The 574,322-nt window shown below is 37.7% G+C and overlaps 5 protein-coding genes across 6 annotated transcripts; 2 read left to right on the top strand and 3 right to left on the bottom strand.

Moving 5' to 3' along the window:
• Positions 1–10,433: 10,433 nt before the first annotated feature.
• Positions 10,434–31,574, bottom strand: RNF11 (ring finger protein 11; the record flags this gene model as incomplete). The annotated part of the gene is made up of 3 exons (XM_084243737.1): positions 10,434–10,605; positions 11,929–12,098; positions 31,452–31,574. The coding sequence occupies 3 exons, from the start codon at positions 31,572–31,574 to the stop codon at positions 10,434–10,436; spliced, it is 465 nt and encodes a 154-aa protein (XP_084099863.1).
• A 35,875-nt stretch (positions 31,575–67,449) lies between these two features.
• LOC311176655 (uncharacterized protein C1orf185) lies at positions 67,450–87,448 on the bottom strand (the record flags this gene model as incomplete). Its single annotated transcript, XM_084242309.1, has 5 exons — positions 67,450–67,838; positions 69,337–69,373; positions 73,607–73,742; positions 75,626–75,731; positions 87,361–87,448. The coding sequence occupies 5 exons, from the start codon at positions 87,446–87,448 to the stop codon at positions 67,450–67,452; spliced, it is 756 nt and encodes a 251-aa protein (XP_084098435.1).
• Positions 87,449–157,810: 70,362 nt separating this feature from the next.
• CDKN2C (cyclin dependent kinase inhibitor 2C) lies at positions 157,811–161,857 on the bottom strand (the record flags this gene model as incomplete). The annotated part of the gene is made up of 2 exons (XM_084242056.1): positions 157,811–158,325; positions 161,729–161,857. The coding sequence occupies 2 exons, from the start codon at positions 161,855–161,857 to the stop codon at positions 157,948–157,950; spliced, it is 507 nt and encodes a 168-aa protein (XP_084098182.1). The 3' UTR covers positions 157,811–157,947.
• A 10,253-nt stretch (positions 161,858–172,110) lies between these two features.
• On the top strand, positions 172,111–498,619 carry FAF1 (Fas associated factor 1; the record flags this gene model as incomplete). Of its 2 annotated transcripts, none has more annotated exons than XM_084242620.1 (19): positions 172,111–172,155; positions 209,703–209,768; positions 243,624–243,670; positions 250,426–250,631; positions 260,396–260,487; positions 265,213–265,304; positions 288,528–288,633; positions 332,599–332,685; positions 378,561–378,656; positions 387,390–387,516; positions 388,491–388,554; positions 389,471–389,552; positions 406,945–407,099; positions 427,095–427,231; positions 431,633–431,721; positions 450,170–450,250; positions 451,244–451,321; positions 464,204–464,419; positions 498,536–498,619. In XM_084242620.1, 19 exons carry the CDS (start codon positions 172,111–172,113, stop codon positions 498,617–498,619), a joined length of 1,950 nt encoding a protein of 649 aa, XP_084098746.1. The 2 variants fall into 2 exon arrangements, with proteins under 2 accessions (XP_084098746.1, XP_084098745.1); XM_084242619.1 differs by having other exon boundaries at positions 209,703–209,771.
• A 20,027-nt stretch (positions 498,620–518,646) lies between these two features.
• Positions 518,647–521,595, top strand: DMRTA2 (DMRT like family A2; the record flags this gene model as incomplete). The annotated part of the gene is made up of 2 exons (XM_084241567.1): positions 518,647–519,217; positions 520,547–521,595. Exons 1-2 carry the CDS (start codon positions 518,662–518,664, stop codon positions 521,593–521,595), a joined length of 1,605 nt encoding a protein of 534 aa, XP_084097693.1. The 5' UTR covers positions 518,647–518,661.
• Positions 521,596–574,322: the final 52,727 nt, after the last annotated feature.

Raw genomic sequence — 574,322 nt, 5'->3', positions numbered from 1 at the left:
TTCTTGTCAGAGAACTTGAGGAATGTCCAGAAAGGTCTATACCTCAAGACTTACAAGCTTCTTGGGGTTGGGCACAGAGGATGCACACAGACACCTATTACTTTTTATACTTCATTTCCACTCCCTTTGTAACTTTACAATTTTAAAAAAAAGTCAAGCATCTTTTTAGTGAGATAATTTTCATTTGAGTCCATCTGTAGAAAAATCTCTCTCTACCAATAAGGAAAGGGGACCCCAAGGTCTGCTGGATGGGGAGCTGTGTGGCCCTTTCTGTACCAAAGCCAAGATTTGTGGGGGAGGTTCTCTGAAACCATTCTACATCCTTGCTGTATGCCAAACCAACCACTGGGAATAATTTATGAACTGTAAAAATCTTCTGTACTTCACTCCGAGGTACATTTATTTACTGAGGACATTTTTCTTAGAAATAGAATGGTTATTCTTGGGCTGTTGTATATGTTTTAGATTTTTCAGTTAAAAGATATTGAAATAATAAAACTTACACACAAGAGATCATGCAACATCTATTTCAGTAAAATATGTTGCTTAATTTTGGGGGCAGGCCAGAAAGTCTGGTTTGGAAGCCATATGGTCCGTGTATGTTTTTAGATATGATTAAAGGTTTTAGAGTAAGTCACTAATATTTAAAAATGGGGCAATTTCACAAATCTGATTTCTGGCCTCTTTTTAAAACAACAACAATGGCACTCATTTCCACAAGGCAACAATCAGTTGGAGCTGAGTAGGGAAACACATTATCTTTTGACTCCTGAAAGTACCTGAATTTGCAACCTTTGGGATGCTAAAAGTGAGAACTCTCAAGTTCAGTGACTGACAGCAAGTTTTACCTTTCAATCTAATGACAGCATACTCCAACTTAACCACATGCAAAGGAAAAGTACCTCACCGGTAAAAATGAGTCGTTGACTATGTGAATACAATTTCTGCAAGGGAAAACAGGCGACTTTTCCAGCCTCCTAGCATTGCTGTAGTTAGCAAACATTTCTGAGCAACTGCCAGGAGCTGGGTGGGTTAACATATGAATATGCTGTCAACACCCTCCTGTGATTGAAGTCATGGGTCTTAGGTATAGACTCTTTAGAAAAGGAAAAAAAAAAAAAAGGCAGAAACCATCAACATAGAAAAATACTATGAAGAAAAACTTCCCATTTTGTTCGAACTGGACAAAAGGAGTATGCTCTCCACAGAAAGCTCTTTGCTAGCTCTCTCTAAAGTCCGAGTGCTGGGAGACCTTCCTGTTTCTAGGTTGATGGGCAGGGCAGGGTGAGAGGGCTGAGGCGAGCCAGGCCGCTGAATGAGGATGGCCTTTCATGGCTTCTGTGCACAACAGAATGCCACCTACGGTGGGCATTGAAGCAACGCTGGTCACAGGAGTCCAAATATACATAATTTGCAAAAAACTTCTATCTCGACATTCACTGTAGGTACTTTTGCTTTTATTTTTTAGATTTTATGCCAGAATTCTTTCTTTGTAAATGTTTGTTGTTGATTTCATGCTGGGCTTTGTTAATTAGCCTACGTCACCGTTGCCCCTGCTGTCCTGACTGTAGTCTGGTTGATAGGAGAAATTGGTGTGTTTTTCTGCCTTTATCCGACCTGTAGCTTAAGATAGTCTATCAAAGACATGTATGTAAAAGATGGTGAAAATGCTGCATATCTGATGGTACCTTATCCTTATGAGAGGCCTTTGAAGGTGAGAAATTCTGTCAGAGGTTTGTCCTGGTTTCTTACGCCACATCTGCCTTGGGGAGGCAGTTGATAGGTGGAGAGGTTGGAAACAGGACCTGAATTCTAGTTTCTGCTTTGCTACTGAGTTTCAGAGAGACCTTGGGAAAGTGTGGACCCTCAAAACATTGGCAGTTTAGGCTAGATTAAGGCTCTTTCTTGCTTTCAACGGTTATGACTCTAAACTCTGGTTAAGTCTATTTCGAGGTTTTCATCTTCAAAATGAGGCAATATACACCTCCCCTACCTTTTGCCAAAGTCTCGGTTTCTCCGAAGTATCTCAACAAGGAATGACCTGCTTCTCCAATCAGGGACCTCGACAGCAGCCCAGACCCCAGAGCACAAATAATCCCTATATGGGGAAAGTCTAAATCCTGTGCCACACAGAGGAACTCAGTTGTTAGGAAGCAGCAACTGTAACATGATCTGAACAGGCGCTTGGCAACAAAACATGTACTTCTGCCTGTCACTGGTCACAGGCCCTTGAACTGGCAGGGAGGCTCCCAGCCATGCTAGTCCTATCAGCTCTCCCAGGGTTTGGCAGGATTCCCTAGTCCTTATCTCTCAAGTTGGAATGGGAGTGCTTCCAAGACAGCTATCGTCATTCACAGCAAAAAGCCATGACCTGACAGCAAAACCAGGCCCCTTAAAGGCCATGCCAGCCCAAGATTTGGCTGATGTCCAGGTGGGAGATTCCCAGTAACTAGAGAATGGCACAAAGAGGTTTTCAAAAAGCCCCGGCCTGCTGAATGCTAGAATCATTCAACTAGGGAATAAAATCCAAAGACACTTCTCCAGAGTTACTCCTAAGTTTGTTGTCCACTTGCCATTGCCTTAGAATAAACAGTCGTCTTGTTTACTTCAAATTTAAAGTTGAACAGCGTGCCTTTTCAACAGTTTCCTTATGTCTTTCACACCATCGGACTAATCAGCAATAAATGAGAGGTGCATGGATTCTAAAAATCATACAGCAAATGCGAACTTCTCACCCTCGTCCTCAGATGCAACTTTCCATGGTTGGAAAATGCCTTTCTGCTTGGGCTAGCACAGCGACTTTGAAATCCAGTGCAAAGTCCATTACTGCCCAAAAGGGTGTCTATAAACAGGAGCCTCATTTGGTGGCTTGAAAAATTCATTTCTAAATGAATAACACTTTAGAATGCCAGGCACCATACATTCTGGGTGGAAGAATAATAATAGTAAGTGCTCACTACTTACCAGTTGCTATTATAGGCACTTTACATATATTTAACCCTGATAACCATTCTATGAAGTGGGAGGTATTGTCATTTTACAGATGAGAAAGAGACACTGGTGGAAAAAAAAAAGCCTTACCCAAGAAATCACATAGCTATTAATGCTACAGGAAGATTTAAAGCTAGGTAGCTGAATTCTAAAACCCAGGCTTTGCTAAACTGGTCAAGCTATTATGTTTAAAGTTGGGTCTAGTTTATATTGACTCTTGGGTCACTGTTAGGCTTGTTGGAAAACTACCCATCCACAAAAAGTTACTGCCTAATAACTCAAACACCAGAAATACATGACTGAGAACACATATAGCACATGCCTGTGTGGCATGGTTGTCCCTGGCCACTTGGCATCATAAGGGAGAGGGTCTAGCTTAGACAAAGCCAAATGAAAAAAATGTAACCCTTAAGCACAGTAATTGCTCATAAAATCATGGAGGGCTATTGGAGGAAAAGGAATAACCTACTCCCTAGTTGGAAAGGTAGAGTTCCAGTCAGCTACTCCAGAGACAGAAGTAATTACTAAAGTCTGAACAGATGCAAAGGCTTAGGCCTGGACCGAAGCTTGAGGGGTAGCAAACCATATGCTAGAGAAGTTTGGTGTAAGACAATAAGAGGCAGGAATATTGGCAAACTGAGAACATATGATGCTCAAGGCAAAGAATCTTAAGCGAGTGCTGGCTTGCCAAACACATCACATCTGTGGGTCAAAGTGATCTATGGAAAGTGGTTGTAAAAGAAGCCTGGACTATTAAGAATACCAGCCTTAAGTTCTATTAATTATGTGGGCTAATGGAGAAAAGAATGATTCAAAATTTAGTTGGAATTACTTTACTGCTTTGAGAATCAACTTACTCTTCTATAAAATGAGGCTAATGCCAACTCCTTCATAAGAAGGACTATGCATAAGAAGAAATCATAAAACAAATAGCCTAGTACAGCCCCTAGTATGCTAAGAAGGTATGTTTATTGGCCCTCATAGTCTGTGGAAGAGCAGTGATGGGTCTGGATTAAGGGGTGACTGAATCAAGGGCTATAGGGCCTTCGCCAAGACTTGTCTATCTCTTGCCTTTGCTCCTGTATTAGATTTATTCTCTTGAACTGGCTTCTGTGTGTGGCAGTTCAGACCACATCCTTATAGCTTTATGCCATCAGAAAAGGGTTTCTTCTTATAATAACAGTATGAAAAATCCCAGATAAATCTCGCTTGGTTTGAATGCCATTCCCTTAGGACAAGTGGTTCCACTAGATCATCATTAAATCATGAGAAAATTTATTGAAAATGCAAAATTTCCACCCTTCCCTAGAGTGAGGCTCAGCAATCTTAATTTTAACAAGTTCTCCAGGTGTATCTGATGCACAGTGTAGTTGGTCCATCTTTGGTCATATGCTCAATTGAGGGGGCTATTACAAAAGAAAAGGCAGGGTGCTAGACAGACAAAAGTATCCACTGTTATGTCCTGTCTTTCAAAAGTTGATATACATGAAGTATGACCTGCCAATTCCCAGGAAAAGGCAAGGATGAAGATGGACAGTGTAGTTTGCCGCATGAGTTAGAGATGAGGTTTATCAGAAAGCTACCAACTCAGGAAGAGCTTTGCTTTTCCCTTCTCCTTGCTACTCTTAAAAAATCTTCATTTTAAGATCTGTTTTCCAATAGGAACTTTTTTGATGGTGATTCCCTCTCCATTAGAAATGCTCAGATCCCTTTGGGCCTGCATCTCTCTTCCCATTTTCTTCATCCCTTCACTTAGTATCTGTTGAGCACCTAACTGGCTTGCCCCGGTTGAGCTTATTCTGGTAAGACACAGAAGTAACAAAGAATTAGAGCCATGGAGAAAACAAATAGATGTGTTCGGTCCAGGGGACAAGAAATTAGCCATGTGAACAATCTGGGGAAGTGAACTACAGGATAGAAACCACAGTTCACAAAGACCTGAGATAAGAAAGAGAGGGCACAAAAATAAAGTGTACAAGCTAGAAGGTAAAGTACTATGAAATAAGAGAGGCAAAAAAGCCAATTATCTCCATTAAGGAGATTTTTTTCTCAGTAACAATGCAAAGCTATTAAAGTTCTAAGGAGGAAAATGACATCATTCAATTTAAAATTATTTTAGCTGCTGTTTGAAGAATGGATTTAGATAGGTTTAAACATGGATGTTAGGAGGCCAGTGCCAGGTCCAAGTCCTCCAGCACCAAATTGTTTCTGCTTTGAATGAATTTCAGACAAAAATATCATACCTTCCCATTACCAACTACCAGACATAAGGATAAACAAGAGTTTCAATATGCTAAGTGATAACCAGGCTCTAAGAGTCGATGAGTTTGCCACTTCATGTTCTTTGCTCTTCACAAGAATTCAGAAACCCAGTTTATCAAAATCCATATCCATTAACATGGTTTCTTATATTAAAGATATCTTCAAAGTTGCTCAGTCCTGAGAACTGTACTTGCAACAGCCACCTATCTGAAAATGACCTATTAGAGTAGCACCTGACTGACTGCCAGAAGGAATGTTTATGAATTATTCTTCATGTCAATATAACACTATAGACATGATTAACAGTTGCAAGGGCCCTGAGGAAAATGGTTCATGAAAAATAACTTGCCCTCTCCACCATGCACACCCTTAAAACTGTAGCTATTAGTTTAAAATCTGTCTGCTGAGTTCAGCTACCCTTATGGAAAGAGGGTCATTATTCTGCAGTTTCAAAGCTGTAGGATTGGCTTGAATTCTGGAATTAGCAGAATGCAGCCTATTCCCACAACTCTAGTAATGGATAGTGCTGGAAGCCAATATCAAGGTCTTGCTGATAGCATAGTCAAGGGTTCCTAATTCACACAATGCCCAAGTCTTGCTTTTGCATTCTACACACTTAGATAATCTACTGTGTGACCTTCAGAAAAAAGCTGGGCTCATCACTGTGCAAAGCCAAGCAAATCTTCTTTTAAGCACTGACCTCACCACGATGCCCAGATTCCTGAGGCAAACCCTCAGTTACCTTTTTCAGTTTCTTTTTCTCAGTGCCAGAAATCTGGAGCCTACAAGCACTGAAATTATAGGCGTTCAAATCAAACAAGTGTTGTTCCTTCTTTGATCAGTCAGTCTTAGACACCTAAAATCTGTACTTTACTGATAATGCTGCTTCACTCAGAGAGAAAAACTTTCTATGGAAACCATCCAAAGCAGTAACTTTTCTAAAGAAACAAAAACGTAAAGGAAAGTTAGTGTCAATTCTGGTTTTCTTAAACTTGATAAAACGGCAAATGATTTTAGTCTATAAGTAACTAAATCAGATGGATCCAGTATTGTCCTGAGCTGACGCCTACCGTGCATAGTGATAAAACGAGAATAACATGAACAATTAAAATGTACAGATAAATCCAAACCGCTGATGTAAAATTTCACTGATACCTCTAACAAAAATTTTATAGATCATTTTATGGATCAGGAAATGGGCTATAAATGGACTCATCTGGATTTTCTGTTTCTATGCTAAAGAGCAAGGAAATGGCCAAAGGACAAATAGAAAAGTAATATCTGGATAATTATCTCTGGACAACCAACAAACTACTTTATTTTTAACTAGTTCTATATGGTTTAGAAAAGGACTGGTGGGAATTAAGTAAGCTGACTGTGTTTTGTGGAATGTTTTTAGACCCAGAAAAGGAATTACAAAATATAATCAACACTTCACAATACCATTTGCTCACTTCTATATGTCATTTTAACATAAACCTTAATGTAATTCAGGAATTAATGTAATTAAGGAAAAAAGCTGGTTATTTTTCTCTAGTTAAAAACACTTTCTGTTCAGAGCTAACAAACAGTCCAGTTAACTTTTCCTACATCCATAAAATTAACTTATTATGTCTCTCAAGCCACTTGGAAAAGTACTATTTTAAGATGCTTATATAATGCAAACATTTAGTTGCTTCATCAAATCCTATGTTTCCCTCAAATTACCACAAAATTACCACTAAATCCCTGTCTAAATCTGAATTGTCAGCAGGTCTGTTCTATACCCATTAATTCACTGTTTGACCATAGGCAAATACATATTTGACAAACAGAACTGAGAAATTCAGAGGCCATTTCTGGTAGCCCTCAGAAAACTCACCTAACAGTCGGTCAAGTCATAATTATGTTTGTTGCAACAATGGCAAATTTGTAGATGGAAATTTTTACTGTATATTTTTTAAATTAACTGAGCATTTAGTAAGCATATAGGTTTTGCGTACATTTTCCTAACGGGGAAAATGTATTAAAAGATTTGAAGGCGAGGATAACTTTTTAACAGGCAGGCTAGCCTATCAAACTGATTCTTTCTGAAGGGAGGAGTCTTAAATAGCCTTCATGACATATGGGGCATGAAGATGGTGGAAACATGAGACCTCAATAACAAAATACTTAGGAACTTGGGACCAAGGGGGAAGAAATTGGAAGGAAATGAGCTAAGCCCACGAAAGATTTAATGCAATGAGACTTCATGTTCTTTGCTCTTCACAAGAACTCAGAAATCCAGTTTATCAAAATCCATATCCATTAACATGGTTTCTTATATTAAAGATATCTTCAAAGTTGCTCAGTCCTGAGAACTGTACTTGCAACAGCCACCTATCTGAAAATGACCTATTAGAGTAGCACCTGACTGACTGCCAGAAAGAATGTTTATGAATTATTCTTCATGTCAATATAACACTATAGACATGATTAACAGTTGCAAGGAGAAGCCTGCTCAGGACTCTGATGGCTCATATGCCCATAACTCCCACACTGGGGACATCCTGCACCAGGACTGTGTCTTAGGGAAGTCTGAGTTTATGATTGTAGCAGGGGAGCTGCATCGAGAGAGGGGACAAACAGAGGGGCCATAAACTATCTTTTCTTTCTTTCTGCTAGTAGAAGAGTAGAAATTTATTACTACTCCTGGAGAGCTACTAACCAAAAATGCAACTTTCTTACTCATTTTGAGAGTCCCTATAGAAAGCACTCATAAAATTGAAAAGGTTTGTGTGAACCAAACTACAAGTATCTGAAAGTATTTAAATTTGTTCGGGCTGTATTTAAAGGAATAAAATGATTTTGCTTTTTCTTGGTCAGGCTTTTCAGACATTTTAATTCCTACAGCCAAGACGGCACTCATCTCGTTCAAGTCTAACCATGTTGCAATTATAATTTGGCTTTAGAAATTCTGAAGCCATTAAGCTTCTTTCTAAGTTTATGGTAGATGATACTAAATGTCAAACCATAAAAAAAATACTTCCCAGAAAGTATATATCCAGAGATTTTAATGTAATTAATTTCTTGTTTGCTTTAAAGAAAGGATCAGATAACTTGGGGAAATATTCTTACATAATCAACTGATTTTAGTCCTTTGTAAGTGCCTTATAACTTTATTTAACTTAGTAGAAGCTAAAATTGATGGTTCTTGTCATGGTATATGTAGATCAAAACTAGAGAATAGAAAATACCGTTCAGCTCAATATAACTACCAAACCTCAGTGAAAGAATTCATGTAAGGAAGAATAAAAGACTAACAGCAACACAGAAAATAATTTAAAAACAAGAAGTTCACTCACCATTTTTAGCAATCTGGAAAAAAACTATAATACTTGATACCACAGACATCATGTTTAAGTAGAAAATACAAGTAAAGTAATATTGCTAAAAATACGGCACAACTTCAGGTGTTTTCTCCAAATTTGCTTTATGTAATTGGGTGGATATAAATTAAAGAACAAAAACTTAAGCAAGATACATGTAACAATTTAACAGAACCTGATAATCTAATTTCTTTCAATTTTTCTCAAATTCATCTTTAAGTCTTTCCATCATGGGGTTCATAAGAGAATTAGCCAACATGGATACTACAGTCAAATGTCAAATCTTTAAGAAATACTTATGACATACTAAATTCCCCTATAAAGCAATTATGAAGAACCTTCAAGATATTTGTGTTTTGTATGTAGAAAAGTGTTAGAGTCAAATATTCAACTCAATAAAAAATAAGAAACATCTCTGATTTGTTAGGTTGAGACTGCTTCTTTTGCTAGCGAATGATTTTTTTTTTTAGCTGAAATATCACTGAGTTGAACAAATAAGTCAACTTTGAGTACATAAGGGGAAAAAAAACCCATGCTAAATAGATAAAACATTACTACTACATCTTGACTAGACCATCTCTACCTCTATCACTTCAGAAGCTTAGAGATTCAGTGTTCTTATAATAACTGCAAAAAAAAGATAAAGGAGAAATTCCTTCTTTTTTGAGATCACAACTATGAAGTCATGTTATACAAATTCTGCATTTGTGTGCAAAACATGAAGTTCATTTATCTTATTCACTCTGCTTAGACTTGTCAGCCAGTTAGCAGGACTTTCCTTTTTTTTAAGAAACAGACTGAGATGTGTTTTATATAACTTCAAAAACCTCAGCACTACAATAATGAGAGATGCAGTATCCTTTTGCTATGGTTCAAGACAACAGGGAAGGAGGTCACAGGAAAGAAGTCAAAACTGTTACAACTGAGAAACATTTCTCAGTTTCACCATGGTGCCACTCTCATTTTTACATAAGCGTGGTGGCATAATTCAAGCTCAGTAAATCAAACTCTTAATATTTAAAATTTACCTTGACTTTTAATTATCACCATATTAACAACTAAAAAATAATTAGATAAAACATATAGGAAAGGGTCATTTTAAACCCCACTTTACTAGAGTTGGTTTCTTGACACATTAACTCATTTTTTAAAAGAAAAGGGATAGTGCATCTCAGTTTGCTTACAAGCTAGGAGACCACTTTGAATTCTGCATTTCCTAACTGCAAACAGATATAGCACTTATAACAGGTTATAAATAAACTGGTTTTCAAGCATAGAGCCAGCCCCAACGATAATAATACACTATTTAAAAAGACCTAAGGCAATGAATTCCATTTCCAATGGAAAAAAAGAACTGTGCAAACAAGCTTAAAACTACTTTTTTTTGTGCCAGTGTTATAAAATGTAGCTTTTAATAAAACCTTGACCCAAATGCCAGCAACTTCAGAAAAGAATTTGGGGGAGGGAGAAGGGGAGCGAGTTATTCATTTAGGAAAACAACCACTATCTTTTTCCTAATCTTCAACACACACAATTTAAACATATACAGCTGCTGTAACACTTTACACAATTCCTATGTACTGGAGCAATAACAAGATCTAAATACAATTATATTTTTAAACAATGGGTCAAGGCTTTACATAAAAATACCATCCTACTTTCCCCCGTTTCTAAAATATCATGAACTTCCCCCCAACATCTGCAGCCATTCAGGAATTTTAGGAAACTTTTGTGCATGATCTTAATCCTAATCCCTGGCTCTTTGGGCTCAGTGACAAAAGATCAAAACCACCAAAATGACGGTTCACTTGAAGTCAGACGAGAGACCCTGGCTCAATTAGTCTCATAGGATGAAAGCAGTGCTGCATCAACTGGCTCCATGCAGGAGGGGCACGTGAAGGATCTCATCAACCAGTCATCTATACAGTCCAGGTGATAGATGTGCATGCACGGCAGAAATCGAATTGGGTCCCCATAAACAAAGTCCATCATACAGATCACACACCTGTTGGGAGTAACGGAGAAATATCATATTTTTACAGTAATCATCGATCTAGAATACTGTGAAAATTTCATCATAAAGACTTAACCTGAGCACATGAAGATGGCTTGCCTGTCATCCTGCCACCAAAGCATGCAAACTGCCTTTTTTCCCCTAATAAATCTAATCCACCCACAATCTCGTTTCCACCCCCTGCAGAGTTTGAGAGCAATCAACAGAGCAAAGAGAAAAAGACCACATGGGGATCAAGGTCCACCGTTAGAACCATGCTTGTAAAACAGTTATAGGAGAAACCTGAAGGACAAAATGATGCTTTTGGCAGGAAACCATTAGTTAGATCAACTCTGTTTACTCAAAATGGGTTTTCAGTGTAAGCCCAGGAGTAATAACCAAATGTAAAAACAGAAGCACTAATTTCAGCCTACTTATTGGGCTACTGTAGGTCAAAGGGCTTTTCATTAACTCCAGTTTCAAGTTCACCACACTTTTCTACAGGTTTAAGAAGCACCCCAATTCAGTAGCATTTTAGAAGTCAATTCTAGAAAGGTCATGCACTCACTTAAGTAATAGCACTAAATGGTTGTACAGCTCATATGGCCAAACACCAACTCAGTGAATCAGATTATGTCTGTGTTGGTGAGAAACCATTCTCAACCTAAAAAGAGAATGACTATCCTCACTAGGGATTCTCAGATATTAATGAGCTCTGAGGGCAAAAACTCCCCAAGAAAAATTTTATATTTAAATCACCAGGCTTGATAAAATTATTCTGCAACTTAAGAAACATAAGATTTTCCTCATATCACTAAAAACCCCATAGCAAACAATTTTAATGGCTGTATAACCCACCAAGGTATTCCTATACCACAATTTAATTAACTATACCTCTAGTGTTGATTTTCACTAATTAAGACTATGATGAATACATCTGTGCATAAAGTTTTAGGAGTGGGGGAGAGGTACACATTTGGGGATAGATCTCTAGAACTGTCTCAAAGGGTCCAGAAAGGTCCTTGATATATTGCCAAACTTTTCCAAAAACCATCGGCAATGCTGACAAAGCTACTAGCAATGCTGGTACTAGTTGACACACAGGTGAATCACTTTTACCTGACATCTAGTAAGCAAATATACACAGGCAACACCTAAAATGGTCTGAATTCACATAATTTCTTAGCTTATTTTATATGAAAAATTTTCTTAATTACTATATCTAAAAATTCTCTTGAATAAAATGATTAAATAACTTTCAAAATGCAGAATATTTTCAAAGGCAAATCTCTGAAGATAGACCTTTGAAACATACATGAATTTATTAAAACTTACTCTCGGATCTTTTTTTCTGATCCATCTCTTCCAGGGTCATAAACTCCTTTAGGCAGATGCTGTATAAGACCTATTCTTTGAGCTATCCTAATTTGTTCCTCTTCAGTCAGCTGAGTTGCCAGGCGAGTCTGGCTAGGTGTAGGATGATAGACAGGAACTGGAACTTGTTCCTAAATTTTAAAAATCAAGAGAAAAGAATTATTTACAAACTTGTTTTCTGGGGTAGTGTTTTTTTTTTTTTTTTTTTTGTGGCTGGGGTTAGGGGAGGAGGGAGTCCTGGATTGACTGGGTTAGTGTGCAGCAGGATGAGATCTCTGTTTCATCCTGCATTAACACAGCATGCCTAACTTTTTAAAAAGGACATAAATACAAGTTTAACTAAAAACTGGCAAGTAATGTTATTTGAAGTATTTCTACATGAAGACCATATAACCCAGATGTATTCATTCCTGATGAGTAAAATAATTAATTAATGAACAAAAAAAAAACCTCACTAAGCTAACTTATTATCCTGTAGGCTGCAATGGAGTTTTGTGGCCTTAGTTAACCAATATTTACATCAGAACTGACCACTATAGACTGTTCTTAAAATTTTCAAACTTACTTTATAAAAAATAACTTGAACATTAATATATTTGGAAATACTGAATAGTATTGCAATAAACTTTGGTTAAAATTCCTTTTCAACTTTTGGATACATATTTGGATATAACTGAGTAAACCAAATAAAGATACCATCCCTCCTAAATGGAATATATAAACTTTGAGAGGTGTACTTAAATAGTCAAGTATCTACTTATAACATTAATTTACTTGCATTTTTATTGTATAAAACACATTAGTTTACACATGCTACGTTTTTCTACTCACATTTATGAAATAATTTTGTTTACTCTCTTTAAACAGATACTTATTGAGAACCTTTTATGAGCCAGATGGAGAGGTGAGAGTAAACAAAATCATGTTCTTACAGTGAAGGGGGTGCTACTTTAGACAGGAAGCTCAGGGGAAATTTCTCTGATGAAAATTGAGAAATGAGTCAAGTATGAGGAAGAGTAGTATGCTTCTTTGACTTAATGACATCATCAGGGCTAGAACCAATTTTGAGTTACCGAAAAGGAGTTTCCCAGGGAACATCTCTACTGAATAACTGAAACACAGCACTTTACATCAATGTACGGGAATTTTATGTGAAATCACAGCTACTTAATCACATTACATTAAAAAATGTTATTTTTATTCATCCTGTAGGATCACTCGTGACCTCTACAATTTAAGTGTGTTGACAATGATAGCCAACATTAGCAACTGTGAGATTATGCCACTAGGAGTAAATCTGAGGTCTGTGTTAAGCTTTAAAAAACAGATTCTATCAAAAGACCTCCACAATCATCCAGTACTAGCATTAACTGGAGCTGTTTTAGAATAATGGCTTCTATGCTTCAAAAAAAATAAGAGCACCCGCAGTGAAGTGTTAGGAAGGTTCAAGTATAAATATCCTTTCAAAGAGAAATTTTAGGGGAAAGTCTCAGATATACACAAATTAGGCTCAAATACTAAAACACTTAATTCAAAGAGAAAGAAACTTACCACGATGTCTATTAAAAATATCACGTCTCTTTAAGTCTTACTCTTCCCTTCTGACATAGTTAGTTTCTTATCAAACACAGTATATAAGATTTTAACATTCTCTTTTTTTTTTCTGAGATTCAGAACAAATGTATAATTAGAGATCTCACAACCCAGTAAATCCTTTATCAAATAATTAAGAGTACATAGTCTAGTGAAAGTAAAATGCCAGAAGCTCAAAGTTTCATGTTTTAAGAATGTCCACATAAAACATTGTTATTTAAAACTATTTTCATACTTTTATCTCACCACTTAAAAATTAACAACCAAGCATGCAAATGCTTATCAAAACTCATTCTTCATCTAAATATTTATTTAATACATATTACATGCAAAGAAGATAAGTATGGCTCTTGGATCCAGATAACCTTGGGCTTAAGTTACTTCTCTGCCATTTAACAGTGCACATATTTAAGTTATTTTATCTATCTGGCATCAGTTTTTTCATGGAAACTGGAGGGTAAAACCTGCCTCCTAGGGCTGCAATAAGGCTTAACCAAGTAAGCGGGTGAACTGAATAATGGCAGAAACTCAATAAAAGGTAGTTATTATAACTATTAATATTACAAAGAAGGGGCTATCTCTATCAATATAAACAAAATAGCTGTTTCCTGTAAGTTGATGCTTCTCTATCTTACTGCCTTTTCTCTTGCTCTTCCAGTCCAAATTCTACCTTATCCATATGGCTGCTGACGTGAATGAGGGATTTCCCAGTTCTCCCTGCCACCCAACATTGATAAATTCTCCTGTCCAGTACAGTCATCAACTGGTAACAGATTCAATTCTGGCTTTCACACAGGAATGTAAGAACCAAACTTCAAGTACAGACTGAAGGCTTTCTTTCAGGCTGGTGATATCTATTGCAATATGACCACAGGCAATATTTTGCTTCACAAAGCCATTTTTAATGGATATTTCCTCTTTAAAGAGCTCTATCTACGTAAATTTGCAGTTTGTAACTCAAACTCAGAAAATCTTTTATATGGCACATGAATATTAGAGCCCTATTTTATGCACCAAAAAAATAACTTTGTTGACCAGCACAGCTAAGTTACATGATTCTTTTAGTTATTGATGATCATAAATATGGCTGTGCAAGTCTGGTTTAGATATTCAACTCTTCAAGGTTTTACATCTAGAAGGCAAACTTTCAATGCAGAGAAGTTCCACAGTGCAGTCAGAAAGACCATCCTGGTGCTGCCACATATTAGCTATATGATGTTGACCATTATTTAACCTCTATGAGCCTCAGTTTCTCCATGTGTACAAAATACTTGGGCCACTGTAAGAATTAAGCAAGAATTTTAAGTGTTATCCTTGGTACAGTGTAACATAAAAAGCTCATTAAATAAATGTTAGTAACTGTTATTGCAGTTCTATGACCACAGACTAGCATTCCAATGTTTACTGGAATAAACAGTAATGACCAGAAATGGATTTATAATCAATTATAACTCAAAAATTAAAAGAAAATTTAATCGAAAAAGAAAGGCATGGACTATAGCAAAGGTAAGATTAAGTCTTTCAAAAGGAATCTTAGAATTCATCTAAGACCAATTCTCTCATTTTATAGGCCCATGTTCGCCTCTGGTTATATATTTAATCACTAACAAAACTGGAATTAGAATTCTCATCTCCCTTTTAAGACAGTAGTTTCCAATATACTGTGCCTGGTTGCTGAATAGCAAGGAGATTCTGTAAATCAAATCTGGATTTTGTCCATTTACATTACTTAAGTATAATACACTGAAATGACGTTTTAAGAATGCCATCAAAATAGGGGATTTTAAATAAATGTATAATTTTATCTATAATAAAGATTTCATAATTTCAACAACTTCTAGCAATTAAGAATTTCAAAGAACATCAAATCCATCTTTAAATTACCCCTGTAAAACAGATTCTATTGCTGACAGAAAAACAAACCTCAACAAAGTCTATTCATACCTTCTCTCTCTGTCCTTTATTGTTCAATCCTGTGGGCTACTTTTGGTAGTTCTTACTGTCTAGTTGGGAGAAGGTCAAATTCTGATGCTACCTAAGCTCAGAAAGTTGTTTTAAAACAGTTTCTCCTTTGCTTGCCTTGGGATTTCTATTTTCCAGTGTCACTTTTTATTAAGCTACCTGGTCTAAAAAGATGACTTGGCCTACGAATCCAGTATGTTTTTAACACAACAAAACCAGGAATCTTTTTTTATAATTACAGTATCTAAAATTGAGCTGCTGTGATGCAAAAGGGTTGGGACAGAATTTGATCTAGGAGGGATGAGGATCCCACTCCCACCTGGTGCACCGTTGTAGAGTACTAGGAATAGCAAAAGTTTTAAGAATGCTATTTTCTAACAAAATACGGTATTTTCAATCTAAAAAGTTATAAGATTTGAGTCGCTGCTACCCACTATAGTGACTTAAGCCAAATCTATTATTTTGGAACAAAGAAAATAATAGCACCACATTAAAGGATGATACAATTATATGATGACATTAAAGAGCTTGGTAAATGTCAACATTTGTTAAGTTATTCTAACCCTCTGTTTTCTCCCCATCATCAAATAACTGTGGTTTGCAGGCTTTAAGCCAACGGCTATTGTCCCTGGCTTTGGTCCTGGCTTTCTGGTTTATCCCTGAATATTAGAAACCAAGTAGTCTATATTGTGATTCCAGTCAGATCTGAGTTTTTCAACTTTTAGGTAACCATTTCAGGCTACACAACCTTCCTGACTGTCAGTCCCAGTCCTATCTGACAAGTTGACTTATAACCACACATAGTTTTAATAACATATGAGTCAATAACAATTAGTATGGGTAACAAGGAACTCCAAAATCCTTGAACATGCCTACTACAAATAAAAATAACTAAATTATTTCACAAGTAACAATCTCTAAGCATGTGCTTTTTTTTTTTTTTTTTAAGCTAAGACATTCTCGGCATGTGCTTTTTTTGAGAGGTTAGATTTCTTACCTTGGGGTTCACAAATGTGTACAGAGATCACAGAAAGCAGAACAGAAAAGTAAAGCTCTACTTTATGAAAAAACACATTAATAGACATTAAAATAAAAACCCTTTTAATTATATACATAAATAAATGATTTATTTTCTTTTTCTTTTTTTTTAAACTAAAGGAACCCTTCCGCACACCATCTAGGTATTTTAAATTCAGCATTCTAATTTCTACTTACAGGCCACTTTTCAGAAAGCCATAGACGGAAAGGGCTAAGAAATCTTGATATTTTAAAGATGGATGTGGCCTCATTCTTCTTACCACATATACCTAATTTTAATTCCCACCTACTACTTAAAAATATCGTAAACGATGAATTACTGTTTAGTAACTAGAGAGCCAGTCGCATTTTTTAGGTGGCAAAATGGAATCTTGTTTCTAATGTCAGCTGGAAGACACTGAAGTGAGGGATATAAAAAATTTGTATTCCCTGAAAACACAAACTTAAGACCAGGTGGTACTTTATCTGACACCTTTTTATCAGGTAACCACAAAATACACACTTTTTTATTAAGACATGCTGAAAGTTGCCAATCTGACACTGCTCCTCAGCACATTTTTAATCTCCATTTGCTGTTCTTTTGTAACAAATTTTTAAAAATTATTTAACTTTTAAAGATGTTATAATAGCGGTAAGAAGCAATGTGCAAAAGTAAACAAAGCAGTGACCAGCTTAACAGTATTATAATCACCATGCTTTGCCACTTACGAATCAGTTGCAGACATTTGTATTAAGAAATCTCTCTTTCTTTCTCTCATACACACATACACACACACACCCCCACATGAGGTGTCAGGAAACAAATGGATAACAACATAGGAAGCAGATGGGAGGACTGTCTCACAAGCAGACTCAGCACAAGCTTTGTATGAGTAAGATAAGGGGCCCCCAAAAAAGAAAAAAAAAATTCAGAGTTCCAGACAGTGCCCACTATTCTCTAACTGATGGTTCACTTTGCCTAAACTCTTTGTATAAATATTATGATATATGTTGGACATCTGCTTTCCTTTTGGGTATCTGGAATTTCGGTATGCGCTAGGCAGTGGGTGCCTACTAAGCTTCCCTGGTAGACCCTCCATATGTGTTGGCATAGATGCATAAATGACTTACTATACTAAAAACTGTTACCTACTAATAGCTAAAAATAGTCACCCAGCAACTCTTGTGTTTTTCATTTCAGTGTTTCCTTACATTTCCTGTACCCATAACCAACTGTTAAATAGTTTAGTGTACAGCCATAATGTTGGAATTAGTTTTGTTTTTATGTTGCTAAGTACATTCTTTTAGAAAGACTAAAAATAATGGTACCTATACATACCACTCCACTTTATACCAAACTAAATGTGGAACTTAAATATGATTTTGAATATCTATGGAAATGTTTACAAACAAGTAATTTCCAAATGATCTTGTGAGAGCACTAAATACAAAAAGGAACACCATGAATTGGCTTATAAAACAATAAATGACCAATGTACTAAGTTAATATAAATGCTGGCCATCAAGTGTGGTTGGCTATCCTCACCTCTATATCTATGAATGTAATTTATAAGTTCTTTTGTGTTTGGCATAAAAAGATGTCTGATTATCAGCATGATTATTTGATTATGTTGTTTTTCACCATCAGACTATAAGCTTGATGAGGACAGGGACTGTGCTTTGCTTACCAATGTTTAGTATTAGCATAGTATCTAGCACATAGTAGGGCTCAATAAACATTACTGGATACTGAATGACTAAATCAAACCATTAGTGTTCCTGTATTCCATGTCATCTATACATATGTTTTGTACAAAATGCTATGAAAAAACTGATGATCTGTATTAAGCCACAGTAAATCAAAAGAAACTCAATATAAATTATAACCAACATTCCTCTATAAGTGACAATTCTTGGCTTATTGACTCAAATTTCTACCTACCTACTCCACAGGAACTTTAATACATCCAAAACTAAACTAATTATCTTTCTATTTCTATAACTTTCTCAAATTCAGAATTTTTATGCCCACTATATAGATTAATGGTAGAAGTACAGTGGAAATAGCATCAAAGATTCATGGAATTGCAGCTCTGGCACTTAAGGTATGTAATCACAGGCAAGTAACTTAATACCTCTGAGCCTAAGGTTCATCATCAGCAAAATGGGCAGACCATCTACCTTAAAAGTGTTCTAACAAATAACTAAGACAATTTATATAAAAGCACTTACCAATATCTGTGTCTTCCTATAATGACAACACTAGTCATTCAAGGTAGGCTTTGTATCATTCCTCATTTCTTCTCTGACTTCCTCTCTACTCAGCTACTTAAATGTCTTTGAATCTTACCTAACTACTATTTCTCAATATTGATAGGAGACACACATGTACTTGCCCTGTGAGTTTAAATTCTGATAAGGGGGAGAATTCACAGTAAGAGAAACAAATATATTTCAAATAAAAGTAAAGTTTTTCTTCTTAACACTTTCTCTAATTCTCCACATAAGTCTTGATGAAAACAAAACAAAAACAAGAGATTCCAAATGCTTTAAGCATTTGCCTTATAGAAAAGGAATAACTTAAAATGTGCATTAGGAAAGGAAATACAGCATCAGTGAAAGGGGGTAGAATGGAAAAGAAACAAAGGATTACAAAATATGCTGAGATAGAACAAAGAGAAAAGACAGGGTCAAATCACACAAAATGTCACACAAAATGAAGATCTGACCTAGTGATGAGAAAAAATCTCAGAAGCTTTCCAATGGTTTGTTTTATAATAGACATCAGTAAAGGATGAACGTTGTGAAATATATAATGGGCTCCAATCTACAGAGTTTACCAGGAAGGAAACCAAGTTAAACCAAGAAAGACAAACATATCAAAATATAAACATGTCTATCTGAAAAACACTGCATTGAAAGTCAGGCCCAATTTAGGGAATATGATACAATTTCAGAAACTAAAACAATGCAGTGGGGAAGTGCCTAAATAATGTGTTGAGCCTAGAATAGTACACGTCTGGTTTGTGGTGAAGGAAAAATAAAGTCACTGCTAAAGAATGCAGCTTGTCACCAAAAGCTGTATCCTTTCCTCTTCTGATTTACTCCTTACAGCCTTACAAGCTGTTGCTGGCACCACCCCCTTCCCAGCTGCAGTCTCCTACTGGGAATGTTTTCTTTCAATTTTGCCAGACTGAAACTTAAGGCTATAAAATGGAGGATTTAGAATAGATGGAATGATGCATATTCTAAGTATGATAGTCAACAAATCTTGACTAAAAAACCAAAAAAACACACAAATAAACAAATCCCCAAAGATCAGCCTTCATGTCGTCTCTAAACTACAAAAGATAACAATTATATACACAGAAAAGGGAAAATAGGTTAGCATCCCACCTATGACACTGACAAATGGTAGGAAGTTATACTTAATAAGACAGTATACAAGCCAAAGCAGTCTGCATGGAAAAGAGCACTGCTTCCAGGAAAGTGGCTTCTCCCAGAAGGTGGGTTGGTATTTAGTTGCTGTTTTTTAAAGACATGAACAAGTTGGCTTCTTTCATTCATTACAGAATATTCACCACCTGAGAACTTACACAGGCTTAGTAAGCATTATCACCGAACTCAGCATGAGTAAGTCATTAGTTGAGATTATTTATCTACTTAAAGTTTAAGAGAGTAGAAATTAAATTTGAGCCTAGGCACCAATTACAATATTTCTTGAATACCCAACCACATTCTAGATGCTGTCTTAGGCAAGGGGGAGATCTATCTATCTATCTATCTATCTATCTATCTATCTATCTATCTATCTATCCATCTAATGACCAAGACAGATAAAGTCTGTCATTAAGAAGGCTAAATCCCCTTCAGGGGATGTAAATATAGTAAATAGTGAAAATGACTTTACCAACAGCTCCTACTAACCCTAAATTCCCATCACCTGGCAACTTCCTAGATGGGTATACATTCCAGGAGATCCATAGGCTAGCCAACATTTGATGACTGACAGGTCTTTGTGGTGAAGAGAGGCTTTTCTTTGACTAGGAAAACTGAATCAACTGACCAGAAAGGTCATGGAGCAGCCAAAAAGCAGCAAGTGTAAACTAAGGTTGTAAGGAAACCTCATTAAAATCAGGTTGGAAATGCAGATATTAAGAGAGCCCACAAATTAAAAACTCAAACACCTAGATAAGAGATATGGGAGTGGTTAACAGCTTTCTGATTCGAATTCATGTGTATCATTAAACTGCCTTCTCTCTGAGTTAATTTTGTGTAAAACAAGAGTCTCCCAAACACTACCACCATTTTCTTTCTGTATCAGACTACCTTTTCTAATTCTTCTAGGAATATTTTAAGAATTTTTGAAGTTAAGCGGGAAGAAGGGTCGTTCAATGTACACATTAATAAAAATATACATGCTAATTTCAAAAAACACTGAAAAATCTTTAAAAGTATACTTCAGGATTGAGGAACTATGACATCGCTTGCCATAAGGTAAAAGACGTACATTTAATGTAACACCTTTATTGAGATATAATTCACCCATTTAAAGTACACAATTCAAGATTTACGTGGAGAATTTTAAAATATTTTTATTATCCCAAAAGAAACCCTATACTCACTAACAATCACACTCCCAATTGTCCCCAATACTCTCCAGCCCTAGGCTGCTTTTAGTCTTTATAAATTTGCCTATTATGGACAGTTCATATAAATGGAGTCATACCAATGTATTCTTTTGGTGACTGGCCACTTTTACTTAGAATGTTTTCAAAGTTTGCCACTCATCAAATGGTAGACATTTGGGTTTTTACTTTTTTACTATTATCAATATATGCAATGAGTCATATTCTCCTGGGTATACACTTAAGAGCAGATTGCTGGGTCATAGAAAACTCTTTGCTAATTTTTTTTTTTAAAGAACTGCCTAACGTTCCCAAAGTACTTACACCAATTTATATTCCTGCCAGAAATGTATGAAGGTTCTGTCCAATTTCTCTGCCTTACTGACAAATCTTATTTGGTCTTTTTGTTATACCCTTCCTCGTGGTTTTGTTTTGCATTTCCCTGATAGCAAATGATAAGCATTTTTTCATGTGCTGAAAGGTGATTTATATATCTTCTCTGGAGTAATGTCTATTCAGAGCCTTTACTCTTAAAAATTGGATTTTAACTTTATTCAGTTGGGAAAGTTCTTTATGTATTCTGAACATCAGTCCATTATTAGATAAATTATTTGCAAATATTTTCTAGCATTTTATGGGTTGTTGTTTCACTTTCATGAGGGGGAACATGGGTTTTCTGAAACGATTCCCGTCAACTGCTCTTAATACATGGGTTTTCTGAAACAATTCCCATCAACTTCCCTTTATTTCTGAAAATTCCTGTAAAATTGTTGTGGATCAAACAAACAAAAAAATGCACCTGCTCTATTACCCAGCAATTCCATTCCTAGATATATACTCCAAATAAATAGTATATTATGTACATAAAAAGAATGCTTGTTAACAAATTTACACAGCCAAAACCTAACACAACCCAAATACACATCAATAACAGAATGGGTTTAAAAATGTATAATTGAATAATGGGTTTCTGTATAATTGAGTAATGTACAGTAATGAAAAATAGTATGTAAAATTCTAAACAAAATTATTTTTGTTCAAAACTGGGCAAAACAAGCATATAGTTGTGATAAGAGGTAGGGATGATGATTACCTTTGGGGAAAGAGTATTGACTGTTGGAGGAGATAGGAGGGAAACTTTTGAGGGATTGAAAATAAGCTATACCATGATTTTTATATAAAAAAAGTTCACTGGGCTATACAGTAAAGATATTGTTAAAGATATACTCTATTATATATGTTACATTCTAATAAAGGTTTATTTACACACACACATTACACTGTAGAGGTACAAGATTATACAACTCCCTCTAAATTCATGTTCACCACCCACTGATTATTGTTTTGGTTCCAACTTCCCCCCACTCATAGTTTAATGAGGGCAGTTCTTAGGCTTTTATTCATTTTTTAAAATGTTCATCATAAGACTTCTTTTGAAGGCTTCAGAAACTGAAAAGGAAATTTGTGGATCACTGCCCTATCATAAGTTGGTCTCCCAACTTCAAAAGTCTACATCCTGGGGCCTGCCTGGTGGTACAAGGGATTAAGACGCAATCTGTGAAGTTCTTTGCAGCCTCTGCAGCATGAGTTCAATTCCCCAGCCGGCCAGGGAGCAACCCACATGGTGCAGCAGACCTCTCCTGCCTCACCCACTGCTCCCCTCAGCAGTGTATTTCAGTCAATCTGCCTGTTCTGTTCCCCACTCTGTCTCTGGTGAATCCTCTCACCTCCCCTAACCACCCCTCCCACCACCCCCACCCCCGGCCTGTACGCCAGCTCTTGTGTGCATAAATCTTTAAAAAAAAAAGTCTACATCCAGTATTTTTTTTTTGTACATCAAATAATATTTGATTAAATACGGAATTAATAAATGCTTCATGTGGGCCTCCCTGGTGGTGCAGGTGGTTGAGTGCTGCGCTGTGAAGCTGTCCGCAGCCTCTGCAGTGCCAGTTCGATTCCGGCTGGTAGCATAGGAACCCACATGACAGGGCAGACCTCTCCTGTCTCACCCACTGCTCCCCTCAGCAGTGTTTCAGTCAGTCTGCCTGTTCTGTTCCCCACCCTGTCTCTCTGAATCCTCTCACCCTCCCCTGCATCTGGCCTGTACCCCGGTTCTTGTATAAATAAATAACTCTTAATAAATAAATAAATGGTTCATGTATATACATTAATCGTGTCCCCTCAACTAAAATAGCAGCCCTTGGTATTAAAAGAATTCAATTTTTCCCTGTTCCCTTTGATGCCTAACATATTTGCTGACCGACTAAAGAAACTAGGAAATATGTGTTCTGGCATTTATCCTTAAAGTTGTGCTTTTTGGTTGAAGGTAAAATGCTCCCTCTCCCTCAACCCCCCATATAAGAATTAAAATTGTTATCTACAGTTACATGTGATTTTTACTTGTTGGGTCAGTTATAAATGTCTCATTCTTCTTAAAGTCATTCAGTTTCATAAGAATTCAGAAAATTTTAATAAATTTAGAAACATATATCTGGAGGATTGTTTTTTTTTTTTTTTTATTCCTGCACTTTCAGATCCCTTAGTTACCTTACTGTATGCTCCCTGGATTAAGTAACAAGATAATTACTCAACTGGCTCCTGGGGAAAGCACATTCCAGGTTGACTATTTAATTAAAAGATAAGTATGTATGCATTCAGATTAAACTGAACTCAAAGTATTCTTAATCAGCTAAAACAAGAAATTCTTCTAAGACGTCACAAATGACATACCCTAAAGCCAAACTGAGTATCAAAATCAAAAGGTTTGACAGATTCCCCAAAAGGAGAAAATGTATTATTTCTCCCTTACCACAGTATTTTTCAATTGTACGAAGCAATCTCTTTTGTCATTAAAGACACCCTTTGAGAGCTGCCTGTAAGCCAGTTTTTCCTCCCATCTTTTACTTACATTTCCATTCTGAGTCTTTGGTCTGTCCACCATTGCATTCTTAATTTCACTTCACAAATGCAAAAGTCCTGAGTTCTGAGCATGTTAACAATATCATAAGTATTTGTTAAATTCAATATTAAAAATTACTGGTAAGGAATCAAACTTCTGGAAATCTGTTATGACCTATTTTTAATAAATATCTATATATATATATAATTTCTTAATAATTCCGTTTGAATACAGAAGAAATATATCATTTCAAACTCCTTGCTTGAAATAAGGTTATACAGGGCCTCTCTGGTGGCACAGGGGTTAAAGTCTCAGCGCTACCAAGTTACTGCCAGCCACTGCAGAAGGAGTTAGATCCTGGGCTAGGGGGCTGACTCACATGGCGCAGCAGGCATCTTCTGTCTCACTCACAGCTCTCCTCAGCAGTGTATTTCAGTAGATCTGCCTGTTCTGGTCCCCACTCCCTCTGGTGAATCCTCTCACCCTTCCTCCCACCCCCGAACCTCTGGCCTACATCCCAGTTCTTGTATGCATAAATAAATAAATAATTTTTTTTTTAAAAAAATGAAGTAAGGTTATACATAGAAGATAATTATATCAGAAGTGGCTTGAGGTAAAATCACAAAGAACTGTAACATCTAATTCCAATTATATTTATAATCACCCTCTTTCCACTGGACTCCTCATTTCTAGAATTTAACTTGGCTGAGACTGTAAAGACAGAAAACAGAGAGGTCACACAAGTTGAAGAAAAAGGGAGAATCTGTAATAACCACTCAGTGACAACTTTTTCTATTTAGAAGAAATTAAGTAAAACTGAGACCTTACAATAAAGAATCCCATTCTTCCTAATGTATTGTTAAAATGTTTTAAAGTATAAACTTTACAAAGTATGGCCATTTCTAGAAAGTATTTACTAAAAATATTTTAAGAAAGTTTTCAGATCTTATGTATCAAGAGTTAACTCTTCACCCCTATCTCCTCAGGTTACCCTATAATTAGCTCTAGAATTAAACTGACACACAGACTGTGCTATTCTTAAAGGTGCATACATTCTTAATGGCAAAAAAATTAGCCTTAATTAAGGATATGCAAAGTAGGAGATCAGGCATAAACAAACCAAACACCTGCAACAATGGTTACAAGTAAGCAAATATCTCTGTTTATTGAAAAAAGAAATGGGTACAAAGAATACAAAACCAAACTCCAATGAAAAAAATGTAAAGGGGTTAACTTTCTCAAAGCTCAGGCATTTTATAAATTAGAGTGATAGGACAAAACTGAATATAGCCAAAGAAACTAAAGTGGGAGAGACAAACAGCAGAACCCTTTCTTTCAAGTACAAAGGCCAAACACTAAGCATAGGATTCTGGCAACAATTTATACAGAAACAAACAATCATCAGACTTCACATTCTTCTAGAAAAATGCAATAAACGAGTTTCACATTTAGGCAAATATTTAAGTGTCTGCTATGTGAAAAGGCTAGTTCTAGCAATGCAAAGATGAATCATCAGACTTGGATTCTAACTGATGAGATGTGACATTCTTATAAATAATTAAAATCAAATAGGAAGGGTAAAGTGTCCTAAGAATGGTAAACAAAGTCCTAAAGGAGTTCAGATTAAGAAGTTATTTATGTCGAGAGGTCAGAAAATGACTCATGACATTTGAACTAAATCTTGAAGGCCAGAATTTAGATTGGGAACAGCATTCTGGGCAATAGCAGTAAGATGAAGGGAGCTAGATGAAACAGAATGAAAGGCTGCAAAGGAGAAGGCACCTACAGGATATAGTAAACTGTCCTGTCTGACTAGAGTATAGGATGTATACAAGGCTACAAAAAACTGGAAAAGGAGCCAGAGAAATAACTTTGAATGCTAAAGGAGATCTCCAGTGATAAGTTATGAATAATCGATAAGGATTAAGAGGCAAGGGAGCTCAAGTGGGATAGAATTTATCTGGCAGCAGGGAATGGAGTGAGTGGGGTGAAGAGGAGGCATCAACTAGGTTACTGCCAGAGACAATGAGGACCTGAATTGTGGTGATGAAAGTCTAAGAGGAAGAAGGTTCAGTACTAAGTCTCTGGGTGTCTACAATGTGTAGGTGCCATTCCATTCCGCTGATAAACTTTTAAAGGCTTCAAACACATCATTCTCATTTTTAAGGAAACTGTAATCCAGAAAAATAAAAACTGCTAAAATGAAAAAGCGCTAACTAAAAAGGTAGTATTTATTTCCTGATAGGTATTACAAACAAAAAATTCTGATTTTCTACTGGAAATCATGAATAAGAGCAAAGAAAGATGGTCAGGGAAAACTTCATTAAAGAGGTTGGAGGTGATCTGTACCTCAGTGAAAAGGTATAATTTCAAGAGGAAGGGTTTCACACAAAGGGAATTTTTTTTTTTTTTTTAAGTTAAATGTACCAAGAGATGTGAATTATATTTTGGGATAATTTCTACCAACAAGGTAAATAAAATGCTAATATTAAGAAACTTTAGTTACCTGAATTTAGCTTCATAAAGATATCAGAAAACCAAGGTACTGATATATTCTGAATGCTTACAAATAAGTCTTTTATTATATGCTAGATTTTTTGAGATTTTTAATGTGTTCTGTGAGATAAAACTTTTTTTTTTAAAGATTTGTTTATTTTATTTATTTATTTATACAAGCACTGGGTACAGTCAGAAGCACAGGAGGGTGAGAGAATTCACCAGAGCCAGAGCAGGGAGCAGAGGAGGCAGAAGGACCGAAGTACACTGCTTGAGGGGAGCAGCTGGCGGCAGGAGAGGTCTGCATGCCATGTGGGACCCTCCTCTGGTGGCCGGGGAGCAGCTGGGGATCGAACCAGCACTGCAGAGGCCGCGGGCAGCTTCTCAACCTAGCGCTCAACCACTGCACCACCGGGGAGGCCCAAAACAAAACTTTTTTTTAATGTAGCTTGAAGAAAGTTTTATTCAGTCATAATTTGGTATGTCCAAAAATGTTATATTTTGTTAATTATGAAAAAGTTTCTTAAAACACAAGACAATGTGATAAACTCTCCTGCCTTTTTCATATTTTCTATGTGACAACTGGAATATGAACTCAGATACATCTGACTCCAAAACCAGAGCTACACTTGTATTTACTGCTGTTTTAACAATAACTTATTTTCTCCTGATTTTAAAATATCAAATATATTAATCACAAAGTGTAGGCAGGAGGAAGATTAATAAATCTCAAACTATATAACTACAGAAAAAATGAGATACCAATCTACACACACACACACACAGTTGAGACATACATATATATTCATATACAAATACTATGAAGTGACTTTTATTGTTGTTCAATAAATACTAAAGTTCTTTTTAAAGAGTACCAGTTTTGAATTAGCATAGGGCAAACAGGAGTCTTAGAGTGACAGAGGTACCACAATGTGTTCACATCTACCTTTCAGTGCTGGGCTACCTACCTTTTTTTGGACTTTCACATCTCTCAGCTTTTCAAGACTTGACCTTCCTCTCACAACCCTTCTAAGACTGCTCTTGATGGGCAGATTTCCTTTGTTTCTTTTTAAACATTCAGGAAGGAGAGCTGAGTGGAGGGAATGCCAAATTTCTTTCTTTTTACCATCTAAATCAAGAAAAACTCTAACTTCATCCCTCCCACTTCTTTAAGAATAAGGATTCAAGTACTCTCGCAATAAACATTTTGTTGTAGAATATGTACCTATTGAGGGGCCTCCCTGGTGGTGCAAAGGATGAAGACGCACCTATGAAGCTATCCGCAGCCTCTGCAACACAAGTTCAAACCCCCGGCCAGCCAGGGAGCAACCCACATGGTGCAGTAGACCTCTCCTGCCTCGCCCGCTGCTCCCCTCAGCAGTGTACTTCGGTCAATCTGCCTGTTCTGATCCCCACTCTGTCTCTGGTGAATCCTCTCACCCCCCACGCCTCTGACCTGTACCCCAGCTCTTGTATGCATAAATAAATCTTATTTTAAAAAAAAGAATATGTACCTATTGAAGGAAAACTTAAATCATTTTTTCAATAATTACTTTAAACCAATTCCCATATTTAATATTGTCTGTTTTTCAGTATTGATTCCTTCAAAATGACTCACAATATAGGAAAAGTGGGACTAGGAATACACATAGTTTTTTTTTAACACATTCAACTGCACTTGCTTCAAAATAAATATACTAGGGCCTCCCTGGTGGCGCAAGGGGTTAAGCACTGCACTATGAAGCAAACCGCAGCCCCTGCAGCACGAGTTCGATCCCCGGCTGGCCAGGGAGCAACCCACATGGCAAAGCAGACCTCTCCTGTCTCGCCCCCTGCTCCCCTCAGCAGTGTTTCAGTCAGTCCGCCTGTTCTGTTCCCCACTCTGTCTCTGGTGAATCCTCTCACCCCACCGTGTCTCTGGCCTGTACCCCAGCTCTTGTATGCATAAATAAATAAATCTTTTAAAAATATATACTAATTCATTTAAAATAAATCCCATTCAATCAATAATTGCATGCCTCATATGTGCCAGGCAATGCTCTAGGTATTTGGAAAAAACCAATTTAAAAAAAAAAATCCCTTCCTCAGGGGACTAACCACCTAGTGAGAGAAGACAGTAATAAACAAATATATTAAGTAAAGATAGTATGTTAGAAAGTGATAAATGCTATGGGGGGGAAGAGGAACAAAACAGGGTAAGGGAGAAAGCCTGGATGATAGAACAGGTTATAACATTAAACAGGATGATCAGAGAGGGTTTAAAAATACTGTCATTTGAGTAAAGGCTTGAAGGTGGTGAGAGTCAGTCATGCTGATACCAGAAGGAACAGCACTTCAGGCAGTAACAAGTGGTGCAAAGGTAGGGAGTACCCTAGGAACAAGGAGGCCAGAGAGGCTAAAGGGAAGCCAGTAGTGGGGAACTGCAGTCGGAGAGGAGTCAAGAGAAGGATGTATAGGGGTAGAAGGTAAAGGTTATGTAGGATTTATGGACTCTGGAAGGGATTTTGCTTTTAATTGTAACGAAACAGAGATACACAGAAGGTGGAGGAATGTTTTACCAGAATCACTTACTTTGGCTGCTGGGTTAAGAAATGGCTACAGTTAGGGTAAGGGTGAGACCAGTCAGGAGGCTACTAAAGAAAGCCAAGGAAAAAAATATCTATTTCTTATAAACTCTGGCCATAATGATGTAGTGTTACTTTAGCAAAACAATCAGCCAGCCAATCAAATCTGCCAGATACGAATAGGAAATAACTGGAACTTAATAAAACTGACACAAATAACATCTTTCAGAAAATGTTCATGAAATCCTTCATGAAACCAAAAAAATTCTGGTTGTGACCTAGCCCTCCTGGAAAAGGTAAACACAATTCCCACAAATTGTAAAGAAATTATCCTCAATACTGTATTATAAAGATAGCAGAGAAAGTGCAGTAAGTCAAAGATATTCAACTGTCTGGAAAGAGGCTCTAGAATGAGGGAGGAGGTTTTAAAATAAAAATTCTTACCTCCAAAAATATTTGCTAATGAAACTGAAATAAGCACATTATTGTCTAGCATTTACGATGGAAACAAGAGTGAAATATAAACAATTTACTTGCTTTCAAAGATTCAGAAGGATATACAGACTCAGCTTAGATTTTTAAGACTTGTCCTTGTGATAATTCTTTCAAACAAATGGGTACGTAAACATACAAAACACACAATGAACTCAAATTCATTAATTCATTCAATATTTAAGCACCAAAACTGCACTAAGATTTCCCTGTTCTCAAGGGTTTACAGTTTTCTCTTATTCCACTGTTACTGAGTGTCTACAATGAATCTACTATGAGCCAAATTCAAGGGATACAACCACAAACAGGAGACATGGGCTCCCTACCTTCACACTGTTTACAATGGCAAGGGAGGGTAATGTTTCAAGTATGAGACATCCATCCAACTAAGCAAGTGTCACCTGTGTAGCCTATAGAGGTGTAAGAGGCTCTGGGGGGACACAAGCAATAGAGTATAGATTCAGGTAGAAGGGAGGGGAAAGTAGAGTCTTCAGACAGGAGGAGAGCTGAGTCCTCAAAGAGGATCAGATGTTCACCTGGCTGACCTTGGGGGAAGGGCTCCAAGCACAGGGAGCAACAGGAGCAAAGGCAGAGGTGTGAGTAGCCTGGTGTATTTGGCAGGCCTGGAATATAGAAGCTGAGCAATTAATCATGGAAGTTTCCATATACCACAATTAATATTGGAGTTTACTGGTATATATGAAAGCACCTGAAGGGTTTTATTCAGAAAACCAGCATATGTGATCAGGTTTTTCTGGTGTGATGAGACACTGGTTTACACAGGAATGAGAAAATGATTAACACTAGATAATGATGTCACCACATGAAACAACAAAGGGACTACCCAGTTAGAAAACTAAACCTCCTTCGGGAAAAAATTAAGCCACTTAACTATCCAAGACCTTCTGGGGAAAAAAGTTTTTAATCAGCATCGTGTAAAATTGAAAAAGTAGAGGAAAGGTGTTTTTTAAAAAATACGAGTATAACATCTACATGTCTATTTAGTGTTTTCTCAAGGGCCTTAGCTATTAACTGTGTAAACACATCTGGGGCTATTAATTGCTATACAAAAATCAATGAAACTATTTAGCAGAAAGTCTGATAAAAAGGAAGAATCACAAGTAACGACGGTATTTTTCAAGTCTGGTGTAAAGGTTTCCAAAGTTCAAGATAATCAAGTTTTATTAAGTCAGCGCGTTTAAAAGGTGTGTCATAGGGGCGGAGCAAGAGGAGGAGAGATTAATACTTGTACATATATATATAAACAACTCGATGTCACGGGACCAAAATCCCACTTCAACATCTTCTCCCAAGTAGAAGAAATAATCACTACCAGATCCAATTAACAGACGGGGTGGGGAAGATGAAGGAAAGAGGAGAGGCGAGGATACTAACCCAAGAAAATATAAACGAGGTGGGGGGGGGCACCTATCCAGACCCACAATCCAGTTGGCTGTGCGATGAGGAAATCATCCCCAAATCCCAAAGCTCGGACTCCACGCTTCGGCCTTAATGGGAGGAAAAATGTCACTCCCAAACTCTACAAGCGAACCCGCTGATCAGGGGGATCTGATCCCACACTCGGATCCCAGAACTCAAGGACAGAGAGTACCATCCCCGCTCAGTGCTTGAGGGGAGGGGAGAGATCACCCCGACCCTGACAGTCTGGAGCAATCACCCTCAGATGCAGCCCTAAGGGGGCCAATGACCCCGGGGTCAGGCCTTGACAAAGCCAGGGGCCCCGACGGCCCCGAAGCCCCCCCCCCCCATCTCTCCCGGAGCAGCCTCTACACCTCGTCCCCCCCGCCCCCCCCAACACACACCCTTCCCTACCTGATATGGCGGCGGCGGCTCCTGATCCGGCTCCGTCCCTTCGCCAAAGCTGGCCCGATCGGACTGAGACTCGTGAAGCAGGGAGATGTCATCCGAAGTGGGGGATTTGAGGCAATTCCCCATCTTCCGAGGCTGGGGTGTGTGATCTGGGGGAGGGAGAAAGCAGTGGCGGGGTAGTTCGCACGCTCCGCGATCAGCGAGGTGGGGTCCGGCGCAGGCCGGGGCTCAGGCGGCGGCGGCTCCCCCGCCCCCCGGCGCCGCCGAGGAGCCTCTCATGCCAGCCCCCGGGGGTGGGGGCTCAAGGCTGGGCCGCGGGCTCCGCCGGGGTCGCGGCGGTTGCCTCCTGCCGGGCGGCGGTGGGGGGGGGGGCGGGGAGACGAAGCACTTCCCCACCCCGCCCCCCCGCGGGGCGGCGGCGGCCACGGAGCTGCTGGGCCTAATCCAGGTCAGGAGGGGGGGGCGCGGCCGTCGCGGCTGCCTCAGCTACTGCCTCAGCTGCTGCTGCCCCCGCCGACGCCCGAGCCGCGGCCGCGGGCCTCATCCTACTCCGCCTCAGAGCGGCGGCGGCGGCCAGAACGAGGCCAGCTGCGGGCCTGCGTCACGCCGCCGTGCGTGCTCTGGTCCCGCCCCCGGCGCCGGGAGGTGTGGGCGGCCCCGGCTGAGCGCCTGCTCCCCCGGCCGCAGCTGCTCTGGGGCTGAGTCAGTTTCTGAGGCGCTGACGGTTGGCGGGGCTCGGGGCTCGGAAACCTCTGGTCTCCCCCACAGCCGCTTCGCCCTCCCAGCTGGGCTCAGCTCCTACCTGGGCACGACTCTGTCGTCTCGCCACCTCCTGCCAAGTGAGCTATTTATAAACATGTATCTGATTGTATTACTCCCAGGGTAAATGTTAAATGACTCTCCCTCCGTCCCTTCAGAACAAAGTCTAAGCTCATGCATGAACCTGCCCTACCTCTCTAATGCCTTCCTTAGCCTCCTCCAGTACAAACCTTGGAGATTATTCTTCCAGTTGTTTGTCTCAGATGGTTCTATTTCTTTCCATTCCCGCCACCATAGTCCGAGCCACTGCCATGTCTTTCCCCCCAGATTATTGCAATACTCTTAGCTATTCTGCCTGCCTTCACCATGGCCCACATCCAAATTCTCTGCAGAGTTGGGTTTTGTTTTTAAAATGTAAATCTGATCTTGGCAGTCCCCGTTTATAACCTTCAATGACTTTCCAATACTGTCGTGACCATTATGACTATTAATTCTTAAATGGTTTACAGATCTGACTCCCCAATCTCGTTAACAGCATTGCCCGCTCACATTTTCCAAGTTCTAGGCTACCAGTATTGTTTTCTGACAGAAACTTATTTCTCCCCATTCTCAACCTTCTACCTCTCATCAGGCTAACCATTTATTCCCAAGTGTCCTTCCTGGACTCAACCTCATTTTCCCTGGGAAACCTCTCCTGACCCTCCAGACTAGAACAGTCACTTCCTCTGTGCCCTTAGTCCTGTGTTTTTCTCTGTCATAGTCTGATCAAGGTTAATCATCTGCTCCTCCTTTGTGCAAGTCCTGGCACATTGCCAGCTAGAGTAGGCACTCTTGGTGGAAGGAACAAACAACTCAAGAAGCATCCTATGCAAAGTAAAGAAACAAGTAAGATGAGAATGATCCCAATAGTCATTCGGTCAATGAAGTAGATCTCAACTCATTTCTTTTATTCACTATTTACTTATTTGTGTGTGTGTGCACCAGACCCACTAGTTACAAGGGAAACTGATTGGCCAGACCTGGTTTGTTCCAGATGGAACTCAGAGTCCATCTGGAAAGACAAGTAAACAGATGAGTCCTTCTGCCTTCCCCCACTAAATACTTTCAAAGGGCCCAGAAGTGAGAGTCAGAAAGGATTTTTGGAGAGAGAATTTTGTTAAATGGTATGGATCTGAGTACTCTAACTTTGGAGTCCCTATTTTACAAGATCACTATCTTATTTAAATGCACTTATATCCCATATTAAATATAACCTGGTTACTATATCATACCCTCTTCTCCAAGACTTATTCTTTTCCATTAGCAGCTCCCCCCTAAATAGCTATATTCCTAATACCATGTTTGTATTAGAATCTTTCACACATCCCCAATAATCATTGCATAATTCTCTCTGGAAAAGTGGTATTATTAGATCCTTTGGGAGGAAAATTTCTGGCATTCATCTCTTTCCCTCTTTTACCATTTTCTTTGTCTCTTCTGAACTACTGCAACAGCTTCTTAATGAAGCCCTTGCTTCTGCATCAACAGTCCATTCTCCACATGTCTGCCATAAAAAATGTGACCAGAGAGCATTTGTAGACATTAATGTGAAGTAATGTAACATCATGTTAAGGCCTTGCATCATTTGGTCCCATCCTTATCTCCCGCATGACTCCAACTCCAACCAGCCAGCCTACATTCCAGACATATCACACTGCTTGCCATGCCCTTGTTTTCACCATGCTTTTCCACCTCTGACCTTTCACCTTGCTATTTCCATCTGTTGAAATTCAGCCATCTTTTCAGACCCTTTCTACCTCTTTCTTTGAGTACCTGTCATCCTGGATTTCATTCAGTTGGAATATATGTGACAATATAAAACATATGAAAAAAAGGACATCATTGTATTATATTGTGTTTATATTGTATATGGGTATTTCAATATGTTTTACTATATGTAATTTTTACTGCCATTTATTAGGCTGAGCTATATACATAAGAGCTCTGAAAGGTATATAATGATAGTCTTATTTTACAGGAATTGAAACATGGCTTTGCATCACTATTCAGGGGTATATGAATCATATACCAGTTACTTTTATTAGGTTCTGGGAAGGGATTGCATCTTTTTTCATTCTGGTATTCATCCATTGATGTGTGGAAATAAGGGAATGGGGGTGGGGTGGAGAAAACCTATCTTGAATGCCTTTTTCATTCAAATGTACCTTTGTATGGAAGTAGACATTGAGTGATCTTCCTAACCCAACTTTAGGGGAAACCTTTGGGAAGTAGGCTATAGGCCAGAGAGTATAACCTTGTCATAAAACATAATTGAAAATAGTAACTACTGGGCCTCCCTGGTGGCACAGGGGGTTCAGATGCAACCTATGTAGCAATCTGCAGGCACTGCAGCACGAGTTCGATCCCTGGCCAGGGAGCTACCCACATGCGCCCCAGACCTCTCCTTTCTTGCCAACTGCTTCCCTCAGCAGTGTATTTCAGTAAATCTGATGCCTGTTCTGTTCCCCACTCTGTCTCTGGTGAATTCTCTCACCCCACCCCCCTCACCTCTGGCCTGTATCCCAGTTCGTGTATGTATGCATAAATAAATAAATCTTTTAAAAAAAGAAAATAGTAACTACTGCGATGACAAAGACTCTTTCCATGACCTAACTAGTTAGAGGACTTAGAGGATGTCCTCAAAGATCTAACCTTGGACTCTGTTCTTGGCCTACTTAGTATTGTTTTAGCAAGAATCTGATGGAGTCTGTTTAGCCAGAATCTTCCACCTTCAGTATCTGACTACCTTGGCCCATCTTCAGCAAAAATCCTATCAAGGAGATTTAGCCAGAATATAATACCATAATAATAATAATAATAATAATAATAATGTAATACAAATGCAAATCGTATTTGTCTTTTTGTGACTAGCCTATTCCATTCACTTAGCATAATGTCTTCAAGGTTCGTCCATGTTGTAGCATATTGCAGAATTTCCTTCCTTTTTAATACTGAATTAGATTCCATTATTTGTGTATACCACATTTTACTTTTGCATTCATCCGATGGGCACTTGGTTGCTTCCACGTTTTAGTATGAGTAATGCAAGTACAAGCAAGGGTGTACGCATCTCTCTTGGAGAGCCTGCTTTCAATTATTTTAATTATATGCCCAGAAGTGGAATTTCTGGATAATGTAACTTTTATTTCTAGCTTGAGAAATTTCCATACCATTTTCTCCAGGAGCTTTACTATTTTTTATTTTCACAAATAGTCCATTTGCATGTTTTTGTGTGGACATAAATTTTCAACTCGTTTGTAAACACCAAAGAACGTGCTTGCTGGATTGTTTGGTAAGAGCATGTTTAGTTTTGCAAGAAACTGATGAAGTGGCTGTGTTGTTTTGTATCTCACAGGCAATGAATAGAGTTCCTGTTTCTACATATCCTCACCAGTATTATCAGTCAGCATTCTGGGGTTTAGCCATCCTGATAGGTAGAGAGTATTATGGCATTATTGTTTAATTTCTACTTCCCTGAAATTCTCCTTTCATATGCTTATTTGCAATCTGTATATTTTCACTGGTGAAGAGTCTGTTAAGGTCTTTGGCCCACTTGGGAGCAGGGGTTTGGGGGGCATGCCTGGATTTTGGCCCTTGTTTTAAGAGAGTTATTGTCTTCCTGTTGACTTTTAAGAGTTCTTTATATACTTTAGAAAATATTTCTTTATTTTTTGCGAATGTTTTCTCCCAGTCTCTGGCTTCTCTTTTCATGCTCTTGATAGTGTCTTTTGCATAGCAGAAGTTTTTAATTTTAATGAAGTCCATTTTATCAGTTTTTTCTTTTGTGGCATCATCTGTTTAGGAAGGTTATTATTGATTTAATTTATTTAATAAATACAGATCTATTCATATTTTCTCCTTTTTGTGTATTTGGCAGATTGTATCTTTCAATGAATTGGTTCATTCCATCTAGGTTATTAAATTTATGGTTACAGATTTGTTCATAGTAATTCTATATTATCCTGTTAATTTCCATGAAATCTGTAGTATTATCCCTCCTCTCATTTTGCTGATGGCAATTTTTCCTCTTTTTTTTTTCTTATATAGCCTAGATAAAAGTTTATTGATTGCACTGATCTTTTTTCAAGAACCAGTTATTGGCTTCATTATTTTTCTCTATTGTTTTCTCTTTTCAATTTAACTGATTTCTGTTAAATCACTTCTTCTACTTACTTTGGATTTACATTTGATGCTAGAAATTTTTCTTCTAGACATTACCTATGTAGCATCCCATAAATTTGGATAAGTTCTCTTTTAATTTTTATTCAATTCAAAATACTGTTTCATTTCCCTTCAGATTTCTTCTTTGACTAATGTACTATTTATTTAGTCCCTAACTTTTTTGTTTGTTTGTTTCCAGTTATCTTCTGTTATTGATTTCTAGCTTTATTCCATTGTGGTGTGAGAGCTAGCAGTGTATGATTTCTATTCCTTTAAATTTGTTGTTTGTTAAGGTACATTTTATGACCCAGAATGTGATATATCTTAGTGAATGTTTCATGAGAGCTTGAGAAGAACGTGTATTCTGCTGTTGCTGTATCAAATAGTCTATAGATAGCCATTAAACCCAGTTGGTTGATGGTGGCGTTGAGTTCATCCATGTCCTTAATGATTTCCTGCCTGCTTGATCTATTTCTGATAGATTGGTGCCAGTTATTAAAGCTATAATTACAAAAATGTAAAGTGATTTTGGAGAAATACAGGGTTTTTTGGTAAAAAAATATTATATATAACACATTGTTAATATTATTGTTTTTAAAGGAAATATATTTTTCCTATTTCTTAGTTTGTTTTCTAATACAATACAGTCTAATAAAGAAATTTTCATTGGGCTTCTCAATAATTTTTAAGAGTATATAGGGGTACTGAAATTTAAACTTTGAGAATTGTTTTCTGAAATCTTCGTACTCAGGATGGTCCACAGATCAGCACTACCTGAATAACCTGGGAGCTTGCTAAAAATACAAAATCTCAGATCCCACCAGAGACTGAGTAAATGAGGGTGTGTATTTTACCATAACGCTCAGGTGATTTCTACACACATTAAAATTTGAGAAACACTGGTTTGGGTGGCTAGAAAATCTTGACCCTTGAGTTTTGTAAACTGGGAACAGCAGTGAAGACCAAGGACTCAGGCAGGACTTTAGATGAAGGTATAGTAGGGAGAAATGTCTTAACATACTAAGAATCTGCAAATGGAATATATTTAGATTGTTGGTAACTTTCCCCTCAATTTTATTATTGTAGTAAAATACATATAATCAAAATGTACCATTTTTAAAAGTGTATAGTTTAGTGGTTTTAAATACATTAACATTGCTGTGTAGCCATCACCACCATCCATCCCTGTAACTCTTTTCATCATGTAAAGTGAAGTTCTACACCTATTAAATAATAACTCCCCATTCACTTTTGCCCCCAGCAGCTACCATTACACTTTCTGTCTTTATGAATTTGATTCTCTAAGTACCCCATGTAAGTAAATCAAAGGACATAAGTGAAATCATATAGTATTTGTCTCTTTAGGACAAAATACATATTTCACTCAGATAATGTCTTCAAAGTTCATCTACATTTCAACTTATTGCAGAATTTCCTTCCTTTTTGAGACTGAATAATCCAGTATACCCCACTTTTCTATAGGGGAGCTGTTCCAAGTCCCCCAGTAGATACCTGAAACTGCAGGTCATATTAAACCCTATCTATACACTGTTTTTCCTATACATCCATACATACATACATGATGAATTAGGCACAGTAAGACACTAACAATACCTAAAATAAAAGAGAATAATTATCTTAATAGTAAAACCAGTATCTTAATGCTATCATTAAAACCTGTGGCTAAAACAGATACAGCCCTCTTTGGGGACTTTCTCCTAAAGGAAATTTTCAATTAAAAAACAAAATAAGGGAAAAGTATGGAAATGTTTAAGTAATTGTATATTCAAGAGGTTTTTTTTGTAAAATGGTCACTCTGTAAGAGGAACAGCGGGGAACAACTGAAACTAGAGATATCTCCCCTTCCGGGCTCCAGCACCTTCGCCCCACGGTGCTGCTTGTGGGCAGTGCAAGGGCAGCAGATGGTGGGCATCTTACTGCCCTTCACCAGTGGCCCCACTGGAGCTCAGACTGCCAGCAGAGGCCAGTAGTGATGGAAGGTGGCAGTGGTTTCTTTACCATGCCCCGCCCCCCATCAAGGACATGCAGCCTCTGGCTCAGGGTTGCAGGGAGGAGCATGTGACCCCACTGGGCCAGCTCCATCACTGTGGCTCCCTCCAGCTGCGGGCAGTAGAAAGGCCTGTGGATTTTGTTCCTGGATTGTAGACTGGATCGATCAGGTGGGAACTATGAACTGATTAGTAAATGGTTCAATCAGCCATAGGATTGAAAACAGTCCAATCAGACTTGTAGGTGGGAGACCCTGAAGAGGATATAAGGCAGGGCAGGAGCCAATCTGGGCTCCCAGACTTGCTGGACTCATTCACTCTGTGCTTGAGAAGGACTCTGACTCTCAGTTTCTGGTCTCAGAAGGGAGCTTCTCAAACTCTCATACTCTTTCACTGACTCTGTTCCTGACCTCCAAAGGGAAAAGAAGTAGCATCCAACAGCTGACCTTCAAAAGAAGAGGCGAAAGCAAAGATCTACTCAGAGGCCCGGCCGGCCCCACCTGCCTGCAGGCTGCCTCTCACATCGTCTGAAAGGAGGACCGAGGACCCCAGGCCTGGTGTCTCATAGAGCTGTTTGTTCTTGGTGAGGGCCAACAACTCACAAAGAGCCCTAATGCTAGAGACTGGGTGACCAGCACTCTATGTTCGGGTCTCCTTAATCATCTGCCACCGCCTCCCAGTGATGCTGCCTCTGTTGCTGTCTGGTCTAGCATTTGGTGCTGTCCACCCTGACCTTCAGACTGTTGCTCTGAGTTGCTGTGGCCTCATCTCAGGAACCCATCTGTGAGCACCTCCAGCTGTGATGAGTTGGATCCTGGCCTGCTGCTTGCCGGCATGCCACACGCCCCAGGCCCTGGTTGATGGGACAGTGTCATCTTGGATGAGGGACTTTTAGTTTAAGACCTTTGGACACTGCACACTATCTGGGGTAAGATAGCTGGGCACCATGGCCCTAGAACTCCTTGTTTTCCCTGTTTGTTAAATAATCCCCACTGTCACTTCCTGGGCCTGACTGGTCTTTCAGTTGTGTGTGAGGGTGAAGAGACCTATCCTCTGTTGGGCACTGTCCTTCTGATACTATAGCCCCGCTAGAGCCCTATTTTACAACTCTGAGCCAGTGAGTGGCCCTCATAGCTACTGATGGTAGAAGGTGAAGCTTTTCAGACCCTACCTCCTGAGCCCTGGGGGTGGAGTGGCAGGGGCTAATGGGAAATAAGGATTCAGCTGGGGCTTTGGGCAGTTAAACCAGCAGGCACATTGGCTATTAAATCGCTGGGGCTTCACAGTTAAACTGCTAGTGAGGAGGAGTGTTTGTGGAGAAGCCACCAACTTGCCACATGGGGCTTAGGTTTGAACCTTGGTCTCTGCTCAGCTGATGTATCTGGAGTAGAACAGACAGCATCTGGCCACATGCCAGCCTATTAATTTTCTCTCTTCCCCTTCCCTACTCCCCCTTTTTCTCATCCCTATGTAAATAAATCCTGTTGTTCCTTTTCATGTGTCTGCTTTTATATCTGTCCTATGTTCTTAAGTGCCCAAGTGAGGACTCATAACCTAGGTCACCCCATCATCCTCTGGGTTGCCCTGTAACAACTCTCTGTGATAGTATCCTCTATTCCTTTACCTTCCATTGTTTGTGTTGATGGCACAAGACATTTAATTGTATGTATTTATTTCTCTTAATTCGTTGGAATTAATTCTATGGAGTAAGGCTTTGTCATGTTAACTGCTGATCATTCAGCATCTAAGAGCCTGGCACATGATAAGAACTATGTAGGTATTTGTTAGATTTACACATAAATGAAACATAAAGGTTTCTTGTGCTATATACTATTTAGTAAAAAATAAAATAAAATGAAATACATTTTCTCATTTAAATGACCAGTGACAAATGTTGCAGAGTTTGGAATTTAGGAACTTGGAGACAATGGTCACCAAGGTAATATGGAAAAATGAAAGTGGCTTATTTGATAGCAGACAGGATTGTTGGCAATGTGTGTTTACTGAGTACGCACTAGTGCTCTCTTCCTGGTATTAGTGTTTCGAAATGGTTTGCACAGTAAATAATTAAAAAAAACTTTAAAAAGTCATTTTCCCAAAGCAGGCAAAGGTATGGATAATTATTCTTGCAAAACTTATTCTGACAAATGATGCTCTATATTCCAGGGTAGCAGTCCTTGGATCATACAGAGAAATGAAAAGAAGGAGGAGGATTTACTTAGTGTTTGAACAGTAAGTCACAGAATATTAGAACCAACAGATGTGGGTAGAAAGGAATGAAAACTAGTTTCTCTGGTGTGTGTCCACAGTCGCTGTTCTGAATTTAACAATGGAACACCAATAATAAGGTAAGGACAGAACATACAGTTGCACGTTTTATACATCACAAAGGTGCCCATCCTAGGAAACCAGTGTCAGCTGTTTCAGTCCTCACTCTGTTCTTTAAGCCACTGAAATCTGCTGTAGAGCTGTGTTTTCTGGGAGTATGTATCTATTTCTGATTTTCACAAAGGCATCACAGAGGCCAGATAGTAGGATGGGCCCCTAACTTAGCATATTGGTGTCTGATGTCCAGTAAAACGATCTTTTTGTAGCATCATATCAACCTCTACTCCAGCTAGTATTAGGGTCAGTCTCAAAGTGTAGGGCTTCAAATAACCATAAAAAAGGGCTTGATTAATATTCATTACACAGTCTGTTACCCAGACTTGCACACATGTTGAAAGACAGAAGTTTATATGCTAGATATAAATTTAGCACACTAACTGGTGTCATCTTCCTATAATCCTACTACCATGATTTAAAAAAGAAACAAGGGGAGGGCATGTTGCAAAAAGGATCATAGAATGGAAAACTTTGGAGCCAGAATGCTGTTCTTCAACAGGAAAAACATTAAGATGAAATGAAGTATCCAATCACTTTCTCCCTATGCCTCTCTGACTCCCTCAAGAAAAAAATGTAAAGATAATTTCTGACTCATTCATGGTCTTCACATCCTCTACATTAAACCTGTGAATTCTTCATTGTTTCCCAAGAATACCATTCTCTTTACCCACCTCCCCTTGGACTTATTCTATTCTCAACAAATTCTCTTCTGCTTTTAGAATTCGACTCAGGTCATGTCTCAGAAATCCTTCCAATAGTCCCTTTTCACCACTATAGATATTTCCTTCCTTTTCTGTGTTTGCCCAGCATTTGACAAACCTCTCTATTAACATTTAACATTACCTGTGAACATATCTACTGACTTCTTTAAATTGAGAACTACCCCAGCACAGAGTTAACATCATTTTTATGCATAAAACATGGTATTAGCAGCATCTAACATGGTACTGGCAGAGAGGGGTAGTCCAGAAACATTCATTTAATTATGCATAGATGAGTGTTATATTGACACACACATGCACCTGGAAGCAAAAGATCTGGATTCAAGTTTTGACTTTATTGTTAACTTTATTTGGCAAATTAAATATGGTTATACATTTTTGGGTGCTACTCCTAGGAAAAGATAGTGTCTGTGCCCTTTCCCCTTGAATCTGAGGAGACACTATCAAAGCTTTAATAAAATATGGCAGAAATGACACAGTCTATTTCTAAGACTGGAACTTAAAAAACTGAAAGCTTCTACTTCCTACTTCTTAAATACTGCCTCTTGGAGCTCTTGGCTGTCATAAAAGATGTCTGATACAACTTTTGGAGAGACCTTGTTGACATACAGAGGATCAGGGCCTGGGGAGCTTAGCCTTAATGAGAATGAGAAAGGAAAGGCTTAGCAGAATCCAACTTTCCTGTTGTCCTAGTAAATGTGTCGTGTAAGTGAAGCTAATCTCAGATCTTCCAGACCAGCCTAACTGCTAGCTGTTGTCATCCACTGACCCCAGTTAACCATGTGGAGCAGAAGTCTTGAGCATTTAAGATTTACCTAATTTTTCTAATGCTATTAAGTTTTGGAAAAAATTAGTAAGCAATAACTGATCATTAGAACTGAAGGTGATGCCCAGAAATGGGGTGCTATTATAACACAAATCCTGAAACATGGATACTGGCTTTGAGACTTAGCAGAGGGTGGAGACTAGAATAACCTTCAGGAACCTGTGAATACCGAATAGGCTAGATTTTTGATGCTGCCTGGAACTACCAAAAAGCCAATAAGCAGAGACAGGAATTGAATCTATCAGTGATTTTATTTTTCAGATAGCTGGTGACCTGAGAAAATGGCAGGCATAACACCCGGAAGAAATCTTTCTGATATCTCATCTCTAGCTAGCCTTTTTATAATGAGATAGACAGAGACAGTCATAAGCAAATAGCCCATCACAGCTCATGTTTCTAGTAGTCTTTATATTCAGCCCCCAGATCTTGTTATCAGCCTCCTGGTTATGTTGATTCTGCTACATCCCAGCCTACTAATCCTGGTTAATTTCTGGTGGCATCAATGTCTGGCACTCTTTCGGGCATCATCGGGGCATGAATCTCAGTTTAAAGCTAGAGTTTTCGCTTAAAGAAAACATTAGTCATATAGTGTATACATGCAGCTTATGCTATGTGTGGTGCCCATCCCTGCCTCCCTAGACCTCTTTCACTGTTGGTGAATGCTGGAAAGTCCTGGAGGAAACTGTTGATGAGGACTTGGCAGAACAGTCAAGCAATTGTTATTGGAAGCTGGAGGAAACTTTGGTAACATGGTACTTTATGGTAATATAGGAAATAAATACCGAATGGGCCAAAGGATCTGTCTGGGGAGTTTCTGAACACAAAGTGCAAAACTGACTTTTTTTTTTTTTTAGCTATGTACAGTAAAATACGAGACTTAAACTAAAGGGCCCATATAGTATTTCTAGTCAGCATAAGAATTTCAAAGGAACAAATGGCCTCATGGTAAAGATCAAATCCCAGTTATTGATAGTAAAATGGGATCGCAGGGTGAAAACAAGTTGAGGATGAAATGATAAAATCTTTTGTGAAGACCTCAGAAAGATTTAAGTCAGTGTCTCATAGAGCCTTTCAAAATTATTCCTAAGGGGGAAAAGTCTAAGGATCTTAATGCTGTGCTCTGTAGCCCCTCTCTGTTAAACAATAGGGTTTTGTCAACCTCAAAATTCAAGAGGCAATTAAATAGGCAAAGCATGTTTTTTTGGGGATCAAAGAATTGCAATTTGGGATATAGATTCGGGTAGAAAACCTCTAAAAGATGCTCCTAGGAAGGACAAAGTCCTTTTTATTGGAGGAAAAGAGGGATACAAGTGGTTAAGTGACTAAAGACATGAATTGATAATTGTAAGCAAGCTTAAATGAATTCTTAACTTCCTTGGTCATACATAATTGGCTCTATTTTCTGGCAACAATTCCATAATCACCAGTTTTCACGAGCTGAATAACTTCTAAAACAATTGCTTTTGGCCAAGTCCAAAGGTCTCTGGCCCAGTTCAAAGGAGATGGACTAATGCAATTTCTCAGTAATGGCTCCCCAGTTCCATTAGAAAAAAAAAAAAAAGACAAAAAAACTCCACAAATGTCAACTTTCCACTTTTCTCAAGTTCTTTCTCAGAAAGATTGCCAATCTGTCAATGGACTGAGTTCCTTATAATTTCAGAAGACTCATTTCTTATATATGCCATGTCCTACAGATGAGTGAAAGTGGCTTATTGGGACCCTTTAGGCTACAGTTGAGCAACAAGAACACCAGAGCAGAGAAAGACTTTACTGTCAATTTTCCTTTAGGTCAGCATCTTCTTCTATTCCTCGGGGAGTTCCTCGGGGTTATGTTTCATAAGCCTTAGTAATCATCTCAAAGTCCCATTATCCAAGCAGTATCCTTTTAACTTTAAACTAGGCAGAGGAGACAGTTTTACAGGAACTAAAATTCCTATAATAACAAGCAAAATGCTAAGTCCAAGTTGGAATTATATCTCCAGGAAGTAATGCCTGAGGGAAACTATTGCTAGCTAAAGATTTCTAGATGTAAGAGTTCAAGCATCTATAGATAGACTAAGGGCAGGCAATGACAACCCGACAGATTTTTCCTGGTTTTTAGTTTGAATAATTTTGATGAGAAAGTATTATAGGAAGCTAGCAGAATTCAGTATGCAGTACCATTTGTAGGTAGAAAATAAACCTGAAAGGCAATTAATAGCACTAGAGTCTAAGATCTGTAAAGGTACATACATGATTTTTCTATCATCACTTTCACTTTTATTAATGATAATAACAGTAAAAATAATTTGCATGTAAAATACATCCAGTTTCATTAAACTAGGCCTGTTTTTTAAGTACATGCAATAAGAATAATGATTAACCATATAAACTCTTTTCGTTATTGGGAAAAAAATTTTTTTGTCATTGTTCTCCCTTCAGATGCAGTCCCCGTAGTTCTCCAACTACCACAGTACCCGTGAACCATCACCATAGTCCCTGTGCTCTTCCCACCCCTCTTTTGACCCCTCTCCCCCCACTTGCTGTTTGCCTCAAGTCTTTGGTCAGCTTGCAAGTTTTGCTTTTTTCCTGACCCTTTGTTTGGTTTCATGTGCTCCACCTGTAAGTGAAGCCATTCAATATTTTTCTTTTTCCTTCTGACTTATTTTGCTTAACCATAAAAATATTAAAAATGCTTTGCTGGAACCTTAATATACAATCTTATATAAACTGCTCTATATATAGCCATGAAAATAAGAATACTTAATAAATGTTCATTTTCTGGAGGGGTCAGGTAGAGAGAAAGACTAAATGTTTCAACTTCATTCACAGGTATATTTCACTGAATTGCTGACAATTTAAGAGAAAAAAGAAAGGTTTAAGTTTTGAAAAGTTTATATGAAACTAAACAGGCAGTTAGGAGAGTTGTTATATTTGATATGTGCAAAGTTCTGAAGAGTCATTATTTTAGATGGAAGCAAGACTGTAAATGGATTTATTTTATACTGTAGATGAATTTTTTCAGATATTTGCATATTTTCACCTCAAAGTCAGGATGCCAGCTGCATTTTAAGAACAGGCATATTTTTGAGTTTTAAAAATGTCCACAGAAAGCCACAAAACTTGGCCTGACCCAAATAAAACTGAATAAAGGTTAAATTGAATCCCACATTATGCACACCCTGCCTTCTACCCTTAGTAGACTTGTCAAAGGAAAGTTGCTAATGCTCCAGCCCTTTTTACATCAAAACCGTTTGCCTGAAAAACTTCTATTATCCTCCTCTAAGATGCAAGTCAGGTCCAAGGCAAAGTGAGACATGCACTCCTTTATGCTCCCATATGTCTCCATTATAGCACTTGTTATCTTGTAATAACTACATCCTTGATTACTTATCGTTCTCTCCCACCTGTACCATGAGTTATTTGAGGGTAAAGATTGACTTTTGCCTTTTTAGTTATCTCCAGTGCCAGGTAAGAAACCTAACATGCATATAAATGTTAAATAACATACAGTCAACAGTGAAATACACATGATAAAAATCTCGGTTAAGGAACTTCAAATGATGAAAAGGTAAAAAAATTAATCAAGTTAGCACATTCATATTATTTATAAAGTCATATAATACAATAAAACTCATGATGAAAAAGTAATCTTTAGCTTCACCCATCCTTAACCTCAAACCCTCTCCCAAACTCTTTTAGCTATTTTTCTGGTTTTATCCATATTAAAAGATAATATGCATATACTGATTCTTTCTGATTTATCAATATTAGACATAATCTTTTGAACTCCTGTTGTCAAAAATGAGGATTCAGCTGTCTTCCATCATGTTAAACCTCTATTTCCTCTCCCTAATGTAGTTAAAATATAACTTTCGCTAAATAAAAACTCACACTTTGAATTATGAGTATTATTGTTAAATTAAAAGCATTGTACTGTAATTATATTTCTTGTACATATACTTCTTACTAGAAATATTAATTTTTTCATTTGCTTAGTCCTTATATCTTTATTTTCTACATTATCAAATATGTTGTTTATCTGTCCCATTTATTTCCTGAAGATCTAAGTCCTGGAGCCCTCCATTTGTTCCAGTCTTTATAAAACTGACCCTTGAACAACAGAGTTTGAACTGTGTGAGTTCACTTACACAGATTTTCTTATAAACAGACTGTAAAATTAAGGTATTGATAAATATGATTTTCTTAATAGCATTTCCTTTAGCTTGTTTTATTGTAGGAAGACAGTATATAATACATATACTATCGAAGTGTGTTAATTAGCTGTTTATGTTGTCAGTAAGGTTTCCAGTCAAGAGGAGGCTATTTGTAAAATTTCTGGGGAGTCAAAAGTTATACATAGATTTTCTACTATGTAAGGTATTAGCACCCCCAACCTCTGCATTGTTCGAGGGTCAGCAGTACATTCTTAACAGTTGTCATCCTAGGAATTTCCTTTATAATCATTGTGTGGGTTCTCTTTGCCTGTCTCCTGTATTATATCTCCTGTTTTATGAACCCTACATTTTCCTTTTTTTTTTTTTTTGCTTCCTTCTTTTGAAGATAGCTTCTTTGAAAAGAGGCATGAGAAATAATTTTTTGAGATTTTGCAAGTCTTAACATGTCTTAATTTTACCTTCACACTTGATTGGTAGTTCTCTGGATACAGTTATCTGTGTTGAAAATAATTTTTACACATAACTTGTTTGGCAAGAAATTAAAACATTGAAAGTATAACGTCAGCATTGATAAGATTGTGGTAAAAGAGGGAACTCATAAATTGCTATTATCAGTGTAAGTTAATATAATTGCTTTGAAATATAGAAAACTCTATTGAGTCATAAGTAACTTTGACCTTTTGTTAGCCTATAAAATTATTCAGAGGAAAAAACAATAAGTATGAAAGTTATTTATTTTAATGGAAAATCAAAGGCAACAAAAATTTCAGGATTTAAAATTCAGTAGATTCTAGCATATCTGATTGGTAGCAAAAACTATTTTCAAGTGTAAATTATGCTAAAATTTAAATATTACAGTATAACTTTTAGTACAAAGGAGAGAGTACAAGCATGTTCACTGTGGGTAAGCAGTGTAAACTTTATGTGCTATAAAGGGAATATGCAAAAATAAAGCCAGTTGTTTTAGAGAGATAGAATGAGAGAGGTTTTGTTTTTCGTTTTAAAATGTTCCTTTTATGTTGTCATAAAAATGTTTTTATAATTAAAAAAAACTAACCCCAAGCCTAAAACTGACAAAAATCATAGTGATTGTGTCTACCAGGCCTCTTAGATGAAGATGAAAACTAAACCGTTCAGCCAAACATCTGAAAGTTTCAGAACAGCCAGGTCTTTGATGTTGGGTAGACTAAACAACCAGATGTTTGACTGAAGTTTCCTATTTTCATCTGAAAGACTGACATCATGTAACTATTGCCTGAGTGCATTATTGATGTCAGTCACCATAAAGCTCAATGGTCTCATGCAGCACTCCTGGCCGTCTTCTTTCAGTACTCACAAATATCATCTTTAGCTTGCTCTTTGCTTTAGGTGTTACAAAACCCTTGATTATTCTTCATGGTCTGAAGAATAAAGGCTAAGCTCCTTAACCCTTCATAATGTGGTTCTTGTTGGCTTCACTAGCCCTAACTCTTTTCATTTCCTTCCAATCTGTAGTTTCTAAATATTAGAGAGAGAATTCCTAACCTTCAAGAGACTCAGAGTTTTGTATTAATGATCATCATCTAAGGAATAGTAATGTTATCTTTCATTGAACTAGCATTGTGCTAGAGTGCTAAGACTTAGTATACACTCTTGAATTTAATCTTTGCCATAACTTTCTTTGGCACTTTTTCTATTTCACCAATGGAGTGAAAGAACCTAGGGAGATTAAGTATTTTGCCTAAAATCATATAACTCATAATTAAAAGAGCTAAATTTCAACCCATTGAATTCCAAAGTCTATGCTCTTCTTTATGATACCATAGAGACATATCTACTAATAAATTTACTAGATGTAACTGTGGCTATGTGGAAGTATTCCTGGGTAAAATTTCCAGGAATAGAAGAGTGGGAATAAAGAGATCCCAGATAACAAGTGACTTACACACAAATAAGTATGGAGAACTTCCATGTGAGGCATTGTTCTAGGCAATGGGGAGTACAACAGTGTGCAAAACAGACATGGCTTAATGGAGCTTATATTCTAATAGAAAGAGACAGACAAATATGTAACATACATGGAATATCAGATGATGACATGAGACAGGAAGAAAAATAAAGCAAGCAGGACAGGGGATAGAAATTGTCAATGAAATAGGTTAGGAAAGGCTCCTCTTAGGCTGGTGAAGTTTTAAGCAAAGACTTCACATTTTCCAAGTAGAGAACAGAGCAAGTACAAAGGCCCTGAGGCCAAGAATGTTTTGTATGATATGGCAATAATAGCAAGGAGGCCAGTGTAATTGGGGTAGAGTAATAATTATAAGAATTTTGACATTTATTCTGAGACACATGAGTAGCATCAGAGTGTTTAGAATCAAGAAATTATATGATCTACTTTATGATGCTGGGTTTTCACTCTGGTTACTGTGTTGATAATAGACTAGAGAAGGGAAAAGGTAGGAGTAGGAAGACCAGTTAAGAGATTATTATAGTAATCCAGGGGCGAGAGGATGGTAGTGAGTGGTCTGATTCTGGACATACTGCATTTTAAAGGTAGGACTTGGTAAATTTGATGATGGATTAAATTGGGGTGTAAAAGAATGAGTCAAGGATGACAGTAAGCTTTTACCTTAAGGAAATGGAAGAATGGAATTGTAATTTGCTTTAATGAATAAGTATGAAGAAAAAACAGGTTTTATTTTATCTTAATTTTTACCTAAGAAGCAGATTTTATAGGAAAGACCTGGAACTCAGACTGGACATGCCAAATTTTATATGCATATTAAATATTCAAGTGAACATGATGGGTAGGTAACTGGATATGAGTCTAGAGTCCAGGGGAGAGGTGTAGGATAGAGATAAAAATTTGGGATTCATCAGTTTATAGATGATATTCAAAGCCACATGAAGCTACCAAAGTATATATAAGAGAAAATCCAAGGAGTGAGCTGCAGACATGCCAACATTTAAAAGGACATAAGAAACTAGAAAAGGAGGCTGAAGATGAATTATTAAAATTTAAAATACAACCAGAAGAGGATAGATTCTGGAAATCAAATGAAGGAAGTGTTTCTAGGAAAAGGGAGTAATCAACTCAATCAAATGCTGCTGAGAATTGACTGTTGAACTATTAATAATATGGAGGTAATTGGTGACATTAACCAGAAAATTCTGATGGAATGTTGAGGGCATAGCCAGACTGGAAAAGTTTAAGTGATATTTAGAGGGATGTGCCACAGTGAAGAGAGATAAGACTTTTGAGGACTTTTACAGTAAAAGGGAACAGGAAATAGGGTTGATGTTGAAAGAGGATGTGGAATCAGGGGAGGGTGATTTTTTTTTTTTAAGATGGGAGGAATACGAGCCTCTGTATTTGTACGTGTGTGTGCGCGTATTCACACTTACTGGAACATTCTACTTCAGGGTTTCTTAATCTTGGCACTAATGACATTTTGGGCAGTATAATTTTTGTTTTAGAGAGCTGTCATTTGCATTTTCAGATGTTTACAAATATCCCTATATTCACTAGGGACCAGAATTCCCCCCCTACTTTTCCAGTTGTGTTAACCTTAAGTCTGAAATTGCCAAATTTTCCCTGAGAGGTTGGGGGGAGTGGGAAAAATCACTCCTGGGAGTGGGAAAAATAAAAACTATTGATTTAGGGCCTCCCCGGTGGCGCAGCGGTTGAGCGCTGGGTTGCAAAGCTGCCGGCGACCTCTGCGGCGCCGGTTCGATCCCCGGCTGCTCCCCGGCCACCAGAGGAGGGTCCCACATGGCGCGCAGACCTCTCCTGCCGCCCGCTGCTCCCCTCAGCAGTGTACTTCGGTCCTTCTGCCTGCTCTGCTCCCCGCTCTGGCTCTGGTGAATTCTCTCACCCTCCCGTGCTTCTGACTGTACCCAGTGCATGTATAAACAAAACGAACGAACAAATAAATAAATAAAAACATGCCTCTAAAAAAAAAAATAAATAAATAAATAAAAAAGATTTATTAAAAAAAAAAAAAAACTATTGATTTAGTGAAAAAGAAAAATATTGTTGAAATAGGATAGAGAAAAGGAGAATTTCTGGGGCTGATTCCATTTGTTGGTGAGAAGGCATGAGAGCTGTATAAAAAGACGGCTGGGTCTGCTGTTCTCACAGACCATCTCTATTAACAGAGAAAGTAGAGGGTATAAGAAAGATGAGGCTAGATGGAGAGATTTGGACTTCCTATTTTGAGAACTAGTAAATTTTCTTAAATCCAGAGAACAAAACAGACAAACCTACCATCATAGAGCTTATGTCTTCTTTAGGATAAATGATATCCTCTCCAAGTGTTTGCCTGAGTTCTCTCAATCAAATCTAATATTTCCTTCTGCCATAAAAGCACATTGTATCATTGCAATTACAACTGTGGTCTGTTTCAAGTTAGAGATATTGCTTCAGTTGTCACTTCCTCACTTGAGGGGTTCTTGGGATTAGGGTCTACGTTATTAATCCGTCTCCCAAGCACCACAGCTGGTTTGGAGTCAGTACCAGTAGGTATTTGTTGAATGAATGAATGATTTTCTTTATATCCCTAGAGAGGCAATTCCACAGAGTGGAGCTCTGTGTGCAGCTACAGCTGGGCTTTCATTTGGTGCAGTTAGGAGATAGCCTATAATGGACTTTGGTGATCTGGGAGTTGTATAGACGTGACATTCCTAATGAGTGAGCACTACTGGTAAGTGATAATAATAAAGTTCATTTGTATGACTATGGGCATAATAGGAAATAGAAATCTGGACAATTCTATTATGAAGTTCAAATAGCTGTCCAGTTTAATGAATGCAAATGGCTCTTTGATGAAGAAATGGAATAATGCCAATGAAAATGATAACTGCGGGCCTCCCCCTGGTGGTGCAGCGGTTGAGCGCTGGGCTGCAAAGCTCCCTGCAGCCTCTGCAGTGCTGGTTTGATCTGGGGCTACTGGTGAGGGTCCCACATGGCACGCAGACCTCTCCTGCCACTCCCGCTGCTCCCCTCAGCAGTGTATTTCATCAGTCTGCCTGTTCTGTTCCCTGCTCTGGCTCTGGTGAATTCACTCACCCTCCCATGCTTCTGACTGTATCCAGTGCCTGTATAAATAAATACATAAATCTTTTAAAAAAAAAAATGGTAACTGCAAGGTTGAAAATATTTCTTTGATTTATACTTAACCTAATAATTAGATCATAGATGTACTTGAAACTTTCTAAGTTGTTGTAATTTAGGGGCAAAGACCTCTGGTTTTTTTTAAAAGCAAAAAACAAGAATTCCTATAATAGAGACCCAGAGCAGTTGTTTCTGCTGGATGTCAGATGGTTGCTGTTTTATTGCTACACAGTCAACAGAGGGAGCCCATGCTACAAAACCTAATAACATCATTTACAGAATTGGTAGAAAGTCAGTAGGATAGAAGAAATAGAACAGAAGAGTTAAGGTATTAGATAAGTTTGCTTTTGAACTACCTTGGGAATCTGGAGTCCCCCTTATGAAACTGTGTTTGGGGGATGATACTGAGTTATGTGTATTTCAATGTAACATAAATGTTTTGGATTTTTTTTTAAAGCACTTTGCATACTGCCATGGTGATCCTTTATTTTTAAAGTATACATTTATGTTATTCTCCTGCTTAAAACCCGTCAATGGCATCTACATCATTCATATGACAAACCCAGTTTTCTGGGGCTGTGAAGATTAAAAGAGAAAATAAACAGCATGGTGACTAGCTCACAGCAAATTCTGAGTATTATTTATCACTACTGTGTCTTTTATTGTACTGGTCTTTTAGACTGCCTTCTAAACTGCCCCATTCTTACTCTGATTTTGATCTAGTAACTCTTTTCCTGTTCTATAGTTTTCAAAACCCCGGAAGTCTTGCTCACTCACAGCCTGGGTGCTCCTCTGGTACTTATCACACCACACTGAAATGATCTGTTCACAAAGGTGACTATTCTATATGATAGCTGGGGTCAGATATCATAAATCATTCTGTCTCTAATGCCTAGCAACAGGATGACCAACCCTCCAGGTTGGCCTGAGTATGTTCCAGTTTTAGCACTGAAAGTGCCATGTCTTTGGAACCCCGTGTTCAAGCAAACCACACAGTCACCCTACTGCAGATCCCAATGCATAAATAACAGTCCAATCAATACATTTGTTTACCTGAGCAAATTATCTTTAATGACTCATTTTTGCTTTCTAGGCTTAAATTTCTCCAACTATAACAAAAAAGTTTATACAACCTAGTGTCTAAGGCCCCCTTTAACTAACATTTTAGAATTGGATGCCACATTTATGGTTCGCCTACAGAAAAACACTGAAATACTCACAATAAATTAAATTAAAATGCTATGTATCTTGTATTTGTGGTATGGTCCCAATTTAAAAGTATATGTCTTTATGTTTTATAGAAGAAAAGTGAATGGAACAATGAATACATTTTTATTATAAATAAATTTTCCCAATTTATGAATTTTCAAAAATCTCTATTTGATCATATAATTTAATAGTCAACAAACAATATAACACACAATGCTGATGTATTGGTGAGTTTACTTTAAATAATTTCAGAAATGATTACCTTTGTATGAAGTTAATACAAAAGTTAGATAACTGGGCCTCCCCGGTGGCGCAGCGGTTGAGCACTGGGTTGCGAAGCTGCCCGCAGCCTCTGCAGCACCGGTTCGATCCCCGGCCGCCGGGTGAGGGTCCCACATGGCGCGCAGACCTCGCCTGCCACCTGCTGCTCCCCTCAGCAGTGTACTTCGCCATTCTGCCTGCTCTGCTCTCCGGCTCTGACTCTGGTGAATTCTCTCACCCTCCCATGCTTCTGACTGTACCCAGTGCTTGTATAAATAAATAAATAAAAATAAATCTTAAAAAAAAAAAAAGTTAGATAACTGATTACAATTTTTCCTTTATTGCTTCTCAAACATTAATGTGGGTCTGGCAAGGTGTGTGATTTTGCATTTCTAGCAAACCTCCAGCTGATGCCAGAGCTTCTGGCTTGTGGATCCCATTTTGGGTGATAAGTTTTAGTAACATGAATCCTAACCGATATTTGGCTATTAATTTCAGTATTTTTTAACTATCCTGTACCTTTGGTGGTGCTTCCTAAAATGACACACTGGGGTACACACAGGAGGCCCTCACAAGTCTTTTCTGGGAATTGAGATCAATACCTTAGCAACATTTGTAAGCACTTTGAGGCATACTGGTTCGGAGTTCTTGCCTTAGAGGTAGTTGTCTCTTGTAAACAAGAAGTCAAATACAATAAAACACATCAGAACAACTAAAACACCAGAACACTGTGATGGATGTTACATTTACTTAAAATGGGTTAACTGCCTCCTGGTCTATGCCTCTCACAGAACTCCTAGTACAATTGTGCTCATTGATAGTTTCTGAATGAAGGAATGAATTTAGTTATATAATAATAACTAACATTTGAATAATTTCTGTAGGTTTTATGTGCTGGTTCTCAAATTTCAGCATATGTAAGGCTTATCTGGGGAAGTAGCTCAAATGTAGATTCCTGAATTCAGTTCTTGGAAATTGTGACGCTAGGCAGTACAGTTCAAGAATTAGTACTTTTAACAGGTTTCCAGATGATTCTGATGCAAATTTCTCTGGACCTTATGTTGAGCAACACTGGTTTCAAAACTAAAAAACAAGCCCCACAGCCCATAGTAAGGAACATATTTACAGCATAATCCAACTCACACAGACATTTATATACACGCACGCAAAGCAAAACTTTCACAAAGCAGTATTAATCCTTACTATATGTCATGCAGCCTGATGGTTTCTATTTTATTCAACTTATTTATAAAAACATTGACCACCACCAACCATATTAGCATTATTTATCTCATTTAATCCCCACATCAGTGTTGCAAGGTAAAACACTGTTAACTGCATCTTTCTTACTTGGAAACTAAACCATGAGAAAGAGTAATGTGCCCAATGTTACCTGTTCAGTATGTGGCAGAGGTAGAATTGTAGCTCAGATCACCTCACCTACCTCACCTACCTTCACCCTCGACACAGACATTCTAAAAGTGTCCAGCAACTCTTAACTTCAGGAATATATTCAGACAACCTCTGGCTTACCCAGTTGAATCCTATCACCTCTGAATACCAGCTCAAAAGACACAAAGAACTTAACTTGTGCAGATGTGAACCCTGGTCCATTCTGCTGTAGTTGAAAGGAAGCAGAGGAATATTTACCTGAAACAGTCATAGTCACTGTATCTGGTACAGCAAGGGCTGAAGCTGGAAAAAGGAGCAAAAGACTTGGCAGTCACATAGAAATATTTGCCATAACTGCATTTCTTCTTATTTGAGAAGGGAGATTCTTTGTCTCCCCCTCTAGTATAAGTCTTCATGCAGCAGCATACCAAGAAAAACTTGAACAGTGCATTCCAAATCTCATCCATCTCCCAATACCCTCTTCACCTCCCCAGATATATAGCAAGGATAGTTCTAGAAGTTTCATCCGAGACAAAGGAGAATGCCCACATGCAAGGGGAATCTCCTTCAGTCTTTGTGACTGAGGACAGTGACTGACTTTGTGAGTCAATAAAGAAAGATCTTAGACGATTCCGCTGTAGCTGATTCCTCATGTTTGCAGTCATCACTGTTTGTTTCTTTCTTCCCTGGGTCCCAGCAGTAGGTTTTTGCATAAGGTTCAGAAAATGTGACATTGTTTATTACTCCATAAATCAAACTTGCTATCCAATGGCACTTTTAGCATTTTGAAAAATGAAAAATTTCAAGCTATTTCTCCAAAGTTGAATATAGAAAAATAACAATATTCAAATAACATGTGCCTTTCTTTTGTGAATGTAGACACACGCCTGTTATGATGGCCAGGAAAGTTCCAACTAGGCCAAGACATGAGACTAAATAAAGCAAATATTATACAAGCATATGGAATTTTTAAATGTCTTTAAAAAATAAATCAGTATTTTCTATGTGCTTTGTTTTCTTCCCACTCTGAGGAAGATTGACAGTTTCTTTGATTACAAGAACTTTTTGATTGAATCATTTATTCAAAGAATATTTTTAAGATTTTGCCGTTTTCCTTTTATTGTGAAAAGTAAGATTTTGTTCTTTTAAAAGGATATACATGTCCACTACAATCTATTTTAAAATTATTTTTGTGTTAACATGAGTGCAGGTGTTTTTTTTAATTATTATTTTTTAATTTATTTATTTATACAAGCACTGGGTACAGTCAGAAGCGTGGGAGGGTGAGAGAATTCACCAGAGCCAGAGGGGGGAGCAGAACAGGCAGAGGGACCGAAGTACACTGCTGAGGGGAGCAGCGGGCGGCAGGAGAGGTCTGCGCGCCATGTGGGACCCTCCTCTGGTGGCCGGGGAGCAGCCGGGGATCGAACCGGCACCGCAGAGGCCGCGCGCAGTTTCGCAACCCAGCGCTCAACCGCTGCGCCACCGGGGAGGCCCTTGACTCTTTTTTTTTTTTTAATTATTATAGGATTTTACCTAACTCAGTATTTTCCTGTTCTTCCTATTCCCTTCAAGTCGCTATATACCATGTTTTTGTATGATGCTAATTCTGGGGAATATATAATGTGTTGTACATTTTCCTCTGGGTGATAACAGCAGTAAAAGCACTAATACTAACAAAATAACAAAACAGTGCTGTCTTTTACAGAAGACTATTAGTTACTAATAGTTTTTTTTTTTATTAAGATTTATTTATACAAGAACCAGGGTACAGGCCAGATGCACAGGAGGTTGAGAGGATTCACCAGAGACAGAGGGGGAACAGAACAGGCAGACTGACGAAATACACTGCTGAGGGGAGCTGAGGGAGCTAAGGGGAGCAGCGGGCACGACAGGAGAATTCTGCTGTGCCATGTGGTACCCTCACCGGCTGGCAGGGATCGAACTAGTGCTGCAGAGGCTGCGGACAGCCTCACAGCGCTGTGCTCAACCACCTGTGCCACCAGGGGAGGCCCAGTTATTAATAGTTTTAAAGTATTTCTCTCCCTCTCATTTTTATTTTTAACTGTGGTAAGAAATATATGCACAAAAAATATTTTTTACGTGTACTGTTTAGTAGTATTAATATATACACATTGTTGTGCAACAGATCTCCAGAATTTTTCTAGCTTGCAAAAGCATGCAAAAGGGCTTCTTCCACCTCCCTTTAGCAACCACTAATCTACTTTCTGTTTCTGTAAATTTGACTACTTTTGATATTTCATATAAGTGGAATTATATGGTATTTGTCCTTTTGTGATTATTTCACTTTTTCACTTAGCATAATGTCCTCAAGATTCAGGCATGTTGCAGCAAGTAACAGAACCTCCACTGTTTTCCATGGTAGCTGTATGATTCTACATTCCACCAAACAGTGCACAAGATTCCAATTTTTTACTATCTGGACACCACATTTTTGTGGTGCATTTTTGGACAGTAGATGGGAATGAAGTGATATCTCATTGTAGTTTTTATTTGAATTTCTCTAATGATTAGTGATGTTAAGCATCTTAGACTTGAGCAGTGTCACCTGTATTGAAGCCTGAGCCTAAAGGAAAAAAAGCACCCCTAAATATATGCTTTCATTATCTTTTAAAGTAGATTTTGGAAAATAGATTTCATAAGCAGATTTCGGTGGCGCAGAGGTTGAGCACTGGGTTGCGAAGCTGCCTGCAGCCTCTGCAGCGCCGGTTTGATCCCTGGCGGCCAGGTGAGGGTCCCACATGATGCACAGACCTCTCCTGCCGCCCGCTGCTCCCCTCGCAGTATACTTTGTCAGTCTGCCTGTTCTGTTCCCCGCTCTGGCTCTGGTGAATTCTCTCACCCTCCTGTGCTTCTGACTGTACCCTGTGCTTATATGAATAAATAAATATTTCTTTAAAAAAAAAAGAAAATATTGGTGAATTTATTTCCATTAAGACCATGAAAATTGAATTGTGCTAAGTTCAGATTTGGATATACATAAAATACTCTACATTGTATCTCTACATTATTTATTTTTAGGTTATTAATAAAGATTTTCTTACCTTTGTAATTTCACGTAGAATAGTTTCATATAGTTAGTAGCTTTTCAGAACATATCACACAGATAACTTAATTGCTACCTTATATTGGTAACAACTTACCAATAATTTACATCAGTTTTTTTTCATTAACTAGTGAATATAAAAACAAAATGTGGCATACTTATACGATGGAATACTATTCAGCAGTGAAAAGGAGTGAAGGCTGATATATGCTTAGCATGATAAGCCTTGTAGACAGAAATTAAAAGGAAGTATTTGACTGGATGTTATCTGATGATCTTGCTCCTGATGTCAAGCTCCTATAGTTTTGGTTTACCCTATATTATGTCACTGACTCAGCAGATACTTATTGACCACCTTTTATGTGGCATTGAGGATACAGTGAGCATACAAAAGATGTTTTTATACAGCAGGAGTGAATATTGTCATGGTCAAGTACAGGCTGCTTTAACAGTGAGTAACAAGAAGACCTGCACAACTGAGAATGAAAAACACTTTCTGAGTGTGGCATTTGGACTGAGATATGAAGGATGAAAGGGTGTATCCCATTTAAGGTAGATGGGATAGTATGCACAAAGGGGTGGGGAGGTATATGTCACTCAATTGAGAGGCCAAAAGGAGCTTAGTCATTCAGCAATGAAGTCGGGTATGTGGCTGAAGGGGAATGGTAGCAGGAACCAGATCACCAAGAGCCTTCACAAAAAAGACTGATGCTTAAGAGTAATGGGATGAATAAAAATATGATATGTCCATTATATGAAATATTACTTAAGCATAAAAAGAAAGTACTGACCAGGCTACATACAATTTGCATGAGTCTTGAAACACTATGAAAACTTGAAAACATTATCTAAGTGAAATACCATGTATTGTATAATTTATATTAAATTTCAGCACACACAAATCCATCAAAACAAAGCACATCAGTGTTTGCCAGGGTAGAGGAAAGGGGAAAATTATGAGTGGCTGTTACCAGATGTCAAAACTGGAGCTGGACACTAGTTACTCAGGAACTATTGCATTGGGGGTGGGAGGGAAGAGAACAGCATGGACAAGTAGGGATTTATAATCGAGGAGCAGAAATATCAGGGATAAGCATGGATTCTAGCTAAGCTTGACCTGCAAGATTCTTGCAGAAGCCCCTGTCAGGGTGCTCAGATAGCTCCTGTGGGTGATGGGGAAAGAGAAATCTGATCCGATATAAAGGGTTGGCATTCTCTCTAAATTAACAGGACTTAACAGGATTCTAACTAAAACTGGTTACTATAGGTTTGACAAGGTCAATTAAACACAAGGTCAAAGCCTAGGAGGGTTTAGAGGACTCTGACTAAAATTTGGTCCAGGAGGGTCTTTGTTACAGATCTGAAACTTGTTTGGGTGGTGATCAAAATGAATTAAATTGTGGTGGTTTTGCATAATCTTGTGAATATACCAAAAACTACTAAATTATATATTTTAAAGAGGTTAATTTTATGGTATATGAATTATAATCAGTCTTGAAAAAGGGAAAAAGAAAAGATCGTGTTGATAACTATCACTGTGAATATGCTTTAACACTTGGAATTACACATAAGTGGGGAAAATATGGTATGTAAATTATATCTCAGTAAGGTTATTTTAAATTTATTTATTTTAAATTTATAACTTAGAGATACAGTGGAAATTTAGGAACAGTTTTTCCTGTGCCTATAAAACTTCTACATAGAGGGCATCTGGGGTTGGATGAAATACTCTAAGTTTGAAGTAGTGTAAAAACAAAAAGTTCCCAAAATGGGGGGTGGGGGGCAACCAACCCTACTTTGATCATCCAGGAAAGAGTACAACTTACTTTTCAATTGTACTGCAGATGTTATTTTATTTGATTCATATGAAAATGTTATGTTTCAAAATCTCTTGCTGGCTTAAATTGTTAAGTTAAAATGCCACTTTCATTTTATTTTTGTTGGCCTTGCTTTTGTATATGTGTGTGTAAGAATAACACTAGCAAAGACAGAAGCACGTTGGTAAAGGTCTATTAAAAAATAGTGCTGCTAATACTGGAACAAAGACTCTTTTGTGTTTCTGAATAGAAAAGTTCAAAAGGAATCTAAAACTTAATAATTATTATCCCTCTGAATTTAGAAACCCTGAAAATGAAATACAATGCTAATCACCTTAATATTTAACAAGACAATTTTAGAAGATTCAAAGTACAAAATAATTTAATATTTGGAATGTTTATCTAAAGATACATAAAACTAGATAGCAAATTTAGATCTCCTCAAGAGTATTAATTTCCTGAAGTTTACTTTGTAACTTTATTTATATGCTCATATGTCATTTATGGTTTAACTAACCTAAACATAGGAAAAGTGACAGGAAAATAGTGTTTATACTTTAATGTTAAAACTTTCTATCGTCTTGAATTTTTTTTTTGGCCTCCTCTACCCATTTCATTTGTTCCCTAGCCCCTTTCCCTCTGCTAACCAGCAACCATTTCTCTGTACATACTTTCTATAAAATTTGAATTTTAACTTTGGGGATAGAGAAAAATTTCAATAATACTCTATTATTTTCTTCGCAAAACATATTTCTCTTTTTAAAAATAGTTGATGGCACCTATTGCCTATAGAATGACGTCCAAATCTTAACTCGGCATTCAAATTCCTTCACAATCTTGTTTCAATATATTTTTCTAGTCTCATCGCCCATCATGATGCGCCTTACTGAGTCCTGCTCCATGAGACTACAACTCTTAAACACATTGCCTACTCCCCTGGCCTATGGAATTCTAATCCCTCTGCTTGTGTTCTCTTCTACTTCTCTGTCAAGCAGAATCTTGATCATAGATTAAGATTCAGCTCAGATTGCTTCTATTATAATACTGTAAGTTCTTATATAATTTCCCTGTAATCCATTTTGCCTATCATTTCTAAGCCAAGTTATCAAAGTAATAGTTATTTTTATTTTTTAATTTTTAAAAAAGATTATTTATGCATACAAGGTTTATTTATTTATGCACCTCTGGCCTGCAATGGGTGAGAGGATTCACCAGAGACAGAGAGGGGAGCAGAATAGCAGATCTACTGAAATACACTGCTGAGGGGAGCAGCAGGCAAGACAGGAGAGGTCTGCTGTGCCATGTGGGTCAGCTCCCTGGCTGGGATCGAACTTGAACTCAGAGATGGAACTCATGCTGCAGTGGCTGTGGATAGCTTCATAGTGCTGAGACTTAATCCCTTGTGCCACCAGGGAGGCCCCATAATAGTTCTTGTTATTATCAGTTAATGAATGGGCCTTCTAGTTCAAGATAGTGAACTGAACTAGTATTTTATAGATGTGAGAACTATAACATTCCTAAATACTCCAGCAAGTGACACCTAAGAATGAGGATGTTCTCCTATTGATACATTATCACTATAAAATTATTACCCATTCTCCTGATAATATTCTTTATAGTTGTGTGTGTGTGAGAAAGAGAGAGATATCCAGGATCCCATATAGTGTCACATGTTTCATTTAGTTGACATGTTTCTTTAGTCTCATTTAATAAAGAACAATTTCCTAACCTGCCGTTTGGTCTTTCATGATATTGGCATTTTAAAAGAGGCTAAATCAGCTGTTATGAAATATCCCTTTATTTAGATTTATCTGATTACTTTGTCATGATTAAATTCAGATTAATGGGGAGGGGGTGTGCGTGTAGAAACACAACATAGAAGTTGTTTCCTTCTCAGTGTATCATATCAGGAGATAATTTCAATTGGTTCCACTTTTGGCGATACAAATTCGAGAACTTTGTTTGATCATTTGGGGTTTTTTTCATTGTATTCCTAACCTGCCATTTGGTCTTTCATGTATTTGATATTTCAGCATTTATTTTTTTATACATAATCTGTAGCTGATTCTTGGAGACCATGAATGTCACGTTCTTAACAATATTAAACCTAATGTGTTATAATATATTGCTTCTTGCATGGGACAATTATTACTAAGAAAGTTGCGAAATGGAAGTTTTCTAATAGTATATTTTTTTCTACATTATTAGTTAGCTTTCTGTCCATTTCCCTTATTTAAAAAAAACTTATCAGCATGGATTCCCACATTCTTTTTTAATCAATATATTATATTATTATTTATTTTGATCTCCAGTGTTCCCTAATTTGACCAGGGGGAGAATTTTCATGCTAGCTCAGGTGTCCTTTTGGCTTGGTTCTATCAATTTATGAGCACTTCTTCAGGCAAAAGAAAATTTCCAGATTCACTTTGTACTTTCCTTGAATATATAATTTCTTCTGAGTGGGGAATAGCATTTAGAATATAATTTCTTCTGAGTGGGGAATAGCATTTAGAAATTAGGGTCTGAGCACCAACTGTGTTCATTGCCAGTTTTAATGTATGTACATATATATACACATAAAATATAGTATGTACATAAAATATCAGCAGGTATTAGCATAATAAATACAAATACAATATATATACATACCTCTAATTCCAACCCAATACCATACCACAGGAATTTTTTCTTTTCTTCTGAGGGTCCTACTTAAGAAGGTTAGCTAAAGCCCCTCTAAGGAAGTGATATTTGAGATGAAATCAGAAGAATATTAGGAATCAGTCATGCAAAACTCTAAAAACAGATCATTACAAGTAGAGGGAACAACAAGTGCAAAAGCCTAAGGCAGAAATACGTGTGGTATGTTTGAGAAACAGAATGTCCAGAGTGGCTGGAATGTACTGAACTGGCAGGGAATTATCTAAAACAAAGTCAATGAGGCAGAAAGGGGTCGTTTCACATATAGAGCTATATAGAATATGATAAGAAGTTTGGAATTTATTTTAGTACAATAGGAAAACATTGGGATTTTTTTCATTGTTCTGGAATCCATTTATTTCATCAAAATCCATTTATTTATACATTTGACTATAAACATGCAGCTACATTGTTGTAACAACAACTAATGAAGAATGAAAAATGAATTTTGAAAATACAGTGTTCCTTGCTACATGTTGGACAAAAATTAAAAACAGTTTCTGAGCATGCTAAAATTATGTTAAAATATTTTTTTTCATTCCCATCATCATCACTCCTTTGGAAATTTGTTTTTTTCCTATGAATAATAAAAATGAAACACAGGAGCGCTTTAGATATATTGGTAGTAGACATTGGAAATTCTTGAGAAGGGGACTGTGATAATTTGTTTCAAAGTATTACTCTGGACATTAGATAAAAAAGGAATTTTTGAAGGGCAAGAGAAAACGGGAGAGATAGTCAATGAAACTTTTTATAATATAGATAAGATAAAATGATGACTTAGACTAGAGGAGCAACATGAGATAAAAGAAAGCAAATTTGAGATTATGGAGGTAGGGTAATTGGACTAATTCTGAATTCTCAGATGGTTTTTATACTCTACCATTATGTGCTATGCATGGTGCTAATTAATTCCTGGAGACAGAAACATTAAAAAGATGTAAGCCCTACTTTTAAGGAATTCACAATTTAGTCCGGGGAACAGATAAGTAAATACTTTGAATACAGTGTGATGAACACATAGTACTAATGTTAACAGTAGTTGTTGTTAAATAGCTAAATTCAATACTAGAAAAAATAACAGATACATGGAAGGAGTTGATGATCCTGAAAACAGGGAGTGTTTATAGGAATCTTCATATAGGACACAGAGGGCTAAAGTTCTGTTTTTTTTCCCCCCCATTTGAGATATAATTTACACATAACATTGTGTACATTTCAGGTGTACAATGTGTTGATTTGATACATATATATTGCAAAATGACTAACATTACAGCATTAGCTAGCAATTCCATCATATTACATAATTATTATCATTTCTTTTTGTGGCAAAAACATTTCAAATTTGTTCCCTTAGCAGATTTCAGGTATATAGAATAGCTTATTAACCATAGTCATTACACTGTACATTAATTCCCCAGAGCATATTCATCTTATAATGGATATCTGTACTCTTTGAGCACAGAGAACTGTCTTTAAAGGAAAAAGGAACGGGGTGAAATAGGAATATGTGCATGAAATAGCTTTGTAAATTCCAGAAACCTTTAGGATGACTGGAACCTAGAATTTAAGAAAAGTAGTAGTGTCAGATGGAAACAAAGTATTTTAAGTGAGAAGTGACTATAATAGATTTACAAATATACAGTATCACTTTGACCTTATAAGGAAGTAGATAGATTTGAAGAATGCAAAACCAGAGGTAGGAGGTACTTCCACTTCCAACCATGAGGTAGTAGCAGGGACTAGATTTACCTTTCCACTTAACCAGAAAATAATACAGTATCACCAAAACAATGTTTTCAGACATTGGGCAACAGAATGCACTACTATGAACCCTGAGAATGAAGCAAGTCGTTTGATTTCCTCAATGTGCAACCTGCAGGAAGACTTTACATTGCAGAGAGAAAAGAAAATCAAGAGTCTGGTGGGCTTGTTGAATTCAGGAGACAGATAATGAAGTTTTGAGGACAGGGGGAGGGTTGGGGAGGAAGAATCAGTGGGACAGAGTGCCAGAGAGGAAGTAACTACATTAAAGATTTGGAGATCTGCGGCGGGTTCCTCCTGAGTCTGAGTATTGGCTGAGTATTGATCTGTTCTGTGCATGCAAATAAACTACCGGAGGCTGGGGAAAGAATGTTAGAAAGCTGTCAGTCAAACCATTCCCACAGCTCACATAGGAGGCTGGGAATATTTTGTATGAAAAGTCAGAGTAGGAAGATATCATAAGACACAAGGCATCAGACAGAGTTCTCAGAAGAGGAATGCTTTAGCAGTGCAGATATATTAGGCCTAGATTCAAAAGTCTGGCCTGAGTGCAACCTAAAAACAATTTTTTTAAGGCAATGTCAATACTTGTTGATTCTGTAAATTCATGTGCAACTTTTATATTTTTCATGGAAATTTTCTGTATTTCAAAATACAAAAACAAGAAAACCAGATATTTTCCCCAGAGAACACAAGTCTTCCTGCTATCCAGTTTTTGTTGCTGTTTTATTTATCTTTTGCATAGAAGAACTGGGATGGACGCCAGAGGTGAGAGGATTCACCAGAGACAGAGTGGGGAACAGAACAGGCAGATTAAGGGAAATACACTGCTGAGGGGAGCAGTGATATACATACACATTGTGAAATCTTTACCACAATCAAGTTAATTAACAAGTTAATTAACTCAACAGATACGTTTTTGAATGTGTGTGGTGAGAATGCTTAAGATCTATTCTCTTAGCAAGTTCATGTATATTATAGAGAATTGTGAATGACAGTCACTTGACTGTCCATTGCACCCTCAGAGTTCATTTATTTTATAACTGAAAGTTTATATCATTTGACCAACATCTCCCCATTTTCCCCCAATCTTTTTTTTAGATATACAAAATATCACATAATACCACTTGTACCACAGATATGAGTCTTTCTCTGTATGATTTATGTCATTTAGTATAATGCCCTCCAGTTTCATCCATATTGCAAATGGCAGGATTCCTTCTTTTTGTGGAATATGTACCATATCCCACTGTATATAGGGACCATTATTTAAAAATCCATTCATCTGTTGTGGGCACTCTGGTTGTTTTCATGTCTTGGCTGGCATGAATAATGATGCAGGGAACATGGGAGTGGAGCTACCTCTTCAAGATACTAATATCACTTTCTTGGGAGTATATCCAGGAATGGGATTGCTGGGTTATATGGTAGTTCTAGTTCTAATTTTTATTACTTATTTTCTATTTTTAATTTTGTGAGGCATCTCCATACTGTTTTTCATAATGGCTATAATAATTTACATTTCCACCAGTAGTGTTCTCTTTTCTTCATATTCTCTCCAGTATTTCTCTTGTCTTTTTTAAAAATAACCATTCTGACAGGTGTGAGGTAGATCATTCATTGTGGTTTTCATTTGTATTTCCTGATGATTAGTGAGGTTAAGCAACTTTCATGTACCTGTTGGTTATTTGTATGTCATATTAGAAAATGTCTATTCAGGTTACTTGCTCTTTTTAAGTTCCTTATATATTATAGAAATGAATATATTTAATTTTTTTCATATTATTATTGGGTTACAATACTGTATATATCTTAGGGGTACAGGTTCAGATCTCTACAAATAAAGCTTATCACACTTCACCGACCACCAAAGCCCCAATAATCCTTTTCCATTTCCATTGCGTCTCCTCCCCTTTTTGCTCCCACCCTTACAACCTCTCCTTTTGGTAGCCTCAGTTCTGTAGACAGAATTTGGTTGTGATTCTTTGGTTGTAGTAATAGAAACAATATTCTAAGTTATGCAAAAATGAGAACTTATAAAATTACAAGGGAGCCATGCCAAAGTCAAGAACAAAGTTAAAAATAGGCCTTAGGGATGGTAGCCAGTCATAGAAATAAAATCTTGCCAGGGTAAGCAAAAAAGGGAGTTTATAATTAGGATACAAGGGTTTTTTTTTTGTATTTTTTTTTGTTTGTTTTGGTTTTTTACCAAGCCAAGGGCAGGATTCATGAAGGACTGGAACAAGGGGATGGAGCACTGTTAAAATGACAGGAATCACATTTTCTCCAATTCTCTGCTTTCCACCTTGCAAATGCTTCATTGCTTTTTCACTGCAGATTCGCTGTTTTTGTTTTCCTCCCAAACCACAAGATGGGACATGCAGTCCATAGTTCCCCAGTTTATATTCCTTCTATGCCAGAGACTAGTCAATGGTAGAATCTCTTATCTCCAAACCCAAATTCCTTAGGAAGTTTTAGGATCTTAACAATATTAGAGGCAACTTCCTTCACAAGATAGGCAATAAGATAAAAGTTGTAGGACACCAAGAGACAAAGATCAGTTATATTTTTTTATGGGTTCTTACAAACCCTGACCTGAAATGAGTACTTAGATTTAGGGTGGATATAGGGAGATGTTCTCACAATGCATAAGCATACTGTGTAGAAATGATAAGGCACTTAAAAAGGAAGTTGTTCTAATCCTTTTTAATATTTTCCCTAGGACAGAAATATAGGCCTAGGTAATGCTTTTATCTTATTTGAGACAAGTTGCCTTTATTGTAATAGGAATGATACTGGGACAACATGAAAAGGTATTGATATGAGTAATTTAAATACAAAAAATTATATTATTTTTTGTTAATTGTTTTTCCCAGGAGAAAAAAAAGGAGAAACTAATTATGTAGAGAATATTTAAGAGAAAGGGAAAAAAAGATTAAGTACATGGTGGGTATCAGAAATCCATCAGAACCATAAATAGAAAATTAACACAGGGTCTTTCAGATGACAGAAATTCTGATTCATGTAATTGATTCAGGTGCCAATGTACATAGCTGCTGCCATTGTCATCATGATGGCGTGAGGGATGGGGTTCCATTCTTAGAACTAGAAATGGAAGAAGACAAAGAAAATTATTTTTTGGGTTCTTCAGAATATTCCAGGCTCCCCTTGATCAATCCTTTTTGTTTGTTTTTGCTTACCAAAATCATGATATAATAAGATTTGAAGTGCAGATGACTTGTGTATTTAAAATTCAAAAAAGCTCGTGGAGGTATTCTATTCAGCCTGACCCACATTAAAATAAATTGAAAATGTCAAAGTATAAGGAAATGCTCTGAATTCTTTATTCAAAAATATATTTGTGCTGATGATTTCTTAAATTAATTCTTCTTATATTGAAATACATTTTATTATGTCTTTTGATGAGATACAAGGAGTTAAACTTAGTGTTCATGACAACACTCTAGTTCTTGTAATTTTGTTTCCAGAAATAAGAATGGGCAAGGCAAGTAGGAACACTCTATGGTAAAGAATAAGAAAAGGAATATAATCATGGACATGTTAAGAGACTCAGAAGCCAGTAATTCAGCTTTAACTTTACATGATTTCAATGAATACAAAGTTTTCCCCAAAATCATTCAGTATTATGTTGAATAAAGGTTTGGTATTTCAACCTCTGTATTTCTTTGTGTAATTATTTCCTTAATGTTGTCATCTTTTTGATCATCACAAAGTGTCTTATTCAGTACACTTTCAGTACATTCATCTAATGAAATGGTTGACAGGTATGAAAATACTTTCTCCATTAGAGGTTCCCTGAGAAGAGGCATTGGTGAGCTCTTTTTTGATGGAGAATCATCAGAAAACCAGTCATCAGCTGCTTCTATACTTTGGCTATAACAAGAATCTGATGGTAACGTTGATACACTTAAGGTAGCACTGCTGCAATTTGTTGCCAAGCTAGTCTCTGAGGGATCACAAATAACCTTTTTTGTTGCAAGGCAGAACTCATCTTTAGAGTGATCTTCAATTGCTGTAAAAGAAAATTAGATTTACTATGAATATTACATAATTGTGAGCCAAATTTAATGATAAGGATAATGTTTCTTTTAAAAATGCAAACTCTTTTTAGAATTATAATGGACAGGAGGATGCTACAGTGAAAATTCTGAGTTGCTCTCATGTACAGTACAGTAATATGTAATTGGCAATATCTTTATGATAATGAAGATTAGAAAAGTCTGTTCTGAATAAAGGAACCTATTTTAATAGGTGAAGTTTCTATAGAGGCTAGAAATCTTAGTTCTTCAATGTCCCTTAAAATTAGAAAAGTCAAATAGTTTTTTAACCTTAATTAAAAATAATCTAACTTAAAAATATATATACTTCCTTGATCAGCTAGGTTATTTTTGTCCACAATGGGAAGGGCCTATGGATTGGCTTTATTTATTTATTTATTTATTTATTTATTTATTTATTTATTTATTAAATTTTGCTTGAGCTTTTATTTATTTATTTATTGACGTTTTATTTATTTATTTATACAAGCACTGGGTGCAGTCAGAAGCGCAGGAGGGTGAGAGAATTCACCAGAGCCAGAGCGGAGAGCAGAGCAGGCAGATGGACGAAATACACTGCTGAGGGGAGCAGCGGGCGGCAGGAGAGGTCTGCTCGCCATGTGGGACCCTCGCTGGTGGCCGGGGATTGAACCAGCGCTGCAGAGGCTGCTGGCAGCTTTGCAGCCCAGCGTTCAACCGCTGTGCCACCAGGGGAGGCCCCTATGGATTGGCTTTATACCAATAAAAGTAATAGCATTCCTATAGAACATTACAATTTACAAACTGGATTGAAATCCTTCCATATCTCATTTTTAGACTCAATAATTCATTAAGGTTGTTATTGTTAGCACTTCAAAAAAGAGAAGACTAAGACAGACTTAGAGAAACAGCTCACCACAAATCAAATAAAAAATGGACTTCAATATAGATTTTTGATACTTTAAGTCTCTAGTGCTTCTATCATTACATTATTTATGCTGCTGATTGATATTTTAAAATGTGTTATTTTAGAAAATATCGCATTTCTATAACATCATAAAAAATCTTTTATATTTATATTAACTTATAAATGTGAAATTATGAAACTGGTTTAGATATCTTTTTACATAGCATTTCTGATATTATATAGAAGTGTAATGTTTCGAGATACTAAGACATAATTGCAATATATAAAGGGTGATAAAACACTTATGACCTTTTGCCCTCCAGCAGTTCTATACAGCATTGAGTATGGTGTCTTTGGATATAAATAGGGACAAAAATTAAATTTCACATTTTAATATAAAGTGATATTGGAAGATTTGTTTTCTAAAAATATATGTGCATTCACATACTAATACACTATTTTTTCTCTTGAATTGTTATGGCTTGTAAAAATACTTAGGTAACATTTATGATAACCTTAATTCTTTAAAATATGAATTGCTATAAGTTGATTACAATTTCTTTTAATAAATTTTTGAGGAAAAGTACCTTTTGTTTGTGATGTTTCCTTTCTTCTTTGCTCCTCCTACATAAAAATTATTTGTATTTTAAAAAGTTTTTACATAATTTCTTCAATATATATGGGAATAATATATTTTAGCATCATAACAAATTCTGATAGTTTTTCTGACATGAATTTATTTTATCGAAATATTTTGACAGAAAAGAAAAAGAATTGAGCTATCATCTGGAAAAAGAATATAGACTGGTTCCAGAAGGCAGTCTCCAGGAGAGGAGTGCAATAGAATTATTTCTCTCTTTCCTCTCTCTAACTTAAAGTTAGAACTACAGAGAACAAAAACAGTAATTAGAATTCCTAGACTTACTCATTTCATTAACCAACAGCAGCAAAAGAAAAGTGAATCCTAGCTGAAGGCTTTTTCAAAAATTCAACTCTTTTGAAGCAAATAAAGTATTTCCTCAAACAGTACATGTCAGCTATACTCTGGGAAGCTGGCACTGTAGTAGTTCTCAAATTTAAGAGCATTAGAATCACCTGCTGTGCTTGTTAAGATGCTCATTCTTGGTCATAATATCGGAGAGACCCTACAGTAACAGATTCTCTGAGCGTGGGGCTTGAGAGCATGTATTATAACACACTCAAGTGATGCTGATTCAGATTTTCCTTCAAGCGCTAAACAATGGACTAGTGCATAATATCTAAGATGGAGTGAGTGAAAATGAAAATGGAACATATATATATAGATAGATAGATGTAGTATATCTACACACATAGGATATATAGAACAACATTTTTTCCACATGGACACACATACAATATATAGAATAGCAATTTTTTATAACTTTGTGACTTTTTCCTTTTATATAGATAAAGGCCAACATAGATAAGTTCTTGAACTTACCTTGCCTGGATTTAAGATAAATACAATTTATGAGTCCTGTATATATTATGTTAGAATATTGCTTCTCAGGCTTTATATGCCTATTTAGCTTGATAAACTATAGATTCTGACTCAGTAGGTCTGGGGTTGGGTCTGAGATTCTGCATAACAGATTCATAGGTAATGCTAATATTGCTGGTCTGGGAACCAGAAATTAAGCCCTAGACTGATTCAATTCTATCCAAACTAAGGGAATGACAAAATAGGCCATCCATGTTTTCTTTTATTTTATGACACATTGTAAAAATGAGCAGACAAGCCACAGTTTGGAAAAAACACATGTATAACATATGTATCTCACAATAGACATATATCCAAAATATATTAAGAACTCCTTCAAGTCATAGCTTAAAAAACAAACAAAACAAAATAGCAAATTTAAAAATGGGCAAAAGACTGCAACAGACAGGTCACACACAAAAATATAAAACTGGCCAATGAACACATGAAGGTGCTTAACACCTTTAGCTATCAGATACATCTAAATTAAAAGCTTACTGAAATACAATTTAAAACCCATTAAAATGACTAAAATTAAAAAATAGTATTAACATCAAATGTCGGCAAGGATGCAGAACAACCAGAACTCTCACTTACCCTTGCTCATGGGAGTGCAGTAAATTACGGTCACTTTAGAAATGTGTTTGACAGTTTTGCATAAAGTTACACATGTCCTCACCCATTCTATGCTCAGGGATTTTTCCCATGAGAAAATGAAATCTATGCTCAGTGAAAGTACATGGATATTAAAAGCAGCTTTATTTATACTAGTCAAAAACTGAAAACAATAGAGAGCCCAGAAATGAATCCACACATATTTGTCAATTGCTTTATTATAAAGGAGTCAAGAATCTAATATAGGGGAAGGACAGTCTCTTCCATAAATGGTGTTAGGAAAACTGCATAGTCACATGCAAAAGAATGAAACTGGACCCCCATTGTGCACCATCCACAAAAATAAAAATAGATCAACTTTAATGTAAGACCTGAAGTCATAAAACTCTTAGAAGAAACATAGTGCTAATCTCCTTGACATTGGTCTTAGCCATGATTTTTTTGGATCTGTCTCCAAAAGCAAAAACAACAAAAGTAAAAATCAGTAAGTGAAATACGTCAAACTCCAAAACTTATGCACAGCAAAGGAAACTATCAACCAAATGAAAAGAAAATCTCCCAAATGGGAGAAAACACTTGCCAATCATATATCTGATAAAGGAATAACATCCAAAATAAATAAAGAATGCATGCAACTCAATAGACAATAATAAATTGATTTAAAAATGGGCAGAGGATCTGAAGACATTTTCCCAAAGAAGACATGTAGATGGCCAAAAGATAAATGAAGAGGTACTCAACATCAGGAATAATCAGGAAATGCAAATCAAAACCACATTGAGATTTCACCTTACACCTGTTGGGATGGATATTATCAAAAAGACAAGAAATAACAATTGTTGGCAAGCTGTGGAGAAAAGGGAACTCTTGGACACCGTTTGTGATGTAAATTGGTACAACCATTATGGAAAACAGTATGGAGTTTCCTCAAAAAGTAAAAAAATAGACACACAGGTAACTCAGCAATCCCGCTTCTGGGTATATAACTGAAGGAAATGAAATCACTAACTTGAAAAGATGCCTGCACCCCCAAGTTCATTACAGCATTAATTATAATAGCAAAGACATGAAAACAACCTAAGTATCCATCAGGAGATGGATAAAAGAAATGTGGGGTTTATATGATGAGTCTTTTCCTACTATTCTCTACTACGAAACTGAGGCTCCAAATGCAACATTTTTACTGAACATATTACTTCCTTTCATAACTATTTTTCATTTTTTCTTCTTGTCAAATTCCTATTCATGTCTCAAAACCCAGCTAAAACTGTTTCCTCTGTGAAGCCTTCCTCAATTGAAGTTACTTTGTCTGCATTTCTTCAATTTTGTGGCTCTTATCACATTGTGTTTTAATTTTTTGTATGTTTTTCTTTTCTGCATTAATCTTGAGCTTATCTGGGCCTGGATTCATATCTTATATGTGTATACAGCCTCAGTGCCAAAACTAGTGTTGCTCAAAAAATGTTTATTAAATGAATGAACACTGAGTTCAACTTGAATTCAGTATTCAAGATGTACATTGAGACATTGCCCTCCATCAGTGTTGCTATTTATCTATGCATGTTGTAAGGCCATTAGAGTATAGCAGGTTTTGGAATAATAATGTTTCATTCAAAGTCATTTTATTGTAGTGTTACTGAGAAAAAAAAATTGATGCCCAGGGGCCACTGTTGGTATGCAGTTTTCAGGGTCTCCCCTGTCTGCGTGGGTTTTCTCCAGGTTCTCTGTCTTTCTCCCACATTCCCAAAATGTGCACATTAGGCTCACTAGCATGTTGAAATTGTCCCAGGAGGCGTGGGGTAGATGTGAGTATACCCTGGGATGGTGTGGTAAGCTGCATTTTTCCCTGAGCTGCCAGGATGAGCTCTGGTCACCCAATACCCTGAACTGGAAGGAGCAGGTTGGAAAATGAATGCATGAATGAAGGAATGGATACAAATTATGTTTAGTATTTTAAGTGTTTGGAGTCTTTAGAAGTTTGAAGATAGTTTTGTGACCAGAAATATGCTCTAGGAAATTAACTTTGGTTTTTATCAACTAGCCTATTGTAAAATACTTTTCGTGATGTGCCTTTTCACTTAAAGTCTCCATTCACAAGACAGCATTAAATGAGGACCTACTGAATTTGTTCTGTTTAGCTATACCATAGTTTGAAATTTCTACTAGCATTTTAGCCCATGTAATGTTTCCGGCACTTACCACATTGCATAGAGTTAATTATGTATATGCTTTTCCTACTGTCCTACACTAGCATCTCCAAGGTCTGGGTTCCATCTTACTATCCTCAGTAGGCCAGTCTAGAGTTTAGAATGCAATGAAGTCTTAATAAATCCTTGCTAAGTTGTATTTAATTTCAGTTAGTTGGCTTGGTTAGGTTATCTGAGTATCAACTTATCTCCAAATTTCTATCCTTTGATAGACCTGGTAACTTTGGTGGTTTTTTTTTTTTCCCCTTATCCATTTTTCCTCATCTCTACAACAGTTCCAAAAAAAGACAAATGTAGGTTCTCAGGTTAGAGATATAGAGATGCAACTGTAGAAGGAGACATTTTCATTTAGTTTTCCAGTTTCCTATAGATTAGTTCTAACTGCTTTGGTTAATTTAAATTTAGCTTCATGTTTTGTATCTCAAATTTAAAAATATCTGTGTATACTCTGTGTTTAAAAATTAAAGACAACAATGCTAATAACATGGTGTCAAAAGAAATTATTTGAAAAGAGTGCTATGAAATATACTCTACCTGTAATTGGAATTTTCCAGTATGAAAATTTCGAGAAATAAAAACACACTGAGGGTGAGATTTAACCTTCGCCTTTAATGGCCTTTGCTTACATCGCACATCCTTTGCTTGAAATTTGGAATTTTGAAATATTTCTCTGAAAAATATTTTATAAAGAATGTTAGTAAACATGAATTATGAACCAATTAAAATTGTTCAATAGTTACATGTAATGGTTTAATAGTTGAAATAAATATATTACTATTTAAAAACACAAATCAGCTTATATATTCCCTTCCTATATGTCACTGATTTCATTACACCTGTTTTTTTCATAGAATGCTAAATTAAGCTACTTCTTGTACAAGGTTAATATTTCCAATTGAAGATTAACCATGAGTTTTTTATATTCTTCTGTTGTTTTTTTTAAGATTTATTTATTTATGCATACAAGAACTGGGGTACAAGTCAGAGGTGTGGGGGGGGTGAGAGGATTCACCAGAGACAGAGTAGGGAACAGAACAGGCAGATGTACTGAAATACACTGCTGAGGGGAGCAGCAGGCGAGACAGGAGAGGTCTGCTGTGCCATGTGAGTAGCTCCCTGACCGGGGATTGAACTCATGCTTCAGTGGCTGCGGATAGTTTCATAGGTTGCGTATTAACCCCTTGCGCCACCAGGGAGGCCCTATATTCTTCTTCTGATTGTGAGAGAATCAATTGACTTCAATGTTACTCTTTTCATAAATTTACCTTTAATGGCAAAGGAAATTAAATAAAACTGACTGCTCAATTTTTTTTAAAAAAGATTTATTTATTTACACATAGAAGAAGTGGGGTGTAAGCCAGAGGTGCAGGGGAATGAGAGGATTCACCTGAGACAGAGTGGGGAGCAGAATAGGTAGATCCACTGAAATACACTGCTGAGGGGAGCAGCGGGCGAGACAGGAGAGGTCTGCTGTGCCATATGTGGGTAGCTCCCTAGCTGGTTAACACTTAGGCCACCAGGGAGGCCCATTTTGTATATATCTTTAGAGGAAAAAATAACCTTCTTAACCCGACGTTCTCCTCTAGTGATCTGCTCCCAGTCTCCCTCTCTCACTCTGATCTATTTACAATAGCCTTTTATTTATTGAACAGTATCAAAATCATTCCCACTTGGAGTTTTTATACTTTCTATCTCTTCAGCTTTGAAAGTTCTTCTACAGGGTTTTCACATGGCTGGCTCCTTCTTTTCATTAGGTCTCAGATTAAACACTGCCCACACTAGAAGTCATTCCCTGGGCATTTTACCTATTTGTTCACTATTTGTCTCCTCCCAGTGGCACTGCAAGTCTATGAAACAAGTCTAGGAACCTTGTCTGACCTGTTCACAGTCATATCAATCAGTACCTACAATAATGGCAGGCACCCAACAAATATTTGTTCAAAGAATGAATAAGTGAATAATTCCTAGATTTTTTGATTTGTGCAAATGGACAGATGTATTCATTTGGGAGAAAGGGAACACTGAAACAGTGTGTGGGAAGATCATGTTATGATATATCCTTTTCAATTCAGTTAAAGCAAATATTGAATTGATTAGATAACTTAAAAGCCAAATTTTAGAATGGAAAGGAACTGAGGTGTCAGGTATCTTTTTTTTTTCTTGGTCTCTGGCAAAAGACTACACTAGAGCACACCAGAGCATTCTGTCAGCTATTCTTAAATATCTCCTAAAGAAAGAATGTCTTTCTCTCTCCATAATGTTTTTAACCTTTAAGTTAGTAGTCAAAAACTTTTACATTTTCTAGCCTTATAATTCAAACTCCATTTTCTAAGTAATAAAGTGAATCTCACTATTCCATAAAATCTTAAAGTGTGAATATTACTATTACACTGTTAGGACTATTATACTACTAGGACTTCTCTTTTTTGGGTTATTTTACACATGTAAAGCTTTCTCTGACCAATCAAAGGGTCTATAACCAACCCCCAAATTAAAGAATCAATATTTAAGTTTGGATTTTTTTCAAAGAAAAAATTAAATAATAAACCTTACCTTCGTTTGCAAATTAGGAACCACAAAGCTGATGCCAAAGCAAAGAAACCAATCCCCAAAGTAACAGCACCAGCAGCCAGAAAATAGGTTAAGTGGTTAAAAAAACCTATACAAATAAATTATAAAAAATTATTTCATGCATGTATCTTCATTCTCTAGGTGAAATTAAAAGACATATCTATATTTCAAATGCTATGCAGTGAAGTGTTAAGACATTAACTAGGAAGCTGGGAGACTTGAATTCTAATATCTGAAGCCATCCTAACAAATATCAAGTCTCTGAATTTGAGAATTGTATGCACTGTATGTTGACCCGGGCTCAGGGCACATTTCTCTGGCCTTGCCAGGACTTGAGACCTAGATTTTGTTTTTGTACATGTGTCACCTCCTTTTCTTATCTAGTTTCTCCCTTCCCAGAATAGCTGTGAAGATTTGCGTTATTTTTACAGTATCTTTTGTTACAATCTTCCAATATCAGATACTTTTCATTTTCAGATTGTATTATCAATTACTATAGAAAATGAGGAAATTAAAGAAAAACATAAGGAATTTTTTAAGATCTTAGAAATATTTAAACATTTCATTTCCACTTTATCTCAGGAACAGTAAAAGATCATCGCCAAAAGCTAAATGAAAGGAATATAAAATAATATACCACAGATTTATAATTGGAAAAACTTATAGGAGTTACATGGTATAATTCATCTTAAAGATGACGAAATTGAGGCCTGGGTAAAAAAAGTAACTGAATTAAGATTATGCAGTAAATTAAAGCCAATCCTTATTTTAAAAAAATATATTATCCTTGCTACCACTCATGTAAATAATAGTATATATTAAAAAGAATTAGGAATAAATAGAGCATGAGGTAATTATAGTCAGGTTGATCAAGTATTCCTGAAATCAGCTATTGGAGCATAAAATAAATTATAGAAAGTTGTCACAGAAGGCTGTATAGTCTTGAAGGGCATTAAGACAACATAGGAGTATATTATTTTGGGTAAAGTGTCTACAAGTATAAAGCTAGTTGAAAGTCTCTATTTGTAAACATAAGTTCCACAAAAGATAAGGCATGATAAAGACCTTGTTCCCATACTTCTGTTGTTTCCTAAGTAATTTTCAGCTTCCAAGATGGTGCCTCTCAAATCTTAATTTTCTTTGGGTTCAGAAATGTTTACATTTGGAACTAATTAATAGTATCAAAGAAGTTACATAAGTGATACTTATAATATGAAAAGAAAATCTAAATGCCCCACATTTGGAAGTCAATTAAATAACTTATGATGATACTACATATGAAAAATATAGTACTATTTAAAAATGATTGAATCAAAAAGGACACAGAAACATTCATTCCAAAGAGCACCTGCACCCCTATGTCTAGAGCAGCACTATTTACAATAGCTAAGCTTTGGAAACAACCCAAATGCCCCAAAATAGATGACTGGATCAAGAAGATGTGGTACATATACACCATGGAATATTACTCAGCATTCAAAAAAGATAAACACGTGCAATTTGCAGCAACATGGATGGAGCTGGAAAGGATCATGCTCAGCGAAATAAGCCAGAAAGAAAAAAAAAATACTGGATGGTCTCACTCATAACAGGAATCTAGAAAACCTAAATAAGGGACCAGGAAAAAGAATAACTATAAGGAAGAAAAAAATCAAAATCAACAAACAACTATGAACCAGAGACACACTTTGGGGAGGGAGGGGGAAGGAGGGATTGGGGTCAAAATCAGGGGGTTGCAATTGCATGGGGAATATAAAAAAAATAAAAATGACTGGATCAAGAAGATGTGGTATATATACACAATGAAATATTATTCAGCAATCAAAAAAGATAAACTCATGCCATTCGCAGCAACGTGGATGGAGCTAGAAGGATTTATGCTCAGTGAAATAAGCCAGAAGAAAAAAAGAAAAATATCAGATGGTTTCACTTACACTAGGAATATAAGGAAACCAAATAAGACATCAGTGTAAAAAAAATAACAGTACACAACACGACAAAGCAAAAACAGACAATTATAAATCAGAGACATACTGCAGGGAAGGAGGAGGGAGAGGGATCAGAGGGAGGGAGAGCAGAGCACAGGGGACTGAGGTGATGGTGCACAGGTGCATTGGTGATGGAAACTCTATGGGGACTACACCTGAGGAGCTGGGGGGAAGCAAATATTGTTTAAAAATGAAAAATGATGTAAAAAATTTTAAATAATTAAAAAAATAAAGAGAAAAAAGGAAAAAGAAAAATATAGTACTATTTAATTATTTAGAACAGGTTTTCTCAAAATCAATAATATTGATCTCTGGGACCAGACAGTCCTTGCTGAGGGATTGTCCTGTCCATTTTACCAAAGATGTCTCCACATTACCAAATATATTACTGGTGGGGGGAGGCAGAATTGCTCCCAGTTGAACATACTGGTATAACAGTGTAAGTGAGCATCAGAGAGTATTTAATGATAAAAGCAAGATAGGGAAAACCCATATTTAAAAAATTAAAAAGATGCAGTTCTATTTAAATATAAGATCAAAATCTATATGGACAAAAGAAGAAAGAGTACAGAGAAATGAGTAGGGGTTAAAACCACAGGTGGTAAGTGAGACACTGAATTCTGGAAGGAGGAATTAGCTAGAAGCAGCAGAGAAAATCATTGAGACAAGACCTAGACTAAATCATACTCTGGTACAGTGAATGACTTTATATTACCAAAATCCCTATGAGAAGGGAACCCTGGTCTTTTGAATAAAGTCCAAAAAAAGTTTAAGGTAAATTATTGGAAATGAAAAAATTCAAAAATTTTAAAATGGAGTAAACTCTTTTTTTTAATACATAGATTAAATGAAATGAAATTTAATACTGAGAACTCAACCAATTACATTAAAAAATGGAAATAACATAAATTGTGAGGCTTGGAAAAGATTGAATATATAACATAAAACTTAAAAAATAGAGAAGTTGAAAAGTTATATTCAAAGACACAACCTAAGAAGGTTTTTACTTAAAAAGTTTTTAATTTATACATGGTAAAATTCAGTTTTTTGTTGCATAGTCCTATAAGTTTTAACAAAATACAAAGAATGTTTAATCACAACCTATTTACAGAACAATTTCATCACCCCCAAAATTTCCTTATTCTGTCTCTTAACAGTCAAGTTTTACTTACTGGTAACCACTTATTATATTCCATCTCTAATTTCCATCCTTATAATTGGCTTTTTCAGAATTTCATGGTATCATACAGTTTATGGTCTTTTGTGTCTGACTCTTTTCACTGAGCACAATGCATTTGAAATTTATCTATGTTATTGCATGTATTAATAGTCTTTTTATTGCTGAGTAACATTCCATTTTAAAGATGTACCACAGTGACTTATTGCCCAGCTGAGAAACTTTTTTGGTTGTTTCCAGTTTTGGGTAACTAGAAATAAAGCTATTATACACTTGCATCTAGGTGTTTGTTGAACATAAGCTTTATTTTCAGTAGAGTCCTGTAGCAAATATATATTTAAATTTATAAGAAACTGCTTTCTAAATTCTGGCTTTCTTATCGGCAATATATAACAGTTCCAGTTGCTCTGTATCATCCCCACTTGGTATACTCAGTTTGATTTTAACCATTTCAGTAGATGTGCATTGGTGTGTCATTGTGGTTTTAATTTGCGTTTCCTTGGTGAATAATGATGTTGAACATCTTTTTATGTGTTTATCATCTTTATATCTTTTTCAGTGAAGTATTTGTTCGAATCTATGATTTTTTAGAATTTTTTTTATTCTAGGTACAAAATCTTAGACAGATGTGATTTGGAAATATTTTCTTCCAGTCTGTAACTTGTCTTTTCAATTTTTGTTATGATGTCTTTCACAAGGCAAAATTTTTTAATTTTGATGAGTCCAAATTATCAACTTTTTTTTCCTTTATGGATTGTGTGTGTTAGATCTCAAAATCTTTGTCTAATTCAGGTCATAAAGATTTTCCCCTATGTCTTCCCGTAAAAGCTTTTTTTTTACATTTAATTTATGACTCATGGGGGGCGGAGCAACATGGCGGCGAGGAGACGCTGCGAGTAAGATCTCCCATTAAAAAAAGTTAATAGGGAGGAAAAGCGGCAGGTCCCAGTGAGAACTGGGACATGGAAGAAAAACGGGTGACTCCAGCAAACTACCCGAAGAAGAAAGTGGCCATAAAAGAGGACTAGAAGGGAGGGAAGCGCAGAACCCTGCTCCCCTCCCCCGCCCACAGAGGCGGCACTCTCTGACCGGCAGAGAGGAGGGAAACAACAAACCAAAACGGCCAACAAGAACAAACGACGCAGCAAGCGGGACTGTGAGTGGAAAGGAACTATTGTAGCCACCACACCCCGTGAACGGGAGCTGAGGCGAACCCTGCAGGATTCGCCACAGCGGTGAGCGAACGGCTCTGGGCGCCATTAGAGAAGAACAAAGACCCCGGGAGATGCGCACACAGCCCGGGCTGCCGGTAAGCTTGCGCGGAAAAGCGGCGCGCTTGGCGCGCTTGAAAAGCAAATGCAGACCTGGATCGCGGCTGCCCAGGTACCCGCGCCTGCGACCTAGGTTTGCGGGGAGACGCGCGGAGGTCCTCACTGAGGTGAAGGTCCCTCCCTGAGTAAGCAGGAACCAGGCGCCCAGGCATGGGAGCGGTGCAAAAGGCGCCATTCCCGCGCCACTGAACTGGGCTACAGCCCTCGTCCTGGAACTGAGGGCTTTGAACTGAGACCCGGGGCACGAAAATTCGGGGCGTGGGTTCTCCACGACGGTGGGGCACAAGGCAGACACAGCACCCCAAAGCTGTTGAGGTGTACCCTACCATTCCCGCTCTGTTCCCTGTCCCACGGGGTGGGGGGAGGCGAAAAACAGCCCCCCAAGGACAATAGGAGAGATCTCTGGCGCCACCTAGCGACCAGAAAAAAAAATTCACTAACACCCCATAGAACAGGAAATTTCTTAAGACTGCTTGAAAAGGGTAGAAGGCTTCTGGAGGACCCAGTGGCCAGCCGGGAAGTTAGCCCACACCAGGCCCCTTCCGACCAGCAGTCTGAGCCCACAGAGGGAGCAGGCACCCACGTCCGGGGCAGACCGGGTGCGCAGAAGAGTGTGCCTGAAACCGAGGCGCAGGGACTGCATCCCGCTTCGCCATTTTAGAACAGGGACATTTCTTCAGTAAAAACTGCCTAAAACCAGCAGAAAGCTCCCCCAGAAGACAGAGATGGCTCCTGGAAGAGCCAGAGGGGAGCGGAGAAGTTCACCCAAGATGCTAGTCAGTCCGAGCAACACAGTGTCCCAAGGCATACGACAAATTAGAAAACAGACAGTAGGGAGTAGAAGAACCACACGCAACCTAACAACTCCTCAGGAAAGAAACACACCACAAAAAGAAAACCACTCCCCAGATTGCAACGACAGCAACTTGGAAGAACTTCTGAGCCTTCCAGAAAGAGAATTTAAAATTGCCATGATTAAAAAAGTGATAGATCAGAAGAAGGAAATTGAGTCCCTAAAGAGGGAAGTAAAAGAAATGCAGGAGAGCAAAGAATTAATGGAGGAACTAAAGAACTCTGGGAAAAGCAATGAAAGCAGAATAGATGAAATGGAAGAACGAATAAGTAATCTTGAAGACACAGAAATAAAAAGAACCAAAACAGAAAAGGAAAGAGAAGTACGAAGGAAAAAGAATGAAGAAAGACTTCGGGAACTATCTGACTCCATGAGGAAAGGAAATATAAGAGTTATAGGAATTCCAGAAGGAGAGGAGAGAGATGTAGGAACAGAGAAAATATTCATGGATATAATTGAAGAGAACTTCCCAAATGCAAAGAAGGAGCTGAAAATTGATATACAAGAAGCAAGAAGAACACCAAACTTCCACCACGAAAGGAAAAACACAGCAAGACACATAATAGTAAAGCTCACAAGAATCCAGGACAAGGAAAAAATAATGAAGCTGACAAGAGGGAAGAAACAGATAACATTCAAAGGAAAACCAATCAGGCTGACATCAGACTTCTCTGAAGAAACACTACGGGCAAGGAGAGAGTGGAGGGACATAGTCAACAGACTCCAAGAAAACAGATGCCAACCAAGAATACTCTATCCCGCAAAGCTCTCTTTCCTCCATGAAGAAAGAATATGGACCTTCCCAGACAAAGAGAAACTCCGGAATTTCATTACGACTAAACCCCCACTCCAAAAAATACTACAAGGAATCCTAAAGCCAGAACCTCAGAGGGACGAATAACAACGAAAGAAGACCAAAAAAAAAAAAAAAGTTATTAAAAGAATAAATAAATAAAATCAAAGGAAAGACAAACATAATGGCAAATACAGATGCTAACATAACAATATTAACTCTAAATGTAAATGGACTAAACTCTTCAATAAAAAGACACAGAGTTGCAGCCTGGATTAAGAAACAAAACCCAACCTTTTGCTGTCTCCAGGAAACACATTTAGCTACAAAAGATAAAAATAGGCTCAAAGTCAAAGGATGGAAAACAATCCTACAAGCAAATGGGCCAAAAAAGAAAGCAGGAACAGCTATACTTATATCAGATAAAACAGACTTCAAACTCAAAAAAATAAAAAGAGACCCCAATGGTCACTACATTATGATTAAGGGGACAATACTTCAAGAAGAAATAACACTCATTAACATATACTCACCAAACGAAAGAGCACCAAAATATATCAGACAACTGTTGTCCTCTCTGAAAACAGACATCAGAGAAAACACATATGTAGTGGGAGACTTCAACACACCACTATCAACAATGGATAGATCAACAAGACAAAAAATAAGTAAAGAAACTAAAGCTCTAAATAAGGACCTAGAGCATTTGGGCTTAACAGACATCTATAGAACACTAAACCCCAAAAAAACGGAGTACACATTTTTCTCAAGCGCACACGGATCATTCTCCAGGATCGATCACATACTGGGGCACAAGACAAACATCAACAGATACACCGAGATTGAAATCATACCAACCATCTTTTCTGACCACGAAGGCATCAAACTAGAAATAAATCATAAAAAGAAGGCAAGGAACTATCCTACCTCATGGAGATTAAAAGCCACACTACTGGAAGACCACTGGACTAACGAGGAGATCAAAGAAGAAATTAAAAAATTGTTTGAATTGAATGACAAGGAGGACACCAATATCCTAAATGTATGGGATGCAGCAAAAGCAGTAATAAGAGGAAAATATATAGCAATAGAAGCTCACATCAAAAAACAAGAAAGAACTCAAAGAAACAACCTAATCTCGAAGCTCAAAGATCTAGAAAAAGAACAACAAAAAAACCCCAAAACCAGTAGAAGAAAAGAAATAATAAAAACCAAAGCAGAAATAAATGAAATTGAAACTAAAAAAACAATCCAAAAGATCAATGAAACCAAGAGCTGGTTCTTTGAAAAAATCAATAAAATAGACAAACCCCTAGCCAGGCTCACAAAGGAAAAAAGGGAGAAAGCACAAATACACAGGATCATAAATGAAAGAGGAGAAATCACAACGGACACAGCAGAAATCAAAAGAATAATCAGTAACTACTATGAACAGTTATATGGAAACAAGTTCAACAATCTAGAGGAGATGGACAAATTCCTACAACTCTACAATCACCCAAAGCTAGATAAAGAAGAAATAGAACACCTAAACAGACCAATTACAAGCAGCGAAATTGAAATGGTAATCAAAAACCTCCCCAAAAACAAAAGCCCAGGACCTGATGGATTTACAAATGAATTCTACCAAACATTCAGAGACGAATTAGTGCCTATCCTTCACAAACTCTTCCAAAAAATTGAGAAGGAAGGGACAATACCAAACACGTTCTATGAAGCCAACATTACACTAATACCAAAACCGAATAAGGACAACACAAAAAAGGAAAACTATAGGCCAATCTCCCTAATGAACACTGATGCAAAAATCCTCAATAAAATTTTAGCTATCAGAATCCAACAATGTATCCATAAGATAATTCACCACGACCAAGTTGGATTCATTCCAGGGGCACAAGGATGGTTTTACATCTGAAAATCAATCAACGTTATCCAACACATCAACAAAAAGAAATATAAAAACCATATGATAATATCAATAGATGCTGAGAAAGCTTTCGACAAAGTGCAACACCCATTCATGATAAAAGCCCTTGAAATTCTTGGGATACAAGGAACATACCTCAACATCATAAAGGCCATCTATGACAAGCCAACAGCCAGTATCATTCTCAATGGTGAAAAGCTGAAAGCAATTCCATTAAGATCTGGAACAAGACAAGGATGTCCACTCTCACCACTGCTTTTCAATATAATACTGGAAGTCCTAGCCAGAGCAATAAGACAAGAGAAAGACATCCAAGGAATCCAAATAGGAAAAGAAGAAGTCAAACTATCACTATTTGCAGATGATATGATAATATACATAGAGAGCCCCAAAATCTCCACAGAAAAACTAATTCAACTCATCAATCAATTCAGTAAAATGGCAGGATACAAAATCAACACGCAAAAGTCAGTAGCCTTCCTATACACAAACAATAAATCTGAAGAAGAAGAAATCAAAAAAACCATCCCTTTTATTATCGAAACAAAAAAAAATCAAATATTTGGGAATAAATCTAACAAAAGAGGTAAAGGACCTATACAAAGAAAACTATAAAACACTGTTAAAAGAAATAGAAGAAGACACAAAGAAATGGAAAGACATCCCCCGCTCATGGATTGGAAGAATAAACATTATTAAAATGGCCATCCTACCAAAAGCAATATACAGATTCAATGCTATTCCAATCAAAATCTCAATGGCATTCTTCAAAGAAATAGAACAATTATTGATGAAATTCATATGGAATCACCAAAAACCCCGAATAGCCAAAGCTCTACTGAAAAAAAAAGAGGGAAATGGAGGCATCACACTCCCAGACTTCAAACTATACTACAAAGCCATAATCATCAAAACTGCATGGTATTGGAACAAGAACAGACATACAGACCAATGGAATTGAATAGAAAATCCAGAAATAAACCCACAGATTTATGGTCAACTAATCTTTGACAAAGGAGCAAAGACTATGCATTGGAGCAAAGAAAGTTTGTTCAATAAATGGTGTTGGGAAAACTGGGTCGCTACATGCAAAAGAATGAAGCTTGACCACTACCTCACACCATACACAAAAATCAACTCAAAATGGATTAAAGAACTAGACATAAGACCTGAAACCATAAAATACATAGAAGGAAATATAGGCGAAACACTCCATGATATGCACATCAAAGACATCTTTACAGACACATCACCCAAAGCAGTGATGGTGAAGGCAAAGATAAACAACTGGGACTACATCAAATTAAAGAGCTTCTGCACAGCAAAAGAGACAATAACAAAAACAAAGAGAAACCCCACCAACTGGGAGAACATTTTTGCACCCAACACTAATGATAAAGGACTGATCACAAAAATCTGCAAAGAGCTGATGAGAGTCAGCAACAACAAAGAAAATAATCCAGTCCAAAAATGGGCAGAAGAGCTAAAAAGAAAATTCTCTGAAGAGGAAATGCAAATGGCCAACAGACATATGAAAAAATGTTCAACATCACTTGTAATCAGGGAAATGCAAATCAAAACTACAATGAGATACCATCTCACACCAGTGAGAATGGCACATATTAAAAAAAGTAGCAACAACAAATGTTGGCGAGGGTGTGGAGAAAAAGGAACTCTTCTGCACTGTTGGTGGGAGTGCAAACTGGTCCAACCACTATGGAGAGCTGTGTGGCGATTTCTGGACCTACTAAACATAGAGCTTCCATATGATCCAGCAATTCCACTCCTAGGTATTTACCCAAAGGACACAGAAACATCAATTCCAAAGAGCACCTGCACCCCTATGTTTATAGCAGCACTGTTTACAATAGCTAAGCTTTGGAAACAACCCAAATGCCCAAAAATAGATGACTGGATCAAGAAGATGTGGTACATATATACCATGGAATATTACTCAGCATTCAAAAAAGATAAACACATGCAATTTGCAGCAACATGGATGGCGCTGGAAGGGATCATGCTCAGCGAAATAAGCCAAAAAGAAAAAAATACCGGATGGTCTCACTCATAGCAGGAATCTAGAAAACTTAAATAAGGGACCAGGAAAATGAATATAAGAAAGTGAAAATCAAAATCAACAAACAACTATGAACCAGAGACACTTTTTGGGGGGTGGGGGGCGGGAGGGGAAGGATTGGGGTCAGAATGAGGCGTTTGCAATTGTATGGGGGAATATAAAAATAAAATTTATTATTTAAAGAAAATAAATAAATAAATATTGCAAAAAAAATTTATGACTCATTTTAAATTAAATGTTGCATAAAATGTGAGATATGGGCAAGCATTTTTTTATTTTGTTTTACATATGTGTAGACAGTGGTTCTAACAATATTTGTTGAAAAGACTATCCTTTCTTCATTGAGTTGTCTCTGTACCTTTGTTAAAAATCCAATTAGCTATATTTGTATCAGTTTATTTCTGGACTCTATTCTGTCTCTTTGATCTATGTTGTCTATCCTTTTGCTAATGACAATACTATCTAATATTTAGATAACAAATACCATATGCCAGACAAGTTCAAAGGGTTTTATATATATTAATTTGTTTGATTCTCATAAAACTGAGTTAAGTATTTTACCCCCCCCTTAACAAATGATGAAAGAAAAAGCAAAATGAGGTTGAGTAATTTGTTTAAAGGTATATAAACAGTCAATGAGGAAGCAGTAGTAATTTAAAAATTGATAAGGTCTTTCCTTGTCTAGGTTGAGGAAGAACAAAGATACCAAGTTTCTCTAGTAATGATTCTAAAAACTTGTTAATTTTTGCTAGATTACCACATTCTCTGTCAGCAGTGTCATTAATTTTGAAATGAATAACTTGATATATACCCTAAGAATTTAAATTTATGCTTGTGGGAATTTAAAATCACAATATAAATAACTCATGCATTAAAGAATAAATCAATGAAAATTTGAAATACATAGAACTAACCAATAATGAAAGCACTTGCAACAACAAAGTTGGAGCCAAATTAAAGGGAAATGTATGCCCTTAAATGCATATTTCAGAATGGAAAGCTGTAAAATAATGAGTTTAGCATCCAAATTACAAGTTGAAAAAGACCAGCAAAATAAGCCTAAATAACTCAGAGTAAGGAAATAATAAAGAACAGAAGTAAATGAAATAAAAATTAAGATTCCTGGTAAAGCCTAATGAAATTAACAAAACTCTAGTAATTTAACCAAATGAAAAAATAAAAGCCATAAATAATGTTAATAATGAAAAATGAATATATTATAGTTATAGCAGAGATTAATAAAATATTTTTGATATTTATGCTACCATATTTTAAAATTTATCCTAAATTATATATACCTAAAAAGTGACTTACAAAAAGTGACTCAAGAAGTAACAGAAAACCTAAATGAACATGTATCCATTAAAGTGAATCAGCAGTTACAAAATTCCCCCTACAGAAAATAGCAGGCCCCAATTACTTTACAATTTACTGTATACCCATGATTCAAGTATTTCTTATCTTATACAAGCCTCCCAGAGAATAGAAGGAGATTTCTGGCTGTTTGTTCAAATACATTTTCCTCTTCTTCCCAAGCAAAAAGCTAGACTACATATCCTAGCTTCCCATACCATTAGGTAAAGCCATGTGACTGAGTTCTAACCAATGGAATTTGAGTGGAAGTGATGTCATAAAAACCTCCCAAGCACCTTTCTCCATGTTCTTTCTCCCTTAGGCTGGTAGGGATTGAAATGATCCCCAGGGAACTTTAGAAACTATAAGTTATCACGGATTTAATTGACATTTATAGAACACTCAACCCAAATAAAATCAAAATACAACATATCAGGATGTGTTAGATGACACTAAAAGCAATACTTAAGGAAAAATCTATAGCAAAAAACTGCAATGTTAGAAAAATATGTAAATAACCTTAAAAACTAGAATAAGTTCAGCAAATAATATCCAAAACAAACAAAAAAAGTTTGAAAAAAGTGAAAACCAATGATATAGCAGAAAACTAACAGAGAAGGTCAATGAAACCACAAACTGGTTCGCTGAGATTAATAAAGTTGACAACTTCTAGATAGATTGATCAAGACAATGAACACAAATTACCTTTATCAGAAATGGCATTACTATATATTCTACAGATATAAAAAGACTAGTAAGTCAATATTATGAACAACTTTATGCTAATAAATTTAACAACTTAGAAGGAATGGAAAAATCCCTTAAGGCATAAATTTCCAAACTCACTCAAGAATAGATAACATAGATAAACCAATGTCTATTGAAGAACCCGAAATTATAATAAAAATTCTCCCCCCGTGCCCAGATAACTTTGCAGGTAAATTCTACCAGACATCACTAAAAAAAGAAAAAAGAAAGAAATTTTTAAAAATTCAGACAATGTTGAAAGACTGATAGCTTTCCTCCTAAAATCAAGGGTTTACTCTCACATCTATACAATACTGCGCTGAAGGGTCTAGCTAGCATAACCGGAAATGAAAAAGAAATAAAAGGCATCTAGATTCAAAAAGAAGAAATCAGTGTTTATATCCCCAGTGTTAAAGTCTGAATGTTTTTATATGCCTAAAATTCAAATGTCGAAAAAATTTTAATTTATTTAAAAAATATTTTTATTGAGTTTATAGTGGTTTACATTGCTGTTTACATTATAGAAGTATAGAAGTGTAGTCCCTCCCTTCAGGTATTATTGCCACAGAACACCCACTACCAAAGAACCCACAATCCACCACTATAGACCCTTGTGCTCCCAACCCTCTTTGTTCTTGTCCTGACCCCTCCTTCCACCCCCCTGATTGTCCCCATTCCATAGTCAGCTTTCAAGGATTCGATTTTTAGTTTGGCTTGATCTGACCCTTCATTTTGCTGTTCTATATTCCACACATACATGACATTCTCTGATATTTGTCTTTCTCCTATTGATGAATTTTACTTAGCATAATCCCCTTCAGCTCCATCCATTTGACCAATGGCTGCAGTTTATCTTTTTTTGTGATAGCTGAGTAGTATTCCATTTCACACACACACACAGAGGAGATTAAAATAATAAAATATTTTTGATAAATTTATGCTAACATATTTTAACACTCTAAATTATATACACCTAAAAAGTGACTTAAAAAAGTGATATGAAGTAATAGAAAACCTAAATGAACATGTGTATATTAAAATGAATCAGCAGTTAAAAAGTATGAATCAGTAGTTATGGTATATATACGTATGTGTGTGTGTGGTGTATATATTAATATATATCACATATTCTTGATCCATTCATCTACTTTTTTTGGAATTTAGGTTGTTTCCATTCTTGGCTATTATCAACACATGTTGAAATTCCAATGCTCAGTGTGATGGTACAGGAGGTCAGAGGGTGGTCAGAGGGCAGAGGTCTCATAAATGGGATTACTACTTTTATATATTTAAAAAAAGACTCCCCACATAGCTGCCAAGCCCTTTCAACCATCTGAAGAGACCACAAGAAGACACTTTCACCACATTTAAAATGTGACTGTGTGGCTATCCTGATCTCAGATTTCCAGCCTCTACAATATAAAAATAAATTTCTATTGTTTATAAGCCACCTAGCTAGTGGTATTTTGTTACAGTAGCTCAAATGAACTAAGACACATAGAGAACATGATTTGTAATACAGAATGTCCCATGGAATTTTATTTTTTAATATTTTAATATTTATTTATTTATACAAGCACTGGGGTACAGGCCAGAGGCACAGGAAGGTGAGAGAATTCACCAGAGACAGAGCAGGGAGCAAAACAGGCAGAAAGACTGAAGTACACTGCTGAGGGAAGCACCTGGTGAGACAGGAGAGGTCTGCTTCGCCATGTCGGAATCTCCCTGGCCCGCTGGAATCGAACCAGTACTGCAGAAGCTGCAGACAGCTTCACAGTGCTGCACTCAATCCGCTATGCCACTGGGGAGGCCCCCTATGGAATTTTAAATAAACTAGTAGAACAACTGAATATAACCAGTTTGCAGGATATAAGATCAATGTAAAAGAAGTTGCTTGTCTTTTGAAACTGTTAAACTCTTAAGAGGAAAACAGGAGAAAAATGTCATGACATTTGTCTAGGAATAGGTCATGAATCTGACACCAAAGCATAGGCAAGAAAAGCAAAAATAGACAACTAAAAAACTTCTGAACTATAAAGGAAACAAACAACACAGCGAAAAGGCAATATATAGAACCAGAAAAAATACTTGCAGACCATAAAGGGCTAATTTCCAAAATATATAAGCTATAACCCAATGACAAAACAAAAACAAAAAAAAAAACAATAGCCCAATTAAAAATGGGCTAAAGACTTGAATCGACATTTTGCCAAAGAAGATAAATTAAAGGCCAACAGAGGTTCAACATCATTAACCATGAGGGAACTGCAAGTCAAAACCACAGTGAGCTGTCACTTCACACATTTCAGGACTGTTATATCCAAAAAAACCCGAAGGACACTAAGTGTTTGTAAGGATATGGTGAAATTGAAACCCTGAATACTGCTGTTGGGAATGCAAAATGGTGCAGCTGGTGTGGAAAATGGTATGGAGATTCCTCCAAAAATTATAAATAGAACCACTAATATGATCCAGCAATCCTACTTCTGGGTGTTTATCCAAAAGAACTGAAAATGGATCTTGAACTTGTATATTAACACTCCAATGTTTGTTACACTATTCGTAATATCTAGTATGTGTACAAAACCTAAATATCCATGAATGGATGGATGAATGGATAAAGAAAGGTGGAATAAATATATTATTAAAAAATAGAAACAAGAAACCTAAAATGGAGGTTTTCGTGCCTGGGCCTTGCCAGACTTAATATGTAATCTAATTGAAGTTTCAGCCTCTCCCAAAAGTAAAAATCTAGATCAATCAGTCTGGAGTTTCCTGGTCCACACTAGTGAGGTAATCTGCTTGATAAGGAACCCCCTTCTTTTTCCCTCTCCACACCCTGCCCCAGCACACATAACTTCCCTGAGGTAGGGTGAATGGCTGAAATAATCTTTTCTCTTTTGCTAATAATTTGTCCCAAGCTTGCTCTGACTATAAAATCTTCCATTTCGTACAAGCCCTCACAAAGTCTTACATCATCCTATAACCAGGTAGAAGTTGTAAAAGATACCTCAAGAGAATATATATTTTCATACTATCATCCACAAAAACATGTGAATAGTCACTTTGCTGGGAATACTGCCGATTTTTATCACTGATTTAAAAAACAGTGCTGGGGAGTTTTGTTCATAGTTGTAGAAGATGTGGAACATTAAGATGTCACAGAACAGTCTCTTAACTTTCCCTAAGGTCGTCTTCCAGTTTTATCCCTTAAGTTTCCTTTGCATTTTCCTAGATTCTCTTCCCTATAAACTTCTTTCCAAAAGGTGGGTAGGTCATAGGCCAAAAGATATGCATTACTTTCTAGGATAAGGACTAAAATACTAGTTTCCTTGATTTGAATTAGCCAGGTATGATATAATTGAGGCCATCCTTTGCTTTTCTTCATGTATCTTCAACATCCTCTGGTGGGCATTAATTTATTTAATAACTTTGGGGGGAAACCTTTACAGTTTTTGAGAAATGGATTTTATAGTACTTGGCACAGGAATAAACTAATTTCCTTATTTTTTTTTTACATTACCATCTTCACAAAGTATTATATTAGTCATTATCGTCAGATTTAAACAAACATCGAAGAGAAAAGCAACTACTTAAGTATAACTAGTACTAATGCTCAACTAATAAATGATAATATACTATTCTAGAAAGGTTTCAGTTTTAATCTTAGAAAGAAAACAAATTTCTCATGCAATTAATTTTCTTTTAAAGATTTATGTATTTATGCATACAAGAGCTTGGAAGCAGGCCAGAGATGCAGGGGATGAGAGGATTCACCAAAGACAGAGTGGGGAACAGAACAGGCAGACTAACTGAAATACACTACCGAGGGGAGCAGCGGTCGAGATAGGAAAGTTCTGCTGCCCCATGTGGGTTGCTCCCTGGTGGGCCGGTCATCGAACTCATGCTGCAGAGGCTGTGGATTGCTTCATAGTGTGGTGCTTAACCCCTTGCGCCACCAGGGAGGCCTTCTCATGCAATTTAAATACCCTAGTTGTGCCTATCCATTTAGTATATTTGGAATTCTGTCCCATCTACATTTGTTATCTGTTCAAAAAAATTATAAAGCACAACTATAAAAGGTAGAATGAACTATTAAAGTATATTTTTTTCTCCAAAATTGCTTCTACTGAGTGATACAAAATTGATATAAAATATAATTTATAAAACAAGTAGCAAAAATCCTTAGTTTTGTAGGGTGCTGTACAATTACATAAATAGTTATTGATGTATAAGAGAACATAGAAGAAAAAGCCTGAAATTAGTGCTATTTCATTTCTGAAATCCACTCCTGTTTAGTTACAGATGTTTCTGCTTCTCAGTGAGACCGCTAATAAGCAAAGGAGTCACAAGAGAACAAAAAGAACAAAAACAGAGTAGTGACTATGGGATTAATGGGAAATCCAACACCCTAAGAGTTCACTATCAGAGACAGGAATTGTTTGCTAGGAGAGTAAATTACATATGGTTGTATGTCCATAAGTGCTTCTTATACCATAGAAATGAAGAGGAGGTAGGATTTAAGTTAGAACTAAACAGATGCATAAAACTAAGTATAAAGAAGGAGGGAATAAAATGCCTAGGAACCAAGAAAAGGACTCTAAATTACCAAATTCTTATCAGTAGAGTAATGACAACTGCTGTCTGGGCCCAGAGAATGATGTAAAATAAGTGCTTAGCCAGCCTTGAAAAAAGTCACCAGACATTCTTATCCTAGTTTAAGCTATCTTGAATGGCTGCTATTATTTGACAATTTCAAGTCTGTAAATCTCTCCTAAACTAAACACTTTATCTAAGATCAATGCTCTGATTGTCACCTAAAACTGTGACTGTCTACTTTCCCGAGTCTGGCCACACCTCCCTGAATACACCTAATCTTGTCCACTTTCCTGAAGTTTCCATGCAAATTGTCTATGTGTTAACTCCACTTTCACAGCCCCTTGAAATATAACTGTATGTACTGTTACTTTCACCCTTCCATTTTTTTCTCGTCCTGATACAAATTTCTGAAGAAAATACACATGTCATTTAAGTTCATTATGCATTCTGAAAGATCAAATGTAGGACTACAAATTAATAGCACCCACTCAAAACTGGCAAAAGAACAAAAAGGAAACAATAAAGTAGACTAATCTGTTCCACAGCAAACTAAAACTTCCAAGCCTTAGAGAATCAGAATAGTACAATTAGCAAAGCTTATTGCAAACAACCGCATAGATGTGTCTGATTACATTAAATATACTTTTTATAATTTCATTCATGTAGCTGCCTATGTGAAAGATGTCCTATTACAGTGTTGTAACAGTATTTATAAATGCTGTCTTGACTCAATTTTGAGACCCAGGCTACAGACTAGTCAGTTTCCTTTCTTGAGTAACCAATTAAGTCCACACTGCAGTTCTCCACTGTAGGGCTCTTATACTACACACTCACTCTAATTCCCCAGGACCAGGTATCCGACCACCAAGGACAGGCCCTATGTTCCTAAACCTGATGAGATTATTCAAACTGGCTAATCTTAAACCTCCTTACTCTGTCCCATCCCATTTCTTGCTGCAGAAACCAAAATAAAGGTATTTGCCCACTGTTGGTTTCGTCCCCTCTGCCTTGTGGTTGACGCTGGTGCTTGCCCTGAGTGGGGCTGTTCAGTGTGCCCTTATCCCAGGGAACTGTTGAGTGTAATGAGCCGTAAATCTCTTTCTGGCTTCTTTCTTTTGATCTGCTTTTGAACTCACCATTCCTCATTCAAGGTAATATGGTTAAAACAAGTGTCAATAATAGCTGTCGAGATTTCTACCCTGGACAACTATTTCTGTTACTCTGGGGTTGCTACAAATCAGCAAAAATGACTAATGTGTTGCTCCAACATTTGCAGTTTTATTACAGCACAGTTCCAAGGAGGTATTTATTTCATCTTTTATGTTGGACCTGGTAAACATCTGATATTTTATTGTCAATAAAATTAAGGTTAATTTAAATGTTTTAAGTTTATTTTGTCTCATTAAGGTAACATTGGTTCACATTGCTATTTGTGTTTTTGATCTATAGGATCTCCTCCTTCAGGTTTGTAAGGTTGATTTTTCTAAATGACAATATGAAGAGATTATTACAAAAGAATAACTATGTTGGATAAATAAAGCTCCAAAGCAGAAGAGCTAACTGAAATCTAAGATAAAAGGAAGCAGAAATGGAGAAAAAAAACACAACACTTTATTTGCAATCATCCCTTGCACTGCACCAAAAACTTTTGGAATTAAGAAATAACTATGTAGATGATACTAAAATTGACCAATAAGAAAACTTGACATATTATTTATGTCAAGCCAGGAAATGTTAAATTAAGCAATTTATTAAATGGAACTGCCAGTATAGTTATAATACTTTATTTTTATTCTTGTGGTCATCCTTCGATCCCCATCAAGAAGTATAATAATTAATTAGCCAGGACTAGAGCTGGAGTGACCTTTCATTTTTTTTTAATAATAAATTTTATTTTTATATTCCCCATACATTTGCAACCCCCCCATTCTGACCCCAATCCCTCCCCTCCCGCCCCCCACTCCCCAAAAACTGTCTCTGGTTCATAGTTTTTTGTTGATATTGATTTTCACTTTCTTATAGTTATTCATTTTCCTGGTCCCTTATTTAAGTTCTTTAGATTCCTGCTATGAGTGAGACCATCCGGTATTTTTCTTTTTCTTTCTGGCTTATTTCGCTGAGCATGATCCCTTCCAGCGCCATCCATGTTGCTGCAAATTGCATGTGTTTATCTTTTTTGAATGCTTAGTAATATTCCATGGTATATATGTACCACATCTTCTTGATCCAGTCATCTATTTTTGGGCATTTGGGCTGTTTCCAAAGCTTAGCTATTGTAAATAGTGCTGCTCTAGACATAGGGGTGCAGGTGTTCTTTGGAATTGATGTTTCTGTGTCCTTTGGGTAAATACCTAGGATCATATGGAAGCTCTATGTTTAGTAGGTTCAGAAATCTCCACACAGCTCTCCATAGTGGTTGGACCAGTTTGCACTCCCACCAACAGTGCAGAAGAGTTCCTTTTTCTCCACACCCTCGCCAACATTTGTTGTTGCTACTTTTTTTAATATGTGCCATTCTCACTGGTGTGAGATGGTATCTCATGGTAGTTTTGATTTGCATTTCCCTGATGACAAGTGATGTTGAACATATTTTCATATGCCTGTTGGCCATTTGCATTTCCTCTTCAGAGAAGTTTCTTTTTAGCTCTTCTGCCCATTTTTGGACTGGATTATTTTCTTTGTTGTTGTTGAGTCTCATCAGCTCTTTGCAGATTTTTGTGATCAGTCCTTTATCATTAGTGTTGTGTGCAAAAATGTTCTCCCAGTCCGTGGGGTTTCTCTTTGTTTTTGTTATTGTCTCTTTTGCTGTGTAGAAGCTCTTTAATTTGATGTAGTCCCAGTTGTTTATCTTTGCCTTCACTATCACTGCTTTGGGTGATGTGTCTGTAAAGATGTCTTTGATGTGCATATCATGTAGTGTTTCGCCTATATTTCCTTCTATGTATTTTATGGTTTCAGGTCTTATGTCTAGTTCTTTAATCCATTTTGAGTTGATTTTTGTGTATGGTGTGAGGTAGTGGTCAAGCTTCATTCTTTTGCATGTAGCGACCCTGGAGTGACCTTTTAAATATGCCATTTTCACAAGTATTTTATTATTTGAACTAAAGTAAAACTTTTGCCTTGTTGATGTTCCCCATCTTATCCCCAAAGAAGACTTGAAAAATCATTACAACTTGAAAGGGAACAAGCCTTAGTCATCACCTTTTCAATGTTTTTATTAAAATATACCAGTACCATTACCATTCTTCCTCGTCTTAAATATAAAATAAATCTAAGATACACAGCAAATATGGGTTTACTTCCCATACAGAGTTGTAAGCATTTCCAACTAAACTAACTTTTATCATAAAAATAATTTTAGGCAAACTAAGAAAATTGTGATGACAGAAACATAAAATGTGAAAGGAGGAGTAAAAGGGTAGTTTTTCTATGTAAGTGAAGTTGTTGTGAATGTCATTTTATTACTGAGATCTATTGCTTTATTGTCCCTTCAGAATTAAAGAAAAAGTGACATAGTCTATAGCATAGAAAATATGGAAATACTTAATTGTCAAAGGTATAGTGTGAAATTTTGGGACAGATTATAAACAGTCTGTACACTACTTGTTCAAATCTTTGAGTATTAAGAAATAGCAATTAAAAATGCTAACAATGTACACTCAGACAGAGGAAAAGCAATGTAATCTAAATGAATAATCCATCTAATTAAGGAGTATGTAAAAATACTATTAGTTTTCTGATCTTGTTTATCTGGCATAAAACTTCTTGGTTTTCCAGTTTTAAATCCATCAAAAGAAAATTATACTTTACATTTATGAAAAATATTCCTATCTTTCCCTGACACTACAAATTTATAGTTTTTTTTAAAAAGTATATTTTTGAGAAGACTATAGTTTTTCTAAATTTAAGTAATATATTAGACTTGTCAGGAGAGTGTTATGAATCTTCCAACAAAAGTAGTGAATACTCTTGGTAATCTATTTGCATTACTTAAATGTGATGTAATAACTCAAATCTGATGTTCATTGCAGATAACATGCCTAGATTTATAGTCTGTATTTTTAAGAATAATTTTACTTTAGATACCTGTATCTTTTGTGATTAATTCCTGCCACTTATCAATTTAAATGTATCATATACAACCTTTTGATTCTTTCATGATATTTTCCATTTGGCCTTAGCAATTTATTATTTTGAAGATCTGGATGAAATTCTTCTAAAATGTTCTGACGATTTCATCATATTACCATATTTAAATCTCACATTTAAATCCCAATTGAAATGAGTGGAGGAATTTTAGCTTTTCTTGAATAAATTCTGAAACTGTCACTCTACTTTTGCTTTTCAAAATGAATTTAATTGTTGTCCCCAAACCTGTTATTTGTGCTATTTCAAAGGTTTCTTGAGTTCCTTTGTAGATGTTTGTTCTATTAAAACCAAACCTACTTTTTCAGTAACTTATGACTCTTTTGAACTTTGGTTTATTTTTGTTTCACAGAGATTGGGAAGGCTGAAGGACTTTATGTTCCCTTTTTGGGTAAATTTTGTTAAACGATTTTTCTGATAATACTTGCCAAGTGTTCCTACCATTTATTAAACTGCTTGAAAACTATAATCCTCTATGACATGCTTTAAATAAGACTGTGGAGTTTTCCCCCTTTATTTTCTTGTTTAGTGCATAAAAGATTTTTTTAAATGCGGTGATTTAAACAGATCATATGGTTTCTATGTCCTGAAACGCTGATGAATTATCTTTGAGTTAAGAAATGTTAGCAATGTACTAAAAACATGTATTTCATTTTTAGTTTGAAATGAGTGTTTTCATCATGCTGAAGAGAGTTGGTTAAATTTAATACTGAGATGCTTATAAGTTTTCTTATTCCCATGAACTTTTCTCAGTGCATTTACCAACCATGTGTCAGATCACATTGCTAATATTTATTAAAATATATTGGATTGGTATTCTTTTCAACTGCTGTCCTCCTTAAAGTAATTTAAATTCCTTTATAATATGAAATCTGATAAATTTGTTTCTTCAAACTTCATTTCTTCAAACTTCTTTAATTCCCAACCATGCCATATTTGCTGTCAAAGTAGAACTGTTTCTTTTTTCTTGCTTATCTTTTTAAATAGATATTTTTATGATATCACTCATATTTTATTTTTGTTTATATTATAAACTGATTATTTCAAATAAGAACTATTTTACCAATTCTTGCCTTTGCGTCTTATTTTCTGTTGAAACACTTTGCTTACCTAAAGTCCATAAAATAATTTTCCTTCCTAATACTTTAATAAATTAACTGCTTTGAAGTGTAACCTGCTCTGAATTTGAAGATGGTAGCTGCCCAATATATGCAGCACTGCACTAATATTAGGCCCCCTTTTATTTAACCAGAAAAGCATAATAAAATATAACTACTATATAATAAATCATATATTTTAAATCACTTTGTTATTCAATATTAAATTATTAATTATGATGATTAAAATTATCTTGTAAAATTCTAAGAATTAGTAAAAAATACTATTGGAAAAATATGCTAAAGAATTTAGTAAAAAATTAACTACAAATTGAAGCTGCCTTATGAAAATCTGATTCCATTAGCTTAATTTAGGAAAGTAACAATCAAAAACCACCTTATATATCAAATGGTATTAATGATAGTATCTCTCTTATTAAGGATTTTGTGTATCAAAAGAGAGTATACATATAAAGTGCTTAGTACAATATCTAGCACTTCAAAAGTTTAATAATGCTACTATAACCATTCTCCCATACTCTCCATGCCCTCCCCCTGCTCTAACCCACTCCAGTCCCAAATTGTTTCACCTCTGAAATTTTAATTCCTAGCCTACTTTTGACCATAATAGTCCTTTCTCTGATCATTATTTTTGCTTTTACTGCCTTAAACCCACTCTAATTTTACTTCAGTGATATTGTAAATCCTTGGCCTCCTCATTTCCCCCCAATTTATTACCATTCCCTAGATTTGTTTCAGTCTACTTCTTTTCTATCACACAAAACCCCACAATCCACAAGTTTAACTGTACTTATTCCCTTAGCTTTTGTTGAAACCTAGAGGTGTATCAGTCACAGAATCTGAAGCCAGGAAATTCTGGCGCTATCATTTCCTAGTCATGAAAAATGAACAAGATGTTTCATCTTTATTGATAGGATATGGATAATGATGATTGTTAGACTTAAACTTAATAATGTATATAAAACACTTACCATGGAGGCTGGCATATAGTAGGCCAATGAAACTTAGCCCCTTCTCCCATTCCCTTCAGTAACTATTACTAAATTACATCATTCTCTTTAAACTCTCATTTAATTTCTTCCTCCCACTAGCTTAGCACATGACCCAATTTCCTTATTTCATGGAATAATTAGGTCAAAACTCCTCTAGTAGCCTCAATTATACTTATAAATTAATCCGCATCAATACTTCTTTTTATCTCCTTTTCAGACTCAGTAAAAGAATCCCCCTTCTTTCTATGGCTTAATATTCTACCTGAGTTCAGAATCATTAATCCTCATTTCTCTCTTCCTTCTGTACTAACCCTTCCTGCATCTTCCCTTCCCCCCAATAAAACATATAAACATTATTCAAAAACCTGTCCCATCTTTAAGACAAACATTTTATTAATCTTCATAGCTAAGCATCTTGGAAGAATTGTTTGTTCTCACTATTTTTGCTTTCTTCCATTCACTTCCCAATACATCCTACTATTATTTTTGCCCAACCCATTCTTCCAAAGCTGCTCTCATTAAGGTCAAATTTGTTCTCCATATTACCATGGCGAATAGATACTTCTCTGCAGTAGTGACACTGTTGTCTTCTCCATCAGTCTCATAATTCTTCTCCCCCTTGACTTCTGTGCCAGAATTTTCTTCAGGTTTCCAGTTCTTACTCATTCTAATATTCATCTCCCAAATGACATAGTTCCTTAAGACTCTGAATCTTTTCCCCTCACATTAGTTGGGAGATCCATCTGAATCTGCAATTTCAACTGTAACATCTTTAGGCTGATGACTCATTAAACTTCATTTTCCATCTAGATCTCCAGTTTAAGCTCCAAAATCTTTTACTCAACTAGCTATCACATCACTCCTTGGAAATGTCCCACAAAATACTTCAAATTGAACATACTGAAAGCTTAACTCAAATTTGCTTCTTCAGATATAGCAATTGTTTTAGTCAATAATAAGCAATCATCTTCCACACAATAGGAAAGCTTTTCTTAATCCAGATTCTTTATTGGAACACAGAAAATTATTACATGACTATTTTCTCAAAATTTTCAAGGATAAGCACATAATTTACTATTTCAGATGCACAGAAAATTAATTCATTGCATATAATAGATATGTTAGGGTACTAGGGCTTAATTCTCTCATAGAGATAGGTGCTCATTTACTTCAACATCTATGCACCAAGTTATATAGCTTTTACCTCCTATCTCTGGTATCATCCACTTCACTCCCCCTGGCCTTTGTTAGTTTATGCTCTTGTCATTTTTTTTTCTGTTTGTCTACAATAGCCTATAAATTTGGGTGATCCCAAATCTAACTCTAATTTTCTGACATTTCACTTTAGGCTCATTATGCTACATGTACTCCCTCAAATGTGATGTTTTTCCCTGACCTTTCTGTGTCTTTACTGTTTCCTTTCTCAGGTGTCCCTCAACTCATTTGATCAAGCTAATGTTTTTTTCTTTAATTACACAAGCAAGGTTGAGTGCATATTCTTCATAAAGAATTCTCACAACTGGAAAGTATACAAAGTAAAAGGTAAATATTCCCTTATCTTGACCTCACTCCTGAAATTCCACATGTAAACATACATATACATTTTCCTCTCTACATAATAGTAACTATTATTGACAGTATGGTTTGTATAATCTAAATTCTATTTATTCATCAACTGTAAGATTAGGTGCATCACCTCCTGAAGTTATCTCTGAGTCTCTATTGAGTTAACATCTATTAGCTTCTATAAAACCCTGGGTTTACTTAGAGTATCGTATTTTAGTTGTTTAACTTTTGACTTATACCCAGCCTGAATTATAAAATCCTGGGAGTAGGATTTTCTTTTTAATCTTTATGTTTCCCCAGTTGTCAGAATGCTTAAACATTTTTTTGGTTGAATTTTAGGTCAAAGAGGGAAATTATTGAATCCAAAATTCCAAAGACCAGTGGGTGCTTTGGAGAAAGAAAGGAAGTGAGAGAAAATGATAGCAAAAATGAGAGCCATGTCACTATCTCCAACTTGCAATAGGAAACTCCACTGAAGTCTCCAATCTTCATATTAAGTGGAGTGCTGGCTTAGGGTATGTACTTTCCAACAGATCTCACTTGAGAGCTTGGCTCCATTTTCTCTCAATTTCTTTTGCTTTCCAGTCCACTTTGCCTTCTACCTACCCTCCAGGTCTTTGCTTTGTTTTCTCAAAAGTAGGCTAGAGTATATCACTAACCAATGATAATAACATCTTGTTAAAATATTTCTATATAGACAGCACTTGTAATGAAAGAATTTTCATTTTTTAAGAATTTGTTTAAGCCAAGTCAACAAAGCACAGTTCCTGTGCCCATCTGCTAGAACACAAAAATAGCCTCACTATGCAGAAACAGATGTTTAAAATGGTATTCATTAAAATGAGATTCCACCTGTAATAGAAAACAGAAAGTGGATGTAAATGGAATGTTGTAAGCTGGCAGTGCTTGCTTTTGCCTTCCATTCCCTTAGGAAAGTATGTTTTTGGGCAAAAGCTTATTAATAGGAATATGCTTCTGGTTTTAGTCTCTGGTGATATGGGTTATTAATAATATTGAAATACAATCACCCTATACTCATTAGGAGGGGAACAGTCATGAAAAAAATATGTCTAGTGTGGGTGCCTTCTTGCCAACAAATAAAGTTATCTTGGGCAGAAAATGAATATCCTATATTAGTAACAGAAACGAACATTTACTGGTGCCTTTTATGTAAGGTGTTTTACTGTACATTTTTATAAGTAACTTAAGGAGATACTAGTGTCACTTTATAGGGAATGGAACCTGAGTGATATATTAACTTGTCCAAAGTCATAACTACATTGGGCCCCAAGACTCCCAGATTCCTAAGCCATTGCTCTTTTCCCACTATTTCCCACTATCCTTAAAACAAAAAAGAAACATAGAGATTAAAAACTTTACACTGGGCCTCCCTGGTGGTGCAAGGGGTTAAGACACAAGTATGAAGCTATCTGCAGCCACTGCAAAATGAGTTCGATTCCTGACCAGGGAGCTACCCACATGGGGCAGCAGACTTCTCCTGACTCACCCGCTGCTCCCCTCAGCAGTGTATTTCACTCAATCTGCCTGTTCTGCTCCCCACTCTGTCTCTGGTGAATCCTCTCCCCCTCCACACCTCTGGCCTGTACCCCAGTTCTTATATGAATAAATGAATCTTTAAAATAAAAAAATAAAAACTTTACACTACCAAGTAGAGCATCTAGGATGTAAATCCAGGTCTGTCTGATTTCATAACTTATTCACATTTTATATCATTTTGATCTTTGCTTCAACTTCATTTAGTTCCATTTATGGCATGAAGAAAAAGAACTGCCCCTCTAGTGAAATAGGCAGAATTCTCGGTTATAATTAGCAAGCCCAGGCCAGCTTTAGTAACTGTAAACTACAAGTACCAAAACATATAGACTGGTGAAAATACACAAATCATTTTTGAATATATGTAAAAGATAGATTAACATTTTATTACTTCTTAAACCTTATCCTTTCAATTATTAGTTTAATAAATATTCATTGATCTCTTTCTTTGTGTGAGACATAGGATCAGTCAGAAAGTCCTTGTCTTCATGGAATTTACCTTTTGTCTGGAGATTATTAGTGAGTCATTATGACTTTGACTTTTATTCTGAAGGATACTGTGAGAATTTGATGTGTTTTGGTATGTCTCCTATATCTGACAGTGACCAATATGTTTCATTCGTCTTCAGAAAAATGAGATTCAAATTAAGTGTTTCATAACCAGTGACTGATTAAACTTAATTTCTTCATTTTTTATAAATATATTTCATTTTCAGTGTTCCCATATAAATGTCTACCCAGCTTAGCTATTTGATAAAATATCCACAAGATGGTGCCATGGTTAACATGTTGACATGGGAATTTGAGAACTATAAGGGGAAAAAAGCATTTGACATACTATTAAATATTACAAAATTACCACCAAATTTTCATTCATTTGCTATAATAACTCTCATTTTGCATTTCAAATGGTGTTGAGATTATTAGATTATAGTATCACATTTTTTTAGTCTAAGTAAACATTTCCTTAAGGGGAATATTAAACAATGAAATGATATTTAAAGTTTCTAATAGAAATATATAGTGTTCCTTTTATACTTTAAAATGAATGAATATGTTCTCTTGTGCTATCATTACTGCCAAGATTAATGGTATCACATTAAGCAGCATAAGTTAAATTTATATAAAGGCTGGGTATTTGCTATGATTTGAATTATGTCCCCTCCACTCAATTCAAATATTGAAGATTTAACCCTACTATGATAATATTTGATCATGGAACCTAAGTTTAGATGAGATCATGAAGATGGGGCTCTCTTGATGGCATTAGTGTTCTTGCAAGAACAGATATGAAAGAGTTTGCTCTCTGTCTATCCACTACTTGAGTACACAGCCAGAAGATGACCTTTTGCAAGCCAGGAAGAGTTATCAGAAATTGATTATACTAACTTTCTGGTTTTGGACTTCCAGCATCTAGACCTTTGAGAAAGTAGATACCTGTTGTTTAGGTCACCCAGTCTATGGTAATTTGCTATGTCAACCTGAGTATATTAAAACAGACCAGAATAGCCTTCAATTTGTGTTTTTCTGTTATTTCCTCACAATTAAATTTAGGTTATCCATTTTAGACATAGCCTGATATCAATTTGTTCCACTACATTATATTTGTTACATTGACAATTATATTAATTACTGATTTGATTTTCCTATGTGCTGTTTTGGAATATATTTTATTTTCCTTTAATGTTTACATAAGAAAATAGCATGTTATATTTATTTTTCTTATAGTTTGCTTATTTTGCTTTACACTATTTCCTAGGAATCCCTTCATCTCAGTTTATATAGATCTTTCTCATTCTCTTTGACAGCTGTATACTCTATTTTGTGAATGTACTATAATTTAGTCGTCTACGGCCATACCACCCTGAACGCGCCCGATCTCGTCTGAATGTACTATAATTTAGTCAATCAATCTATGTATGAGGATTTAGAGTTCCCACACCCTAGTATTCTGTAATTACAAATATGGAGCAATGAATAACCTTGTACAGTTTTTTTTCATGTTGTTAGTAATATATCTTCACATGGGATTGCTGGTTGAAGGACAATGTATGTATCTTGTTAGCTAGTCATATTCACCTCTATAGGGAATACACTGTATATCCTTCCCATCAGAAATGTGTGAATGCACTTGCTTCCTGAAAGCCTCACCAATATAGTATGTTCAAAAGCTTGTGAAGTTTGGTCAGTCTGACAGACCAGAAGTGGTTTTGCAGTATAGTTTTAGCTTGAAGGACACCTATTACGTTTCTTGTAGTGCAGGTCTGCTAGTGATGAATTGTCAGTTTTTGTTCATCTGGGAATGTCATCATGTTCTCCTTCAGTCTTGAAGGAGGGTTTTGCTGGATATAGAATTTTTGTTAGCAGTCTTTTTTCCCCCCATCACTTTGCATGTCATCCATGACTTCTGGCCTCCATGATTGCTGATTAGAAATAACTGTTAGCCTTATTTAGGATAGCTTTTACTTGATGAGTTGTACCTCTCTTGCTGCTTTCAAGATTCTGTCTGTCTTTCAATGATTTAGGTGTGCCCATCTTTGAGTTTGTTCTACTTGATTGATTATTCTTTTACTTAGTAGGTTAATGTTTTTCATCAAATTTGGGGAGATTGGGATTACTATTTCTTCAAATACTCTTTTTGACCTTCCTCTCTCTCTCCTCTCCTAGGATTCCCATCCTCCCTCTGTGGTTGATGATGTGTCACAGGTGTCTGATACACTACTCATTTTTGTTCATTTTTTCTTTCTGTTCCTCAGACTGGATAATCTCAATTTTGTACTTTCATTTGTATCACAATGTGTATGTAAACAAGAGACAGCAGCCATACTAGCTATTTGTGTAAAAAGAATCTGATTTTAAAAAACAATTTTAACTAGGTAAGTGAAAGGGTAAATAGAGGACTGGAAGGTATCCCAGAAGTAGAAACTACAGAAAGCAACTATCACCCCTAGGACTGAAAGAACACAGAGACTAGACTATAGCTATAAAATTTGGAAACTTAAAGGAGGGGTGCCAGAGATGAAACTTAACATCTCAGGAGGCAGTGCTGCTTGACTGCTACAGCTGGCCCACAAGGGCTTGGCATCCAAGCCTCTCAGGAAGGAGTACCACAGACTGAAGCTAGTGTCATCAAGGGGGATAGGAAGCAATGAAGCTAGTTCTGTAAGTACTGGAATAACTGCATTCTGAATTTAGTTTATGTGATAGGAAAGTACTCTTTTAATGATTATCATTAGTGTCTTTTAATTTATTTACTTAATTTTTTTGAGGTAAAATTGGTTGACATAGTTACTTGTATAACTTTAGAGGTACAGGATCTCCCCCTTCAGGTGTTGTTACTATACCACAATCACCGCCAAAGCACCCACAGTCCATTCCATTCCTATATTCCATTGTGCCCCATATAGGTGTGGGTTTATTTCTGGGCTCTCAACACTATTCCTTTGGTCTGTGTGTCTATTTTTGTTCCAGAGCATGTTTTAATTTTTGTGGCTTTGCAACAAGTTTGAAGTCTGGGAGTGTGATACTGCCATTCTCTCTCCTTTTTTTTTTTTCCCTTCTCACTTTTATTGATATATTTTTACATTGTTGGTCATTTTTGTACAATGTTTGATTTCTCCTCTCACGCGTTGTCCCCATAAAATTACCACCACCGAGACACCCATGAACTGTCACCATGGTCTCTTGTGCTCTTCCCTTCCATTTTGATCCCTCTGCTTCCCCGTCCCCTCCCAAATGTCTCCAATTTATAGCTTGCCTGCTATTTTTTAAAAAGGTTTATTTATGTATGCATACAAGAACTGGGGTATAGGCCAGAGGTGTGGGGGTGTGAGAGGATTCACCAGAGACAGTGTGGGCACAGAACAGGTGGACTAACTGAAATACCCTGCTGAGGAGAGCAGTGGGCGAGTCAGGAAAGGTCTGCTGTGCCATGTTGGTAGCTCCCTGGCCGGGAATCGAACTCGTGTTGCAGTGGCTGCAGATAGCTTCATAGGTTGCGTCTTAAGCCCTTGCGCCACCAGGGAGGCCCCCTTGCCTACTATTTTGGTCTTTTTTTTTTTTCTGATCCCTTGTATGGTTGATAGGAAAGTACTCTTGCCATGGATAAAGAATTGCTGGGTTCCCACTTATAAGAACTATAAGTAAATAGAAAGCCCACAGAAGCCCAAATGGAATAAACAGAAAAGAATGTTTCTTTTTTTCTCCTCAAGCCTTGAAGTCTCTCAATCGCCACCTATTGGTAGAGCCACTTTCAATCTCCTGAAAATTTTCTCACAGTTTCTATTGGTCACTGAGAATTATCCTGACATATATCAGTTACCTAGCTTGGGTTTGCAGAGACCCAACAATAGCATCACAAAGCAGGGTACAGAAGAGTGGGTGTGGCACTCGAGGGTAGTAACAACTGAGATAGAACTGACAGAGGCAGCCACTACTGCCAGTATGAGGTCACAAATGTGAAGTCTAGATGTAATGGTTAATGCCACAGTAAAGATTCCATAGAAAGAAAGCTAATACTAAAGGAATCAGAATATTTCAGTTCCTTTGGCTACAGTTTCTTGCATCAATCTGTCCTTTCATATGACTTTGCACATATAATTGTAATAATAAAAGAATGTGGCCACCTGTTCTTACCATTGAACATTGCTTTGATGGGCAGTGCTAATATTTGTGGTTTTGCTACTCCTTTTCTATGCTCTTGGATGAAATACCTCCCTATTCTAATTTTCTCTTTTTAGATTCATCAATACATTTACTAAATAATTCATCAATAATTTAATAAGTATAGCTGGTCTAACAGCCTTAATTTTAGAGAACACTTTCTCTTTGCTAAACAGAAACTTTAAAATCTGCAGAAGTGGGGGGCCTCCCTGGAGGCGCAAGGGGTGAAGACGCAACCTATGAAGCTATCTGCAGCCACTGCAGCACGAGTTCGATCCCCAGCCAGCCAGGGAGCAACCCACATGGTGCAGGTGACCTCTTCTGCCTCGCCAGCTGCTCCCCTCAGCAGTGTATTTCCATTGATCTGCCTGTTCCATTCCCCACTCCGTCTGGTGAATCCTCTCACCCACCACACTTCTGGCCTGTACCCCAGTTCTTGTATGCATAAACAAATAAATCTTTGAAAAAAAAATCTGCAGAAGTGAATCTAGAATCTCTATGTACATACCAGATAGAGATCAGAGAGAGCAATCTAGTCTAGAGGAGTGCTCTTCTAGTCCCCAGTGGTGAAAGATATATATTTTTTTAATTCCCACATTTCACATAGGAATGTTTTTGAAAAAATAAAAAAATATTTATTAGTTTTAGTATGAAATAGTTAAAAAAGAAATACAAAAAAGTCAAATTTCTTTTTAAATTCACTAGACATAAAATTGCATGTCAGTAAATATAACCAGTTCTAACATTAAATAACAATAACAGAAAAAAAATTTAAATCCATCTTTTCTTTTCTTACTATATTACACTCTCTAGAATTTCATTTAAAATGTTCTATAGAAAACAGTGAAAGATGACTTCTTTGACTTGATTCTTATATTAGAAAGAAATATTTGGCCTTGCTTGATTAAAATATTATGTTAAAATATCATGTAAGATAAAGTTTTGTTAGCGACCCTTTATCAGGTTGAATAAGTTCTCTTTTATGCTTATTTTTTTAAAAGATTTTATCCTGAATAAATATTAAATTTTACCAAATGTTTTTCTATAAATCAACTGAAATTACCACATTTTTATCCTTTATTACTATACTGTATTCATTAATGAGTTTTTATATGTTAAACCAATTAATGGAGTAAATATCACTTGGTGCCAGTGTATAATACTTTCTATATATTGCTGGATTCCAATTACTACTACTTGTTAAAGATTTTGCAGTTTTGTTTATAAGGGATACATGTCTGTAGTTTTATTTCCCTGTGATGTCTTTGTCTGGCTTTGGTATCAGTGTAATATTGGCCTTGTACGTTCAGTTGGGAGTGTTTCTCTTTATTTTCGAAGATATGGAATTGGCATTCTTCTATAAATATTTGATAGAACTTCTCTGGGTAACTCCCTGAGTCTGGGATCATGTGTGTGTATACATATGTTGATGTGTATAAATATTTGTATTACAAATTTTATTTTCTTGTTATATGTAATTCAGATTTTCTATTACTTTGGCTCAATTTTGGAAATTTTTATTTTTCTAGGACTTAGTATCATTTAAATATCTGATTTGTCATAAATTTGTTCAAAATCATCTTTTTTGCCCCCTTTTTTTGGCATGATTGGGATTGGCAGTAGTATTCATATCCCTTCCTTCATTCCAAATTTGGTCATTGCTGTCTTCTCTTTGTCAATCCATCTAAAAGTGTAGCAATATTGTTGATTTTCTTAAAGAATCAACTCTTGATTTTCATTGATTTTTAAAATTGTTTTTTGTTTCTTTGATTCCCTCTTTAATCTTTATTTCTTCTTTTGCCTATTTTGTGATTAATTTTATTTGTTAAAGCTCAAATAAAAAAAAAAAAAGCTCAAATGAAGGCTAGAAACCTTTATTCGTCTCTAGTCTATGCATTTAAAGCTACATATTCTCATCCAGGCCCTGATTTTGTCTCATAAATTTTGGTACTTGTGTTTTCATTTTCATTCCATTCAAAGTGTTGTCTAATTTCACTTGTGGTTTGTTAATGAAGACACTCATGGTTTTAATAGCCCAAGGGTTATTTAAAATTATGTTGTTTAATTCGCAAATATTTAGGAATTTCTCAAATTTCTCTCTGTTTTTGATTTCTGATTTAAATTGTAACTTAAAAGTAAATATACATTTAATGATGTCAGTGCTTTTTAATTCATTGAAACTTATTTCATGTGACTTTATGAACCTGCATATGGGTCTGTTTGGGAAGAGTCTATGTAGTCTTGAAAAGATGGTGTATTCTGCTGTTGTTTGATAGACTATTCTAACAATGGCTTAGGCCAAGTTTGTTGAAGGTATACAAGTTTTCTCTTTCCTAACTGATTTTCTGCCTGCTGTTCTATCAGTTACTAAGAATGATGTATTGGAATCTCCACCCCAAACTGTTGAGTTGTCACTGTTTCTCTTTAATTCTATCAGGGTTTGCTTCAAGTATTTTGTGCCATTGTGGTTACATGTGATAATATCTTCAACTGTTTTATCTTTCTGATGTATTGAGCTTTTTAACAATATGAAATGTGCTTATTTGTCTTAAAATATACCTTATCAGATATTAACATTGTCACTTTAACTGTTTTATGGTTACTCTTTTGATATATCTTTTCCTTCATTTTACTTCACATTAATTTGTGTCTTTAAATTTAAAGTATGTCCTTTTTATATGGCATATAACTTAATCTTGCCTTTTATACAGCCTTAAATTCTTTGCCTTTTAATTGGGGTATTCAATCCATTCACATTTAATTAATTATAATGTGGTCGTATTGACATCTGCTATGTGTTTTTCAAATGCCTTTTTCATTCCCCTATTCTTTCTTTATTGCATTCTTGTTTTAAACAAATTTATTTTACTATTCCATTTTCATTCCTTAGTTGATTTTTAACTATATATTTTAAAATTATTTTCATAATATTTGATATAAGGATTACTGTATGCATCTTAATATATGATCATCTACTTAAGGTTAACATTGATTCAATTCCAGTAAAATACAGCAACTTCACTGATGCTGCTATTGTCACATATAGCTTGCCATATATGTTTTTAAATTCAATAATATATGAGTTTTGCCTCATACACTTTCTTGTCTTCTAAAGAAATTAAGAGACGGGCCTCCCATGGTGGAGCAGGCGGTTAAGTGCCGTGCTGTGAAGCTGTCCGCAGCCTCTGCAGCGCCAGTTTGATCCTGGCTGACCCGTTGAGGGTCCCACATGGCACGGCAGACCTTTCCTGTCTCGCCTGCTGCTCCCCTCAGCAGTGTGTTTTGTCAGTCTGCCTGTTCTGCTCCCCACTCTGTCTCTGGTGAATCCTCTCACCTTCCCGCACATCTAGCCTGTACCCTGGTTCTTGCATAAATAAATAAATAAATAAATAAATAAATAAATAAATAATTTTTTTAAAAAAAAAGAAATTAAGGGACGAAAATATAGGTATTTATGCATTTTTTATATATACTTTCATAGCTATCATTTCTGGAGCTCATCATTTCTTTTTATGTATTCATATTGATGTCTGGTATTTGCTTTCAGCCTAAAGTACTTCCTTAGTATTTATTACATTGTGTATTTGCAAGCACAGGAGTCTCTCAGTCTTGTTTAATCTGGGGATGTTATTATTTTTCCTGAATCTTTATTATAGGATTCTTTAGTGTCAGTGGTTCTTCTAACACTTTGAATATAAGTCCTCTATCATTTCTGATGAGAAGTCAGCTATTAATAATTTGTTTCCCCATACATGAATCATTTTTCTTGTGCTCCTTTTAAGATTTTCTCTTCATATCTTTAAGGATTTTTTTTTTATTTTTTTATTTTTTTATTTTTTTTGCGTTTCATGGCTATCTAAGTTAATGTTTCCCTTCCAAAATCGAATTTGGAAAAGTTTCAGCCATTAACCTTCAAATTTTTTTTGCTCTTTTCCCCACTCTACTTCTGAAGCCCCTCCTCCTCCCCCCGCCCCTCATCTACTGCTCCTCCACTTCCCCTCCTCCTCCTTCTTCTTTTATTGGCACTTAAATAAGTAGTTGAGCTCATGTACACAATTTTTCATTTTGATAATTTTCCTTTTCAACTCTAAAATTCCCATTTGCTTCTTTTTAATAATTTCTACATATATTGACTTTCTCTATTTGTTCATTCATTGTCATCATCTTTTCCTCTGATCTTTAAGCATGGTTCCCTTTAATTCTTTGTACTTATTTATAATAGTTGCTTTGAAGTCATCTCATGCTAAATCCAGTATCATGACCCATGTAGATTCAGTTTTCAGGACTAAATTTTTCCTGAATATGAGTCCTACTTTCCTGTTGTGCATGGAATCAAGCAGCCCCAAGCAATAAATATGCAAAAATACAGTTTTTTAAAAAATATTTCCCACTATTCAGTGATTTTTCACAAACACTTCTTAATGTGGTGTTTCCCTCTGTTCTATTTTCAAAGCTATAAAAATTCCTTTTAACAATTTTGTCCAGTTTTACAGTTGTTTTGTGGTGAAAGGATGTATAAAAATTTCCCTTTTAGCCACAGTTAGAGAACCTTCCCTCTTAATTTCTGTATCTTTAACAACATAAAGTAAATACTATCACTGTTGTTGCTACAGGCAATTTTTTTTAAAGATTTATTTATTTATGCGTACAAGAACCGGGGTACAGGCCAGAGGTGTGGATGGTGAGAGGATTCACCAGAGACAGAGCAGGGAACAGAACATGGAGACTGACTGAAATACACTGCTGAGGGGAACAGCTGGCAAGTCAGGAGAGGTCTGCTGTGCCATGTGGGTAGCTCCCAGGCCAGGGATCAAACTCATGCTCTAGTAGCTGCGGATAGCTTCATAGGTTGCATCTTAACCCCTTGCGCCACCAGGGAGGCCCTACAGGCAATTTTTTGTTTAGATTTTTCTCCATGTTTATATATAATCACCATTTCTTTATGCACTATGGGTTATCCTGTTGGGATCATTTTTCCTATTCCTGAAATTAGTCGTTTAGAAGATTTTTAGTTTAGATTTCTTGGAGTAAACAGTCATAAATATTGTTAAAATTTTTTAAACCATGTAAAGCATCTAAAGCATGCTTTTTAATTTAAAAATTATCATTCTTGAAATGTAATTTTGCTTATTTCTAAACATTTTGAAGATATTTTTCCATTTCTTCTTCCATGATTGCTCTGAGAGGTCTTCTCTCTGGTACTATGTATTATTCCTTTATGCAGTGACTTCTTTCTTTTCTGGCTACTCTTAAGAACTACCTTCTTTCATCTCTGTTGCTTTTCATGTTTCCTAGAAATATATCTAGTAGTTGAATTGAAAAAAAAATTTTTAAAAGGCAAACACAATTTTTATTTATTTTTTTAAAGATTTATTTATTTATTTATACAAGCACTGGGTACAGTCAGAAGCGTGGGAGGGTAAGAGAATTCACCAGAGCCAGAACGGGGAGCAGAACAGGCAGACTGATGAAACACACTGCTGATGAGAGCAGCGGTCGTGGCAGGAGAGGTCTGCATGCCATGTGGGACCTTCATCGGCGGCCGGGGATCAAACCGGCACTTCAGAGACTGCAGGCAGACTTGCAGCCCAGTGCTCAACTGCTGAGCCACCAGGGAGGCTCTGAATTTTAAAATTTTCTTTCAGCTTTGTTCTTGTTTATCCTGCATGGTACATGATTTGGTTTTTATATTTGTATGGTCATGTCTTTTATCTGTTATAAAATGTCAAGTTACAATCTCTGAATATTACATTTCCTACATCCTTTCTTGAAATCTCCTTAAATATGTGTTAGCTCTTGAATCCTTTTTTCTATTTTTCTTTCCTACTCTCTTTGTGCCTCATTCTTGAAAACTGCCTTATATTCATCTTCATTTCCATTTCAGGTCTACTAATTACTTTTTTCTGTAGCTAACCTGTTGTTTAGCTATCAACTGAATGTTTTAAATTTATTTTATTTTTCATCTCTAGAAGTTTTATTTAATTTCAAAGTTTTCTTGTCATTTTGATTGTCTCTTGTTTATTGAAAATTTTTAAATATCAGTAATTTACTTATTTTGTATTTTTATCTTATCTGTCTCCTTTATTGATAATTTTATTTTATTTTTTTATTGATAATTTTAAAATATCATTAATTTACCTTGTATTCTTTATCTGATTTTCTAATATATGAAGTTCTTTGAGGTCTAAATTTGTTGTCATTTTGCTGGTTCCTACTAGTGGTGATTTGTTGCCTAGTATGTTTAGTATCGTGAATTCATATAGTTTATTGAATTCAATATAAAGAATCATGAAAATCTAAAATGGGAACTGCCTTCTTCCAAAGAAGATTTATACTTGCTTCTAATTATAACCAAGGGTGCAATAAATGCAGAACTACTCTATTGCCATTCATGAACTCCAATTAAGTATTGGAGTCTCAAATTCAGTCCATTCACTTTAGGGAAGGTTCCATAGTCTCCCTCCAAATATTCGAGATGGTATTGACAGTTAACGCCAACAGAACACCACTTAAGCAAATACTAGCCCGGGTTTCATGTCTTTATATCTTTGTTTTGGCTCTTGGAAAATTCCCTTCACTTTATTGAATGTCCATCAACACTTAAAAAATGTCTCATTATGGGACTCTCTGGTGGCGCAGGGGTTAAGTCTCAGTGCTATCAAGATATTGCCAGCCACTGCGGCATGGTTCCATCCCCAGCCAGGGAGCTAACCCAAATGATGCAGCGGACCTCTCCTGTCTCTTCCTGCTGATCCCCTCAGCAGTGTATTTCAGTAGATCCACCTGTTCTGTTCCCCACTCTGTCTCTGGTGAACCCTCTCAAACTGCCCCCTCCTCACCTTGGCCTACACCCCAGTTCTTGTATGCATAAGTAAATAAAATAAATCTTAAAAAAAAAAAGATGTTTAAAAAAAAGTCTCATTGTCACAAATGTCCCATAACAACAATGTAAGATGTTATAATGGAAGCAATGGGATGTGGGATATAGCTCTGTACAATCTTTATATAGCTATAATAATTTTTGCATATTATTATATCTATGTGAGGATGTAATAATTCTTTTCTCTAAAACTGCTTCATGTAAACAGTCCATAAAATTTTTAAAGCTAGTAGTAGGGCTTTGTATCTTTCATGTTTGGTATTTAAATGACCATCTTTAATAAACATTGACAGTGTCCTAATCAGGTTTGAGGGGGGAAAAAGAAGAGACATTTAATCTGTTAAATAGGATAATCAGTATTTTATTTTATTTTATTTAAAGATTTATTTATTTATGCATACAAGAACTGGAGTACAGGCCAGAGATATGGGAGGTGAGAGAATTCACCAGAGAGAGTGGGAAGCAGAACAGGCAGATCTACTGAAATACACTGCTGAGGGGAGCAGCAGGCGAGATAGGAGAGGTCTGCTGTGCCATGTGGGTCAGCTCCCCTGACTGGGGATCGAACTTGTGCAGCAGAGGCCACGGGCAACTTCACAGTGCTGTGCCCAACCCCCCGTGCCACCAGGGGGGCCCTAATCAGGATTTTATTTTTTTTTTTTCTTTCACGTCAGAAGGGTAATGTGCCGACGTCGTAACAAGGTTTAAGGGAGGCACATCTCACACAGCCGCGTGAGCACCCAATCATCATGCTTATGAACCGGAAAAGGATCCCTAATCAGGATTTTAAAAGATCTTAACAGAATGGAATGATTTACTGACTTCCATAGGTTAAATTATTTTTAACATATGTCCAAAAATCAATTGTATGAGTAATTTATGTTTATGTGTGTTAGCTAAAGTCTAATGGAGGCTTTATTTATGATAAACTTGATGTGAGTCTTTAAGTTGTTACATCTGGAAAAAAATTAACATTTATCTACATTAACAACACAGAATAAAAGGTAATTTTGCCATTTTCTTATACTTAAAATACCCCTTGAATATGGAATTTGGCTGGAAACAGTACACTTTAAAAGATAGAGGATAGGGCCTCCCTGGTGGCACAAGGGGTTAAGCACAGCACTATGAAGCTATCCGCAGCCTTTGTAGCACGAGTTCAATCCCCAGCCAGGGAGGTGACACACATGGTGCAGCAGACCTCTCCTGACTCACTCGCTGCTCCCCTCAGCAGTGTATTTCAGTCAATCTGCCTGTTCTGTTCCCCACTCTGTCTCTGGTGAATACTCTCACCCCCCATATCTCTGGCCTGTACCCCAACTCTTATATGCATAAATAAATAAATCTTTAAGAAAAATAAAAGATACAGAATAGATTGGAGCATGTCCAGAGGAGAAAATGTAGAAATCTGAGGAAAATTCTATGGTGTACATGAAGAAACTTCTAAGGAAGTGGAATGTTTAGCCTGGCTGAGGGGATCTTAGACCATAATTGTTTTCTTCATATATTTGAAGAATAGCAGTATAAAAGAAAAGGAGATCAATGTGAATTTAGAAGGTAAGCTAGAAACAAAATGTTAAAAAAAAACTTAGAGGAGACAGATTTCAGAAAAAAATATTTTTGAAAATAAAATTGTCTACCTCAATATGAGTTTTCTGTCACTGGAGGTGTTTAAATGAAATTTACATGATCTTTTGTCAAATACAAATTCTATTGTTAATGAGGAGTTTTAGTAGAATATAGTTAATGCCTTTAATCTTTATTAATTTAACATATCATTCAATTAAAGTTTTTCAAAAATTTTTCTTAATACTAGCTAGTCTTCTGAAGACTTATGGGGAAGTCTTCAGACTCATGGGAAGAGCATAGCATAAAGTAGATAAGATCATAGTCTTTGGAGTGATTGTGTTCATATCTGGTACTACCATTTACTAACATATGACCTTGGGTGAGTTACTTGACTTCAATGTGCTGCAGATTTTACCTACCCCAAAGCAATGCATTTCCTCATTTGTAAAGTGAGAATAACACCTACCCCACTAGGTTATTAAAGGGATTAAACAACTTCATATTTGTAAAGGACTTAGAATAGTAACTGGTACTTTGCAAGTATTACAAAATTGAGTTAAAAAATGGAAAATAATGAAGACTTTAAGTAAAAGTTTGTAAAAGGTTCTATAGTTAAGATAGGGGCATTTAAATATTGAACAACATAGACTTTCTCCTGATTTAGACCATTTGGTGCTATTTTATTTTATTTTTAAATAAAAAGGAATCGTTTTGTGTTACAATTTAAAAGTAATAAATCTAATAAGATTAGTAAACTAATAATCCTTTGCTATATAGATGTTTATACATTAAAATCTCATTATTTTATGTTGGGCTATTTCCCCCCACATTTACTCCACATCAAGTAAAATTCCAAAGTGTTTCGCCCCTAACTTATTTTAAGGCCTGTCTTTCATCACTTTCTTTTTGCTCTCCCCAAATGCAACAGTACCCTTGCTTAATCAACTTAACTTATGCATCTGGAATTGCAACATAAGGGTCCCAAAACAGCACTTGAGAAACTATGATTTATACTTAATGTGTTACAGGTGGCTTCTTAGGAGAAATGCTTATTTCTTGTGTCATTAAAATGATAAATTTCTAAATCCTCAAATTGCATTTCTGCTGAAAGTTTACTATAGTTCATTTTCTTCCAAATTTGGTTTTCCATACACATTCCCAAATAATACTTTTTACTTCATGTTTTCCAGAGTAAAATTACCATTAAAATTCTAGTAGTAGATGAATATTAATAAATTCAGCAACATGATTTCCTACTATTAAAACATTGTAAGTTATTTAGACTAAAATGCTGTACAAAGTGTCTGTTAAAAATTGCATCAGATCACTATTTAAACAAACAGAAATGTAATGGACGAGGCAATCTCAATTATAAATTATACTGAAATGCAATAATCATGTCTTGAAAACATACTTGACTACACCTCTACTAAATTAATATTATAAAATTTAAAAGTTACTTTAAAAATGAATACAAAGGCCAAACGCATGGTTTTTGGTAAGTTTTGGTGTGATGTTGATTTAAAAGTTGAGTGTATGGGGCCTCCCCAGGTGGTGCAGCGGTTGAGCGCTGGGCTGCGAAGCTGCCCGCAGCCTCGCAGCCTCAGCAGCGCCGGTTCGATCCCCGGTCACTGGCGAGGGTCCCACATGGCGCGACAGACCTCTCCTGCAGCGCCAGCTGCTCCCCTCAGCAGTGTATTTCTTTGGTCTGCCTGTTCTGTTCCCTGCTCTGGCTCTGGTGAATTCTCTCACCCTCCCGCGCTTCTGACTGTACCCAGTGCTTGAATAAATAAATAAATAAATCTTTAAAAAAAAAAAAGTTGAGTATAGTACTGTAATGATAGAGTATGCTTAATTATAGGTAATCAGATTGTCAATCAGCCATCATTTCTGCACAATGTAATTAATGCTATTTAACTCTGCATATGTTAGGAAAATACTTTTTAAATAATGTTTAGATGAAGATTGTTTTCAAATTTTTAAATATAAACATCAAAGTGCTATAAAGACAGTAAGACAGTCATTTCTATACTTTCTAAACCTTAATGTTACTCTATTACTGATGAATGACCATATGGACAAGCTATACTAAGCTAAATTGCCCATTTTTTATTTCTCTTATGGTTACTCTTAAGGAAAGATTGAGATCCATTGATGTTGGGCTTACTTTAGGCAAAACCATCTATCCCTTATTTATATCATTTGGCTGCTAAAATTGTGTTTGGAATATGAGCAACTCTATATTTGGATATCTCACTGAAGTAAGTAAATTTATTGCCATGTGCATAGTAATTAAGTCAGGAATTATGAAGTATGTCTTTTGAGACTTGTGGATAGCACAAAAATTAAAAAACAAAAACACAAAACCCTGGACTCTAAAATATAGAAAATACAATAACCAATCAATATTCTCCCTAAGTGCTTCTTTGTTTAATCACAAAAACTCTCATTGTGTCTAATTTATGTCAGACTCTATGCTATGTATTAACAATATGCTATGATAGGAACTTTAAAAGAACAGAGGCCCCATCTCCTAATAATATTACATTGGGGCTTAGGATTTTAACATTTGAATTGGAGAGAGGCACAACAATAAACAAATTTTATTGTTTTGCTAATATCTCAGCATATTAATTACAATACCTTTATATGAACCTTCAAAAATTGTGCTTATTCAGGATGATCTTGACTATGCTAAGTCTTTTCCATTTCCATATAAATTTTAGAATCAACTTGTCAATTACCACAAAACTCAAACCTTCTAGGATTTTATTTAGTATATTTTTAACAGATAAAGTTGTGGGGAATTGACATCTTACTAACATGGATTATTTTCTCCATGGACATAAATTGTTCTCTTTTATGAAGGTCATTGTTAATATCTCTAAGCAATGTTTTATAGTTTTCAGTATAGAGGTCTTTCATATTACTTGTTGGATGTATTCCTAAGTATTCGCTGTTTTCATGCTATTGTCAATATATAGCTTTATAAACTTCACTTCCTATTACTTTTACCTAGCGTATAAAATTACAATTTGTTATATATATTTATCTTCTATCCAGCTACCTTACTAAATTCAGTTATTTTTCTGTAGATTTTCTTGAGTTTTCTATATGCATAGCATTATATGCAAATACTGCAACTTTTACTTCCTCTCCAATCTTCACACATTAAAATTACTCCTTTTTTCTTATTGCAGTGGCTAGGACCACTAGTATAATACTGAATAATTGGTAGTGAATGCTGATATCAACTTTCTAAATTCAGGAGAAATTTAACCTAGAGGTAAGGTTTTCTATGATAACTTTTATAAAGTTTCCTTTTTTTCTTAGTTTGCTGAAAGTTTTATCACAAATGCATGTTAAACATTATCAAATGCTTTTGCTGCAACTACTGAAATGACAATGTTGCTATTGTTCTTTAATTCATAGTCTTTTGTATAATTTTTGTATTTACACTTGTGGTATTATCCCTTACTCCTTTCTGTATGCTATACTTCAGCATACTTCTGTATGCAGTACTTCAGCCTGATGATCTTTGGGTCTATTGGCAATAGATTTGTTAAACTTGCTTTCTGTTTATATTTTATTTAACTTTGAAGATTACTTTTGCTAGGTACAGCATTCTAGGTTGGGGAATATTTTCTTTTACCAATTTAATAATGTCATTCCACGATCTTTTTTTGGCTTCTGCTGAAAAGTCAGTTGTAAATTTTTAAAAAGTAATGCTTTTTCTTCTAGAAACTTTTAAAATTTTCATGTTCTTTCTTTGGTTTCCAGCAATTCTATTAAATTTCATGGTTATCTTTGCAGTTATCCTGAACTTTTTTTTTTAAGATTTTATTTATTTTTGCATAGAAGAACTGGGATGTAGGCCAGAGATTGGTGGGGGAGGATGAGAGGATTCACCAGAGACAAAGTGGGGAGCCGAACAGGCAGATCTACTGAAATACACTGCTGAGGGGAGCAATGAGCAGATAGGAGAGATCTGCTGTGCCATGTGTGTCAGCTCCCTGGCCAAGGATCGAACTCAGGCTGTCATGGTGGAAGCACTGAGACTTAACCCCTAAGCCATCAGGGAGGCCCTATCCTGAACTTGAATCTTTGCATTGTCACCTTTTTTTTTTTAAGATTTATTTATTTATGCATACAAGAGCTGGGGTACAGGCCAGAGATACAGAGATACAGGGGGTGAAAGGATTCACCAGAGACAGAGTGGGGAACAGAACAGACAGATTGACTGAAATACATTGCTGAAGGGAGCAGCGGGCAAGACAGGCGAGGTCTGCTGCACCATGTGGGTTGCTCCCTGGCTGGCTGGGGATTGAACTTGTGCTGCAGAAGCTGTGGATTGCTTCATAGTGTTGTGCTTAGCCTCTTGCACCACCAGGGAGGCCCCTGCATTGTCACCTTTTTAAAATCAACTTTGGATAATCCTTGGCAATTATATCTTCAGATATTGCTTTAGCTCCATTCTCTTTCTCCTCTCCACTTACAATTCCAATTACATATATGTTAGATTACTTGACTGTACACACATGTTCTGTTTTCCTTGCTCTTTGTCTTTCTGTTTCAGTTTGGATGATTTTATTGGACCTGTCTTTTAAGTTCACTAGTTTTTCTAGTCTGCTTTTAAACCCATTTAATGAGTCATTGTTTCAGTTATTGTATTTTTCACTTCTGGACTGTCCATTTGATTCTTTTAAAAAAAATTAATTCATTCTTGAGTTCTCCACCTTTACCTTTTAAAGATCTCTTCTTTGAGCTTTTTTTTTTTTTTTTTTTGAAGAGGCAAGCTTTATTTATTTATTTATTATTTATTTATACATACAAGCACTGGGTACAGTCAGAAGCACGGGAGGGTGAGAGAATTCACCAGAGCCAGAGCAGGGAGCAGAGCAGGCAGAAGGACTGAAGTACACTGCTGAGGGGAGCAGCGGGCGGCAGGGGAGGTCTGTGTGCCATGTGGGACCCTCCTCCAGTGGCCGGGGAGCAGCTCGGGATTGAACCAGCACCGCAGAGGCTGCGGGCAGCTTCGCAACCCAGCGCTCAACTACTGCGCCACCGGGGAGGCCCTCTTCTTTGAGCTTTAAAAACATATTTGCAATTGCAATTTTAAAATCTTTGCTAATTCCAACATATGGATCATCTGTGGTTATGACTCTGTTTTTTTACCTTGATTATTGGTGTCATTTTTTCTTTTTGTATGTATTACAATGTTTAGTTTTATACAGACATTTTATATTATAGAACGATAGAGAATGCTGGTAATGATATCTCACCCCAGAGATAGTTCACTCTTTTCTATGTTAAGTAAATGGAGTAAGGTAAAATTACCTTAGTACAACCTGGGATTTAACTAGGTTGGTGATGAGTTGCATTGTTAGTGAAACCCAGTCCACCTCTGATTGTCCCTGTTCCTTGGTGGTGACCCTTCTGAACTTTGGAAAACTTGGGAGGCCTGCTGTGCTGACCTAGAGTGACAAAAGCCAGAAACATCACTGGATATTCATTCATTCAAAGGTTTTAACACTATGAAACCATAAGACACTTCACTCTACCCATCCTATGGAGCCCCATCTTCCAGTGTGACCATTCCAGGCTTTTGACCAAAAGTCTGATAAGTCTCTGTCTATCACCTCTGAAATTTCTTTGGAAACTAAAGTTATTTTTTCCTTTCTTAATCTACATTAAATGTGATTTTTATTCACCTGACAAGTACTTTTCTACATCTGCTCTTATGAAACAGGACAAAAATAGGATTTTTTCCTCCCCTTTTTAAACCTTATTAAAAATGAGAACTTGTGGGCCTCCCTGGTGGTGTAAGAGGTTAGGATGCAACCTATGAAGCTATCTGCAGCCACTGCAGCATGAGTTTGATCCCCAGCCAGGGAGCTACCCACGTGGTGCAGCAGACCTGTCCTGTCTCACCCACTGCTCCCCTTAGCAGTGTATTTCAGTCAATCTGCTTGTTCTGTTCCCCACTCTGACTCTGGTGAATCTTCTCACTCCCGCACTGCTGGCCTGTACCCCAGTTCTTATATGCATTAAATAAATCTTTAAAAAAAATGAGAACTTGAAATTTGTCCTAAGATATAGAAAGAAAGAAATTTTATATTCCCCAAAAGCCTGTACATTGTCACAAAACACCATATTTGAATATGCAAAAAGGCAAGTCCCATTTGTTAAAAAAGGAACATGGACATTTGCTGGTGTTGATAATGTTGTTTCTTGTTACCAGGCTAATGGAGGAGAAGAAACAAGGAGGTAAGGAGTGTAGTTTCTTATTTTTTTAACCTGATTTTCCTACACTCTTATTTATCAAGAAGAGAAAATTCACCTAGCTCAAGGAACAGTGAGAATAAGAGGGGGAGAGTGAGAATTAGTCCCTTTGATCAGGCCCTCCCCATAGCCCCTTCAGCCCCCCTTCTTTAGGATTCCATCCAACCTAAAGAGTATGTATTTGCTAGGGAAAGAGAGCCAGAAGATGAACTCAAAACACCTACACATGAGCTTCAGCTCCCGCCTCCATCTCACCTCCAATAATAAAATTAATCTAGTACATTGTATACCTGGGAAAATTGCCATTGGATGAAAGAGGAATGCCAACTACAACATTTCCAAACATTTGACTAACATAAAGTTTTTTACAGCTCAGTTATTTAACTAAGGATTAAATATTTGCATATAACAAAGTTAATTCAATGATTCAATCCACCTTTTATTTAAAAGTTTAAAAAAACTTGAAATTAAAGATTTTGAGGTTTATTTGACAGATAAGGTGAATTTTTGTCACTTATCTGACAGAAGTAGGCTTTTGGAGGGGAGGGACATAAATAGAAATAAGGAAGGGGTGCCTTAGTACCTACACCCACCCCTACTCTCTTCATTGGCTATTCAGTGCTGTCAGAAACACAGACTGCCCTACCTCATTAACACCTGCTCCCCCACCAATGGAATTTCTTAGATGCTCCACCTCTCTGCTTGGGTCAGCCAGCAACCACCTCCCCCGGGCAAGTACCTATAATGTCTGATGAGTGGAACTCTGCTGAACAGGAAAACAGGGGGCCTATGAGTTCACTGCTAGAGCTGGGAGTGACTACCTTTCCTCTTACAAAATAGAGCATGTAAGAGGACATCGTCACACGTAGGGCCTTGGTGGACCCACAACCCCTCCTCCCTAGTCTTTTGTGCTCCCAAATCTATGCTACCGTGGAAAGAGTACCTGGGTATGTAGTAAATAGGAAAGGAAAGAACAAGGAAATCCACAGAAATTCTTGGTATTAGTAGAAGATCTAATTTTAGCCATCTCTGTGCAAAAACTTAACAGTCAGGGGCATTATTATAGTATTCATATTCTTTCTCTCTCTCTCTGTCTCCTTCTCCCACACTTTTTCTCCCTCTCTGCCTTCCCCCACCACCTCTGAAGTCAGTCTATTGCTATCTGGCCTCCATCTTGGTTGGGGGTGTACCCAAATTCATCAGCAATGATCCGTGTGGAGTTCCCAAGAGGGAGGTTTGGTAAGAGGCAGTAGAGAAGGAGATTGGAAGGCCCAGTATGCCTCCCTGTACCCTCCCATCCACTGATTTTCTGAAAAGGCTAGAAAGTCAGCATACGAGAAATATCCAATCTTATACAAGGAATAGCTACTGGCAGGAAGATGAAGGCAAAGTGAGAAACAGGGACCTCTGAACTTTTTTTACCTGAAGGGAAAAGAAGTTTTGGGAGAAGAAAAAAGTATGAAAGAACCCATACATGATAGCTTTATGTTACTCAATGAGAAAATCTAAAAAGTAGGGGAGGTAAGGGAAAACTTAAAGACAGTGAGAAGCATGGGAGAGACAGAACAGGGAAGCAGCGTGTTCAGGGCCAGGTGTCCAACTTGACACACTTGGGAGTTAAGTCCACTTTACTGGCAATCTCTGTGGGTTAACACACAACACAGAGTATTTTTTTAGTTTCACACATTGAGTAGAAGATTTCTATTGTTAAATAGCCCCAGGATGCTGGGGCACATACAGGGAAGCAGAGGAAGATGGGGGAGGACGTAGAGAATTCTTTCCTCCTTATTTTTTAATTAGAAAAGAAAAATTTTTTTTCTTTTCTTTTTTTTTTTTTTTTTTTTTTGGCTTTCAGTCCAGAAAGATCTCATCATGGCCCCTCTTATGTGAGGAAAAAGGGGAATTAGGAGAAAGGGTATAGAGATAGGAAACTCTGAAGTTTTTAACAATTCTTTTGCTGCTCTCCTCATGCAGGTTTAAAATCTGGCAAAATTCTTGAGAGGGGGACCTGTTTTGTGTTTATTGCAGGCCCATTCACTTTAGCAAGTTTCTTTGTCTCGTAAGCACTATGAAATTTCACTCTGCCTCCCTGGCCCAGTAACACCAGCTTCCTGTTCCACTCTGTCAGAAAATGTCCCATGTGACAAACTGGCTGCACATTTGGGGTGCTTCTAAATTCCAGTTTGGTATGCTAGCCAATGTGGCTGTCAAGCAGTTTTCTGCTTTTCTTTTTCCTAAGGGAATCCCTCTGACTAGACCAGGACTCCTCCCACCCATTCCTTAGCCTGTGTCTAGAATCAGCAAACGTAATGAGGAAAGAGAATAGTGGACTGTTGTTGTCTTATTACCTGGAGAAAGCTTTTTCCTCTGAAATTTTATCTCTAAATGAACACCGAAGACTTAATAATATGATTTTTGTAATTAATACTTTTTTTTCTAGCTGGTCTCTCCTTCCCATTATACCTTATTCATAAGTGGAAGCATCATTATGTTTTAAAATGAAATTTCCTGATATCTAATTAAACTGAGCTGTTTTCATGTATTTATGGGGATTGCATTTACCTTTTTGTAAAATATATGTTAATATCTTTGTCCCTTTCTTTCTACTGGGTTGCCTGCTTTTTATTGATTTACAGTAGCTTTTATATATTCTTTGAGAATGGGTCCTTTGTAAGTTTTATGTTTTGCAAACATATTCTCCCCCTCTGTGGCTTTAAAAAAAACCTTTCTGGGTATATGTAATATATTATAATAAAAAGGCTTGAAAATAGTTTAGACATGTTAAGATTGAGATGCCTGTGGACCATCCAAGTGGAAATGTCTAGGCCACAGTTATAGATTTGAGGGTATATTTGACACTTTTTATGCATTGCCTCAGATTTTCCACCAGTCTTTTTGGCCTTCAGCAGCTTGCTCAGCCCCAGTTACTGCCTCCATGACCAATTCTACAGACTCCAATAGATTCAAGTGGTTTCACAATTGAATCTTGAAGTCTCTGACTCCTCCCACAAATTCCAGACTCAGAGGAAGGATCATGCCACAGAAATCTGAGATCTTGCTTATGCAGAAAGTCTTGGAGTGGCCAAGTGACTGTCAAGTATAGGATAATTAACTCAGTGAGGGGCAAACCTTGACAATGGACACAGGACACAGGAGTGGCCAGTCAGTAAATTCCTTCTTCATTCTTCAATAGACTTTTCTGAGCCATAGCTGTGTGTGTAACCTTACTGGAGATGTCCTATTTGGGTAAGTTTTTGTCTGTGTAACTTTGAGGAGTAATGGCAAGTTTAGTGAAGTGCCACATTGTATTTACTACCAACATTTCCCTTACCTCCCTTCTCTTTCTCCTCATTCTTACATTAGCACTTAAGCTGTGCCTCTGGTTTTGTTTTCTAGGAAACCCAGGCTAAGACCGCCTTTTCACATTTAAATTGTCTTCCCTTCTTGCTCAAATGTTCCCTCTTCCAATTTATTTTCTGGATTCTCTCTCTTTTTTTTTTTTCCCACTAGACTCTCCACAACTTTGCGTTTTTCTTTCCTACTCCGTTTAGCTTTTCCTACCTGATAATGTAATTGTATCCGTCTTACTAGGTAAGCTGGACCTAGCACAGTGTTAGCTGAAGTAACTTGATTCTTCTCACTGACTCCTTCAAACCTACTCTCTCATTTTTTTTTTCTCCATCCCCATTTTCCTCATCCCTGTACCAGGAGGTTCCATAGTTTTTCAAGTTACTTGCATAAAAGGGGGTGGGGGAAGAGGGCAGAATCTGCCAGTCAAATAACTGGAATCTCTTAAAACTGAAAAATATCTAGTCCAAACTCTTCAAATTCTTCCTACAATTTAAACCTCTTTACCCCCCTGGACCTGTGTCAAATGCAATACCCTGTGTTGGGGAGAGTGGCAGAATTGACTTGTATTTTAATTTAGCTCTTTGTTCTTTCACTCCTCCTGACTATCCACAAGGTTATGTCTGTGTTTGGTCAAGGGAGAGGGAGGAGAGGTAAGAGGCAGAAAAATTTCACTTAACTGATACAGTTACGATCTTCCTTCATGGTCTTTATGGCAATTGTACAATCAGGGGTTCTACTCTCTCCCCTCTTTCTACACCCCACCCCCCATTTTATTGAGATAGAATTGACATACATCACTGTATAAGTTTAGTACATAGTATAATGATTTTACTAACACATATTGTAAAGTGATTATATCTCATAGATCAAATACACAGAAAAAAAAATTTTCCTCTTAGGCTCTATTCTCTTAACTTTCATATTTATCATACAGCTGTGTTAACCATAGTCTTATGTTCTACATTACATTCCTAGTACTTTAATTGCAAGTTTGTACCTTTTAATCACCTTCCTTCAGTTCTTCCTCATTCCACACCCCATCTCTCTTAACTACCAATCTGTTCTCTAAGTGTTTGAGGATTTTTTTATTTTACTCCACATATAAATGAGATCACACAGTATTTGTCTTTCTCTGCCTAACTTAATTTCACTTAGCATAATGCCCTCAAAGCCCATCTATGTTGCTGTGTATATCAATATTTCATTTTATATGGCTGGATAATATTCTATTATACTACATACATATATTCACAACTTCTTTATCATTTTTTTAGATTTATTTTTTATTTATACAATAGCTGGGGTACAGGCCAGAAGTACAGGAGGGTGAGAGGATTCACCAGAGTGGGGAACAGAAAGCACTGCTGAGGGGAGCAGCAGGCATGACAGAAGAGGTCTGCTGTGCCATGTGGGAATCTCCGTGGTTGGCTGGGAATCAAACCTGCACTGCAGAGGCTGCGGACAGCTTCACAGCGCTGTGCTCAACCCACCACACCACCGGGGAGGCCCTTCTTTATCATTCTTTGATGGACACTTAGGTTGTTTCCATGTCTTGGCTACTGTAAATAGTGCTGCAATAACATGGGAATGTGTATATCTTTTTGAGTTAGTGTTTTCATTTCCTTAGGATATATTACCACAAGTAGAATGGCTGAATCATACGATAGTTCTACGTTTTTTGAGGAGCTTCCATACTCTTCCGCAGTGATTGCACCAATTTACATTCCCACCAGCAGTGCACAAGGTTCCCTTTTCTCCACATCTTCACCAACACTTGTTATTTCTTGTCTTTTTCCATAGAAGTCATTCTAACAGGTATGTGGTGATGTCTCTTTGTGGTTTTGATTTGTATTTCCCTGATTACTAGTGATGTTAAGCACCTCTACCTATACCTGTTGGTCATCTGTGTGTCTTCTTTGACACTTTAGATGTACTATCCATTTTTAAATCAGGATTTTTTTTTTTTTTGCTGCTGAATTGTATGAGTTCCTTATCTATTTTGGATATTATCAGATATATGCCTTGCAAATATTTTTTTCCATTCTATAGGCCTTTTCACATTGTTGAGTCTTTTGCTTTTGATGTGCAGCTTTTCATTTGTTATAGTCTCGCTTGCTTATTTTTTGTTATTGTTTGAGCTTTAGGTATTATATACAAAAAATCATCATCAAGATCCATGTCAAAGAACTTTTTTCCTATGTTTTCTTTTAGGAGTTTCATGGCTTCAGGTCTTACCTTTAAACCTTTAATCCATTTTCTGCACCCCTATGTTTATAGCAGCAATATTTACAATAGCTAAGCTTTGGAAACAACCCAAATGCCCAAAAATGGATGACTGGATCAAGAAGATGTGGTACATATACACCATGGAATATTACTCAGCATTCAAAAAAGATAAACACATGCAATTTGCAGCAACATGGATGGAGCTGGAAGGGATCATGCTCAGTGAATAAGCCAGAAAGAAAAAGAAAATACCAGATGGTCTCACTCATAGCAGGAATCTAGAAAACTTAAATAAGGGATCAGGAAAAAAATAACTATAAGAAAGAAAATATCAAAATCAACAAATAACTATGAACCAGAGACACTCTATGGGGGTTGGGGGGGCAGGGAAAGGAGTGATTGGGGTCAAAATAAGGGGGTTGTGGGCCTCCCCGGTGGCGCAGCAGTTGAGCGCTGGGTTGAGAAGCTGCCTGCGGCCTCTGCAGCGCTGGTTCGATCCCTGGCTGCTCCCTGGCCACCGGAGGAGGGTCCCACATGGCACGCAGACCTCTCCTGCTGCCCGCTGCTCCCCTCAGCAGTGTACTTCGGTCCTTCTGCCTGCTCTGCTCCTCGCTCTGGCTCTGGTGAATTCTCTCACCCTCCCGTGCTTCTGACTGTACCCAGTGCATGTATAAACAAAACAAACAAACAAATAAATAAATAAATAAAAAGCATGCCTCTATTAAAAAAAAATAAGGGGGTTGTAACTGTATGGGGAATATAAAAATAAAATTTAAATTAAAAAAAATGAAAACTTTCCTCTAAAAAAAAAAAACCTTTAATCCATTTTGAGTTAATTTTGTGAGCAGTGTAATATTTTCTTTTACATATGAATATTCCATTTCCCAGCACCTATTATTAAAAAGGCTGTCTTTTTTCCCATTGGTATTCCTAACTTCTTTATCAAATATTAGTTGATTGCATATACTTGCATTTATTTTGAGGCTTTCAATTTTGCTTCATTAATCTATTTGTCTGTTTTTATGCCAGTAGCTTATTGTTTTGATTACGATAGCTTCATAGTTTTGGCTTAATATCAGGGAGTATAATGCCTCCTGTTCTGTTCCTATTTCTTAGGATTCCTTTGGCTATTTGGGGTCTAGCTCATAAAGCACTTTGTGGACACTTTTATAGAACCCCCCCCTTTTCCCAATTTCTAGGGAATTGTGCTACAGTTCTTTTTTTGTTTGTTTATTTATTTATACAAGCACTGGGTACAGTCAGAAGCGCGGGAGGGTGAGAGAATTCACCAGAGCCAGAGCGAGGAGCAGAGCAGGCAGAAGGACCGAAGTACACTGCTGAGGGGAGCAGCGGGCGGCAGGAGAGGTCTGCGTGCCATGTGGGACTCTCCTCCGGTGGCCGGGGAGCAGCCGGGGATCGAACCGGCGCTGCAGAGGCCGCGGGCAGCTTCGCAACCCAGCGCTCAACCGCTGCGCCAATGGAGAGGCCCTGTGCTACAATTCTTAATCCCCTATCCAGTTTCGATTACAATTCCCCTCAACCTTAGTTTCTGAAAGTTCACCCTTCTGAGGGGTTACATCTTACCCTCCAAGCAATCCTCTTACATGGAGTCCTTCTCAGGAAAACCCAACAGGCCCACTGGCATCCTTCTAGAATAGTGGTATGGAGGATTAAATCCAGATTTCATTAAGTTGGCCATAAGATATTATGACATTTATTATGAGTTCAGTGTCTTGACATTCAATGAATGTTAAGTGTTATGTTATACAGATATCTTCTAAGTACATCAGTGGCTCTACCTGAACTCAAGGTACAGGACAAATCTCCCAGCTTTTGGTAAGATTTCTTCTGTCTTGCAATATTCACTACTTTACCACAAACATATATTCCTTGGCATCATCAAAAATAATTTGGTAATGCCATTTGTCTCTGCTTATATCAATCACCACAAAAACCAAGACTTATAGGTTCTCCCACTTATATTAGACTATAATCACCATTAGACTATGTATAATTCATTATCTGACTCTTTTTCCAACCAACCTCTGCTACTCACTATAATATAGCTTATTTTACTTCCCTTAATTGTAACTTTACTGTAGTTTCAATTTTAAGCCTCCTACTCTCTAATCATTGTCTTCCTACTCATTTCCCCTAAGATCCTAACTCCAATAATTCTCAAATCCCTCCGACACTTATATAACCTATTGTTCCAATGACTTTTAGATTGTCCTTCATACCAATTATCACCTTACATCATTTTTTCCTGTTACTTTTTTTATGGTGCTATTTTTAATTGAGGCAATGTTGGTTTACACAGTGTGTATGATTTAGAGGTACAAGTTCACACCTATTCAAATGTATGTTACCACACCACACCTACCATCAAAGCACCCATAATCATCCCCACAGTCTACTGGTCCCCCACTCCCTTTTGGCCCACTCTCCTTCTCTGAGTGTCAATTCTAGTGATATTTCTTACCTAATTTAAACTCCATGGTCAGTAGTAGTAATTATTCCCCTGCACACATCTTCAACCACTTTCTACTTTTTCACTTTGTCATATTTCTATCATCAAACTGGTTAAATCCAACTTTCTTTCTAGCCTTTAATTACACTCACACATCTAAGTGTGACTGGAGAAAAACATAATTAGTCTGCCTATGTGTACTCTAAATTCACAATCCCTAATCCAGAGTGGGTCCTTAAAGCTCTTTAGAAATCACACTGTATTGTCCTATTGTCTTCACTCTTTCCCTCTCCCAGAAAACTACAGTAAGCCCTCAATTAACCTCATTGATAGGTTCTTGGAAACTACAACTTTAAGCAAATGATGTATAATGAAACCAAGTTTACCATAGTCTAATTGATATAAATATTCTGGTCATGAAAACATCACCAAACTTTGAAATAAACAGGTCCAGAATACATTCAATATAAAACAGTAATTCATTTTCTAACCCAATTATTTCAGTTGAGGGTGGTAGGTGGCCAGCACCTGTCCCAGCAGCTCAGTATGCTCCATGCACCATTCTTGACCTCACGCTGTTCTCACCTAATTTAAATTCTATGGCCCAAGGGAGGAACCAACCTTGGACAGAACACCTTTCCGTTGCATTCTCACTCATATGGGGACACCAGTGAACCTAATGTGCATATCTTTAGGATGTAAGAAGAAACCGGAGTACCCAGAGAAAAGCACACATGCATGGGGAGAATTGCAAAATCTACACAGACAGTCCTAAATGGGAATTAACTTTTTTCTTTTCTTTTTTTTAAAGATGCATTTATTTATACATACAAGAACTGGGGTACAGGCCAGAGGTGCAGGGAAGGGGGTGAGAGGATTCACCAGAGACAGAGTGGGGAACAAAACAGGCAGATCTGCTGAAACACTGCTGAGGGGAGCAGCAGGCGAGTCAGGAGAGATCTGCTGTGCCATGTGAGTCACCTCCCTGGCTGGGGATCGAACTTGTGCTGCAGAGGCTGCAGATAGCTTCACAGTGCTGTGCTTAACCCCTTGCACCACTAGGAAGGCCCTAATTTTTTTCTTACTATTAACACAATGAAATGACCAAATGGTGTTGAATAAAATGACATTCAAGGACCTGCTGTATTCATCCCTTCTGTTTCCACAGACCTCCCCCCCATTTAGCACTTTCAGCTAGTAACTTTATTTCTTATTTTATTGCAAAAGTTGAAGCAATCAGAAGAGGACTTCCACAACTCTCACCACACTCTCTTGGTTTCTCTGACTACTCCTTCTTAGTCTCTTTGCTGGTTAGTTCCTCTTCATTTTGCTGATCTCTAAATATTGAAAGGTTTGAAATCTTTGACTTCCTCTCTTTTCTATCTAATTTTACACTTTCATGCATTTCATCCAATATAATGGTTGTAAATATCATCTGTGTGCTAACAATCTCCAAGTATGTATAACCAACTGCCTAATCATCTATTTGTATATGTAACAGGCACCTCATAATTTACATCTTATTCTTAACCCTGCTCCTCCTATAGTTTATCCATTTTTAGTTGTTTGTTCAAACCTTAATATGTAAAGGCAAATCCTACTGACTTTTTCTTTATTTATTAAAGATTTATTTATTTATTTATTTATTTATTTATTTATTTATACAAGCACTGGGTACAGTCAGAAGCACAAGAGAACTCACCAGAGCCAGAGTGGGGAACAGAACAGGCAGACTGATGAAATACACTGCTGAGGGGAGCAGTGGGCATGGCAGGAGAGGACTGCACGCCATGTGGGACCCTCGCCGGTGTCCGGGGATCGAACCAGCGCTGCAGAGGCTGCAGGCAGTTTCGCAGCCCAGCGCTCAACCGCTGTGCCACCAGGGGAGGCCCCTGACTTTTTCTTTAAAACCCACCCAGAATCTGATGAATTATCACCCTCTCCACTGCTACCATCCTGATCTAAGTTATCCAAACTTTTGCCCAGATTATTGCAATGTCATCCTAACTGGTCTCTCTGTTTCCATCCTTATCTTTGTCCTCTTTCTCAACATAGCAGCCACAGTCATAGTGTTAAAATAGAATTCAGATCATTACTTCCCTCTCAAAACTTGAATGGCTTCTCATCTCCCTCGGGGGACAGTAAGAGGTCTGACAACACACTCAAAGGGCATGCATTATCTGCCTCATTATTTCCCAGCACATTTGATGTCATCTTTTCTATTTCCCCCTCATTCCCTCTATTAATTCTATTCTACTAGCTTCATCATTGTTCTTTGCATATGTTCATGTCCGGTCTTCTCCTGTCTGAGGGCCTTTATACTTATTTTTTCCTTTTCCTAAATACTCTTAACCCAGATACCTATATGGGTTCATATCTTTAAATGTGTTCTCAAATTTGACCTCATTGAGGCCTTCTGTTATCACTGTTTAAAACTGCAACTCCCTGCAAACTGGTCCAACCACTATGGAAAGCTGTGTGGAGATTCCTCAACCTACTAAAGATAGAGCTTCCATATGATCCAGCAATTCCACTCCTAGGTATTTACCCAAAGGACACAGAAACATTCATTCCAAAGAGCACCTACACCCCTATGTTTATAGCAGCACTATTTACAATAGCTAAGCTTTGGAAACAACCCAAATGCCCAAAAATAGATGACTGGATCAAGAAGATGTGGTACATATATACACCATGGAATATTACTCAGCATTCAAAAAAGATAAACACATGCAATTTGCAGCAACATGGATGGAACTGGAAGGGATCATGCTCAGAGAAATAAGCCAGAAAGAAAAAGAAAAATACCGTATGGTCTCACTCATAGCAGGAATCTAGAAAACCTAAATAAGGGACCAGGAAAAAGAATAACCATAAGAAAGAAAAAAATCAAAATCAACAAACAACTATGAGCCAGAGACACACTTTGGGGGGGGGGCAAGGAAAGGAGTGATTGGGGTCAAAATCAGGGGGTTGCAATTGTATGGGAAATAAAAAAATAAAAATTAAAGGTCATATCCATCAAAAAAAAATAAAACTGCATCTCCCTCAACACTTTTTTTTTCCTTCACTATTTTACTTTCCTTATGGCATTTACCACCTTCTAGCATAACATATTTTGTGTGTGTTTTGGCTTTGGTCTTGGTTCTCCCAACTATATTAGATCCATGAAGGCAGAATTTTTGTCTAATTTGTTGTATACTTAGAGTATACAAATGTGACAAACAGATGATAAGCACTAAGTACATATTTGGCGATAACCCACAGAATATCAGATTTTTCCTAGATGCTGATTATACTACCATAAGCACACATTATCCCTGCCCTCATGGAACTTACAGCCTAATTCAGGAAAGCAACTTTAAACATAAAATTATCCAAGTAACTGTTCAACTACAGTTATAACAAGTACCACTAAGCAAAAGTACTGGTCTATGTAAGGGCATTAAACAAAAGGCCATGTAACCTGCTCTAAGGAATCAAGAAAGATTTCCCTTATGAAGTGATATTTAAGTTTGATTACTGACTGATGATGTAGGGAAAAGCAGAGGAAGTAGAAGGACTAGCACATACCAAATTCCTGAGGCAAGAAAGAGCTTACCCTATCCACAGAACTACAAAATCCCTAATGTTAGAATATAGTAGTTGAGGGTAATTTCAATTTGTTTTTCTCTGAAAGCAGAGTTGTAGACATAGTCTTGGATGCAGATAGTTTATTTAGGAGGCAGGTAGTTTATTTAGGAAGTAATCCCAGCAACCAGTAGAGAGGGAGGAAGTAAAGTAAAGCAGGGAAAGAGGAAATCAAATATAAGGATTTATTACTGAGTTTTTGTAATCCAGTTTAAAGAAGGTGAAGCATTAATCCACATCCTATCAATTGAGAATTGCTCCAGATAGGGGTTAAATCCCCCACTCATTTGGGTTGTGTTTGGCAAATGGGTTGAGCAAGGCCATCTAGAGGAGGAGGTAGAGAAGAGTGCAGAATTTTTTTTTTTCCAGTAGGAGTCTGGCAATGGAAGTGCTAGATATGGTTAAAAACAGCAATGAGATGTGATTATGTGATATGTGTGGCACCACAGACATCTGCTACAGGGGGAGAGTACAATTGTTAAATTGATTATTATTTTTTGGTTTTTTAAAGATTAATTTATTTATACATACAAGAGCTGGGGTGCATACCAGAGGTGGAAGGTGGTGGTGAGAAGATTCACCAGAGACAGAGTGAGGAGCAGAACAGGCAGACTAACTGAAATACACTGCTGAGAGGAGCAGCGGGCGAGAAAGGAGAAGTCTGCTGTGCCATGTGGGTCAGCTCCCTGGCTGGGGATGGAACTCGTGTTGCCGTGGCTGTGGATAGTTTCATAGTGCTGAGACATAACCACTTGCGCCACCAGGGAGGCCCATGATTATTATTTTTAATTAAGAATGGAGTTGCTGGGGCTCCCCTGGTGGCGCAACGGTTGAGTGCTGGACTGCGAAGTTGCCCACAGCCTCTGCAGCGCTGGTTCTATCCCCAGCCGCCGGCAAGGGTCCCACATGGTGCGCAGACCTCTCCTGCCGAGCCTGCTGCTCTCCTCAGCAGTGTATTTCATCAGTCTGCCTGTTCTGTTCCCCACTCTGGCTCTGGTGAATTCTCTCACCCTCTTGTGCTTCTGACTGTACTCAGTGCTTGTATAAATAAATAAATCTTAAAAAAAAAAAAAAAGAATGGAGTTGCCTCAAACATGCATAATTACAATGTCCAGTAATTAAATGAAAATAGTGACAATTTTTTGAGATGTAATTGACATGTAACATTGTATTAGTTTCAAGTGTATAAAATAATGAATTGATATATGTATTACGAAATGATCACAATTGGTCTAGTTAACACCCATTACTACATATAGGTACAATATTTTTCTTATGATAAGAAAACATTTTAGATATCTTTTCTTAGTATCTTTCAAATATACAATCCAATATTACCATATAGTCACCACGCTGTGCATGACATTTCTGAACATTTTTATTTATAACTGAAAGTTTGTACCTTCTGACCATCTTCATCCTTTCCACCATAACCAACCCTTCCCTCCTTCCCCTGCCCCATGCATCGACCAGTCTGTTCTCTATCTGAGTTCAGGTTTTTGGTTGTTACCTTTTTTAGATTCCACATATAAGAGAGATCATACTGTTGGTCCTTCTCTCTCTGACTTATTTCACTTACCCTAATGTTGTCAATCCATCCATTTGGTTGCTGGTAACAATATTTCATTCTTGGGCCTCCCCAGTGCCGCAGCGGGTTGAGTGCAGCACTGTGAATCTGTCTGCAGCCTCTGCAGTGCAGGTCAATTCCCGGCTGGTCAGGGAGATTCCCACATGGCGTGGCAGACCTTTCCTGTCTTGTCTGCTGCTCCCCTCAGCAGTGCTTTCAGTCCTTCTGCCTGTTCTGCTCCCTGCTCTGTCTCTGGTGAATTCTCTTACCCCCCACCATGCTTCTGGCCTGTACCCCAGTGCTTGTATAACTAAATAAATCTTTCAGAAAAAAGATTTCATTCTTTTTTATGACTGAACAATAATCTATTGTGTGTACTGTTATACATCACTTAATAAGGAGGATATATGACAGCATATTCTGACAAATATATTGTTAGGTGATTCTCTCATTATGCAAGTGTCATAAAATATATTACACAATTACATGACTGCACACCTAAGTTGTATGATACTCCCTTTTGGGATCACCATCATGTTATGCATTCTGTCACTGACCAAAATGTCTTTAAGCAATGCATGAATGTGCACTTATCACCTTTTCTTTATCCATTTATCCACTGATGGACATTGAGGTTGCTTCCATGTCTTGGCTATTTATTGTTGAAAGTAGCCATTCTAACAGGTATGAGGTAATAACTCTTTGTGGTTCTGATTTGCATTTCCCTGATGATTAATGATTTTAAATATGTTTACATGTACGTGTTGATCATGTATATGTCTTTTTTGGAAAAATGTCAATTTAGATCCTCTGCCCATTTTTAAATCAGATTTTTTTTTTTTTTGCCATTGAGTTGTATAAGTTACTTACATATTTTGGATATTAACCCCTTATCAGATACATGATTTGCAAATATTTTCTCCGTGGCCTGGGATCAAACTCATGCCACAGTGGCTGGTGATAGCTTGATAATGCTGAGATTTAACCCCTTGTACCACCAGGGAGGCCCAGCTAGTGATTTTAAATTTGAGCTCCTTAGGTACTCTAACCAGAAACATAACAGGATATTTTAGAAATTACTCTGGGAGACCCCCAGTATATAAAATGAGGAAGAGGGAAATTCTTCTGTTCTAATATTGTCCATCAAAAACTCTAAAAAATCTACCACTATTTTCGTTACCTAAAAGGATTTTAACATATCGGTATTAGCAGCTTTGTGAGCATCAGGAAACAGTGCCTTTGAATATTTCTAAACTTCATTCAGAACACATATTGAAATAAGTTGCATTAATCAAAACTCTTGCATAAGTAGATGGCATTCTCAAAGGACTTAAGAGTTTTATAAAGGGACTATTACAAAGATGTTACCAACGTTAAGGGGAGAAACAAGGGAAGAAGAGGATCTTAAGAACCAAAGACAGCCTGAAGTCATTAGCACCCTTAGACCCGAAAGAACAGAAAGTCAATGGGAGCAAGACATAGGGGTTAAATGAAAAATATATATATATTTAAGCATCTAAGTCATATGCAAGTTTTACAAACATCTATATAAATAGGCCAAAACTTGATTCCATAAATGCTAAAACCAACTTTGTCTTCTTAATTGTGTCTGAAACATGGTACTCAAATATGTATTGAATATAACAATTGCATCCAACTTTCTTAAACAGGAATAATCATATATATTTAAATGGAGAGACTATTTTAAAAAGCCATTAATTCTTCTGAAAGTATTCATATAAATAGATACTACAATAAAAAAGGAAGGGTAACTTTTATAAGACTGAACATTTCAAGCTTAGAACTATGCCCTATTTGGCAATTATACATTTCAAATGAAGAAAACTATTCTCTTGTGGGTCCAGTGAAGAAACTAGAGAAATCAACAATAAATTGAACAGGAGTTTTAAAGAATACTGGCACAAAGGTGTAAAGTAAGGTTTCTTTCATGTTTACTTTTAAGTATGTGAACAATGAGCAAAAGAACATCTTAGAAAAAAGTATTTTTGCAGAGAGAGGAATTTCTCAATTTGCATATAATACCACTGTTTCAGTCTATATACAAAAAAAATAGATTAAGCACTAATGGCCTTTTTAAAAGAACAAACTGGTTTGAGATAATTAAAAATATCTGAAAAAGGGGAATTGTTTAGATTGATAAATTAATTTACATTTGAAAACATGCAATGCATAAAAATATTTTATAAAGCATTATATGCACTAAATGTTGGGTTTATTTTTCTTTTCTTTCCACCCCCCCCATAATTCTACTATTTATGTCTAGAATTATTTAATGTTTATAACAGAGAACTTAAGCAATTAACTCATGCTGCAATATTATATCACAAATCATCTTTTTGACAGAATCATTTATCCAGGTGCTTTGGGTGGAGTTGACTCAATGCCTCAGAGGTGGATGTACTTCAGTCTTGGTTAGACAAAGCCACAGTGATTATTTCAGATTGGTACATGAGCTAATTACAATTGAATCAATGAGGCAAAATGATGAAGGTAAAAAGTCATCAGATTCATAGTATATTTGGCAATGCAGTCAACAGAAATTGTTAATAGTTTACACGAGGTAAGAGAAAGAGATGAGTCAAACCTGATAAGCCTGAGCATCTGGGTGATAGTGGGCCATTTACTGAGATAGGAAACACAGTAGAAGAAACAGGTTTTATATCATAAAAGGTTAGGGTTTAGTTTTGGACATAACATACTCGTGATGCCTATTAATAGAATAAGAGATGTCAAGTAAACAGCTGTACGGATGAATTTAAGAGAAATTTAGAATTCCTTGGGGTGGATTCCTAGTATTAGAGTTGCTGGATCAAAGGTTATGTGCATTTTTACAGAGTTGTGCTAGAGCCAGCTTCTGCAGGCTCATGAGAGCTGATTGTTAAAATTTCAAGAATTTTGTAAGCCAGTTGATAGAAATGGCCTCATAAAAAATAAAATTATATAAACTTAAAATTAAAAGCATCACATTAAAAAAAAACAACAAAAAACAATGGGAACTTGTGTCAGAAGAGGCCTAGTAGAGATTCAGGCCTTCTAGCACTGCTACCAGTAATGAGGCCACTTTTCTCCTTCCCCGATGTTAAAGGAGTGCACATGGGGGTCAGTAATGAAACATTCCTATCTTTTTAGGCAGGAACTCAAAATTATAACAAATTTAAAAAATGGGCTTCATCAAAATTTTAAATTTCTGACTAGTGCATGCATATACCACATTTTGTTTATTCATTCACCAGTTATTGGACATCTGACCCCAAGCTCTTGTATGCATAAATGAATAAATCTTAAAAAAAAAAAAAGAAATTCTGCACTTGCTACAAGAGTGAATATCAAAAGTAGTATACTAAATGAAGTAGGCCAGACATAAAAGGGTAGCTATAGTGAGGTTACACTTATACAGGATACTTAGCACAGGAATGGCTGACCATTATGAATAATGCTACTATGAAAATTTATGTAAAAGTTTTTGTGGACATTTTCGTTTTTCTTTGATAGATTTCCTGGTTATAGAGTTTATGTTTTATTTTATTTTTTTAAATAAATTTTATTTTTATATTCCCCATACAATTGCAACCCCCTTATTTTGACCCCAATCCCTCCCCTCCCCGCACCCCACCCCCCATAGATTGTCTCTGGTTCATAGTTTTTCATTGATTTTGATTTTCACTTTCTTATAGTTATTCATTTTCCTGGTCCCTTATTTAAGTTTTCTAGATTCCTGCTATGAGTGAGACCATCCGGTATTTTTCTTTTTCTTTCTGGTTTATTTCTCTGAGCATGATCCCTTCCAGCGCCATCCATGTTGCTGCAAATTGCATGTGTTTATCTTTTTTGAATGCTGAGTAATATTCCATGGTGTATATGTACCACATCTTCTTGATCCAGTCATCTATTTTTGGGCATTTGGGTTGTTTCCATAGCTTATCTATTGTAAATTGTGCTGCAATAAACATAGGGGTGCAGGTGCTCTTTGGAATTGATGTTTCTGTGTCCTTTGGGTAAATACCTAGGAGTGGAATTGTTGGATCATATGGAAGCTCTATGTTTAGTAGGTTCAGAAATCTCCACACAGCTCTCCATAGTGGTTGGACCAGTTTGCACTCCCACCAACAGTGCAGGAGAGTTCCTTTTTCTCCACATCCTCGCCAACATTTGTTGTTGCTAGTTTTTTTAATATGTGCCATTCTCACTGGTGTAAGATGGTATCTCATGGTAGTTTTGATTTGCATTTCCCTGATTACAAGTGATGTTGAACATTTTTTCATATGCCTGTTGGCCCTGAGTTTCTGTTTTAGATGGTATAAATTTATGAACGATACGGAGTTCTATGTTTTACAAATAGAGAAATAGAGAAACTGCCAATTTTTTTTCTAATGTGGACCTATTTTCTTACTAAAAGTGAATGAAAATTTCAACTTCCCCAAAACCTTGCCAACACTTAGACCCATTTAAAAATTGGGTCATTTGTCTTTTTAATATTACATTCCTTGAATTATCTTGTTTTTGTTAAAAACCAACTGGCCATAATTGTATTGGAGTATATCTAGAAATCCTATCCTGTTTTACTGATTCATGTATCTGCCTTTACATCAAGATTACACTTCTTTGATTAGTGAATTTAAAATTTTTTCTCTTATTATTATGAAATATATATATAACAATATTCACCATTTAAGCCATACTTATAAGCACTATTTAATACATTCACAAAGTTGTATAACTATCACCACTATCCATTTCCAGAACTTTTACATCATCTAAAACAGAAACTCTGTAACCATTAGGCAATCATTCTGCATTCTCCCTCCCTCCAGCCATTCCTGTGCTAAGATCCTGTATAAGTGTAACCTCACTATAGCTACCCTTTTATGTCTGGCCTACTTCATTTAGTATACTACTTTTGATATTCACTCATGTTGTAGCAAGTGCAGAATTTGTTTGTTGTTTTTTTTTTTAAGATTTATTCATTTATAAATACAAGAGTTTGGGTGCAGGCCAGAGATGTAGTGGGGAGGTGGGGAGTGAGAGGATTCACCAGAGACAGAATGAGGAACAGAACAGGCAGATTGACGGAAATACACTGCTGAGGGGAGCAGCGGGTGAGTCAGGAGAGATCTGCTGCGCCATGTGGGTTGCGCCCTGGCCGGGGATCAAACTTGTGCTGCAGAGGCTGTGGATTGCTTCATAGTGCGGTGCTTAACCCCTTGTACCACCAGGGAGGCCCACAGAATTTCTTTTTTAAGGTTAAATAATATTGATTTATTTTTACTCTAATTTGTGTTATTTTCTTCCTTCTACTGGTTTTTGATCTTCTTTTCTATTTCTTTAAGGTGTATTATATTATTTATTGAAGTCTTCCTTGTTTCTTATACATCCCTCCAGTCATTCTGTGGTATGATATTCAGTTCCTGCATATTAGAGGTTTTCCTGCTTTTTGTGGTTGATTTCCAGTTTGATAAATTGAGATCAAAGAAGATACTTGATATTATTTCAAGCTTCATGAATTTGTTGACACTTGTTTTATGATCCAATATGTGGTTTATTCTCAAGAATAGTTCTCAACATTTGAGATGAATGTGTACTCACCTTTGAGGGAGTTCAGTGCCCTGTAAATGTTTATTAAGTCCATCTGGTCTAATTCCTCTTTTAAGGTTATTGTTTCCTTGTTGACTTTCTGTCTGGTTGATCTGTCCAGTGATAAGAATGAGGTGTTGAAATCCCCCACTACAGTTGTGTTGCTACCAATGTCTGGTTTTGGATTTGTTAAGAGTTGTCTTATATAGTTGATGCTCCTTTGTCTAGTGCATATATATTGATGAGTGTTATGTCGTACTGATATACTGATCCCTCAATCATTATATGTTTATCTCTGTCTTGTTACCTCTTTTAGCTAGAAGTGTATTTTATCTGATACAAATATGGGTCTCTTGGAGACATGAAAGTTGGGTTTTATTTTCTTATCCAATTAGTCACTCTGTGCCTTTCGATTGGTGAGGATAGTCCATTTGCTGAATTTTAATAAATGAGGGTTTGCTGCTGCCATTGTATGAGTTTTTTTATATATCTTGTATATTAATCCACTATCAGTTACATATTGTGTAAATACTGAAAATATATTTTAAATTTATTTATATATATTTTACATTATTGTTCATTTTTTACACTATTTGCTTTCTCCTCTCAGGTGTAGTCCCTGTAAATTTCCCAGCACCAGTGCACCCTCACCATAGTCCCTTGTGCTTTTCCCTCCCTGTTGTTTTGTCTCCTCTCCCTACCCCCCTCACCTTCTGCAGAATGTCTGACTTATAATTGCCTGTTAATTTTGTTTATTTATTTATTATTTCTTTTTCTTTCTTACACACAAGCTTTATAAAGAACAGGAGAACACATTTGTCCACACTGTATTCAGTCCAGCAGAGCCCAGGCTGTGGGGCCGTTGCTCAGTGGAAGCTTCCGGCTTTGCCACTAATCGCGTTCTCCAGGGCTCTCTTTACCTGATCAGCATTGAAGTTGTTCAAAAAGACATGATTCTCTTGGCCAAATACGTAGCGGGCCTAGAGTTTGGGCGGCACATCTGAGCACTCGCGGATTAGAATAGGCAGGGTGGGGTTTGCCTTCTTCAGCGCCACATGGCGTTTCTCCATGAAGTCCCTGAAGCCTTGATTGCTGGGCGAGCACTGACACAAGTGAATGCAGATCTCACGCAGGGCACGGACCCCTCAACTTCTCATGGCCACTACCATCTCTGCTAGTATTTTTCTTTTCCTTGATCCCGTATTTGATCCCCCAATAAGTGAAACCATCTGATATTTTTCTTTTTCCTTCTGACATTTCACTGAGCATAATGACTTCCAGCTCCATCCAAGTTGCTACTAATGACATGAGTTTATCTTTTTGACTGCTGAATAGTATTCCATTGGGTCTATATACCAATCTTCTTGATCCAGTCATCTATTTTTGGGCATTTGATTGTTTCCATATCTTATATATTGTAAATAATGTTGCAGGTAACCTTTTGAATTAGTGTTTTTGTGTCCTTTTGGGTACATCCTTAGGAGTGGAGTTGCTGGGTCATATAGAGGCTCCATTTTTAGTAGTTTGAGAAACCTCCACACAGCTTTCCATAGTGATTGGACCAGTTTGCACGCCCATCAGTAGTGCAGGAGAGTTCCTTTTTCACCACATCCTCGCCAACATTTGTTGTTGCTAGTTTTTTTAATATGTGCCATTCTCACTGATATAGGTGGTATCTCATTGTGGTTTTGATTTGCAGTTCCCTGATTATAAGTGATGTTGAACATTTTTTCATATACCTGTTGGCCATTTGCATTTCCTCTTTGGAGAAGTGTCTGTGTAGCTCTTCTGCCCATTTTTTGACTGGATTGATTACTTTGTTTTTGTTGAGTCATGTGAGCTCTTTGTAGATCTTTGTGATCAGTCCCTTCTCAGTTGTATGGAGTGCAAAAATTTTCTCCCAATCAGTAGGGAATCTCTTTGTTTTGATTACTGTCTCTTTTGCTGTACAGATGCTTTTTAGTTTGATAGAATCCCAGTTGTTTATCTTTTTCTTCAAAGTCTTTGCTTTGGGGGATGAGTCTTTAAAGATATTACAGAGATGTATGTCATGTAGTGTTTTGCCTATATTTTCTTCTATATATTTTATGGTTTCAGGCCTTATGTGCAATTCTTTTATCCATTTTGAGTTGGTTTTTGTGCATGGTGTGAGGCAGTAGTCTGTTTTCATTTTTTTTGCTTGTGGTGATCCAGTTTTCCCAGCACCATTTATTGAACAAACTGTCCTTTTCCATTACATATTCTTTGCTTCTTTGTCAAAGATTAGTTGTGTGTGGCTTAATTATTAATGAGTGGCTTAATTTCTGGGTTTTCTATTCAATTTCATTGGTCTGTGTGTCTGTTTTTGTTCCAGTACCATACTGTTTTAATTATTTTTTTAAAAATTTATTCATGCATACAAGAGCTGGGGTACAAGCCAGAGATGCGGGAGGGGAGGGGGTTTGAGAGGATTCACCAGAGACAGAGTGGGAAACAGAACAGGCAGACTGACTGAAATACACTGCTGAGGGGAGCAGCTGGCACCACAGGAGAGGTCTGCTGCACCATGTGGGATTCTCGCCAGCCGGCAGGGTTTGAACCAGCACTGCAGAGGCTGCAGACAGCTTCACAGCACTGTGCTCAACCCGCTGTGCCACTGGGGAGACCTTAAAAATACCTTTAATGGATGAATCAGGCCCCCCCCCTTTTTATTTATACAAGCACTGGCTACAGTCAGAAGCACGGGAGGGTGAGAGAATTCACTAGAGTCAGAGCTGAGAACAGAGCAGGAAGACTGACGAAGTACATTGCTGAGGCAGCAGCGGGCAACAGGAGAGGTCTGCGCGCCATGTGGAACCCTCACCCGGTGGCCAGGGATCGAACCTGCGCTGCAGAGGCTGCAGGCAGCTTCGCAACCCAGCGCTCAACCACTGCGCCACCGGGGAGGCCCAGGCCCATTTTTTGACATAGCTTACATACTTGATGTCAACTGAAGTAATACAAAAATTATATTATCTCACCACAGTGGAAATAGCCATGTATCAAAAAGGAGGTCACAAAGAAAATAAGAAATATTTTTAATGACTAAAAAAAAAAATACAATATATACAAATTTGTGGGCTGTAGGGAAAGAAATTTGAGAAAATATTTCTTTAGAAAACAAGAATATCTCAAATCAATAATCTAAGTTGCCACTTTAAGAAAATAAGAATAAAATTAAACCCAAATCAAGCAGAAAGAAGGGTATAACATACCCTTCAGTAAAACTGAAAACAGAAAAATAATAGAGAAAATCACTGAATGAAAACCTTGTTTTCTGAAAAGTTCAATAACTTTGATATATTTGATTAATCAAAATTAATAAATGAAATGGAGATATTTTAATATTAGGAACATAAGAGGGGCTATAATAACATATACTACAGACATTAAAATAAATTATAACTAATTTATTTTAAGCAAATTTAACCACAAAATAAAAGTAAAAATTCCTTGAAAGATACAAAATGCCAAAGTTTACTAATTAAGAACCAATTTACCAGAACATCCTGTGTCTATTTTAAATTTTGAAATTGTAGATAAAAACTTTGCCATGAAGAAGACTCCAGGACCAGAGAGCTTCTACAAGTGAATGCTATCAAACATTTAAGGAAATTATAATACCAATCCTATTAAACTCTTTCTGAAAATAGAAAAGAAAGTGTTTTCCAACTCATTTGATGAGGTCAACATTACTTTAGTACTAAAAAAGGGGTAACTGCCCACCTGTGACTATGCAGGTGCCTCTCTTTTTCTCCTTATCCTAGTAAGCCTGTCCTTTTAAAATGTAAAACAAGAAAGAAAAAAAAAATAGAAAAAGATGTGTCTTAATCCATTTGGGCTGTTATAACAAAATAGCATAGTGTGTGTGACATATAAGCAGTATAATTTATTTCTTATAGTTGTAGAGGCTGGGAAATCTAAGGTCAAGTCTCTAGCAGATTCAGTGTCTGGCGAAAGCCAGTTTTCTAGTCCAAAGTGGAAGGGGTTTGGGGGCTCTGTGGGATCTCATTTTTAAGAGCACCTCCTGAAGACCCCCATCTCCTAATAGAATCACACTGAGCATTAGATTTTAACATAATGAATTCTAGGGAGTTAAAAATATTTCATCTATGTCAAGATGTTAAAAGAGGAAACAACACTATAGACCAATACCTCATGAAGATACAAAATTCAGTGCAACAAATCCACCAACACATAATATGAAACATCATAACCAACTGGGGTTTCTCCTAGGAATGCAAGGTTGATTCAACATTTGAAACTCTATATAATTCACCATCTTAACAGGCTAAAAAAAAAAAAAGGCAAACAATAACCTCAATATAAGCATAAAAGCATTTGACAAATTCCACGTTAGTTTATGGTTGTTTTTCTAAAAACACTTTAAGCAAATTTGAAATAGAGGGAAACTTCTTTAACCTGAAAAATCTAGAGCTAGCATCATCAAAATCTAGAACTAGTGAAAGACTGATTGCTTTCCCCTAAGACCATGAATAGGGCAAGGTTGTCCACTCTTATCACTCCTATTCAACCTCGTATTGATTATCATAGCCAGTGCAGTAAGGCAAAAGAGAAAAGAAAGCAAAACAAAACAAAAATAAAAGGCATGCAGATTGGAGTGGGAAAAGCAAATATATTTCTACTTATAGATAACATCATGTAGAAAATCAGAGCCTACCAAAAAAAGAGAAAGAAACTAGAATAGTTAGTGAATTAAGTATATGAAAGTCACCGCATTTCTAAATGCTAACATGAACAGTTGAAAACAGCATAAAAATGTGAAGTACTTAAGAAAAGGTCTAATAAAATTCATGCAAACCTGTATATACTAAAAGTGAAAAATTTTAATGATAGAAAATTAATTAATTAATTAATTAATTAATTAATTTTAATTCTAATTAATTCTAAATAGGTAGAAAGATTATGTTCCTTCCTCACCAAAGAATATTGAAGTCCTAATCCCCAATACCTACAAATATGATTTTACTTGGAAAGTTAGCAGATGATCAAGTTAAAATGAGGTTATTAGGTTGGGTCCTCATTCTATACGACTGATGCTCTTGTAGAAAGGGATATTTGAACACAGAGGCATACACACATGGAGAGAAGATAGAGTCTCAGCAAGACCACCAGCTACAAGCCAAAAAAAATGCCTGAGGCCACCAGAAACTAAGAGAAAGTTTTGGAACACAGGATTCTCTCTGACAGTCCCCAGAAGAAACCAACTTAATTTCAGACTTCTAGCCTCTGAAAATGTGAGACAATAAATTTATATTGTTTAATCCACCTAGTTTATTGGAACTTTGCTATGGTAGTCCCATGAAACTAACATACTCGGGATCAATGTACACACATATCCTCTCCTGTATTCCCCCTCAGAGAAGCTCTCTCTCCCTCATTTTTGATATTGATAGGTTTCCCTTATTTTCTTACCAGTGCAAATCTATATTGCAAAATTTAAAAAAGTTTTATTCAGTAATTTATTTTGATTTGGGATTTTTTTTAATTTAGGGCTACTAATTTTTTATTTTATTTTTTTATATCATTGTTCTCCTTTCAAGGGAGTCCCTGTAGTTCTCCTGCCAGCATAACACCTGTGAACCATCACATTAGTCACTTGTGTTCTTCCCTCCCTGCTTTTGACCCCTCTCTCTTCCCCTCCCTTGTTGTTTGCTTCAAATCTATGGTTACCTTTAAGTTTTGTCTCTTTCCTGACCTTTTGTTCAGTTTTCTTATGTTCCACCAGTAAGTGGAACCATTTGGTATTTTTCTTTTTCCTTCTGACTTATTTCACTTAGCATAACCCCTTCTAGCTCCATCCATGTTGCCACAAATGGCATGAATTTATCTGTTTGATCCATTGTGTACATATACCACATCTTGATCCATTCATCTTATTTTGGGTCATTTAGGTTATTTCCATATCTTAGCTATTATAAATAGTACTTCAATAAACATAGGAGTGTAGGTTTCCTTTCAAATTAGTGTTTTTGTGTCCTTTGAGTAGATTCCTAGTAGTGAAATTGCTGGATCATAAGATAGATCCATTTTTCATGTTTTAAGGGTCCACCACCCAGCGTTTCCTGGTGGCTGGACTAGTTTGCATTCCCACCAGCAGTATAAGAGGGTTTGCTTTTCTCCATATCCTCGCCAACATTTGTTGTTTCATGTTTTTTTTTTTAAAGATTTATTATTTATTTTTATTTATACAAGCACTGGGTACAGTCAGAAGCGCGGGAGGGTGAGAGAATTCACCAGAGCCAGAGCAGGGAACAGAGCAGGCAGAAGGACCGAAGTACACTGCTGAGGGGAGCAGGGGGCCTCAGGAGAGGTCTGCGTGCCATGTGGGACCCTCCTCCTCCAATGGCCGGGGAACAGCTGGGGATCGAACCAGCAAAGGCTGCGGGCAGCTCCGCAACCCAGCACTCAACCGCTGTGCCACTGGGGAGGCCCCAAGTTTCATGTTTTTTTATATGGTCATTCTCACCAATCAATGTGATGAGATCTCATTGTGGTTTTGATTTGCATTTGGCTATGGGAAATTTTTTAAAGAAATCTAGTTTTCATTTTGATGGAAATAAAAGTCTGTATGACTGCTCTGGAGTAAATCTGAAAATGGAATTTGGTTTCTCTTAGGTAATTAATACTTTTGAAATCTACTTTAGTACTTCTTTTGTGGTTGTAGGGTAAGGTAAAAGATATCAGGCTTTTCTGCCTTCCCGCTATTAGGATAGATGACGGAACCCTCGGTCCTGAATGCATGCCTGATGGTGGCACCTGGAGTAGGGTGTGGGCATAGGTAGATGGGATTCAACTGGGCTTTTAAGGGTGGCGTAACGGGGACGCCAGCAGAAGCCGAAAGAGAAGCCCAGAAAGAAGTAGCAGAAGCCGAGAAAGAAGCAGAGAAGGACAGAGGGCCCAGATAGAGTGAAGACTTGCTGGGGGGTGGGAGACCTGCCAGCCTCCCGGCCCCCCAGCATCCTTGTCTGCTGTGTACCGGGTAAATCCCAATAAAAGACCTGCAAAAGCCACTGAGGACTCTGACTCCTCCTTTACTCGGTTTGCTGGATCAGAAAACCTGCACTGTGTGTCATTCCTGACCCTACAATGGTATTTTTACTGCTCTAACTAAATTGCTACTTCCTTGAGAGTTGAGATGGTATCTTACTCTCCTTTATATATTCAGCATATAAAAAATACCTGACATATAATAGATAACAAGTAAAGTGATTAAAATGAATGTATTTGTATATTACTCATATGTTTGGACTGATGACTTTAAATATTTTTTTTTAATAGAGGCATGTTTTATTTATTTATTTGTTTGTTTGTTTGTTTGTTTATACATGCACTGGGTACAGTCAGAAGTGCGGGAGGGTGAGAGAATTCACCAGAGCCAGAGCGGGGAGCAGAGCAGGCAGAAGGACCAAAGCACACTGCTGAGGGGAGCAATGGGCGGCAGGAGAGGTCTGCGCGCCATGTGGGACCCTCCTCTGGTGGCCGGGGAGCAGCTGTGGATCGAACCGGTGCTGCAGAGGCCGCGGGCAGCTTCGCAACCCAGCGCTCAACTGCTGCGCCACCGGGGAGGCCCTGACTTTAAATCTTAATTCAAAGTTTTTATTTTTAATCCACATGTATCTATGTTGCTCAAGGTTGTTGTCACCTAATAGGGATTTTCATTTCTTTCTGATTAATATAACTAAATCTACGTCTTGAGAAATCTGTTAGGTTTTGGCCTTCCAAGTTTGTTATATTCAAATATGAAATGATATACTAATAGATATTATTCCTGGGCTCTCTGGTGGCCTATGTGTTAAGTCTCAGCACTATCATTGCCACCACCTGAGTTCGATCCCAGGCCAGGAAGCTAATTCACATACGGCGCAGCAGACCTCTCCTGTCTTGCCCACTGCTCCCCTTACCAGTGTATTTCAGTAAATCTGCCTGTTCTGCTCTCCACTCTGTCTCTGGTGAATCCTCTCACACACACACACATACCCGGTCCTCTGGCCTACACCCAGTTCTTCTACACAAAAATAAATAAAATTTAAAAAACATGTATTAGTCGTAATTGTCACAACTCTGTAAATAATATATTTTATTTAATCAGATATTTTTAAGTTCCTTGAGATCAAAAATGGATTTTCTGTTAGTTTGCATTCCTCATAATAATAGTTGCCATGGGCCTTCCTGTTGGCGCAAGGGGTTAAGCACAGCATTGTGAAACTATCCGCAGCCTCTGCAGCACTGAGTTCAATCCCCAGCTCGCCAGGGAGCTACCCACATGGCACAGCAGACCTCTCCTGTTCCCCTCTAGCAGTGTTTTTCGGTCACTCTGCCTGTTCTGTTCCCCACTCTGTCTCTGGTGAATCCTCTCAACTCCTGCACCTCTGGCCTATACCCCAGTTCTTGTACACATAAATTAATAAATCTTAAAAAAATAATAGTTGCCATTTATTAAACACTACTGAGTACCAAGAATTTTATACACACTCCATTTATTAGTAATAATAACATGGCAAGTTAGGTATTATTAACCCCATTTTATAGATGTGGAAAGCCTGAGATATAATTAGTACTAATGTTGTGAAGCTATGAAGCAATTTTGATGATGGGTCCTCCATAGGTGATTGTTGATTGATTTGTGTAATTTTTCTGAAAGACCTTTCCATCTGGCTATAATGAAATAAGAAAAGACATGAGTTTGTATTTTTATGCTGTCAATGACCAGGCTTCAATCATGGGCAAGCTGCTTACCTTCATTATACTTGAGTTTCCTGATTTGTAAAATGGAAAAATAAAGCCCAGTTTATGAGGGGATTATGAATATTAAATTAGGTAATACCGACAGAAAATACTGATTTATAAACTTGTTTGATTTTGTGTTTCTTTTATCTCTCCTTTTACAGCAATATAAGCTGAATTAATATGTGTATAAATTAAGAAGTGCCAAAAAGAAAAACATTTATTAAAGTATCTTCTATTTATTAAAGTATCTTCCTACCTTCACATAGGCCATGTGATTTAATGGCCTACTACATGATGATAAAAGTCAATATAATTCAGCAAGATTTTATTAAACAATTATAAGCTAACATATTCATAACCACATTAAAATATCTGCAGAGAATCTTTTCAGATCAATTGTTATCACACTTCCTAAACAGAGACCCACCTGTTTTTTAGGATGTTCATATTCCTTGACTAAATATTTAGGTTTTATTTCCCACAATATTAGATAAGAAAGCAGTCATTTTTTAATTTAACAGAAAGGAATTTAAATATTTTTCTTACTACTCCTTTTCCCAAATTAATAAAAGTTTAAAAATTAAACAAATTTTTTGTTGGTTGACTAATATCTCTGTTGTTCTGTAACTTGAATTTTATATTTTGGTCTGATTCTCCTCAGCATGCTCAGCTGTTGAATAGAGAAACCTCTTAATGGTGTTTAAATTCTGTAACTCAAAACAATGATATAAAGTATCGCTTTACTTTAGAAACGTTAAATTAATCTTACCTTGATCCTAAATAAATTATATTTGTTCATAGAAGACAAAAAGTGCTGCTAAAAACTCCCAGATCTTCATCCTGGTAATTTGAGACAGAAAATTTTCCTTAGAAAATAGTGATCTTTAGAAATATTTTATGTTGGTAGACCACAAATTTTATCTAACTGATCTTAGAGTCTGGTACATGATCTCTCAGTGGGACATGATAAACTAGAAGGTTCTTTGAAGTATTTTTTTTTCGGTGTGGAAATTTTTAAAAGTTAGAACACTAATTAGTAGTGTGTATTAGTGTGTGTTGTATTTGGTCAATAATAATCACATGTTTGAAAAAGTGCATTTTTAATATTTAAAACACTAGCCTTTTAAAAAAGAATTTGAAAGCAATAATTAACTTCAGTTTATTTCATTATGTACAGTTTTTTATATTATAGCATTGATTTTTTTTCCCCTAAGACATCTGTGATGTCCCTCCGAATGTAAAATAACATATTTCCCTTCTTTTATTTGTCTTTGTAAAAAATGACTCGCTTTTCCAATGGGCACTTGGTATATTTTATAAAGCTGTGAATAAGTTATACTAGCTTAGAGCCATTTTTACTACACTGAAGCAAATTAGCACTCAGGGCAGTGCCCTCTCCCCAGTGGCCCTACTCTGCCTTCCCATTAAACAGGCCCTCAGTTTAATCCAGAAGTCCAACTATATCCAATCACCTTTGGAGAATGAACTTAGTGAACTTGCTATTTTTGGAGAGAACATGTGTCTGTTGTATTTAAATAAAAAATATGTGTAATTTTAAAATATGACCACAAATAGTAAGCATTATTTTCTAGATGAGTGTTTTAAAGTGAAATGTTAGAGCACTTTGCTGGAATCCATAAAACTATCCATATCCAAAAAAATAATTTGTTTATTTTTCCCATGGCAATGTAATGAAAACAATTGGGGAGGGAGATCTTATTTGCTCTGCTTATAAATTCTTGGCAAATACCTTTTACTGTTCTTGTTTTGTCCTTGTTTTTGGATTCTTAATAAATTGCTCATCATGTAATTCATTTTAAATTAACCTACACACATGCTTACTAAAACATTTTAAATATCTATTCTTTTTTTTGTCATCATCACAATTCTAATATTTCAAATTTTATTATGTTAAGTTTGGAGGTTAAAAGGCTTTCATATATGCTTACTTCATGATAAAACTTTGAAACAATGATCTAGGTAGAATTTGGACCTGCTGCAATATTTTCATTTCTAAATTTTAATTTATTACTTTCTCTGGATCATTCATGAAAATGATTTCACATATATTGATAAAAAAATCTGCTTAAATTTCATAGCACATTGTAATCTAACATATTAAAAATAGTAATATGAAGCACTGAACTTTAATAACATATATGTAAATATATACACATGTATATTAAGTATACTCAAATGACAGGACCAAAAAGTACTATATTGATTACCTGCAAAATGCCAACTATATGCTTATAGATAAACACAGAAAACCTTGTTCTTTGTGTTAATTGCAAAATTTTACTATAAAATAATAATCACTATAATTAAAAATATATAAAATACCAGTAGGAATAATTTATCTAAAAAAACACTTAGGGATTTGATATATAGTCCTCTCTTATTTCTATAAGTGTTAACATTTTAACTTTTTATTAGTTAAAAAATTATTTTCATTGCAGGATGACTAATTAAAACATATTAAATTATTTTCCAAAGACCAAAATTAAATTTAAGATGTTCAAGAGCATGATTCAATGCTGAAAATCTTAGCATATGTCAAAATATTAGATATGTTTTAAGATTCTAATAAATTTACTCTCAGAATATAAATACACACTTGCTACGGCCTAATGTCCACACATTTTTACTTAACTATTTTAAATAAAATACAAATTGAATTCTTTTTCATTAATAGGCTTATGATAAATTTAAATTAATGGGAATCATAACTCTTTAGCACCACAAATATGGTATTTAAAGTTTAAGCAATATTTGTGAATAGAGAAATAGATGGCTGAGGAAGCAGGAGTAAAGGAGATTGAAAAATTCTTTCTACATGTTAATTTTGTTCATCACCTAAAATACGAAGGCAAAGATATATAAAAATTTATTAAAAATGATGGGGAATAGTCAAAAATATAGGTGATAGGATAGTGAAGTATTTTTTAAAAAACTCCTGTGCTTTAATTATATTTTACTTAACATTGAAGATATCTCTGGGATGATCAATTATTTGTGATGATCATTATATTTTATCTATGATTATATTACTAATTTTATCTTTCACAGTTAAAAGTCATACCATAACCCATTATTGCTTATTTGAAAATTGAGATGGAAATATGGACTATTAACCATCATCAAATGCTGTTAAATTTAATAATTTTATTCCATTTCTTCTTCTTATATATGAACATGTTCTTTTAATACACAAATTTCAAAATATTTAATCTTGGATCATTATCACACTATCATTACTAATTTGCAAATTAATAATTCTAGGCCTTTTCACAAGTTAATGTTCATTCATATCTGTTCCAAACTTTAAGGGGAGAAGATATGTATGTGCTTTTATTTTAATGGCCTATATAAGTTTGGTCTGAAGTACTCAAATTAGCAAAATGGGTATCAAAATGCTGCTGCATCACTTGTTAGTAAAAAATATCTGGTGGAGAAAACTATGGAATAATAACCATTTGGGCCCAAATAGCTTTTACAATAGTTCCAAAATGTAAGGGAAGGCGATATTGTTATAATTGTAACCACAATAGCCAAATTATGAACTACTTGTAAAGAGCAGTGAGTTGGTCTTTTTTTTTTAATTTAGGAAATCATGTTTCCAAGGCATGAGTTTTAAACTGCAGGCAAGCTTTTTTACCAGCAACTTATGCAAACTGCACACTTAGAAACAGCAGAGTGGACTGTATTATATTATGATTGTGATAATTTGGTTATAAATTTAAAATTTAATATTAAAGGATGCTGCAGTTTTGCTTTATGTGTTAATTTTCACAATTCATATAATTAATCTGAAAAACTAAGGCATATAAGTAAAATAAAATTAGCATGATACCGTTTTATATGGTCCAGATAAAAGTATTAAGTTTTTTTCAGGTAACTACTGATGAAATATAAAGAACAGAAGTTATTGCCTCCAAAAATTTCAATGGAAATTTGTAAGCTTTCACCTATCAATTATAGAAATTGGCCAATTATTTTAATGTTAAAAGATCATTAATATCACTTTATTTACACCAACTGCGTTTCTGGTTCTTGTAACTTATTTTTTCTTTCATAACATTTTATCGCATTTATATGTAGGATTTCTTACATATAAATGTAAGAAATGTCTGGTAGTTGGATAAGGATCAGTTGATTTTTTTTTAGCCCCCCACCCCCAAGAACTGATGTTTTTGGCAGACTGGGCTGTTGTTTTGTTTTTGGTATGAGGGAAGAGAAAAAGGCTGTGTATAGAATTATTGAATAGGCCTACACTTTGACCAATAAGGATTGGGGCTGGGAAAAAGAGAGGCAAGGTGAATTAATATCTGTGTAGTTTTTAAAACTCTCCTCCCATCCCCCATTCCCCTCCTTGTATGTGCTGGTACCTCTGGAAGGTTCAGAAGCCATTTTAGAACTGAGCAAGCAAAATATGTGAGTTCCACTTATGCTTTTGCAGGTGCTGTAGTGGCAAGGATAACCTTTGCTCGCTTGCCTGCTGTGTTACCATTCTGTTATTTAACGCCTTTGAGGATTACAGACAGCACAGAAAATTCCAAACCCACATCCTAACACCTGAAGCCCTTTCCATGTACCACAGCAGATGGCAAAATATTTTACTGGAACCTTATCCAGTATCCAGATCTGGGGAGTCTTTATTATTCTGAGACATCGCTGAAGATCCACACTCTATTTTCAGATCTATTCGGGGTTGACAACAACAGAAAGACCCTTCTAGGTGTTCTCCAAGCCCAGCTGCACCCAGAGTTCCCAAAGGCCTGAAGTTCTCGATTTTTCACCCTGAGGGTCTTTCCGAGTGAACGTGCATTTTCAATCCCGGACGCCTAGCAAAGCTTCGGGGGGAGGAGGTGGCAGGAGGGGTGCATCGGGAAGTAACACCACAGCGCGACTTCCCGAATAGTCTAAAGAGGCTGAGAAGCCTGAGCAGCCTTTGCCTCCTCACAGTTGGACGCGAGGCTCGGAGCCCGGCTGTCCTCAGCTGTCACGGGGGTGGAGGAGGGAGCGCTGGCACAGGCAACTGGGCATGGAGTTGCTCCAGCCGCCGCGCGCGCCCCGCCGCCAGCTCACCTTTGCCGAGAGCTAGGCACTCACCCGCCCGCGCACCCCAACTCCCACGTCGCCCTGGGGCCCCGGTCTTTAGGCACCAGTCAAAGGAACCATCCAGTAGGATGGCCTCTGCCTCCTCGGGGACCGCTGCGTCTGGGCCAGGGCCGGGCACCCCGGCTGCCCGGGCTGCCCGCAGCTCCCAGGGCGCGGCGGCGGCCGGGGGGACGCCAGGGCCGGCTCCCCCTTCTCCGCCCCCAGCGCCCGCCTCCCGCCCGCTGCTCGGCGCTCGGGCTCGCCTCCGCCGGCTGGGGCAGCAGCGCACACACTCACTCTTCGGGCGCCTCCAAGGTTACCCGCGGGGTGGGGGCTGGGGCAGGCTGCGGCCACTGGCCTCCTCCGCTGCGTTCTTATCGCCGCGGCCTTTCCGCCGCTCCGGGGCGACCGGGATCCAAACCCCAAAGCAGAATAGCTTCCAAAGTCGGGCAGGGAAGTCGCGTTGGGAGGCAGACAGGCATCCTGGCGGGGGGCGGCCTTAGTTGGCTCTAGGTGCGGGGAGAGCAGGGTCAGGCGAGGTCGTGGCTGGCGGGGGGGCTGGGGGTGCCGTGCGCTCGGGGCCGCGCCCGCTGGGCCGGGGGCAGCGCGCAGGGGCTGCAGGCTGCACCGAGGCGCCCTGGGCCCGCTGGGGGGCAGAGACAAGCGGGCGGCCAAACCTGCAGAAGAAAGTAACTAAATAAAAGGAGACTGTTATTTAAGGCGCGGAAATTTGAAATATTTGGACAGGAAGAGAAAAGAAAAGAAACCTTAGCGAGGGAGGGAAAAGGGAAAAAAAAAAAAAAACGCGAGCTAACGGTTTTGAAACTCCCCCACCCCCACCCCGGGCTTTTCTGCGCGCCCTGAGGGAGCTCCGGGCTTCGGCTTCCTCACTGGGGAGCGGGGAGCTGCAGTTGGAGTCTGCAGAAGGGACAGAAAAGATGTCTTCGCCATCCCTCCGTAGAGGGCTGGGGCTGGCTGCGGGGCAGAGCTTCACCCCGGGTCTCTGACGGCGAGGTTGTCTCCTGACTCTCACTAGGTCCCTGGGCTGACCTGTGTTTTTGAACCTGCTGTGTAAAATCAAAACAGTCTCAAGAGTCCACGGCAGGGACTTTCCCCCCCGTAACCTTTTGATGAAGGTCGCGGAGGGCAGTCGGGAAGGCTGCGCGCACGACCCTATTTCGCTCCAGCCCTGATCACCCAGCGCTTCAGGACGGCAGCTTCCATCCCCGGCAAAAGCCGACAGCACCTTTTTGGGAACTGAGATTTCGAAACCACTCCCGGGTCACGGATTCCACAACGTTCATTCGATCAGCAAGAGAAGGGAAATTTATAATGTTACCAAGCGATTTGCTTTCCCGGGACAGAATTCTTGACCTATTTATTAGTCACCAGCGTGGGGTGGGTGCGTGTGTATGAACACCTCACACCGGTGCGAGATGCGTGATGTTTATCAGAAAACTATTGATTCACTACTGACGTGTAAAATGCAGCTTGCTTAGTGATTCGGGACCAGAACGTGGACTGGGGTCCTGTTAATACTTCCCCCCTTTCCAGGTGTAAGTCTGGATCAGTTTGCTGCGTAAATCCTGAACTTTGGAGCTCCCCGAAGTGGATGACGACTCTGTTAAGAGCCGAATTTTCCAGAGCATCTCTGTTTAGTATCCTCCATCCTTTTTATAGCCTCACCCCCTGGGGTTCTGATCATTCTATTAATTAGCAGCTGCAACGCCACTCTTCTTCTGAATAAGTTCTGTTCCTTACCCACCTCAGCTCGCTGCAAATTAGACCCCATTAAACTCGGCAGCACCGTTTCTTCCATCCTATACATTTCCTCATAGTCAAGCATCTCACTGAATATTGTCGAGGTTTTTTGAGAGGTTGAATAATGGTTTTTCATATTTCCTAGAGGGGACCACATAACTCATTTCTAAAATACTTAGATTAGCAAAGCTATTTCCTGCTAAGAGCCAGAGATATTTAAATACCTAGCAAATTTTAGTCCGATGGAGATGGAGTTCCTTCTCTTACTGTGCTCGACCATTTGAGAACAAAGCAACTGCAGAAGTATTTCTCTTTACTTTAGCTTTATAAACGTCCTATGCCTTTATACTTGAAATCTCTGAAGAGCAATTTTAATGCTTAGTTGGTGGATATTGAAAGATTCATTATCTCTACTTGAAATTCAGAACCGGCCATCTTTACATTTGCCTACTTGTAAGAGGGTTGTTTTTATTTTTCATTAATAGTCTTGTGTTTAGAAAATATTTAGCTTATTTAAGCAATGTAGTTTGGATATGGATTCTAGTTTTTAAATCCAAAATACAACACTTTTCCCTTCAAAACCATCTCAACTTCCACTTTCTTCTTCTATAAAGTGTTCTAAATTAATTCCGTGTTGCTGTCAAAATTATATTTATTCAGTAACTTGTAGTTAGAGGTGGCAGACATTGAAGTCTTGTTGCATTTGACTTAAGGAAGGTGAACTTTAGTGTCCAATGAATAGTACTAAATATTTTCTCCTATATTATTTTATGCTATCACAGAAAATGAATTACTGAAAACCACTTACCTGCAATCATTTCAATCTTTGTTAGGGCAGGCACCAGAACAATGCCTTCAATAAAACCTTTAAGTATTTTGTTCTTTTTGGAGTGAATGCAGGGAGTTTGTGAAGCAGAGGAGGGAACTTTCACCTAAAATATTTTTGTTCCTGTGGGAAATGATGAATAAAGTATTTATAAATCTGTAACTAGTAACTGCTTTGAAATTCTTTGGTGAAAATCTCTAAAACGACAGGGCAAGTGGATGGTGGAAAAAATCTCTAGGCAATTTGGTATTTTTATTTCATTCAATTTTTTAAATTTTAGCTAAACATATTCTTTAAAATATTTTATATGCCTTTACTAAAAAATTTTTTGTGGGAATCAAGAACTAGATGAAGAGTGACCTATTTTTTATAAAAGCTTCTGTATTTATTATGCTCTGGTCTTTATAAATTAGTTATGACCCTTATTTGTAATTCGTATTTTTTTCTTGCTAAGTTTTTAATCCCCTAAAATGGTATTTGCATTATATTTTAATACTTAGGATTCTGTAATTTTACATTTCTGGTATTCAGGGAGAAAAAGTATTATGCTCTTGAGAAATTTTGAGATATAGAGCCAAATGTTTCATTTTGAGGGTTTTTTCCCAAATCAACTGATGGGGAAGCACTTTTAAGGTGGAATTTTCTTTAAAAGTGGATTTAGGGCAAAATAGATGTTTTCAGAGCTTTACTTTCTGAAATCTGCCTTTCAGTTATTCAACTTTGAGAAAATGGGAAGATTAAACATTAGGATAAATTTACTGAACTCATTTCAGGTTTGCTCTTCAAAAACTGTTATTCTTTTTAAAAGCATAAAAACTAGTCACCAAATAAAATCTCTATGGAGAGACATGAGAAGAAAAGAATAAGAACCGTCAATTGAATATATCTACTGTTGCAGTTGGTCTATTTTGCTAATGTCAAGGCTTGAAACATTAACTTTTAGTATGGTTTTCCCTAGCAGGTGGCAAGTTGTATGGGGGGTTATAGAGGCATGCAGATCACAGAAAAACATTGTCCTGTTTTTAAAAAGTGTTTTAATTAGGCAAAAGAAGCATCAGGACAAACCATTTCAAAAACAAAGTCTCCAAGTTGGTATTGAGACTGGCAAAGTCTGGCAAAAGTAAGGGAAAAAAAAAAACAAGGAAAGATAAAATATTCAGAAGAAAGTCAAAAACTATTTGCAATTACATGTTAGAACTCAGAATTTTGCAGGTGAAAAGGATGTGGCTTAAATATAGTCATAAACCTGTAGTTAAGATTTCCACTTAGCAGTTTCAGAAGATTTAACTAGATGCTTAAAATATGACAAAACTGAATTTTAACAAATGATCTTAAAAATAGGACAGGTAACCAATTACTGACAAAATAGAAGGCAGTGTGGGAGAGCCCTCCCCACATTCACTGCAGATTCGTAGCTCCCTCTGCCTGGTTTCCCTCCATCAAACTAACGACCTCGTTCCTCCGGTAGAGCCTGGCCAAGTCACAGGCAGTATCCCCCATATGGTTCCGATGCCCCACTTTGCTAGCCGTGTGCTTCACAAGGAACTCAACCACGGGAACGTGGCCTTCTTTGGCAGCCAAATGCAAGGGCAGATTTCCTTCATTATCTTCGATGTTAACATCAGCTCGAAACTCCAGCAAAGTCTGTAAAGTGTCCAGGAAACCTGCTCTGGCTGCATCATGAATGACAGCAAAACCAGTTCGGTCTTTCAAATCGGGATTAGCACCGCTCAGTAGTAGTTTCCTGGCGATTTCGGGATTTCCAAGTTTCATAACCTAGAAAAGAGGAGAAAATGGTAGTCTCTTTCAAGTGCGCCTTCTCCAAAAATAGTTTAAAATATCCACCTCCCCAATTTATGTAACTTTTGTTTTTGTGAAGGGGTGTTGGAGAAGGATCCACATGGTTGGGTTTGACCGGATCAGTTTTAGGAAAGAAAGTACCAGTGGGCGAAAGTAGAAGAAACCTAAAAATTGAGCTTCTACGATGGAATATCTTAAATTGAACCAAAAAGTAGGATAAACTGATCAATAAACTAGAACTAGTTCAACCTGGATTACATTCACTGACAATTCAGTTCTCTGTCTCCAATGAAAAGTTGTGTAATTTCATGAAAATATTAAAATAAAAGAAATGGAATTTGAGATTTTAAACAAGTCTCTCTCTGTTTGCTTGTTCATGCTCATAAAATGTGCCTGGGTTATTAATTCTGGAAAATCAGATGTGGGTAATATTTATTTTCTAAAGAGACACTGAAAAGAAATAGGAGGATGAGTTTCTTTAAATCCTCCAAGAAGTGTCCCACACATCAGACTCCATCACCTCTATAAAAAGATCTACAGAAAACCCAGACCTAATATTTCCTTAAACTATTAATTTTCATAAGTTCTCCAAGTAGATATAGCTCCAAATAGCTAAGTGTTTTGTTAATTTTTTTCTTTGTAAGTTATTTCATATTCGCTACTTGGTGTATTCAGTGTTTAGACTCCTTCACTTGAAATTTTAAAATGTTACTGACTATTAAGGTGTTAAATAAGCAACAGTGTTCTACTTTGCTGATAATATTGACTTATCTGAAACCAAGTTTACAGTATGCTGTGTATGAAATAGGAAAGACTGTACAGCAGTTATTCTTGTAAAGAATGAAGCAGTCATTCCATTATATTATTCTTAAAGTTCTAGCTAGCTTTCTGATTTTCAAGTGAGCAAAAGAAGAGAAAATAAGATACTTAATGGTATTTTGGAACATAGACAGCTTTGACTTGTGTTTTGAGCCCATTTAATAATCAATTGATGATCTCATTTTATTTCCTTTTGCAGTTACTATCAGGCATTTAGGAATAGCTAATTGTAAATTGCCAAAATTTTCAAAGCCAGAATGTGATATTAAAATTCACTATCAACGTACAAATAATTCACATGGCAAAGACTCATCCACTGTTATCTGAATATGTTACACTCCAGTAAGTCTCCATTAGGGTCTCATAATTACAAAATATTTTGTAGAACAGCATGAAATTATGAAATACATATCATTTAGTTATGAAAATTACAGTCTTACAAACATGTCAGAAAATTTCAGCATTTTAACTGGTTTCATTTCTATTTAGGCATATTCAGAATAATCTAAATTTATAATAAATAGATTACACACTAGACGCTCAAATGTTTGTGAAACTAAGTGATAAACCATTGGAAAATATACACAATGTTTATCCATTTCTTTCAAATGTTTGTTTTTAAAAAATCACTAAGAAACGTAGTAAAATATACTTACAGTAAATATTTTGTAAATGCAAACTATATAGATGAACGAGATACTAAGCCTCCCTGTTGATAAAACCCTGCTGACTTTTAGTTCTTCCTTTAGGCTAGTGATAAAAATGATAACATAGATTATTTTTCAAGAACTTAAAAGGAACATACTTTTTGATTATAACAAATTAACACAATCTAATTTTTGCCCCAACTGCCTGCAAAGATTTAATCACATTTAAGGACCTAGAATGGGAAAAATAAGAGTCAGTCACCTTGGAGCTTTGTAAAGCAAATGTACGATTGAGGCCTTTGGTATTATTCTGATTAAAAAGCGTACCCAAGAAAAGTGGGGAAAGTTTTTTGCAACTGAGTTAAATAAATATAATTGCAGAAGAAATTTTGTCATCTTTCACAGAAAATAACAGTAATAATAGGAAACTGTTCTGAAAGAAAGTTCTTGAGTTGTGACAAATTTCAGAGTCAGTAGTACACATACTGAAAATAAGTCTTGAGACTCCTGTATGTTTCATTATATGTACTAGGACTAAGCCACAATAAGTGGGTGTTAGTATCTTGATAAGTATGTTTAATATAAACAAGATTGCAGAGTTGTATTAAAAATGTCAAAAGAAATTTTCCAGTATTAATCTCCCAGTCTTCCTGTTCGTCAAAAGTCCTGTAAAATCTTATGCTGAACATGGGTTAAGTAGTCCATTCTTTGTGAGATTTATATAATCTTTTGAATTTTCAACAGGAAACTTTTCAATATATTAAATTTGTGGCATTGTTATCATTACCAAACCTGTTAAAAACTACTAGGTGGAAAAAAGAATAAAAAAACTTCCCACTTAACCTACCTGAAATAATAAGATAACTAATTTAGTATCTATGTATAAGCTTCCTTAATTCTGAAATTTTTGCAAGGCCAGTGTATTCTGATTTAAAATGTACAGACTTTATGGACATCTTCTGTTAGTAGTATTCTGTCACTTAATTTTCGAATTCTCGTAACAAAACAAAGCACACTAAAACCCCACTCCCTAATGGATTTTCTGAAACAACTTCCAGTATTGCACTTCCAAATAAGAATAGCTCCTAAGAATATCACCAGAACTCGAATAAGGCAACCATTTGAGACTATTTTGCCATTTTTCTATTTCTAAGTATTTCAGCTACGTTACATGATAACATTTAGAGGAGGAAAAACATTATCAGGTAGAATACTTGGCAGCTGGTTATGTTTCATTTGTTGCTTGTAAATCTAATTACTGAAAATTAGAACATACCACGGCATGACCGCAGAGACAAAAACACTAGGAGCTGAGCTCTGATTAGAAAATTCAACTTTTTATTCCTCCTCAGTCCTGAATGGGTGGATGGTATTACATTAACTGTGAAATGTACATCCTGTCCCCGTGCCCAGGCCACCCATTCCAAACGAGGGAAGGTCGTTTGTCAAAACTTGAAGCATTTGAAGGAAAAACACCCTCACCAGCAGTCCAGAAAATTAACGTTAAAGTCAATTATTGGAGCAAAGTACGGAAACCACTAATAGTAGTGGATTTACTTCAAATAATAACCATAATAATGTGTTTACAGAGCTGTCTACAAAATACAAAACAAAACAAAACTCGGCGCTGCTATGGCTACTTTAAAGCCCCCACCGTCACAAAAACATTCCAAAAATTAAGACCAAACCTGGAACTCACTTGATATCGAGGATGTTATTGGATTTGACGAGTTCGCTCAAAGTACGTCATTTTGGGGAGTTGGATCCACTTAAAGATATAAAATATGGCAACCAACTATGTTTAAAGACAGTGAAATTTTGTCCCCCTGAAAGCTTAAAAGCTGTTATTCTAGAAATCTAGGTCACGTAGGCAACATTGTTGACCTGTTTTCCCCACCTCTCTGGATACCAACCTGCAGCGCAGTCCTTCCAAATCCATTTTGTGCATTGACGTTTACATTATTTTGCAACAAACTAGTGAGTTGCTCTAGGTCCCCCCTGGCAGCTGCGGACGCCAGCTCGTTCCCCCAAGGCTCGGCCATTCTTTAGGGTCCTGACGATCGGGAAAAGATGAATTAGTTGTTTTTCTTTTTCCCCTTTCCTTTCCTCCTAACCGGGCTGCATGATGGCATCGGAGAGTGACAGAAGAACTGGGATGGTTAATCTGGAGTAGAGCTTGGTAGTAAATACTAGTAAGATCTGCCTGCCAAAAGCCCGCCCCTCGGTTCACACGTGATTATTCAGCAAAACCGAGCCATTGGAGAGGGGCTCCACTCCTCGCTTTTTAGCTTAACCCCTATGAAGATTTCTAGTGATTAACAGAGTGACCCAGAAACACGCATATATTCCTGGCAAATGACTCTGGACTTAAAATATAGGCAGAGTGGACACGTCCCTACACTTCAGATCTGCCAGGAGTGTGTGCAGAGCCTTAAGGGACTACATCAGCGCAGAAAACACCGCAAGAGAAAAGACATGGGGGGGGGGTGGGGGTAGAAGAAAAGGCGTTAACCCACCCTTGTTCACGGTGGTGACTTGAGCCGCGAGAGCCAAAACTGCAGGGGCAGGTCCTCGGAGGGGCTCGGTCTCCATCCGTCTCGCCGAAGGGGTAGTCCTGGGTCCTCGGCCCCGGGGAGAGCGCCGGGAAGGCTGGATGCTGACTTGCTCCGGGGAGTGAAAGCTCGCCGAGGGCAAACAGGAGGAGCAGTTCCGTGGCCCTCAAGTTGCAGGTCTTCACGACGCCCCAGTGGCCTCGGCTTCCCGGGAGGAGCCTTCTGCAGCGTCCCGGCCCAGCCGCGGGCTAGCGCCGCGCGGGAAGGCGCCGGAGCCCGCCCGCCCGCCGGCCGCAGCCCCGCCGAGCCTCAGAGGCCGTGGGAGCCGGGCTCCGCTCGCGGCTCCGAAGACGGCCGGGCGCTCGGCGGGCCCTCGGCAAGCCGGTCATGCCGGCCCCACCGGGTCCCGGGGCTCCCTGCAGCCTGCGGAAGGGGGCACCGCCGCGGGAAGCGCCTAGGGGGCCGGGGCTGCAGGGGCAGCTGGCCGCAGCATCGCGCTGCACGGGGCAGCCCCGGTAGCTTCCCGCCTAGGACCGAGCCAGTCCCGGCTTCCTGCTGCAGGCGCTCATCGAAGTGCAGTCGCCGTCTTTTCCTTCTGTGCCCGGTTTTCTGGGGGGCTCTCCGGCGATCTGGGGGATCCGGGGATGCGCAGGCCAAGCTCCGAGTTCGGGGAGTCGCTACAATCCCAGGGCGCAGCCGGTCCCGCCTTCCTCTCGGCGAGAGCCCCGCAGCGGGGCGCCCGGTGCCACTCCTCTGCCAACCTCTCCAGGTCCCCCGGCCTGTGCCCCCAGACTGTGCCGCCTACCGGGCAGCGGCCGCCAGCCTGCAGAGCCCGGGGGCCGAGCCGGGCAGCGCTGCCTCCTCCCCAGCGCAGCGCTCCCAGTGACAGTCTCTTTTGTAGCCGGTCCCCTCAAATCGCCGGTGCAGGCGCCCTGCACCCCTGCGGACACTTGCGCGTCGTGCCCTCTTTCTGCTCTTTTCCTTCCCTCCCTCTCTGGCTTCTTGTCTCGCCCGAACAATTGCTGCTTCTGTTGCCGCTGCAAAGACGGTGCCGGTTCCTTCTCCCTTTTTTCCGACCTCATCAGCTTTTTTTGAAAAGAAAAAAATTGAGCGCTTTTTGAGTTGAAAAACCCGCCCCCATTTTAACGGCAGAGTTTTAAGGAGGCTCGGCCGAGTTGCCGCTCCGCGGGAGCGGGAAGGCCGGGCGCCGCCCACGCCCCGCCCTCCGCCCTGGCGGCGCTCGGGCTCGCCGCCCCGCGCGCCCCGCCCCCCGGCTCCGCGCCCTTTCCTCCCGCCTGCGGGCTCCCCGCCTCCTTCCCCGGGTCGCTCTCCCCGGCGTCCACCCACCGGCCCCGCTGCCAGGCCCCAGCTGGAGCCGCGCGGAGCGCGGCGGAGCCCGGCTTGGCCTCCTCCGGCTGGCGGGCGGGATGGAGTGTGCAATGTGAAACCCGGCGGGGGCGAGCGCGGGGAGCAGAGAGGCCGGTTAATTAAAAAGGATGCAGAGAGCCGCAGGGCCTCCAAGACTCCGCGGCGCTGGTTGCTGGAAAGCGCAGTGAGAACTGGCGCGAAGCGAGTTTTTCCCCGGTGCTGGCGGGGCAGGCCGGCCGCCTCTGCGCTCCCCCGCCAGGCTCTCCAAGTTCGGGCCGCCAGGCCTAGGGTTGCCGCCTCTTCTGGGGCGCGCGCAGTGGAAACTCGGCCTCCTTCGCTCAGCTCCGGGCCTCTGCCTCGCACCTGCCAGATGAACGCTGAGGGCTGCGGTGGGCAGTGGTGGTCAGGGGGTGGAGGGTGAGAGCGGAGCTGACGGCAGCAGGGTTCAGAAAAAGCTGGTCTTTGCAGAGAGATTTTAAAGGACAACTTAAGACGTGGTGTAGGTAAGAAATCATAATCAACCCTGAAGCCTTACTATTCCAGGGACTCGAAAGTGTGAAATACTCCATTTCTTTGGGTGAAAGGGAGAAAAGCAACTCTAAAGCAAAATTGAAAATAAGTCTGGGGAAGGGTTTTGTAACCAGGCAATTTTTTTATTGCCAAACTTGTCTCTTGATTCGATGGGGGCTTGTTTTATTTGTGGTGTTGGTGGAAAGGGGTTAGCTAAATGTAAAGTAATAGTTTCTGAATCGTTTATTTCTATCACCCCAGGCACTAGTTGGCTCCACTTTTAACTTCCTCTTTTACCTGTGTGACATAAACTGCTGCTTTATATATTGTTTACTCTTAAAAATCCCAACAGGTTCCATGATGCACCCAATAGTCAAAATGAAACCAAACCAAAAAAATGACAAGTGGTCTAAGTAGTACTGTCCCCTAGCAAGCATATCCTCAACCAACATATGTGCCCAGATCCTTGAATTCTACTGGGAGTACTAGCAACAAAACACACCAGAAACATCTGGATAATCATCTAGCAACACGTTGGCTGGTAAGTAGAAGAAGAATGAACCTGGGAAGAATCTGGCAATATAGCTAAATTGTTGAGGAAAAAAAAGATAACCAGAGCTCTTTTCTTAGGAATTGTGCGTTTTAAAGGAATTGTGAATCCAGTGTAAACGATGACACAAGAAATTAATTCCTGCCTTTCTTACATATATTTAGACAGCATATTCAATATTTAGGATTCCATTTATACTAGTAAGTACCAAAAGTGATGTAATTTACTTTTGATTATTCTGGGAACTTTCTATGTAATCTTTTAGTACAGCTGGAGGGCATGATGGCGTAGCACTGTTGACTGATAAAAGATACTGGCGTGAGTCCAATTTATGAGACAGGCTTTCTAGCATTTATTATGGCTTCTTGCTATGAGGGAATACTGTAATGTGGAAGAAACTTAAATTGTACTATGTAAAGTACATGTATACATGTATTATAATATTTTTGAAACAAAGTCCTTTGTTTTAACGTACACACAGAGCTGTATTAAAATTTATGGAGAGGGCCTCCCCGGTGGCCAACAGGTTAAGCACTGCACTATGAAGCAATCCGCAGCCTCTGCAGCATGAGTTCGATCCCCGGCCGGCCAGGGAGCAACCCACATGTCTCAGCAGACCTCTCCTGACTTGCCCACTGCTCCCCTCAGCAGTGTACTTTGGTCAGTCTGCCTGTTCTGTTCCCCACTCTGTCTCTGGTGAATCCTCTCACCCCCTGCATCTCTGGCCTGTACCCCAGCTCTTGTATGGATAAATAAATCTTTAAAAAAAATAAAAATAAGGGCCTCCCCGGTGGCGCAGCGGTTGAGCGCTGGGTTGCGAAGCTGCCCGCAGCCTCTGCAGCACGGGTTCGATCCCCGGCTGCTCCCAGGCCACCAGAGGAGGGTCCCACATGGCGTGCAGACCTCTTCCTGCCACCCGCTGCTCCCCTCAGCAGTGTACTTCGGTCCTTCTGCCTGCTCTGCTCCCTGCTCTGGCTCTGGTGAATTCTCTCACCCTCCCACGCTTCTGACTGTACCCAGTGCTTGTATAAATAAATAAATAAATCTTTAAAAAAATAATAAAAATAAAATTTCTGGAGAACTTAAGCACTTAAAAAAGATTTTGATGTCCTTCACTGCATCTTATATGTAAATTAAAATAATACAAAATTACAAAAAAAAAGTATAAAGAATCCAACAAAGTTCAAAATTTTTTTTTTAAGCAGAACAGGCAGACTGATCCAAATACACTGCTGAGGGGAGCAGCGGGCAAAACAGGAGCAGTCTGCTGCGCCATATGGGTTGCTCCCTGGCCGGCCGGGGACCGAATTCAGGCCGCAGAGGCCGCAGATTGCTTCATAATGCGATGTTTAACCCCCAGCGCCACTAGGGAGGCCCAGAAATATTAAATTCTTTAGGAAGATTTTTTTTTTTATGCCCTGGCTTTTCTGGTGTCCTAAAGCATAGGCTTAGTTTGCGTAAAGTAGAAGTGGCAGCACAGAGGATATAGTCTTAGTTTGGAGTGCATTACTACACACTACAGAGTACCCCTAATGAAAATCTAATATTTATTGAGTGCTAATTCACTGAAGTAGATTCCAAGATGAGTCTGTCCTTAGTGACCTTACATTCTAGTATGGAGTACAAGAAAGTTTCACAATTAAGTACCTACTATATTGAAAGTAGTGGTTTTTCTTTTAACATAGTAATGATACCTCTCAAATACTGAAATAGGGGCTTTATAGTTGAATACTATCGCTTCTTGGCCTTTTGGCTAAGATCAAGTCTATAGTTGAATACTAAATACTAACAGTCATGGAAATCTTTTTTTTCCCCAACAGTTCACATTCAGTTTAAAGGGCTTATAGAAATACAATTTCATCAAATTATTTGTACTTTTCCTTCATTGACTTAAGTATGTACAGTTTCTGAATGATCAACTTACAGTAATGTGTATTTGGTGTTTCTAATTTCTTTACCTTGTCGCAAAGTCACCCTCTTTCCTGTGTTTATAGATCCCCAACAGGTGAAGAACAGATTGGTACATTCAGGGGACCTTTTTTTTTTTTAAAAAAAATAAAGATTTATATTTATTTATTTATTTATTTATACAAGCACTGGGTACAGTCAGAAGCGCGGGAGGGTGAGAGAGTTCACCAGAGCCAGAGCAGGGAGCAGAGCAGGCAGAAGGACCAAAGTACACTGCTGAGGGGAGCAGCGGATGGCAGGAGAGGTCTGCGCGCCATGTGGGACCCTCCTCCGGGGCCGGGGAGCAGCCATGGATCGAACCAGCGCTGCAGAGGCTGAGGGCAGCTTCGCAACCCAGTGCTCAACCGCTGCACCACAGGGGAGGCCCTCAGGGGACATTTTTAACCATGTCATGGATGTGGCATGGCCATTTCATTTCTGAGATTCAGCTGCCATTTCATACTTGTACTCACACAATTTATGAAATCTTTTTGTAAACTAAGAAAAATGCTCAGTAAGCAACTCAAAAGTTTAATAGCAATAATTAATATTTGTATAGTGACTTCTGTTTATAAAATATAATATATGCATTTAAAAATCTTTACAACAACTCTGTGAGGTAAATATGATAATTATTTCCATTTTTTCAGGTCTTAGACCTTTTACTTAAAGAGTCCTGTATAAAGCACTCGACTCCTAAGGAACATTAAATCATTAGATGAAATATAGTTTAGATTACTTAAGTGTGGATCTAACACTATAGTAGCATTAATCTCATGAATTACATTATGAATAGTAGTATTAATAAACATGATTATTAATCAAACATAACACCACCAGTAATAAGTCATATTGATATCATGTGCTCATGATATATATGATGAGGACACATCACCTTGGAATTTTGTTCCCCCAAATTCGTAAATTCAGTATAATTCTGGGATAACTTTAGACACACTCAAATTTGAGGACATTCTGTAAAGTGCCTGATGACTACTCTTCAAGAGTGTCATGACTGAGAAACTATAATTGATTGGAAGAGACTAAGGAAACACAGCTACTAAATGTAATAGTGTAATGTGGTCTGGAATAGAACCTGAAAGAGAAAAGGGACATTAATTAAATGCAGATAGAGTCTCTAGAATATAATTAATAGTATCATATCAATATTATTTTCTTAGTTTTCATAGCTAGGCTATGGTTGTATAAGAGGGTAACAGAGGAAGCTAGATTAAGGGTAAATAGGCACATTCCATTCTATCTTTACAAATATTCTATAAATCTAAAAGTATTTCAAGTAAGAATTTAGCAAATTAACTACAAGCAAGTTTTATTTTATGTTTGAAAAAAGCTGAAATAAAAGATCTTTTTAAAAGAGTAAGATAAGATCAAAGAACATGGAGATTCTAGATTCTGAGTCTTATGTGGTTACATAGTCACAGACATACACATCAAGCCTCACAAATCAACTTAATAGTCTCACAAACTCTGACTTTCAAAGGCTCTTAACTTAGAGCTTTTCAAAATGTACCTTTTCTTTAACAATGTTTAAAAAATCTGTACATTTGAATTGACCTGAGCTCCATGAATTAATATAATTAATCCAACAATAAATTAGTTGGACTGGATAAAGTGATTTTCTTTGCTCATGCTTATGCACAGAAAATATACATTTTTGTTCTCTCAGTTTATGACACTAAAACATAATTGTTTTTAATCCTGAGGGAGTGAAAAATGAATTTTTTCCCTCTTAATTCAGTATTTCATTTATTTCTCTGGATGCTGTATATTCAACCATGAATAGGTAGGTCATAGGGAAGAATCAGTCTCTGAGGAAATATACAAACTTTGCAGTAGGGATGGAAAATTACAGGGAAGAAAAAAAAAAAAAGAAAAGAAAATTACAGGGAAGCATAGAGTAAGTGAAAAAAGCATTAGTTTTGACCTAATCTTGAATACTAGGTTTCTCAATTTGTAGTATAACTTTAGGAGAAATTCTTAACCTCTTAAAGCAGTTTTTTAAAAGTTCTATTGGACCTCCCTGGTGGCGCAAGGGGTTAATGTGGACACTATCAAGCTACTGCAGCACAAATACATATCCCGGGCCAGGTAGCTGACCCACATGGCACAGCAGACCTCACCTGTCTTGCTCGCTGCTCCCCTCAACAGTGTATTTCAGTAGATGGGCCTGTTCTGCTCCCCACTCTGTCTCTGGTGAATCCTCCCCCCATCCTCACCTCTGGCCTACATCCCAGTTCTTGTATGCATAAATAAATAAATCTTTAAAAAAAAAAGTTCTGTAAAAGGTTCTTCTAAGAATTAAATGAGGTAAAGTACCTGTACATACTAGCCACCTAGTAAAAATTAATAAATTCAAAAAAAATTAATAAATTCAAAAGTATTGGCTTTTATATACCTAAGATTTTTTTTTAACAGAAATATGTTTTATTTATTGGAAACACCTATTTGACAAAGTAGAAAATCAAACCTGGTATGAATAAAAATAATTTAAAAAACTTAGATTTCAGTATAAGAATTTTCATGTAATTCTTTCTCATAATGTACAGTGATTCTTTCTTTTGCTTAGGAAAGTACACAGTTGAAAAGGTTGAAAGGTTAAAAGTACATAGTTAAAAGTACACAGTTGAAAAGGTGTACACCTAAGATTTTGCTACATATTAATTATAGTGAATATAAAAAATATGTGATGAAATGACTTATAATCTCAAGGAATTAGAGAGAAAATACAAAATTTCTCAGAGCATTAAATTGTGTTGTAAAGATAGTAAAAGCAGTGATTATAAGAAGAATCCTAATTGGTATAAATTTTATGAAAGAGGTGACCCTGAGACAAGCACTTAGGGTTGGTGGATAGGGTAACAGGAATTAGTATGTTTAGGGAGCTTTAAGGTTTCTGAAGAGTTTCTTGTATCAATCAGTATTCACAATCAACAGATATATAAGCTCCATTTTATAAAGAAACTGGGATTCAGAGAGGTTTTGATGACAGGCTCAAGCCTAGTAATGCTGATTATGACATCTAAGCTCTTTTTGTAAACATTTCACATTTTCATACATTTTCATGGTTGTTTTTCTTATCACCTTAGTCATGTCAGAAGCTGAAATCAGAGAGAATAAGTGGTCCATCCAAGTCCCCTCAGTTAATTAGTTGGGAAAGCAGCACTAGAACCCATTTGCCTGAATGCCAGGGGTATTCCTCCCATCTTTTTACATTACCACATTGATTTCATTTCCAAATAAAGAGAAGCCAAGGGAGAATGGGAAAAGCACTAGATTTGAATGGGCTCTGAGTGTATAAACATGTTATTACAGAGAACAACATCAAGTTTTCAGGGCTGCATTAATTCTGGCCATGTAACCTGCCTTGTACTAAGGGTGACATATATATGAATGGGACAACTGAATTTCCACAAATTCCACAATTTAATTCCACAATTAAAAAGCACAATACTGTGCTTTACCTCCAGGTTCACATTTGTACTATATTTTGGAATATTTCCTTAAGAATGACAACTAAGATACTTCAATTCACATGACTATAGAGGGTTCTACTCTTTACCTAATTCTGGTTTAAATAGATTATCACATGAGAGTTATAGGCCACACTATTTTCATTTAGAGAAAACACCTAGATCTCAAGAACACCATAGTGCTCTTCTTTGTGTTCAGAACACAAAGGCCTAGCCCTTAAGTCTATGTATGTGGTGATTCATTAGTTTCTTTTCTAACCCTACAGCAAAAAACGGACAATTTTACATCACCTCAGCCTTTCAGAATTTTACATACTTTCTTTGGCAACCAAATGATCTATTACAGTCCAGAAGATGCTATGTTTTTCAAGTCAAAGTTGAACATGTTCCACTGTCACTCTTCCTCTAGCCAGGATACAATTACAAACTGTCACTTCACTGTACACAGTCCTTGGCTATTCTTGGCTCAAGGCCTGTCAACTTCTGACCATAAATTGAAACTTTTAGCAATTGGTATTCCAATAAAATTTCTTCAGCTCTGAAAGTACTTTAAATAGATTATATATTTATATATAATTTATATATTTTGAAAGTACTTCAAATATATATTTATATAATTTATATTATAATATAATATTATAATTTATATTATATTATATTTATATAGTCTATATTATATATGTAAATATATACATATGTAATTAAATATAAAAATAAATATAAAATAAATATAATTTAAAATACCCATTATACATTTATATAATGCATAAAGTACTTTAAATAGATTCTATTTGACTATATTCAAAGCTGATCTCAAGCTTTCCCCATTTGCAAGATGTCTGAGCTCTAAATAATAAATGTAGCAACAGAAACATCATCATCATAACTGGGGGTCGTATATTTCTTAGCTTCCATGTCTCCCTACGTCTTTTATGGAAACCTGTTTACCTCTGTGTTACTGAGGCTGCAGGCGCCAGGAGGCTTGGATTGAGTGTGACTGTGTGTAAAAGGGTTTTGACTCTGGTTGAGCCTACGAGACGACGAGTTGTCTTTTGGCGCAACTTTGTACGAGAAAACGTCCATGTCGAAAAGCTCCAAGACGGGGGTGAGAGTGCTGAGCTGGTCTGTGAGGCTCGACGAGGAGGTGTGACCGCAACCACGCCAGACGCAGAACCCGGCCCTCGCCCCCGCCAGCGGGAGGCAGTATCCCGAGGCCGCTCACTTCCAAACCGGAATAACCTGTTGTGGGACTCCCCGCTCCCGCAGTCGCCGGCCGGCGTCTCCGCAGGCGGCACGCAGCTCCCCGCCCGGCAGTCGCGCGCCCGGCGCTTGACAGGAGCGCAGTCACGTGGCAGCCGCAAAGCGGCGCTTTGCGACCTCGATGACAGGCAAAATGTGCGACAGCCCCGGCGCTGGCCAACCAGGGGCGGAGGCGGCGGCCGGGGAGGAAGCGGAGGAGGCGGAGGCGGCCGTGGCTTTCGCCCGCCTGCTGGTTCGCTCGGTTTCCCCGCCCCCGCCGGTGTCGCCGCCACTCAGGGGAGCCGGGTGCGCGCTGTCGCAACCTGCCCTCACCCTGGCCGGCGACAGTAAGACCCAGCCCGCATCCCCACCAATCTCCCCCTCGGGGCGGCTGCGGCGCGGACTCCGCCGGGCGCAGGCGGGCGGCCCGGGCGCCTGAAGGTTACCGAGTGCATGAGCGCCTAGCGCCCTCCGCGCTGCCCCGCCCGCCGGCCCGCCGGCCAGCCCGCCGGCTCGCCCGCCTGCCCCTCGGCGCCCGGCGGCGGCGGCGCGGGCGGCGGCGACGACGGCCGCAGGAGGCGCAGTCTTCCTCCCAGGTGCGCGCTTCGCTCCCGGAGCCGCGGAACTCGGCGGCCGCCATGGCGTCCAACATGGACCGGGAGATGATCCTGGCGGATTTTCAGGTGAAGTATCTGGTCCAGTTCCCATCCTGCCCCCAGCCTCGTGGGATTCGGGTGCCAGAAGGGGTTCCTCTTCCCAGCGTTTGCTCGAGCGCTGCAGTGGTGTGTGGTTGGGGCTTTTCTCCCCTACGTGGTTGGGGTGTGTGTTGTGAGCGTTGGTTTGGTGTGTGTGTGTATTGTGAGCCGTGGGGGAAGGTGTATTTCATATGCTGTGCTGGGTGTGCGTAGAATGTTGTGTGTGGTTTGAATGGGATTGGTGGGTGTGGGGTGTTAGGATAGTTGGGGTATTAGGTGTGTGGAATGTGTCGTTTGCTGTGTTATGTGGGGTGTGTGTAGGTTTGGAGGGGCACAGGATGGGGCTGTTAAGTTTGGGGTGTTTGGGGTTGTTGCGTGAGGAGAGTGTGCTGGATGCGGTGTGGGTGTGGACAGTGTGGTGTGGTGGGTGTGGTGTATTGTATTAAAGGGAGAATCAAAAAGAATGTTGAGGAGGAGGTACTGTGGCAGCAGGATATTTTGATCGGTTTCAAGCAGGAATTAACATCTGAGACTTTGATGTGTTGGAATCTTTGCAGGGTAGGAAGATAAGAGGCCAAGCGAGTGTAATACACCAGAGTATCTTTGCAGTGAATTCACAAGCTTGTCAATTTACCAATTGAAATTTACGTGTTCTCCTCCACCGCAGGTTGAATTGCTTGATTGGTGTCCTTTCTTCCGGAGTAATTTAAAGGCTAAGCAGGGGTTATTCCCTTATTGAACTCAACGGTAGTGACACTGGCCTTTAAGTATCTTAGGGGAGGTTCTTTGATAGTAGAGTTGTATGCATCATGAAAAATTTGGACTAATTAAATTAAAACTAATACACTGTGAAAACCATGTTTGCCTTTTGATGTTTGGTGAAGGAAATATTGTAGTGAGATATTTTTAACCATTCATTTTTGCACTTAGAAACAACTTTTATGTATAGGCAGGTTTTCCCCTCTTTCTTCAACACTATCATCTTGCACATGGTCTCACACTAGCATAGTAGGCAATGAATTTCCTTACTGAGTTTATGTTGGACTTCTCTTTCTCGGATTTTTTTAAGTTCCTCATTTTTCCAACGTACTGTTCTCCTGGTCATTTCCAGAGTTTGTTCTTTTGGAATGTCTATCTATCTATCTATCATTGTATTAATCAGGAATAAGCATATATCTGTATTTCATTTTATTGTAACTTCCAAATTCAGACAGAAAAGGGTTTGTAGGACAAAAGTTGACTACATGATTTTGGTGTTTTGTAGGATTAGGATTGGTCTGAGGTTTTTTTGGCTCACTAAATCTTGTCATCTTTTTCCATTTTTCAACTCAATCTTATATTAAATATGGAATGTAGTTGAGTTAAAAAGGGCTATATTTTTCTAGGAGTGGTTTTATCCTTTTGTAAAATTATTATATTCTGGTAGGAATGAATGGCTTTAGACAACAAGAAAGTGCAATTTACCTGATTAAAAGCTTTAAGGTAATTATAACTTTGTTTTGATTCACCAATCTCTTTACTTCCTCTAATAGCTTGTAGCTGCTTGCTCTCTTATTATTGTGAGAATTATTATGCTTACTGTGAATCTTATTTAGGTCAAAGATGGGAAATTTAGAATTCTTGTGTTCAGAGGTAAAGTAAGATTTTCTGAGTAGCCTTTAGGATTTTATTTTGGTTACATTCATATATTCTAATAAGTTTTTCTCTTACAACCAACAGCAAAGCTGTGAGCATTTGTTTATAAAAATGGAACAAGGTTCATGGTATCTTCAGTGAGTAATTGTTTGCCAAATGGCAAGAGTTAATTTCATATTGTCAAATAGGCAGAGTAATATCGGTATAATAAAAAATTATTTGTAAAACTCTACACATGTTAAGCATGGTAGCCTTTGTGTATTTAAAAATGTTGTGTTCTTATAAATGATGATTCCAGATCAGTTTGTGCTGGTGGACTTAGTTTTAAGGGATTATTATTCTTTTTATATTATGTAAAATTTTTATAGAATTAACTTTTTTTTTCAAAGATTTATTTATGCAGAGAAGAACTGGGGTGTAGGCCAGAGATGCAGGTAGTGAGAGGATTCACCAGAGAATGAGTAGGGAGCAGAACAGGTGGAGCTACTGAAATACCATGCTAAGGGGAGCAGTGGGCCATTTGTGGCTTAGCTCCCTGGCCAGGGATTGAACTCAGACCACAAGGGTGATGGCATGATAACACTGAGAGTTAACCCCTATGCCACCAGGGAGGTCCTAGGATTAACTTTTTAAAATAAGCATTTCTGCAGTTATGAGAAACTGGTAATTTAAGTATTTTAGTGCAAGATTTGAAATGTAGATACCTAGGTGATATTGATTTCTTCCATAACTAAGAGAATCAATTTCCGACCCAAAAATAAACATAATAAAATAAAAATATATTCCATTTAATTTATATGATTAGGAAACTTAATATTTTGAGAGCTCATTGCTGCCTTTATAGAAAAGGACATGGGGCCTCCCCGGTGGCGCAGCGGTTGAGCGCTGGGTTGTGAAGCTGCCTGCAGCCTCTGCAGCGCCGGTTCGGTCCCCGGCTGCTCCCCGGCCACCGGAGGAGGGTCCCACATGGCGCGCAGACCTCTCCTGCCACCCGCTGCTCCCCTCAGCAGTGTACTTCGGTCCTTCTGCCTGCTCTGCTCCCTGCTCTGGCTCTGGTGAATTCTCTCACTCTCCTGCGCTTCTGACTGTACCCAGTGCTTGTATAAATAAATAAATAAATCTTTAAAAAAAAATCTTAAAAAAAAAAGACTCCTTTAGAAAAGGACATGATTTTTTTTTTTTAAAAAGATTTATTTATTTATGCATACAAGAGCTGGAGTACAGGTCAGAGTTGTGGAGGGGTGAGAGGATTCACCAGAGAGTGGGGAACAGAACAGGCAGACTGACTGAAGTACACTGCTGAGGGGAACAGCGGGCGAGTCAGGAGAGCTTTGCTGCGCCATGGATCGAACTCGCGCTGCAGAGGCTGCAGATTGCTTCATAGTGCGGTGCTTAACCCCTTGTGCCACCAGCGAGGCCAGACATGATTTTTAATTGATTAGATTTTATTGTTTTTTTAAAAGATTTATTTATTTATGCATACAAGAACTGGGATACAGGCCAGAGGTACAGGGGGTGAGAGGATTCACCAGAGACAGAGTGGACAATAGAACAGGAAGATTGAAATACGCTGCTGAGGGGAGCGCCGGGTGAGTCAGGAGAGGTCTGTTGTGCCATGTGGGTAGCCCCTTGGCCAGGAATTGAACTCGTGCTGCAGTGGCTGTGGATAGCTTCACAGGTTACATCTTAACCCCTTGCCCCACCAGGGATGCCCTAATTGATTAGATTTTAAAAACAATATACCTTCAGATTTTTATTATTGCTGAATAATAGGTTTTATAAATACAATGTCTAAATATGGAAATGGGTTATATATATATATTTTAAAACTGTTTCAACTCAGTTTAGAAAGGACTTCTGTTGAAAATAAGTGAGGGAGTGGATAACAATCATGTGAAGTAAAATAAAACATAATTGTACTATATTCACTTTTGGGTGAAGAAATGGATTTTGTACATTTATAGAAGAAACCACCATCATTCATCCATGTGTCCACATTCCAAGTCTTGGGCTAAATTGATTATCTGGTTTCTTATAATTGGTTAAGTAGTAGTTGGAAGATTATAACTTTGATTTTAATGGGATAGGTTTGGGGCTTTGTAGACAAATGAACTCATTACAAAGCAAATATATTCCAAATTGTCCTCTAAAAGATTCCTCTATTACCCCCCCATAAGAAAACAACTCCCAATTAATCAATTTGATAAATTGTCATGAAATATACTTAGTGTGAAATTTGCCATCTTAACCATTTCTAAATTTTCGGTTCAGTGGCATTCATACTGGGGGCAGCCATCACCACCATCCATCTCCAGAACCTTTTAGTTTTGCAGAATTGTAACTCTGTACCTACTAAATCATACTTTCACTTTCTTCCCTCTCCCAGCCATGTCAAGTAGCATTGTGCTTTCCTCTCTGAGAATGTGAATATTGTAGGTACTTGAAACATGTAGTATTTGTCCTTTCCTGGCTTATTTCACTCAACATATTGTCCTTACTATTCATGTTGTGGCATGTCAAATTGCCTTCCTTTATAAGGCTAAGTAATATCCCATTGTTGTGTATACCACATCATGTTCATCCATTCATCTATTGATGGACACTTTTCCCCACATTTGACTGTTGTGAATCATTAATGATGTTGTGAACACAGGCGTACAAATATCTCTTTTGAGTCCCTACTTTGAATTCTTTTGGGTATATACTCAAAAGTGGAATTACTGGATCATATAGTATTTCTATTTTTAACTTTTTTTTTTTTAAGCTTTTTTTTTTTTTTTTAATAGAGGCATGCTTTATTTATTTGTTTGCTGGTTTGCTTGTTTGTTTTGTTTATACATGCACTGGGTACAGCCAGAAGCGCGGGAGGGTGAGAGAATTCACCAGAGCCAGAGCGGGGAGCATAGCAGGCAGAAGGACCGAAGTACACTGCTGAGGGGAGCAGCGGGCGGCAGGAGAGGTCTGCGCGCCATGTGGGACCCTCCTCCGGTGGCCGGGGAGCAGCCGGGGATCGAACCGGCGCCGCAGAGGCCGCGGAGCAGCTTCGCAACCCAGCGCTCAACCGCTGCGCCACCGGGGAGGCCCTATTTTTAACTTTTTGAGGCATGGTCATGCTATTTTCCATAGTGGCTACACCACTAAATTTTGAATGGAGAGAATGACAGTATCTTATTTAATCAATCATTTGTAAATTCAACTCTGAGCAAATAAGTTTAGAATTTGGAGGAGTCTAACAAAAACCAGCTTTAAATGTAAATAGCATTAGCATAGTATGTCACTGGCAAAAGAATGAATAGAGTAGTACACCTACAGTTCTGGCTGACCAGACCCAGGAGGGGGTGTAAAGGAATTTCCTGGGTTTAAAAAACAGGCAGGCATTGATGAATCATGAGAGCTCTCCCCTCCTACTCTGTCCCCTCCCCCATTTAATGTCTCATAACAAAGAGATGCATTCAGGTAAAGGTTCCAGATCTTGTTCTTTTTGTAATTGCAGAATTCTTTAACTTTTCTTTTTAGGTTGAGGTATAGAGCAAAAATCATTTGACCAAACAAACTTTGAGACAGCATTTGGTTTGTGCACAGGTGTGAATATAGTTAACCAAGTAGAATTGCAATTGTAACTATCGTATCATATAATTTCAATAATATTAGTTACCTCTTACTTTGGGTCTTGATGAATCAAAAAAATGAGTCTCTCACCCCACCCCAACCTTTTAATTAATGTCATGCTAATTTCTTTTTCTTGTACATTTTGTACCATGTACTTTTCCTTTGGAAACATAAGGGGTGTTGATATTGCCATGTAGATTAGTATCCTATGTTGGTCTTATATTTTTCTACTTATGTTTCTTTGTCAAACCAGTCAGAAATCATAGCTATACTCAAGTAAAGGAAAAAAAAAGGAACAACTCTAACTAGTAATATTTTCTTCATTCTTTTCCAGAAACAAGACCTTATCTCTCTTGCTAAAAAAGGTATTCTTTCTGAACTTAGTTTCAGTGGTTGCAGATTAAGAATCCTCTTATTCTCTAATTTGGAATTAATTTTGATGTTATTTTCAGATATATTTCCTGGATGATGTACAATTTTGCCCTTGTTTTCCACTCCTGGTCTTTCCAGCTAGTGATAGCTTTGCTGCCTAAATTGCTGTATTTATTTCCACATATTGGATTATCACTGTGAGACTTGAAAGTTTTCATTTGCCTATCAGTTCCACTTTGAAGCATGGAGTCTTCCATGACACTTCTGGTAATTTACTGGTAAGTAGTTTCTGTTGTTGATAACATTTTTTCCTTCTAAATGAAACTGACTTTTTTTTTTTTTTTCAAATTTAATGCAAAGCAATATCTTCTATAAAAGAGGATGGAAGCAAAAGTGGTATTGATCCTAAGGCTATGTTTGTTTTGTGATGTAGATTAGGGACCAAACTAAGTCTCCGTGGCATACCATATTTATTTCCTGGGAGGTTTCCTTGGGTAGGAGATTTGAGTAGAATGATTGAAAGTCATCTTGATACTGTTTTTTCTTTCTCTACTAATATCCTCCTTATTTATTGGAGGAACAAATTGTGGTGTGTTAGTGCTTGAATTGTTAGTCATTGGGAAAAAGAGATATTTTGGAATGTAGACTAAAGTTTAGTTGGTGATTAAGGGCATGGCTTTTAAGAACAGATTTCTTGGGTTTAAATCACACCTCTGCCACTTACTCAGCTTAGATCTTGGATCAATCAGTACATACCTCTGTGTCTCATTTTCCCCATATGAAAACTGAGTCAGTGCCTATAGAATGATTAGACCAGGTGTTTGACAAAAAGTGTTCAATAAATTTTAGCTACTGTTTTCATTTTTGACAATTTTAAGTTATGTAGTTCTCTGCAGAGGACTTCAGACGGTATCTATTTCCAGTTTCTCATTTTTCCTTTTGTGGAAATTGAGACCCAGAGCAAGGAAGTGACTTGCCCAAGGTCATGGATTGGTTTGAAACAAAGATTTTATCCAGGTATACATAAGAGTATTTATTTTCTAAATTTTCAAATAACTTGGAGTTCTAAAGGACAACAAGATCCACTACTCAAAAATTTCTACAAATGATGAAACATATAAAAAATAAATTATAACAGTGCCTTGCATATAGCAGACAAGTTGTAAGGAAGGAAGCGAGGGAGAGCCTAGCACTTGGGTTATTGCTAGTCTGCCATTCTAGTCTAGTGCCGTGCTTCTAAGCTCGCAGGTAATCGGAAGCCACGGGCTAAAAAGTCTTTAGTTTTGTTGACATCGTTAGGTTGATGCCTGTTGTTTGCCATATAGGTTTCGTACATTTTGTAGATTAGGGGTCAGGAAACTATAGCCTGTAAGCTGACTGCTTATTTTTTTTTTTTAAATATTTATTTATTTATGCATACAAGAGCTGGGATGCAGGCCAGAGATGCAGGGTTGGGGGTGAGAGGATTCACCAACGACAGAGTGGGGAGCAGAACTGGCAGATGTACTGAAATACACTGCTGAGGAGAGCAGTGGAAAAGACAGCAGAGGTCTGCTGCCCCATGTGGGTAGCTCCCTGGCAGGGGATTGAACTCATGCTGCAGTGGTTGCTGATAGCTTCATAGTGCTGCATCTTAACCCCTTGCACCACCAGGGAGGCCCTGAGTGCCTATTTTTTTACATAAAAATTTTTTTTTTGGAACACAGTCACACCCCTTCATTTGCCTTGTCTATGACTGCTTTCTTGTGTTGTGACAGAGATGAGTATTTGAGACAGAGACTTTAGAGCCCATAAGCCAAATATTTACTCTCTGGATCTTTGAAATAAAGTTATCTTCCCTCTCACCCCATGCCCCCATTTTGTGTGTGTGTGTGTGTGTGTGTGTGTGTGTGAAAACTAGACTTTTCTTGCTAGGTTTTAGAAACTGCGAAGTACTAAAACATTTGAATGACTTACATACAGGTGGCGTTATATGGTTATAATTTCATAGGGGCAGTTTATTAGCATATCATTGCACTTAGGGAGACCAAAGCTCTAGTTTTTGTTTTTATTGTGGCTTTCTAAGCAAGTCACTTATCTTTTCTGGGTTTCAGTTATTCAATCTATAAAATGGAGATCTGCTTAGAGCCACAGCTACCTGAACACAGAAGACTGGGGTAGGTCAGGTATTCATATAGTCTGGACAATCACTTGGCAGCAATGGGGTTGAGAACTTTCTGTTATAATTTAGGTAATTGGTCTAGATTAAGGATCAGCAGACTATATCCTGAGGGTCAAAGCACCAACTGTTTTTGTCAACAAAGTCTTAACTGGAGGATAGTCATGTATATTCTTTTACATATTGTCTCTGGCAACTTACCTTCAGTAGAAGAATTGCATAGTGATTGCAAGCCTCCAAAGTATAAAATACTTACCTTGTTCCATAGGGAAAGTTTGCTGATCCCTGATCTAGATCATTGGTCTTTAACTCTGGTAATTTATGTTTCCTAGGGGACATTAGGCAATATCTAGACACATTTTTGGCTGTTGTAACTGGGGGGTTCTATTGGCATTTAGTGGGTAGAAGTCAGGAATACTGAGAAGTATTCTGTGATGGCTAAGACAACCATCCACAATGAAGAATTTTCTGCCCTCAAATGACAGAAGTGCTGAAAACCCTGATTTAACTCTGGTTCTCACACTTGAGCTTGCATAGTTATAACATGGAGGGTGAGGACTTGTTCAGCCACGGGTTTCTGCACCCTACTCTAGAGTTTCTGATTCAGTTGATAATGTGTGGGATCTGCAAATTTACATTTCTGCCAGTTTCCTAGGTTATGTTGATGTTGGATAACCAAGACTACTCTTGAGAACAATTAATATAGATGATTTTTGATTGTATCCATTCCTGTGATTCGTTGACTTTGTGATCTTTTTTTTTTTTAAGATGTTTTTTTTTTATTAATTTTTTTGTTTATTTATTTATTTATACAAGCACTGGGTACAGTCAGAAGCGTGGGAGGGCGAGAGAATTCACCAGAGGCAGAGCGGGGAGCAGAGCAGGCAGAAGGACCGAAGCACACTGCTGAGGGGAGCAGCGGGCGGCAGGAGAGGCCTGCGCGCCATGTGGGACCCTCCTCCGATGGCCGGGGAGCAGCCGGGGATCGAACCGGCGCCGCAGAGGCCGCGGGCAGCTTCGCAACCCAGTGCTCAACCGCTGCGCCAGCGGGGAGGCCCTGACTTTGTGATCTTAAGTACTATTCCTTTTTTTATGACTTAGGAAAAGTAAGTATTTCAGGATGTACTTGAAGCTCATAATAATGTACTGTTCCAAGATTGCATATCTTTGAAAACTTATTTTTTGTGTCCCTTTTGAAAACTTGTATTTATCTTTTGAAACCCTTTACTTACCTTTTGCATATAGCATCAATACTTTGTGTCCAGTTAGGGTCTATCATTTCTTAAGTATCTTGTCAGTGTTTCTCTTCTTTTGAGACTTCATATGTCAGACAGTCAGTAAATACTTTCCTACTATAATCTCTTTGAGTGGACTATTGTCTAGGTTTTAACATCTGTTTCTACAATTTTTTAAGGAATAATCTGAATATTGGCTATTATGGTACACAAATAGAGCTGTAAAATTTTATGTATTCTTAAGCATTTACTATTTGCTGACATGATTTTGAATAATAAATATGTCACTGATAGAGTAAAAATTGGATAATTTTATCAAATTGAGGGTTATAACTTCAAAGTGACCCATTTACTTTTTAAAGATTTATTTTATTTATGCATACAAGATCTGGGGTGTAGGCCAGAGGTGCTAGACAGTGAGAGGGTTCACCAGAGACAGACTGGGGAGCAGAACAGGCATGTTGATTGAAATACACTGCTGAGGGGAGCAGTGGGTGAGAGGGGAGAGGTCTGCTGTGCCATGTGGGTTGGCTCCCTGGCCAGGGGTCAAACTTATGCTGCAGTGGTTGCTGATAGCTTCATAGTGCTGAGACTTAATCCCTTGTGCCACCAGGAGATCCCAGAGTGACCTATTTATCATTGAGGTAACATTGGTTTACAGCACTGTATGTTTTAGGAGTACAGGTTCACACATCTTCAAATGCATGTTACCGTACCACACCCACCAACAGTACCAGTAATCCTCCAGCACAGTCCATTGGGTACCTTCACCCTGTGCCCCCATCCCTTCTCCTTCTATGGTAACCTTAGTTTTGCAGTCAGAATCCAAGGGTTTGTTTTGTCTGTTCCTTTGTTTTGTTTCTTTATATTCCATACATGACTGAATTGGGTATTTATTGGTTTCCTTTTGGCCTGTTTCCATTTATAATTCCCTCAAGTGCCGTATTTTGTTGCAAAAGGTAAGATTTCACTTTTTTTTTTTCAGTAGCTTGTGTAGTATTCCATTGTGTATACACCAGATCTTTATCCAGTCATCCATCATTGGGCACTTAGGTTGTTTCATATCTTGGCTCTTAGAAATAGTGCTGCAGTAACACAGGCGAGCTTATATTTTATCTTTATAGATTAGTGTTTTTATGTCCTTCAGATAGATATCTGGAAAAGGAATTGCTGGATCATATGGTAGATCTATTTTTAATTTCTTGAGGAATTACCATAGTATTTTCCATAGAGACTTCACCAATATACTTTCCCACCAATAGTGTGTGAGTGTTCCAAAGTGACCCACTTATAGAGAAGTACAAAACACCTTCCTTTTAGTTTAGCTTTTAGTGGTAAGGTAATGTGGCAAAAATATAGAACTTGAAACCAAAAACTTTGTAAAATTTGAGTGATGTTATTGTTACTGTGAGCCCATCACTCTTTCTGATTATGGCTTCACTCTCAAATTGTCTTTTAAGGGAGAAATTTAATTTCAAATCAAAATTGTTTACCATGTTAAATCATTGGTCATTGTTTTTAAGGTGAGTATGAAATAATTTCAGAAAGTAGTCTGGGAAAATTAACAGAATAATTGCACCTCCCTTAATACTTGTCTTTAGAGAGGAATAATTGAGATAGGATGAGATCTCATGTTGTAAAAAAAAAAAAGTGAAAAAGTTTGCAGGTTTATGTGTATGGCTTTCAGGTTCAGCCATCTGTTTTTTCTTTCTTTCCCCCCGCCTCTGCAGTTTACCCTGGTTACCTGAATTCTTTAATGATTGTGCTGCAATAGAAGAATGTTCACGACGGTCAAGCTTTGTCTCGTAGGCCATTCTGGTTCCCCACCCTTTTTCTCCCAAGTGAAAAGCAGTGGTTGCATTTTTTTTTAAAGATGTATTTATTTATACAAGGACGGGGATACAGCCCAGATGCATGGGAGGGTGAGAGGATTCAGCAGAGACAGAGCAGGGAGCAGAACAGGCAGACTGATGAAATACACTGCTGAGGGGAGCAGCGGGTGAGACAGGAGAGGTCTGCTGCATCATGTGGGATTCTCGCCGGCCGGTTGGGATCGAACCTGCGCTGCATAGGCTGCGGACAGCTTCATAGTGCAGCACTCAACCCGCTGAGCCACCAGGGGAGACCCAGTTGCATTTGTTTTAAAAAGTCAGTTTAAGTTGTATCATTTGGTATCTGGTTGAGGTAAGTTGGAGAAAAGATCCAACATTCTTATTTTTTGTCTAATGGGGAGAAATAATAACACTAGCACCTAGATTTTAGATGCTCCTTATGTGTCAGATACTACTGGGCTCGTAGCTTCTGAATCCTATAGTGACCCTATGTTTGGATCCAGAGATACATGGTTTCTATATAGTTTGCCAACAGAGTTGGTAACTGTTTTTGTTTCTGACTATTTTTTTCAAGGATGTTTATATAGTGAGCAGCCTGGAAGTTGTAATGTTTCCCTCTGTAGCAAAGGACAGTCAGGCATAATATGCATAATATCCATTTAAAAAGATTTGGGTTCTCTGGACTCTGGGTTCCTCTTCTATACTGCAGTATACTTCATGTGCAGGTGCCACTTGACCTACCTTGTGTCACCCTGTGGGAAATGGGACTGTCCAAGAAAATGCTGATATTCTGTCCTGATTACTGGCACATCCTTGACACTGGCAGATTAACCTGTTATCTTGCAAGTAAAAGATCCTTCACTATTCATAATAGTGTGGCAACAAAATGGGATATTAACAGACACATGGCTTTATGGAAGAGGAAGGTGAGGGCCTCGTGGACTGGCTTACAGAATGTAAATGAAGACCTTGCAAACTGGTAGCAAACATGTTGACCAGATTGTTAAGTGGTTCTTTATTGCCTGTTAATGAGGAGGAATTAGTGAGGTGGTTACATACTGAGTTCAGGGACAACTGCCTGAAGTCCTCTCATGTTGCTAATTCTCAACAACCCTCAAATTTCTTTGGTGGTGGAGGGAATGTTTTTCATCAATGTCAGTCAAACTCAGGTTCATACTGTCCCTCCTTCCTCCCTCCAGTAACAACTAGTAAGATTTAACACAGCTCAGCAGAAGATCTGCTTTTTTCAGACATTTACAAATGTTTGTGCACCTACACTTGACTGAAGGAGGTAAATTTGCAATCTCTGTGGGCAGAAAGCAAAGTCTTTAGAACATTTTCTGGCTTGGCTGAGAGATGATGTGGGTTCTTAAGGTCTTATGGCTTAATACCCCTTTTTGGAGGAAGAAAATTCCCCCACTGATTGCAGGGGTGGGGTTGGGGGTGGAGGGTCCTCATTTCACAGATGTTTCCCTCAGCCTGGGCCTGGGCCTGGTTCATCAATGGTTCAGCCAAACTGAAACTGATTGTAACTGTTTGCCTTCCGGAGCTGTTCAGCCTCTACATCAGCTATTCAGCCTCATAATGGATGTGATTGCTGTGTTCAGTGGACAGAAATCAAAGCTGTTCTTATAGTTCTGGTCAGTAATCCTTTATGAAACTTGATGTATTACTACTGACACTTGGCCTATTGCCAGTGGCCTAGCTATTTGGTGTACCACTTGAGAACTATATACTGGCAGATTAAAGATAGCTCTTTGAAACTACGAACTATGGAAACATATTATAGCTACTGATCAAACTGTCTGGATCACTCATGTAGATGCCCATTATAAGGGCCTGTTCTCTGATGAATCTCACCAGAATCAAGATTTTGATTGAGCTTGCACTACTCAGAGCCATCATTGTTGCCTAGATCCTTCGTTGTATCAGATATAACAGCACATCAACTATCATAAACTAGGTGAAAAGTAAAGGACTCTGTTTCTGATGCAGAGGGTATCACTGCAAGCCAGACTTTTGATTATGACACTTCTTTTTTTTCCTAGTGGCACCCCAAGGCCAGGCTTGTTGGCATACCTTCTATTTGGCAGATCACCAAAAGGTGACTTGGGGACTTCAAACTGAATTCTGGTTCAGCCACCTACATGAACTTGTTAGGTTGACATGACACGATCACAGGGATAATAACCCCTTATTGAGTACCCTGTTTGCTGAGTTCCCCTCCTGTGGCCCATATAGAACAGAGGGGACTGTACATGGGTTTATGTAGGTTTTATGAAAATTCCCTTTGTTTCTTATACCTGATATTTCAAACAAAAGACCTGAATATTAGTAGGAAATGATCAGAAAAAAGATAAAGTTACAGCTACTGCAATGGTGCACTATTGATTTGGTGACAATGGAGTGTGCAATGATCTCAATACCTGGGGAGGGAATACATTAGGCCCCACAAGATTTGGGGGAGGGGAAAACATTAATGTTCTTTGTTTTTCAGACCCACACTTGAAACCTTCCTTAAGGGAAACACCCTGGTGCAGCTCTTCCAGCTATTGCAGGGGCATTGGATTTAATTGATTGGGTCTATCATCCCCTCATTGGACGACATGTTGCCGTTTTGGTTGGCCCCAGCTCCTGTACCATCCCTGCAAAATGCTTGTTAACACCTCCTGATGTCTTCCCCCCTCCCATCTCATAGCTTTTGCTAAGAGCTCCTATCAGTCAGGTTACCGGTGGCCTAGATAAATGGGATCATTTGCTCTGACTGCCCTCATTCAAGAACAAAGACTAGACTCAGTTATTAGAAATGATCTTGGAATCCCAAGATCTGCCAGCTGGTTGGGAGACCATGTTGGGACACAGGTTGACAATGCTTCTTACATTGATGTAGGTCCCACTTGAAGGACTCAACAATTGTAAGCAAACCATGGGTGTACTAGCTGAGGTGCCCTCAGGACTGTATTTCTTGCATGAAACTCAGGCATATTAACTGCCTGCCTTCTGAAAACATGGCTCTTCGACCTTTATCTTTGAGTGTTTAAGGACACACTTCAAATTGATCTTGTAGTAATCAGATGACTGCAAAGATCTCTCCAGAATGAAATTATATTTTGTTTCTTGGGAAACTTCCTAGAACGATAACTGATATGTTATTACTGTGTACTTTGTGGATTTTTTTTTTCTGTGAGGGAAGTCATTCAATTATAATAGGTGGTTTGAAATTGTTCCTGACTTATTGGCAAAAAAAAAAAAAAAAGAAGTGGTTATCAATGCCACACGTTGACTCTGGAAAGCATTCAGGTCAGCTTTGACTTATTGACCAGAATTGTTATAGATAATAACATAGTCCTAGACAATTTGTGGGTCATGGGAGAGTGTATACATGTTAATAAACCTTGTTCCTGGACCCAAGTGGAAAGGTTAAAGTTTAAGTAAGGTGAGTAGCCTCCAGCCTTTCTCAGGCAATCTCTGATGGTTTATGGGATTTTTTCATCTTTTTTTGGTTCAACCATAAGGAAAATGGTTGAAATCAGTTCTGAAGGTTGGCCTCATCCTGCTGCATGGAGTGCTGTTGCCTTCTTGTCTGCCTTAATTAAATGCTGTATGAGACAAAAATGATTGTTAGTCTCAGCCTCTGTCAGTCAGATTAATTAGAGTAGCTGGTGGAGTTGTCAGCTGCCAAGATGGTTAGAAGTGAGGGTTGGGAATACTTAGGGGAGATAGTTCTCTGTGTGTGTCATCATCATTTTATGATTAGAGGCACCAATTGTTCCAGATTGTCTTTTCAAGGGTGTTGTCTTGCCGTCAGCCTACATATTGCCTCCTTCCAGACCAAAGGGCAGGTTTGCTTATAACCTGAAAGGTAAAGATTCTTTGTCTCTCTAAAGCAGAGGGTAGGCATGCTTTCTGTCCCATATAAATGGTTTACATTCTCTAAACTCAGGGTCCTTCCTCTGTAATGCAGTCTACTATGTGTGCAGATGTCATTTGGTCTACTATGTATCACCCTGTGGGAGATGGGACTTGGGGATCAGTACAAGAAAATGCTGATATACTGGTTACTTCTGTTGCTGTGGGTAATAAAACCACTTTGTCCTTGACCTAGGAGTCTGTGTCTCACTCTAGCACCCATGAAATTGTAACAATATAAGTTGTTGGCTTGCAGTAAAATAGGGTGAAATATTAGATTCTTCATAGTTGTTCCCACCCCATAAGGTAGGTAATTCCTCATTTTATAGATTGATCTTGGAGATTTTAATTATAATAACTATTACTAACATTTGCTGGGTATTCCTTTCTGCTGGTCTCAATAGTGAAGTAGTGAATGTTTTATCTATATTATCCAGTCTAACAAAAATATTCCATTTAGTCTGTGATAGTCAGTGTTATTATTCTCATTTTAAAGATGAGGAAGTAAAGGTGTAAGGAGTTTAAGTCATCTGGTAACAGGTAGTAAAGACAAACTTGTATTTGGAAATCAGGTCTGCTTTAGTATATAGTCAAACCTATCATCATATATATCCACATCTTTAAAATGGGTGTGCTAGGGAGTACTCAAAAGCTACAGAATAAATGTGCATGTCTTTTTGTAGCACCAGTTTACTAGAATAACTTCAAGAGAAATACTTGGTTTTTTTTTTTTTTTTTTGATTAAAAACATTTGTCATGAAGCAAATACAAAATTTGCATTAATTTTAAATAGGAATAAAATTTCAAAGAAATTATAAGCATGTTTGCTTTTCTTTGGGTCCTCCCATGGAGAAACATGTTTCCCTTCCTCTATCGTTATGACTATAGTAATTGGAAAACTTTAGTAAGTACTGTCCTTTGCAAGGTTGCCTTTTAAAAACAAACCTGGATCTAGTCAGTTATTTTTTGATTCCTTCATCCTATTGTTGCTTTGTGGACCAATCAAATAATTAACATTTAAGTTTTTCTGGTGTCTGAATTTTCCAAGGAAAAGAAGCGACGAAAAGAAGCTGGAATTCCTTGACTGTTTATCTTGACACTGTATGTGGCAATGGTTGCTATTGGGATTATTTGTACCTCAGTAAGAGATTATTCTCTCACTGATTTTTTTTTTCTTTTCCTTCATATTCACATTATCAGTATCAGTAAAGCATTAGTATGACTATGCTAAGTAATTTTGCCTCATTTCTCTGGGAGTAGTCAGTTTTGGGTATGTCCTCAGGATCCCAGCAGTGGAACTTGAAACAAAAGCAATGATGTTATGGCAATATTAATAGACTTATTCCAGTTAAGACAAGCTGGCCCCAAATTGATACATATGAAGTTTGTTTTAAGCTACATTGTGTTTTGGAAGATGAAAACATTACTTAGTGATTTCTTTGTAATAATATTGTAAGAAATATTTTGCCAAAGTTAATTGGATATTTAATGAAATTAAGTGGTTATGTTTTCTAAGTGTGACATTGTGTTGGGTTATTTTTTAAAAATAGAATCCTTATCCTTTAGAGATATATGCTAAAATATATATGGATGAAATGATACAATGACCTGATTTTATTTCAGAACAATCTGGGAGGGGAGTTAGAGATAGCTTTGACGGGGAGTGAAACAAGATAGGTTGTGACTTGGTAGTTGTTGGAGAAAATATTCTGTTCATAGCTGTTCATTTTACTGTTATCTCCATTCTTGAAATAGTTCATAAAAAGTACAAAAGGATGTTCTGTCAAAATAAAAATGACTTTGGGGGGATAATAAGCTTTGGTATATATTCATGTTGTAGTGGACTGTAGGACAGAAGAATGATCATGAGACTAAACAAGGAAGCAATAACAGCAATCAGAGTAATGTTATGTAACTATAGTATTTTACCAAAATAATTGATGAATATTTTGAATATGAATATCCTGTACTTTTGGAATAAAGGATTCCTAAAACTAATTTTCTAACCAACAAAAAAAGGTAGGAACTTTCAGGGAATTAACTTCATGTGCTATTTCTGGACCTACTAAACATAGAGCTTCCATATGACCCAGCAATTCCACTCCTAGGTATTTACCCAAAGGACACAGAAACATCAATTCCAAAGAACACCTGCACCCCTATGTTTATAGCAGCACTGTTTACAATAGCTAAGCTTTGGAAACAACCCAAATGCCCAAAAATAGATGACTGGATCAAGAAGATGTGGTACATATATACCATGGAATATTACTCAGCATTCAAAAAAGATAAACACATGCAATTTGCTGCAACATGGATGGCGCTGGAAGGGATCATGCTCAGCGAAATAAGCCAAAAAGAAAAAGAAAAATACCGGATGGTCTCACTCATAGCAGGAATCTAGAAAACTTAAATAAGGGACCAGGAAAATGAATAACTATAAGAAAGTGAAAATCAAAATCAACAAAAAACTATGAACCAGAGACACTTTTAGGGGGGCGGGGGCGGGGGCGGGAGGGGAGGGATTGGGGTCAGAATGGGGGGCTGCAATTGTATGGGGAATATAACAATAAAATTTACAAAAAAAAAAAAAAACTTCATGTGCTAAATGTGAATAACAACTATTGAAGGTGAATAACTTCAATAACAAGTTGAAGACGTGTTATTTTGGCAAAGAGGTGCTAATAGCTTTTTCCTTTTCAAACCAACATTTAAACAAAATCGGAAACCTAGAAAGGTATAACAGATGTATTAAGCAAAAAGAAAAAGCAAATTATATGATGTGTGATTTTCTGTGTGTATTGATGCAATCTGTTTTTGCAGTGACTTTTTAGTTTTTATTCTGCTGTTACTGTCCCAAAAGAACAGCATGTAATGGTAATATTTAAATATGACTTTAAGAATGGAGTACCGCATAAGTTATTAATCTTTCTACTTATGCATGTGTAGAGAGTATATAAAGTTAAAATGTGCATTTCACTAAAATGTTTTTATTGTTAAGATGAAAGATTCTTTTTAGATCATAAATCCTATCTATAATCCTGGAATAATTTAATTTGCTAAGATAAAAATTTTAATGTGCCAAGAAACAACCACATTCTTTCCTGGAATGTCTACTAGAGGATTTTGTTTCTTCATTTAAAAATAATTAAGTATGGCTTTGTGTGTGTGTGTGTGTGTGTGTGTGTGTGTGTGAGAGAGAGAGAGAGAGAGAGAGAGAGAGAGAGAGAGAAAGAGCGAGAAGGGGGGGGAGATTATAGCAGAGTCTTGGTATTTCCAGGGGATGGGTCCTGAACATACATTGACTTAGAATGATAAAGAGTCATCTTTGAATGAAAGGGCAGTGGTGACATATATAGCTGGCCCTAGGACTCAGTTCTATATGTAGTCCTGAGTTTTTAGGAGAACTTTATGAAGTTAACTACAAGGGACTCCCATCTGGAATGAGGGGGTATCTCAAAATTGCAGCTGCTATTTTTTTTTTAAATTTATTTATTTATGCATGCAAAACTGGGCTACAGGCCGGAGGTGCAGGGGGTGCAGCTGTTATTTGTTACCCAGAGGGGAAGTGTGAAGATGTAATGTCAAAGATCTAGATTGTTTGTTCACCATTGCTTTTGTAATCTCAGGTGGGATGTGACTAGTTTCCCAACAAGGCATTTTCTCAGAAATCTCTCACTTTAAGTTGATTTTGTGGTTAGATAAGTGAGATAAAAGGGATGAGAATGTCATGGAGTTTGGGTAGTATTATTGTAGTAATACTGTCTTTAATTCTTACTGCTTAAAACCTGTAAATATGTATTGAGAGTATACCAAACATTCATTTGAATGACTTCATATGTATTGTGATGTGAGGATGTGAGGAATGGAGAAACATGTATTACATGATGCTGGCTTTATTCATATTTTTACTCTTTTGACAAAATTTTTTTTTGTGCCAGTGATCATATTAGGTAATTAGTACATCACTTCTTCATAAGGCAGCTATCAATAATAAAGCTAGTAAAAGCTTACCTCTTTGTAACTTACTGATTTTCTCTAGACCTAGACAAAATTCTTTTTATGCCATGCAAAGGCAATTATTCTATCTTTAATTCTTATTGTCTGAGTCCTAATTTACCATTCCCTTCTACCACTCCTATAACTTGTTTACCTTCCTTTTGATGTGTTTGCTTCTTAAATGGAGCACCTCAAAGAGGAGTTTAGGAGTGAACATAATATTATTCCAAAAGAGTTTTGAAGTAGAGTAGACTGGCCTTTCCCCTAGTTTTGCATATTATATTACTATTAATGCAATCACTTTGCAATTTTGACACATTTAGTGGGCAGTAAACTTAAAATACTAATCTCCCTCATCCTAAATTTAATCTTTAAAATTTCTCAAATTAAGTGGAGTACTTTGTATTTGTTAGCTTTCCTCCTTCTCCCTGCTCTTAACCATCTCGCTAGGAATTTGCTCCAAATCAGTTTCCTCACATTTCCTTTGCCTCCTACATCTCCCTTTCTACTGGCTCTCTTCTCAACCTATGTCCACTTTAAAAACTTGCCCTTCCATGGATTTATAGGCCAGCATCTCTTTATTTTTCTAATTCTTTAGAATTAGAATTCTAAAAGTCTAATTTTGGACTTGATGAGAATGTAATAGGAATATGATAATCTTAATTTTTCCATTTTTTCTCCTCTTTTGAAGTGCTCCTAGAATTCCTCCTGTCTAAAAAAAAAAAAAAAAAAAATCCCCAAAGATGTCTAATTGGTTGTGTGGATTTTTATTGCCATGATTTTTCAGCACCTTTGTGGATACTTGGTGCAAGACATATATTTACAGATTCAAGAAGCTTGCTGAACACCGCGTAGGATTAATACCTAAGAAGTCACACATTGGTACCACAAGAGTTAAACTGTTGAACATCTTAAAAATATCCAGAGGGTTGTGGGGTGGAGGATACATCCAATGAAGAGAATGATGCCAAGAATGTTAGCTAACTTCTCACTAGGAACAATGTAGTACAAGGGATGATGTAATGGTCTTTTTAGATTTCTGAAAGAAAAAAAAAATGACCAAATGAGTATTTTATGTCTAGCAAAATTTTGCTTTAAAAGTGAAAGTGATCATATTTTTAGAAAATAAAACCCTAGAGTATTTTAAGAAATACTAGTGGAAGTTCATTAGGCTGAAGAGAATGACTGCAGACAGAAATGTGAACCTGTGGGGGAAACGAAGAATACTTTATGGACTTTATGTGGGTAAATATAAAAAAAATAATATTTTTCCTTTAATAATTTGTTTTAAAAAACAATGTAAAAATAGCTATATATTGAGGCATTCTATATTTTATATAGGAGTAAGACATGGCAACAGTATCTAAAAGAAAAGTAAATGGGCTTTTTGTAAAGTTCTTATATTATATGGAATATAGTAATAACATTGACTCAAGGTAGTCTGATAAGGTACGGATGTGTATAATTCCTAGAACTGCCACTAATAAATTTGAAGAACTGTAGTTACAAAGCTAATAGAAGATAACTGAATATCAAAACTTAAGCTCATCTTTAAAGAATGTGGATAAGGAAGAATAACTGTACAATAACAGTTGGGACAGATTACAAACCAAAAAAGTACATATATATATGGTAGACTTAAACTCAGTCTTATCAATAATTATGTTAAATGTAAATAGACAAAAGAAGTAATCAAAAGGTAAGCTGTGAGATAAAAAGAAAAACTGATCTACAATGTTTATAAGAGAGGCATTTGAAATACAAAGACCCATTTAGGTTGGAAATAAAAGAATGAAAAAAGATATATAGATACTAGTCATAACAAAGCTGGTGTGATTAATTGATATTAGACCAAGTAGACTTTGTGGATAAAGAGTTTTACTACAAATAAAGAAGTTAATACCCACTATTTTTCTGCTTTCTAATCGTAGGTAAATCATTGACCTTTCATTTTCCCACCTATAAATTGCAGTTAATGTTTGAACTGTTATGTGGCTTCACCTGCATTATCATCTGTCTTTGAGATAGCCTTGTAAGATGATTCTTATTTCCATTGTATGTATGAGAATACTGAAACTCAGACAGGCTATAACTTTCCGAAAGTCGCAGGACTTAGTATGTGGAGTTGAAGACAGTTTTATTTCAATTCGCATTTGATTTTTTTTTAACAAACTTTTAGCTTTTTTTTTTTTAAGGTTTATTTATTTATGCATACAAGAACTGGGGTACAGGCCAGAGGTGTGGGGAGTGAGAAGATTCATCAGAGACAGAGTGGGGAACAGAAAAGGCAGACGGACTGAAATAGATTGCTGAAGGAATGCTGAGGGGAGCAGCAGGGTGAGTCAGGAGAGGTCTGCTGCACCATCTGGGTTGCTCCCTGGCTGGGTAGGGATCGAACTCATGCTGCAGTGGCTGTGGATTGCTTCATAGGTTGCGTCTTAACCCTTGCGACACCAAGGAGGCCCCACGTTTGTTTTTTTTTTTTCACTGCGTATTATGTCCTGGCAATACTTCTTTCTAAAAAGAGCTGTACAACATGTTTGGCATCTGTATTGACACACCTAATTGGAAGAGCTCTTCTGAGGTCACCAATCTAGTTCATCATGCCCTTTTGGAATTCATTCTTCTTTTAAGTCATGTGAAAATAGTTGTATTCAAGTGTTAGTAGGCTGTGATTGAGAATTTCCAGTGTTGGCATAATGATTTTACTGTTCATCATTACTTTTCAAAGATGCCCCTTCCTGAAATACTTTAACTATAGCCCCATACTCCCCAAATCAATGTTAATTTGCCTATATTTTGATTAAGCTAAGTGAAAAAAAGACAGAAGTAACTTTCTTTTTTAGATTTACTTTATTCATGCATACAAAAACTGGAGTGTAGGCCAGAGGTATGGGGGGTGTGTGTGTGAGAGAGGATTCAGCAGAGACAGAGTGGGGTGCAGAACGGGCAGATCTACTGAAATATACTGTTTAGGGGAGCAGCAGGAGAAGTCTGCTGTGCCATGTGGGTTAGCTCCCTGGCCCGGGATCGAACTCATGGTGGTGGCTGGCAATAGCAATAGCTTGATAGCACTGAGACTTTAACCCCTGTCCCAGCAGTGAGGCCCCAAAGACAGAAGTGACTTTAATCATTGGATTCCACTTGGAAAAAAGATAGTGACATCTTCGAGGCTACTGTGAATTCTTTATGTAAGTTATGTAATGCTTTTTATTTGCCCCATAATCATAAACTATGACTACTAGTATTTGCTTAGTATTTTTCATCGTTTTTATAGTTTCGGGTCATACTGAATGCTTATAAATTATAGTTTAGAGTGATGCAATAAAGAAGCTTAGTTGCTTTATTTGTGTTCAATAAAGAATCTTATAAATCTTTAGATGTATTTTGTTGCCTGAAATACTGTGAAGTCTGGGAGCAGGAGCTATATATTTAACTACTAAATTTCCACACGCTTTGCCTGGCACATGGTAGACACTCAAATTCTTTCTGGTAGTTTTATTTTTCTTTTTTTTTAATAAAGATTGTGTTATTTATTTATTTATTTAATTTATTTATTAATTATACAAGCACTGGGTATAGTCAGAAGCGCTGGACGGTGAGAGAATTCACCAGAGCAGGGAGCAGAACAGGCAGACAGACAGAGGACACTGCTGAGGGGAGCAGCGGGCGGCAGGAGAGGTCTGCGCGCCATGTGGGACTCTCCTCCGGTGGCCGGGGAGCAGCCGGGCATCGAACCGGCGCTGCAGAGGCTGCGGGCAGCTTCGCAACCCAGTGCTCAACCGCTGCCCCACCGGGGAGGCCCTGGTAGTTTTATTTTTCTATCTACTCGCCCCTGAAAGTCTTCTGTGAAAATTTGTGTTTAAGAAATTCCAGAAAGATGTGTTAAATGTTTGCTCCCTCTTGTGGATTAAGAGGAGACTGTAAGCTCCTCATTCTCTAGTTTTTGTTACTAAAGACATAGTATAGTGTGTAAAATTTACCAAAATGTTCTCTTTTTGGAGGGATATTAATCCATTCATTTTTATCAATTCTAGTATTTCAGTTCATTATGCTCATAAAACTTGTGAAATTTATGTTTAAGTATCATTTTTTAATGTCCAGGGTCAAATACTATTACTTAAGTCAGAAGTTAAGTAGTACTTTTTGAGCACATACTTTTTTCTTTCCTGCATATAAATTACTTAATTCTGAAATACCTTTTTTGTTTTAATTCCAAAACCATATTAGGTATTTTTGGATATCATGAGAAGATATTATTGATATCATTATTTCCTAAGATGCATTTCTTTTTTTTTAATCAAAATAAATATATAGGCTTAATCATCTTGTTAGCCTTCACAGCTTTTAAAGTTAGAATGCCTCACCAAACAACCTTTTTTTTTTTAAAAAAAATACATTATATTGTTATTCTAAAGAATTAATGCTGCTGAGACCATAAGCAGCTGTGCCTTGGGATGCCTTGACTTAATAGACACATTTGTATAGATCTTTAATATTCTCTATACATTGATTTTCATATTAGTTTATTAGACCGTTCTTTACTTTTTATTTACTTATATCATAAATTGTAGAAATCAACTTTCATTTTGAGGCTGTTTTGAAATAGTAGCAGTATTTTTACCATTTCACAAGAATTATACTCTCTGTGCCAACTACAAAGACATGCAGTACAAGTACACAGCAGTGTGAGTGTTGGATCCTCTATAGTGCTTAACTTACTAGACAGGTCATTTGTTCGTGAAACCAGTTTAGCTGTGAACATGATCCAGCTCCTCAATTCAGCAAATTATAATTTATGTGGTATAATATTCATAAAGTAAAGAACACAAGTAATAAAAATATAGTTTGATGAGCTTGCACAAAATAAATATGTCTGTAACCAACACTCAGGATAAGAAAAATGAATATGTGTAGAACTCCAGAAGCCTCCTTTCAATCAGTATCTCCCCCTGCTCTAGGAAAATGTACCATTACTCTCAATCTGACATACATTTTCATATATACATAATATTAGCTTAGCCTGTTTTTAAGCTTTGTATGCACAAAAATCATAGCAGACTTCTAAAATATGGTGGTAACTCCACATAACATGAAATTTACCATTTTAACTATTTTTAGATATATAATTTAGTGGCATTAATTACACTCACATTGTTGTGCACCATTACACCCATTATCTCTAATTTTTCCCAAACTGAAACTCCATATTGATTAAACTTTGACTTTCCATTCCCTTCTCCCTTTAGTACCCTGACATCCATCATTCTACTCACCATCTCTATGGACTTGACTATTCTGGTACCTTATGCAAGTGGAATTATACAATATTTGTCTCTTTTTTTCTAATTTATTTTCATTAGCATAATGACCTCAAAGTTCATCCATGTGGTAGTATGTGTTAGGATTATCTTCCTTTATAATACTGAATAATTGTTGTATGTATGTACTACATTTTGTTCAGCTACTCAACTACTCAACTACTTTATAAGTTGGTATAAAGCCAATTTATCAAGACAGGAAACGGAAGGTCTCTATCATAACCCATAAAAATGACGTAAAAATGAAGAACAGAACTGTCAGTAAAATTATGATGCTTAAAATTATACCAAGTATTATTCCTTAGCATAATGTCATAGAACTAGAAATCAACTGTTAAAAAAAAAAAAGAAAAAAATCTTAAATACATAAAGAGTAAATTCTGCTTAATAGCCATTGAATTAAAGGGGAAATATAAACAGAAATTTAAAAAAACTCAGATTAATAAAAATAGGCTTATAAGCTATCAGAATTTATGGGATGCAGCAAACGTGGTCTTAAGAAGGAAGATACAAGCTCTTATTAAAAGTGATGATGCATCTTTTATTTCTCAAATAGACTTAAGTCATGAATTGTTATCTTCCTATATTTCTGGATACCATATTTAATATTTTAAGGATTTTCATATCTATATTTATGAAGATTTTGGTCTGTAGTTTTCTTAAAATGTCTTTGCTTAGTTTGGATACCAATTCTGTACAGGTTCTTTAGGAATGTAAATAGAGAGGGAACATACTCTTTCTGTAAGGCCAACATTACCCTGATATCCAAATCAGACAAAGATGAAACTTCAACTTGATAATGTGTGTCTATGAAACTCAGCAGCTAATATTATAGTTATGTAGGGTGAGAGTGAATGCTTTCTCTCTAAGATAGGGATAAAAGCAGGGATTCTGCTTTCATTACTTTAATAATAATTTTACTGGAACTGCTGTCTAGTACAGTAAGACAAAAGAAGCAAAAGACTTCAATTTCTAACTTGAAAAGGAAGAAGAAAGATCTTATTTTTATTTTTACATGACATGGTTCTGTGTAGTTAAAATTTTGTGGATTCTAGAGAAAACTACTTGTAGTAACCAATCAGTATACAGTTATTGTACAAATGAATTGTATTTCTATATATCAGCCATTTAAGAAATTTAAAAATACTGTTTACAGTTGCATAAAAATGGTACCACTTATGGATAAATTAAGCAAAATGTGCAAGATAAATATTTTTGAGAAAATAAAACTTAAACAGATAATATTTTTATGCATCAGAAGTCTTAATGTTATCAATTCTCCCGAAATTGATTGCAGAGTTATTGCTATACCAATTAAAATCCTAGCCAGCTTTTAATTTTTTTGATTTAGAAATTGACAAACTGATTCTAAATTTACATAGAGAAGAAAAGACTTTAAATGAAATAACCAAAACAATTTTGAAAAACAAAGTTGAAGTACTTTTATTTTCAACCTTTCATGTAAAACTTTGGTATCGGGCCTCCCTGGTGGCGCAGCGGTTAAGCGCTGGGTTGCGAAGCTGCCCGCAGCCTCTGCAGCGCTGGTTCGATCCCCGGCTGCTCCCAGGCCACCAGAGGAGGGTCCCACATGGCGCGCAGACCTCTCCTGCTGCCTGCTGCTCCCCTCAGCAGTGTACTTCAGTCTTTCTGCCTGCTCCTCTCCCCGCTCTGGCTTTGGTGAATTCTCTCACCCTTCCTCGCTTCTGACTGTACCCAGTGCTTGTATAAATAAGTAAACAAATCTTTAAAAAAAAAAATAAAACTTTTGTATCTTTATTGGCAGAAGATTAGACATACAGATTAATGGGGCAGAATAAAGTCTATAAATTTGCATGCACATATGTAATTATTTGAGTTGTGACAGAGTTACCAAGGTAAAACTGAAAGCTTTTTCCTTTAAGATCTAGTACAAGTGAAGGACGTTGACATTCACCATTGCTATTCAACGTAGTATTGGAAGTCCTAATTAGAGCAGTTAGACAAGGGAAAGATGTAAAAGGAATCCAAAATGGGGAAGGAAGTAAAAACCCATCATTATTTGTAGATAACATGATAACAGATATAGAAAACCCTAAAGATCCCACTAGTATAATGAAATAATAAACCAATACAAGTGCAGTTTACAAAATCAATTTACAAAAATCAGTTGTGATCCTATATGCAAGCAATGGGCTAGAAGAGAATGAAGCCAAGAAAACAATCCACTTAAAATTGCATCAAAAAGAATTAAATACCAAAGTAATCCAATAAGGAAAGAACTTTGTTTCTTTTCTAAAAAATATGGTGAATTATATATAACTTAAAATTTTCACCGAACCAATCTTACTTAAGTGTATAATTCTGGTGCATTTAGTACTTTGATGATGCCAAACATTTCTAGATGTTTTCTAGTTTGCATAGTTTGTGTGTTTGCCGTAATTTTTCTTTCATTTTAGTAATTTGAATCTTTTTTTCTTAGTTAACCCAACTAAAGTTTTGTCAATTTTGTTAATCTTTTTGAACAACCAACTTTCAGTGCTGTTGATTTTTTTAATGATTTCTCTATTTTATTAATCTCTAATCTTATTGACTTTTTCCTTTTGCTGGCTTTGGGTTTCATTTGTTCTTCTGTTATTTAAGGTATAAAATTAGATTATTGATTTGTGATATCCTCCTTTTTATTTTCCTTCCAAGAGTATTTTTGTTTCGTTTTGTTTGACTAATAGAACATATAAAACCAGGGTGAGAGGTCCTCAAGGAAATGATGGTTATAATTCACCATTCTTTGCCCTTTGGTCCATCTTTTCTAAGCACTAGCTCTGATCACAAATGCAATACAAGTGTGAATAAGTAAGCATTATCTTTTAACATTTGTCCCCCTCCTCTCCATGTTCCTTTAAATACAAAAGAAAAATCCTCAAACAACCCACTATATGTCTCTTTATAGCCTATTTGGCCATAGTTGACCCACATATGCTTAAAATAAAAAGACTAATTTGGTCTTCTGAATTCCTTTCTTGAACTACAGCTTATGCTGTTAAAGAAATCCTGGAAAAGAAGTCCTATTGATATTGTTGATAGTCTCCAAAAGATGACGATGGTAACTGAGTTGGCTGGAGGTATTAAGAGGACCCTTCAGTAAACTGATGACCATTGGGAAATTGTGCAAAGGCAAGTCTTGTTAATAAGATACCAGCTCCTTCAATTAAATACTGGAGAATGTCATCCGTCTTGACTGACTCAACCATGGCCACTGGTCTATTTCTTGCTGTTTTTATGACTCTCTAAGGCACTGCTTGTGATGGCATTCCAGGGATCTTCTTCTTCTTCTTCTTTTTTCTTTTTTTTTAATTTAAAGTTTATTTTTATATTCCCCATACAATTACAACCCCCTTATTTTGACCCCAATCCCTCCTTTCCCTGCCCCCCATCCCCCATAGAGTGTCTTTGGTTCATAGTTGTTTGTTGATTTCGATATTTTCTTTCTTATAGTTATTCTTTTTCCTGGTCCCTTATGTAAGTTTTCTAGATTCCTGCCTTGAGTGAGACCATCCGGTATTTTTCTTTTTCTTTCTGGCTTATTTTGCTGAGCATGATCCCTTCCAGCTCCATCCATGTTGCTGCAAATTGCATGTGTTTATCTTTTTTGAATGCTGAGTAATATTCCATGGTGTATATGTACCACATCTTCTTGATCCAGTCATCTATTTTTGGGCATTTGGGTTGTTTCCAAAGCTTAGCTATTGTAAATAGTGCTGCTCTAGACACAGGGGTGCAGGTGTTCTTTGGAATTGATGTTTCTGTGTCCTTTGGGTAAATACCTAGGAGTGGAATTGCTGGATCATATGGAAGCTCTATGTTTAGTAGGTCCAGAAATCTCCACACAGCTCTCCATAGTGGTTGGACCAGTTTGCACTCCCACCAACAGTGCAGGAGAGTTCCTTTTTCTCCACAACCTTGCCAACATTTGTTGTTGCTAGTTTTTTTAATATGTGCCATTCTCACTGGTGTAAGATGGTATCTCATGGTAGTTTTGATTTGCATTTCCTCCAGGGATCTTCTTTCCCTTCAACTTGAATCTATGCAGTCAATCATGGAAAACAAACTTCCCCTCAAAATACAAAAGTACCTCCCAGCTGTGGAGCCTTGGTTTAATAGCTGTCAAAATTCTTCCTATCTATCTATCTATCTATCTATCTATCTATCTATCTATCTATCTATCTATCTATATCTATCTATCTATCTGTCTATCTATCTATCTATCTATCTATCTATCTATCTATCTATCTATCTATCTATCTATCTATCTATCTATCTATCTATCTCTGCCAGCATCTGATCTATCTATCTATCTATCCATCCATCTATCTATCAATCAATCAGTCATCTATCCATCTATCCTTTCTAATCTATCTAATTACTTGAGACAACATACTGTTTGTACTTAGAAGTCTAGGTGGTGTTATCACACCTTATCTACCACCAAAACACCCATAGTCTACCACCATAGTCCATTGTGTTCCCTCCTTGTTTTGTTCTAGTCCCTTTCCCTCCGTCTCTAGTAGCCTTAGTTCTATAGTCAGCTTTCTAATGTTTGTTGTTAGTTTGACTTTATTTGACCCTTTGTTTGGTTTTTCTATATTTCATATATAAGTGACACTATCTGGCATTGTCTTTTTCCTTATTTGCTCACTTATTTGCTTAGAATAATTCCCTCTAGCTCCATCCATGTTGCCAGAAATGGCAGGAGTTTATCTTTTTTGATAGCTGTCTAGTATTCCATTTGTTTATATACCACATATTCCTGATACACTTACCTGTATTTGGGCACTTAGGTTGTTTCCACAGCTTGGCTATTATAAATAGTGCTGCAATGAACATGGGAGTGCATGTTTCCTTTTGAATTAGTGTTTTTGTATTTTTCAGATAAATACTTAGGAATGGAATTGCTAGATTGTATGGCAGATCCATTTTTAAGCTTTTGAGAAACCTCCATACTGTTTTCCATAAGGACTGGACCACTACATTCCCACCAACAATTTAAGAGAGGGTTCCTTTTTTCTCTACATCCTCGCCAGCAACTTGTTTCCTGTCTTCTTGATAATGGGTCATTCTCAGGTGTGAGGTGGTTTCTCATTGTGATTTTGATTTGCATTTCCCAGATAATATGTGATAAGCATTTTTTCATGTGCATGTTGTCTGTCTGTATGTTTTCTTTGGAGAAGTGCCTATTTAGTTCTTCTGTCCAGTTTTTGATTGTTTGATGGGTTTTGATTGTTTGATTTCTTGTTGATTGTATCAGTTCTTTGTAAATCTTGAATGTCAGTCACTTGTGAGATTGTATATGTTAATATTTTCCCCTGTCCAGTAGGGTGTCTGTATTTTTTAATTATGGTTCCTTTTGCTGTGCAAAAGTTTTTTTGTTTGTTTTAGTCCCAATTGTTTATTTTTTCTTTTGTTTTCCTTGCTACTGGAGATGAATCTGCAAAGACATCTCTAAGGCCTATGATCTCTCCTATTTATTTTATGGTTTCAGATCTTACATTCAAGTCTTTTATCAATTTTAAGTTGATTTTTGTGTGTGGTATGAGATAATAATCTAGTTTTATTCTTTTGCCTGTGAATGTCCAGTTTCCCCAACACCATTAAAGAGATTTTCCTTTCTCCATAGATACTCTTGGCTCCTTTGTCATAAATTAACTGTACATATAGGTATGGATTTATTCATGGAGTCTCAATTTTATCCCATTGGTCTGTACATATATTTTTGTTCCAGTAACACTTTTGACTATTACAGCTTTGTAGTATAGTTTGAAGCTGGGAATTGGTACTTGTTTTTGGTCAGGATTATTTTACTTATTTGTTGTCTTTTGTGGTTCCATATAAATTTCAGTAATTTTTTTTTCTATTTCTTTGAAGAATGCCATTGAAACTTTGATAGGGATTTTATTGAATTTGTGTATATTGAATTATATATTGCTTTGGTTAAGATGGCCATTTTGACAATGTTGAATCTTCCAAACCATAAGCAGGGAATATCTTTCCATTTCTTTTTGTCTTCTGTTTCATTTAACAATGCCTTACAGTTTTCTTTATATAAGTCCTTCCTTTTCATTATTAGGTTTATTCCTAGGTATTTAATTTTTTTGGTGTAATTGTAAATGGGATTGTTTTCTTCATTTCTTCCTCTTTTAGCTCATTGTTTGCATATAGGAAGAAGCCATCTGTTCCTCAACTTTTGTTTTTTTGGGGGACTTTTGAGTACCATTTCAATTTCCTTGCTTAATTTTGGTCTATTCAGGTTTTCTGTTTCTTCCCTATGTAGTCACAGATGGTTTTATATTCAAGAATTTGTCCATCTTGGGCCTCCTTGGTGGCACAAGGGGTTAAGCACAGCACAATGAAGCAATCTGCAGCCTCTGCAGCATGAGTTCAATCCCCAGCCAGGGAGCTAACCCACAAGGGCCAGCAGACCTCTCCTGTCTCGCCTGTTGCTCCCCTCAGCATTTTAGTCACTCTGTCTGTTCTGCTCCCCACTCTGTCTCTGGTGAATTCTCTCATGCGCCACACCTCTGGCCTGTACCCCAGTTCTTGTATGCATAAATAAATAAATTTTTTTTTTTTTAAAAAGAGAATTTATCCATCTCTTCTAAGTTATTGAGCTTAACTAACATACAAATGTTCATGGTGACCTTTTGTTATCCTCTGCATTTGTGCAATGTCTGTTGTAACCTCTTTTGTTTCTGACCCTGTTTGAGTTCTCGCTTCATGGTGAGCCTACTTAGAGGTTTGTGTATTTTATTTTTTCAAAGAACCAGCTTGTGTTTCATTATTCTTTTAGATTGTCTTTTTGATTTTTAGTTCATTCAACTCTACTCTAATTTTTAGTATTTCCTTTCTTCTGCTGGCATTTAGTTTTGTATGTTCTTCTTGTTCCTTGAGGTGAGAGATAAGTTTGAGCTCTTTTTGTTTCTTTTTTTTTTTTTTGTAATTTATTTATTTATGCATACAAGAACTTAGGTACATTCCAGAGGTGTAGGGGGTGACAGGATTCACCAGAGACAGAGTGGGGAACAGAACAGGCAGACTGACTGAAATACACTGCTGAGGGGAGCAGTGGGTGAGACAGGACAGGTCTGCTGTGCCATGTGGGTAGCTCCCTGGCCCACTGGGGATCGAACTCATGCTGCAGTGGCTGCGAATAGCTTCATAGGTTGCGCCACCAGGAAGACCCTCTTTCTTGTTTCTTGATGTGAGTCTATATTGCTATATACTTCCCTCTTAGTACTTCTTTTGTTGTATCCCATAAGTTCTTGAAGATTGTGTCCTCATGATTTTCGTTAGGTAATTTTTTATTTATTCTTTGAGTTTCTCATCAACCCAGTATCATTCAGTGGTGTGTTGGTCAGTCTGCATGTACTAGAGGTTTTCCTGATTTCTTTTTGTGCTGATTTCTAGTTTGATACCTTTCTAGTCAGAGAAGATGCTTGGTATGATTTTAATCTTTCTGAATTTGTTAATACTTGTGTTATCACCAGTACATGGTCAGTCCTGGAGAAAGTCCCATGTGTACTTGAAAAAAATGTGCATTTAACTTTTTTAGGATGGAAAGTCCTATAAATGTTTCTCAAGCCCATATAGTCCAAATCTTTGTTTAAGGTTATAGTGTCTGTATGTATTTTCTGTCTAGTTGAGCTGTTCATTGGTGAAAGCAGGATATTGTCCCAAATGAGTTTTTCCTAATGCCTATTTTCAGATTTGATAGTAATTGCCTCATATACTTCTGTGCTCCTTCATTCGGTAAGTATATATTGATTGGTATTATGTCTTCTTGATGTTTTGTTCCTGTAACCATTATGTAGTTTCTGTCCTTATTTCTTGTTACCTTTTTTAGCTGGATCTCTTTTGTCTAAGTACAGTTCTTCCTATCTTCTCCTGCCTTCTGTTCATTTGTAGGATTGTTTTCCAACCCATTACTCTGAGCCTTTGTTTATCTTTGGAGCTTAGGTGAGTTTCCTAGAGACAGCAGAAAGTTGGGTTCTGTTTCCTAATCCAACAAGACTTGCTGCCTTTAAATTAATGAATCTAATCTGTTTACATTTAGAGTAATTATTGATATATAAAAGTCAGCTGCTGTTATTTTGTCCTTAATTTTGCGGTTCTATTTCCTTGTTTAGTTCTTTATGTATGTTCTTTTACTTTGGTACAGATACAAGAGCTCCTTTCAATGTTTCGTAGAGGGATAGCCTAGTGTTTGCGAACTCCTTTTGCGTCTGTTTGTTTGAGAAGGTCATTTTTCTCCCTCATATCTGAAGGAGAGCCTTGCAGAATAGAGTATTTTGGCTGGCAGTTTTTTTATTTTTGATGATGACATTCTATTCTTTCTTTGCCCATAGTGTTTTTTCAGAAAAGAATGATTTTGTCCTGATCAGGATTCTTTTATAGGTTATTTCTTCCCCCAACCAACTTTAATTTTCTTTCTTTGCCTTGTACTCTTGGAAGTTTCATTCCTATGTGCCTTGGTATAGGTCTCTTTCTGTCTAGGTATTGTGGTGTTCTTTTAGCTTCATAGATGTATGTATTTAGTTCCTTCTGGTTTTGGTATTTTTTTCCTCTATTATTTCTTTAAATTCTTTGGTTCCTTATGTCTCTCCCTCCTCAGGGCTACCCATTATTCTTATATTGCTGTTCCTCATGGACTTGGATAATTCTCTAATTTTTTTTAAATATATCTCTCTTCTTCCACTTGGGTTTTTAATATATTATATCTTTAAGGTCTTCAAGGTCATTGATTTGATCGTCCATTTGGTCTGTAATACCTCCATAGCTTTCTGTAGAATTTTATCTCCTCTGTTGATCTTTTTACATCTTGCATCTTCATTATTTTCTTATTTAAAGTGTCTGTGTTGATATTCTGTTCATTAATTTTATTTCCCAGGAGACTCATTTCTTTTTCTGAGTTTTCTTGTATATCTTTTCTGTGTTTACTCCCATTTTTTTGATTTTCTTTATCATGACAATTTTGGACTCTGCATCTGATAGGAAAAAGTCTTCCTTGTTTTTCTTTCTTTCTTTTTTTTTAAAGATTTATTTATTTATTTATACAAGCACTGGGTACAGTTAGAAGCGTGGGAGGGTGAGAGAATTCACTGAGCTAGAGCGGGGAGCAGAGCAGGCAGAAGGACCCAAGTACACTGCTGAGGGGAGCAGCAGGTGGCAGGAGAGGTCTGCACACCATGTGGAACCCTCGCCCGGTGGCCTGCGAGCAGCCGGGGATCCAACCTGCTGTGGGCAGCTTCGCAACCCAACGCTCAACCGCTGTGCCACCGGGGAGGCCCTTCCTTGTCTTTCTTATTGAGTTCTGGAGATTCATTTCTGTGGCTTAATATTCACTTGAGGACTCAGGTTGCCAATTGTGATTTTTCATCGTCCCATTATTTGCCTTCTAAAAATTAAGTGTGCAGAGCTTCTACTTTTTGGTACATGATGCCATTTGTCAGGGAGTACCAGAGCAACTTGGGTCTTCAATGAATGGGTGGAGTGCCTGTCTGCAATGGGCCGGCTATGGGGGGTCCAGCCTCAGTCCACTTCTTGGAGCTCACTGAGGTTGTGCATATGATTGTAGGAGGTTTGCTATTGTGGGTTTACACTTAGGTTGTACATATGATTGTAGGAGGTTTGCTATCGTGGGTTTACACTCCCAGAGTGTCTGAGGCAGTGCTGATGTCCGTGGTATGTCTGTTTGGGCTGGTATGACCTTGTGCACCTTTAAAGAGCTTGCCAAGGTCATATTGATGTCTGTGTGGTATTTGCTGGGGCATGCCCACCCTCACCCCTTCAGGGAACTTGCCAATGATATATCTAGTGGGTTTATAGGTTTTTTTCAAGTGCTCTATTTCCTTTTTCATCCCCTGTCTAGTTGTTTTCTCCTTTATTGAAAATAGGGCATTGGCATCTTCACCTATTTTGTATAACTGTATCTCCCTTCAATTTTGTCATTTTTTTCTTTATGTATTTTGAAGAATCTGTTATTAGGTGTATACATGTATATCATTTTTTTATCTTATTGATTGATGAATTTTGCTTTTTATCATTTTATATAATGCCCTCATAACAATTTTAGACTTAAATTCATTCTCTTTTTTGGTTACTAATTACATTAAATTTTTCCCATCCTTTCACTTTCCATTTGAGCTTTTTGATATGAAGTGATCTCAAACATACAGCATATTATTGGATCATGATTTTTTAATACATTTTGTTGACCTCTGCCTTTTAATTGGAGATTTTAATCCATTTACTCAGAAAATCACTACTGATAAGTAATCATTTAAGAACTGTTAAATTCTGCCATTTTGCTGTTTGTTTTAGGTGTCATATCTTTTTTTCATCTTCAGTTCCTTTGTTTCTACTTTCTTTTGTGTTTATTTTTGGTATTATATACTTTTGTGTCTTTTTCTGTGTGTTCTTTAGTTCTTTTCTTAGAGGTTACCCTAGGAGTTGCAAGTAATTATTTTTAATCAATACTATCTTCAGTAGTATATGGCGATTCAACTCCCATATAGTACCACCTCTCCTCCCCCTTTACGTTTGTAATCACAGCTTGCACCTTTATATATATGCCCATTAACATAATTTATAATTATGAATTTATGCATTTGTTTATTAACTCATTAAAAAACAGAGGAGTTACCAAGCAAATGCACAATAATAATGGCTCTTTATTTACCTATACTGTTATCTTTACCAGTGTTCTTTGTATCTTCTCCCTGCTCAAAATGACTTTTGAAACCCTGCAGTTTATTTTTCATTTCAGTTATTGTATTGTACTTTTTAGTTTCAGAATTTACTTTTGGTTCTTCAAAAAATAATTTTTATCTCTTTACTGATACTTTCTTCTTCTTGCCATTATCGTTTGTTTCCATTAGCTTTTGTCCTAGGTTTCTTTAAACTCTTTGAATTTATTTAAGATGGTGACTGGAAGTCTTTGTCTAGTAAGTCTAATGTCTTTTCTTCCTCACAGACAGTTTCTGTTAGTTTCTCCTTTCAATGAACTATACATTTTTGTTTCTGTATGTAGTTCCCAATTACTTTTGAAAAGTGGAAAATTTAAATATTAGACTATATCTCTGGAAATCATATTCTTTCCTTCTTCATGGTTTGTTTTTGTTGCTTTCTTTGGGTGTTAGTTTTCTGTTTGTTTAGTGACTTTTCTAAGTAATTTTTGTAATATTGTTATATGTGGTCTCTATATTGCTTGAATTGTGATAGTCCAAACAGCTTAAAGGACAAAAATTTATTTTCTCACAGTGCTGGAAGCTGTAATTCTGAGATCGGGGTGCCAGCATAGTTGGTTTCTGGTAAAAACTACTCCTGACTGGCAGATGGACATCTTCTCATTTTAGTTTCACATAGCAGAAAGAGAGTGGGCAAGCTCTGTGTTATCTCTTATAGGGGGCATTAATGTTGTGATGAGGATTCTATCTTTAAGACCTCATCTAAACTGAATTCCCTCCCAAATCCTCACTCCCAAGTGCCATCATTCTGTGTTCAACATAATAATTTTCTGGGCATGTGGGGTACAAGCTTCTAGTATAGTCTCTGAAATCTCTCTTTCTTTAACTGTGATCTGCTGCTGTTAATAGATTTTTTCTTGAACATCTGGATGTAAAAGTAAAAGAGAAGAGAGGAAAAAGAGAAGAAAATTCTCTCCCAGTCTTTGCAAACTGACCCTCTGTTGGGGGCACACTAATATTTAGCAAGGGTGTTTACAACTCTGCCTTCACTTTCTTCTTGTGCTAAGCCTAGAGATGAACTAGTATTTTTCTCAGTTCTTTTCTGAGCAGGTGTTCTGTCTTGGTTATGTGCATGGCTTTCCAAATAACCAAAGTGCTTTTTACAAATGCCCTAATTTCCCATTGAAACTGTGTTTGCAGCTTTCCCTCAAACTATAATATTTTGTCCCAAAATATTGGGCCATGGTAGCAGTCAGCTTTTCGTTCGCTTTAAAATGTTTTTTGAGGAATGTCCTTTGTGTAACCACTTGTCTGCTCTAAGAGAACAAGGGACCAGGGTCCAACCATTGAAATATGAGCTAGTGTCTTTTAAGATTGCTACTGAAACAAGAATAGAGAAAGGGAAATACAAATGCCACAAAACTTGCAAACTTTTACAAAGTCGCTTTTTCCTTGTTTCAGCATTTGCTTGATTGATGTAAAACTGACTACTTTCCAGAGTTCTAATATGATCATGATAGTTTTTGTTCAATTTTGGGGTGTTTTTTTGCAGGGATGGGCTCTTGGAACTAACTCCACTCCTCCCCCTACGACGCCTCCCCCAGGAAAAAGGTTGTGTCACTGAAGAAGTGTTTTTTTGTTTTTGTTTTTTTTTAAATTAATTGATTAATTAATTTGTTTATACAAGCACTGGGTACAGTCAGAATCGCAGGAGGGTGAGAGAATTCACCAGAGCCAGAGCGGAGAGCAGAGCAGGCAGACTGATGAAGTACACTGCTGAGGGGAGCAGCAGGCGGCAGGAGAGGTCTGCACGCCATGTGGGACCCTCGCCCAGGGGCCAGGGATCGAACCGGCACTGCAGAGGCTGCGGGCAGCTTTGCAACCCAGCGCTCAACTGCTGCGCCACCAGGGAGGCCCACTGAGGAAGTGTTTTATTTTTTGTTTGTGTTTTCTTATATTTGCTACTTTGGGCTCACTCTGCACACCCTGTAGTTTTTCTCTTCACTTCCTCTTAGCAACTTCTGCCCTATCTTAATGTTTCTTAACAGCTTTTATTAGTACTTTGGACCATTTGGTTTATCCCTCTCTTTTCATTTAACTTGAAATGAAGATTGCCTTTTTAAGTATTGTCTTACTTGTTTGCCTTTGTGATTTTTTTTAATGGTATCTAGGGTTCAAACTTTCCTTATGCACCCAAATTCCCTCTTGATGCTTGTAGTCAATCCCTATTTTCACCCTAAACCATGTTCGTAGCCAGCTAAAATATCTGTGGACCACAAACAACCTTCCAATCATATTTTAGAAATGCTGTTCCCAGTAGGCCTTAGTTATTTACCCCCAAATTTCAGTATCAGGAATATTACTGCTGTTATTTAGTTTTATTTAATTTTGGATAAGGTGAAATATATGGATTAAAGTTCATTTTCAAACATACGGTTGTGTATTAGTAACTTTTTAATAAAAGTTGTTCTAGGCAATTAGGGATCTAAAGAGCATACTGGGTTTCAAAGCATAAGATATCAACATACTTTCATTACTTTATTAGCTTTTATTTCATTGTAATGTAAATTTACTATGTAATTAACAATTTTCAAACTATAATATGTAAAGTGATCACAGAAGTAGGCATTTAGTGTCTGGCTTTATTTAGATACCTTTCAAACTTAAATTACATTGTACATCTAGCTTTTTAAGACTAATCTCCCCATTCCCAAAATTATATCTATAATTATTATTTACTTTGTTTCTAGGCATGTACTGGCATTGAAAACATTGATGAAGCTATTACATTGCTTGAACAAAATAATTGGGATTTAGTGGTAAGTACTTTTTTATTTTTTCCTGCTTTATTGAAATGTGATTGGCATGTAGCAATGTTTAAGGTTTACAATGTGATGATTTGATATGGTTGTATATTGTGAAGTGATTATCACAATAAAGTTAGTTGAAACAATCCATCACCTCACATCGATACTTTATATTTTCATGAGAACTTTTAAGATCTTCTCTCTTAGCAACCTTCAAATAATAATAATACAGTATTGTTAACTATAGTCATTTTATTCATCTTATGACTGCATGTTTCTGCCTCGAACTGTCTTTACTCATTACCATCCCTAACCCCTATGTTTCTCCCCTCTCGGCACGGCAACCACCAGTCTACTCTGAGCTCTTTCTATGATTTTGGCTTTTTTTCTAGATTAATTTTTAAGTGAGGCATACAATGTTTTTTTTTCTGTCTGAGTTATTTCAAGTACTTTTTTTTTTAATCTGATCAGTAATCAAATTATATGAATTCTTAAATGTCATTAATATTCCTTACTGATGTTCAGTATATCACAGTCTATCTATAACTAATATGAATGAATAAAATCTAAATGTCACATCTTTAAAATGAAGTTCATGTTAAATTTGGTATTAAAGTACTAAATTATTATGAATTCTTAGGTAATATAAATAATTTTTGAAGTTATTCTCTTATCTTACTGTATGTTAAGGTTTGCATTCCCCTGTAGTATTGTGGCAAAGGTTCTTGGAAGGAGAGAAACATCAGACTTGTCAGAATGTCTGAATAACTCTATTTGATATTTCCGCCTTACTTCCTGTGGCCCTCACTGATGATTACTTTTTTCTAAAGCTGTTACAGAAGTGGCATTCTGCTGTGGTTTTCCTTATGAGCTTTAAGCAGTTTATTATAGAAGTGGTTTAATTTGGGGTTGGGGGGATTGGGAGACAGTAACTCAAAAGGCAAGGCTCAGTGCAGCAATACACATTCACAAAATTGTGATTTATATAATCGCAAAGCAAACTAAAAATGAATTGTACAATAGTATTGGAGAGTATCGGTTTTGATTTTTTTTTAATTTTTTTTTTTTATAGAGGCATGCTTTTATTTATTTATTTGTTTGTTTGTGTTTTGTTTATACATGCACTGGGTACAGTCAGAAGCACGGGAGGGTGGGAGAATTCACCAGAGCCAGAGCAGGGAGCAGAGCAGGCAGAAGGACCAAAGTACACTGCTGAGGGGAGCAGCGGGCGGCAGGAGAGGTCTGCGCGCCATGTGGGACCCTCCTCTGGTGGCCGGGGAGCAGCCAGGGATCGAACCGGCGCCGCAGAGGCCGCGGGCAGCTTCGCAACCCAGCGCTCATCGGCTGCGCCACCGGGGAGGCCCTGGAGAGTATTGGTTTTGTTGGAATGACACAGATGTCTCAATAGCTTTGAAATACTAAGAAAGTCTAAATTACAATTTGAAGAAGTGTTGATTTTTGAAAATTAAAGTTTTATGTATACTTACAGAGCTGAAAATAGTGTATTTACAGAACTGAAATTAGATATGTAGGTATATTTAATTCCATATGGACTTAGATAATCAACTGTTTTAGGTATACCATGGTTGATTTCCTTTATTTTGGAGCAACTGCAGGTTGGGCTGCTTATGCTAAAATTTTGAAAACAAAATAACATATGCTTTATACTTTTGGTATGCATCTCAGACTACTATTTTACTTGACATGATGGCTATAGTGCTCCATTTGCCTTTCTCTACTTCAGCCTTTCATTTTTGACATTGTCCTGTACTTTCATAGTTAGGAGAAGGCTAATGTTATTACAGGTAATTCCTTTCTTGCAGGCGAGTATTTTATATCCTGACAGGTGAATATGTAAGGAAGAAATACTGACAATTACAATCTTTTACTGAGGAGATTGCTTTCTTATATGGAAGTGTGCTATGTGATCACTATAAATTGTAATCTGGACTTCAGCATCGATACAGTGATCATTTTCTGTTTTTAGAATAGAAGAATTTGGACTAGTGGAAAATAGAAATCTATATAATTTATGTTAATTTTGAGTAATCAGAATACTAGGTAACTAAATATAGTGGTGAACTCAGTGTATTAATATTAAATTAGGAGCCCTAGCATATCAAAACTCTTGGAATTACTGCTTTCTGAACTTCTTCATATAAAATAAGTATAAACTAGATTACACTCAAGATCTCTTGACATATGTAATATTTGTGAAGAATCTACTTACGTTCTAATTTCTGTTAAGATTCTACAAAAGACAATTATGAGTAGTAGTATAAGCAAACATTTTAATAGAAATTTATTTTTATTTTATTTTTTTAAGGATTTATTTATGCATAAATAAATACACTAGGATGTAGGCAAGGGGTATGGGGGTTGTGTGTGTGAGAGGATTCACCAAAGATAGAGTGGGGAGCAGAACAGGTGAATCTACTGAAATATACTGCTGAGGGGAGCAGCTGGAGGGACAGGAAAGGTCCCCTGCACCAGGTGGGTTAGCTACTTGACTGCGGATCAAACTCCAGCACAAGAGTCCTGGAGTGAGCAAGGGGCAGAGACAAGAACTGGGGCAACAAAGTACTGGGAGTTTACTGCCTTAGAGTACCTAGAGTTCAACCTTCCTAATATGTGGCAGATGCATGAGTCACGTGGGTGGGAAATCCACTCGTTCAGCCATTTTAGAAAGTTGTCTGGACTTACCTTAAAAAATTAAAATTAGAGGGCCTCCCCTGGTGGCACAGCGGTTGAGTGCTGGGCTGTGAAACTGTCCGCAGCCTCTGCAGAGCGGGTTGGATCCCAGGCCACCGGGCGAGGGTCCCACATGGTGCGCGGACCTCTCCTGCCGCCTGCTGCTCCCCTCAGCAAGTGTACTTCGTCGCTCTGTTCTGCTCTCTGCTCTGGCTCTAGTGAATTCTCTCACCCTCCCGCATTTCTGACTGTACCCAGTATTTGTGTAAATAAATAAATAAATCTTTAAAAAAATATTAAAATTAGAAATACTATATGAATCAGCAGTCCCACTTTTGGGTATCTATCTGAAGATCCAAAGTAATTAATTTGAAAAATTAATGTGCTCTGTGCTGTTTAGTGCAGCATTAATTTATAATAACAAGGATTTGGAAGCTACCTAAGTGTCCACTGATAGAGAATTGAATCAAAAGATGTGGTATAGTAACAGAGTGGAATACTATTCAGCTATAAGGAAAAATGAAATGTTACAATTTATAGCAAAACATAAGAAATGGGGGCCTCCCTGGTGGCGCAAGGGGTTAAGACGCAACCTATGACGCTATCCGCAGCCACTGTGGCATGAGTTCGATCCCCTGGCTGGCCAGGGAGCAACCTACGTGGTGCAGCAGACCTCTTCTGACTCGCCTGCTGCTCCCCTCACCAATGTATTTCAGTCAGTCTGCCTGTTCTATTCCCCACTCTGTTTCTGGTGAATCTTCTCACCTCCCTCCCCTCACACCTCCCACACCTCTGGCCTGTACCCCAGTTCTTGTATGCATAAATCCTTAAAAAAAAATAAGAAATGAGGGGATTATGCAAAGTGAAGTCAGAAAGATAAAGACAAATACTTGATCATTTTACATATATGAGTAATATAAGAAAATAGAGTAGGTGGACGATCAAGCAGAAATAATTATAAACTCGCAGTCATTGATATCTGAACTGAGGTTTCTGAAGCCAAGATGGGAGAAAGGGCCAAAATAGAACATCTGTGTAAGTTGTGGTGGTAGGGGAAAAAAATCAAGTAAAAAAAATAAAATAAAAAAAAATGATGTATGGAGATATACTATATAACATATGCTTAATCTATCCCTATATTCAAATTGTACATCGACAACTAATTTAAAAAAAAGAGAAAATGAAACAGCCCTGTGGAAGAGTGGCACAGGACAAGGTATGAAAAAAGGATGGGGAGCTCTCATGCCATTTCCACATCCCACTCTTCCTGAATGTTCAGTGTTCACCGGTCTGAAATTTCTCTGAACACTGTCCTTTTAGGTTTTTATGGAGACTTCATTACATAAGTACAATTGATTAAATCATCAACTATGTCAATTGATTCAACTTCCAATCCCTCTTCATTCTCTGGAGGTGTATGTATATCAGTGTATTGAAAATCAAATCCTTCTTAATCTGGCAACCAGCCCCTTTAGGTGAAGTCCAAAAGTAACCTCATTAACATAAAAAGACACTTGTTTTGTGTTTATCGGTTAGGAAATTACCAGAGGTTTGTCCCAGAAATGGAAAAAGACCAAATACATATTTTTATTTATAAATCACAGTATCACATCCAACTATACTACATTTTAAGTACTCTGTGCTCTTAGCAACTGATTTTTGAACTTTGTACTCAATTACTGCTCTAGTTTGCTGTCTGAGCTTACATAACTGTTGTGTTGAAAAAGACTATTAAGAATGCTTGGATTTATCTTTAACTACATGTTCCAAATTAAGGTAAGAATGAAACAAATCAGCCAGTCTATTTCTGGATCATTACTGAATTTTAGTCTTTAGAGATACTTTTGTATTAGTATAAACATAATAGATTATAAACACAAGAGTGAAATCCAAGGAAAATTGTTCACATAAATCTGTCTCGTTTAAGATTCACTGAGGTATTTTGAGATATTTCCAGTTTCACTTTTGAAGAAAAATAATATCGTTATGATTATCCTAAAATTCCTTAGAAAATTTTCTCTTACCACCCTGTTTCGGATGTAGCTATAGAGTTCCTGGAATATACACTGCTTTGCTATTTTACATAGTGTTATGAACACCTGCGGTTTTATGAATGAACTAGTTTAACCAGTGACATAATGAGTTTCTGTTGTCATCAGAAAACAGTCAGACATTGAGTTTGGCCTTTCATCAGTGGCCATCAGAGACTGGCTTATATTTGCACAGATACTTGCTGTGACAAAAGAGACATTACTGGGAAGGAAACTGCAAGTTATCTTGATTTTTAATATAGGTTTATTTTCAACAAATTGCCTTGCTTGGATATTTACCTAACATTTCTATTACTAAAGACATTTTAAACAAAATCATTGCAACAAAGTTGGGTGGCTTACCACACTTCTAAATGTGATGATTTGCAGTTCTTCCTGATGGTTTCAAAGATGTTAGTGTATATTGGGAAAAGAAAAAGTAATAATGCAGTTAAAATTCCTGATTTTACAATTTTTTTTAAACATTTTTTTTTTTTAAATAGAGGCATGTTTTATTTATCTATCTATTTATTTATTTATTTGTTTGTTTATACATGCACTGGGTACAGTCAGAAGCGCAGGAGGGCGAGAGAATTCACCAGAGGCAGAGCAGGGAGCAAAGCAGGCAGAAGGACCGAAGTACACTGCCAAGGGGAGCAGCGGGCGGCAGGAGAGGTCTGCGCGCCATGCGGGACCCTCCTCTGGTGGCCGGGGAGCAGCCGGGGATCGAACCTGCGTCGCAGAGGCCGCGGGCAGCTTCGCAACCCAGCGCTCAACCGCTGCGCCACCGGGGAGGCCCTACAATTTTTTATTTTTATACTGAGCTCTCAAAATGTTACTTTTATTAACAGCTATACAGTAATAATATAATTTAATATTTTTAATTATACTTCTATAATTAAGTGAAATGTTAAAAAATGTTCACATACAAAAATTTATATGTCCTATTTATATTTTCACAGGTTCTCATTTTTAAAAACATTTTTTTGAGGTGCGAGTACTTAAGATTTACTCTCAGCAACTTCATTCTCAATATCATTTTGAATTTTGTTGTTCAGTTTGTATTTTGTTTAATTTGATGTTATCAGTTTATTTTAAATATATTTTTGGTGTACTCATGCATTATTTCTTTATCTTTGTCCTTGGATTTCCTCCAAATACCTACTTGCTATATGATTAAAAAAAAAAATCATAGCCATGCTTAAAATCTCTCTACATGAAAATAATGGTAAACATAGTTCTATAGTTCTTCTGATACCAAAATACTCAAAGGGTAACTATACTTTTTCTACATCTATTTCAGTTACAAGAAACTGAAGTGGGTTGTTCTTTTAATACCTCTGTTAAAGAATTTGGGCCATCTTTCTTAGATTAATGTTGAAAGCTCTCTACCGTTTAACTGTGCCTCTTCCTCATGAATGAACGTCTGTAACTCTGGAGTATGTATGACTTCATACAGCCAAATTAACCTATAATCCCAAACTTGCCATATGTATTCCTACTACCACGCTTTTGGTTTAAAGGTTTCCCATGGATTTTTTTCCATCCTTGCTGACCATCTAGATTTTATCCTTCCTTTAGGGCTTGCTTATCTGAAGTCTTACCCATTCTGTTACTAACAGCCTTTTCTTTTGGTGGGGACTGCTCTCTCAGAAGCTTTGTATACCTTATTGTAGTACTGCTCTTTTAAAACCTAGACTTTGGGCCTCCCACTTGGGCCTCCCCAGTGGCGCAGCGGTTGAGTGCTGGGTTGCGAAGCTGCCCGCGGCCTCTGCGGCGCCAGTTCGATCCCCAGCTGCTCCCTGGCCACCAGAGGAGGGTCCCACATGGCATGCAGACCTCTCCTGCCGCCCGCTGCTCCCCTCAGCAGTGTACTTCGGTCCTTCTGCCTGCTCTGCCTCCCGCTCTGGCTCTGGTGAATTCTCCCACGCTCCCGCGCTTCTGACTGTACCCAGTGCATGTATAAACAAACAAAACAAACAAACAAATAAATAAATAAATAAAAAACATGCCTCTATAAAAAAAAATAAAACCTAGACTTTATATATTGTTCCTCTTTTCTATACCCCAACACATACAGGTAAATATACACACACATTTAAAGAGTATGTATAGTAACTGTTAAAAGAATTAAAGTGACTTTAGGCTATGGTGTATAGAAAGGGCTTTACTGATTAAAAAAAAAAGTGTACACTTTTAATTTATAGATATATCTGAGAAAATGCATTTTGTTATACCTCTGTAAAACTTTATAAAATGACCAATTATTTTATAAGCAAAGGAGCTTATTCAGAAATAGCAGAGGAATTAAAACCCAGGCCAAGCAAGCTGTAGTGAGCTATAGGCAAGTTGGAAGAGGCAAAGGGAAGGCCTGCTTTTATTAGGTTTTAGGAGTAAATTGGGGAGGCCTATTTTGAACAGAAATTCATTGGCGGAGAATAAGAGTTCATAGCTGTGGCAGTATTTCATTGGCTGCAAGCAGTGGTTGTTGGGCAAGGGAAGAACTTCCCTTCTTTCTTCTGGTTATGTGAGCTACTACCCTTGGCACCTGAATGAGAGCTCCCTCTTCTGGTCTTCTAACTCTTTGGAACAAGGTTTTCCTTTCATTCACACTTTAAATAAATACTAGCTATGGCTAGTAGCTGTGCAGCAGATCTTTGAGGAGATTTGAATAACACTTATATCGATAGGTTACACATTATTACCAACATGTTGCCACATTATTACCAATATGTTGCACTTTCTTCTCAATGCCACAATACAAGTGTAATTCAAGAGGTAGTTTTTATAGTCAGAAATCTGTTATCATCTGGCTTGCATGGTATCTGAAGAGAATCCGTTGCTATTCTTATATTTATTCCTCTGTATGTAACCTGCCTTTTTCCTCCCCTCTGACTGCCTTCAAATTTTCTGTGTTGTTTTTTTAGCAAAGCAAGTGAATATGCTCTGCCTAAAAGGGTGTGTTGTGGGGTGGGGATGGGTGTGTGTATGTAGATTTTGTAGTCTGGTGTTCTTGGATATGTGGTCTTGAAGATTTTTTTTTCATTAAGACTAAATTCATATGACTATTACTATTGTAAAGTATATAGTTCAGTGGTATTTAGTGTATTCACAATGTTGTGCAACTGTCAGCTTTTTCTAATTGTTTTTTTTTTTTGTAAATTCCTGCTTATTTTTCCTGCTCTTTTCTTTCTTTCTCTTCTTCTGTGTTTGTGCATATATCAAATGTTTGATTTTGTTTTATAGCTCTTGTATGCTCTGTTTTCTTTCTCTTCATCTTTTCTTTCTATGTTTTGCAGCTGAGTAATTTCTATAGACCTATCTTCAAGTTCATTGATTCTTTCCTTGATTGTGTCAGTTCTACTGATAAGCCTGTTGAAGACATTCTTCATTTCTGTTACTCTGTTTTTATTCTAGCATAGTTTCCTTCTCTCTGAAGAAATTGCCCATGTCATCTTACATGTTGTCCATTTTTTGTATTAGAGCCTTTAATCAAAGTTGATTAATCAAGGCCTTTAAAATTTCTTGTCAGTTTTTACATCTATGTACTATCCAAGTCTGTTTCTAATGATTGTCACTTTCAAATATATTTCCTCACCTTTTATTATTTTTGTTGAAAGACGGACATTTTTTGTAGAATAGTAGAGACTAAGGTAAATAGTTTTTGTGTTTGGAAATAGGCATGCCTTTCTTTATGCCAATACTTCAGTGCAGCTGTTTGAACTGATCTAATTTTGAATTGGGTTGGGTTTGAGATTTATCCTATGCTTTTTGCTCAGTACACCAAAGTCTCCAAATCATGAAACCCTGTGTTTCAGGTGTTGACTGGTTGATAGAGATTACTTTTTAAGAGATTTTTAAAAAATGTTTTTCTACCCTTGGTTTTGAGCTTTTTCACCTTTAAGCTATGCTGTAGAGCAAATGTGTCTCTTGAAAGTTACTTGTTATTCTAGCTGCTCTGCTGTTCTGATATTTCAGTCTTCTGCAGGCATTGAGTTCCTGGGTTTGTGACCTTTTCAAATCTCCTCTCTGTCTCTCTCTCTCTCTTTTTCATTTTGACTCATTTATTCAAATACCCTTCTGATCACACATGGTCCAAGAATACACAAATAGTAAACCAAATATAATCAGATGTTGAAGATTGGTCTTCAGACATTATAGCCAACGAGTCCATGCTTGCCTATGATGTTGCCAACATAGAGCCACATCCATACCTCAGTGGCCACCAAACCATTCAGCAGAGCTTCCTTAACTGTGAGCTGTTTGAAGCTACCAGTTTTATTAGCACCATTGACTATTGTTTTCAAGCTCTGAATCACTGCAGGGATCTCAGCAGGGGTTGGAGGAACCAGCTCAACCTTGGCATGGCTCCAAAATGTGGCCAATTGAGGTTTCTCAAATCTCCTCTCTTTAGCTATAATTCTAATATGTTTTCCTGCCCCTCTCCTGGAGTAGTGGATATTCCCCCCCTTTTTTCTATTTGCCATGGATATCAACAGAGTCATAAGGTGACTATTTCTGTTACCTTTCTCTCCTAAGATTAAGGCTTTCTTTTGTGAGTGAGGTTAAAGGGTCCTGGCAGAATTTTGTACCCCATCCACAGTGTCTGCTACTCCTTTTCTTTTGTTCTACACCTTAGTAGAGACTTCCTCAGTACCTTGACTTTTTTTTTTCTTTCTGTGAGCACTTGTTAATGTTCATGGAGGGAAAACCTGCAAGAATCAGCTGGTTCCCTGTATATGCCTTAACTCTCTCTTATCAGTGCACTATTAGTCACTTGTCAATTTGTCTGTCACCCTAGTACAATTCTTATGTAGTCAGCCAGTGTCTATTTGCAAGTATATGTCTTAGATTTTGGACCAGTTGTTTGTCCTATGATCTTAGCATAGATCATAAGGTTCCAGAAAAGTCATGAACTTGAGTATTGTTTGTAACATTTCTGTTTTATGGAAGTTTTTTGTGACTTGACATATGGTTGATTTTTGTGTGTGAGTCATTAGCTTTTGAGAGGAGCTGTGTTCTTCATTATCAGAATGTAAAGTTTAATATATATCCTTAAGATCTTTACCGCTTTTCATGTTTTGTCTACTTGATCTGTCTTGTTTTGAGAGTTGAGTCTTGTTGAGTTGAGTCATATAGTTGAGTCTTGTTTCATTAGTCAAATTTAAAATGTTTTACTTTTAACTTTTAAGTCCTTTCATATTCACTAACATGATTGATATGTTTAGTCTCAATATTGTCCTAATACTTTATAATTGTGCATACTTTGTTGTATTTCCTATGCTTTCTTTGAGTTTTTTTTGTTTGTTTTTTTTTTTTGCTTTTATTTATAGTTACTGTTTTTCTTGCTATTTAAGAAGGCTTATATTTTTCTTTTGGTTAGTTTTATACTTCAACCACTTTTTATTTTATATAATTCTTTTTTAAAATTTTTAATGATTCGATCACCTCTCTGCTTTTTTTTTTTTTTAATATTTATTTATTTACACAAGCACTGGGTACAGTCAGAAGCGCAGGAGGGTGAGAGAATTCATGAGAGCCAGAGCAGGGAGCGGAATAGGCAGATGGATGAAGTACACACTGCTGAGGGGAGCAGCGGGCAGCAAGAGAGGTCTGCGCGCCATGTGGGACCCTCACCCTGCGGCAGCCGGGGATTGAACTGGAGCTGCAGAGGCTGCGGGCAGCTTCGCAACCCAGCGCTCAATCACTGCGCCACTGAGGAGGCCCTATTTTATATAATTCTTATATAATTTTTCTTTTTTGCACAATGTATGCATTTTCATTTTGGTTATATTCCCCATACAGTCCCCACCCCTCCTTATTTTGACCCTGATCCCTCCTCTCCTCCCTCCTCCCCCTGTTGTGTGTCTTTGGTTTATAGTTGGTTGTTGATTTTGAGTAATATTCCATTGTGTGTATGTGTGTGTGTGTGTGTGTGTGTGTGTATACCGCATCTTCTTGATCCAGTCATCTATTTTGGGCATTTGGGTTGTTTCCATAGCTTAGCTATTATAAATAGTGCTGCTGTAAACATAGGGGTGCAGGTACCCTTTTGAATTAATATTTCTGTGTCCTTTGGGTAAATACTTTTGAATTAATATTTCTGTGTCCTTTGGGTAAATACATAGGGGTGGAATTGCTGGATCATATGGACGCTCTCTCTTTAGTAAGTTGAGGAATCTCCACACAGCTTTCCATAGTGTCAACCACTTTTTAATGCTCTTAGTTTTTTCTTTTTAGTCTTCTGTTATGTGAGCTATCAATTGTTAATTATTTTAAACCTACCTTTTGCCCATAATCAATGTCTTAAGCCTACCTTTTCTCCATAATCTTCCTTCTTCTATTTGAAAAATTGCATTATTTACACTTTTCCTGTATATTTAAACTTATCCTTTATTCTTCCACCCTGCACCCCACCCTTGTTTGTGGGGTATGTGAGTCTGTATGTATATAATACTCATCATCAGTTCTCTCTCTTTCACTAAAGTTTTCTTTGTCATTGGTTGAATGAGCTCTCTCTAGATTTCAGAAAGAAATCTGCTAGATTTGTGTGACGCTCCCTATGTTCTTTTATGTTGAAAATTATTTTTCTGTCATTCTAGTATTTAAGGACAGCTATCTTGCGTATAAAGTCCTTACTTGACTCTTTAGTTTCATTAAAAAAAAAAAAAAACAAAGCTATTCTTTTTTTTTTTTTATAAAGGACTCTTTTTTTTTAAAGTACTTTTTTTTTTTTTAAGATTTATTTATTTATTTATACAAGCACTGGGTACAGTCAGAAGCGCAGGAGGGTGAGAGAATTCACCAGAGCCAGAGCGGGGAGCAGAGCAGGCAGAAGGACCGAAGCACACTGCTGAGGGGAGCAGCGGGCGGCAGGAGAGGTCTGCGCGCCATGCGGGACCCTCCTCCAGTGGCCGGGGAGCAGCCGGGAATAGAACCGGCGCTGCAGAGGCTGCGGGCAGCTTCGCAACCCAGCGCTCAACCACTGCGCCACCAGGGAGGCCCCAAAGCTATTCTTTATTGTCTTCCTTTATATATATATGTTGTTTGGAAACTGAGGCCAGTCTTAATCTTTTGCCTTTGTAATTTATTTTTCTTTGCCTGGAGGACTTTTAGTATTTCATCTTTGTAGTTAGTATTTAGTAATTTTAGTAGACAGTATCTTAGGGTTCATCATTCTGGGTTAATTTTACCTGTTGAGCTATTCAATATGCAGATACAGGTCTTTCTGTATTTCTGGAAAATTCTTTTAAGATTATAGTTTAAAATTTTAGCTCAGTTACATTACTTTTCTTTTTTAGGGACTTGGCAATATGAATATTATTACTTTATGTTCTACTTTCACTCTGATTCCTTTTTTTTTTTTTCATTATGTTATTTTTGTTCTCTTGATTGTTTTTCTGTCTTCTTAATGCTCCTCATTAAATTTTATTGGTTTCTATTTTCCCTTAGGCACCTTGTGATTTGTTCTTCATTTCTTTTTTTTTTTTTTTGGTGGGACCCTCACCTGCGGCCGGGGAATGAACCCGCGCTGCAGAGGCTGCGGGCAGCCTCTCAGCCTAGCGCTTAACCGCTGTGCCACCAGGGGAGGCCCGATTTGTTCTTCATTTCTGAGAAAATTTTGTCTTTTTCTTGAGTATCATCAACTTTCCTTCATTCCTCCCTGCCTTTTTGTGTTGTTGTTTATGTTATTTTTAATTTTCTGGATCAGGGTGGATTTTTTAAAAAGTGCTTATTTAAGTGTATTTAAATATACTGTTTGAAGTATTGATTTATAGTTTTTATTCTGCTTCATGGTTGTTTTTTGGAGTTTTTTTTTTTTTTTACATTTCTACTCATTAAATAAAAAATTTTTTTTACATCATTGTTCTTTTTTGTACAGTAATTGGTTTCTCTTCTCAGATATAGTTTCCATAGTTCTTAGGAGGAATTTTCATCAATAGATATATATGACGTTTTGCTGCCTTATTTTTTGTAACAGCTCATATATTTGCGTGTGTGTATTGTTATGGTAATGGTATGATTTATAAGATTTTTATTTAACAGTGCCCTCTTCTGTCAATTTAGCAAATTTCAGTTATTTTAATCAGTTTTGGGTGGTTTGCTCTGGGGGCTGATTGTGGAGGGGAGCGTGAGAAGTAAGGGGTGCTTTGATTTTATGGTTTCCTTTTGTCTTTTAAGAACCTAATCCCATTTTACTTCTTATTTCCCTTGTCATTTGATTACCAAAGGGAACCTCTTAGTTGCTTTGCTTTTTTTTCTTTCTGCAGAAGCTGTGTTTCTTAAACTGCCCATTTAAGTCTTGTCTGCTTCTTTTAATTGTGCTTTTATTGAAGCCCCTTTCCTGTAATCTTTTCTATAATCTATTCATACACTTTTTAGTGTTTTCAGACAGATTGTACTTAGATTCACAGGCAGTAGTTTTAAAGCAACTTTAATCTTCTCTACCTTTTCCCTCTTCTGTCTTTCCAAGTTTTTTACCGTCTGTCTTGGTGGGATAGAGGTGGGACCAGGGACATGAGAGATCTCATGTGCTGGGTTTCAGTCACAGTTCTTTTGAACTTTCAATATTCTCTTCTGCAGGCCATATTGAGGGGATGGGATGATTTTTGTTTAACTTTATTTTTCCCTTATTATTGTTTAGTATTGTTTTAGATGCTATAGTCTAGGCCCAATTAGGATAAAGGAAACCATAAGTAATTTTAATATCATGAATTATTAACTCTAAGTGTAAGATAAGAGGAAACTGTATTATATTGTAGGGCTAAGACAGAGTACCAAAAGGAAAGACAGATTAGAAGGGCTTCAGATCTAGTTGGAGAAGTAGTTCAGCCAACTGAATAGAAGAGAAGTTCACTATTTGGCCAGGCCAGAATAGGTTTCAGTCACACTGGGCAAGTTATTGGCACCCTCTAGTGTGCAGTTAGGTGAGCAAATCAGCCACCAGTAGTGGGCATGTGCTGTGGGCTTGCATGGACTTGGGGACCCTCGTGGGCACAGGTGGGCTATAGAGAGTGGGAGACTTATAGAAGCATAGTGTGAGCCTTCTGGCTGCAGGCCACCTGTGTATAGGGACTTACAGAGGAAGTCAGGATACTGGTTGGACAGTAAACCTTTAGACACTGATTTCCATATTGAGAGGTCCCTGGGAAGATTTTCTTTTTTCCAAGACTGTGAGGTTGTAGAGGAATCATGTTCAGTGCCCATGACTGTGACAGGATTTCATTGGGTGTCCTCACTCCTATGTGGCCAACCCTCACCCTATAACTAGAAACCTCAGGAGACCTCTTTTTTCTCTGTCCTTCCAGTGCCTTGTACTGAGAAAAAACAGCATTGTGCTCATTTTTAAAGAAAGATAATTAAAGGAATTATGATTTTTTAATAAATCATAGAATATAATTGAAGTTGCATTTGGACATGAGAGTCAATAAATTGATAGCTGACATGGATGGAAATACTAGATGATAGGCAGGCAGCCACTGTTGACTTCAGTTACCTGGTAGTCTCAGCCAATTTTCTCTTATTAAATCCCACTTTTAGAATGCCATCTCTTGATACTTCAAACCTTTCTTTTCTTTCAGCCTGTCAAACATTTATCCTGCCTCTGGCACCCCATTGTAATCCTAACTTTAACCTTTCATTACCAATCACACCTACCTCCATTGTTATTTTAATTTCAAACATACTTATTTCCCACCCTCTATCTCACATCCTTTAATAACCTGACTTGAGAGATTCTTCACACACACTAGGATCTATATAATTTTTGATTTTTCCACCTTTATACTGTTTTTCCTGACTAGATCTTTTGGTTCCATCATTATATTAATACATCTGTAGGACCAAAACTGGAAGCACAGTCTTCTGACTCTAGATTTCTATTCCACTGTACTAGAATTGGCAAACAGTTTTAATACATAAACCACTTCTGTTCAGTTTTTTTTTTTCACTGTGTACAAAAGTAATTGATTAGTGTCTGCCTGAAAAAGTATAGTAAGGCTTATGGGATTATGTTGGATTTAGGAGGAAAAAGTGATATAATTGCTTCTGAATATATAACCATGGACATATAGTTCTCACATAACTACCTTTGTTTCAGTTGTGAAATTTTTTTTTTTAAATTTTTTTTTTACCTACCTACCTTTTACCATTTGGACTGCATTGTTCTGGGAGCTCAAAATACAGGACTTTACATGTGAATGGAAGTATTGGTCCTGGTTAGTTCAATGTGAAAGGGTTTTAAGTCAGTGAGGCTCAGTGCAGATAGTATATCTGGACCCACCCAGTGCTCCTATTTTCACCTTAGGATGGAGAAGACAGTATACTTCAACAAATTATAACAGGATCTTATATTTTTGGTCCGTAAATGAAGTGAAGTTCAGAATTCCAAGTAAGTTAGAAAGTGTAATGAGGCCTTGCATTCTTAGTTAGGAACTGTACAGTCCAAATCTTTCAGTCTAGAAGTATAATGATCCAGCATTCCTAGTTAGTCAGGAAGTGTAACAGTCCTGCTCTTAGCCAGATATTTCTTAGCAGCTGCTATGAAGGTTTGATGGAAAGGAAAGAGAAACTGTTAAAATGAGGTTTTGGAATCATTAATTTATACCTGCCATACTTTTGACTGATCTCCTTAAAATTTTATGCCTCATGTCTGGGTTTTTCTTTTTACCTTAACATCTTTTTAAAAGTCATTTATTTTCTGAATTTTCTTTCTTTCCAAATATTTTCATCTCTTATTATTATTTTCATCTCTTATTATTTCATCTCAAATAACTTCACATCTTTTTTCTTTGCTAGTCAAAGACCTAGTAACAGACTTCCAGTTTATAGTATGCCTTTTCATTTTCTTCATGGGGTCTTTGGAAAGGCAGCATTTTAATTTTGATTTATGAAGTATTTTCTTTCATTGTTTATGTGTTTGTGTTTTAGTGAAGAAATCCTTGCTTTAAACAAGGTCACAAATATTTTCTCCTATGTTTATTCCTGGAAGTTTTATAGGTTTAGCTTTTAAGTTAAGGTTTAAGATCCATTTTGAGTTAATTTTTGTGTATGAGTTTATATCTGAGGTTTTTAAAATTTATTTTTTCTGCCAAATGGATGTTCAGTTGACCCAGTACCATTTTTGAAAAGATTGTTCCCTTATTAAATTGACACTTATTAAAAATCAATTAAACTTACAGAAATGTTATACTGGTGCTTTGAGCAATAGGTTAGTTTAATGTGTTGAAGTATAGGGAGATAGGATCTAGGCTTTTTGTGTCTGAAGTTGATTGGCTGTGACAAGCCTTTTTAAAAAAAAATTCTTTTTCTTTTTTTCCTTTATATAATATCGTGGGATAGCTATAGTAGAATGTGATTTGTAATGTACTTATTTTCAGCAAGACATGTTTAGATTTTTTTCACTTTTTTAGTTTTGTCCAATTATCATATGCATATTGAGGGTTAAACAGGTTCCTAGCCATCCAGCAATAGTAATTTGGAGGACCTGATAGATCACAAATGTCCTTAAGGCATCCCACCCTCCCTTCCTGTGAAAACATAAGATATTGGAATTATCAAAATCTGATCAACAGTATTTGGGCCATTTCTTCTGTGCTTACATTTGCTAGCATCTTTTTCTGTTTTTAGGCCAACATTGATCCTTGTTTTCACTAATTCTAGTTGAATAAAATACCTGGAGATAAAGTAATTTATAAATATGAAATTAGTCTAAAGTCTATAAATACCAGACTTCCTTATATACCAAAAATTGTGTGTCTTTTAAGCATTTGGGAGTATGTGAACTTGGAATATGTGAACTTGGGATTTGTTTATAAAAACAGTAGGAATTTAGTTACTTTAGAAAGGAACTGTTTTTCTTCTGTATTTCTTGAACAGTGCCAATAAAATATGTGTAGTCATTTAGCATACAGCAAGTTAATAAATGTATATTCTTTCTTTTTAAAAAAAGTCTGTTTCTTGCAATACAAAGATCTTGGTGCTCTGAGCACATTGAAAAAAAAAATGGTAACTGAGATCTTAAAAATGCTTAATAGCACAGCTAAGTTGAATATCATGTCATAGAATGTAGTATGTAACCAGCCTCCAATTACCATTCATTTGGTTTAAGTTTTTATAATAGAAACAATACAGAGACTCTCCTTATAGAAAAATTATGTTAAAAATCCCTAATTATTTCCTTAAATAAGATATCTAAGGATAGAGTTGCTGATTTATTTTTTTAAGATTTATTTATTTATTTATACAAGCACTGGGTACAGTCAGAGGCGCGGGAGGGTGAGAGAATTCACCAGAGCCAGAACGGGGAACAGAACAGGGAGACAGATGAAGTACACTGCTGAGGGGAGCAGCGGGTGTGGCAGGAGAGGTCTGCACACCATGTGGGACCCTCACCGGTGGCCTGGAATCGAACCGGCGCTGCAGAGGCTGTGGGCAGCTTTGCAGCCCAGCGCTCAACCCCTGCGCCACTGGGGAGGACCTAGAGTTGCTGGTTTAAAGGGCTCTCCCTTCCTCATCCTTTTTAATGCCCTTGATACTATAGAAAATTAAACTTCAGAAAGGTTGCATCTATTTATAATCCCACCAACACTATATAAGAAAGTCTTTTGATTGTGTCTTTAGCAACATTAGATATTTTCCATGTATGTGTATGTATGTATATTTACTTCCATATGTATAGTTAATGCTTGTCAGTCTGATAAAAAAGATTGTATTCTTTTTTAAATTTTTATTTCTTTGGTTAGATTGTATTGCTTATTTATATTTATGCCCTTGTGAGGTTCATTTCATTTGTCCAGTTTTTCAGTTACTTAAATTGATTTTTGGGAATTTCTGTAACTTTCTATTAAAGACAAGAACTTAAAAAAATCATGTATAAGAACCTATTTTTTACCCTATTTTGTCATTTCTCATTTTCATTTATTTAAATTTTAATCATTTTCTTTTTTATCAAATCTATCAACTTTTTACATTTTTTTGTTAGTGTGCTTAGATAGGGCATCTTTACTATGAGATCAGATCAAATATGCATATATATTCTCCTGTCACTGATGTATTACTTATATTCTTTAATCAGGTAGGGTCTGTTAATTGTGTATTTTTCCTCAGTTAACCACTTGTTAATTTCATTTAACAAGAAACATATTTTTATAAGCCAGAAAGAAAAAGAAAAATACCAGATGATCTCACTCATAGCAGTAATTTAGAAAACCTAAATAATGGACCAGGAAAAAGACTAATTATAATAAAGTAAAAATCAAAATAAACAAGCAGCTATAAACCAGAGACACCCTATGGAGGTGAGGGGGAGGAGGGATTAGGGTCAAAATAAGGGGGGTAGGAATTGTATGGGGACTATAACCAAAATGAAAATGTATTCATTGTATAAAAATGAAAAATGATGTAAAAAAATATAAAATTAAAAAAGAAACATTTTTCTAAGCCCTGTTCTCTCTAGAATTTGAAATGTCACTTTTAGATTATGCTGAATTTTTCTAATAAATAGTAGGATTTATTTGGTCACTTTAATATTTTAAAATGTATTCTTAAACTAGCTTCAAGTGGTTTTCCTTAAGTTAACTTTATGATATTGATATATACTTACATATGATGGACAAGTGTGTTTTCGTTACACTGCTCTTACAAAAATGTCTTGCTTATTTTAAACTTTTTCCTTCCAGATGGTTTTTAGAAATACTTTGTTCAGATTGTAACAAAATATTGCTATTGCTATTGGAATTTTTTTACTCTTAAGCGTTAACTTGGGAGGGACTACCTTCATTCTAGCAGTCTTTCCATTCTGGGATAGCTTCCCATTTCTTCAAATTTTCTTTCTATATTTTTTGTATAGTTTTAGATCTCTTTAAAGTGAGGCTAGAAATAATTTGAGTTGATAAATAATTCTCGGGACCCTGAAGGGAAGCCCCGATATAGAATAGTTTATCTATGTGATTAACTAATGACAAATTCTATTCATGTTATAAAATGTAAGTTGATAAAACTTAGGAATGTTCTATAAAAGATGTAATATGATTGTCATAGAAAATTTATTAGAATTTTTAGAACAACCTGCTTTTCCAAGTCTCTGTGTCTAGAATTAATATCCTGGCGTATTAATACCATGAAGAAAGGGTTAACAGATTAAATTTAATCTAGAGCTCTGTGATGTGGATGCAGATATTTCCTATCACCTTACCTCGCACTAGAAAGGACATATCAAGGTCCCAGGTTTAGGTAGTGTATGTGTGCCAGATTTTAATGACCAAACTATTTATTACCACCTATAATTCCTTTTAAGCTTTTAATAAAAGATTTTTATTTAGAATTATATTTTCCTTATTTTAATCACTTTCAAAAGCAATCTGACTCATTAAATTTAAACAACTGAAATGTTGGTTGTTGGTTTGTCAATAACTGGCAACTTAGTTACAGGATGCAATATAGCTGCCCAGGTTTTGAAGAAACAAGTGGGATAGGAAAAAAAGAAGGGGTGTGTGGATTGTTGGTTGGCTTCCTGATATAGCCACTCAGTAGTACAAAATGCTCTGAAAGAGAAATGAACTTTTGGGAGCTGGTGTTGGCTCTGACAGCCTTTAATCCTGAGCAGCAGTTTCAGTTTCCTGCTTACCTTGGCACACATACCAGTTTTCTGCTTGTGGAATGTGTTGAGGAACGCAACATATGGGTGTCAGCACTGTTGAGGTTGGACTTCAGTGAGAGACCTGTGAGGATGTATTAATATTTCTCCGGAGGTAACACTATAAAAGCTAAACAGACTTTACTGAACAAGTAGTCAAAGGATAGTGCCATATTTGTGTATTCTTCCCCACCAAACAACAGGCTCTTCCATTTGTCCTGGTTTCATTATTCACCTTGGTGTTACAGTATTGCACCCTGCAGTCTCCCTACCTTACTGCCCTCCACATTAGGATTTTACCACATTCTCTCTTTCACAGAAGTGGTTGTACCAATTTCATTCCATTGGTACGATATGAGGGTTCCTGTGGCTCTAAGTCCTTTCCAGTATTGTCATTCCTTTATTTGTGTACATTCTTTTGGCCAGATAGAATCATTTCACTGTGGTTTTATGTATAAGTGCTGTGATTACTATTTTTCTCTAGAATATTTTTTGTTTGACTAATTTTATTTGATACTAATATAGGCACACCAGTTTTCTTTTGCGTATTTTTTTTAAGATTTTATTTATAAATAAAGATTTTTCTATTATATAAGCACTGGAGTGCAGACCAGAGGTGTGGGAGGGTGAGAGAATTCGCCAGAGACGGAGCAGGGAGCAGAACAGGCAGAATGACTGAAACACACTGCTAAAGGGAGCAGCGGGCGAGACAGGAGAGGTCTGCCATGCCATATGGGAATCTCCCTGGTTGGCCGGGAAACTAACTGGCGCTGCAGAGGCTGTGGGCAGCCTCACAGCGCTGTGCTCAACCCAATGCGCCACTGGGGAGGTCCTATTTTATTTATTTATGTATATAAGAATGGGGTGTAGGACAGAGGTGCGGGGTGGGGGCAGTGAGAGGATTCACCAGAGACAGAGTGGGGAGGAGAACAGGCAGATCTACTGAAATACACAGCTGAGGGGAGCAGTGGGCGAGACAGGAGAGGTCTGCTTTGCCATGTGGGTCAGCTCCCAGGCTGGGGATCAAACTCAGGCCACAGTGGCTAGCGATAGCTTGTTAGTGCTGAGACTTAACCCCTATGTCACCAGGGAGGCCCCCTCTTTTGGGTATGTTTTATTGATACATGTCTTTCCACCTCTTTCTTGTCAAACTTTTTGTGTTATGGTTTATTTTTTTAATTTTTTAAAGAGATTTATTTATTCATGAATACAAGAACTGGGGTACAGGCCAGATGCGTGGGAGGGTGAGAAGATTCACCAGAGACAGAGCAGGGAACAGAACAGGCAGACTGAATGAAATACACTGCTGAGAGGAGCAGTGGGCGAGACAGGAGAGGTCTGCCGCACCATGTGGGTATCTCGCTGGCCGGCTGGGAATCAAACCTGTGCTGCAGAGGCTGTGGACAGCTTCACAGCTCTGCGCTCAACCACCTGTGCCACAAGGGGAGCTTGTGTTATAGTTTAGATGTGTTTCTTTTTGATAATGTATAGCTGGTTGATGAGACATCTTTACCTTAGTCAGATGATTTTTGCTTTTCAGGTTTATGCTTTATTTTATATATATATATAATGAAATTCCGCAGGATGAAAAAAATTGCCATTTATTGAGATAAAGCTTTCTATATTCTGTTTAATGTTGCATTCTTATTTTATTTCTCCTGGTTTCCCAAGGTTTGGGGCTTTTACATGTGTCATCTATGATACATAGCACAATTCTTTGCACAGAGTAACTGCAATCTACTTTTCTTTTTCTTTTTTTTTTTATGCATACAAGAGATGGGGTACAGGCCAGAGGTGCAGGGAGGGTGAGAGGATTCACCAGAGACAGAGTGGGGAACATAACAGGCAGACTGACTGAAATACCCTGCTGAGGGGAGCAGCGGGCAAGTCAGGAGAGGTCTGCTGCGCCATGTGGGTAGCTCCCTGACCAGAGATGGAACTCATGCTGCAGTGACTGCGGTTAGCTTCATAGGTTGCCTCTTAACCCCTTGCGCCACCAGGGAGGCCCTGCAATCTACTTTTCTCAACTAAATTGATTGTTGATGTTCGCCAACCTCCACATGAAGGCAGCTATATATTTGGACTGCTGGTAACAAGGAGGAGTGTTTTCCTTATGTTGCTGCTTTTAACATAAAGCAAATCTGGCTTGTTTACTTTGCTCAAAAATGTAAAAGTCTCGAGGGGGGCGGAGCAACATGGCGGCGAGGAGACGCTGCGAGTAAGATCTCCCATTAAAAAAAGTTAATAGGGAGGAAAAGCGGCAGGTCCCAGTGAGAACTGGGACACGGAAGATAAACGGACGACTCCAGCAAACTGCCCGAAGAAGAAAGTTGCCATAAAAGAGGACGAGAAGGGAGGGAAGCGCAGAACCCTACTCCCCTCCCCCGCCCACAGAGGCGGCACTCTCCGACCTGCAGAGACAAGGGAAACAACAAACCAAAACGCCCAACAAGAAAAACGGATGCAGCAAGTGGGACTGTGAGTGGAAAGGAACTATTTCAGCCACCACACCCCGTGAACGGGAGCTGAGGCGAACCCTGCAGGATCCACCGCGGAGGTGAGCTCCAGGCGCCATCAAAGAGAGCCCCGCCCACCAGGAGGAGACCAGCACCAGCACACAGCCCCGGCCGCCCGGTAAGCTTGCGCGAAAGCGGCGCTCGGATTGCAGCTGCCCAGGCCCCTGCGCCTGCGACCTAGGCTTGCGGGGAGACAGCGGAGGCCCTCCCTGATTGAGCAGGAACAAGGTGCCCAGGCAGGGGAGCGGGATTCAAAAGGCGCCATTCCCACGCCACTGATCTGGGCTACAGCCCGCGTCCTGGAACTGAGGGCTTTGGAACTGAGACCCGGGCGGAGGCCCTCCCTGAGTGAGCAGGAACAAGGCGCCCAGGCAGGGGAGCGGGATTCAAAAGGCGCCATTCCCGCGCAACTGATCTGGGCTACAGCCCGCGTCCTGGAACTGAGGGCTTTGGAACTGAGACCCGGGGCACGAAATTAGGGGCGTGGGTTCCCCACGACGGTGGGGCACAAGGCAGACACAGCACCCCAAAGCCGTTGAGGTGTACCCTACCATCCCCGCTCTGCTCCCTGTCCCACGGGGTGGAAAATCAGCTCCCCAAGGGCTCTAGGAGAGATCTCTGGTGCCACCTAGCGACTTGACCCCAGCACAGGCTACTGAAGGAGCTAGTGGCCAGCTGGGGAGTTAGCCCACACCGGGCCCCTTCTGAACAAGTAGTCTGAGCCCACAGGGAGAGCGAGCACCCACAGCCGGGGCAGACCAGGCGCGCAGAATAGTGTGCCTGAGACCAGAAGCGCAGGGAGTGTGTCCCACATCACCATTTTAGAACAGGGACATTTCTACAGTAAAGACTACCTGCAGAAGGCTTCCTCAGGAGCCAGAGGTGAGCGGGGGAAGTTCGCCCACGCCAGACCCCCTCTGGCCTGCAGTCCAAGCCCAGAGGGGAGCAGGAACCCACCGCCGGGGCAGACCAGGCGCACAGTGGAGTGTGTCCCCACATCGGCATTTTAGAACAGGGACCTTTCTCCAGTAAAGGCTGCTTGAAACTGACAGATGACTCCTGGAAGAACCAGAGGGGAACAGAGAAGCCCACCCAAGATGCCGGCAAGTCCCAACAACACAGTGTCCCAACGCATACGGCAAATTAGAAAACAGACAGTAGGGAGGAGAAGAACCACACGCAACCTAGCAACTCTCCAGAGAAAAAGCACACCACAAAAAGAAAGCCAGCCCCCAGATTGCAACGACAATAACTTGGAAGAATTTCTGAGCCTTCCAGAAAGAGAATTTAAAATTGCCGTGATTAAAAAACTGACAGAAGTCATAAAGGAAAACAATGATAAGGGAAAAATAATCAACGATCAGAAGAATGCAATTGAGTCCCTAGAGAGGGAAAACAATGGTCAGAAGAAAGAAATTGAGTCCCTAAAGAGGGAAGTAAAAGAAATGCAGGAGATCAAAGAATTAATGGAAGAACTAAAGAATTCTGGGAAAAGCAATGAAAGCAGAATAGATGAAATGGAAGAACGAATAAGTAATCTTGAAGACACAGAAATAAAAAGAACCAAAACAGAAAAGGAAAGAGAAGTACGAAGGAAAAAGAATGAAGAAAGACTTCGGGAACTATCTGACTCCATGAGGAAAGGAAATATAAGAGTTATAGGAATACCAGAAGGAGAGGAGAGAGATGTAGGAACAGAGAAAATATTCAAAGAGATAATTGAAGAGAACTTCCCAAATGTGAAGAAGGAGCTGAAAATTGATATACAAGAAGCAAGAAGAACACCAAACTTCCACGACGAAAGGAAAAATACAGCAAGACACATAATAGTAAAGCTCCCAAGAATCCAGGACAAGGAAAAAATAATGAAGCTGGCAAGAGGGAAGAAACAGATAACATTCAAAGGAAAACCAATCAGGCTGACATCAGACTTCTCCGAAGAAACACTACGGGCAAGGAGAGAGTGGAGGGACATAGTCAACAGACTCCAAGAAAACAGATGCCAACCAAGAATACTCTATCCCGCAAAGCTCTCCTTCCTCTTTGAAGAAAGAATATGGACCTTCCCAGACAAACAGAAACTCCGGAATTTCATTGCAACTAAACCCCCACTCCAAAAAATACTACAAGGAGTCCTAAAGCCAGAACCTCAGAGCGACGAATAACAATGAAAGAAGGCCCAAAAAAAAAAAAAAAGTTATTAAAAGAATAAATAAATAAAATCAAAGGAAAGACAAACACAATGGCAAATACAGATGTTAACATATCAATATTAACTCTAAATGTAAATGGACTAAACTCTTCAATAAAAAGACACAGAGTTGCAGCCTGGATTAAGAAACAAAACCCAACCTTTTGCTGTCTCCAGGAAACACATTTAGCTACAAAAGATAAAAATAGGCTCAAAGTTAAAGGATGGAAAACAATCCTACAAGCAAATGGGCCAAAAAAGAAAGCAGGAACAGCTATACTTATATCAGATAAAACAGATTTCAAACTCAAAAAGATAAAAAGAGACCCCAATGGTCACTACATTATGATCAAGGGGACAATACTTCAAGAAGAAATAACACTCATTAACATATACTCACCAAACGAAGGAGCACCAAAATATATCAGACAACTGTTGTCCTCTCTGAAAACAGACATCAGAGAAAACACATACGTAGTGGGAGACTTCAACACACCACTATCAACAATGGATAGATCAACAAGACAAAAAATAAGTAAAGAAACCAAAGCTCTAAATAAAGACCTAGAGCAATTGGGCTTAACAGACATCTATAGAACACTAAACCCCAAAAAAACGGAGTACACATTTTTCTCAAGCGCACACGGATCATTCTCCAGGATTGATCACATACTGGGGCACAAGACAAACATCAACAGATACACCAAGATTGAAATCATATCAACCATCTTTTCTGACCATGAAGGCATCAAACTAGAAATAAACCATAAAAAGAAGGCAAGGAACTTTCCTACCTCATGGAGATTAAAAACCACACTACTGGAAGACCATTGGACTAATGAGGAGATCAAAGAAGAAATTAAAAAATTTTTTGAATTGAACGACAAGGAGGACACCAATATCCTAAATGTATGGGATGCAGCAAAAGCAGTAATAAGAGGAAAATATATAGCAATAGAAGCTCACATCAAGAAACAAGAAAGAACGCAAAGAAACAACCTAATCTCGAAGCTCAAAGATCTAGAAAAAGAACAACAAGAAAACCCCAAAACCAGTAGAAGAAAAGAAATAATAAAAACCAAAGCAGAAATAAATGAAATTGAAACTAAAAAAACAATCCAAAAGATCAATGAAACCAAGAGCTGGTTCTTTGAAAAAATCAATAAAATAGACAAACCCCTAGCCAGGCTCACAAAGGAAAAAAGGGAGAAAGCACAAATAAACAGGATCATCAATGAAAGAGGAGAAATCACAACGGACACAGCAGAAATCAAAAGAATAATCAGTAACTACTATGAACAGTTATATGGAAACAAGTTTAACAATCTAGAGGAGATGGACAAATTCCTACAACTCTACAATCACCCAAAGCTAGATAAAGAAGAAATAGAACACCTAAACAGACCAATTACAATTAGCGAAATTGAAATGGTAATCAAAAACCTCCCCAAAAACAAAAGCCCAGGACCTGATGGATTTACAAATGAATTCTACCAAACATTCAGAGACGAATTAGTGCCTATCCTTCACAAACTCTTCCAAAAAATTGAGAAGGAAGGGACAATACCAAACACGTTCTATGAAGGCAACATTACACTAATACCAAAAACAAATATTTGACTGTTAGGAACTGCTTTAATATTGCCAATTGGAATTCTTTTCTACTGCAAAAATAAACAGCAGAGTTAATAAAAATATTTTTAAGTTTAGAGTTAGTTGTTAGGATTGTTAAATTACTTGTTTTTTTCTACTGTGATTTCACTACCTTATTTATAACTGATAAGAGTATTTAAGTAGTGAAGAGAGGAAACATCTCCAGAAATAAGTTGTCTGCAATAGGTAAGTGTTGTGAGTGGAATTTTTTCATTTTTTAAATAGTGTCAGTTCTTTGCCTTCAAAATTTTGTGGTTAAAATGCATTTGTTATTTCAAAAAGAATAAAATCTCAGTATGATAATCTTTAAAATAAAAGCAGTTCACCTTCATTGAATATTCTACTACATATCAAAAACCATTTAAATACTTTATATATTAACAAGTTTCATAAAAATTGGATGAACAAGTACTGCTACCGCTCCCATTTTACTGGTGAAAGAACTGAGGCAGAGAGAAATTTGAGTAACTTTCTCAAGATTAACAACTAGTAAATGATAGGGCTGAGATAAAATGACTTTCTGGCTTAAGAGTTCTCAATGTGAGTATATTTAATAGCAGATCTTATGAAGGATCTGTGGCTTTAGACATTGAGTAACTTCTGAAATAAGGATTTAGGGGGAAATAATAGATTAATAAGTAATGGCAAAATAAAAGGTTTTATATAGGTCTCTAAATTGTGTGTTATGAGCTATCTTTAGTTGTTACCAAACCTGGCTATGCATCAGAAACACTTGAGGTGTTTGTGGAAAAAATATTTTTCTCTTGACCTCCATTCCAGACAATCTGAATCTGAATCATTGGAAGCAAAACATCAGTATATCTTCAATATACCATCTTGAGATAGACATTTATACCCCATTGGTATATAGCAAAAACAAAAACTGTTGTGGTGGCTAATATTCGCAGAGTCCTTTTTTCTGTGTTTTCTCATTTAATTCTCATAACAGCCTGTGAAACAAATTTGTATTATTATCTTCATTTGACAGAGGAGGAAAGTAAATCTTAGAGTAGTCAAGTTAACATGACCAGAATCACACAGGAAATAAATACATGATAGAATCAGTATTTGAAAATGAGATTGGTCAGACTATAGAATATAGAATGTCCCATAATTGAACTATTTGAATTATAGTAGATCACAGGTCTCAGAGAACTAAATACTCTAAATACTGAATGCGAGTTGTTATTTAGGCTTTTTTTTTTTTTTTTGCTTTAAAGTGAAGATATAGGATGAATATATAAAAATTAGTGTTTTCATGCCCTCTGCTTATTTTTTCTATTTGTAGCAATAGATTATCATACCTGGTAAATTCCATAATGTCACATTGTATTAGCAATTTGCTTAATGAATACATATATATAACTGTAACTGAGGTTTGCTTTTGAAGTTCAGATGCCCATATATCTATATCTATATCTCTATATATGTATATCTTGTACTTCTATCTATTTAAACTATTTTTTACTTTCCTTCATACTTCTTACATGTAGGCATTCCAAAAATTCCATGATTAAACCTTTTCTTTGTACTTGCTATTCTCATTTTGTGTAAATTAAATCTACTCCTAAGACTTGTGAATACTAAAAATTGTGATATAAAGTACATAGAATTAAATATATCATCTTAATCATTTTAAAGTGTAGAGTTTAATAGTCTTAAATAGTACATTGTTATGTGCAGATCTCCAGAACTTTTTTATCTTGCAAAATTGAAATTGTTTACTTTAAATTATAACTCTACCCTCTGCCCCCCACCCCGTCCCTCCATCCCAGCTCCTGATAACCACCATTAGGCTTTTCTCTATGAATATGTTCTCTAGGTTTCTTATATAAGCAGAATCCTATGGTACTTGACTTTTTTTACTTGCATATTTCACTTAGCATAATGACCCCAAGATTTATTCATGTTGTGGTCTGTAACAGGATTTTCCTCTTTTTAAGCTAAATACTATTCCACTGTATGTATATACCACACCTTTATTACGATTGATGGCCATTTGGGTTGTTTTCACTTTTTGGTTAACACTGCTGTGACATGAAACACAAATACCTTTTTGAGACCCTGCTTTCAGTTACTTTGGGTATATACCCTAAAGTGAGGATATAGATTATTTGGTAGTTCTATTTTTACCAAATTCTTTTTAAGTGGATGATTTGAAACTCCAAATTCACTATCTCAAACTCACACATTTTAGATTCTTAATAATCTTTTTGTCATCTCTATGTAAATATCCCATAGCATACTTCAAAAAATCAACCTGCCTAAAACAAAACCTAAAACATCCCTATATTTTCAAGCCTGTTTCTTTGTTCATGCTCTTGGGTTTATAGCGTTTATTCATTTATATTCTAATTATATTTGTTAGCCCACACTGTCCAAGTACGAGGTATATTGTTGGTGTTGAGGATACATTAGTAAACAAAATGGAGGTCATTTGGAGCTTAAATTCTGGTGAGAGAAGACAGATTACAAACAATGAGGCAAATAAATATGTGATTTAGATAGGGGAGGGTAGGCTTCTGAAATTACTTTTGAGTAGAAACTTGACTGAAGTGAGGGAGTAAGACAGGTAAAGGAAAAGCATTCTAGGGCCTCCCTGGTGGCGCAGCAGTTGAGCGCTGGGTTGTGAAGCTGCCTACAGCCTCTGCAGTGCCGGATCGATCCCTGGCCCCTGGGCGAGGGTCCCACATGGTGTGCAGACCTCTCCTGCCGCCTGCTGCTCCCCTCAGCAGTGTACTTCATCAGTCTGCCTGCTCTGCTCTCCCCTCTGGCTTTGGTGAATTCTCTCACCCTCCTGCGCTTCTGACTGTACCCAGTGTTTGTATGAATAAAAAAATAAATCTTTAAAAAAAAAAAAAGGAAATGCATTCTAGGTGGAGTGAAGAATAAGTATGGAGGGATTAAGAATAAGTATGGAGGGATTAAGGGATTAAACATGCTTGGTTTGTTATAGAAATTTTAAGGAAATCAGAGCAGCTAGGGTAACTGAAGTCAGGGTCAGTGTAAGATGTTTTCAGAGAGGGAACTAGGGCCGAAATAAGGTCAAAATGGGGACTCTGGATTTTATTCAGATGTATGAAGGTATTATTATTTTGAGTAGGAACTGGGTTATATTTGATTTGCCATTTATAAGCATCATACTGGCTGCTATGTGAATAGGTAGTAAGTGTGTAGGGCAAGAATGGAAGCAAGGATACTATTAACAGTTTGGAAATTATTGATAATAGAGAGGAAAGACATTGATTTATTTTTTTACATTTTTAAAATTTATTTATATATATTTTACATCATTGTTCATTTTTAAACAATATTTGCATTCTTTTATGAGGTATAGTCCCCATAGAATTTCCACCACTAATTCACCTGTGCACCATTACCACAGTCCCCATCTTCCTCCCTCCCTCCTTCCGATCCCTCTCACTCCCCTTCCCCTGCAGGATGTTTCTGGTTTATAATTGTTTGTTTTGTTGTGTTGTGTTTTGTATTATTATATTATTATTATTTTATATAGGGGAATATTGGTTCCCCTATATTCCTCCTATAAGTGAAACCATCCAATATTTTTTCTTTTTCCTTCTGAGATATTTCACTGAGCATAATTCCTTCTAGCTCCATCCATGTTACCGCGAATGGTGAAAGACATTGGTTTAAATTAGGGTGGTAGAAGAGAATGTTGATCACATTCTACATTTTGGAGGTAGAATAAAGAATTCTTCATAGGTTGGATGTGAGCCTGGCCATCATTCTCAGCAATTTTCTTTTTCAATTCATATCTTGCGTTGCTGCCAAATGATGTTCATAAAGGGTAAAATTGAAGTTGCAGCATTGCCTTCTCAGTATCTTCAGGGGAAATAAAACTTTTAATGTCTTCATGCTGCTTCTTATAATCTAACTCTTACATATCTTTCCAACCAGCCTGGACTACTTCCTGACTCAAACATTTGCTAAAGCCACACAAAAATATTTTCAGCTTCCTGAATAGGCTAAGTAGATTCATACTTTTTGTACATTAAAAAAAAATCCCTCCCTGAATGCTTTCATTCAACTCTGTTATTCCTAGAAGAACCCCACTTTAATGTTTGGTTCAAATATCATCACTTCTTCCCAACTTTTCTCTTGATATTCACATTACTTCTATTGTTTTGCCTTTATATATATTTATTGCAGTCTAGGATAAATGGAGGAAAGAGTTTTGAAGGAATATATAATAGAATACTTGAGGTTCAGCTAGAGAGGGGTATCATAGTGATTAAAATGTTTGAAAAATAGAAATTTGAAGAAAAACTTAGAAGAATTTAAACATAATATGTTGTTGGAAACAGTCTGTTAACAGATAATTATTATAAATTAAATAATTATTTATGACAAATGATTTTCCTTTTTGCTTAGAAAGAGGAGAAATTGGTTTTAAGTATCTTTTTGAGGCCTCATTGTTTTCTGACCACAATTTCAGTCTTTTTTGCAACTCTCCAATTTAATGTGGACACTTAAATTTACTACTCATTTCTTTTGCCTACCACATCTTGAACTGGATAAATTTTAATACCAAATAGAACCCTTTTTATAGCTCATTTGATAAATATAATACTAATGGAGCCTGTGAAATAATAGAAAAAATATGTATTTGTCTCTGCCTCTGGTTGTTGGCACACAGCTTTTAAAATCCTTGTAATTTGCTAAATGATAAGAGCACTAGTAGCATCTTTTGATCCTCATTGCTGACACAGAGCTCCTAACACCCTTGAAATTTCCTTATGGCTTGAGTCTTCATTGTTTCTCTACATAAGCTCAAGAAATCTCCATTCTTAAAAATAAAAAAGCAAGCAAAATCTCATAGTCATTCTTCTGTTTGAAGTTTCAGGCCTCATACTTTTTATACTAAGTGTTTCGAGTTAAGGCTAGGAAGTCCCAGCTATTTCTTACTTAGTCTTTTATAATATAGTTACTAAAAATCTTTTAAAATATATCTATTATCTCCAATAATACTAGACTGTTTTGACATTTTTAAGTTTTGCCTAATCCCCCTTATTGTGCTGCTTTGCTCCATTTTTGTTTTTGTTTTTAGCTGTCTCTTTTTCCTACATAAAAAAATTCCCCAAGATTTTATTTTCCTCTTACTGCTCTTCCCAAAGAAGAAAGCTTAGAGAGATAATGCATTAAAATATTTCAAGGGCTACATTTATGTATCTTTAAACAGGTGTTGTAGTACTTACTATAGCTCTGATTTGTAAATATCCATTTGGATAATTTTTGTCTCCATTTGGATATTATCTGAACTTCTCTATAAAATTAACTGTTGAATATATTTTGTTCCTGCTAGAAAGCAAGTTGTATTATGTCTGTCACTGTATCTCCAGAGGGGTTAAGATGCAACCTTTGAAGCTAATTGCAGCCACTGCAGCGTGAGTTTGATCCCTGGCCAGGGAGTTACCCATATGGTGCAGCAGACCTCTCCTGACTCGCCTGCTGCTCCCCTCAGCAGTGTATTTCATTCAATCTGCCTGTTCTGTTCCCCCCTCTATCTCTGGTGAATACTATCACTCTCTATACCTCTGGCCTGTACCCCAGTTTTTGTATGCATACATAAATAAATCTTAAAAAAAAAAATCTCCATAGTCTAGAACAGTGTTTGGTACAGAGTTGACAATTAATGCATGCTTACAATAAAAAAATACCATCCCTTGTTGGCTCAAAAGTTATCATATTCAAAACAGAATTCATGTGAAATTTTCCTTTGCTTCTTTATCTCCCCATCAGTCAGTGTCTAGCTCAAATGCCCTCTGTTTTTGAAACTTTCCTTAATCCTTGTTATAAAAACAAATGATACAAGAAAATTATCTAAGATCTTGGAAGAGGATGAGGGTTAAATGTGAAGTTTTGTCATGGTTCTTCTACAAATATTGCCACCTCCCCTGTCTTGATACTTTTCCTTTATCCCTAGTCTTAGTTGAAACATTATTTCAGTCAGGAAGCTTTCTTTAAGCCTTCCTCAAGTCTCCAAGATGTGGCTTTTTTTTGTATTCCTCTGGCATCATTCAACAAATAATTTTTAGTGCCTTTTATGTGCAAGGCAATAGAGATAAAATGTTGAAAAAATTGGTATTGTCTCTTCAGTCTAGTGAGAAAGACAGGCATATAACAATTAGTAAATAAGTAATTATCAATTGCTGTAATTATGAGCACAGGGTTCTATGTGATAGTAAACCTACTTAGATGAGGGAGTGATCAAAGAAGAGTATTTTAAAAGTACATTTAACAGAAGCTTCACTTATAATGATTAAAACTTAGCCAGATAAAGAATGGGAGAAGGGGCATTCCAAACAGATGTAGTATCTTCAAAGATGTTAAGAAATAGAAGAACCTGATGCCTTCAAGTAACAGAAGATTCAGCTAATTTTGACTGAAGTATCATTAGCTCATTATATAGATGAAGAAAGTGAGACACAAGGAGGGTCAGTGAATACAGAATCAACTATATTATCTATATTAAATCATTAACTTAATAAATGGAGCATCTAGATTCAAACTTTGGACTTCATTAATCCTTAGTGTTCTTTTCTTTGTACCGTGGCATTTCCTAGTGAAAGGTGGACAAAATCTTTCCAATGCTGGTATTTTCTTCTATTCCAACATCATAAAACATTCTTTTATCATTTTCTGTTTTTTAGGAAAGGAGATATTTGTATGTGTAACTAATGCTATTAACAGAAAGGGAATAATTAAGCAGATATACTTCAATTGAAGTTGTGGTTTTGAAACCGATTTTAATGTTTGCTTGACTAAAAATAATTTATGAGTCTCCAGAGTTGTCAGTGTTCTGTGGTTACCCACTGTTTCTCTTAATGTGTCAATTTCTTTGATTTTTGACAGTAGAGCATTACAATTCTCAAAATTCATGGCGAGTATCCTTTACATTCAGCAGCACCACATTGTAAATTACCTCACCTACCTCTGACAAATATTTAAATTAACATTTTACAAAATACACAAACTCTTTTCTGCATCTGATTTCCTGGAAGCTGATGAAACGTCAAAGTGTAGCTTTTTTTTTTTTTTTTTCCCATTTTGATGGGAATGAAGAAGGGTAAGAAAGAAGTTACTATGATGCAATGGCGAAGTTGGAAAGGCCTGTTTTTTTCCTCCAGAGAATCTTCTCTATTCAGTGAACTACCCATAGTCCAGGATTTAATAGCTTGCTTTCTTAGTAGCCTTCATAAACGCCCCTGTCATATGCACTTGTGCTGTTTCTCAATAATTGATAATTTGTTAGCTTTGAGACCAATTGCAGGCATGTTTTCTATAAGGAAACTTCCCAGTGATGCTATTGCTTCCTTTAGATATAATTTTGGTGTTGTGTTTATCAAAGAACTTTTTGCTCCTGCATATTTTCCTTCTAAATGTTCTCTCTTTTTTTTTTTTAAAAAAAAGATTTATTTATGCATTCAAGAACTGGGGTACAGGCCAGAGGTGTGGGGGGGCGGTGAGAGGATTCACCAGAGACAGAGTGGGGAGCAGAACAGGCAGATGGACTAAAATACACTGCTGAGGGTAGTAGCGGGTGAGACAGGAGAGGTCTGCTGCGCCATGTGGGCACCTCCCTGGTTGGGGATCGAACTCGTGCTGCAGTGGCTGCGGATTGCTTCATAAGTTGCATCTTAACCCTTTGCACTACCAGGGAGGCCCTCTAAATGTTCTTTTTGTAAGAATGATTATAACACAAAAGAATGAATTCAGTTTCTGAGCTAATTTAAAATTTCTGATTGGTGTTTTTCCTTTGTGATTTTATATCTTGCTCATCTCTGAGGAAAGAAATAACAAGAAAAAGGTTAAGATACTTAAAATTGCTTATTCTGATATCCTTAAACATTGGCTTTGTAGATACTTTGCTTGATGAATGAGAAGTGTGTAGTTAAACTTTTTATCACTCAATCAATATCTGTGAATGTTAAATCCAAATGATTTCTAAAATGTGGTTTTATTATAGAGAAGTAGAGAAACATCTAATAGAGAATATTTTATATCATTAAGGGAACATTTAGTATTTTGTTTAAATAAATTTTCAAAGTATACTTACTTTTTACAGTATCTCACCCCACTCTCAGCATTTTTCTGTTTCTTTAAATGGTCTTCTCTTGTTTTTTATAGGCAGCTATCAATGGTGTAATACCCCAGGAAAATGGCATTCTACAAAGGTATGTTATAAAGTGCTTAATGGTAAAAGCAAAAAAGCAATTGTTCATTTTTTGTTTCACTTTTTGATAGAGCACTTGATCTTTGGTGTGTGAGTTCATTAATATAGTACTCTTCTTCCAGATGTTTTATTTAATTGTTAATTTCCTATAGTCTCTAACTTTTACTGCATAATGTTATTTCTGATTGGGTAATATCATTTATATAAAGGTGGTTTTATTTTATTTAAAGAAAGCTTTCCAAGGTCATCTTCTAATTCTTAGGATGGAAGGAACTGAATCCTTTAAACCTTTGGTAGTGAGAAAATGAGACACGGCTCAGTAACCCTCAAACATGTTTATCATCTCATTATCTAGGCTTCATCTCCCACATTACTGTATTTTTTGTCCCTTCCCCCTTTGGTTTCTAAATGAAATATATGATAACTTGCAACAATTTGAATAAGCCCTTAATAAAATTTCCCAAAGAACTGGACTGTTTTACCTGAGGAATTCAGTGTTAACATGTGGAATGGTCTTTGTGGTTTTGTGGCATTGCCAGAAGGTAAAATTGGAAGATGACGCCAAAGAACTTACAACAGTCCACAACAATCCCTTAAATTAAAAATAAAGTCATAACTTTTCTCTCCTGAGAATTGAAAGCTCTGGTCCTGGATTAAAAAGAGCATACCATAAAGTCAGAGGAGGTAAAACTAGTTTCCTTTCCAAGAGTAGTTTAATTACTTGATTTTTCTCCCTCTTTTTCCTCTCAATTCAAACTTTGGCTGAATTTTGGTGGCTGGGATTTCTAAGTCACTGAAGCATGATCTGCTAAGTGTGGATGAAGCAAACAGAAACAGCAGGCTAGAAATGAGATTTTTTTAGAGAGGAAGAAAAGTGCAGTTGAAAAAACAAATTCACCATGAACTGCAAATTGTGCTGTATTTTATATGAACAGTTTTTTTTTTAAATTTTTTTTAAAGGCAGCAAAAATCTGTTTGGTACCTGTTCCTCCCTTAATGATTAATAGTTATTGAATAAAGGCCATAATAAACATACCTATTCCCTACTCCTTTTTAGAAAAACTTTCAACCAAAATAAATATGGCTGATTTCTAGAGTCTGCACCAAAATTTTTTTGCTCATTTTTTTTATGTTCATTGAAAACATTTCAAGTTTATGAAACTTCATCTAGAAAGCAAATTAAGGGATGATTACAGGAACTTCCTTCATGATCATCTTTTTTTCTTGGTTTAGAATGTTTTAGAATACTAAATATGGCTCCACTTTCATTCTTGAGTAAATGTTATTCCACTTTTGGTGCCAAAATTTTTGCTTGCTAAACCCTTGTGGATTCAGCTGCTGTGTCCTAAGTACATATCAGATATATGCTACAATTAATAGTATTTGCTATGGGTGAACTGTAGAAATTCCCTCTTTGCTGGCATAGGTGATACTTTTTGTTCAATATATTTTTGAATGAGAGATTCAGAACTAAATTGATTTCTAATAAGGATAGTATAATATTTAGTGTTAACTTTCACTTGAGTAGGTTTTTGTTGGTTTTGTCTGCTTGTTAAATTAAGGAATGAATCATATATCCATATAAAAATGTAAGCTGTATCTAATATATTCTCCAACTATTTTCCTTCCTATTTTTGTTCTTTAGCTTTGAAATCACTGTGGATTTGACATAACTGAAAATTCCTCTTGTTTGTCTACTGACCAGAGGAAAATGAAAGAAGACTGTACTTTCTGATAGGCTTATCACCAAAATTGGAAGACACAATTCTAGGAATGGTATATGTAGGCAGTTAAATGGATCTTTGTTTTGTATGTTTGTCTTTTTGTAGTAAAGTTGTATATAGTATGTGGATATAGTGAACTCTAGTCAGTTCATACCAAGCAGAGAACAGTTAAGAAATATGAATTGTTTTTGGAGGGAGAAGTACCTAATCTCTGTTTTTACACTTTTTGTCACTTATGACTTTTCTTGAAACCAGATTTTTACATGAATTCAAAAATGGAATGTGATTTTTAATGTACCCCTAGATTCTAAGGCAAAGAAACATTTTTTTAATAGTTACTGCACTGTGTTGGATAATTGACATATTTCCCTCATTTATTATCATTACAATCCTTAAGATAGATGATGTTCATATTTCATAGATGAGGAAACTCAAGTTTAGAGAGCTTATATAGAGTCTCCCAAGGTTACAAATGTAATAGGTGGTGAAGTCTGGCTTTTCTCATTGAAAAGCCATGTTCTTTTTCTTTTTCTTTCTTTTTTTTTTTTTTTTAATACTAGACTATCCTCTTCAAGACCAGTAAGCTAGGATGGCACAGCTTTTAAGATTTTATCAGTTGGGTAAAAAAAGTTGATATGTAATGCATGTATATAACATCTTTGCCAATAGTTTTATTTTTACAGTTATTATTTTAGTTGTAAATGAGTAAAGGCAGATATTATTATCCCTCATTTTACAGGTAGAGAGAATAAGGCTTGAAGTGACTTGGCCCAGATGATACAGCATGATGTTGATGGAGTCAGGAATATAAGCAAGTCTTCTGCCTCACCTCCAAGGCTAATTTGCACTAGATAATATATTACTGATACAACATTATTTGTAAAGTGTGTAACTTATGTAAAACATTCATTCAGCCATAAACACTGAGTGTATGCACTGCTATTTCCTATATCTTGGTATAATATTTTATTTATTCAGCATGTTTTCCAGAGCCTTAAAAATTTATTTTTGGAAAGAATTATTGTTAGAAAGAAGTGCTAGTCACAGAAGTATAGGACCTTATGAGCCACTTTTATATGAAGAGCAGAGGGAGTTACTGAAGAAAATGTTATGGAGAAATTTCTGTCTTTAATTCCATACTAGTGCTGTATGGAATGGAATGCAGAGAAACAAGAGTATATGTGGAGAAATTAGGTGGGTTTTGTATTAGACTATGCAAGAAGTGATTGTGACTTGGGCTAGAGTGGTAGCTTCAGAAGGGATAGATAGATGACTTATGCAAGATATATTTAGGAGGTAAAATTGAAAAGTAGAAGGGTCAAGGATAGTGACCAGGTTTCTTACTTGCATAGCTGATAATGAGGACTAATGGAGAAAGATAAGGCTTGGGGAAGTAATAATAACTTAAACTTCGAACATATTGTGTTCGAAGTTTGAGATCTTATTAGGTACCGTTGTACTAAATTTGTCATTCACATCTGTTAATCCTTACAAATATATTTTCCTGTTTTACAAATGGGACACCTATTAAGTGGTCAGAACCTGGTTTCATTTTTATTTTTTAAGAAGGGAAAGATATGAGCATATTTGAGTTTTGAGAAGAATTCAGAAGAGAAGGAGATGTTGAAATTACTGAAAAGGAAAGGGATAATCCATAGTGTAAACTTAGATTTTGTATAAATATAGGAGGAATGATTTCTCTACTTACAGGCAGAGAGAGTGCATATACTGGTTAGTTTGTAGCTTTGATGTCAAAAGGTAAGGAAATCACTTAGTTATGACATCTATTTAATCTTTTAAGATTGATTATGATATAGGGAAGAATAGAGGTTTAAGGACAATAAAGTTTTGGAATAGTTTTGTAGAGGGTAGATTTAATGCAGCAAATAATGGTGATTCAATGAAGGAGAATGAGTGAAGAACACATTGATCTTTAATTCAGAGTTTAAATTGATGTTTTAATTACACTAATACCAAAACCGAACAAGGACAACGCAAAAAAGGAAAACTACAGGCCAATCTCCCTAATGAACACTGATGCAAAAATCCTCAATAAAATTTTAGCTGTCAGAATCCAACAATGTATCCATAAGATAATTCACCATGACCAAGTAGGATTCATGCCAGGGACACAAGGATGGTTCAACATCTGAAAATCAATCAACGTTATCCAACACATCAACAAAAAGAAATATAAAAACCACATGATAATATCAATTGATGCTGAGAAAGCTTTTGACAAAGTGCAACACCCATTCATGATAAAAGCCCTTGAAATTCTTGGGATACAAGGAACATACATACCTCAACATCATAAAGGCCATATATGACAAGCCAATAGCCAGTATCATTCTCTTTTTTTTTTTTTATTTTTTGCATGTTTTTATTTATTTATTTGTTTGTTTGTTTTGTTTATACATGCACTGGGTACAGTCAGAAGTGCGGGAGGGTGAGAGAATTCACCAGAGCCAGAGCGGGGAGCAGAGCAGGCAGAAGGACCGAAGTACACTGCTGAGGGGAGCAGCGGGCGGCAGGAGAGGTCTGCGCGCCATGTGGGACCCTCCCCCGGTGGCCGGGGAGCAGCCGGGGATCGAACCGGCGCCGCAGAGGCCGCGGGCAGCTTCGCAACCCAGCGCTCAACTGCTGCGCCACCAGGGAGGCCCACCAGTATCATTCTCAATGGTGAAAAGTTGAAAGCATTTCCATTAAGATCTGGAACAAGACAAGGATGTCCACTCTCACCACTGCTTTTCAATATAATACTGGAAGTCCTAGCCAGAGCAGTAAGACAAGAGAAAGACATACAAGGAATCCAAATAGGAAAAGAAGAAGTCAAACTATCATTATTTGCAGATGATATGATAATATACATAGAGAACCCCAAAAACTCCACAGAAAAACTAATTCAACTCATCAATCAGTTCAGCAAAGTGGCAGGATACAAAATCAACATGCAAAAGTCAGTAGCCTTCCTATACACAAACAATAAATCTGAAGAAGAAGAAATTAAAAAAACCCATCCCTTTTATTATCGAAACAAAAAAAAAATCAAATACTTGGGAATAAATCTAACAAAAGAGGTAAAGGACCTATACAGAGAAAACTATAAAATACTGTTAAAAGAAATAGAAGAAGACACAAAGAAATGGAAAGACATCCCCTGCTCATGGATTGGAAGAATAAACATTATTAAAATGGCCATCCTACCAAAAGCAATATACAGATTCAATGCTAATCCAATAAAAATTTCAATGTCATTCTTCAAAGAAATAGAACAATTATTGATGAGATTCATATGGAATCACCAAAAACCCCGAATAGCCAAAGCTCTCCTGAAAAAAAAAAGAAGGGAATGGAGGCATCACACGCCCAGACTTCAGACTATACTACAAAGCCATAATCATCAAAACTGCATGGTATTGGAACAAGAACAGACACACAGACCAATGGAATCAAAAAGAAAATCCAGAAATAAACCCACAGATTTATGGTCAACTGATCTTTGACAAAGGAGCAAAGACTATGCATTGGAGCAAAGAAAGTTTGTTCAATAAATGGTGCTGGGAAAACTGGGTCGCTACATGCAAAAGAATGAAGCTTGACCACTACCTCACACCATACACAAAATCAACTCAAAATGGATTAAAGAACTAGACATAAGACCTGAAACCATAAAATACAAAGAAGGAAATATAGGCGAAACACTCCATGATATGCACATCAAAGACATCTTTACAGCCACATCACCCAAAGCAGTGATAGTGAAGGCAAAGATAAACAGCTGGGACTACATCAAATTAAAGAGCTTCTGCACAGCAAAAGAGACAATAACAAAAACAAAGAGAAACCCCACCGACTGGGAGAACATTTTTGCACACAACACTAATGATAAAGGACTGATCACAAAAATCTGCAAAGAGCTGATGAGACTCAACAACAACAAAGCAAATAATCCAGTCCAAAAATGGGCAGAAGAGCTAAAAAGAAACTTCTCTGAAGAGGAAATGCAAATGGCCAACAGGCATATGAAAAAATGTTCAACATTACTTGTAATCAGGGAAATGCAAATCAAAACTACCATGAGATACCATCTTACACCAGTGAGAGTGGCACATATTAAAAAAACTAGCAACAACAAATGTTGACAAGGATGGGGAGCAAAAGGAACTCTCCTGCACTGTTGGTGGGAGTGCAAACTGGTCCAACCACTATGGAGAGCTGTGTGGAGATTTCTGGACCTACTAAACATAGAGCTTCCATATGATCCAGCAATTCCACTCCTAGGTATTTACCCAAAGGACACAGAAACATCAATTCCAAAGAGCACCTGCACCCCTATGTTTATAGCAGCACTGTTTACAATAGCTAAGCTTTGGAAACAGCCCAAATGCCCAAAAATAGATGACTGGATCAAGAAGATGTGGTATATATACACCATGGAATATTACTCAGCATTCAAAAAAGATAAACACATGCAATTTGCAGCAACATGGATGGCGCTGGAAGGGATCATGCTCAGCGAAATAAGCCAGAAAGAAAAAGAAAAATACCAGATGGTCTCACTCATAGCAGGAATCTAGAAAACTTAAATAAGGGACCAGGAAAATGAATAACTATAAGAAAGAAAATATCAAAATCAACAAACAACTATGAACCAAAGACACTCTATGGGGGGTGGGGAGGGGAGGAATTGGGGTCAAAATAAGGGGATTGCAATTGTATGGGGAATATAAAAATAAAATTTATTAAAAAAATATAAATTGATGTTTTACCAGCATCATAACAACTTAAATGCTAAATGATGTGTGTGACCATTAATAAATATATACAAAATAAGGATGGGAGGGGGAGTAGTGTGTCCTTTTGTCACTGGAAAGGAATTTGTGGAAAAAATACAATATAAATTAAGCTCTGATGTACAGGTAGGTAAATTGGCTAGAAAGTACAGCATAAGCAAAGTATGGAGGAGTCCTCTGTGGTATTCTGTAATGATTTGATTGATGATACTCCCTCTTTTATGTCAATGTTTCAGTGAATATGGAGGTGAGACTATACCAGGACCTGCATTTGATCCAGCAAGTCACCCACCTCCAACTCCAGCTTCCTCCTCTTCTTCAGCATTTCGACCTGTAATGCCATCTAGACAAGTTGTAGAACGGCAACCTCGGATGTTGGACTTCAGGGTTGAGTACAGAGACAGAAATGTTGATGTGGTACTTGAAGACAGCTGTACAGTTGGTAAGGTTTTTCCTACCATAAAACCTGTACAAATTAATAGTTCATTAGGTAAATAATCAATTTATATTCTTTTCTTTTGAGCTGACTGCCAACACGAAAGGGGTAAAGGAAGAGTGAAAATGATATTTTCTCATAGATTAATGTGCTCTATTTTTAAATACTGTGTTGAAATTGAGATAAATTTAGCATAATTTTTTTGTTTCACTTATATGGAATAAATTAAACATCTAAGAACTTAAAAAATACTATAATTATTAAGTACATTATATATTATGCATACTTTATATTTTGTAGCTGAAGAACACTCATTTCTCATATTATGGTTATGGTTATATTATGGTTAGTGAGAGATCAAAAATAAATCATGTTTTCCTTATTCCTCCCTGCCATCTGAATAAATGCTTCAGTACTATCCCATCAAAGAAAACTCAGTGTATGCCTGCCATTTTTAGATAGATTTTACCAAATTCCTCTAGAGAAACTATGTTGAATTCATGTTTAAGATTATTTGATACATGTTTTTGTAGGACAAGAAATTGTATTAATTTACATTTTAATACAGTTTTCTTTTAAATCTAAATTCTGAAATTCTGCCTTATTCCTTTATTGTGGAGATCCTTTATTATTTTAATTGAAGTACAATATAGAAAAGCAAGGCTGTTAAAGGCTTCCCCAACAGTAGGAAGATCATTATTCCCTTGCTTAAAATCATTCAGAAACTTTGCACTGTGTTTAGGATGCAATTGAAATCTTTTACTATGGCCTGTAAGTTCTTGTTTTATAGAGTTCCTACCTACATTTCCAGTTTTTATCTGTTGGGTTGTTGGTAAAATTATGATGTATTCTTTGTTTGAAAAACATAGGAAAAATGTGTCATAACTTTTCTGACAACGCAATATTACCACTCTCCTCTTTACTCACTATGCCTAAGTTGTTGTGGACTTCTTCAATTCATTGACTAGGTTATTAGTTCACATAGGGCCTTTGCACTTGTTTCTTTTTTTGCCTGGATTCTTCTACTAGCCCAGCTACTTCTCCCTCTGCCCACGTCTGTGCACCAAAATATTCTGTACATTTCCCTTTTTAATTGTGGTTAAGCAAATAGTACTTACCCTTTTAACAGTTTTTTAAATGTTTAGCATTTTGTTGTACAGATTTCTAGAACTCTTTCATCTTTATGTAAGATGAAATTTTGTATACATTAAACAGCAACTTCCTGTTTTCACTTCTGCCAGCTCCTGGCAACCAGTACTTATATGAGTTTTACCTCTAAATACCTCCTATTAGTGGAATCATGCAGTATTTGTCTTTTGTGTCTGGTTTATTTTACTTAGCATGATATCTTTGAATTTTTTTCATACTGTGTTGCATGATCAGATTTCCCTTGTTTCTTAAAAGATTGAATAATATTTTGTTGTATGTATATACCACATTTTCTTTATCTGCTCATCCATTGATGGACATTTATGTTTGTAATTTTTGGTGCTGGCTGCAGTATAATGGGATTGCAAATATCTCTTTGAGATGTTTTTATTTATTTATTGTTTTAAAGATTTATTTATCCATGCATACAAGAGCTGGGGTACAGGCAAAAGGACGCATCAGAGCCAGAGTGGGGAAAGGAACAGGCAGAGTGAACTAAGTACATTGCTGAGGGGAGCAGCAGGCAAGCCAGGAGAGGTCTGCTGTGCCATGTGGGTTGCTCCTGGCCGGCCGGGGATTGAACTCTTGCTGCAGAGGCGCGGACAGCTTCATAGGTTGTGTCTTAACCCATTGTGCAACCTGGGAGGCCTGAGATGTTTTTATTTTAAAAAGGTGTGGGGTTTTATAGATGCTTTTTGAGTATCTATTGAGATGATTATGTGATTTTTCATTCTTTATGCTGTTAACATATCAATTACATTGGTGTTCATAAATTGAACTATCCTTGTGTCACATGTGTAAGTTCCACTTTGCCAAGATATATGATCCTTTTAATGTGCTGTTCAACTTGGTTTTTTAGAAGTTTGTTGAAGATTTCTGTAGTTTCTTTTTTCTTTTTTCTATAGTGTCTTTGACTTTCGTATCAGGGTAATGTTGGTCTCATAAATAAGTTTGGAAGTGTCCTCTCCTTCAATTTTTTGGAAAAGTTTGAGAAAGACTGATGTTAATTTTTAAAAAATGTTTTGTAGAATTCTCCAGTGAAGCTATCTGGTACTGGACTTTTTCTTTGTTGGATGGTTTTTGACTATTAATTCTATCTTGTTACTGTCGTAGTTCTGTTTAGGTTTTCTGTTTGTTCATGATTCAGTCCTGGTAGGTTATATGTTTCTAGGAATTTACCTCTCAATATTTCTTCTAGTTTATCCAATTGATGTATAATTGTTTATAGTAGTCTCTATGATTCTTTTAATTCCTCTAGCATCAGTTGTAATGTCTTTTTTCCCCTGATTATATTTGAGTCTTTTTTTCTTAATTCAGGCTGAAAGTGGGTCAATTTTATTACAGTCTCAAACATTAACTCTTAGTTTTCATTTTTATTAATTTTTGCTGTAATCTTTTCCTCCCTTCTGCTAACTTTGGGCTTAGTTTGTTTTTCTATATTTTAGTGTTAGTACGTTGTGGCTGAATAACTTAGTATGATTTCAGTCTTTTAAAATTTATTAAAATTTGTTTGTGATCTACATTGTCATCTAGCCTGAAGAATGTAAGAGAATTCTGCTGCTATTGGGTATTTGTTAGATCCATTTGTACTACAACATGGTTTGAGTCCTCTTTTTCTTCACTGATATCCTATGTGGAAGCTCTACCCATTGTTGAAAGTAGGGTTTTGAAATGTCCTGCTGTTGCTGGGTTATATATTTCTCCCCTTAGTTCTGTCATTGTTTGCTTTGTATATTGGGTGCTCTGTTATTGGGTACATTTGTAAATGTTACATCATTTTCAGGCGATATGTGATGAAATCTAAAGTGTGTCTCTTGTAGACGGCATATATTTGGATCCTTCCCCCATTCTATATTGTGTTTCACTTTTTTTGTGGTGTCATGCTTTGAGTCTTATTTTCTTTTGTGTATTTTCTATAGGTATTTTCTTTATAGCTACAAAGGGGCTTACTTAAGATATTACATATAATTATAACTATTTTAAGCTGAAATTTCAATCATATACAAATATTCCTTTTTTTTAAACTTTGTTTTGAAATAACTATTTATTTATAAAGATTTATTTATTTATTTATTTATTTATTTATTTACACAAGCACTGGGTATAGTCAGAAGCGCAGGAGGGTGAGAGAATTCACCAGAGCCAGAGCGGGGAGCAGAACAGGCAGAAGGACCGAAGTACACTGCTGAGGGGAGCAGCGGGCGGCAGGAGAGGTCTGCGCGCCATGTGGGACCCTCCTCCGGTGGCCAGGGAGCAGCCGGGGATCGAACCAGCGCTGCAGAGGCTGCGGGCAGCTTCGCAACCCAGCGCTCAACCGCTGCGCCACCGGGGAGACCCCACAAATATTCTTTTCTCCTTTTTGTTATTGATATCATAAATCACATCTTTTCATATTTTGTATCCATTAATATACTTTATAGTTATACTTATTTTTATACTTTTGTGTTTTAGCTTGTATGCTAGAATTAATGATTTATGCATCATCATGAAATATTCTGTTATTGTCTGTACTATTCTGTAATTATTTAACTTTTCCAGTGAGCTTTCTACTTTAATGTTACTGTTGTATTTGAAGTACTCTCTTTAGAATTTCTTATAAGGTAGTCTAGTGTTAATGAACTTTTGTTTATCTGGGAGAGTCTTTATTTCTCCTTAATGTTTGAGGACAATTTTATAGAATATAGTATGCTATTTGGCAGTTTTTTCTTTTAGCACTTTGAATATGTTACCCTACTCCCTTCTGGCCTGCAATGTTTAGAAATCTCTAGATAGTCTTGTGGTCGCTTCCAGTGTATTACCAGCTTTAACTGCTGCCTTTAAGTTTCTCTTTATCCTAAACTTGACAAATTGATTACAATGTTTTTAGTGTGGACATCATTGCATTCATTCTTTGACATTATTTTTGCTTTGTATATTTGCATGTCTATTTCTGTCCCTGGATTTGTGAAGTGCTTGGCCATCATACCTTTAAATAAGCTTTCTGCTGCTGCTTTCTCTCTCGTCTTCATTTCCCATAATGCATATATTTGACCTTTAATATTTAATGGTGTCCCATAAGTGTTTTAGTCTTCTTCACTTTTTCATTTTTCTTTTCTCTTCTGACTTGATAATTTCAAATGACTTTTCATCAAGTTCTCTTGTGTTTGATCAGGTATGTTGTTGGGCCTCTGTAGTGAATATTCCAATTCAGTCATATTCTTTAGCTTTAAAATTTCTGGTTGGATCATTGTTACAGTTCCTATATCTTGATATTTAAAAATCATTTTGTATTTTTAAAGCACTAAAACCCATCTAATGATATTTTAAAAAGTTTTATTTATCTTTACAGTAGTAATTAAAATTAATTATACATGGTGCTCTTTTGGATTTTTCAATAATATTGCTAAGGCATCTTTGGCATATTAGCAGGGAATCCTGTAAGTAGGGTGTTACTAAGCCTTTCTTATTTAGTAAAGAATGCTTTTATTATAATAGTGGAAATATTTCAATACCATGTCACATCTTTTTTAGAAAAAATCTTAAAGTTTGCTCAGATTCCTATTTGTTGTAAGAAAACTGGAATGTCATTCTATATTAAATAAATCTAATTATTATGTGGCATGTGGCTTAGTAATAAATACTGTCTCATTTCAAAGTAACTTGTTTTTGTTGTTGGAATATTTGGCATATGGTAGAAGCTAGTGGGTTATTTGAACCACTATTTAATTGATTCACTCTCTTAGAGTGAAATCTGGTGCTCATTTCAAGGATGGCGATCAGAAATGCTGACTGGATTGTATATGTTAGTGTAGCTTTAATTTTGTCTTAATTTGGATAATATAATTATGAAAATATTTAAAACTTTGTGATAGAAACACATGAATCAAGAGTTTCCATGGATCATGTCTTATAAACTTTTGATTTATATTTCACTGCAGAAGCAGATTTGTGCCCAAGTATAGCAGAATAGAAATCAAATCACCATTCTGTTTCAAAACAAATGCAAGTAAAGTAGTTACAAACATATAGTAAATAAAATTTGATTCAAAATGTTGTATCAGTTTTTTTTTTTTTTAAGATTTGTTTAGTTATGCATACGAGAACTGGGGCACAGGCCAGAAGCTCGGCGGGTGAGAGACTGAGCAGGGAGCGGGACAGGCAGACTGAAATACACTGCCGAGGGGAGCAGTGGACAAGACAGGAGAGGTTTGTGGTGCCATGTGGGTCACACCATGTGGGTAGCTCCCTGGCTGGCCAGGGATTGAACTCGTGCAGCAGAGGCCGCAGACAGCCTCATACTGCTGCGCTCAACCCCTTGTGCCACCAGGGAGGCCCTGTATCAGTTTTGTTATTATATAATATACACCTTCTCCTGCTTCTAACCACTTCAGTTTTTTAATTTGTTCTGGATTATTCTTATTTATACTTAGTCTGTTATTATGAATTACATGCCGGTCAGAAAATTATGACATGAATCTTTTCCACTGTTCACTGTTGGTTTGTTGATAGGCATCATTGTGCAGTGTATGCTCAGGGATAGCTGAGAGAATTCACCAGAGCCAGAGCAGGTTGCAGAACAGGCAGACTAACAAAGTACACTGCTGAGGGGAGCAGCGGTTGCTACAGGAGAGGTCTGTGCTCCATGTCAGACCCTTGCCTGTGGCCGGGGATGGAACCAGCACTGCAGAGGCTGCGGGCAGCTTTGCAGCCCAGGGCTCAACTGCTGCACCATCAGGGAAGGCTCCATTCTGTTGGTTTTATGACAGTATCACTTTACTCCCTCCTTCATTTTGATCCTCTCTGTTACAGTTTAGAAATTAATTTTTGTCATGAGTTACTAAAATAATTCTTTTTGAATTTCTATTCTTTCAGTTTCTTTGCTCCTTTAGTCTATTTTACATAGTTGCCCTAGTATTCTTTGTAAAACATTAATTTTTCAGTGGCTCCCTGTTTGCTATATTCTATTTGATTTACCCTCTTTTTTTTGTTTTAGTTTTTCTAGAAGACTTACCTTTCACTACCCAACATAAATATCTCTTCTGAGATTTTCTTAACCTTTACAGACATAGATAAGTTTACCTATCCTGTGATCCCATGAAATTTTGTCCATACTTTCAAAATGGCTCTTAAAACTTCTTAATCTTTCTTAGTGTTGCAGGTTTTTCTTATGAATCTTAACTTCTTATAATTCAGAGACTAGGACCTCCCTGGTGGTGCAGGGGTTAAAGTCTCAGTGCTATCAAGCTATTGCCAGCCACTGCAACATGAGTTCTATCCCTGGTAGGGAGCTAACACACCTGGCATAGCAGACCTCTTCTGTCTTGCTCACTTCTCCCCTCTGTAGTGTATTTCAGTAGATCTGCCTGTTCTGCTCCCCACACTGTCTCTGGTGAATCCTCTCTCACCCCCCTCCCCCAACCTCTGGCCTATATCCCAGTTCTTGTAAGCATAAATAAAAATCTTTAAAAAAAAAAATCAGAGATTGGGTCTTATTCTTCTCTAAATTCTTTTTTTAAACACAAATTTTGACATACAGTAGTACCTGTTGAGGAAATAAATGACTGAATAAATGAGCATATGTATATGTTATTATGTATATTGATTCACCTACCACAGGAGATGTTTTTTTCATTTTTATTTTTTATTTTCATTTTATTTTATTTTATTTTTGTTGTTGAATTTTTTTTTTTATTTTTAAACAATATTTGCTTCCCCTCACCCCTCAGGTTTAGTCCCCATAGAATTTCCTTCCCCAGTGCACCCGTGCACCATCACCACAGTCCCCCGTGCTCCTCCCTCTCTCCTTGATCCCTCTCCCTCCTTCTCCACCACAGTATGTCTCTGATTTATAATTGTCTTTTTTTGCTTTGCTGTGTTTTGTACTATTATTATTTATTTTTTTACACTGATGTCTTATTTGATTCGCCTATATTCCTGCTATAAGTGAAACCATCCGATATTTTTCTTTTTCCTTCTGGCTTATTTCACTGAGCATAGTTCCTTTTTACCATAGATTTTTTAAAATGCACTTGTTAAAGTCACTTCTGTGGCTTGCACTATCATTGTTAAATAGTTTACAATTATAATTTTACTTTTATTAAGAAATTGGATAAATGCAAATTTCTATATATGCATGTATTAAAATATAAAGAGATGCTAAATAGGTAACAAAACTTTCCATGTTATTACCAGGAAGACTGAAAGGATGAAAGTAGGCCTAAAGGCAGCAAAGAACTTTATATCAGAGTGACACCTAGTGGTAATTGTATTGGTCTGTCAATATTTTTAGTGTCCATTTATTACTGAAGTTTCATTTTATTACAGAATCATTTTGGGTTTTCTTATCTTGAATGAATTTAAAGAATTATTATTAATTAATGTATTTTTAATTCTGGTAATATTAGGATACCTCAATCGGTTATTGCCACTATATTGTGCCTACCGTAAAGTAATTTTTAAAGCATATTTTCTTCTATAAAATACTATCTATTGTAAAGCATTATGATCTTAAAGGTAGGTATTGTTATATATCACTACATCTTCAATTTAGCTGTGAAATTAGCCTAACATTCAGGTATTTGTTCAATAAAATCTGCTGAATCAGTGTAAATTTGCAGAGCCTCTTCAGCAGTCTTGGAATGTGGGTAAAAAAATAGTTGATCCATTTGCCATATTTTCCTTTTTGTATTTAGAGTATTCTCTTAAAACTTCTTTTATTATATTAGATCCCATTTTAATTTAAAAGAGTCAGATTGAGTATAGAAAGATTTAAGTGCATTTTGAATGCAAAAAAGTAACTCAGGCTATTGCAATCCAGTTTTTGTCTTGAATATATAAACCTAATTTCCAGTGTTGACTCAGCAACTCAGATTAACTCTAATTTTTGGCACATGCCTTTAAACACTCTGTGCCTCAGACACCTTTTATGAGTAGGAAGAACAATATATGTATGTTTTTGTTATTATAGTACATGTGAAAAGCAGGAAAGAATAGCAATGTTACTTACCTTGTATGGGTGTTGTGAGCATGAAGTGATGAGAGAACTAATTATAGCTTGTATTTTGAGGAAGAAAGACAGTAAGTGTTGTGCATGAGGAGCATTGTTTTTTGGCCCTTCACAAACTGGTATCTTTTGCCTCCATGCCAACAAATTATTTGTGCACTTCCAAATTATTCCAAGTGATTTTAAAATCTAAATAATCAGCAGCTCAAACTATGATCTTAATGCATATCATTTTATTGTATGCATTAGAAATGTTTATTTAACCTTGCTTTACATTTTAAATACTACACTTTCAGTAAAATTTTAGAAAATTAAGATGTATGTAAAGAATGAAGCGAATATCTTCCCTTTCTCTAATTCTTAACTCCCTGTTATTATCAGTTTGTTATACCATGTAAAGTTGCCATTTTATGAAAAGCCTTTAAAATTATTTAAAATTATTGTTCCTAAACTGCTTTTATTCCTCATACACTTTTGTTGTCTTATCTTCAAAGTAAGGTGGTGAAGATCAGAAGTATAGTCTTGTGTTTTCTGACATCATTATTTCTGTCATTCATCTCTCAATCTCTTCTTTCTTCTGATAGTTCCCTATAATCTTCCTTTGAATTCTTCCAAGATAACTTTTTTTGCTTTTTAAAGGAATAAATGTACATTGTGGTGACTATAATAATGAACAATAATTTACTTTCCTGAGGTCTCATATTTAGCAATTACTGTTGCAATATGGAAGTAAGTTCCAGAACACTTTTGTGCAATCAGAATAGGTCATTTTTATTTTAGATGTTTGTTGATTACTTTGGGTTGAATATATGTGAAGTTCTGGGACCATGTGTAAATAAGACAGTCCTTACATCAAGGACTTCATGGTGTAATCAGGATAGGAAAGGAAAAAACTGGGAAAAAATGAACACAATAAATATGTAGTATATTAGAAGGTGAAAGATGCAAATACACTTCTAAGCATTAAATACTTGTGTCCAGAGTAATTACTTCCTCCTTGTTAGCTACTGCTTTTTTTTTCCCCCCATTACATAGCTAATTTCTGCCTAGAAGAAATTTCTTGAGCACTGTTCAGAGATAGGGAACTTTAACAGAAAATAATAGCCTTGCTAAGTTGAAAAAATCTAGGCGATCCATGAGGATGAGATGACTAGAATGTATGGAGATGGTACTAGAAACAAGAGAGCTGCACAGAGAAAGACTTTAGAAATCTAGATTGTGTTTCCCACAAATCGTTGACTGAATAGTAATCACTGCATTTTTAGGTAACCTGAACAATTCCTTGAGTTCATGATTATTTAGAGACATCACAGGAATATTTTCCATGTTAATAATTACTGAGAAATTATGGAAAAACCATCTTACAGCACACCCCTTATTATCTATGTTTTTTAAATGTTGTGCAGTTAATTACTGAATTATCTTGTCTTTTACCATAATTTATGTTGAATCTTGAATTCTTCAAAGGAACAGCATGTTGTTTAATCAAGATTTGAAGTTAAGACTACTGAAATTTTTCTTATTCATTCATCAAACAAATATCAGTATGCCTATTATTAATGCTAGTTCATTAATGATATGTACGAATGTTGACTGTATTATTTTGTTAGTAATATTCAGCCTCTTCTTATTTATACAGGAGAGATTAAACAGATTCTAGAAAATGAACTTCAGATACCTGTGTCTAAAATGCTGTTAAAAGGCTGGAAGACTGGAGATGTGGAAGACAGTGTGAGTTTCTTAATTGTCTAGAAATAAAAGAAAATCAAGTTATACTATTGCTTAATGATGTATGAAAATTGATTTTTATTAATGTTGCTACAAATGACAAATAGATTTGGTAACAGTGATTTAGTTTTAAGTAATCAGCAAGCAACGATTTTTAAGCTAAAGTGTTTTCATGCTAAACAAACAACAGTTTTAAATGAGTTAAGTATGTAAATGAAAATACTATATGGCATGTTTTTCCTATTTCTAATTATTTTTTAGAAGTTAGTTTTGCACTCTTTTTCCTCAAACCTCATACAAACAATGTCAGCAAGTGTCCTGGAATAATTATTTATTTATTGGCTTGGAATAAATTATATGTAGTGTGTACATTTATACCACATATTGATTATGAAACAAATATAACAGAAATTGTTAAAACTTAGAAAATACAAGAATATTTCTTTGTTTACTTTGTTCACAGTAAAATTTTTTGTACATAGTGACAGGTGCATAGAATTGATTATATATTTAGAATTTGCACAAAGTGTTGTAATTTTAAGTGATTAGTTGTTATTCTGAAGGACCCAGTAGAAACCTCAAGTATGTGATATTTCATACACTTTTCTTTTTTGTGATGGAGATGGGATGACAGAGAAGTGAGTTAACTCTGAAGTTTTATTCCAATATTCCAAGGAGAAACAATTATGAAATCTTTTCACAGAGGTTACTGAGTCAGTATTTCAGTAGCCAGGCATAAATTTATAATCTTCAACTTTTGGTTCAGTTCTCCTTTGTGAATGACTTCTGGTAGATATTATATTTATAAAAAATAATTTCATGTGAGCTCATTTGATAATATGAGAAATATCCCAAATATTTTGCTTAAACTTGAATTTCAGATGAGCAAGATATTTATAAATTTAGATACAAGTTTGGGATGTGCTATATTAGGGTCACAAGCATTTTCTCTATAGAGCCAGATAGTGAATATTTTAGATTTTTGTGAATAAATCTTTGTTGCTGAAGTGGTAAGACTGCTCATTTCACATAGCATGAAAATAGCTATTGACAATATGTGAAATAGTGAGCATGACTGTGCTCTAGTAAATCTTTATTTATGGACAAAGAAATTTGAACTTTACATATATAATTTCACATATCATGAAATATTCTTTTGAGGTTTTATTTTTTTGATCATTCAAAAATGTAAGAACCCTTCTTAATGCACAGGCTATACAAAAACAGACTAATTATGTTTCATGGGCCACAGTTTACTGACTCCATAGTACTATATGACTGTTCTAACTGAAACATGGGTTGAAAGAAAAAGAAATACTATATGAGTAAATCAACAATCTTGACAGAAATCGAACACCAAAATATATTAGTTTACATAGCTTTATTATTTATTCTTTCATTTATTGAGAAACCTACAGATACAAATCAGTCTTGCATGGCATTCTCAGCAGTTTGTGACAAGAAAGACAACATTTTAAAAATGTTCTTAAAGCTATGTGTTCTAATATTTGTACGTAGTCTTTGTTATTAATACTTTCAGTTACTTCTTTCTATGTACTCTTTTCTCTAGGTGATTTCTGCTATTCCTCTGCCATTAATTTTCTAATTGCTCCAAAATTTATATTTCCGGGTTAGACTTCTATGACTTCACATATCCAAATTGGTAATTGACTTTTGTACTTGCATATTTTATTGACATCTTTAACTTAACATGTTTAAAATTGAACACTTGATTTTCCCCATGCCATTTCTCTAGTAGTCTTCCCCCAAAAACGATAGCACTATATAGCCACTGTTAAATCCAAAAATGTGGGCATCAGTCTTTACCCATTTCTCAGAACACCTAATCCTTTGGTAAGACCTGTACATTATGTCTCCAAACTATATCTCAACCATGGCTTCCTTTAAGTTTAACTATCTAATTCAGGCCATTGGCATTCTTTTTTTTTTTTTCCCCCCTAAATGACAATTTTTTTTTTTTTTTTTAAAGACCTATTCATTTATACAAGCACTGGGTACAGTCAGAAGCGTGGGAGGGTGAGAGAACTCACCAGAGCCAGAGCGGGGAACAGAACAGGCAGACAGACGAAGTACACTACTGAGGGGGGCAGTGGGTGGCAGGAGAGGTCCACGCGCCATGTGGGACCCTCGCCAGGCGGCCAGGGATCGAACCGGTGCTACAGAGGCTGCGGGCAGCCTTGCAACCCAGCGCTCAACCGCTGCGCCACCGGGGAGGCCCCCATTGGCATTCTTACCTGAACTAGTATAAATAGCTTTATCATTGTTTCCCCAGCTTCCTTTCTTGGATTGTTCCAATACATTCTCCATACAGCAGCTAATGATCTTTTATGTTTTTTATTTTGTTACTTTATTAGTATTTTTAAAAAATGATTATTAATCCTAATTTTTGTTTTATTGATATAACATTGATTTACAACACTGTATATGATTTAGAGGTGCAGGCCCATACCCTTCAGATATATGTTACCGCTCCACACCTAACACCAAGGCACTCATAGTCCTCCACCATAGTCCTGTGACCCCTCTCCTCTTTGCTTTCCCCCTTTTCCTCTGGTATTCTCAATCCCACAGTCATATTTCTAGGATTTGTTATTATTGGTTTTATCTTACCCTTTGTTTTATTTCTTTATATTCCACATATTTGTGAAAACACCCAGTTTTCCTTCTGACTTTATTTTTCCTAGCATTATGCCCTCCAGTTTGATCCATGTTGAAGCAAGTGGCAAGAGTTTGTCTTTTTTTAATACCTGATTCATAGTCCATTGCATATATGCACCAAGCCATCTTTTAAAAACATAAACTGAATTATATCATTCTCCTGTTACAACAGTTTTAATTGCCCTTTGAATAAAATTCAAGCTACTCATTATGCTTTAAATAGCATTGTATTATTTTACTCCCTGTTCATTTTATAGCCTCATCTTCAGCCTTTTTTACTCTCATTTCCATGCTGCAACCATAGAAATCTCCTTTTGAATTCCTCTAATAGGCTTAAATTTTTTGTATCCTCACCTGGCAGATGATATTCAACTGCTTGGAATGCTTTATCCCCAATTCTTCACATGGGTGCCTCTCTTTCATCCATTAAATCTCAAATGTTACTTTCTCTATCAGCTCCATATCAATTTTGGTGTTCAAGGCAGCATTTTCCATTATAAAACATTGAGTAGAAAGGCCGTATCTGTTTCTTTCACCATTGCATATCAATATTCAGTATAATAGGCATCAAATAAATGTGGGGGTGAATAAATTAATAAGTGACTTGAACTGTTCATTTATTTAATCATGACATATATGGCTTGTGGGGGAAGATTTAGTGGAAAATTTCTAAATGATGGTATGGAAGGTGAACAAGTGATCAGATTTAAGTATTTATTCATAATCCACAAAGTGAAATAATGAAAGCTAAAGGGTAAAAATAACTTTCCTATGTGTATATGCATATATTTTGTTTGTTTGCTGTTAACTCTGTAGAGGTAACATAGACCAATTTAAAAAGGATGTACATATATTTCAAATAAAGGTTTAGAACTTCAGGGTGGTTTCCTGGTAGATTGTGAAGTTATGAGTAATAGCCAACTACAGTTCTTCTTCAACTTATAATGAAGTTACATCCTGATAACCCCATCATAAATCAAAAATATCCTAAATTGAGAATGTATATAATATACTTTACCTATTGGACAACGTAACGTAGCCGAATCTACCTTAAATATACTCAAAAAACTTCCGTTACCCCAGTAATGGGAAAACTCATCTAACACATAGCTTAACTTACAATAAAGTGTTGAATATCTTGTGTAGCTTATTGAATAGTTTACTAAATGTGGAAAACAGAGTTGTTGTATGGATTTTCACCGTTAATGAGCACAACTGGCAACACAGTACACTGTAGAGTGTTGGTTATCCTCTGATCATGTGACTGAATGGGAGCTGCTCCTCACTGCCACTGGCCCGTATTGTGAGAGAGTATTTTATGCACATTGCTAACCCAGGAAAAAAAATCAGAATTCAAAGTACAGTAGCATTTTGCTTTTGCCCCCTAATTAAATCTAAATTGTGAGTTGGACCCTCTATACAATGTTTTTGTTAAACCACGGGTCACAAATCATTAGTGGATTGTTAATTGAGTGGATTATAGCCAACATTAAGAAAAATAATAGAAGATGTCAGTGTGTATTTGCAATACACACAGTTAAAGCACCCCACAACAAAAATTCCCTGGAGTAAGAGTTGAGTGACTTAGGTAACCCTTAGCAGAGACCTTATCCAGGTCACTTCTACTTGTAGACTGCAGCTTCTCATCCATTGAGGTGTTCCCTATGATTTTTCTAGGTCTAATGGTCTGTGAAAGTCTACTTTGCCAGTTTTTGCTATAATGATTTTAGAATGAAGTATCGATTAGTTGTGAGGGTGTACTTCTTCAGTGAAGAGATTAATGGATCTTAGTTGTGTTCATATATATTTGTAGCTGTTCATAAGGTAAATAGTTTGTATTTTATTTTAACTTTTAATTTATGATGTGCGTGTGTGTGTGTGTGTGTGTGTGTGTGAGAAACATGACTATTTGGATTCAGTATTTCTTCTGCATTATCCTGTTTAGGAAATTCTCAAAAGATAAAAAAGTCAAATTAAAAAAGCACTAATTTTTCAAGAACTTATAGGAAATTAATCAACAATCATATTTTGTTTATTTTTCTTTTTTAGACGGTCTTGAAATCACTACATTTGCCAAAAAACAACAGTCTTTATGTCCTTACACCAGACTTACCACCACCATCATCATCAAGTCATGTTGGGTAAGGTATTTACTTCTCCTGGGAATTTGAAATGAAAAGTTTGTTTGTTAAATTGCTTTGAACTGTGTGTGTGTGTGTATATATATATATATATATATATATATATATATATATGTCAAAATCAAATTAAATCAGTTTCATTGATGCTTTTAACTGCTATTCACTTTATAACAGTTGTTTGGCTAATTTATTTAATTTTGGTTGTAGAATCTGTTTTCCACAGAAAATCTTTAGCACAACTCCACTATGTAAAAAATAGTAAATAATGATACTTTCGTTTTTTTAAAAAACTGGATTTTTTTTTAGATTTATTTATTTGGGGTATAGGCCAGAGTTGCATGAGGTGAGAGGATTCACCAGAGACAGAGTGGGGAACAGAACAGGCAGATTGACTGAAGTGCACTGCTATGGGGAGCAGCAGGCGAGTCAGGAGAGATCTGCTGCTCCATGTGGGTTGCTCCCTGGCCAGCCAGGGATTGAACTTGTGCTGCAGAGGCTGCAGATTGCTTCATAGTGCGGTGCTTAACCCCTTGCATCACCAGGGAGACCCCCGTAATGCACTTTTATTTGAAAGGAGAGGACTAGAGATGAAGGGGAGAGAATGAGTAAATGGAACTCCAGCTTTTCCCATGGCTAAAGAGGCATACCTTTAAGGAAAGTTCATGGACTCAAGAATACAGCTTGAAAGACACTGATAAAAAAAAAAATTTCTTTTAAATAATACATTCACATAATTTATTTATTTATTTATTTTTTTGTGGGACCCTCGCTGGTGGCCGGGGAACGAACTGGCGCTGCAGAGGCTGCGGGCAGGGGCAGCCTAGCAGCCCAGCGCTCAACCCCTGCGCCACCAGGGGAGGCCCAATAAAAATTTTTATTAAGATTTTTTTTCTCCCTTGGAATAGAGACTCCCATTCTTTTTTTTTTTTTTTAAGTTTCACATTGAAATTCACTATATTTGCAAAAAGTCTGATTATCTTGATACTTAATTATCTATTGCATTATTATTGTTAGATGATGATAATTGTCTAACGTGTAATGCTTATGCCAATGATAGAGTGACATTTTTTGTGAGGACATTGTCACTCTAGAACTTTGTGTAGTATTTAGATTTCCACAATCTTTATACACATTTCCTTTCTTGTTAATACAACATGATAAATTTTTGCAGTACAGAGATGTATGTCCCTAAACTGAATATTGCCAATTTTCCCCCCAAACTCAAGTGTGATTGAAAGGGGCTTCTTAAAAGTAACAGAGGACTCCTGTTCATTTCACTGGTATTGCTAATATCACTTATCCCAAGTTTTTAGGAGCTTTGTGTGGAGAGAAAAGAACCAAATATATATTTCTTATTGTTAATCATACCAGTATAAATAGATAGTAACAAAAAGAAAATTAAATTTGGCTTTACCAAAGTAGACATCAGTGAACTGAAAAAAGCTAAATCTAATGTAATGTAAGCGTTGTTTTAGGTTAAGAATTTGATGATTCTTGGGTTGCTATTTATCTTCTATATTTAGATCACATATTAATGGGAAGTTGAATTTGCACACTATTACAAACAGTCAACAGTACTTATAGTCCTTGTGATTATAGTAATTTTGGTATAAATACCAGAAGAGATTAAATTAAACAAAGTATGGTTCTGTATCTAGTCAGGTAGAACATTATTTTGTAGGTTAGTTAACAGAGTATAATCACTGTCATCCAATATATAATCCACATAATTACAAGTGGATAGGAGATATTATTGGTTATAATCTATTGCTTTCCAGGAACATGATTAAATGGATTTATCAAAATGTCTTCCTGGGCTAATGGAAATGTTCTTCATTGCCATTTGGCTGACCTTAGTTTAATTGCCAGTTGCTCATCCCCTAGACAAGCAGGGGCCTACAGTGCTTCTGAATTGCAATGTTTATTGGAGAACAAGTACTTCATATAGCATTAAAGTAGTCTTCCCTAATTGGCTTTTGAATTTCACCAAGTTAAAATAATGCTGTTTCTTGTGATGGAACAATAAGAAAGACAGAAACTTTAAAACCAAATAAAAGACAGAGCATAGAGTATTTGGTTGGTGAGAAGAGGGGCATGTGGAATATTTTATTAAAATCTAACTAAAAAGCTAAAGTGTATTTCTTTAGTGTGTTTATCTAAATATCTTTCCATAAAGCTAGAGATTATTTTTATGTGCTGTGGTATCTTAAATTTCATGGGAAAAAGTTAAAAAACAAAATTCATACAGAACTTTAAAAGCTAATGGTAATAATTATTTTTAACCTGTGGTATTAATTTTAATTTTTAAAATTAATTTTCTACATCTTCACCTTACAGTGGAGTCCAAAAACTTTTTTCTAGTAAGTTATTTAGCACATCACATTATCAAATATGATAGACAGATAAAATTGCTTTGCACTAAACATAATGGATGAAATTGTTTTTTGCAGAATTTTGTTATAATTGGCACAGTCACAGAAATCTTGTTTATAATTTATAATTTATATTATAAGGAAAATTTACAGTAATTTTGATTCTTAGTTCTATTGAGAATTGGCAAGTGGATAGAAGAATTCTGAAATTGGTAGAGGAAAACAGGAAGATCTATGTACAAATTACCACCTTTTTCTTCATCTCAGATGTGGAATTTTGTTTTAAACCACTGTTTAGGTGGTTGTTTAATTGGTTTTATTGTTTTATTTCTCTGAGATGAGTCAGTGGGATGTTAGAAGATGGGGAGAGAGTGTATAATAAACTCCCTGTTAATTTCAATGAAAAATAAGGTTCTTGTTGCTGGATTCTACCATTTCAGTTCCAGTGCAATGACAAAATGTGTTTTTCTTTATAAAGTATTAATCTCCTCTAAACAGGCTAGGCAACATTGGTAACTCCTAAACAAAATTTATTATAAGCAAACCAGAAATATACTGATTATAATCCATCTCTCCAGACAAAAGATATCAAAATAGGATAAAAATCCTGGATTGCAGTCCCATATTGGCTAGGGTCTTCACTTTTTCATTTATATAATGGGAAGCATTATTTTTACTTGCCAGGGTGGTTATAAAAATTTGGTGCTCGGGAGTGATACATTGTGTTCAAAAGCACAACTTATAAAACATAATAATTAAAATGATTTATTTCTTCTAATAAATACCAATTATGTAGTAATCCTTTTCTTTCAACACCTTCGTGGATTCTTTTAACAAACCTGCAAGCAGCACGGACTGATTTTGGTGCCTATGTTTTATAGATGAAGAAATTGCTGTGTTTAGAAGAGTTGTGGTTTGCCCAAGGTCAAGAGTAAATACCTCTCATTCTGAAATCTCCATCTGACTCTTCATCTGCTAGTAGCTTTCAGACTGACAGAAATATACCAAGTTTTATTATAAGAAGTTTTCCTTTGGTAGGCCATTCTCTGGAAGATTTTTTAATGTTGTAATTTGTCCTTATTATTATATATTCTTTGAAGGACATTTATTTATTTATTTTTAAAGATTTATTTATTTATACAAGACCTGGAGTACAGGCCAGAGGTGCGGGAGGGTAAGAGAATTCACCAGAGACAGAGCGGGGAGCAGAACAGGCAGACGGACCGAAGACACCGCTGAGGGGAGCAATGAGCGAGGCAGGAGAGGTCTGCGGCGCCATGTGGGTATCTCCCTGGCTGGCCAGGAATCGAACCAGCGCTGCAGAGGCTGTGGACAGCTTCACAGTGTGGCGCTCAACCGCTGCACCACCGGGGAGGCCCTGAAGGACATTTATATATATTATTTCATTTATAACTTCTCAAGAGCATTTATAGTATATGAAGTCACTCTTAGTTACATTAAGTGCATTATTAAATCATCTAATAGAATGTCAGTATAAGATAACATGCTCTTAATTTGACTACTGACAAACCATTTCATTCTCAAGATTTGGTAAGAACTTGAGTTATAAAGAACTCTATCATAAACCATGTCCTGTGAAAATTTCTTAACTTGATATTACTGCCACTAGGGGGTGCTTGATAATTGAGTCTTGTTTTGCATTTACAGTTTCTTTCTGGGAAAAAAAAAAAAACCTACCTAAGAGCAACAAAATTACCACATAAGCACGAATATAATTGCATTATACATAGAATTATTTTAAAGTGATTTTTTTTTTAGAAAATAGAATTTTAAGCTTTGAAAATTCAACAGTAAACTCTTTAATCATAATCTTTATTATAGTTGAAGAACATTTAAAACCTTTGCTAATAAATTGGATTTCAATAATTAATCGAAAGGAGAAGGAAGCAGTACTTTTAAGCCACAACTTCAGATTATATTATACATCTTAGAAAAATTAGAAAGGAAGAAAAGCTGTTAATTGTACATTGTATTATTATAAGAAAGAATCAGTCCATCAATGATTCATTGATTACCTACTACATAAAAACAAGCTCCATTCGCAAAGAGCTTATAACCTATTAAAGGTATTCGCTTTTTTCAGAAATTTTCCCTAGGTACCACTTACTCTTTCGTGTTCTGTCTTCCATTCCGGTTGATTCCTCCAGTAAGTTTCTCTTTTCTTCACTTGTTCTAAAGGTTGATGTTCCCAAGATTTCTTCTGTTCTCAACAGTTCCTCTTATTGTACCTTTTCCCCAGACATTTGCTTTCAAACCTTTCCCCAAATATGTATAGATGTATCATAAGCCCATATGTTCTAGTTGCCAGTGGAGCTTTTTACTGTGCATAATTTAGAAATTAAACTTTATCATAGGTTTGTGTGTGTAGGATAAAGCAGTATATACAGTATGTGAGATTCCAGGTATCCACTAGGGGTCTTGAAATGTATCCCTTGAGAATAAGGATGGGGAAACTATTGTATAGTCATATTGGGGGTTAGCTTTAACATAAAAATTCTAGGAAGGACATAGACCTCTATTGCAGGGATGTAGGGTGGAGTCCAGAGATTAAGTGTTAAAATGAAGTTTGCTAGCAGGCTTGGAGACAGCAGAAAACCAGACAAAAAAAGATTGGAACAAATGGAGAGTATTTCAGGTTCTGTATTTCAAAGCTGTTACAGAAATAGTTAATGACAAAGAACAAATTATAAATAATACTGGAATAGAACAAAGATGATAGTTGCAATAATAAGAATGTTAAGGAAATATGAAGTTAAAAGTATTCAATAAGTGACAGTGATCCAACAACTGTAACTTACGAAGAGTCTTTTGGCCAAGTGATTTATACACAGTATCTTATTAAAACCTCCAGTAATGATAAATTGATATTATTAGCCACATTTTACAGATAGGGAAACTGAATTAAGGGTAGTGGTAAGGTGATGATGGGAGAGAATGGTATTGGGAGTTAATTTAGGTGCTTTTTTGAAGAAGCCTAGTGATCCTGATTATTTTTGTCTGTCTAACAAAAACATAAACCTAGGCACAAATGTTATAATAAAGGAGATAAACATTATAAAAGGAGATAAACATTAAAGAAAAATAGCCTGCATACTTCCAAAAGAGAAGGGAGAATGAGAATATTTAGTCAGTACACCAGCAAACAAAAATGGGGGGGGGGAAGCACAGAAAAACAAGGAGAGTAAGAAACAGAAAATATGGTAGCCACCCCCCCATATATAAAAATCTCAAAAGGAATATATTAAACTTTCTGATTAAATATAGACCCTTCAAATAGGATTTAAAAACATTCAGTTCTATATTGTTTATCAGAAAAACATCTTTGAAAGAAAGACATAGAAATGAGGAAATATAAGAACAGAAAATTATATTCTAGCTATTCCTACCAAATATTAATTACAAGAATGCAATATAGCAATATCACATAAAGTTGAATTTATTGCAAATAGAGTGAGGGACATTTACTAAGAAGAAATGACAATTGTGAACTTATATGCAAAAATCAGCAAAGGTTGACAACTGAGAAATAGATCAAACACAATCATATACAAACATCTTTCAGAAACTAATGAATTTAAGCAATAAATCTTTGTAGGCTATAGAACATACTACAAATAACTTAATATAAGTTGTGAATGAAAATAAAATTATAACTGACAACTCTGTATATTTAGAAGTGAGCATAAATGAGAATGTTATATACTAAAACATTGAATACAGCAAAGATATGGCAAGCCAAGAAAAAGTAAGCATAAATAAAAATTTTAGGTATGGAAAAGGGGACTTTACAGATTCACACAGTTTGATTTTTTGTTTTGTTTTGTTTTTCAAAGATTTATTTATTTTTATACAAGAGCTGGGGTAGAGGCCAGAGGTGCTGGAGGGTGAGAGGATTCACCAGAGACAGAGCAGGGAGCTGAATAGGCAGACAGACTGAAGACACTGCTGAGGGTAGGAGAGGGTGCGACAGGAGAGGTCTGCCTTGCCATGTGGGAATCTCCCTGGCTGGCCAGGAATCAAACCCGTGCTGTGCTGTAGAGGCTGCAGACAGCTTCACAGCACTGTGCTTAAGCTGCTGCACCACCAGGGAGGCCCACAAGAGTTTTTTTTGATTAATAAAATTGTCATTAAATAATACTAATTTATCAATTAATAAATTAACTTAAAGTATAAATAAATAATAAAACATGCTGATTTTTATGCCAAGATATGAACTTTAGATGAAATGGAGAATTCTGTATTTCTGGTTTTTTCTTTTTTGAGGTATTGTTGGTTTTACAACACTGTGTAGGTATAGGTTCACATCTCTTCAGATATATGTTACTGCACCATGCCCACCATCAAAGCATATATAATCATTTTTTGATATCATATAATATCAAAAACAGAAAATGGTGGTCCTCCCCTGGTGGCTCAGTCGGTTGAGCACAGTGCTGTGAAGCTGTCCACACAGCCTCTGCAGCGCCGGTTCGATCCTGGCTGGCCCGCGAGGGTCCCACATGGTGCAGCAGACCTCTCCTGTCTTGCCCACTGGTCCCCTCAAGCAGTGTATTTCGTCAGTCTGCCTGTTCTGTTTCCCACTCTGTCTCTGGTGAATCCTTTCACCCTCCCACGCGTCTGGCCTGTACCCCAGTTCTTGTATAAATAAATAAAAAAATCTTAAAAAAAAAAGCAAAACATAAAATGGTAATTAATAAAGTTGTAAATCTCACAACCTTAGATAATAAAAATGCCCTCTCAGCCTTACCACTTATTGAATCTGTATTTTTCCTGTCCCTTTCCCACTACCTTTATTTTTTTTTATTTAATTATTTTTAAAAAAAAAAAAGATTTATTTATTTATTTATTTATACAAGCACTGGGTACAGTCAGAGGTGCGGGAGGGTGAGAGAATTCACCAGAGCCAGAGTGGAGAGCGGAACAGGCAGAGTGATGAAGTACACAGTTGAGGGGAGCAGCGGGCGGCAGGAGAGGTCTGCGCGCCATGTGGGACGCTCGCCGGCGGCCAGGGGAATGAACCGGCGCTGCAGAGACTGCGGGCAGCTTCGCAACCCAGGGCAGCTTCGCAACTCAACCACTGTGCCACCAGGGAGGCCCCCACTACCTTTAAATGGGAACTCTCACCAAGTTAAAATGGTTTCTCTAAGATGTAAATAAACCAATAGCCCTCTTTTGAAAATCCTAGTTTGACTTTCTCTCTCCCATGTTCAAACACCTAGTACTTAGAATCACACTTAGGATACAATTCACATTCCTTATTATGGTCTGCAAAGGGCAGACATAATCTTGTGCCTGATTTTCTTTCTAGCTTTTTCTTTTATTAGTCTCTCACTCACATTTGCCAGCCACACTGGCCTTCCTGTTCTTTTTTTTTTTTAAACATTCTAAGTGTTTTTCCACTTCAGAGCATTGGTGCTTGCTATTCCCCTGCCAGGAGTGATCTTCCAGTGGTTATCACCGTGGCTCATTCCTTTACTTTATTCAGGCCTCTCCTCAAATGTCATATCCTCAGAGAGGCTTTTCTTGATCCCCATGTCTAAAATAACCACTCCATCAAAGGAGTGGTTACCTTTATCACTAGAATGCATTTTACTTGTAATATTAGTAATATTCATATTCATATTTGCTTTCCGTCACCCTCATCACAATGTAAAGTTACAAGAAATCAGAGGGTTTTTTTTTGTTTTTTTTTTGGTTCACTGCTGTCTCCCCAGCAGCTGAAACAGTGCTTGAAACATAGTATATACATAAAAAAAAAATTTGTGGAGGGCCTCCCCAGTGGCGCAGCAGTTAAGCACTGGGTTGTGAGGCTGCCCGCAGCCTCTACAGCGCCAGTTCGATCCCCGGCTGCTCCCCGGCCACTGGAGGAGGATCCCACATGGCGCGCAGACCTCTCCTGCTGCCCACTGCTCCCCTCAGCAGTGTATTTTGTCAGTCTGCCTGCTCTGCTCCCTGCTCTGGCTCTGGTGAATTCTCTCAACCTCTTGTGCTTCTGGCTGTACCCAGTGCTTGTATAAATAAATATATCTTAAAAAAATTTTTTTTAAATAAAAAAAAATTAGTGGAATAAACACACATTTCTGAGGATATTCACTTCTTCAAAGAGACTAAAACTAAGGAATACTGTTCTGATGGTGGGATATCAAGCATTATGCAGAGCAAGATTAGATATTTGGGAAACAAAAGATCTTACAAGTGCTTCATAAGTATAATGAGCTGGACAGTCATTGGCTTGAGCTTAACTTTCTTTTTTAATTTCCATTGTCCCTTCTGGTTTTTCTTATCATAGTATAGTGTAATGAAAGGAATGCAGTCTTTAGAGTCTTACAGGCTGTTCAGTCCTCCACTAGTTTGTTACCTCGGACAAAACCTTTCCTCTATAAGTCTTTGTTTCCCTACTATTATTCCGTGTATAACTATGCTCTTTCCAACCAAATCCTGAGCTGTGAAGAGTAAAAACATTCTTACTGAGTATCTCATGAAAGTGTCATCTATGTAAGAAGCTCTTAATAAATGTTGTAAGGAAGATGAAAAGTTTCAAGACTAATTGAGGGATGCACTTTTTTGTTCCATGCATCTGTAGTCTCTCCATATTCTTTTCCTGTTGTCAAGTCCATCATAAAGTTTGTTTTTTTCAGATAAATGGAAAATCAGGTTATTCATGCCATCTGTCAGTTATTCACTCGCTTACCAGGTATAGATTGAGTACCATCTTACAATGTGCTAAGTCCTTGTTCTAGGTGCTAGTGGTACAGTAAGGAACAAAACCACAAGATGCCTGTTTTCATGGAGTTTGCAATATAATATATGTAGAGATTGTGGGATAGACAGCATACTATAAAGAAATAACATCGGATGATACTACGACCTTTTAAATAGAGTGACATGTTAGGGAATAATTGGGTGACTACTGTAGGTTGTAAGGTCAGAAAAATATGTATAAAGATATACTGTTTAGGCTGAAACATGAATAACTGAAGAGCCATTAAGTGAAGGGCAGTATGAAGAGTATCTTTGGTTGGGGAAATGGCTAGTGCCATAACCCACAGGCCATGTATGTACAAATGTGGTTGGAGAAGGTTTAACAATTTTTGGGCTTGCTTATTACTAATGATGACCACATTGAAGGGCTGAATGGACATTTTTGTAACAAAGGACAATCTTTTCAACTTGTTTTGGTTTCATTCTGAGAAGTGATGAGAAAGTCTAATTCAATTTTAATTTATATGGATTGTCTGCATTTTTTGTGTCAAGGTGACAGAAAATAAGATATCCCTTGTGTGTAGTTGTTCTTTTTACAAGTAATATTTGAGTCTTGCTATTGAATTTTGACCTTCTTATAGTAGATTAATGGTTCCAGTTAATATTTTAATGACTTTTGTGGGGGTGTAGTTGAGCTCTAGTCAGTCAATAGAGCACATAATCCTTTCGCCCCTGCCTTCTGTGAAACTCTGCCTAGTACAGGGTAACCTCATGAATAATTATAATTCTCTTGTTCTTTGGGAGGAGGAAGTCTAGAATGTGGGGGATACCACAAGTATTCTCATTAAAACTTTTCCTTTGTGATGAGAAGCAGTATAAGAAAAATGATATTCTTCCTTGAGCACAGGCAGAAACATTCTTCTCATGATCTTGAAGTCTCTTCCAACTCTGCATTATATATGCACTTCACTCCATCTGTTGTGCATATTACTTAATAAGGGAAAGACTTGTCATTCTTCCTCTGTATCTACATTTTGTAACCTTCTAGCTACTGTAATGATAGCTATCCACCTGTGGTCCTAGCTAATAAGTGATAAAATTTGAGTGGTGTATGTGTTAATAGTCATACAAGTATGGTATATTTTCCTCACTCCCCTCTTTTCCCACTGTACTGAGGCATTGTCCCAATTAAACAAACAAACAAACAAACAAACAAACAAACAAAATGGCCTCTCTTGTGGTGCAGGGGGTTAAGCATCAGCACTGTGAAGCTATCCACAGCCACTGCGCATGAGTTTGATCCCTTGCCAGGGAGCTAACCCACATGGCACTGCAGACCTCTTCTGTCTCGCCCACTGCTCCCCTCAGCAGTGTATTTCATCTGCCTGTTCCGTTCCCCACTCTAACTGTGGTGAGTCCTCTCACTCCTCTGCACCTTTGGCCTGTACCGCAATTCTTGTATGAATAGATGAATAAATCTTAAAAGAAAAGATAACCTTAGACGTATCCTGTAACTGTTGTGGGATTCAGTTATTAAAAGCACATTGAGGATGCTTTCAAATAGCTCTCACCCTACTTCTGTTTCCCCAGCACCTCATGATCTCTGCACAAATGTTAATCCTTGCAATATTTTTACTCTTTTCTATATCCTGCTATTGCTGTCTTTGGTGTTCTCCATTAACACAAGAGAAGTCATGTCCAAGAGAGCTTTTATTTAGAATGAGAGGGATGCTCCAGGATATTATCTTTGCAGGAGTGAATCAATTAATGTAGTTTCATTTCATGACTGGGGGAACTAAGGTACAGAAAGGGAAGATTTAAAAGTCTTTATGATCTTAGCTTCTTTACCCAGAATAGTCAGGATGTTAATTTGTTTCCTAGGGCTTTGGAGAGGGGCAGATTGATTAAATAAAATAATACAAGTGAGCATCAGATCTGGCACAGTACAGATGCATGGTAGTTTCTCTTTGGCAGGTCACAGAGTTAGTTAATAGATGAGCCAGGATTTGCCTCTCTTAACACCACCTATCAGAGTACCTTTGCACATCAAAGGTTAGCGTCAATATGATCCTCAACAAAAAGTCTGATTTCAGACTAGTTTATGTGTAAAGTAAACTAGGAACAGTGTCTGCTGGTCCATTGTAGATTATTATTTTTTTTTTAAGATTTTTTAATTTTTATTTATTTATGCAAGCACTGGGTACAGTCAGAAGCGTGGGAGGGTGAGAGAATTCACCAGAGCCAGAGCTGGGAGTAGAGCAGGCAGAAGGATGGAAGCACACTGCTGAGGGGAGCAGCGGGCGGCAGGAGAGGTCTGCATGCCATGTGGGACCCTTGTCCGGTGGCTGGGGAGCAGCCGGGGATTGAACTGGTGCTGCAGAGTCTGCGGGCATCTTCACAACCCAGCGCTCAACCGCCGCGCCACCAGGGAGGCCCCCGTTGTAGATTCTTAATAATTCCTTTATAGGTGGAATGAGTGATGCAGCTTCTTCAAAAACTTCCAGTGGGTGACTCTTTTGGCTAAATATTTTTATTTTGAAACGAAAAAAATAAGTTTTAACTTCCAAATAATTTGCTGAGATGTCATTTGAAATAGTTGTTAAAGAGTATTCCATTCCATGGTGATTTTATTGATCAATATTTGTGAGGTGCTTAGCAGTGTGTCAGGGAGACCCTAAATGAGTTTTCTGAAAACTTTATATTTACAAGTAAATGTCCTGAATTGGATCAATTAGTTTTTTCTTCCAAAAACCTTTATAAAATAACTGTCTTGTTGTTTTCACAAAATACATTTATTTATGAAAATAGTTTGTTACCAATGTTGTAATCAGAATAATAGTTGGTAACAAATCGATACATCATTTCTAAAGTAACTTGTCATTTCACAAGAACAACTGTAACAGTCAGTGAAGCACTTACATTATTGTGATTTCTGTCCAATTTAAATTTAATTCTAGTAAGCATTATTATTAGATTTTGTAAAAGTGAAATTAGGAAGTATTGGGTTGGTAAATGTTTCTTAATAAGGAGCTACTGAAAAGTGACTCATTTTAAGAAGCATTTTCCTAAAGTTATGTATTCATGGATGAAAGCAGAAGCTTGTCGCCAATTAAAGCATTGATGGAGAGCACAACACATCTAATTAGACTTTGAAAAAGAACTGCTAATATTTTCTATAGTTGATAAAATGGACAGTGAGATGCTTGCTCACTAATTCATGAAATAAAAATCCTTTAAGTATACTTTTTTTTTTGCTTTCTTCATATTTTGTTGAGATGGGTGGAATTATATTTTGACAGTTTTGCTATGAACTACTTGATGGATCACAATATATCACTATCACCACTAATTACCACATTTTGATTAATCTTAAATACTTTGGTTAGTTCATTTTGCTGAATCCAATATATCACTATATTGATAAACAGTAATTATAGACATAAGGCCACCTGAACTTTGAAATTATCTTGAAAAATGTTGAATTATGTGAAACCAAAATGTTTATTTATCTAAACATATTTAATTGCCAGCAAAGAAAGCAATTAAAAGTAGCTGCAGAGTAAGAGGCCAACCTTTGTTAAAGGTGGTTTTAAGATTGTTACAGAACTTGTGGTGATGATAACATGGTGTCTTGGAGGATGTTAACAACTGTAGCAGAGTGTTAATTAAGAATGATGTAATCTGCAGCTCAGAATTATTAGTATCATATGTTAGTTTAACTGGACAGGAGCAAAACCTAGTTTCAGTTATGATGAAGGCTCAACTTGTATTTATAGTGGAAAGATTAACATTTTATTTTTATGCTGTTCCTGAGACAATTTAAAAATCCTGAATGAAATACAGTCAAAGGTAAACATCAAGTCCCTAGCTCATTTACATATGTGCCAGATTTTCAAACTGATTGCTATTTGAACCTAATCTGTCATTGCTAGCTGCATTAGCTACAACAAACATTACATTTACATATTGATTTCTTATTTTGTTTTAGTGTAAATAATCCATAATTATAGTAAATTTGGTCTTTTGTTGACAAAAGCTCATATGACTCTGTAAGTTTAGAATGGAAATTTAAATTGCCATGTGTCATGCTTTTTAATTTAAGATCTCATTGTATCTGAAAGGATAAAAAGATCATTGTAGATCATAAAGTATTCCCAAAGAGACAAAAGAGAAAATTTTGTAGGATCATTGGAAAAATATAAATTGTGATGTATCAAGGAAAAATTCAGTAGCACTTTCTAAGGCTATCTTTAATTTTTATAAATGAAAGTTACAGTACTTTTTAAAGAAATTACTGGTTTTACTTCAACATCATGTCATTTTAAAAATAAAATCTAATGGAAATGAATCTCCTCAGCCTATTTTACATGGTATTATTGTTTAAAATATCCTGTGCAAGAAAAAAATAACATATACACTCAACAGGAATGAAACAGGAGATTTTCAATCCTTAAATTGGTTTAAGGTTTCATACTTTATGATCTACAATACTTTATGATCTACTTTACTCATCTTAGCTATATTACAATATTGATTTGAGAAGTTTAATTTCACTGCCAAACCCCTATTTGTCAGTGGACACAAAGTGTTTTTAAGTAGCTTTGCAACAAATCCATTTGCATTAATTAAAACTGTGCTGTATTTTACATTTTAAAAATATGGAGTCCATTTAATTGCAAAAATTGTAGCTGTCAGATTATTCAAGCATTTTTTTATGATTTACTATTTTGAAAATATAATTTACATATAATAAGTGCACAGTTCTCAAGTGTTCCCCTCACTTATATGAGTTTTGACAAAAGCATGTTGTTTTCTACCGTAGATTTTAATGAGTGGGTTTTCAATTTGGACGGGTATGTGAAAGTGTCTTAACAGCTGTTTAGAAGTCTGTGCTGAACTGATGTCAGCTGTTTACTTGAACGCTGAGGAGTGCTGGGAATACAGAAGCCCTAAAAACCCTATGCCAGTCAGCTCACTGCTATAACAAAATAACATCAGCTGGGTGGGCTTAAAGAACAGACAGTTATTTTCATAGTTCTGGAGACTAGGAAGTCCACCATCAAGGTGCTGGCAGATTTAGTTCCTGGTGAAAGCTGTCTTCTTGACTTGTAGCTGTCTGCCTTCTCATTGTGTCTTCACATGTCAGAGAGAGAGGGAGAGCTCTGGTATCTCTGCTTCATCTTATGACACTAATCCCATAATGGAGGCCCTACCTTCATGACAAGTAAACCCAAATCATCCTCCAAAGGCTCTACGTCCAAATATCACATTGGGGGTTAGAATTTTAGTATTTGAATTTGAGGGGGTACACAAACATTTAGTCTGTAACAGCCCTGAAGCCAAGTCTGAATTTGTGTTTTTCCTAGTCTTGTTTAAACTTGATGTATTTATACTTTGTAACAGTGAGTACTTCCCGTAGAACTCTTAATGTTTTCATAGGAAGGCTTGGTTTAGCCTGGGCAAATCTGTCCACTGAAGACTTTAAGAGGGTATTCTTGATTCAAGTAATTGCTGGAGAGGAAATCCTTAAATTACTGTTATTATTCTTGATGCAAGACACCCTGCCTACTACTGTACTGCCCTATGAAATGGACTGCTATTTGGTAGAAGGGAGCTTTTTCTTTTCTTAATCAGGATTTAAGGACAGGAATTAATACTATGACTAAATGACGACCAAATATTTATTTTACTATAATGCAGCCTTAAGTTAGCTTTGAAAAATCAGTATATCATATGTATTAAAGTAGCCATTTGCTCTCTGCTTAGGTAGATTACTGAAGTGCCCTCCTAATGTGAAATAAGCTCTATTAAGACAGTAAAGGCTGCTATATTTATTTTTCTTAATGTTCTTGCTTTTATCAGTGTTTGGTATATGGAGGGTAATGTATGACTTTGTATGTTCACCTGTATAAAAATGTCTGTACTAGCAGCTTTAAATTTATTTTTAGGGCCTATGTGTTAAAATTTGCTGTACATTATTTCCCCTTATTAAAAAAAAAAAACTGAAGGGGGAATTAAAATGTACTAAATTAAGTCAGTGAATCAGAAGGAAATTGGCATTCATTAGAAGGTAGGTATTTTGTATATGGCTTCTCTATCTCTGATAAGTGTTATAGTTAAATTGGAATGGGATTTCCCTAAATAGAGATAGACATTATGTTAATGAAAGAACATTGGAAGCCTAGACTTGTAGACGAAAAGAAAAGCAGAAAAGGAAATGTCCTACTGAAACTATTTCTAGAATTGTGTTTGTCTGTCTATCAATCAATCAATCATCTATCAGTCTGTCATTCCCTCTCTTGTGTCCCTTCCCCAGTTTTACAATTAAAAAAGTGGTCGGGAGAATTGTGAAATGATATATGTGAAAATGTCAGATACTTTTTGTACTAACTGATTTAAAATGTTAGTATTGGTTGTATTGTATTGTATTTTTTGCAACTAGCCATCAGCTCAAAGGCTGGCGATATGTATATAATTCTTATTACACCCTAAACATTAATTTCAGTGTCTCTTTGAGGCTAAAGGAATGGTAAGTTTTAATGGCCCTTGTCTGTTTGTAGAAACAAAACCACCTCCTTGTTGGTCAATGCAAATATTCAAGCTGAAAGGAAAATCATATTGGAGAATAAAAAAATTTAAAAACACTACAAGGAAAAAGTAGATGTTCTAGTAAAACCATTTCTTGCATTGAGTTAAAACTCAACTTTTTAAAGAACCTACATTTGGATACACCTTTCTTACTCTAACTGAGGAAAAACATGCCATTAAAAAAAAACTTTCATATTATTTTTCACCTAAAGGCTTTGGTTGGCAATCATTCTCAGAGCTACTCTAAAGGACGAAAGTTGAAGAAGGATCTTTGCATTTGGAAAGTAAAAGGCTGCTTGAAGGTGGATTAAACTTGGCTAACTATCCTAACTAGCCATTAAAAGATTCTGTTAGAAAATGCAGCAACTAAGGACTCCTTATTTAAAGCAATAATTAGCTTCAGTTTGCCTACTAATAGTTTAACAATAAAGTCTTTGCTCTGACCCTCTCTACAACTCTTCCCCTCTCCCACAAAACAAAACAAAACAAAACAAAACAAAACAAAACAAAACAAAACAAAACAAAACAAAACAAAGCAGAACACTTCTCATAAAACAAAGAAACAAAACTTACTCACTTTACATTGTTAGATTCTATGGAAACTCTGGATCTTATTCAGGTATTCTTCCTGTGTTTCCATAGTACCTTTAGGAAAAGTGGTGTTAGAGTATTTAGCAAACAGTGCCATATAGGAATTTTAAGTTTGTTTGCCCATCCTTCAGTAAGCGCAATAAAGACAGAGACATGATCTTAACTGGGTTGTGTTCCTTAGTATCGGGGTCACTGCTACTTATTTTGTATGTGACATTCAGCAGTAATTTAAGATATATTTCCTCATGTATAAAAAGAAAATGACAGTAATAATTTCATAAAGTTGACACATAGCTCTTAATGCCTAATACATAGTAGCACTCATTAAAGGTTAGCTATTATTACTAGTGGCTAAGTGAATGAATCAGGCAAGATTTCTCTGAAGAGGCAAGTGACACTCTCAGGTTACTGGTTCAAACAGACCATTCTCACAAAGAACATGAATATGGTATATCAACTCTAAATAAGACAAACACTGAGTCTGGATAACATTTGGCATAATATACAGTTATGTTCAATACATCAAAAAAGCTTTTCCCCTCTGTGTGCTCTTGTAGAGGAATGGAACTAAAGTTTGAAAAATAACTTTCACAAAAGCACCATAGATTCCTTTTGTTACTGTTTCATCATCACTGTAAGATTTTAAAGTGTGGGTGTCCCTCAAAATTGTTCTGCTTTCGGGCCCACCCCTGGTGGCACAGGGGTTAAAGACATAGCGCTATCAAGCTACTGGCAGGCACTGCAGCACGAGTTTGATCCGCAGCCAGGGAGCTGATCCACATGGCACAGTAGACCTCTCCTATCTTGCCCGCTACTCCCCTCAGTAGTGTATTTCAGTAGATCTGCCTGTTCTGCACCCCACTCTGTCTCTGATGAACACTTTCATCCCCACACCTCTGGCCCACACCCTAGTTCTTGTATGCATAAATAGATAAATTTTAAAAAATTGTTCTACTTTCAATAAGTTGTAACAAGTCCCCTTAAAACTTACATACAGTAAAAATTCCTGCTTTCATTTCTTTAAAATTCATAGTTCCATGAAATAAGGATTATTGGGCCTCCCTGGTGGTGCCAGAGGTTAAGTCTCATCACTTTGAAGCTGTCAGCAGCCACTACAATACAGGTTCAATCCCCGGCCAGGGAGCTAACCCATGTTGCGCAGCAGACCTCTTCTGTCTTGACGCTGCTCCCCTTAGCAGTATGTCTCAGTAGATCCACCTGTTCTGCTCCCTACTCTGTCTCTGGTGAATCCTCTCACCCCATGCACCTGTGGCCTGCACCACAGCTCTTGTATGCATAAATAAATACAATAAATCTTAAAAAAAATAGAAATAAGGACAATTATCCTTTTTCTAAAAAGGAAACTGAGAATTTACAGAGTAATTAAGTGCCTAAAATAGAATCTTGTTTGTGGTAAACACTCAAATACTGTTGAAAGAACGTATAATTGGCTTTTCAAGGTGAAACAAGTAACTGAATAAGGGAACAGAATCTCAAATCTGACTCTGTGACTCCCAAACAGTTTAAGCTGTAAATATTTTTTCTTGCCAACTGACCCTCCTCCAGGGCTACCAAGGAATTGTAGAACTAGACTAAATCAGTCTTCTTTTAAAGTAGTCTGGCTGTCAATACTGGTCCTGACAAATCTTTCTGCAAAGTTATTGCACAGGTCTGCCAGTCAAGATCAAGAAACATATCTAAGGAATTGCATAAAGGCAAGCACTGAAAGTATTAAACACATGTGTGGGCTCATATGTAAAGAATAAAGGAGGATCTATATAATAATCAAGACTTTTGGAATTCAGATCTCCTTAGCCTAGTGAAGGCCCCCATAATGTAGGTCCTTAATGTTTTTCAAGTTTCCTATTCCACTAACCCTTCTTCACATCCTCTTACACTTTTTCCTCATTGCTTTCTATACCTTCCCTTAATAATCTCTGATTTCTGCTCAAACTAGTCAATGTCTGGAATCATTCCCATGTCTACTTGTCAAATTACCCCTCTTCAAAAAAACTTCAAAATACTTTTCTCCCTTCACCACTACCCTCACATCTGTTTCATCCTCTTTTTTTTTTTTTAAAGATTTATTTATTTATGCATACAAGAACTGGGGTACAGGTCAGAGGTGTGGGGGGTGAGAGAATTCACCAGAGAGAGTGGGGAGCAGAACAGGCAGATTGACTGAAATACACTGCTGAGGGGAGCAGTGGGCGAGGCAGGAGAGGTCTGCTGCACCATGTGGGTTGCTCCCTGGCTGGCTGGGGATTGAACTCGTGCTGTAGTGGCTGGTGAAACTTGATAGAGCTGTGTTTAACCCCTGCGCCACCAGGGAGACCCCTGTTTCATCCTCTCTAAATAGTCTGTCTAGAGGTTGGTGATTTTATCTTTTACGCCTGTATTATTACAAAGAATAGAAATCCTAAGAGACAGAGATCTTATCATCATTGTTCTCCCAAAGCAGGTTAGCTATTTAGGAGATCGGCTACTGACATGTAAAGAACAATAGAATCAAATAAAGTTTAGAAATTGAATTCTATCATTTTTATAACTGTGTAACCTTGGATAATTAACCTCCTAAACCACAATTTTATGAATAAAATGACATTCCACCAGCTCAAATGTGAAATTTATTCTTTTTATTGTTATTTATGAGATGAAAGCTGAATCTTATTATGATCATCATTTCATAATATATATAAATCAAACCATCATGCTCTACTCCTTAAACATATACAGTGAGATGTCAATTATTTCTCTATGCATTTGGAAAAAATGAGAATTAGTGTTTCTTTATATGCAGTTAAAATATGTACAGCAATTCCTTAAATGTTTAAAGGACTGCATTGAATCACCTTTAGTATGCTAGTTGCCAAGGGAAATACTGGTAAGTAATAAGATATTTACTCTCAAAGTGCTTCTAACCTTGAATTCAGGACTTCACATGAAACAGCAAACTATACAAAACACACTATAAATAAGTATTAAATGAAGTAGTTGATTTAGGAATTTGAGGAGTTCTGTAATAAATACAAAATGGTAGTCTGAAAACTGTAGTATTTGGGAATAGGGGAAGGGAAGGAGGGTGAATACAACATGAACAGAAATTGAAATGCTTTTGATGTAAGGGGATGTCAGCCAAGGGGCTCTAGGGCAAAAACCAAATTTTGTAGAATGGTTATGAAATAAGTCTCTTTATAGCTATTTATAAAGGCCTTGAAATTCCAAGTAGACTTTCTATTACTTGCCATTTCCAATCCCAAATTCACTTTACATATAAACTGAACATTAAGCCAGCCTACTTCTTGAGATCTTCCCTATACTCCTTTCACATACCTTTCATTGTGGTCACATTGAGCTTTTAACAAATTCCTTAACATGCTCATTTTTCTAGCCTTGCAGCACTTAATGTTTCAGCAGCATTTGGCATAATTGCTCATGCCTGACTAATAAATGCAGTGACTTGATTCCATTGTACTAGACCTTCTTGTATTTTTCTTTTACCTCACTGACCATTTATGAATCCCTTTACACTGACTTCTCTTCTACTTGATTTTGAAATGCCCTGGCATCCATCTTGCACTTCTTTTCTCTAAGTAATCTGTTTCTATAGGTAATTTTTTTTTTTTGCCACAAAATTTAAATACTATCTCTATGTAGTCAATTCTGAACTTTCTTACTTGATCTTTATATACAAGTGTAGATGATATCACTCTTTGAATGTCTAATAGGTATCTTTTTTTTGTTGTTGTTCCACAGCTGTTTATTGACTGTGTAGTTGTTTATGAATGGTGTAGGTAACTGAACATATCACTTAAGAAATGGTAAAAGAAAAAATTAAAAAAAAAAAAAAGAAATGGTAAAAGGGGTCTCCCCTGGTGGCACAGGCATTGAGCACAGTGCTGTGAAGCTATCCGCAGCCTCTGTAGCTCTGGTTCAATCCCGGCCGGCCAGCGAGGGTCCCACATGGTGCTGCAGACCCCTCCTGTCGCGCCCGCTGCTCAGCAATGTATTTTGTCAGTCTGCCTGTTCTGTTCCCCGCTCTGTCTCTGGTGAATCCTCTCACCCCGCCACACATCTGGCCTGTACCCCGGTTCTTGTATAAATAAATAAATAAATCTTTAAAAAAAAGAAATGGTAAAAGGAATTGAATGTATTATACTTAGATAGTGATAGACATCATAATTGTCTTCATATATTTAAATATATACAATATGGACTCATGCAATTCTTTCTATTTTTTTTATAACTTGGAATCAATAGAATGTGTTTTCAGTCCTCTTCTATATTACATATAAATATTTGAAGACAACTATATTTTAAACTTAATATACCCAAAATTTCACTTATTTCCCCCACCCACCCAACTGTTCCTGCCTGTTTCATTGTTAAATGCAATTTCATCCTTCCAGTTGCTTAGACCAGAAACCTTGAGGTTATGTTTTTCTCTGACACTCTGTCAGTAAGATGTCTGACTTTCGTCTCTAAAATAGACCCGAACCTGACAACTTTTCACCATCTCTCCCTTTACCTCTATAGTCTAAGCCACTATTACTTCTTCTTCTTCTTTTTTTTTTTAAAGATTTATTTATTTATTTATACAAGCACTGGGTACAGTCAGAAGAGCGGGAGGGTGAGAGAATTCACCAGAGCCAGAGCGGGAAACAGAACAGGCAGACTGATGAAATACACTGCTGAGGGGAGCAGCAGGCACAGCAGGATAGGTCTGTCGCACCATGTGGGACCCTCCCCGGCAGTTGGGGATCGAACCGGTGCTGCAGAGGCTGCGGGCAGCTGTGCAGCTCAGAGCTCAACCGCTGCGCCACCAGGGGAGGCCCCACTATTACTTCTTGCTGGGACTAGTCTCCTGTCTGTTATCCCTGTCTTTGCTGTCCTTACTGTAACCAGAGCAGCCAAAATAATATTGTATAAATGTAAAGGTATGTCAGATCTTAACCATTTCCCTGTATTAAACCTTCCAATGGCTTTCCTTTGCAATTACTATAAATACCAAGTTCTTTACTATGGTCTACAAGGACTTCATGATCAGATTCTTGCTGTCTCTTTCTTATCATGCCAACATCAACTTAAATGTCACTTCCTCAGAGATGTCTTTCCCAACTATTCTGTTGAAAATAATTCCCTCAGTCCACCCCTTTGTTACCTTGTATATTGTAATCCTGTTCTATTTTCTTCATGGCACTTAGCATTTTCTAAAATCAATTATCCATTTATTTGATTATTGTCTATCTTTTTTAGTAAAATATAAGTTTCATGAAAGCAGAGCCCATTGTGTGTGTGTGTGTGTTTGTGTGAGTGTGTGTTCACCACTGTATCTCTAGCATCTAAAACAGTGTCATAAACATAGGTAGATGCTCAATAAATATGTAACTGAGTGATAAACATGCTGTATTGTTCCTCATTATTTTCTTGTTTAAAAAGCACCATCCATCACTCTTCCCCAAACAAAACAAAAATTTCACCCCTTTCAAGTTCAACTTACATTTTTCTTTTCTGAAGCTTTCTTCTAATCCTTACTCCCTTCACTGAGGCAGAATTAAGTACTTTCTCAGGTTTCATTATACTTCTTTTTTTCAATTTCCTAATTGTACCTATTATACTATAGTATTTATGTATCTGTCTACCCTTCTTAGAATGTCAAGCATTTATGGACAAGAACTGCATATTTGGGTGGGTGTACTTGCACCTAGGATAAAGCAAGGCATTGAGTTAATATTGATAAATAAATGAATCAAAATGAAAATCTTAATTACAATGATAGTTCTTTAGCAGGCAGCATTGCTATGTGAGAAACAAAGATGAATAAAGATTCTTGCCTTCTGGAAAATCACAATTCATTAACTATTCAATAAATATTTGTGTCAGACATTTTGTTTATCTGCTAAGGATACAATGACAAAAGGTCCCTCAAGAAACTCTTTTTTTTAGTAAGGTATAATTTCCTTTGATTTTGAGCAATAATATATATACTGATGTTTCTTAGGTATTTTTAGTTTATAGTTAACTTATAGCTCTATGGGGACACAATAGAACAGAGAAATATACTGCCTAATCTTAATCTTATATTGCATTTATGTTTGTCACATAGTTAAGATTGGCAAAAGAGGAGTGATGAGACCAGAACTGTATAGCATACCCAAAATATTTTCATGATTACATAAACATGGCATAATTACATTTGAAACTGGCAGTAAAAATTATTCAGACCTAATGGTGATAGATTTTTATTTTCAATACTGATGGCATTTCTTAATATTGTCATTAACGGAACTGTGATGTATATTTTTTAATTTATGTGACTGATTTCATTTACTCATGATTTTGACACATTTCTTGCATTTTTGAACTTTGGCATAGAGTTTAAGAAATGTTGCTTTAATTCTCCAATTTCTAAGTTCTGAGTCCTAAGTGAAAACAGTTATTTTGAAGGAATTTTGGTATAGCAATTAAACTTCTATAGATTTCAGAGTAGTCTGTTTGACTGAACCCATATTTATATAATATTCATGTGTATAAACAATAGTTTCATATTTCTTTTTTTCTAAAACAGTTATTTCACTTGGAACTGAACCAAAGCCTTTGCATGTACATTTTAGTGGCATATTTGGAATTTGGTATAATTGACAAATTTGCTTTTCTTGGAGGAAGTATGTATGTAAATAATAACATGACTTGTAGAAAATTCTTAGGTATGCAAAGTATTTAAAATTGAAGTTTAAAAACACCTTGGTAGAGAAGGAGTTAACAGGTTAGCTCCCCTTGGTTGTTCTCAGCATGTTCTCTTGCCTTTAGGAGCTGAAAAGATGATAACATTGGGCCCGGACATGCCTGTGTAGAGGTTATGGTACTCCTGGGGCTTTTGCAGCTAGCTGTAAAGCAAGCTAGAACTTGTTCATCTCAGAGTTCCTTGTTTTTCTTTCAACCCTTTCAGTGCCCTGCAGGAGTCATTAAATCAAAACTTCATGCTGATCATCACCCACCGAGAAGTCCAGCGGGAGTACAACCTGAACTTCTCAGGAAGCAGTACCATTCAAGAGGTGAGTTATGTCTCACAGCTAAGGAATAAAGGTAACTCATTATAGCTAATGTTGACCCTGTTAAAGAGGGCTTATCTGTTCTGGTTGGAAACTCTCTTTATGTTTCATTATTGGGTTCTTATTTTAATTAACTGGAGCATCAATGATTACTGTAGATATAATAAATGACTTGACCTAGAAAAATAGATGTTGTAAATGAGAGCTCTTGACAATTCTTTAAAATAGTCAAGTTAAAAAATAATTCACTATTATATGATTTATTTCATGGTTTTATAGTAATTACAATATTAATTTAGAAATTATTGACAGCATTCATTTTCAACATGTTTATATTTTATTTGTAAAGTTGCTCTCAAATTTATTATTTATAATGTATACCCTGCCTGTTTCCAAAAGGAATTTGAGGAGGCTTTTCTTAAGCAGTTCAGTCCCTGTCTTATGCAGTATTTGTGAGATGCTGTTGGAGACTGTCAGTCATTTATCTCAGAATATCTGAGAAGCGTGTATTTATAGTGTCAATATTTTCTTCAGCATGGCCAACTAGGGTCACTGTTTCAAAAGAGAACCTCCTCAAAGAGAGAAGGTACCTTCTTGCCTGTGGCCCCACCCCCCGCCCCAAAAGCTAGTAATTTGTGTCCATAGGGGAAATATGTATAAAGCTATGATAGGACTTTTGTTTAGAAACACTGAAATGACAGCTGTGTCACATTACCCCTTGTAAGTTGTGAAGACAACAATTATATGTCTCCTAACATTTTAAAAAAGGATCAATCACATTTAATCTCGATTGTTTCATAATTTTTTCTTATACTACATTGCTTAAAAGAATCACTCTTATCATATTGGAAGAACAACAGTTTTTTTCCCTGATCATTTTTTCAGAATTATATAAATTGTGTCAGTAGTGGCTGGACTATTCATGGTCCTTTTTCATATTTTGTCAATGAATTTCAGCTTCTTAGTTTGGCATAAATAAGTTATTTGCTTGAAGTGGATTTATCACTTGTTTGACTAGTTTGTTGAAGAATCACTAATATCTTTAACACTTTTTTGGACCCTTAATCATTGGTTTGAATTTTTTGTTTTTTCCCCAGAATTTTAAATATATTAATTGCCATTTTGTATTTAACCTCTCTTAAAACTTTTAATTCCTCAAAACATCATTATTGCTCTTACACTAGAAATAATGTTTACTATGACTTTATCATAGTTATTTTGGGAACTTCATGAAAGTAAAACTTAAGTTATACTCTGAATATAATTAAATAAGGAAATTTATTTTCAAAATAAATAATAAATATAATAGATCAATTTCATTCTATTGTTAAACTAATTTTTTAAATTGAAAGCTTGTATAATGTATGATGGACTAGATTGCTTAATTTTTCTTTCTGATTGAAATTTGTATAGCTAAAATTTTATCCTTTTTTACATTTTCAGTTTCTGTAGTTTGAGTGTACTTCAACTTTATCCCACAAGAGGGCAGAAAGGACTATTAAACTGATAGTCTAAAAATGCCATTCAGTGTTTTCAAATTAGCTTCTCTTATATTAACAAAAAGGAGCATAATGGCCAAGTTATTGTTTGATTTACAGATAATTGGCATATTGCATGGAGGAGACTTAATTTCACCCTTTTAAATTAAACAGGGAGATTTAAAAAGACATAAAATATTCATTAATGTTCGGTGATTATAAAGTAGTGGCATATATTTATTTTGCCTTTATTACTGTTTCGATGGGAAAATACTGCAAATATTTCCGAAATCGAGTTGGCCATACTGACAAGTTGAAATGTTTAAGCAGTGTTAATGCAATCTGCTCACACCTGATATCCTATGCAGAATGATTCAAAATGACTACATCAATTATTAAAAGAAATATTTAAAATTCTGTAAATGTGCCACTGTGCGCCACAGTTGGCTGAAACTGTTCTCCATGGCCTACTATTTAGATTATTAAGTATATTTTAAGCTTCAAGGACTTGAAAACAGTAAATCTTTTTCATACCATTTCAAAATGAAAATGTCCCAGAAATATTTTTGCAAGGACTGATATTCTTATGTATTTCTGGCAAGAATTCGTTGTCTTCTTTTTCTTTTTTTCTTTAAGTTGATTTAAAATAATATTTTGAATGTTAGTTGTCAAGAAAATATTAATGTGATTGTTTCTAATACCAGTTTCTTTTCTATAAGTAGAGATGTACACATAGGCTTTTTTATCTGTAAAATTTAAAAAAAAAGACATGGATTATACTCTGTAGGCCTAGGATCACACTCTGTAGGCCTAGTCCTAATAAGACTTTTCTCCTTCAACTTGTGGCCTACTGCGTAGGCCTGGTAGGGGGAGGGTGAGTTCAAGAGGACAGGATGCTCATATGTTTCAACCATGCATCCCACGGTGACAAGTATGTGCATTTTTTTTTTTTTTTTGCTTAATGATTGAAAATCAGTTTGTATCATAAGAAGAATATAATCTTGAAATGATTTTGCAGTTTCACTTTATAAAGGCTGGAAGTTTACTATTAATGTGGAAGCTTAATGATACAGTATATTCTAAATTGTGAATTAATTTCTGTCACTAGTTTTAGAAATCTCTCTGTGGTGTTGTTGAATAGGTACAGAATGAATTCTGACAAATAAATGAGGGAGAGGAAGAAATTTTAAAGGACTAGTTTTTCTCAGTACAGTAGTATATTATTTTTGTTGTAAGTTATAAATAATCACTTTTTTTGGTATTTTTATTTTGGAAAGACTTTCATTTTTAAAAGAAAGCCTTTGTAATATTTTTCCCTTAGAGAGAAATTTCTATTAAATGAAATAGAGTTGAAAAGGCACTATGAATTCAACTTTTTAACTAGACAGAATACATTTTTAAAAATAATGAATTAGTTGCAGTTTGAATTTCAGATGAACTCTTTAGTGACCATATGTTCATGCAAAGTTAGTGATGATAAACCAATAGTTATACAATGTTTGTTAATTCTGTTTCTGTGGTGTCTTGCCTCACAATGCATGGCTTATATCCTTTGGGTGCTCTAGATTTTAATTTAAGCTAGTTAGATATTGAGGTTTGTTGAGGTTTTTTTTTTTTTTTTTTTTTTTAAGCTCTTTACAAATCCTTCCACTTACATTATCCTTCTACTTGAGGAAAAGGCAATGGTAGTATAAAAAGGTCAGAATGGAGAGTTGTAAGTAGTCATAAGTATCATAAGTATAAAAATCCTTTTTTTTCCATAGTGAAAAAGTAGTTAGTAAAAATTAATCTAACAATAACTTTGTAACTATTTCACCACCTTTTTGGGTCCTACATTAACTGCTTTGTTACACTTTAAAATAGTGAATTTCCTTGAAATTTTGAACATGCTTGCCTTATTTTAATGAATTTTCTACACTTAGAATTCAGATTTTTAAATAGTTAATTGTACAGATTCTGGTAATTCCATCTAATACTATTAAAGATCTGTGGTTACAAATGTACTTAGGATTGGTTAAATTAAGGGGAAAAAAAGATTGATTTGCCTACTGCAAATCCTAAACCCAGGTGTGGAAAAGGATATAAAGTCCCTGAAATCAAGCCAACTTTTCTTGGAAACTAATTCTTTGTTGTCCATTTTACTATTGCAAAGCTTCTATTTAGGCAAAATATCTACTTTTCTTTGTAGATGTCATACAAACTTAAGCAATATACACATAAGCCAGAAAAACAATGATAAGAAACCTAAGTATTTTTGGTGCAGAATCATGGAGTATTATTTATCTATTATATTGAGAAGCTCTATGAATAGCTATTGGAGTTATTTAAATCCTCTCCCAAGTTTCACTTTACTCTAGAATTCTCACTGTTCATATTAATGTGGACTTGATTCTTAGTGGGAATGAAAGTAAAAAATTGACAACCTATAAAGATATATCTTGTATGGAATAATAAATTATTTCACTACTAATACAAGTGATTGTCAAGTTGGAAGTCAATGGCTTGAATTAGCAACAAGAAAGCTATATAATCATATGTTTTTAAAATTAATCGCTATATAATTGTGAAATCGTGGGACTAATCCTGAATTCTAAAAATTTGAAATTCATAACGGGTTTTGCATTTTATTTTTCTACTTGCTACTTTTATAACTTGCTTGACATATATTTCAAACGATTTTCCTTTAATATTGGAGGTCATTGACAGTAATTAAATATGTAGTATTATATAGATTGTACTAATGAATGATTTTCTAGTAGTGGGTTGACTGTAGCTTCTTAAGTAACATGCCTTTTGTAAAATGAAAGTTTTGAGTATAGTTGTTTGGTGTTTTTTGTTTTGTTTGTTTTCTATAGTATGGAGAGGGTGGGGGTTGTTGGCACAGAATTGAAGTGCATTGCTCAGAATGTGCATATTGCAAGAGGGTAAATTAAATTGTATGCTTATTTAATTAAAAGTTTAAGTGGTTTATTTTTACTGCAAAATAAATGGCACATATATAATAAGCTCAATTAGCATGAACCCATTTTAATTAGAATATATCATAGTTTGATTTTTAAAAATTTGAAATCAGTGACATCTTAGAATAAGAGATACTTCTTAAGCAACTGGGCAGTGAATTCAAGCCTTTATTCGGTTTCATAAAAGGAGATTATGAGTTTCTTTTAAATATGCGTGTATATTATTAGTCTCAAGTTGTAATTTAAAACCAAGATCTGTTTAAGTCAAAGAACAAAGCAGTAATGATTATTTTATAAATGTCGAGGTTTTCTATGATTCTTAATAAATTGTCCCTTAGGAAATAAGTTTAAGTAATATTAGCAGTGCAGCCATTTGTAACTGATAAATATTTTTCTCTGAATTATAAAATATAATCTCTAATGAAAAATTTCTTAGTCCACGCAAGTATCTCTTTTCCTACATTTCAAATAAATAGAGACATTGAAGTTTGTTCAGAATTAACAATGCTTTAGTCCTTTGTTACTCAAGATACATATGTGTATGTATGCATATATTTGTATATATATTTTCTAGCATCTTCTTGGCCAACCACATTTCATAATCTGTGATTTGTGTGGGTTGTTTTGAAAGGCCTGGGTTAAGAGAAATTATGTTCAGTTATCAGAAAATAATAAACATAAGACATTTTTATATGCAAGAAAAGGCAGAGAGTAAATAATTGCACTGGTGACCAATACTGTAATAATCCTGTTTTACAATATGCACTTGACAGGTTGTAATAGTGCTAATTGAAGAGACTAATTCACACTTGCTTCATTCTATTCAAAGGCAAAATCAGCAGCTTGTTTTGCTTTTGACCAGATGGTCCTCATGAACACCTACTGTGCACTTTAAGTGCTTTACTAGAATTACAAAGGCTGGGGGCTGCGTTCGACTCCAAATGATTTGAGAAGAGAGAGAGGGAGAGAGAGGGGGAAAAAAAACCCTCTGTGCTCAATGGATTTGGTGCAAGTAAATTAATTCTAGTGGACCCATTACACACTGAGCCCCCTTTTCAAAGCTCTGAGCCTCTTCGCTTGCTCTGTAGCAATGAGAAAGAGAAAGAGAAAGGCAGATTACTGCAAACAGAAATAAAAAAAAGCGGTATGAAAGGGAGAAAAGAGGCCTTGAAGCCTTTCATATCATTTGAGTTTTTCAAGTGCGTTATTTTTGGGGAGGGTGGATATATGAAAAGCCAATTGGAGTTTTTTTTGTTTTAAAGTGCGCTATTTAAGCACCATGAATATAGGCGCAAGAGCAACAGTTGACTGAGTTTACTGTGGTGAAGCTTTGTGTCCGAGGATGAATCAAATTCATTATATTCAACTCTTTGTGTTTTAACATGAATGTAGGGTTAGTTTCACAAGACTGTGTCTGTTTAGGATAATTATAATTTAATATTTTCCTTTCATAAAGTTATCACTGTAGATGTCTAAAATTTTAATCAAAGCAGATTTTGTACATTGACTTTGAAGCACCCTGACAGTTTAAAATTCAAAGGAAAGCTTTTTTAGTTTTCAAAAGAAAAGAAAGGCTCATTCTAATGGCATTGAAGCAGAGATTATTATAACTAATTAGAAGTCACACATCTGTTAGCTTTTGGTTTGTGACTTACTTATGTATTTTTTGAGTAAAATATATACTTTAAAAACATATTGCTGTTACGAGTGAATCTTAAAGACAAAATGCACTTAAAAGAGAACAATTTTTTTGAGGCAATCAATTTTGCAAATTTCTGCATGTCCTATAAAAATATGTAATATATTAAAGTCCATTAAATGTTATTTGGAATTGTGTCATTAATAACCTATAGTTGGGGTACACCTCTAAACAAAATATTTCCCACAGTTCTTGCTAGCATGTTTGTGATTATTAGCCAAAGCTGTTATGAAATGACAAGAAAATATAAACAAACCCAGTTCGTACAAATTTATAGTTATTCCTTATCTTTGAAGCTGTTTGTGTACAATATTGAAAATGAAATACTTACACTGTAAAATAATTTGTGTACTAATATATGTGAGTTAACATACAGGGGATCACATTTACCTCTCAGTTGGTTTGTGAGTTTTTATACTTTTAAGCTAACTTCTTGTGATGTATTTTTGTTGCATGGTTTACTTTTTTTGATGGCATATATTACACACACCATCGTTCCAGTTAATTTTAATTATAACTATTAGCAAAGAACAAAACAAAATCATACCAATAGTATATAACTTAATGATAATTGTGTACATTTCTTGGAAATATTATTTCTAAGCATGGCCCATCTGTTTAAATGAATGTTTTTTAAAAAGACATAATGTATCAATATGCTGTATTGGTATGTTTTAATTACAGCTTAGAAAATAGGATATAGAAATGCCAAAATTACTACTAAAGTAATTTAGATTTTATTTTTCAAAGACTTTTGATAAAGAAGGTAGCCTGCCTTTTTGGATATTTAAAATAAATTTTTATTCATTTCACATTAATATGGTCATTACTTTGGGACTTATTCATTGAAATATAAGTTGTGGGTAGGGAGGACTATAAGGGGAATTCCCAAACCTTCAACCAGCAAAACATCCAATGAAATTTATAAGCAGTGGAGTGTTAATTAATTGATATCCTTGGGGGAGAAGGATTTTAAGACAAATTTGAACGGTGAGGAAAAAGTCATGGAGAAAATTTTTTTTGCAATACACTATTTATAATAAAGGTGAGACTATTAGATTCTGTTTTTAGTAGGTACCATAAGAAGCAATCTTTAAAGCCAGAACTTCAATTAGCAGAAGTGGATTGATCATGACCATGTAGTCAGTACTTAGGTGGGGCTGGTTCTTTGGTTTCACAGACACAGTAGTTGGAGCCTTTTTCCTCATGAAGAAGAATTTATTTCAGTATTAAAATATTAACCCTTAGATTCCTGAATGCCAGAGACAGGTTCTCTCTGCTAGGGTAAGGTTTGGAAAAGGCTGCAGTTTTTGTATAGAACTGGGAAAGTATCACGTTACTAAGCTGAGAAGTATTTTAACATTAAAGTATCTTTCAGCTATAGAATAAGCTAGTAACCTCCTCATTCTTCCCCTACCCCAGTGTAACTAAAACCAAAACTAAAACAAACAAACAAAAACAAAGAAGTAAATCAAAGGGGGGTAAGTAAATACAGTGCTCATCAACAGTGCTCATAAACAGCACAAGACTGGGTATATTAAGATAAGGCCTGCATGTAGAAAATTATTTCCATGTTTATCCTTATATACTAAAGCTTTTACAGCCACAACCTTTTAAAACATGTTTATGGTAATTTTTCTTTTGTGTAATGTGTTTTGTGATGACTCAATACTCTCCAGTCAAGAAGTTATTCTTCTTCAAACATATTTGGTGCGGCAAATACACTTACAAAAACTTATTGCTGAATTTGGAACTGTATGACTTTATTATTTCTTTCAGTATATTCCCATTATTTTTTTGAAACTTTTTTTTTTAAAGAAAAAGACTTTAAAAGCTTGTATCAAACATTTTAACATTTTCTATAAATGGCAAAATGTATTCCTTGCTTTGTGATCATTGCGTGACCAGACAGTAGAGTACTGGATTGTTTTAAGGTTTTTACAGCTGCAAGGCAAAAGCATCTGCTCATGGCAAAGCCGGCATTGTTTAATTTTGACACTGACTTTTCCATGCGTCTTGTACCAAGCACTGGATTAGATGCCACTAAGATGAAATTTGTTTTAAGTTGCTCCCAAAGTGCAGCTGTCCTCATACACAGCCTTGTAGCTTAACCAAAATAGACAGACATAGGATCAATCAGAATCTTTGTGCAAGGTCACCTTACTAGGCCAGGGAGGCTCAGAGGAAGAATGTTAATGATATTATTTATCATGAATAACTGCAAAATTAGTTTTCAGGCCGATTTAGTGTATCTGGAAATATACTTCCCCCTCTTATTTAGGGCAATAGAACGATTATTAAATATTTAACTTTTAAACTGGAGAGTACTGGTTAAATATTATGTTGCCTGTATACACATATTGCATTATTCCTTCACAGTCAATTGCAAGAGAAATGATCAGTTTATTGGTCACTAAAATAGTAATTGACTGAAATAAAACTCATTCTAAAATCTTGAAAAGTGGACATTTTTATAGAATGGTAATTTTTCTTTAATGTTTCAAGTGAATGAAAAATGAAAGAGCACCTCACTTCCCGGGTTTCCTGGGATTGTGTGAATTTCTACCCAGCTGGTCCAAATTGATTGATACAGGGCCAAATATTTGTCTGCCTACATTTCAAAGTCTATAATTTGCTAATGAATTGTGGTAATAATCTTTCATCATACATGAAAGATTTAGCCAAACAATTTGCTAAGTATGTATTTTGATCATAAAATTTTTGGACTTATACCAAGCTTTACATCTATTTTACAGCTAATGCTTGGGGGTGGGGGATGACTGGGGGAGAAATAATACTGAACATGGACACTTGATGGAAAAGGATGGAGGAAACAAGAGGAAAGAAGGTACTTAGAAAAGAGTAATGCTGGGAAAGTCCAATGAGTGACAGTAGAAAAAAATTAGATTTCCACTTAGAGTGCAAAATAGAATTTTTTAAATGCCAGCAGATTTTTTGCCTGTGGTGTCCAAAGGTATGGTATTCATGTAGCTGAAGGCTACAACCATTCCAAATATTGATTAAAGAATAATTTCCAAGAAACTTTGGGCTAGAGAAGTCATATACCCACAAATTGAAAAATTAAAGGCATAAAAATAAAAACCAGGTGTTTGCTGGAATTTATTTAGAAACTTTAAAAAAGGAGAAGAAATAAATGTGATTTGACTAATTCCAGGAGAAGGTGAGAGAGGAATCTCTTAGTTAAGCTTTTGAAATGACTGTAGACATCCAAGAGAATATTTTCTCCCTCTGTAATAAGGCACTACAAAGGAAAGTAAAGCTTATATTTGTGGAATATATTTAGAATTAAATAACCTCCATTTGGGAAAGTGCAAACCTTATTTATGTATTTTAGAAGAGCAGCATATGATATACTCCAGAGGAAGTCCCAGTTTAGCCTATGGAGTGACAGGACAAGAAAATGTTCTAAATATGCCTCTATCTTGCCCATGTAATTTCTCTTTCACTGTTAGAGATCAAGGTGCTGTGACTTCCTATTTGACTGATATAATCTGAATTGCTTTCAAATTGTCCATGAGGAGACACTTTAAAAATATTGATAAATTTTCCTTACCTAGCAAGCAGGTAGTTGATAAAAACAAGGAGGTAGCTAAAAACCAGAGACAGACAAGTCATAAAAGAGATTGAATCTTACTTTTTATAGATTTTTAAAGATAAGCAACTCTAGAATTTTTCATACCTGTTGAACCTCTTAAAATGTCACTTTTCATAGCATTTATTTGTATCCATTCACATAATTCTTTTTCTCAGGTAAAGCTAAACCTGATCTAAATGTTAGTACAGTGAATATCTATCCAAATGCAACATTTGAAATTCTTACAGTATTTAGGAAAGTGACAGATCTATAAGACAAACTACGACGTTATTTCAAATGAATTGAAATCTTGTTTTATGCATTGACTTTCTGAGTCTCTTTCCTTGTGTTTTGCTGGTAGTTAAAAATCTTCATGTAATAGTTGTCATAATTTTTTTATAGGCATGTTGTTACCATATTATGATAGTTACTTCAGTAAATATAGAGGAGATCCTATAATCATTGTGAGGGAAAAATCGTGCCAATCATATCTAAATAAAATCAATTATAAGTAAGATGATTATTGAGATTCCTGATTCTCTTGTTATTGAGTTTATAAAAATTCCATATCAAAAATGTCAGAATTATTGATTATGTATGTTAATTTCAAAATATACTATTGCCATTTATATGTTTAATGTGGTGTTATGCTCTCAAAAACACTTTACATTCCTGCCTTTGCCTGATGAAAAGTGTAAAATATTTCCTCCTAAGTGGTATATTTATAATGTCTAATTATAATCATAGATTGTCAATCAAACATCAAATCTCTTCTGTTCATTTGGGAAGTGTTTCCCTTATCCTTCACATTGTAAGCAAGCGAATTTAATAAGGTGTTTTTAAAGGCTCCTGGCTTCTTATAGGTAAAAATTTTTGTTGATAACATACATGTGGATCACTTTGCTTGGAATTTGAAATGTCAAAAACATAGTTAAATATCCTAAGAGTCTAGGTTTCTGTTGGTAATTGTAACTTCAAATGTTGTAACTGATTTTTAGATGTAATGAATGGAACAATACATGATTCATAACTCTGAAGTAAATGTGCCTGACATATTAATGTGCCTGTGTCCTAAATCTAAATGAACGTTGACTCCTTCAAATTAGTCATCGTCGTCGTTGTTGATCTGTACATCCTCTGTTGCTTAAAAGTTATTCTAGATTTCCAAGAATGAATGTAAATCCTATGATGTAGTGTTTTGGTTTTTATTGACCTCACTTATGGCTAATCTTTGTCCTATGAAGGGAGAAAATTGATTTGTTGCAACTGCCAAAAGTAATTTGAAGCCAAATGTTGTGAGTCAAGGGGTTATTCAATCTGGGTAGTCAAATTTGTGGTTATTCAGGTTAGGTATCTCTTTCCTGATTTCTCCTTTCTCTCTTTATGAGCATATATCTGTAATAGCATTTGCTACACCCATTTACAATTACCTGCTTACTTATTTCCCTTTTTTAGTGCCTAAACAACAAGAAAAGTATTGAATTTATCTCTTTCTGGACCTACCACTGAATATGTCATTAAGTAGGTATGCTTAGTGAAAAAAATGAAAAAATGAAGAATCTATAAATTAATGAGATTATTTGTAATTGAAGTTCACTAACAAAAGGTTTCCAAGATTTCTGAGTATTTCAAGCATTTCAAGTATTAGTGTTGACATAAATATGTACTTACTTTCTCAAGGGATTATGAGAGGAACTCTGTTTTGACTATAAATTTCCAGTCATTTGTTTAAAAAAAAAAAGACTGAGAATAGTTTGCAGAAGAAGTGTAAAATAAAACTGCTTTAAAATAGATTTATGTCATCTTTAATTTGTAATACCTGCCAAGTAACTTCTTGGTGGTTTCCTTTTAAATGAGGTTATAGCTGATTTTTGAAAAAGTCCTTTTAAATCTAGAGATGCGGTGTTATAGATTTTAATCAAGTTAACAGTACTTCTCGATTGGCTATTAGTTAACTTGTACGAGTGGAAAATTATTGCACTGTAGTGAAGGGGATCTGAATTCCAATCTTCTTGCCAAGTAAGAAGCTGCACAATCACATATCTCTGAATGACCTGCTATTTCTTTTTCATTTGTTTGGCTTTTCATAATGTAGATATGCAAAAATCTGGTTTTTGCTATTGAAAATATAAATTGTACAACCTTAAGATATGCAAAAGATCTCTGTGTACCATTTTTTGCAACACTTCTGTCCTTTTATTCGTTTTGTGTTTGTTTTCCTTCTCAGGATAGGCTCTGAGGGCAGGAATGTCATTTAATCTTCATATTTATAGCACTAAATATAGTGCTTAGTACATTTCAAATGATTATTGAATGAGTAAACATTTACATGAGTCAGTATCTAGTGGTTACAAAGATATTTGGAAACCTAGATTCTAATATAGTGTTTTTGGATTTTTTTGGCTTTCTAGCCATATGAGTTTGGGCGGTTAATTTAATTACTCTGGATCTGGGTCATCCTAAGAAAAAATTTGAAATGATTTCAAAGAATTTTTTTAGTTTCAAATGTGGGGATTATATGTGAATTAAGAAATTTCATTTGTGCTTCAAGTGAACCATATGTGGGAGTGGAGACTGGTGAGGGATAGGCAGGGAAAACTGATCAGTAGGCAGTTACTAGTATGTAAATATGTATATATGTCCCTGTGGAGTGTAAGTATCCCTCTGATTCTTAAGGTGTTGCTTAAGATGTTCAAGTTTGAAACAGAGTTTTTGATTGCCATGGTACTTGGATTTCTGCAAGATTTTTGTCTGAATAAGAAAGAATTTTATTTTTATCTTCCAGTATACTTTCCTCTAGGGAACTAGATAAATGGGATAGAATTGGAAGTCCAGAAATAAACTCCTTACACTTTGGTCAATTAGTTGTCAGTAAAGTTACTAAGTTATTCAACATGGAAAGAACAGTCTTTTTAATACCTGGTGCAGGGACAACTGGATATTTACATGATAAAATGTGAAATTGGTCTACTTTATACCATATACAAATTAACCCAGCTAGATCAAACACCTTAAACATTAGACTTAAAACTATGAAACTCTTAGAGCAAACGTAAGAATAATCTTCCCGACATGGATTAAACAGTGGTTTCTTAGATATGACACCAAAAAAATCTGACAAGCAAGAGAAGGAAAAATAGGTAAATTGCACTTCATCAAAATTAAAAATTTTGTACATCAAAGGACTCCACCAGTACAGTAAAAAGACAACCCTCCAAAAGAAGAGAAGATACTTCCAAACCATACATTGACAAGAAACTCTTTTCCAGGATATATAAACAGTTCTTACAACTTAAATAATAAACTGAAAAATAACCTAATTTTTAAAAGGGCAAAAGATTTGAATAAACATTTCTCAAGATTAGATATACAGTCAATAAACACATGAAAACTTGCCCAATATCTTCAGTTATTAGTGAATTACAAACTAAAACCAGAATAAAATACTACTTCATACCATTAGAATGACTAGAATAAAAAATATAACAATACAAGTGTTGGCAAAGATGTTGAGAAATTGGAACCCTTAGAAACATCCTCTGATGGTGGAAATGCAAAATGATGCAATAGCTTTGGGAAGTAGTGTGGTAGTGCCTCAAAAACTTAAATACAGAGTTAACCATATCACACAGCAATTCTACTAAATATATGCAAAGAGAATCAAAAACTTATGTCCATACACAAATGTGTACATGAATATAGTATTATCTTAGCCAAAATATGGAAATAGTCTAATATCCATTAAATAATGAATGAGTAAACAAAATATGGTATATTTGTAATATAGACTGAATATTATTCACTATTAAAAAGGAATGAAGTACCAGTACATACTACAACGTACACAACAAACAAATCTAAAAAATGATGCAAAGTGAAAAAGGGATGCACAGAACAGGAAATTCTGTGTAGACAAAAAGATTAGTAGGGCAGTGAAACTCCTCCATCTGATACTTTAAAGGTGTATATATACATATATATATCATTATAAATTTTTCCAAATCTACAGAATATACAACACCAAGAGTGACCAGTAATGCAAATTATGGATTTTGTAATATAAATGATGTGTCAATGTAGCCACATCAGTTATAACAAATGTACTGCTTTGTAGGGGGTATCGATAATAGGGGAGGTTATACATGTGTGTAGGCAAGGGTATATGACAAATCTTTGTAACTTCTACTCAGTTTCATTACGAACCTAAAACTGCTTTAAAAATAAAGCATTTCGAAACATTTAAATATAGATTAGTGGCTTCCGGGAGCACTGGATAAGGCAGAAAAGCAAAATGGTGACTGTTCCTATATATTTTTTGTTGTTATTTTGCTATGTTTTGTGCTTTGTTCCTTTTTTTAAACATTTCATTAATGATAAATCACCAAATATACAACACAGTACATGCAAGATATTAGATCTATTTATTTACATACTGCCATTTTTATATAGTGAGAAATATAATGTAATTTAAGCAGCACAGTGGTCTTTTTATATGTACCTACATTGTTTAATAAATAAGAAAGTTTAAATTTTCATGTCTATACAAATTAGGTTTCGTACTTAAGCTAATTTTCAGTTCTGAAATAATTTAGCAAAAGTAAGTATCATTTTGGCTTTCCAAGAAATATCTGAATTTGCCTTGTTTTTTATTGTAGTAAAATTTATATAACAAAATTTACCATTTCAAACATTTGGTGGGGAGGGGTTCATTATTCTGCCTACCACAGTATTCCTTTGTGTGTGTGTGTGTGTGTGGTGGGGGGAGGGCGGTTGGGGGTTGGTAAGGTTGGTCTACAACATTGTATATGCTTTAGGAATATAGGTTCACACCTTTTTTAATATAGGTTACCACACCATGCCAGAAGCACCAATAATCCTTCATTTCCCACAGCCATAGGGCCCCATCTATCCCTACTCCCTCCTTACTCAACCACTCCCTCAGATTCCAAGGGTTTGTTTCGGTTTGGTTTGTCTGTTTCTTTGCTTGCTTGCTTTATATTCTGTGTGTTTGTGGAATCATCAACTTATTTGTCTTTCTCATTTCTTTCTCTTCTGATTTGTTTTACTTAGCATACTCCCCTCCAGTATCATGATGTAGCAAATGGCAACGTTTTAATCATTTTTAAGTGTGTAAATCCTCAATGTCATGGCAGGTTCTTAGAAACTGACTTTAACCAAAACGATAGATAATAAAATAATTTATTTTACTATAGGCTGATTGACTAAATGAGTTAAGTTTGTGTTTGTGGTCACAGACACATCACTAAACTTCTAAATAAAGATACAAAAACATCTCTAATATTAAATAATGATTTGTTTTCATTCATTCATCCATTTCCCAATGTGCTGATTCCAGGCCAGTGTTGTAGGTGGCTGGAGGAGCCTGGCCCAGCAGCTTAGGGCACCTGGTGGGGAGCAACCTTGGACAGGTTATCATTCCTTTCAGGATGCATTCACACACTCACACTCAGAGTCGGACAATTCAGAAATGCCAGTGAAGCTAAAGTACTATCTTTGGGATGTGGGAGGAACCCAGAGTACCTGGAGAAAACCCACACAGACTCCACACTGATAGCACCCCTGGCCCAGAATCAGGTTTTTTTCCCATCAACTTTGTAATGAGATAATTGAATGAAGCAATGTTATTTGAGGATCTGCTGTACAACTCAGTAGAATCGAGTCTATTGACACTGTTGTGCAACCACCACTACTATCCATCTCCAGAAATATTTTCATCTCCCCAAATTGAAATTCCATACCTACCTAAACAGTAATTCTCATATTTTGCTGCCCCTGGCTCCTATTAGTCACCATTCTACTTTTTGTCCCTATGACTTTGACTACTCTACATACCTCATATAAATGGAATTATATCGTATTTGTCTTTTTGTGACTGGCTTATTATGACTTAGCATATTGTTTTCAAGGTTTATCCATGTTAAAGCATATGTCAGAATTTACTTCCTTTTTTTAAGGCTGGATAATAAGTAGTCCACAATATGTACGTGCATACTACATTTTATTTAGCCATTCTTTTGTTTATGGGACACATAGGTTGCTTTCACCTTTTGCCTTTTGTGAATAGGTATATCTGTATACCTATGAATATGGGTATACAGATATCTATTCTAGCCCCTGTTTTCAGTTCTTATAATTATATATATATATATATATATATATCATATGGTAATTCTGTTTAAATTTTTAAGTTAATTGCCATGCTGCTTTCCACAGTGGTTGCATCATATTGTATTCCTACCAGCAATTTACAGAGTTGAAATTTCTCTAACATTTGTTTTCTATTTTGTTGATAATAGCCATCTTAATATGAAATGGTATTTCATTGTGGTTTTAGTTTGCGTTTTTTCCAGGGGCTAGTGATGTTGAAGAAAAATCATTGCATGTGCTTGGACATTATGTATCTTCTTTGAAGAAATCTCTATTCAAGTCCTTTCCCATTGGGGGAGAGGGAGTCTTTTGGAGTGATGAACTGTTCTGAAATTTGTTAGAGATAGTGGTTGCACAAATTTGTGATAAAAACCTCTGAATTACACACTTAAAAATAATAAACCTAAACAACAACAACAACAACAAAAAGGATATGGAGAACCAAAAGCTTAAAAAAGAGCTATACCTACAATTGAATAGTACCAAAAAGGAAGATGAAAGAACCAGACATAATGCTACCAGGATAAAGTACATAAAACACTGTTTTTTTTTTAATATTTTATTTTATATAATTCTTACATCATTTTTCATCTGTGCACAGTGTATGCATTTTCATTATGGTTATATTCCCCATACAATTGCACCACCCCCCCCCTTATTTTGACTCTAGTCCTTCCTCTCCCCGCCCCTCTCTCCCTTTCTCCCCCCGTAGTGTGTCTCTGGTTTATAGTTGCTTGTTGATTTTGATTTTTACTTTGTATTGATTAGTCTTTTTCCTGGTCTCTTATTTAAGTTTTCTAAAAAAACACTAAGTTTTAATTTACCACTGTTTTGCCAAGAGTTTAATGAACTCTTGTTGAAATACTAACTAGGTATCTAGCCTTTTATTTCAAGTTAAACCAAGAGACAATGGATTTTGTAATGTGGAGAGAATTTTTCTTGAGTTTGATATTATTTAATAATGGGGAGTTTTGTGAAATTACATTTCATATGTACTTCTGTTAAATATTTAAAAGGGGAAAGATTCTTAATTTATTTCTATTGGATACAACTTTTGTACAATCACAATAATGTCACAAGTAGATTTATACCAGCTTTTTTACATGGTCACATGGGTAAAGGTTCTATTAAAGGCTAATTGATTATGTCATCAGACAGTTTCTGTGGCATATTTTGCATTAGTTTTGTCTGTTACTTACAAGTGAAAGTGTATTTGAGCATGTAATATATGCAGAATACAGATATGAAAAATAAATATATGTATGAAAATAAAGAAATTAAAAATATTAGTAAGACATTCTCTGTGAGAAAATTATCATCTGCATCTAGTAGAGATCCATTAAAATTATCCCAAGTGTTTTTTACTTAATATAATTTGAATGAATTTCTGTGGAAACTCTTCTAGTCAGTGATGTTCTGGCTGTTGACCTTGAAAGCTGATAATAACGTTATTGAGGCAAAGGCGACGAAGCTTCATATTTGGGTTAGTATTTTATACTTTCAAACTTCACACTGCCCTGCCCTAGTTCATTTGATTATTACAGTATCTGTAACAGGGTGGTCCCCAGGAAAGGGGGAGGTTCCAGGTTTCCTGCCCCACCCAAAAGGAGGGTGGAGTTGAGCAGGGAGAGAAGAAGCTGCAGAGGAGACAGAGAGAGGAAGGAAGCAGGATGAAGAGCCAGAAGGAGACCTGGAGGAGACACATGGAGTACAGAGACATATGAAGAAGCTGCGCTTGCCTTTTGGTCGTGGACTGGTTGAAACAGATGTGGGTGAGAGACCCGTGGGGAGGATAACAATGGCAGCTTTTATCTTGATTTTGATTTTGCTCTTTTCCTTCCAGACTTGTCTGATTGTTTCTGATCCTTTTTTGTTGGTTCCCACTGAAAGGGGCTTTAGACTTGTGACAGGCTTTTGGGCCTTGCTCTGGGCCAGTCCTGCTTGGGTGGACTTTTACCCACGAGGGGATGAGTAACTTTGGGTGCTTGATTTAGAAACTATATTCTTTGCCTTTCCTGTATTGTTTACTAATTGTATTAAAGTTCCTTTTCATTAAAGTCTCATGTTTTATGTTGATGCGGTAGATGGCAGATCCTATTTAGAGCAGGCCGGCTTGGGGGCTCTGAACTTCCCCTCTCTCTGCCCTGTAACAGATTCACTAGTGTCAGATTTGCTGTATATGAATATGAAGATTGAAAATGGCACCTGAAACTGTGCAACACAGTGGTTTGGTGAGGATGTGAATGTAGGACTTGATGGTCACTTTATCTGCTGTTTGAATAAAGGTACTGATACAAGTTATAGGTAAGTGGTACCTGAAAGTCCACAATAAGATCATTGCCTTTCCATTGTATGATTTATTGTGCCTTCAATGATTCCACTTTCTAAATCTTTAACTAACATGGTCAGTACTGACAGCAGCCTACCTTGTTCTTCTTATCTCACTACATAGTCTCTTTCCTTATCTATAAAATTAGCATAATGGTACTATTTCTTGCATGGCAAGTATTTTAATTTGAAGAATGAAAGTCAGGCAACATAGGGGAATACAACTTTATTAACTCTGTAATACTTTTTGTGGGAATTACTCTTATTTCTTTCCATTCAACTCCGATTTTGTGACCTGTTACTTGTCTGTGAATGTGACCCACAATTTTTTAAAGTTTTAGCTCTTCTTCTGATTGACCCCTTCTCACTGAGTAAGACCATACTCAGTTGATACATCCTTTAGGAAAACTTCTATAATCCTATTATAAATGTAACCTATTCTTTTTGTATTTGCCTTCATGTGCTACAAAGTGATTCAGAGTGTCTCATAAATTCATTTGTATGATTGTCTTTACCAATTTTCCAGCCTATAGGTTTTCTGAGGAGAGAGGTAACTATATTTTACTGGCCTTTATATTGTCTACAGAACCAAACAGAATGTTTTAAGAACAGTAGAAACAAAAAAAAAAAAAACAATTACTGAAATTAATTGAATTTCATTAAATTATTCTAACCACAGCCCTTATAATATACATCTATTATAGCACTTATTGGTGTTAACTTGCAAAAAATCAATTAAGATCATGAATTGATTAGTGCTGGTAACTCCTGTCAGTGCAAGAGTGCTGATTGTTAGATATTTAGGAATTTGTGGGCCTGATAAACTGTTGCTTGCTTGAAATCAGCCACATGAGAATATTTGCACCATGGAAATTGGCAAACTTTAAATCACAGCTTTTTGTTTTAGGAGAGCTAATTTACCCGCATATAATTTATACTTGTTGTATGTTTCTAACTTCTAGTAAATTGTAAACTCCTTCAGATTCATCTCTGCCTCAGTGCCTAGCCTGTGATAAGAATATTCTTTGCTGAATTCTTGAATAAAGAAGTTATTGATACTGTCAGCTACCTTATTCTTTCTACTCCCTCACCATTGCTGGCAGAGACTGAATTTCAGAATCTTATTGTATTTTTTGAGACCAATTCTAAAATGTCCTATTGTCATGACTAAAGTTTTCTTGCTGCTTCAGAGTTTTAACCAAAACAATGTGTCTGTTGGAAATCAAGCCCATTAAACACACATGTTTCAATAGCACAGTAAGGATGGCATTTCTGTCTATTATCACCTTGTTAAGCTACTCCTGCTATGACTTTGCTGCCTACTAAGTTTTTGGCATCTATTGCTTAACTGAGTGGCTCACCTTTCGGTTTCCAAGTTGGAAGCCAATAGTGTGAACCATCTCAAATTAACTGAAAAATTTCCTTTCACATTATAAGAGGCAACTACTTGATTAATTCTCTCTAGTCATAGATCTATAATAGGTGGTATGAATACCAGCAAATGAAAATATAGCCTTGGGACCTAAAGAAACTACTTTAAAAATTTAAACAGCTTATACTTCTTTCTAGTAATGTTCCTGTTAATTTTATCAGAAGCAATATTTATATAAAATGGATTTAAGGATAATGTTGAGTCTTTTAAATTTCTTTGTTCTAAAACATCCCCCATAATCATGATGCATATAAGTTAAAAAAATTACATACTTTCTGACCATATACGATGTAGTCCCACCTAAATTTCAATTTTTAATTTCTTTTAAATTTTGAAGAAAGTGAATACTATGTTCAGATTCCAACACTGAATATTAAGAATAAAGATAACAGCTTATTCTCTGAAGTTCTCAGTAAGTTTTATGTTGTATACACTATATTTACTTGATTTATAGTACCTTAAATCCCTTTCATATGGGCTGAGATGTATTGGTATGTACAGAACAGCAGATTCACTCTTGTGTGGGAAGAGTAAGAATGCTAATCACCAACATAACGTTCCCTCCTTCCTTCCTTACTTCTCTCCCTCCCTCCCTCCCTCCTTTTTTCTTTCCTTATTGGAGTTCTGCTCTTACTTTACATAACAAATTAAATATTTTGTTGGTAAAATAAAGACAGGCAGAAAATGACATTAGATAACATGCATATTTGTTGGTTTTATTGAAAGTGCGAAAAATTTCAAACAGTTCTAATTAGGTGCAATTGCACTCTATCTCTAGAGGTACATCTTTCAGCATCAGCTATTCAGTTGCACACATTGAAATTCAGTGCTGTATGGAATTAATGTACCACAGATATTGAAGATATTTGATTTAAGAATAATAATGGATGAGGACATTTTAATAAAAGCATGCTTATTCGATGGAAAAATTAAGAGCAGCAAGCTATTCAGAAATATAGATTCTTGTTTAGGTTAAAAATTTATAATGGGGGCCTCCCTGGTGGCACATCTGGTTAAGTGATTTATAGTATCTTACGACGCTATCAGCAGCTACTGCAGCACTAGTTCGATCTCCAGTCAGGGAGCTGACCAACATGGCACAGCAGATCTCTCCTGTCTCCCCTGCTGCTCCCCTCAGCAGTGTATTTCAGTTGATCTGCCTGTTCTGCTGCCAACTCTGTTTCTGGGTCTGGTGAATCTGCTCATCTCCCCATACCTCTGGCCTACACCCCACCTCTTGTATGCAAAATAAATAAAATAAATCTTTAAAAAAAAGTATAATCTATTAGTTTTCAAGAGTGTATGTGAGAATATTATTGCATTATTTCCAGAAACTACTGGACATTTGAAATTTACCATAAATAAAAACAAAAAATTAATCACTTTCTGTGCTTCTGATAAAGTCAAGGTCATCACAAATTTTGGTAGAAAAGAAATATGCAAGTAAGAAAGTTTTCTTTTTCTCAGGCATTTTATAAAAGTAATTACAATTCTGTGATCTTTGATATATGGTCAGTTTGTATCACTAGAAGCAATTGTTAAGGTTATCATACAAAATTATTATTCTTGTAGAAACTTACCAATTTTGCCTTGTAGAAACTGCATAATTGGTTCAGTTATGTATGTAAATGTTTAACTCTCAGAATGGGAAAATCAGAAGTATTTTAAGTTGATCTGAGGATATTGGAGAGACATAGAAACCTTCTTAAAATTTCTATTACTTACGAGAGATTTTTGTGATAGATTTTTGTTACAGAGATTACTGTAATCAATTCTTGCTTTGACCAAGTAACCATAGGTCATTTTTGGCTCTGAAGTTCTTTGAATCTGTGATGTATTTTCATAGTATTTCCCTAGCAATAATGATGGAGCTGTGTAACTTTTATTTGAAGGTATCCTCTCAATAAAATACACTTTATCAAATATATACCAACAAACTAAAAAAAAGTATAATTAATATTTAGTGATAAAGTTTATTGTCAACAACACTGGAACAGATTTTATAAAACATTAATTAGAGATTCCTGTTATACACTAATGGAGTATAACATTTTTCAACTTGGAAAACACTAGTTTTTTAAGATCCCCTAATTCTGTAAATCATACTTAATTCAATATGAAACAAAGCTAATTTTTTAGCACCTAATATGTATACAGATATATCACTGTAAAAGTGCTTTCCTTTTTTGGGCCTCCCTGGTGGTGCAGCAGGTTGAGCGCAGCGCTGGGAGGCTGTCTACAGCCTGTGCAGCATGGGTTTGATTCCCTGCCAGCCTCAGTAGTACTTTCAATCAGTCTGCCTGTTCTGCTCCCCGCTCTGTGTTTGGTGAGTCCTCTCACCATCCCTCACTCTGGCCTGTACCCCAGCTTTGGTATAAATAAATAAATCTTTTAAAAAAAAAAGTCTTTAAAAAATGCTTTCCTTTTTTAAGCTAGATTTTAAGGCAAAATTTACTTATTTTGACGCAAAAATGTAAGTTGCAGACTTTAGAACTTATTCCTGTTTAGGTCATTTATGAAAAATTGAGTATATATTTAGTTTGTGTATTAGTATTAACTGTATTTGTATTAACTGCCAAGATATATGCATCAGTCTCTACTTAAATGCATTGTCCAGAAGCTGTGTTTTTTTTTAGTATTTGTATTTTTATATTTTATATTTGTGTTTTTATATTGTTTACTTAAATGTGTAGGATTTGATTACCTTTTACCCTTTGATCTGGGACATCCTTTGTATGAGTGACTCCTCATTCTTCGAGTTTCAACTTAAATGTTATTTTAGGAAGACTTCTATCACTGTCTCCCAAATCTAACTAGGTCTCCACTTGCTCATTGGTTGTTCATCATTAAAACCTGTTTATTATCTTCATAAGATTGATCATCACAAGTTGTCATTATGTAGTTGCTTACTTGTATTTTTTTATTAGACTTCATGGATACAAAACCATGCGTGTCTGATTCCCTAGCAAAACCCCAGCACCTGCTTAAAGAACTACCACAAATTTTACTTTTCTAAGAAAATTTTCAAGTCAAATTCACTCTCTTCACCTCCTATACTGATAATAACACTTGTTCTAGATCCCACATACTAACTCTCTGACTGTGGGAAGTTATTTAGCCTCTCCCCATCTCAGTTTCCTCATCTCTGAGATGATGACATGTTTCAGAGGTTAGGAAGATTATTAGTGTATTTAAAGCTCTTAACACAACACCTAAAACATTATAAGCACTCAATACATGTTTTAAAATTATTTTAAACATGGGGCCTCCCCTGGTGGTGCAGCAGTTGAGCACTGGGCTGCGAAGCTGCCCGCAGCCTCTGCAGCGCTGGTTCTATCCCCAGGCGCCGGCGAGGGTCCCACATGGTGCGACAGACCTCTCCTGCTATGCCGCTGCTCCCCTCAGCAGTGTATTTCATTGGTCTGTCTGTTCTGTTCCCCGCTCTGGTGAATGCTCTCATCCTCCTGCACTTCTGACTGTACCCGGTGCTTGTATAAATAAATAAATCTTTAAATAAAATTATTTTAAACATGCGTTATTGCTTGGATTGTGTGAAAAGTGTTTATCATTGCATTTATTGCTCTCCTAATACTTACCTATACTGCTGTATGTAGTACTATATTCTGTAGCAATTAAGGGTAGTCAGTACTCTAATTTGGTGCTTGATTCTACCCTTACATATCTATAGGGTAACAATAATTTCTCTCATTATGTCTGAGTATTGTGAGCTTAAAATAATCTCCATTTTTTATTTCCTATTCACCAAAAATTCTACCCTTTCAAAGCTGCTCTATTTAAATACACACCACTGCAACTTCATTTACCTTAACTTTTCATGCTTTCTTCTGGTCTTACTATTCTAAATCATTTTATGCATTTCCTGAAAATTTGACTTCTCAAAAGTACTTTATCCCAATGTTGACTTTGTGTGTAAGCATTGTGCGTATATATACAAATGTTGAAACTTGCTTAATAAGTGAATAGATGTTCTTTTGTGCATCTGAATTTGTGAAAGATTTTCTCCTGGTAGGCATTTTATTGTATAAAGTGGCCTAGGAAAGGTTTGGTTATGTTTTTATGTGTTTCTCAAATCCCATTTAAAAAATGTGGATGAGGGCCTCCCCGGTGGCGCAGCGGTTGAGCGCTGGGTTGCGAAACTGCGCGCGGCCTCTGCGGCGCCGGTTCAATCCCCGGCTGCTCCCCGGCCACCAGAGGAGGGTCCCACATGGCGTGCAGACCTCTCCTGCCGCCCGCTGCTCCCCTCAGCAGTGTACTTCGGTCCTTCTGCCTGCTCTGCTCCCCGCTCTGGCTCTGGTGAATTCTCTCACCCTCCCGCGCTTCTGACTGTACCCAGTGCATGTGTAAACAAAACAAACAAACAAACCAGCAAACAAATAAATAAAGCATGCCTCTATAAAAAAATAAAAAAATAAAAAAATAAATAAAAAAAAATAAATAAAAAATGTGGATGAGTGTCTTTTAAAGAATTTTTTTCATTTACACCAACCTGTATGCTTTATTTTTTTTATTTTTTAAAATTTTATATATTTTTACATCATTTTTCATTTTTGCACAATGTATGCATTTTCATTTTAGTTATAATCCCCATACAATTCCCACCCCTCTTTGTTTTGATTCTACTCCCCCCCCCTCCTTGCCGCCACCATCATAATGTGTCTCTGGTTTATAGTTGCTTGTTGCTTGTTGATTTTGATTTTTACTTTATTATAATTAGTCTTTTTCCTGGTCCCTTATTTGGGTATTTAAATTTTTAAGTTATTGTTTTCTCGGATTATATTTTTGGGATTTTGAACTTTCAGAATTGTGGCTTTCAGGATTTTAAACTTTAAGGATTTTTCTTACTAACACTGAATTGCTAGGGAAATAGTTTCACACCTTTTCAGATGTATGTTACCACACCACACCTGCCATTAAAGCCACCAACCTTCACCATAGACCACTGGGCCTCTCCTTTGTTCTCCACTTGCTCTCTCCCTGTCTAGTAGCCTGAGTTCTGCAGTCATATTTCTAGGGTTTGTTTTGGTTTAGTTTTGTCTGTCCTTTTTTTCCCTATATTCCATATATGAGTAACTTTATGGATTTTGTTCTTTTGGAATTTCAATAATTAGTATTATGAGACTTTTATAAGTAAGGAAGAATTTTTTCAAGTGGACAAGAGGAAAAATGTATGGGGTCTTGGAAGTAACTATGTTTTAAGAAAATGTCATTTTTTTGATATACCTTAGAAAAAAAGTTTCTTTTATCTTCAAGACCTTCCAAGGTCTGTCCAGCATAATACTTGACTTGTAGTATATTTTTAATGTTTGAATATTAATGTTAATGGTGTAAGTCTAGCACAAACTAGTCTAAACTGCTCTCTATTATCAGTCTCTTGCTTCTTTGTTCTGAGGTGACTTTATTCTCAGTGTCTTCCCAAGTGGTAATGCAATGGCTACCACATAAGCTCTGAATTTTTTCTGCCAGTTTAGTAACATTTGTGAAATTTTCCTCTCTTATAGTTAGAGCAGATTTCCTACTGATGATTTAACTGGCTCAACTTGGGTCACATGTTCAATTAAACAAATTACTTGGTGGGTGAGAGGATAATAATAAGATACTAATTTGGAGATGTAGGTGGGGCCAAACTAAGTGCAATGGAATGTTTTTAGAGGTTTTAAGTGGAGAAATTACATGATTGAGTATGGGTTTTTTTAAAATATGATTTTTGCTGCTGATGTGTAGAATGGATCACACAGGCATAAATGAAATCACAGAGACTAGTGAGATGATTCTTTTAAGAGTGTAGCTGAGACATGATTATAGTCTTGGCTTGGTCATGAATTAAAAGGAATGAATGATGAGATTTAGGGGGAAAATAAAAGATGATTCTTAATTTTTGAGTTGAGTATCTGAGTGAATGGTAGTGCCATTTATTGAAATAAGGGGGCCTGAGAGTGAGGATAGTTTTGTTTTGGTGGTTTTGTTTTATTATCAGTGTGGAGAAGCAGGTAGATCAGGTGAACAAGTCTTTAGGTGTCATTTTTCTCCTTTGAAAAGTAACCCTATTTAATAGGGTTACTAAGGGATATGTTAATGTATAAAGCTCCTGGTACTTAGGGCCTCCCCTGGTGGCGGAGCTGTTGAGTGCTGGGCTGCGAAGCTGCCCGCAGCCTCTGCAGTGCCGGTTCAATTCCCAGCCGCTGGCGAGGGTCCCACATGGCACACAGACCTCTCCTGTCGCGTCCGCTGCTCCCCTCAGCAGTGTATTTTGTCTTTCTGCCTGTTCTGCTCCCGGCTCTGGCTCTGGTGAATTCTCTCACCCTCCCGCACTTCTGACTGTACCCAGTGCTTGTATAAATAAATAAATAAATCTCTTAAAAAAAAAAAAAAAAAAAAAAGCTCCTGGTATTTAGTAGTTGAATGAGGGAAAAAAATGAATGAGTGAGGTTGGTATTCAAAACTTAATAACCACACTCTTTTATTGAAACTGGCTTCTTTTCCCTCAGTAATTTTGTTGCCATATTTAACAGTTACAAAATAATATACTGTGTGTTGATTATCATAGTTGGCAGATAAAGAAGCTGGCATACGAAAATGTGTTTTTTAAAAAGCAACTAGATTATGCAGTTCTTTTCTTCCTACATCTTACTTGTAAAAATGCTGAGTTTTGTTAAATGTGTAGACTAGAGATAAAAAGATTCCCTGCAGTACTCTGGTCAAACACTAATGAACTTGCCCTTAGATATATTTTGACATTGCCTGACCTATGCATTAAATAAAAATGTTGTCATTTCCATAGTGTACAGTTGCCTGGTTTCTCAGTCCATATACACTTGCCTATAGTGCTATTTAGATTCAAGAGAGACTAGAAAAATTCCTGATGCAGTTTTAAAATTTCATATTGTGGGATATCTTATAGGGTAGGGTGAGGTAAGGGAATTGACTATAAGCTGACTGGAGCAGGGGATGGGCCTGAAATGAAATGTTAATTTTGAATGGTAAGTAACTATATCATATAGACCTAAATTATCCAAAAAATGCAAATTGGTGTCTTCCTTTTGTAGTTTACATATGTGGCCTAGATTTGTTTCATAACTCATACTTTACTAAACTTACTAATATGAAATAGAATGAGGAAATTATTCCATACATTCAGGTTGACATTGAATGTCTAACAACAATTTATCGATCATGGTGTTACCTTTTATCAATTACTCAAAAAGTATATGAATATTATTTTCATTGTAAATGACTGAAAAGTCTAAAATATAAAATATAACACTCTTCTTTGTGAATGCTATGGATTTCCTTAGGATAGTTACTTAGTAGTGGAATGACTGGGTCAACAATAGCATTCATTTTATTTTAGCAGATGTAGCCAAATTGCCCCTCAAAAAGGCTTTACTACTTCTTCACCCATCAGCAGTATGTAAGATACATGTTAACATTTTATAGTAGCCCCTTGGTATCTATAGAGGGGTGGCATTTCATTTCAGAACCCCTCACTTCCCTGTGGATACCAAAATCCCAAAGACCCCACATTCCTTATATAAAATGGTGTAGTATTTGCATATAATATATAATCTACATATATATACTTTAATTCACCTCTACATTACTTGTAATTCCTCACAGAATGTAAATACTATGTTAATAGTTGTTATATTGCTTGAGGAACAGTGATCCCAATAAAAGTCCTTATATGTTCAATATAGAGGCAACCATTATAGCCCCAACTCCATAGCACATATTTTCCATCCTTGTGTAGTTTGTTAAATATGTGGATGTGGAACCCATGTATACAAAGTCAGGCTATTCTTACTGACAATGGGTTATATCAGTATTTTTAGCTGTACTAAAATACCAACAAAAGGTATGAACAGTATTTTGTCTTAATTATTTACTAACGAAATTAAGCACAGTTCTTTATGTGTTAATGATATTATATTTTCCAAACCAACTTACTTTAGTATTGAATTGTAAAATAGTTAATGTGCATATAGTAGTGATCAAACTCTAACAACATGAAACATGATTCACAATGTTAATTTTACCATAGACCAGGTATATATTGTAGTATGTAATTTATTGTCCTTTTCATGTATAATTGAAATAAACTGAAGTAAGGCAGAATAGCATATGGTTAAAAGTATATATACTCTTGAGTTAGACTGCCTGGGTCAGAATACTACTCCTACCATTTATTATTATGTGACCTTGGTTAAGTGACATGTCTTCTCTGTGTATTAGCTACCTCGTGTATGGGTCAGTGGATAAATAAATTGTGATTTTTATATATAAATAGAATATTAAGCCTTTATATAAAAGGATATCTTGCTGTTTACAACATAGATGAATCTGGAATACATTATGTTAAGTGAAATGGACACAGAAGGACAAATAGCATGTCATGTCACTTACGTGAAAAATCTAAAATAGATTCATAGAAACAGTAGAATGGTGATTGTCAAATGCGAAAAGGATACAAAGTTTTAGTACACAAGATGAATGAGCTTAAGAGTGCAACTGTAAAGCATAGTATCTGTCGTTAACAACTATATACTAAAGTTTTGCTAAAAGGGTAAATCAATGTTGTGTTTTTATCATAAAATAATAACAGTGATAATGATAATAAAGAGGACCTGCAGAATGACCCACAGGTCATTGACAAGTTTATGATATAGGTATGGTGATAATTGATATAGGTATGGTGATATGATATAGGTACGGTGATAATTTCATGGATGTATACTTAACTCCAATTCACCAAGTTGCCTACATTAAATTTGTACATTTTTTATATAACAATCATATCTCTATAAGTGTTTTTTTTAAAGTATGAAAATAACTAATATCTGTAAATTGCTTGGAGTAGTGCCTGATCATACTATATGCCACTTGAAGTCTGCTAAATAGATTAATAAATTCTATTGAATATTGAGTACTATAATTCTTAAGCCCACTAACACATCAGCATTTTAATAAAGCTTCACAATGCAAAGCTATACTACAATTCAAGTGTTAATGTCTGAAACTACACCTTGAATATGAACTTTATTAGTGTCTTCCACTAATGTTCATTTGATTGATCTTCAGTAATTTGTTTGGAGCAATGGGTGATAGTGTAATGTGGTAGGAAAAAAAAAACCACATACTTTGAAACTGGTAAAGAATATAGTCAGATCTAGCTCTATTACATAGTAAAGCCATTTTTGTACTCATAAGGTTGGTGTGAGCATGAAATGTACTAGCAAATCCAAAGTGCATAAATCAGTGTCCTTGCATTCAGTAAATGGTAGTTGCAGCTGTTATGGTTATCTTTCTGTGCCATCCTAATACTTTATTGACATCTTTATCATTACAATTACTGCATTTTACCATAAATATTTATTTCAGAGTTTGATTCTCACAGAGATGTGTGTTCCCTGAAGGCAAGAATATTGTTTCTTTATCTTTGTACCTCTCCTGCAGAGTTTATAAACTTGTAGTTGCAAGAATGTTTAGTTTGACAACCAGTTTTTATCCCAGAATGTTTTAAATTTGGACTGATTGCCAACATTAAAAGTTAGGAAGCATCACGTTAAAAAAAACAAGGTACATCAGGATTTCTGGCTTCTAGCTTCTCTTAAAGAATCAAAAAATTCTAGCAACATTGATCTCCAGATTTCCCATTGTACAATCAGTTGTTTGGGAATAGCAGCTGCCTCTTTGGAAGAAGCATTCCCTCTTGTTTGCCACAGTCCCCAACATAACAATATTGCTCCCTCAAAACTATGGCTGAATGCCATTTGCCCATCATTTCACTCATTTATGTTTCCTGTTTGGCTGTATTTGAAAAAGCTCTTTTGATGAATATCAGAGAGTCTGAAATTTAGGAGCTCAACAAATGTTTGTTGAATGGATGAATGAAAGAACCGTAAACATAAACAAGTGTAGAAGTTCACCTTATTTATTGTAAAATGTACAAGATAATGGGGGTCTAGCTGTGCTTTAGCTTCAGCTATTCTCATTTTTTTTTCACTATAACAGAATGAAGGAGTGGTAATACTGGGGTGTCAGAGTATGATTTACTCAAATAACTGGCTTTCATTGGATGTGATTGCCAGGCTGCCACAATTTTCAAGAGTAGACACCCTCATTTATTCAGCACTGGCATAACATAGTGAAATATGACAAAAAAATATGATCAAATGCGCTTGCCATTTATTTTGGAATGCATGACAATATCTATTCACTTGAGCAAAAACATACAAACAACACCCAACTGTGTTTGAAGACAGAGTATCTTTGATCAGAATCTCTGAAATATCCCTTTGAGATTGCTATTAGTATAATAAACTTTGTTAATTTGTCCCTGACAGTAATTTGGGATTTATGATTTGTCTAATTGAACTAGTGCTTGTCCCAGTTCTGTAAAAGAATAGTAACCAAGTAAATGAACAGTGTGAGTAAATTTCTTTGGCAGTTTCTTTGGTAAATTTCTGTCTGCTTCCTTTTGTTCTTCCTTCTGCCCCTGTACCATACACACATTATAAAATGAATGTACACTCCATGAAGGCATAGTCTTAAGACACTACTACAAAATAGTGTCATCTTCAGAATAGGCACTCAATATATTTGTTGAATGCCTGGACAACTGGATAAATGAATGCTTATGAATTATCATTCAATGAATGTGTTTTTAAAACTTAGAAGAGGTTTATCTGCTGCATGTAAGTCCAGTGAAAAATTCTCCTAGCACTTTGTTAGCAGTACATTTTTTAATTAAAAAAATTTTGTCACCCTGATTTTTGGGGTGTCACCTAATTTTTAGGTTAAATAGATGATCTGCTTTTTGTAATGAGGCAGAAGTATTTCACATTTAATTCTTAACTTCAGTCTTACCTGCATTTTTTCATTTGTCATTTTATTTATCATTCTTTAAAACAACCCTGTAACATCATTTTTCATTTTTGCACAATGTATGCATTTTTATCTTGGTTATATTCCCCATACAGTTCCCTCCCCACCCCATAGTGTGTCTCTGGTTTATAGTTGATTTTGATTTTTACTTTATTATAATTAATCTTTTTCCTGGTCCCTTATTTAGGTTTTCTAAATATATAAAATAAAATAATAATGCAAAAAAAAAGAATTCAAAAAAGTCTACAACCAGAAAAAATAAAGGCAAAAAAAAAAAACCCAACAAAACAACAAAAACAACCCTATAACAAATGTATTTGCATTATAAATACCAATTCACATATTGTCCCCCCCAACTCTATTATTTCCTTAAAGAGAGTGTAGAGGTCTGTGCCTTGTCTATCCAGTACTTTTTTTTTTTTCCTGTATTGTAACCACTTCAGTGATAGGTATTCAGTAAAAATTTAATTGAATTAATATGGGACTCAGTTTGAGATAGGCAATAATTATAGAATGTGCTCTTTCCAATTATCCTCCTAACCTAATATATGAGTGCTTTAGGAATCTTGGCCCAAAATGAAGGAATTAACTTTGAATCCTCACTTTTTTTTTTTAAAGATTTATGTATGCATACAAGAACTGGGGTACAGGCCAGAGGTGCAGGGGGTGAGAGAGTTCACCAGAGACAGAGTGGGGTTCAGAACAGGCAGACTGACCAAAAATACACTGCTGAGGGGAGCAGCGGACGAGCCAGGAGAGGTCTGCTGTGCCATGTGGGTCAGCTCCCTGGCCAGGGATCGAGCTCCTGCTGCAGTGGCTGCAGATAGCTTCATAGTGCTGACACTTAACCCACTGCACAACCAGGGAGGCCTTGAATCATCGCTTTCTTAAATAAAAATCTTCCAGGTATATTGTTAACATAATTTATTACAGTAGCATCTAAAAATAATTATAATCATTCTCAGGTAACAATTTGTGAAAAAATTAATGAATTGATGAATGTATGGAATCTTTAAAGAGAATTTGACTATGTTGGCTATTTAATTATTTAATATAATTTAGTCTTTTGTTCCTCTTTTTTTTTCATTCGAGTGAAATATCTTTTACATGTATTCTATCTATAACTCTTCCATTGGAAGATACTAAAACATGTAGTTCCTCTCGACACTTAGCAGGTACTTTAACATTATTCAAAATCATAAAAAATAAGTGTAAGAATTAATTTAGCATGATGTATCTACCTTTATGTCACAGACTATAAAGAAATAAGAATGAGATGAAACATGTAAGTGTGTAGTTTCATCGATGGTATTTTTTTAAAAAAGATTTATTTATTTATGCATACAAGAGCTGGGAAACAGACTAGAGATGCGGGGGGTGAGAGGATCCACCAGAGACAGAGTGGGGAACAGAACAGGCAGACCGACTGAAACACACTGCTGAGGGGAGCAGAGGGTGAGACAGGAGAGGTCTGCCTAGCCATGTGAGTTTCTCCCTGGCCAGCTGGGGATGGAACTCGTGTTGCAGAGACTGCGGATCGGATCGCTTCACAGTGCAGTACTTAACCCCTTGCACCACCAGGGAGGCCTGATGGTATTTTTTTTATGCTGCTCTATATTCTCTACTTTCTTCAGTAATTCTAACATTCTGTCAATAGGGTAGCTGCCTGTCACATGTTGCCATTTTAATTTAAATTAATAAAAAATAAATTGAGGTAAAAACTATGTTCCTTCATTATACTGGCTACATTGTAAGTACAAAATACCTACCTGCAGCTAGTGGCCACCCTATTGGACAATGTAGATGCAGAACATTTCTATCACAGAAAGTTCTTTTAGTGTTGGTAGACCATCTTATACACATCTTTATTTTGCCATATTGTATGTACTTTAGATTTTTTTTGTTTGTAATTTGGAAATGAACTTTACTAATGTCTTTGAAACACTAACTTCTTGAAGTCCCTTTTCCCCCAAATAATTGTTTTATCAAATATATTTACATTAACATATTCCTTTTCTTTGTTTTTCTGTTTATTAAAATTCTAACACCTGGCATTTTCACCATTATTTAAAACTCTAAATTTTTTTATTAATGCAGTTGAAGTAATGTCACTAAGTATTATTTACTTTAAAGACAAAAGCATATGACAGTATCTCCATGTGCCTCTTTTACCATATACAATGAGAAAAATACTTATTAAATGGTGATTTTTCCCCCTTTATCTTATTAAGTAAATTATATGGTCCTTTTTTATGGGCGCTTCCATAGTTAGAGATGTAAAACAGCAATTTCTTGGTTCTATAGCATGACATAGTTCAGAGCTGAGATTAGAGAAACCCCGTAGAGTTGTTAATACTTGAGGGCATCCCCAACTAGAAAAGTATGTGAATTTAGGCATGGGAGGAAGGAAGGATCTGCTTTAAATTTAGTGTAGGGTCACTGAATCTTAATGATAGATTAAACAAGGGAGGTAGAATAATGAATAGGGGTATGCAGTGTGTAGCACTAATACCAGAAGTCCATGGTTTGTGGCGGTTTTTTAATGTCCTTTCCCATATGGTTTTGAATAGAGTAGGTTATGGCAGGGATGAGCTAAGGAATAGCTTTGTTAATGAATAAATAGGAGTAATTTTTTTTTTAAACAGGAGACTTCAGGCAGTTTACTTAGACTGCTTGCTTATTTAATGAATCATGTGATTTAAAAAAATTTCTGATCTTAAAAATACACTAAGTGGGGATACTAAGGTATTCCGGTTAATTTCCTTATATAATAGCTATATTTACATTTCAGCCCTAATAGTGAAATCCTTGGGTTGGGATTTGTACTGCCTTAATGAAAAGCCAGTTGTATGGAGCTTCTGAGCATTGACAACATCAGTCCTTACTTAGTTAAGGTTTAGTGTTCAGTGTTAGACTTTTCATTCATAATTGTAATGCATTTTGATAAACTAATACAATTGTCATTTGGAACCAGTTTCCAATTCTCTCTCATTCACTTTAAGTATGTAATTTTTGGTACATACACTCTTATTGTAACTTTGTTCTTGGCCAAGGCAGACACTTTCCTTAATCCTCCCTGCCATTCCACCCATAAATCTCTCAGAGAGAGTAATGATGAAAACTGATCTTGGAAAGAAGCAAGTCAGAATCAGAAAACCTGATGATACATACTTTTAACTATCTCTCAGGGTTGTTCTTTGGAGGAGATTACTTAATATTTCCAAAAGGAGAGGTTAAGTAGGCTGTCTCTTATGCCTTGGTTAAGTAGAGTGAAGGGAAATGTAACTCTCCTGACTCCAGGGACCCAAATGCAAACACAGGCCTAGTTGTTCCCAAACTTTCTCCTTGATGTGGGTGACTTGAATGGTTTATTTTCACTTGATGAGCCACACCCCCAGGCTATTTTAGTATTCATGGCAGACCCCAACACTAAGTCCCTTTGTTGTCTTTGTGTTTTGCATTTTTTTGTTAACAAGAAAAGATAAAATTATAAGAGACCTGATTATAGACTGAGGTTCCATTGCTGATGGTTCCCACCACTTTTTTTAAAATCTTAGAGAAAGGCAAAGGCCTGGATGGACAACAGAAAGTAGCAAAGCAAACATAAACATTATATCTGAGCATCAATATGATGCTACCAGAATGGGAAGGGATATTGTCTTATAAAAATATAGAAATAGGTCTTAACCAAAAACAGTAAGATTATCATTTTTAAAAAATTGAGGTTTTCTGTAGAAATGATGGTCTTTTCTTTAAGAAAAAAATTTAAGAAGCAAAAAGAAGTGAGGATTAAGAAGTTTTAAAATATGCATTATCATCCTACACATTAGCTAGTTGACTAACTAAATGACTGACATTTGGACAAGTAATTTAATGTGTGTTTATGTAACTTTTTAAAGAAAATGCAGTTCTGTAAAAAACAAATTGGTAGAGTAGATTAGTGACATTGCCCTACATTTTCTTCTCTATAGATACAATTGTATTTTAGAACTTACAGAGGTTGCAAATAAGTAAAATATCTGATTAGAGTTTCATTTGCCTCAAACAAGAGCATGGAAGAGGTGTTGGTCAAAGTGCTCAATTGTTGAAAAGCTTACTGGAATAAAAGATAGGGGATAATAGCTATACTGTATATTTGGCAAAGTAGAAGCCGGTATAGTGTAAATTTCTTCATATTCTTTTGTTCTACACAAAATTCTCACATTAGTATGGGGTAGAGACTTAGAAGGCATTGGGCAAAAGTTTGTAAGAGGAAGAGCCATGTGCGAACCCTTACATGATAAAATTTATTTATTGTTTTGTTGTTCTCCTTTTACCTTGATTTATTTTGCTTTAAAATTTTTTATCTTATTCCTTTCCCAACTCTGTTTGACGCTGGGAACTGTTCTCTTATTGTGAAGGTAGCATTCAGTCATTGAAACAATAACAAGTTATTATTTGATCTGGCAATTATCCTTCCTCCACAGCACTTAAAAGTACAAAATCAACAGTCTGTAACTGTTCTTCATTGCTAGTTGCAGCACAAGTGTCTAAATGTTCACTTTCTCTCATGATAGAAGTTTTACTCATAGTTGTTCACTTTCACTTGTTACCATTTACTATCCACCACTCAAGTGTAAATGGCCTCATAAAAAATCCAAAAGCATCAGGTAGAAAAGAATTTTTTTTAAAGATTTATTTATTTATGCATGCAAGAACTGGGGTACAGGCCAGGGATATTCAGGGGGGTGAGAAGATTCACCAGAGACAGAGTGGGGAACAACAGGTAGACTGACCGAAGTGCACTGCTGAAGGGAGCAGTGGGCAAGTCCGGAGAGGTCTGCTGCACCATGTAGCTCCCTAGGCTGGGGATAGAATTTGCGCTGAAGTGGCTGCGGATTGCTGGATTGCTTCATAGGTTGCATCTCAACTTGCCCTTATGTCACCAGGGAGGCCCCTAGAAAAGAATTTTAAGGTGACTTGTTACAACTCATTATTTTGCAGAAGAGGAAGTTTAGGCTACAAGAAGATATGTATGTCATAGTCATGAAAGAATCAAGACTTTGAGTCTCACAGAACTAAATTAAATACTAATCTCACCATTTACTAACTGGAGTATTCTTTGATAAGCTATTGTCTCTGAGCCTCAAATGAAAATAATAATACATACAAAAGGTTTATTGTGAGAATGATATGTTAACATAAAAATAATTCTTGGTTTATAGAAGCTGCTCAGTAAATGTTCAGTTACCTTCTCTTTCCTTTTCTTTGCTCAGGGTCACTCAGATAATTAGTGGCACAGCTGAAAAGCAAACCAGATTGTTCTTAATAACAAACCCTAGAAGTCCAACTGTAGAATTGATGCTACCAGAATGGGATGTGGGGGATGGCAGAGCAGAATGGGGAGGAAGCTCAATGGACTATAGCAGAGGACTGTTGGAGCCTTGGGGGGTGAATGTGCTGTGGTAACATACACCTGAAGGGTGGTTGATCCTATCCCTCTAAGTCATATACAGTGTATATGCAAACCATTGTTACCTAGAAGGTCAACAATCTTCTGAAAGGGCTAAATATAAATATTTTGGACTTTGTAGGTCATAAAGTCTATGTTGCATCTGCCATCATGGTAATGCAAAAACAGCCACAGGCAGCATATCAATACAAGCAAATGGAAGTGGTGGTGTCCTGATAAAATTTTATTTACAAAATGAGTAGACTGGGCCTCCCTAGTGGCACGGGGGTTAGGACACAGCTTATAAAGCTATCCGCAGCCATTGCAGTGTGAGTTCGATCCCCAGCCAGGGAGCTGCCCACATGGCGCAGTAGACCTCTCCTGACTCGCCCGCTGCTCCCTTCAGTAGTGTATTTCAGTCAATCTGCCTGTTCTGTTCCCCACTCTGTCTCTGGTGGGTCCTCTTGTCCCCTACACCTCTGGTCTATGCCCCGATTCTTGTGCATAGATGGATAGATCTTTAAGAAAAAAAAAAAAAAAAGAGTAGACTGGGGACTTCCCTGCTGGCCTAGAGGTTAAGTCTCAGCGCTATCACCATTATGACCTGAGTTTGATCCCTGGCCAGGGAGCTAATCCACATGGCTCAGTGGACCTCTCCTGTCTTGCCCGCTGCTCCCTTTAGCAATATATTTCAGTAAATCTGCCTGTTCTGCTCCCCACTCTGTCTCTGGTGAATACTCTCACCCACTGCAACTCTGGTCTGCACCCCAGTTCTTCTATGCAAAAATAAATAAAATAATTTCTTTTAAAAAAAAGAGTAGACTGGACTTGTCTCTGGGCTGTACTTTGTTCACCCTGGTTCTATGTCATCATTTTTTTTTTTAATGACTGCATGGTATTTTATTTATTTAACTTTCTCATTAGATATTAAGATTATGCTACTTTTTTGAGTATGATAATAAAGTAGGCTGTAATGAATTTTCTTATAATTAAATATTTGGTGTACATGTATGATTATGTCTTTAAGACTAACTTAACTTCTACAATATATTCTGACATTGTATCAAATTATTTATTTACTAAAATTCAGATATAAAAAGTAAAACATTTCTGATGTACATGTATTTCTTGCTTTATGTGACCAATTTTTAAGTAGTACATAAAATTGAACTTTATAAAATGGTTTTAGTAAAAGGGAAACTCCTAAAAATGTCTTTAATGTTATTATAATTATTTTAGGGTTGACTTTTTACAGTTTGATTAATTTACTTGACTTTGGGCCTCCCTGGTGGCGCAAGGGGTTAAGCACCACACTATGAAGCAATCCGAAGCTCTGCAGCACGAGTTCAATCCCCAGCCGACCAGGGAGCAACCCACATGGTACAGCAGACCTCTCTTTTCTCGCCCGCTGCTCCCCTCAGCAGTGTATTTCACTCAGTCTGCCTGTTCTGTTCCCCACTCTGTCTCTAGTGAATCCTCTCACTCCCCCGCTTCTCTGGCCTGTACCCCAGCTTTTGTATGCATACATAAACAAATCTTTAAAAAAATAATTTACTTGACTTTAAAAAGGAAAATTTTAAAAGCACTTATTGACTGATAATTTTGTTTATTTCAGACAGTAAAGAAATTTGCTTCTATGGTATTTATTGGAGCAGTAAATAGTTAGAAAATCTTTGTTTCTTCATTGTTTCCATAAAGTACAGAGCAGAAATATATTGCCCTCTAGGATAACGTCTTCACTGACTAACATGAGGTTAATCTTGCACTGTTTATTCCTTTGGGTCTTGTTTCAGCTGGCTTATGAGAAATAAAAAAAACTAAAAAAATTTTTAGTGTTCCATTTGCTTCAAACATATAATTCTCTGGTCGTTATTTAAAGGACATTTCATCAGTTCAGCTAATGTGTACAGGTATGCTTTCGAGTTTATTTAATGTAACCAATAGATCATTTATTGTTGATTTACAGTTTAATACAATATCCAAATATTTATTATAGCCAGAAAGTAATCACATGTAAACTTACAACTAATGTGGATTATTAGAAATTATTTCAGTGCTTTAAAGTCTATAGTGAAGAGATAGTACCATCTCTCAGTTTCTCTGACTAAAAATGTTCATTTCATCATCCCAACAAAATTATATTAATTCTAGAATTTCTATAACATCATTATTAATCATTTTCATTCTCTAAAAGGACTGGTCACCCTGGGCAAAAGTTAAAAGAATTTTAGAATCAGTAAATTAGAGAGGTATGGCTAGCTAGAAGAACCTGTAATTCATACATCCTAAAGCAGTGCTCCTTAAACTTGGGCTTGGTAAGAATTACCTAGAGGTCTTGTTAAAACTAATGATTCCTTGGTTCCACAGTTTCCAGTACACTTGGTCTTAGGTAGGTACCAAGTTTTCATTTCTAATAGTTTCCAGGTAATAATAATTCTGCTTCTCCAAGGCACCATACTTTGAGAACCACTGTTGTAGGAAAAGTGTTACATTTTATATTGTTGTTGCTGGTATGATTTTAATTTCTGTAACTTCACAATTTCTCTAAACCTTTTTCCTCAGCAAATTCTTAAAATTTAGCATCTTTTCTATTTATGAGATAGTTTGTCTTACCTCTGAACATTTTCTTATCACCTTAGAAATTTTGTTTAAAAAACCCAGTTTAACCTGAATTTTTTATATTTAATAAATTTGTGATGTCTACTTTAGCCATTTTAAATATGAGCTAACATTGTAATTTGTATATCATTTTCACCACACCAGTCCTTTAGGATAGGAAATTATGAATATAATCATATTTCTAATGAAAGTGTTAAATCTTATCCTTAGTAGTTTTTTACAATAGCTAAATTCCATTTTAAACTATATGCAGTCAAACTAGTTTCCATATTTGATTACTTTTATTGTCACCATTCCATGATTTTCTAATATGCCAATTGTCAAATTTCTCTATAGACAAGAAGTGAAATAAGTTTTCAAATTATGGCACAAAGCAAAACTTAGTTATAGTTGTTGGAATGAAAAATTCAGTTAGAACCAAAAGATATTTTAAAAGAGCAGAATATAGTCAGTTCAAAGCCTGATTGAAATCAATTTCAATTTTATACTTTTTCTTCAAACAACATCTTCATTGTTTCCTGAAAAGATGGTATTTGAGAAAAAGAAATGTCTTGAGTTACTGTTTTTATGAGGAGAGAATTGCTGAGTCTTTTAAATGGTTAATGAAAAGAAGTAATAGTTAAACACTTGGAGCATTGATTTCTGATTTGAATTCTCCAACACAGGCCAGCCCTGAGGGAAGGGGAAAAAAAGCTTGCTAATTAACATTTGATTACTGATGCCACCTTCTCATTCCCCTTGCACCATCCGGTTTCTAGTGTTTTTGTTCAGGAAGGATTTTTAGGAGGGTTTTAACTTGCATCTTAGTAAAACAAATCCATGTGCAACTGCTCTGAGGATACAGTATGTTTAAAAAAAAAAAAAGGAAAAAGAAAAGTCCGTAGATATGAAGTATGTGTTCAAAACCCAGTCTGGATCAAAAGTGATTGGTTTTTTAACTATAAGCCTTTCAGAGCACCAATGATTGCTAGGAATCTGGAACTAAGCCTAGCCTGTATGCCTTATTTTGATTTAAACACACACAGATACTTGTTTGTTCAGTGCACTTATTATTTAGCAAACTCTTAACCCAACCATCAGTATGATAATGTGAAATACTTGGAGTTCAAAGTTTGATGTGTTTAAAATTTGTATCAGTTCGGGTTCTAATATGACCAAAGGCCCTTTTCTTCTAAGTCTGATAAGAGAATGAAATAAATGTCTGTAGTTACAGTGTTTTTTTTTTTTTAATAAGGGTTGCAATTAACCATAGTTTCTTAACTCAGAAAATCTTGAAACTAGAGTACTAACAAACTGATTCTAAGTCCATGTCTTTAAGTATCTCATTTCTGTCTTTTGCTATAATAAAACATCTGATAGGTGAAGAATCACGGGCCAATTTCAAAATTTTAGAGATGTTGAAATAAATTAATAGAATTTTACAACTGTATCAATTTGTTTAGTATTCTGGCAAAACCATAGCTTCACTGATAACATCTGATTGATGAAATAGTTATTTCGGGAACCAATGTGACAGGACTTATTTTTAAATAACATCTCTTGAGGGGGAATTATCTAGCCTTAAAGTATAATAAAAACAAAATAGTAAGATTTTCTTCATTCAAGAAAAAATATTTGCCTAAAATACTTACTATAACTTACATTATTTCTTACCTGATGTTGAGTAAACTTAACCTTAAAGAGGTTCCACCAACTTGTCCACAGTAATAGGTAGGCTGATTTAGTACTAGAAATCTAGTTGTCTGTTTCCCTTTTGCCATACCTCAAACTTGTGACTTTTCTTTCTGTTATCAGAATCTGCCTTCACTTGGATAATGCCTGAATGACATTTAAAATTCCCTGAACATTATTCAATAATTTCGCTCACAAGGAATGATTTTGTTGTAGCTGGCAAAGTTATCTATTACATATCATGTTTTATAATTTGAATGGCTACAAAAAACTCATTTGAGACCAATCTGAGCCTCAAAATTTAGTTACCAGAGGAACTAAGAAATTAGTCCTAAGAAATTCTGATTAAAAAGTAAAAGTGTTTGAAAATTTTGGAACTCAAAAGAAGATGTTGTGGGAGATGAGAGTTACATAATTCTGTATTAAGCAAGAAATAATAAAATGATCTTTTGTTTTGTTTATCATTGAAATTTCCACAATGAAAATGTGGAGATAGTTGTTTAGTATTTAATATTAATTATTGTCTATAAACATGTTTGTTAACAATGAAAAGCAAACAGTAAGTAAATGAATCAGTACTGTTTTTATACCATTTCAAGCTAATCTGATTTATATTTTTTCCTTACTCACAGACAACTGTCGTATCTGAAGCAATGGGGAAGAAATGAAATTTTCCTTTAGAAAACCTGAAAACAAACTCTGGGAAATCTATTATTAATCTACAACACTTGCTCTAAGTGCTGTATAGTTTGTAACATAACTTTAATTTTCAGCTGGTATTCAAAGCTTTTACTGAGTTTCTTCAGGAGTAATTGAAACATTTGCATAGTTTAGCAGCCTGAATCTCATAGATTTAGAGCTTAATGCATAACAAGAATTGAAAAGATTATGAAGGTTCAGCATGATCTTGAGCCAATGCTGATCAAAGAAAATGTGTAAGACAAAGAGGCCCTTAGGAAATGTTACCCTGTGAAGTGCCACTTGTCCTTAACTGGAATTTAACGCAAATCTCTGAAGATGAAACTCCATCAGAAGTAGCTCAGTAAATGGCAGCTGAGCATGCCAGCTACAGCAACCAGACTTTGCCTTTCTCAAGTGCTCTCAAATCTCTCAAGTCAATCATTCTCTCAACCACTTTCTCAGCTCCTTTACTCCCCCCTTTCCTAAGTCCTTCTTTTCTCCTCTTCCCTTATTTCTCCATCCTTTTCCTTCTTTCAGAGAATTCTGAGTCCTTCACTTGGTTCATCATGACCTTAAATTGATCTGCATCATTTTTTTACAGCCATATTTTGTCATCCAGGATTCCTAGAATACAATTTTTTGAAAGAATCATTTTAACTTTTGCTTTGTGTACATTTCAGATGTTTTCTTCCCCTTCAAGATTATGGCTTAAATTTTTAATTATATAAAACCAATAAGATAATGGAATTTTTGTATCTCAGATAGTAAAACTATCACTCGTTTTGTACTTTCGGCTCTCTTACCACTTGTTTCTTCCATATAATGGTTAAAGCTGCATGGTAACAGCATTGATAAAACATGGAATTGTTTTTGAAAACTAATTTGTGTTTACTTAAATTGTTGTTTCATGATTGTGATTTAACAAGATTCTTTTGATTTAAATCAGAAACTGCGTTTAGCTTTTTCCATTGTAATAATCAAGTATTAGCCTAATATGCTTCACATTGTACCCTCTCAATCTAGTTCTGTCTGCATTAAGCAGTTTATTCTATGACACATTGCTTAACAGATGTCATTCTGGGAAGAACAATGAAGCCAAATACTTGTGCAATGGCTAACATTACTTTAACTTTGATCACTTTCGTTCAGAACATCAATCTGGCATTGTGCTTTATACCAACATAACACTATAGTCAGAATGTGTTTTCAGGCTTAGAATACCAAAGGAATGTTATTCAAGTAGGTGCAGTTACAGATGAGTTAATGAAAGAAGAAAAATACTGTTTATTTCATAATAGCATATTCTTATGTTTTAGAATTAAGGTGGAATTTAAAGAATTCCACTCCAAAGTTATTTTTTTATATATTCAACTCATATTTGTGCATACTCACCAATGTTGGGGTAGCCTGGCCACCTTTCCAGCAGATGTAAATATTTGTTCTGCTTTTCCCCTCTATACCCCCAATTGCTGATGAAGCTTGCCTTATCTGGATAACATAATTAAAAGTAACTTTAGGAAAGAATTTTTTTTTTGCCTTGAGGGCTAACATCTTCTCATGCTTCCCTCTTCTGTCCTTCCCCTTTCTTTTATTAATATAGTACTCTGAGTTTATAGAATACTTTTCTCTTTAAGATTACGAATATTTATATATGAAAATAGTCTTATCTAGTGAAAATGGTCAGCGGTTAGCCCAGTTGCTTGTAAGTAAATTGTTGGATTGATGATAACTAATGAAAATTTCCGAACTTGATGTGACTGACCATAAACAAAATACTGCATGGTAGACTGGCCATTGCTAAGAACCTCTGAAGAAAAGCTGTTTGTTTGAATTGAGTGGGGATCAAGTCATGCCCCCTAGCTCCTCAGTTCTCATTTACTAAGTCTTTTTTCACAGGTGTACATTAGAGATAAGAATAGATTGAGTTCCATGTTTTGTTTTGTTTTTTCCTTTCCCCAGTGAATATATATCTCTATTTCACTGAAAGGGTAACTTAGATGTGTTTGTGTATAATAAACAGTAATGTGATACAAAATGCTGTAATTGGACAACATGATACTTTAGGCTTCTACAAACATGAATGAATGCTGCTTGTTTTCCATACTGAAGGCCTATTGGAGAATATATTATGTGCAACATTTCAACAGTAGCTTCATTTGTTACCGTAGTGGTATCCCATAACTCACCTGAAGAGTTAGTTAAAAATCAATGATCTCTTCATTTTTATTATTAGTTCATTTACTTTATTTGTAAATACAAAATAAAATAGAATTTTTGTTTAGAAAGTAACATTTTAGAAAAAAACCAAGATATACTGATATTCTAAATTACTAGATAACTTAGAGTTTAACAATCTAACATTTTATTCTGACAAATTTTTCACATCTTCCTTTAAAAAGTATAATATTGCATGGTGAAAAAATAGTTTTTCATCTTTAGTAGTGTTTAAAATAAAAAGCATTGTTACTGTATTTTCTTTTTAAGAAGGTCTGAATAGTGTAGTAATGGATAGCTCTCAGTTAATAAATATTTGTTGAAATAATTTTTAATTTAGGATGATTTCAAGGAGTAACCTGTGCTCGTTTATTAATTTTATGTCTTTGACATGTATGTCAAACATTAAGGAAAACTTCAGGTGTTTCATTTCATCTGCTCCAAAACAGAAACAAAACAGAACATCTTTCTCTCTCCCACAAAGAAATGTGAAATATGTCTTTTACTTTAGTCATTGCATATCTTCAGTCATTTAAAAAATTAAATGGATTATAGAAATTTATAGTTATAGTCTATCCTAGGTGATCTGCATACCTAAAGTTCTTTAAATTTGGTTCAGACTTTTTACAAAATTTTTCTGATTTGTGTTTCTCTAATTTCAGATTGTCTTTTTTTTTTTTTTTAATCTAGGGAAAAAAACCCAGAGAATATAGTCCATCACATAAATTAACTGGCAGGTATCATAAGTTACATGCAATCCTATTTTAATTGTGTTCTTTCTTTTTTATAGGTAAAGAGAAATGTGTATGACCTTACCAGTATCCCTGTTCGCCATCAATTATGGGAGGGCTGGCCAACTTCTGCCACTGATGACTCAGTAAGTGACAGTTATCAGTTTTATATCTTCCCTTTCACCATTTTCAGACTAATTGGCTGTGTTAATAAGCAGAATCAAATGCTTTGATGCATTATAAATAATTATAAATCAAATAATGTGAAAATAAGAAGGGTTGTAATAATTTTCGTTCATTTGCAGAACAGATATCATAGGCCAAGTATGTGAGATTCTCTTGATAATGTTACAATATTAGTATAAGGGATTCGATACTGCTTTAGTTGATATAGATTTCTTTTGATGAAGAAACTATGTTCAGACTATTAAGGAACTGTCCCAAGAATAAAAGAAAATTTTCCCCTAAATTATAGATACCTCAAAATCAACCTAATTATTATACTCACACTTAAGACTACATTTCTGCATGAAAAAATGTTCACCGTAATTTATTATTAGCGAAATACAAATCAAGACCACAGTGAGATACCATTTCATACCTTTGAAAATGGCTCCCTATCAAGAAGGCCAGAAACAACAAATGCTGGCAAGGATGTCAAGAACAGGGGACCTTCCTACACTGCTGGTAGGAATGCAAACTGGTCCAGACTTTATGGAAAGCAGTATGGAGATGTCTCAAAACATTAAAAACTGGTCTACCATTCAGCCCAGTAATTCCAGTCCTAGGCATCTACCCCAAAAATTCAGAAACAGCAATTCACAGAAGAAAATTGCACACCCATGTTTATTGTAATGTTATTTACTACAGCTAAATTATGAAAACTACCTAAGTACTCCAAAACAGATGAGTGGATCAAGAAGATAATGGTACATATACACAATGGAATATTACTCAACAATCAAAAACGATAATTGGCAAACAGGGTTGGAGCTGGAAAGAATAGTGCTAAGTAATATAAGTCTGAAGGAGAAAGACAAATAGCTGATGACGTCACAAATATGTGGAATATAAAGTAACTAAGAGTCGGGTAAAGACAAGCTTAAAAACTAACCCTTAATAGCTGATTATGGAACTGAAGCTGGACTATGGGTGATTTGGTGTTGGGCTCACTATGGAGATAATCCCCGACGGAGGTACCCAAATATTACCTCAATTAAAAATAAATTAATCAAAAAACTATATATTTCCTATAGTAGACTAGTACTTTAAAAAATTAGGTAATTTCCCCCATTTTAATATAAGTATATATTTTTATATTTTATAATAGCACAGTACTCTATTTGTAAACATTCTCATAATTTCTACTATCATAAAAATGTGCAAGAAAATAGTCTGTCATTTTACCTATTATTATATCTTCTTATAGTAATTTTCCTATTGTAAAATTTGAAGCTCTGTCTGCTCTGTTTCCAGTGATTATTCTTTTCCAAAAGTGCAAATTTTATTTTCTAAGGAGCTCAACTGAAATGATATTTGTTTATTTTCATTCATAATCTTGGTTATCCTAAACAAATACCTATTTTTTTAAAGTAAAAAGTGAGAATGTTTCAAGAATTCTAAAGTCTATTTTTTTAATAACTAGGGTTAAAAAGAAACTGAGACTTTGTAAACATCTTATCATAATAAATACCAAAGTAATGATTGTAACTAAAAATTGAGTTGCCTTTTTTATATTTTCTAGTAAGTATTATATTTATATTTGAATAACAATTACTTATCTTCTCTGAGCAGCACCATCATACATTTTAATATACAGGAATTCTCTGTGGAAGACAAAATTTTAAACAATTGTTTTGTATAGATACTATTTGAGATGACTCTACAATCTAAACATTGTGCCTTTGGAAAATGGTTTGTGGATTATGAAACTTTAAAAATAATTAAAAACATCAAAACTTTTTAAAGCAAACATTCCAGAAAAATTTGTTTATGTGTAGGCATTTGCATTTATATCTAAACAACTTATTTTAGCATTAATATTATGGTATAGCTTTAGAAATATTGGCTGGTTATACATGGCTAAGAGGTAAGGATGTGGTTGTTGGTTTTAGTTTTTTTCCCCCCTATAGGAGTGAGAAATTTAAGAGAAAATGTGCTACATTTATTTTTACAAAAATAAGAGTAGTGTTCGTAAGTGATAGCTAAGGCAACAGAAATGTTCTTAGCATTGTCTAATAAGCTGCTATGAGAAATAACATTAATAGAAGAAAATAATTAAGAGCTGAGCATATCACTTAAATTTTCTAAGCTTCTGTTACCTTATTAGTTTACATCATTGTTGTGAGGATTGGTGATAATACATATATAGTACCTGGCTCATAATAAACACTTAATAAATCAGAATCAATATTATAATTACTATTAACGGAGCTCAGAAAAGGGTGATGGGCTTGAACTGGTTGGTTTATAAGTAAATAAAATGGTACCTGAGATTTGCTTCAAATTAATATATGGGGTTGGGGGAATGATTATAGATAGATCACTGGATTATAGACAAATTCAGTGATCTCTTGATTATTGTTAAAGCTGGATGATGCATATATTGAGTTTATTATACTATTCTCTCAAATTTGTGTGTATTTACACTTTTCCATAATAAAAAGTCTAAAGTAAAAATAATTGGTTTAAGAACAAGAACTTGAGTTAATGAAGTCCAGAATATGCAACTTCATAGGAGCCAGCTGAGCTTAGACTCCACACTTGTAAAACCATACTGAAATAGGCTTGTCAGATGCAAGTTCTAAAAGTGATGAGCAAGTACAGTGATATAAGTTCTTGTTAGCTTAATGTATTATACATTTTAGGTGTTAAATCATTGCATTGAATCGCACAGACTTTATGAAACCCACATTTTAATGATGATTATAACATTTCATTTTTTTACAAAGCGTTCTAATGCAATTTCATTACTATAGGAAAACATGTAAAACAGCTAAAGCATACCGTATCCAAGACTATAATATTACCTGGTGCTGTATCTATGTTACAGCAAACCCAAGAGGGAATCTCCATTAAGAAGCTTGATTCTTTTTTGCCTCATTATTCGTATTTGCACCTTGTCCCAGAACCTGTGAAGTGATGCCTGCCCACACCTCCCCAGAGCAAATGTTGCCATGTTGGCAGGATGTTGCTTTGAGCTGCATGATTTGATACAACAAAGATGTGTAGGGCCAGACTGCTTTTAGCTGGTGCCATAGAAGATCCACTAGCTCCACTGCTTGAGTTTTTGCAAAAGTGACTTATACCTGTACTCTTCTAAGGAGATTCTAGCCAGAGAAATGTCATGAAACCTTTCTTTCATTTGGATTATAAAAAAAGCTGGTGCTTGCAATCTATATTGTTGCAGGCAGTGGTGTTTTTATGCTTATTTAAATCACTCAAGTGGAGGCATCTGCTACAGAACAAGATTGTACTCACAGCTTAGGGCATGAATTGGGTACAGCTGAGAAATGTCAGCTGTGTAAACAGTCTGAAGTGTGTTACCAACAAAAATATAATTAATTTCTTTCCAAGACAGTGTGCCATAACTTAGTACTTAGAATGGTTTAACTTTCAGAGAAAGCACCTGAACATTTTCTTCCCAGTGCCAGAGTAGAGGATTGGTTATAAAGGTCATTTAAAGTGAGGTTATTTTACACTTTTCTTGCTTAGTGGCAGAAGTTTGTGTAGCTTTGAATATACAGTAGCTGTAGATACCAGTGGCTTCTATGAATTTCTAGAAATATCTTGGATCAGAAGTTAATGAATTTGGGATGACGGAAGTTTCTAAAATTATATTGTGTCAGTGGTTCCACAACTCTAAATTTACTAAATATCATTGAGTTGAACACTCAAAATGAGTAAATTTAATGACATGTAAATTATACCTCAGTAAAGCTGTTTTTAAAGAAGTTAATGAAAAACTAGATTAAAATCTTTTTTTCATTTACTTTTTTATGTTGCATGAGAAATTCTTTGCAGAAACACAAGAGATTTTTTTTTTTCAGTGTACTTCTCATTAACCTTTGACTTAGCAAACAGGACAGAGAAATAGACTTCTTATAATTAGATTCTTTTTAATCTTGAGTCTCTTATGAAACTGATAGACTACAATCTTTTGGCATTTTCAACACTACACAGTGAAGTCAACAATCATTTAAAACATTGTTGCCTCATTTCCCTCCAGAGTTAAAATATTTTCTTTGCTTGTAGTTGTACTCTAATGGGGTATGGGATACTGTATGAATTGTCAATAACTCTTTCAGTTCCTTTTGCACTTTCACCAGGGAAATAGGTATCTAAAGCTTCACCAGTAGGGGAATGTTTTCATGCTGTGACAGTTCAGCTGTGAGAACAAGGAGTTGCAAGTAGGCGAAATCTCATTTTACACTTTAACAAGGACGCCCCTGGTTTCCAGAGAGTAGAAATAATTTTAACACTGTGAATTATGTCTAGACACCTTATTATAATGCAGACAATTTGAATATGTGTAGTTTTAAAGATTCCAGGTTTTAATAATGCTTATACATAAAAAGAAAAATCCTTCAGTTTTTAATATGTTTTTATTGCATGTTTATTTTTTCTTTTGAGATTACTAGTGATCAACTGTGGCCCCGTCATTGGTGAAGGAATGTTAACTCCAAATTTGAGATATTAGAAATTTATAATCCGAGGTCTTTAGACATGTTTAAGGAGTCAGAAAGCAACATATTAAATATTCTTAGATTGAAAATGAGATCATTTGTAACATATGATCTCATTATCTATAAAATGGACCCTATCCATTTGTCTATAAAATAAATATAAAATCATACACATCTCTTGCCTTTAAAAAAAAAAATAAGTCTATAACTTCTTCCTGACACATTGTGTTTGGCAGGTGTCAAATTATGGCCAGTCCCCTGACACTGAATCCCCATCCGCCACTCTATAGTATTATTGTCCAAATACAGACTCTTAAAATTATCACGTAGTTACCTGCTAAGTAAACTCATAAGCCTCCATTATTGTCATTCCACCTTCTGCTGCAAGGTTAATATTTCCAAAATACAGAATAAATGACATTCACTGTTGCTTACTTATCTTCAGTGGCAACCCAATACTTGCTGTTTGATGTACAGATTTTTATGCTGGCATTCAAAACCCTTCATTCTTTGGTCTGAAATTTTCCTTCTGGGTTTCTTTTCCCAAAGAGGCCCAGAAGAAATGCCAATAAATACTTCTTTAAAAAGTGATTGAACATTATACCCTATGTATCTCAGCTTTAGCTAAATACACATTTTGCTGTTCCTTGGACATATTTGTTGCTCTTTCCTACCTTGTCATTTATCATACCATTCCTTTCAACTAGAATACCTATACTATCTCCTTCCTCCAGGACCTTTTTTTTTTAAAATAAATTTTATTTTTATATTCCCCATACAATTGCAACCCCCTTATTTTGAACCCAATCCCTCCCCTCCCCGCCCCCCACCCCCAAAGTGTGTCTCTGGTTCATAGTTTTTTGTTGATTTTGATTTTCACTTTCTTATAGTTATTCATTTTCCTGGTCCCTTATTTAAGTTTTCTAGATTCCTGCTATGAGTGAGACCATCGGTATTTTTCTTTTTCTTTCTGGCTTATTTCGCTGAGCATGATCCCTTCCAGCGCCATCCATGTTGCTGCAAATTGCATGTGTTTATCTTTTTTGAATGCTGAGTAATATTCCATGGTATATATGTACCACATCTTCTTGATCCAGTCATCTATTTTTGGGCATTTGGGTTGTTTCCAAAGCTTAGCTATTGTAAACAGTGCTGCTATAAACATAGGGGTGCTGGTGCTCTTTGGAATTGATGTTTCTGTGTCCTTTGGGTAAATACCTAGGAGTGGAATTGCTGGATCATATGGAAGCTCTATGTTTAGTAGGTCAAGAAATCTCCACACAGCTCCAGGACCTTTATTTTAAGAAACTTATCCTATAGTCCTCATCCCAAGTCATGTTCTCCAAACTTCTTAAAACTTGTTTTCTAATTTTCTATTCTTCTGTTTAAATTATTCTCATTTTTCTTTCTGTTCATTTCATCATTTAACATCTCAGTAGCCACAAAACTACTCCAGGTCTCAGTCTAACTATACACACAGATTATTAATTCTAGGTTTATTGTGAAACTGAAAGAGTAATTGCAAATATAGTTACTCCTAGGTTTATTTTAAATATTGAAAGTCAGTGCTACATGTCTGACATATGGTTAACCTTTGACTATTACAATTTTTTTCCTCCATCTGTCTCTTTATTCATGTGATATTTGTGGGACAACCTTTATAGAACAGTGCAAGGTAAATGGAAGTGATCAGGTTTTTTCCACCTTCCCACCATTAGCATTAATGATTGACACCTGTGGTCTTACACATGTGCCTGAATGCTGAAGGGTGGAAAAATCTCTTCCATTTACCCTAGAGACAGTAAACATCTGGGCCTTAAAGTTGCAAGGCTCAGGTACTGTTCTTTGTAAATTGAAAGTGTAATGTGAAACAGATAAGTAAACAGTAACTATTGAAGTATACATAAATGCCATGGTATCATAGAAGAGGGAGCAACCAATTTTGCTAAGAGATGGGGATAAAAATGGCTTCCCACAGAAAAGGGCATTTGCTTACATTTTAATTTGTATGTTTGTGTTTCCTTTATTTGTAAATTAAAAAAAATTGAGAGTAAAAACTGCTTTCCTCATCTTTGCATATTCTGCAGGATCAAACATGGTGCTTTCTACATTTCATTCATTTGAATTATTCATAGCTGCTCCACTAAGTTTCCATGTATGACAGTAGCTAAAGGGTGAATTTGTATGATTATAACTTGATTAATTGTTTGAAAATAAATTTTATTTTCTTTCTAATAAAAATTAAATTATCAAAACAATAGTTCTTTATTGACAAATAGAATAGCAGGTCTGAGGGGAGGGGAAACACTAAATAGATTTTATACCTGTGTGTGTGTGCGTGTGTGTGTGTGTGTGCGTGTGATAGAAAGAAAGGGAGAAGGAGGCAGGGAGGGGTCGGGGACATGTTGGGAGATACAAAGCAGACTAGTTCAAGTTCATGGAATCCTGGTATTGCTATTATTTGGATAAATTAATGTATGAGTTTCAGTTTCCTCATCTGTAAAATGAGGACATTATTAACATCCTTAAAAATTGTGGGAAAAAATCTATTTTGAAGATTAAAGGATTAACATAATAGGGTGAGCCATATGAAATTGTCATTTTGTAAGGACAGAGTTCTTGACTATTAGCAATTTCACATGGTTTTATGTAATATGTAAAGTACTTAATATAATACAGGGTTTGGCAATTAGAACTGTCAACCCAAATCCCACTGACCATCTTTTTTGGTTTTTGTAAGTAATGTTTATTGGTACACAGTCATATATACTTGTTTATGTATTATATGTAATTGCTTTTATAATATAACTAATGGCAGGGATTTGTAGCTATATAAAATATCACATGGTGCACAAACCTTAAATATCTACTCCCGGATCCTTTACAGAAAAAAATTGCCAACCCATGGTGAAATGTCTGGCATTTAATAGGCATTCAACAAACATTAGCTCCTTTTCCCTTGAGTAAGCACCTTCTTTATATTGCATACACATGCAGAATCAGAAGCATTCTTTGAGTAACTTCAGGGTCATCGTATGCTATTTAAATTACTTTGTTAGCCTGTCCCAGGTCAGACAGATGCAGGCAATCTTTGGACATTTTCACTAGTTTTTTCTTTATTTGGCAAGGTCATGGATAATGTTGCTTCTGATGGTGGTGAGACTCAGTAGCTTCAGAAGGTTCATTGCCCTTGTCAACATATAGAGTCTTTTACAAATAACACAGGCAAAGACTAAACAGACGGAAAGAACAGCTTTAAAAGCAGTTGGAAGAAAGTTTGAGTTTAAAAGGAGTGAAAAGTTGTGAAATGGACTGTACCTAGAACAAAAAGGGTAAGTTCAGGAGAGTGAATGAAACACTCAAGTGATACAATTATGAGGTAAATATGTAAATAAGGAGAACATGTGGAAGCAAGACAGTCCCCACAATGAAATTTATAAGCACTATAAATTTGATGCTATAAAACTTGATTTTAGTTTATTAAAATCCCAAACCTAGAGACTCCTGCTTTTCCCCATGAATGGAATAACTACTATGGAAATTTCCTTCCCTCCATAAACAACTAGAAAATTATATAAAATATGTGAAATGTTTTCAGATATTAGATAAAAGGTAGTGCAAAACTCTGGAGAAGGAAACAGATTGACTCTGGTAGTTTTACACTGTATCTGAAGGCAATTTCTATTTCCCAGAGCAGAGAGAAGAAACAGAAACGGAACCTTATGAATTTACTGAGTTTGAAGAGTCAGAGTGGAGTTCAGGGAGGCTAAGGCAGTGAGACTTTACAAAACATAGCATCAACAGAGAAAAGTCTCCTGAAATCTATATAGGTCCCCTTGATCTTTAGTGGAATACCAGTATGTACATGCATAGAGTAAAATTCCAGGAGACTGGGCAAAGAGCAAATACCAGGGGAAAGAACAATTAACTGGGAAGTGCAGGGTAAGTAATTCTCAAAACTCACACAGAATAGTTAAAGTTCATATCAGCCATTAGTAGAGATACATCAGTAAGTATATGGGGTATTCAAGAGATATCTCCAGAAGAGACACACCTCAGTGGCATGTATGAACTAGTCTAGAGTGACAGTTACCCAAACTTCCCTTCTACAAGCTTAAGAACAATAGTCAAAAACAACAAGGTGTTTAACAGATACTGCCTCTAAGAACAGAATCCAGCATGCAATCAAGAATTACTATACACACAAATTAGCAAGAAAATCTAACCCATAAACAAGAGAGAAATTAGTAAAAAACAACAACAACAACAAAAAACCCCAACATATCAGTGACTTAGATAATGAAATTAGCAAATAGGGACTTTAACTATATTATAAATATTATTAATCAGCTTAAGAATTTATAATAAAACATGAACTTAATGAGGAGAGAATAGAATACATAAAGTATCTTTTTAGAGATAAGCAATATAATTTCTGAAATAAAAATTTCACTGCATGGGCTTAACAGTTAATTAAAAACTGCTCAAGAAAAGTCTAGTGAACTTGAAGATAAAGCAATAGAAATTAAACTAAAGGCATAGTGTGGGAGTGCAGGGGGTGTGGGGAAAGACAAGAATAATTGAACATAGTATCAGTGACCTCTGGAATAAAATCAAGCAGTCACATATGGTCATTGGAATCCTAGAAGGGAAGAAAAGATGGTAGTAGGTGAAGAAGGTTAAAGACAAAAAAAAATTGAAGAACTAATTGAGTTTTTTTCCATGTTCAGTGAAAACTATAAAACTCACAGATCCAAGAAGGTCAGTGAATCCCATGAAGGCTAAACACAAAGAATTCCACACTAAGGAGAAAAAACAAGTGCAATTTTAAAATACACATCATACAGGGAAATTAAAAAATAGACATTTTAGAGTTCTCATTAGAAACAGTAAGCCAGAAAACAGTGGAATGGTATTGTAAAAGTACTGAAAGTATTTTTTTTTTTAATTTATGCATACAAGAACTGGAGTGTAGGCCAGAGGTGCAGGATGTGAGAGGATTTAGTGGATACAGAGTAGGGAGCAGAACAGGTGGATCTACTGAAATACACTGCTGAGGGGAGCAGTGGGCAAGACAGGAGAGGTCTGTTGCACTTTGTGGGTTAGCTCCCTGACCGGGGATCAAACTCATATAGCAGTAGCTGGCAAAAGCTTGATAGTGCTGAGGCTTTAACTGCTGCACCACCAAGGAGGCCCCTGAAAGTTATTTTTTTAAATGTCAACTTCTATAACAGGTAAAATTAATCTTTCAAAACTGAGGACGAAATAGAAACTTTACAGGCAAACAAAAATCTAAGAAAAATTGGTGACATCAAACCTGTACTATAAGAAATATTAAAGGAAGTTCTTCAGACAAAGAAAAGTGATACCAGAAAAAGAGATCTACGTAGAAGAATGAAGGGTGCTATAAATGGTAAAAAAGACATTCCTTATGTTATTAATCTCTTTAAAAGATAACTGTTTAAAAAAAAGTGGAGTTTTTGAACATATGTGGCAGTAAAATATATGACAACAATATCAACACAAGACAGAATGGAATTATATGGTTATAGGGTTCCTATGTTACTCATGGAGTAGTGTAATATTAATTGAAGGAGTCTGTTATATTAAAGATGATTGTTTTAGTCAACCTCAGAGCATCCACTAAAAATATACACAATAAAAGTATAGCTAATAAGCTATAATAATAAAAGAGATAAAATGGACAGTAATAATAATATAATTATAGTAATAATCAGGAAGGGGGAGAATAAGGAGAACAGAGCATGAAAAACATGGAATATGACCAAAACACATGCAGGATGGCAAGTATAAGTCCAACCATATTGGTAATTACAGTAAATATAAATGGCTTACATATTAAAGAATAGTTTATAAAAATGAATTTTAAAAAGCAATACTCAAGGTTATGCTGCCTACAAGAAATATAAATACAGTGACAATAAGTTAAACCTAAATGAGTGGAAAAATACCATGTAAAACACTAAACATATATAAACTTTAAAGACTATGTTAACTCTAGACAAGATACAGAACAAGAATATTACTGGGACTAAAGAGTGAGAGAGAGTTGTTTTGTCTTCTGGAATAAGAGTCCCTGCCCTGGAGGTCTTTCCAGAGCTGGCCTTCTTGAGCGCTGAGTAGAGGTGAAGCTGTGTGCCTGTCATGTTAATACTCTCACAACAAAACCTGGAGTTAGATGATTTCATAGAACACTGTGATGGCAAGTTACATAGATTCAAGGTACCACAGCCTTTCACATTGCTCTTGGAGAAACAGCTTTCAGGTGAGGTTCCTTTACAGATGACCAAAGAAACAGGTATCTTACTAGGCAAACATTTCCTTCAAAAACCATGAAATAATTACGAATAAATCTAACAAAATATGTATAAGATGTACATTGAAAACTATAAATTTTTTCTGAAAAAAATAAAGTTCTTAAACATGGATAGTGTGTGTGGGTGTGTGTGTAAAGATATAAATATAATGGCCGTAGATTCAAACACTCAATATTTTTAAGGTGGTTGTTCTCCCCCCACTTAGTATGGATTCACTGCAATCCAATCAAAAGCTTAATAGTCTTTCTTTGTAGAAATTAAGAATTAAGTGTAGAAATTAATTATTAAATTGTAGAAATTAGAATTAATTGTAGAAATTAAGAATTAATTTTAGAATTAGCTTAATTCTAAATTAAGAATTAAGCTAATTCTAAAATTTATACGAAAATGTGAAGAAACAAAAATTACTGAAACAATTTTTAGAAAGAACAAAGTTGGCAGAATTACAGTGCCTGATTTTAAAACAGTACAGCATTCAAGATAATGTGGTATTTGTGTAAAGATAAAAAAGAACATTCAGAATAGATCTATATAAATGTTGTCAGTTGATTTTATGCAAAGATACTAGGGTAGTGCAGTGGAAAAAGGATGTCTTTAAAAAAAAAAAAAACAAATGGTGATTTAAACATATTAAATATTAGTATGGACAACTTCAGCCTTTACCTGGTACCACAGACTAAAACTATCTCAAAATGAATCACATGCCTAAATCCAAGCCTATAACTATAAAAATTATACAAGGAAAAAAAAAAAAGAAAATTTCCTAATACTTTTGCTCTTATTTAGACCTTAAACCTTAAGATCATAGGGTAGGAAAAAATTTCTTAAGACAGTAAAAGCCCTCACCACAAAAGAAAAAAAAAGATATATTGAATTTCATCACAATTTGTAACTTTTGCTCTTCAAAGACACCATTTAGAAAAAAAGGAGAGAGAGCAAGTCATAGACTCATACAAAATATTTGCAAAACATTTGGCAAAGGACCTGTATCCAGGTTATATAAAGAAGTCTTACAATAAAATAAAACATGATGGAATTTCGAGAGGTAATAGAAATTTTTGATGTTTTGAAGTGGTAGTGGTATTTACAAGATTGTATACATTCATCAAAACCCTTTGAGTTGAATACTTATGAAGAGTGTGTTTTACTTTAGGCTACTAGACTGCAATACATTTTATTTTAACTAGTGAGTTGGGATGAATATATTGATCTGAAACCGTAATTGATAAATGAGAAGACAAAAACTAGAACCAGTATTCAGCTCCAAATCAGCCCCTCTTTGATGCCAATGCTCTTTCTTTGTATCATACTATTTCATATGTGTTCCATGTTTCTTAAAATAGTTCTAATTTTAAAATACACAGTCTAATTATTTCCAGAATTATACTCATACTGAGATTCAACAATTGCCTTTATTAGGTTAGCACTTAAATGTTTTTCAACATAAATGAATTTTAAATTTTTGCTAAACACTTTGGTTTATATGTATATGTGTTCTTGTATAGTAGCCTTATTATTAATGTGGCATTACTCTACTTTGCTACCCAAGTTATTTAACACAGTCCTAGGTGAATATATCAAGAGACATTTATATAGTATTTTATAGTTTACAAAATATGTACATAGTCTAATTTGAACCAAATAGATTGTAAGTAATTTTTGATGGAAATATTATACAGTGGGGGCTTCCCTGGTGGTTCAAGGGGTTAAGTCTCAGCACACTAAAGCTAGCAGTAACCACTGCAGCACGAATTTGATCCCTGACCAGGGAGCTAACCCACGTGGTACAGCAGACCCTTCCTATCTCGCCCACTGCTCCCCTCAGCAATGTATTTCAGTCAGTCTGCCTGTTCTGCCCCACACTTTGTCTCTGGTGAATTCTCTCACCTCTTCCCCTCTGGCCTGCACCCAAGCTCTTGTATGCATAAACAAATAAAATAAATCTAAAAAAGATATTATACCATGGGATAGAGGTCCTATCTACTATAAAATTTCCTCAGAGTTATGTCAAACCACCTTTACCTTCTAGATGACTCTTAGGAAGAGTACTTGAAAAAACATATACTGTGAACTCCTTGAGGGCAGGAAGAGCAAGTCTTATTCACCTTTTTATTTCAAGTAGCTAGCATAGTTCCTAGTACAAAATAAATGATACATTATATTAAATGTAGCACTGAAAAGTCAAATGATTCTAAACTGCAATAAGTAACTGTTAGCCCTAACTAACTCTGATACATAATACTGTATTCTACAGATGCACCCCTGTTCTTTTTCAGGCAACCAAGCTCTTCCCTTTCTTACTGAGAAAAGTAGTATTGGAACCCTCGTACCTGACCCTATTCCATAACTGAGAAATGGAAGGTTGTTTATAATACATATGTGCCTTAATCTCTGGCATTTGTGTTTGCAAGTTAACATGCTGTCTATTGCATTTAAACAGCTGTAACATATGTGATGAGATTTCTTAATAAGTTATTTTCTTAAGCGATGGAAATACGAATTGAAAGAGTAGTTTTCCCAGCTTGTTTAGTTGTGCTTTTAGACCCTTGGGTTTTAGATATAATCAATTGCCTATAATTCTCTATTTGAGAAAGATAGTGAAGATAGTGTTATCCTCCTATAACCTGTTTTGGAACTAATAGATTCCATGGCACTTTTTGGTTTACAAAAAGAAAAGGAAAGAAAAAGGGTGTTTGCAACTATATCTACTTGGCTAAATTCTTACAAATTTTCTAACCCAAAGAGTAGGCTTAAAATGAAAATTCATGCATGATAAGTAGCCTTTTGAGCTCAATGTAACTTAATCAATAGTCAAATCAATTGCAGCCTCACATCATGACATTGTTTAATATTCTGCATGTAGAATATATAAGGGTCTTTTGGATAAACATCTACAAGAGATTGTTGGTATTGATTGGTCCCACAACCAATGAAAGTCTTTTTGTTCTTTTATTGTATGTTTGTTGACAGTTGTGATCAACACGGAATGAACTGCTTTACAGTTTATTACTTTCAAAGTACAAATCTGAATGCTGTGGATTCAGATGTATAAAAGAGATAAAATTACAGACAGCTTTGAGTGGCAGTTACATATCAAACCTCACGGGGGTTTGACAGGCAACGAATATCGTTATTAGACGCTTTTTCCATAATTGCTGACATTTATCCAGTGTTTCACAGTATTTGCTAATGTATTAATGCAGTCAATCTCTGAGAGGCTGCACATGCCTTTTTAGCCCTGGCTTTTATGGGATTCTGAAATTCATAGACCCACAGATACTTATTCCCTGCTGGTTGCCGTAGTGACAGAGCTCAGAGATAAGCCAAGACAGAGCCCTTTTGTGATTGCTTTTCAGGTGACATTCAGCGGCAGCTTGAGTAGAGTGTCCTTTTATAGTTCCTGTAATTCAGAAAATGATAACAGCTTTTTGCTGCTTAGGAGAGAAGTCTGTGGACTGCTCCCGGTGGGATTTTGGTTTGCTGTGCCACTTCATACCAACACCAGCCTGATAAAGTTCTTATTATTGTGGAGATTTCAAAGTGCAAGGGGACTGAATTAATTATGACAGGTTAGAAAATACAAGACTGATGCTACAAATAAAACTTTAAGAACTAATACATGTTCCCCAACCATATGTAACAAGTTAATTCAGATACTTTAAGCTATCGGTGATAACATACTTAGTCACTTGCTTAATAAGTAAATGCACCTGATTTCTAAATTGCTGGTGATACATGCCAGCTGTTCTGTCTCAAAGTTTAGAAATTACCTTTTATTTTTGTTTATCATTTTCTCATTTGAAACTATTGCTTCAACAATTTGTTTTTTTTTTAGAGGCAGAGAATTTTATATGGACACTTTCTTAGGGTTATTATAATTTTTCAGTATTCTTAGTCATGGAATAATTAAAAATCAATGTTTATAATATTATGAATAGCAGCTTATATAAAGTGCTTCAAATTTGGAAGAAAATACTGTGACTTTCGAAGATGTTGGGAAGTAGGGTTTGGGTGCAGTTCAAGAAATAACTGGAGAAAATATAACCTTACCTGAAAGAACATAGACATCCTAAGAAGTCATGTTTTTCACCCAGACTTTTGATGCTAGGAGAGTTGATAGTCTTAATTCTGGAAGAAGGAAAACTCCAGTAATGATGGTTTAGTTTAGGAAATCTTGAGAGCCATAAACCACTGTGTAGTTGATGTTACTGAAAAGAGGTAAAAAAGGAAAACCAAGAAGCAGCAGGAACACTGATCCAAATTAAACCATGCAAATCTGAGGGGAGGTATGGAGCACTTAAATATCTTTCCTCTAAATCTAAATGCAATTCATAGTTAAGGAAGCAAGAAGAATGAGCTGAATAGAGAAGTAACTTGAGAATCTGAAGAGATGAAAAAGAATGTTTTCCCAACTTCTAAATTGCTGGTGAACCATGTTAGAGGAACAAGCTTATAGATAGCACATGAATGCGAGCTTAAGAGGAAAATTTGGCCTAAAAAATCAAATTGATTGTCTTGGATTAGGTGTGCAATTGAAAAGCTGGAGATCTGATTTGTGTTACTTGTTTCTAACCTTTCAGTCTCATTTAGAGCAGATGTACGCTCAACTCTCATAAAATTCAAATATTTGTAATTCAGACAAAAAAAGGGTAACCTTCAGACTAGTGACAAACAAATATGACATTTTCAAATGATATTTAGTAGACCTTTATTAACACTGTGTTACCCCATAGTATTCATTGAATTTCTTATTTAGAGTTAATCATTAACCATCAGTTTTGATAAACTAAATAAGTGAAAGAGAGAAAAGAGATTTGTAGGAGTTGTGTTATTATATGATATATCTTTATGTGTTATAGTTATCCTAGGACTCTCTCAAAATTTACTATTCCACTCAGGTCTTTGAGACTGTATCTCACAGTGTTTTATAATTGATGAATATTATTTTATAACTGTTGCTAAGACATAAATTAAAACAAGGTAGCAAACAAAGCATAAAAATAAAACCTGTGGAGGAAAATGGCATGTAGTCTTTTTTAAGACTATGTTTTAAAAATGGTTATTATATCCAAGGAATTGGTTGTTTCTGCTAATATGACAACTTATCTCCTAAATTCAGAAACTCAAAGAAACTCAAAGAATTTCTTGCTTATGATGTTTATCTATTTTCAAATGATTTTTTTTAAAGATTTATTTATGGGGCCTCCCTTGGTGGCACAGTGGTTGAGCACTGGGCTACAAAGCTGCCCACAGCCTGTGCAGTGCCAGTTCGATCCCTGGCCGCCAGTGAGGGTCCCACATAGTGCGCAGACCTCTCCGTGCCCACTGTTCCCCTCAGCAGTGTATTTCATCGGTCTGCCTATTCTGTTCCCCGCTCTGGCTCTGGTGAATTCTCTTACCCTCCCATGCTTCTAACTATACCCAGTGCTTGTATAAATAAATAAATAAATCTTAAAAAAAATAAAGATTTATTTATGTATACAAGAACTGGGGTACGGACCAGAGGTGTGGAGGGTGAGAGGATTCACCAGAGACAGAGTGGGGGACAGAACAGGCAGACTGACCGAAGTACACTGCTGAGGGGAGCATTGGGCAAGTCAGGAGAGGTCTGCTGTGCATGTGGGTTTCTCCCTGGCCAGGGATCAAACTTGTGCTGCAGAGGCTGTGGATTGCTTCATAGTGCGGTGCTTAACCCCTTGAGCCACCAGGGAGGCTCTATTTTAAAATGATTTTAAAGTAAAAAAAAAAAAAAAAATTAATGAAAATTAGCCTTTTGTACTGTTGCATCACAAGTGTTGCAATGAGCAGAAAAAATACCTTTAAAAGCTGAAGTTCAGTTATTTTAATACTAAACTTGGAGTACTTTTGTGACTTGACCACTAGGAAGTGGGAAGAAAAGATTAGATGAGATTTAATCATTTCTCTTGACCTCTATAGTTATTAATGTTGTTGTTATTAGTAATAACAAGAACAATGTTCATTTATCATGTTTTGCTCTAGGCACTTTGCTGACCTTTTTATGTTTTCTCCCTCATCTCCCCATTGATGTATCCTGAAAGATAGATATTCCCATATTTACACATGATGGAATTGCGACTTAGAGTGGTTTACTTCAACAACCACTGTGGATTGGATAAACAGTGGTGGAAAGGGGATCCTGGCCCAGGTTTAACTCTGAACACTACCTCTTGCCACTGTACCAAGAGGGATTTCCTTTTGGATCTTCAGCCCCAAGTTCTTATTTTTCCTTCCCTAGCATAGTTCCCAGCTTCAACTTTTATTATTTCCTTAAAGTTTCTGTCTTACCTTCATAGAATTAGTCCCTTGTGCATTAAGCTCATTTTAGATCTCTCTCTCTGGGCCTAACAATAGCAGTGGATGGTACTTTAAATGAGGCACTAGTCTTAGCAATATACATGTAATAATATAGCTCACTTAACCTTCTTAGCAACCCTATGAGGTGAGCAACCCTATGGGACAAATGCCCATATCATTTGTACCATTTTACATATGAACAAACTGTGGCATATTCCAATGGTGTTATCATTAATAAATGGTAACACATATTTGAGCCCGTGTAGACTACAGTTTATGGCCTACCATACCTACCATACCATATACCTCTTACAATAGCAAAGAAAGATTTATGGTTGGGCATCTATGATCTGTGTGATTTATTATATATTCATAATATTCATTGCAGAGCAACTCAAGGATGAACTTGTCATATTCATTATGGCCATAATTCCACTTTTATAGAAGGTAATATAGAAATGGAAACTGCATCTTTCTATAATCTACTGTGAAGTGTGACCAGTGTGAGTACTACATTTACCAATTTCCTTTTCCTGCCTATTAGTTTCATTGGCCAGAGACAGTTGGCAAGTTTAACTGTTCATAGGTTTTTAAATCCAAGAAGGAGGGCCTCCCTGGCACCGCACTATGAAGCAATCCCCAGCCTCTGCAGCACGAGTTCAATCCCCAGCCAGGGAGCAACCCCATGGCGAAGCAGACCTCTCCTGTCTCGCCCGCTGCTCCCCTCAGCAGTGTATTTTGGTCGGTCTGCCTGTTCTGTTTCCCACTCTGTCTCTGGTGAATCCTCTCGCTACCCCCTTCCGCCCCCCGCACCCCTTGCATCTCTGGCCTTTACCCCAGCTCTTGTATGCATAAATAAATAAATCTTAAAAAAATAAATAAATCCAAGAAGAAGAAGGTATCATCATTCTAACCTTGTTCATCTCTAAAGCTGCTGAGTGTTTACAAATTTATCCATAAACGTCCGAAAATGATGTTAAATATTATTAAGCATGGAAGATACTGTGGCTACTTATTTAAAAATTTGTCCGATGTCACAGAGACAGAATTCAAATTTAGAAGCTCCTTTATACCAAACATTAGAATATTGCCACTAGTCCAGTCCATCGCTTTCAGATCAAATAACTATAATTAGAACAGAACACTGAATTTGAGAGGTCGGAAAACTTTATTTCTAGTCCAAGCTGAGTAAGGTCCTCTCTTCATCTGTGCTCTTCATTCCTTTCTTTATCCTTAGAACATTATATTATCAATAATTTCTTCTTTAGTATTTTTAAAAAAGATTTATTTATTTATGCATACAAGAACTGGGGTATAGGCCAGAGGTGTGGGGGCGTAAGAGGATTCACCACAAACAGAGTGGGAAACACAACAGGAGACTAACTGAAATACACTGCTGAGGGAAAATGGTGGGCGAGTCAAGAGAGGTCTGCTGCGCCATGTGGGTTGCTCCCTGGCCGGGGATTGAAATCATGCCTCAGTGGCTGCGGACAGCTTCATAGGCTGCATCTTAACCCCTTGCGCCACCAGGGAGGCCTTCTTTAGTATTTTAATCTTATTGTACTAGATTTCTATCCACATTTAAACATGGAAAACCTTTCATCTTTAAATAAATATACATCTACATACCATAAAGGCAAAGGCAAAAAATCCTCCCTGACTTTACTGCATTCTTTCCTTTTTTTTTTTAGACAAACTTTAAAGAGTTATCTGTAGTTTCCAATCTCTATTTTTGCCCTTCTACGAATTTCTCAACTCATACCACTCTGGCCTTCAACTCATTTCTCTACCTGAATAGCTTTTCTTCAGGTACTGATGACAACCATGTTTCAAAACAAAGTAGGCCTTTCAGTTCTCATTGTATTTAACTTTTTTAAAAAAAAGATTTATTTATTTATGTATACAAGAGCTGGAGTATAGACCAGAGGTGTGGGGGGGGCGGGGGTGACAGGATTCACCAGAGACAGAGTGGGGAACAGAACAGGTAGATTGACCAAAGTACGCTGCTGAAGGGAGCAGTGGGCAAGTCAGGAGAGGCCTGCTGTGCCATTTGGGTAGCTCCCTGACCAGCCGGGGATTGAACTCATGCTGCAGTGGCTGCAGACAGCTTCATCAACATCTTAACCCCTTGTGCCACCAGGGAGGCCCTATTTAACTTCTTAATAGCCTTAACTACAAAAAGACCTTTAATGAAGCACATTCATTCAAGAAAGCATACAGGTCATAAATATACAACTTGATGAATTTTCATAGATACCCTTATGTAACCAGCATCCAGATTAAGAAAGAGAATATTTTCATCATCTCAAAAGATCCTTTCAGGTCTCCTTCATCCAAGAGATAAGACTATAGATTAGTTTGCCTGGCTTAAACATATGTAAATTGTAATCAGGTAGTATGCCTATATATGCATGTAATGTGCATATATAGTATGTAATATATATATATTACTAGATGTTGACTTGTTTTCTTCTTTCCTCACTCCCTTTCGTCTTTCTTTCCTTTTTTTTTCAGTCTTATGTTTATGAGATTGAACCATATTCTCATGTAATTATAGCTCATCCATAATTGCTTTAATAATTATATAGACAACCGACATTCACCTGTTCTATTGATGAAGGGGTAAGCATTTGGGGAGTGTTCACTGCTAAACTGTTTCAAATACATCTCAGTAGTTTTTAATGGTTTTGAAAGCTCCCTCCTAAAAACTCTTCCCTTGGATACCACATTCTTAGTTTTACTTTGCCTCTAGTACTCCATCCCTTTCTGTCTCATCCTTCTCCATCTAGTTGCTAAATATTGGAGTTCTTAGGGTTCAGTTCCATGTGCTCTTTGTCTCATTTTGTATGCTTACCCTTGGCATTCTCATTGCACCTATAACTTAAATTATCATCCATATGATGATGATTAATTTATCTTTCTAGCTGAGTCCTCCTGAGGTCAGCTTTAGAAGAGCCTTTCTATCATTTGTACTTAGAGTTCCCAAAGGACCTTAACTTCAACAGAATTCAGTTATATTCTTCCCCAGCCATATCTGCTCCCCTTCCAAAGTTACCTAACTCTATGAATGACATCACTATCCATCCGTTTCCACAAGCCAAGTAGGAGTTACTTTTGATAGTTCTCTCTCCCGCCAACTGAATCATTCTATTCCTGTTCATTCATTCATTCATTCATTCACTTAGTCACTTCCATCCATTTTCATTGCCACCACCCTTATATAAGCTACTAACTTCTTGAATCTGGGTTGTTGCAAAAGTCTCTATATTAGACTGTTATTTCTATCATTTCTTTTCAATCATTCTCCATACTACATCAGGATAATTATTTAAAAATATGTATGTCTAAATCTGCTCAAGTAATGGTCCTGTTTAAATCTTCCCAAATAAAGACCAAAATCCTTAACATAAAACACCAGGACTCGATAGTCTGATTCCAGTTTATTTCTTGAGTGCTGTCTTTTATTATACTGCTTCTTTTACTAACTACAGTAGTTATCTGTTCATTCTAATATACCATCACTGCGCCTTTGCAAATGCCTAGAATAGTTGTCTTTCCCCTGATCTCTAGTATATAATTCCTTTTTTTAAAAAAAGATTAATTCATCCATTTATTTATTTATTTATTTATTTATTTATTTATTTATTTATTTATACAAGCACTGGGTACAGTCAGAGGCGTGGGAGGGTGAGAGAATTCACCAGAGCCAGAGCGGGGAGCAGAACAGGCAGCAGGACCCAAGTACACTGTTGAGGGGAGCAGCGGGGCGCAGCAGGAGAGGTCTGCACACCATGTGGGATCCTTGTTGGCAGCTGGGGATAGAACCGGTGCTGCAGAGGCTGCGGGCAGCTTTGCAGCCCAGCACTCAACCACTGCGCCACCAGGGAGGCCCTCTAGTATATAATTCTTACACAGTCTTGCAATTCAACCATTTCTTCTTGCTTTCATTGTATTTACCACAGTTGTCATTTTATATTTTATTTAAGTGATTATTTCCCACTTTAAACTCTAAATTACATAAGGGCAGATGTCTATTTTTTCACCATTACATATTCAATGCCTCATGTAGTAAGTGCTCAATAAATACTGATTGAATAAGTAAACTTTTCTGAGCTTCAGTTACCTGTTCTTAGAACTATCCAACATTGTTGTTTCAAATAAGATAATAAATGTGGAAATGCACCTTCAAAGATAGCAAACTAAAGAAATGTAAGGAACCAAAACAGACACCCCACCAACTGGGAGAAAATTTTTGCACACAACACTAATGATAAAGGAATGATCACAAAAATCTACAAAGAGCTGACTCAACAAAAACAAAGTAAATAGTCCAGTCAAAAAATGGGCAGAAGAGGGCCTCCCCTGGTGGCGCAGGCAGTTGAGCACAGCGCTGTGAAGCTGTCCACAGCCTCTGCAGTGCCAGTTCAATCCAGGCTGGCTGGTGAGGGTCCCACATGGTGCAGCAGACCTCACCTGTCTCGCCCGCTTCTCCCCTCAGCAGTGTATTTCGTCAGTCTGCCTGTTCTGTTACCCGCTCTGTCTTTGGTGAATCCTCTCACCCTCCCGCACATCTGGCCTGTACTCTGGTTCTTGTATCAATCAATCAATCAATCAATCAATCAATCAATCAATCTTTAAAAAAAAAAATGGGCAGAAGAGCTAAAAAGAAACTTCTCCAAAGAGGAAATGCAAATGGCCAACAGGCATATAAAAAAAAGTTCAGCATCACTTGTAATTAGGGAAATGCAAATCAAAACTACAATGAGATACCATCTTACACCAGTAAGAATGGCACATATTAAAAAAAGTAGCAACAACAAATGTTGGCGAGGATGTGGAGAAAAAGGAACTCTCCTGCACTGCTGGTGGGAGTGCAAACTGGTCCAACCACTATGGAAAGCTGTGTGGAGATTCCTCAACCTGCTAAAGATGGAGCTTCCATATGATCCAGCAATTCCACTCCTAGGTATTTACCCAAAGGACGCAGAAACATCAATTCCAAAGGTACCTGCACCCCTATGTTTATAGCAGCACTATTTACAATAGCTAAGCCATGGAAACAATCCAAATGCCCCAAAATAGGTGACTGGATCAAGAAGATGTGGTACATATACACAATGGAATATTGCTCAGCAATCTAAAAAGATAAACTCATGCAATTTGCAGCAACATGGATGGAGCTGGAAGGGATCATGCTCAGTGAAATAAGCCAGAAAGAAAAAGGAAAAATACCGGATGGTCTCACTCATAGCAGGAATTTAGAAAACCTAAATAAGGGACCAGGAAAAAAACTAATTATAATAAAGCAAAAACCAAAATCAATAAGCAACTATAAACCAGAGACACACTATGGTGGGGGGGTGGGGGAGAGGAGCGATTAGGGTCAAAATAATTGTATGGGGACTATAACCAAGATGAAATGCATACATTGTGCAAAAATGAAAAATGATGTAAAAATTATATAAAATAAAATTAAATTTAAAAAAAGAAATGTAAGTAATTGCTATTATTATACCCAAGCAGATAGTCTTGCTGCTGAAGGCTATAATTATTAAATTGCACTGTGATATATAAGTGGCAAGAATTCTTTTAGCTTCAGTTTTCATCAATTTGGTTCATTGATCTATGTCCCCTGTTCTACCACTGCTACCTAATTCAGGCTCCATCATTTTCTGCTGATTTTATTGTTTCAGGTCTCCCTGTCTTGCTTCCCCTACTCCATCCTCCTCTTTGCAATGTAGTTATCTTTGTTAAGACATCTGCATCATATTACTCCCTTTCCTCAGACCTCTCTCTCAGTGGCTTCTCATCACTTACAAGATAATATCTAAGCTCCTTAAGAGGTCATATATGACCTTTTATGGTCTGACTTAGGTCTCCCCTTGAACCGATGTCCCTCACCATTTTGCACCTTACCTGAGCTCCAACAACTCTACACTACTTGTTTCTTTTATGTGTCACCATATTTTTTCTGTAGTTTGTCATTTCCTTCTCATGTATTTATATTCCTTCTGATCTCCTTAATCTTTTAAGATTCATCTGGCACTCCCTTTATGTCTTCAGGCAAATTTCAACATTTCCTCTTCTTGTGCTCCCAAGACACCTTATCAGGGGACTTAACACCTAGATAAAATTATTTCTACTTCTTGTGTATAAGTACAGTTCACTACTAGTTTGAGAATTCCTCAAACTTGGGTATACTATTCTTTTTATCTCTCTATCCAAAAATACATAGTAGGTACTGTATATTGACAGGGTAATTAGAGAGAAGTGAGGAATGGTTAAGACTTTTAATGTGTGAAAAGATATTAAATTCACATAGTATAGTTAATTCCTCTTATTGTTTTTGTTAAGAATGAGGTCAGCTTCAGGATCTCAATGTTATGTGGAAGGAGGACTCACAATTTGTTGAGCTAGTTTGGATTCTTGTGTCATCTAGATTAGCTTAACAGTCATTTATTTTGTACATATACTCTCCAGATGGCCCTTAAGTTTTAGTTTTGAGGTAGGTCTCAAAAGGCAAACAAGGTAAATACACATGAAAAGTTAAAGATCTGGTAATGCCTCTGTCAAATAATGCATAGGATGAGCTTAGTAAATGTTGAAAGAATAAAACTATTCAGGCCTCCCCAGCAGCGCAGCAGTTGAGCACTGGGTTACGAAGCTGCCCACAGCCTCGCAGCACCAATTTGATCCCCTGCCACCAGAGGAGGGTCCCACATGGCGCGCAGACCTCTCCTGCTGCCCGCTGCTCCCCTCAGCAGTGTACTTCGGTCCTTCTGCCTATTCTGCTCCCCGCTCTGGCTCTGGTGAATTCTCTCACCCTCCCGCACTTCTAACTGTACCCAGTGCTTGAATAAATGAATGAATGAATGAATGAATGAATGAATGAATGAATCTTAAAAAAAAGAATAAAACTATTCATCTCTTTAGTCGGTCATGTAGACTAATACATTTTTCTCTCATAATCTTTTTAACTGGGCGGAATAGTTTTTTTTTTTTTTTCTTACAAATAAAGGATCTGAGGTTCAATGAAGTAAATAACTTTGGCAAGAACATTATGAAGTTTTGGAGTCTGGACAAGAACCACAGTCTTCTGACTTGTCTACCAGATTGCCTCCCATGGAAACTCGTGGCCTTTTGGTTGGCTTCACCAGCACAATGCCATATGTGCTTTAACCTCTATCAAAAATCCTTAAAATTTCCAAACTACAAACTTCAAAATAGAACACTGTCCCTTAAATGCCACAGTTAAAATGAATGAATATAATCTGGCAAAGTTTTCCAGTGTACTTTATCTGTATGGGCTACAAGCTTGGTGCATCTGTGGAACTAGTTGGTACTTGAGGCTCTGAGGAGATGAAACTCAATACTGACATGGTTCAGTATATTTGGGAGATGATGAGATGCATAGGGTCATGATATAGGGGAAGATGATATTCATGAGTTTACAATATGGATACTAGGATATAGTAAAGAGTTACCAAGTATATTATGATAAGGGAGAAAACACATCCTAGAAGGGATTTAAGGAATGAGAATAGAGTCTAGCCTGCCTCCCAGTTGTGTCCAATTATGATTTCCACTATTCCCAGATATACAAGCTATATAATCAAAGGCTCCCCAGGAGATCCAGAGCCCCCTTCCTTACACTGTTCCCAAGGACAACCTGCTGGAGTAAAAAGTCAATCACTGTCACTTGTTCCTTAGCTCATTGTATCCAAATGGCAGCATACTGGTTCTTTAGCTCCACACATCCAATCTTGATGCATTCCTCCCAAGTTGGCAAAAGCAAACTTTTCATTATCATCCTTTCCTAGTAAACTTCACCTGAGACTGACTGTGGCATGGTATTTTTCTTCCAGGCCATAACTGAGTAAAGGTTTTAGTGTTTAGGAATCTGGAAAAGGTCTTTTGGGTAATGTTATTTTGGTTATGTCAAGTAAGCTTGAATGTCACTTTGGCTGGGAAAGATTACTTAGGGCATCATTCAGGAGGCTCTTGGATTAACTCTTGGTAAGATGTATAAATATCTCAAATGACAGGATGTGGGAAAAGAGTGTGGTACATCGACTACATGGCACATAGTCTCCCCTCTGTAACTTGCCATCTGTTTGACCTTGGACGGGTCATTTAAGTCCTCTGGACTTTAGTTTCCTTAGCAGACGGATAAGTCATATTAGAAAATACACATGTGATCATAGAATAGAAGATGTTAAAGTAGCTTTAGACAGGTTTACTAATTTGTAAGCTTGTGTTTCCTCATCTGTCATATGGGAGTATTAGCAGTTTTAGGATTAAATAAGTTAATGAATATGAAATGTCTACTTAAATAAAAGTTGGTTTCTCTTTATGGGTGAATAATATGTTGTACAATTAAAACAAATTGAATTAGGGCCTCCCTGGTGGCGCAAGGGGTTAAGCACCGCACTATGAAGCAATCCACAGCCTCTGCAGCACAAGTTCGATCCCTGCCCGGCCAGAGAAAAACCCACATGGTGAAGCAGACCTCTCCTGTCTTGCCCACTGCTCCCCCAAGCAGTGTATTTCAGTCAGTCTGCCTGTTCTGTTTCCCACTCTGTCTCTGGTGAATCCTCTCACACTCTCCCAACATCTCTGGCCTTTACCTCAGCTCTTGTATGCATAAATAAATAAATCTTAAAAAAACTGAATTAGAATTAAATCTCAACCTGGTACATAGTAGGTGCCCAATAAATATTGGAATTCTCTCCCTTTCTCTCCATCATCTTTTGCACCCTCAACTTTAAGATTTCCCCTCACTCTAAAATTTTCTGATCCTGTACAATTCTAATGGATGAATCTTTAGCAAATATAATGAACCAACTAAAAATAGGTAAATTTCAAATAATATCTAACTCCCAAATTACAAACATATCAGTGTCCTTTAAAAAATAAAGTTTTTCATAATTCTCAAATAATTTCTTGCTCTGCTTTTGCTGAGTGAGTTCCAGAGATTCTGTTTTATTCTGAAGGAAAAATTCTAATATTATATGTTGATGAAAGTAATGTATAAAATGGAAACTCTGGGATAGAGTTTTTAGTTTAGTTATACTCAATTAAATATTCATTTTTTTTTTAATTTTTAAAATGGTCAATAGGGAAGGTTTTATTTATTTATTTTTTTTAAAGATTTATTATTTATTTATTTGTACAAGCACTGGGTACAGTCAGAAGCGCGGGAGGGTGAGAGAATTCACCAGAGTCAGAGCGGGGAACAGAGCAGGCAGAAGGACGGAAGTACACTGCTGAGGGGAGCAGTGGGCGGCAGGAGGGGTCTGCGCGCCATGTGGGACCCTCCTCCGGTAGCCGGGGAGCAGCCGGGGATCGAACCGGCGCCGCAGAGGCCGCGGGCAGCCTCGCAACCCAGCGCTCAACCGCTGCGCCACCGGGGAGGCCCTTAAATATTCATTTTTTAAAAACTATTGTGCTTTTCAATAATTTAGTTCAAAATTATGGGTTAGTTTTCTTTTAAAAATAGGACATGTAATTAGCACACAAAAGTGATTACTTCTTGTTTTGGACAAGTTACACTTACATTGCTTTCATTTTGCACTAATCATTTGGGCATTGACATGAATAAATTCTTCAGGTTTAAATCTACCCACAGAAGATGTGTGTGATTCAGGAATGGGTTTTTAATTGTGTCAAAATACTTTTTAAACATTATTGGATTTGAGGATTTTCCCATCATTTTAATTATTTTCCTATATTTTTAGGATTTCCCTATAATTTTATTATGTGTCAAAATATTTTTAAGCATTATTGGATTTCAGCATCTTCCTATATTTTCATAATACAAAAAATATTCTTGGATGTGTATGATTTTTTTTTTGTGTGTGTGTGTATGTTCAGAACCAGCTAACCAGTAAATAAACATATACACAGTTTTATAGGGAGATTACTTACTGGCTCTTGTATTTACCTGAGTATGAATTCTAAAAAATATAATAGTAAAATAATGCCAATAAATCATTAATATTATGTGAGACATTATTTAAAATGTCTTAGACTATTTTTATATATAGTATACATTACTGGAGAGTTTCTATACCAATTTACAGTTTTTATTAGCTACATTATGCATCCTCATAAATTTTGGAGCCATCTTCCACAATACAGCTGAAATGACATTTGAATTACTCTAATTCCCATGCAGTCAACAGAGATGAAATATGTTCAAATGCAAAGATAATTATACAGACTCATTAAATATAAAATGAAATTAGCCTGCCTTTATTTAAAAAATGTAAATAGAAGTATAAGTTTTGTTGATGGTGAATTTGAGTAGTCTATATTTTGCTTATTTTGATTGATGGTTTCAAGTCATCATTGACTACTAAATTAAATTTACCTGCTATCTTCTCTCAGAATCATTTTGAGCCTTAAAATTTCAATCAGACCCAGAGGTCAGCCAGACAGTACTCTGAAGATAAGTTTTTAGTATTCTTTGTCTCACTTTGGAGTGGTTTCCATCCTTTGTGTTGTAGGAGTAGGTAAATTATATATTTCTTCAGAAAATTTTAAGTATCTTTTGAAATTTATCTTGGCAAGGATGCCACCCATTTAATTGAAAGCAGTAGACATTTATTACGTGACTGGCCTATCAAAGCAACCTAACCCCTATGGGGGCTAAAAATGAGACTATATAAGATCCGGCTGTGCCCTCAAGGACCTTAGCGTCCAATACCTAAACAAAGACACAGCCAACATTAAAAGAACCAGAGACCAAGAATTCTCGAAGTTCACACTAAAGGTATGGGAGTTGAACAGAAGGAGAAGAATCACTAGATTGGAATGGACCAAGCATGAGTTAACCAGCAAGATGAAATTCTTTTTTTCTAGTTCCTAGAGAGCACTCATTTATGCTGGTATGCCTACCTTGGTATAGTTAATTCAGACTCTATTTTTCCCCGGAGGAAAACTACAATAAGATGCCCAGCAGCACTATGTCCATGTGCTAATACCAAAGCCGTTCGCATAACTGCCCGAGTTTTGCCAAGGAATTAGATGCTGCTGGAAAAATATACAGAGCTCCTATGTTTGCTATCCAAAGAGTTTCACAGTGTTGTGGGGTAAATGGCATCCCACTATTGACTAGACGTGTGCCAAATGGCTGGTTGGTACTCTTTATGCATACAAAGCAGGCTTGAGATGTATTCCTGCATATTTGAAGATTCTGTGGTTATGATGATCTGAAGTCACCACTAATTAATACAGTAGTTTTCTAAAATAATGTTTTTCACTAACAGAACCTCTTAATCAAACTTAAAGTAAGGAACCAGCTTGAGGTAAAAGTACCTTTCTAACTAAAGATTTTTTTTCTTGTTTTTCTGTGAATATGTTCTAATTATAGAAAAGGCAAAGGGCTTTTCTAGATCTTATAATCATTATTTCCTGTGTTGACTTTATATGCCTTTGTTAATAAATGACTTTCCAAATGTTAGAAAAATATCTTAAGGATTTTTTTTTTTTCATAAAGCAGCCTTTGTATATTTGGACTTGAGAAAAGTTCTGCATTTCTAATGAACCATTTTAAAATTTGTAGAATTAAGAACTGAAATTAGGTTGCCATGTCAAAATCACCATGAAACTGATTTCATTCACCAGTGAATGTGATTTCCTATAAGCTAGCAATTCATTTCTTCTTTTAAGTTCCTGCTCTGCATCATTATTTTGTCCTTTGTTTTTCCTGGGTGTTTAATACTTCCAGATTCTATTTCAAAGCTAGTCTGTCCAAGCTCTAGCTTTTATTATCCAGCCCATTTGCTGCTGCTGAACGTGTGTGTGTGTGTGTGTGTGTATGTGTGTGTAACAACATTGAATTCCTTTTAACTCTGACTAGGTATTGGATTCTGGGCATTTGTGAATAAAACTGTATACATTGTAACAAATACAGATCCATTCATTGTTGTTTTGTTAGTGCATTAATATTAATTATGAAGTGGACATATTTCCCAGACTTTCTAGATATTTATCTCATAACAGCAGCAAATCGTGATATAACAAGGGTTTAGACATCATCATTCGATGTTTCCTTGAATCCAAATTGAAGTAAAAATGGAATAAAAGACAACTTTATTTTTTCAAATCCCCTATCAGGAGAGAGTAATTAACTCAAAATCCACAATTAGCCTCACAGCAGTCCATATTAACCACTTGCAACCATCTCAGGTCTTCCAGAGGTGGCATAATTCTGAGATTATTTTGCACTTGAAACAGAGAGGCTTATAATAACTAGCTTAAAACACATTTAAGAATGTGAAGTTTTCCCTTTTTCTTTTTGTCTTAATGTCTGCCCTCATAATAATTTTCTGATTTACATGGGAAAGATAAAACAAGTATTAGAAGGAAATGCTTCTTTCTTATTAGAAAACTCTGTCTCTCTTTGGTAAATCCAGAAATAACTGCTTTGCTTTAGCGAAAAATTTCATTATTGAATTAGTTATTTGACACAAAAGAATCAACAAAATGAATCAAATATTCACGCTTGGGAGAGAACCATGAAGAAAACTTGAGGCCCACTCATCACCACTGCCTGCCTGCCGGTAAAGTATAATTACTGGCTCTTCCTTGTTTACCTTTTTGGTTTGGTTGTGTTTTAAAGGAAATGTTCAGTTGCAGAGCATTCCTGCATAATTCAGATACAGCACAAAGCTCGACCCTGGGAACCTTTTCTGAAGCTCTCTGAATGTTTTTTATGCAACCTGCTTTTACAGGTTTAGATTACATTCTGTGACACTGTTTTTGTGGTTGAATTAGAAACTTTTTTTTTTAAGTTAAACCTGTGATAAGTAATTGTCACAGTTAGCGCCCTGGTACAATGCTAATTTGAAGTGACATGTCCATACTGGCCCTCCGTAACATGAAGAAGCCTAACAGGTGTGAGGGGTGTGGCTTCCCATGGGTTCTGTTGAACTTCTAACCAGAGAAAAATAGCAGAAAAAGTGAAATGAACCTTGAATAAAGCTGTCAGCAGTAATTATCTCAGCAACACTTTGTGGGGAGATAAAATAAGCCCTGGTGCTTTTATAACCTGAACACACTGCACCCAAGATAGATTTTTACCCATTTAACATAAACTGCTGAATACCTTTCAAGAGATATTTTCATAGAGCCTAATTAAATAATAACAAAAACAACAATTATGAAATGTAAATTGTTGGAAGACATGCATTTGTTTTTATTTTACTACATGGTTTTTATTTTGGTATCTGTTTTGGTAACAGGAAAAAAAATTTTCCTTCTATTTTTGGTAAACTGCTATGGTATGAAATCTCAAGTTGGTTATACAGAATTGCATTATCCCCTAGGAAAGGGTGCCTTCACAATTGGAAAAATGGTTAGAGGTTTGAGTTTCAGCTACTTTGAGAGTGTTTAGTGTATTGATCTAACCCATATGAAACAGGATAATATATGCGAACAAGCTGAATAAACTATAAGTGATAATATAAATACTGCTGCATAGACTTCCTTGAAGAGTTATAAAAGCAATATATGTTCCTTGAGTGGAGTAGGACCCAGGGGAGATTTGATAGATCTTTTTCAGTCATTCTCCAAACACCATCATTGTCATTTTCTTTAACAGCAGTATTTCTAAAATATAATTTACTTACAAAATCATTCAAATGATGATTTTATTTGCCTGGCCTGAGAAGTATGGAAGTATAAAGTATGATTTTTCTTTACAAATGTCCAGACTATAAAGTGAACTGTGTAAAAATCATACGAGATTTTGCAACATAAATTGGTTTCTTTATTATTTTCAATGCCTTAAAATAAGGCTCTAATTTCAGGTAACCTAATGACATTAAGAGATTTTTAACATTTTTTCACAATTCAACATTACCATGTTCCTTTAACCAATAACTCATCGACTTAACAAGCTAACTAGGTTGATTTACATTTAAAGTGGAAGTGATGTATTTTTTAAAAAAAGCTTAGGAATTGACATACATTAGTCTTAACTTGGCTCTATTAACACTGTGACCTTGGTTGAAAAATATGAACCTCATTTTTCTTTCCTGTAGAATGGAACTGTGACATATTATGCCAGGTACATTCTCACTAAAGGGATAGCATGGATTAGGTGTAGTAAAGTAGATCTCACAGATTCTGCACTTTATTCACAAACCTATAGCCTAGAAAACCATTAACTTCATCAAAAACAGAAACTGTTTACCATTGGCACATCCCTAGCACTCAGCTGAATTCGTGGCATATCGTGGTTACTTAGCCATTATTAGTTAAGTGAATGAATAATACTTAAAACAAATTTAGTATTTTGTCTGTTCCCTACAGTTATACAGCAAAATTCTTGTCCTTAAGTTTATATGCATTACTAATATTCAAAAATACTAATTCTTTAAAAATTTTACTTTTTAATTCTCACAACAATTCCCAATTCTCTGTAAGGCTTAGAAACCTTACAGGGGGGAAATTGAGGTTCTGAGCAGAAAGGAGAGTTGTCCAGAGTCACATAGCCATTAGCCCACAGAACCAAGATTTCAAACACTGCTGCTTTAGAATCCTAACTGATAATCACTCTGCTTGTTTATCTCTCCAAGGAGGTGTGCTGATACCTGATTACTAAATAAATTGCCTTACAGTGATACACTTTTTTTCCAGAAACTTCTTTGTCATAGGAGTAAATGATTCAGGAGTCATGATGGCACGTGTTGAGGGGGAGATTCCTTCCTATTTAGTGGGACATCACTTTGCCCCTCACCTAGAACAGCAGATCCTCTTATTCATTGCACCCATGTTTCTGCCTCTCTTGAAACTACCTCCCTCTTGGTGAGAGCTATCACACAGGACAATGGTCTAGGCTGACTTCCACAGAAGTTGGATGACAGAATTTTGATCTCTATATACTTGGTTTCCTCCCTCAGCTGGATCCAGTTCCTGGGCCAGATTTTAATTCTTTAATGGACACCATGACCCACCCATGGAAGACCTCTATCTCTAAAATCCTCACTGCCACTTCTATTCAGGTCCCATGTGAGATTCTGGTCCTTCTCTCAGGAACTAGCTGACTAAAGGATATTTATTTTTGAAAGGTTTGTCCAGTGTCACTTGATATGACTGACTATCAAAAGGTATCAAGTGTTTTAGAAAACAAAAATTTTGAGATTTGGAGGTGATAGAAGGCTTTTGGGAGAAGATTGAGAGGAGTTTTAAAGTGTGTCCTTGCATTTTTTCATACAATCCAAACATACATTTGAGGTAGAATATGGGTGTGAATGGAAAGAAAAATCCAGAGAAATTTAATGGCATGAACAAAACAAAAAGGCATAGGCAAGTCCACGGTATATTTTTGGATTAATAAGCAAACAAAACTGCATACAGTGTACAAAAGTAATAGGGATAATAGCTGGAAAGATGGGCCAGAGTGGGAAATGAGCTCAGAGTGGGAGAAAAGAAGTTGGAAATCACCTATTCCAGGTTTTTAAAAAAATTTTATAGATTATAAAACTGAAAGAGTTAATTAAGAGCACACAATGAATAAGAAACAGATTTAGAATTTTAATCCTGATCCTTTTATCTATGTACAGCATTCTTTCATTGTGTTAGCCCACCATCGTTTTCATATGCATGGAATCATATCACAGGCATTGATGGGAGAAAGTCAGAAAAGAGCACCAAGCTGTCTTAGAAGCAACAGAACAGTGCTTACTTTGCTTTAATGGTGGTGACAAAAGAGAAGTAATTTATAGGCTGGTTAAATGTATTAAGCTGGAAATTCTGAGTAGGCTTAACTGTCTTCCAAAGTCACTGCAGCAAATTGCTACTTCCTCTGCCCCCAGTAGCCCGTTTTCCTAGCTCTTGATCCTTGTTAAGTTTATTCCATAGGAATTGAATGGGAAACCTGAAGCAGGTTTCGCTTTTTTTAAATTGGGCATTTTAGTTTTTGGCTTTTCTCTACGATTTACATGTTTTTTTTTTTCCTACCACCACCATCCATTATAACCTTCTGACCCCTTCTCCCTCTTCTCTCCCTCTCTTCCTTTATTAGTGTCTACCAGTTTTTATAAGTATTTTGCTTTATTGAATCATCTGCTATGTAGATGTCCATTATTTGTCTTTGTCATTCTTACTTGCTCTACTAAGCGTGATTCCCTCAAGTGCCTCCCATTCTGTTACAAATGGCAACATTTAGTCTTCCCTGAATCTGAAGAACATTGCATTGCATAGATATACCATATATTCTTAATTCCAGCCTCTATCAGTGAACACTTAGCTATTGTAAATAATGCTGCAATAAACATTGCAGAGCACATAATTTCTTAAATTGATGGTTTCATGTCCTTTGGATCAATGCCCAAGAGTGAGATTGTTTACCTACAAAGAAAATATTTTACTGAGTATTGGTCAACATCTTCTGGTTATCTTTGGTGTGGGAAAGATTGAGTAATATATTTGGTTGTTCTGTGTATGCTTTAGAACACTTACGAGTTAAGTAAAATGTAATTCGCAGAAGATGTTATAAACCAGTAAACCCTTACCTGATACCAATACTGTCATCTAGGCTCAAATTCTTGAAGACAGATAATCTGGCATGTGTCTGAAAACGTCTATAGAAGACAGGTGTTTTTTGTTAAGTTGCCAAATTCATTAAGTCCACTATGCTCTGTACTTTTTCACTTACTATCATTTTAATGCTTCAACAAAGATAGCACCCCCATTTCTCAGATGAGGAAAATGAAGTCTTATTAGGTCAAACAACTTCCCTGGAAAATGTCATTAAATATTAAACCCAGGATCCAGATAATAGGAACTTAATAAATGTTTATTGAATGATTAAGTTGTAAATGCATAGTGACCAGCATATGGTTTATATAACTTATTCAGCAGCTCACTCTAAATTATGAAGTTCTGCCGTCAAGGTCAAGAGAAACCTGCATATGTCAGATTACTTTTTCACCCTTTCAAAGTCTGGTAGATTGGAAGCAATATATTTAATATGTCATTTTTCCCTCTTCTGCCCTCCACCAGAGGGTGCTCATAAGCAATTAAATGACAAAGCAGAGTCAGAACTAAGAAAAAGTGGCCTTTCATTCACAACATGGATTGTTGGCCTCCTTGCAAAAGAGTTTATTTTCAAACAGAATTCTTTATTCAACTGAAATTCTTTCTTTTTTTAAAACTTGACTTGAATATTACAGTTTGTCTATCTACCTGAGCTAGTATCATTAAATAGCTAAACCTGATCATTCTCATGCAGGCGTATGAGAGACTATACAATTAGACAGTAAAGGGGGGGCAGTCACATTTGACACTATTTTCACATATATTTACTAATTTTTTTAAAAATTTGAGATAATTAAGCCAAGCTAGTTATTATTAGTATTTTGCAACTAACTATAGAATCTTTGAAGAATTTTATTAACATTATTTAGTAGAAAGACCTAGGTTAAAAATTAAGAGTGCATGCTTTTGCTGTCATTGAGCTGATGTGTAACTTGGGGAAGACAACTTTATTTCTCTACATCTCAGCTTTTCCCCCTGTTAAAGGGAGGATTAGACTAGATCGTCTTGTGAAGTGAATCTTGGTCTCATTTGTAATGTCTTGGGAATGGTGGGGCTACTGACAGAAGAATTTTAAGTGTAGGATGCTGATAAACTTCTCTCTGGAAATTCTTATTACTGGCTTAGAATGGAGCAGGTGATACTTGAAGAGGAAGGTACAGCAGCAGCACTTAACTCAGCTAAGGCTTCAAGATTATGGTCCACTGGTTGGGATATCAGTAGTTGATGAATTCTAAGAATGCTTCCAACTCTAATACCTATGAGTATAAAATAAAATTATTTATAGCAGCCATTCTTGTTTCTTCAAACTCTGGTTGCTGGTTGGTAGTGTTCATGTTCATGCATATAGCAAAAAGTCTCAGAATTTGTTACTGTTGGTGTTTATTTCATTAAACTATTCCAACTTGCCAAATCAATTGAGGACTATAACACAGCAAGGCCAGGCAGAGAACACAATGTTTGAGCTATTTACACAGGAGTTTTGTAGATAATTGATCTTGACCTGCACATCTCTTATAATATTCCATTGGTTCCACATTATTAGTCACTTCCTTTTTTAACAGTGTGCTTTTTTATGAGGTGACTAAACTGCTATTTAACCCTGCTACAAGAATGTGGCACTGGGCTAGTCCAGACAAGTGGATGTGCACTTGGTAACTAACGTTCTTAATAAGCTTGCTTCAACCTGCCACAAATTAAAGCTCTGTGACTTTTCTAGCACATAAGTGATTTAAAAAAAAAAAGAAAACAAAAGAAACTTGGATTTGAATAAATAAGCTTTTTGGATTTGCTCTCTGCTTGGCAGTAAATGAAACCAGCCTCATGATTCAGTTTTGCTTAAAACTACCTTAATAATCTGTCTAGCTGAACAGTGAGCATCTGAACATTTAAAAGGAGTGATCCAGCAGTCATATTCAGGATTCCTTACTCATAAAAGGCTTTGCGTCAGTCAAAAATGTGATGTCGTTGAAAACTCCATGGTCTTTGCAGTCAGATCTGGTTTGCCACTTAGTAGCTGATTGATCTTGAACAAGTTATTTTTCCTTTCTAAAGCTGTTTTGTAATCTGTACCACCAGGATAATCTTTAATTTTCAGGATTGTCATGTATGGTAGTCTTACAGTAAGCACTTAATATATAGTGCCTGACAAATTGATGGTATCCAGGACTGTAAGACAACATATGGTAGGACTTGCTTGTTGTTTGATTGAACTCTTTTCAAATGATTCTAAGATAAAGCTGCCTGAGTTTCAATTTGACTCACTACTCTATGCCTGTGTGACCATGGGGAGTTTCTTAGTATCCTCATCTTTAAAATGGGGTTGTATGCCAAACACATTCTATGAAGCCAACATTACACTAATACCAAAACCGAACAAGGACAACACAAAAAGGGAAAACTACAGGCCAATCTCCCTAATGAACACTGATGCAAAAATCCTCAATAAAATTTTAGCTGTCAGAATCCAACAATGTATCCATAAGATAATTCACCACGACCAAGTAGGATTCATGCCAGGGACAAAAGGATGGTTCAACATCCGAAAATCAATCAATGTTATCCAACACATCAAAAAAAAGAAATATAAAAACCATATGATAATATCAATTGATGCTCAGAGAGCTTTCGACAAAGTGCAACACCCATTCATGATAAAAGCCCTTGAAATTCTTGGGATACAAGGAACATACCTCAACATCATAAAGGCCATATATGACAAGCCAACAGCCAGTATCATTCTCAATGGTGAAAAGCTGAAAGCATTTCCATTAAGGTCTGGAACAAGACAAGGATGTCCACTCTCACCACTGCTTTTCAATATAATACTGGAAGTCCTAGCCAGAGCAATAAGACAAGAGAAAGACATACAAGGAAAGAAGAAGTCAAACTATCACTATTTGCAGATGATATCATAATATACACAGAGAACCCCAAACACTCCACAGAAAAACTAATTCAACTCATCAATCAGTTCAGTAAAGTGGCAGGATACAAAATAAACATGCAAAAGTCAGTAGCCTTCCTATACACAAACAATAAATCTGAAGAAGAAGAAATCAAAAAAACCATCCCTTTTATTATCAAAACAAAAAAAATCAAATACTTGGGAATAAATCTAACAAAAGAGGTAAAGGACCTATACAGAGAAAACTATAAAACACTGTTAAAAGAAATAGAAGAAGACACAAAGAAATGGAACGACATCCCCTGCTCATGGATTGGAAGAATAAACATTATTAAAATGGCCATCCTACCAAAAGCAATATGCAGATTCAATGCTATTCCAATAAAAATTTCAATGTCATTCTTCAAAGAAATAGAACAATTATTGATGAAATTCATATGGAATCACAAAAAACCCCGAATAGCCAAAGCTCTCCTGAAAAAAAAAAAAAGAAGGGAATGGAGGCATCACACTCCCAGACTTCAAACTATACTACAAAGCCATAATCAATCAAAACTGCATGGTATTGGAACAAGAACAGACACACAGACCAATGAAATCTAATAGAAAACCCAGAAATAAACCCACAGATTTATGGTCAACTAATCTTTGACAAAGGAGCAAAGACTATGCATTGGAGCAAAGAAAGTTTGTTCAATAAATGGTGCTGGGAAAACTGGGTTGCTACATGCAAAAGAATGAAGCTTGACCACTACCTCACACCATACACAAAAATCAACTCAAAATGGATTAAAGAACTAGACATAAGACCTGAAACCATAAAATACATAGAAGGAAATATAGGCGAAATACTATGTGATATGCACATCAAAGACAAGCAGTGATAGTGAAGGCAAAGATAAACAGCTGGGACTACATCAAATTAAAGAGCTTCTACACAGCAAAAGAGACAATAACAAAAACAAAGAGAAACCCCACCAACTGGGAGAACATTTTTGCACACAACACTAATGATAAAGGACTGATCACAAAAATCTGCAAAGAGCTGATGAGACTCAACAACAACAAAGAAAATAATTCCTGTCAAAAAATGGGCAGAAGAGCTAAAAAGAAACTTCTCTGAAGAGGAAATGCACATGGCCAACAGGCATATGAAAAAATGTTCAACATCACTTGTTCAGGGAAATGCAAATCAAAACTACCATGAGATACCATCTTACACCAGTGAGAATGGCACATATTAAAAAAACTAGCAACAACAAATATTGGCAAGGATGTGGAGAAAAAGGAACTCTCCTGCATTGTTGGTGGGAGTTCAAACTGGTTCAACCACTATGGCGAGCTGTGTGGAGATTTCTGGACCCACTAAACATAGAGCTTCCATATGATCCAGCAATTCCACTCCTAGGTATTTACCCAAAGGACACAGAAACATCAATTCCAAAGAGCACCTGCACCCCTATGTTTATAGCAGCACTGTTTACAATAGCTAAGCTTTGGAAATAACCCAAATGCCCAAAAATAGATGACTGGATCAAGAAGATGTGGTACATAGACACGATGGAATATTACTCAGCATTCAAAAAAGATAAACACATGCAATTTGCAGCAACATGGATGGCGCTGGAAGGGATCATGCTCAGCGAAATAAGCCAGAAAGAAAAAGAAAAATACCGGATGGTCTCACTCATAGCAGGAATCTAGAAAACTTAAATAAGGGACCAGGAAAATGAATAACTGTAAGAAAGTGAAAATCAAAATCAACAAAAAACTATGAACCAGAGATACTCTATGGGGGGTGGGGGGTGGGGAAGGGAGGGATTGGGGTCAAAATAAAGGGGTTGCAATTGTATGGGGAATATAAAAATAAAATTCATTTAAAAAAAAATAAATAAAATGGGATTATAATGATACTAATACTTATCTATGTGGTTAATCTGAGAATTAAGTGAGGTAATGCATATAAAGCACTTCACATAATATCAGTATATATTAAACTCTCAATAACAGCAATTATGAAAATAGTTTTAAAACTGCTCAGTGGTTTTATGGTTTTTTATTATTTAAAAACATATCAAATTGTCACTTCAAAGTATGCATAATTTATTGTGAGTCAATTATATTTCAAAAAAGCAGTGATCTGTGCTGTATTTATGTAATATATGTGTAACCTTCATATTGTGTTGCTTGTATTCTATAATACTAGTAGCCTGTTGCATTCACAAACCTGCATGGAATTAATTGTGCTGCTGCCTTGTAAAGATGATAAAAATGTATATATACAAGATGATAAAACATGGTAAAAAAAAAACTGGAAATATGTTACTTTTTAAAACTCCTTGTATTAATGTTCTTTTTCTAACGCAAGAAAATTGTATTTTACAAACTGAATTTTTTTAAGATACAAATAGTTAGGTTGTAATACTAAGTGTGTAACAAATGGGCAGAAAATCTTGCGGATGTTTTAATGGAATCTTCTTAGTGTTGTATTGCAGTCATACTACATTAGACCTGGAAGCAATCTGAGAAGTCTTACAAAAGGGAGTATTAAGGTTTCTGTGACTGACTCAAGATGCCATAATTCAGTCTCCTAACTTCCAGTCCAATACTCTTTTAAACTGTTTTAGTCTTTGTCATCAACAATGAGGTAGGAAGATTGGCTGCAAGTATGTACTTGGGAGAGATGTAAAATCTGGTTACAGACAGCAAATGTTGTCTATAGTGTGGAGTAAAAAGAACCCTCTTCTACTGTTGGTAGGTCCAGTTCCTATGGGAAACAATATGGAGGTTCCTCAAAATATTAAAATAGATACACCATATGATCCAGCAATTGCACTCCTTGTTATTTATCCAGAGAATGCAAAAACACTAATTCAAAAGCACATATGCACTCCTATGTTCATTGCACCTCTATTTACATTAGCCAATTTGTGGAAACAACCTAAGTATCCAACAACACATGAGTAGATTAAGAAGAGATATCTATCTATCTATGTATCTATCTATGTATCTATCTATCTATCTAGATATAGATATACAAAATGGAGTGCTACTCAACTATAAAAAGATGAAATCTTGCCATTTGTGATGACAACATGGATAGAACTGGAGGAGATTATGCTAAGTGAAATAAGTCAGAATGAGAAAGACAAATACCAGATGATTTCACTCATATGGGAAATATAAAGAAACAAAACAAAGGAAAGACAGAGCTAAACCAAGACAAGCCCTAGAAATATGTCTGCAGAATTGTGGCTACTAGACAGATAGGGTGCAAGTGGGAACAAAAGGCAGAGGGGGCCATAAGGTTTATTTATATTGGAGAATTATGGGTGCTTTTGGGTGGTGAGTGTGGCATGGCAACATACATCTAAAGAGGTGAGAGCCTGTTCCCCTAAATTATATACAGTGTTGTAAACCAAGTTGCCTCAGATGAAATAAATAAATAAATACAATTTGATTACAAAATAAAAAATACTTTCAAGAACTAATTTATATTTTTAAAGAAAGCATTATTTAAAGGGCCTTATAAATATCCTGAGGACCATGCCTAAAATAATAACATTGCGTTAATGATTTATCAATAATAACTAGTGGTCAATTATGATAATTTATAGTTGTCTTTAGCACATTGTCTAAATGTACTTCATTTTAATTTATTTTTAAGAAGAGCATTGCTTGCTTTCTTAGTTATATGAGAGGAAACATCTGTACACATTGCATAGTTCAGTAATTTACAATTTCTTCGTCTCAGGATCCTTTTCGTTATTTTTTTTTAATCATTAAAAGCCTCAAAGAATTTTTGTTTATGTGTGTTATACATTGGAATTTGTAATATTCAAAATATTGAGAAAAATTAAACGTTTATTTACAATAAAAATAATTCATTACATTAAGAATAAAAGCATTCTTTATGAAAAGTAATTGTGTTACCAAAAAACAAAATTATTGAGCAGAGTGACATATTATACTCTTGCAAATCACCTTAATATCTTGCTTAATAGAAGACAACTGGATTCTCATATCTTCTGCATTTAGCCCATTGTGATATATTGTTTTGGTTCAAATATAGGGAGTAAATCTGACCTCACACAGATCTATATTTAGAAAAGGGAGGAATATTTTAAAATATTACTTTGCAAATAATTATGTATTTTTTTATACAAAACCAAAACTTGACAAGTTCTAGTTTTCTAAAAGTTAATTTTATGTGGAATGTAGAGCTATATCATTGTAGTTTTTGTTACAGTCAGTGTCATTGATCAGTATCATACTTTGAATGAATCCTTTACCTGTGCATAATTTTATAGCTTTGAATATTCATTGTTCATTTGGAAAATATTGATCCTCTGAATTATGAAGATTTTTTAATGTTGACAGATTTCATTACATCACATCAAAAAACCTAATCTGTTAATACACCATCTCATCAGAAAAGTATTTTAGGCATTGGGAAGTTGTCCACAACTCATGATGGCTTCTATTTTCCAAAATTTTAATTTGTACTTGAAAACTCAAATTTTGTGATCTGCAATTCATACTTGAAGTAATGGTTGTTTTACTCATTTTGGAGGAAAATCATCAAATACCTACATTGAAATGACCATAGGTTTACCTGCCAATTGTTTACCTTATATAGTGTTCCATAATTTGGTATATACAGGTGTTGATTTATATAACACTGTACACCTGAAACCTATGTACTGTTTTAAACCAATGTTACTTCAATGAAATATTTAAAAATTAATATTTTTAAAAGAAATAGAATTCTATGAAAAAAGTTGGTTCAGTATACAACTGAAACAATTACACAAAAGCTTTTTTACTCATCACACTATGTAGGGAGAGTGCTTTATATGTACTTCACACTTGTCACATAGAATATTAAAAGATATGTACTCAGGAGTCAAGTTTAATTAAAAATATTAATTTTCCTGATTCAATAGGGACATTCTTAAGTGCAACTGGTGATTACATGGCACTGGAAACCTTAGCACAGTTTGGTGCCACTATCTTGATTTGTGCTAAGATACCAGCAGTTTTGCCCACTATGCTCTTTCATCATCAGTATAAAACTAGTGGAAAGATCAGATGCAAATATTTTGACTTTATGGAACCCTTGAAAGCATTGCAAGAATCCTGACCATATTTTGAGAATCTTTGGAATAGTTAATATGTTCCTAAGAAAATTCTAAATACCTCCTAGAACAAGAAAAGAAAAAACTTCAAATAGATTTTAAGAGTATTCATTAATTGATGGACTATCTACTGTGTGGCAAATGTATTCTTGTTTAATCCATATTCACAGAAAGCCTGTTTGGAATGATGATATTATTTTTTATTAAAAAAACCAGGTTTGTGATATAAAATATTGATTAAATAGTACAACAGTGAGTAGTAAGTGAATTTGGACTCAGGACACTCATTCATTGAACTAAATTCAGTTCAATGAAAGTTCAGTTAAATGAATGATTAATTCAATGACTATGAACTCACATTCATTGTGGATGGGAATACAAAATGGTACAGCCACTTTGGAAGACATGTTGGTGGTTTCTTACAAAACTGAACATACCCTGCGTCTCCTGGTGGTGCAGCAGTTGAGCGCTGGGCTGTGAAGCTGCCGGCAGCCTCTGCAGCACCGGTTTGATCCCCGGCCCCCAGCAAGGGTCCCACATGGTGCGGCAGACCTCTCCTGCCGCGCCCGCTGCTCTCCTCAGCAGTGTACTTCATCACTCTGCTTATTCTGTTCCCCGCTCTGGCTCTGGTGAATTCTCTCACTCTCCTGCGCTTCTGACTGTACCCAGTGCTTGTATAAATAAATAAAGAAATCTTTAAAAAATATAAATAAATGGGTATTATTTAAAAAAAAAAAAGCTGAACATACCCTTACCGTATCATTTTAGCAGTTGTACTCCTTATCCAAAGGAGTTGAAAACTATGTCCACACAAATGTTTATGGGAGCTTTATTCATAATTGCCATAAACTGGAATCAACTGATATGTCCTTCAGTAGATGAATAAGTAAAGTGTGGTATATCCAGACTGTGAAATATGATTCAATGCTGAAAAAGAAACGAGCTCTCAAACCATGAGAAGCTGTAGATGAACTTTCGATGCTTATTACTAACTGAAAGACATCAATTTGAAAACATTACACACTGTAAGATTCTGATTCTGATTTTATAGGAAAAGCTAAACTATAGAAACAGCTTTAAAAAAAAAAAAAAAAAAAGCCCGTTATTGCCAGGAGCGGGAAGTGAGGGAACCTATAGGCAGAATTCAGAGAATTTTTAGGGAAGTGAAAATCCTCTTATATATTTGCAATGATGGATAAATGCCATTATTCTTTTTTCCAAGCACACAGAATATACAGTGCCAAGAGTGAAAGTTAACATGAACTGTGGATTTTGGGTAATCATGATGTGTCAGTTTAGGTTCATTCTTTGTAAAAACTGAACCACTTTAGTGAGTGATATTTGTAAAGGAGACTATACATTTGTGGAGGTAGGAAGTATAGGTGAAATCTCTATACTTTCCTCTCAATTTTGGTGTAAACTTACAATTACATTTTAAAATGTAGTGTTCACATATATACATATGTGCCTAGTATCTAGAGAGCAGGTAACACAGAAACATAATATATGTGTGTATGTGTATTTTATATATATTATATATTTTTATTTTTATTTGTTTTCTTATGCTATTGTTGAATGTTATAGGGTGTTTTGTAGTATTAGCCAGTAAGATTTTAGGCACAAAAATTCTCTTTCTGGGGCCTCCCTCATGGCACAAGGCAACCCTCTTCAGCTATGAAATCAAACCAACTGTAATCCTAATCTTTTTCTTGCAAAATAAATATCTTAATGATAAAAGGCCTGATCCTTTACAATTACCTAACCATTTCGTTTCATATCCATTATCCCATTGGATCTTTATACCAACTCTGTGAGGGAGATAAAACAAATTCTGTTACTCTATTTTGTAAACTAAGGACAGATTGTATTGCATCATTTTCCAGGAAAAGAAATTGAAACACAGATATTCTAAACGATTTTGCTCTTGGTCAATGGGCAGTTGAGTGAATTAGCCAGCTAGGAACTTCAGCCTTCTAACTTCACAACTTTTATATAAGTTTAGGTTATAAGTTCCAGAAAACAATTGCTTTAATTCTAACTTCTGAGTTACTATTCTCTGAGTTACTACTGCTCCTCTGAGCCATTCTTGCTCTACTGGAAACTTCCTGGTGGAGACATAATCCCATCTTTAATTAATGTGACACTTGACTCCAAAAATCCTGACACCTAATTTCCTCAGTGCATTGTGATTAGTAGGATCTGAAATAGAGTGGAGCAGAAGCTGTGGACTAAAGAGGCCAGTCCATTAGTAATGCCATGTCCAAAGTGAACACTTTTCTCCATCTCCTCCTAAAATATCTCCTCTTTTACACATGACTGCTCTGCATGCAAAGGTAGTCACCATGGAAGTTAGTCACCATTTCTTTTATAAAAATAATGGTTATTGGAATAATAACTCTTCTGCCTATTTCAATATACTTGAAAGCCATCCTTTACTTACCTTTTAACCCTTCCAAAAGTCCAATTGAGGTAGTTAGGGCAGGGATTACTCACCTCAATTAATAAATGAAGAAACCCTGGCTCAGAATAGAGAAATGACTTTCCCAAGATCAGGAGGCTAGGCAGTACTTTAATTGAGATTTTTCTGGTTCCTGGTCCAGGTCTCTTTCCATTACACTACACTGCTTCTGATTGTCAGTGACATTTACCATCATTACTATTTCATTACCAGAGGATTTCAAGGTGGGGGAGGAGGTCTTTTTTTCAAATGAAAAATATTGTGAACATAACATGGCTTGAAATTTAGCCTGCGCTTCTTGTCTATCTTAGCTTTTATATGTATTGAAATGACAGAAGTTGAGCTAATTGTGACAGTTGTGTTGATGAATATGAATGTATAGAAATGGAGGAACTGATGCTGTTTTGCTTTTATTTATATATTTTTATTACTCAGGTCTTCTAGTATTTATAAAATAACAATGCCAAAATATCTAGATGCAAAAGTAAACAAAAACTTCCAGCCAGACTAAAGGAAGAATAACAGTAATCAACACATACGGTTTTTATCAATGTAATCTATGTGACAGCATATTCCTCACATGATTGAAAGTACCTGGATATTTATGTGACATTTGCATTTTCCATCTCAATATTTGTCTTCAGATAATTATGCTGGTTTTAACACTACTTGGAATTGTAGCTATAACTAACCCACTGTTGTGTCTTTGACTAGTCTCTATGAATTTACAGATATTTGCGTTTCCTCGTATATCATTTAATTGACATCATCCCAAATGTTACCAATAGATGCTGTCATTGTGCTAGTGGAGACCCTATTTCATTTCTAATAATAAAAGAAATTTCATTTTATGTCATCATTCAGTTAAATACACCTATGTGTCATTTCTTGAATATAAAAGAATACCTTTTGGCTATTTAATACTGTTTCGGTTCTTCTATATAGATAAAAGAGGTATATTTGCCCAAATTTATTTTAAACCTCAAATAATTATTTACTATCTGATCCACTATAAACTTAAATAAATACTGCTTTAGTTGTTTTGACTAAACTAGGCAGAATATTTGGGTATTGTTTCAGATCATAATGGTGATAAAAACAATAAACTTATTCTCTGTGTGCCAGACATTGTGTTAGGTGCTCTACATATATTATAGATTTGTAAATGTAAAACTGATATGAGATAGTGGGTTGATATTGATTAAATCGTTAGGAAATTGTTATCATGTAGAATTTTTCTTAATACTTTAGCAAGCATTCTTCTAGGTATCCTGGAAATGTTTATAGAGTATAGTTCTGGGAATTTGAAAACTGAAGTATTATTCTACTAATCAGAAAAGTAACAGACACATGCTGGGAGGGGGCAGGAGGAGAGAATGTATATGATTAGCTTTATTTCAGAATTGTTACATTTTCCTAAAACCTTAGTCTGTGGTCTAATTAGAAATAACCTTGTATAATATAACATTCCATTTATGGAAAATTTTTCAAAACTTTCCTTATAATGTACCTGAACTAATTGAGTGAGGTTTCTAATCTAACTTCAGAAATAATAGAAAATATCCAAAAAGGAAAATCGTTTTGTGAAACATGGCCCAGTTTTGTTTACTAATGATGGATTTTGCTTTTGGCAGATGTGTCTTGCTGAATCAGGGCTCTCTTATCCTTGTCATCGACTTACAGTGGGAAGAAGAGCTTCACCTGCACAGACCCGGGAGCAGTCTGAAGAGGTAAGCCTATTTGCCAGCTTTTCAGAAGGCCTATCCTCCACCCACCTGCCCACTTCCTATTTTTTTTTAATCTGCCACAGCAATGAATAGATAAAGTTAATGTAGCGTGAATAGAGCCTGAGTAAATTCTTGGAGGCAGAAACTTTCCATGCCAGGTTATTACTAATGTGCTCCTTCTTGTTCTTTAAGTTTCATGTTTCAACAGACAGAATTGGGGTGGATTGGTTGAATTTTTACTTAGAACTGTCAGGTTAACAAAGGAGTTTTCTTTGTTGCCAACTGCATAGTTGAGTAAGTTTATTAGGATTGATCCTGAAGGTACTTTAATTCCTTCAGTTGGAATACCATCTATGAGCGAGCATTAACACTAGGCACCAAAGATGAATAACAGTGTTTCAAAGAGCAGGATGCTCAGAGTCAAGGGAATACATTAGTAAACTAATAATATTGGCATAATGTAATAAAGGCAGTGATCGTGCACACAGGGCACTATAGAAACAAAGATGAGGGGCAGATAAAATTGAATATGTTTGTGTATATGATATGCCTGTATATGTCTTTGTGGTTCTGAATGATGCTAAAAGGCAATATCTTTTCCATGGCTACAAATAGCACTCTGTGCTCTCAACTGTGACCTTGGTTCTAGGAGAATGGATAGAGAGCCTGGAAAAAACAATTTACCTGTTTCAAAAGTATTTATTGAGCCTGGCTATGTGCTAAGGAAAAGTGGGTACAATGAAGGTCAAACTACATGGCCCAAAAAACTTTATTTATACCAGCGTTTTTCATACTTGTACCCATTATTCAAGTATTCAGAAGCTTGAGCTGGTCTATGAAAGTATTTCCCACTTGCATCCTATACAAAATATGGTTGTACATTTTTATTAAAATTGCTTGTATATTTTGCACAGTCTTTATGGAAGCTGTGGCAGGACCACTCCAGCCATCCTCTGAATACGTATTTAAATGAATATCATTTAAATGAAAGAGAAGTGGGACTGCATAAGTGAAGTTCTAATACATGATCATACTGTAAAATGATAATTTTTTACTCTGGTTTTCAGTATTTTTTAGAAAAACACCATAAAAGGAAGCTTTTTCCCCTACTACAAATACTACTGTACAGTTTTCTTGGATCTCTAAAAAATGTTAATTTCCCTTGAAGAATCCATACTGGTTTTTTTTAATATTTTATCTAACTTGTTCTTATCAAAGAAAAATGGTATTTTCACTACTTTGCAGAAATTGCCATAAATAATTTATTGAGATATTTCTTTTTAGTATAGAGTATATTTTTAATGACTAAAGTAAGTTTCCTTCAACTCTTTTTTTTTTTTTTTTTTTTTTGGTGGGACCCTTGCCGCCGGCTGAGGCTGCGGGCAGCCTCTCAGCCCAGCGCTCAACCGCTGCGCCACCAGGGGAGGCCCTGCTTCAACTCTTTAATGGATAAATCCACTAACATCAGAAGCTGGCCAACTTGACTCACCCAGAATTCTTAATTATTCTATACTGTGCACTGAAAAATAGATACCTGTTTCACTTCATTTTATTTCCTTTTCTCACTGTCATAATGGCATGTTATATCTGGGTATCCCTTCAGTAGAAAAAAGTCAGTGCCAGACAGTGATTAGTGTCTATAAGGCTGGCACATTCTTTAGGTTGATCAGAAGTAAACCAGCTACAGTCTCCATAATATCTTGAAATCTGATTATCTAAGATGAGTCCATTATTTTTTTCTTCCCTGAATAACTATAAATACTACCTCCTCCAGGAGGACTGGTGAGAAATAGAAAAGAAGCTGTGACTTGGTTTTTATGTTGTCAAAGAATTGTAAAACCCGAAGGGATTTTTATTTGATTTCCACTTTTCCCTTCCTTACTCATTTAAATATTTATTTAATGTCATCTCGGTACCAAACATTAGGACCATGGTCTGTATATTGAATGTGCTTACTCAAAATATCCACTCAAAATGTACCTGTGTCTTATCTCCAATGACAAGATTCTGTCCTCATAAGGCAACCAGTTCATTGTCGGGCTGCTCTATTAATATCTTCCTTATATTAGACTGAAATTTTCGCTTTTCCCAGTTGTTCTGAAGCTTTCTTTAATTTAACTCTTCTACATGAATTTTATATTTCAAGGCAGTTAGTATTTTGCTTTTGACTATCTTAAGCCTTTAGTTAGAAAAGAGATTTTGATATCAGTAATTAAACTCCAGTTTTGAATTTTATAGTTAATAATTATGTATCCTTTAGGCTGGGAAATTTTTGTTTCTTACATCTTCCTTCTGGATCTGCAAATATATTTTCTTTATAATTCCATGCTTTCTCTTTCCTTCCCAATCTCCCCTTCTTCTGAATCTCCTTTTAAATATCTTCCTGTATCTCCCAGTACCTGATTAAGTATCTGTCTCTCTTCCTCCAAGCTGCTGGGCTGAGACAGTGGAGAAGGAGGGTTACCCCAAGAATGACAAAAAATAAAGTTCAAATATAGTTAGTGTTAAAAGTATTAATTTATAACATTTTTTAAAGATTTATTTATACATACAAGAACTGGGGTACAGGCCAGAGTTGGGGGGGGGTGAGAGGATTCACCAGAGACAGAGTGGGGAACGGAACAGGCAGACTGACTGAAATACACTGCTGAGGTGAGCAGCGGGCAAGACAGGAGAGGTCTGCTATGCCATGTGGGTTACTCCCTGGCCAGGGATTGAACTTGTGCTGCAGTGGCTGTGGATAGCTTCATAGGCTGTGTCTTAACCTTTGAGCCACCGGGGCGGGGGGTAGGGGGAGGGCCCATTAATTTATAACTTAAGGGCATATCTGTTTAATACTCTATGCTAGTTACATAATATAAACTGATAATTTCATAATGTACAATAAATGAGAAAATTGAGGCAAACACAAGATACTATGGAAGTAAAAATATGGGGCCATGGGTAACTTTTTAGAATGTTGCAGGCAAAAACCTTGTCTGCTTTGTCAACCTCTGTAGACCTAACACCTAGCATAGTGCCTAGCACATGCCTGCCACAGAATAAATATTTGTGAGTGACTATTAAAAAAGCAGGAAGAAGGAGGAGTTGAAATCAAAATCCAATTACAAAGAATGAGTCATAGTCAACCAAATGAAGAAACATGGAAATGATATTTCATTCAGAGAAAACAGCATGATCTGATGTATTGTATGGGGAAAGATGAGTATAGTTTGATGTTTCTGCAAAAATGAAGTGGTAGGTCTGTGAGTCAAGTTTGGAATTGAACTCTGGGGAACTTAAACTCTGGGGCTTTCAAGTGGAGTATGATCCTCCCCCCCCCCCAAAAAAAATACATTTCAGAATATTTTGGCTGCTGTGGAGAGGTTAGATGCATGAAAGACTAGAGACAGAAATCAGATATGAATCTATTGTACTAGTACTTGCAAAAGATAATGAGATCCTAAACTAACACACAGTAAAAAGAGAGATGTGTATGGATTCAGGAAATATTTTAGAAGGAGAAATCAGTAGGACTGGTGATGGACAGGATTTATGGGAGTAGAGAGAGAAGTTAAGAATGATGCCTAGTTTTAGCTCTTGACAAAAAAGATTCATTCAGTAAATTCAGATTACACACCTACTTTATGCTTCGTGTAGGTTTAAGTGCTGAGACTATGACTGTAAACAAAGCAAAATCCTTGGCCCATATTAAATGCTCATTATCAGCCCAAGCCCAAAACTGTTTATTTCAGTCACTGAAAGGCCTACTGTTCCTTGAAACTGTTGCAGTTGACCTGATACATCAAGATTTTTATAACCCTTTCTTTTTGACTATTCAAAAAAAAGGGATATTTTCCATCAGCATCAAATTTGTTACCCTCATTTGTTGATTGAGAAAGAATTTTGCTACTGGAGTAAGTTCTGCCCATTAGTTTTATTTTACCCCCACTAGCCTCTCCTACAACATAGGAAGGGAATGAAGTCTCCCTTAGATTTTTATCTTCTCCCTCTCTGTTGATTTCTTCTCTACACATTCATTCAAGTCTTCTCATCCTAAAACAAATATTCCTTCAAACCTGACTCCCTATTAAGTTTTAACTCCATCTTTTCTGTTTTCTACAACCAAGCTTCTTAAAGTAATCTATACTGTACATCTTCATCTTCTATTCATGCCGTTTATTGCAATTTGGATTTATTCTACTATGTAACTAAAATGATATTTAATTGTTAGAGTCAGTTAATAGCTTTTGTAAGATATCATGTTATGCCATCTCTTCATTTTCATAACCACCTTTGTGGGTTAATATTAGTCACATTTCACAGTTGAATGCTGAGACATTTGTGATACATAATATGCTAGGAAAATATTAGATATCCAATATTAGGTCTTTTGACTTTAAATTCAAGTTTATTTGTTATAGTTTTTTTTAATCATAATATCACAGCTGCCTCTTCCTTAATTCGACTGAAACGGTTTATGGTTCTCATTATCTCCACTGAAATTTTCCCAGACCTTGCTTTCTTTCAATTCACTTTGTAATCTTTCATAATCATCTCTTTTACTATTTCTCCTACCCTCATCAATTGAAATACACTCATACCCACACACTGTGTGTATATAAAATGTATAATAATTACATAATATATATACACACATATTTTGTAAACTCTTAATTCTTATTGCTCTTTATTTTTTAAAGGTATTGTTCCTTTATATATATACTCTAAAACATTTTATTTATTTATTTATTTTAAAGATTTATTTATTTATTTATACAAGCACTGGGTACAGTCAGAAGCATGGGAGGGTGAGAGAATTCACCAGAGCCAGAGTGGGGAGCAGAGCAGGCAGACTGAAGTACACTGCTGAGGGGAGCAGCGGGTGGCAGGAGAGGTCTGCGCGCCATGTGGGACCCTCCTCCGGTGGCCGGGGAGCAGCCGGGGATTGAACTGGCGCTTCAGAGGCTGCGGGCAGCTTCACAACCCGGCGCTCAACCGCTGCGCCACCGGGAGGCCCTCCTTTATATTTTTTAACTGAGTGTTCTAACTCACTCCTCAACTGTTATTTTTATATTGATTACTTCCAAATCTGAATCTTCTCTGTACCCCTTTCCTAAACTCTTACAAGAAGTTTTTTTTTTTGTTTTTTCCTTTTATTTACCTGCCTACTAGATATTTTTACCTATCTGTAGCTTCCTCAACTTCATTCTAGATGAGAACTGGCCTCAATGTTCTCCCTCACCAGACTTGACCTTCTCCACCCATTCAGTCACCCAAACTAGAAATTTTGGTGTCTTATTTGCCTCTTTTTTTTTATTCTCAAGTTTAAATTGACAACAGCAACTATCAGTTCCACTGAAGTATATTTTAAATCTGTCTCCTTCATTCATTTTCCCACTGCTACTATTCAAGTCTGCTCACTTAGAACTTTGAAATTAGTCTCTCCCTTCATGTCTTCAAGTGTAATTTGTCATATGCCACCACACTACCCCAAACACACACATATACACAGATATCAGAATTGTTCCCTTAAACAATCCTCTATCCTAAAACCCTTTAAGATTTCTCTGTTATTATCAGTAAAGTCCATATTCCTTAGCATGTCAATTTATTATTCCTTATTTGAGTTTTTTGCTATGTCTAGAATTTAGCTCCCTCCATACCAATCTCTTCTTACACTCCACAATATTGGTATCTTTTTTAAAGGGATGCGTTAATAGTCTTCTTCACAGATCTTAGGGTAACTAATCACTTTCTCCTATATTCTTCAATAGCTTTTGCCTTTTCTTTCATTGTCTTTCTTATCACACTGAAAACAATATATTGCAGCTAAATATATCTTCCTTAAGGATGGGAATTTCTTAAAAGCTGGAAGGATGTTTTATCTCTGGAAATTTTAACTTGGTGCTTTGATGTAAGTAGCTGGTAAAAGGAGCATCTGCTGCAGTTTAAAGCTTGCCTTATTGCCAAGTATGAATTCCAAATCCTTATATCAAACAGTTTGGCTATCATCTCCAGGAAGTTTGCCCTGATCTCTTCTACTCCCTGACTTTACCATCATAACACTTATAAATCTGTATTATAATTTTCTCTATGTATTCTCTGGTGCTCCTAGAGCCGGCATAGATTAAATCTTTCACATAGGTCCAGACAATGTGGCACTTGGCATAGATACTTGTATGTTTTTTATATTATAAGCTGAAAAAATGAATGCAATAAACAGCGAAATGGAAAAAAAATTAGCTCTTTTTAAAATTCTGAATAAACAGCTCCTCTGGATTCAAAGAATTTTAGGGCAGCCATGACTGAACCAAGAGATGATCTATTCTCATCAGCAAACATTAATAAAAAAAAAAGATTGTTTATCTCATTTTTTAGAAAAAGCTTTTCCTAACCTGTTAGATGGCTGATAAGAAAATGTGAAGAGATTGAGGGTTCCTTATACATAATTAAGTAGTTCATTCTTGCAGATACTTCAATAATTCATATTTGAAATATACTTTTTTCAACAAAATCTGCTTTTTAGATACCTCTCTTTGAAGATGTCTTGTAATTTCACTTTCTGGGATCTTAAGAGGTTTGGGAATTCTATACTTTATGAAAACAAAATGGATAATGGGCTAAGTGGAGAAAATTAAAATCACTATCCTAGTAGGAGGAAAAAAACCCTGTTGTTATGGAAAGAGCCTATTATTTGATTGAAAACTAGATTAAGAGAAAGAGGACAGATGGGGGGGGGGTAAGGTAAAAAGAAATGAGAGAGGAAAAAAGGGTGTATAGAACAATTCCTTTCTTTTTTCTTCCCTGTGTCCTCCAACCTTCCTTCTTAACCTGATGCCTCTTAAAGCAAAGGGTGAGTACTAGGCAAGCCTAAGTGAAGCCTGAGTTGATAACGTACTAACTGATAGAGAATGTGAGGTGTTTTTTCATACTGGACCTTTGTTTCATTCTGCTTGCCTATGAACCTGGCTGAGTACCCTAAGGAAACTTTTGGTGTACTTTGTAGATCCAGAACCTTTATCTGTTTAAAATTGAGCCTCAAAGTTCAAAGGAACTTTATGCTACATATATTTGCCTGTCTGAAACACAAAGAGAACTCAAGCACTGTTGTGGTACTAGTAAATATGTTGTTGTGTAGAGGCCCCCTCACTGCTTTGAAATGAGAAAGGGTTTTTGAGTTTTTAGGCTGTTGAATTGCTGAAATCAGGAGGATATCTTGGCATTGCAGAACAAAGCACTAAAAACAGGATTAGGATCATGAGTACATACAATATTCTATGAGAAAATGTGGCATAGTCATAATAAGACATAGACTGCTTAATGGAAGAATCATTCATTTTAATTCATCAATTAAATATATCTTCATTATCTTCTCTAGTCAAACCACTGAGGAGACTGGCTTAAAGATAAAAGTGAAAATATCATAACTCCAGGCATTTGCACTTGATTATGCCCAAGGAGGAAATGATAAGCATACTGAGTGAAATGGAGGAAATATCTTTCTTAGCTACTCACTAGATCTGTAGTTTTAAAAATTGTTCTATAATGTTCTCAGTCCCTCATAGATACCTCCTGCTGTCAAAGGGATATAAAGAAAAGACCAAGCTCAGGAGCACTAGGCTGCCCACTGCCTTCTTTTTGCATCCATCAGAGGGCCTTACTTTTTGCTTGGAACCCTAGGACAAGGAAGTAACCCTGTTTAAAATTTATGAGTTTTTGAAACTAACATGCCCTATTGACAAGTTTATGAGTCTTTGAGTCTGTTTCTTTTAATGATTCCTGGCAAATATTTCTAAGTCAGGCTTTCTGCACAGACTAAAAGATCATATAGTTCCCAATTTTTGCAACTAAATTACATAGTCCCATATTTTAAGATAGAAATTTCATTTATTAATTAAGCCCTCATAGACTTTATTTATTGAACATATCACATACAGGTACTTAGCCAGATACTTTGCTGGGATCCCCTTTTCATCCAATGCATTAATATTTGCCAGTATTCACAACTCAGAATGTTTTAAACCTCGGTATTTTTGGAATCCCATTCTAACCTAGTGATCAGTAGCCTAGTTCATTTTGAAGGTGATGTTTTTTATTGTAATACTTTAAATCTCAGCTGATGGGGATGAAAACAAAACAAACAGAAAATGTTTATCAATGCCCAGCATGTAGTAGATTCTCAATAAATATTTATTGAACTGAAGCATCACTATTATGTCTCATTTTTAATAACATTCAGTTTACAAAGAGGTTTCATGTATATTGTATTTCGTGTTCTCTTCTAATAACACTGTGAGGGAAATGTAACATTTCTCTCATGAGAAATTTTAGAACCGTTGAAGTTAGGAATTGGCAAGTTTGAAATGCTGTTAATTGCTTTTACATGGCGATTAGCTTTGTCAGCTTTTGCAGCTTACTTTGTCTCTAAACTCTGGTTGTACCCATATCAGTAGGCAAGTATTTATTGAGCATTTAATAATGTACTATACACTGGGAATAAAACAGTCATAAAACTGTATCTGTTAAATGTATGAGCATCCTGCATTTTCCCTCAGTCTCTACCCTTTGATCTTAGGGTATTCCAGCAAGTTTAGAAATATATGTAAGTCATAAAATGAAAAATATTAAGCTTTACTCTAGCAAAGACTTTAATACAATCTTATAATGTTAATGTCCTATTGTAATTATATAACATGTTTTGCAATCTGATTTCTTAAATTCAATGTGAAACTAATCAGGACTTTCCTTAAATAGCAAAGCACGGATGTTCATATGGTTAGTGATAGTGATGGAGACGACTTTGAAGATGCTTCTGAATTTGGGGTGGATGATGGAGAAGTATTCGGCATGGCATCAACTGCCCTGAGAAAATCTCCAATGAGTGAGTATTAATAGCTCTTTGGGTCCTGCATTGTATTTCTCCCTCCTAGTGTAGAAACTTAAGAAGCACAATGAATTTAAAATTCTCTTGACTTCTAAGTTTAGAGAAATAAAATATAGCAAATGGACATTATTCATTTGAACCAGAGCCTCTTAAGTTTTTATTTTATTAAGCCCAACAGCTCCCTTTGCTGTAGTAAAATTCATGAAAGAATCAAAGGGAGTGTTTTACTGTTGTTTCATATGTATAATTAGTTATGTCTCCCACCTCTCTTTCCTTTATATTAGAGATTGATAAATAACTACCCTTTCTGCGATTGTACTGATTTTCCCCAAATCATGTCAGAGGTATCACGTTTAAGAGTATTAGCGTTACTTTTCCATTCACTGATGCCCGTCTTTAGAAGGGAAAAAGTACTTTAAACACGCCACCTCCCTAACTTCCACCTTACAAGATGTGTACTATAGAATCACAAGATATGCTATATGCCAACTGGCCATTAAAATAAGTCTTTCAATGCCTCACTTACTCTGTGAAATTAGGGAACTCTTGTGGGCAAAATTAATGTGCTGTTTACATAAAGTTGATTACCTTTCCGATTAACAAGGTCTTTAAAACAACTCGAGGTTCTTTTTAAATGTAATTTAATCACAGACCGTATTTCAAGAAACCAATGAAATCTGAATTGATGACTGACACATTGTAAATGTTTAGCAGGATTGTGTCAGTTGGTGTTCAAAAATTTATGAGCTTGAAGCTTTCTAAAGTTTCTTTTTTAAGGTTTGATGAAATCTAATGTATGTCAAGTTAAAATACCTCCTCAGATGTATCACAGAAGCTAAAATTTAATTTTATTTTCTCTTTATTGATTAAATATATTTCTTATATGTGGGATTAGATGTTATGTGGTTTGTTTTTTGTGTCTATTTGTTTTGTTTTTTTTGTTTTTGTTTTTTCTTTTGTTTGTTTTTTAGTGCCAGAAAACGCAGAAAATGAAGGAGATGCCTTATTACAATTTACAGCAGAGTTTTCTTCAAGGTAGGGTTAGGACATTAACTATATAAAATTGATGTTCTTTTAATACTAACTGTTCTTTTTTCTGGAGCAATTTTAATCATACATTGTTTTTAATTTCTCCTTAAAGTATTCGTAGAATACATTTATCAATTTATATAATTCTGATACTGAACAAAAAATGTTCAATGCCAAGTAACTGGTAAGCCATTTATACCATTTCAGAGATGTATTCATCTTATCTCTTCATTTTTATGGAAGCTTAAAAAGGAATTATTTAATACCTTGACATATTCCCAAAGGGATATTAATAAGATAGAGAATATTAATATTTAGCATATCTTAGAACAAACAAAATATTTTTTAAATGATAATTTAAAAAAATTTTAATGTAAGTGAATTTCTTCTTTCCATTTTTGTTTTAGAATTTTTTAGCAATTCTTCTTTTAAGAGTTAATATAAAATGTCTTTTATGAGATTGCTAAGGTATTTGTATAAGGAGGATTTAAATATATAGCCCTAAATTTTTGTGTAAATGATATTCCACTCCAGTGCTATTTTTACAATGTAATATAATTTGGAAACTTTGTAAAAAAAAACTTTTTTTCCTTCTCTGTTGGACTTATGGAATAAATGAACTAAAATGGAAAGTTAAGTTTAATATAACTAAGAAAATCTTATCAAAATAGGTAACCAAGAATTGCTGCTTTTAAGTCGCATGGTTTATTTGCTAGATGTACTTAAAATTAGTTTTTATTTATCATAAAAGAATTCTAAAAACTAATGAAGCTCATTCCAGAGCCTTTAAAGAAATCTTTTAATGTTTAGTCAGCGCTTAAAAAACTTTAGCCTCAACATTTACTTATGTCATTGGTTAGAACTGTGAACTTTGAAGTGAAATGAAATGTATTTTAATTAATAGATATCATTTTTCCAATAGATATGGTGACTGCCATCCTGTATTTTTTATTGGCTCATTAGAAGCTGCTTTTCAAGAGGCCTTCTATGTGAAAGCCCGAGATGTAAGTGCAACTTTACCTTTTCTGGTTAATAAGCGCATCTTGTAGGTTTACCACCATACTTGAAGCAGTGCTTAATGTTTCCTGTTTTGTTTTGTTTTGTTTTGTTTTTAAATTGAAGACTCAGTTTTCTTTCTAATCTAGCTACCAAGATACCCTATTTCAGCAGGACAGTAATATGATAGGATACTGCTGACTCACATAAGACCATATCAAAATCTGAAACAGGTTTTTGTTGTAAGTGAACATGCTTAGAATGGACTAGAGTGCATATTTGTATCCTTTTCAGTTACACATGTGACAAATTAGTGTAAGAAAGCCATATATTCTAGTTTATGTTAAACTCTGACATAAAGAAAAATTAATTTATCACAAATTTTAAAAATTGAATTCCAAAACAGTAGTGATCAAACTTAGAGCTACCACTGACAGCTTAATAAAGTAGATTAAGAAACAAACTGTTTTTCACACTAAGAATAGTGGAGTAGCCCATTTTAAAAGCTATTTTAAGCCTCTGTTTTTAAACTGTTAAATCTTGATAATATGGTTGTTGTTTTGGAAAAAATAACATATTTATGGTAATAGATGTTTGTAGTTTCCATAAAGATAAGATTATGGAAAATACTGAAAAATAAGAAGGAAATATCCTAACATGAAATAACAGTTAACTTTGATATGTTCTTTTATGACATAGGTTTTTTCCGTATTTTTATTTTATGTTTAATGACTTTTTATGCATATTTAATATAAATTTGAGTTTTATTATCTTGTTAGCTTTATTATCTTGAAATGTTATTTTCATTTAATATTATATGATCATTTCCTTAATTACACACTATTTTATAATATTTTTTAACTTTATTAAAACAGCTGTTCATACAGAAAAAGTAAAAACTAAACACCCATATCCCCTATACCTAGATTAAATAATCACTAAACTTTTGCTATATTTGTGTCTTCTGTATACAGGTCATTGCAAGCTCAACTGTTTCAAAGTTTAAAAAGAAAAACATTTGAAATTTATTTATTTACATTTTTATGCTTATGTAAATTTGTTATTTTGATGAATAAATTTTTATGACTAGTTTATTGTTTCAGTTCCCAACCGACTAAAAATGCAAATGTTGAGTGAAACAGAAATTAAAGCTTAAATTTATTATTCAGAACTCACCAAAAAAATGTGAAAGAAATATAAATGAAGTTTCAAATGGCTTTTTTAAAGTTTGTAGCAGCTAAACTTTTGAAGTTATTAAAACATAAACTGCACAGAAACATTTAGTAAACCTTGTATTAATTCATTATTTTTGTTAAAGCATTTCAAAGTAAATTGTAGACATCATATTTTACCCCTAAAAATGATGCATTTTTCAATATTCTCTTACATAATCACAATACCATTATCATATGTAACAAAGTTAATAACAATTCCCAATAACTAATATACAGTATATATTCAAACCTTACTCGTTGCTGTGAAATACCTGTCTAGCTGTTTTGTTGGTTTTTTTTTTTTTTGAACCATGATCCATTCAAAGATCATGAAATATATTTGGTTATTAGAGTTCTTAAGTCCTTTTAAGCAAGCAACCCTTCTACCCCCACCTTTATTTTTTCATGACATTTGCATTGTGAAGAAGTCATGCTAGATGAGTTACAGATTGTTCTAAACTCTAAATTTGTGTGATTGTTTCCTTGTGATATTATTTAACTGTAACTCTATCTCTGTATTTCATGAGAAAAGGATATTATATCTAAAAACTTTGATATATTCAGTTCAAACTGTTTTGCAAGAATGCTTTATTAGTAATGCTGAAAACTTTATTACAACAGGATTTTTAATGGATATCATCTCTCATATAGCTATGATATATTTAAACAATTATTGTTGAATACAAACTTCTTTGAAAGAGTATCTAATTTATAGCTTTAAAATTAGCTATTTTTCAATTTTTTCCTTGATAAGAATGTATTTGATGTATATCTGATAAGCAATAGAAGTAACAGGACCTTTTGTAACTTAAACTGTAGCATATTTTTTTAAAATTCCATTTCAAAAGCTGCTATAAGATATACTATATATACTCTATACATTTGTGGCTTTTCATGAAGATGCTTATTTAAGTATACAGTATGTTATAGTCAAAAGAAATTTTACTAAGTATCTTATACAATAAGTTGGCATTTGGGTTTATTCAGACTGATGATCCCCAGAGGAGCATAAACTCTTGCTTATTAACTTCTGGATATTTCTGATGAAACAAGATTGTTTGCTTTTGATTAGTGTCTTGGTATTTTAACAGATGAAAATCATTAGTTCATGTAATTAAATGTTTTGCTACATAATAGATTCATACCAAATTCCCTGACCTCTTTGGACTCCTAAACTGTCTTTATCTTTCTCCTCTTGTCCAGGGTTTTTTTCCCTCCTCATTTCTCTTTTCTAAGTTAAAGATCAACAATTTATGCATTTTATCAAATTACTGTAAACTTTAGTGAAATTTATCCATTTCATATGACCATCAACCAAATCATATGTATCACCTTTTAATTAAAGAGGACCTTGTAAGTACAGAAAGAATAGTGCTACTTCAGATTTATGTGGTACTCTGTGATATATAAATGATTTTCTTATATAATCTCATTTGAACTCATAACAAACCAGAGAGATGTGGACATATAATATCAATATTCTCACAGTAAAGATTAGGAAGCTCAGAAAAACCACCTGACTTTCCCAAATACACAGCAATAGTAAGTAGCAGAGGCCAGAGGTCAAGTAAGAGTTCAGATGTTCCAACACAGATAAGTGTGGTTTACACTCTACCATCATACTTCAGTTTTCAGTGCTAAATTCTGTACTGCTGGATTCCATTATCCTGAATCTTTCTTATCTTATTAAACTTCATCTCTCCTTTACAGATTTTACATGTGAGTGTTCAAACAAGTATTTTCAGTAATATTTTTTTAGAACTTCTGAATGAATCATGTTTAAGAAAATGGTTTGCTGACATTTAATATTTTAAAGTGATTGTGACCAATACTGTGGCATTCTTAGTAAATTTCTTTCATCTTAAATATCACATGTTTAATTTAAACTGTGGGAGGCACATTAATTTTACCAGGGCAACAGATGAGCCTCAAGTACCAGCATTCTTCACTTGAAGTGAGAAATTGAGTTCCAAGAGTAAATAAAAACAAGATTGAAGGTTTAAATCCTCTGCTAGGCTTTTTGAACTTATATACTCATTAAATGTTTATTGGAGTGGTGGGATTACAAAGGATTTGAGGAGCTTCATCAACTGGTATATAGTTAATCACTAAGTAAAACACTACATTTGATAAAGTGTTTCTCACGATGCCACATTCAATCCATCTTAATGAAAACTGCTTCAAACTGATTTCATTTGAGAGCACTTGGTGCTGAGTGCTTATAGTTCTTTCTGCTTTTTTCTGGAGGAATTTACAATACTGTCCAAAGTTGAGACCCACCTTCAGTAAAGCAGGTGTTCTAAGTTCGCACACAAGTGTGCCCGTGTATGATGCGTGTGTGTGTATTTAAGTACAACTGAAACAAAATTTTGCCTCTGACAAGTTGATCGATTTTATGATTTCCTTTGCCCTTAATTATTAGGAATGCTCATTCAGTTGAAGACCATAAATATTTAAGACATGCCTACTAAGTACCTGGGATATGAAGGTTTCCTGCCCTTCAGATGCTCACAGTATAATGGGGAAGAATAAGACAGTATAAATAGATCCAATATACTATAGAAGGAAAGAGAATAGGTACTTCATTTACCTTAGAAGTTCAGGGAGAAGTTTTCTTGAGGAGGTGCCTCTGATCCAAATGTTATAAGTAATACTTAGACAAATAACAGTATTCCAAAAAATAGGAAGGTCAAAAGTCAATGCAAAAAGATTCAAATTGGGGAAACTACAAGAAAGTTTGGTGTTACTAGAGTAAAAAATTCAAGACAGAGTTGCATTGCTAGCTCTGAAGCTAGGAAGATCAGGAGGGTCATGAAGGGGTCTGTGATTCCCTGCTATTTAAAAGATATTTGTTTGAAGAAGCTTATAGTTTATCTTTAGATAAAAATGAGAGCCAATGGTTAGCCTCTTTAATTAAGGTTGCAGAAGAGTTACCGCTGGACACGTTATGATTCCCTGGGAGTTTCTTAATGAAGTTTCTTTTTTCTCCTTATAGCCTCCCCACCTCTCATTCCTACTGCCCCTGAATTCTTCTCACAACAAAAAATACCCTAGAGAATGATTAGACATTTGTAGTAACTAAAAATCAACATCAATAAAAATCCCAGTGCCACGGTTTATCTCCCATGTGAAGGATTGTTTCTATCCAAGCATCCCCTTGGGAGATTGAGCTTTGATATTTGTAATCCTGTTATACCACCTTATCTCTTGACTTCATATTCAGTGCTGTTTCTAAATATTATACATAAATTAAACTAGAACTCATTTCTTAATTTCCCACTTATTAATTCTGGCCCCAATAATTAGCCTGCTTCTGATCTAAAACAAGGGAGACAATGAAAATGTTTATGTATTTGTTTTGAGGATTAAATGGAATGCTTCCAAAATGCACCCAGTTACATGGTTAAAAGAGAAGGTTCTGTTAATCATTTTATGGACAAATTAGAGAAGTCTATAAAATTTTTTAAATTGATTTTTTTATGCAATTCATGAACTAGCTCTAAGAAGAGTTCTAGGAAGAAATATTGAGAACCCCTATGAGACTTTCCACCATGGAAACGAGAATTTTTCTTGTTACCAAGTTTTATCTCATTTCTTTTCACAAATCAATCCCTTTTATTATTTTTTAAAATAATTCATATAATTTCTAATGTCCAATTAACAGAAGCAGTAACAGTGGACATCCTATCTTACTTCTGATCCTAAAGGGAAAGCTTTCAATTTTCAACATTAGATAATCTTTTGGGTATGGGCGTGTGATATATGGCCTTTATTATGTTGAGGTAGGTTCCTTCTGTTCCCATCTTGTTTAGAGTTTTGATTAAAAAAAAAAAAGGGTGCTGAATCTTATCAAATGCTTTCTCTGCTGTATTAGTTATTATCATAAATTTTCCTTTTCTTGTTGATGTAATTATTACCTTGATTGATTTACAGATATTAAGCCATCCATGCATCCCTGGGAAAAGTCCCACTTGATCATGATATATAATCCTTGTAATGTATCATAGAATTAAATTTGCCAGTATTTTGTTGAAGATTTTCTCTTCAGTATTCATCAGGGATATTGTTTTTTAGTTTTCTTGTACGGTCTTTGTCTCAGTATAGTATTATGGTGATGTTGGCATTATAAAATTTATTAGGGAGCATTCTCTCGCTTGGATTTTAAGATATAATTTGAACAGCATGGGTATAAGTTTAAAGGTCTGACAGAATTTTGCTTTTAAAGTTGTCTGGCCCTGGACTTTTATTTATTTTCCCAAAAAGCCAACTCTTAAAGTCATTGATCTTTTATATGATCTTTTCTATTTCCCTTTTATTTATTTTTGCTCTTATTATTTCCTTCCTTCTACTACTTTGGATCTTGTTTGTTCCTCTTTTTCAAGTTGCTTTAGATGAAATATTAAAATTTGGGATTTTTCTTGCCTATATGTGGACCTGTATTGCCATTGTCTCCCCTCTTAAAACTGCTTTTGCCCTGTGCCTTAAATAGCTTGTATTCCTGATTCATTAGTCTAAAAGTATACTTTTTTATTTTGGCTTTAATTTCCTTAACCCAATTGCTGTTTTATTTCTATGGGTTTAATGTTTTTCCAGGTTTTTTTTCCTTCCTGTAGTTGATTTCTAGATATGTGGCATTATAGTCAGAAAGAGTATTTGGTATGATTTCAGTCTTCATAGTTTTAGTGACAATTGACGTGTGTCCACGTATGTCCCTCTATTCTTGAAAATGTTCCTTGTGCTCTTGAAAAAAAAATGTATATGCAGTGGTTTTTAGTTAGAATGTCCTATAATTATTTTAAGCTTATTTGGCCTAGGTCCTCATTTGAGGCTATTGTTTCCCTTAGTCTCTTACTGAATTGCCCATATTTGCAAGTATAATATTAAAATTCCCCAGTATTTTTGTGTTGTTATCAATATCATCCTTCAGTTCTGTTAATAATTACCTTATGTAACTTTGGTGCTCACTCATATGGTTCATGTATATTTATAAGACGTGTTTATTGCCATTTTGTTTTTTGGTTTGTTTGTTTATTTCAGTTTGTCTCTGTCTTTTTATTTTTTAATGTCTTCCTTTTATATCTTGTTTTGGTTTCTTTCCATTATCTCATGTGTTACTTGTTTTGATTTTTCTTTAAAGTTTTGCTGAAGTTAATACACATTGGACTATTTATGTGGCCTGTTGCATAATTTGATCTCAAACTCATTCTGATGACCCACATTTTTACTCCCCTCCTCCTCCTTCACACTGTATGATTCGGGTGTCTGTAACCTCCATGTTTGTTTTGTTGTTGCTTTATAATAGCCCCTTTAGTACTATTTTCATGCTCTGCTTGGTGCTTATATATTCTTTTAATTTTTCTTTTTTCATTGAAGCACACCTTATTCTTCATTCATCTTGAATGATACCTTTTAGGATATTTTAGGCTGAAAATGTTTTTCTTTGAGTATTTTAAATATCTCCTGCCATTCCCTTCTTGTCTTTAAGATCTCCACTGAAATGTCCTTGGACAGTCTAATAGATGTTCCCTTGTATGTTATTCACTTTCTCTCAATGCTTTTAATAATCGACCCTTGTTATTGTCTTTCAACAATTGAATTATAAATAGTGTTTTGGAGTGTGTTGGTCTGGTATTATTTTGTTTGAAACTTTTTGGATTCCTTGAATCAGGATGTCTGGTTTATTTCCCAAATTGACTTGGTTCTTAGCATTTATATTTTTAAATAAATTTTCTATGCCTTTTGATTCTCCTTTTGGAACCCCCATGATAATGCATATTGTTTCTCTTTAGGTTATTCCAAAGAGCTCTTACCCTGTTGTCATATTTTTTTCCCTCTTTGTTATTATATCTGTGTGTTCCTCACTGTACTTTCAAGTTCACTAATTCTGTTACTTGCTTTTGTCTACAGCTGAATCTCTCCATTTTTCTTTAAATTCTGTTATAATATTTTATTAATCTATTATTTCTACTTGTAACAGTCTCATATTTTCTCAGTATTTTGTCCTTCTTTTTTGAGCATCTATTATTTTCCTTAGTTTGTCAAACATGGTTATAACTGTTACCTAAAATTCCCCATCAGACTTGTTTTGCATTTCTGCTGCATGAAGACTTTTCTCAGGATTTTTTGTTGTTGTCGTTCCCACATTTTCAATATCTTCTTCTGACTCTTCAGTTTTAGTTTTTATGTGTTATAGTAGGGGATTTCCTTTTCTTATTTTGATAATTGGCATTGTATCTTTCCTTCAAGAAGCTGAACATAATCCTAGGTTTTTTCAATCCTTAAGTGTCTATTATTTCATAGACTGGTGTCTTTGTTCCTCTTCAGTTGACTAGGGCACAGGTATCAGTAGTGAGTAATGGGTAGAAAAGAACTACGGCAGTACGACCATCAGTGAGCATCAAGGATTCAGGCTCCCTTCATTGCTGTGGGTACCTAAGTGGTTTTGGTGGGGATCTGCAGTGATCCCCTCCTCTAGGCTAATTTCTCCACCAAAATATCTCATATAGTTCCATGCCAGTCTCAACCTCTAGGCTGTGACTTAGCAATAGATGTAGCACTAGGTTGGGACTAGAGTTGACAAAGGGCCACATACTGGGATTTGTTCTCTTTGCTTTTGGAGTGCATAGCCTTATGCTGCGGTTGTTAAGATCTCTGTGTTTTAAACTCTGATTAGTAAAAGCTTTCATTTGTTTTCTGGGTTGGCCCAGGTGTTTGCATACCATAGCCACACACTGTAAATAATAGCTCCCTCTATGAGTAGACACTGGTGATCTCATCTGGCACTCCCCACCTGTTCAGGCTCCAATTTTCTAGCTTGGAAGCCTCAAGCTCAAGTCAGTAGTCCCCACTGTGCACCCTACCTCCTATAGTTCCTCAGTGTTGTACCCTTTGTCCTGTACACTCTGTGCTCCCTCTTCTCCAATGCATTGCCTGGGTTTTAAATTCCCCAATGTAGGCAGATGGCCTTAAGTTAGCAATTCCATACTGCTGGCACTCCTCCTTCCCTTCCCTCTTAAGGCTCTGGTATATGCAATAGTCATCTATTCATCTTTCAAGATTTTTTTGTCTTTATTTTGTTACAATTTGATTGCGAATATATGGAGTAGGGGGGCCCTGTATCTTCACTCTCTGCCACCATATTGCCAGAATCTCCTCCAAATCACTTATTTTAAAATAATTCTATTTCCTCCTGTTAAAAAAAATTAAATACTATTATTGGTCATTGTTTTTAAGAAAAATTAGTTCTATAGAAATAAGAAGCCACAGGTATAGTTCTTGAGTTTTGAGCTCTATATAATTCTGAAGAACCAGGCAAACAAACTTATTTGTGCTTTGGAAAATATACCCAATCTGTTTATATTGTCTTTGTTTTCTTTTCAATATCTTAATATCAGTGTCTTTAGAGTAATTTTCTATGACAGCTAGAACCGCATCCTGCACATATTTGAGATAAGAACTATGCTGTTAATATGATTTTTAAAAGTTTTTCATTATACACATGAAGTTTATTAAAAGATACAAAGCAGATACATTTAAGTTAGAAAATGAGTCACCACCTAATCTCAAACCTAAAATAATCACTATTGAATATTTCTACTTTTACATGTGATTTTTTGACATATGTGCAAGCATGTATAATCAGTAAAAAAAAGTTGGTATGTTTTACCAATACAACAATATCAAATAAACTATTATTAGATATTCTTACTTAAATAGCATATGTAGTAGTTTCAAGATATGCCTCTGTATAAAACTTTCCTCTCTGTTTACTGCTATCCACCATCTTTTGAGAATGATTTTACCATATTTATGAAATAATGTAGGTAAAATTTATTAAAATATCAAAAACAAGAGTTTTTTCCATGAATGAACTTTATCCATATTTTTATCATTTCTCTGTAGGGCCCTCTCTGTACCTAGAAGTATTTGCCATTTATAATCTATTTTGAAAGGAAAAAATCCTCAAATCTCTAAATATTTCATGTGTAATTTCAAGAAACCTGTTCTATATCTGATCTTAAAATTTTCACTTAAAAATTAGAGCAGTAATCAGAACTTTTATATGTGAATTCTGACTCCCCATTTACTAAAGGTAGCTAATATAAGCCTTCATTTTATATTCTCTGAAATGGGAATAAAAGTATCTTGGTAATTAACCTACCTTGTAATAATGAATTCCACCTTAACAGTAATCAAGTTATTCCGATGCATATATGAGCAAAGATGAATGGCACTGCTTAATTGATACATAAGGTACATGCCAAGAAACCGTAGGAGTCAGGCTAAAATGAAGTAGACTGGGGTTCATCATGGAAATCCGTAAATTTAACTAATAACTTTTGTGTTGCTAAGCAATGGATAGCTTTCAAAATTTTTTGAAGAGGGTGACACTGTCAGCTGTACTATAGGTATTAAATAATATGGTAGCAGTTTGTCGAATGGATTGGAGAAAAGAAATTAATTCCCATAAAACTGAGCAACTGTATTTATTTTTGCATATGTGAACGTGTGGAATATCAGGCAATGATTAGAAAATTATAGTACAGTAATAACACCATGTAGTTTACAAACTTTTGAGCTCTAAATTTCACAGTCTGTTAGCTTTTGTATGCCTTTTTTTGTACATATGTATCTTCTAGTATCCTATTTCTCCCACACTCTCCTTGGAGCACCTAACAAAACAGAAGAGAATAATACTGCTTTTGTTATAAACCTACACTATGTGTTCTGGCCTTTCTTTCCTCGGTGGGACATTTCAATGGAATCTGTTGATTTTATATCTGCCTTGTCATTTATAGTCTTTTATGAAAAGCTATGGTAAGAAAATCAAAGCATTTCTACTGGTAAGAGTGCTGTACAGTATCTTTAATAAAGGTATTGGAAACTTAATTTCTTTAGCATATACACTTATGAAGAACTCCAAAAGGGAGAAAGAAAAATACAACAACCCAGTTTGGGCAAGGACTTTTAAACCACTCTTTTACCGAAAAGAAAATTACTCTAAAACATGAAAAGGTGCTTCCTATCTTCCATAACACAAATGATACACATTAAAATTATACTAATATATCAGTTATATAACAACAAAAAATTTTACTACTCATAGTAGCAAAATTTTATATATACTTATATACTTAAGCATCTGAGAAATAAGCTAAATACAACAATATTTATTATTGCATAGTTTATAATAACAAAATATCTGGAAATATCTTAAAGGTCATTCATATGGTGGACTACTATGCCACTATTTTAAAAAATGAAGCCACATCATATATAATGATGTTGAGTGATGATGAAGATATATTGTTAGGTGAAAAAAGTGTGATGCATTAATAATGTGATTAGCTAGTATGTCCTTTGGTGTTATAAAAATTATATGTTTGTAGATTGATTATAAAAAATAAAAAATACCTGGATCAACCACTTACTATGACTTCAGACCCTCTCTGGGTTAAATGATCATTGCATGAAGACTAGACTAGGTGCATACCAAGTAGCAACCTCTGTGCCCTCCTTTGCCTACATCACGGTTCCTAGTTGGCCTTTAGAAAATGGGGTCTCCTTCTCACTAGCCAGATGTCAGGTCATTTACCTTAAGAGTGATAGTTATAATCCTTTAAAGTATAATTCTAGGCCCATTTTTAATTGAGATGACATTGGTTTATATCACTATACATTTCAGGTGTATAGCTTCACACCTTGACATTTGTATATACCACTTCACACCTGCCACTAACGGTCTAGTTTCCATCCAACTCCATGCAATCAATCCCTTCTACCCATTCCAATGCTACTCCTATCCTACCTCCCATTCCTCTCCCACTATTCTGTTACCAGCATCGTTCTTTACCGTTCCATATGAGTTAAATCATGTTATTTGTCTTTCTCTGGCTAATTTATTTTACAATCCCCTCAAATTCTATCCATTTTGTTACAAGTGGTAGGATTTCATCTTTTTTTTTGGTAACAGAGTGGTATTCTATTGTGTATATATATCACATCTTTATCATTCATCCTTTGAATGTGCATTTAGATTGTTTCCGTATCTTTGTTATTGTGAATAGTGCTGCAGTGAGCGTAGAGGTGCACATATCTTTTCAAATTAGTGTTTTGTGTTCTTCAGATAAATACCCAGAAGTGGAATTGCTGGATCACATAGTAGTTCTTTTTCAATTTTTTGAAGGAACCATCATTCCATAGTGACTACACTAATTTTCATTCCCACCATTAGTATATAAGGGTCCTCTTTTTCTGTGAATCTTTCTGTAGGGCCAAGAACTAATCCATGGAAATGATTTTTTCTTCAGATTTTCTGAGTTAATTATATAATTCCTTAAAATATGTTTTTTTTTTTTTATTACTGGGGCTATCTTATAGCTAGCCTAATGTAAGAGTTAGGATTGATTGGTTGCTTGTAACAGAAAAATTAAAATTAATAATGGTTTCCACAAAGTAGAAGTTAATTTTTCTCTTTCCTTCAGTAAGTTCAGAGGTAGTGTGCCCAGACCTGATATGGCACATCAAAGAGTCAGAAACTCAGGTTCTTTCTATCGTGTTGCTACACTGGGTGGCATGATTCAGATTGGCATGACTCAGGGTGACTGTTAATGAACTAACCCTTCTGCTTACATTGCCAGAACTTAGTTACATAGCAACATTTGTTTAAGGTGGGCTGAGAAATGTATTATTTCAGTCAGCCATTAATCCAACTTAAATGAATAAGAGATTTCCTCACTAAGGAAGAAACGGAAAATATTTTGGGATTACTAACAGTCTTTGACACTAGTATTAAATGAGTGAATAAAAGTTACTATGATTCTATCTGCTTAAACTCAGCTTAGCTTGTTTTTATAATTTACAGTATTTTACTTTGAAATCTGCCAGAGAATACTTGACTGTATTAAAAAGTTGCTAAGCATATGTACCTGCAAATCATTGGAACTTCTATAATTTCAGCAAGAATACATTATTATCAGTACATTTTTTAATGAAGAATTGTGGATGCTAGGCTGGGCCTATGAACATCCATCTAGAGGAACAGAACTGGGGAAATGAGCAGTGTTCATGGATGATCCTTATTAGACTCTGGATTTAACACAATAAAACAGCCACAAAGGATATTAATTATCTTGGGTATGATGAAGATACTATGTTGTGTGCAGTGTCCTTGTTTCTTAAGAAACAGATGCTAAGGTATTTATGGTTGAAGTGTCTTGATGTGTTTCAGGGAAAGAAACATAAAAAAGGTGATAAAGCAAATAAGGCAATTGTTAATATTTGATAAATATAGATAAAGAATAAATGTTTACTGTCATATCAATTTATCTATTGTTTGTATCAATAAACCATGCTCAAACATAAAAACAAAATTACAATATTGATGATGATTCTGCTTAATATGATGATAATAGGAATGGAGAAAAGAATTGGGAAAGGAAGAAATAAAGTCAGGATTTAATTTACACAAAGGAAATTACTTTCTTTTTAATTTATTTGAATTCTTATACTGAAAAAACTATTAGCTGCCATTTCCAGAAATTACATCAACTTAAGAATTCAACACAGATTATGCATGATGTGGTGCTCTAAAAGAAACTAGACAACTTCCTTCTCAGTTCATTACCAAATATTTTCTGAGTGTCTGCGCTGTGCTTGGCTTATTTTGAGACATAGCCAGCTCTTTTCTTCCAGCTCTAATGTTCTAGGTTTCTATGATGCTAAGTGTCTAAATGCAATAGCTACTGTAGCTCAAGGCCAAGTTACATTGGCTGCTGTCAGCTTGGCATTTCCTAAACGTCAACTTTTAGTACCTTAGCTCCTGGGTTTGAATGTGAAGATTAGTGAATCCCTGAAGGCAGGGGCACAATTAAGCATCCCAACCACTATTGCCAATAGGAAAACTAAGAGTCGTTTTATCTTTAGTTGCTTTATTTTCATGGCTGTCATTTCTTTTGAACGTTGCTTTCAAATCATTTGTTTTGGATCATTCAGGAATCTTTATAACCTAATAGCTACATTTTATTTAGCAACTACTATGGGGCTAGGCATTATATATAGATAATTTACCTATGGTATCCACAACCCTTCCAGATTCCATCTTGACCTGCAGTCACACAGTTGGTGAGTGGCACAACTGGGTTTAGCACAGAGCTGTTTTACCTTAATCTTGGAGACTTTCCTTTACACTGTGTACCAAAACCCAGATCACAAGGAACTGGAGGACACTGTAGCTGGGCTGCTTGTCTTTGTTGTCTACCAGACTTCCACCCTTTCTACCAAATAAGAAAGGACAAATAAAATATAGTTCCTTTTAATGCCCTGATTCTTAACACTTAATCATATGGTACTACAATGAAATCTCTGATTCTCCATAAGCTATTCCCCTGCAACTCTTGAGGGCAAGGGAACTTTGTTTTATTCATCTTTATATTCTCAATGCCTAACGCATAGGCACTCCGTAAATGTTATTGAACTAAATTATTAATGCAGCAAAGGGGGGAAATGGTTATAGTAATGGGAAACAAAATATTTTCTTAGGTTTTTTTCTATGTACTAGATGCCCTTTCTTCACAAAAGCACTTTTTCTGATTTGCTGAACCCAGTTCTCACTGTTTTGACTTGTGTTTAATTGAGTTCAATAAAATAATAAAAAATTTGAGTCTGGTGCTCATTTATCTGTGTCTATAATTCAGATATTTATGTAGCCCAAATTCTGTAGTATTTGCATATTATTGAAAACCTATACTTTGCTTATTTTTATTGTGATAATAGTAGAAGAAAAAATTGTTGAAAGCTTATTATGTTAGAGAGAAAAGATTATTTTAAGATTATTCCATTTTCCTTTTGAAAGCTGCTATGGGAGTACCCCCATCCTGAAGATCCTCTTCTGATACTCTTTTTTTATCATCTCTTTTCTCACAGTTTAGAGCTTATAGTGGAATTTTTTTTAAAGTGTGTTTTCCTGGCATCTCATGTTTAACAGTGTCAGGGGTTTGTGTCCCTGGAACGAAAACTGTTTCTCCAGAGCTTTTTTTCTCTTAGCTTCCAGTGAAAAGAGGGGCGAGGCGAGCCAGTCGCTTACCACAAAGCAATGCCACCACAAAGGAAAGATTAAGGGTTTAGAGAGAGGTCAATGTGGGTTTTTCTCTAACTAAACACTTTCCTAAAGTTTCCTTGTGGAAAAATAATGAAGTCATCTCAGAGTTTTTAAAGAATTTTTATTTCTTTTTCACCGTCTGCATTCGCTTGTCTTCTCAGCATGGATGTTTAATCTTCCTAGGCTTTGTGAATTGGCCCAAATGAATAAGTGGTGAGCTGTCTCTCTAGGAGCTAGAGGCTTATTCTAAGGGCCTAATCACTGAGTAAACACATCTTTGCCCTCCCTCTCAGAACTGCGATATAATAGTCGAGATTCTAGCACAGTAACCTGGATATTGCAGGGACCAATGCTTTGAAATGCAGAATGGTTGATCCTCCAAAACAGACAGTGCCTGATCTTCGCCTGCCTCTTTCTTCTTTTTTAAATTAAATATTGCCAAAGAGATGCTGTTTTATTGCTTGATATTGTGCATTAGTGCCCTGGATTTCCAAGTTTAGTTTCAGTCAACACTGTCGGCTGCACTTATAGGGAACTGTGCATGTTGGGTTTCTTAGTAGCCTCTTCAGCACATGTGTGTTTGGTTTGGAAGAGCATTTAAATTAAATCAGTGAGATAGCAATGTAAATCGCTAATCTCTTTCCCAAAGTCTAAATGTTCCATTGCAGTGTTCTTGAGAGAAATAGGCATTTTAAAGATTTAGCCATTGCCATTGTGTGGTTAGAAATATGCTGATTTTAAAATGGACAGCTCTCTTGTTCCCAGTGTCTCATTAAATGGAGTTGCTGAGATACGATCAGCCAGAATTAGAGGTTGACATCCCTCTGTGTGTTCAACTAGAGAGCGCCTAAGAAGAGGAGCTCTGAATTTGTTAGTGCTGCCAGGTTCATGTTCCTTTCTTTAAAGCAGCAGCGTCCTAGATTAATTTACTAAAAGTGATTTGGCACTGCTGCTGCTATTTGGTATCTTTTTTTTTTGCCAGGGAGCTGTGGTTGATATCAGCATTCAGGTTTCTTTCATCAAACATGCTGAGACCTATGCTGGTTTAGGGATTCAAAGAAGAATGAGAGACCTACTCCTCAACCATAAGGACTTTGTCTAGAGGGGGAACTAGTAAATAATTATAATTCTAATAGATAGAAGCAGAGACCCAGAAAAGGAAGCTCTTAATTCTGCCTGAGAGAATCAGGGAAGATTTCATAGAGGCATCTATTTAAGTTGAGTCTTAAAGGGTGAGTAGGAATTTACCGGATAAGTATCTCTCCAATAATGTATCTGATTACAAACTTCCTAGAAGCTAGCTACTCTTATCTGCAAACATCATCATAGATGTAGAAACTCCAGAGTCTTTCTTGTTCACCATTTTATTACCATTGCTTCCTGCTGGGCCTGACACAAAAGAGTATTTCAACAAATGGTTGTTGGAAGATGCATAAATGAACTGACACATAGAAGCACCCACTGTTTTGGTACTTATACTCATGAATCCTGTCCTTCTCCCCATTATATTCTGTCTCTGAGGATTTGTATCCATGGCCTTGTTGGGCATCTTCATATTCTGTGAGCACTCCAGAACTTGACCAAAGTGGTGGTTGATGTCCCTGCTACTACTATAGCATCAAAGAAAGAACACTATGCTTGAAGGCAAACTGTCTGGATTCCAACCCCAGATGTACCACTTACTTTCTAGTTGTGGAATTTAGGGCAAGTCAGCTTTCTGAACCTCAGTTCCCTCACATGCAGATAAAGTTAAAAATGCTGTTTTATGTGTTTATTCTGGGAATTTAAGTAGTAATGGGTGTATAAGTAACTGACAGTATCTTCATCACAGTAGATGCTTTTGGATTCTTAATTAGCCCATCTCACTTAGGCTACCCTCATCTACTACAAAGTTTACCTTTGAAAGTACCTTTCAAGGATCACATTATTGTTGTTGTTGCTGTTATTATTACTATTACTAATCTGGATAATTCCAAGTATCATATTTCACTAATCTTTCATCAACATAAGCCTTATCTTTTTCTACAAATGTCCTTCTTTTGTTCAGAATCATACAAAGAAACTTTTTCTTTATTATTATCACATCCTTATTTAATTTGAAGGAAAAGATCCTAAACTTCCTTGAAATTTTCCTTTGCCAAAATTTCACAGATCGGTTTGTATATTGTCTTTGCCATAAAATTTTATCTTTCCATTTCATAGCAACTGTGACTATTCTTAAACTCAACTCTTTTACAAGGAGCTCAAGAAGTTAGTCAAAAACAATTTAGGCTCTTTATGTGTCATCATTGTTGCTAAAGCTAACATGCTACAAATTATGTTGTTCAATTTCAGTTTTCAGTTTTAATTCTTTTGTTGAATAACCAACTATAACAACACTTTTAAGAGGAAAATGTCATTTCATGAAAGCAAGTTTTATCATGGTAAAAGTGAAAGAATAAAAAACTATATTTGGACTTTTTTGAAATATAAACTGGAAAGAATTCATGTGAAATGAACTTTTTTCTATCTTTTAAAATTGCAATTAGATGTTATGTGCTCTTAAATAAGGAATTTAATATGGAACACATTAAGGTTTTGAAATTACCTATGGAACTAAAACAAACTTCATTTCTTACCTTTTTCTCTCAAGTACAAGGGACTACTCAGTTTTCAGATTAAAAACATTTTTAAAAAGTGAAATATTTTGCATCCACTCTTAAACAGTATTTTATCTGTATAATTGTATTAACCTGTATAATTAATTTTCTCTTTATATGTAAAGTATGTATCAAATGTGAAGAATGGTAGGTCAGTTTTATTTAAAGAGAATTTAATTCTGTTGTGATTTCTGCTTGAGATAAGGCTTTCCCGTGTTAACAGGACTCTGTGACAGCAGCCTGTAAAATGGAATATAACCATCCTAGCTTCTTTAAAGTGTAAAGAAGCAAAATTTATGTATGTTAATAGAAGCTATAGTAACTCCAATGTCACATATTCTCTTAGGGAATAGCATTTAATTTTTGCCTTTTAAAGACAAACTTCAAAATTCAAGAAATCTTACATTAGTGGATATTTTAATTCATCAATCTTTTCTCCTCTTTTCAGAGAAAGCTTCTTGCTATCTACCTCCACCATGATGAAAGTGTATTAACCAACGTGTTCTGCTCACAAATGCTTTGTGCTGAATCTATTGTCTCTTATCTGAGTCAAAATTTTATAACCTGGGCTTGGGATCTGACAAAGGACGCCAACAGAGCAAGGTAATACTATTGTTCACAAGTTATAAGTTGGGCTTCTATTTTTTTAAAGCCACCATTGAGTCTGATTTCTTATCATAAATATTTTTATTCTCAAACATTAAATTCTCTCCCATTACATTTAATTAGATAAAAGCTGTTTGTCATAGCTAACATATGCAGTTATTTATAATTGTGAAAATATACCTTAACTTATAAGAGATTTCTTTAAAAAAAAAATCAAGAACAACACAAAACCAAAAATCAAAATACATTGTTCTAATCTTTTTTGCAATAAAACAAAGATAGTACATTTCTATGTACGGTATATTCTAATTTCAAATGTTATAATAGGTTGCTGGACATTTAGAGAAAAATCCTGTTTTTAATAATGCTCAGAAAAGACAAGATAAATCTAACATATATTCCTACTGGTAAGTTTATTTTTTAATAATTTCAGTGAAGAAGGCAGGACATTCTGGACCAGTCCAGTGGAGTTGGTAATAGCTTAACTCTAGCATATGCTAATTGATGTAATCGCTTTATTGCACACATTCTTTTGCACACAGCCAGCAATACATCCATATTCTCAATAGGAAAAAAAAATCCCTTTTCCTAGCTGTCAAGATAAATTTACTTAGTTTGTTAATCATAATATCTGTATAAGTGATGAATAATTCTTCATATTTTGCCCATTTGAGTTACCCATCTGAAGTATATTTCATCATGTTTAATTACACATGTGGCTATAACATCCCGTGATGCTACTTGGGTGTGTTAACACAATCATAATCACAGGCTGCTGGTTTATGAACAGGGAGATTAAAATAATTCATTTCAAGGCAAGCATATTGTAGTTACTTAATTTAAATGATTATAAAACAATTAGAAATCATTTGATTTGTCTTTTTATTATTTTATGGCTCACTGAAATTTTGCATATCTTTTTTACTTTATTTTATAAAGTGATCTGAATCTAAAAAGAAAGGTGATTCTTCCCTTAAATGTGAAGCAAAAGAATGTTGAAGCAATTTCTTCATCTAATACTTCATTTCTTTAAGCAAATGGATAGGAAATTTCATAGGATGACTTCGTTCTGCCTTGGAAATGTTCCCTGTTATATATAAATAAAGAACCTTTAGCACCTGTATTTGTTTAAATTAAATCAGGTTATTATTCACACTCAGTTAAAGGTGATGAAAAGCAGTGCCAAAAACAGATAAAAATGCAGCATCGAATGTCTTTCATGAGGCAAAATACATAGACTGGAGACTTGGCTAAATCTTTTGCCATTCACTGGCAGTAAGGAATCTCCTCCTTTCCTTTTATCCACAACTTGATGGAGAAGGAAACACTATTTCTAAACCATCTGTAGTGGCTAAGTTCAGCAGGCTACCTGCTGTTATTTTGTTCTATCCTCCATTTAATTCTTTAGTTCCTTTTATTTTACAATGACAAAAAATTGCAGTGTAGTTTCTTTTGAAAAACAGTGTTTGAGGGTTTTTTTTTAATGACTGGCAATCAACAGCCATGTAATTGCTTTGTTATGTTTTACTAAAGAAGTCTGTTAAGTAGCACAACTTTGATACACTAGTAATAAGAGTTTGCAGGTTACAGAGACACCTGTGGTGACCAAAGCGACAGAAGCTGCTTATTAGAAAGAGCCAGTACAGCTGTGTCCTATTAACTCCTTATGACACTTTTTTAAAACACAAAATAAAGGCCTTGTTTAAGGCTTTAGAGCTATTTCTCAATGAATTGCAGGACTAACTGTGCAGTATGATAGGATATTTCAATCTAAATTTTTTAAAACGTGGCAGTCCGTTATTAAGTTACTGTCATGAAAATAAAAAGAAATGATGTTAAAGACTGAAAATAGAAACATCTGGTGTTTGAATTTAGTATACATTTATATGAACAAGAAATAGGGCTATGAGGAAGTAGAAAATAACTATTTTTGGAATTTAACATATTTGGCATCCTTATTCAAAATCAAGTTCTATCCATATTACAAATTAACAACTATCCTATGTTAAGGTATTACATTTTTCAATATAAAGTAACAAAATTATATAGCTACTTTTCATGCACAGCTCTGTCATTATTAATGTTAGGCAAATGGGAAAACATTTGTTCTATCCTCCATTTAATTCTTTACAAACACACAAGATGAAAATTCATTGGAATGAAATACTTCCCAAATAAAGTGGATTACCTTTTGATATATGGCATAGTAAGAGAATTAATTAGGCTGATTTATTGCCCCAAAAAAGGGTTTAGCTCAGCCACAATTTTTTTACCACCTGTCATAGATTCATCTTAAAAAAAAATTGTCTAATTGGGTTTCCATCTCTAATCTTTCTTGGATTTTTATCACCACATATATCCAAAGATATTTGTCATGAAAATTAATTGCGCCATCCATTTGATGCTATTAACACTGCGTAACAAAACCTCAAACTTTCACTCTCAATTCAATAGAGGATTGCTGGACTTATATTTATTGATCAGTGGGCTATATGTCAAAAGTTTTGTGCTATCATTTTCATATTGCCAGATAATTAAAATGGCACTGATTAATATATAGAAATTTGGAAGAAACTTTTAGAAGTGACAAATAAGATTATTGATGTGGGTTTCCTTTTAACTACGATTTCTTTATGACAAATGTTAAAGTCTGGAAATAAATGTCTGGTAGATGTTTTGTCTGGTCCCATGTCTTGCTATGTAGTTCAGGCTAATATAAATTTAGAGAATGTAAGCTTTTAAATCTGGATGTTTCCTTCATGGTTTTCTGGGCGTATGCCTTAATATTAGTATCTGAGGACTAAACTGAGAAGGAATTTACCAAGCAAATATACTTTTGCTTACTAAATTCTGTGGGTAAGCCTACAGAAACATTAGTCCTCTACAGTTTGCTATGAATGTCTTGTGTGTGTAGAAAATTAGTGAAGAATATTGAGCTAAGTGAATGCTTTGATAAATTCAACCAGAATTTGAATGTCAATCGCTGCTATGTTACTTTGTGATTGCAGGAGACAAATTTTATTTTTATAGAGTTTCTTAATCTTCCCTGTGATGTTGATTATTTGGATTTCCCTTCTTCAAATTATCTAATAATTTTCTAAGTTGAATATTTAATTTAGTCAACCTGTATCATTTCAGTATTGTACATCTAAATGAAAGTTTCTTCCTTGGAAATCTGTACAATTGTGTTGGCGCCATGGTTGTATTTTAAGGCTATTCTATCTTAAAACAACAGGCAGAATATTCTTATTAGTCTTCAAAAGTACTCAAAGGTATTCATCCTAAATATCCATGTGAGCAATGACCCTAGAAACCATAGGATATATATGTAAATGAAAGTACTAAAAGCAGATAATAGTAAACAAGGAGATTCTACAAATCACTTCTGGAAGTGGCTAAAAAAATATCTTAAGAAAGGTAATATATTTCCTTCATGTTTATTCAATGAGTAAACATTTACTGCATGTTTAATATGAACCATAACCATGCTATGCATTGAAGATAAAAAACTGAAAAAGACACAGTGCTAATGCTCATAGTCTAAAACACTCATAGTCTAGTAAGTAAGACAGACATGAGAGCTAATATGTAATATGAAGTATGTGCAAGATGCATTGAAAGTATAGATGAACTTTATAGTGATCTGTTGTATCTGGTAGGACCAGAGAAGGATTTGAAAGAGATGACACATGGGAATGATGAAATTAGAATTTTACTCTTATTTAGAGATTTTTATATTAGCAACTTTCCTAGTTTATTGGGTTGCAGGTATTTGCTGTGCTTAGAAAAGGATGCCAGTAATTTAAACCTTATCATTAAGTATCTAAAATGACAGATAGTAGTTGACATAATTGTGGAGCAAGGAAAATATAGAAGACACTAACCAGCTAATGTAATCCTGTATAGTCCAAAGCCAGTTGATTAGGTCAACCATCCAAACTGGACAGATTCCAAGAAGTTTTGTTAATGATTCATCCCAGTATCTGACATATGCTTAGGGGCAGTCAGTGGAGCAGGGACCATATACTCTTTTGGCTATGTAACAAGGAGAAAAACATCATGAATTTAACTAATAAAATAAAAATATTTTTTAGCAAGACATTACCTCTAGAAAACTTTGCCTCTCCCCATCATTCCCTTGCCACAGTCTGGCTTAAAATGCACATTTTTTGTGTTCCTATAATGTCCCTATGCTATTGATGACACTCATTACCTTATGTAGTGATTATCTATGTCCGTGCTAACCTTATATAGTGATTATCTATGTCCGTGCTAGGTTGCCAGTTCCCCAAAGGAGCTATGTCTGTGATCTCACTGCATTACACAGTGTCTTTTAAAAAGTGTTATATTGATAAATATATGATCTCTAATAGGCTTGGTTAAAAAATAGTGGATAAGAGAAACCAGCTTGGGTAGTGGAAAAAAGCATTGAGAATACTGCTATGTCCCTTAATTGCATGATCCTTCCTCACAGCCATTAATAAGACTAATAAAACAATAGCCTTCAGGGCCTCCCCGGTGACACAGTGGTTGAGCGCTGGGTTGCGAAGCTGCCTGCAGTCTCTGCAGCACCGGTTCGATCCCCAGCTGCTCCCCGGCCACCGGCGGAGGGTCCCACATGGCGTGCAGACCTCTCCTGCCGCCCGCTGCTCCCCTCAGCAGTGTACTTCGGTCCTTCTGCCTGCTCTGCTCCCCGCTCTGGCTCTGGTGAATTCTCTCACCCTCCCGCGCTTCTGACTGTACCCAGTGCATGTATAAAGAAAAACAAAAAAACAAACAAATAAATAAAGCATGCCTCTAAAAAAAAAAAAAACAAAAAAAAAACCAAAAAAACAATAGCCTTTATACTCATGCAGAATAAACTAAAAATGTCCAAATGGAACCTTGTCTTCTGCAGCCCTGTAGCAATCCTGGAATTTTATGGCCTGTATGCTCATGTGCCCCCACATACTCATAAGTCATCAGGAAAAGAAAGGCTTTAATTCCAAATCAAATGAGCTCATCCATTGGTTCCAGAGTTTCTCCCCCAGACTCACCAGTTTTCTATGATACCCCTGAAGGAATTGACCTCTCAAATTGGGCCATTTTCTGGTGGTACTCTGAGCTTTTTGCAATAGTAGTACCACTGATTAAAGTAAACATAATCATAGGACCAGACTGTAGACTGGTCCTACATGGTGAGATCTGCCATGTAGTCAGGTTAGTTCCATTTGGGTACCATCAGAATTAAATATAGATAGCACTATATAAAGCAATAGCACAATAATTGTTAATTTTCTTTCCTCTATTAGAACTATTTGGATATACCTACTTGGTGTGTGGGAATATTGACACATGAGAAACTTTTGTTCTCAGCTCTGGGTCCTTGGCAGAAATTCCTTTATCAGCGAAAGTCCCATAACATGGAACAGTAAACCACCAATGTTAACCAGTAGTAAGTGTGTCAGTGTCTCTTGTTCCAAGCAGGCAAAGGCCTCAGTCCACTCTGTATAGGTAACTGGTTAGATTACCTAATTTGAGAAAACTTAAACATTTGATTTGACTAGGATAGTGCCAAGTGGATAATCAACAAGCTGAAGTGCTAGTTGAAGGCTGAAGAATGAGTCACTTATATATAAGTTCCTGAGGTGAAAATGTTTCGCACATCAGTGTACATGTGATAAAGTGTTAAATCGATCATTGCACACTATTTCTAAGCAGTGTTCAGAATAGCTGCAAATAGTTCCCTAGGAATTGCTGACAATGCCTGAGTTACACAGGTTGCATGTAACAAATACACAGCATTTAATTAAATTTTGTACACATAGTTAGTACCAGTGTTCATGTACAGAATTCTATTGTCTGTCAATATTAGCTTTTGAACTTAAAGCTCTGGAGTGCAGTATTGCAGTCCACAATAAACTTCTGCTGCTATGCTGACAGGTACTTGTTAGCCTTAATATTCAAGTGATAGTTTTCCACATTACTTAATCTTTGGCAAGAGTTAATTGACTTAAAGCGTGTATTATCACTAGGCTGACTTCACCTGCACTTTCAATCTCAGTAATTAGCCATATTCACAGTGGCTTACCCTTAATTCCAAACTACTCAGTGGTTCATGCCTGGTTGCAGCCTAGCTGACCATGTTACTCTAACCCAACACTTCCATTTGATCCAACAAATATAGCCCAGGTGTGGGGTCTGCTTGGGAGTCACAAGGAGTGTTAATTTCCAGCTGTTACACTAGGAGCAGATATGGATTCTGTAGGAGTAGCTGACAAAACAAATGGACATGTTGTGGTCAGAGTAGTAAGACTTCCAGAGAGTCTCCATGCCAGATTTCCATATAATTTCCCCCAATCTTCTTTATTCCCTTTGTGCTACGTTTTCCTTCCAATACTTTTTAAAGGAAATGTATTGCCATCCTAAGCATCCCAGGTCAAGGGCTTAATTAATGCTTTAAAATAAAGGTTCCAAAACACCAGGAGAGTTTGTCATTTTCTCCCTGGTTTGTTTTGTGAAGAGGGAGGAGAGAAGGTGAGGAGGAACCCCTCCTGTTCCATGATTACATCCTACCCACTCATTTTCTCCTTTTCTCCTCTGCTTTTGATTTTTAGTGGCGGTCTTAACAGAATGTCAAGATCAATTTGCAGCATGGTTTAACTCAAGGTTTGCGTTCTGCCAGCAGCAATTGTCCCTGCAAACAATGCCGTGTGTTCTTGTAACTTCAGAAGCTTTTAGAAGGATCATGGCAAGGGCAGCATCTAATGACTTTATTAGTGTAGGGTTTCAAAATGGGCTCAGTAATTGTTCATATCTCTTTGTCAGCAAGTCATAATTACTGCTTAGCATTGTCCAAGGGTGCACTTGTGAATAGTTTCCTAATAGTACTGAAAGGAAGGAAAGAGAGAAAGGATAAAAGGTGATGGCCTCTTACCCTTGAGAACAAGCCAGTCTGTATATAGATGATGGCTAAACTGTTTATAATACATTCTTTACTCTTTTTAAAATAGAAGATTATCCTTTTAAAAATGTTCTTTGAGGTAATTTGAAATTACTAGTTTACAAGTCTTTTTCACTCTGATTGGATACTTCCCACACTTCTACCTGGTACAACAATCATAACCTCCTGGTGGTACATGCATTGTACTTCTGTAAAAAAAATTTTTCCCTAGACATTCATCTAATTAATGTTATTCAGGACATACGTATTTAACTCAAATACAGTTGTCTATGTGTTGTCACAGTCCATGTGAAGACTGTTGTTAGGAAAGAACAATACAAAGGTGATACCTTTGACAAGACAGTCCAAAAGAACAGCATTGTACGTTTTTATTAAATTCTATTTTCCTCATACACTAGGCCTTTCTTATTACTCTGTTGGTGTTCTCTTTGGTCTTTTCCCTAAACATTCTGTTATTTCAGTATTCTAAGTATCTTGATTATAAGAGTCACAGTATTAAAATAATTGTTCCCTTTTCAAGATACACAAAGTTTGAGCTTAATACCAAGTCCCTGCCCCATTGTGCTCTATTGCCAAATCTTTTTCCTGTTTTGTGACCCCCTGTAGTGTACTCATGTGTGATTGTGTGCAAATATTCCCTCCCAATAGCTAGTTATCCTAATATTTTAGGATATACAGATTCAAATAAATTTAAGTACCAGAGGTACTTATTCCAGTTTTATATAGATTATATAAAATTATCTGGAGTTATCTATTGAAACAATTTCTAAAAATCAGATATTTCCAAATGAAATATTTTTTTAAAAAAGCAATATACCCCATCATATCTTTTGCTTTCTTCTTTCCTGAAATTGATAAGTCAAAGGTTTGTTTTCTTCACTGTTATGTCAGTATCAATATTTTTTTTTGTCTCCTGGTTGTTTCTAAAGAATTTTTAATAATCCTATCCACCTATTGCCATTTAGGTTGGTAGCATATTTCTCCTCTTCCCCATAAAGACTGGTAGTAAAACATTCAGAAATTATAAAAAAAAAAATCTTAGTTCAGTCACAGAAAACCATCTATGGAAACTGATTTCCCTGACATTTTTCTAGTATTCATTTGCCTGTCAGTCTATGTAGATACTCAAAGAAGTTTTGGTGCCCAATAATCTTAATAATCTAATCTGCCAAATATACTACCAAAATTGAAAAGAGGAAGCTTTGTTGTTCTGGAATTGGGGAGTGAGCTAGATTCCTGTTTCCTACATGTTCAGCTAATTCAGTAGCAACTGGATTTGGTATCTTTTCCATAAGCATATGTTTATATTTGTGAACTTGATTATATTACAGTAATAGAGAAAAGTAATACTTGTATTATTCGCAAAGGGCCAACTGTAGGGATTTTTTAAAGCCAGCTGTCAATTTATCTGTTGACTGACTCAGTATATAGTCATAGCAACAACTCAAGCAATCTTCTAAACAGTCTCTTGCATGGTCTTTTTTCCCCCTCAATGTTCAATCAGCACCAAGAAAGTCCTCCTTAACATACTTCTTTATACACCTCAACTACAGAAAGAATTAGGCAATAATAAAGAAGTTTTGGTATATCAATGTGCCTTGTCCCAGTATCAAAGTACTAGAGGTCATGAGCAACTCCTTAATTAGTTACCCAGCAACCACAGCAGCACAGATTTATTATTTTGCCATTATAAAAGCTATGTAAGTAATAACTTATTGCTAGTTCTTAAAGCAAAACCTGTTAACATTTACATAAGTCATTTACTGTTCTTGAAAAACTAACTTTCTTTTTTTCTTTTTTTATTAATTTTTAAAATTTTTTACATCATTGTTCATTTATAAGCAATATTTGCTTCCCCCCACCCCCTCAGGTGTAGTCCCCATAGAGTTTCCTTCACCAGTGCACCCGTGCACCATCACCTCAGTCCCCTCTGCTCCTCCCTCCCTCCCTGTGATCCCTCTCCCTCCTTTTCCCCTGCAGTATGTGTCTGATTTATAATAGTCCGTTTTTGCTTTGTTGTGTTTTGTACTGTTATTTTTTTACACTGATGTCTTATTTGGTTCCCCCATATTCCTGCTATAAGTGAAACCATCTGATATTTTTCTTTTTCCTTCTGGCTTATTTCACTGAGCCTAATTCCTTCTAGTTCCATCCACGTTGCTGCAAATGGCATGAGTTTATCTTTTTTGATTGCTGAATAATAATCCATTGTGTATATATACCACATCTTCTTGATCCAGTCATCTATTTTTGGGCATTTGGTTGTTTCCAGGTTTTGCCTATTGTAAATAGTGCTGCAATAAACATAGGGGCACAGGTGTTCTTTTGAATCAATGTTTTTGTGTCCTTTGGGTAGATCCCTAGTAGTGGAATTGCCGGGTCATATGGTAGCTCCATTTTTAGTAGACTGAGGAACCTCCAGATAGCTTTCCATACTGATTGGACCAGTTTGCACTCCAGCAATGCAGGAGAGTTCCTTTTTCACCACATCCTCGCCAACCTTTGTTGTTGCTTGTTTTTTGATATGTGCCATTCTTACTGGTGTAAGGTGGTATCTCAATGTGGTTTTGATTTGCATTTCCCTGATTATAAGGGATGTTGAACATTTGCATTTCCTCTTTGGAGAAATGTCTTTTAAGTTCTTCTGCCCATTTCTTGACTGAATTGTTTATTTTGTTTTTGTTGAGTCCTGTGAGTTGTTTGTATATCTTTGTGATCAGTCCCTTATCAGTTGACTGGAGTGTGAAGATTTTTTTCCCAATCAGTGGGGTGTCTCTCTGTTTTGGTCAATGTCTCTTTTGCTGTGCAGAAGCTTTTCAGTTTGATGTAATCCCAGGTATTTATCTTTTCCTTGACTTTCTTTGAAAGACTAATTTTCAATACACTTGCTTCCTTACTGTTTATGAAGACAAGTGTCTGTCATTAAATGTAGAATAGTTAAGCGAGACTCTGTCTGGAAGTATGAGGAACAAGCGGATATTATGAAAGTGGCATTAATAGGAATATCTATTTCTAGATTTTTTTTCCATCTGTGAAAATAGGTACTCGCCTTTTTGACCTGAGGACCTTGACTTTTTAATCTCTAAAATTCTATGACTGTCTGATGACTTGGACACAATCTTTTTCAATAGAAAAATGAGAGGTAATCAAAATTTCCTTTTAAAAATAAATATTAGGGTGGGGGGAAGCAAATATTGCTTTAAAAAATTTTAAAAAATAAAAATAATAAAAATAAATATTAGTCAAATTTGTAAGTAGATTATAGCATGCTGCCCTTAGCATTTTGTGATGGTCTAATTAGAGTGACTGCAGTAGAGTGTAACTAAGGAAAGTAGCACAGTTGTGTTCTGACTCTTTCACCAGTAACATCAGCTTCTTTACCCTTAAAACTGCTCTCTGAACTTACAGCAGTTGTTACAGATGCTTTCACTGAGAGACTCATCAATAGCTAAGAGTAAGACTATTACTTATGATTTTTAAAAACCCAAAAGATATAAGACAGCTACAACCATTAAGTTCCTACATTATGCCAGGCACTGTGTATTTGAGCTCATTTAATCCTCACTTTATATATGCGTGTGTATATGTATGTATGTACGTGTGTGTTTTTATATATATATATATATATATATATAATATCTCATTTAACCACAATTGCAAGGTAAATAGCAAAGGTTAAATTTTACATTTGAGGAAACTATTTTTGACTCAGAGAATTTCTGTAACTTACCCAAGGTCATATAAATAGTTGTTCCCAGTTATAAATCTCAAATCTGTGTATGTTTTCTTACTACAAAATGCTTATCCCATGATCTTGTCTGGCTAGATGATTCAGTAACAAAATTATACTGAAAAACTGTGCAAATCCTGGTAGGAAATGTAAGACAAGTCTAAAGCACATACCTTTGATCAGGGAACAAATGAACATGGGATTTGCCAAGCATTAGAGTTGGGAATAAAAGAATTCTCAGTCACCCTCAATTCGCAGCCATGCAGACTTTTCCCCCTGTTGTATGGCTTAACTGATGTTATTACAATCTCTACTGCCAGGAATAGAGAAATGAAAATTCAAAAGATAATGTATATTTTTAGCTGTTCTAAAAGCTACAACAGGGTTTTGACTCAGTGTTTCTTCTTATAGAGAACTTTTGCAGCTTTCTTCCTTTTTGCTCTAGTTTTGACCTTGGAATTACATAGAATAAATCTAACTTATCTTCTGTATTATTATCCCAATTTGTATTATAGTCCTTTAGCAATTCAGACACAGCTATCTTGTTTGCCCTGATTTTCTTGCCCTTCTTATCCAGTTTATTTCTTTCCATTGTTCATCATGTGATAGGGTGTGTAGACCCAGCCCTTTCTAACAATGCCCAGAATCTTGCATTGTACTTCAGAGTAGGTTTTTTTGCTGTTAAGCACAATTCTATTCTGTGACAACCAAAATCTCCTACCTGATTTTCAGGTCTGAAACTGCCCAGAATGGGCTGGGTCAGATCTCTATCATTCTCTACTAATATAACTGATAGACAAGATATTTAAAGTTTGGATTTTTTCTATTAACTCTCCTAAGTTTTATCACTCTTGCCTCTTCAAAAAGACTGGAGGGGGCTCAGTGATAAGGCATAAAGGGATATGTGTGTTCTGGGGTGAGTGAGGTGTGGTGATACACATCTGAGGAGGTGTGAACCTAGTTCCTTGAACCATATGCAATGATGTAAACCATTGTTACCTCAAATAAATAAATGTAAAACAATAAAAATTCTGATGAGAAAATTCTTTAATTTTGTTCAAGTATATAATTTTAATTTTTTGGTTTAAGAGCAAAAATGTATTTGTAAAAGTAACACTTTCAGACAAATAATCTGTCTTCAGTGGGAAGACAGAGTTTTGTGTTTTGAATACACATTTTAAAAAGTCTGATGAACCTTTCTAGAGATCTCACCATCATTCTCTTCATAGTACTCTCCTAGAACTTTGACATTACTTTTGCTGGTTTAAAATTTGTTCTAATTCTCTACTTGAATATAAGTTTCGTAACAGCAAGAACTGTATTAGTATTCTTCACTTTTGCTTCTTAATATACTACTCACTAATAATTTGTAGGCTATTATCAGAATGCATGACAGCATAATTATTAAGAATATGAATGAGTTTTGGATTCAGTCCAACTAGGGTTGGAATTCCAGTTATATCACTAGGCCACTGTTGTGAACTTGGGTGGTAAGTTGCTTAAAACCCTCTAAGTTGCACTTTCCTTTATATTGAAAATATAAACCATATCCCTCAAGATTTGTTATTAAAATTTAGTGGGACAAAATTTTTTAACGATTTATTTATTTATGCATTCAAGAGCTGGGGTACAGGCTAGAGGTGCGGGGGGTGAGAGGATCCACCAGAGACAGAGTGGGGAACAGAACAGGCAGACTAACTGAAACACACTGCTGAAGGGAGCAGCGGGCAAAACAGGAGAGGTCTGCTGTGCCATGTGGGTGGCTCCCTGGCCACCTAGGGATCAAACTCATGCTGCAGAGGCTGCAGATTGCTTCATAGTGGTGTGCTTAACCCCTTACACCACCAGAGAGGCCTGGGACAAATGTTTTTGTTTTTGTTTTTGTTTTTTTAGATTTATTTATTTATTTATACAAGCACTGGGTACAGTCAGAAGCACGGGAGGGTGAGAGAATTCACCACAGCCAGAGTGGGGAGCAGAGCAGGCAGAAGGACCGAAGTACACTGCTGCGGGGAGCAGCAGGCGGCAGGAGAGGTCTGCGCGCCATGTGGGACCCTCCTCCGGTGGCCGGGGAGCAGCCGGGGATCGAACCGGGGCTGCAGAGGCTGAGGGCAGCTTCGCAACCCATCGCTCAACCGCTGCACCACTGGGGAGGCCCTGGGACAAATGATTTTTAAGGTCTAGTTCAGAGTAATTGCTGAGTAATAGTAAGCCATTTCTGTCATTATTCATTCTAGCTTGTTAACTTCCCATTTACTCTACTACCTGTTTATCCAGTAAAAATTTACTGTACCAAACACTAACTTGAAATAGAAACACATTCTTGCTTCCCTTTTTTCCCTATATATGTCTATTTTTTCCTTTTAGCATATATGATTTGCCTACTTGAAAAATGAATAAAATCAGATGGAAATCAATAAAAGGTGGCAAAAGGAATGAATGAGTATTTATAAACATCTAGGTCTTCAGTTTTGTGCAGAACTTCAGCTCTATAATTCTGGCTGCTAAAGGAGAAATAGGAGATGTGATAGGCATGTCCTCGTATATTATTCTGTCCATCCAGTATACGTTTTGTGCCAGACACTATGTCCTAGAGTTTACATTTTACCATTTACAAGTTCTCATTTGATTAAAGGAAACCTAATAGTTCATCTCAAGATTTCTTGCCACTGAATTCAAAGAAGAATTTTATTTTATGATTTTATCTATTTGAGAGTTATTAGGAAACATCTAATTATTTTCTACTATTGTTTTACATAAGATAGATTATTTAAAATAGATGTGTCTTATATCAATCCCCTTTAAAAGCAGAAGGCTATATATTAAATCTTTTTTCAGTAATATAATTCTTTATAGAGCTTAGGTAGTCCTTTTTGATGATCTAAATCATAGCAGGTATAGAGCTTAGGGGAAAAGTCTACACAGTCAACCTGTCCATTCAACTCCCCCTGTCAAATATCAGCTGTCTCAAGTGAAGCTTTGTCAAATGCTGGGTTGTAATTGATTCTTACTTGAAAGCTTTGATAAGTGGCAGACGTGCTAATATTCTGTGTTGTTGACCATTTATATTTTAAAGACTTCTGTGTATGAGATTTCTACTAGTGCTCTCCCATGTTTTTATCTACTGGAATGATAGTTCTTTGCAAAAAATGTGTATAAATGTCAAGATTTCATGAGAAACCAACCAACTCTGAAAACACATGATGCTGAACATGCTTTATATAATAATAAAATCACAAAGTTTCCAGATTTTGCAGCTGGAAAAAATCAAAGAACATGACATGAAAATACATACATACTAAGGCAATGGTAAAATGTTTTCCAAATTAAGTTATAACAGCAATCTCAGATTCATATTACTAAACAAAGAGCTGTGTTTAGCACCATACTTGGCACTGTGTTATGGTGCTATATAACTTCTACACTATGCATAAGCAGCATTGTAAGACAAGATCATGCCCTATTCTAGGGTACAGATTTGAAGCCAAATGTCATTGGTATATCTTATATTCTGCCCAATAATTAACTGCACATGGGTGATTTCCACTTGAAAATCATGTCTGTAGACTAAATTCTCAAAATTAGATGTGCTAAGAATATATGTGCATTTTTAGCTTTAATAGATATTAACAAATTGCCCAAGGAGTTAGTGCCAGTTTCACTCACACTCCAAAGGTACAATAGAACCTATTTCTGTATTACCAATTATTTAATCTTTACTAATCTGACAGATGAAAAATGGTTTCTCAGAGTAGCTTTAATTAGGAGTTAACTCTCTATAGTTAGTTTTAATATTTTCATGTTTGTGAGTCATTACTATTTCCATTTCTGGGAGGTGTCTTTAAATATGGTTTATTATTCGTTATTGGTTTTATGAGATTTTCAATTTTAAGGAAAATTGGTCTTTGTAGTTTGATTTAAAATTTTTTTTCCTGTTCACCATTTATCTTTGGCCTCACTGTGCTGTGTCTGCCATATAGAAATAGTCATAATTATAAATTTGTCTTTTATGCTTCACTTTGCTGCAGCTGTACTGACCTTCTTGTTACCTTTCCAATATATTAGACACTCTCCAACACTCTCCAACTTGTTCTCTTTGCTGAAATTCCTTGAGATAGGCATTTTACTTCCCCCTTCACCTAGGTTGAGTTTTTGATCAAATGGTAACTTTTCGATGAGACTTTCCCTGGCTGTTCTATTTTTATGTAGCGACCTTACCTACCCTTCTCTGATTTTCTGCCATCTCCTGGAACTGACTGACTTTAGAAGTATTTGTTTGTCTCACATAAGATGGCAGCTCATCTATACAAAATAAGAAAGAGTGAATTAACATCTTTAACTTGGAGACTACATACTTGGTCCAGTGGAGCTTCCATTGGCCAAAACATTTCTGGAACAATTTCTCTAAGAACTACCTTTAAAGAGACAGCTTAAAGTTTCACAAAGAAAGCAGTACTATGTCCTGAAAACAGTGTTTCCTCATAGTGTGGTTAATTTTCATTTAACCACTTGCATCAGAATCACTAGGGTGGGATTGAGAGCTTATTAAAAAGGCAGTTTCCTGGACCTTACCTCAGATCTATGGAATCAAAATCTGTGGGAGATAGAGTTGGGTTTAAGCAAACTCCTGAAGTGATCAGGCTTTGAAAGCTTAAAGATCACTGCCCTTATAATCAGTGTCCCTCAGCTTAGTAATGTACCTTGTTTATCTAACTCAGTTTGAACCAAAGACTTAGGACTATTTCCAGAAATTAAAGCTACTCTCAAAGGACAGAGGGCATGTGTCAGGGGTGCTGAAGATCATTCCCAGTGGGAACTCTGGAAGTGAGCTGAACAATAAATGGGCATGCAGACTTATGGAAATGATATTGGAGTAGGAGACAAATCTCTTTAACAGAACTGGTTTTGATATTCTTGACATAGCTAGCAACTTGATAAGAATCATCTCACATAGAAAAGGGAAATTGTGTGTTGGTTAAATAGGTAGATGATCTTTAACATCCTTTATCTTATGTTCTGGTTTACCTACCCATGTATATAAATGTGATTGAACAAATTTCTGGACACATGAAAGAATGTGTGTAAGTAATGAGGCCTATTATTATAGCAAAAACTGCCAGTTTGATTTGTTTTAAAGGGAAGAACCTTGAGCTTCTTTAAACCACAGTGACTTCAAAAGAAGTAATATAAGGTTAGCAGCTGCAGCTAAGGAAGTGTATATAAAAGACTCCTCAAACTCTATGGGATAATATTGGAGAAGTCCTGTCACACCATTGAACATGAACTCAGCTCTCATTTTGGAGATGTGACTCACAAACACCCAGTGTGTTTAATGGTTCAATAATAAATAGTCTGAAATTTTGAATTTGATTCTTGCTTTTAAATTAATAATACTAAATGTAAATGTATTAAAAAGAAAACAATGACTTTAGTTTCATATCCACTTTTAAATGTATAAAGTTTCATACTATTACACAATGGCAGCATCTATAATTCTGTGTTCTTATTTTCCTAATACCGCTACCTGCCCTTTCATTCTCAGAATGAAAATAAAACCAGTGACTGTTTTTATTTATTCAGCAATTCTCTGATGCTATATCTTACCATGCAAAAAAATCCTGCAGTGTTGGCCTACTACTATCATTTTAATCCTGAAGTAATGACAAAAAATGTTAAATATGATTATCTACTTAATAACATAGCTACAGTTGTTTTAAAGATAAATGTTATTCCTACTTTATATTTGTGGCTCCCTTAAACTCACAAAGTCATATTGAAATGTAATGATCAGGAAGCCTCACATAAAGTAGTTAGCAGTTTGTGGCCTCCATTTTTTGATCAAACGTGCCTCCTTTAACATAGCCTGATATATATTAAGTACGCAGTTAGTGTTAATGGAATTTCATTGCCCTCCCCATAAATTGCTATTTATTTTAGTATATATTTTATGTTGGAGTATAACTTAGTAAAAGTCAGTGACTTATGTAATTATGATTTTGATTAAAAGAAAACTAAACTATATCCTGTTTTGAATTAAAATGAGATTACTTTTTCTCAAATCTGATTTATTATAATCCTAGTTTCTATTAGCAAGATAGAAAAGATCTATGCTTCAGAGATTGACAATTTTACTAAAGATTAATATGTGCTAGCCATCAGATGTTCAGTTTATTTTCTCCCCAAACTTTAGGTTAAAACTATTTTATCTTTCCAATTTTAGATTCTTACATGCAAGAACTGGTGAATATAAGCTACTAATGAGTTTTTGTTTCTTTACCAAGACCAAAGATTGAAACTTTCCATTTCATAACCCCACCTCTACTGCCCCCCACCTCAGGGACCAATAAGTTGTTTTATTATACCTGATTTGTTATTAACTGTTTCCTTTAATTCATTTTCTTAGTCCTTCCACCCCTATTTGCCCTCCATCATGTTACACACTTAGTGAAGGTATTTGTTATTTGTTATTTTAGTTTTTGGTTTTGGGTCTTGATTTGATAACTTGTTATTCTCCTTCCTCAAATAGGTCTATGATCAATAGGTTGTTGATTTTATTAAAATCTTCTATAACTTACAAAAAGTTATTTGTCCTTACTAAAGAACAGTTGTCATTGCTTCTCCCTTTGGGTTTGAAATTATAGGAATCCAGTTGTTACAGAAAACATTTGTCCCCTCATGGCACCTGACTTTGTTAAACATCATATGCAGTTAGGTTGACATCATTGATGCTGCCACTAAATGAATTGTCACACCTTTATCTCTTTAAAAAGGAAGAAAATATCACAATTATGAGAAATACATTTTCTCTCTTAAAACAACTTTTTTCCTGGGTCTGTTTTTGCTCTAATTATTTTGAATTGGATTTTTGCTGCTGGTAGTATTCTGTGAGTGGTAGCTTTGTGCTGTGAATGATCTTTGGAGGAAGTAGCTGAGCCTCCTAGCCATGAGAAAGATGGGATGTCTATATTATGAAGTTCTTGTAAATTGTAATGGAAAGAATTTTGTAATTTGGGACTGTCCATTGGCCCTACAGGCTCTTGATGATTGCAATTTGACAATCTCAAAGTAAACATGATTCAGATCTTAGGAAGATTAATCAGATTAATTAACATTTTAACAAAATCGCTCTTTGATTACAATAAATTGTTAGTTAAGGCCAGTAGAAAATGTCAACTGGTTATGTGATCCCTGTATATTTCTCAGCTACTTCGAAAAAATTAAGATGATTTGCCAATACTTGGTACAAAACTGATCACTTTGTTGTTTTTTTATAGTTAATTGAATGGCTAATGTGCCTTTGAAGACTGTACCTCTCTTGAATGTATTTTGTGTTGTTTTGAAATTTGTGTCATGTGTTAATTTAAACCAAATAAGATACCTACATTTTCATAATTATATTCCCTCCTAGCTCATTTTCACTAAAGGAGAATTTGGGAAGTTCACAGTTTCCAGGCAGAATTGCATTGAATTTGAATTCTTAAAACCACTAAGGCAATCTGCCTTCCTATTTCCTTCCTTGTTCCTGCTCTTCCTTCACTCCTTCCCTTTTTTTTGGTGGGGGGTTGGAGGGGGGTGGTTATCCTGTTTAGCTAGTATTTAATATCACTTGTGAGAGTATGCTGTGATGGGCATCTTCTGTGTGATATCCACTTAATCCATTGGTGTGAAAGCAACAAGGACCTATTTTCTCCCTTTTGTAGGAAATGGCATTCCAACTGTTTTTTGACATCTTTAATTTCAAAGGTTGTCAATGATCAGATCAGGGTCAAGATTGACTTCAAATATTTTAGTAAGAAGCAGAAAGAAAAATGAGATCCTAACTTTCTAGTCTTCTGGCCTACATATCTCCATTGATGAATTAAAGCTATATTGGTGTGAAATTTGGTATGGAGGCTTAGGCTGCTTGAGCACCTTTTATCCCATAATAGTTGTGGAATGTGAAGATCTGAATTTCCATGGGGCACTGATATTTCATGGCCAACAATGGGTTTCTTAAGGCCTTGTCATTTCAAATTGCCATGAGGTCTGGTTATTGCTTTTCTAAATGTATATATGGACCTGCCTCCCAATGAACTTACTGCAGTGGTGCTAACTTGTCATGACACTCTTGCTGACAGTTCTAGTGGCCCTTAACACGATCTACTTTCTGTAGGCACAGCACAGGTTTTGTGGAAGATTCAGCCTAAATTTCTGGAATGACTTTCTATAGACAAGAAATATATTGGTTTTAAAAATTAAGAGGTTTGATTCTGTTTTGAATTTGGATATCAAATGAATTTGAGCACATGACATTTTAATGTCGTTTGTCTTTTCAAATAGATTTACCTTCTAATGCATGTGACGACAGGACTTTGCTCATCAGCTAGAACATACATTTCAGAGGAGTTGTTACCTAAAATATTATCATAAGGCATAAGAAAACACACGATTTAAGTTGCCTTTCATGAACATAATTAAGAATTAATAAGCCAGTACCAGTGGCTAGTCCCCAGAATTTCCACTGTTTTGCCTTTTGTGACCTGTGTTATTAAAAGTCCATTATTTTTACAGACTTTATTAAATTGGATCTTATTAAAGCATTCTGTATTTGCATTTGGTCTTTCATAATTCATTATTATTATGACATTTACTTTTTACCATCAGATCTGAAAACATATCATAAGCTACCCTTTTCTCTTGAAAGAAATGCTAATTTCAAACAGTCCTCTAATAGAAGAGAAAAGCTTTATCAGTTTTTTCATTTATTCCAGATCGTGTTAAGAATACTAATGCTAGACTTCGGTATGCTAATATCTCAGAGCTTTTTTTGGTCAAAAGCTTAGAATTATTATTTTTATCCCATACTAAGTATGAAACTAGAAGACCTGCTACTACTGGAGAAAACACAAATCTGAACTACAATTCTTCATCCTAAAGGCATGAAAATGTTGCTAAATCCTGTTTAGACTAGGGTGATAGTAGTTAATTTAACTTTCTACTATATTATCTGTCCTTTTAAAAATATTCTTTCCTCTTGTTTTAAAAAAATTCATTTGTTTTTCTAATAGTTTAGGGTAGTACAGCTTATAATATTTTAAGACTAAGAATCCTATGCTATTAGTCCCAGACAGCATTTTAGAGTGTGCTTCCTGCTTTTCTCTATGATAAAATTTGTGTCATTTATGATATAGTTGAAAACTCAGTATGGCAAGATTTTACATATTAATATCAGATATGCTATTCGTTTTAACATTACTAATATAATAATTTTTTTTTGTTGGAGTACTAGTAAATGTATTAAACTGAAATGAAACTTACTTTGTATTTTGTCTCATTTTAGATTTCTGACAATGTGCAATAGACACTTTGGCAGTGTTGTTGCACAAACCATTCGGACTCAAAAAACAGATCAGTTTCCACTTTTTCTGATTATTATGGGAAAGAGATCATCTAATGAAGTGTTAAATGTGATACAAGGTAAAGTACATGTCATAAAGGGAGTGGAGTGTTTTCTTGTGTGTGTGATAATCTTATAGTTTTTCCCATCAAAGCTGACAAAGCTCTCTATTGGTGAATATCTTTGCATTTTAAAATATAGATTACACTGAAGAAGAACATCTTCAAAAAGCTTAGGCACTATGAACAATGAAATAGGCTACATGAAAATCAAACAGAAAGCATCTTAATAAAATTGCACAGCTTTTGGAACATAAACTAGTCAAAGGATTGATATTCAGAATTTTTAAATTCTCTTAAGTAGCAATTAGGTCATAATCATTTTTCAGACATGACATGTGTATGTGTGTATATTTATATATTTTTTTTCTTGCCATGATATCGACTGGTTGAAAGAAATATCTTTAGTTTTCTAGAAAATCCAGTTACTAGATATTGTGAATTGAATTGTTCACAGTGACAGTTATTTACCCCTATTTGTGTGAATCCACATCTAGGATGCAACCCTGAGGCGTGAAGCTGTAAACTTCCTGTGAATTTAATCACAGTGCACATTCTTTACCAAAAAAATGAGTGAATAATTTTTTTACTGTTATTAATGTACCCAAGGATTAGTATAAAATATAACCTTGTTCATGGTAAAGCCTGAACTGAAAACAATTTGTCCTCTATGCCACAGGGAAGAGGTTTCAAGTTCCCTTGCAAAACTTATGTCTGTGATAATATCTGCCCCTATTTAGTCAAAAGTTCTATAGCAGATGTGATGGGGGAAGGAGGGGTGGTTTTGAATTTTAGTGTCTTTAAAGCTCAACTAGAACAAAATCTCTAGAATTTTATGTTTTCTCTATAACTAGAACACTGAGTTTCATAAACAATGTTGGAGAAACCCTTCTGGGGAAACTGATTACATCGGGTAAATATATAATAAAGATATTTTATTCCTGTTTTCCCTGTCAGAGGCAACATTATAATAGCTAGTGGTTCTCTAAGTGTGGTCCATGGATCTCGGAGATCCCCTAGACTCTTTCAGGTCAAAATTATTTTCATATTTATGATAAAACTTTTTTTGTTTTGCCGTTCTTGCTGCACTAACATTTGCACCACTGGCACTAAATCAATGTTGCATAAAATCAAGTTAGCAGAATCAAGATCATGACACACAATAGTGCTATTGGCCATATTCTTCACCTCCATGTACATACTGTTTAAAAAAATAATACTTTTATTAAATTTTAACATTTTTAATAGTTTGTGTGACACAATGAGAAGTGTGGATAAAGCACTTCTGCATTTTAAAGTACACTGGTAGCCTCAAAGAAAAGCACTTCTGTTGTTGCTTGAGCTTAACCAGTTATTTTTTTTCTTGAACATATTTCTTGAGAATGACTAATAGGCAAACTGTACTTATGTAGCCTGGATATTTGGCAAACATTTTTTCTTCCAGAATGAACAAATTAAGTTTGTCACTTCAAGAAAGATAATTGACAGTGTATGTTACCAGTGATAACATTAGAGCATTTAAGTGCAAAGTTGTATCCCCCACCATAAAATTGATAGCTTAAATACTTTGCTGCTGACATCAGTGGTGATGTTAACAATTTTTTTTATATCATTAGTTGTTTCAGTATTCAGAAGAAATTCATAACTCACTGAACCAATGTTTTTCAAATCACCAATGCATGTTACAGGAATTGCCACCTATCTACAAGGGATACATTCCAAAACCCCCAGTAGATGCCTGAAACTGCAGATAGTACCCAGCCCTACATAGGCTGTATTTTTTCAATACATACATACCTGTGATAAAGTTTAATTTATAATTTATAGGCACATTAAAAAGTTAACTAATGGTAACATAGAACAGTTAAAACAATATACTGTAAGAAAAATTATGTGGCTGTGGTCTTTCTATCTCTCTTTTACAATGTCCTATTGTAGCTAATATTTTCAGACCACCATTTATTGTGGGTAACTAAAACCACAGAAGGCAAAATCGTGGAGAAGGGAGACTACTATTGAAAATCATGCATGGATAAAAGATCCATTCAAAGGGGAAGATTGTACAGTGGATTTTAATATAATAAAGTATAAAAAATTCATTAATATGACTTCATATTCCTGTGTACCAAATATTGTAGATTTTTACTTGTTGGTTTGGGTCTATTAACGAAAAATATCTATAATTACCTATAAAAATACTCCTTCCTCTTCCAACTACATATCACTGTGAGGCCAGATTGGGCAGCTAAGCCAGTATACTGTAACTGGTCTAATGTAAACGTAGACATGAGAATCCAGTTGTATTCTATTAAGCCAGACTTTAAAGAGGATTTGCAAAAAATGTTAAAACAATGCCATTCTTCTCACTATTTTTTTTCCTTTGCAACAGAATCATTTTTGATAAATGATATTTATATTAATATATAATGGATTTACTACTGTTACTTTTAAATGGATTGATAAATGTTTTAATTTATTGAATTTTAATTTCTAACACAACATGTAAATGTTGATAATTATAACCCACATAAAAACATAAATTCCTTGGGATCCTCAGTAGTTTTAAGAGTATAAAGGGGGTCCACAAAACAAAAAGTTTAAAAATCACTTTATTTGGCTATCAAGATTAAGGTTGCCCTCAACTGCTTTACTGATATCTTTTCTCTATATTGCATTATTAAGGATTTTGGTTTAAAATACCTACAAGTCTAGTGTGGCAGTGAGTCCTTATTTTAGGCTTGAAGCATCATTAATGAGCAGGGATTTAAGCCTGAAATTTAGTGGTCATTATGTAGTTACCTGTACAACTATAGTATTTTCCCATTGATGCTTCCAGAATCCTCCATAAAATATTCATTCCTCATATACTACAGCTTGCAAATAAGAAATGAAAATCAGAGATCTGCCTAGTAACAAAATCTATTTTGAAGATACTCCTAAACATGTTGCTACTTGTCATATCTGTTAATATAATTACTAGTGGTTGTATGTGTAAAGCACTTAACATTATCTCTTATCATTCTAAGAACTATACAGAGGTAGTGTTATTTTTATTTTTCATATAAGGGAATTGATCTCTAGAAAGCTATAGTCAGTCACTTATCCATTTACTAAGTGAATATTTGTTAAACCCTTGTCATGTCCTAGGCAACTTCTAGGTACAAGATCACATATCTTGTAAATAGCAGAACTAGGGTTAGAACTAAGACTACACCATCAGTTCTGCTTTTTCACTACCATGACGCCATGCCAAGACTACATACTTTATCTAACTTATTTATTGTAAAAGTAGCATTGACTACCAATGTAGCTTAACTCCATATTGCCAGTGCTCATAAGGAAAGTTGGGAAAAGGATCATGTTAGTCAAGCCCTACTCTGGTAGAATACCAACAAGGATGTTTGCTGTTTGCTGTCCTCTTGGTGACCGTTTCATAATGGGGCAAGAAGGTCCCTTCTCAAACCCTGGAGAAAGACTCACTTTTTTGCCTGCTGGTATAAAGAAAAGAATTACTATCTTTGTGAATTTATCTCTTGTGGATATATCCAAAGAAAATAGTAAAATTTACTGCATTAAGGAATGATATATATAGTGCTATGTTTGTTGCGGACTTGGACAGGGAATTAAATAACTTAAGGGAAATCAAACCTTTTAAATACCCTCCTCATAAAGTTTATAGCATAGTTTTAAATACCCTCCTCATAAAGTTTATAGCATAGTTTTAAATACCCTCCTCAAAAAGTTTATAGCATAGTTATTTGAAAGAGGCTGAAAGGGAAAATTATCAATTGGGCAACAAAAGAATTCAATTTTTTTTTTTCAGAAATTGAATTATTATTTCTTTTACCAAAGAATTTTTGGTAATAATTCTAAGTAGTATATTGCAGTAGCAAAGAGGACAGACTTTTGAGTCAGGATCATATGGATTAAAACCCACTTAATCAGTTTGATCTTAGTTGGGGCAGGTTGCTTGACTTCTCATTGTCCTCCTTAAAATCAAACTCATAATAACTCCTTCATGAAATCTTTGTACTGATTAAGTGAGTTAATATATGGATAAGTGCGAAGCCTAACTGCTGGCATATATGACAAATGGTAGTTGTTACTAGTGTTAGGTGTTTTCATAACTTGAAAGAACTTTTGATCCTCCTGACTTGGACAATCTTCTTTATAGTGATAAAAATTCTTATTAGGATACTGTTACCACAGATCTAAATATTCTGAAACTGCAACTGCTAATATATTGCTTTATCTAGTTGAACAGCTTTTCAATAAATACATGAAAGTATTTTAACCAAATATTGGCATATTAGTTTGTAATTTGTTTAGACTGTAGTTATTCCTTACTGATTAATTCTACAATAGCTACATTTTTAAATAATTTCAATAATGTGACATTTGGCGATATCCACATATTTCTAGGTAACACAACAGTGGATGAATTAATGATGAGACTTATGGCTGCAATGGAGATCTTCACAGCCCAACAACAGGAAGATATAAAAGATGAGGTAAGGTAAAAAGTGAAGTGTACCTTTAATGAGATTTTGATAAGATAATTTGTCACATGGTGATGCTTGCTTATGTCATAATTGATAAATAAGGATGATAAGGATGAATTTCTATATTAACAATAGGACTTTTATTCCATTAAGTTTACCGTTCAGTCCTTTCTTTTCATGACCCCAGGACCCAGCAATTTGTTTAACTTTATGGACATTTGTACTTTGCTAATTAGAGGTCAATTTGCAGGAAATGAATTCTAAAGCATGTTTACAGAAAAAACTACAGTCTAGGAAGTCCTGTCTATGATATATGGATTTTTTTCCCTCAATTTTAAGGTTCTCCTAATTTTTAAAAAATGCTGAGATTAGTAATAACTACATTTTACATTTTAACATGAAGCTCTGTGAAAATTCGTAAAAGACCTTCCAACCATCTAAGCTGGCAGCCATATTTAGATGATATAGATGACATGAACCTGGAATCTCAAATAAAATGTAATAGAATAGTACCACCAATATTGATAATAATAATGATCAACACTTACTGAATATTTATAATTTACTAGGCACTATGCTAAGTACTTTATATTTATCATCTCCTGCAATCCCCAAAATAACTCTTTGAGGTTGTGTATGAGTCATAGCTCTGGCAGGATGCAGATGACATTTTCAAATGGGGTTATTTGAGAAGAATTTAATAAAGGAACTGTTAATAAAAAGGAAGAAGATTTATGGAAGTCTAACAATAGATACTACACACATCAGGGCTAAAGGGAGCCATTATCACTCTCAGGTTTGAAGGCCTAGAAGAGGGTGCTATATAGAAAGAATTAGTTTTATAGAGGGATATAACCAGCCCTTGGTGATCTGGTAGGGAGGAGACCAGGGAATAATTATCTTCCAAATTCTGATCTCCTGCTACTACCTCCTATTGACCTAACCCAACTCTAAGCTGGCAGGCAAGAAAACTTCCCTGGGCAAAAATTAGATGACGCATGATTCTTGGAGGGCAAGTGGAACATAAACTAGCTCAGATTTGTTACTGTTACCTGCACTTTTCAGATGAGAAAACCAAGGATCAAAAGCTTAATTAAGTTCATTTACCTAAGGTCACACAACTAGTAAGAGCTATAGTAATCTCAAATAACCATTAGTACTTTATCAAGAAATTTAGATTTAGAAAATAGCCTTAGATGAAATGGGAAACAAATATTAGCATTTGTTAATTTGAGATGGTAAGTTTGCAGACATTTATAAAATTATCCTTTTTATTTTTCTATTTGTTTTTAATTTTTTTAAGATTTATTTATTTATGCAAGAACAGGGGTACAGGCCAGAGGTTGGGGGTGGGGTAAGAGGATTAACCAGAGACAGAGTGGGGAGCAAAACAGGTGGATCTACTGAAATACACTGCTGAGGGGAGCAGCGGGTGAGACAGTCGAGGTCTACTGCGCCATGTGGGTCACCTCCCTGGCCGGGCATCAAACTCATGCTGCAGTAGCTGTGGATTGCTTCATAGTGCCGATGCTTAACCCCTTGCACCACCAGGGAGGCCCATGTTTTTAATTTTTAAAAAAGATTTCCATAGAGCAAATAAGGGAAAGTTTGATATCTGATAATGATGAAAGGTTTCCAGACATAGTGAGTGTTTTCAACAAAATACCCTTTAGCTTTTGCAAATAAGAAACATGTAGACAATTCTAGTATAACTTTATATTTTTGTATTTTACTTTGTTTACTTATATCTCTCTTCCATTAGACTGTGAGCTTCAGAGTAAGAATCAAATTGTATTCACATCTGTAACTCTATCCCCTAACAGTACACCCAGAACAAGGTATTTACTCAATAAATCTTTGCTACATGATTGAAGAAGTGAATGCCTAGAAGAATTTACCTGAAAGTATTCCCTGAAAAAATAATAGCAGATGATAGTGGTATAAAATCTGATGCGTCCACACTAACAGATATTAAAATTTGGAGTGTTATAACTAGTTTAGGGTCCTAATGCTTATTGGGTTTCTTTTGTTGCTATAAAAATATTAAGTTTGTAATTTTTCTTAATAGTGTTTCATTTACTCTGAAGGAAAGGTAATCGGGTATATGGTAGAAAGATGTTTATCTGTTACTCTAAAAATTGACAGTGACATTTTGAAATAATGAAGTACTGTGCTTAGTTAGGAATTTGTAATAATAGATGTGTTGCCATTCAAGATTACATTTATCCTGGAATCGAGGTATTGATTGACAATAATTCACTAAACACATTCTTCAGACATTTAAATCTTGAGTCTCATTAGTATTAGATTTACAGATTATGCTGTATAATAATATGAATGCACAATATTTGCATGCATATTCCCAGTTCATTCTTTCATCTTAATTTGTGTTCTTTATAATGCATTGGCAAAGAAAATGACTTTAATTCCTTTAATACTGAGCACAAAATTTAATATGAGGGTTACAGGAAAAATCCAAGGCTCCATATAATTGAAATTTTTATTGAAATTTAACCATACGAGGTATTTCTTTCTAAGGATTTCTCTTTGTTTTTAGAGTGTCTTCATGAAAGTTATCGTTCAGGTCATAAGTAGTGTTCTTAAGTAAAGTTTTTCTTACTTTAAAGGCTTCTTTTGGTGTATAGTAGATCATGATAATTTGGTATCTGGAGTTTGGCAAGAAACATTGTCTCTCATAATTGTGAATTTGCCTTTATTTTTTAAAAATTTAAATAAGATTTTATCTTAAGCTTGCAATTAAAATCAAATTTATGAGCAGTTTTGAAGGATGGCTGCCTAGGCCTAAATTTATTAAACTTAACTTAGATTCAGTTATATCCATAACTTCAGTGATTGCATCATATTAATGCAACCAGAAATACCTATGCTGTATAAAGCTTTTATTAAATAAAACCAAGCCCAAACCTTACTCAGTCTGAAACATTCTTCAGTGGCCCAGAGCGGATTAACCTGTGTAGCGCTAATTGTTCTGGCTCTAACCAGGAAGTATAAATTACATTAGCCACTGTTTTAACACAACGGCCTCTGACTTTATTCATAGCCATTTACATTAATGTTATTAGTTTGATTTTGTAAATATTTGTTGAGCATCTATCAAATGTATATAACACAGGGCTAGTTCTTAGGAACAGAAAGGTTCTTTGCTCTAATTGGAGACTATTGGCAAAGAAAGGATGACAAGGAAAGCAAATAGCCCTACATTATAATATAGCCATGTTTTAGAATTCATTTTTGCTTGCAGTCTGGTTCCAAACAATAGATGCTTTCTTTTTTTTTTTTTTTTTTTAAGATTTATTTTTATTTATTTATTTATTTATACAAGCACTGGGTACAGTCAGAAGCGCGAGAGGGTGAGAGAACTCACCAGAGCCAGAAAGGGGAGCAGAGCAGGCAGAAAGACCGAAGTACATTGCTGAGAGGAGCAGCGGGCGGCAGGAGAGGTCTGCGCACCATGTGGGACCCTCCTCCGGTTGCCGGGGAGCAGGCGGGGATTGAACCGGCGCTGCAGAGGCTGCGGGCAGCTTCGCAACCCAGTGCTCAACCGCTGCGCCACCGGGGAGGCCCCAATAGGTGCTTTCTAACATGCAATTGGATTCAATTTTTCATATACACTATGTTTTAAGCCATGAGTAGTCTAGAAACCTCTGTTTATCAAATTATAGCATTTATTTCCTGATTAATTCATTGTCTAATTTGTTTGTTCATTAATCCACAGTTAAATTATTTAAAATTCTCTATCATAGGAATCAGGATTGCTCCTGTCCAACCTAACCTCTCAGATTAACTTATTTCTGAACAATAGCTCAATAATTGTTGTAATCCAGATACTAGAGATCAGGGCAAATTTCACAGGCAACTATATCATTCTCATTTCTTTGGTAGTGCTGACACTACATTAGCCCTAATTGGGCAAAATATGCTAAAAGGATATTCTCAGCTTATCTTAAAGATTTCTCATATGGAACTTAAAAACTACTGCCACAGCACAGAGAGGGTATGCTTATTAGCTTGTGGCAGCTTTTTGTGTTGCCAAGGGAACTCTTTGGCTTTATTGTCTGCTACATGGAATATGTTAACTTTTTTGTATTAAGCTTTTTCTTAACTGTTTTTTAGCACTCCACTTCTTTTCCTTTCCTCTGTTTAAAATCTCACCATTTTTATACCTTTTTTCTTTCCAGAGCTAACAGTGATAAACAGGGTACAGATTGCTGTTTTTTCTTTAGAACAGGAATAAGTCATTACAAGGTAGAGGATTAAAAACAACATCTTTGAGCAAAAACTGAAGCAAAAGTTATAAAACAGACCAACCTTTAAAGGGATCTTTTGCTGTTACTCTTCTAAAATATATATATAGCTGGACTACTTAAAACTTAAAAAAATATGTGTTGGTCAGTTTTTCCTGAAGAAGCTATATGTAAATTTAGATTTGACATTAAAAAACATTTTAAAATATTAACATTGCAATTAAAATGCAAAAGTCATAGAAGATCTAATACACACAGAGAAGTATTTGAGGAGAAAGGGCTAATTGAGTTAATGTTAATGATTAGGGCACTACATGGATAGTCAAGTATGCCACAGAAGCCTTTCTACGGCTAGTTGCTTTCTGCCCAGAAAAAGGGTTCCTTTTTTTATTTTTTGAGATTTAACTGACTTATATTAGTTTCAGGTGTACAATACAATGACTCAGTATTTGTATTATGAAATGACCACCACAATAAGTCTAGTCTGCATCCATCATCACGCTGTTAAATTTTTTTCTTGTAATGAGAACTTTTTAAATTTACTCTTCTAGCAACTTTCAAATATACAGCATTAGCCATAATCACATGCTGTACATTATAGTCCTGTGACTTATTTATTTTATAACTGAAATTTTATACCTTTTGACTGCCTTCACCCATTTTGCCCAGGCTCCACCAACCACCTCTGGCAACTACCACTCTGTTCATTGTATCTATGAGTTCAATTTTGTTTGGTTTTGATTTTATGTTTGTTTGTTTTCTAAGATTTCACATATGAGTAAGATCTTGTGGTATTTGTCTTTCTCTGTCTGACTCATTTCATATAACATTCTGCCCTCAAAGTCCATACATTTTGTTACAATCACAGCATTTCCGTATATGTGTGTGTGTGTACACACACACACCTGCACTGCATTTTCTTTACTCATGCACCTGTTCATGGACACAGGTTGTTTCCATGTCTGGCTATTTATTGTAAATAGTGCTGCAATGAATATGAATATGCATATCTTTTCAATTTCATGTTTTTGTTTCCTTCAGATAGATACCCAGAGTTAGAATTGCTAGATCCTATAGTATTCCTATTTTTAATTTTTTTGATAAATCTTTATACTATTTTCCATGACTGCACCAATTTACATTCTCACCAAGAGTATATAAGGGGGCCTCCCCGGTGGTGCAGCGGTTGAGCACTGGGTTGCGAAGCTGCCTGCGGCCTCTGCAGCACCGGTTTGATCCCTGGCTGCTCCCCAGCCACCAGAGGAGAATCCCACTTGGCGCGCAGACCTCTCCTGCCGTCCAGACCTCTCCTGCCGTCCGCTGCTCCCCTCAGCAGTGTATTTCGGTCCTTCTGCCTGCTCTGCTCCCCACTCTGGCTCTGGTGAATTCTCTCACTCTCCTGCACTTCTGACTGTACCCAGTGCATGTATAAACAAAACAAACAAACAAATAAAATAAATAAATAAAACATGCCTCTATTAAGAAAAAAAAAAGAGTATATAAGGGTTGTTCCCTTGGGCCTCCCCGGTGGCGCAGCGGTATAGCGCTGGGTTGCGAAGCTGCCCGCGGCCTCTGCGGCGCCGGTTCGATCCCCGGCTGCTCCCCGGCCACCGGAGGAGGGTCCCACATGGCGCGCAGACCTCTCCTGCCGCCCGCTGCTCCCCTCAGCAGTGTACTTCGGTCCTTCTGCCTGCTCTGCTCCCCGCTCTGGCTCTGGTGAATTCTCTCACCCTCCCGCGCTTCTGACTGTACCCAGTGCATGTATAAACAAAACAAACAAACAAATAAATAAATAAATAAAACATGCCTCTTAAAAAAAAAAAAATAAGGGTTGTTCCCTTTTCCCCACATCCTCGCCAACACTTGTTAATTCTTTTCTTTTTGATAATAGCTGTTCTAACGGTGTGAGGTGATAACTCAATGTGGTTTTGATTGCATTTTCCTAAAGAGTAATAATGTTGAGTGTCTTTTCTTATACCTACTAGCCATCTGTATGTCTTCTTTGGGAAAATGTCTATTCAGATCCTTTACCCACTTTTTAATTGGATTGTTTTACTATAGAGTTGTATGAGTTCCTTCTATATTTTACGTACTTATGCCTTATTCTGAGATATGATATGCTAATACCCCATTCGGCAGGGTGACTTCATTTTGTTGATGGTTTCCTTTGCTGTGCAACTTTGTACTTTGGTGTAGTTCCACTTATTTATTTTTGCCTTTGTTTCTTTTGCATTTAGTGTCAAATCCAAAATTTCATCAAGCCCAATGTTAAGGAGTTTTAGCACCTGTTTTCTTCTGAGAGTTTTGTGGCTTCAGGTCTTATGGCAAGTTTTGAACCCATTTTGAGTTAATTTTGGTGTATGATATAAGATAGCAATCCAGTTTCGTTCTTTTGGATGTGCCTGTCCAATTTTCTTAACACATTTATTGAAGTAACTGACCTTTTTCCACTGCATAATCTTTGCTCCTTTGTCAAAATTCATTGACCAAATAAGGATGGGTTTATTTTTGGGCTCTCTCTTCTGTTCCATTGATGAATGTATCAGTTTCTATGTCAGTACGCTACCGTTTTGCTTATTTGTAATCTAGTTTAAAATTAAGGAGCATGATGTCTCTAGTTTTGTTGTTCTTTCTCAGGAGTGCTTTGACTATTTGGAGTCTGTTGTGGTTCCATACAAATTTTAGGATTTATTTTTCTATTTTTGTGAAAATGCCATTGGGATTTTAATAGTGATTGCATAGAAGTCGCATTTGCTTTGGGTAGTATAAACATTTTAACAATATTAGATCTTTCAGTTCACGAACACAGACTTGCTTTCATTACTATCTTGTAGGTTTCAGTGTAAAGGTCTTTCACCCGTTTGGTTAAACTTATTCATTAGGCATTTTATTCTATTTTATGTAATTGTAAATGGTATTGTTTTCTTAATTTCTCTTTCCAGTAGTTCATTGTTAGTGTGGAGAAATACAACTGATTTTTGTGTGTTGGATAGGTATACTGAAACTTTACTGAATTTGTTTTTTAGTTTTTAGATTTTGGTGGAATTCTTAGGGATATATAGGATGACATTTGTAAACAGACAACTTACTTCTTCCTTTTCAGTTTGGATAAGTTTTATTCATTTTCCTTGACTGATTGCTCTGTCTCGGACTTCCAATATGATGTTGAATAAAACTAGCAAGAGAGGTCTTCCTTGTCCTATTACTGATTACTTAGAAGATCTTGTCAACTTACCATCATTGAGTAATACATCAACTGTGAGCTTGTTATTTATGGCCTTTATTATGTTGAAGTACACATTTCCTCTGTACCCACTTTGTTGAGAGTTTTTGTCAAAAACGGATATTAAATTTTGTCAAGTGCTTTTTCTTGATCTATTGCGATGATCATATGATCTCTCTCAATCCTTCATTTTCTTAGTGTAGTATATTGCGTTGATTGAATTGCAGTTATTGCACCATCCTTGCACCCTAGAAGTCCTACTTGATAGTGTTGTATGATACTTTTATTGTGTTATTGAATTCAGTGTGCTAATATTTGTCGAAGGATATTGTTCTACAGCTGATTTTGTCACTAGGGTAATGCTGGCCTTGTGTAAAATTAGTTTGAATATGTTACCTCCTCTTCTGTTTATGGAAGAGTTTTAGAAGAATTGTTGTTAGTTCTTTAAATATTGGGTAGGATTGAACAAGGGAAGCCATTTGATCTTGGAATTATGTTTGTTGGGAGGTTTATTGATTACTGATTCAGTATTCTTACTAGTAATCACTAGTCATTAGGCAAATGCAAATCAAAACCACAGTAAGATACCACTTTATACCAAGTACAATGACTAGAATCAAAAAGTCAGGTAACAGGCATATTGGTGAGGCTGAATGCTTATAAACTGCTGGTGGGAATGTAAGATGATATATCTACTTTGGAAAACAGTATGGCAGTTCCTCAAAGTTTTAAACATAGTTATGTGGTCCAGCAGTTCCACTCTTAATTATAAGAGAAATAAAAAGAACGTCTATACAAAAATGTACACGTCAATATTTATAGCAACATTATTCATGTTGCTATACATGAATAGCATCAAAGGACAAATGATACAGGACACTTTATCACATAAAGTGAAGTATTATTTGGCCATAAAAAGAAATGGAATCTTGATACATGCTTCAATATCAGATGAATCTTGAAAATTTGTAAAGTGAAATAAGCCAGTCACAAGAAGACCACATATATGAATCTGTTCAGATGAAAGTCCAGACTAGGAAAGTCCATAAAGTCAGAAAGTAGAATTGTGGTTGATGAAGGTTGGGAAGGTGGTCAAGGTCTTTAGTGGGTTGGGAGTATAGGAGGGAGATAACTAAAGGGTATGTGGTTTCTTTTGGATGAGATAAAGATGTCCTAAAGCTAAGTATGGTAATAGTTGCACATGTCTATGAATATATCAGAACCATCAAATTATATATATCAAATGCGTAAAATGTATGATAATGCATAAATCATATCTTAATAAACCTTTTTTTTAAATAATAAATTTTATTTTTATATTCCCCCATACAATTGCAAACGCCCCATTCTGACCCCAATCCTTCCCCTCCCGCCCCCCACCCCCCAAAAAGTGTCTCTGGTTCATATTTTTCTGTTGATTTTGATTTTCACTTTCTTATATTCATTTTCCTGGTCCCTTATTTAAGTTCTCTAGATTCAATAAACCTTTTTTTAAAACTAAAACTCAACAAGAAGATCATGATTAGTCACATGAAAAAGATTGTATGAGAATGTCAATCCAAACACTGATCTACTAAATGAATTAGCTGGTAATTAGTATATCCCTCAAATTTTGATATGGTGTATGCTTTCTGTAAATAATTTTTTCTAATTTTCATGATATAGTTATTACTCCCATTTTATTGAGGAGGAAACTGAGGCTTGTAGAAGTTAAATAATTTGCCTATGGTTATACAACCTTGTCAAAATCAGAATGCATACTTAACATGCTTTTCATCCATTATGACTTCTTGTAAAGCTGAGTCACATTTACATTAAAGATTAATGGAATAACCAAGCAATGCTCTTACCAAGATTAGGTAGAATCAGAGTGACTGACTTTAAGAATAGGTCAGACATTCACAAATTCCAAGGATCATATTCATCAGAGTAGAATAAGGCAGTTTGTCATAACTGTCTACTTTCACGCATGAAGTAATGCTCACTGTTAAAAAGTTATATCCACACCCTATTTATTTTATTTATACATGTTGCTCTTAAAGTGCCTGCTGATAGATCAGTTCATCCACGCTTGACACCTCAGGGTAAAATTTAATAATTTGTCATATGTGAAACTAATGTAAAGAGATTTATGCCTCATCATTGGCATTAGAGTTCAAAACACCTGTTTAGAGCCATCCTTTTACATTTTCTGTTCTTTTGCCTGAGGTGGAAAACTTCTTTGTGGATTACAGTAACACTTTTTGACAAGCTTAGACTAAGTGGAGCTGCCTTGTAATGACAGAACACAATTGATGAGGTCTCAGTAATGCATTTTTTTTAATTTGGGCTGTCAACATTTATTAAAGGTGCTCATTGTTTAACAGTTGTTTAACCTGTCTATTTTTTGTTTTTAATAACAGTATAGTCTAACAAATCATCTTTATTTTTCTAGTTACACAATATTAACTAGCTTTGTGGGTAATATATAATATATTTAGTTTTTGTATTTTCTTTGTATACCGTTGTTTTAAAAGTATATGTCTTAGTGTTCTCTAAATAATTAAAACCGTCTGCTTCTTCTAAAGTTTTTTTAAGTGTACGTTGAGACCTTCTAGCGTCATAAACCTGACAGGTACCTAAAGAAAGTGTTAACTGAGACTCTCTTAAGTCAAATCCATTTAAAAGACTCAGAAGAAACTTTCCTTGTCCTAATATTATACTAATTTAAGTCACTCTCATAGTCCTCGTGAATTTTCCTTTCCCTCTAGGCAATATGTGGATATGTTTGTGAGAAGAAATTGGGAATTGAAAGTACCTGTGCATTCTACCTTTGCCTTGAATTTGTTTGCTACCAAATAAATATGTTTGCTGACAGATTGAGGATTTACCGTAACTGGTTGTTTCTAAAGAAGCTTAAAAAATAAAAGTGAGAGACCACTTTGTATCTATAGTTGGAAAGCTAAAACATAAAATTTACAAGCGTAGTTTATTATATGATCTAGAAGAATTCAGACAGAATGATTCTTAAAGTCAAGAGAAACTTCTCTGTAGAGGTAAGATTTAATCTGGAAAGGTTAGTACAATTTACATGTTCAGAAGTAAGAGGAGAGAGAATTGGCATGTGAGGAAAGTATGAGCAAAAGAATAGTGTAAAGAAGTTGGAGGCCTCCCCAGTGGTGCAGCGGATTAAGCACAGCACTGTGAAGCTGTCCATAGCCTCTGCAGCACGGGTTCAATTCCCAGCCGGCCAGGGAGGTTCCAATATGGGGTGGCATCAGGGAGATTCCCATATGGCATGGCAGATCTCTCCTGTAGCGCCCGCTGCCCCCCTCAGCAGTGCTTTCAGTCTGTCTGCCTGTTCTGCTCCCCACTCTGTCTCTAGTGAATCCTCTCACCCTCCTATGCCTCTGGCCTGTACCCCAGCTATTGTATAAATAAAAAATAAAACTTAAAAAAAAAAAAGTTGAAGTCATGTTAGTCCAGTTTATATAAAGCAGATAATTTGTGTTTAAAAATAACAAAAAATTCAGCTACCTTCCATTAGCATTTTTAATGTCACTTATCTTTTCAAATTACTCTTCTGATTTTTTTTATGCCTTACTTGGGGAATTGTGAAAACTTTCTGGCACCTTTTTTTCTAGTTACAAATTTACTTTAACTCCAATTACCTTATCCAATTACCTGTCCTGCTCCAAACAAGTAATTGCAATATAATGTAAAAATATAGCAGTGGCATTAAATACAAAGTACAGAGATGCACAAAATAGTGTAAAAATGAAGCAGTGACATTAAATACAAAGTACAGGAGTGACACAAATACTCAAAGGAAGAAATATTTTAGTCTTGAAAGATGAAACATAGACATCCAGGTAAACCACCATTAATTTTTTGTTTGGCTACCTAAACATATTTTTATTAAGGATTTTCTATACTCCCATGTTGTGCTATATACTAGTAGAGATATGAGTGTCCTTTAAATATTCAGTCACATATAAACAGAAGATTACAGTATAATGATAGAATTTTCATGCGAAGGTGTTTGTGGGATGTGAAACCTGCTGGTCAGAATTAGAAAAAAAAGGTAGCCATATATACCTCCCCATTTCTATTATGTTTATCTTATCTATGCAGACCATTTTTACCATAAAACACAACAAAGTTAGTGAAAGTAAAGAAATGATTCTCCACACTTCCAAATTTTTGTTGTTATTAGGGGTTTATGTGTTTTTAATGTCTGGAGATACATATATATATATATAAATGAAAAGCATTGTAGAGAAAATTTGAACAGACTAGAGAAAACTTAATAGAGGATTTACTTTTGGAATTCTCATCTATGTACCATTGTTTTATTGAAGCAATTCACTGCTTGTGTGCTAAAATACTCATAACAGCTTTGTACAGCTTTGGAAACTTGGATTAAGGATGTTTAATACTCTTTTGTTAGAAAAGAGAATACTTTTAAGTGCCTGATGGATAACAACTGGAACTCTCATTCATTGTTGATATAAATACAAAGTGATTCAGTCACTCTGAAAAACTGACAGTTTCCTAGAAAGTTAGACATACAAACCAGCAATCTCATTCCTAAGTATTATTCAAGAAAAATAAGAACTTATGTTCTTATAAAAACCTATATATGAATGTTCATAAAAGCGCTATTTATAATTGCCAAACCTGGAAATAACTCAAATGTCCTTCATTGTCCTTCAGTTCACCTTCAGTAAGTGAATGAATAAATATACTATATTACATCCATGCCATAAAATACTACAATAAAAAGGAACTGGTTATTAATAACATATAACAATGTGGATGTATTGCAAAGGCATATGCTTTGTGACAGATAAAAGTCAGTCTCTAAAGGTTACATACTGTTTAATTCTATTACATGATATTTTTTAAAAAACGAAAGTATAGAGATATGGAACTGATCAGTGGTTTCCAGGGGTTAGGACTCTGGATACTGTGTAACTCTAAAGGGATAGCAGAAAAGATTTGGGGTGGGGGGAGGGGGAAATAATCATATGTTCTATGTTTCTATGTTCTGATTTTGGTGGTGATTACATAAATCTATTCTTGTGTTAAAATTCATGAAGTATACCAAAAAGAGTACATTTTACTGGGTGTTTAAAAATGAGGCTAAACTCAAGGAAAACAAACAGTTCACAGAATGACTTGACAGTGGCCTTTAGCAAAATGATATTGTTTTTAATTTATTTTTTTAAAGATTTATTTATTTATACATACAAGAACCGGGGTACAGGCCAGAGTTTTGGGGGGTAAGAGGATTCACCAGAGACGGGTAGGGAACAGAACAGGAGATCGACTGAAATACACTGCTTAGGGGAGTAGCAGGCGAGTCAGGAGAGGTCTGCTGCGCCATGTGGGTCACCTCCCTGTCCGGGGATCGAACTTGTGCTGTAGTGGCTGCAGTGAGCTTCATAGGTTGCGTCTTAACCCCTTGCGCCACCAGGGAGGCCTGTTTTTTAATTTATATTACTAACTTTTAGGGTGCCTATGATAATAACATTTACTGAATCTCTTAGGCATAAGACTAGGTCATTTGCATTCCTACTCTAAATTCTTCAAGACAGTGTTACTATCCCCATTTTTACATAAGCGAAAACTGACACAAAGCGCTAAAGGATTTTCCCAAGCCAGATACTAATTAGGAAAAAAAAAATCTTGTTTTATGCACAACAGTTGGGATTGTACTAACTTGACCAGTATTGACTGGGCCACTGGATTAGCAGTTCCCAAAAGTGTGGTGCAGTGGCTACTAGCAACACAGTCACCAGGGGAGCTTGTTTAAAATGCATGTTCCTGGCCTCTGACCTATTGAGTCACTTTCCAGTTTTCTCTTGTATATAGTGGGGATAATAATAGTATGTCCCTACCTACTATGCATGTTTTAAGGATTAAAGGTAATAGATGTAAAGCATGTAAGGATAGCATAACATCTCTTATAATAGTGCCTATATTTAGTAGGTAGTGTATATCTACTGTTGTTTTTCGTCTAGCTGAGGTAAAAGAAACTTTAGAAACCATTTGCTATGAACTTCTTTATCCTACAGTTGAGGAAACTGCAACCTTTATAAGTAGTTTGTTTAAGATGACCAATATAGAGTCAGACTTTTTGTTATTTTTTTCTGCTTTCAGTGTTACTTTCTCTTAATTAAAATTAAATATTCTCTTGTGATGGGCCATCCAATAGATATGTAGGAGTTGGGGGAAAAGACTTCAAATGGTCTTGAATTTTAGCTTTTTGTTTTTAAATGATGACATTTTCCTTTTATAAAATAATTATTCTGTGTGCTTTTGGTAAAAAAAAATGCTGCCTTAAATATTCTTTTTCATGAAATTCTCATATCATGTGAATGTGTATATAGTTGATTAAACTACTTTAGCCATTGTAAAGGGTTCACTCCAATGAAAAGATACACTAGCATAACTGTGTAAAGTACAAAGCATACAGCTCATGGGATCTATTCACTACATATATTCCAGGTGTAACAGAAACAAAGGACATGTGCTTTGTAGTCCTCAACTAGTTTATCCATGCATAGCAGTAGACTCAGTTTTGCAACCAACCTAAAGTATTTGTTACCATCTCTTATCTGGGAAGTGGGTGAAATATTCTAAACAGCTTTTTTAATCCAAATATCAACTTAAATGTATAGCTGTAGCTATCTAATTACTGTTTACTAAGAAATCGTAGGATTTCACTTTGAAAGTAAGGACCAGCCAACCATGGACATCAATCCTTCATATGCTTAAGCGTCCTTTCATGTTTGCTTCTTAAAACAACAGTGTGCTGTCAAGAAAAGAACTAACAAATACCTGCCTGCTCATTCCCTCACTCCACTTTGGAGAACTACTCATTCCCCATTCATTTGCTTTCTCTTTAACCATTGTACACAGTATACTGGTAAAATTTTTGCTCTGCATTTCAGTCCAACAGAAATTCAGTGCCCACTGTGTGTCAGGCTACACTGGGTGCAGTGAGCTTGCTACATCTATCTAAAATGAACCCTCAGTACATGAAGCAATTAGAAAATAATTAGGTTCAAGAGTAGGAGACATAGTCCACATACATGTGGAATAGAAGGAAGTTAGTTCCAAAGATTAAGAGGTGAGGATAACCTGGAGGAACCTGAAGAGAAATATGGCTTGAATTAGACCCTGGGTAACTGGAAAGGAAGTCTTGCCTGAAAGTAGCTCAGTATCTCATGAGAGGCAGCTTCAGGTTAGTGATTTAAGAGCTTTTGGTGCTGTATGCCTGAATTCAAGTCCTAACTCCAGCACTAAGCAGTTGTTTAACCTTGAGAAAAGTCTCTTAATTTCTTTATGCCTCAGTTTCCTCAATAGTTATTTGACATAAATAAATCAGTTGATACAGTTCTTAGATTGGTACCTGACATCTAGTAAGTACTCACAAAATAGTTTCTGTAGTAATACAAACTAATGATAATAATGACTTATAAACTGAGTTTGGAAGAATGAATAGGAAGTAGTCATTTGAACTGAAGAGGAAGTACATTGAAGCAATGCAGAAATGAGATACAGCTTGGAGATGTAGACATGTGAGAAGTGACAAGTAATTCAATCAAACAAGAAGGTTTTAGTAGAGGGAAGGGAGGAGAAAAAAGATGAAAATCTACACTGGGACCTGTCTTGAAGATACTTCTAAGTCTTGCTGTAATAGAGCCTTAAACTACGGCAGTTAAGATTCATCACTTCTTTTAAGCAGAAAAATGAGATCATTAGATTTATAACTTAGGTAACTAATTCTGATGACTAATCTATTTGCTCATCACTTGGCTCATATCTTTATCATAGTCTTTGTGTTGTTTTAATTTATATGTTATGGTATTGTCTTTAAGAGGAATAGTGCTTTTCAAAGTGTGGTCCATTGAGCACATATTTATTACAAAAGCAGATTTTTGAGCATCCGCACTAGACCTACTGAATCAGAATCTGTGTAGAAGGGCCAGAAAATCTGTATTTAAGTTTCCCATTCTTGATCTTAGCCAGAAGCCTGAGAAGTGATAATGTTTCCTATATAATAAGTGATTCCTTGGTATCTTAAGTTAAGAAACATTGATTTCGTGGAAAAAGCATAGACTTGATCAACAGACCTATATATAAAAGCTGATTCAGCTTCTTGCAAGCTATACAACACAGGAAAATTATGTAGCCAATTTGAATCTCAGTTTCCCCATCTGGCAAGTAGATATAATAACATTTATTTCATTGCAGTTTCTTTTAATTGTAAGGATGAAGAAAGTAACAGCCCATATAAAATGAGTAGCCCATAATGGGCCTTCATCTATATTGGCTTTCTTCCCAAACTTATGCATCTGTCTCCCCAAACTTTACAACTAGTGAGAGGAGAAAACTGTCTTAGTTACCTTATTGTTTCCAGTTCCTAATACAGCCTAACATAGTAGGTGTGCATATATATTTTTTAATGTGCAAGTAAATGAATGGATAAATTATATAGGAAGGGACTATTAAGAGGCTATGCCATAGTCCAGGCAAGAGGTGACAAGGGTCTGAACAGAAGCAGCATGTTTGGGAATATGAGTCAGTTTCACCCTTAGTGTCCTAGGCAGATATATAGATTCTCTCTGGATTGGTTTAACCTTAACATAAATTCTCAAAGTTAACCCATGTCCTCTAAAACAGACACTGCTACTGCAGTCCATAATTTAAAATCCTGCCACTAAAGAAATTAGCAAACCAGTCCTAAATCCAGCTTTTCAACTCATTCTCACATACCACTTCTATCCAAGTGAAAAAGAATCTTTTCTAAACATCTCCACCGGAAATTCCACAGACTTATGTTCTAGCAAAGCAAGACAGCCTCAGTTAGGACCTGGTAGTTACTTCTATTTATTAATTCATCTCTCTGTTTTCATAGTCACATAATGGACTATCTTGAAAATTCTGTTTAAAACTTTCGATAACTGGCATTTCAAAAATAACAAGTTAATCTAACATTTAGATTCAGTCTTACATATAATAGCTATCAATCCTATTCTCTCAGGTATGTAACCTGAAAGAATGTTGAATGACAGGTTTGCCACAGTCCTGTACTGTTTTTGAGCACTAGCAGCTTATTAATGAGTTTACAGGAAAATCAGTATAACAAAAATAAACTTACAGTATAGATGTCTATGAAATCAAATGTTCATTCATGTTCAATTTTTAAGGACCTGCAAAGTACCAGCAACTGCTTAGGACTAGGGATACAGAGATAAACAAGCCAAAGTTGTTTGTTTGGGGGAGAGGGGAAGGTTTTTTGGGTTGTTTTGTTTTGTTTTGCTTACAGTTCAAAGATAGAATGGACCATTAAAAAAATGATGCTTAATGTTTATTTGTGAGAGGAAAAGGAGAAAGGGAAATAGTATAGGAAGGAGAAAAAAAGGGAAGGAAACAAGTTAGGTGGTTCAGGAAGTCTCACAACAGGTGCCACATTTTGTGACAGACAAAATGACGTTTCATATCAGCAACAGTCTTTTTTTAAAACAGAGCTGTGTACTTAGGATGCTATTATTATAATATATTTGTGCTCAAAGGACTTCCAGCTGTGGTAACATTTGGAAGGTCCTTTTGTTGTGTTTACATAACATGTCCGTAACAGGTCATTATGCCCAACCAGTCAATTTCATTGACTCAAATGGGGCCACTTTGTGGATGAGCTTTCTTTTTTTCCTTAGTTTTTGCTCTAGACAATAAATATTTTATGTCTGGAAAGACAATTCATTTATTAAACAGATGCTTAATAAACACCTCCCAAAGCCAGAAGTGTGTGAAACACTCAGAATACAAATGTGTATAATATAGCTAAGGTCCTTGCCTTTATGATGCTTACAGTGTCATGAGGGAATATCACATTAAATAAATAATTATGCCATCATTAATTAATTTGCAATTGCGATAAGTGTTTTAAAAGGGAAAGTACAATGTTATGAGAAAAACCTGAACTAATTTGGAGGGGGAAGTAAGATGAAATTGAAATTTTAACCATCTGAAGTATTTCCCCATTTGAAACATAGAAAGATAAGATTACTCCCCTGTTGATTATATTAGGGATATCTAAATTTGGAAAGAAAAACTTGTCTACAGAGGCATAAGATCCTTAGAAATTCAATCCTTTAATTTAATAAATAACTGAAAGGGGAGAGATTTACTCAAGAACGCATAGCTTGCTACTGACAGGGCTAGGATTGAAATACAAATCTGCTTATCCTTCCATTATCTATCCTCGATGACTTAAAAAAAATCAAGATATTATATCATGAAGTCATGATTTAAATGTAGACAGATGGTATAATCTATTCAGAAGCTAAAAATACTCTAAAAGGTTTCCAACTTGGATAACTTCTACATTATCTGTACTTCATGGCTGTGAATGTTGTGAGAAGGTACTTACTTGATATCCCTGTTTTAGTGGTGGTGTGTGGACTGAAGTTAACCAGGACATTATGCTTTCAGCCTTTCTGTGGGCTGACCAGAAAATTATGTCCTAGTCCTTTATTTTCTCCCAGTCCTTAGTCTCAATGCAACAATCTTCCAAATTTATCTTATAAAACTCAGGAGCAAAGGGGAAAGGAACTAATCCTTGTGAAAATGAACTAAGTATCAGGTGTTTTCCTTGCCTGTTTATATATTATTGCATTTAATTCTCAAAACAACCCTATGAGGCAAATATTAAACTGAGACTAGAGAGAATGAATAATTTTCTCAAGGTCAAACAATTTGTGAATGGTAGGTTTCAAACATTCTCATTTTCAATAAATACTGTGGGGCTCATCTTATTGTTTGTTTACTTATTTTTATCCAATACACTTTAAAAGTTCCTTGTTTAATTCTAATAAATCCCCACAGGAGTAAGACAAGGGGATTGTCATTGTTTTGGGTTTTTTCTTAAAGAAATAAATATGGTTAAATGCATTTGAATCTTTTCCTTTGTTTTAAGGATGAACGTGAAGCCAGAGAAAATGTGAAGAGAGAGCAAGATGAGGCCTATCGCCTTTCACTTGAGGCTGACAGAGCAAAGGTAAGTTTGGTCAAGGGATTTCTGGGATAAAAAAACTCAATCCTGAATAGTCTTTCATTATTTAAGTGCCAGCCCTTTTATTACTTTGATCTCTAAGAATGCTGGGTTTGCAGTGGAGAAAGGCAAATTCAGTTAACAGAACGAATATAATTCCACCCTGTTTCTTAAAGCATGGTTCATTTTGGCAAGATAGTTTATTGAGAATCATGAAAAATGAAAACAAAAGTAGACCTAGTGTCTATTTTTTAACCTAGCAATTTTTAAAAATCACTTCAGGTGATTCTAATGTGCAGTCAATATTGAAAACCACTGATTTACTTAATGCTTCTTGAGCATCTGCTTCTTTACTGGACACTGAAGGAAGGGGAATGAATAAACCACAGTTTTCTGCCCTCAAAAATAGGTTCATAATGTGGTGTAGAACAGATTCAGCCAAGAACATAGATAATTGTAGCATAACACAAGGATCCTAAGTGTCTTAAGAGAAGCACTGAGTTCAATGAAAATTTTTTGGCTTTTTTTTTTTGAGAGCCAAGAAGTAAGAATGTACTAGGGAGGGCTTCATAGAAGAGGTGGTGTACGTGAACTGAATAGAGAAAGAAGAGTAGAAGAGAAGAGCAAATAATAAATGCTAGTAGCAAGGAGTCAAAAAGCCTGCATAGGTTGTGGAAGCTGATGTGATAGAGCTTGAGATTAAGACAAGGAAGTAGCAAGAAAGACCACAGAATGAAAGGCCAGGTAAAAAAAGATCAGAAAGGAACATTAAAGAACAATTCTGAAAGATCTTGAATGCCACACTACCCAGAAGTTTGAATAGGACCCCATATATGATCAGAGAGCAATAATGCTTTGTTATTTCTTCATTTCCATTGTCGTCCAAAAAACACTTCCATTACCACAGTGTACCTCTGGACTTTGTTGGGAATGAGCACCTTTTTTTTTAAGTGAACAAATGTTTATTGAGTACTGACTCCCATTCTCTTTTATTGACAGAGGGAAGCTCATGAAAGAGAGATGGCAGAACAGTTTCGTTTGGAACAAATTCGCAAAGAACAAGAAGAGGAGCGTGAGGTAAGGCATAATTTTTAGGAAAGTTATTCAAAATCTGAGTATATTTCCACTACATTTAAAAATGAGGTTGTTGATATCTTTACAATTTACTTCTTTCCACTTTTCCAAAGATCATTTTAGCATGGAAGACCTAAACTTTCCTTGAAAGCATTCCTGATTTGTATGGAACTCTTAGGAAACTTGACCTTATACTAGATTTGTGGTCTTCTATTCTTTTTTTTTTTTTAAAAGATCTATTTATTTTATTTATGCAAGAACCAGGTTATAGGCCAGATGTGCAGAAGGGTGAGAGGATTCACCAGAGACAGAGCGGGGAACAGAACAGGCAGACTGACTGAAATACACTGCTGAGGGGAACAGTGGGCGAGACAGGAGAGGTCTACTGGACCATGTGGGTATCTCTCTGGCTGGCCGGGATCAAACCTGCGTTGCAGAGGCTGCGGACAGCTTCACAGCACGGCTCTCAATCACATGCGCCACGAGAGGAGGCCCTGGTCTTCTATTCTTTTTAATTGCTTTCTCCTGTTCTTGTCTGAAAAATACTCCCAGCCTCCTAGATAGTGTTCTATCCCAGTATACAAAGAATTTTCTACCCCTACCCCAGACTTAATCTTATTCACTAAAAAACATTCTGAGTTACTTCTGCAACATCTTACACTCAGTCCCTTAATACAGGAAATTCATTTAACTTGACTAATTTTTCTCCTCGACTTCATGACATGTCCTTAACAATACAGAGAATTTTTTTTTTAAATATGCAACTGTATTTTTTTTAAAGATTTTTTTATTTTATTTATATAAGAACCAGAATATAGGCCATATGTGTGGGAGAGTGAGAGGATTCACCAGAGACAGAGCAGGGAACAGAACAGGCAGACTGACAAAACACACTGCTGAGGGGAGCAGTGGGTGAGACAGGAGAGGTCTGCCCCGCCATGTGGGTTGCTCCGAGGCCGACGGGGATCAAACCGGCACTGCAGAGACTGCGGACAGTTTCACAGTGCTGCGCTCAACCACCTGCACCACCAGGGAGGCCCCAATACAGAGAATTATTAATTCATTCATTTTGCAATTTTTTTTTTAATACTTAGTACTTGCCTGTGAGGAACCATGAATACAAACAGAGTTCCTGGCCTCCAATAGTTCATAGTCTTATAAAAATAGAACTATAATACTCTGAGGAAAATTTATTATAGAAATTTGCCTAAAGTGCAGTAGAAACAAAGAGAAGGAAGTCAACTAACTTCCTAGGATGGTTTCATAAAAGAAAGGACTTTTAGAATTTTTTTCTAGATGTAAGACTAATAGCAAGATTCACTCGTTAAAAAAAAAAAAAAAAAGGAAAAATTCTAACAAGTGATAGAAAGTCCTGGAAGATTCTAAATTGGGCTGAGGAAAGCGCCATTGGTCTTTATTCTCGGTCAAAGGATGTCACCATCACTCACTTTTTCAATAAATGTTTTTTGAACAATAACTGTGCTGAGCAATTAAAGAGAAACAAAGGAGAATAAAATATCTGCCTGTAAGGAGAGATTGCATTTTGTAGGAAGGATGCGTCATGTCTACACGTAACAAGAAGTCAAGGGAAATGTGCTAATTAACATAGGAAAAGTAAAAGCAAACTATGGAGTTCAGGGGCAAAGACACAATTTTTTTACAGCTTTGAGAACAGGACAACACTATAAAAGTGATATTTGTGCCAGGTTGAAAGATGTGTAAAATTTCACTGTTTGGAAATCAAAGTTTATTCATGTTCAAACACTTAATTGGGTGCCTGTCACATATTGTAAAAGATACTGTGCCTGACAAACCCTAGTGCTCTCAATAATGGGAGGGAGAAAATACTTTGGAGCATCTTCTGTGTATCAAGTACTCTGCTAATCACTTTATATATGCTTACTCAGTGACCACTAAAACAAGCTACAAGGTTAAAGTTTTTCCCTTACAAGAGAGAAAATGAAAGCTTTTTGAGAACTGAAACAGCCGAGATTCTCATATGGATCTTTTGATACAAATCTCATACCCTTTTGTTTGCCTCATTCCATTCCAGTCTAAGGCCACATGTCATTGTATGTGTCTATTAGGAATCATGCTTGCAGAGTTTAGATAAGAGAGATTGTCACTATGCTTTGAGGCAATTTTAAGAAATACAGTTGGAAATTTTAGGACTCTCATTCTTTCATGCGCTCTTTCATACCTGTTCTCTCTAATAGCATATCTTCATCCTGGCTTGTTAAATGTCTCATGTACACTGCCTCTCACAGATCTAGAGCTTAGTGGCATATATATTTTTTTCTGATGGTTTACCTAATGTACCCTGGGTTAAAATTTTCTCTCTAAATGTAAATCAAGCCAGTCCCACAATCATGCTTTAGCATACTCAGTGTATATGCTCCAGCTGTAAACATGTGAGACTATAGGGACTCGGGGAGGACTTGATGTGCTCCCCCAAAAGTGAAGGTTCAGGTAATGCTATGCACTTTACCCCCACTCCCTCAAAGAATCACAATTATTTTATAAACACCACCATTAAGAAACCGTTTATCATCTGTTTATCTTAATTCAGTCTTATCCAAGTTTATTTGATCCTTGTTTTCATGGACATATTTCAGCATATTAGTGTATAACAAACGACTCTTTGGGGAAAGGTGGTATTGTGCAACCTCTGAAGAAACTGAAACTCAGATTATACAGTTTACCTGTGGTCACCAAACTGGTTGGACATATAATCTGGACCAGAAGCCAAGTCACCTGACTTTTCACAGTAACACTGCCACCCCTTCTAGCCAGAAGTCTTAATCCATATAATTGTATTGAGAAACAAGAGTGGTTTTATTATTTTGATTATCTCCAGTATTTCAAGGTCCTTTAGAAAAATGAAGTGTTGGATAATCAAATCACCTTGGTTACAGGGAAATTCCTTATTGGTTGGCCTCATTTTGCAGTGTGGTAACTGTTGGAGTGAAATCTAGGAAGACCTGATTTTGATCTGCTCCTTGACCACAATAAGAAGAAAGACCATTAAAGGAGACTATTCTGAGGAAAAACAAAGAAATGGCAACGAAAGTCTCCCTTATTTTACTCATTATGTATTTATTTATTCTTTCCAAAATGAGTTTAAGGTAGCTTACATAAATATATCCAATCCCAAAGGATTAAAAAGATACAGAAATCAGGTCAAATATAGAAAGGATACAGAAGTCAATACAAAGAACAAATAAAAGAAGATAATGGCAAAGGTAAGATTAATGTGTTGACAACAGATAATACAACACAGGCACCAAATGCATGTGATAGGGTGCTGTAAATTCGGTCAAGATTAGTCACAAAATTTATTTTGTGCTCCTCTTCAACTATGTCAAAGGATATAGGATTGTCTACAAGTTGCACTCTATAACAGAAGATAAAGCCAGTCTCTCAGAGGGTGACCAGATCTTTCAAGCACTGAGCCCTTAGAGCAATGCTTCCTGTGGTTCCCCATCAGGAAGGAACTGTGCAGTGTGGTCAATACTGCCCCCACCATATCCAGTAGCAAAGTGGCAATAGCATGTCATGTATGGCAGCTTCTTATAACTTTCTCTGTGTAATTCATAGTTATTAAGCCAAAGCACAGTTTAGTAAATGCATCTCTACGATGGCCCACATAATATTTTTTTCTGGTAGTCCAATTTAAAGGATGGGTTTTATATTAACTGAAGAAATGTATATCCTTTAAAGCACCATCCTGAATATTTTTTGCCACTGAGTTTTTGGTAAGTAAAAGTTTTCAGTCAAGATAAATACCTGACTCCCAGGTATTTATTTAATCAATATTCACCAAATATTTGTTAATCTCCTATGTGCCAATTACTAAAGCAGTTGCTATGGATACTGTGTCATGTGAAACATAGCTCCTACCCTCAAGGAGCTCACTGTCTATTCAGGAGGGTGGATGAATTCAAAAATTACTATAATAATAGATACTATATATTATAAAAACCATTAAGATGACATGGAGTGATAAGGATATTTATAGAAAAATATGATTTCTGACTAAGAAGGTTATAAGGAAGACTTCACAGAGAGGAAACTTTGGAGGAATAATAAACTTTTATAACGATGAAATGGAAAAGCATTTTGAATGGGTCAGTGAATAGGGGATAGTAGGATATATAGGAATGGGTAGGACCCATGGGTGCTTTTGCATGAGCAAAAGGAAAAAAACACAGGGTTTGCTCAGGGAACAGTAAATGGACAAATTTAGAATACCATCAAATAATTAGAGCTAATGTTAAAAGGGCTATGTTTTAGAAATCATGAGAGGGAGAGAACAGGCATAAAGTTATTCCCTGTTATTGCTGGTTCCATTAAGCAGAAAAGAAAAATATTACATTTTTTGCCTATTTATGCAAAGTTGTTTCCTTTTATGCCTCAATGCCTCTTCAAATAGAAAATGTTTAAATAATATTAAAGACCTTAAATGGGGAAATAGAAGAGCATGGAACTAGAAACCTTGGCACTTTCCCTTTAGTTTTCTGATTTGATCTTCATAACCACCCTACAAAATGGGTAAGGGCAATATTCTCATTACCATTTTATATATGAAGATGATAGCAGGATTAAAAAGCCCATTTTAAAAGTCTTACCTATGTTTTTCATATAAAAGTAGAACTAAAGCTTTTATCTGGTATCCTTTCTTATCCCAAAATGGTAAATGAATAAATGAAGGTAGTAACATGATTAAGTTATTGAACTGTACTCTTATGTTTTTATCTTATGTAAATTACCTTTTGCCACATAAAAATATTACTACTACACCTGGCCATAATCATAGTCACCCCAGCCACCATCACAGTCACTATCTATTGAGGAATAATATGTACTAAACTTTTTGCTGAGCACTTAATAGACATTATCTAATTGAACACATCACTACACCCTACTATTATTCAGAGATTAATAGTTTGAAGAGATTAATTCAGTTTGAAGTAATTTGCTATTGTCCTCATGAATCTAAAATAGATAAGAAAATCTAGTTTGATGATATTTAAGTCACAACCTACAAACTGTTCTTCATATCGAGGATCAACCCCAGATCATATCTCTAAATTTTGGTTAAGGAGATATCACCTGCCTTGTTTTAGTTTATCCAGAGTGGGGATCCATTGTACTCCTTTAATGACCACATATGGTATGATTTTAAATATTTTTCTATACATTTGACTCCCAAATTTGTATCTCCAGCTCCTCCCTTTCCCTGAACTCCAGGCTTGAATGTGTAATTATTAACTCATCATCTTCACCACAAATTTATCAAGTCTTAAACTAAACAACTGATCTTACTCTCCCCACCCAAACCTGTTCCTTCTGCACTCTTCCTATCTTAATAAGTGGAAACTCTTTCCAGTTGCTTGAGCGAAAAGATCTTGGAATTATCCTTGATTTCTCTCTTTCACATCCATATTAAGTGACAAAAATCCTACTGACTCTACCTTTAAAATATAAGCATAACTCAAATGCTTTTCACTAATTCCATCACGTCTGCCCTCATCCAAACTACCATTATCTGTCACCTTGGTTACTATAGTAATCTACAAACTTTATGTCACACCTCCCTCCATTTTTGTCTTTTCACATTTAATGATAGTCATTAAAAATCATTTAAATAATCATTTAAATAATCATTTAATAATCATTTAATAATAATCATTTAAAAACAATTGGCATCTCATGTCACTTCAAAAACCTGCAGTGACTTCATAACACTAAATAAAAGAAAATCTTTTCAGTGATTCCAATCACAATCTGCAGTTTTCTTTTAAGAAATTGATAAACTGACTAAAATTTATATGAAAATAAAATAGACCTGGAATAGCCAAAACAATTTTGAAAAAGAACATAATTAGAGGATTTAATAGAGTCCTTCCTCTGAGACTTAGCATAATGAAGACAGTGTGGGAATTGGCAAAGGAGTAAATCCACAGATCAATGAAACAGAGCAGAGTCCAGAAATAGACCCATACATCTGTGGTCAATTATCAACAAAGATACAAAAGGCAGTTCAATGAAGGAAGGATGTTTTTTTCAACAAATGATGCTGCAACTACTTTTTTTTTTTTGCCCATATGCAAAAAAAAAAAAAAGTTTTAACACGGAACAATAAAAATCCTCCCAATTCAGGTCTTGTATACATGTAAAGATTAACACAAAATAGACCATAGACCTAATTTTAAAGTAATTCTGCTCCAGCCACTTTGACTGCCCTGCTGTTCCTTAGTGAAGCCAGGCACCAGGGCATGGCAATTACTGTGACTTCTGCTTATAATACTTCCCCAGACTAAACCTCCATAATATTTGCTTACTGGGATATACAGTATTTAAAATTGCCCCCTCTTCCCTCTGCAAGTACTTCCTGCACTCACCCCCTGCTCCCCGTTGCATTCATCAACTATGTGACAAACTGTTTATTCTCCTGTGTGTATATTTGTTGTCTTACTCCCACTCTACTTGAATAAAAGCTCCATAAAGGCAGAATTATTTATCACTGCTATTTCCCCATCATGTAGAGCAATGCCTGCACATAGTGGGTGCTCAGTAAGAATTCATGTAATTAATGAATGTCACTATTAGCTTAATTCATACTCTGCTTAAACCAGCTATAAGCTGTAATTTGGTGGGTACTTATAGAAATATATGCATATGTGTATATATGCATATATTTGTGTGTGTATACACATTAAGCCATTCTTTGTTTCCTACTATAAGAGACTGGTGTACATGTGTAGTATCCTTCCTGTTTAAAATGTAATTGTATAGAAACAGTCTTTTCTGAATATCTGTCTTTACTGCCCAATTTCATTTCCAAAACATCCCCATTTCTCTCCCATCAAATGTGAATGCTTTAAATATTCATATATTTTTAGTAAAACAAAAAAAAATCCAACTTACACCAGGTTTCCCTGTTTTATTACAAAACAAAAATAATGCAAATAAAAAAATGTATTTGTCAAGCAAATCAAACTTAAGTTTAACAATAATGTTGACTATGACTGCTATTCAAATCTAGGAGTCCTTTATGTCATTGTTTTACAATGGTGTTTACTTACATGAGGCCTTTGCTTTTACCTAGTATATATGAAACTAAGCTACTGATAATATTTTTATGTTTTTTTTTAACCAGTAAACTTGGGTATTGAGATCACAAGGTTGTCAGTTTACCTAAAATCTCTTCATTGTTTTCCGCATTGGGCCACTGGTGTGGGGTATCTGAGGTCTGTTTTCATTCTGGAGAAAAGCCCTGGAGACTGAGTGCATTGAGGAGCAGACATTGTCTGCATAGTGAATGGGGTAATGAACTACTGTTGTTTATTCTTCTGTAGTATAAATTGGTTGAGTTCATAAAATAATGTAGCATCTGTTGTTATACTGTGCAGGGAAATGTCAAAATAGAAAGCAAGCAGACAGGTGATTAAAGGGAGAACAGGAGGAGAAACCAGGAAATCTCACATTAAATTCTGATATAAAATGGGTACAAAGGGAATAACAACTGTCATCTGTTGTGTACAGTGTTATATTCTGAGTTTCAAACTAGACACTTTTCATTGAGTGATGACCATGTGTCAACATTTGCTAAATGTTTTATAAACATTACTGCATTTTATACAAGAAACTTTGTGAGAAGATTTGACCCAATTCTTATAGGAGTTAACTGATGTTCATAAAGACTATTATATGCTTAAAGACCAGGATTTGAACCTCTGCCTGTCATATGTTCCCAACTATAACATTACATGACATTTAATTTAGAGATTAAAGTTTTTAAAACTGCTGTGATAAAAACAGAGTAGTGATTTACTTGAGAAGAGTAATTCTGAAGAAGGGGCAAAAGAGGGGCCTCCCTGGGATGGCCTAGGGATTAAGCCTCAGCACTCTCACTGCTGAGGCCTGAATTCAATCTCCGGCCAGGGAACTAACTCACATATGGTGCAGCAGACCTCTGTTGTCTCGCCCACTGCTGCCCCTGAGCAGTGCATTTCAGTAAATCCACCTGTTCTGCTCCCCACTCTGTCTCTGATGAATCTTCTCACCCCCTGCACCTCTGGCCTACACCCAGTCCTTCTATGCAAAAATAAATAAATAAATAAATAAATAAATAAATAAATAAATAAATAAATAAAAAGGGGGCAAAGTATTTAAGATATGTTTGATCAGGGTTCTAGTTATTATAGGCCTATTCTCTCTAAAAATGTATCAAGTTGTACACTTAGGATTTGTGCCCTTTTCCCTAAGTTTGTTATATTTCAATAAAATCTTTAAAATCTAGAAATTAATCTTACTGTTTTTCTTGTTCTGTTTTTACAATGAATGTGTCTATAATGAGGAAAAACCTTTTTTAATCATCAAACCTTTTTTAATCTTTCAAAAACCATCAGTGTTGGAGACAGTCAAATGATCCCATTAATATTTTAGAAAATAGGGTCTCCCTGGTGGCGCAAGGGGTTAGGCACAGCACTATGAAGCTACCCGTAGCCTCTGAAGCATGAGTTCTATTCCTGGCCGTCCAGAGAGATACCCACATGGTGCAGCAGGCTTCTCCTGTCTTGCCCGCTGCTCCCCTCAGCAGTGTATTTAGTCAGTCTGCCTGTTCTGTTCCCCACTCTGTCTCTGGTGAATCCTCTCACTTACCCCCTGTACCTCCAGCCTGTACCCCAGTTCTTATATGCATAAAGAAATAAATCTTTAAGGAGGGGTGGGAACTTTCTGGGGAATATAACCAAAATGAAAATGCATACATTGTGCAAAAATGAAAAATGATGTAAGAATTACATAAAATAAAATGGAAAAAAATGTATTTTTAGAAAATATATGTAACTAATCCACAAAGGTAGATTATATCGCTGCAGACAACTCTTAATTAGCCCTTACTAGACATATATGTGGAAAATTCATCTGAAGAATTGATGCTAGAGGGAGAAAGGAAACTTAGGTTGTTCAGTTTTTGGTTCCTAGAAGAAATGAGATTCAGATTCTCTCAACATTTGTTGAGCATCTGCTATGTGCTTATCAAATGCATTCTCATAACATGTTAGTTTATTCCTTCTCTTATCAAATACATATTTAATATCTATGTTGTGCTCAATGCTCTAGATTTACAATATGAAGTGAGACATGTTCCCAGTGCTTACAGACCTTGCAAACTAGTAAGAAAGCCAGACGTTAAGCACATAACTATGGTACAGTATAATAAATGCTATCAAAGACATAGTTGAAATTTAATTTTTATATACACCAGTTCATCTTTCTTTTGGTTATTAATATATGACAGTGTTACTAAAAGAGTTTAATTAACAATGGGAATTATATACATGATGTATATAAAATTCCTAGTGTGGTGTATGACATATAATAAGCTTCAGTTAATGGTTGCTCGGGGTCGCACTGGCAAGATAGTTGTAGACTTTCATTTTTGTATGGGGAAAATTATACCCAGAAATGAAAACATAAGAAATATAGCTCAAAAATCAGAAAATAGAAAGTTAAACCAGTTACTTTTATGTTTCTTATTTGGATAGTATGAGTGGAAGTTTATCCAATATTGATGTTCAAGGTTAGCAGTGAGATTCATCTGATTATTTTCAGATGTTTCTAGTGGAGTGTTCTGTAGATGTCTGTTAAGCCTATTTGGTCTTACTCTTTTAAGACTATTTCCTTATTTACTCTCTGGCTTGTTGTCCTGTCCATTTTTGTAAGTGAAGTATTAAAATCCCCTAGTATTATTGTTTCTTGTGAATATCTCTCTTTAGTCCTGTCAATAACTGCCTTATACATCTTGGTGCTCCATCATTTGGTGCATATATACTTATAAGTATTACTGTTTCTTGTATTAGGCCCTTACTCATAACTAATGTCCATCTCTATTTCTTACTAACTTTTTAAGCTGAAAATCTCTTTTATTTGAGATAAGTATAGCTATTCCTGACTTATTTTGATTGCCAGTTGCTATAGAGTTGTCTTCTAGCCCTTAACTCCAAGACTGTATTTGTCTTTATTCTTTGGTCTTCCTTCTATATTGAATGATGGAAGTATTCCAGGCTGGAAATCTCTTTTTTTGAATACTTTAACTGTCTCCTGACATTCCCACCTGGCCTGTAAATTTTCCACTGAAAAGTCCACTAACATTCTAATGGCCGTTGCCTTATAGGTTGCTCTTCTTTCTCTTGATGCTTTTAATATTCTGTCCTTGTCATTGATTTTCAACAGTTTCATTATAACGTGTCTTGAATTATGTTGGTCTGGTATTATCTTATTTGGGATTCTTTGGATCAGAACATCTTGTTTATTTCCCAAATTGACATGGTTCTCAGCAATTGTTTCTTTTTTTTAATAAGAATTTTTTTTATTTGTTTATTTATACAAGCACTGGGTACAGTCAGAAGCGCAGGAGGGTGAGAGAATTCACCAGAGTGGGGAACAGGCAGACTGATGAAATACACTGCTGAGGGGAGCAGCAGGCTGCAGGAGAGGTCTGCGCGCCTTGTGGGACCCTCGCCCAGCGGCCGGGGATCGAACCAGTGCTGCAGAGGCTGCGGGCAGCTTCGCAACCCAGCGCTCAACCACTGCACCATGGGGGAGGCCCTCAGCAATTATTTCTTTAAATAAATTTTATATGCCTTTTTCATTCTGTTCTCCTTCTGAAACCTGCATCATATGGATATTGTTTCTCTTTACATTATCCCAAAGAACTCTTACTCTGTTCTCATTTTTTTAATTCTTTTTTCTCTGTTGTTCTGTTTGTGTGTTCTACCCCCCTGTGTTTTCAAGCTTGCTAATTCTTTCCATTACTTGCATTTGTCTACTGTTGAAGTTCTCTATTGTGATTTTTAATTTGGTTATAGTATATTTTAGGTCCATTAGTTCTAGTTGTAACAGTCTCATATTTTCTCAAGCTTATTGTGTTCCTGTTTTTGTTCATCATTGTTTTTCTTAATTCAGCAAGCATGGTTATAACTGTTACCTTATACTCCTCATCAGGCATGTTTTGCATTTCTGCTGAATTGAGACTGCTTTCAGAGTTTATTTGCTCCAGCAGCTATATGTTTATTCCTTCATTTTTCATTTTTATGGGTTGTAATAGGAAATTTACTTTTCTTATAAAAGCCACAAAGTGCCTTCATATCTTTCTTGAAAGAAGCTTGGATTCATTCTAGTTTTTTTATTCAGTATCTTTAAGTTTCTATTATTTCACAGACCAGCACTTTTGCACCTTTGAGATGGTTGGGTCATAGATGCCAGTAATGGGTAACGGATAGGATGGAACCAGGGTAGTAGGGCACTGAAAGGTCACTTCCAGTGAGCACCAAGTGTCCAAGGTCCTTACAGTGCAACAAGTACTTTAGTTGTATAGTGGGGATCCACTTGATCACCTCCTCTAGGCCAACTTCTTCACCAGATATCTCAAACAATCTCATGCAAGCTTCAACCTCTAGGCTGTGTTTGAACAATAGATGTTGTTCTAGGTGGGGTCTATAATTGAGAAGGTCCACAAGCTGGGGATTGTTTGTCTTTGCTTTTCGATTAGGGAGTCTTACCCTGGGGCTTTCGTGCCTGTTGTTAAGATCCAGGTGCTTCAAACTCTTGTCAGTGAGAGCTTTCAGCTTTCTAGGTTCACCCTAGGTTGGGGTAAGGCAGGTGTTTCACATATCACAGCCACAGACTGCAAACAATATCTCCCTCTCTGAAGAAGGTGATCAGACCTGGCTCTCCCTACCTGTTCAGGCCCCAGTGTTCTAGTTTGGGGGCCTCAGGCTTGAGCCATCATTCTATACACTAACTCTCATAGTTTTCCAGTGGCATACCCTCTGTCCTGCACCAACTCTGTACACCCCTTTCTCCAGTATAGTTTTGGGTTTTTTAAGTTCCCCAGGTAGATGTGTGCTCTTGAGTTAATATCAGAAGGGCTCCATACAGCAGCCGCTCCTCTCTGTAATGGGTTGTACTGCCCCAATAGTGTTCAAATGCAGTCAATTAACAGCTTTTCCTACCCCTTTCTGCAACCATACAGTTGTTCTTAATGTATGTGATAGTGATCCATTTAACTTCAGGGGAGTTTGTCTTTGTTTTGTTGTAATTTTGTTGTGAATATGTGGAGGAGGTGTGCCATGTGCTTTACTCTGCTGCCATCTTGCTAGAATTTGTTAAACATATTTTCATTTCTTCTTTTTATTCCATTTTTTTTATTGTCACATAACAGAAATTTGTCTTTTCAACCCTTTAAGTGTACAATTCAGTGACACTAATTTCATTCTCAATGCTATATAACCATTACCACTCTACAAAATTTTTCAAATAGAATCCATTCCATTTTGATGTCAATATTATCCATTATTATACAAATTTTTTAGTCACACTTGGGAAATGTATGTTATTTCTCTTACAGTTTTATATGTGTGTGTATATATGCATACATAATGCTTATACATATATAAAATAGAGAATATATTAAAATATGTATGTTGTATGTAAATGTACTGAATTACACGTGTATATTTATATATGTTTGTCTGTTGTAAATCAAAATACCTGAGCCTTTTAGTTAAAAGCAATTAAGTTACTTATCTACATAGTTACCTATTGAGTTAATAATTTAGTTTCCTAGTAATTTAATAATTTATTGTCATCAAGGTGAGATCTGTTTTAATTAACAGTCTATTGGTCAAATAGAGAAAGAAAAATACCTGATTTTATTTTTCAAGCATAAGATTTGATTAATAGATGCACAATAACTTTTTGATGAGTTTCTAAAAAATAGTAGCTTTTTTCTAATCTCTCTCTTTCTCTCTCTCCCCCCCTTCCTACAGTCCCATCTATCACACATTTTAATACCTGTTTTTTTGCCCTCCTTAGGCCATCCGGCTCTCCTTAGAGCAAGCCCTGCCTCCAGAGCCAGAAGAAGAAAATGCTGAGCCTGTGAGCAAACTGCGGATCCGAACCCCCAGTGGCGAGTTCCTCGAGAGACGTTTCCTGGCCAGCAATAAGCTCCAGATCGTCTTTGATTTTGTAGCTTCCAAAGGATTCCCCTGGGATGAGTTCAAGTTACTGAGCACCTTTCCTCGGAGAGATGTAAGTTCCCATGCCTGTCTGAGAAGTGTGTCCAGATGGGATGTATCTCATCTGGACACTGGATAAAGTAGTCCAAGAAAGGTTCTGGATAAAGTACTGGATAAAGTAGTCCAAGAAAGGTTCCATAGGACAGCCTACTACAAAATCAAACCCCCAGGAGTCCTTCTGTTCTGCACACCATTCTCTTCTCAGTCTTTGGAGAAGGTATGGCTTCCCAGGCCAGCAGCCACGTTCCTAGTAACCTATGTGAAAAATTAGATATTCGATCTTTCTTCCTTCCTAGCTCTTTCCCCTATACCAAATATCATACAGACTTTTTTGTGATCTCATCTCTGTATATTCAGAGTATATCTGAGAAGTGTGTGTTTAACAGTTACCAGAGGTATGATTATAGGTTCAGTAAAATGAATTATGCTAAAGCAAGAGTATTTTGTGATTTCATAATTCTTACTAGCCTGAAAAGTCAGGGAGGATAACCTGTATTCACTATGTAGCTATATTTCAGCAAGGTACTTGATAGTTCCTTATAGAATACTGGGGCAAAGTGGAGAAATGTGAATTTACAATTAAATAGTTTCAGTGCTGATTAAATGGTTATGTCCAGAAAGTGTTGACTAAGTGACTCCCATCTTCCTAGAGGGGACCAAAAGTCTCTGCACTTAATCCTTTATTACTCACCATACTTGCTAGCAACTTAAATGAATACTTTATCAGATTTATGGATTATGAAAATTAAGAGCCAGGAAGACCTTAAAAATATTGAAATAGACAAAAATGATCCTAGAGAAATTATGCAGAAATAGAGATTCCTGCATTTGGTTTAGCAAAATCAATTGCTTGCTTTTGGAATGAATAAACTATGTTTTAGCAGAAATTGTGGTTTAATTAAGCTGAATATACATTAGTAATGTGTAGTGGTTGCCAACAGAAAGCTAGTTGCATTTTTACAGGTATAATCTAATCCCAATAATAATATAACTTGATGGTCCTGTTCAACTCAGTACTACCTCTTAAATGGTCCTTAGACTCCACTGTGAAACCTTAAGAAACAGGAGGACTATCCAGAGCAGAACTGGTAGGAAGGTAAGAGAAGTAGAAATCATCATTTGACAGGCATTTCCTCTGGAGAAAGAAGAGCCTTAGGAGGCATGATTGTGGTCGTTAGGTACTTGAAGGCCTACCGTGTGAAAGAGGGATCTGACTTTTTGAGACTTCAAGGACAAAACTGGAGCTGGTAAATTCAAAATTACAGCAGTCATTTATCCAGTGTGAGAAACCATTTTCTAAGAAAGGAATAGCTTATCTTGTGAGGTAATGACAACTGAATGGCCCCTTTTAGCAAGAGTGGATGCATATGGAGAAGTATTCATCCCTGGTGTTCTATATTATATGGGATACGTCTTGGACCAACTTACTTCTAAGAAACATAATAGTCTTAATATTCTGTGACTCCATTATGATCTGGTAATATGAGATCTAGTAACCTAGACTTTGACAGATGCACCAAAACCAAGAATTTGGTTAAGGTTCATCTAATTCCTTCACACTGGCTGTCAGATTTGCAGGATAGAGATAGAAACCAGTGGTATATGGTTAGCTCTGTCACTTTACCACAAATTCCCTAGGTATGATGAGGCTCCTACCACTTAGAAATAAGCCAAGGACACAATGCCCCAGGTGCTTGCCATTGGCTCCTTTCTCACTGCCCCCATGTACTGCTCCTAGCTCTTCATTCATGTGGAATATGTGTACACACACACAAGGGAACACATACATGCACAGGCTCTGTGGACCATTTGGTCAGGTAAGAAACTACCTTATATTCTGACACCAAAGTTGAACTCTAAATATGTGAATGCTTAGAAAAGAGCTACCCTCAAGGGGTTCAGGATCAACCGGGTTCTCTTATTCATGTTCTGTAATGAACACCTCACCTTAGAGATTTATAAAACATGGTTCCAACCCTTGCTTTTAAGTCACTCCAAAGTACTGGAAGAGATGTAGTCTAAGGACCTTCCTGGCTTATAAAATTAAACTTTATTTTCTTTTAAATTTTGAAACCTGATTACTGGGGACATGGTAGGAGATCAATCTCTTAAAAGGAGCTGAGTTTTATGATCAGTATTAACAACCTCTTCCCACTGAGTAAATATATGGTGTATGGAAAGTTTCTTCTGTAAAGAAGTAGGTGAACTGTGAAGTGAAATGCAGAGTTTGTGGGCCTGCTCCCTGCCGACCTTGAGCTCTGCTGACCCAAGCATTCAGCCTTTTCAATGCAGACTGCACTCAGTGTCCGTATGGATTCACCCTAAATGTTCAAACACTTCATCTTTGAGAAAATCTACTCTATTTAATTTGGTCACTCACTCTTTTTTTTAACACTGCTGAAGAATGACCATTTCACTACTGACCCCGTTCCTGCCTCTACCACCATCACAAGGCCAATGTAGAACAAATTTGGCCCATTTCCCCAGTAGAAAAAATCTAAACAAAGGGGTTTACAATCTATAGGAGAAATTAAGATTTCCCCAGTAACCAACAGAGGTACATTTTGTGGTCCTTGATCAACCTGGAATTATCTGCCACAGAGTAATTTTTCTATAATCCCACCATGATCATACTCCTTCTTGTTTAAAATTTTAGTAACTCCCTCCAGCCCTAGGATAAGTACAACACTCCTAGAATATTTTCAAAAATTCTTCATAATCTGGTCCATACCTACCTTTACCACCTAAATCCTGCCCTTCAGTACTTCTTTCCCTTACCAGAAGATAGGAGATTGTTCACTGTTAACTAAAGACTCATGGCTCTGTGCTTTTATGTACTGTTCCCCTTTTCTTGAATATCCACCTTCCTCACTTTTCCTGACCTATTTGAACTCACCTTTTAATGCCTTGCTCAGATGTCATCTCTGTGAAGCACCCCCCTTCTACCAAGCTCCTTACCTATGTGCCCATTGCAGTTTGTATTACAGTTTGTATGTGCTTCATAGCCCTTGTCTAGTCTATAAATTTTTATAGAGACTGTCTTTATCACATTCCTGTCTATATCCCCTAGAGTTCCCAGCATGGGTTCCCATCTCACACATAGATACTCAGTTACTGTTGTCAAATGTTAATGACCTCTCAGGTCTGATCCTAAACCTCTGATTCCAGTGTGAACTAGAAATGGTTTTCCAAATGAGAACAGATGCCCTAGGCCCACCCAGATTCCAGACCTGGATCCAAACCCAAAAAGCCCACCCAGGACTTGTAGACCTCCTAGAGCCAGGGGTGGGTGAGAGTTAATGGCCCTTCATCCTTCTCTGAATGCTCTTTCAAGTCGAATGACTAGTGTTTTTGCAAAGCTATTCTGTAACAGCCATCTGTGTCTGCAAGGATTAGGATCTAATTTGTAAAAGTCATCTTAAATTACAGCCAAACTAAAGACTGTTAAAAAGCACATCTTAAGACCTTGCCTCTTTAATAACAAATAACATAAGACTTAACTCTAGGAGTCGTATTGTGTCTTCAGCCTTTTCTCCACAAAGCAGAGACTGGTTTTTTACCAGAGGACCTGTTAAATTTAGTTCTTCTGCACACCCTCCCCCCAACCAAAACAATACTTCGTGTTAAGATTTCCCAGCTGTCCAACTATTTACTAAATGTCTTCTGGGTATATTTCCTGAACTGAGCTCCATGAGACAACCAAAACAGCAGCACATACAGTCTGCCTTCCCCAGAAAAGTTGATTGTCAAGATGCTGGGAACCTTGAGTTATTTGATTTTGTCTTTTTGTTTTCCATTTTACTCACACTGGTAACCAAGCAGTATTCACTTCCAGAGCTTTGGTCACTAAGCCCTACGTCCTGGATATGTTAGAGCTATGTCAACAACGGTGACCCATTGGCCATATGTGGGCATTGCACTGGGAGTCAGGTAGTCAAGTACTAAAAGCTGAGGAATGACACTGACACACACACACACACATACACACACAATAATAATCCTGCCTCAGAGTCAGAGAGCCCTGCCAGCACTCCAGATTCCCTCTAGACCTACCATGGCCCTGTGTTACTCAATGTGAGGTTGTCAGTATCCTCTCACCACCCTCTCCCCCCCTCTCCTCTCCTCCTTTCCCCTTCCCCCATCTTCTTCCCAATCCTACTTTACTCTTTTTATCCTCTCCCCACTACTTTCCGCTCTTCCCTCCTCAACTTTTTGTCCCACCCTTCCCCTTCTTGTCTCCTCCATTTCCCTTCTTTGGCCTAATTCATGTCACTCAGGAGTTCTACCTGCAACTGGAAAGTCTTGCTTTTTATAAAGTCTTGCTATTTATAAAAATGTCTGGAGAATACTACAAGAAATAGAGACTAGCAGGTGAGCGCCAGATCTCAGATGTGAACCCTGAAAACACAAACATACATTCATAAATACTATAGTTAGACATTTTAAATTCTAAAGTAATGACTATTTATAGCTACGCTTACTAGATTATTTTTCCCTCCCTAACTGTAACTCCCCCTAATCTTTAAAGGAACAGGAGAGTGCATTTAAAGAAGCTCCTACCAGGGCTTTTCACAAAATAGAACTTCAGTAAAGCTTTGTTTAAATGAACTGTGGGGAAGAACCTTATAAATTTAGGGTATACCGATTCCTGTCACCCATTCATTTTTATTATGTTAAGCACAAAGCTCTCACTGAGAAACATGTGCTGAAAAACAGTGACATAGTTCTAGCCCTTATAGGATTTAAAGTCTCTGTTCAGAATCTACTGCTGGACGATGTGTGACTTCATTTATAACAAAGATATTCTGTCTGCCACCATAAGAAAATATAAATGCTTTAATTTGCATTTCATTCTTTTTTTTTTTTATTCTACAAAACATTTTAAGCAAATACTCTGCCAGCCTCCTTACCAGTTACTGGTGGTACAGAAAAAGGAGAAATTTTTACTGACCTTGAATTCACATTCTAGTGAAAATACACATCTAAAGCAAACTGTACTCACAGCTGAAAAGATAAGTAATTTCAGCCTGCAGTGACATAGGGAAGGCATTACAAAGGAAGTGAATCTGACCTAAGCTTTCAAAGAGATGCTGGATGAGTAAAAACAGAACAACATAGTTAAAAGTAAAAGTTTTGGCAGTAGTTAGAACTGTATCTGAATTCCACTCCATCACAAATCTGCTGTATGACATTAGGTACCTTACTTGACCCTATTGAACTTCAATTTTTTGCCATTGGAAGAGAAATAATAACTAGCTCCAGAGGGAGGGAGGGAGGAGCACAGGGGACTGAGGTGACAGAGAACGGGTGCATTAGGGAAGGTAACTCTATGGGGACTATATCTGAGGGGGTGGGGGGAAGCAAATATTGTTTAAAAATGAACAATGGTGTAAAACAATAAAAAAATTAATTAAAAATAATAACTAGCTCCAAAAGGTGGTAAAAATTGAATAAGTGAATGTAAACTGCTATCTACCACATAATAAACAGTGTCTGCTATAATTATCTTAAACAGAGAGACAGAGAGGTAGAAAAGGCTTATAGTTAAAGAAAGCATGGGAGCAGTAAATCTTTATTTAGATCAATTGATGAATGTTTGTGTTAAAAATACCCCAGTGCTCTAACCCAGATCTAAGACTGTATCATTGGAATTGTAGTCTCTTATTTGAAAAGGATCTCAGAGGCATCAAGGTCAATACTCTCATTTTACAGATGGGAGAATCAAAGAATGATAAAATTGTGCATTTTTCTCAAGTCAGTAGCAGAGCAGACACAAAAACCCAAGTTTTCTTATGGACATTGCTTTTTAAGGTCGAGTCCTTTTAAAAATCTATTAATAGATTATAGAGTTACACTTTTAACATTAGAGCCTTAGAACAATAGAATTGTTCTACAACATTACAGACCACCCAGTAAATGCAATAAATTACAATTCCAAGCACCAATATTATAAAATATTCTGTACTTCAATAACTTTTGATGTTAATAGATCTAGTATTGCAGTGTGATTGAGTTTCAGTTTATATCAGACTGAGTTAAATTTTTTCAAAAGAGCAAAAAAAAATTTATTCTCCATTTATTGCAGCTATTTCAGCATTATTTTTTTTAATTAAGGTAACATTCGTTTACAACACTGTTTATAATTTAGAGGTATAGGATCTCCCCCTTCAGGTGTTGTTACCACACCACACCCACCACCAAAAGATCTGTGGTCCTCCTCCATAGTCCACTGTGCTCCCTCCCTACTTAGTTCTCTCCTTTCCCCAGCCCACTCTGTTAGCCTCAGTTCTACAGTCAGATTTCTGGGTTTGTTAATTGGTTTAGCTCTATCTGACCCTTTGTTTTGTTTCTCTATATTCCGCATATAAGTGACACCATCTGGTATTCATCTTTCTCCTCCTGACTTACTTCACTTGCATAATCCCCTCTAATTCCATGCGTGTTGTCTCAAATGGCAAACATTTATCTTTTTTTATATCTGAGTAGTATTCCAGTATGTACACATACCATATATTCTTAAGCCACTCTTCTGTCTTTGAGCACTAAGATTTTTTTCATAACTTTGGCTGTTGTAAAAAGAGCTGCAGTGAACATAGAAGTGCATATATCCCTTTCAGTGAGTGTTTTTGTATCCTTAGGGCAGATACCTAGGAGTGGGATTGCTGGGTCATATGGTAGATCCATTTTTAATCTTTTGAGTAACCTCAATACTATTTTCCATAGGGGTAGACCAGTCTGCATTCCCACCAACAGTGTACAAAGGTTTGAGAAGGAAAAACTTTAATGCCAGTGAACTACCTATTATCTTAAAAGCTTTGTTTTCAAGATGAAGTATCTAATCAGCAAGGTACATGTTAAAGTTTCCACTACTGAGCTTGCTCCATTCCCCTCAAGTATTTCGTGTACCATATCTAATTATTTGAGATTTTCCAGTGTCTCTAAATGATCAACATTCAGTGAACTATGATTGTGGAATGGAATACAACTAATGTCTAGTTGGTGTCCATCATTTTGTCCTGTAAACCTCTCTGTATTAATAAGGGATGTCCTGTAAACATCCCTTATTAATGCATACAAAAACCTTCACAATCTCACACCATCTCCTTTTTCCTGTTCAGTTCTTGTTCCCTCCCATTACTTCCCCTTCCACACAAGCCACAATAAACTTTGTGACTGAAAGAAACCAGGAGATCTCATTCAGGTGTAAAAATACATTCACAGAGTTTATCTCACTCTCCTTCTTGTCAACTTTGGGAGATAGTAAGAAGTTGGTGTTAGTGCCATTCAGCAGATGGGGAGCAAACGTGCAGTGGAGGTAAAGTGACTTGCTGGAGAGTGTATGTTCAGTTAATGACCACACAGAATTGCTGCCCAAGCATCTTGATTGCTTTTTTTTTTTCTTTCAATGGAGCAATTTTCCTTTGAAGTACTTTGATTACAGAACACTTGAGTTTGCAGAATGAAGTCATTTGGCAAACTGTTTAATATTTATAACATCCAAAAGAAACTAAATAGCAGGATTTAAAAGAATAATAGAGTTGCTTCTTAAATATTCTATTTAAAATATTCTATTTTTTTAAAGATTTATTTTTATTTATTTATGCATACAAGACCTGGGGTATAGGTCAGAGGTGTGGGGGAGATGAGAAGATTCACCAGAGACAAAATGGGGAGCAGAACAGGTGGATTTACTGAAATACACTGCTGAGGGGAGCAATGGGCGAGACAGGAGAGATCTGCCATTCCATGTGGATTAGCTCCCTGGCCAGGGTTCAAGGCTTGAACTCAGGCCACAATGGCTGGTGACAGCTTGATAGCAGGAGATTTTACTCCCGTGCCACCAGGAAGACCCCTTTGCAGTACTTTAAATGAGATTGATAAAAATGCATCCAAGCAGGGAAAATTAGAAAGATTTTTGTATGTAAGGTCAACTAATGCCTGGACTAAGTGTATTGATATATGATTCTACAGCTTTTCCTGTCCCCTTTAATACTCGCAGTAAGACAGACCTTTGTTCTAATACTGGCACTTCTGTCTGTTTGCTAAGTTACACTGGTATATTTCTCTTTTCTATATTTCAGTTAGTCTTTCAAGTGAAGATTGTGCCATGTGTCCTCACAGATATATTACGATGATAAGATCAAAAGTGATAATGAAAACACTTGGTAAACGGCAGAGGGCCATGCAGTTTGATTTGGTAATGCTGAGTTTCTTTGATCCATCTCCAGCAAGTCACTGCTTTTGACCTGTCTCTAGTCTTAAAAAAATAAGTTTTTAGACACATTCCTCATTCTTAATAAGAAGGTGACCTGCACTTTGTCACTTATGTTATAACAGACCCTTCCTTGGAAGAAAGTACACTATTTCTTGCAGCCCCCTCAGTGGAGAGAAAATGTGTTCTGAGCATTGGCAGTCATGACAGGAGACAGCCCTTCAATCCTCCCCCAATAATGTTTTAATGCTCCTCCTCCTCCCCAAAAAAAGACAACTGAGGCTAAAAGTCTTTATGTTTCTAGGGTCACATACATAGTAACTGAGATAACTGAAATTTGAACTCCAAAACCTGTGTTTCTTATCCTAAATAGAAATCTTTTTCATGTTATATGTTGGGATCCTCAACACCTCCAGTTTCAATGATTTCCTAGATGAACTCAAGAAGTGAACATATTCATAGCTATGACTTATAGCAGCAAATATATACAAAACAAAATCAGCAAAAAAAAAAATCACATGAAGTGAAGTCCAAGGAAACCAGACAAAGCTTGCCAAGGCTCTCTACCACTGGAGTCACCCAGGATGGGCTTAATTTCCCCAGCAATGATGTAAGACAATACATGGAAATGTTGCAAAACAAGGATGCACGTTAGGTGCTCAGTGCCCAGGGCCGATCACAATATGTTAACTCTTTTCTCTACAGATCTCCCACTAATCCCTTGACCAAGGCATCTTTATAGAGAAGTTTTTATCAGAGGAGCCTATACAAATAATGAGAACAGCCTGAGGTATTTATTTTAGTTATTCTTTTGAGGGATCCTAGACTTCCCATTAACCATTAAGATCTAACCTAATACTACTCAGCTGAACTTTTGCCATTTGCGACAACATGGGTAGAACTGGAGAAGATAATGCTAAGTGAAATAAGTCAGAAAGAGAAAGGCAGGGCCTCCCCGTTGGCACAGCAGGTTGAGCGCCACGCTGTGAAGCTGTCTGCAGCCTTTGCAGCGTGGGTTCTATTCCCGGCTGGCCAAGGAGAAACCCACATGGCTCAGCAGATCTCTCCTGTCTTGCCCGCTGCTCCCGTCAGCAGTGTCCCTCAGCAGTGTCTTTGGTCCGTCTGCCTGTTCTGCTCCCCACTCTGTCTCTGGTGAGTTCTGTCACCCTCCTGCGCCTCTGAGCTGTACCCCAGTTCTTGTATAAATAAATAAATCTTTAAAAAAAATTAAAAAAAAAGAAAGACAAAGACAAATACTGGATAGTTTCATTTATATGTGGACTACAGAGAAACCAAATAAATGGTCAGACAGAACCAAACTAACAACAAGCCCTAGAAGTCTGACTAAAATTGAGGCCAACAGAGTGGGAAGTGGAGTAGGAAGAACAGGGTGTGGAGGAGGCATAATAGATAATGGAGGAAGGCTACAGGTGCCTTGGTGATAGATGTTGTGTGGTAACATATATCTGAATCATATATAGTGTTGTAAACCAGTGTTACCTCAATTTTTAAAAAAAAAAATAGAAAGCAAGGTGGCTTCCTCTTAAGTTTCTATATTAATCTTTTTTTTCCCTGACCCAAGATATCAGTTCAGGGCCAGCACAATTCTAAGCTGAAGCTGATCTGAATGCCTTCCGGGGATAATGCAGTGTCATGATATCAGGAAAACATCCCAGAGGATACACATGGTACCCCTGGAAACAAACTTGGCAATTGTTAGAGTACCCCAAGCAGGACAAACATTAGTTGAACGACCTCTCAGTCTTACTTGTCCGTCACCAATTCATCTGCCTCAAGTGTAGATGACATCTGGAGGTGTTCTCTGTAGCATGTGTAGGCACTGAAACTACCCTTCTACTGTCTCATAGTCACCACTGTCAGGTTTGATTGTAGACTCAGACATCAGTTAAAATTACAAGCACTTGTTCTGATCCTACTACCATCTCCCCCCCACCCCCCAAGTGTGTCTCTTGTTTATAGTTGCTTGTTGATTTTGATTTTTACTTTATTATAATTAGTGTTTTTCCTGGTCCCTTATTTAGGTTTTCTAAACCAGGGTGGTGGGAATTGAATGTGTACTATAACCAAGATGAAAATGCATACATTGTGCAAAAATGAAAAACGATGTAAAAAATATATAAAATTTTTTAAAAAATTACAAGCACTTGCAGCTTGGAAAGTCAACATGGGGACTTTTACAAGCACTTGCAGCTTGGAAAGTCAACATGAAGAAAGTTTTTCTTCAGGAAAAGGGAGGGATTTCCAGGAACAGGTTCTTTTTTAAAGATTCATTTATTTATACAAGAACCAGGGTACAGGCCAGATGTGCAGGAGGGTGAGAGGATTCACCAGAGACAGAGTGGGGAACAGAACAGGCAGACTGATGAAATACACTGCTGAGGGGAGCAGCAGGCGAGACAGGAGAGGTCTGCTGCACCATGTGGGATTCTCCCCAGCAGGCCAGGATCAAACCTGCGCTGCAGTGCGACGCTCAACTGCCTGCGCCACCAGGGAGGCCCTCTAGGAACAATTTTGAAAAGCAAAGATCATAATGATTTCCTACCTCCCATGTACTTCCTTAGATGCTAGGGTTTTATTTTGTTTTTTCTTCTTTGTTACAAAATCAGTGTATCCTTATAGCTATCATAATTTTATTATATATTTTTTAAATCATCCCCTAATCTCATTTAGACCTTTCCTTTGGAAGGATATGTAACTTTTAAATAGGAAAAGGAAAAAATTTTCATTTGAGGTCTTCATTGTTGGTTGTCATCTTTGAGACTAATTTTTCTTTTCTCTGTCCCAATGAATGATAATTAGAAGAAAATGCAAAACTGTCCATGTCTAGGTCCAGTTGAATGAGAAACTTAATCTCCGTTCCTTCCTCCAAGGAAAAGGTACAGAATAAAGTCATCAAGTACCCACAGTAGTTATGCCCATCTTGCTGAAATTGTTTCTAAAAATCTGAGAAGAGGGCCTCCCCGGTGGCGCAGCGGTTGAGCACTGGGTTGCGAGGCTGCCCGCGGCCTCTGCGGCGCCGGTTCGATTCCCGGCTGCTCCCCGGCCACCGGAGGAGGGTCCCACATGGTGCGCAGACCTCTCCTGCCACCCGCTGCTCCCCTCAGCAGTGTACTTCTGTCCTTCTGCCTGCTCTGCTCCCCGCTCTGGCTCTGGTGAGTTCTCTCACCTTCCCGCGCTTCTGACTGTACCCAGTGCATGTATAAACAAAACAAACGAACAAATAAATAAATAAATAAATAAATAAATAAAACATGCCTCTATAAAATAAAATAAAATAAAATAAAATAAAATAAAATAAAATAAAATAAAATAAAAAATAAATAAAAATCTGAGGAGAGGAAATACTTTATGATGTGAACATTACCTAACTCCCAAATCAGATAAAGACAGCACCAGGAAACTACAGACCAATATCTCTGATGAATATTGAAAACCTTAAACAAAATACTAGCAAGTTGAATTCATCAATACATTTCAAGGATTATACATTATGATCATGTGTGATTTAGCCCAGGGATACAAGGAGAGTTTAATACTTAAAATGATGTAATAGATCATATCAACAAAAGAAAACATAAAAAATCATGAGAAAACAGCAATAGATGCAGAAAAGCATTTGATAAGATTTAGCACCTATTTACAATAAAAATCTAAACAAGACGGGAATAGAAGGAACCTACTACAACATAATAAAGGTCATATATTATAAATGTATAGGCAATATTATACTTAATGGTGTAAAATGAAGTTTTTGGCTCTAAGGTCACTTGTATTTATTTTTGTTTGAAAGTGCTGCTAAGGTGATGGTATGATGGACTATTTTAGTAGAATGTTGGACAGTTTGATCTCAAGCTCATTCTAATGGGTCCCATTTTCACTCTTTGGGCCTCTGGGATCAGGACATCTGGTTCATTTCCTAGAAGGACATGGTTCTTAGCAATTATTTCTTTAAATAAATTTTCTGTGCATTTCTCTTTCTCTTCTCTGGAACCCCCCATGATATGAATATTATTTCCCTTTAGGTTATCCCAAAGAGCTCTTGCTCTGTTTTCATTTTTTTAATTCTTTTTTCTCTTTGTTGTTCTATTTGTGTGTTCTCCTTCACTGTGCTTTCAAGCCTTTAATTCTCTCCATTACTTGTGTTTGTCTACTGTTGAGGCCCTGTATTGTATTTTTTAATTTGGTTATAGTATTTTTTAGTTCCATTAGTTCTACTTGTAACAGTCTCTTCCTGTTTTTGATCATTCTTTTCTTTAATTTGGCAAAATGGTTATAACTGTTACCGTATATTCCTCGTCAGGCGTGGTTTGCATTTCTACTGGATTGAAGAAGACTGCTCTTAGAGTTTATTTGCGCTAGCAATGATATGCTCTCTGTCTCTTCATTTTTAGTTTCTCAGATAATAATAGGGAATTTTCTTTTATTATATTGATAAACTTACTTTATACCTTTTATAAGAAGCTGCGTATAATCTTAGGGTTTTTGTTTTGTTTTTTGTTTTTTTTTTCATCTTAAGGTATCTGTTTTTCATAGACTGATGCCTCTGCACCTGTTTGAATGGATGGGGCACTGGTGCCAGTAAAGGGTAGATGATAGAAAGGAACTGGAGCAGGAGGGCACCAAAAGGTCTTCAGGTGTTTGAGCTTCTTGTAGTGCTGTAGGCACCCAAGTTGAGTGGTTGGGATCCACAGTGGTCCTCTCCCCTGGGCTAACCTCTCTGCCAGATCATCTCAAACAGTCTCATGCCAACTTCAGCCCCTATTGTGATGCCAACCTCTATTGAGCAATAGCTATAACACTAAATTTACTTCTCAAACATAAGCACATCACACTAGGCAATCATCAGCCTGTAAAGACATATGATTTTATAAGATCTCATTAGCAAACTAAAAACTGCATTTTAAAATTCTCAAGGTATATCTCAAGATTGCTTCTCCTTTCCGTTTTGTCTCCCTTTTTCATGAGGTTCCAATTAACAAAAATCATTAGTGTGAAGACTTGGTCTGTTTCCAGTACTCAAAGAGTTTAAATTTCTAGCCCACTCCAGCAAGGAAATTGTGTTCTGCTGACACTTTTTCTTAGCATTTTCCTTGGTTGGAATGATTCCTCTAGCATTTATGAAATTAAAAGCATATAATGTTTTATATTAAATTTTATCATCTATCCAGATGTGATAGCCACAAAACAAAACCATTATTTTTTTTCCCCCTGTTTTTCTCATTGCAAATTTACTCAAACACCTAGCAGTAAGTTTCACATGATATTGAGTTGCTGGAGGAAGATTCTGCTGGCATTCAAGGCAAGTAGAGGGAGAGGTAATACTCAGGTGTGCAGTAAACATGATGACAGTGAAGCTGGAGAAATGACTAGAATGTTTTTTTCCCTTCTAATTTATCTAAAATTGTGCTTCAGCCCTGAGAAGTGAGTTATCTTATTTTTCTCCCATTTATGGGAGAGAACAATGCATGCTTAACATTTTTGGCCCATCCAAAGTTCAGCTTAAGTAATCTTATGACCCTTTCTCTTGCCACCCGAAAGAGAGACTAAACCCAAAGGCATTGCAAGGTATACTTTTTTCGTCTCACTTTAATCAGTAAAACCAAAACTTTCAGGGGATCCAGCAAGCCTACTCTCCTGAAGTTGTATCTGTCATTTAAAAATTCCTCCCATGATAAACAGCAGCTCATTAGCTACGTCATCCAGTGGGTGAGTGACTCCATATCTACCCAGGTACCAAAGGTTCACCATTCCCTGCCCCTTTACACTCTTTTCCAAACAGTGCTTTCACCATATTTCAATGAATCAGGTTGTTCTTTTGAATCCCAGTTCTGACCCAACCATTGGGGAGAGGACCTCCAAGACTACTCCACGGTTTGGTGATTACCTAGCTGAACTCATAGGATTCAGTGATACAGCCTTACTCATAGCTATAGTACAGCAAAAAATGTGAAATCAGCAAAGGAAAAAAGCACATGAAACTAAATCTAGGGGAAACCAGGCACATACTTCCAAAGGTCTCTCCCAATAGTCACATAAGATGCACTTCATTTCCCCAGCGATGATTTGAGTCAGTGTGTGTGAAATGTTGACAAGCCGGGAAGTTTATTAGGGACTCAGTGCCCCAGGCTTACTGTGGGCTGATCATAGAGGTACCCTGTGGCATGTACCAAAATTCTAGAATCCCAGAGAGAAAGCAGTTGCTCAACATAAATTGCATTATTTGCACACAATTTAGACCTAATGAATCACTTTTTTAAATTCTGGGGAATGGTGAGAACACACCCAAAACCCAAGTTCCCAAATGTCAGCCAAGGGCCAACCATAGAAGACCTTTCAGAAGAATAGTCTCAGCACTATCAAGCTATCACCAGCCACTGCAGCATGAGTTCTATCCCCGGCCAGGGAGCTGACCCACATGGCGCAGCAGACCTTGTCTCTTGCCTGTTCTGCTCCCCACTCTGTCTCTGGTGAATCCTCACACACACACACCCTCTCCCTTGCCTCTGGCCTACACCCCAGTTCTTGTATGCATAAATAAATAAAAATAAATCTTTGAAGAAGAAAAAAAAAGACAGCAAGCATGCTGTATTAACTCCTCTGCACAGGTAGTTTTATTTTTTAAGATACATCTCAGATTCACTTCTGGGGTTTACTATTGGGTATGTATGTGGAACTCAGTAAGGAAACTTCTAAACGTTTGACTTTGCCTCACACCTTCTTATAACGATTTAGTCCTGCAGTGAAGGGCTGCAATAGCCTCAACAAAATACTAGCAAACACCAATTAATCCAGAATTTTCAAAGGAGTTTTTCAAGAAAACCTGGGGGAAATGCAATCTCTGAAAATAGCTATATCCTAGTTTCTGGGGTACCAACATATTCAGGGTAAACTTATCCCCAAATCTGTAATGATCTGCTTAGTGCCCCTGCAGTGTCCTTGAGAATGCAACCATTTTACCTCACTGCAGAGGAAGAGAACTTTGTTCAAACTGGCTACTTAAGAGAAAGGGGGAGGTTGTTGGTATTTATTTTCTCTTGCTTGTTTTATAAGCAAATATAAATCAACACTGTAGGGATGATTTATTTAACACTACTTCTTTTCAATCACATTTCAGCGGTATTGCAGCCTGAAACAAGAGCATTCACAGGCTGTGAAGCCTTGAATTCTGGATCAACTCTTCACTGAGTGATCTTAGAATGATAACTTAATCTCCTGGTAAAGTGGGAGTAACTTACTACTTGAAAGGGTTGATGTGAGCATTAAATGAAGTAATGAATGTAAAATGTTAATATGCATAGCATTTAACACAACAGGAATCTAATCCCATAACTGTTAGGTTGATAATGGTGATTATTTCTCTCCCCACCCCAACTCCTCCTTTCTATCTTGATTTTTTCCTTTTACATTTTAGTTTCAAGAAGACAGAGTCCTTGTCCAGCATTAACTGTTTGGAAATTACCAGCTTTCAAGTAATATCAAACAGTGTGCTTTACATGCCTAATAACAGAAAGTTGAGAGTGGTGTTTAAGTAGAAATAGCTAGAGTTTAATACCTGCTTTCTCCTTTACCAAACCAATAGATTTCTTTAATGGTTGGAACATCTCTGAATTATTTCATGGTGTTTTTCCTAGGATGTTTTTCCTAAGCTTATTTCCTAAAGGAGATTTTTTTTTAATTTATTTATTTATGCATACAAGAACAGGAGTACAAGCCAGAGGTGTTGGTGGGGTGGGGGGAGGGTGAGAGGATTCATCAGAGACAGAGTGGGGAACGGAACAGGCAGATTGACTGAAATACACTGCTGGAGGGGGGCAGCGAGTGAGACAGGAGAAGTCTGCTGCGCCTTGTGGCTCAGTTCCCTGGCTGGGGATCGAACTCATGCTGTGGATAGCTTCATAGGTTGGGTCTTACTTAACCCGTTGTGCCACCAGGGAGGCCGCTAGTGGAGATTTTTTACTTCACTTATATGTCAGGGTCCTCCAAGACCTGCTCTGTGTATGCTTATTTAGGGCAGTAGCTGTATGTGTCATATTTGCCTTTATACCCCCAGTCTCTGGCACAGAACCTTCACAGGCCTACCACAGAGTTAGGGGCTTGCTGAATTGTGTAGGTGGGTGAAGGATGGGGTGGAGTAGATGGATGGATGCATGCGTGCATGCATGTCAGGCATAATCTTGGGGTCTCCCCAGTGGTGCAGCGGGTTGAGCACAGCACTGTGAAGCTATCCGCAGCCTCTGCAGTGTGGGTTCAATTCCCAGCTGGCCAGGGAGATTCCTACATGGCGTGGCAGACCTCTCCTGTTGTGCCCACTGCTCCCCTCAGCAGTGTATTTCAGTGGTCTGCCTGTTCTGCTCCCCACTCTGTCTCTGGTGAATCCTCTCACCCTCCCATGCCTCTGACCTGTACCCCAGCTCTTACATAAAAATAAATAAATCTTAAAAAAAAAAGAAGACACAATCTTGGCCTTTGTGACCGAGTCTAACAGGAGAGGTAAGGCAATGATCAGCCTAGCTGGCAAAGGCATATACTGCCAAGTTGGGCATAGCATGAACACACATATTTGGCCAAACCAAAAAGTCTGTCTGAGTCAGTGTGCAGGTTGTGATGTTTAGTATATCTGAAGTTAAGAAATTACAGTTTGATTCTGTAGGCTATGGAAAACTGTGGTTTTAAAACCGAGAAATATACTGTTTTTATTATTCTCAGTAGATACATTTTATAAAGTTCCACAAACACTGAATTAGCAAATACTCAATCATTGTCCCAAGGGTAAATATAGAATTAATGTCTTACGAGCCTCTGGTCACAAATTTTTATCAACAAATCAATACATAACTTTATTTCATGTGTGTTTGTGTTTAAAGACACCTTATTGGAGATATAAGGTTGATTCATTAACATTGAACTCATGTCCAACAGTACTGTAATTCATGCCTGACTGGACTTTATCTAACACACACATTTTCTCCATGAGGCCCATCACAGCCTTCTTGTACTTAGGAACACTAAGATAACACTGCAGCGCTATGCTTGGGGCATTTTTAACTGCAAAATCACCAACAGAAAGCACAAAAATGCAAAAACCATGCCACTAAATATACCACAAGTATGTTTGTTTACTCTATGAGAGCGGAAACAATAAGGCCAAGTATTGCCACGTTTGATCTCAGCTGGGTACAAGTTCATCATGCAACTCAGATTTTTCATGTTCTCAAATGACTTTGTACTGTTACTGCAAGCATTGATTTTGGTGTTACAAATAAATTGTAATGAGTAAGCAGTTTCACAAATACAGAATTGAGTAATGAGAATTAACTGTAATATGTGAGCTGTGTGATCTTTTAGGAACACTTGAGTAGTATTTTCTATCTTCAAGACACTTTCACATTCAGTTAGTCTATATTCACTAATTTGACAAATACTTAATACATACCTTATTTTGTCTTTTTTACAAACTACTTACTAGGCACTAATGACACAAAGATGTGACCAAAGTTTACTTAGGTAAGTAAACAAATAAAGATATTAAAAGGCCAAAAATGCTGTGATAGTCATGCTGCTATAGTGGAAACTCAAGGAACAGTAGAGAGTTTAGTTCTATGTGAAGATCAGTAGAACATCACAATAGAAACAGAACTTGAACAAAAATTTTCTTAAGAAATAGTTGTGTGAGGGCCTCCCTGGTGGCGCAGCGGTTGAGCGCTGGGTTGCGAAGCTGCCCGCAGCCTCTGCAGCACCGGTTCAATCCCCGGCTGCTTCCTGGCCATGGGAGGAGGGTCCCACATGGCGCACAGACCTCTCCTGCCGCCCGCTGCTCCCCTCAGCAGTGTACTTCGGTCCTTCTGCCTGCTCTGCTCCCCGCTCTGGCTCTGGTGAATTCTCTCACCCTCCCACACTTCTGACTGTACCCAGCGCATGTATAAACAAAACAAACAAATGAATAAATAAATAAAGCATGCCTCTATTAAAAAAAAAATTTAAAAAAAAAAGAAATAGTTGTGTACTAATCAGTAGTGGAAGGAAGGAAGGAAGGAAGGGAGCTCTTGAAACATGCAACAATTTGGATGACTCACAAGGGCATTTCCCTAAGTTAAAAAAGGCAATCTCAAATGACATGTGGCTATGATTCCATTTATAGAACATTCTTGAATTGACAGAACTATAAAGAAGGAAAACAAATTAGTGGTTGCCAGGGAATTTGGATAGAGGGTGTTGTAGGGGTGTGGACATGACTCTAGGGTTCCTGGTTTCATTCTGAATCTTGATTATAGTGGTGGTTACACAGATTGCTTGTGAGATAAATTATATGAAACTATCACATATACACAATCGAATTAATGCACAATCGAATAAAAACTGATGTAATATGAAGAAGGCCTTCAGTCTCATTAACAATATCATACTGGTGTCAGTTTCCTGGTTTTGATATTATAGTTATATAAGATGGTATTATTTAGAGGCAAGCTGGGTGGAAGATAACTGTTTTTGCAATATCTGTGAGGTTATGATTTTTTCAAAATTAAAAAAAAATTAAGGGAATGATTGCCAAGCAGAAGAGATATGCCTTAAGCCATAGGCATATAAAAACCAGCATATGTTTGGGGAATTGCACACAGTTTACCAGACTAGAATTTAGAATATGAACTGCATCGTGGAAGGAAACACAGAAGATGAGAAAATACTGAGGAGTTTTCTATGCATTAATCCAACAAATATTATTTGAGTACAAGACATTGGGGATATGATAGTGAAAGGGCTAGATATAGTTCTTGCCTTCACAAGACCAATTCGTGGAAATTTGAACCTATTAAGCAAGGCAGGTGTTATCTCTTATATTAAGATGAGAAATTTAAGTGTAGCACTGCCAAGTGGTTTACACAGATTAACATAGCTAATAAATTGTAGAACAATGGCCTCATCTGGTTCTTTTTATTGCACATTTATGCCTTTTTCCACTGTCTCAAACCTGTTGGTTATTTTTATCAGGAAGAATTAGAGTAGAAAGAGCCTGGAAAAGGGAAACCTGTAAGACTAGTGCAGTAGACAACTGGCTGTGGGAATCCAAACTAAGATGGCAGCAATCGAAATGAAGAGGCAGCAGAATCAATGGAGAAAGGAAGAATCAGTGGTCTAGCCATGTCAGGATAAGGAGGGAGGGGAGAAATTGTCAGAGGAGACTGAGAGGTTCCCAGCCTGAATCACTAGAAATATGGTAGTTACCATGTACAGAAATCAAGGAAAACAGATGAGGAGGCAGGTTCACTTTGGAATTTGTGGAGTCTGAGGTGCCAGGAGAAGGCTAGTTAATACTTCCCAACGGAGGATAAAGAGATAGAAACTGTGAGACTGGCTTACCACTAGGAAATGCTTCTGGCAGTAACTGGGACATATTGAAGGAGATAAATTATAGATAGACAATATAGGTTAGTGGTTAAGAGATTGGATCTAGGGCCTCCCTGGTGGCGCAGTGGTTGAGCGCTGGGTTGTGAAGCTGCCCACAGCCTCTGCAGCACCGGTTCGATCCCAGGCCACCGGGTAAGGGTCCCACATGGCGCGCAGACCTCTCCTGCCACCAGCTGCTCCCCTCAGCAGTGTACTTTGGTCCTTCTTCCTGCTCTGCTCCCCGCTCTGGCACTGGTGAATTCTCTCACCCTCCCATGCTTCTGACTGTACCCAGTGCTTGTATAAATAAATAAAGAAATCTTTTTAAAAAAAAAAATGGATTTAGAGTCTGAGGATAAATCTCAGCGCTTCCATTTCCTTCCTCTTTAACTTTGGACAAATTATTTAACCTCTTTGTAGCTTAATTTCCTCATCTATGAAATAAGGAAAATGACAGTACCTATTTCACAGGGCTGTTGTAAAAATGAAATGAAGCTATACTTACAAATTTAGGAGCATGTAGTAAATGCTTAGTATATCTAAGCCATTATGATGAAATTGATGGCAAGGAGTAGAAAGGATCTTACTGGCCCACAGAGAGAACTAGTGGTATTATGAAAGAAAATTTATCTTTGTATGTCCCTGACAAGGAATACATAAAGGAGTTTTTAAAATATGTGTGAGGTGATTACAACCATTTCACAGAGCTGAGAGGAATTTAGAGCTTTAATAAAATCTACCTTTATCCCATTTATATAGGACTCAGCAGTAAGGAGTAATGGCAATGAATAAAATCATTTATATTTGTGCCTGTTATATGCACAGATATATCAGTTTTTGAAAGATAGCTATTATACCCATTTTACAGATAAGGAAAAAGAAGCTTAGAGAGCTTAAATTTCTGAAGGCTGCACAATACCAGTATTTGATCCCCGAAATCCAGGTCCTTTCCCCATACTACACTGAACATAAAATGGAATATTTAAACCTTTCCAAAATTACTTACTTGACCCCAGAACTTAATTTTATAAAATGTTTTATAAAGCACTATACAAGTCAAAATTGCTATATCAGAAATCAAAATAAATTTTTGAAGACTGTACATACAATCCAATCTGACTCCATCCAGCCATAAATAAAAAATCATTAGTTCTATACTCAGTATTCCAGGTGCTTCTGCAGACATGCTTTGCTCACTTAAAGTCTGTATAATAACACCATTGTAAATACAAACAACTGCTAACGTGTATATGCACAGATTAACCTTTTCTAGACACTCCTTGTAATTTTCAAAGCCAGTGCTGAAGTTCCAGAGTGCATTAGCACATGCATGAGCATGCCAAATCCTCCTGAACCTCACTACTATTCTAGCACCTGCTCTAGTTCCAGCCCCGGCTGACTTCACCCAGACCACACCATGCTTTTCACCTAGAACTGGGACCTCATGAAGGCTTCCAATTTAATTGCTATGACTAAATCTTAAACCTGAAGTTCTGGGTTTTTTGGTGGTTTTTTTTGGCATTTGCAAATTTATTTCTCTTTTTTTTATTTCCTCTTGTTAGCTGTATGTAAAAGCTTTATGTGAACAGGGCTGTGTTTTAACCTGAGAGAGGTAGAAAAGTCCCTTATGTTAAGATATAGAAAAGGAAAGTAACTTGTTCAAAGCTTAGAAAAACCAAAAGCAGAAATGGTTTACCCAAATACACTTCAAGTCTGAAGTTATTTGGGATTATGACTAATTCATCTGAGTGTTCCCCCAATATAGCATCTGACACATAGTAAGCAACTAATTTTGGTTTATTGTATACTAAAGTACAAGTCAGTAAATTATTAGATTGTAGCAAACAATTGTGAGGAGGAGGAAAGAGAAGTGTAAAGCTAATGGACCCATAGGACTGAGCTACCTTCATGTGCTTCACTGTTGCCTGCTTCCCCATCACTTACTTTTCAAAACTGCACTGGCCCAATTTCTTTTGTGTGTCCTGCCCTCGACTCTGCCCTCCTTGAAGAGAGAAGTAGTGCCTTGTACACTTTTGTATCCCATGGCTAGCACAGTTTAAGGCCTTGTAGTAAGCACTCAAGAAATAATGTGTCTAGTAAATAAGAAATAAAATGTTCTGCCCATTTGTGCATCCACAGTTTTTACTTGGTTTCTGTCTGGTTTTGTATTTTTATTCTCGCCAGGCAGAAACTCATGGTATGCTCAGGGTTTCAGGATAGGCAAGAAAGGGACCCCCGTTATCGCAACATTACTCACTATATTCTTGGTTTCCCTCTCCCCTTCCCACCTCTCCTCCATAGCCATGGAAGTCCAAAGTCTGAAGGAAAAATCCAGAAGTTGAGATTTAAGTGCCAGAAGTCACCTCTCTGGTTAAAATTTTCAGGTGTTTTTGGCAACCGGTCGTCAGCCTCTCATTTTGAAATCTCTAGCAGGACATTCTCAGTAAAATAGGATATAGTGGGAAGGGGACTAAGCTGGGAGTCAGGTATCCTAGGGTAGAATTTTGATTCTTCCAGCCATTTGTTGTGATCTCAAGTAAGGTACATCCTTCTCTGGGTCTTATATTCCTCATCTGAAATATGAAGAGATTGAAATAAATGCTTTCTTAATCTTCTTTCAGCTCTGATACTGTGTGATTCTGTGATTAAATGACCTCGATGTAGGTAATACCTGCCCCATTGACAACTCTTTTCTGAAAACTAGAACAAAACCATTGGCTTCCTGGTCCTACTGGCTTTATTTAAGATCATCTTCTTTCACTCCTTTTATATGAGAATGTCTCTGTCCCAGACAGTTTATGGGGACTTAAGCTTTTATTTACTGTAGCTGGAGGCTGCTATAAGCTGGGGCTTTGACAGTATTTCACATTTATTTATCTGAGCCAGAGCTTAGGATCAGGTGGCAGTTAAGTCACTTAAGGTTATTCAGATGCATTGAAAATGTTGCTTAATAATTCAGAACCAGTTTTCTCTGTTTAGAGTATTAAGATTTTTTAAATCCTTCTAATTAGCCAATTCCAACAACAGTTTAAATAGACAGGGAAAAATCTGTCGCTTCTAAAAGGGCAACTGATGCAAACTTACTGTTAGTCACTATGTCGGTGCAATAGGACTGACTGAGGACCAGGACCAGAGAGAATCCGGAACTGGGGTCTAGGGGTTTCACCAGCATGCTCTGCCCATTGCTGAAGCGAGGCTGGGGAAAGAGGTCTGAGGATACAGCTCTAGACTCCCTTTCTTTGGATTGTGGAGTTCTGTGGGAGAGTGAGGAACTTCCATTCCCTTACTCAATAGGGCAGCCTTTCAGCAGATATTGATTGAATCCATACTGTTTCCAGCAGCATGCTAGGCTCTGGGAACAGAGGAAGTAAGACCTCTGCATGTGCCCTCAGATCCTCCCTATCTGAAGAGATAGACTCATAGACCAGCAATTGCAAAATAATCTGACAGGCACCAAAAAAAAAATAGCTGATCCTTTGAGCTAGATCCTCCCGAAGTGTTTGCCTCACCTGGTCAAAGTATCAGAGTATTTTTTAGCAAAGGACAAGGTTAGCATAGCCAGTGCCTGCATTCCACTTTAAGCGCTAACCTTGCATCTGCCTGCAGACATTGGCAGCTCCCTCATCTGAGGAAATTTAGGTGAAACAAACGTGTTAGCTCAGCAAATGTGGATTGACCACACACAGGGCAGTGGAATAGGCACATGAGGGAGAAACCACAATGAACATATATGGTCCCTTTGTCCCTGGAGCCCATGGTCCAGTGAATGGGGGAAAATGCCACTGATGATTGACTCTCTTCTAAGAAACAAGAAAAAGAGATTAATTCAGGTTCTGTCACTTAGACTTGGTTTCATTGAGGAAGTAGCATTTGAGCTAAGTCTTGAAGTATATATGTTTTCAACAGGTGGGACTGGGGAGGAAGGTGCAGTAAAGGAAATAATATCAACAAAGATTCATGGAAGAAAAGCACAAGACATGATTGGGGGATACTAAACTGCTCTTAATTGGCTGGAGCATAGGATCTGTGAGGGATGATATTTAGAAATCAGAAGAATAAAAAATGTTGGAACTAAGTTGCCCCATCATCCTTTCAAAAAGCTTAGGTCCAGATTTCATTTATTTGATTTTTTTTCCAGAAGAAAATAGAAGAAACCTCTATCTTGCCACTTCCAAAATGTTGTTAATAACATCACTGTTGATGTTGCTCTGTATTTTATGATCTCCTTTCTCTGATTTGATCATTTATTCAACAAGCATTTATTGAGAGCAAATAATGCACCAGGTTCTTTCCTGGATGCTGGGGATACAGATACAGGAAATACAGTTCAGTCTTTAAGGTGCTCAATCTTATGCAAGAGACATCATGTGAATTACAATGGAAGATAAACTGTGGTGGAGCTTAGAGCAGTCCTGGGAGGAGGGACAGCCCATGTTAGCATCCTGGTAACAGACAAGGAAACTCAGAGGAGGAAAGCCACTCGTCCAAGATCACACAGCTAGTCAGGAATAATAAGGTAGGGTTAGGAGCCAGGTTTGCAGTCTCCCAGAGGTCTATTGTTCCCTTCTCCCTCCTCCACTCGAGTCTTGACTATGAACATTGGGATCCAACTTATGGGGAGCAAGCATGATCAGGAAAATGCAATCTCCAGCCACCTTCAACTACCACTTTCTTAACATATTCTCTCCTAAGTAGTTTCTCATCGTGATACTTTTCCTTAAATCCAGGAAAGAATTTGGGAGTTTCTGGTTTAAGTTTGGTATTGTACAGGCACCTGCTGGACCAATCTTCAAAGAACACACCTGCTCTGTTCATGATTCTTGCCTTCCAGTTTCATAAGCCTTTGGGCAGATGAAATGTAATATCAAAATAGCTCAGAGAGAGCCTTGGTAACATTTAAGATATTAAACGTGCTGCATCTGGTAACTAGAAAATTTAATGATCTCCTGCTGTTTTGGTAATTGGATAAGTAAATACATCAGAATAAATCACACCGGCAAGTCTTTTGTATGTCGTTAGGGACTCAACTCTTTTAACTCCTGTTCAAAGCTCCAGCTCTTGAGCGGTGTTTGCATGCAGTTACACAGGCACCAGCTCGCATGGCCCTGCTTGAGTATTAAAATGCGTTCAAAATGCTCACTCCTCCCTAGCCACTCTGCCTAAAGAGCACATCTAGCATGCCACTCCACATCTCTCTGAAGTCAGAGAGAAAAGTTTTTTTTCGAAAGTTTAAATCAAGCCTAATAAGACATTCAAGCCCTTCATGCTTTATCTCCAAACTATCCTTTCAGCTGTGTCTTCCATTATAGAGCTATTTTGAGCCTTGCCAGAAACACCATCCATTGACACATTGTGAAAATAAGACCAAAGTAAAAGGGAACTGTCCTGTTGCCGTATGGAATATGTAACAATTATAAGTAGCAGAGAGAAAGGATCCAATATTTTGCTCAACTCTCTCCCAGTGGCAATGTGGAGTAGCCCTGAGGAAAATGGTCTCGTAGAGCCTATTAAATATTGGGTCATGTTGTCATCAGCTTACAGATGAGAAATCTGGTTCTTCTGGCGGTTAAATGACTTGCTCAAGAGCATACATGCATAGCCAGGATTCAAAACCCAGTGCTTTTTCTTAAAACCTCCTTAATTAACACTTAATCCGTGTCTAGTGGCGAAACTCTGGGGTTTCTCGGGTATTTAGAGTGAGATAACAGGATTCTTTCATTCGTCTCTTAGGGCCCTGCTCTAAACACAGTGGTTAGTATTATAGACCAATCTTCTATCAGAGGGATTCTAAGAATCTTTTATACAAGGGCCTGGCTCTCTTCCATGATATCAGACTCTGAAAGTGAAACTTATCCGCTCGATCAGTGCTTTCCAGCCTTTTTCAAATCACCGCATACATTAAAATTGTGGGTGTGCCTCATTGGAGTAGGCATTCTAGGTCACTCAGATCAGAGGCATTGCAGTGTGCCGAGGACTGTAGCTATCTTGTGTTCAAGGATTGAGGAGGCCAGTATCTTAGCACACCTGTAATCTGGCACATCACTGGGCCTAATCTACATTGTTTCTCTGACCACATTCCCAGAATCCTCATTCATGAATTTCGCTATACCTTGTGTAAGGGCAGGAAGGGCACGGAGCAGGATCTCTATGATCTAGCAAACAGGGTAAAGGAAGAGTCCTGGAACCCTTGGTGGCTTTTGCAGGCTTTATTGGAATTTACAAGGTACACGGCAGGCAGGGGTGCTGGGGGGCCTGGAGGCTGGCAGGCCTCCCAGCCCCCAGCAAGTCTTCACTCTTTCTGCGCTCTCCGGCATTCCCTGGTGATCTCTGCTTCTCTTTCGTTCTCTTTCTCTCTGCTTCTTGTGGTTGTTCTTCTGCTGGCGTCTCCATGATGCCGCCCTTATAAGCCGAGTCTTACCCCAGGTGAATCCCATCTACATATGCCCACACCCTATTCCAGGTGCCCGCCATCAGGCATGCATTCAGGACCGCAAGGATCCATCATTAATCCTATTGGCAGGAGGGCAGAAAAGCCTGATACTTTACTTACCTACACCCTGTTTATTAAACTTTCAGGAACTGTGAGCTTGCAAACCACTCTTTTAAAAAATATTTCTTTTCATTTCCTTTAAAACGTGTCTTCCAGAGCCTAAAGGGAAACAGCATCCCAGCATGAACAGATATGTCTATTCTCATTATTTTTATGCTTTTTATTCTTTTCTGTGATTTTCATGTTCATCCTGCAGATTTGGATCTTCAGTTTCTAGACATAAAAAAAGAGTCTTTCGGGCCTCCCCGGTAGCGCAGCGGTTGAGCGCTGGGTTGCGAAGCTGCCCGCAGCCTCTGCAGCACTGGTTCGATCCCCGGCCACCGGGCAAGGGTCCCACATGGCGCGCAGACCTCTCCTGTCACCAGCTGCTCCCCTCAGCAGTGTTATTTCAGTTCTTCTGCCTGTTCTGCTCTGGCTCTGGTGAATTTTCCCACCCTCCCGCGCTTCTGACTGTACCCAGTACTTGTATAAATAAATAAAAATCTTAAAAAAAAAAAAAAAAGAGGCTTTCCCCTCCCCTACTTACTCTGTCCCTCTTGTAAGATGCCCCTCTATTCCCTCTGGGCCTGACCGCATGAAAATTGTTGTTTAATAATGCTGTGATCCAAGCCACCATCCAGGATGCCAGTACCAGGAGAGGGCCACATCTTTTGATTGGTGTTCAGGAGCTCCCTGACAGCGTGCTAAGATTGAGGCCTTTTTGACATTAGTAACAGTTTAGAGTTGGTGGCCTCATTAAGCAAACATAAGGGATTGCTAATCACATGGTGGTTGTCGCCATCCTCATCTATAATGCCAGTTATAGCTCATAGCAACTTCTCCTTTACTTTTATTCCAAGTGATAATGTAACCCCAAAAGGAAGTTTTCAATCTGGAAGCATCCTATTATGGGACTACTTGATGGCTTATTTCCATCCCAGCCTTCCGTGCAATTTCTGGATCAACCTGTGTCACTGAATCACTGCAAAGATGTACTACAGGGTGAGATTTCCAGGAAACAGAGAAAGATGCTCCTCTTTCCATTACTGTGCTGTGGTGGAACTGGGGTGCTGAAGACATTGGTGGGCTGCAAAGCATAGGGTGCTGGCAGGACATTTTCTTTTCTTGACTTTTTATAGATGGGAAGAGGGAGAATGAAAGAAAAGTTAAAGGAAGAAAGCGAGAGAAGACTAAGGTGACAATGGGATAGAAATTGTATCTTGTAGGCTGCCCCAGCTCTTCTTTGTTTTATATTGTAATAACAATATCAACAGTCAACATTTATTGGAGCTTACTAGGCTAACTGTGCTGAGTGCTTTATAAACACTATATAACCCTCTGAGGGTAGTACTACTACCTATATTTTCAAAACGCAAGTTTTACTCTGAAAGTAAGAATAGATTTTGAGAAGTTTCTTGGTGCGTTATTGCTTCTCCAGTCCACACACTAAATCTGAAGGTTGTGTGTAACTGATGGAGTGAGAGAGAGAAAACCCCATTAGACCACTTGTGGGAAGGGGGGGAGTTAGAGTGGAAATTACGAGGGAATAGGTCAGAAGACTTGGGTTCTGGAACTGCCTCTACCATTTACACCATGTAAACATAGGCAAGTCCAATCTCTGGGTCTTACTTCTTAATCTACATCCTGATCCCTAAGGCATGGTTACCAGGTACTGCTGCAGTACACTTCCCCCATTAAGTTGTTAAAATACATTGGAAACTTTTTTTAAAATTCAGCCTATTGTGTGTGTTTTTTAAGTATTTATTTTTTTTTTTAGAGTAACTTTAGGTTCACAGAAAAATTGAGCAGAGAGTACAGAGTCCCATGTCCTCTCTCCCCCCACCCTCACATGCATAGCTCCCCCATTATCAGCATCCTCCACAGGAGTGTTTCATTTGTTCCAAGGTGAACTACATTAACACATCATAATCACCCAAAGACCGTAATTCACATTAGATTCACCTTGGTCTTAGACATTCTTGTTTGGACAAATATTTAATGACATATATCCAATATTATAGTATCATAGAGAGTATTTTTACTGTGCTAAAAATCCCCTGTGCGTTACCTATTTACTCCCCCCTAACCTCCAGCCCCTGGCAACTAATGATCTTTTACTATTTATCTGGTATCACCGTTTCCAGAATGTCTTATAGTTGGAGCCATAACAATAGGTAGCCTTTTCAGACAGGCTTCCTTCACTAGTAGTAATAAATAGAAAATGCTACAGAGAACCTACCCTACAAGATTGTTAATAAACATTTGTATAATTGTTTCCTCCAAGTCTTTTTATCACTTGGGAATTCATTTCTTTTTAGCATTGAATGATATTCCAGGTTCTGGATGTACCATAGTCTATCCATTCCCTTACTAAAGTACATCTTGGTTGCTTCCAAGTTTTGGCAAGAGGCAGGATTTGTGTGGGCATAAGTTTTCAGCCCCTTTGGGTAAATACTAGGAAATATCATTAGAGGGTTGTATAATAAGAATATGATTAGTTTTGTAAGAAACCACCAAACTGTCTTCCAAATGGCTGTACCATTTTGCATTTCCATCAACAAGGAATGAGTTTCTCTTGACCCACGTCCTTGTCAGCATTTGGTGTTGTCATTGTTCTGGATTTTGACTATGCTTATAGGTATGTAGTAATATCTCATTTGTTTTAATTTGCATTTCCCTGATACATGATGTGGAACATCTTTTTATGTGCTAATTTCCCATCTCTATGTCTTCTTTGGTGAGGTGTCTTTAAGATCTCTGGCCCATTTTTTAATTGGGTTATTAGTTTTCTATTGTTGAGTTTTTAGAGTTCTTTTATATATTTTGGATAATAGTTCTCTAACAGATGTGTCTTTTGCAAATATTTTCCCCCAGTCTGTGACTTGTCTTCTCATTCTTTTGACAGTGTCTTTCACAGAAGTTTTTAATTTTAATGAAGTTCAGCTTATCAATTATTTCTTATATGTATTGTGTCTTTGATGTTTTATCTAAAATGACATCACCATCCCCAAGGTCATATCGGTTTTCTCCCATTCTTTCTTCTAAGAATTTTATAGTTTTGTGTTTTACATTTAAGTCTGTGATCCATTTTGAGTTAGTTTTTGTGAAGGGTGTCTAGATTAACGTTTTTGCTTGAGGATGTTCAATTGTTGCAGTGCCATTTGTTGAACCTTGCATTTTTTCTAAATGTAAAAATATTAGACCCAGACTTTATTCAATCTCAAAAGCATGACCTTACCAAAATTAAAGAAGATAAAAAGGATTGATAATAATACCTACCCTACAAGACTACTAGTTAATATTTGTGTAAATATCTTACAAACTATATATAGAATACTATGTCTATATTGATGCTACTATAATCTTCAATATTATTTTTTAATGATTTATTTATTTATGCATATAAGAGCTGGGGTACAGGCCAGAGTTGCGGGGTGGGGGGTATGAGAGGACTCACCAGAGACAGAGTGGGGAATAGAACAGGCAGACTGACTGAAGTACACTGCTGAGGGGAGCAGTGGGCAAGTCAGGAGAGGTCTGCTGCGCCATGTGGGTTGCTCCCTGGCCAGCCGGGGGATCGAACTCATGCTGCAGAGGCTGCAGATTGCTTCATAGTGCAGTGCTTAACCCCTTGCGCCACCAGGGAGGTCCCAATCTTCAATATTATTTGACTCTTGCCTTCAGGTAGTTCCCAGCCTAATAGTAGTAGTATACTTGTGTACAGGTATTTTTAAAAAGTGAGAAGTAGGGGCCTCCCAGGTGGCACAGTGGGTTGAGCTGTGAAACTGTCCACCGTAGCCTCTGCAGCACCACTTTGATTCCCGGCAGGCCAGGGAGATTCCCACATGGCGAGACAGACCTCTCCTGTCTTGCTTGCTGCTCCCCTCAGCAGTGTACTTCCGTCCTTCTGCCTGTTCTGCTCCCTGCTCTGTTTCTGGTGAATTCTCTCACCGTCCCACACCTCTGGCCTGTACCCCAGTGCTTGCATAAATAAAGAAATCTTTAAAAAAAAAAAAAAAAAAGAGGCAGAATGGAGTGAATAGAAAGAACTCCAAAACAAAAGCCAGAAAACCCTGGGGTAGAATACTATATCTGCTCCTTGTCAACTGTGTAACCTGGGCCAAATCATTTGACCTCTTTGAGCTTCTGACTAACCAGCTGTGAAATAAAAGGGTTAGACTATTTGGCATTTCAGGAGCTTTCCTACCCTAACATTTTGGGACTCACTCACTGCGACCTCCGCCAGGAGAATCTGTCACATTGATTCACGTTTGTCTCAGCCGCAGTATTATACATTTTTATATTTTTTTAAAGATTTATTTATGCACATAAGAACTGGGGTACAGGACAGAGATGTGGGGCATGAGAGGATTCACTAGAGAAGAGACAGAGTGGGGAGCAGGACACACAGACTAACTGAAATACACTGCTGAGGGGAGCAGCAGGCAAGAAAGGAGAGGTCTGCTGCGCCATGTGGATTGCTCCCTGGCAGGCCAGGGATTGAACTCGTGCTGCAGAGGCTGCGGATTGCTCCACATAGTGCAGTGCTTAGCCCCTTGTACCACCAGGGAGGCCCTAGTATTATACATTTTTAGAAAAAGAAATGAAGCCCAGGAAAGTATTAGAAATAAGATGTATATGAAAATTCATGTTCCTAAGAAAATTGATGTAGAAAGAATAACTCTATTTGGCTGAGAACATGTCCCATTTTTGCTAACACAAACATGCTCACAAAGCCAATCTGCTAAAATAGTAACATAATGAGAAAATAATATATCCATTCAGGCTTCCTAAGTATAATGAATAAAATGTCAAGGCGGTTTGGTTTTCCTTTTCTCACATAGACAAAATCAGAACAGACTTCTTATCTGAGAATACCTCCCCTCCCCCAAGGAGTCCCAGAGGGTGGGCTTCTGTTGATTTTGAGAGTCAATAATTCAGTAAAGTCCCAAGTAAATGGCAGAACACAAGCTCAGATTGGGTTTTTGTATTCGTATTTTATAAACATTTCAGGATTTTTTTCCTGACCCTTGCCCTTTTGCCATTCTTAAAGTGAAGATCTTATATCCTGGAAGCTTGGTTAGAAATACCCTCAGGGTCATTTCATACAACTTCTTTCTCACTGTGCATCCTGCTTTTAACAACACCTCTGGCAGAATATGTATCTACCTCAGATAACTTACTTTAAAGGGTTATTGTGGAAATTAAATTATTTTTAAAATGTAAAGTGATTGGAATACAACTGGTAGAAAGTAAGTGCTCAGTAAATACTATCATCATCATCTTCAAACAAGCCCTTATTTGAATGCATCTAGGTACAACAGTGGGCTCACCTAGCTCCTCCCTTCTCCATTTTCCCAAGGCAGCTCTAGTTATCACGAGCAGTGGTGTCAGAAATGCTTAAGTTTGAAACCTTAGTCTATCTGCTACCTTGGTAAGATAGCTCATGGTATCTCAACTGTGAAACAGCAATAATTTTGCCTCACTTGACAGCAGTGTTTCTTCCTGTCCAATCCTTTCCCACTGTTTTTGATTACTTGTCTTAGTGCATTGTCTAGTTCTCTGGTATAGTACAGAAGAGAAGAAAAGGGGCCTCCCCAGGTGGCGCAGGCGGTTGAGCGCCGCGCTGTGAAGCTGTCCGCAGCCTCTGCAGTGCAGGTTCGATCCTGGCTGGCCGACCGGCGAGGGTCCCACATGGCGTGGCAGACCTCTCCTGTCTCGCCCGCTGCTCCCCTCAGCAGTGTATTTTGTCAGTCTGCTGGTTCTGTTCCCCACTCTGTCTCTGGTGAATCCTCTCACCCCCCACACATCTGGCCTGTACCCCGGTATAAATAAATAAATAAATAAATATTTTAAAGAATAAATATCTTATTTCTTCCCACAAGAATTTTATGTATCTGGTGGAATATTTCTGCAGAGACATGGAAGCCGTTGTATAGAAATGTTTCTGCTACGTGCTTAGAGTTTATTTTTTGAACTATCAATGAAGAACTCTGATCTGCTTTAAAGGTGGTATAGGGATAGCTAAATGACTCTGAAACAGAGTTCCATATTGATTTTTTTGTTCTAATTTTTGTATTTTACATATTAAGCTATTCTTGCCTTTGAGTTATTTTTTTATGTAGTCTGAATGTTTTCCTTAAAATGTGTGGAATTTATAAATTTGGATTCCTCATGAGGAAATTGGGTGTGTTTTCTGAACCTCTAACCTTGCATATTAACAGCTCAGGCAAGATGGAAATTGGGGCCTGAGACTTCAGCCTCCCAGCCTCATCTGCTTACTAGTCTGTCTTTTTGCTGGTATGCACAGTTCTGGCACTATTATGATTTTTGGTATCTCCCAGCAAACATCATATTTACAAACCACAAATAACAAAGTAGAAGATGCCGGAAGAGCTCTGGCATGTTAATTAAGAACAATAGCGGAAGCAGCTGGACGGAAAATGCCAACTAGTCGGAGGCAGAGGCTCTGTTTGTTGACAGAAGCCAGTGCAGTATTGTACGTTAATTGGGGAAGTGGGTAAACATTTGCCAGTAGCTTGCCCCCAGTGCATTGGAAGACAGACAGTAGACTAGCCCTTCCCACCGCCTTGCCGGCCCATCTGTCCAGAACCCAAGAGATGCCCAGTATAGCACTTTGCTCTGTGTTCCGTATAAGCAGAGAAGATTCTGGAGGCGGATGTGTCTCCTTAATGACCCTCCTGGGCATACCAGGTTTCCATCTGGATACAGTTGATAGTGTACCTCCTTCAGCTCACCAGCCTGCCTGTGATACTCGTCCCCCAGAGCCCCAGCTCCCTCTCGGGTAGGAGAAGACAGTAGAGCCATATCATTAGGTGTGGTTTGAGTTGAGCAGAGGACAAGACTGCCTGCCTCTGGTGCTGCAGTCTCATCCACAGAGCCCCAGACTCCTGTATCCAAGAGCAGATTGCCTGGTCTCCCATCATGCACACTCAGAGCTGCCTGTATCTCTGTGTCCATCCATCCTTAGAGTTGCTCACACACACAGCAGCCATCCTTGAACACCAGCTCTGTGCCAGACACTGTGCTAATTATATGTTTTTTCTCATTTAATCCTCACCTCAGTCCTGCAAGGTTGATACTAACTCCAAAGCCACAAGGTTAGTAGCCAACACAGCTATGATTTAAACCAAAATATTTCTGGTTCCAAAGCCCATTGTCCTTTCCACTAAACCAGTGTTTCTCAACTTTTGATAAAGAGGAAAGTTTTGTCTGTTTCTTTCTCTCACTCCACTCAGAAAACCTGCGTATCTATCCCTGCCCCAGCCTAAGTGCTCATAAACCTGATTTAGAATCCTTATGATTAGCAGATTCCCCCTGAGCCAAAAAGATGTTACCTACCTTTATTTTCTGTAGTTCATGTTATAAAATAATGATTTTATTTCTAAAATGTAAAGTCATATGATGACATTGCCTCATTTTTTTCAAACTATATAGCCCCCACCTCCCACCCCCCCCCCAAAAAAGGAGATTGTGATATGCCTCCTGCGGGTGCCTCTCCTCAGCAGAAGAGATACTTATCTATGAGCATGGCGGAGTGGCCATTCTACAGTTTACTGTGGGTAGATTTAGCATGAAGATCAGCCCCAAGGGTTCAGCCCTTATGCCTCCAGGAAGAGAAGATCCTCCCTACTGTCAGGAGCTAAACAGTCAGTTATTTAACCAGCACCCTTTCCGAGGGCCTCCTGTTCTGCTGGCCTAGCTGAGCTCTGCAGGAGGCAAGCCCTCTACACACACCCACTAAATTATGAGACTGACCTCTCTGAGCCCTGGTTTCCTCACATAAAAATGGAAATAACAACACCTACCTACATCACAGGATTATTTTGAGTATCAAAGCAGATAATAGATGTGCAAATGCTCGGGCCAAGTAGATAGTAAGCTCAAGATCGGTGTGCATGGATAGGATCTGAGTATCATGTGCTTGTTTCAGTCTTTTGAATATGTGTTTTCTTTCTTTTTAGGTAACCCAGCTTGACCCAAATAAATCATTATTGGAGGTAAAGTTGTTCCCTCAAGAAACCCTTTTCCTCGAAGCGAAAGAGTAAACACGGCCCAGCGGTGGAACCAGCCGTTTCTTGACAAGCCAGAGGCCTGCATCAAGAGAAGGGCTCCTCACCAACCCACCTACACGCTCGGCTCACTCAATTCAAATGTCACACTTCTGCCTCTTGCAAGATTGCTGGAAAAAAAAAAGTAATAATAAACATAGCTACTTAAAATTTCCCATCCATGAGTATATGTTCCCCAACCCTCATTATAGAGAATTATAACTGCATTCTCCCTCACCCCTGTCCTGTCACCTCTCCCTCGTTCAACATTTAATGCCCTATTCGCGTGTGAGCTTCACTGAGTGGGATTTTTACCTCCCTGTGGCCCACCTTCTCCCCACCGTGCTAGGAATTCTGCTGTCCCCTAACATCAGGGTGCTGTGTATTTGATACTTCTCACCGAGCCAGGGCTCCTGCACCTCTGCCTTTTTATTTTCATGACTGGATTTCTACTTTGTCATCTAATTGAAGCGGCATGGGGAAAAATTCAAATGCGACTTTTCAGCATGGAGATTAAACGTTATAGGAAGGAAAAGCATTATCATTTTTGTGGGTACTTTCTGACTCTTTGCTAATACGTTAAGTTGTATTTGAGGCCTGCATTCGACATATATGCGGGGTATTTATTTATATATTTATATATAATTGCTGATACCTTGGGTCTCCAGGTTCCATCTAGGAGGCAGTGCTGTTCCGCTGCAGCAAGGGAAACAGTTCAAGCACAATGTGGATGTTAAGATAGTGTGAGAGGACCAGTACCAGCACTTCAGCATCTGAACCAGCTTTGGGGGCTGCTGTTAGGCTGGCCCTTGAGTAGTTAGACCCTCACGGACACCAGTGTACGTGAGATACAATTCTCTGCTGCTTCTCTCTCCCTCTATTCCATCACACTTGGACCTTGTCATTTGGTGTTGCAAGTACATTCTCTATTGCAAAAAATATGGTCAACCTCCCGCAGACTCTTCAGTCCCACTGTAATTGGAACTTGCTCCCCTCTTTCATTCTTTTGCTGTTTTGTCATTAACATTAGATATTGGACTGCCATCGCAAATGAAAGGGGTCTTATTCCATGGCTGAAAATTCTGATTTCATATATTTAAGAGAGCAAACTTGGAAATTCAACTCCAAAAGACATGTGTTGCCTGAACCTAGCTACAATAATTTTGGGTTTAATTTAGTAAATGGGGATTTTTATTAATCTATGGACTTGGGCTTTGGAATTTAGTTCATGGAAGCACTGTTTATACCTTCACAGTTAATGATTTCTTCTGAGTCTTAAAATACCTTTCCACCTGGGCCGGGGGGTGGGGGTAAGAGGGCAGGGATGGGGAAGTTAAAAATATATATATCTTTCCATATTTTTCTGTCACCTATGATCTCTATCCCAGGGGTCAGGGTTCTGGTTTTGGCATTTTGTACTTGCTCAGAAGTGCTGGATTTTCACCGCTGTGCTGAGCTAAAGCGTTCTCAGAAGACTAATGGGGGCCTGAGATATGCCTGGTAACTTTCCCTTTCCCAGAATGTGCACTGGCCAGGAAAAGTGCTCCTTCTATCTTTGCTCTGATGCGCCAGTGAGGGACCGCTCTGCATACTCTCTTAACAGATGTGTTCCTAGCAGGTTAGGCCTGTGTCTGCCTCACCGTGTGCTTCTCTGGCTTGAGAGGTTGAAAGGAAAAGAAACCCACTCTGGAGGGAGCTCATCCTGAGCACTGCCTCTCCACTCACCCCCTGCTAACCTAGGGGCCCCTCAGGACAGTCATTTCCAAGGCTACAGATGCGCCAGGGCACCAGCCCTTCCTTTTCCAGGTAGAACTTGTTCTGTAGCTGCCATGGAGAAGCTACAACCCTGAACACAGGTCACTCAGGAATAGCAGCAAGGGTGTGAGTGGCGGTTTGAGGGAAGGAACTCTGTATTTACTTTTCTTTTTTAAAAAAAAGATTTATTTTTTTATGCATACAAGAGCTGGGGTACAGGCCAGAGATGCAGGGGGTGAGAAGATTCACCAAAGACAGAGTGGGGAACAGAACAGGGAGACTGACTGAAATACACTGCTGAGGAGAGCAGCAGGCGAGTCGCCATGTGGGTTGCTCCCTGGCTGGCCGGGGATTGAACTCATGCTGCAGAAGGTGCGGATTGCTTCGTAGTGCAGTGCTTAACCCCTTGCACCACCAGGGAGGCCCTACTTTCCTATTTAGCCTGTTCCATCTGATTTGGGTTTGACTTCATCATATTGTTCCCTCCTAACACCTTCACTTCTGTTTTCCAATAATACAGACATTACTCTGAAACCAATTTCATAAAAGTTCTTAAACGCTACTCCAATGTGTATGAAGTTTACACGCCCTTTTTCAGCCCAATCTTGGGAGGTGGTTCTCCTTGCTCAGTTCCATGAATTCCTATCCCATAGGCCCTATCGCTGGGAAAGGTCTCTTCTAGTTGTTACTGTTCACGCACCACGTTCTGGCCCGTGGAGCTCCAGAACTGGAGACGAAGCAGTCTCATTCCTTTTCTTACAAGCACTGCATTAAATGACTGACATAGAATTAAGAGCCAAGAAAACACTAAGGGATTTGCTATCACCAGAGAAATAGCACTGCCCTTTGCAGTTCTTCTTCCTGCCTTTTGACTTCCTTGGGCTTTATATCCTAGCCTCCGGATGCAGGGAATGCATCAGAATAGTTGCCCGGTGTTCTCATGCCCAGCTGTTTATGATGCTCCAGGATTCCTTGTCATCCCTGTCCCTATCCCAGTTTACATTTTTGTCTTTCTTGTCTTAACCAGTTCTGCATTTGGAGCGTTAGTTTGGAGGTTTAAGGAAGTACTGCCGATTTCCCCCTGCAGTTCAGAAGGTGCAGTTTGCGGAGGTTTCTGGCCTGGGACGGCACCATGCTCTGGCCCACCAGTTACACGGGACACACGGGTGTTCATCTTTGAATCACAGCATCCAAAGTCTGAGATGGGTCTGAGCATCTTTTTTGGGATTTTTCTTTACTGTAGGAAACTAGAATTTAGGCTTTTATAAATTTACTTGGTAACATTTTTAAAACCATAAAATAAATGTGCAACTATATTAAAATTGCTATTCCTAAAAGCTAGACATGCTGACTGAGTAGACTGGTCAGTGGGGTGGGTGTTAAAGAGATTGCAGGGCTCTACTCAATGCCCTGAAGACACAGCCACTTTCAGCTGTATGTAGGATTGGGTCCTGACTGTCTCCGTGAGCAGCATCACAGATCGACACGCTTCCACCACCCCACTCAGTCCCTCATCCACCCACCCTGGGTTCTAAGGTGGAATCCTAGCTGCAGTCCAGGAGTAACTCACACAGGCATTGAACTTCACATTCTGTGTGACCCCAGCAGGAGCATTACCTCATTTGATCCTTTTAGAAAGTCTTGGAGGGAGGGAGAGCTACATGCACATGTGCACGCCAGTGACTTCTTTGTTTCAACCTTGGTCCTACCACTTAATAGCTGTGTGACTCTAAGGTGAGTAAACTCTGACCCTCAGTGTTCTGATAACATCTGATAGCACTTTGCAGTTCACCACACCTTCCACACACCATCACAGTCCACTGCAGAGAGGGAAGCAGGGCAGAGACAGTCATTCCATGTCTGTACATGAGCCGCAGTGGGTAGTGGCTGCATAGGGTCATATAGGATGTCAGTAGAAGAGTCAGGACTCAAACCAGGGGCCTAGATTTCCCCATCTGCAACTCTTTTACAATGAAACAGTTAATTTCATGTCCAAGAATAGATCTTGGCATCTTCTATAATTGTGTACAAAAAGTTAAATGTGTACTTTCATAGAGGGAGATTCTGCATTCATCAGATTCTCAGTGGGGTGTGTTCACCAAAAAAAAAAAAAAAAAAACAATTGAAGGGCCTCCCTGGTGGCGCAAGGGGTTGAGACGCAATCTATGAAGCTATCCGCAGCTACTGCAGCATGAGTTTGATCCCCAGCCAGGGAGCCACCCATCCGGCGCAGCAGACCTCTCCTGACTCACCCGCTGCTACCCTCAGCAGTGTATTTCAGTCAATCTGCCTGTTCTGTTCCCCACTCTGTCTCTGGTGAATCCTCTCACCCCACCCCCACCCCCGCACCTCTGGCCTGTACCCCAGCTCTTGTATGCATAAAAATAAAATAAATCTTTAAAAAAAAATTAAGAACATCATGCAAGCATCAGACTATTTTGGAAGTTGAATGTGTCCATCCATTTTATCAAACCATATTTCTATCTGGAAGAAAGCTGCAAGTCCCCGAAGAAGGTGAGAAGCAACAACTAGCTTTCTTGCCTTGAACCTCCCTCTACACTTAGTACCTCTCCCTTGTCTTGGATAATCTGCTTTGAAAGATGACCCTTAAGAATCTGAGCTGGCCATACAGATCTATCTGCTTTTGAAAATTTGGTCTGAGAGGAAACACCAATAAAAGAGACTTGCTCTCCAGTTTTTGGTCTACTAGCTCTCGATTAGTGCACTATGAGCTATGGGTCTTGGCTTGAGAGGTGGTAAAATGTGAGATTAAGAGAATGGCCTCTGTAGCCATCACCTAGGTCCAGGCTTCCTCTGCTTAGCAGTAGTGTGCCCTCAGGAAGTCACTTCACCTTCCTGTGCCTCAGTTTTTTAGCTACTAAATGGAGATAACAGCACCTGGAAGATAGAGTTGTGAAAATTAAACAAATTAACATTTACGGTTAGTGAACATGTAAAGAGTTAGAATAGCTATTATCTGCTCTACAAACTTGTGTGGTTATAAAGGGAAAGGAGGGGGTGATGACAGCAGTGAGAAGTGGAAATTTATGGAGCAGGCATAAAATATGAAAAGTCTAGAAGCAAGGCTCTAGAGCCCGTGAGGGTAGGTCCAAGGGCCCTGCGCAGTGTCACTGTGTTACTGGTGTCCAAAAGGATGAGCCTGGGGCATCACGGGAAGGAGAGAGGAGAGCTAATATAGGATGTGGCAGGATAATGCTTGAACCATTACACATGTTACCTCATATGAGCCCCCTATAGCCCTGCTAGGCGGGTGATTGTAACCCCATTTTGAAGGAGTGTCAAGCTCAAAGAGTTAAAGTGACTTGCCTGAATGTCATAGCTAATCAAGAGCAGAGTTTGGGACCCAGACCTTGGATTTCAGAGCCCCCGCTGTGTTATGACAGTGCAGTGCCCTTTCAAGGAAACTATGACCTAATACCGAAACATTCCAAATAATAATGCTTTTAAATATTGGTGGATATTAAGAGGAGTAAACCCACTTTTTTTTTTTTAAGATGTATTTATTTATACAAGCACTGGGTACAGCCAGACGTGCGGGAGGGTGAGAGAATTCACCAGAGTCAGAGCGGGGAGCAGAGCAGGCAGACTGACGAAGTACACTGCTGAGGGGAGCAGCGGGTGGCAGGAGAGGTCTGGGCGCCATGTGGGACCCTCGCCCAGGGGCCAGGGATCGAACCTGCACTGCAGAGGCTGCGGGCAGTTTCACAACCCAGCACTCAACCGCTGCGCCACCAGGGAGGCCCTAAACCCACATTTTTATAGAAAACTTAGCTCCTCAGAAATGATTCAGTCCCGACTGTGTCAGGAGCCAGAATTTAAGCAATGCCTTTTATTCTAAGCACCCACAGTGATTTAGAAGGAGCCTATGGCTTCTATCTCTTTGACGTCTCCAAAATCCATTCCCTGCTCCTTCATCCTTTATCCCACTGACATTTCTTCCCTTCAGACCTTATTGTCTCTCAGCTGGGTTTTAAAACCACATCCTAAGTGATCTCCCTTTTCCAGTCCCCTCTCTTCTAGACCAATCTCGACACAGCTAACAGAAAGAGCTTTCTAAACGCCTGTCACCCCATGCCATACCTCCAAATAAAATCCTAACTCTTGGCTTAGATTTAAAACTATCATCTCACCCCTACCTTCCTCCCCATCTGTAACCCCGCCGTGCCCTTGACACACGTCCTAAGCTACCTGCAGTTTCCTGAAAGCACTTCCTCTGGCCTTCACACTATTCCCTCATTCCTGAGTGCTCTTCTGTCACCACTAGACTGCTCTCACCCACCTTTCGCTCTCAGTTGAGGCTTCCCTTCCTCCAAGACGATTTCCCTGACCATCTCCAGGCCCTCTGCACTCCCTTCAGGTTGGGCGCCTGTGCTGTGACTGTTCAGGCCCTGCTGTCCTTAGAGCACTGCGTCATCTGAGCCATAACTCTGCACACACACACTTGCCCCCAGCTCCTAAAGGGTATCTCCAAGGCCTAGCAAAATGACCAGTCATAGCAAACACACAATAGAAACTTGAAATTAATAACCGAATTTAAGCAAAGAAATAACGTTCATGTACTAATAACGTGGTCACTTCCATCTCTACCATCCAGCTCACCTGCGAACATCGTGAGGGCAGATACTAGATCTTAATCATCTGTTTATTTCCAGATCCAGCCCAGGGTCTGGCACATAACAGTCAGGCACCCAGTGGTTACTGAGCAGTAAATTAATTGGAGCTGGAATAAAACCAGCCGGAACTATTGAGAGGAGACAGCAGTAAAGGAATTGGTGCTGAGTAGCTAGGTAAGCCCTGTGCATGCTAAGGGCTTCTCCTACCACCCATACAATTACTCTGTGAAGTCACTACTAACAGTAGCCTTCTTTTATAGTTAGGAAAATAGGTCCAGAAAAATTATGTCACTGTCCCAGAGACACACAGCTAGTGAAGAGAGGAGTTGAGCTTCCCCTGGATCCGTGCCCAAAGCTCATGCCCGCTCTGTGTTCCCTCCTCATGCGGTCCCCTCCCTGAGCCGCTGCAGTAGCGGGGACCTCTGGCCCCCAGATGATAGTGTGACAGGAATCCTCACACACTCTGACCTCGCCTTCAAGGACACTGCTTCTCTAGTTTTCCTCCCACCTCTCTGACGGCTTCCCTCCGTCTCCTCAGTGCCTTACTCTGCTTGCCTGTGGGATGTCAGCAGCCCCTGAGTCCCTCCCTGTGCTCTGCTCTTCTCAAACCAGGTAAGTTTAGATGAGAGGTTATCTGTATTCCAAGACACCCCTTGGATTTCGCCTCAGAAACAAACTCCATGAGGGTAGGGTTCAAAACGTTGTTTTATGCCTCAGCACAAACCTGGAATTGATGATATAGAGAACTTTATATCTTATTTATTGTATGCTAGACACTAAGTGCTTTACATGTATTAGCTCATTTGCTCCTCACGACAACCCTGTGAAGTAGGAGCTATTACTATCCTTACTTTTTTTTTTTAAGATTTATTTATGCGGGCCTCCCCGGTGGCGCAGCGGTTGAGCGCTGGGTTGCGAAGCTGCCCGCAGCCTCTGAGGTGCTGGTTCGATCCCCGGCTGCTCCCCGGCCACTGGAGGAGGGTCCCACATGGCGCGCAGACCTCTCCTGCCACCTGCTGCTCCCCTCAGCAGTGTACTTCGGTCCTTCTGCCTGCTCTGCTCCCTGCTCTGGCTCTGGTGAATTCTCTCACCCTCCCATGCTTCTGACTGTACACAGTACACAGTGCTTGTATGTATGTATAAATAAATAAATAAATAAATAGATAAATAAATAAATAAATAAATCTTTAAAAAAAAAAAGATTTATTTATGCATGCAAGAACTGGGGTATAGGCCAGAGAGGTGCGGGGGAGTGAGAGGATTCACCAGGGACAGAGTGAGTGGGGAGCAGAACAGGCAGATTGACTGAAATACACTGCTGAGGGGATCAGCGGGCGAGACAGGAGAGGGCTGCTGCACCATGTGGGTAGCTCCCTGGCCAGGGATGGCACTCATGCTGCAGTGGCTGTGGATAGCTTCATAGTGCTGCTTCTTAACCCCCTGCACCACCAGAGAGGCCCCATATCCTTACTTTATTGGTGAGCAAACTAGGACATGAAAGATTAGGTAATTTGCCCAAGGTCACAGAGCTAGTAAACCCAGGAGCCAGGATCCAAACAGGCAGTTTGGCTCCAGAGTTCAGGCTACTGCCACTCCACCCTACAAGCTCTCCTACATGAAACCTCCTGGAATTCCCAGTCTAAGTTTGGGGTCTCTTCTAATCCTCGTTTGCCCTGTAGCAGAGCACTTAACACATTACCATGATTATTTGCACAGAAGTCTCCCCCTCTGGACTATGACAGACCCGTCCTCCTGGGGCCTGGCACAGGACACACACGGTAAATGTTACAGGCATGAACTACAAAACTAGCCTATGAGATGGGACATACTGTCCGTTTCACACTTTCATAAACTGAGGCTTAGAAAGGTTAAATCATTTACCCAAAGTCTCTTAGCTAATAATATATAACACCCTATCTAGCTCCAAAGCAAAAAATGTTTCCATCAGCCATTTTCACCAAACCAACATTTCATTTAAGTACTAAGTGCCCTTTTCTTATGGAGAGCAGGCCAACTTTGACTGATCTGTTCATCACTTGGCCTTTTTGTTAAACAATGGATTCTTCACCTCTACTCCCCGGCTGAGGGGTGACCACTGATTTCTGGGTCAATACTAGAGGAGGTTCTAGGGATGTAGGAACCAAGAGGAGACTCCCAGACTGGTGGTGAGAAAGGATTCTGGGAAAAGGTGAACCCCATCTAGCAGCTCTGGCCCGAGTCCATTCAATAATAACTGTGCCTGCTCAAACCCAATCATCTGGGAGCCCAGAGTGGAAAAATGGAGGCATCCTCTAGAATCTGCAGAGCCTGCCCTGGGGGCTCAGATCTCCTGGCCCCTGGGAGTGTTGTCTGCCTTGCTTGGGAACACACTGGTAACATTTGCTTTGGACTTTTCTGAGCAGTTTGGCAACAAGGTGAGACTTACTGAAATTTCTGCTTTGAGAGTCAGGTGGAAGATCATACAAGGAAGAGAAACGAGGTGGGGAGGTCAGGGGCTCGCTGTGTATCCAGAGCTGGGTGCCAAGGGCTCAGGTGGAGGGGGTCACCATCCTCCTAGCTGGGTCTGCAGGCCTTCACTCACTTCAGATCCTTCAGGACACAGCAGATCCACCTTTCCCCAGCCTACACATGGAGAAACTGAGGCTCTGAGCAGTGAAGGGAATTGCTCAAGGCCTCAGCCACATGAGTGCCAATGAGGAACTTGCTTGTGCAGTGATGTTGGGGGGTGAGGTGATTCACCAGAGTGGGGAACAGAAAAGATGAATCGAATGAAATACACTGCTGAGGGGAGCAGCAGGCAAGGCAGGAGAGGTCTGCTGCACCATGTGGGTAGCTCCCTGGCCGGGGATGGAATGCTTGCTGCTTGTGGGCCTTGGTTTCTTTGTATTAAAAACATGGAGTGCACATGCTATGGAAGGTTCCCCTTGTCTTTGGGAAACCCCACTAGGAATCAGCAGTGCCAGGCTGTGCCCCCAATAGTGAAAAGCTGAAAAGATGCATGGAGGTGTTTCCCAGGGTTGGGGGTGGGCCCTGGGCTGGGCTGCTCTTTTCTTACTGGGCCAGAGCCACTTTGTGCCTCCTGGCAAGCATGTTCTGCTTCATAGAGCCCCTTGAGAGGGTGGTAGGTAGATTGGGTGAGGTGGTTTAGGGAGAGAGATGATGTAGAGTCACTTTGGAATCTCAAACACCCCAGGCCAAGGTCTCTGAGCCATGCAAATCTTCTAGAATTCTGGTTCTGGAGGAAGCAGACATTTCTCCTGTCACAAGCTCCCAATTCTCTAGTCTTCATTTTAATGGAAGCAAAGAGACACCGAGAAAGGAATAGTTCTCCTCTCTGGAGTAAAGGCAAGGAAATGAATTCATTCATTCAGCTACAGCCTAACAAATAAATAGTAACACCCAAATACCTCAAGTGTTTACTATGGACTGCACATGAATTGTGTTGTTAAATTCTCACAATGACCCCATAAAAGCATAGATTTTCCTCCCATCTTCCACAGGAGTGAATGTGACAAATGAGGACTCGAGGCCAGGTGAGATTCCACACTGGTAGCCCTGCTCAGCCAGGCCCTGTGAGCTAAGGTGCTGTGGATACTGATGCCAGACTCTTGACTGGCAGTGAAGGCCCAATAGGATTAGTGGGAGAGGGGCGAGAAGCGGGCAGGGAGTGCACAGAAGGGCATAAAAATCCCCCACAAGAAAAGATGTTCCAAACACCAAAGGAAATGGTCCCTTCCTCCATCCACCTCCACCCACCCCTACTCCAGAAAACTGGGAGTAGAGAAAGTGGCTTCAACTCTACCTCCTAGTTTTCAATCAGTCTTTCTTGATAGATGCAAAGAGTAGCTCTCCCTGCCCAGCTGCATGACCCTGGGAAATTCATTTGTTCTCTGTGCCTGTTTCCTTTGCCGTGAGTTGGAGATGACAGGTGTGGCTGTGTGGCTTCAGAGAGGGCTGGATAGGAAGATGCATGTCCTTTTGTGCCTCCGACAAGACCTTGGGGTGTGGGGGGTGGGAGGGGGTGGAGGGGCTGGGTCCTACAAGGTGAGTAGAAGTTTCCCAGGTAACGGGCTACCTGGGACTGAGAACCTGGAGGCATCTGGGTGTCTGCCACCTCAAGCCTGGAGAATGAACCAGAAGCAGGCAGCTTCCTTCCTCCTCACCTCACCTGGGAAGAGAGTTAACCTGTTCTGCTCTGTACTTCTTGCCTGACCCAGCCATGCAGCTTGGAACTGGCAAGACGCACAGCCTGGAGGGAGACTGCAGCCCTGCAGGGAACAGGGCTTGAAGGAGGGAGGGGCTGGGCAGAGGGTTTTTTTTGGGGGGAGGGGGCGTCAGAGTAGGAAGAAACACCTATGGTGAGAGGCACTTGAGGGAGAGCTGTGGGGGATGGATTGGCCCCTACGCTTCCCCCTTCATTTTGGCCTGTGATTGGAGCAGGGTAGTTACAAGCTGGGGGTGTGCAGCTGGGGATGCCCTCTCTGCACGTCCCAAGAGAGACCAGGACACTCAAACCCTGGCAGATTCAGCCCGGGAGCCTAGCCCTAAGGCCCCTTCTCCTCACAATCTCCTCCTGGGGACACATGCTGCGGCCTGCCTGCTGCTGTCCTGCACATTATCAGATTCCAGGGCGCTGGGAGGAGAGCCCAGAGAGGGCTGGCAACTCGCCCAATGTCACACAGCAGTGATGAGGCTGGGTTGCACGTTGGCCCCAGGCTGGTTCCTGGAATCGCTGTTTCCAAAAGTCCCTTTAGAAGATGGAGACTAGGAGAAAAAAAAGGTTCAAAGCAGACCACCCTGCCTATGCACATGCCCCCAAAGCCCCAGGAGGACCTGCAAGTGGCTCCAGCCTTTGCTCTGTTTGTTTGTGCCTAATCGCCCCCCTCCACCTCCCTCCTTCAGCCAGGTCAGTTCCAGGTCCTTCCAAACTCAGCTCTGGGAAGCTGGGAGAACTGACTTGATTTTAAATGGGGAAGAGATCAGAAAGGAGGACTGGCTCCAAGATCAATCTACGATGATCAGTAACTTTCTTATGTTCCTGTTTTAACGAGTCAGATGTGGTAATGGATGAAAAGATTCCATTCACAATCGCCACATTACATGCCAAGGAGTGTGCTTGACAAACAGAACTATAGGAACAAAATGACAAAATTTACCAAGGGATATAAAAGTCATGAATAAATGAAAGTCATACCATGTCCTAGATGGAAATATCCCATATTGTGAAGACCTGTAATCTCCCTCAAATTAGTTTCGAATGGCAGTTTAATCACATTTCTTCTGAAGATTTTTTTTTGACTTTATATTTGGAACTAGCTTTTAAAATTCTAAAATTTTTATTCAGAAGACTACTTCAAAAAAATGGCTATGAGAACTTTGGGGGGGAAAAAAAGAGGATCAGGAAGGATCAGAAGGATGACTTGTCCTCCCAAGAATTATAGAACTACAATAATTAAAAAATAGTGAGGATGGTGCAAAGTTAAACAGTTTCCTAGAAGAGAAAGTGCTGAAAGCACCTAAAGTCATCTGAGAAGTTAGTTTACAGTATATATCAGTGGGGGGTAAGGGAGAGTCGGTTAGTAGTGCTGTGATACCTAGTCATTTGGGCAAAAATTAAGTTAAAAATTTCCTTCACACCTTCCACCAAAATTAATTTCAGACGTACTAAAGATATACATGTAAATAATGGGAAAGTGCTACTATAAAACATAGGTAAACACTTTTAGAAAGTTGAATTTGAAAAATCCTTGTTAAGTATGATACTGTAAATTGAATCTATTAAAAATAATAAATTTGGTTACAATAAAATTAAACTTTGGGGCCTCCCTGGTGGCGCAAGGGGTTAAGTCTTAGCGCTGTGAAGCTATCCACAGGCACTACAGCAGGAGTTCAATCCCCTGCCAGGGAGCTGACCCACGTGGCAAAGCGGACCTCTCCTGTCGCACCTGGGGCTCCCCTCAGCAGCGTATTTCAGTCAGTCTGCCTGTTCTGCTCCCCACTCTGTCTCCAGTGAATCCTCTGACCCCTCCCACCTCTGGCCTGCACCCCAGCTCTGGTATGCATAAAATAAAAATAAATCTTAAAAAAATTAAACTTTGGCATAACAATAACAAAACAGGATAAACAAAAATGCGGGAAGGTAGCATAGGTTGCAGACAAGAAGCTACTACCGTCTTCAATATATAAACAGCTATACTAATTAAGGAAAGGAGAGGTTTTATGATAGAAAAATAAGTAAAGTATATACACAGATTTTTTTAAAAATGCAGTGACTACTGTGCTGGAAAAAAAACGAAGGACCAACGAAGGAAATGCAAATTACAACGATAATAAAATACTTTATTTCTGAGTGAATTGGCAAAGATTAAACAGATCAGTAAGATGCACTACTTAGTTGAGTGTGTTCCTTGACACAAACTTTTTTGCGTGTTATTTGGCAGGTAACTATCAAAACCCTTTTTAAAAGTCGCTGATCAATGAATCTTATTTCTAGGAATTTATCCTAAGGAAATAATTAGCAAACTCACAAAGGAAGATCATTGTGACAATATTTATTATAGCAAAAATTGTAAATGAGACTATTAACAGGTATCTGGCTGAGTATATTAGGGTCATCCACACAATGAAATATTAAGCAGCCCTTTAAAAGATTCTATAGATACATTAATATGGAAAAATGTTTATCGCACTTGTAAATAAAAGAGCAAGTCACAAAAGTAGATTTTTGTAAATGCGGGTGCACAGGAAAAATGCATCCCACATATACTCCGTTGGGTTGTCTAAGATGCTCTGCTTTGTCAGACCAAACAATAACAATTTCATGTCAGGGACCCTTTCTTCTGGAAGTCTTTCGTGACGCTCCTTTTCCCGTCCCACCCCAACCCTGTTCTCACTACCAGGTAGGTGGGGACTGTTGGCCAAAGAGCTCTTTAAGGGCCCATCACGGTTGATTTCTCTCCGATCCTCAGTCGCTGGCACAAATTAAGTGCTCAATACGAATGAAATGAACGAATAAATGAACTGACCCGTTCTCTGGAGTTTCTGGGAAAGATCGGTGAATGGAATGAAATCGAAACGACGGAAAAGCCTTAGGTCTGCTCGTACCAGCCCTGAAGGTGAGAAGAAAGTGGAAGTCAGATCTGGTTTCCTTTCTTCCTGCAGGCTCAGCAGCTCTGTGGCCCGGGCCAAGTTACCTGGCCCTGCAGAACGCGGCCGCGTCCTGGAACCGTGGCGCGCCACACCTGCCTCCAAGAGCGCACCGAGCGCCGCAGCCCACGCGCTGCGCTGAGCAGAGTGGCTGTACCCGTGGGTGCTCGCGAACGAGTTGGACGATAAACACCTCTCTCTGTGCGTTTGCCCCAGGTTCAGGTGCCATCCACCAGAAGGGTTTGCAAAAGACGGAAAGGCTGGCCACACCGGCGGCTGCCTCCCCCGCGCGCGCCCAGCGGACACCCACGCGCGATCCGAACGCGTGCTTCGGGGTTTGCGCAGCGCTCCCAGCGCGGGCGCCCCTGCTCGCCCGCCTGCAGCGGGCTTCTCTGCCCCCCGTCTCCGCTGGCGGGCTGGGGCCGGGGAAGAGGCTGAGCCCGGCCCGAGGCTGCGGAGAGGGGCCGCGGGTCAGACACCCGCCCGCCGCGCGCAGCCGGAACCCGCACCCCTAAGTTTGCAGCGCTCCAGACCTAGGGGGGCCTCCCTGCCACGCCTGGGTTCGAATTCTGCTCTGTCCCAGGCTCGTCGTGAGCTGTGAGACAAGTCACCCAGCCTCTCTGAGTCTGTTTTCTCACTGGTCAAGTGGGATCATAGGACGTGCCTTGGAGAGGGTGGTGCGATTTAAAAAACGCTGCAGGGGAAGCGCGAGGCACAGGCCCCACCCAGGGTGAGCGCCCGAGGCATCAGGCGCCACGAAGGGAGAGGTGCTGTCTGGCTCCAAAACTGTGCCCAGATCCCTGGCCCTGGCCTAGGTCTGATCCATGACTTTAGCCACGTCAAAAATAAAAAAAAAAAGGTCTATTTTAGCGGGGTCCGGACCGGGGAGAGCAAACTAGGCAGCGCTTCTTCCTGTCCACGTCGGGTGCACGCGCTCGAGTCTTAACGTGGCTCGTGAGCTGAGCCGCAGGAAAATGTGTCGTTGTGTGTCTCAGTGTGTACAGGTGTGTGTGTGTGTGTGTCCACGCAGTTGTGCATGCTTACAGGAGCGTGTGTGGGTGTTCAGGACACCGTGTGCATGGGGCGGCCTATGTAGAATCTTTCTCCCAAAGGCGCCCCCCCTTGATGCCACCCCGCCCCCCAACCCCCTTCTCGGGTGAAGAGTTTCAGCCAAACTAACGGAATCTGGCGTGGCCAGGGGATGCGGTGGGGCGGGAGGGGCGATTCCGTCCCGGAGTCACTGGTTTGGGGATAATTACTTTTAATGTCAGAAAGATTTAGTTTAATATCATCTCTATTAGGCTGCCGGGAGGGTAATTAAACGGGATGCGCCGCAGCCGGCAAACAGATGGCGTCTGCTTGCTCCGAGGCCGCGGGCAAACAGCGCAAAAGTCAATGCCTCGCGGGTCCCCCACCAGCGCCCCCGGCCCCGCTCCTACTCGGCGCCAACGCCCGGCGCTCCCAGCCCCCAACCTCAGCCTAAGCGGGAGTCTCCACCGGAGCCACCCCTTTGCACCCCACCACTGCCGGGGCGGGGGCGCTGGGGAGTGGAACCCGTTGAGGATGTGGACGGAGGTGGATTTTCGCCCTGAGCCCATGGCACCTGCAGAGGCGTCAGCAAATGATTCTGAGTTAGGAGATAATTCGTGGGGTAGGTGTCCCTGTGTGGTTGTGTGAGGACCTTTTTTCTGCCCCCTGCCACCTCATTTGTCCCAGAAGTCTGTCCCTTTCTGCTGGGGTCCAGCTGCCTGCAGGGCCCAGAGTCACATGCCTGCGTGAGTACACACCCTGGGGAGCATATGCGCACTCGGGGTGTTCGGTCACTGAGAAAGTCTGTGGACATCTGGTTGTGAGTTCTCCCATCAGACGGATGCCCCAGGATGAAGTCATGCTTATGAGACCCCAGAAAGGTCTATACAACTTTCTTAAGTTCTTTTCCCTGGGAGTGCAGCATCACAAGTGCACCGTGTGAGCAGTCACAGCTTGCAGGTCTGCAGATGTGTCCAAAAGGTTTGCAAATGAGGTCACAAGTGAGGTGGTCCACCAGGTGTGAAGCCAGTGTGTATGCCACCCCCCTCCAGACTGTTCCCCTCCAAGTCAGAAAGGACTAGCCCCAGAGTGGTCTGTGGAGGCTGAGGGCGGTGACCTCCACCTGGGACATGACTCACTCTGCCTCCCTCCATAACACACACGTTCACTCATACGAGCACCCCAACCTGGGAGATAGCAGATGGGTGCGTCCTGGAGCTGATGGGCTATTAATACTAGGGAAGGAGACAGAAAATCGCCTGTTCTAGGAGTGGGCAGATCCCCTAGACTAGGTTCCAGGATGTGCCATCTCTCCCCACGTCTAAGAAAATAAGTTTCCTTACACACCAGCCAAAAGGCTAGAAGAGAGGTGCCTGGAGCAGGGCCCTCAAACGAAGCACATTTCCATGTTTCATTTTATTCAGGGTCCAAAACAATTTCTCAAAAACTTTGTCCAAGGGAGTTCCTGAGAAGAGGCTACCTGGTGGCCTCTAGCAAATCCTGGTGGCGGTCCTCTCCCTCTCCCGACTCCCTGTCAGGGTGGTTATCACAGGGATTTCCTTGGACTCATCCCCCCAAGGTGCTGGAAACTGGGGTGTGGGTGCTACACTCTGGCAGGATATATTATCTCAGATGCATTCCTGTACTCCACATGGGAGTCTCCAGGCAGCTGGCCCTTTCTCCCAAGCCCACTCTCAGGCTCCAGAGGGAGCAACTCCTTGGGGGTGAATCTCCTGGTCTCTATCACTCCCACAGACTAGACAGGATGGGGGCACACTCCTAACCCAGCGTGGTGAACTTTCTGGAAGTTCTCCCAGCTCTTCTCCACATCACCCCTTGCATGACACCCCGGCTCGTCCCAGCCTGGGCTGGCTTCTTCCAGGAGAGCGCGCCCTGGCTGCGAGATTCGCCCTCCGTGGAGGGGCCCCGCGGTGGGCGCCTGTCACCCTCTGTCTCCAGCCCCGTGTCAGAGGCGCCTGGGCTGCAAACGCGCGGCCCACCAGTCCTGCCAGGCAGGAGGGCCCAAGCCCCGGGCCGAGTCTGCACACCCAGTAGGTCCGAGCCCCAGAGAGTGAGGGCCCGAGGCTCTGGGCCCTGGAGGTTCAAAAGAGCAACGCAGGAACGCAATGTCGGGATGGAAGGGGGAGCGACGGGAAAGCTTGTTTTTTCCTCATTAATTAAACGAATTTTCCTCACTCTGAGGCAGAGAGAGAGAAGAGGGGACACTAAAAATGGGTGAAAGCACGCGGGCACGGGGACAGACAGAGAAAGCACAGAGAAACCGAGAGACCGAAGACGCGCGCGCCAGAGGACGGCAGTATTCATTCCAGATGTTGCCATTCCAAAGGGAAACAAAATTTGAAACCTGTTACCTCTTCTGCAGACCGAACAGCTCCTCGGGGCCGTGACGTCAGGACCGGAGAGTAAGGAGAAAGTTAAAACTACTCCTGGGGTCCCGGGCGACCTTGTCTCTGGCCTGAAGGGCGCACAGACGGATGCGCGTCCTGGGTCCAAGAGGACGCGGGGCGACCGGGAGGACACTTTTTACTTTCGTTTAAAAAAGAAAACTAAACTGCTCGTCAACTTCGAACAACGACGGCGAAGCAAATATACCACCACCACGAAAAGAACTCGAGATGCTGGAGAAATAAGGAGGCGAAAGAGCAAGAGGGGGCAGAGGGATGGGACTAGGGGGGCGGGGAGAGACAAGGCGCAGAGCGCAAAGGGCGCGGCGGGAGCCGTCAGGAAGAGTGAGCTCTCGCTCCTCTGCTCTCTCCTCTTTGGACACGAAAACCATCCTAAACCCCACTGACCATCCCTGAGACCCTCTCTCACGAGGACTTTTAAAATAAGGGACCTGCGTTTTAAAGGAGTCAGGAGGAAAACCAGAACCGTTTCACCCAACCACCCCAAACACGTCGGACTTGGAAGCAAGCCGAAGCCAGCCGGAAGGAGGTGGAAAACCCGTCTTGGAATGGATGCCACCCTCCCTTCCACCCCGGCGCCCCCATTCCGCCCCCACCCCTCCTGCGGTAATTGAATTGTCACCTGCCCCCCTCCCGCCCCCAGCCTCCAGGGCCACTTGGGAAGCTCGGCCTTGCCAAGCGCCCCCGGCCGGGGAGAGCCGCGCAGCCGAGCCCGCGCGCAAGAAGTCGAGGGGTTACACACGTTTACGCAGAGGCGCACCGGCCACAGTAAATAGGCGCAATTCACACGCTCTCGGGTGCGCGGAAACTACTTGTCACGATATTCTCAACGCTCCTCCTAGCCCACTTCTCTCCACTCCTTCCCCGGCGCGCCCCTCCCCTCTCCGAGGCACTCGGCGGAGCTTTTGGAGTTTCGAATCTTTCGGACACTGTAGAACGCGGGGCTCCCCGGGCGCGGGCGCGGCCAATCAGAACGCCGTCTGCCTCCCCTGGCCAATGGCAGGCGCCACATTGTTGTCCAATTCTGTCTAATGGAGCCCTAAGGAGCAACAATAGAGCGGGCGAGCGGCTCATTGAGAGTCTGGCAGCGCCGGGCAGCTGGGGCCCGGCTGTGCGCAGCGTCCGGCGCGCTCCGCGAGGGGACGCGGCGCGGCGAAGGCCGGGTCGCGGGTTCCAGCCGCCCGGTCCCTAAAAGGTCCCCCGGCTCCGGTTTCCGACGGAAGGGCTGGACCGCGCAGTGTTCTGAGGGGTCCGGAAGTTCGGACATGGTGACCGAAGGAGAGTGACGTGGTCAGATAAGGGGCCGGGGGGGTGGGGGGTGCGCGGGGAAAGAGGCCAAGAGCGCCGGCGTCGGGAGCGGAGCTGGGAGGCGCGCGCAGCGCCGGCGGAGAAGGAGGATCCCGAGTTCAAGTCAGGTAGTTGAGGGCCGCAGGTGGGGTGGGGGGCCCGGGAGGCGCCCCGGCCCGAGGCCCCTGTAGACTCGACCCAGGCAGGCCGTGCGCGCCTTGGGGACTGCGCGGCTCCGGGGGCCTGCGAGCAGAGGCTGCGAATTGGGAGGGGGGTCTAGGATTTCTGGGCGGAGACACTAGGATTCGTTCCCGGTTTCTGGCGGGGATCAGGGGACCCGGAGGAGGCCTCCGCGGAGGCTTGGAGCTGGGCCTGCGATGGGCCTTCTCGGGTGGCGGCGCGCAGGTGGGACTCCCGCGCGCGCTCAGAGCCAAATGCAGGGGCGACTCCCCCGCCTCGGGGTTGCCTGCGGGGCCACCTAGTACCAGGAGCCCAGCTTGGAGACCTGAGCGCGGGAACCTGCGCCGGAGCGGGGCCCTGCGGGGCCCCCCAGGCCGGGGAGGGCGTGTCTGACGACACTGCCCCCAAACCGCGGGCAGGGAACGCGATGTGAGAGGGGCGGCGAAAGGGATCCCCCTCCTGCAACACCTGCTTTTGCGCAAGATACCCGTTCGTCCCAGGGAACTCCTCCAGGCCGCAAGGCTACAGACTGTGCCACAGATTTTACTCCATCCCCACCCCCACCTTTTTTTTTTTTTTTCCCTCAAGCACATCCTCTTCCCGCGTGCACCTTGGGGCCCAGACACCTATAGCAGCTGCTTTGCGCTGTTTTCCTTGTTCTTCAAGCTATTCTCTGGAATAGGTTTCTAGCCGGGAAAAGTTTCTTAGGTTGCCTTTTCTCTTTTCATGTCCTCCCCAGGCCTCCTAAATACCCTTTTTTTCTTTCCCACACTCTGGAGGCCCGCGCCATGGAAGTAGTCGCCTCCACATTCCCACAGGTCCCTGGACCCATCTGCCCACGTCTCCTTCGGAATCGTTTGATTCCTAGTCCTCACTCCACCTCCTAAAGCTATTCTTTCATTTTCTGATTTTTCTCTCAAACTCTCCTATCGTCAGCAAAACAACCAAACCAACCCCCCCAAAAAACCAGAAACCAAAAACCCAACCAAGCAAGCAAGAAACCCCAAAAAATCTCCGACTCTACCAGCCGAACATGGCCTTGATATCGCGTGCCTGCTCTTCACCCTCCAACAAAACTGAACAATTTGCCTGCGGTTTTCCTGTTTTGCCCTGGGCATCCGCCTGACCGTTGCGTCCAAATTTTGTTTCTAATCCGAATCCCATCAAGCAAGCATTTTTCTCTACCCGTGTCATCCCAATTAAACAAAACTTGGGGGTGGTGGTGCTAATATTTTCTTTTTCAAACCTTCCTTGCATCCACCTAAATAGTGACTTTCAAATTTTATGTCTTTTTATGTTTTCCAGCGGAACCACTGGTGGTAACGAAACCTTGCACCAAGCGCATAAATCAGATAGAAGAAGACGACTCTGAGGGGAGTGGGTGGGGAGGTCCGGCCTTACGAGGGGGCTCGGACGACCTCTCCTGCCAGCAGGTTGGCAGCCACGAGCCAAACTCCAGCGGCCGTAAATTCCCTCTCTTAAGCCTGGGTTCCTCGCGGGTGCGCTCTAGTGTAGCGCACGGTGCGCTCCTCACCGCAAGTCTTCCCTCCTCTTCCCGCGGGCTCCCGCGCCAGGTCCTGCCATGGAGCTGCGCTCCGAGCTCCCCAGCGTGCCCGGCGCGGCCACGGCGGCCGGGACAGCGACTGGGCCGCCCGTAGCGTCGGTGGCCTCGGTGGCGGCGGCTGCAGCCGCGGCCGCTTCGCTGCCGGTGAGCGTGGCGGGAGGCCTGCTGCGGGCGCCGCCGCTGCTGTTGCGCGCCGCGGAGAAGTACCCCAGGACCCCCAAGTGCGCGCGCTGCCGCAACCACGGCGTGGTGTCGGCGCTCAAGGGCCACAAACGGTACTGCCGTTGGAAGGACTGCCTGTGCGCCAAGTGCACGCTTATCGCCGAGCGCCAGCGCGTCATGGCGGCGCAGGTGGCGCTGCGCAGGCAACAGGCGCAGGAGGAGAACGAGGCGCGCGAGTTGCAGCTGCTCTACGGCACCGCCGAGGGCCTGGCGCTAGCAGCCGCCAACGGCATCATCCCGCCTCGACCCGCCTACGAGGTCTTCGGTTCTGTGTGCGCCACGGATGGCGGGGGGCCGGGAGCTGGCACGCCCGCGGGGACCGGAGGCGGCGCAGCGGGCGCTGGAAGCTCAGGTAGGAAGGCGGCCTGGCGGGGGGGGGGGGGGGGGGCGGGGAGCTGGGGGGTGGCGGAGGGGCGGAGGGACAGCAGAACCGGGCCCTGGGGCGCGCGACCTAGGGACAAGTCTCACGGCTCGGTCTGATCCTCTCCAAATGCCTGGACTGCTAAGTGTTCACCGCTCACTCAGCCCCTCTTTTGGGTCATCAAACACAAATGCTCCTTTCTTCCCTTGCTGAAGGATTTGCAATTTTTTTCTCTCTCCGCAAGCCCAACTGGAAACTCTTAATGTTTGCTCTGCTCTTCCAAACTCAGGCCGGTCCCAGCTTTGCTGCTCGCTTCCCTAGGCCTTCTCCTCGGCGCGGAAATCTGCCCATTGTTATCTTTTTTTTTCTTCTTCGTTGTGCACTTGTCCACACGCCAAGGTTCCCTGCACTGTTTCCCCACTCGCTTCAGAAATTCCATGCTCTCCAAGCCCCCTCTTGCGCCCCAGATCGCTTTTCTAGGTATTGAAGACCCTCGTTCCTTACTCCCTTTGATTCCCTTTCTCGTGCCTATGATGACACCCGCCTCTGCGCCCTGCTCCCCTTCTAGCTTCTTACCCCGTTCACCCCCGTTTTTCCGAGAGTTAGCTCTCTCTCCCTCCCTTCCCAATTCCCTTTCCTCACCCCTGTCTACACTCTGTCCAGCCCCACCCTCTTCTTGGAGACTCCCTTGACTTTTTCTGGAGAGGGTGGAAATGAGGCTTGGGCCTTTGGGACTGCCAGGCTTTCAGATTGGGAGGGGAAGACTTTTTAGGTCTTCATTTTGTAAAGACTGGATTAGAAATAGACGCTCTCCTTTTGCCTGTAGAGAGCATCTCGGGATCTTGTAGATGCCCACGAAGTCTTCCCATATAGCTATGTTGCCCGGGCCAGAGGACAGACATCTGGGACCGGGTTGACTCTTGGAATCACAGAGATGGAGTGGGAAGGTGAAAGTTATGTTGACCCTGGGCTAAGCGAGTTCTCCCGCACAGAGCAGGGCTAGGGAGAGGATGAAGGGCGGAGGTGTTGGGAGCACACGTGTAGGAAGAGGAGCACTGGGCACTGGGTTTCCAGGGCACCAGTGATAGCAGTTCTGGGTGCAGAAAGAGAGTGTACCCTGGGGGCAGGGGGCGAAATGCTGCCGGGGCTCAGAGGGGAAGGTATGTTGGAGCAAAAAGAAAGACGGGGCTCGGGAGTCCAGTAAATGTGGGTTTGGGGACTCAGAGGGGAAGGAAACAGGGACCCAAAGGTCTGGAGTATCATGGGTGCTGTAGCTCCCCCACTAATCTCCCCTCATATCCGTTTTTCTCCCCTTCCCAGAGGCCAAGTTACAGAAGTTTGACCTGTTTCCCAAGACGCTGCTTCAAGCAGGCCGCCCTTGCAGCCCGCAGCCCCCGGGAAAGCCCTTATCACCCGACGGCGCGGACTCGGGGCCTGGGACTTCGTCCCCGGAGGTACGGCCGGGCTCAGGCTCAGAGAACGGTGACGGCGAGTCCTTTTCGGGGTCTCCCTTGGCCCGGGCCTCCAAAGAGGCAGGTGGCAGCTGCTCAGGTAGCGCTGGCCCAGGAGGTGGCGGCGAGGAAGACAGCCCGGGCTCTGCCAGCCCTCTGGGCTCCGAATCCGGTTCGGAGGCTGACAAAGAAGAGGCAGAGGCTGTGCCTGCGCCAGGGCTAGGCGGGGGTCCGGGTCCACGGCAGCGGACGCCGCTGGACATCTTGACGCGCGTCTTCCCGGGCCACCGGAGAGGTGTCTTGGAGCTAGTGCTGCAGGGCTGCGGCGGCGACGTGGTGCAGGCCATCGAGCAGGTGCTGAACCACCACCGCGGAGGCCTGACAGCCGGCCTCGGCCCCACCGCACCCCCGGATAAGGCAGCAGTGGGTGTCGTAGGAGCCGCGGACGACGCGTGGCCTGGCCGCGTCGACGCCGCGGCCGCCGGGGCTCCCGGGCTGCCCGCACCGCTGCAGGCAGGCCCCGCCGCGCCTCCGCACCACAGACCTTTGCTGGCCGGCGCCATGGCGCCTGGGGCGCTTGGCTCGCTGAGCAGCCGCTCGGCCTTCTCGCCCCTGCAGCCCAACGCCAGCCACTTCGGCGCAGACGCGGGCGCCTACCCGCTGGGCGCACCCCTGGGCCTCAGCCCCCTGCGCCTGGCCTACTCCGCGGCCGCGGCGCACAGCCGCGGGCTCGCCTTCATGGCGCCCTACTCCACGGCGGGCCTGGTGCCCACACTGGGCTTCCGTCCGCCCATGGACTACGCCTTCAGCGATCTCATGCGCGATCGCTCAGCCGCCGCTGCAGCCGTGCACAAGGAGCCGACCTACGGCGGCGGCCTGTATGGGCCTATGGTCAATGGTGCCCCTGAGAAGCAGTAGGGCGCGGGGCCCGCCAGCCGGGTGGCCTCCCAACAGGGACCCTCGCTGGGTCCCCGCGGGCCGCCGGCCCCCTCCGCCCCGTGTGCTTTCTGCGCCCTTGCTGGGGTCTTCTTGCTCCAAGGTGGTTTTCGGTTTTGTTTTGGAGGGAGGGTGGGTGCGGAGAAATGAGCAACGGATGGAGATGTTCTCGGAGAGAACCGGAGTCCTCATGCCCACACCCCCTCTTTTAAGGCTCCCCCAGCCCTACTAAAGGCCGGGAATTCTTAAGAATTCGGAGGCTGCAGCCGCTGCGCTCGCTCCGGCCTCTCCTTTAGCTATGCTCATCCCGCCCGCCCGCCCGCGCTCTCAAATGGATGGCAGGATAGTCCGAGAGTCTGTCTTCTGTGTCTCCCCCTCCCTTATAATTTTTTTTTTAAAGAATATTTGCTCTAACAAATATAAATTTAGGATGTATAAATCTCTTGGCACTGAGTCGAGTCTTTGGGACACAACCTATATATCGATATCCATTGTAAAAAAAAAAAAAAAAGGAAACAAGTTCTAAGGTGCACTTTCCTCGTTGCGGTATTTGTCGCTCTCTTTGTTGCTTATGCCGATAAGCATGGGTTTCCTTGGTGCAGTGTGAGTTTTTATATATGTATAAATCTATATATAATCTATACATATATATATATACAAGCCAGTGTATAATGTTATAAAATGGAATTCTAAGTTATTAATTGTAATCTGTAGGTGACCTCCGTATTAACGTGGAAAATATTCAAAAGCAAGGATAAAAAAAGATAAAATGGAAAAAAATTAGACTATGCGCGCATTGTACTTATCAGGTTTTAGAGATGGAATATATCGTAAACTCGGGACGAATCCTGCCCACCCGCCCCTCTTGCCTGCAGCCGGCCTCTCTGTAAGGAGCCGTCCAGGTGCGCACTGAAGCCGGAGCAGAGCGACGTGTGACTGAGCCAGAACCGCCCGCCTGAGGGCCGATCCCCGCCTCCCGGGACTCGCGAAACGCCGCAGGGCCGGCAGCGGCGACCGCTGCTGCAGAGAATGGCTCACTTTGTGCTTTCCTTTGCATAGACATGAGCTAGAAATAAATGTTATTTTCTAAGAAAACACGCACCCCCTCCCGCTTCTCAGGATTTGGGGTTGGAAAGTTCTTCATTTCCTACTCGGGCCTTGGTGCCAGGAAGAAGCTTGACTGGGGTCGCCAGGTGCCCCGACCTGCCAGGGCGCGGGGCGAGGAGACGTCCAGGGGTGCCTAGGAGGCCGGGCGAGCCGAACTCGGGCCGGAGCCGCGCGCTGCGCCCTGGCACCCGGCGCCCCCCTCCCTGCCGGCTGCGGCACGGGGACCGCGGCGGGGTCCCCTCGACGGTGCTCTCGGCCTCCGGACCTCGGGCCGAGGATTCTCCAGAATCCTGGAGGCTGGCGGCCGGGTCCTTTTTCCCCCTGGTCCAGGTTTGGGCTCGGCGCGGGTAGCGCACCGAGCGCCTCCTTTTTCGGAGTGGTTTGGAAAGCGGCAGCGGTGTGGAGGGAAGGGAGCGGCCGTTCTCGCACCCGGGGCGGCGGCCAGGGAGTTATTTCGGGACGGTGGGGGGTGGCGGGAATCCTGTCCTGGGTCTGGGCAGTCACCCGAGGGTGGACAGTGGCCGTGCGGAAGCGCCGTCCAGCCACATCGCACCACGCGCCCCCAGACCTCCCCTCTCCACGCCGAGCAGAGCAAATTAGCCGCCCCCGGGAGGAACCCCTCCTTCAGCCACACGCGGTCTCTGCTGCTCCCTGCACGGCGACTCCCCCTCTTTCGGGAAATTGGGAGCCTCCACCCCTAGACTGCGCCCGGCGGCATCCCAAGGTAAACTTCTGGGGCCGGCTCGAGTTCCGCCAGGCGGTGAAACTTAATAGCAGGACAAGAAAACGGTTTAATAAAGAAGGGCTTTAATAAGGAACTAATTTGATTGAGTTGCCTAATTCCACTTTAATTGGAAAGAGGTTTGGGTGTTTGGTTATCAAGTGCGAGGGTGACTAAGACTAGATGGAAGTCGGGGGGAGAAGAAGCAAGAGGATCTGGGGGCAAGAGAGAAAGAGATGGGGCAGGAAAGGGGGTGAAGACAGAGGGAAGAGTTACCTAAAAGAGCAAGGCAGGAGAAAGCTGGGCGGAAGCTTCTAGAAGTGTGAACTCCCTTTCCCTTCTTGGGGCCCGTGCTCTCAAGCCTCTGGTGTCCTTCAACCACGCCAGATTTTCGGGGGGCTTCTCCTGCTAGGCAGGTTGCAGCCAGCACTCCTGGGTCTCTGCCTCATGCCCACCAAAGTGGAGCTAAGAATGAGTTGGGTCTCTTGGTTTCAGGAGGGGCCTACACAGGGCCCCCCAAAACTCTTTGGTTCCTGGTGCAGAAGTCGGACCCCACAGGAGTGGACCTGTGGACACTGTACCCACTGTCAAGAAGTTCTGGAGTTCATAGATTCCAAGATTATTTTAGTTTATCTTCACAGCAAACCAGGGAGAATGTTTATTATCAAGGAGGAAACTGAGGTTCAGAGTGGTTCAGGGACTTGTACAACTAGTGGGGACCCTGGGCCTCCTCTCCTCTGATCCCCTTTCCTGTCTGCTCGCCTCTCTCCTCTCCTCTGTCACAGTGGGTTTGCTGCTCCTCCTCTCATGGAGTGGTCTCTGGTGACTGATGACAGGGGTTCTGCTGAAACCCCCCTCTAGTGTACACTAGAGTCCTGGTGAGAAGCCGCTTGCCTCTGGGGCCCAGAGAGGTGGCGGCCTCAGCTCCAGCTTCCAGATTTTTCTATAGAGCCCAGAGAGGTTTGTTAGCTGCAGAAGTTCAAGGGGGTGGAGTAGCGGGATGCTCAGATTCTCTCCTTCAACCCTGCGTGTGTCAGCTGCCCAGACTAGGGGATGGAAGTCTAGAGCGTGTGTCCACAACCTTGGCGCCTAGCAGAATCCTCCGCCCAACCGAGCAGCCCACCCCACTGCCCACCATCCCATGAGGAAGACTGAGGTGCAGATCTGCAGTGACCCACCCAGGGTCCCACGTGCAGGCTCTGAGGAGCCCACATCAGAAAGGCGGGGACAGGTGAGTAGGTGTCTGGTTTGGGGAGCTTCTGCAGCCAGCAAGGGCCTGGGACCCGAAATCGGCTGGTATTTGAGCTGGGATGGAGCTTGGGTTTCCCACACCTCCCTCTGGCAGACAGCAGCAGGAGCAGCAGCTCTTTTCTGCGGGAAGGGAGAGCAGGGCAGGAGTTCCCTTCCTGACCGCTACTGTCCGTGCTGATCCCTAAGCCCTCCTTTAAGTCTGCTGACGGCCTGGACATTGGGAGGACACAGATCTGGATCCCATAGGGGAGCTCCAACTGTTGGGGAGACAGACTCGCTCCTGAAGTAACAGTCATTTAAAATTCATTTACGTAATGAAACAAATTTTAATTAATTAAATGATTAAATGCCATATATGATGTAATTTCTATTATAGACTACTTTATGTAATACTGAATAATTCAAGTAATTATTTTAATTATCTTCTACCTTCTCCTCTTTCTTATAACAAGAGCAGTAACTACACCATCTTGAGTACCTACTGTGTGCTACTTTGTGTACTAAGCAAGGTCTGCCCAGCGTCCTGCTCAGTGGGTGAGAAAGAGGCAGGAGCTGGGCCCAGGCTTTGTCAGTGGCTGGGTTTATACATTCAAAGATTACTTCCATCAGTAAATATTTACTAAACACTTATTATATGTTCTAGGATACACAAGTGTGCAAGACAGGTGCTGTCCTCACCCTCTAAGAACTTGCAGTGTGTTGGGGGCAGGGCAGCAAGGGTACAGGCCATAAGGATGCACTGCCCAGTGCCCCAGGAGTCAGGGACGTCTGCCAGGGTAGGCAAATTAGGCAAGGCACTGCCCCTCAGTATCCTCCCCAATTAAATGGGGCTAATAGTAGCATCTGCTGCTCTGGTGCTGTGAGGATTAAATGAAATAATGTGTAAAACGCTTAGCTCAGTGTCTACTCTTAGGCATTCATTATTACAATTCTCTTCCTCTGGTGAGACTAGGGTCCCATCTCACAGAGGAGTAGACAACTCAGAGGAATTGAGTGACTAGAACAAGTTCTGCTTACAAATCGTCTGTGGTGTCACAGGCTATGGGAGACACCCCACCCAGAGCGAAGTGAGTAGGGTCATCAAGAGGTAATAGCTAAGTCCTGAGGTAGTTGGTAGGGAGTGAGAGATCTTTTGGATTTTGGACAGAGGTCAGAGGTCAGCTTCTGGAGACCTTGGCAACTGGGAAAGTTGTCCTGGTTTCAGAGAGTACAGAGCACCTTTGGCAACAGCACTTGGTAAGATCTATCCTTAGAGGCAGGTCAGACCCCTCTGAGGAAGAGCTATGAGATGGTAGTGCCAAAAAATGATCAGTGGAGAAAAGAGGTTGACTTCAAGAATGCTGGGATCTAGACTCTGCTATTGATCCAAAGTGGCGAGCAAGCCAGGAGGAGGACTCCTGTGTAGGAATCTGGGCCGGGTGACTCAGTGAGGATGCCTCTCAGAGTTGTGGGCCCCCAGAGCAGAGGCAAGATTGGAGGGGAAGGAAAAATAGTTCGGTATTCAATATACAGAGTTTAAGAGGTTGGTCTGGTGGGTAGGAAGAGCCAGTGTGTGGATGGCAGTGGGGCTTTGAGGGGGGGCAAAGTGGCCTAGCACTGCCCTTTCCCCCAAAAGAACACAGGACTCCCTCAGTGAAGGCTATGAGCCTTGAGGCCTCAAACATTGCAGTTGTCTCTCAGCAGTTTTGTTTATACAAGACGTCTGGCCTCTTAAAATCATTCTCTTAAAATGTTGCCCCTGTAAAGGTCATTGTCCTGGGGCAGGACTCTTGGCACCTGTCCCTGGATTTATTGTGATACCCACAAAACTTAAATATTGGAGCTCCCCACCCATAAAGATCTCCTTCAACCTGTCCCTGCTTTCTACTCCCTGAAGCTGTAGCTTCAGTGATTTTTCTCCCTCCTCTCCCCATAACCCTGCACTCCAGCCACACCAAGCTCCTCAGACACACCTGATAGAATATGCACGTCCCTACTCCCTTGCCTATGCAGGCCCTGCTGCCTGGAAAGCCAGACCCTTTTCCCTTACTTCACTTTGAGGACCATCCTCACCTCCCCCGAGGCCCACTTCACAGGTGAATTTGTGAAGCTACTAATGGAGCTTGAACTTCAGGGCTCCTCATCTGTACAGGTCGCCTTCCAGACCCTGCACTTTGAGCACATGGTCAAGTATCAGGCTCCATTAAAAAGTACATCTGCCTCAAAAAAAAAAAAAAAAAAAAGTACATCTGCCTCTGCCCAGTTTAGGTTGTAACTTTCTGGCTTCCTGTACCTGTTAACTATCCCTGTGTACAAATGACCCCCAAATTTAGTGGCTTAAAACAATAACCCTTTTATTACCTTTTGACTTCTGTGGGTCAGGAATTTAAGCAGGGCATGCCCAGGCCATTCTTTTGTTCCATGTAACCTTGATGGTGATCTCCTTTTTTATTTTTTTTAAAGATTTATTTATTTATTTATACAAGCACTGGGTACAGTCAGAAGCGCGGGAGGGTGAGAGAATTCACCAGAGTCAGAGCGGGGAGCAGAGCAGGCAGACTGACGAAGTACACTGCTGAGGGGAGCAGAGGGCGCAGCAGGAGAGGTCTGCATGCCATGTGGGACCCTCACCCGGCGGCCGGGGATCAAACCAGCATTGCAGAGGCTGCGGGCAGCTTCGCAGCCCAGTGCTCAACTGCTGCACAACTGACCGGGGAGGCCCTGATGGTGATCTCTTGGTGCTATACAGCAGGATGTGTTGTCCAGCGGGTGATGCTGCAGTCACATGTCTGGTACCCTTTAATGGTGGTTGGAAGACTGGGTTCAGCAGGACAATTCAGAACATTTCATCACCCCCAGAAAACTTCCTTGTGCAGCTACTCTAGAATCAAATCTTCTTCTCAACCCTTGATCCCTGGAAACCACTGACCTGCGGCTCTTACTGTATATAATCTTTTGAGACTACCTTCTTTCACTCTGCAAATGCCTTTGAGGTTCAGGCAAGATGTTGCATATATCAGTAGTTCCTTCCTTTTTATTGCTGAATAGTATTTAATTGTATGGATGTACCACCATTTGCTAATCTGTTCACTGAGGATAGACATATGGGTTGTGTTTGTTTTTTGATGATTAAGAATGGAGCAGCTAAAAACATTCATGTACAGGCTTTTGTGTGATCATAGGTTTTCATTTCTCTAAGGTAAATATGTGAGGGTGTGATTGTCAGGTCCTGCGTCAAGTGTATATTTATCTTTATAAGTTATTATCAAACTGTTTTCTAGGGCTTATGTCATTTTGGGTTCTCACCAGTAACCGGTTCCAGTTGCCTCACCAGCATGTGGGGCTATGTCACTCTTTTGTTTTTTCTCTTAAAGCCTCCCTTATGGCTGTGCAGTGATAAATTATTGTGGTTTTTTTTTTGCATTTCCCTAGTGGCTTATGATCCTGAGCACCTTTTCACATTCGGACATCTTTCTTTATGAATTGTCCAAATATTTTGCTCATTTAAAAGTTAGGTTATTTGTTTCCTTACAGCTGAGTACTTTTAAATACAGTTTTATTGAGATGTAATTAAAAAACCATACAATTCAGCTCTTTAAGGTGTACAATTCCATGGTTTGTGGCATATTCCACAGTTGTGCAATGATTACCATAATCGATTTTAGAACATTTTCATCATGTCCAAAAGGCACCTTCTGTAGCATTAGCAGTCATGGCCTATTTGCCCCAAACTCTCCCGGCTTTCCCTGGCTCTAATCTATTTCCTGTCCCTATGAATTTGTCTATTCTGAAAAATTCATATAAATGCAATCATATACCATGTGGTCTTCTGGCTTTGGTTTGGTTTCTTTCATTTAGTTTCATGTTTTCAGGGTTCATTCATATTGTAGCGGGGATGAGTCTTTTATTCCTTTCCCCTGCCCCCCATAATAGGTGATAGATAGACCCATGTTTGAATAGATAGACCCATGTTTATCCACCCATCTGTTCATAGATGTTTGAACTGTTTCCATTTTGTGGCTGTTATGAATAATGTTGCTATGAACATGTGTGTACAAGTGTTTGTGTGAATTTAAGTCTCATTTCTCTTGGATATGTATCTATAACACTGTTTAACATTTTGAGGAGCAGCCAAACTGTTTTCTACAGCTGCTGCATCATTTTACATTCCCACCAGCAGAGTAATAGGGTTCTAATTTTTCTACATCCTGGCCAGCATCTGTTATCATCTGTCTTTTTTATTCTAGACATCCTCGTGTGTATGAAGTGCTATCTCATTGTGACTTTGAATTGCACATCCCTGCTGGCTAATCATTGTGCCTTTTGGCCATTTTGTATATCTTTTTTTGAGAGACATTGATTCATTTGTCTTTTTGCTATTGAGTTGTAAAAACTCCTTATATAGTCTAGATACAATTTACAAGTATTTTCTCCCATTCTGTGGGTTCTTTTTTCACTTTCTTGGTAGTATCTCTGTAGCTTAACTTTTTATTTTTGACATAGTTTTATGCTTTCTCCTTTATCAGTGGTATTTATTGTGCAATATCTCAGGTCTAAACTGCCTACACTAAGGTCATGAAGATTTAGATATGTATTTTCTTTTAAGAATTTTATAGTTCTAACTCTTATGCTTAGTTTTTGATCCACTTGAGTTAATTTTTGTTTATATGTGAAGTAACTGATCCCAGTTCATTCTTTTGTGTGTGGAAATACAATTTTTTCAGCACCATTTGTTGAAAAGACTATTCTTTCCCCATGGCTTTGCCTTGCACCCCTGTCAAAACTCAACTAAATATAAACATGAGGACTTATTTCTGGACTCTCAGTTCTATTCTATCTTCTGATAATACCATGTTGTCTTGGTTACTGTATCCTTGTAATAAAATTTGAAATTGCAGAGTGTGAATCCTTCAGCACTATTCTTTTTCAAGATTGTTTTCACCATTCTGTGTCTTTTGAATCTCCATATGAATTTTAGGATTAGCTTGTCAGTTTTTGCAAAGATGTCAGTTAGAAATTTGAGTGTGGATTTTACCTTATAGTAAATGTTAAAATTGTATGCTATGAATTCTCCAGCTTTAATCTTCTTTTTCAAAATTGTTTTGACTATTCCAGTTCCTTTGGCTCTCTATATACATTTTAGAATATGTTTATCTATATCCACAAAAACTACTGCTGAGATTTTGTTTGGGATTTGTTAAATCTATAGGTCAATTTTAATTTCAAGAAAGAATTGAAATTTTAACTATATCGAGTATTTCATTCTGTGAACATGATCTGTGTCTCCATCCATTTAGATTTTCTTTCGTTTCTTTCAGCATTAACTGTTGTTTTCAGCATATAGATTCTGAACATGTCATGTTAGAGTTATATCTCACTATTTTATATTCTTAGGGATCATTGTAAATGCTACTTAAAAAATTGATTGCTGATTGTTCATTGCTATTATACAGATACACATTTGGTATTTGTCTATAGATATTTCATCTTACAACATGCTAAACTCATTAGTTATAGGTTTTTTGGGGTACAACCCTAGGGATTTTCTATATAGATAGGAATAGCATCTGTGCAAAGGGACAGTTTTACTTCTTCTACAGTGTGGACTGGGGAGTGATGAGAGTAAAGTGCTGTCCCAGTCTCAGGGGCAAGGGGAGAGATTCGGTCTTTCAACATTAAATATATTAGTGTGTTCTGGATTTCAGGCTGCCTTTGGGTTTCGGAAGATATAGAAGGAGTAAAACAAAAAAGAAACTCACCATTAGTTTAGTGGTTCTTTAAGTTTTGCTTTTCTTCTCCAGCTCCCCTGCTATTACTCACTTTTCAGTCCTCAGATGCTGCTCCATGTGTTCTTTCTGGGATATTTTTGTTGCATTCATTGGGAGAGATAAGATCGAATGTGCTTATTACTCCATTTTAACTGGAGCCAAAAAATAATCAATTTTTAATAACTTATTCTTTAATATGCTTTGTATTCTAGGACAAATTCAGAGAAATCTGAGTTACACAGTTAATTCAGAGAAATTCAAGTTATACAGCCCCCAATGTGTGCAGACTGTTCCATGCATTAGGACACAGTTCATGACTCTGACCCCAGCCTCCAATATCTTTATCTGTTCAAAGAGATTTGAAATAAATGATAGTTGTGCGTGTGTGTGTGTGTGTGTGTGTGTGTGAGAGAGAGAGAGAGAGAGAGAGAGAGAGAGAGAGAGAGAGAGGGCATTCCCTGATCTGACTGAATCAAATTGTGACTACATATGCTGATTACAATTTTCCCTGATGGGAGGGTTTCTTCTCACCCCTGTCCCTTGAATTCACCCCTGAATGAGCTGTAGTGTAACAGAAGTACATTTTTAACTTGCACAAATAGAATGAGTCTACTTGCCCATGAACCAGACCCAGGTTTTTTCCCTTTCTATTAACTCTTTTAAACCTCTCAAGAGGGCCTCCCTGGTGGCACAAGGGATTAAACACAGCACTGTGAAGCTATCTGCAACCTCTGCAGGATGAAATTGAGCTGAGTTGAGTTGAGTTCGATCCCCTGCCAGAGCCAGTGAACTACTCACACAGTGCAGCAGACCTTTCTTCTCTCTCCCACTGCTCCCCTCAGCAATGTATTTCAGTAGATCTGCCTGTTCTGTTCCCCACTGTCTCTGGTGAATCCTCTCACCCCCACCCCCCCACCTCTGGCCTGTACCCCAGTTCTTGTATGCATAAATAAATAAATCTTTAAAAGAAAAAAAAATAACCTCTCAAGAAACTCCAGGTAAAGCTTAAGGAGAGGCTGCAGTTCAATAGAGGTAGGAGACATGTGACTTGGGTTACCTATTTACATCCTTTGGACCTTCTCAAATGCGATACTAAATGAACCATTCAGATTGCATGATGGAACTGTTGTGGGCCTGATAATACCTAACTTTGGATAATCATTTGTGGCTTCATAGTCACCTGATGTTCTAGGTCAGTGTCTCCTAAGGCCCAGGAGCTTGCCAGGAGCTTGTTATTGAATAGTGACTACTTATCTGCTGCAGAAATAGGAATAGCATTCCTCAGGAACTCTAGAAGTCTACACTGAAGCCCATATTTTGGGGTTGTCAGAGATTCCATCTGGTCTCTGTATATCCCTGGGATACTTCTAGCACCATGGGGTTTTACTGGGTCAGATGACCCAAGGTCAGAGTAGCTTTGACGGCAAACAGCCAGTTGTAGAGCCCTCTCAAAATAGCTAATCACCTCACAAGTGGATTAGAGCAGGATAGCTCTGTGGGTTGTCCTTAAAATCCCAAAGACCTACCAATATCTGCTTCTTAGTTGTAGAAGCTAAGAGGTACAATAACTGATCCTTTCCTTTGGGGTAGTGAGATGTCCTAGAATGCCCTATGACATTGGAATTTTAAAAGCATTATTGAGGTGACAGACCCTTTAAACTTTGTAGGGTTAATCTACTCCCCGACAAGCATGTTTCTTCCCAGGGCATCCAGTGCACTTCTGCTCACGAGATCTGATTAACATGATGTCATCAGTATAATGAGCCATGATGATGATGTTCTGTGGAAATGTCAAAATGATCAATGTTCCTTTGGCTTATATTGTGACAGAAAGGAGGATTATCATAGCCCTGGGGCAAGTAGGTCAATGTGTATTGCTGTTCATCTTAGGTGAATGTGAAGTGAGAACTGTGACCTGCTTTTGATCTTCCTTTTTGAGGGAGATTGAAAAGAATACATTTGCTGTGTCAATAGCTAATACCACATATTGATTCATTTTAGTAGAGATAATATATCTGGCACAGTGACTATGGCTGTATTTACCACTTGGTTATGTTTCTAGTAATACACTGTTGTCCACCAGGATCTATTTTTTTGTAGGTGATGTTGTGATAAATTAAATGGGGATATGGTAAAAAACAACAACATCCTTGCATCTATTACCTCATTGAAGGTGGCGCTAATTTCTTACATTTTATCTACCATGTAGCACTGCTTCTGATTTTCAATCTTGACCACAGCAAGTGAGTTTCAGGGGCTCTCATTTGAGCTTTTCTTTCCCATGAGGTGTCTTTCTCCACAAAGAACCAGTTTAGTGTATCTGTTCTGAATATGCACCCAGGAACTAGGGAAGTAATCACAGGATGGATCCCAATGTGAGATGGTCTTGGGCCAGGACTCCATGTATATCTGGCCATCACGTGACCCCAATCCAACAAAGGAGCCATCAGGACTCCTTGGGTTTCCTGATAGAAATGCCAATTCAGGGCCTCCCTGGTGGTGCAGCGGTTGAGCGCTGGGTTGGGAAGCTGCCCGCAGCCTCTGCAGCACCAGTTCAATCCCCGGCTGCTCCCCGGCCACCAGAGGAGGGTCCCACATGGCGCGCAGACCTCTCCTGCCGCCCGCTGCTCCCCTCAGCAGTGTACTTTGGTCCTTCTGCCTGCTCTGCTCCTCCCCGCTCTGGCCCTGGTGAATTCTCTCACCCTCCCATGCTTCTGACTGTACCCAGTGCTTATATAAATAAATAAATTAAAAAAAATCTAAAATAAAATAAAATAAAATAAAAAAATGAAGAGGAGGAAGACCTAGAGATATTAAAAAAAAAAAGAAATGCCAATTCATAGATCTTATCATTTTTTTAGTGGCATTTATATATTTATTTTATAAATGTATTTTAACAAATAACAATAGTAATGCTTGATACACGATGAAATAGTTTATATTTATTGCATATTTGTTTTCAAGTTCTTTTACCAATACCTTATTATTTTTCCAGATTTATTTTTATTTATGCATACAAGAGTTGGGGTATAGGCCAGAGGTTGTGGGGGGTGAGAGGAGCAAAAGAGGCAGATTGACTGAAATACGCTGCTGAGGGGAGCAGCGGGTGAGACAGGAGAGGTCTGCTGTGCCATGTGGGGCACCTCCCTGGCTGGGGATCCAACTAGTGCTGCAGTGGCTGGTGATAGCTCCATAGTGCTGAGACTTTATCCCCTGCACCACTAAGGAGGCCCTCACATGCTTTATTAACAGCTCTCAAGAGACCAGAGAGCTCCCCTTCCTCCGGTATATAATTCATATGGTAACTGGTTACAGGACTTTTGGGCAGTGGGGATGTTATGTGTTGTATACACTTGCTGTAACATTGCCAAGGCCTTCCTCAGAGGAACCTGGCCTTTCCTTCAATTAGTGGACTCTGTATCTGAGAACTCTAATGTGCAATGTCTTGCTTTTCTACTGCGGCAGCTGATTATCTGTCTTCTGCTTCCAAGCTTTTGGTAGTTTTGGTTTGTAAGTCAACACTGTAGATTGTTGCCCAGTTAGCCCATTTCTGGAAATAATCTGGTCCATTAGCTATCACCACACATCCCTCTGGGTCAGGGTCTAGGATTACCTTTCCAGTTTTGTTCCTCATAAACCCACCTTGCCTCTGATATTTAAGTGTCACCATCTGGGGCTTTGGTGGTAGGTGTGGTATGAGAACATACATTTGTAAGTCCACACTACCTCAATGAACATAATTTTAAAAAAAAGTAAAAATAAATAAATTGTGCCTTGGAGACCTTTTAGTTTTCACAATATGCCCTCAGTTGATTTAACTGAGCCACTAGGAAGAGAGAACAGATCCTCATTCTTCAAGGCTTCTGTGGTAGATAAGAAGAGCTAATCAATTGCACAGTCCTTAGGTAAATTCCCGTTTGCCTCCTGGTTGTCAGTGTGGGAGCTGTTACACGGCCTTTGAGTCCCTTTCCACTTGTGTACATACATGCCCAGCCTAACAGGTGAGAATCTTACTAACTGAAGCTGCAAAAGCATCTCACTTTCCACTAGAAACGGGATTCTTTTTCACCATCTGTCTGATTAGTGATTTAATCTTCGACTCTCTGCCCAAGGCCTTCTCTAGACAGGGTCATTTCTGTGATCAACTTCTTAGATTGGGTTTCCCCAAAAGTAGATCTTGAGAAGAATTTTGGTTAAGTAATGTATTTGGGACATGATCCAGGAAGTCCTAATGAGGGAATATGGAAGCGAGACAGGAAGTGGATAAGCGCTAATAAAAGGTATGCTAAAATGTGGATTACTTCTGGGGTCTCCTGGAGTTCAATCCAACTGGGAATCCTTTGAGAGGGTGCAGTTGTCCTTGGAATTGTCCCAGGGAGGGCTAGAAGTGAAAATCTTTATCTGATTCCTTGTCCTTTTTGGATGAGGGTTCTTTATGGGATATAAATTCCTTAGCATTTCTGGCCTGCATTGCAGGTGGCTGAGAAGACTAACACTAGAGAAAGTTCTCAGAGAGACATAAGAAGATGTTGGCATGCTGGAAAGTTTAAGGAGAACTCTGGGCAGGCCAAGCAGGCTCTCGGCCAACATTTCCTTTCTGACCACAGCAGCCCCCTCCCTGGTGTCTGCATGGTTTCAACTGATCACAGCATCGTGCTGTTTCAAGTCCTGCAATGACTCTATATGGCTCTCAGGGTAAAGTAGCTATTGTTCCCAGAGGGCCAGTGACATGCCAGATGTTGGACAAAGATCTTCCCTTGCTTTGGCATACTTAGGCTTCACTTAGCCTTAGCATGTTCATTCCAGTGAGGAAAAACCAGTCCCAAAGAGGTTTGAATGCCTCAGATTGGCATCAGATCTCCTTCATGACCCCACTCTGCTTGTTCCTCCTCCCTTCTGAGCCCTCTCCTTTGTCCCAGCCACACCAGAACCCCAATAGACACACCTTCACACCTTTCTTTGTGCAGTTTCCTTTGACATGTGTGCTTTCCCCTTCCAGTGCTCTGCAAATGCCTTCCAGTCCTTCAGGACTTAGCTCAGGGAACACCTCCTCCAGGGAGTCCTCCTGCCCTGCAATGCTGACTTAGTCTCTCCATGGTGCTACCACAGTGCTGTGCTCTGTTGGGACACTGTCCTCTTGTGTCCTGTTTGCCTGTCTACCTGTTTGTGCCCCTGCTGGGAGAAATGTACTCAGTGGTATTTTGCCTGGTGCATGAATGATAAGTCCACTCATTTTGGTTCTCTACTAGCTTGTGCTTTTTGTCCACTTTTTTTTTTTTTTTTTATAGAGGCATGCTTTATTTATTTGTTTGCTGGTTTGTTTGTTTGTTTTGTTTACACATGCACTGGGTACAGTCAGAAGCGCGGGAGGGTGAGAGAATTCACCAGAGCCAGAGCGGGGAGCAGAGCAGGCAGAAGGACCGAAGTACACTGCTGAGGGGAGCAGCGGGCGGCAGGAGAGGTCTGCACGCCATGTGGGACCCTCCTCTGGTGGCCGGGGAGCAGCCGGGGATCGAACCGGCGCCGCAGAGGCCGCGCGCAGTTTCGCAACCCAGCGCTCAACCGCTGCGCCACCGGGGAGGCCCTTTTTCTCCACTTTTTTACATTTCTTTCTTTTTTTTTTAAAGAGGCATGTTTTATTTTTATTTATTTATTTGTTTGTTTGTTTGTTTGTTTATACATGCACTGGGTACAGTCAGAAGCGTGGGAGGGTGAGAGAATTCACCAGAGCCAGAGCAGGGAGCAGAGCAGGCAGAAGGACCGAAGTACACTGCTGAGGGGAGCAGCGGGCAGCAGGAGAGGTCTGCGCGCCATGTGGGACCCTCCTCTGGTGGCCGGGGAGCAGCTGGGGATTGAACTGGCGCCGCGGAGGCTGCGGGCAGCTTCGCAACCCAGCACTCAACCGCTGCGCCACTGAGGAGGCCCACTTTTTTACATTTCTAAGTTTTGTGAGTTTTATTTTTTTAACCAAGCTGTGTTTCTAGGGGGCATCAATGTCTGTTTTCTTGAAAATCAGACGGGAAGCTCCAGGAGGCCAGAAAACATGGCGGACCCTCTCGCACCTATGCCAGCACCTGGCCTGCAGCAGAGCTAGAGGCAAAGAACTGACTAAAGGAGAGAATAATGAGCATTGTCTATGATGCAATGGGCAGGTGAGTAAGGGAGGCCATGTCTGTCCTCACATCTGGTTTCCTCCAGATGCCTACGCTGAGATTAGGACTGTATACAAAGAGCGTATTTGAGCGGAGTCCCAGAAAGCAGTTCCTTCTGAGAGAGGGAAAGAGACAGGCAACGCGCCCCTGAGGCCTGTGGTTGAGACAGCACCACAGTGCTGGCTGGAGGTCCTCCTGCTGGGGAACTCTGGGAACTCCAGAGTAGAGGTGTGTCTGGCGTGGTTCCATCCACAGGTGAGGGAGCTGGTTGAGGGCTCATCAGCAGTTAAAGGCTGGCTCTGGCAGTCAGGAGAGGTCCTTAGGAAGAGCAGTCAGATGCTGCCAGCCAGAAAAAGGCCAGCTTGCTCAGGAATGGAGAGGACGGAGTGGCTGCTTGCTCTAGTGAGTGGCAGGCCACACCCATGCGTGACTGTGCAGCCGGGCTCCAGATGAAAACTCCGAGAGGCCAGTAGATAATGTAGGTAAGAGAAATGCTTGGGGCAGAAGCACTTGCTGCTTTAAAAGGTGTGTGCTCTCCACTCTGCCTCTCCTCTGACTCTAGCAGACAATTACTATCAAAAGTGGTAAGGAGGATGGGATGGGGAATCCTAATTCAGTCGCTGGATTCCTTGAGGAAGGAACAGTACCCCATGTCAGTGGGAATAAAGCTGCTTCTCAGCTATAGCTACTGGTCACCTGTGGGCTCTGGGGTACAGGAGGATGTGGGATCAGATGTTTTTCTTTTTTTTTAAAAGAAGTGGTAGGAGCCTCCCTGGTGGCGCAAGGGGTTAAGTCTCAGCACTGTGAGGCTATCTGCAGCCACTGCAGCATGAGTTTGATCCCTAGCCAGAGAGGTGACCCACATGGCCCAGCAGACCTCTCCTGACTCGCCCGCTGCTCCCCTCATCAGTGTATTACAGTCAATCCACCTGTTCTGCTCCCCACTCTGTCCCTCATGAATCCTCTCACCGACTGCACCTCTGGCCTACACTCCAGCTCTTGTATGCATAAATAAATAAATATTTTAAAAAGTGGTAATCCCAGATATTTATGTGAAGTTTCCTGATTTTAAATGTACTGGATTGAATGGTGTTCCTTCAAAATTCACCTTCATCTGGCCCTTTGTATTGCCCCCTTGTTACCCCCATTTTGCAGATGAGGAGGCTAAGCCAGGTGAGGTGGGTAAGGAAAGTGAGGCACAGTATAACCTGGTCAATGAATGATTTGGTGCTAGTTCTGTGACTTAACAGCTGACCACATTATCACTCAGACTGTTTCTTCATCTGTGAAATGGGTTTATAACATTAAGGCACAAAGTAATGTATACTACTATACACAGCGCATCTAATCACACTATATTAGTATTTTTGTTAGTGGTGCTTCTTCCCTTTAGAGCTCTGGGGCTTCCAGGCTCACCTCACGGAGTATGTCTGTCTCCCCACCTTTCATTTTTCTGCTCTCTCCTCTTAGGGTATATCTGTCCTTCTCTAGGTCTCTTCTCTGCCTCCTGCCCTCTCCCACCCCAATTCCCCCAAGACCTTTTTGGTTTTCTCCGCCTGTCATCTACTGCCCCCGTGTGGCCTAGGGTGGAAAGGCTGCTCCTGGCGGGCCTGAAGCCTCCCGGGCGGCTGCGCACTGAGCTTGCAGCTGGAGGAGTCAGATGCGCGGGCGCTGCTGGAGGCTGGCTTTGTGCATCCCTCCCACCGAGGGTGTGGCTTTGGCACCGACCCTTCGACTTGACTCACCTCCTAATCTGTTTTGATTTGTTGTTGGTTAAGAGATAGAGACAGGCTTTAACCTGGGTTCTCCTTCAACGTCCAGTAGCCCTGAGGTTGGTAGCGCCAGGCTGTCCAGACTCCACCCAGGAGAGAGATTTGGCCTGGGGCAGAATCTCCTTGCTTCTTTAGAATTCAGCGAATTTTGTACTCCTGTTATAGGACAGGGAGAGGGGCAGCCCAAACCCCGCAAACCTGCCTATTCTAAATGGGTTCTGCCATCCGCTGCATCAACAGAAAACACAGGAGACTTTAAGGGGAAGGAACTTTAATAAAACTAGGAAACAATACAGGAAAGGCAAATAATCTAGTTTCTAAATCAAGCACCCAAAGTTACCCGTCCCCTCGTGGGTAAAAGTCCATCCATATGGGATTGGCCCAGAGCAAGGCCCCAAAGCCTGCCACAAGTCTAAAGCATCTTCCAGTGGGGACCCACAGCAAAGGGTCAGAAACAAGCAGACAAGCCCGGAAGGAAAAGAGCAAAATCAACATCAAGATAAAAGCTGCCATTGTCACCTCCCCATGGGTCTCACCCACATCTGTGTCACCCAGTCCACGGCCAAAAGACAAGCGCAGTTTCTTCACGTGTCTCTAGGCTCCATGTGCCTCCTCCAGGTGTCCTTCTGGCTCCATCCTGCTTCCCTCCTCAGTCTCTTCTGCAGCTTCTTCTCTTCCTGCTCAGCTCCACCCTCCCTTGGGTGGGGCAGGGAACCTCCCCCTTTCCTGGGGACCACCCTGTTACACTCCCACACCCCATCCAGTGCTTGCTTCACCACCCCCATTTCTGCCTTTTATTGGAGCTGTTTTATTGTAAGATGTGCATAACATAAAATGTATCATTTTAACAATGTTAAAGTGTACGTTTAACACTGTTAAAAGAAATAGAAGAAGACACAAAGAAATGGAGAGACATCCCCTGCTCATGGATTGGAAGAATAAACATTATTAAAATGGCCATCCTTCCAAAAGCAATATACAGATTCAATGCTATTCCAATCAAAATTTCAATGTCATTCTTCAAAGAAATAGAACAATTATTGATGAAATTCATATGGAATCACAAAAAAACCCGAATAGCCAAAGCTCTCCTGAAAAAAAAAGAAGGGAATGGAGGCATCAGACTCCCAGACTTCAAACTATACTACAAAGCCATAATCATCAAAACCGCATGGTATTGTAACAAGAACAGACATACAGACCAATGGAATCGAATAGAAAATCCAGAAATAAACCCACAGGTTTATGGTCAACTAATCTTTGACAAAGGAGCAAAGACTATGCATTGGAGCAAAGAAAGTTTGTTCAATAAATGGTGCTGGGAAAACTGGGTCGCTACATGCAAAAGAATGAAGCTTGACCACCACCTCACACCATACACAAAAATCAACTCAAAATGGATTAAAGAACTAGACATAAGACCTGAAACCATAAAATATATAGAAGGAAATATAGGCGAAACACTACGTGATTTGCACATCAAAGACATCTTTACAGACACATCACCCAAAGCAGTGATAGTGAAGGCAAAGATAAACAGCTGGGACTATATCAAATTAAAGAGCTTTTGCACAGCAAAAGAGACAATAACAAAAACAAAGAGAAACCCCACCAACTGGGAGAACATTTTTGCACCCAACACTAATGATAAAGGACTGATCACAAAAATCTGCAAAGAGCTGATGAGTCTCAACAACAACAAAGAAAATAATCCAGTCAAAAAATGGGCAGAAGAGCTTAAAAGAAACTTCTCTGAAGAGGAAATGCAAATGGCCAACAGGCATATGAAAAAATGTTCAACATCACTTGTCATCAGGGAAATGCAAATCAAAACTACCATGAGATACCATCTTACACCAGTGAGAATGGCACATATTAAAAAAACTAGCAACAACAAATGTTGGCGAGGGTGTGGAGAAAAAGGAACTCTTCTGCACTGTTGGTGGGAGTGCAAACTTGTCCAACCACTGTGGAAAGCTGTGTGGAGATTTCTGGACCTACTAAACATAGAGCTTCCATATGACCCAGCAATTCCACTCCTAGGTATTTACCCAAAGGACACAGAAACATCAATTCCAAAGAACACCTGCGCCCCTATGTTTATAGCAGCACTGTTTACAATAGCTAAGCTTTGGAAACAACCCAAATGCCCAAAAATAGATGACTGGATCAAGAAGATGTGGTACATATATACCATGGAATATTACTCAGCATTCAAAAAAGATAAACACATGCAATTTGCTGCAACATGGATGGCGCTGGAAGGGATCATGCTCAGCGAAATAAGCCAAAAAGAAAAAGAAAAATACCGGATGGTCTCACTCATAGCAGGAATCTAGAAAACTTAAATAAGGGACCAGGAAAATGAATAACTATAAGAAAGTGAAAATCAAAATCAACAAAAAACTATGAACCAGAGACACTTTTAGGGGGGCGGGGGCGGGAGGGGAGGGATTGGGGTCAGAATGGGGGGCTGCAATTGTATGGGGAATATAACAATAAAATTTATAAAAAAAAAAAAATAAAGTGTACGTTTAAGCGTGCATTTTGCATGTGCATGAAGTACATTTTAAGTGGCATTATCTACATTTGCATTGTCAAATATCACCATCATCCATGTCCAGCGTTCTTCCATCACAGCTTCTCCAAGTTTTTTTAAAGATTATTTATTTATTTGTCTGTTTGTTTGTTTGTTTGTTTATTTATTTATACAAGCACTGGGTACAGTCAGAAGCGTGGAAGGGTGAGAGAATTCACCAGAACCAGAGCGGAGAGCAGAACAGGCAGACTGACGAAGTACACTGCTGAGGGGAGCAGTGGGCGCAGCAGGAGAGGTCTGCGCACCATGTGGGACCCTCGCCCTGCGGCCGGGGATCAAACGCCGCTGCAGAGGCTGTGGGCAGCTTTGCAAGCCAGCGCTCAACAGCTGTGCCACTGGGGAGGCCCCTCCAAATGTTTCCTTACACTATCCAGCTGCTTCCCAGAGTTTAGTTATCCTCCTGCCTCCCTTTGTTATCCTCCCGATGAAGTCTATGCCTAGATTGTTTTATATATATATATTATATATATACACATATGTATTTCCTCAATATTTAACATTTACATTTATTCTGAAATGTCACAAGCAATGTGTGGTAATTACAGAAAGATGAGAAAACACAGGACAGGACTTCCAGTTAAAGATGCCAGGATGGACACACACACAATTTCCTGAAATTCCACTAAAATGACAGAAAAGAGATTTTATTAAAATATTTATATGCCCCAAACCATTCCTACTTCAATAAAAAACAATTAAAGCCACAAGGACAAAAAGCCAGGAGAGGAGATGGCAGCAGAAGCATTTGGGAAGCCAGGGGCAGTGAATAGACATATGAGGCAACGGACCCTCAAAAGCTGCATCTTACACCCAGTGGGTCTACAAGAGCATCTGGGTTTATAATGGGGAAAAGCACTTGCAGAAGTAGATGGAGCTGAAAACAGAAAGCAGTTGGACCCCCAGATTCCTCCCTACTCCACTACCATGGCCAGGTGGTCCCCTTCCCCCAACTTGGGAAGAAGACTGGAGGGGGTCTCTGTTTGGGGGGCAGGAGGTCTTGGGGGAGGGAACACAGGAGTTAAGGGAATGTCTGCACCCTCAGCGGTGAGTCTTGCACAATATTCCTTTCCCTGCCCCCCCTCAACTCCTGGCACCTGCAGCTGGGTAGCTATCCCTAGGCAGGTGATTGGAAAATGATTCTAGGACAGGAGGGAATTAGTGAAATGACCAAGTCTGACCCTCCCACCCCAGGGAGGCCTCACAGTCAACACCATCCATGTGCACACAGCTCCCAATCACTTTTAATTTTTTTTTTTTTAACTATTTTTGGTTTTGGCCTAATTTTGGACTTGGAGAAAACTTGCAGGAATTCCTGTTTTACTCTTCACCCAAATCCCCTAATATGTATATATTATCTTTTACTGAACACGATGCCCCTTTACCCCTGAATAATACAGTGTGTGTTTCTCAAAATCAAGGACATTCTTCATGACACTGAAGTTTACATTGATTCGGGGCTATTAGCTGTCTACAGATCTTATTCAGATTTCACTTGTTGTGACAATAGCGTCCTTTAGAGCGCACAAATCCAGATCCTGTGCTGCATTTAGTTGTCATGTCCCTTTTGTCCTCTTTAATCTGAAGCAGTCGCTCAGTCTTTGCTTTCATGCCTTTGACATCTTTCCAGGCGCGCAGGACAGGTATTCTGCAGAACACCGCGAACGTGGCTTGGTCTGACGTTTCCTCCCGAGTTGTGCACCATTGGCAGGAGCAGCACGGAAATGACGTCTGTTCTCAGTGCATCACAGCAGTGGGCACTCGGGGTCTATTTATCCAGTGACTGGTAATGTTAACTGTAATCACCTATTTAAGGAGTCTTGCATTGACAACACCGCAATGGGGAGGGTGGATGTGGATGCAAGCTGTAGGATGCAGGATGCTGCTGAAAGAGCAAGATCCTGGCTTTTTTAATTCATAGAATAATCATACAGCATCAGTTGTGTGGGGAAGGAAGACAAAGAGAAAAGGGAGGGGTGAAACTAGGAAATGTGCGTGAAGTCATCTATCAGGGGTCCTGAGTCTGCGCCTCAGGCATTTCTCATCTGCTGGATGACTCGGTATTGAGATTGAAATCAAGCCCTAGATCAGAAGCCATGGTTTCAATCTTATCAAGGCGTTCCATTGATCAGCTTCTGAGGTCCCTTGTCATACATAAGTCACCGGGCCCCCCAGGCGTTCCCTGGGGGGATGCATACTCTTCCCAGGGTGACCAAGCTTTCTGCTCTTGATTGATTTGAAAGACACTTTGTAGGGTTGGGCTCCTATAAGCGATTGACTGGGCAGTTCTGATCTTGTATTGGAATGCAGAGCTGTAGGTAACAAAAATGGTGGCCAGACAGGCTGCTTAGGATTAGCAGACCTACAAAGGAGGTGTCCGCCAGACTTCTCCAGGGTACAGTTATTTTTTTTTTCCTTTGTAATGAATAAGTCTCTATCATTCACTGGTTTTAGCAATCACTGATGATTCTTGCTTAACTTGTTTGTTATCATGATGTTGTCTGGGGACAATTTTCTAATTCCACCGCATTTGCATTTGTTTATTGGTTAGTTTTCAGTTAAAGAAAGAACTCTTTTTTCTCTATATTTACATATGTAATTGTAATATAGAGACATACACACTCAATTTGTTCTGGATTTATCGAATGGGATCCACTTCCAGCTGGTCTGGTCTTTATATCTGTCATTATGTCATTCTCTGAACCATTTCTTTTTTCTTTGCTTTTTAAAGATTTATTTGCTTATGCATATAAGAACTGGGGTACAGGCCAGAGGTGCAAAGTGGGGCAGGGGAGAGGATTCACCAGAGACAGAGTGGGGAGCAGAACAGGCAGATTAACTGAAATGCACTGCTGAGGGGAGCAGCGGGTGAGTCAGGAGAGGTCTGCGGCGCCATGTGGGTTAGCTCTCTGGCTGGGGATGGAACTCAAGCTGCAGAGGCTGGGGACAGCTTCATAGTGCTGTGTTTAACCCCTTGTGCCACCAGCGAGGCCCTGAATCATTTCTGTCACAAAGAGAGAGATGTCCTGGGCTCATCTACTACCGTCTCTGCTCTTGTTCTGGGATCAGCTATTTCTTCCAGGATCCTTGTGCTTTGGGTAATGCCTCACATAGAGACAACAAAGGATGACCAGAGAGTCAGAGAGAATCTAATAGAAAATAGAAACACAAGCAAACCAAGCAAAAGCTGCTTCACAGAAACTATGCAAGGAAAATAAAAACTTAAAATCCAACACGCTATAGTGAATATTTTCACAGAAATAAGAGAAACTATTGTACCCGTTAAAAATAACAAAATGCCATAAAAAGAATGGGGAAGAAAAAAACCTCTTAGTAAATATTTGAAAGCATAAACAGAAAACTCAATTGAGGGGTTAGAGAACATATCCTAAAAGGTGATGCAAAAGACAGATGGAAAACATCAGGGCAAGAGGAAAGGAAGGTCCAAATTCAGACAGGTAAGAAAAACAGTGGAGAGAAAATGGAGGTGAGGTCCAGGGCGTTGACTGAGTGTTATGGACATGGGTAAACCTGGCCTTTTCCAGAGCGAGGGCTAGTACAACTGATTTGGGGTATTTGAAAGTTGGTGGGCAGAAGTGCTTCTAAAATTTTAACAAGCAGCTCTCCAAAAATATGTGCAGATATATTTGTTCCTAGGTTTATTATAAATTTACTAATTTGAGTAATATAAAAGTTAAAATAATGAAAGATACACTATTATTTATTGTGATTTCTGTAGAGCCAGTTGGTTCTCACAGAGTATTTTCACTGATTTTTGCCACTCTCAGGCCTGTAGCTAATTGGTGGTTGCAGTTCAATCATAATTTGACAAATGGAGGTGCATTTCAACCCGCTCTTTCCCCATATAAATTTATTGCCATTAAATCTGATATGTGGCTGGCTGTAAAACTGTTTCCCAAACCTCATGCAAATTAGTTATTAAATTTAAGCCTCTTTCAGCCTCAGCACTAATATTTTGGAATTTTACCTGCTTGTAGATAATGTGAATGACTTTTTTTATGCTGCATTTGAAAATACTTTCCAAATACTGGGAAAATATTTTCTCAATATTTTGTGTGCTTTGTGATGTAATGGCTACAGATCTAACATATTTATAATATGTATTATTAATATTTTTTCCATCACTGCTGTCTAGACCAGAGGTTAGCAAAGTCTCTGCAAATATTAAATATTTTAAGCTGCACAAGACACATGTGTTCTGTGTTGCAGTTTGTTATTTATTTTCCAATATTTTTAGAATGTAAAAATCAATCTTAGGTCACCATAGAAAAATAACATCTTGGCTGTCATATACTGGTTCCTGGTCTAGATTTTAGATAAAACAACTCAATCCTGACTTTGTGTAAGTTCTCTCTCCATAATTAATTTCAGGTTACCAATGTGATGTCCCATATAGATACAGTAGATTTGTTTTCATTAAAAATGTTTTTTAATCAAAGTAAGATTGCATAACATTATATAAGTTTCAGGTGTGCATCCCTGAAAGCTGACATATATATAAACAACATTAAGTTAATCTCTGGAAGAAGCTGAAATCTACCCTTCACCTTACTGTTGTTCCCCTGTTCTTTGACCTTTGCATCCAAGTTTATTTTTGTTTTATTTAGTCCACCTCTTTGTTTTTTTTCTATATACCACACACAAGTGAATCATACAGTATTTATCTTTCTCTGCTTGACTTCGCTGACTAAGCACATACCCTTTAGGTCCATTCAAGTTTCTGCAAATGACAGGATTTTACCCTTTTTATAGCTGAATAGTATTCCATTGTGTCTGTGTGCCACATCTGCATCCATTCACCAGTCAGTAAACTGTAGGATGTTTCTAATTCTTGGCTGCTGTAAATAGTGCTGCCATGAATATAGGGGTGCAAATATATTTTTGAGCTAATGTTTTTGTGTATGGTGTTAGATAGTGGTCTAGTTTCTTTCGCATGTGACTGGTTAGTTTTTCCAAAGCCATTTATTGAAGAGACTTTCCTTGTTCCATTGTAAACTCTTGGCTCCTTTATTGTAAATTAGTTGCCCATATGTATACGGTCCCGATTCTATTCCATTGATTTCTGTGTCTGTTTTCATTCCAATACCAAGCAGTTTTTAAATACTATTGCTCTGTAGTATTGTTTGAAGTCAGGGAACATGACAGCTCTGTTTTTTCTTCTTTTCTTCTCAGGAGTGTTTTTGGTATTTGGGGTCTTTTTGTTTCAAATAAATTTCATGATTTTTGTTCCATTTCTATGAAGAATGCTATTGTACTATTTCTAACAACTTTTTACTGGCATTTTTCAGATTTTCTCTGTGTGTTATCATATCATCTGCAAAGAATGACAGTATTTATGCTTCTTCCCTTACAGTTCAGACACATTTTCTGTCCTTTATTGTCTAGTTGCTCTCACTAGAACTTCCAACACCATATTGAATGGTAGTGGTGAGTGGACATCCTTATTTTGCTCTCGATCTTAGAGGAAAATCTCAGTTTTTTGCTATTGAGTATGGTGACTGTGGGTTTTTTGTTCTTTATTATGTTGATGTATGTTCCTTGTATATCCATTTTGTTGAGGGTTTATCTCATAAAAGAATGTTGAATTTTGTCAAATGCACTTTATGTGTCTCTTGAGAGGACCATATGAGTTTTGTCTTTCTTTTTGTCGATGTGTTTATTGGTTTGTGCAGATACAGTGCGTGTATATGTGTATGTGTATAGATAGATAGATATAAAACTTAAAGAAATAGACCATAGTAAAATGTAATAATTAGGGGAAAATAATGCATTTTGGGTATATACCACCATTGTTTTTCTATACAGCTTATTTAAATACAAATTTATAAAATTTAATTTTTAATAATGGTGGTTGGCGAGTGAGAATGAAAGGAGTTTGGTGGGATATGAGGGTGGGTTTAATCTCTCATCAAGGTCAGAACTCAGTCTATAGATAAGATCAGGCTCACACCGTAACCTTCAGCAGAGTCTTTACAGGGCTCCGGTTAGGGTTAATTTTGGGGCTTCGTATATGACCTGAGAAAAATTGAGTGTCTCACTTGGTGAAACCTGCTGACAACTGGAGCCTCAAATCTGGTCTTATCATTTACAAGTCGGGGCGCCAGCTCATAGACTGGGCTAAGCAGGAGGTCAGTGCTACTGTGGATTTCCTGGCGTTCAGGTTGAGGCCTCTTTCCCTGTCATCTCTACATTTCCCACAAGAGGGCAGCAGAGACTTAACTAAGAAGGGAAATGTTAGCAGAACCTTCAACCAGAGAACAGTGGCTGAAACCTGAGCCAGAGAGGACCTAACTATCTGAGGCCCAGAGTGGGATTGCCCCCTCTGCTTGCAGTTGCACTGTGGTTCCGGGCACAGCCTTCTGGCTGAGGTTTAGCTTTGAGGGCCAGAGGGGGCATACTCTGAAAACATGACTCACCGGGATCTTTACTCCTAGTGGAGCCTCAGCCCTGGTCAAATCATACATTTCCAGGGGCTGGGTGGACTGATTGCATCTGCACTCCTGGTGCCTGGCATAGAAGCCAGCACTGACTAGGTTGTAGGAGGTGTATATTGAATTAGTTTTGGAGGGCAGGACAGTGTGATATGTTGAAAAGACTCTGGCTTTACAATCAGATAGATATGACTTAAAGTCTAGCTCTAGCCAGGTAACCTCAAGCAGGTAGTTAGCCTCTCTGAACTTTTGATTTGCTGTCAGAGGGGGTATTGGTACCTGACTCGACCGGCCGTTGGGAGGATTAAATGAAATGACACCCACCAGTACATACTAGTTGCTTAATAAAGAGAACAATAATGCAGTTCTGGGCCTCCCTGGTGGCACAGGGGGTTAAGCACCGCACTAGGAAGCAATCTGCAACCTCTGCAGCATGAGTTCGATCCCTGGCCTGCCAGGGAGCAACCCATATGGTGCAGCAGACCTCTCCTGTCTCACCCACTGCTCCCCTCAGCAGTGCATTTTGGTCAGTCCTCCTGTTCTGTTTCCCACTCCATCTCTGGTGGATCCTCTCACCCCCAGCACCTCTGGGCTGTACCCCAGCTCTTGTATGCATGAGTGAATGAATCTTTAAAAACAAAAAAACAAAACAAAACAAAAAAAATACAGTTCTGAGGAATGGTGAGTAATTTGTTGTGGTTGGGAGAATAGAGAGCAGATGGAAGTTGGGATTGTCAGAGAAAGAGGCTGAAGGTCATGAAACCTCTTATCTCAACACTTCGGCAGTCTCACTTATCGGGAATGCACACATACACATGCACGCAGAGGCAGGCACATATATTTAATTTGGAAAATACCTCACATTTACAGAAGAAATCCCTCAAATTTACACCCGTGGTAGGAAGGATACCATACCCTTTTTATCCAGAATCACGTATTATAAATGATCACATTTGCTCCAGCATCGCCCCTCCCTCCCTCTTCCCTTTTCTGTATATTATTTTTCCTGAACTGCTTGAGATAAGGTGTATACATGTGACCTTTTGCTTCTAAACACATCAGTGTATATTTGGGAAGGATGGAGTGTTTTCTTAAATGCAGGATGTTTATCAACTTAATTTACCACTGAAATTCTAGGGAGAATAATGGCCCCCAAAGATGTCCACATCCTACATGTATTTGTTTTGTTTCAAGCTATTTGTTATAATATTTTGCAGCAGCAAAAGAAAAGTAACACTAATACCCTAATCCATTCTGACAATTTCACTCTTGTCAAGTGACCAGAAATGTCCATTTTTAGCATTTCCTCCTTCTAGCACATGGTCACACATTGTATTTAGTGTTCTTACCTCTTTGTCTCCTGTCACTTGCAACAGCTCCTCAGGCTTGCTTTGTCTTTTCTCCCTTGTAAACGCAGAGACCATGTTTGAGCCTCTGATTGTCAGTAGGTTTCTCCTGGAGAGAAACCTGAGTTTTTCTCAGGTTACATATTGAGCTCCAGGGCCCTGCAATGGAATTTTTTTTTAAAAGATTGATTTATTTATTCACACAAGAACTGTGGTACAGGCCAGATGTGTGGGGGTGAGAGGATTCATTGGAGACAGAGTGGGGAGCAGAACAGGCAGACAGACTGAAACACACTGCTGAGAGGAGCAGCGGGTGAGACAGGAGAGGTCTGCTGCACCATGTGGGCTGCTGCCCGGCCGGCCAGGGGATGGAACTCATACTGCAGAGGCCGCGGATTGCTTCACAGTACTGTGCTTAACTGCTTGCACCACCAGGGAGGGCCTGCAATGGAATTTTTTTTTTTTTAATTTCTTCTGTATTTGGTGATTTCCTTTGCCTATTTAACATGCTTTCATTTTTTTTTTAAATTTATTTATTTATTGATTGATTGATTTATACATACAAGTACTGGGTACAGTCAGAAGCACGGGAGGATGAGAGAATTCACCAGAGCCAGAGCGGGGAGCAGAGCAGGCAGAAGGACCCAAGTATACTGCTGAGGGGAGCAGCGGGCGGCAGGAGAGGTCTGCCCACTGTGTGGGACTCTCGCCCTGTGGCTGGGGAGCAGCCGGGGACGGGGAGCAGCCGGGGAACGAACCGGAGCAGCAGAGGCCACGGGCAGCCCTGCAACCCAGCGCTCAACCGCTGCGCCACTGGGGAGGCCCCTGCAATGGAATTTTTAAAGATACAGTTTACTCCCTCACTTCCTTTTCAGTTGGACATTTCTCATTTGGGGTTTGTCAGCTGTTTGTGACGAGAGGCAGGGGTGCGCCGAGACTGGAGCACATCCCAGTGCCCTCTGTCCTTCTCAGGGCAGCAGCAGGAGTCAGCAGCAGAGGAGTCCCTCTGCTCCTCATTGCTGGTGTTCATGTTGGCTCCCCCATCCTTGTGTTTTTGATGCCTCTGCTGCTCCCACTCATCTAGGCCCTATGATGGCAACTGGTACAATTTGTATGAAGAGTGTCATCGCTCTGCTGGGAGCTGGGCATGTAAGTGATAGCTAATCCCTGCCTCTGAGGATGAGGTAGGGATTAGCTGGTGGGAGCCAGACAAGCAGAGTCATTTGTTCATTCATGCATTCACTGCACACATATTTACTGAGGACGTATGTGGGTCAGCCTAGGACACAAAGGTGATCAAGAGTCATCTAGAAGGGGCCTCTATGGTGGTGCAGGGGTTAAGAACAGGACTATCAGGCTATCAGCAGCCACTTCAGCGTGAGTTCAATCCCTGGCCAGGGAGTTGACCCACATGGTACAGCAGACCTCTCCTATCTCACCCGCTGCTCCCCTCAGCAGTGTATTTCAGACAATCCACCTATTCTGCTCCCCACTCTGTCTCTGATGAATCTTTTCACCCCCCTGCATCTCTGGCCTGTACCCCAGTTCTTGTATGCATAAAATAAAAGAGTCAGCTAGAAGTGCCTACCTTCATGAGGCTTACAGACTCATGGAGAGGATGAGTGGTTAAAGCAGTGCTGCATCCCCAGCAACTAGACCCGCCCTGTCACATAATAGTTGCTCAGTAAATAGAGGAGTTGATTGAATGAATGAACTGAGTGTCAGAGCAATTTGGAGGCAATGCTTTGCCTCTGACAGATGAAGAAACTGAGAGAGCGAGAAGAGTGATAGTCCTCTGGACCCTAACTAGGTGGTCTTGGGGGTTACTAGTCCAGATCTTCCCAGGCAGAGCCGGCTAGCAAGTTGGAATTTCTGGTCCATGAGCAGCTGGGGGTTGGCTCATCAGGGAAGGAGCCACATCCTCCACCTTCCTGCTGTACTGCTTCCTCTCCTTATCCTGCTCTGGGGCCTGGGGCCCTCTGATTGGGCCTGTGGTTATTTAGTCAGCAATAATATTGGATTTACTTTCATCTCTGAATTGCATCAAATGTCGCCAGTGACATTTAGCTGACACACAAGGAGGAGGCTGGCATTTTTAGATTGTCAGCGTGTTACAGATGTAGAAGCGGATTGTGTCAGGGCGTCTGGTTTATTGTTAATTAGATGGAGTCGGCAAGGCCTCCTCAGTGAGCGGGTGGATAAGCCCTTCCATTGCTCCTGCTTCAAACTGACTTCAAACTCCCTCCCTGAAATTAATGAGGCCCTGCCAATTTTCCCATTGTGTTAGGGAATTCATTTTAGAAGTTTGGGGAGCAAATGACAAAGTGAGTAGTTCTCCATCTGTGGGTCTCTTTTATATTTCAATTATGCCCTGACAACTTTCTGTCTTTCTCCTTTGCAATTGAGAGAGAAAGTGAAAGGAAAACAGTCAGATTTGGATAGCGGTTCACATACATTCAATATTTACTTGTCAACCAATATTTATTGGCAGCTTACTAAGATGTCTGACTCCAGGTTAATTCCTTAACTTTTCTGTCTCAGTTTTCTCATCTGCTAATTGGGGATAATAATAGGGTTGTTGTGAGAAGTAAATGAATTAAAATATTCTAAGTGCTTAGAATAGCACATAGTAGGGACTGTGTCACTTTTTTTTTTTTTTTTTTTTTTGTGGGACCTCGCTGGTGGCCGGGGATCGAACCAGCACTGCAGAGGCTGCTGGCAGCCTCGCAACCCAGCGCTCAACCGCTGTGCCACCAGGGGAGGCCCGGGACTGTGTCACCCTACTGTTATTATGGCTAAAATGCTGGGTCTGAGAATTGTAGAAGCTATGCCCCATCCCTCCAGTATAATTACAAGCTGATGGAGGAGATGGACATATCCACAATCAACTCTTTTGAGTCTGGATTATATTATTTAAAGACTCCATGATTATGGGATTTGAAAATGCTACCATTTCATATTTTTAAGATTCTCCAAACTCACCATGCTAACAGTCTATGGGTCTGTGATTCTAAGTCTCTGGGACTCTAGCTATCAAGAGGTGATCTGAAGTGACAGAGACTGGCTTGCTATTCACCAAACATGTTTCCCTGTCCCAGGCAAACAGTGTTTTTCTAGCCTCCCATGGATTTAGGTGTGGTGGTGGGGCCAAGGAAGGCGGGTGGAAGTGATGAAGGCCTCAGCCCGGCTGGCCCATAAAGCCTCCCAGGGAATCCTCCACATCCTTTCTCTTTCCTTCTCCTGACGGAAGGGAGAGCACACCCAGGACCTATCTAGTGGGCACAGTCACAATATGGAAGGAGCCTGGGTCCCTGCAGGAACATGGGAAGGCTGTGCAGGGAACATGTGAAGGAATGTGAGCAGGAACTGAATGTCTCTTGTGTTAAGCCAGCAAGATTTTAGTATTTATCTAATTTGGCAACAGGCAAAACTTTATTACATTGAGTCATTCTTTTTTAAAAAAGTAAAATTTTATTGATTTCCCACTGGTTTACAACACTGTATAAAATTCAGGAGCACACCTTCACATTTCAATGCATTCAGGCACTCTTTAGCAGTTACGAAGAGACAGAAGTTTTGGATGGGTAAGAAAGCAGCTGGGAACCTTTCTTAATGGAACTTCCTTCCCATCCTTTCCCCCTGATCTCCCATATACATTAGTTTGCTCTCACTGCATTCTTCAGCCCTGTACTGGGTCACAAAGACCACATTGTGCAGGTCCAGCTGGGCCCCATCCTGAGCCAAACATGGCTTTTAACAGGAGGACATAAGGCTGTCTGCTCTGGTCACTGCCCTGTGGCCAAGGGTGGTGCCTTCCCCTGTAACAGGTATGGAAACCCTGTGTGGGGTCGTGAGACCTTGCTCTGACCCTGGGACCGGGGACCCCATCCTGAGCACAGGCCCGACCTCTCCTGTCAACCCATCCCTTTCTCTGTTGGAACGAGGTGGTCCAGCCTTTCCCTGGCTGGGCAGGAGGCAGGGCCTCTACCTGTGCTCGCCTCTCTCCCCTTCCCCCAGGGGTGCCTGCCAGGCCGGGCCAGGTTGCATCTCCTTGCCCTTAAAGCAGCCTCCCACTCAGCCAGAACTGGCCCGCACGCTCCTAAGGAAAGGGCAGAAGTGGCTTCAGTAGAATTTGAAATATAGTCTGTTCCTCATCAAAGGGAGCTTTCTTTAACGTGTGCCTAGATTGTACTGGGAGAGACTGTTTTCGGTTTGCCACTAGCTCCGTAAATGGGCCCACAGATAAGAACTGCTTCTGCCTGGCTCCCCACCGGGGATTATTTAGGCTTTAAAAACAACCTTAGTGAATTTCAGCTACTTGGGGACCAAGGCCATGGGGGGCAGTGGGCAGGGGCCTGTGGAACCCTGTCCTCTCTGCTGGAAGATCCTCCCCTTCGCGATCTGGTGAGTCCAAGCTCCCACCCCCGCTAGGATGGTGTCCTTCCCCCCCCCCCCCAAGACAGCTAGCTGCTCCCTCCTCTATGCCTCAGTTTCCTCCTCTGTAAAAGCCACACTAAGGATTAAGCGAGATGCTTAGGCCAACGCCTGGACCTGGTGAGCCCCCAGTTAGCTGCGGCTCTCGGGGAGGGTGTTAGGATGACTCTAGGATTCCGATCTGCACGGAGGTGCACTGGCCATGTGCAGTAATGAAGACCAGTAAAGGAAACTGGCTTCAGGACACCAATAGTAAGGGCTTGAATTGAAGAACGGGAGGCAAGGTTGTCCCTGGACTTCTCCCATCCATTGGCTCTTTGCAGTTTTTAAAGAAATTTTTAAGTTCTCCTGGTGTCATTTTATCTTCACATTGATGATGAGGCAACGCATTATTTCTCCCATTTTACAGATCAAAAACCAAGGTTTGGAGAAGTGGTCTGACATGCCCAGAGTCACGGGTAGTTAATCCTCAGAGAGGAAGGAAGGAACTTCTGTGTGTCTGGTACTTACGTAATGTCAACCTCCTAACAGCCTTAGAGAAAGCTGAATCCCCGAGAGGCTTGTTAACTTGCCCAGTCACACAGCCGGTGAGTGGCAGAGGCTGGGATTGCGACAGGTCAACTGGAGTCTGAAACTCTAGAGTCCGAAACTGAGCATGGCCCAGCTGCTGATGGACACCCCCACCCCATCCAGGGAACATGCCCATTGGGTTTACTTCAACACAGTCACCAAGTACCTACAACTGCTCGGAACCACATGAGTGGATTCCCAGTGTCCGGCTCCAGGCCTTTCCCAGGGCACTGCGGTTTAAGGACCCTGCCTTGAAAGAAAAAGACAGAGGAGAAAGACAGAAATGCAAGAGGCCCCTGCCTCGGGGAGCTGCACTGCCTCCAAGATCAGTGCCAGCAGGAGGCCACCTGGGCACTGTAATTCTCTTATCACTGGCAACCTGTGACCAGCCCACTAAAAACCAGAGGGGAGAAAACAGGAAGAAAAACGGGTGTGGGAGTAGGTATGAGGTACGTGAGTAATATCACTTAATTTTAGCCGCCTCTAATTTTCCATCTTGTCACTGCACGCAATTCTGTCTTCCCAGAGGAATAATGATTTCCAAATTTGTGGCTCGTCCCAGACTTATCAGGTAATAAATCTGTGGGCTGCACACTTCTCTCCTGGGAGATGCCAGAGAAGGCAGCACGCCTAGATGGGCCCTCTTCTAGAGGAAAAGGCAATCAGGATGCTTGTCCCCTTGGCTGTGTGACCTTCAGGAAGCTATTAGGCTTCTGTGAAAATCAGTTTCCTCATCTCTAAAGTGGGGCTAGAGAATTACTACCTCATAAGCTTGATGGAAATTAAAGACATTAATATGCATAAAGCACTCGAGTGCCGGGCACATACTAAATGCTCAACAAATGCTAATATTATGGTGATGATGGCATCCAGAGGTGGCTCCTTGGTGGGACTCTGCCCCTGGGGTTGCAGAGCTCCTGTTTGCACTCTCTTATGTCTCACTGAGTTGCCACTGCTGCTCTCCTTTCATGCTTCTGGGTCTTATACATGCTATTTGCCAGAAACACCCTTTTTCTCTTTCCCCTTCTGGAGAACTCCTGTGCATCTTCAAGACCTGACTCAAATCTCACCTCTTGTGTGAAGCCTTCCAGGGTACCTTTGCTTTGGTGCAGAACTGTTGCTGAGGAAGCCAGAGGGCTGTCCAAGTGTTATTTATTTACTTATTTATTTTTAAAAGATTTTATTTCATTTATGTATACAAGAACTGGGGTATAAGGCAGAGGTGCAAAGGGTGGGTGGGAGGTGTGTGTGTGAGAGAGAGGATTCACCAGAGTAGGGAGCAGAACAGGCAGATTGACTGAAATACACTGCTGAGGGGAACAGTGGGCAAGACAGGAGAGGTCTGTGCTGTGTGGGTTGCTCCCTGGCTGGCTGGGGATTGAATTCTTGCTGCAGTGGCTGGTGATAGCTTGAGAGCGCTGTCTTTAACCCCTGTGCCACCACGGAGGCCCCTCCAAGGTGTTTTAGTATCTGCTCAGTTGCTTCTAGGGGCAGGTAGTTGCTACATGCTTCCTGTGTGGGGCTCAACTATAAAGCTTCTAGACAACAGGTACTGACTGTTGATTCATTAGCCAAAATTCCATCACCAATAGTTACTGAAGGTCTACTTCATAGTAGACTTGGCTCATAGGACTTGGCTCATCCAAGTCCTTTTTAAATCTACAAATAAAGAATTCCTGGGCCTCCCTGGTGGTGCAGGGGTTAAGTCTCAGCGCTATCAAGCTGTCAGCCAGCCACTGTTGCATGAGTTGGATCCCCTGCTGGCCAGGGAGCTAACCCACATGGCACAGCAGACCTCTGCTGTCTCTCCTGCTGCTCCCCTCAGCAGTGTGTTTCAGTCAATCCACCTGTTCTGCTCCCCACTCTGTCTCTGGTGAATCCTCTCAATTTTCCTTCCCCCTATACTTCTGGCCTATACCTCAGTTCTTGTAAAAAAAAAAAAAATAGTCTGTACCAGAACATTCTAAACCTCAAAAATGTTTTGTAGCACACCAGACTCACAGTATCCACACCCTGAGTCTTTGTTCTGTTCAGCCTGGCTTCTAACCAGCAGACACACAGAGAGAAAAAGAAATGCAGAAACACAACAAACCCAACCTATTTTAAAACCAGCTATCACCAGAGGGCATAAAAACCAGCATTTACTGAGCATCCATTAGTTGCTGGAATTTTATACCCCTTATTTTATTTCATCCCTATAAGGCAGGAACTGTTACCTGTTGCCTAATAAGATCTGGAAGCTCAGAGAGCTTAAATGATTTTCCCAACTCACAGTTGAAAGCGGTAGACCTGAGCCCTCCACCCAGTTGCATTTCAGGGGAAAATCTGTCCTTTCTCTAGCTGGCTGCCTCCATCTCCTAACTGGGGCCTCCATTCTCCTTAAGAGCGTGTGAGGGTTGGGATTGGGTGGGGGATGGGATTTGACCTGTGTTCCTGTTCTGGGATATAGTCGCCTCAAAGTTGTTTATGAATTCACCACTAATCAGAGATCAGTTGTCCACATTATCTTCCTGATTTAAGCAACTACATGGGGAGCAACTATTAAAAGGCCCTCTGTATATTTAAAGCTCTGAGCCACCTCAACCCCTCTGCTACACCTATGTTCCAGCCAAGTACCAAGTTGGTGGGGGACTTGGGGAAACTCTGGAGGGGCCTCCTGAGAACAGGAGCAGTTGTGTATTCTCTGCATGTTCCAGTAGCTCTGTAACAGTAGCACAGGTTGACAACATATAGTGGAAGAGAGAAGCCAAGTTTCATCCCTATATAATTCAGGTTTGAAAGGTGATATGAATATCTTAGGCTTTAAAGTCTCTACCATTAAAGAATCCCATTTCTTTCCATTTTTTTGGAGACCATTTCCAACCTGAAACACCTCTCTATAACATCCTTCAACTCTCCACAGCCTTCCGGCATGTTCTAAAAATACCAGCCCCGAAAGCCCACCTCAGCCGGCTTCACAGCCACCTCTCCCCTGCCACCCACCTGGAAAGGGAAAGATTTTATGCAGCTGTAAAGGTGTTTGTTGTTTATATGAAGGCTCGGGTAGAATCCATTAGTGCCTAAACATCTTCAGTTGGAAGCCTCCTCCTGTTTCAAGGGACAGCAGAATTGCATGGGGACAGCGGAATTGTGCAGCAGTAGAGCCTGTCTTTTTATTTTGTTATTTACATAGAGCAAGTGTGCAATGTATGGACCCTTGCAAACACATGCTAATCTGCAGGGAGCAAGCATCACATGTGAAATTGCTGGCTTCCCTTCCAGCTAGCTGGAGGAGAAGGTTATCCCAGGGACAGGAAATGATGAGTCTAGGAGACCCCCTCCTCAACTCTTGGTCCCTAGGGTGGCTTATGATTCCTGTTTGGTGGTACTCAGAGCATTCCAGATGCTCACAGGCAGCCTTTCTGACCCCAGCTATTGCCCTCCCTTGAATGAGGCCTGGACCAGCCCAACAAAAGGACCCAGAGCAACTGAGCCTCTCTGATTGCCATTCCAACCCCAGCTCTGCCAGTTTCTGACTGTGTGACCTTGGGGAGGTGACTTACCCTCTCTGAACTACAACTTTTTTAGGTATAAACTGGCCTCCAGATTGCTCTAGTTCTTCCCCTCACCTTCCAGTTTTATTGAGATATAATTAAATACAGTTCTATATACGTTTAACATGTACCACATGACACATATTACAAAATGATTACCACAGTAAGTTTAGTTAACATCCATCATCATCATCTCATAGAGTTACCAAAAAACTTTTTTTTCAGTTCTCATTTATAATTTCCCATCTAGCACTGTGCCATTTTCCTTTAGAACCTAGGAAGAGTGTTTGCTGGGGGACTGGGTTCAAAGATAGGGTCCCTTCTTAGAAGTCTTTTTTTTAAAAGATTTATTTATTTATACAAGAACTGGGGTACAGGCCAGAAGCGCGGGAGGGTGAGAGGATTCACCAGAGACAAGCGGGGAGCAGAACAGGCAGACGGACCGAAGACACTGCTGAGGGGAGCAGTGGGTGAGACAGGAGAGGTCTGCTTCGCCATGTGGGTAGCTCCCTGGCCAGCCATGGATCAAACTCATGCTGCAGAGGTGGCGGATTGCTTCTTAGTGCAGTGCTTAACCCCTTGCGCCACCAGGGAGGCCCCCCTTCTTAGAAGTCTTGATAGGGATTGCATTGAATCTGTATATTGCTTTGGGGAGGATGGCTGTTTGCAATGTTCTTCCAGTCCATGAGCAGGGAATATCTTTAAATTTCCTTCCATCTTCTATTTCTTTTTTTTTTTGTGGGACCCTCGCCGGCGGCCAGGGAATGAACTGGTGCTGCAGAGGCTGCAGGCAGCCTCGCAGCCCAGCGCTCTACCGCTGTGCCACCAGGGGAGGCCCATCTTCTATTTCTTTTAGCAATGTCTTATAGTGTTTATTGTAAAGGTCTTTCAACTCCATTGTTAAGTTTACTCCAAGGTATTTAATTCTTGTTGCAGCTGTGAATGGGATTGTTTTCTGGATTTCTTTTTTTTCTAACTTGTTTGCATATAGAAATGCAACTAATTTTTGCAGATTGATTTTGTACCCTGCCACTTTACTGAATAAACTTATTATTTCCATGAGTTTTTTAGTGGAGTTCTTTAGGGTTTACCATGTACCGTGTCATCTGCAAATAATGATATTTTTACTTCTTCTTTTCCAATTTGCATTTTTATATATCTTTCTCTTGCCTTATTGCCCTCTCTAGGACTTCCAATAATATGTTGAATAGTAGTGGTGAAAGTGGACATCTTTTCTTGTACCAGATCTTAGAGGAAGCTTTAATTTTCACCTTTGAAAATTATGGGTTTATCCTATATGGCCTTCATTATGTTGAGAAACGTTCCTTCTGTCCCTAGTTTTTTGATAAAACCATATGATTTTTATCTTTTGTTGATGCATTGAATCATACTGATCGGTTTTCAGATGTTGTACCATTTCTGTGTCCCTGGAATAAATTCCACTTGGTTATGATGTATAATCTTTTGGATATATTGTTGGATTTGGTTTGCTAAGATTTTGTTGAGGATTTTTGTATTTATGTTCGTCAAAGAAATTGGTCTGTAATTCTCTCTCTCTCTTTCTTTTTTTGGTAATGTCTTGTCAGGTTTTGGTATCAGAGTGATGTTGACCTCATAAAATGTGCTCCCTCTTTTTATGGAAAAGTTGAGTAGGGTAGTTTTAGTTCATCTTGGAAGGTTTGGTAGAATTAACTAGTGAAACCATCTAGGCCTGAACTTTTGTTCTTTGGGAGATTTTGATTACTGTTTCACTTTCCTTGCTTGTGATTAGTCCATTCAGATTTTCAATTTCACCCTGGTTCAGTCTTGGAGAGGGATAGATTATTGAAAATTTCTCCATTTCATCTATGTTATTCAGTCTGTTGTCATATAGGTGATCATAGTAATCTCATGATTTGTTTTCTGAAAAGTCTGTTGTAGTTTCTCCTCTTTCATTTCTGATTCTATTTATTAAATTTTTCTCCCCATTTTTTCTTCATGAGTCTAGCTAGTCTGTTTTGTTTATTTTTCCCAAAGAACCAGCTTTTGGTTTCATTGATCCTTTGGACTATCATTTAGATTTCTATTTCACTTATTTCTGCTCTAATTGTTATTATTTCCTTCCTTTTTCTGGCTTTTGGTTTTATTTGTTCTTCTTTTTCTAATATCTTGAGGTGAAAGGCAAGGTTGTTTATTTGAGCTCTTTCTAGTTTCTTGCTATGAGCCCTGGGTTGCTATATACTTTTCTCCTAGTATAATTTTTGCTGTGTCCCATATATTCTGATAGATTGTGTCTTCATTTTTGTTCATCTCCAGGTACTTTTTAATTTCTTCCTTGATTTCCTCATTATCTAATAATTGCTTAGAAGTGTATTTTTTTCATCTCTGTATACTAGAGGTTTTCCCTACTTTCTTTTTGTGGTTTTTTTTCTAGCTTGATATCATTGTGATCAGAGAAGACACTTGGTATGATTTCAATCTTCATGCATTTATTGATCTTCTTGTCGCCCAGTATGTGGTCTATCCTGGAGAATGTCCCATGTGCACTTGACAAGAATTTTTTCAGCTTTTTGGGGGGTGCAGTGCCCTATAAATGCCCATAAGCTCATGTGGTCTAATTCTTCATTTAAGATTGTCATTCCTTTCTGTCTGGTTGATCTGTCCCTTGGTGAAAATGGGGTACTGGCGTCCTAATGATTATTGTGTTGCTGCCACAATCATCCCCCTTTAGTAGATAAGGAAACTGAGGTTTAAAGGTTACTTGTTAACTATAATAAAGTAAAAATCAAAATTAACAGGCAACTACAGATCAGAGACATTCTGTAGGGGAGGAGAAGGGAGAAGGATCTGGATGGGGTGGGAAGAGCACAAGGGACTATGGTGGTGGGAATTTCACGGGGAAATCATACATTGTGCAAATATGATGAATGATGTAATAAATATATTTAAAAAGAAAAAAATAAAGGTTACTTGTTTGAGGAAGTGGTAGGGACAAATTAAGCCTAGGTCACCAGACCCAGTGTGCCTGTTGGGCAGTGTTTTGTGAAGAAAGTAAAGGTAAATGCCTAGCGTTTTATCTTAGAAATAAAGGATTAATTAGGCAAATCATGAGAATGAAGCTATCTTGAAAATAATTATCTCTTTAAGAGGGTGGTCAAGGCAGGCTTCCCTCCTCTACACCTTTGCTGGCACTACCTTCTCTGTACCTCCTGCTTCTCTGTGCCCCTTCTTGTTCTCATGGCCCACCTCCAGTTCCAGTCCTCAGGAAACCCACCAGGAGGCCCTGACATATGCTGGAAATGCCTTCTAGAGAGGGAAAGAATTTTGTCCAGGATCACTCAGCTGCAAGGGGGGTGAGGGGGTGTCAGAGCAAGGAGGCCAAACTCCAGTCCTCCTTGTGACCCTCCCCTCTCTTCCTCCAGAGCACCCACCCAGAGCTGCCTGACCTCATTCACCCTGTGGCCACTGGGCAGCTGCATGTTGCATTCTGCAGGCTGTGGTTTCTACCTCCTCCTCTCTGATGCTGAGATTTCCTTCTGGAGGAAAGAGAATTTTTTTTTTTTCTGCAGAGATGACTCTATTCTTGTGGCCATAGATTACTCCTGACACCTAATTACTGTATATCATCGTGCCATAAAATGATGATTGGAGGTGTCACTGTCCCAAATTTGTGCTCATAAAATACGTGTTCTTTTTGTTTTCCTCCTCTGCATTTGTCTGGGAGAAAAGACAGGCAAATTTATTCTAACTTTTCAGAGGAACTTTAAAGCACAGGAACAGAGGAGTTTTAGAAGTGGGTGGTTTTAAAAATACCCTGCAGAGGCAGGAGGCCCCAGCCCTGCTGATTTTGTATGGCCTGGGGAGAAGAGATTTTGTGTGGCTTGGTGAAGACATTGGCTCTTTCTAACCTGCATTTCTGCCTTTACTGCCTTGGCAAAAACCTCTCTCCATCTCTTCTTCCTTCCTAGTGCCAGTCCTCCAGAGCACCCATTCCTACTGGGACTTTCTAAGGAAGCATTGCAATATGGTGGAGGAAATTCCCATTTTGTGTCACTCAGACTTGGGTTCAATTTCTCCTCTGCTACTCAAGTGACCTTGGGTAAGTTATGCCATCTCTGGAATCTTGGCTCCACATCTAAAATGGAGAATAATAATAAATACTATCTTTGCTTCCTATTGCTGCAATAAGGATTACATTTAAGCAACCATAGACATAAAGCGCCTACTGTGGGCCTGGCACAAAAGAGGGCTAAACAAATGTTTGTTCCTTTTCCTTCCCTGGGAAGATTCTCTTGCCTGTTTTCCCTAAGAGGGCCCTGGAGACTCCTTACCTGATTAAAATTCCCCTTCTACAAGCTCAAGCTGCAATCAGGAGTCAGTAGGAAAGCAATCTGATTAAACTGGTTGGCAGTAGGGGAGAGTGACTGGTATCCATTTAGCCCTCTGTGAAGCATCAACAAGGACATTTTGAAAGAACAATTGTATTTATTGGTGGGAGGAAGCAGGGAAATCAGCCTGTTTCACCACCCTCCCTACATGGGGAGGCTCTCTACAAGCTCCTTGTAGGCGGTTTCGAACCTCTTACTCACATCTGCAGGGGCTGCATTGTCTGTCTCCTGTGGTAGCCCATGTGGAGTTCACCTCATGCTTAGGCTCATGCTGGGCCCCCAGTTTTCACAGAGCATATATTTTCCTGGGCTATGGGAATTTTGAAAAATCAAGAAAACTTGTCTTGTGAATTGAAGCCAAACTGCCTTAGATGAGAGACCTGAGGACCCAATCTCACCTCTGCCTGGTAAATCCCCACTAGTCAGGCTGGGCCCAGAAGCTGCCTTCCCCAGACTGGCTTGAGGTGTTTGTTTCTGTGCTGGGATCTCTGCATTGCACTCTTGTGTCTACTTACCTGTTTTCTGTCCAGCTCCAGGTCAGGGGCTGTGTATGGGTCTAAGCCACCCTCAGGGCTAGGACCCTAGCTCTCAGAGCACCCTGTGTGTTCCTTAGACCCATTTAATGTTTGCCTCTTTAGGCAGGCAGCTTCACCAGGGCTGTGGTTGGGTATATAACAGCGATACAAGAGTCTGCTCACTGCTGAATCCACATGGCCCTAGTACTGTGCCTGGCATATAGTAGGTGCCTAGTGAACAATCATATTATTACACTGAGTCTGGGCTTACAGTGTGCCAGTCACTGTTCTGAACACTTTAATTATACTCGTAAAACCCTCACAGCAATCCTATAGCATGGGTACTGTTAACATCCCAGTATAATATGACTAAAGGTAGCGACCCTGGAGCTAGATTACCTAGATTTTGTCCTAGTCCCACCACTTATTTTCTGTGTGATCTTGATTAAGTTACTTAACCTTCTGTGCTTCATGTTAAACGGGAATAATACCTGTACCTATTTCATCACGGGGTTGCTATATGGTTGTATGCGCTCACATATGAAATGTTCAAACTTTAGGTACTACCCCTATTTTTACGGTGGTGCAAAGTGAAACAGAGAGTGAGAAGGGACAAAGGTATGACTCAAACCCAGGTGGCGGGGCTCTGGAGTCCATGCTATTAGCCACAGCAGTGTTCTGTTCTTATTGACAAATTTGAAGACCTGGCTTCCTCGTGGGTCTCTTCTCTGAAATCGTAGCCAAGAAGGGTGTTGTCATTTCTTTCTTCCTTTTTTTTTTTTAAAAAAAAGATTTATTTATTTATGCATACAAGAACCGGGGTACAGGCCAGAGGTGTGAGGGGTGAGAGGATTCACCAGAGACAGAACAGGAAACAGAACAGGCAGATTGACTGAAAACACTGCTGAGGGGAGCAGCGGGCGAGTCAGGAGAGGTCTGCTGTGCCATGCGGGTCGCTCCCTGGCTGGCCGGGAATCGAACTCATGCTGCAGTGGCTGCAGATAGCTTCATAGGTTGCATCTTAACCCCTTAGGCACCAGGGAAGCCCCCTGTTGTCGTTTCTTATGCTGGCCCAGGTTCCTTTCCTCTCCAGGTGAGCGCAGAGGGCTTATTTCTGCAGACCGACACCCAGCGCTGGGCGCTGGGCGGGTTGAGTCTCATGGGGGGAACTGGCCTTGTCCTTGGGAGTCAAGGCCCGTTCCGTGGCCGCGACTCTTCCTTCGGCCACGAGGGGTCAGCAGTGGCCGTTGTTGGCGCTTCCGATGCGCTGCTGCGAAGCGCCGAACGCTGCCTGGGACGCCGCAGGGAAGGACCCTTGGAGGTCACGCGGCCACAGGCAGGTCCAGGCCCCGTGTGGGCGGGAGGACCCTCCCACGGTCTCCAGGGGGTCGTGCCAGTGGGGGTGGAGCCCCAACTACCTCCCCTGTTCCCTGGTTTTGCTAGAACGCCCAAGAGGCCTGGTGGCGGGGCTCTAGAGACCAGGTTTGGCCTCCGGAAGGTTCCACAGGAGGAGTGGCTTCCATGCTTGGTTGTACCACGAACGTGTTGCGTGACCTTGGGCAGACGGTCACCCTGATGCCCAGGAGTCTGTTCAAGCAGGAGAACTGGCGGCCAACTCGCCCTGCGATTCTAGTCAGGGCCTCTCTGTCATTCTGACGACCCACAGTCACAGGCAGTCGAGAGTCCGTCCTCTCGGGTCAGAGTCCTGCCCTCAAAAGCCAGGCGCCCGGGGGTTCCAGCCCCGTTCCAGGGCCGGCCGGGCCGGCGGGGAGCTGGGCGCGCGGCGTCCGGCAGGGGGCGCTGTCGCACCGCGCGCGGCCTCCGCGTGTCCTCGCAAGGACGGTGTGGACGCCGCGGGCGGCGCTGGGGCCGTGGCCGACCGAGCCTGGCCTGGCGGCGTCCGAGATGCCATTGCGGGCGGAGTTCAGAGGCGCGGCCTGGGCGTCGGGGGTGGGGGCGAGTCGTCAGCGCCCCCGCTGGCCTTTAGCCTGTGGGCTGCCCTCGCGCGCGCGGAGTGTGGGTGGGGTGTCAGGAGCAAGCGCTGGGGCGTCTGACCTCGCTGTGTGACCTTGGGGTTTCACTGCCCTCGTCTGGGTCTCGGCTCCTGTGTTTGCAAGGCAGTTTCTTGAAGAAGCCGATGAGATATCGCTTGTGAAAATGCTTGAGGAAATCTGAGGCCCAGGTCGGATGCAAATCGAAAGGCTTATATTGAAAAATAACCATCCCCAGCTCACCCAATCTGTCCTTGCAGTGCCGCATTTGGTGGCAGCCATTTCAGCCCTTTGTACCTGTTTTCTAACATTTACCTACGCGTTTTGAAGTAATATATATGCTTATGCTGTTGTTTCTTAATTTACCAACTTCAGATGTTATCTATTATCTTCCTGTTGGAATAAATAAGGAATTGACTGTGTTCCAACCACATCCCATAAGCCTGCCCAGTATATCTGGAGCACTATTTTTAGGTAACTCAGTGATCAGCATTCTTTTTTGTTTTTTTTTTTAAAGATTTATTTATTTATGCATACAAGAGCTGGGGTACAGGCCAGAGATGCGGGGGGTGAGAGGATTCACCAGAGACAGAGCAGGGAACAGAACAGGCAGACTGACTGAAATACAAGGGTGAGGGGAGCAGTGGGTGAATCAGGAGAGGTCTGCTTCACCATGTGGGTTTTTCTCTGGCTGGTGGGGGATCGAACTCATGCTGCAGAGGCTGCGGATTGCTTCACAGTGCAGTGCTTCACCCCTTGTGCCACCAGTGAGGCCCCAATGTGATCAGCATTCTTAAGATGATGTGACTCTTTATTTCCCCAAAAACTCTTTCAGATCTGCCCTCCACCTATTGTCCCATATTTTCCCTCACAAAAGATCTGTTACGTTCCATATTCTGTGTTGCATTACCTTTCCCCAGGGATGTTCCCTCCCAGACAGCGCTGCTCAACCATTTAGGGGGTTTTCTCTCCATGCCCTTGTTTGTCGGTCACTCAGTCTGTCTCTGTTGCCTTCTGTTGAAACTGGTTGTTTCCTAAAAAATTTGGCAGGAGTAGGGAAATTTCCTATAAGTGAACTTAATCTGTATTCTACCCTTGCATTTGATCGATATTCCAGTGAGCGTAGAATTCTGGGTTGGAAATGATTCTCCTTCAGAAAGTCCATCTCTGCTCCCCTGTTTTCTGTGCCTAGAGTTACGATTCAGAAGCTTCCTGAATCTCATATTCTTTCAAAATACAATGTCTGTTTCTCTTCATTTTTTCCCTCTTTATTTGTGGAATTTTGGAACTTCCCAATACATGGGACATGTTGGTGACTTTCATCCTTCCTTGTGCTGAGCCCCGGGTGGCCTTTTTCAATCTGGAGACTCGTGTCCTTTAGTTCCAGGAACCTCTATGTTTTCTTTATAAGTTCCTTCTCTCTATATTCTTGTTGGAACTCCCACCAGGTGGACCTGGATCTCCAGAACTGATCATTCAGTTAACTTCTCTAATCTCAAATTTCCCTTATCTTTGTCTTTCTGTCTCCCTGTAGATTATTTCCTTACATTTATGGTCCAGTTCTTCTACTGAATGTTTAATTTCAGCTATCATATTTTTAATTTTTTTAAAAAGATTTATTTTTTATTTATACAATAGCTGGGGTACAGGCCAGAGGTGTGGGAGGGTGCGAGGATTCACCAGAGACAGAGGGGGGAGCAGAACAGGTAGATAGACCAAAAGCACTGCTGAGGGGAGCAGCAGGCATGACAGGAGAAGTCTGCTGCACCATGTGGGAATCTCCCTCGCTGGGTGGGAATCGAACCCACGCTGCAGAAGCTGTGGACAGCTTCACAGCGCTGTACTCAACCTGCTGTGCCACCAGGGAAGCCCCATATTTTTAATTTTGAAGAGTTCTTATGTATTCTCCATTCTTCCCCCTGTCCCCTAACATAAACACAACCTCTTTACCTGTCTGAGGATATTAGTGATATTTTCCCCTTCTGATCCCCTGGATTCTGGAGCCATACTACCTGGGGTTGCATTCCAGCATTGCCACTTACTAATTAATATGACCTTGGACAAGTCACTTAGTCCCTCTGTACCTCAGTTTCCTATCTGCAAATTAGACCTAAATACTACCCAGTAGGTTGTTGAGTTTGTCTATGTAAAGCCCTTAGTATGGCTGGTAGTGATAGATCTGGGGGTAGTGCCTGCAGTCACATTCTCTACCGAGTAGAGAAGAGGACTGTAGGGACTGGCTGTTCCCTAGGCAGATTCTCAGTGAATCTTCCTGTTTTCAACTTTCAAGCCTCAAAATCTCATCTATTCACCCACTCTCTTCCTGGCTGTGTGAGGCAGTTGGCTTTTTTCTCGTTAGCACACCTTCTGCACATTTTATCTGATCCAGTAGAAACTAGTGCAGGTTTAGTTCTTTGGGGAAAATATTATTTCAAGCAAAGATAAAAAATTATTAAAAGGTGAAACACATTGTAAACATTTTATTTTAACCTAAAGCATACAGCTGCCTATTCCCTTTTCTTTTTATATGGGTCTGTGAACTGAATTTCTATATGGTATTTCTTGCACATACCCCATCCATAAAGTATTGTCTGCCATTTCCTGGTTTAGCTGCCTTCTAGAGCAGCTAAAACGTAAAGGAACTTGGTGAACACCGAATGCAGATTCCTCCCAATCTGTTATGATTGCTTGTCTGTAACTCATCTGAACATTTTTTATGGCAATCTGCCCTCATTGAGTCTTTCAAGGCATTCAACTTGGTTTTCATAAAAACAACTCCCTTTTCACAATCGTATTTTATTGCTTTATTAATATTAAATTGAATCACATAATTACCAAAGCAAATATAATGGCATAAACAGGTTTGGGAATAAGCAATTATTTCTGGGAAGGCAGACAGATTAACTGGAAGAGAAGTATATGGACACTGTAAGTAGCAGTGGACTGCCCAGGGTGGGGGGGTGAAGAAGTTAGCCCATACAGTGTGAGAGGGGTGGAAAGTCATGTGGTGATGCAGGAGGAGGCTGAGACTTCAGCTGTGTTGTGGCTTCCATCACTCTGCAAAATAAGTCCTGCACTCTTCCATCCCCCTTTGATCTCACAGAAATGTGCTGAGCTCTCTTCTCATCTGCTAATGACTCTTCTTCCTTTCTATCCTCAGGGGTATATACTTTTTGTTGTTCCTTCTCTATCATTTTGAGGGAGGGGTGTTGAGAAGGAGAAAAAAGATAAGTATTAAAGTTCAAGCTTTTCATCTAGACAATTCTCTTATTTAAGATTCCCAACTTCGTGTGAGCAGCAGAACCTATTATTTTCTCTACAAAGGTCACACAACTGTAAGTGACAGAAGCAAGTTTCAAACTCAGGTCTGTCAGAAGCTGTAGTGGATACTGTGGTGCTTAACCTGGATCTCTCCAGGGTCCACACATCATCCCCCAGCTGCTGGGAATATTAGTCACAGTGGCTCATTGAAAATCACCCTTGGATGTAGTAACTGCACCACCCTTGCCTGATATTTCCTCTCAGGAGATCATCATGGCCAGTGACTGGCTGATGCAACTATATAAAAACCCAGTCCATTTGGGACAATTCTGTGGGGCCATCCCAACTTCAGAGCTCCTTGTGGGCTCAGTGGAGATATCAGTAGCAATTCATTGAGAAAGTACTTCTCAATAAGCCTTCTGCACCCAACTCCTTACTGCAAAGTCCATTCCTAGGAAGCTAATGTAAGGCAGAGGCCATAGTCCCTGGTCTTTTTTGCTACCTCTTCCATGGAGACCCTGAGCTTCCAGGCTGTTCTGGAGCATCAGAAAGGAAAACTGGGCTGAGGGTGGTTGGTGCAGAACTGAGAACCCAGCAAGGGGCAGGAGGGTTGGAGGGTGGGGCTCTGTGTGGAGGGGCAGTGGGTGGGTGATGAAGCTGAACAGACAGACACTGTAGTCCAGGTCCTGGAGAGATTTGTCATCAGTGGAGAATCATCGGGGTTTTTTTTTTTTTTTAAGATTTATTTATTTATTTATACAAGCACTGGGTACAGTCAGAAGCGTGGGAGGGTGAGAGAATTCATCAGAGCCAGAGCGGGGAACAGAACAGGCAGACTGACGAAGCACACTGCTGAGGGGAGCAGCGGGCAGCAGGAGAGGTCTGCGCGCCATGTGGGACCCTCGCCCTGTGGCCTGGGAGCGAACCGGCGCTTCAGAGGCTGCGGGCAGCTTCACAACCAGCACTCAACCACTGCGCCACCGGGGAGGCCCATTACACAAGGAATGACATAGCCAGATGTGTGATTATGCAAATGAACTTGACTCCAGTATGTGTAAGAGGGGCCCAAGTGGCAGCAGGGAGGGCAGTGTGTGGAAGCTGCTACAATGGGCCAGGAGAGAGAAGATGAAGCCTGGGCCAGGTAGTAGGAGGCAGAGATGGTTCTCAGGGAACAACTGATCCCACTTAGCACCCCAATTTCTCTGACCTGGTCTTTTCTGTACTCTTCAGCATGCCACATAATTAACTTATTTGTTATAGTTATTGTCTGGCTTGCTCTGCTAGAGTGTAAGTTCCACAAGGGCAGGGATTTGTCTGTTTTGTTCACTGGCATGTTCCTAACAATAGAAGAGTCTGGTCATGGCAGGTGCTCAGTTCATAATAAAGGGTGGATGAATCCTTGTGAAAAGTGGGGAACCGGGCCACGTCATCAGGATTGAGCCTTGGTTCCTGTCAAAATGGAGTCCCTGAGGGCATGAATGGGAGGTGGGGGGACTCCCAAGTGCTGATGTCCAGAGGTTTTAATCCCTACTCTTTGAATTGGGCAGTGTTACTCGGAGCTGCAGATTTTCCATAGGGTAACCAGAGGGCTTGGAATGAAAACAGTCTTCAATAGGTTTTTCTTTAAAATGCTTCTCATCTACTGCCTTCCTGGCCCACCCCCCTCAACTGAGAACACTGAGCCCTGAGCTGTGCTGCAGCTGGACCGTGGTTGCGGTCTCTGCTTGGTGGGCTTCTTCAGCTCTTTGAGCCTCAGTTTCCCTCTGTAGGGTGAGGTGAAGTTGTTTGCTCTGAGCTGCCTTCCTGGTCCCCCTACCAAGTCCCATCCCTTCTCTGGTGGCTTCCACGGCACCAGAGGCTGCCTCACATTTGAGTCACCATGGCACTGGGGAAAGTGCTTGTCATATTCAGAACTGGCTTATGGACAGAAACATAGCGGAGAGAAAAGCAGCTGAAATCCTAGACAGGCGCTCTCCAAGGCTGTGTTGGAACTTGTTTGTTTGGTTTGGTTGGTTTTCTTAAATGACCCAGTGTTGATCTTTCTCAGATGTGTTGGTTTCTGCTTGGATGTTTGAATAAGGGACTGTGTCGTCTCAGTCAACATGTGCCAAGTCCAGCTGGTCTCTGCCGCTGTCACAGCTTCTCCCGCTCTCGGGATCGCCATCCTCCATCTGAGTGGTTGCCATCCCTCCTGCTCCTTTATTATCTTTCCCTTATTGTTGCTGCTTGGAAATAACTTTATGTTCTATTTATTTTCTCTTAGCAAAAAGTTTCATTATGGAAAATTCAAGCTTATATAAAAGTAGAGAGACTATATGAGAGAATAAAGAACACCCAGCTTCAGCAATGATCAATTTTTGGCCTATCTTGTTTCATCTATTCCTGCCCACTCTCCCCAACTTACCATCCTTCTAGACTATTTTGAAGCAAAGTCTAGACAGCATATCATCATGTCTATAAATATAAGGATGCATTAAAATACATAACTGTAGAAATACGCCAGTCACAAAAAGACAAATACTGTATGATTCCACTTCTATGAGGTATATAAAGTAGCCAAAATCAGAGACAGAACAAAGAATGGTGGTTGCTTGGGACTGGGAGGAAGAAAAATGGGAAGCTACTGTTTAATGGGCATAGAGTTTAAGTTTTACAAGTTGAAAAGAATAATGAAGATGGATGGTGGTTATGGATATACATTATGAATGTATTTAATACCAATGAACTGCTAAAAATGGCTAAAATGGTAATTTTTTTGCATGTGTTTTATCACAATAAAAAAATTGGAAAAACATAACCATAACATCATTATCATACAAAAATAAGAACAAAAATTCCTTAATATCATCAACTACACAATTGGTATTCATATTACCTAGGTGAAGTCTTAATTTTTGTTCTTTTACAATTTGATTCAGAATCCCAATAAGTTCCTTAAGCTGCAATTGGACGAGGTGTCTTTCAATCCCTGGGATGCTCATTGCTCTTATTTTTCCACAGTTACTTATTTGTTAAAAAAAACTGGGTTGTTCATGCTATTTCCCACATCAGGCAGATTGCTGATGGCATCCTGTGGTGTCATCTGATATGTTCATCTGTCCCCTGTTTTTCCTGTAATTAAATCTAGAGGCTTCATCAGATTGTTTTTACAGCAAGAATATTTCAGAAGTGGTGGGGTGAACTTTTATCGTGAGGCAGAATGTCCAATTGTCATGTCTCTTGCTGTTGGCAGCCATTGATGATTATTGCCTAAATTCTCTACTTCTTGAAGGTTTTTACATTAATGGTATTCTGATTCTATCACTTTTTCTTATTCCTTATCTAGACTTCTATAAGGAGTAACATCCTTTCATAAACTATTGGATACCCTGAGGACCAGTCATATAGGAAAGGTAGGACAGATGCTTGATTTTTTTCAATTAATTTTGTTTCTTAAAATAATGAGTTGGTTTCCTACCACTATCCAAAAGGTGACCATGAAGTGTTTCAGTTCATTTCTGTTGTTTATTTTTATTGATATTGAAATGATCCCATCTTTGGTTAATTGGAGCCTCTTAAACTTGGCTCCTGAGTCCTTTTGGTTATGACTTTAGCAGTATCTACTAGCCTCTCTGCTTTCTAGAAAGACAGGATGTTCCATTTTGTACAGTTCCCTCCCCAGACCTGCTCCCAGCAATTTTTTCCAAGTTATTGGGTTCAAGGGAGCTTCAATAGGTTCCTGGTTTGAAATGCTACTTATCTATGTCCTCCCTTCTTTTTAGTGGGAATGGCATGTAAGGGCCACAGCTTGGATATAAGGGGTTACATTACTTTTTAAACATTAATTTTGATATATACAATAGTGTATATATACCACATATATGTATATATATAATATATAAATATATAAAACATAATATATAGAACATTATGTAGCTATAAAATCATGAAATAGCATAATAAAATGGCTTCCCATAAACTACTATACCATCTCATTTAAGGACTGGAACTTCAACAACTGTTCATCTTGTATGTGTGTCACCTTTTTCTCAGTCCTCAGCCTCCATCTCAGAGGGTGCATTGAGTATTTATTATTCTTTTGCTTAAAAATGTTATATATATTACATGTGTATATCGATATATACATCCTAAAATATACATGTTTAGTTTAGTTTACTGTGGTTTTGAACTTTGTAAGTATGCAATGATGATAAGTGTTCTTCTGTGACCTACCTTGATTTTACTCAGTGTAAGTTTCTAAGATTTAGTTTCTGAGCTTGCTGTGTGTCTGTTTAAGTCTATCAATAACCCAATCTGGTTGGACTGGACCTTGTGGTTTTTATTATGATTGCAAGATGCCCTTCAGCAATAACCATAAAGAAACTTTGAAAAAAAAAGAGAGATTTATTACTTACAGGACCTGGAAATTACACAGTACACCCGGGGCCACACAATGAGGTCATGGGCAGAGAGTGTGTGTGCATGGCCGGGGGTCCTGCTTTTATTGGGGTTGAGATTGGGGGTTTAGGGTTTCATGGCCTCACTCATTATTGGTGAATTTAAAACATACGGGTGACAATGTAAACCACGGAAAGAGAAAGGAAAATCCCACAAGTGGCCCCAAATGACCAGTTATCTAAATCAACCTATACCTTTAACTCACATAAACAAAAGTTCTTTGGGATCCTGAGACTAAATTTACTACATTAGACAAACTTGCCCATATATACCAGGACAAAGGATCCCCAGTGGGGCAAGAGAGCCTGCCTCTTTATCTAGTGGAGTGGATGGCAATGTGTTTTAATTCAAACTAGACCTCTTTGAAGTGGATGTCTTGGTATCAAAACTTAAGTCAGGCATTTACATTACAAAAGGAAAAGCCAACTATCAGGTTTTATATACTACCAAGCAATATACTACCAAATTTATTTTCAATGTTGTATGATATTCCGTTATGTGACTATTCCATAATCTACTACATAATTTACTCGATTCATTCTGTTTATGGACATTTGCATTGTCTCCAATTTTTGCTATCACAAATATTTGCTGTGGTAATGCCACTGCAGGTCACCTTGTTCATGTCCTGGTATAGATGGGCAAGAGTTTGTCTAATGTAGTAAATTTAGTCTCAGCATCCCAAAGAACTTTTGTTTATGTGAGTTAAAGGTATAGGTAATTACTATGTTAGAAATTAGAACAGAAAGATATAAACATATTATTTATTAATTCATATAAAATGACAATAATGAATTAATAAAGATCATGCATTTAAAATGAGAAATCAGGGCCTCCCCTGGTCGTGCGGCAGTTGAGCGCTGGGCTGCAGGGCTGCCCACAGCCTCTGCAGCGCTGGTTCGATCCCCTGCCACCAGCGAGGGTCCCACATGGTGCACAGACTTCTCCTGTCGCCCTTTGCTCCCCTCAGCAGTGTACTTCGTCACTCTGCCTGTTCTGTTCCCTGCTCTGGCTCTGGTGAATTCTCTCACCCTCCTGCGCTTCTGACTGTACCCAGTGCTTGTATAAATAAATAAATAAATCTTAAAAAAAAAAGAGAAATCACAATATTTTCTAAGAGTGTCATGGTTTAAATTTTTATAAACCTCTATAATATCTGACTTATTAAATTATAGCTGATTCTCTCTCTCTCTTTTTTTTTTAAAGATTTATTTATTTATGCATACAAGAGCTGGGGTACAGGCCAGAGATGTGGGGGTGGGGGTGGTGAGAGGATTCACCAATGACAGAGTGGGGAACAGAACATGCAGACTGACTGAAACACACTGCTGAGGGGAGCAGCGGGCGAGTCAGGAGAGGCCTGCTGTGCCATGGGTTGTTCCCTGGCCAACCGGGGATCGAACTTGTGCTGCAGAGGCTGCGGATTGCTTCATAGTGTGGTGCTTAACCCCTTGTGCCACCAGGGAGGCCTTATAGCTGATTCTCTTATTGGTTTGTTTCAATCTGTTGTGATGTTGGACATCATGGATCCTCTTAAAAACTCCATTGTATATTTGTGAGGCAAGGAGAATGAAAAACTCACATGTCTTTCAAATGTATGATGAAAGTGGTTTTGATCTCATGGATCCCTGGACAAAGTCCTAGCATCCCTGTTTCACACTTTGAGTGGCTGTTCTAGGCACTACTGATCTAGGAGTAAAATTGTCATAGGTTGGCATAGAACGTTTGCAACTATATTAAAATAATGCCAGATTGTTTTCCAAAGTGATTGTAAAAATACTCTACCACCAGTGTCTGAGGATCCCCATTGATCCATGTTTCCCCCGACATGTGGTGTTATCAGACATTTCACTCTGTCTTTCACACAGTTCCACGTGAGTCTTCCTATGATGTTATTTTGATCACATTATGGTTACTCCTTCTCAGAAACCTCCAGAGGCCTTTTCTTTTTAATATCATTTAATTTTTACAACAGACCTGTATATTATTTATCCATTTACAGAGGAAGAAACTGAGTCTTAGAGAGGCTGCGTGACTTGCCCAAGATCATTGAACTAGGGAATAGTAGAGCTGGGGTTTGAACCCAGGTTGCTATGAGAGTCGTTGTGGTGCAGCATGTGGCCCTATGTGCTGTGATTTCACATGAACATGGACTCTGGGTAATGCTTGTCTGCAGTGAGCCAGGCCATTTGCAGGAGATAGATCTGGGTGGGTCAGATCAGCTGGTGATGTTATATTTGCCAAAAGATATGACAGAAGAGAAATAAAGGGTGGGTTCTCAGTAGAGATGGTGGGTAGTAGCAGAGTCAGCACATGGCAAACAGCTATGGATTGGGTGCCCATTTCATGCCATGCTCTGAGGTCCCAGCAATGGAGCTGTCCTGGTCTTTACAGACACCAGGTCTATGCTGTGTTCTATTAGGATGTGGAGATAGCATTCCTCAGAAATCTTGCGTT

This window comes from Talpa europaea (assembly GCF_964194135.1).
Source record: "Talpa europaea genome assembly, chromosome: 9".
Lineage (NCBI taxonomy): Eukaryota > Metazoa > Chordata > Mammalia > Eulipotyphla > Talpidae > Talpa > Talpa europaea.
This window is presented reverse-complemented; position numbering and strand designations above follow the sequence as displayed.